Genomic DNA, 528,386 nt, shown 5'->3' with positions numbered 1-528,386 from the left:
TAATGAGACAAAGAGGGAAATCTGATTTCCGACAGAATGGGCATACAGAATATCGGTAAGTTGGAGGTCTCGCCAATTGCAATGTTGACACTACCAAGTATAGAAAAACAGTACATAACAGAATTATAGCCGAATTGGTTAAATATGAAGGCGACCAATTACACCAAGCGCTTCATCAACTTATGCTCAAGATGTGGGACAGCGAATCAATGCCTGACGACTGGCAAAGAGCCATTATCTGTCTCATACACAAAAAGGGAGATATCACGCAGTGCAGCAATTATAGAGGTCTCACGTTGCTGAGTATCATCTGTAAGATATTCTCCGCTATCTTGCTAGATCGGATAGCCCCATATGTCCACAACATCATTGGTTCCTACCAAAGAGACTTCACTCCAGGCAATTTAGCAACAGATCAAATTTTCTCTCTGCGGCAAGCGATGGAAAAACTGTTGGAATATGGACACCAGTTGCACCATCTATTCATCGATTTTAAAGCCGCCTATAATAGCATAGCCAGGGTAAAACTGTACACGGCCATGAGAGAATTCGGTATCCCGACGAAATTGAAAAGACTGGCTCGGACCAATGTGCGTGGCCAGATAAAAGTAAAAGGATCATTCTCAAGACCATTCCACATCAACAACGGTTTTAAGGGGGTCATCTCGTGTGAAGGCCGTTTTTTTGGCTATTTTTAGAACCATAGATTTACTAATATCTTGCGCGTGCATAGTAATTTTTTCAGCCTGCGAGTGATAAAAAATAATTGATAATTTTTTTTTTGTTTAAGAATTGAGGCATCTTGAGTCCACATCCATATGACGGACTGTACCAACTGAAGAAAAGTTTTTTTCCATTTTCCTGGTTAACCAATCAATCAAAGTACGCAGGCACACGCAGAAAGAGACTTTGTCGAGCGGAGAAGCGAGTTTACAGACAGGAAGAGAAAACTTGGGAAACTATCAGGTCTGTGCAAGTTGGAGATCCCGCCAACTAAAGACGACACACAAATGCTGCCACCACCAAGCATGGAAAAACAGTCCATGCAATACATGGCCTCTTTGTTCAACATTTCGATCACCTTTTGACAGAAAAACAAGTTAACAGTGGAGTAGAAATCCAAATTGCCTTCGAAGAAACACACCAGAAAATTGGACTTCTACGAAACTGGGATAAGTGCTCTTGTATCTCGTTGGAAAAGATGTTTCGAATCTACTGCTGCATATTTTGATTAATAAGATTAATTTTCATAACATTCATATTTCATTTGCAACAACCTAATGTTATGAACAAATTGGAATACTGGAAGCTCCACGGTTCGTATAAAGGTTTTGTGTTTACCTTTTGTGAGAAATTTTCTATATAAAATTCTCCATTCGTACATAGTTGAAAATTCCAAAAAAATTCTTTGATATATTCAACTCTACTGTTCATATGGGTTCACTTTATATAACGGTATATACATTTCGACTTGCGATAAATTCATGGGGGGGGGGGGATGTATTTTGAGGCCTGGATTTAGTATAGGTGTACCGTTGTGAATCTCTTTGGATTTTTCGGTTGGATAGGTTCTGAGAAGGAGACCCGCTACAATTTTCGGAACATACATTTTGAGCCCTCACTCCTCTAAGTTCCATCTGAAATTCAAATTCTACTAGTCAAGCCCTTTCATTTGATACCCCACTTGACTACATTCTACGAGAAAAAAATGTGCAACACCCTTTCACATGTATGGGGAGCCCCTCAACACATTTTCTCACCAAATTTCATGACAATAGCCTCAGCCGTTTCCGAATAAATCGGGTGTGACAAACAGACATTGAATCGATTCTAATGTTTTGTTGTGAAAATGTACATGTCCCTTTTTCGAAAAATGGTCTGTTTGGTTTTTTTCGAGAAAAAGGTTCAAAAATTGTCTATAGATTCGTCAAGTTGAAATTTAAGGAAACCCTACCATGTTTACTATTATAACTATTATATTAACATGTTTATTTGTCCGTTTGGTGTGAAAAGATGCGACACCTTGCTGAAGTTCGGAGTCACGGTGGGTACGACTAGAATTATTTTGCGGTGGACAATGAAATTTGTTTTTTTATGACTTATTTATGTTAAATTATGTTGTCATATGTCGAGGCATCCAAAATCGACCCACTCGAAATCCATTCACCTCAGAAAAAAGTTGCTATGCAAAATTATGATTCGCGGAAGAGCACGACCAGAGCGTGAGTGTGGCTGGACCGCCGTATTTTATAGTTCGGCTTATCATAAATTCAGCCTCTTTTCAAACACCAAACGTCATGGTCGGCTAGCTTTTGCAAAACGTAAGGACGTCAAACACCAAGAGCCCGCGGTCAAACATGGAGGTGAATCTATGATGGAGGGTCTTGTTTTTTTGGTCATGCAGTTGGCTCAATGTTTAAGGGCGTGGCTTTAATTGCTGCAGCCAAATACTTTAATTTATTATCGGGATCTATGCTACCTCGTTCTCGTGGCAAATTTGGCGTCGATTTGATTTTGATACAAGACAATAATCCGAAATTTTCAGCTCGAATAGCGAAGAGTTAGTTGGTTTATAATTACGTGGATGCCCTTCAATGGCCTGCACAAACTGCTGACTTGAATCTCACTGAACATCTCTGCAAAATCATTGACAAAAGGATCAAGGACTGTAATTTCACAAAAACAACTGATCTATACACAGTCAATGAGTAAGAGTGTACGAGATTTGCCATGGACCAATTTCACCGCAAAATAATTCTAGCCGTACCAACCGTGACTCCCAACTTCCATGAGTTGTTGTCCTAATTTGAGACATGAGGACACCATGCAACTTTTCAAACAACAAAATAAATCAACAATAGACTAAGAAAATTACTTTGAGGACGTTTTTTCCGCCCTAAAAATCGATAAAAATGGCAATAATAAGAGTGGTTGCTCTATGACATTTTTTTTTCAAAAATGTTAATGACACATCTAATTGTATATAAGATATGTTAATTATATCTAACAAAAACATAAGAATTCAAAATACTTTCTTTTTTTAACGGAAAACATCCTGAAAACTTTCAGCACGTTTTTATTCTGCCACTCTATATTTTTGTAAAAGTACCTTTGCATTTGACACCATTACAAAAAAACTACTGGTCCTATCAACGCTAAATTTTTACCAGCTATTAACTATGATAGTAACTAGTCGCTGAACGATTTTCTAGTATTTAAATTTTTTTTTTATATAAATAAATCAAAACTTTTACATCTGAAAAAAGTAAACATTTTGCTAATATCGCCGTCATTTTTTTAACAGTTCAGTTGACAAATCCTTCGTTCAGCGACTAGATAAACCGATATATTAACGAACATTTTTTAAGATTCTGTTTTGGGCTGAATCATTATTGAATTATTGTATCCACAATATGTATTAATCGGTGCTGCTAACCACTTTTTCACAGACATTTACTAAGCTGTCCAAAAAATGACGTCATGTCGCCTACTGCAACTATATATAAACCCTTAAATAAGTGAATCTTTTATTGGCTTAATATTTTAACCAGAACGTAAGAGTTCTAAGAACCAAGCTGGGCTTCAATCAACCTGAATCCTGAACTCATCGAAAGTTTTCCTGTCTTTGGCTATGACAGAAACCACGCGGCTTGTGGTAACTTTGATCTTCCTATGCTCACATGGCATAACGTTCCCTCGGCTCTAGACCCCTTTCTGATAATAAACACCAGGAATCATTTAAATTATTCTCTTTACATTCTCCAGATAATCCGATCCCATCACCACTCTGCACCTAGCCCTGTGAGTTAGGGGCTTAAGAATAAATTCAAAGTCTTCCTTGTTTTTCGTCAAAGCCGACAAAAAGTGTGGGATAGTAGTCTGCAAAATTTCGAAACCGCTACCGTAAAGCCAGCAACGGGTCAGATAGAGACGCACCTCACGCCGAAAACTTATGGCTATCGAAAACGTACTATGATTGGTTTCAATGTATGCCTGCTCCTCGACAACGGTATTGAGGATTGCTAGACTGGTCGGGTTTTTCAACTTGAGCTAGAATTTCAGCGATATATGTTGGACATTCTAGGCCTAAGCGAAGTAAGTTGGTGGGCTTCTGGAGAGTACTCCTCTCCCTCTTACGGCAATGTGCTTTAGTACTCTAGAAAATCAAGTGATAGCAGAAGCGAATTGTTTCGGATTGTTACTGAGGGCTACGACAAGGCGTGCTCTTTTCACCTAGGAGCCACTTTCTGACAGGATCCTGACTGTAAGATTCCGACACAGATTAACGAGCATCACAATTCTACAGTGCTTCGCCCCAACGGAGATTTCTGATATAGTGGAGAGAGCAATTAAACTCAGTTCATCGCGATCACGATGGCTGATGTGAATGCCAACGTGGGCTCTGCCAATACTTTGCTCGGAAATGTGATGCGGAAGCACGGTCCTGTCGACCGAAACGATAATAGAGGGAGATTTGTGGATTTTTGGAATTTCCAATGCCTCGTCATTGGTGGCACACTGTTCCAGCACAAAACTTGTCATAAGGTCAGTTGGGTTTCAATTGACTGACACGGTACGAGCAACCAGATTGACCACTTTGTAACCAGTGGTAAATTTAGGAGTTATCTTTTGGATGTGCGTAACAAAAGACGCGCTAGCATCGGCCTCGATAGGGATCACCATCTGATGATCATTTACATTCGCTTGCGTGTTGCGCCCGAAGCGTTTCTCGAAGCGATAGTGACATCTGTTTGCTCCCTCACCGTGTCATGGATTTCGGCCAAATGGCTCTGGATTTGAAAAAAAGAGAAGCATATAGAGTCGGACGGAAGGTGAATACCAACAAAACAGCAATGGATAGGTCATACATTTTGTAGAGGCGACAATTCCATTGCCAGCTCAGTCGTGCAGTGTAACCTTCCAAAATGGTTCATGGGTGGGTTGCTCCAGGGGTGCTTAACATAGAAAAGTAAAGGAGTGTGGCCGTCTCGGCAAGTCCTGGAGGGGTTGGAAGGCAGTTCAGCGAATGGTGAACGATGGCGCCTGGGCGTGGTTGACTTGAAACTTGTCACTTCCTTATCCTGTGGAAAGAGGCACCCCTCATTACCCATATACATAAAAGTGGACAAGATACTCTCGCGCAAAGTGACCATCCTATTTCGCACCTCTCCTTTTGTTCCAAAATCCTTGAGAGATATTCCAATAACTGGCTGTGCACTTATTTTGGTCTTTCATATATAGCTAAAGAGCAGCATGACTTTTTTAAATGTTGATGATCATGACCACCGTTTGGAAGACACATGTCCGAAAAATTGGTCGGAAAACCATACCCAACGGCATCCCTTCTGGGAATAACCCGTCTCCATCTGCACATACAGATGCAGGCACGAAGGGTGGTCGGGAGTATCAGTGAGGCGGGGAACTGCCTAAACCGAAGGAAAATTGATATTCTTTCTAGGCGGTATCCAGAATTACTGATACGAAGGGATAACATGATGAGGTTTCACTTTGATAAGTAGTTTGAAAAACGTAGGAGTAACAAGGCAAACAGGGAGAGCGTGGCTGGGACATACGGCTTAAACCAGCAACTGATTACCTGGTACACTGGCATCGCATCGGAGGAAGCGGGTGCCGGTGTACACAATGTAATGTACTTTGAGCCAATGGGTATGTACACTAGCATATTGCAGGCGGATATATACGCCATAGACCGATGTGCCTCCTTTAATCTCCAAAGCTACTATAGGGGGCAAAGCATTGCTATTCTCACCGACAGCCAAGCAGCGATCATGACACTTAGGTCCAACCAGGTAAACTCTAAACTGGAATGGGAGAACACTTAATACTAGATATAAAGTTGAAGAATCTTTAGTACACTTAGGAAGGGAAGTTTTTTAGTCTATTTCTAAAAGTTGATAATATACTATTAGTAAATTTTTTGTGCAGATACCGGAATAGGACATCTCTCGAAGATTAGATTTCACATAAGTGTTTTACACAAAATCTTAAAAAGTGCTGCAGATAAGTAGATTCTTCATAAATGCGACTTTAATATTCCACGCGAATGTCAATTATTCCGGGTAATTATGACGTCAGCATTTGATTTGCATGGCTTTGGAAGCGGTAAATTCGCGCGAAATTGCTAAGTTTTAACTGCTATAACTTTGGCGTTAATTGCCAGATTTCTTGCATGTATATACAAAATATTGTCCTCTATGCTGGTACAAAATTCGGAAGTCTTAGGATGAATTTACGAGTAATGGGGGTTTTTCAGTAAATTTCTAAAAAGTAGTAATATACTATTAGTAAGTTTATTTGAGCAGATATCGGAATGGGACATATTTTGAGGCCTAGATTTCATCTAGGCGCACCACTCCGATTTTTTCCGGATTTTTAGGTTGGGTAGTTTCCGAAAATGAGTCCTGTCTCACTTCAAGTGCGTACATTTTGACTCGTTACTCACGCACTTTGCAATTTATGCCAAAACTAATATCAGTTTCGCAAAGTACAAATCGAGACCTTTCATTTTTGAATCCCCCCTTTACATGTATGGGGAGCCCCCCTTTAAACTCCACCTAAATTTATGCCACTCACTGTATGCGTGGGATTTCATAGTTCCCATCTGTCCACCAAATTTCGTTCGGATCGGTTTAGCCGTTTTGGAGAAAAATGCGTGTGACAGACAGACAGACAGACAGACATTGAATCGATTTTAATAAGGTTTTGTTTTACACAAAACCTTAATGACATCAAAAACTCAAACAAGTCGGGACACCGGACTTCGGGTAAAAGGTTTTGCGTTCATATTATATGGAACTTCCTATGCACGATTTTCTATTCATTTTTTAGTTAAAAATGCAAAATATTCCGTCATTAAACGCTGAACTCCAGATATACATATTTATATATATATCAAATACTTTGCTACGTGCTTTTGTGCACGGAGCATACAAATATGTACTCAAAGTAACTGCTACTGATACTAACTTTTATCCTATTGTACACTAGCCGCAAACTTAATTGTTGGATTTCATTCAAGCTGTTATGCCGTATATTATCCCTTACACCAATGCCAAATCTTGTACTTCTAGGATGAAATTAAGGGGGGTTTTCGGGTAAATTTGTAAAATATAGTAGTACGCTTTTATTAACTTTATTTGAACAAATATCGGAATGGGATGTATTTTGAGGCCTAGATTTCGTATAGATGCACCATTGTGATTTTTTCAGATTTTGCGGATAGATAGGTTCTGAAAAAGATTCATCTTTCACTTTTTAGGGTACACATTCTGAGCCCTAACTCCCCTATGTTTCACCCAAAGAAATGAGATCATTTGCGGAAAGTACTAATCGAGCCCTTTCATTTGATACCCCATATGACCATATTCTATGAAAAAAAATTTGACATCCCCCTTTCACATGTATGGGGAGCCCCCGTTCAAACTCAACACATAATAGCACCACTTGGCATATGTAAAGGGGTTCCCAGATCACATCTTCTCACCAAATTTCGTGACAATTGCTTCAGCCGTTTCCGAGTAAATCGAGTGTGACAGACAGACAGACATTGAATCGATTTTAATAAAGTTTTGTTTCACACAAAACCTTAAAAATGGCTAGTATTATGTACATTAGAACTCGCAGAAATAAGGGAAGCTTGGAAATAAGAGCAAACAATTTATTTACATGTGCCGCTCTGAAATTAGAATAAAAGGTTATAATTTCTGCATTTAGAATTTTCTTTTTTCAAGATTTTTCCCATATTCCCGTTTTCTCTTTTGATAGAATGGATGAAATGATAACGACGAGTCGTCGGACTATCGACTTTTCTTCAGCCTTTGTCCCGTTCACAAGCGGGGTCGGCTCGTCGTGATCGGCTTCGCCATTTGGCTCTATCAATCATCTTCAACGGCGCAATAACCGGCATCCGGTCTAGGACTGCCTTAATAAAGAACAGCAGACATCCCGGTTTTGCGCCAAGGTCCACCAATTCAGACTTTCCGGGCTAGAACATCCTCATCCATACGGATTAAGTGACCCGCCCACCGTAACCTATTGAGCCGGATTTTATCCACAACCGTACGGTCATGTTATCGCTCATGGATTTCGTCGTTATGTAGGGGGCAAAAAATTCTTCGGAGTCAAGAGTTCGCTATTCTTCTTGCTAAAAACCCAAGTCTCCGAGGAATACATGAGAACTGGCAAGATCATTGTCTTGTACAGTAAGAGCTTTGGCCCTATGGTGAGACGTTTCGAGCGGAACATTTTTTGTAAGCTGAAATGCGCTCTGTTGGCTGACAACAACCGTGCGCGGATTTCATCATCGAGCTGTAATCGTTTGCGTTTTTCGACCCTAGATAGGAGAAATTATCAACGGTCTCCAAGTTGTATTCTTCTATCTTTATTCTTCCCGTTTGACCAGTTCGGTTTGATGTTGTTGGTTGGTTGGTTTTCGATGCTGACGTTGCCACCATATATTTTGTATTGTCTTCATTGAATTGCAACCCAAGATTTCGCGCCGCCTGTTCGATCTGGATGAAGGCAGTTTGTACGTTTCGGGTGGTCTTCCCATGATGTCGATATCGTTAGCATAGGCCAGCAGTTGGGTGGACTTAAAGAGGATCGTACCTCTTGCATTTACCTCAGCATCACGGATCACTTTCTCCAGGGCCAAGTTAAAGAGGACGCATGATAAAGCATCCCCTTGTCGTAGACCGTTGTTGGTGTCGAATGGTATTGAGATTGATCCTGCTGCTTTTATCTATCTAGTCAAGCTTGTCAATTTCGTCGGGATACCGAATTCTCTCATGGCCTGGCTGTTTTACCCTGGCTGCTGATCTGCTGCTGATTTGCCTGGAGCGAAGCCTCTTTGGTATGGGCCAATGATCTTCTGGGCGTATGGGGCTATCCGGCCTAACAAGATAGCGGAGAATATCTTATAGATGGTATTCAGCAACGTGATACCTCTATAATTACTACACTGTGTGATATCTCTCTTTTTATCTACGAGACGGTCCCATACCTTGAGCACAAATTGATGAATCACTTGGTGTAACTGGTCGCCTCCATATTTAACCAATTCGGCTGTAATTCCATCGGCTCCTGGCGACTTATGATTTTTTAGCCGATGAATTGCACGGACTGTTTCTCCTAAACTTGGTGGTGACACTATTTGTCCGTCGTCTTCAGTTGGCGTTCAGTAGTTCATCAAAGTACTCAACCCATCGCTCTAATATGCCCATTCTGTCGGAAATCAGATTTCCCTCTTTGTCTCGGCAGGATGAGTATCGAGGTGTATAAGGCTTCATCCTGCTGACTTGTCGGTAAAACTTCCGCGTCTGGTGCGGTTGCTCCCTGTACTTTTCGAGTTCACAGACCTGTTGGTTCTCGCAGGCTTCCTTTTTCCGTCTGTGAAGTCGCTTCTCCGCTCGACGAAGTTGGTGACAAGCCTCTGCGCGTGCCCACGTTCTTTGCGAATGCAACATTACTCGGTATGCGGTATTCTTCCGTTCCGTTGCTAGCTTACATTCATCGTCAAATCAGCCGTTCCGATTCCTTTTGCGCTTGGGGCCAAGTATGTTTGTGGCTGTATCAATAATAACGTTCTTCAGGTGGTTGTGAAGATCATTTGTTGATGCTTCATCTCCAGGTCCTCTGTCGACTGTGGCTATTGCGGCATCCCTTTCCCTCTTATAGGTGTCGCGGAGGGCTGTGTTGTGGATGGCTTCAGTTTTAACTCTCACCTGATTGTCAGAGGAGATTCTGGGTGGTGTTGTTATTCGAGCTCGAGGCACCATACCAACGAGATAGTGACCCGAGTCTATATTGGCCCCCTATATGTTCTGACATTCATCAAGTCTGAGAGGTGGCGGCGTTCAATCAACACGTGGTCAATTTGGTTGAAAGTGGTCCCGTCTGGAGAGGCGCATGTATGTTTGTGGACCGCTTTCCTCGCAAACCAGGTACTTCCAACAACCATTTCGTGTGACACTGCTAATAGGATCATCCGCAGTCCGTTATCATTTGTATTTTGGTGTTAGCTATGGGAGCCAACGTATCGCCTGAATATGGGCTCCTTCCCTACTTGGCTGTTAAAATCCCCAAGTATGATCACTGATCATTACAGCCATGAATCTAAGCTGCAGATTATTCACGCAGCCTACCAGCTCTTGAGTCTTCTCCCTTGCAGTTGTAGAACTTTTTACGTTAATAAAGTAAGCAACGAGAATCACCCCCGCGATCACTATCACAGCCGCCTCCAAATTTCCCAGCCTTTGTATTTGAACAAGGTGCTTACGAGCATCAGGCCAAATATCCGGACCATAACTCCAAAAACGGGCTGTACGGTACGACCCTTAACTTCTACCATCAATCGATTTAAGGCCGAAACTCCAACCACGGCCTTGTCCGCTACTGTTTTGATTTACTCGAAAAAGCTAATTTTCGAGTCGAACGTAAATATAAGGGGCTTACTTAACTGTTGGTTTTGACTGAGTTGGAACCCTCCGACGTGATATTCATATTTCTCCGGCCTTCTACTGCCTCATGGAGCAGGGAGCAATATTAGAGGTAGACCACAAACGGAATGAATTTTCTAATGTACCTAGCATATCTGCTCATATTACGGAATTGAAGGCATTTCTGACATCAAGAGTTACGAAAAGCACTCGACTGTTCGTCTCAGTTTGATGTACAGTATCCAGAACCTCCATAAACATTCACTGTCAATCACCCTGCTGTGAAACCGGACAGTCTTGAGGATAAGTCCTCGGGAGTACGTATCTCTGTGGTGAGTCCTCATGAGCTTTTCGAACATTCTTCAGGTTGCTTCAAGCATAGGTCTGCCAGTTTTGGGTGACCTCTTGGACGTGAAAGCCTCGGCGGTTGTCGTTACCAAGTTCATACATCATAACTGAATTTATGACAATAGCAGCTGTAGCGCCCCCACCTACTTAAATTTGCCAGCATGACTCCGTCTGTTTCAAGTCCTTCGAGGAACTTTTTTAGTTCAGTCATTAAAACTGAAAATCGGGTGTGGCCTCCAAATTCTTTCAGTCAACCCCGATTCACATGAAACTATGGGTGGGAGTAGAGGGGGGCACAAGAAACAAATGTTATATAGCGCCAATGTGCGCAATGTTTAGTGAAAATTTTTCGTACAAGTATTAGTTTTCGAGTTATTCATGTTCAAACATGTCTTTTCTTTCATCCAAAAATGCATTTTTTTAGGCGATTTTTCGGAAATAGCTCGAAGCCATGCATTTCATGTAGAAATGATATTAAGCAGAAAGAAAGCATGTTCAATAGCGAAAAGAATGAATAATTTTATTCTTTGTAGGTGTAACTGAGTTACAGCTCGTCAAACGTAAATTCGTAATGTCTAAAATAATTAATATTTTCAAGGTCAAATAACACAAAACCAGAAACTTTTAGTGGAAATTGATCTGATGATTCTGCTTAATATCATTTCTACAACCCATTCATGGTGTTCGAGTTATTGGCGAAAAACCGCTGAAAAAATGCATTTTTTTTATGAAAAAAAGACATCTTTGAATGTGGATAACTCGGAAACTAATACTTGTACAAAAGGTATTGGCACTGTGTAACTTTTGTTTCTTGTGCCACCTCTCAACCCAGATTTCATGTTAATCGGTGTTAACTGAAAAAATTCGAAGGTTGAAAGCTTTAATGACTGGACTAGATGCTCACTTTCGTGACATTCCAGGTGCAGGGAGAGTGCCAGGTTGGTGCTGGGAGTCTGGATGAAGTGCGACCCTTTCAAGTACTCTAGCATTAAGTCACTATTTGTAAAGTCTGGTTAGAATTCAGTTTCTCAGGATGTAGTGCAATTAAGTTGGCAGAAACTTTGGATCATTGTACCAATAGCAGCAGCAAAGTGAGTTTTAAGATGAAAACAATATTTGACTTGCTATTGCTATTCTAAAGCTTAGACAGGACCTGTTTCAACTTGTGAATCAAGTAAATCATAAGTCTTTTAAGTGGCAGAGTACAAAATGTAAGGATTCCTGATCCTTGTAGGAAGTAACCTATTATTCTCGTGCTACTTCGTAGCTCGGATCGAAAAATTTAATGATATTATTGACCAAAAGTTAAATTCACCAACTAGCTGTGACTCTGAAGACGAGGAATTAAACATACGGACCTGGTATGCAGAGGCAAATGATTTTGCTAATGGGTTAATTGCGTTCAAAATTATTGTCATGCAAAATGTTAGAGACAAAGCAGGAAGCTTGTCTGGAAAAAAAATCACAATCTATGTGATATTCATTATTTTATACATCATAAATAAAATAGATACATGGGAACACTTAATCTTAATTCTTTTGCAATACACATAGTCTCGGACCTTTACCATTGTCATTATCAAAAACCCATGAAAATTAGAAATTATAGGAAATTTTTGTTTCTCATTTTCGGCACTGTACTTCGTATGAAGATTTTTAGCTTAGCCTTCACTGTTCGTGGAATGGATTGTAACAGATGCGCTAATTCCACAGGTTCTCAATAATATTACAATCCGAGCATTCCGGAGAGGTTTCGTCTTTCTTCAGGCAATTGAATAATAATCAAATGCATGTTTTCCAGGCTTTATGTTTCGTGTCATTGTCTGGGTACATCTTTAATGTTTGATGAATACTCAATTTCTTTGCGATGGCATGGAAATTTTAAAATATCGATATATATACAGGGTGCGGCAGCATAACTTCCTTTTTTCAAAACTCAATAAAAACTATTGTATGCTTCGGAAAATATTTATTTATTTTTTATAATGTAGGTACATGTCTAAAGTTTTTATTTACATTGTTTTGAAGATCAAATCTGTTAGGTGACGTCCCCCATTCTCCATACATTGCGTAAACCGATTTCTGGCGTTTGTCATGACTCTTGTTAGCATAGCAAGTGTTATGTTGGCAATTTCTTCTTGGGTGTTGGTCTTCAAATCTTGTAGGGTTCTTGGACGGTTCGCATAAACACGGGATTTCAAAAAACCCTATAGAAAAAAATCACAAGGGGACAGATCGGGAGAACGTGCCGGCCATTCCAAATCGCCTCTAATTGAGATAAGGCGCTCTGGAAAGTGTTCCCTCAAAACAGCCATCGATGCTCTTGAAGTGTGTGCTGTTGCACCGTCTTGTTCGAACCAAGTGTCTCCCAAATCCAAATTTTCTAGCCGTGGGGAAAAAAAATTCTGTAGCATGTTTACATACCGGTCCGAATTCACTGTCACTGTAACCTCATTTTCCTCAAAAAACCAGGGACCAATAATTCCAACTGAGGAAATTGCACACCACACTGTGACTTTGAGTGAATGCAAAGGCTTTTGATGCAATTCTCGAGGGTTGGTGTCAGCCCAGTAGCGCATGTTTTGTTTGTTAACCGACCCACACAAATGAAAATGGGCTTCATCGCTAAAAAAACAATAGCACCCTCGGAAACGATATCAAGAAGAAGCTCACACGCGTTCATCCGAGAATTGAAGTCACGTTCTGAAAGTTCCTGCACTATCGCCATCTTATAGGGATGAAAATAAAGATTATCACGAAGAATTCTTCCTCACAGAACGATCGGATAGTCCAAGGGCAGATGCGTGTTTGCGCGCAGAACGCCGTGGCGATCGCAACATTGACGCTCTCACTGCTTCAGTGTTCTCAGGTGATCTAACGGGCCGAGGGACTCCAGTTCTTCCTTTTGTCGCACTTGCAGTTTGTCTGAATGTAGTGACCCATGTAACAATTGACTTGCGGTCTGGGACGGGATTAAAGCGATTCCGAAATGCACGCTGTGTTGCAATAACCGAACATCCGCTTGAAAAGTAAACCTCAACGGCAAAGGCACGCTCCTCACTATTCCAACGCATGATGGCGACTGAACCGTGTCGGGACAAAACTTTACAGTATCCCCTCTTGAATGAGACCACTAGCGCTCCGCTATGACATCAACTAACTGAGTGGCGCGCATTTTAAAAAAGGAAGTTATGCTGCCGCACCCTGTATATGTTCGTACCCATATTACCCTCCGCAAATACTAAATTGCCCGCTATCCGCTTCATAACATCCCCACGTTTTTACTTTTCCATCGCTGAAAAATGCATTAAATTTAGACGCGCCACCCCAAAACGTGTGATATTCAAAAAGGTAGTTTTACGCAAATTGAAATCGGTTCAATCTTGATTGATTGAGCTAAAAGAGCCGTGTTGTGTGAATACATGCAAAACAGACTAGTTGTACAATGAACCACGCCTAGCGGTATTGGAAACGAAGATGTTACGTTGGACCAGTGACGTAATACGATATGATCACGTCCGAAATCAGGATATCAATGATCAATATGGGGTTATACCGATCGTGGCAAAATTGCGAGAGAGGCGTCTTCGATGGTATGGTTATGTAAAGAAAATTCACTTGCCAAGATTGGTCTGAAAATCGAAGTCGATGGAAAAACACCAAAGAGCTTGATACGCTGGATAGTGATTTGAAAGCCTCGCGGCTGCATTCAGATCAGGCCTTTGATAGAGCAAAATAGCGACCTAGATATTAAAAACTACTTAAAATAAAAGGAGCTGCGACATCGAATCGACAAATTTAGCACACACATCATTGGGGGGTGATTCAACATGATTCCGGCACTTTGATACTATTCCATTCCAAAATTCACATTTTTTTATACTTAGAGAATCGCACAGAGTTTCTCAAAGATTCCTATAAGTGTTCTATAAAATCTGGAAACTGGAGGCCATTCCATTAGTGAGACTTTTATTGACTATAGCCAAGTCTTCTAAAATGTTAGATATTGCCTTCTGTTTGTAGTTAAGTCTAAAATTGATAGACCAGTAGCTTACTCCAAACTACAATTTTATTTTATTATGTATATATATATTTCGGGAGCAATTTACCCCCTTCATCAGTACAAAGCTACTTGATGTAGAGTTGCTCCCGAAATATATATATACATAATAAAATAAAATTGTAGTTTGGAGTAAGCTACTGGTCTATGAATTCAAGTCTTCTACTTTGGACCATTGTCGTCCATGAACTCACACTTTATTGGGATTTCCTCGCCAATATTAGGTATCATTTTCATTCTCAGGCTATGCAGGTAGTCTCCAGCATACGTTGTCTTTTCCACCCAGTAAGTAAAGCAGCACCAGCAGCTGAAAAGCTACCCAAAATCATGATTGATTTGACTTTATGATTTAAGGTCTTGGTGGTGTACCTTCGATAGAACACTTTACCTTCAGAATTCCGAACATAGTGTTTCCCGTCTCATCAAAACAAATTTATATTTATTTCGATGCACCAATGTGTATAATATATAGAGTGTGTTTATGGACGAGTTTCAACCTTTCTTGTACGTTATTTTTGTTCCAAAACGGTACCTTCCTTGCAGCTCTTCCAGGTTGTATTTTCAAAGTAGATGATATCAGATGATGGAAATGGATACATGCCCTAGCAAAAGATCGAACCTTGTAATCGTTTCCCGCTTTCTTTAACATATATTAGCTTAGAAGTGTTATGAAATGCTTGGAAAACCTTGCTTTTGGAGCACTGTATGATATGTACTATCTTCTATGAGTATATTTAAGTGTAGAACTATCCCATTTGTAGGCAGCCCGTTATGTATAGGCATTTAGCATGTCTGACTACCCACTTTAGTGTGGTATTCAGTTGCAGTAAATTTACACGGTAAAGTCAACTTTGAGCTACTGTAACTTTGTTAGTAATAGTACGATTTTGATCAAAATTGGGAATAATATGCTTCATATTATGTTTTATACTACTACCGACTTTTGTAACTCTGGGATGAACTTAAGGGGGGTTCTACTCAATTTCCCCAAAAATATATTATTATAATATACTATTATTAACTTAATTTCAACAGATATCGATAAGGAGAGTATTTTGAGGCCTGGGCACCATATAGAGGCAGCTTCATGAATTTTTTTAGATTTTTCGGGTAGATAGTTTCTGAGAATGGGTCCATTAAAGAAATCATCCACCCGAACCAGCCCCCCCCCCCCTCCCCCCGCTCTCTGCCTTTCTAATAATATTTTGCAAACAAAACCTTAAAAATAACTTACAACACGTCCCTTTAAGAATATTTTACTTCTAGAATAAACAAGTCGGAATACCGGAAGCTGGTATAAAGGTTTTGTGTTTATCTTGTTGTTTTTTTGTTTCTCTGCATGTTTTTTCCTTCGTACAAATCAAAAGTAGTAGTATATGAGGCCTAGATTTCGTGCAGCTGCTCCATCAGGTTTTTCTCAAATTTGTTAGTTGGATAGGTTCTGAGAATGAAACCTGTTACACTTTTCGGGGCACATTTTGAGGGCGCTCTCCATGCATGTAAAAGGAGGGTGCAAATTTTGTTTTCACAGTATGTAGCCATGTTGGGTACAAAATAAAAGGGCTCAATTAGTGCTTTAAAAAACTGGTCTCATATTTGATATCGGAAATATGACCCTCAAAAAGTATAATATAACAGGTCTCGTTCTCAGAACCCATCCAACCAATATCTGAAAAAAATCAGTTCATCTCAATGAAATCTAGACCTCAAAATAGATCCCGTTCCGATATTTGAACAAATAAAGTTAATAATAGTATATTAGCATATTTTAAAAATTTAGCCGGAAAACGCCCTAAGTTCATGCTAAAACTGCAAAATGTGGCACAAGCATAGGGAATAGCATAAGACATAACTTTGGAAGGCAATCCAACTATTATTAGAAGGTGAATTGTGCGAATCTCGTGCATTCTTGAACATGTATGACGTCATCATAACAAATCAATTCGTTAATGCCACAACAAAGTGAGCTCACGCGAATGGAAGGTCGCAGGGAAACATTTCGTTTTAGTTTTTTAATCATTTATCAATTACTCCAGCCAGACATGTATGTATTTGGATGTATATGTAAATGATGTTTCGGGGTTGTGCCTAATTCAGTTAAATGTATTTGTACATTAAACAACCAGTATTCAATAAACGTACTTTAGATGTACATATGTATACTTTTCTGAACGAAGTAAATCGGAAATATGTGTACGATCAGTTCATGTAAATGCATATATATGTATAGTATTCCGTAATAGGCAATGTTTGTTTGTTTAACGTGTGCATTACATCTACGTCTGTAATATGTACGGATATCTTGTAGTTTGAAAAAGTATAAAGGAATATTTTGAGTTTTCAGCCATATACGTTGAACACAAAACCTTTATATCCGAAGCGCCAGCTTCCGGTATTCCGACTTGTTTTTTTTTTTTCGTTAACTTTCGTCCAATTGTGACAATCTGGCTTTACGACACGTTCTTGTAAAAAACAAAATGCATACTGTGCAACTCTTTTTACTCCTTTTTTGCACACCTATGTATGTCTTTCCATAGTGTCCCGATTTAATTTTACTGACTGCAAATATTTCTATGATGAAACACTATCCCCTAGAACTTCCAGAAAAAGTTTGAACTGATTCTATTAACACTTCCGAACAATGAAGTCCTAAGAAAATATTGGATGTAAATTCCAAAATGATAAAGTAAAACTTTTTGCTATACGTATAAAACCCCATAAACCCTTCCAGCTTGTTATTGATATGAAAATGGAATATATTCGAAATCAAATCTAAAACTGTATATCTATTAAATCATTATATGAACTTTCTCGCCGCTCAATACACTCGCATAACTTCAAAGGACATAGTTCCTTATATCCATTTGCATAAGCACAAGATGAAAAGTGCGTAATGCAGCCAATCCGGAAGTGTACCTCATATACGAATAGTGCCTGTGCATACGTGAACGTACTGCAATAATTAATGGCAAGCTTTTCAAACAATTCCAAAGAAAATGAGTCCATATTTTATGACCGACAAACGCACTCATCTCTCTGTTCGCCGGCGAATGCAAACTTAAAAGCCTTACTAGCCAATTACCGTCTAAAAGCAACTGATATCTAATATATCCATCCGTTTTAGTTACCTTCCTCTGTGCCGTGTACAGAGTGAATGGTTTAGTACGAAATCCATATCAGGGAAGTACATAACTCATACAAGGACTTTTGTGCTCGTGTTCTGAGTCTTGCACCCCGCGCGCTTCCCTCTTTACTCTGTAGCGCAACCACTCCCGACCATGCAGAACCCCCTCGCATTCGCAGCATACTCAATAATGTATTTGTACATCAGATATGAACTGGGGCCGATTGCTGCCTGCAAGCCTGCTCCTGCCTTTTAGTCGACAGTGCCTTTGCTTTCGTTTCAGCATCGAATATACTATACGTATCTACATAAATTCCAACTACATCCACTATATAGCATGCAAGCAGCACAGCATAGCATTGATTCGTGTGTTATTGCGATGCTTATACTACGCCATTTTAGTACTTACAACACTCCCCCATTAATGCTTGGTTATAGCGTTATAGTGAACATTCGGGTGGTCTATCTGTGTCGCTGTTTCTCGTTGCGAAGGAATCAAAAATGCTGTGTGAGATGTGGGTCCTGAACCTGCATCTCCCAGAATGAGCTCGTCGATACTCAGATCCATAGATTAAATGTTGATGGAGGACATAGAGAAAAAATATTGAGGAGGTTTTTGTCCTACTCCATAGCGACGACGGTTCTTTTAAAAAGTTTTTGCTGCCAGCGTATCCGTCCTTTCCTTATATTCCCCTTCATCCAGAAATCCACTCTCTATATTTATAACACAAGAAGCACAACATACCCGTATTCCAGCAAAAGCTTCCAAACCAAAGGCACTTAAAAGACATGTTTTGAAATTTTAAAAGTGCTTTTAGCGGTAAATTATGAAAAGTTAAAAACCCACATGAATGTTTTTTTTTCTTTCTGACTGCCATGCATCCATCATTGTATAACGTTTGGGGTTTGTGAGATACGTGCTCGTCCTTTGTGAGAAGATTTTTGGTTCGATTCTGTGGTTGAAATATCAAAGGGTTATTTTCGGATTTGATTAGTAATTACTGGAACAGCTCCAAGGAATTGACGTCAACCGCAGGTGAAACTGCATAATCTAGAGGAAACTGAGTGATGCCGCTAGAGAAAGGAAACCTGTGCCGCAACTAAACTAGTGGTTAGTGATTACCTTAATTGGTTATCATCAAAAGAGTCTAGAATTGGTTCCTTGTTGATAGCTGATAAGCTGTCAATCGCCACAGAAGCGTCTGTTCTACCCCAGAGACTCCGAAGTATTGCGAGTTATTGGGTGAAAACTATTCAAAAATAGATTGCAAAACAGATAGGGAAATTACTCTTTTGAAATTAATTATATAACTACAATCCTGAATGATTTTATGAATTCTTTATGGTGCAATTTGATTGATGAATGGCTTTCACGTTAGTTTCGAAACCCTGAATTTAATAGCCGTTCATTTAATGCTAAATGATATGCTGATATGAATCCTCCAGGGAGGTGTAAGATCAAATGCATTTAGCATCTTTATCGTATGTATTTCAATTTTGTCCAGAACTTCTCGGAAGTCGGCGTTTTTTGACGTTTTTCTGCTCCGTGAAGTTCTATGCTGATCTAATCGTTGATCTTGTTACATTGGGTATCAGAAGTTCCTTACTAGCTTTGTGGTGGATGGTGCTAACTTTTTTTTTGTCCCGTGAGTGCAGTATCGCATGTGTACACATAAACATCCTCTTACCATTGTCAGTATAAATAATGTTCCCCAGAATAGAACACAGTAGAGTGTAGAGCTAACGGGTATCTAGGCAGAACTTTGCTCGTAGAACCATCATGAGCGCTGTACTAGAACCTCGTTCCCAGTGGATAGCTGTCGAAAAAAGTAACATGCTGACCAAAGTGAGAGAGACAAGCGCTTCAAATGAGCGGGCAGTCTAGCGTTTCTTCACTCGGCTTGACCCATTCATCAAAACCCAACTTATTTTCCCCAATGAGGTAGAGGAAATGATACACGTAGTCAGCGAATGAAATAGACTGAAATGAACCAGACACGCAGGTATCCTTGTTAAACTAAAAGTTCATCGAGCGTTCGCCGTAATACGTGACTGTACACCAGTTTCCACAGTAATTAATGTTATCCCTCACTGGGGCAAAATTCCAAACGTCATTAGCATGTGCGACTTGAGGTCATCGCCATAGTTAGCGGCCAAGAGTTGATGAGGGCAGAGGGGGCGGCAATACATAAAATTGAATGCTGATACCGATGATCAACTAAGGAGTCAATTGCGGATAGTTGACAAGAGTAGTGGCCCAGCGATCCGAAAAGGTCATCACGAGTCGCATGCCGGATATAACACTGATGACCCTAAACCTAAGTTGTGACTGAGGCAGGCTTCTACAAGTAGTTGAAATTCTGTAAGAAATCCATGCTCGAGTTGGTGATTTCAAGGATATTCTGTTGTTCGAATTCCTTCGACGACTAAAGCTACTGTTGAAATAGCATATCTCAGGGAAGAACAAAAAGCATACTAAATGTTATCGCTATCACTTCATTGGCATATGCATTCGGAGTATTGCCGTGGACGAAAATGCACAATTCAAATTGTGTCGTGGAGCGGATGACTCTCCCGTAGCATTGGAGGCAGGGACGTGATTGAGGTTGCGAAAAAGCATCACCGCTAAGTCGACTCAGTGCACGCTCTTTTTGGGGCAAGGAGCGGACGAGTCCTTTTCATGCGATCGTTTGTAGGGCTAATTGCGGGTTGACTCTACTTAATTGAAAGGATCGATTTTTCAATCATTTGAGTGGGGTGAAAATGGCAGAAGCGGACCGATGAGTAGAAGTTGGAACACGTCGTAACGATGTATGTAGGATAATTCGTCAAAACCAAAACATGTTCGGCTTACCGATATATATAGTTTTGCTTACCACCACATCCCAGACAGCAACCCCAACGTCCTGTTAGTTGAAAAGACGGGTTACCTCGCATAATAATGTTGATGACCTCTCACAATAGCAGCTTTGGACAGAATTACGTAGAAAAGGAAAATCCCTTACGGCTTCCCTAAATATCCTGACAATCTTGGGAAGTATATCATTCTGTAAAAGCGCTCGATGTGGCAGTAAATGCTCGGCGGGTCCTGCTAATAACCTATAAGCGCTCATTACCAGCAAAGCCCCTCTATTCTATTTAAGTAGGTAGGATATTTCGAGCCTAACTACTTGGCACTTAGCGCTAGCGGTCGCCACTTATGCCTTAATGGAGCATAGCAAGTCAGCCACACCTACACGCCATCGTTTGTATTTCACTAAAATGTGCTTCAGCTTCCTGCTCCATTGTTCTGCGCTATGTGCTTTTGAATCTTCCTTAATCCCGCCTTCCAGTCAACCCGTCCACAGGTAACTATTTACCCCCGGCAAACCCATCGCAGGCAAATGATGACGAAAGCTTGAAGCTTTTTAGTAACACTGGTAGTCACTTTCGATGTGCTACTCCCGCATGGCAACGCAGAAAGAACATAGCACACAGTTCCATGATTATTTGAACTATTCTCATTGCGGCAATAGCACGCAAATACCCTCTAATTGTCACACTGATGAAGGGTCCCTTTTTTCACAACTTTGACGATCACCCCCTTCTTCCAATCTCGCCTAAACACCCTCGAGATCGTCAGCGGCTTTCCTCCGTTTGAGTGCATTAATAGCCGAGATGATCTCTCTTCTATTTGAAGGAGCAATCCGTATCCAAATGTTGCAACAATCTAACGTGGATCACGGTCTTGAGACACACTAGAGCATTTCATTCAAGACCATAGATCAGGACCGGAAAACAATGTGGTCAGCATTGCGCTCGCCAGCTACTATGTAGACTTATACTACCTTTTCCTAATAAGTCCTGCTATTGACCTCTAGCCAATTTTCCTGACTAGTTGACTAGCTCAGAAAGGTTAGATAATTTGTTATTTTGCTAGTCGTTGACTGTTATGCTACAAAAATATTAGCCATGCAAACAGGTTTAGCCAGAATTCCATAGTTTGCCTTTGAAAGTCAAGGCTCGACGTGGGACCTAGGGTCATTAAAGAAAATAAGAAACCGAATACAATTCAGAAGAGGCTTCTTAAAGGTAACATTGTGATCATGATAAGTAGTTTGGTGTCAGAGTGGTAACATTTTGCTTTGGCATGTGATGGGGAAGCACGATCTTGGGAGTCGTAACAATAATAGTAAGAGGTTTGGTGGAACATTGTTTGAGCATAATCTTCCACAAGCTCAGTTGCGTTTTAACTATTCACTCCTTCCATCCACACAGTCTCTTTACTGTTAGTGTCTTTCTCCCCCCATTTTCCAATGAGAATGTGCTCCAGTGTCGTTATCATCATACTTGATGCTGTGCAAGGTCTAAGATTATACCACCAAGAGAAACGCTAAACGATCACAGACATCCATTACGATTCGGATTCGAAACCAGAGCCACAAGATTGATAGGCTGACACTCTACCTCCTCAACCATCACCCCATCAAACTAGCCGGCTGCATACGATTAATTATATCGAGCACCACGCGGTCAGCAGTACAGTAGTTTTTACTCTGGATGCACGCCAGAAAAAAGGCGCTAAAATCGGTTTCGAAGTAGATCATTATTTGATGATCGCTGATCCTCACTTGCATATTGCATCCGAGACAATTGGCAGGAATGGAAACTTTATTCCCCATTATTCAATAAGGACCTATTGTCGTTGGGCTTTGTCATGGTGTAGAATTCACTAACTTAGGATGACCAACGAATGCCTAGCACAAGAAACACGCAGTATAAAGCAATGGAATAATAGTGTAAATTTCTCGAAAAGTCTGGGAGGAACCCGGAGCACATTTTCTGAGCACCACATAGGGGTTTGATCAAGAAATATTATACATCAGAAAACGTATAGAAGAGCCAAAAGCACAAATAAAACTAGAAGAACGAGATTATCTAATTCACTCTCGGCTTGGTCCTGCATATTTTACAGAATACATAAGCGAGAGACAAACAGCTCCCCTGACAACTTTTTTTGGGGAACATGCTAAATTGCTGGCGATTTCGTTTCAGGGTAAAGGCAGCTCTTCAAGTGCTGCATCAACTCTACCCTGTGGAACAGTGGGACCGAAAACGGCTACAGGCGTTATTCGATCTGAATATATTAATTCAAAAACCTGTTCTGCCTCGAAACCGTCAGCGATTTTTGAAAAGGGGCAATACCGCCAATGTTCCTTCAGAGCGCATGGTTGAGTTAATTGATATTTTCCAAGGAAGCATTATCAACACATCTCTCCACCCAATTGTAGAAAGAAAGATTAAGACGGGAAAGACTAGCCTTCGAGTTCCTCGTTTGGTGTTTTGGCGAACATCATCGCATAGAGGTGGAGGTACCATTTATTAGCAGATTTCATCATCATCAACTGCGCAAAAATCGGTATCCGGTCTAGACCTGCCTTTATAAGAAACTTCAGACATTCCGGTTTTGCGCCGAGGTCCACCAATTCGATATCCCTAAAAGCTGTCTGGGGTCCTCCTACGCTATCGTTCCATCTCAGGCAGGGTCTGCCTCGTCTTCTTTTTCTATCATAGATATTGCCCTTATAGGCTTTTCGGGCTGAATCATTCTCATCCATACAGATTAAGTGATCCGCCCACCGTAACCTATTGAGTTGGCTTTTATCCACAATCTGACGGTCATGGTATCCCTCATAGATTTCGTCATTATGTAGGCTACGGAATCGTCCATCCTCATGTAGGTGACCGAAAATTCTTCGGAGGATTCTTCTCTCGAACGCGGCCAAGATTTCGCAATTTTTCTTGCTAAGAACCCAAGTCTCCGAGGAATACATGAGGACTGGCAAGATCATAGTCTTGTACAGTAAGTTTGGTTGTGATTTTCGACCCTAGAGAGAAAAACGAAGACTCCTATTTTCATTTTTCCCGTTTGATCGTTTTTGGTGCTGACGTTGCCACCATATATTTTGTCTTACCTTCATTAATGTGCAGCCCAAGATCTCGCGCCTATCACCGCCTGCTTGATCTGGATGAAGGCAGTTTGTAGGGCCCGGGTCGTTCTTCCCATGATGTCGATATCGTCAGCATAGGCCAGTAGTTGGGTGAACTTAAAGAGGATCATTCCCCTTAGCATCACGGATCACTCTCTCCAGGGCCAGGTTAAAGAGAACCCATGATAGGGCAACCCCTTGTCTTAGACGCACATTGGTAAGGGTCAGCCTAGGCAATCTTATTAATTTCATCGGGATACCGAATTCTCTCATGGCCGTGTACAGTTTTACCCTGGCGGCCTTAAAGTCGATGAAACAGTTTTTCCATCGCTTGCCGCAGAGAGAAAATCTGGAGTGAAGCCTCTTTGGTATGGGCCAATGATGTTCTGAGCGTATGGGGCTATCCGACCTAGCAAGATAGTGGACAATATCTTTATAGATGGTACTCAGCAAGGTGAGACCTGTAAAATTTCTGCACTGCGTGATATCTCTCTTTTTATGAATGGGACATTTGCCAGTCGTCACGCATTGATTCGCTGCCTCACACCTTGAGCAAAAGTTGATCAAATGCTTGGAGTAATTGGTCGGCTCCATATTTAACCAATTCGGCTGTAATTCCTTTGCTCCTGGCAACGTATGATTTTCAAACCGAAGAGTTGCACGGATTGGTTCTTCTATACTTGGTGGTGGCAGTATTTGTCCGTTGTCTTCAGTTGGCGGGACCTCCAACGCGTCGATGTTCTGGTTGTTGAATAGCCCATTAAAGTACTCAACTCCCCTTTTTAACGAATGAATGCGAATGATAATTTTTTTACAAAAAAAACATTGAAACATTTGGATGCCATACATCCCTTAATTCTCGCAATACTGAATCTCTAACGGTGATTCAATCACATTTTCACCTATATAAATATCGCCACTTTCCCTTTGCAATTTCAGACTCGTCCCTTCACAACCCAGCTAATTTTTTCCCACATATCGCTCTATCTGACTTTAAAAATCAACATGCAAGTGCAATGCTGGAAAGTTAGAAATAATGAAGTGTTGAATTGTACCCGGTGCGTAAATATTTTGACCCTAGGCATGTGGTCGCATTGTTTGTTTTCAAGTGTTGTTCCGGCGTCAATAGCGAGCAATTTGTGACACGTGACTTGTATTATCATTGATTTCTTTACAGTGTAATTCGCGTAACCATCTCTTCAAGTGGGAGACTACTAATTTGCTTTATAGTTGCAAGGCAATTGCAAGTAAATTCATAAAAAGAATAATTATATGTGCAGCATTAGGTCACTCCTCATTTTATTTTTTGAAAGAATTTTCGTGAATGCCGGTTTAAGCAGTTCACGCCCTGTACATTTTCGTTTCAGCCGTGAACCGTTCATGTGGGACTTTTTCCATATTTTCGCTTGCTTTTAATCACCTCATAAAAAATTAAATATGATCCGAGTAATGAATGTAACCTCAATTGAGAGTTGAGCATAAACAGATGAATTGCATGAATTCAGATATTAATTCATGGGAACGTTACGAAATAAGTGCTGGAATAACGCAACAAGCAAATGACTTCCGAAACGAACATTTGCGATAATCGAAGTCAATTAATTTTAAAATAAAGGAAATTTCACTTATGAATATTTTGCCTTTTAACTTCAAACTTAAAGATTTGTCGCATAAAGTTTATAAGAATCTAGTAAATTAGCATCGAAATCTTAATTCACAACTAGTGCTTCCAGGCAATATGTCTTCTTGAACTTTGTCCCATTTGGTTCCGGGTCAGATTATCTTATCCTAGTTCGTCACTTGGTTCACGTGGAGTTAAGAAATTTTCAAATGGTGATCTACAGCAGCATTTGAATTGTTTCCTATGGATTTGTTTCACATTGGTGTTCAGACCAATCTCAGCTACATAGTTCTGATCTTAACATCGAAGGTGTTTCTCTCGCAACTTCTCCACAATGGGTCAACCTCGATACAAATCATCTTTATTTGTTATTCAGTGCAGAGCTGACGAAAAGATTGATTTGATTGTTCGCAGCATTCTCCCTTCCCCTTTCCTACGCTGGTGGAAGAAAACACAGACACAACAGGTGAATTTGATAAGAACACAAGTGGGTCCAATTGAATTAGATATTTTTCAATCTGATCAGTGATTACCTTTTGGAAATACTTTGTATGAAGCATTGACAGAATAATGTCACTGTATCTACAAAATATATATCTTTCCGAAATATATGACAAATATTCTCATCTTTCCCCGTTCTAATTCGCTCAGCAAATCGCTGCCGAGTTTGCACAATCAGCAAATCACTGAATTGAATAAAATTAATCTCGAAAATTACTTGAGGTAACATGGAATCAAACTCAACAAAGTTCTAGTGGACTCTGCAGAAACGATGTCTCTCTATTCACACATCATTTTGTCTGTAAGCATTCGGATACTCTTATGCAACAAAGTTAGCAAATTTGAAACTGATACCGCTGCATGATCTACTTGAAACAGATTTGCCTTTATTAAGTACGATCGGATCTCGGTGTGCTCCGCTACGCACGAATACTAACATTGAATTAAATACATTAGGTTTTTGTTAGTTCAATTTAATGCATTAGTATTACGACATTGTTTGTCGAGTGCTTCCACTCTGGAACATGCTACGCCCATGAAAAAAGCACGGTTCCTCCATAATTCACACTACACACTTAAAGCGTTTGTCCTTGAGCTTTATTAACGGTCATAGCGAAGGATAAACGCTTGGGAAATCGAAGACGTTTGAATTGAAATGGCATCACAGTTGGTATTGATGGAATTTACGGTATTAGTACAACTTCTCCTCTTGCTTTGTCGATGAAAACTGTTGCTTCGATCAAATGTGGCATAATTTGATCGGATAATTGACTGCATCTTCTTCATTCGTAGCAGTATTAATGGTACCACCTTTCAACTCTCCGAACAAGTGAAATATCTGGGAGTCACTCTAGATAAAAAGCTTCTTCGGAACAAACATGCAAAGGTAATGCTGAAACGAGCTCTGGGCTGTACATCTTTGCCTCGACATGGGAACTCAGGCTTCATGTGGTATATGTACGTTGCTATCATTAGGCCGATGCTCGCTTATGCAACCGTAGTGTGGTCGATTAACGTGAAACAAAGCGGTTTTCACCGTAAACTAGCCACTTCAAAGAACTGTGTAACTGGGTGCTACCAGTGCCATGAGCAAGACATCTGGCAGGAATGAGATCAGCTCATAGACTAATTCGATTAGATCTATGGAGAAACAACGGACGTGGGGGTTCAAAGCATTGGAAGAGTTACTGGGAGCACTGAATCCGGTTCAGAAATTATCCTAAAACGTAGAGAGAACTGGGAAGTCCCAGGGGAATGCGTGGCGGGATATACTGACGTTTTCTACACCGATGGCTCAAAAACAGAACTTCTCGAATAAAAACGAGAAGTGGGCTTTTCCTTTGGGACAATATGCAACGCGTTTTCAAGCCGAAGTGTATGTAATCCTAAGGGCGGCAAACTGGGTGATAGACGAGCGGTTGAAGGGCAGGCGCATCGTAATCTGCAGTGATAGCCAGACTGCATTGAGGGCGTTGAGTAATTCTTTGATCCCCTCGAAAATCGTTCAGGAATGTCGGAATCGTTTGAATTCTATCTCTAGATTCAATATGGTGGAACAACTCTGTGGGAGGACCCCTAATGCCAGGACCCGAACCAGCAATTGGAGTATCAGTAGCATTGGCTAAGTCTGTTTTCAAAAATTGAGAACAAGCTTCCCAGAATGACAGGTCGCAGAGCCTAAATGTTGCTAGACACACCAACATTTTCCTGTCAGAATTGAACACGCGTAAAGTAAATTGATTCTGTTGAAAAGCAGGAGTATTGTAGGCATTCTGACAGGCCATAATTCATTAGCTCGACTTATATTCAAAATAGGAATCATTCAAAATGATACGTGTCACTTCTGCAATGAGAAAGCGGAATCCACGGAACATTTCTTATGTCAATGCTTATTTACACATCAGATCTTCGGAGCCGATGTTCTCTAGTTGCAACGGATAGCATCCCATCCACTAACGAAAATCCCGCGATATGTTAATGAATCCGGGATATTCCGTTAGATGGGAGTGTCGAGTACAATGGGCCACCACCGGCTGAGTGCTCAGAAACTATAGCTGCTCTCCCACCACTCACACACACGCACGCACGTTATCTTAACCAATTATAATTCTGGTAGTTTTAAAAAATGTTTAGAAAAGCGCGATCAATTAGTTCTTCTTTTGATTGTAAAATTGCGCAAATTTTTTTGGTAATGTGATAAAGCCATTTAAACCGCTTGCAATTTTGCCATCGCCAATCTCGAGTAATTGCTTTGAAAACTCCCGGACTGATGGATCGTTTTGAAGACGCATATTAATGTTAAGGGAGAACTTCCTTATGGCTCCGGATAGCTGAGTGGTGAAGCACAAGGCTTTCGTACGAAAGGTCACGATTCAAATCTCACTGGTTGAAGAGGGATTTGTATCGTGATTTGACGTCGGATACCAGTCGACTCAGCTGTGAATGAGTACCTGAGTCAAATCAGGATAATAGTCTCGGGTGAGGTGCTGACCACATTGCCTACTACAATGTACTGTTATCGTGTGATGTACCGTTACGGTCTTGAATGAAGTGCCCTAACAGACTTCAAAGCCCTGATCCAATATGGGTTGTTGCGCCAGCGATTATTATTATTATAATTTCTGTACATTTCCCCGCAGAAAAGACCTTTTCAAATATGCATTAATCTCATCAACCGGAGTCTGTTTGGTCTGTTTTCTGCATCATACAAATGTCTGTGTCTATCTCACAAATCAGTCAAACAAATTTCTGAGTCGGTATCAGATATTAGACAGATAAATGTTTGCGTCGGACAAATGCCTGTTTCAGCCAAAACCTTTTTCTGGATCAGACAAATGTCGGTGTCACTCTCACACATAAATCAGATAAATCTCTGAGTCGACATCACACATCGGAGAGACAAATGTCTGTTTAATAAAAAAATCTTTTTCTGCATCAGACAAATATACATCCAGCAGACGCTTATAAGCACCTATGTAGTTGTTGTTTCTGCTTCCCATATACATTTTACACGGAGACATTCGATGTTGACATAAACAATCATAACTCACAAACCCGTAGACCAATATCGTGCAAACTTCATGTAAACCATATATTTATCGTCAGGCAGAAGGTTACGTTTTGATTTTGAAGTTTTAGTAAAAACAAAGTTTTATTGAAATCTGTCCCCTGTCTGCAGTTAATAATAGTATTGATGATTTGACGAGGTCCGCTTTATCCTTCATCCACCGTTTAACACAATAAAGCTGTTCAGTAGTTATGATTGAAATGTAATTTGACGTAATACTTTACGTGCATTAAAGTAATACTTGTGACATTGACTAATGAGTAAACTTTCCTTCAACAGGATTCTAGAGTAATTTCCCATCTGTTTAAGGCTAGTAGGATATGTATGCACTTTAATGTGGGATTCTGCAATGAATTGGGGTGGAAATAAATAGTTAAACAAGTCGGAATATCTGAAGGTCGCGCTTCGGATATGAAGGTTTTGTGTTCATCTCATGTAAGACATTTCTACACAGATATACTATTATTGACTTTATTTGTGCAGATATCGGAACCGGATGTATTTTGAGGCCTAGATTTCTTATTGTGATTTTTTCAGACTTTTGGTTAGATAGGTTCTGAGAACGAGACCTGTTATAATTTTTGATGGTCATATTTTGAGCCCTTACTCTCTCTGTTTCACCAGATATCAAATATGGAACCAGTTTCGAAAAGTACTAATTGAGCGCTTTCAATTTGATACCCCACATGGCCACATTTTACGAAAAAAAAATCTATTCACATGTATGGTGAGCCCTCCCTTAAACTTAACACAAAATGGCGCCACTACTGCATGTAAAGGGAACAACAGATCACATGCTCTTACAACGAATCACATGCCCTTCACACAAAACCCTAAAAAGATAATATAGTATCACCCCGATAATTCGTATCATCAAAGGATTTGGTAGGAACTATCCAGATCACCAATTATCAGGTGTACAAAATAATGAAAATTAACTCTGGAGACTAATATTTGACACTAGAAGAATTGACTAAAAAGCAAAAGAAGTGGAATTAGAAATCCTATTTGCCCTCCCATCAAAGTACTAACAACTCGCCTCAACGTGTCTTACCTACCAAGCTAATTTCCAGCACAGAACAATAATTTCTGGTATAGTGTGGTATAGTGTTCTAACATATGTGTATTGAACTGGTAATAAGTGTAATTTTATGCATTTAAAGAGAATGTTAAAGTAAATTTCTAAAATATTGTAATACGCCATTATTATTATTATTTGAGCAAATATCAGAATGAGATGTATTTTGATTAAGCGCATGATTCTGACTTTTTCAGATTTTTTAGTTCGCTAGGCTCTGAGAATGAGATCTATTTCACTTTTTATTACACATTTTTGTCCCCCACTCCACTGTACTCTGCTCAATACCAGAAATAATATTAGTTTCGAAAAGTTCCAATTAAACCCTTTTATTTGATAACTCACAAGACCATATTCTGAAAACAAAATTCAACACTAACGTTTCGAATGCATGGAGAGCACCCCTCAAACTCAACACAAATTGATGCTTTTCATTGCCTGTAAAGTGTTTGACACAACACATATCCTCATCAATATAAATAGAAAATCCAAGACAGTTTCCTGTCGTGTGTGATTTAAATTAAAAATCCAAACCAGTTTCCTTTAACTTTACTATTTTTTTGTTATTAATTTATAAAATTAATAAATTTTCTTTTTTAAATTTATAAAACTAATAAAAACATGTTAGTAAATTTAAGGAAAACTGTTTTGGATTTTTTATTTAAATCACACACGACTTTACTAAAACGCTCTAAACACAAGTTTTGTTAATCTTCATCAATTTTCACGACGATAACTTCAGCCGTTTCCGAGTAAATCTCATGTGATAAACAGGAAGACGAACAAACAACCATTGAATTGGCAAGGCTGGCAAAGCTGCAGCTTGCCATTATATATTTCTGGTTCAAGAGCCATGGGTTCGTTTTGATAAAATCTGTGGTTTTGGATCAGTAAAGGGGACTAGGATCTTCTTCGATGGGAGGTTCTTGAGCATGAGGGCCTGCGTTCTGATGTCAAAATTGTTAGAGGCAACCATGCGGAGACAATTCTGTTCCCAGGACATTGTTGCGGTCAACTTACAATACCAGGTTAATGGTAAGAGAATAAACGTCATAGTTGCTTCTACTTACTTATCCTATGATTCTTTGTGTCCTCCGCCGACGCAAGAACTAGGGAATCAAGTGACCTTGAACTCTTAATAGGTTGTGATGCGAACGATCAGCATATTTGTTGGGGCAGTAGCAAATGCAATCCTAGAGGAGAGAAACGGTTTGATTTTATCACTTCACCTTCCGCGAACGTAGGGTGCGCCCCTAGGTTCGTAGGTCCAAGAAAAAAAGAAGTAATCGACCTAACAATCCGCACTTCAAAGTTGATAGTGTTGATTAGAGACTGGCAAGTGCTAGATGAAATCTCACTCTCCGATCCTCATTACTTAGAATTTAATCTACTATTGCAGGCAAACGGTCTGTAGTACAAAGACCTATCCTAGGAAAACGGATTGGACAAAACTCAATGAACTTCTTGACTACAAATTGGAGTGCCCAAGGTGGCTAAGGACTCCCTTGGCGGTAGAAGATCAATTGGAAACTTGGAAGAGGGTTGTCCTATTTCCCGAGGCCAACGTGGTAAAATAAATTTCATGGTGGTTTTGAACACTTCAAAGCACCTGGCATGGATGGTATCTACTCAGTCATTTTAAAGGAGGGTGTAGAGCACTTAGAGCACCTTTTAAGAAATATTCTTCGAGGAGATCTTGGTCTGGGCTACGTGCCTTAATTTTGGCTGATACCTAACTCTCGGATAGATAATTATTCAAATCCAAAGAACTTCAGGCAAATCAGCTTAACATCATTTTCGCTGAAATGTCTGGAGAGACTGGCTGAGCATGACCTTTGCGAGAAGGCGCTAAGGTCACACCCACTGAATGAACACCGACATGCTTATCAATGTGGAAAGTCCTGTGAGTCTGCACTCTTTGATTTTAAAGATATAGGACACAACTCTCAAAGGCGAGTAAGCGATGAGTAATGTCCGTGGACATTGAAGGGGCGTTTGACTGTGCGCCCTTCCTAGAGCTCTGTGATGCCGTCGTCGGGTTGACGAAACTTCAATTAAATGGCTCTACGCTATGTTAACGCAGAGATTGCTGTGTGCTGAAGTGAGTGTTGATCGCTACCTAACAACAGAAGCGCCCCCAAGTAGGTGTGCTATCGCCATTTCTGGGGAGTATGCTAATCGACTCACTACTATGCGAACTTCAAAATCTTCCAATACACGTTCAAACTTACGCAGATGACGTGGCAGTGCTGGTTGTTAGTAGAAATCTCGGAACAGTGTATAGAAATACACAACGCGCGAGATGAGGGGTGCAACCCTTCAACTCTCCGAAGAAGTGAAATATTTTGGAGTTATTCTAGACAACAAGCTTCTTTGGAACAAACATGTAGAGTTGAAGATGAAACGAGCTTTCACAGCTTATAGGCGGTGTAGGCGGACTTAGGCCTCAGGTAGTAATGTGGATATACGTAGCTATCATTAGGCCGATGTTCACTTATGTACCCGTAGTGTGGCGGGTTAAGGCGAAGCAAAAGAATTTTCGCTGTGACTAGCCACAGTGCACAGTACTGTATGTCTGAGTATCACCGGTACCATGAGCACGACATTAGGCGCAGCTATGAATGCATTATTCAATTTGAAGCCCTTGGATTTGTTTATTCAGAGCACTGCAATGAGAGCAGACTAATTCGCTTATTATGGGGAAACAAGGGCCGTGAGGGACACAGAGGATTGGAAGAACAAGTCGCCAGGAGTCGGTCCCATAAATAAAAAGGGAGATATCACACAGTGCAGCAATTATAGAGGTATCACGTTGCCGAGTACCATATATAAGATATTCTCCGCTATTTTGCCACGTTGGATAGCCCCATACGCCCAGAATATCATTGGCCCATAACAAAGAGGCTTCACTCCAGGCAAATCAGCAACAGATCAGATTTTCTCTCTGTGAGAATTCGATATCTCGACGAAATTGGTAAGACTGACTAGGTTGCCCAATGTGCGAGGCCAGATGAAAGCAGCAGGATCACTTTCGAGCCCATTCGACATCAACAACAGTCTAAGATAAGGGGATATCCTATCATGCCTTCTCTTTAACCAGGCCTGTAGAAAGTGATCCATAATGCTGAGGTAAATAGGTACTCTTTAAGTCCACCCAACTACTGGCCTATGCTGACGATGTCAACATCATGGGAAGAACCACCCGGGCCGTACAAACTGCCTTCATCCAGATCGAGCAGGTGTCGCCAGATCTTGGGTTGTACGTTAATGAAGGCAACACCAATTATAAGATGGCAACATCAGCACCCAAAAACCAATCAACCAACAACATCAAACCACACTGGTGAAACGGGAAGAATAAAGATAGGAGGTTATAGCTTTGAAACCGTTGATAATTTCTCCTATCTAGGGTCGAAAATCACAACCGATAACACTACGACGTTGAAACCCGCGCACGGTTGTTGGCAGTCAAAAGAGTCTATTTCAGGTTACAAAAAACTAACCGCTCAAAGCTCTTACTATACAAGACAATGATTTTACCAGTCCCCATGTATTCCTCAAGATTTTAGTTATTAGCAAGAAAAATTACGAACTTTTAACCGCGTTGGAGAGAAGAATCCTCCGAAGAATTTTTGAGCCTCTACAAGAGGATAGACGATTCCGTAGCTTATATAACAACGAAATCTATGAGCGACACAATGATCGTCTGGTTGTGGATAAAATCCGATTTAATATGTTGCGAAGCACGAGTCATTGAATCTATATGGGTGAGGGCGATCCAGCCCGGAAATGGTAGAAAAAGAAGACGTAGCAGATCCTGTCTCAGATGGAGCGATGACATAGAACAGTACGCCAGTTAGCTTTTAGGGATATGGAATTGGTAGACCTGACCGTGAAACCTGGATGATGTCTGGAGTTTCTTATTAAAGCACAATGATGCGGCGTAGGTGAAGTCTAAAAAGTAGACTAGAAAATGATACCAAAACTTCTACCTATTTTCTCTGCAAGGTAATTCATATAGGAAAATAGAGCAGATATCATCTGCGAAAAATACAAGGTTTGTTCAGGCCCTACATCCCGTCCATTTGTTTCCAATCGATTTGAACCCTATCTCGAATATGCGCTTCGTTTATACTCATTTTTGTATAACATTGAAATTATTATCTGCATACCATCTGAACATCAGCTTCATATTAAAATTTAAATGAATTTTAAACCATGATATCCGATATACGCTCTACATATATATGTATCATACACACGTTTACATGAATCGTAGGTATGAACTCCTGGCATTGTATTTATGTATACGTCTGGAAGTACAACTGAATACATCAAACCAAATTTGAAAAACACTTGTTACAACTCCCTTCGTAACTCGAGAGCAATTACACTAAATAATAGTTTAAGATTCTACAAAGCTTGAAACCTCTCTCCGTTGAGTGCACACTCAAATATCAAAAGGTTGACATATGTGCGCCGGAGGCATTCTCATTAGGGGGGCGTACCACTTGATTCTTATAGCAAATGTCCTTCAAATTGCAACTGAAAAGAATAAGGGGAATCGAAATATTTTGAGTAAGACGCCGGATACTAAAAGTTATTTTAGTTGGCGGGTTATTTTGTTCGACAGACTTCTTAAAACAGGTATTAACAAAAATACTTGGAAAAACGAAGCTTCACAAAATATATAATGTACTTTGTGCAAATTTTGAATGGTAAATGTCAAAAGACACAATTTCAGACTCTACACACAGAGAAGTATTAATCCGACCATATGTGCGGAAAAGATAATTTGACACTATAGTGTGATATTACGATGTCATTTCATGGAAAGGGATTTCCCATTGTATGCATCCATCATCTGTACATCTATTCGTGGTGCATAAAACCGTAAGTACGTATTATGGGTATTAGAAAATGCTCACTTAATTACTATGGTTAACTTAACTTTGATATAAAACTGAAAAAATTGTCTTGTTTATTCCAATGTCCAATGTTGATCAAAGTTATTTATACAAGGATCGCATTTATATATTTACATCAGGACGAGAGGAGAAGAGTGGACTCGATTCAACCTATTTTGTGCAATACAAACCAAGCATTCAATAATATTTAAAATGAAAAACATTCATTTTGAGCAAAAAATTGTATTTTATAGATAATGAAGTGTAGTGTCAGGTGCCAACATATATTTTTTTAAGTATTGCGTATTCCCTCAAGAAAAAGAGTAATCAGTGCACTACAAGGAAAGAGTGAGTTGTTCTTCAAAATTAGAGTTAGCAATCATTTTTAAGGATTTGTGTTATTAAAATCGGTTTACTGTCTGTCTGTCCGTCACACGCATTTTTCTCGGAGACGGTTGCAACGATTGACACCAAATTTGGTGGAAAGCTGGGAACTGTGAACGCTCACGCATACAGTGACTTACATCCTTTAATGATGAATTTAAGGGGGGGTCCCCATACATGCAAAAGGGGGGTGTAAATTTTTTTTTCATCAGTTAGTAGTACTTTTCGAAGACGGTCTTAGTTTTGACATTTGTTGAAAAGGTAGGGAGGGCGGGAGGTTGAAAGTGACCATTCATTTACGGGGGCCATTCTCAGAAACTACCCAACCGAAAAATCTGAAAAAAATCAAGAGGGTGCCACTATATGGTGCCTGGGCTCCGAAATACCTTCCACACTGATATCTGCACAAATAAAGTTAATAATAGTATATTACTGTAATTTTTAGTAATTTGCTGCAAGACCACCCTTAAGTTCATGCTAGGACTACGAAATTTCGCAACAATATAGGATATTACATAGAGCATGATCTTACCAAGTTTGGTGGAAATCGCACTATTACTAACAAAGTTATAATACGTCAAAGTTGTCGCTTCTTTGCAAATTCAAGACTATGAATGTCAATATCATCCGAAAGTGGATATTCTCACATAATATATGCATATATTACGTGCTACGTATTAAGAAATACACAAAACCTTTCGTACCTGAAGCGTCCAGCTTCCGGTTTCCCGACTTGTTTTTTTTGTGAAGGCTAACAAGAAGGCATAAAACAGCACATTTATCATATAAATGGTATTTGTGACACCACATTTTTCCGCATACTTTTTATTCGATTTATTTGGTTGTTGTTGTTTTTTTTTTATTCTCGAGACTTGTCTTTAAAAAATTGCATTGAAACTTAACGGGATTTAACATTCCGAATAGTTGCAAATATCTTCTGAAACTTAACACGCTTATCTCGAAAACCTGTTTTTCAAAGCTTCTTGTTTTTTTAAAGAACTAGATCGATATTTTTTAACGGTCGTCATTATGGCCCGAACTAGGATTTCGAAACATGGTGACATTTTTTCAGGCGAAAGAGGGTGCAAATTTTTTTTCATTGATTGTAGCATGGGGGGTATCGAATGAAAGGGCTCAATTAGTACTTTTTGAAACTGGTCCCATATTTGGCCTTGGGTGAAGCGTAGTGAGAGCTCAAAATATGACCCTCAAAAAGTGTAAAAGGTTTCGTTCTCAGAACCTATCCAACCGAAAAATCGGAAAAACAGTGGTGTTTCCAAACGAAATCTAGGCCTCGTTTCGTTCCGATAACTGCACAAATAAAGTTAGTAATAGTATATTAGCGTAGAAATTTAGCCGGAAACCCTTCTTAATGCTAGAAAAAGGGAAACATTTCGTTTTGCTTTTTTCGTCATTTATATATCAATATCGATTACTCGAGACAGATATATGTATGTGTATTTATATGTATATATTAATGAAGCTTGGGGTTGTGCCTAATTCAGATAGATATATTTGCACATTGGACCAGAGGTATTCAATATACGTACTTTATATGTACATATGTATACTTTTATGCACGAAGTAAATTGGAAATAGATGTATCTTCAATTTATATACATGCATATCTTCTTCTTTTTCTTCAGCCTTTGTCCCGTTCACAAGCGGGGTCGGCTCGTCGTGATCGGCTTCGCCATTTGGCTCTATCGGATGCCTGATCTGGGTGCAATCTCGAGGCTTTCAAATCCCCATCCAGCGTATCAAGCCACCGTTGCTTAGGTTTGCCTTTTGGTCGTTTACCATCGACTTCGATGTTCAGACCAATCTTTGCAAGTGAATTCTCGTTTGCACGAATTGCGTGACCATACCATCGAAGACGCCTCTCTCGCAACTTTTCCACGATCGGCGCAACCCCATAACGATCGCGGATATCCTCATTTCGGATGTGATCTAAACGTGTGACGCCACTAGTCCAACGTAACATCTTCCTCTCCAGTACTGCAAGACGCCGTTCATTGTCTTTTATGGTCGGCCAACACTCAGAACCATAGAGAGCGACTGGACGGACGACATTGCGGTAAATTTTAGATTTGAGACGTTCGTTGATACGTCGATCACAAAGGACACCAGTTGTGGAACGCCACTTCATCCAGGTTGCGTTAATGCGTGAAGCAATTTCATAACGCAGCTCTCCATTGGCTGATAGCGTTGACCCGAGGTATTTAAATTGCTCAGTTCTGGGCAGATCACTGCCGCTGACAGTGATTGTGCCTGTTTCATGAGGATCAGTCGTCAAAAATTCAGTTTTGTTTAAATTCAATCTGAGACCGTGTTGCATGAGGCGATCATTCCATTTTTGAACAAGTTGCTCGAGATCATTTTTGCTATCAGATGCTAGGAAAACATCATCTGCATAAAGCAGTGTGTAGGGCGCTGGACGTTGGATATCCCGTGTGACGGTGTCCATAACAAGGACAATGAGGAGTGGTGAGAGGGCACTTCCTTGATGAACTCCAACAGAGACACGAAGCGGTTTTGATACACCCGCCATACTTCGAACTTTACTTTTCGGATCGTGGTAGAGCAATTGAACCCAGCGCACGAGTTCTTCTGGCACGAAGTGTTGTCGTAAAGCATACCAGATGAGTTCGTGTGGTACACGGTCAAACGCTTTCTCTAGATCCAGAAAGGCAATGTAAAGAGGGCGATGCTTCTCACGGTGTTTCTCCATGAGTAACCGCGCAGCGTGTATTGCGTCAGTAGTTCCGCAGTTCTTGACAAATCCGGCTTGATTCACGGTTATTTCAACGATTTCGCGAATACGGTTGTCAAGAATGCGTTCAAAAATCTTCATGGTATGGGAAAGTAACCGGATCGGACGGTAATTTGAACATTCTGCTGGGCTACCTTTCTTTTTCCATATTGGAACAGTGGTACTTTCTTGCCAGTCAGATGGTGTTTTTCCTTCCTGAATAACCCGGTTAAAGAATTCACTGAGCCACAGTGTTGGGTCCCAGCTCTTCGCTTTCCAGAGCTCAGATGCGATGTCGTCAGGTCCTGTTGCTTTCCCCGATTTCATTTTTTTTATTGCCTCCTCGACTTCAGTTGCGCTGACTGGTGCAACTGCTCCAAATGTCGGCAATGATTGTGGAAGTGCAGGATGAGCAAATTCTTCAGTTGAAATCTGCTCGAAGTATTCTCGCCATCTATCCGTTGCGGCTCGACGGTTGGTAAGCAAAGTACCGTTCTTGTCATTAACAGAAGTGTTCGATATCCTGTGTGCGTTCATCACGGCTTTTAGCAAGTCGATACAGATCTCTCTCGCAATCCCGAGTGTCCAGTTTATCGTAAAGATTTTTGAAATGGTTCGCTCGGGTGACAGCGACCGCTTTCTTTGCTTCCCGGTTGGCATTCTTATAAATTTGCCAATTAGCAGGCGTCTTATCGTCGAGAAATTTGTGGTAGAGGCGTTTCTTTTCACGGACCTTCATTTCAACATCATCATTCCAAAGCCAAGTATCTCGGTTGATGTACCGCTTACCCGGCTTGGTGACCCCGAGGGTTGCAGAGGCCGCTTTGTGGATCGTGTCTTTCATTTGGGTCCATGATTCTTCCACATTCGTAATGGTTGGCAATCGTATGAGTGAGACCGCTTCTTCTTTCTTCTCACCAAATCGCCACCATTTAATGCGCGGCGGGCCAGTGCGTTCCTCACGCCGTTTTATCGGTGGCTTAATTCGCAGGACAGCAATCAACGGCCGATGTTGAGGTGCGATGGTCTCATAGGGAACGACTTTGCAATCAGTGACAGTGGTAAAATGTTGGCGTCTTATGAGAATATAGTCGATTTGCGTTTTATTGTTCCCACTATAAAATGTGGGAAGATGAGACAATCGTTTGATGAACCATGTATTCATAAGTACAAGGTCATGGGTGTCCGCAAAATCGATTATACGCTCGCCACCTTCATTGCGCGCTCCGAACCCCTTTCCCCCATGGCACCTGTTACCGTCTGCCTTTTCACCCACATGACCATTAAGGTCGCCGGCAATGATTATGTAATCGTCAGCAGGCACGTGACAAGTCTTTTCATCGAGAAGTTGCCAGAAGGCATCTTTCTCGGCATCAGGTCGACCTGTCTGTGGTGCATACGCGGTGAAGAAGCGAATAGTGCGATCAGCTGATATAATGGTGAGCTTCATCAGCCGATCATCAAATCGTTCGACTTCTTTAATGGCATCACGGAAACCCTCTGAGATGGCAATGCCAACACCATATTGAGTGTGTGGGTTACCAAAATAGAGAAGTTTGTAGCCATTTTTACCGCGTTCGCGTTCAATGTCGCAGCTTTTGGAACCAGACCATCGGGTTTCTTGCAGAGCGCAGATGTCAATGCACCTTTTCCGAAGGGCTCTTGCGAGTTCCTCGGTCTTTCCAGTTAGGGTACCAACATTTAGCGTGCAGACACGTATTTGTTTTGTTCGTTGTGTGCGGACTAACTTGCTTACGTCCTGACGCCGTCCATGCGTCAAGAGCCCTTGCCCATTTCTCGACAGGACCGGGGCCCGTCCTGCCGCGTCGACTGAGGTGGACGCCCTAGCATTTCTCCGAGGCCTGTGACTTAATCCGATCATCATGTTTGTAACGACATATTTATATACATGCATATATAAGTATAAAATTCGATACTCGGCAATGTTTGTTTGTTTAGGGTGATATGTACGTATATTTTGTAGTTTGAATCTTTTGGATTTTTAGCCATATGTGCGTAGAAAATGTTCACATAAGATGAACACAAAACCTTTATACCTGAAGCTCCAACTTCCGGTATTCCGACTTTTTTATTTTAATTTCATTGTTTATCTTCAAAATAAACCGCAAATATGTTATATCGTTGCAAAGGCATCATAATTTTAAAAATAGTCTAATAATAATTGCACTGTGCCTTTCGGGGCACTTTTCATAGGCAATTAATAGTGTCTTTAAAATTGTGATTTCTCAGAAATGAAATAACATATTGATTTGCGGTTTCATTGATTTTAAAGCGAAAGCTAAATAAAAAAAAAATTGTATCCGATTGTGGTTATACACCGGGTTGTACATATTTGATGCTGAAATTGCCTTTTTTTGAGACTTGATTCAACTTCTCCTGCTTTTTCTAACAAATCAAGCACCCCATGAAGAAATTGTAGTTTTGTTTAGAACATATGTAGTTATGACCCAAACTTAAACTATCAGGATCGGTTGAAAAGTAAAAAAGAGGACATACAGAGGTCACTGAAGTGCAAATTGAACATGTATGCGGACTCCCCCTTTAAACTGGAGATCATTATCCTGATTTGACTCGGGCACTCATTTACAGCTGAGTCGACTGGTACCCGACGTCAAATCACGATACAGATCCCACTGCCACAAGTGATTTAAACCGTAACCTTACATATGACTATCTGGATACTCCGGACGAAAAAGAAAACAATTTAGAATTAAAATATTTTGAGTTGTGATTTTTTAGATTAGGTTATGTACATAAATTTTTAATTTTTATGTATAAATATTAGAATAGTACCATTTTAAGTATTATAAGGGGCCCATGTTGTAAGTACTAGCTTTCCGATCATTTCCCGGTACAAATTATTAATAAAAAAAAGTTAACGTAACGTATGCCTACATACATATGTATGTAAAACATTAAAAATGGTAAAATAGTGTGTATTAACTTTGAGTTTTAAGATAAATTTTTACTTGCTTTGCTTATCTAAGAATCTGTAAGTCTATGCTAGCAGCATCAAAACCCAAACTCGCTAAGACAGAGGCACGAGGCAGCCTCTCATAAGATTGCCGCTGCCGTGCAATCGAAATCGTTAACCGACGTGCAAGACCAGATAAATACGGCATGGTTTCTCTCGACACCTTTCCAAGGATCTAAAAAAAGGGATACTCTATCACGTATTGCTTTTAAACTGATCTTGGAAAAAGTGATCCCTTACGCTGATGTAAATACCACACTATCCTCAATAAGGCCACCAGACTATTGGACTATACTGACGATATTGATATAATGCGGAAAACGACCTCTTAAATCAGAAAATAAAACTTTGGTTGTCAAATCTTGATAACGAAGAAAGCATTGACATTATTAATTTCAATCTCGTAACGAGACCACTGTTTTCCAAGAGATAAAAGAGAACCTATGAACTAGCCTCATCCACCCTTCACAAGTTATTCATCCCTCATAACAAAATTTATTGAAGAATACTATTTTCATGAAGTTTCATAGTTTCTATCAATCATTTTTCAAAAAAACTTTCTTATAAAATGGCGCTTTATAATTGAAGAATGTTCTTTATTTTGTAAAACGCTTTATTGGATATTATTTACAAATCAACAATTTATTATAATACATATATGCATATATGTATATCAAAAATAGCAAACTTTCAAAAAGATAATGAAAAGTGATATTTTATACAGCCCAATTTGAATTCATGGATTTACCTATGAGATTGCCGCCTATACTCTAGGATCAAATGCATTTCGATCACTCCACTATGTAATTGTACTTTCACTATCGCCAGTTTTGGTAACAAAAACGCGAGTATCCATTGTGGAATTTGAATTCACTTTTTATATTCAATGTGCGCTCGTCCAAGTATAATAGCCTGACCATACTGCACTGACCAGATTGAATCTGCACCTATAAGTTTCAAAAGTACACACTACATGTTTTTTTAGATTTTCCGATTAAAAGCTAAGCAGCATTTACAAGTCCTAATTATAGGATTATTCGGGAACCCTATAAAAGATAAGCAGATCAAATGAACCCCATTCCATACAAATTGAGACATGAAAACGACATTTGTTGGTGCACTACCCCGACAATCTGCTCGATTCGCCCTGGGTACTACTTGCCGTAGCCGATCTAAAGTTTCGATGGAAAATCATGAATTTCTTTCAATTCAAATAGCAAGTGCAACAACTGTCACGAATTTTATATCAAAGTGAATCGCCCGTAGTGTGCTACAAATCGAGATGATGACGCGCCATAGGACACAAGCACACAGGCATATGACCATCCGCGACTGGGTGCTCTCTCCTCTCTAACCAAATGAATTGTCCTTGCATGATGGGATCAATGCGAAGGCAACCTCGACAAGAGGACCCTCACTTAAATTCGCATTCATTCCGAATGACTGACAACACCTTGGGGTGCTTACGATAATTTGTAATTTGAGGAGGATTTTTATTATGCCGCAGAATTCGAAATCAATTCACCATGGGGTGATGAGGGAGTGAAGTGTATACGGTACCAGTATCCGGACCTTATTTCATGTCGACACCAACCACTAGGCCTCTACAAAAGAGTTAATGTTGCTCATTGAGTTCGAGCGTTGACAATAGGGTACTTGTCGCTCTTGGATATTTAGTTTTCATTACATTTCAATTACATTTATTTTAGTGATAACGGGCAAATAATTGAATATGGTCAGATCCAATGTTTGGAATGAATATTTGCATGCATGTTGGCACATGAAGTCGTAAACAAGTCGGAAACCGGAAGCTTGGTTCTTCAGGTATGAAAGATTTTGTTGACATTTTGTGCAAACATATTTAGGTGCACGATATGTCTTATTATACATACACTACGTGTATATGCATTTAATATACCCGATATTCGATTCGATGTGGTACTTATATTTCAATTTTTAGAGGTGAGAAATTTGATGCGGGAGACGCAATTTTAACCTATTAGAATTTTTTTAATAACAGGATTTTCACCAAACTTTCCAATGTGATGCTTAAAGGCTATTTTATAAAATATTACGGATCTAGAATGAACTGAATGAGGGTTCACAATAAACATTTAAAATATAGTAATATACTATTATTAAATTTATTTGAGCAGATATCGTAACGGAGAATATTTCGAGGCCTAGATACCAAGCGTATCGACCATCATGGTTTTTTTTCAGATTTTTCGGTTTGGTAGATTCTGAGAATGAGTCTTTCAAGTAATTGACACTTTTCGGGTTCGCACTCCTCGCCTTTGAAGCCAATGGCAAGACTAATATCTAATGCATGCTTTGAAAAATAGTAATCGAGACCATTCGTTTGATACCACACATGGCCATATTCGATAAAAAAAATGCACCTTCTCACCAAATTTCATATCAATTGGTACAGTCGTTTCTGAGAAAAGTGCGTTGGCAGTGAATATATGATATTAATAAGGTTTTATTTTCCAAAGAAGCAGCGTGTACGATGTGTTACGTTTGAAAATAAAGAAAATTGAAATTATTGTCATCATCTGGCCCATCTTCATAAGTTGACTTCTTCTTCTTTCTTCTTCTTCTTCAGCATTTGTCCCGTTCACAAACGGGGTCGGCTCGTCGTGATCGTTTTCGCCATTTGGCTCTATCGAATGCCTGATCTGGGTGCAATCTCAAGGCTTTTAAGTCCCCATCCAGCGTATCAAGCCAGCGTTACTTACCACAACAATGGGCACCTAATTTGAAAGCACATGGGAACTTGAAAAATATTACTATTTACACTAGTCGTTCGAAACAAAATACACATGCGCAATATTTAGACATTCTCTTTAATTTTAAACCTTTTTTCCTGAGTAAAGCAAAACCTTTTTAAAATTGGTTTATTATCTGTCTGCCCCACCGCCATATGCAATTTACTCGGAAACGGTTTTACTTATTGACATTGAATTTGGTAGTACAGGGTGAGGAGTGATGGTTAACATTCTCAGGGAAGACCCCACCGAAAAATCGAAATATATCCAAAATTGTGTATATTATCACTTGCAACTCTACCAAATTTTGTACTTCTAGGATGAACTTTTCCTCAGGTTTTCGGGTAAATTTCTAAAACTTGGTACTATTATTAACTTTATTTGAGCAGATATTGGAATGGAATGTATTTTGAGGCCTAGATTTTGTATAGATACACCATTGTGATTTTTTTCACATGCTCAGGGTGAATAGTTTCTGAGAATCAGACCTTCTACCCTTTGTTTCACCTGGTGTCAAAAATAAGGCGAGTTTCGAAAAGTACTAATCGAGCCAATGCACCAATTATAGAGGAACTACTTTGTTAAATGTCACCTATAAGATATTCTCCACTATATTGTTAGGCCGAATAGTCCTATATGTCCAAAACAAATCAGCAACTGTTCAGATTTTCTCTATGCGGCAGTCGACGAAAAAACTCTTAATATATGGCCACTAGTCGCACCATTTTTTCATCGAGGAATTCACCGAATAGGAACTTTTTTTATTTCCCATATATCGATATTTCGAGAATCAGTTGTCCCCTCCTCAATAAGTTTTAGTCTAAATAGAAAATAAAAAAAATCTTATTCGGCATTTCAGGAAAAACTTAGTTTGGTTTTTTTGGTTGTTTCTTACTAGTAAAAGTGACATGGCTGATCTTCATAAATGTGCGAAGCAAGGAAATAGCAGGATCACTTTCAAGACCTTCTACCATCAATAACGTTCTAAGACAAGTAAATATTTTAGCCTGACCCAAGAAAAAGTGATCCGCGATACTGAGGTGATTGACAAAGGCACTATTCTGTTCAAGTCTATCCAAATGCTGGTCTATGGTAATTATGTTATATCGACATAAGATTACTCCCCGGTTATGGCAAGAACGTTCCAAAATGTATAAATTGTCTTCATCCAGGTGCGTAGTCTTAGACTACACATTAATGAAGACAAGAAAAATTATATGGTGGTAACGTAAGCATCAAAGCAGTACGACCACATATAAAAGTACAAGAACCATAACCGATAACAGTTACAATGACGAAATCCAGATGCGGTTGTTCGCAGAAAATAGAGCCTACTTCAGCTTACAAAAACTGTTTCGCTCCAGATTGCATCGTCCAATGGATAAAAATCGAAAATCAAAATATATTTTCACAATTTTTTTAATAGTGAGTTTTAATAAGGGGATTGTTAAATCCAAATATGGCTTTGTTTACAAGTTTTATCAGTTGCTACTTCCTCTTTTGTGTTAACGGCCCCATCTACGAATATGAAATATACTCGGCAGTAGTAGTATTGTTCGAATAAAATATTTCTGTCACAAAATTGTCCTTCTGGCGTGTAAAGTTAGAATAATTATTAAAGTTGTAACTTTCAAGGAGCTTTTAAAAAAATCCCCACAGATCTTTTTGTACTTCTTAAATATTTTAGCTTAGTTTAGTTTTTAGTTAGCAAAGCCGTATCCGGTCTAGGCCTGCCTTAGTAACGAACTCCAGACATCCTGCTTTTGCGCCGGGGTCCACCAATTCGATATCCCTAAATGCTATCTGACGTCCTCATCTACGCCATCGCTCCATCTGAGCGACCTACAGCGATGCATTTCTACAAGCAAATGTCAATGCAATCGACAGACACTGCAGAGGAAATATTCACCTGTACGATATACTGTCTTATGAAACTTAAATTTACTTTTCAGCAAGTCGCTGAATTCTTTAAAAAACTTATGTATAAGTTTCTAGCTGCCAAGAAACCTAAAGGAAAATGATTAAATAATATTCGTATCTTAGTAAAAATAGGAATCTACACAGGCAACCAACTTACTGACCCCGTGATCTAGACAAAATGTCTGGTCTTGTCAACTTTGGGACCATGAAATATATATACATGTCGATAGTAAATACGTGATACATCAAGATGAATGGAGCGAAACGCAGCATTTAGTTTAAGCAAAAATGTATTAATGGCGATTGAGTTTAATGGAATATAAACCCCACAGTCTAAGTGAAATAACTTGGGCTGCGTAGCTCCCTTCTCTTTGCAGCTAACTCCAAAACTTAGGTTAGCATAGTAAAATATTATTCCAGACATTTCATTTTATACTCGACTGCCATTCTTTTATGAAAAAAGTGTAAACCCCCTTTTTGCTTGCATGGGAACTCCTCAATCCAATGAAATCCGATGACGTTCACTGCATGGAAGTTCATAATTCCAATATCCCCACCACATTTCAAGTCATAAGTACAACTATTTCCCAATAAATTGCGTGTGATGGACAGACAGGCGGGCGGGCAGATAGTAGACCGATTTTAGTAAGGTTTCGTTTTGCACCAGACTTTGAAACACAACAAACCAAACAATAACCCATGAGAAAGAATTTACCGCTCAAAATATTATCAAAAGCGTTGCTCTAGAATGCCGTGTTAAATTCAATATGAACCTAATCCAGTTGTGGAAATCAGCAGGCATTTTAAAGTTCAAATTACTAGAACGCGTCCAGACGCAGCTATTTCGAACAATTACTAATGTTCCACTTGTAAGGATTTAGGAATTCTATTTATTATAATGATATCAATACCCAAACCAGATCATATAAGCGGACACTTGCGATGCCTTAGTATGGCAAAAGACAACGATTAAAAAGACATGACGTGATGAATGAAACGGCTAGAGGTATTACGTTTCCTTTTATTAGATTATTCCAACTAATATTATGCAAGACAGTTAATACACCTTGTAAATGCGAAGGGTGTTCAAGTACATAATATTAAAATTCGATAAATTATTGTCAGTTTCACAAAGAATGGAAGTAAATGAAACCCTTAGAACTTATTCCGTCTCTTCCTTTACAGCACCTATCAAATTTAGTTAAAGTTATTATTTCAATAGATTATTTTTTCTAAATAAAACATCTGAATTCCCCCAAACCCAGAGTTTCCTCAGGGGCTCGAAATAGGAGAAACCACACCGGAATTGTGTAATTTGAGGGGGCATATAATTCTCGCCCTGCACTCGAATTCCCCTTATGACCCTGATCAAAACGCAGACCTTTAATGTGATGTAAATATTAAGGTAGGAGGAAGATCGATCTGTTTCCAAGATATTTCATATTTGAATATAGATGACAGAAGGAACTGCAGAAAGTTGTATTGAACTGTACTCGTCAGTTACCAGAGCAGTCATAGGAAAACAAACGCTTACCAGAAATCTGATAAAATAGAAATTATTTTATTTCTGTTTATATCATCATGACCAAATTTTCAGTGTCTCTACGTCTTTCGCTGGTCCGTTACGTAATTCTTCTTCTTTTTCTTCAGCCTTTGTCCCGTTACCAAACGGAATCGGTTCATCGTGATCGATTTCGGCATTTGGCTGAGAAACTTCTACGCGCATTTTTCCATACGTATATAGCCACAAATCCATCATATTCCTTGATATTTTTCCAAAAAGACATAGATATGGTCCTCACCCTAAACAAAGAAACTGCCTATTATCGAACACTGTACATATAAATATGCACGTATATAAATTGATCGTACGATGGTTTAATGTACAAATATATCTATCTGAATTAGACACTACACAAATGATTAAAAAGCTAAAACGAAATGTTTCATTCATATGAGCTTTCTATGATGTGATATTGACGATTTATGTTATGATGACGTCACAAACGTTTTAGAATGCACGAAATTCATATCAAATATAAAAGTTTCACCATCTATAACTTTGTTAATAATAGTTGGATTGCCTTCAAACTTTCCAAAGTTATGCCTTATGTGATCCCTTACACCAAATGTACTTCTGATTGAATTTAAGGCAGGGTTGCCGGGTAAATTTTAAAAAATATGGAAACATCCTATTATTAACTTTGTTTGTGCAGATATCGGAACCGGGTGTATTTGAGGCCTAGAGATTCATCACTGAGATTTTTTTCAGATTTTTTGTTTGGGTATGTTCTGAGAACGAGATCTGCTTCACTTTTTGGGGCACACATTTTCAGTCCTCACTCCCCTATGTTTCACCCAATATCAAAAACAAGACTATTTTCGAAAAGTATTTTCATTTAAAACCCCACACGACCATATTTGGTGGAAAAAAATCGTACACCCCCATTTCATATGTATGGATACCCCCCTCAAACTCAGCACAAAATGGCGCCACTGGCTATATGTAGACGGATTCACGTATCACACCTTCTTACCAAATTTCATGACAATCGATTTAGCCGATTTTAAGTAAATCGGGTGTAACAGACAGACATTCAATCGATTTTAATGAGGTTTCATGTTTACACAACACTTCAATAAGACCGTATTACTGAATGATGAATTTAGCTTCTCTCGTACTCGCTACCCAACGCAATCTTTTTACTCGTAAGAAAGATGTCGCTATCGTTTTGATAGCTTATAACGTTGAAGGAAGAGAAGTTATCATTAGAGAAAATCACAATGGCAAAAAAAATAAGAGGGCTATTCTAAAATAAGTCGGAATACCGGGAGTTGAACGCTCAGCTATAACTCAGCAGACATGTCCGGTCTGGATTTTACAGCGAACTTACGGGCTCTGATATGCCGTTCCTACCTCGAGTTTTGTTCTCGCCTTTTCTGCTACAGACCTCCAAAAGCAGGAATGCCAATAACATTCAGAGATCTCTGAAATGTGTCAGTGCTGAGTAGCCCCTGGATCATTTTCAACAAGTGACTAGGGTAAGTGATCTGTGGAGATGATCGTCGTCTCATCACAATTCTATAGGCACTTCCTCACGGATTTATATCCGCTTTCGAGTAGAGCTCCTTAAAACAATCCCGTTTGCTCCTCTGGATGGCAAGCTTGAGGCTTTTGCGGGCTTCCTTTTAGGCATGCTCTTTTATCCCTGATCGATCCCCCTACCACCCTCTGAGCTGTTCATCTGGCTTGGTGGCGGGCTGGTCGGAGGCTGGCCAATTCACTATTCCACCAGTAATTGAATCTTCTACTGGGGAATGTGTATTTCCTATGCATGGACGCGCCATGGCCTACTACTGTGGAACATTATGTACAATGATGTACTTAATATTCCGATTCAGGAGGAGGACATGGTTTTGGGTTACACCGATGATATACCATTGCTGTTAAGTCATACGCATGCGAAGTAATCAGTGCTTTTAAGGCCTGGTTAAAGAGTACTGGATTAGCACTTGCCAGGGTGATGAGCCCGGGTTATGCCACCCCTATGCAGGGAAAGGCATTTCACATATCATGCAATGCCCATAAACTGTGCGACCTATAGAAAGACAGCCCTAAGGCCGGGATTGATGGCAACCGACATCTTGGCAGACGAGATGACGAGCATATACAATCTGAAGTCAGTCTTTCCTTTGTCACAGACGGGAAACGCCCAAAGGGACAGATCTGTAAAAGATGGCAGGAGCATTGAGAACACTCGGGAAAGGGCCAGTGGACACCCAGGCTGATCCCTATCATTAAGGACTGGCTGGGGAGATTAATTATAATCTCACCCAGTTTCTCACGGGGTATGGAGAAGAGTGAAGCCTAGAATCTTTTAAAGATTTCCACTTTCTTACACATTGAATCGACTGTAATAAGTTTTCGTTTCTTACAAATTCTTAAAAACAGAGGGTAATCCGGCAAATTAATAGCACAGAAAATAACATGAACATTTCACACTAGAAGACTCATAGAGAATCTCTAATCTAAGACCTTGAAGAGAAGAAATTAAAAACAGGAGAAGAAAAGCAAAGGAAGCAGTCACAATCATGCAAGAAGAAAAAGCATACTGAGAATAAGGCGTGTGTGTGTGTATGGTGGGGGAGAAGCTACAGCTTCTGAGCACTCAGGCCGTGTTGGCCCATTGTACTCGCCTCCCCCGTCTAACGGAATATTCCGGATTCGTTAACGTATCGCAAGATTTCCGTTAGTGGATGTGATGCTATAAGTCGCAATTGGAGAACATCGGCACCAAAGATCTGATGTCCGATTCGTTCATAGGCGGGGCATTCACATAGGAAATGCTCCGCAGATTCCGATTCCTCATTACAGGAGGGACACGTATCATCTTCGGTAATTCCTATTCTGAACATATGCCCAGCTAGTGAATTATGGCCTGTCAGAATGCCCACAATACACCTGCAAGTCCTCCTGCTTTTCGACATTATAAACTTTGCGGTACGTATGTTCGGTTCTGGCAGGAAAAGTTTGGTGTGTCGAGCAGCATTTAGGCTCTGCCACCTGTTGGTTCGCGCCGCGAGAATAAGGCACTATCAAAATAAAAAACAAAGTAGAAAGACCTGAAAAACACCCAAAGAAAAACCTGTATTTTAAGAATATTATATATTATTGAAACTTCTACATATGAATTTAAAAAACGTGTGGTAATAAGATTCGGTTAAACCCGGTAATCTTTCAACAAAAAAGTGTCTACCGAATTCTATTAAGGATCAAGTATTCGCCGAGGCCACATCCAGGGGAATGCAATGAGAAACATCAACATCCCAATAAACTCCGCATAAATTAATAGTTTTTGATCAAATTTTGTGGGCTGGAACTATAATGAAACTAATAAATGAAAGCGACCTCATAAAACGCATCCATCCATCCCCAAATGTTATCTAAGCTGTAAACACTGTAAACTATAAAAAGTAAAAAAGCACTGCGCCAATTGGAAGAAAAAGAAAAAAGAAGTCCATCAATACATGAAACTAGCTTCTGTATATAACTGATATGTGTGCAATGGAAAATCCTCTGTTCCACTACTATAGGCTTATCACTTGCGCGTATGATACTTCAATCGCGAGGCTATTAAATCCACATCCAGCGTATCAAACCACCGCTTCGGCCTTGTGATCGCTTACCATCTACTTCGATGTTCACACCAATCCTGGCAAGTGAATTCTCGTTAGCGCGAATCACGTGGCCATACGCAGTTTTTTCACGATCGATCACGGGTATCCTCATTACGGATGTGATCAAAACGTATGACCAAAAAAGGAATTGATAAATGTGGCAAGTGGCTCACTGTTATTTTTATTTCAAACTAAGAAAGTTGACATCAAAGCTAAATAGGCCAAAGAACATCACAAGAATATAATAAGTACAAGCAACTTGCAGTGAAACTATGAAGTAAATCTAACAGGACAGGCTAAACCGGATGGAAGTATTCCCAAGTAAACTTTGAAAGTATCGGGCGACCTATTGAGAATACTCGTATTCCATATTTCAAGAAGTAGGATAGACGAAATTGTGCAATTTACGGTGTCACTAAAGGGTATGTGTTCGCAATAGAGTAATTGTTATGATTTTGTATTTAGCGTGCAATGCTTACGATAATTAAAAAAAAAATCTATACACTTATAACATACCTTTAAAAGTTGATAAACTCCTACAAAGCCTCTACCAGTACACTGGATATTTGTCGCCAGCTCTAGGTTCGTCACATTCAAATCTGAAAAGAGAATTTGTATAAACGTCTTGATATACAATTATGAAACAAACAGAATGCACCAAAATGAAATAATGATAGGTCAGCTGCCTCAGTAGGAGAGGTCATATGGGAGACTAGGTCGACCTGAAGTTAAACGGTAAGCAAACCCCTAGACAAGGTGTGACTACCGTGCCGAAGGCTGAGCGATAACAAAGATTGAAATAACGGTGAATTTTAAGCGCCTGACGCCCCCCAGCGTCACCGACTTTATATCGGCAGAAGGGCTTTGCCGAAAGCGACTTACTTAGAACTAAGGACATGGCAGGCATACGTAAAAGAACTAAGAAAAAATGAAACAAAATCATGACTTTGATAATCAAAATCTAAGTGTGGAAACAACCCAAGCGTAAATTCGAGTGACGAGCTAAAAGTCTTGTCCACAGACAACCATCAGGCTAAATACTGCTCTTGGGACGGGCGATTACTATTAGCACGCCGATTATAGCTTTTGAGGAAAAATATCCTTACTCCTATTCCTCCTACTTTACTACACCAGTTTTTACAACATATTGTTTAGCAAGGTGTAGTCAATGTATCTATTCTTCCTTTCATTGCTTTAACTACGATTCTATACTATTCTACGTTGATCTTTGTAGGTCACAATAAATTTACTCTGAAGGACGCTAATGAAATCAGAATTTTCTTCGTTCTGCAGATCATGATGAGTGTATACAAACTCGACAAGCATTTTTCATCAATTCAGTTGTTTGAAATTTTGAGAAATCGACAAATTAACGTAACTGGAACAATTCGTGTCGATCAATTCGCCCATTGGCAACCACAACAAAGCATATACATGTAGATGGGACGAACAAATGCATGAATATGTTGAAGTCACTCGTCCCAAAGTAATTCGCAACAAAAGTATGGGGGTGTATTTACTCGATCAAATGGATTGTAAGATCATTCATTTCCTCGGTCTAGCTACCGTTGCCACTTGAATGGAATACAGAAGTGATTGTGTGAAAGTCTTTTTGTCCACTAAGCATATTTTGGATTCGATGGCCTACACCTTGGACGGGGTAGATGACCGATTCCTGGAGGCAATTATACGACGAAACTGCCTTATCAACTATAGATTTGACAACACACCTGTACATGTGCACAGGGAGACACCGAGAAAAAATACTTCGGAGGAGACATTGGGCGGAAAACCTACCGAGAAGGAAGTGAGGCCATACAGGCTGAAAGGGCAGGGCGAACCCCAAAAGTAGACCTGTTGCCCAATGAGGAGAAACTGGACCACTTAGACCTGAGTTTTCTAGAGCTCAAGGCGGACAACGATTTGCAGGAAAATATCATGCCCGAGGAGCATGACACTCCGAAAGTGGCTCCAAAAACTATCAAGAAGCCAAGTTAAACCTCCATAATCCACCAACTGCATCTGCAGTGATTGCAAGGATAAAGCAACATGGGAATAGCGCTGGCTCAAGAACCCTGTACCGGGGGCAGTCTAGTTTTACTACATTTTTTGAAGATCAAAGAAGCGTTCGATAACACATCGGACACATAAATGCAAAATATCCTGATCCGCAAGGGATTGGGAAACATCCTGGCTTTCTGGAAGGGCAAAATGCTAGAGAGTAGGCAAATAGAAGTACCGACGGGTACAAATTCCACTGTCATGAACTTTACTCAAGGTTCTCCACATGGCAGCGCTATCATCGCTTACGTGGAATAGAGCATGGTAGTTAGTGAAATCCTAGGAGAGCTAATAAATACTGGAATAAAGGTCCAGGTTTACGCTGACATTCTGACAATCCCTATATAATAGAATACAAACTGGACTGAAAATTACTAGTACCTGGTACAGGAAGGCGGGGCCGCGTATCAATTCGGCCCAACCCACCATATTACCATTCAATAGGAATCGTAAGCTTGATCACCTGAGAGCGATTAGTTTCAATGGCATGGAGATGAAATGAGAAAAAGATGTCAAATAATTACACTGCACCAAAAGATTACTCTGATGACTTAGTAGGGTCCATACCAGTAATGAGGGCGTGTTCAGCGGCAACCCTGGAGATCTTTCTAAGATTAGCTATCTTTACATACAGATGCAGGCAAGGCGATCTTCAGAATGTCCGAAGTATCAGTTAGGCGGGGAGCTGCTGAAATCGAAAGAAGATTAATATTCTTTCTAGGCGGCACTGATACCAAGCGATAGCATGACAGCAAGGTCTCTTTGCGACAAGAAGTTTGAAACACGTTAGAATAACAGGGAAAACCGAGAGACGGCGGCAGTGACCTACGGCCTAAACCAACAACTGATTACCTGGTACACTGCCCGACTCATGACAACAGAGGGGGCGGGTGTGGGGGTCATTCCTCCCAGGAAAACGTGCTTTGAAGCAATGGGTAAGCACCCTAGTACATTCCAGGCGGAAATATTCGCCGTTGACCCTTCTGTGGAAGCGAAAATTGGTTCATGGCTACGATATTGAAAAATGAAGAGGCTCCGCTGAGCGAACTGTACCGGGAGAACCTACCAGGAATGAAGCAGTCCAGTTTTCTCATGGGGGGATACGAACCCAAGCGCGCAAAGAATTATTTAAATCTCACTAAGCAGAGCCTCTGGATCACAGTGGGAATACTCACTGGTCATTATCGTAGGAAAGCTGTGTGGAAAGTCAAGAAACCTCCATACATGTTCTAAGGAAGTGCCAGGAACTTGTGCAAAGTACGTTGAGGCGCCTAGGAGAATACATACTCGGAAATAGGCAATATACTATTCTTGTCGGTTGTAGGCTTGCTTAACATACTGAGGTTAATAGGTTGACTTTAATCAGGACGCAATGCAACTTCTCTTATCAATATTATTGTTAGTAGCCATTGGATGAGACGATGACCTTATGAAGAAATGTACCCTGATGGAATAAGAACCTACCCAGGCGTTTGCCGTGTCATGTTTTTGCTAGAGGGACGTAAAATAGCTGGCGTATCATTTGGAAACCAGGGGCCACGATACATAAAATGTCCCGCGATACAAGGATTAAATAGTGAAGCTGAAGGGGAAATTATTTAGATATTACACCTAATTGAATATGCAATTTCACAAAGCATAACAAATGTTCAGAAAAGCAGGATCAATCATTTCAAGCGATGCGGATCGCAAAGATGTTCTTTATTGCAAAAGTGTTCCTATTTTGAAGTGTCTAGCACGATTTCCCGATCTCAGTGTCAATGAAAACGCCTGGTTTTTCCAAGAACAGACCTTTTTACATCCACTCACAAATCATGCAAAACATTTTGTGGATTTTGAATTGTATGGAAAGGTACAAATCTCAACTGCAATATATCATTTTAAAAGTAAGTTATTTTTTGCATGGAAGTCTATCTTCCAAGGGATACATCCTCACTAGAAATTAAGTTTCAAATGAATATCAGTAGCAGTTGCTGCGAATTGATTGCCATTTTCAGGGACCTCAGCAAATGTTACGAATCTGCGTTATGCTAAAAATAAACTTTTCTATTTAAGCTCGTTAGAAACAAACATTTCCTCGAAACAGACCGCATATAATCACTACAAAAAATAATCTTAAATAAAAGATAAGAACTGTCCTATTCCGCCAAGGTGGGCAACCCCGACGAAAAATGTCCAGGAATAATGCTAGAATAAACCATTTTAGAAGTCGAGCAAGCTTACCTTGTTAAAACTATCTTGAATCAATATCTGAATACAGTAATACTGAACGCAATAGAGCAAATATATGCCACACGGGAAAGCATTCCTCCACAAAGCAGCATCGTTGTTAACCTTGCAACCGCCAGCAACCATTCACCACACCACATCGCACGAACTCAAGTGCTGGATATCGTCATTAGGAGTGACAACATGCTGATATGCCATCTAGCGGAAAGCAAACCATTGGCAGTTGTCAAAACTGTTTTCGATCGTTGGGTACCGAAATTGTTGTGTCGATTGACATATGTTTTAGCAAGTTTACCGAAATATTCTGGATTTTTTTACTATGTACCATGACAACCGGCGGACAGGACACAATTAGAACAACCTTAAAAAGGCTCATTGAATTTTCTGGGTAAGGAATCCGCATTAACTCAACTGCACCTTAAGGGCGGAAAGCTGACGGGTTTCATGTTGTTTCAATTTCAGTGCGAATTTTACAGCTGATGATGTGATCCGTGAATTCCGCTTACCCAAGGATAAAAATTCCAATCGGAAACTTTTGACAACATTAAAAATTATTACTAAACACCAACCATCGGCACGCAACCATTTAATTGAAGTTAACAAGCTACTGGAGAAGTGAGAACTTCGCAATTTTGTAAAAGCAACAAATTCATTCAAAAATGTTTACAGGAAGGATCCATTCTATTGTCTGGTGCATTTTTTGAACCAATATGCTGAGAACGGAACAACACCGGAAATATCGAAGAAAACATCGCCCGTAGCGTTGCTCAGTTCAACAAAAATTTCGGACCCAGTCACTCGAGACAAAGTTTCAGAGGTAAATATTGCGCTTGTTCGGTTAGTCGATCTGAAAGTCATAAATACTTGCAACGAAATTGAAATGCATCTGAATCTATCCCAAACTGTACTATTTGAGGCTTTACTTTCAAGTAGAAGGAAGAGGGATCTTTTTTCTTCTAAAATTCTGATTTTCACAACGAATTGTGGATTCTGTCAAAACCTCATTCCAATTCTAAAGTTGTTTGTTTTCGGAAATAAGCTTGATACTGCCTCCGAATTGGTCCAAGGGTTGATTATTCATTTGTAGTCCTCCCAATCGTCAACCGAAAATTCTAGTGAGTCCAAATTTTCTTTTTTTTTAAATCCAATCCAAAAATTTTAGCCAAGAACGTCAAAAATGTTACCTGGGACCCTTCAGCCTCTTAGGGAAACTCTTCGGCAGCGTTCCGCTTTTTATCAAATCCCTTAAGTACATGCGAACCCCCTCCCCCCTTGGTGACTTTTGTTTTTTTTTCGGTATTATAACGAAGGTGTACTTCCTTTTATGTAATTTTTAGGCCCTTTATACGCTATGCACTGCTCACTATAGGCTGTCCCCAGCATTCAGTCCGAAATATCTACGACCTTCGATCTTGTTTTTGGGCCCGTCGTTGAGACTTGTAGGAAATTCATGTGCACCAAGTTGTAGCTTTTAAAGCCCGTTGAAAATTCTTTTTAGAAGAATGAATGAATGTGGTTGATTTAAATTTTGATTTTTGACTATGGAGACATTTTCAAAGTAGAGAAGAAAATGGCATGGAATGGTTCATGGAAAGTAGGGGGTAACTGTTTTATCATTCCTTATCTTCTTCATAACGCTTGCCTGTGTCAAGCCTTGACATCGTGAATGCGATGCCTCCATACCTTTCGGTCCAATGACTACGTCTGCTAGTTATACCCAATAATGAAAAGGAGTTAATGATTATTATTTTTCTATTAAGGGGAAATGGCACCGCGTCCTTAAAGAACTATTGTGCCCCTTTTCTGAATATAGTGTACCTATTAACTATAGTATCTCAAGCAAGCCTATAACGGTTTGCATCTGGTATTAAGTGTTCTCCCAGGTGCCTCGACCTACATTGCGCAAATGCGGGACACTGTCCCATAACGGGTATCATCATCATCAACAGCGCAACAACCGGTATCTGGTCTAGATCTGCCTTAATAAGGAACTCCAGACATCCCGGTTTTGCGCCTAGATCCACCAATTTGATATCCGTAAAAGCTGCCTGGCCTACTCCAACGTTCCCTGCTTGAGGGTCTACTTCGTCTTCTTTTCCTACCATAGATATTGCCCTTATAGATTTTTCGGGCTTGATCATCATCACAGATATGGATTAAGTGACCCGCTTATCGTAACTTATTGAGCCGGATTTTGTCTACCACCTGACGGTCATGAGATCGCTCATAGATTTGGTCGTTATATAGGCTACGGAATAACGTGTATTGAGATTTCAACACAGTCCGCACAGAACATGCAGGCCTTTAACGTCCCTAGGTGATAGTTTAGCCGGCAGTGACCAGTGAGATTTCCCACTTTGATTTGAAGGTTCTTCTTGATGAGGTTTAAGCAGTCGTTTGTGCGCTTAAAAAACTCTGCAAAAATTGCGAATACTACAAGGACCCATTTTGCAGGGAGACTGTCAAGGTCCGTGGTTTTACCTCGCTTGAGTGAGTTGTTGGCAAAAATCGTTTAACTTTCGTTTCTAAGAGCAGTTCGAATCCGCATGTACAGTGCTTGTCATATCACCCAAGAAATTTTGAACTTCAACGGTTTTACGTTTCAGAATCGTGGTAAAACGCTCCTTCTATCTCTTCGGTTCACCATTTCAGATGGACAACTTACCGTTAACCTCCCCCACAGGGCCATCGAAAGGTTACGACCACTTGCAATTTCTTTCATAAAGCGGTACACGTTAACGAAATCATTATTATTTGTTCTGTGGCAGTTTCTACTTCCCTCATCAACGCAAGGATGCAGTTTGTCTTATCACAATGTACCTTATGCTGCACTTCTCATATTTTGTTATGGTAATGGACCTCCAACACGTCGCGCTCACCCTCGCTCGCTTTACGCTCTTCGATTTGATTCTACGTTTCCGCACTCAGGTCCTATGACGGAAACTTTTGCTCAACAATGAAGATACTTTTTTAGCGGCTCAGTGAATATTGATTATCTCGACGTGTTGTTCAGACTTTGTGTTTGGCGATCTTGGCGAAATATAAGTGTTTTGTAAGCGAATGTAACGTAAAAACAAGTCGCGAAGCCGGAAGCGGGACGCTTCGGGTATGAAACAGGTAGTGTTGGTATTTCTTTGATATTTTTTAGATTTAACCCATTAAAACCTAACACATAATATATGCATATATTATGTGAGAATATCCATTTTCGCGTGAGGCTGACATTCGAAGTCTTGAACTTGCACAGAAACGACAACTTTGACCTATTATAATTTTGTTAGTAATAGTGCGATTTCCACCTGCACGATTCTAGGATGAACTTAAGGTGGATTTTACGGTCAATTAATAATAATTATAATACTATTATTAAATTTATTTGAACAGATACCGATATGGAGAGTATTTCGGAGCCTAGGTTGGATAGTTTCTGAGAATGGGTTCGTGAAAGAAATGACCATTTTCGACCCTACCCCCCACTCCCCACCTTTCCAACAAATGTCAAAACTAACACCGGCTTTAGAAAGTACTAACCTTTCATTTGATACCCCACATGACTATATTTGGTGAAAAACATTGTACATCCTCCTTTTGCATATATGGGGATGTTAGCGTTCACAGTTCCCAGCTTTCCATCATATTCGGTGTCAACCGCTATAAACGTTTCCGAGAAAAATGCGTATGACGGACAGACAGACAGTGAACCGATTTTAATAAGGTTTTATTTTACACAAAGCCTTTACAAGTCAGAATACCAGAAGCTGGACGCTTTGGATATAAAGCTTTTGTGCTCATCTTGTGTGAGAAATTTCCTTTGCACGTTCTTCCATTCGTACATAGCTAAAAATTCAAAGTATTTCTTGATACATGCAACTCCGTCGTTCATATGAGTTGACCTTATATGATGATGACGTCTTACATATCTTAGATTGCGGTCAATTCACCTGAAATACAAAAACTAGTAATAATAGTTGAATTTTCTTCAAACCTTCCAAAATTGTCTTATTACTTATAATGGTAACAATGATGAATTTAAGGTGGGTTTCCGAATAAATTTTTAAAATATAGCTATACACCATCATTCACTTTATTTGAGCAGCTATCGGAATGGGATTTATTTTGAGGCTTGGACTTCGTATATCGTACTGATGTCGGTCAATTCGATAAGTGAAGTATCTGCCTGGCTTTTTCTACCAAAAATATACGGCCCCTTTGGACTTTCCGGGCTGGATCATCCGCTCATAGGGTTTAGTTCACACGCCCACCGCCCCAATCACTGTGACTGTTGCGCCGTCGCTAAGACTGCATGATGACTGACAAGATCATTATATTATACAATAGTAGATTCTTCCCTACTGTAAAACGGTACGATCATAACCGTTTTTGTAAGCTGAAAAGAAGAAAGCATTTTTAACCATTTCAAAATTATAGTTTCTTATTTTCATTGTTTTCACTTCACCAGTAGTATTGGATGTTGTTGTTGCTTTCGTTTCTGGCGATGACGTTGCCACTACACCCATTTCATTTTGCCTTACTTCATGTCTAAGTTCTCCCGCCAAATTCTCGATTTGAACGAAGGCATTTTGTATATCTCGTGCTCTTTCCACTATGTCGTTCCTCTTGTGGTTACTTCAAAATCAGTGGCTATGAAGTCAACGAAAAATCGCCTTAAATGCCGCAAGGTAAAAGTCTGATATGTTGTTGATTGGTCTGGAATGAATGAATCTTAGATATAGGCTTCTAACAATCCTAACAAAATATGGAGAATATCTTATAGATATATATAGCACACAGGACGCTGCATTGCTATGGGTAACAAGCAACCATTTTTTTCTGTAATGGGAATATTTTCGGCGGTTTTTCCATTGTACCAATTATCTGCCCGCTTTTGAACCTATACTGGGACGATGTAAATTCATTTGTGTTGGATGAAGTATGAACACTATTTCTGAATAATTCGCAAAAGCCGATCGAATTCCAACTTGGTTTTTAATCCAAGACCAATCTTCTACTTTTACTGGAGATTTACTTTATTATCATCCGACGACGCTGATACCAGCAAATATATAATTCTAGTACTTTTTGGTATGGGGTAGATTGTTTTACTGCGTTTTTAAAATCCAAACGATTTTCCAATTAACGTTCAATCACTATTTTACTGGTAAAATAAGCATCAATATACTTTCGAAACATGAACCAGTTATTGGATTTATTCGGAATGTTTTTCCACCCTCTTCAGTTCGTTATTCATTGTGTTGAGCCATTCAACGAAATACTCAACTGCTCGATTCAATATGCACATAAAATTGGAAATTAGATTTGCCTTTTAATTTCGGGTGGATGAGTTTTGCAGTGTTTTCGGCTTCAGCGTATTGACTTTTGGTAAAACCTCCGCCCCTGAGTTCACAGAATTGTTGGCTTTTCTACGTACCTTTCTTCTGTCTGTGTAGTCGGTTTCTTGGGTTTCTTACACTGCCTCGTAGAAGATGCGTTCCGAATCTGCACGAACGTTTATGATGCTGATGTTTCGAAATTTAGTCCTCAGACATAGAGTGCATAACCGGTGATATCAGACTTAATTTTTTAACTAACCTAACCTAAAGTGTACCATTACGATCTTGAATGAAGTGAAGTGCTCTAGCCCGCTTCAAAGCCCAGATCCAATTAAATTGCGGTGCCAACGATGATTATAGGAAACGTACTACAGGCCGTATCATTTGCAGAAAATTATCTGCGCTATTTCGGCTGATGGACTGCTTCTTTTTAATTAAAATGTGATAGAATAGATGCTGTAACTTTATTAAGTAAAAGAACAGATAAATTTGCTTTTTTTCTTTATAGATTAAGGAACGTGTTGTACAAGCTGCAAGCGGAGGTCTAAGCAAGTCTATACAAAGTGGCACGGCGGGGGGCAACAACTCAACTTTACTTTTCCCAGCATTGAACAAAAGCCGTTCAAACTCTTCGTGGGATTTCCAAAAAATTGATCTCGTCCCATTCCAACACTCCAATGTTTCAGCATTACCTATTCCTACTCAAGAAGCTGTTTTACTCCATGACCTCATATACTGCCTGAGTGGAATGCGTGGAAATTATATATATCCCGAAGAAGGCTGTGAATCTGATACAGATGCCATACGCTTTAAAATTTCAGAACAGATTCACAGCTCTCTTCGCGACATGGCCTATGAAATAGTACCTCTTGCCAGACACTACGTTTGTGTACAAAAATTCGTCCAAAGAGCAAGTTTCACTAATTGTGGACAAGTTTTGCAAGCTTTGAGTGCAGCTCTAAGAGCACTTATCCACGATTATTATGTGAGTAAATCGTTTTTTCAAAGCGTTCGAAGTAGTTTTTATAAAACATTCATTGTTTAGTTACTTCTAGCACAATTAGAATCTGAATTGGTGGCTGGATCGTTGACCCTCCACAAAATGTTATTCTACATCCGACCAACTTTGAATACCATGGACGTATTGGCGAGTGCTGTTAACGACATATGTTCTGTAAGTTTACATACATCATTCCCCACTTCAACTGGATAACGTTTACCCCCTTCAGTCTGATTTAAGAGGCGGACAAGCTCTAACTCTACTTTATGATCGTATAAATGCACTGACCGGAGATGAAGAATCTCAGAAATTTCTCATACAACTAACTCAACTGGCGGCTGTGCCGTATATGGAAATATTACAAATGTGGATTCAAAAAGGAGTAATCGATGATCCACAAGAAGAATTTCTTGTAGAAGATAACGAGGTGATTCGACGTGAGGAATTGCCGGAGCATTATTCCGCAGACTACTGGGAAAAGAGGTAAGGATTCTAATAAACTGGCGATAAACAAAAAACAACTTTACACCATTCTATTAACGTGAAGCTACAACAAAAATATAATGTAATGATCAAAATTCCGTGATTTGCAGATACACAATACGTAGAGAGCGCATACCTCGTTTCTTGGAAAAGGTATCCGATATCATTCTGCGTACCGGTAAATATCTGAACGTGATCCGACAATGTGGAAAGAAGGTCAAACCGCCACAGACAATAGTCTTGCACTTCAGTCCGAAAAATCAGAACCACATAGCAGCGATCCAAAGCGCTTATCTGTTTGCTTCAAAAAACCTACTGGAAGTATTACTGAAAGAAAACGATCTAATGGGACATTTGATGTCGGTTAAAAGATATTTGCTCCTATATCAAGGTGATTTCATTACTCAGTTTATGGATGCGTGCGAAGAAGAGTTGGACAAAAACGTAGATCAAGTTCTGCCAGTGAAATTAGAGAATTTACTAGGTTTAACACTACGACTGTCTTCGGCCAAGCATGATCCATACAAAGATGATTTACATTGTGAACTACTAACCTTTGACTTAGCCACGCAAATGTCCAAAATAATAAATAATGAAGAAGGTAATTGATGTTAGAGATGCAACAATATTTTTTCGACAATAACCGGAAAACTAATTCTCAGAATATTGGCAAAATAATGATCGTATCGATCTGTATGGTTTGGAATGCTTTGCATTTCGTTACGAAGTCAAATGGCCTGTTTCATTGGTCCTCAATCACATCGCCATATCAAAGTATCAAATGCTGTTTAGACAGTTGTTCTATTGCAAGCATGTCGACCGTCAACTGTGCAAGTAAGTTCAAGATGTTTGCAAAACAGCTAAGAAAATGAAACTTAAAAAGCAATTACTTCTACTTCATTGTTTACTACACGGTTCTAATGAAATCATAAACAATTTACACTATCAGGATCTGGAAGGAGAACAACGCTGCGAAAAAGTTCACACCCCAAGCAGCTGAGTTATACCGTTCGGCCTTTGCTCTCCGGCAAAGAATGATGAATGCTATACAAAATCTGGAATACTACATGATGATCGAAGTCATTGAACCCAATTGGCACAATTTCATAGAAAACATGAATAAGGTAATTAAATAAGCGCTTACTACATCACATGAAATCTTAATAACAGTGTTGATTCATTTTCTGTCAGGTTGAAAACGTTGACGATGTTCTAGTCGTTCATCAGGATTTCTTGGACTTATGTTTGAAAAATTGCATGATTACCGATCCGACGTTGTTGAGATCGATTGTGAAATTGTGCAATATTTGCTTGAACTTCTGCGAATTCATTCAGGTAACTTGTAGCTAGTAATGCATGACATTCGAAACAAAATATAAATATAACATATTCTAATGCATTTCTGAATCCCATCTTGGAATGCTGCTTTTCCTACCGCCCTGTGTCTTGTTGTCTGAATATGGTGTGGTAAACGTTTCTGTGGCATTTCATTTGAAATTATTTGCTTTAAACAAATAACCATGAACATAGAAAGCTCAGCGTCACTTTTTAGACGCAGAATTATCATCAATGCTATGTGAAAGTGATGGAGACTTTTCTGAGTCAGAATTTGATGTATCGAGTCACAGACAGGTATTGATGATATATTTCTCTTGTTTTCTTTTTCTGATATGATTATGTAGTAGTGGGTTTGGAAAAGTGGCGTGGCGCTATTGGAAAGAACGGAAACATTCCTTCCCTTGCTTAATTACATAAAATATTGTCGTAGAAAAATCACAGAAAAACTACTGTAAAAAATCATAACGCAGCTCAAATAAGATCACAACAACAGCAGAAAATACTTTGCAACACACTATTTTTGGAAGGTATTTTAACATTTGCCTGTATGACGTTCCATTGGAAAATTCATTGCGTTGTCGGCCCGATTCAAACGATGAACGCTTAAGTTTTTCAGTTTGAATTTATGCATGTGGTTTTATCGTGGTAAACTATAATTTTGGAAGATTAGATTACTAGTTGCATGCAGTTGCTGGTTAAAAGTCATTTTGGATAATTTTCGAAAGGGAGGTCGTGTTTCAAAAAACTCAATGCAACATTAAGGTATCCATTTTGGTGTGATTGGTGTTTGCTAATAACAAGGAAATTATTGATTAAAGTCGTCCGGTTCGGCGAATTAAATAATTTCCCTAAAGCAGTTGAGAGACACGTTGAAAAGTATTTCATCACTTGAGGTAATCGGTATTAGCTTTATCTAAATTCAGTAATGATTTAAGAACCTGAAATTTGATTAATGCATATCACAAATTATCAATTAAAAAGCACAATGAGGAGTTGGTCAAAAAATCGAAATTTATTTAAAATTTTAGTGGACTTTGCCTACCATTTAGAGTAGCAAGAGCAAACTTTCCGTGATCATGTAGAAAATGTTGATTCGGGTATGGGGTTGAGCGGGTATAATAAATTTAGAATGTTGTCTTTGTGGACCTCTTAATCCATGATGGAGGTGGTAATGGAGCCACCAGAAGTTGATATGATCATGGCTCTGACCTGGTTAAGCGGAGAAAGCAAGTTTAGGGCGAGCAGCTCGTGAGTTAGCTAGGCTTCCTGTGTAGCGAAAAGCGCTGTAGCACGACTTGATCAGTCTTGTGATTCCAGGAAAAGTTTAGTAGTTATCTTCTAGTTTTAAAAAGCAAATGAAACGCCCTGCAGTTCAGGTGGAATCGCTCGCTTCAATGTGGAATTAGTACGATGCGAGTACTTTGCCCGTCAAATATGGGTAATTCGTAGACACCGTTTGGAGTGTTAATTATCAATACCCAGCTGTCATAGTCGATTGTTGTCTTAAATTTTGTGAAGAAGTCTAGTCATAATATAGCGTTTACTTCGATGGAAAAGTCATTGATAAATATTTGAGAGTTGTGTTCTACTAATATTGCTATATTTTTGGAAGTATATTTCCGGAAGAATTTCTTTTCACTCCTGTAACTTTTTGAATTACGCAAGTGCAGGTTGGATAATCATCAAAAATAGTGTACAAATTCTAAAGTGGTGATTATTTTGTAAAGGACAAATGTAAGCAAGCTCAAATCAAAATTCACACAAAGAAGGAGTTTGCTGACGTCACACTCCCCGTATTCGAGTCGTAAGAGATACCTACGAGCTACGGCCCAGTTGAAGAAAAATGAGCTTCATTACAAACTTCATTCATGATTCTGGATGAAGTCATCAAAATTACTAATCGGAGAGTGAATACCATCGAGCACGTCATGATTCCAGATGTCGACCGTACCTTCCAGTACAGCATATGTGAACTTGACGAATGAGAGCTTGAAGAGTTCTATCGTCTGAAGGAAATCCAACATAAAGCAAAAGAAAAAACGCATTGCCAAAAAAGGCGATGGACGTATTCTTTACTTACTTTTGTTAAGTTGTCACACATTTAGGATTGCTAAATATAAGCAAGATGTTAGAAATTGGTTACTTGAAGATCAGTATTTTCTGGATTATCAAATTTCAAAATAAAAATAATTTCTGTAATTCTAGCAGCTAATTTTGTTAGTTAGTTGCGCCATTTCATATCGATCTAAACTGTTAAATATTTTGAGATACAATTCTTCCTTTGATAAAACCAAGGAAACATTTATAGGCTCCAAAAATATTTCAAAACCTAGAGGAAGTTCATTTACCTAATCATGTAGTTGATGTTGTACGGAATTTCGTACCAAATTGCTTGTTTAAGCTATGATTACGTCGCAGTTATTGCCGGTAAAATATGAGCCTCCAAGTTCCATTTAGGCAAACTTATCTAGTACGCATTGTGTACACTAATTTTGTCGCAATTGTGTGATAAGATCCGCGAATGTTGAATCATATTTCCCGGTTTTAATGAGAGTGTGTTTCAGTTTCATTATCATCACACTTAATGCTGTGAAAGTGATAAGCTTATAGCAGCGCGACATCCCGAATACGAACACAACAAAGGCTGATGCGCAATCATCAAATAAAACGTACCGCTGTTATGCATTCATTTTTAAAACGTAAGTAACCAAAAGTAGGATCGAAATTTTAATGGAAGAATGATTTCATCCATCCACGCCGATGTAGATAGTCTTAAGGTCCGGCTCGAAAACGTAATAATGAGGGTGGCATTTCTGTTCTAGTAAATGACTTCATGATGATGATAATTTTTCCACTCAAAATGTTCTCAAAAGTATCACCAGAAACTAAAATCCTCGAATTTTTTATCTAACGTCATAAGCTTTGTATTGTAATAATCAGAGAATTTAAAAACCAGTTTGAAGCTTTAAGGAAATCTTTTCTAAGACATTTGAAACGAAATTTCTTTTTTAATCTGCAGCCACAGAGGCCACCCACGGCGGGGTGAGGGCGGCTTATGGTTTCAAAAAATAAATAATTTTCAGGCGATTTTTGTAAAAGGTTTTGAACTTTCTTTTAAAAGCACTTCGTATTTTGCAAAAATCCTATATATTTCCCCAGCGATATACGTGTACAATTGAATTTTTTACATCCTAAATTGAAAACGGTAGGTGCAATTGGTTCGGCCGCACGCTGTTTACAAAAGAAAACTTTTTCGAAGAAAAGCTATATAACCGCCATTTTCCTTTGCAACAAAATCAAGACATCTTTAAGGATTTCGATTTACTTCATAGTTCCGCTGAAAAAATAATCCCAACATATGCTTATTTACTAACAGAGCCCAAACCGTTGAACAAATTTCAATTTATACAGCTTTTAATTCTACATAGTTTGAAAAGTACAAGTCAAAAGTTTCCGGTAATTTGCTTTGCACAGTCACAAAATCATATCTCAAAATTGTTGGACACTGTTTTATTAAAAATAGAACTCATTCTGCTTTTTCCGGTGAGGATTTAAAAGGCAACATTTTTCACTTCAATATTTAAAATTATATAGCTGGAAAAAAAATGTCTGATGAGGCGCTATTACCGATCGAAAATCTATGTTTAAAACGTAGTTTTTAAGCGATAATTTTTATAATTAGGTTATCGGCAAGTAGCCAAAATACAAATCGTAATTTTTTTTTAAATAGGTCATTTTTTTTATAAATTTAGTAGTTTTCTAAAATGTGGGTCTTATGTACATATATAAATGAAGATTTTTTTATTTCTTTTAACATTATTTTGTTATGTACATCTTTAGTTGGTTTAATTGTTGTTGTTGTCATTTAAAGAGTTTTAGAAGGAGCAGCTACACTAAAATTATTTTATTTGTTTATTTACGAGACATAGTTTTGGTGTAGCAACAAGAGAAACAATATGCTGCGAAGTCTGTGTGTCTAATTTTTAGTCCTCGCTCGTGATACCTGGGGGTACACGGCAGGCAACGAGAGAGGTTTTGAATAGTTAATATAATTCTAAAAACTTTATAAATTAGAGAAGTGTTGCTTCCCTCCATGTTCAACCCACGCCACGCCACTGATGTGAAATGATTCTGAATTTTTCAAGAGACACTTATAAATAATTGCATTTCAGACCGAATCATCGCTCGCTCCCACAGATACTTTTTCAGAACGCGTGAAACGATTTGATCTAGAATTCACCGGTTTGCTGATAGGTTTCTTGAGGCAAATTAGCGACGTCGCATCCGATAATCCCTCTGACCGATTTATCAACTTGGTTCACAGGTACCTTTTTGCGTCTACGTTTCGTTGTATATATGTATTACGGCAACTTTCTGTTTCAGAATCAATTTCAATTCATTCTATAACGAACAATTGGATAAACTTTGTGCCAAGGACGCAATGGCTCCACATCATTAACACGATAATATAAGAATGTTGATTTAACTTTCTCAAAATTGATTAGCCCGAACAGATTATGTAAATAAAGTGTTTCATAACTGTAATTTATTCTTGTTAATTTAACTGAACAATATCAACATGTATCCTTCGGAACTATACATTTCTCCAATTTATAGGCAATTGTATAAGGTGATGAATTGTGATCCTATAAACGACAATTTAGATGAAAATATACTGAATAAATGGACTCATATACAAATTACCCACATTCATTGCAGATAGTCCGTTTGACATGTTTCCAAGAAATGTAGAAATTGTGAAATCGACAGTAATTACAGCGACTGTCACATACATAGTAAATATTTTTAGCGGAAACGTCGAAAATTAACTCTATGAATGGGGAAGTGTTTGCGCAAAACTGCGTTGCAAGACTAAATCATTTCCGTATTAGAACCGATATGAGAGTAAGCACATCTCTTGATAGATAACTTTTTTTCTTTAACTGATTTTTGATGACAGTTTTCTCACTCCAAATAATTCTTTTTTTACAGGTGCGTCATATCTTATTCTGCTTATCTTGGCCGCATTATCAAGTCAAATGCGAAAGTATAATTGCCTCTGGAATGAAATTTCCTCATAGATCATAACATTTTTTTTTCAATTTTGTGACATTGGTTCATTGGGTCCCCAAATTCTCTTTGAATAGATGAGAAGGAAACGAAAGACTAAGGAACGATGCAATCTCTATATGTATACTCATCATTTCCTATGTTTTACACTAAAAGGTAAGTTGAGATTTACGCTCTGCTTTTTATTTGGTGTAAAGCGAAGTTTCATCAAATCCAGACTGCTGCCTGCCTGCTCCAATTTATTTACATTAATTGGAAAGGGGCGGATATTGCAGCGGTCATTAAAAAAAATAAATAAAAAAAAAGCAAACGATGTCTGATAGCTTATGGCAATACGATTGTGGAACTGTAGATCATATGATTTTCAAACACATCTTTGAGATTATATAAACAGCTATAATCAACGAGAGAAAAGAATGGTCGCCCGGTGAAAGGTCTTTTAAGATTATGGTATCGGTAGAAGGTTGTTTGCGACGAAATTGAGGAGGTCGAATTCAATCTATTTTGACAGAAGCAGCACTGAACGAAATCACCATACAAAGTTAGTGCTGTCAGATGTTGCTTAAACTCGTGCCGGGGCATTTGAAAATCGTTGGTAATTAAGAGATTGCAAGCGTTTATTGAACTATTTCCAGCCAATAAAAATCTTTGAAAAAAAACCTAAAGTGGCTCGGAGAATACCCCCAATGTCTTCGCACAGCAGTTAAATGAAAACCATGACAGGAGGGCCCAGATAAGCTTGGCTACTTGTAGCAAATGTAAGGATGAAAGGAAAGTAGTCTGGCATACAGTGAATTTTTCATTTTTCTTTCAATTAAACGGAGATTGTTAAAATTTGTATTGAATCTTCCACTGCCTAAACACATCGTTAAAACGCCCAATTCAGCTCTTTAGGGTTTATTAATATCGCCCATTTCAATTCCTTAAGCTAAACTGTTTTTATATTAACTGTTGTTTTTTCTACCTCTAATAATTCTGCTCGTAATTGAGAGGTAGTGATGGGGATGATGGACTTTTATTTGGAACACATATAACATTTATATTGTATGAAAGGTCCCGTCCTAGTACTTAGAAAAATATTTACTAGATGCATCTGATCGAACCCATTTTTAAGGTTTGATCTTCCCCAGGTAGTGTAGGTACTGGCCATTCCAATATGATGTGAGAGGACGCGCGGTTCTCTTCATGACAAACTTTCGATATTGGACTTTCATTAAAGGTTTCCATCGTGTATAGTTGTTTTAGCTATCCACTTCATTATTATCTCGTTTTAGGCAACCAGTTTTTTTTTAGATTTCATTTAGACCTCTGTCAGGAAGAATGTGGATTTTATCAAGTTCGTATTTGCTCCTACATACAAGTTTATTGTAGATACACGTCCGCAACGAGACTTCATTTCGATAAGAAGTTTGAAACACGTTGGAGCAACAGGGCAAACAGGAGGAACGTGCCATTGCCATACCGCTCAAAGCAATATTTGATTATTTGACACGAACTGATACAATGACGAATTGCTTACAGTACAGGGCAAGCGCTGCGGTCATGGGTCGAGGAACAACGTACTTTGAACTAACATATTCCAGGCGGAAATATACGCCATTGATAAATGTGCCTCCTTCAACCTCGAAGGAACTATACGGGCCAAACATTGTTATTCTAACCGACAGCCAGTTGTAATTGCCGCGGAAATTGGAAAGAAAATTATTGCATATTCCGTAAGTACATTATCTCAAGAATATGCTCATCAAAGTTCATAATGATCGGACCATCAAGACTGAACTTATAGCAATTTACAACGCGTTATCTCGCTGCTCCAACGTGGTTGTACATAGACTTTTAAACCTTCATTACCGTGTATACTGTTTGTAGTTCCATCCTTAAGAGAAGCTATAATAGCATCCTGTGGAGTCTACCGAGGTAGTATTGTATGACCCAGGAATCAACCACTCGATATAAATAAATTAGTCATTTTTTAAAATGAAAAACGCAAACTTGAGACTTTCGATGTGGTACTAACATTTAATCTCTTAGGCAATAGTGAAAGTAGCAGCTTTAACCTACTATAACTTTTCATTTGATACCCCACATGGCTATATTCGATGAAAAAATGTACAGCCCACATTTTGGTGTATGGGGGCCTCTCTTAAGTTCAACGTGCAGCAATGAAATTCACAAAATGTGTGAGGGTCCGCAGTTCCTACGTTCCTACTAAATTTCGTTTCAGTCGGTATAGTCGTTTCTGGTATGGGAATTCCATTCTGTGAAGTCGAAGATGGGATGGGATAGATTTGTGTTTACTTTGCCGATTTTGATATACGTCTATGCCACAGCTGTCCACATGCCATAAAGTTAAAGCCTGTTGGCTGGAAACCTGGCCTTTCCTTACTATGAAATCAAAAGCTGGCAACTGCAGCAGCGTCTGTAAGGAAAGGGAGGGTGTACTCTTCACGAAAGCTGGTACTGTAATTTTTTTTTTCAGATTTTTCGGTTGGATAGGTTCTGAGAACGAAACTGTTACACTTTTTGGTGGCCATATATCAAATATGGAACCAGTTTCCAAAAGTACTGATCGAGCCATTTCATTTGATACCCCACATGATCACATTTTATGAAAAAAAAATTTGCATCCTTCATTCACATATATGGGAAGCCCCTTTACCAATTTTCGTGACAATCGGTTTAGCCGTTTTCGAATAAAATGGATCTGACAGACAGACAGACACCGACTCGATTCTAATAAGTTTTGTGTTTACATAAAACCTTAAAAACGACCAAAATTGACACCCATATATTAAAACGTGTGGCCAACTCCAAACATTTTTTTCTATCTAAAATGGGATCAGGGCGAGAGATTATAGTATGAACTAATAGATTTTTTAACATTATTCGTACATATAGATAGTATAGATAACAGCTGAAACGCTGCGCTTGGACAGCCGCTATTTTATATTTTTTATATAAAATAGCGTTAACGCCAAAGTATTATAAATTACCAATTCAAATTTCAAATAGAGAGCATTTGCCGGTTTTTGTTTCTGACAGATTAAGAAAAAAAGGCAGGTTACCTGTTTTAACAATGGGACTACCCCCTTAATTTAACAGCATTCCTTCATTTATTCTATTCAAATTCTAAATTTCTGACTGGCTTTAATGAAGTCATTGAACTTTTCTGCACCAATATGAATAACTTTTGTGAGCGCCTGATTACCTTTTATGATAATTCCTCTGTATCTATATTTGATTACCCATTCTTATGCAAACACCCACTTAATATGCGCATTGCGTAACTTCTTTTTGTGACGATGTCAGTTACTTTCTTCCCTTTTACAGCTAGAAAAGTTTGTTGGCTTCTGGATTCGTTTTCGCATATAAAATAGGAAACTACGAAATAAAATTTATAGTGCAATAATGATAAGATAATTCTGTTGATACGTAATTAAGTAAAGTTGTTAGGAAACAGATAGAGATGGAGTAAAGAATAAAAATCAATCCTAGAATTATTCCAGAATGGAATCTGCAGGATTAACTCATAAGCTTGAGCATACAATGTTGTTTATCAAATCGAGCACGTAGACTGGATGATACAGCCGTGCATTATTTACGCATATCCTTCAATAGGGACAGTTGTCTGCGTGGTTACTTTACCATACATATCTGCAACGTCTTGTTGCGGTATAATTTATCTCAATCTAAGAATGTGTAAGAGGAAATTCGACTATATTTCCTTGACACAAATAAACTACATTATATGCTCATAGTCGATTAACATTTTTTTTCATGAAAAGAGGAAGAAAGGAAAAGGAAATTAACGTTGTTTCTCATGGGCTTTTGTTGTATATTGCGGTTTGTGAAAACTTTAAAACAAGAACTCAGTTTGGGTGACAATGGCAATCATACCAATAATAAACTGAGACCCTTTACTCTATTTGGTTTTTGACAAAAGGGTTAACCTTCAGTATATGCGAAAAATTAATGCCTTATTAGTGGAGGAACGATGTTACTGCCTTATTAAAGTTTTGTGTAAAACAAAACCTCATTAAAATCGTTTACTATCTGTCTGGCTATCACATGCACCTTTCTCCAAATTGGCTACACCGATTCAAACGAAATTTTCGTAGATATATGGGAACTGCGTGAAGTTTAAACATACATATATACATATTAAATGAAAGTTCTCAATTAGTACTTTCATAGGCAGAATTTAGTCTCGATGTGAATTGCAAAGTAGGGGAGGAAGAAATGAAAAGGTGCAAACTTAAATTGAGACAAGATTCATTTACCGAACTTATCCATCACAAAAGTTTGAAAAAGGCTCAGTGTAATGTGCATATATATGAAATCTAGGCCTCAAAATAAATACCATTCCGATATCTGCTCAAATGAACTTAATTATAGTATATTACCACCTTTTTGAAATTGGCCGTTCATCCTAGTAGTACCAAGTTATGCAGTAGCGTAGAGGATAGTATCGCGCATAATACTGGAAATTTTCGTTAAAATCCGACTATTAGTTTCAATGTTACAACTGTTCAAACTTATCAATTACTATGTTGCATCTACAGTCATATAAATAAGATGCTAACATCATAATTAAGAAGAAAAATTGTCATACAAGTAAAATACTAAAGTTCCATGCATGAAAAAAAGTTTGGCTGTACGTTTTCGGTGAACTTCTGCACGCTTGCTAAAAATGTTGATCTGCTAATCTGAAACGTATGAAGTTGACTATTATCGATACAATACTTTCCAGTGCAAAGTTTTAGGTAAATGGCTTTTGAAAAAATATATTATATTGAACTTTTAACTATGTACAAGTGAAACTGTCATGCATTCAAGGTTCCTCACATAACGTCACAAAAAACCTTTCATATCTGAAGCGCTCCCGGTCTCCCGGCTTTTTTCCAATTAGCTTAATTGCTAGAAAGGCTAAAATGTATTATCAAGAATATAATCTTTATTAAGAAAACAATTTAAATTGAAAAATTTAAAAAAGACATTAATTCAAGGCCAGTACTGCTTTCACCTGGTGAAATAGCGATTACTAAATACCCTTTTAGATCCAGGTAGGTAAACAAAGTGGCAGCAAGAAATGAGAAAATGTGAATAGTAAATACACTTAGTTCTCTCAGATCTCGCGCTCTAAATTTAGACCTTCAACTTCTTTATATCGTAAAATCTCAAAACAGTTGAGCGATTTCGGTGAATGCATTACGTTGAACATGAAGTGGAACAACTCACTGCGGAAGCTGGCATTTCGAAAAGAACGCGACGTCATTCTCAATTGACAGAAAAGTTCATTCAAAAGCATCAGCGACAAGCACGGGCAGGCAGGTTCACTCGTAGAACATAGGAAGGATATTGTGGACAGCGAAGTTTCATAACCGTCCGGAGAAAAGAAGACCGTCCATCTTCGAAAATGAGCGAGAAGACATCGACCTTTGTGAAAGAGCGTGCAAGAGAATGGTTATTATTTAATGTCTTACGCACCCTTTCACCTCAAAAAAACAAGTTTACCTCTCTGAATTATTTTCGGATTGGATTCTATAAATTGATATAATTCTTTCTGGGTTGCATTAATACTCTTTTGAAATACAATAAAAAAAATATTAATTTTGCCTGATCCAATATGGATTGTTGTGCCAACGATTATTATTATTATTATTAATTTTGCACTGCCAATGTTATAAAAAATGTTTTAAACAAAGGTAGTCCCACTGCATTGTAAAAATCCGCAGTTTGGATGGTGTGAAACCAAAAATTCCAAACAATTAATGATCAGTAGACAAGGCGTCCCTACCTCAATCAATTTTTTTTATTAAAAAAATGAAATAATGGACCGTGGAAGAAAATATCAACGAAACCACTTTAGCTTGATCATGGTTGGCACGATAGCCACATATTTATACAATATGCTGTTAAAATTTCCAGTGAATCTATTAATTAGTTTCGGAAAAATTTGCAACGTACCGTTCAGAAAAGTCATTTTGAGAAAAACGCATTGATTTTTTTTAGTGGATACGACAATGTTTCACCGTAGAGTAGACCTAGATCTAGAAAATTTCACTTGATCCACTTTTATCGTAAAAATCGGTATGCGATCTATGCCTGCCTAAATAAGGAATTCCAGACACCCCGATTTTGCTCCTAGGTCCACCAATTCGATATACCTAAAAGCTCTCTGATGTCCTGGCCTACGCCATTATTCCATCTGAGGCAGGGTCTGCCACGTCTTCTTTTTCTACCATATCTACCCTTATAGACTTTCCGGGCATCCTCTCAGATGCGGATGAAGTGACCCGCCCATCGTAACTTATTGAGCCGGATTTTGTCCACAACCAGATGGCCATGGTATCGTTCAGAGATTTCTTCGAAATTCAATCTGCTACTCCACTTTTATCCTTCTACATTGAGTCGTAGTTCTTTTGAGGAGCCAAAACTAAATAACTCGCTGGGGGGAATGTAGGTGGTCCCGTGGCGACTCACAAAAATCGTTATAATTATAAAAGTACCATTCGGATCTTCAATTTCGAAAAATGCTTAATAAAGAAAAACAATATAAGACGTTTATGACGTCATCAGCAGATAAATTGAACTCTTATGAACGGCGGAGTTGGTGTTTCGAAAAACATATATCAAGGAATATTTAGAATTTTTGGTTTTGTACAAATAGAAATAGGATGAACACAAAACCTTTATACGTGAAAAGTCTAGCTCCCGGTATTCCGACTTGTAAAAAGTGCTGGGGTTGGAAGACTCCTTAAACCTAAGTACCCTCGATACCTATAGGTCACATTTAGAACTTTTTTGTCACATTTTTCGATATCTTAATTTTTTCGCTTCCCACAATACAATACTGTCTGTTATAGTCAAAATGAACTTAAAATTATCAAACAAGGTAAATTTAATGGACAGACAATTCAAGTGTTTCAAGCAAGCAGCATTTCGGAGCGGAATCTAGAAGAGAAAAACGATAAGTATGTATAAAAAGTAGACGACATGCGGTTTCATCCAGGACAAAGGAAACTCATCAAACGTGCCCGAAGTGGTCATAAAATGTTATTTACCCCTTTATATATATTCATAAACATGACGTGAGTATGAATTATAGTCAGAGCAAAAACCGCTTTGTAAATTCAGGCCTAACATTTAAATGTTTAGGAATTGAGGGAGGTAAGTCGTAAATTTTTTTTTTAAATTGAGTGCTAACGCAACGAAATAGGAGAACGTTTAGGATGAAACGACAATAGTAGTAGATATGGAATTGAGTAGCGGTGTTAGTGAAGTCATCGGCTTCAAGAAAATGTTTATGTGTATCGGTATCGCATATTCATGTAGTCTCTTGACATACTGTTGCGAAAATTAGTTTACAGTAATTTAATCATATTGCTCTGGGTAGGTGCATAGATGTGGCCGCTACCAATTAGCGCTGTGGTGCGCCGTTTTGATGCCACAAGCTGTTAAAACTATGAATGCTGTGGAAAGGGAAAGAAGGACACAATCAGACCGTATCCTTTACGAAGGATAACAGCTGCCCTGTTCCGCAACTGGAGACATCTTTGAGGTCTCCAAAGAATTACTTACCTAGTGTCCGCAGCCTGACTTTAGCTCGAGTTGATTTAAAACGATTTTTAAATTGTATCACGCTTAAAAATTTAATTGCTTCTAACATGGACAAATAACAGAATTTTCAGGCAATAATTACCATATACGGTGACATAAATGCTAGGTCCTCTTTACAACAAAATATTAATTTTTAAATTTCTTTTCATTAGTGAAAATTTCGAATTCTAGCTGACCCGCGCGACTTCAGCTTTCCTCTTCTGTATCTCTCCTCTCTCTTGTTTACAAAGGAATTGCGATTAGGAACGCGAAAACTATTTGTTCCGCAGTACAGTTTAATTCAACACTATCTGACCCACTGCTGCAAACTTATCGTGTTTGATATGTTTGGTCCAGAACAGGGATCGGTGAATGTATCTTACAATGATTTCAATCGGCCAGGACCATAACCTTCCTCACTAAACTTCACAGCTACGACATTTAGCTATTGAAAACAACTTTTGATTATTTGTTGAATGTGCATATTCTCTTTGACAACGGTATCGAATCCTCAAAAAATACTTGCTTTCTCCAACTTGAGCGAGAATTTCAGCGATATTGGCTGGTTATTATGGGCCTAAGCGAAATGAGGTGGTGGGATTCTGGTGAATGAAGCAATGTTCTTTTGTACTCTAGAAAATCTATCAGTACTAGACGACTAGGAGAATCTGATATCAGCCGGTTGCTGACGGCTGACGGATTGGGGAGCACGATAATTGTGACTTGCTGTACACCAACGCAAATTTCCAATAAAGGGGAGAATGATGCTTCCTATGAGCAACTACCCGTAGTTCTAGCTCCTTAAAGGTTACACTATGATGGTGACAGGTAATCTGAATGCGAAGACAGGCTCTAATAACACCTTTCTCGATGATGTAATGTAATTGACGATTTCGTGATCAACCATCGATTTAGTTGATTCATTGAAATATTACAACAACTGTAATCAGCGCTGGTGCAGATAAGATACCAACTAGAAAAAAAACACTTTATACTGGCAGCGTTAATTCTTCAGGGTTTCTTTTTGTACACATTGCACAGAACATAAAACTAATTCCAGAATACAAAAAAAATCACATAAAGTCATAATACAAATCTTTTTCTTAACAAAAATTCAAACAAACATCTTAAATTAAATAGACATAACAGATAAAAACCCTATACTAACTTTGTATTTATTGCTATAAAGGAACATCGTAGCTGGATAAGGCAGGATACGAATATGGGTTTCTATTCACTGGCGTTGACTGAGTATTAATAGGGCGACTCAGTTGGTCGGTACCCGCTTGGCTATTTTGGTTTCCTAAATTCATTTATTTAATAATATGAAACCGAAAACATTTTATACTGAAAAATTACCTTGAAAGAAGGGAGTATTCGTAGGCGAGAATCCACTTGGAGGAAACGCGGCACCATGCCCAAAGCTATCACCGGAAAGTGAGCTGCCCACGTTAGGAGCATCAAAAGGAGGAAGTAGCGTAATAGCTGGTCTATTCACGGATGTTGGTGAACCGGAAGAAGGTCTATTCGGGATTACTGGACGCCAAGAGTCTCCAATTGCGGTGGTTGGTGCTGTTGGTGTTGGTGTTAAGGAAGATGGGATGAATGCATTGATTGGTTTTAGAGTACCAGCATCAATTAAAGGTGGTAAAAGCGTGAGTTCGGGTTGCAAGAGCGGAGTTTGAGACTGTATCGATGGAATCTGAGGTTGCACCGAGGGAGGCTGCACTGAAGGACTTTGGGGTTGCAATGATGGCGTTTGGGGACGAGACACAGGAATCTGTGGTTGTAACCCGGGAATCTGAGGTTGTAATCCAGGAATCTGAGACTGTATACCAGGAATCTGAGGTTGTAGCCCAGGAATCTGAGGCTGCACCGACGGCACCTGATGTTGCACCGATGGTGTCTGAGGCCGCGTTGACGACAGTGGAGGCTGAACTGAAGAAGCAGGAGGCTGTGCTGAAGGAACTGAAGGCTGAAGAGATAAAATCGATGGATGCACGAATGGGACCTGTGATTGAACTACCGGAAATTGTGGTTGCAGCAATGGCACCTGAGGTTGTAACAACGGAACTTCAGGCGTTAGCTGTGGAATTTCAGGACTTAGGAGCGGAACGTTGAATCCCGCTGCAGAGAAAATGGGCTTACTAACTAAAGCCGGTACTTTTGGAACGTGGAATGTATTTAAGGTGGAAACAGTGGCAGGAGCTGCTGCAAAAAGTGATAGTGGTTTATAGTGTATCCTGTTTGCTCCATATGAGAACCTCGGATAATTCACATTATATGATACACTTGTTGCACCGCCATAAGTTAATCCATAATGAGTCCGTGGGTATTGTGATATAATACTTTGATGACCACTTAACGGCACGAAAGAATATGGTAGCAAATTGTTGTGGACGGCATAGCGTTTGTTCACGACTTTCTCTATTGCACGTTTACTTTCCGACAAGTTCGCGTTGACGAAAACAAAAAGAATACAAATGAACACTTTAAAATCCATAGTTCCAATTGGTGTGTTAGTAACTATCCATTGTAAATATCAAAACCGGACTGAAGTGTATCGATTACTTCCTATTCTATTTATAAAGGCGACCAGGTTTGCCCCGCTTTGTTTATTAAAATTCTAGCGACGAATTAATGGTAATTTTGAATATTCACTTTCGATTTCTTCACAGACATATGTACAGGTACGTGTACTTACCGATGTCGTGAAGTGTTTCCATACATTTTGTATTTTATGATTGAGCATTTAATTCCAACTGTTGGACACTGCTTCGATGAGGTAGCCGCTGGTTTCAAAAATATATAATGTATTTAAAGATATATGGGGGTGTGGACGTAAGATTTCCTAAGCGTTAATACCGTACTTTGCTTTGAAGTCACGAACTTTAGCTACTTATGCATTTCGTGACATATTCGCAAGCGTAGATATATGTACATTCGGTTTTCCCATCTCCTCCATCAGAACATCTTCTATCTGTTGGAAGAACTACATAAATGAACGTCGCTTTACCCAATTCTAATGATGTATTGTTGAGAGTGGTCGTTACTTATATGTATTTAAATTGTATTCAACTTGGATACAAAGTATTTTCTTATTTCGTCCCAATTGTGAAGATTCGACTCAATTTCAGATCGATTCTTGAATTTCAAGTGCTCACAATTCTTTTGCAATGACGAGAAGTGTGAAAAATTCTTCAATGCCACGCGAACTTTTGTTTCTAGCCCGAACTGCATTAACAGTGAACTGAAATTTATATAGTTTGGATATGCCGAAAGAATTTTCTACAAGAAAAGTTGAACTGGATTGGAATTTCAATGAATATAAATATTTTGGGATTAACACTCAACGAATACACAAACTAGGCGAATAAATAGCCCAAGCAATAGACGAGGCAGTTTATAGATTGAAATAATGTATTCAATGATTCAATTCTAATCCGAGGGAACTAATTTCTGTGGCACACAAAGCTGCCGTCTTAATTTTGCTCCGTTTTATAAACTTCATTATTCATATTTCATCCTGCTACCAGGACAAAATTAGCAAGATCCTCTTATATGAAACAACTAATTTTAGTGTATGTTTTACCATAGAATGAAAGCGTTGCATTGCTGAATTGTTACAAAGTTGCTTATATATTCTAGTGTTGTTTTTAAGGTTTTGTGCCGGTCTTAGTTTTGATATCTGTTGGAAAGGTGAGGAGTGCGGGGGCCGAAAATGATCATTTCTTTCACGGACTCATTCTCAGAAACTACCCAACCGAAAAATCTGACAAAAATCAGGACTGCTACTATCTGGTGCCTAGGCTCCGAAATATCCTTCATGCCGTTAATTGAAGTTAGTTTTTAGTAATTGGCCGCAAAATCCCCCTTTTGCTCATCCTAGAAACACCAAATTGTAGCAATATACCCTATAAGATAGAGCATAATCCTACCAAGTTTGATGGAAATTGCACTATTACTAACAAAGTTATAATAGGTCAAATTTGTCACTTCTGTGCAAATGCAAGACTTTGAATGTCAGTATCACGGGAAAGCGGGTATTCTTATATAATATATGCATATATTACGTGCTAGGCTCTAATCGGACAAATGCCTCCCCAATATTGTTTTATAAGACATAAACAAAACCTTTCATAACTGAAGCGTCGGGCTTCCGGTTTCCCGACTTGTTATTGTTGTAAGAAAGGAACCAAATTGAGTTCTCTTTCTGATATTGGGTCAGGTCAGGCCACTCTGTGGACAGGATTTAAAATAGGACCTTTATAAATACTTTACAATGTATCAGATGGTGTGAATTTTACTCTACAGGGTAGGGTCATCTTTTTGCATCTGTAGTGCTCTTCACAACGATATGCATATTGTGCATGTTTCGAACCTAAAGATTATTCTACTGCCCATAAAATAGAGCACCTGCTGCATTTCCCATCTAAAGTAGATAAATGTTGGAGTAATATCCTCTATACAGACCTGACTGAACCCCTATATTAGAATTTGATAGTTTGTTATCTGATATAGTGTTCAGTATGAAAACATTCATGGGCATATCAACTTTTGCAACACCCAAACCAAGAGGAAATATTTCTTACCTAGCGATTCCAATCACTTGTCTTTTTTCTCAACGCAATACACAATCAGCTGAATTTGGGATTGTAGATCATTTTTAGAGCATACATTGATGCTGGCAAAGATCGTTGACCTCAACCTGTGACTTAAAGAGGGTACAAAAGCAATATGGTTTGGAAAGTATATTTAAAGAAATAACTACTTACCATAAAATGGTATGGCCCTATTTTTTGAGCGCAACTATGATAATCGCCTACGGGTTGGTTCTCTCCGGCATCGTCTGGTTAACATGTGCCGCTTTCACGATCCTTTTCACTTTAAGCAATTAGAAACGTTTCTTATTGCGCGGGTAACGGTTTTATCTCCCTCTATTGACAACCACAAGAGGAGGCAACCACGATGCGCGAGAGCTCTGAACAATGACAAAAGGAATCAATTTCCTTCTATTCCATCACACTGGTCACGAAAGCATAAATGGCTGTAAATGGAAATAAGTTCTACATCGTATATTGTATCAGCGAAGAGCAACTTCAAAAATGGAAGGAAAAGTTTACCACGATTCTCAATCATACATGGTTGCCATTTAGCCCTTGGTGGGGTATAGTGCGTCAACCACACTTACGCGCCATTGCTCGTGATTAGCGAAATACGCTTCAGCTCCCCCCATAACTTCCCGAGATTCCCGTACGCCCCCTTTGCGTTTATGCGTCGAGTGCCCTTGGGTCGACCTACTCGTCTACCATCTTGGGAGAGTGGGTTCCACTGCATGTCGTGGCCAGGAACGCATTTGCCGCCCATCCTTTATGTGTGACCTATCTATCCACTGCCACTTTCGCTTTCCGATCACATCGCGTACGGGTGCCAGGCCTCTGCACCAATCAAGTCCTTCCTCCTACTGTCACACTCACGGGTGCTTCCTTTGAAATTTTAACATTTATCCCTTCTTCCACTCTCTGGGAAAGGAGGATTCCCAGAATTTCTGTATGAGGGACAGTAAGAGATCTGCAATAACAGGTGCGGCAATAAATAACTCTGCGAGAAAATCGTCAAGCCCAGCAACTTTATTCCGTTTGAGTGCATTGATGAGATGATTTCTATTCTGCTTGGAGGAATAGTCCATATCCGCATGTTACGATAACTAGTCATTTCATCCACAAAAGGCGGAACGTCAACGGATTTGATACAATCCATCCATAAGAGGCGGAACTTCAGCGAATATAATACGACTAGAAACCGTGGTGAAGTGTTCTTTCCAACTCTTCAGCTGCTCGTCATTGTGCATGGGGAGCCGATCGTTAACTTCCTTTATAGGACTATTGAAAAATTTGCGACCAATTGCAAATTCTACCGTGATGTGGTATACACTTCTAAAATCATAGCATTCTGCGGTATCTCCCGCTTCCCTAACCAGCGTAATAACAGATTCCCTTTTGTCACGGCGCAGACTACGCTGAACTTCCTGGGATTTCGCACGGTATCAGAGTTCGAGCGGCCCAACAATCATCGATATTCTCAGGCGAGTTACTCAGTGTATCTGCCGGTCGATGTTGAACTTGGGATCCCGCAGCTCTCCAACAATGCTAGTAATGGCGGATATAATACGCAAGCGAAGGTAAGCGATGGTGATCCTTTTCGAGGCCGATGTCAACGCTTGCTGTTGATCGCAATGTGATTAACCACTTGTTAATCTGATTGCTCGTACGGTGTTGGTCAGTTGAAACAAACTCTGTACTACCAATGACGTGGTGGAAACTGCAGATCTCTACAAACTTCTTATATATATCTTTACGGTCGTCGAAACCTTGTTTCCTCAACACATGTCCGAGCAAGATGTTGTCAGAGCCCACCTTGGCATTCAGATCACCCATCACGATCATTATGTTTCCGTTAAACATTTGGCACACAGAACGCGATTTGTTGCACCGATTGACAATGTGGCATTGTCACACAATGACATATCTTGTGAGTGATGCAGTATTATGATTGCTTTCTAACGAGTAACTTTAGTGGCATCAAATATTTCTCACAAATTTTGAGTAAAAATGAATAAATTAAACGAGTTGATAAGATTATTTCTTTTATTGGCTACGAATTTGTTTAAAAAAAATACAGACACACTATTTCGGGGACCAACTGCCGCCTTGTTTACTTTCAGAAAAAAAGAAAATATTGAAGTCCCCGAAATACTTAGCCAATAAAGGAAATATCCTCTCCACCCTTTTAATTTTACTTAAACGTTTGCTAACCAAGCACCTAACTCAAACCAAAAATTAGCAGTTCAGACGATGCATAGTGATTTCAATGCAATAGAAGAAAAAAACAATGTTAGGTGCATGAGATACAGGAAAGAAAAATACCATCGTCTCGGTTATGAACTGCATCACATGAAGATAGGTTTTTCTAGTATTTCCATTTATCTTGAGAAATTTTCAAAAAATTGCATCACCCACGTTGTGTGTGGCATGTTCAATGACAGATCGCTGCGGGCAGAGATCACCGGTCGCCGCGGCAGACCGCAATCTGTGTGGCGAAGACTTTAGGAAACCTTTCCTGAACTGCGTGTAATTCCTCGTAGAAAGCGTTCTTTTCCACTATATCGGAAGTCTCTGTGGGTGCATAGCGCTGTACAATTATGATGCTCGTTATTCTCGACCGGAATCTTGCAGTTTGTTAGAAACCGGTTCCCAGATTAAGAGAGCGCAGCTTGCGGCAGTCGTCAGAAACAACCTGATACCGGATTCACGTAGTAGCACTACTTAGCTTTCCGGAGTACAAAAGCACATTGCCCTAACGGTGGCAAAAGGGAGGGGAGTACTCTCCAGAGTCACAACATCTTACTTCGCTTAGGTCCGGAATATCCAGGTTATATCGTTGAAATTCTCTGAGCATCCTCGAAAACGTTTTCGATTAGCGTATGAGCATTCCAGAAATCAGTCATAATCCGTTTTGAATAGCCATGAGGTCAGTCCCTATCCTATATGTTACTGGCATTTCGGTACCAATAAAGTTTGGAAATTTGCAGGTTTTTAACCCACAATTTTCGATCCCTTTTAGTTGCCTTTCACGACGAGCAGGAAATACTTGGAGTGTATTCTTAAGCCCCAATTCACAGGGTCTACTTATTTATTATTATATTATTAGTAATATACTACAATGGTAATGGATAAAGCAATAAAAAATTAAAATCCCGTATGCGTCTGTTTCTTATTATACTGATAAACCATAGCCACTCAAACACTAACTTAAATAGAAGCCTGACCAGCAGCTACATTTACCGAACAGATAAAGTAGCATCCGTTCGGCATCATACTCGCCTGGGTCACACTGAGCTTAAGATGTGATTTTTAATATTTATGAAAATCTCATTTCGCTATATGATGGTAAATATTTTTTTTTTTTTGTTTTCTGTTCCGCAAGCTTATCTTCATATGTGTACAACCCGACAACTTTAGACAAAATATCGTAACTACAAAACCTTTACAAAATATCGTAACTACAACCAATGCTACGAGTATCTTTGCTTTATCCCCTACCGTGATTTGGTGATGGGATGCCAAGAGAAACTCCTTAAATCCATCCGTTTTTTTAGCTATTTACAGGCAATAAGATTACCGAAGAACCTCCCAAAATGGTTCCAGTTGACCGAAATTGAAATCGGTAACCAATTTTATGATTTCAATCGTAAGATCAGATTCAAATCTCACTGATGGCAGAGGGATTTTTATCGTGATTTGACGACGGAAACCAGTCGACTCAGCTGCGAATGAGTACCTGAGTCAAATCAGGATAATAATCTCTGGCGAGTGCAGTGCTGACGACATTGCCTCCTACAGTGTTCTGTAGCGTACCGCTACGGTCTTGAATGAAGTGCTCTAACACACTTCAAGGTCCTGATTCAGTATAGATTGTTGCGTCAACGATTATTATTAATCGTAAGATCACTTCAGGATATCAACCAGCATCTAGACATCAACTGCTCATAGCAATTCTTACCTTTTTTAGAGCTTTCCCATATTGCTTGAAAATAGCTCGCCTGAGGCCTTGCCGCGAACGAGTTATAAGGTTTTTCTTCTGGACTCGAAACTTTACTCCCCATATCCTACTATAAATTTCCAGTAGCTCTTCTCTGTTTACTATTATCTCCCTTGTTGAGGCATTATCACAACCACCAACAACGTATATTCGCCTCTAAGCAGAGTCTTTCAAGATTTCCCTTGACTAACATGATGTTTCTTTAGATTTTCTTATAGACTTCTTTCTACTGTCCGAATAAAAGTTAGGCAGTCCATAATTCCGGTAAAAGTTTTGTTTTCTGCTTTCTATTTTGTCCAATTTTGTTCGTTAGAAAGCCCTCTCTTATTTAACCACATTTTGTTTGGTGTAAAGCTCTCTCTGATTTAACCACACCTATGAAAATTTTAATGGATTATTGCTTTTGTTGACCAGCTTGGCGGCCTCCTCTTTTTTTCCTTGTAGGTTTCATACCGATTCTTCCTTAGGTAGAACGAAATAATCTTGGAATATTACTTCTTCATTTTCTTCAGCCTTTGTCCCGTGAATATTACTAATGTGCTGAAACATGTTATGCATCAGCGCAGCTCCAAAGAATGTCAGTTCTACAACTGAGCCACATCCTTCTTTTCGGTACTCAATTATATCATTTTCATTTGCGAGTCCAACTGTGCAAAACTTAACAATGATCTGCGATTATTTGAGTTTCTGCTGGCCATCAGCAATACAGGGACTTCGAACAGCAGGCTGCAGAAGCATGTTCCCGGCTGTACACCTATAGCTTAAAATAAAGCCGCCTGTTGCAATCCCATATTGTTTAGCCACCAGACGTTCACTTCAGAAGTGGTCTGGGAATAAAACCCCAAACGGCTTCAAAAAAAACTCAAGGTTGGCTTTTATTCTATCCTTACAATAAGGGGACCGTCTGGTATCTATACATATCTTTTTGACACAAGAAAGTATATATACATATTGAATTATACACAAAAAAAATGTTTTTATGGCGGCGATATGACTACCTCAAAAAATCATTAGTTTGACGCAATATCTCTGCCTTTGAAAGAATACAGGACTCCGAATGCCTAATCCTGCGCTTCCAAGAATCAGATGTCAACCGAAAGTCCATAAGGAAGGGGATGAGATGCGCAAAATCATTGCCGACTCGAACTCACCGACGTACAACATCTCCAAGTGATTGATTAATGAGTCCCAGACCCTTAGGACGACGAATAGTAAGTACTCAGTTGCTAACTCCCATGAATTAATACAGAAGCTGCAAAGCATTGAGAAGATGGGTGATGACGAGGTGATGGTGTCGTTCGATGTAAAGGCATTGTTTCCCAACACGCCAGTGAAACAGTCAATTTTCGAACTCGAGAGATGGCAGTTTGGATCTGGCCCGAAATAGAAAAGAAAAGTTCGTATCTATGCAAACCTTGCCAGGCTCTCTGCATGAACGAAAACTATTTTACATTTCGGAAGAGATTCTACAAAACTACTTCGGGAGTAGCGATGGGGAACCCCCTCTCGCCGTTACTCACTAAAAGGATCATGTCATCAATCGAAGAAGAAATTGAATCGAGGAGAATAATGCCTAAAGTATGGTTTAGGTATGTAGGCGACGTATTTGCGATTGTTAGAAGATTGATCATAAAATCGAGCTTACACTAGAGGTAAAAAAGGATGGAGCTCTACCTTTCCTGGATCTAAATATCGTCAACTCTAGCGGAAAGCTTAAGTTCGAGATATACCGTAAACCTACAGCAACGTAGAGAACGATACCAGCAACTTCACACCACACATTTTTCCAAAAAATGGCTGCTTATAATTACATGATTCACCGACTGATCACATACCCTCTTTCAGAATACGGTTTCAATAAGAAACGACAGTATATCATTGACACCGCTATTAAGAATGGGTATAATCCTCAGACTATTGGAAAATTGATTGGAAGGAAAGTCAAGCAACACAATAGGCAAGCCTATACAACACTAATTTCGCAGCAGAAGGAGGTAACCACCAGACGAATAAGTATCCCGTATTTTTACCTATTTAACAACATCAGGAATTGGGTAAAAAAGTACCAACTCGAAGTCGTAGGTTCGAGTCGATAGTCCACCTTGCGGAATTTACTGGGAAGCATCAAGGATCCTTTGGCAGCGGAGGAAAAAAGCGGGATCTATCGAATAACGTGCAGCGATTGTAATAAAATATACATAGGACAGACTAAACGCCTGATAACGATTAAATTGAATAAACAGATCAAGGAAGCGGTAAGTAGTGTTCGCAAACAAAAGTCGTGCATAAGATCATCAGTGGCAGCGCACATAGTGGAGGAAGCCCACACCATTCAACGCGAAAATCTTGAACTCTTGCGTCATACAAACTGAACGACTGGACTCTTGGGAAAGTCTAAAAATTTTGAGAGAAGACGGCACCTTATTAAACACAGATTCCCGTAATTGCCCCTCAAAATTAATAAGACTCGCCGCGGTAATTAACAGGTAATTAGGTTAATAATTTAATGTTGTTTCTTTTTGTTGTCAAAAAAGTAATGTAGGTAATTAGCGTTTAAGTATAAATAAAACCATATAATCGCAATTATTTTCAGTAGCTTTGAACCGATGAAGGGGGTAAGTTGCTCCCGAAATATATATGTGTATGCATATATATTTCGGGAGCAAAATAAAATAGAATTTTAGTTTGGAGTAAGCTACTGGACTATGAAAGTTGAATCGGAAAACAAGGACTAGAATACTCCAACGCATTTAAACTGAGCAAAGGAACTGCTCATACTCTTTTGAAATACAATAAAAAAAATATTAATTTTGCCGGATAGCTGAGTGGTTAGAGCGCAAGGCTGTCGTACGGAAGGTCGCGGTTCAAATCTCGCTGGTGGCAGAGGGATTTGTATCGTGATTTGACGTCGGATACCAGTCGACTCAGCTGTGAATGAGTACCTGAGTCAAATCAGGGTAATAATCTCGGGCGAGCGCAATGCTGACCACATTGTCTCCTACAGTCTACTGTAGTGTACCGTTACGGTCTTGAATGAAGTGCTCTAACACACTTCAAGGCCCTGATCCAATATGGATTGTTGTGCCAACGATTATTATTATTATTAAAGGAACTGCTTACATCACAAAAGCTTTTTAACGAAGGTTGAATTTGACAATTTTATTTCATGGACAACTGGAGCGGAGTCATATAACCTAGCCGTAAACAATTAGCCGAAAGAGCATAGGTGGGAATATGTCATCAGAAAATCTGAATATACCGTCGAGAAGGGGAGGAATTCCTTCAGGACCGAAATAGAAAATTTTTAACAAAATTGGATCAATTTTAGAGGACCCGCATAATTTTCGCCCCAGACCCAGTCTTTCCTCCCTAAGACGCTGGGGACAACAAACAGCTTCCAATTTTCTTAGAATACGTATTAATTTACATCAATGAATTATTATAATGTTAAAAGGAAGGCCGTAATGGAAAGCCATGTTAGATTGGATAACGTAATTATTGGTTTGTCATATTTGGCGAATTTTTAATTTACATTAGATCCAATGGCCATTAGTTGCCAGCACCAGTACCGATGTGATGAAATTCAATAATTGATTATAAGCATACCACTCTTAAGTGAGTACTACAAATGGTGCTTCTATGTATGCCCCATGCAACGTGAAGTACATTATCATATAGTTTACACCATGGTTCGTATTATTGCTATTGAAAACTGCATTGGCCATCACTTTGCACTTCCTATATAATGCATTATTAAACGTGAGCGAAAGTTGTTTAACTGAAAATCAATATATCCGGTACAATGGAAGATGGAGGTCACGTCGAAGAAATGCAGTTGGTTGGTATATTTTAATGTCAATATTATAAGGGTGCCAAAAAAAACCCTATCTAGGGTGTAGCGCATCATCCGCACTTATGCGCCTTCGGTGTCGGTTGACACCGTCCCCTGACGACTTTCCGTAAACCTTGCACGCTTCTCCCAGAGGTGTCCAACATAATAAAGTAAAATTCTGTCTAAATTTCCACATAAATTAAAAAGGATTCATAAGCCTAAAATGAGTCCTTCATGTGTTATAAATAAAAACAACGACTTTGAATTTCCATGTCCTATTGGTTTTAGTAAAGTTTACTTTTAACTTCATCATTGTATTAAACGCAACGAGCTTGAGGGGCGAAACTACATTAGAAGACTCACCTTCACGTACTTTTTGGGATTTTAAGTGGGAAGAATTAATTGGAAATTTGGACATTATGTTAGTCATATTTCGAACCACTTTTGAGAATAATTTACGCCACAAATAGCAAGGCTACCTGGCATTAGTCCACTGAAGGTCGCAAGTAGAGTTTTCCAACTGCGGGACGTGTTATGACTCCAATTTTTATCTGAAATCAAAAAGGTCTAAATTTTACATTACTAACTCCTTTTCTTAGAATATGAATCTCAGTGCAGGTAAATAAAAAAAATTAATAACTTTGGAAATGTTCAAAAAAACAATATTTCAGTTTTTACAATTTTTTCCTCTTAAAAATCATTATCTCAGGTGTTGATTTATATTCTAGATAATTTTATAAAGAATCATATCTCCAAATTCCGTAATGATCGATTTATTACTTTTTGAGTTAGAATTATCGCAAATTTGTTTGAAAAACCGCCTTTGGGATATCTCACACTTTATTACAAACAAAATACAGTTACTACAAATACAAATGCACTCGTAAAAAGGACTGACATAAATTGAGCCTGAGCCTGAACCCAATAATCGCTCAGTTCTACCCTCATAAAATCCAAAGGAACACGAATTTAACTCTGAAATTTTCGTAGCGTATTCTGATATACCGATGATAACGACCTATGAAATAAAACAAAGTCAGGATGCCGGAAGCTGGACGCTTCGGGCATAAAGGTTTTGTGTTTATCTTGTGTGAGAAATTTCCTATTCACCTCTTCCCATTGGCATGTACCTCCAATTCAAAATATTCCTTGATATACATTTGTATTTCCAAATTCCAACTCCGCCGTTCATATGAGTTCAGTTTATGACGTTTATGACGTCATACACGTCTTAGAGTGCGATAAATTCACGTGAAATGTCTATTTCAACCTGACCTTCTACAACTCTGTTCATAATAGTTGGATTTTTGTCAAACTTTTCAAAATTATGCACTATATTATTACTTACAACCGTACTAAATTTTATACTTCTACGATGAACTAAGGGGGGTTTCTTGTAAAAGGGCTGGGAAGAGGTAACTTCTTCATATAAGGAATATATAATTATAACGTCAACATTTTATTTGCATGGCTTCAGATGCAGCAATTTCGCGAGAAATTGATAAGTCTGAACTGGTATAACTCTGGTACTAATTGCCGGATTTCCATGCATATGAGAGACATAATCCTCTATGCTGGTGAAAAATTTGGTACTCCTAGAATGAAGTTGGTAATATACTATTAGTAAGTTTATTTGAGCTGATATCGGAATGGGGTATATTTAGAAACCTAGATTCCATTTAAGCACACCATCCTGATTTCTTCCGATTTTTGGGATGGGTAGTTTTTGAAAATGGATCCTATCTCACTTAAAGTCCGCCCATTTTGACTCCTTACTTGTGTACTTTACAATTCACGTCAAAACTAATATCAAATTCGTAAAGTACTAATCAGAGACATTTCATTTGATGCTCCATATTATACATCCCTTTGCATGTAAAGAGGAGCCCTTTAAACTCCCCGTAAATTTATGTCACTGACTGTGTGCGTGAGATTTCATAGTTCCCATATGTCCATCAAATTTCGTTCGGTTTAGCCATTTTACACAAAACCTTAAAAATCATTTCAGAAACTCGGAGGGTTTCCCCCTCAAATTATTTTGCGGACATGGCATTGGGCACCGCGATGCAAAATAAAAGGAAAATAGTGAAATATTATTAACGCATACCAAATGTAATACATTGGAGTCAGCAAAAAGCATTATAAATGGAGTTCAATTATAGTAACAGATTGAGCAGTTAGTCACACGCGTTTTTAATATATTTGCATGAGTCAAAATAAGTGAAAGCAAATAGTGACAATGCCCATGAAGATAACTGGCGGAGCCGTGTGACCTATTGGCTGATTCGAACTCTCCTGGTGTACAGTATGGATTCAAAATTGGGAATTTTGGAGCAGCTCGGCATCCAGTCACCACGAATTCTGGTATTATGGTGCCGCCTGCTGTAGCTTCTTCGAAGGAATTTATGGCGACCATTTCATCAGGACTGTATAAGCAGCGGATGAAATGCACAGACAAAATGAACCGCTATAACATCAGCATGTCAATGCAATCCGCTCTAGTCTCTGCTGAAATTCAAAACAAATTTCAAAGATTACCTAGACCAGACATTCCGAAGCTCTATGCGTCTTCAGCAACTTCGGCTGGAAAATCCGCTTTCGTATTATTGATATGGGTAGTCGAGCTTAACCTCCATGATGGCAGCACGGTACTAGGCTAAATCAAATCAGCGTGGAAAATGCAAGCAGACGCTCAATGAGCTAATCGAATGCCGAGTTGGCTCGAGCTGTTGCAAAGAGGAACTCATTATGGACTCGGTATCTGTAGTAGAACAGGGAGCTAGGCCATGCATTTAATAACGTCCTTCATATCTAGCTAATCGATCCGAAACTATTAGTTTCTGGCGACAGTCATGGTTCACTGGTTCTGGAACCGTACTTTTCGCGGAAGAATAAAATAAACGTATTGAATGCGTTGGCTATCCTTTTACTGGCACATGCATTCTATGTTAAAATGCCAAATGTATTACAAAAATCCTGCGGTGGAGTAGAATTATTACCAATTATATGATTGAAACCCATACTAATCTTGCAATGCGCTGATATTTACAATTTACATATTTAGGTCAATAGTTCAACTTCTTCTGTGCATAGTTGTATTAACAAACCGTAACAATTTCCAATTAACATGCAATATCGATTGAGTTATTTCCGTTTGTGTACTGCAAATACCATGATTTTATCGCCGTTGACATAATATAGCTTTTTATTACCAGCACGTTTTACTAATAGCGTATGAGGACTCTTGTGCTGCTTCTTTTACAGTCTTGTTTATAGACTATCTTGTTATGGGCTTACACGCGGAATATTACTTTTACTATTATCTTGTTATAATTTTGTTTTTACAGTAGTTCACTTTCATTCTGGGTATCCTAGGTGAATCTATCGAAACTTGCTTACGTGACTTACTTAACAAAATACCGCAACTGGCGAAAACTCGCAAAGTGGTCGGATGAGACGTTGGCTTTTAGACTAGGGTTTACTTACTGGCAATCAATTATTTCGAATGAGGAGCGTATCGAAATGTTTTTTGTATTCACTTAACGCATATATTAATCGCCCCAATGTCTGATCATTTGTTTATTCCTTTGTGTGAAGCCGAACCCATTTCGAATTATGAAATTCGGAGAAAAATGGGAATTTCCGCCGTGATAATTTTATTTAAAATTTCTTTTAGCGTGGGAGATTCGAAAAATTCGTAATGAATTTTTATTCACATTGACTACAGGTAGCTATCATCAAATATGATTGCAAAATTATGCGCAACTCGTAACGTACATCGTAACAAGTCTGAGATATTATGACCCTACCTGGAAACATATCGCAATACAGAGAGCATTTACACAATGGGCTTCAGAAGACTATGAGTAATTTAAAACAAAATATCAATGTTCTGACTTGGGTCAGGAAGGAAAGACTAAAGGAATTCAGAATTATGTACATTGTGGACAATACATTCAAATCCCTTGCATTTTTAAAGTCTTGCTTAAACGGACCTCCTTAAAGTTTTATTGAAAAGGATGCTGAGAGCTTTCGGTCTCAGAAAATATTTTTTATTAAACCTTAAACTTTTGCGCCGGAAAATCCATTCAGCATGCTTCGGAATTTAACAAAGCATTTGCCAATTTATCTACGGGAACATAACAACTATACTCTTATCAGCCTGTTGATACAGAAAATTAAACATAACGACTTTGTTGTATGTTTCTTAGGGACTAAGTAACGTCGACCTGACGAAACCCAACAAATTTAAGGAGACTGACACCTGCAAAATATGGTAGAAAGAACTTGAAAGAATTCGGGAAGAATTCCTACCCTATCCAACCTGAAAGTAGTAAAAACCTGATGTCATCAAAAGTCTGGAACCTGAAGTAGATCTAACTGAAACATAGACTCTGACGAAAAAGGATGTCATGATAAATTACGACTGTACTGTGTACTGAAGCAGGAAGGTCCGATCCACTGTTTAAGCTGTCAACAATTCGATCAAACTAACTAAACTAATAACGATCCCACAAGTGTAAACGAAATAAGGCGCATTCTTCCGTAAAAAAAGAAGAAGCTGTGTTGATAATCATATAGCAAGTAACAGAGGCTTATCTGTATATTCTGGAATCAAGCAAAACAGATTATGCACAGGGGAGCTCTACGGACTACCAGAACCTTTGGGTCTATATAACAAATAATAATTTGTAGTTGGAATTACATTTAATACTCTAAAAGCTGCAAAAAGTAACGATCCATACTACTTAGGATGCAGTTTATTCAAAAATCAGTTTATAATAAAATATAAAAATATATATGCAGAATATGATGTGAGAAATCTTGCGTAATCAAACGCTCATTCTTGTTTCGAAAAAAAATGATCTCAGGAAATATCTGTCACTAGAATGTAAACCTCATAAGATAAAAACTACCGCACGTAATAATGATCTGGAAGGAAGATGAGGATATGATCGGCGTGCACGGTAATCCCATATAGATAAATAAGCCTTTTGCCTATTTTCTCAAAACTATTCGAAAAGATTCTAATCCCAGCAATACTTGGACACGAGAGAATTTATTCCATCCCCTTCAATTACGATTCAAAGTAAAATACGGAACTCTTCGCCTAATCAAAAAAGAAACAGCCATAGTGGACTTGTGTGCAAAATTAAATACCCCATATTCGTACCTCTAAATGCAAGATCATCATCATCTGAAAAGTTTTGATAAATGAAAATGTATACCCGCGGTGTTTTCAGGGAATAAAACAATAAATAAAATGAAAGATATATTTTTACATTTCGATAGTGTATTTATTAGACTGGCAGATACCGATATTTCGGCAGATACTGTTATTTACCATATGTCTTCAGTACTAGGCGCCTGCTAAGAATACTCTAACTGAATCTAATTACTGTAATGATTCTAAATTCTAATTTGATAGAAACAAGTCGGAAACCGCAAACTCGACGCTTCAGGTATGAAAGGTTTCGTTGATATTTTGTGTAAGAATATTTGGATACACGATGGTTCCATTTATACATAGCTCGTAGTGTTTATACATTGAATGTACCCGATATTCAATTCGATGTTTTACTACCATTTTACCTCTTGAATAGTAGTAATTCGAGGTGAAAGAGAGACTTTGGCCTACTTTACTTTTACTTTATTAATCAAAATAGGATTTCACCAAACTTTCCAGTATGATGCCTCATATTGAAACATACATATATTATTGCAATTTTACGAATTTGGGATGAACTGAAGGGAGTTATTATCGACTTTATTCAAGTAGATATCGCTATGGATAGTATTTTGAGGCCCAGATACCATATACACTGATTGTCATAATTTTTTTTTCAAATTTTCCGGTTGGGTAACTTATTTAATTGACTCCTTTCAGACCACCTCACTCCATCCTTTTGCATCAAATATCAAAACTAATATTTGCTTCGGCAAGTACTAAGACCTTTCATTTGATTATTAGTATGCCTCCCCCTTCTAAATTCAACGTGTAGCAATATAATTCACCACATGGGGACTCCCATTTTGTTTTCAACAAAACCTTAAAAATGGATTTGTAATAAAAATAAGTAATGAAGGTTACCTATATTGAAATTCAGTCTCGTAGGTAATCTCAAAATATTTTCCTCTGAAGGTGAGAAATATTTCTCATTCATAAATAGGTAGGCTAATTTCAAACTGTAGTAACGACTCCTCAAATTTGGTCAATGCTTATCGGTTTCCTGAGAAGTAGTGCTTTGAAATCAAACGAAGCCAAGAGATTAATATCAACCAGTTTTCCCACCTTCCTCAATATATCTATAACTTCCTTAGAGTTATTTATTTAGTTAGATAAGTAGTCATTTGTTGTTATTATACATACATATATATATACTATTATTTTCATTCAATATATAAATTCTGACAGTGAATGGGTTAAAGATATTAATTCGTCAACAAGACCTTGACCGTGGGGACATTTGGTCCTATCGCCAACTTGAAGGTCTCCACTTTCATAGCAGTAGACTACCTCCAGGTCGGATCATAACTTACGCCAGTTCTAGCTCTCTTACAGAATCCGTACGTGCAATTCCCCAGCGGTATCTTAGAAGAGCAAAGTTTAATATACATTTGTAGGTAAACATTAGTTTAGTTTGAAGAAGGCGGTCGCAATTCCATGGTTGAAACTGAAAACCGCCCATTTCAATTTCAAAAAATATCGAAGGGGGTCAATCCTTCTGTAAAAGAGAAAAAAGAGTGAAGTCACTGAAGTTGAGGATAATACTAAAAAAAGCAACTATCGTGGGTGGCCGGATGAATTCTTTTGAAAAAGGTGCATCGAGTGGAAATGGAAAATTCTGAATTTGAAATTAAAAATTCTGGAACTAGTTTGGAAAATTCTGAAACGAAAATTCTGCATTGGATTGAGAAAATTCTAAATTCAACTTATAAAACCCACATAACGCTTATCAAACGAAAATCGGCTCCTATTAATGGGGGGTTACACATCGACAAATAAAATATAATCTATTATTTGGTTAGCAATCCTACTACTCTCTATGGAGGAATGGCAAGAGGATTCAAAACCTGCTCTCCGTAATAATTTCCATGAGAGCTTCGAGCCGAATATTGTCAACGAACAATAACTAAAAACTTGAAGTTTTTGCTACAAATCTCTCCAAAGTCTTAAGACTGAAGAGCTGAAACAAAACTACTAACTTTCCTCAAACCCAAGTATTGGGTTTACACAAATTAGTAAATCAAAATAAAGAAAATAAACACTGGAGAAAAATATTTGGTAGAATGCAAATTCTTTTCTGGAATCTGGAAAGATTACTATTCCTATATCATCATGATATCATCTTTAGTCTCAAATATTTTCGAAATGGTGAAGTACACTACAATCGCAGCCGTCCCAAAGCCATTTAAAGATGCTTCCCAAGAACATTCACATATTTTCCCGTTAAAACATGGAAATAATAATAACGCTTGCTGCTGTTAGAAACATCAGCTTTGCAACTTTTATCAAGCATCAATCTAGCCGCGAAAATTCCTACATTTGGAAAAATTCAATACTTTTCATTTCATTACAATTCAATTCAATATTCAATATTCTGCGTTAGAGATGTCCATTAAAAATATCACGTCAATTTTTTTAGTATTTATCGATGAGGAAGTAATTAATTTTATTGTCCCCTGTGCAAACAAATACGTTGTTCTAGATTGAAAGTCAAATTGTCTATACCGATTACCACCGCGAATTAAATGATGACGGTTATACGAGAAAAGACTAGATTATTTTACTCACGTGATTGCCGAATATAACAACTTAAAAAAACTTGGAACTATGCACACAATTAACAAAAGCAACTTGCACCAATAAACCCCGTAATCGCTTCATCAATCGTGGCATTTGGTTCTGAAACGAAAATATCCGGATTGCGGTCTGAGAAAGATTTATAAAAACGTCAAGCGCGACATTACGAAATTTCGTGAGAATATGTAGTCTGTGAACTCCTTTACATGCACCAAGAGGCATCATTCTAGGTTGGATTTAAGGGGGCTCCCCAAACAATCAAAATGTGTCCATTTTTTTTCACAAAATATGGTCATATGAGGTATCAAATGACAGTTCTGAATTATTACTTTTCGAAAATGAACTTATTTCTGATACTGGGTGAAATGTAGGCGAGTGAGGGCTCAGATTGTGTCCCAAAAAATGTAACAGGTTTCGTTCTCACAACCTATCCAACCGAAAAATCTGAAAAAAATCACAATGGTGCACCTATACGAAAGCTAGGTGTCAAAATACTTTTCATTCCGATATCTGCCCAAATAAAATTAATAATCGTCATCACCATATTTTAGAGATTTACTTGGAAATATAAGACATAATTCTGGATGGTCTGAAGGCAATCAAACTATAATTAAAAATGTTATAGAAGGTTAAATTTTTCAATTCATGTGAATTTATTGCACTCTTAGACGTATAGGTATGACGCCATCATCATATAAAGTGAACTTCTTGGTTGTGACACTACGGACGCAATCCACAGTGTTTCGTTGCTCATGAAGAAACATCAGTTGATCATGCTTACCTTTCCTCGATTTAATACCTATTAGATTTATATGGTATGTGAAAAGCTCATTTTGGTATACATTGTAGCAACTCTGGCGCCCACCAAATATCATAGTACAATTCGAAGTATGACACATCAAATTGCTCGGCTCTCTATCGGTGTTTGTCGAAGACGTGGCCTTACCACATCTCTATACAGATTCTCTTTTCCTGTGCCCCCATAATAAAGATATTTTCTACTAACTAATAAAATTTGCTCTAAACAATTTATTAGTAACTTCATTGAGTTCTAAGACATTGACGAGTATACATGACGCTGCAAACCGCCACAGTGCAACTAGGCCTCGCCCACACACATCAATTTTTTTTATATTCCTGCAACCATTGTTCCAGCTTGTACCAGCAGTCGAAACCCTCACAGACGTAAAACTGCTGCAATTCAATGATTGACATAGTTAGAGACAGCAGCCTGCCAAGAACTAAGCGCTTGAAGTGCATCAATATGGATGGTTTCAGTTGATAATAAATTGCGCCATAAAATCAATTCGTAAATCAGGGCAACCCAGATAAAGCGGTGCTTAGAAACTAGCATCCTTTGCGATCGAGGAACTAAGGAAAACCTTAAATTGAAATTTTACCAAGTAGTTCAAATTATTGTTTTCTATAACTCTACATTTTTGGCAACCCAAAGGCAGAAGGTTGTCACAACAATCAAAAACTTCGCAATAAAAGAGCATGTTATTTCCCAATATCGATTCCAAATCTCTTCTCAGCGCTGCACAAGGCACAGATGCAGGGTCCTATAATGCAATTTGTCCGATGTTCTTCGCCATAGAAATTAAATAAGAGTGAACCAAGCAGGGTTTATCAAGAACTGTGGAACACAGACCCAGTGCAAAGCATTTAACCGTGTGCCACGCAAACTCACCTGGTATCCTCTGCGGTAACACCTAGTGCCAGATGAACTCGTCCGCTGGATTAATTTGCTCTGCCGTGATCCCCGCTTTGTGTCTGTTGGTGTTCATCCCGAAAGCGTTCTCTTACCACTCCTCTTTGTTCTTGTTATGGATACTGTCACAAGCGATATCCAACGTCTTGTGCCCGACCCACTGCTCATTGAAGATATTTTCCTAGCATCTTATAGCAAATCTGATCTGGAGCACCTTGTCAAAAAGTGGGATAATCACCTCATGCATACATAAAACCGAATTTTTGACGACCAACCTCAATGAAATAGGCAGTATCACTGTCAGTGGCAGTGACCTGCCGAGAACTGATTCATCGATATTCATCGATCGTGGAGAAATTGCTAGAGGCGTTTGGACAAATAATTCACGCTGATCAAAACTCACTTGCCAAGATTGGTGTGAACATTAAAGTCGATAGGAAACGAGGCCGGCAGAAACAACGTTAGGTTGGTTGATACACCAGATGGTGACTCTTGACTCCATTCAAATAAGGCAGATGACCATACAAAATGGCGCAACCGATCAAGGCGAGCTGACCCCGCTTCTGAATGGAACAGAACAAAAACTGAAGAAGAGGGAGAGTAGCAAGGGCGCTGAACACATGAAAAGATGCACTTGCGATTGTGCTTAACAAATTAAGAAAATGTAGTAGTGAGAGTATTCAACTGCAATAGCGAAAGTGAACATTTCTCTTAGAACAATATAAAATGGCGATGAATTTACTAATATTATATCGCTTTTTGGGAACTGCTATAACTATATTTATCAGAACCAAAATATAATCTTTCAAAAGAACCTGAACACAATCGGCGGCGAAGTTTGAAAACTCATCGACTTTCTCCCGATAGCCACAGGCAATAAAATTCAGTATTCCTATACAAGTTATTAGAAAAATAGAGATCGCTACTGACTATTGAATGAGTCCCAAAGAATAGGGGTAAAGAGATAGTTAAGAATCTACCCTCGATGTTAATGTTTTAAAGAAATTCCTGTCATAACGATTATGAAGAAACTTCTAACTAACAAAGTAATCTAAGATATTTACTCAGGTGAATAGATAGTGAGTTCCCGGCGGTTTAACTTTAACCGAAGATTATGAATTCCGCCGGGGTTATGAGGACGAAGACTTCCGTAACTTGCCTGGTCAGAAATGAGAATATCCGAAATAGTTTTGCTCCACATCGTCGATAAGGTGTGGTTTTGATGGTACTTTTACGGCATTCACTGTCTAAAATTTGTCTCAATATTCAGTCGATTGGGCAACATTAGAACAAAATGTAAGATGTCTGAATCCCGCATCAAGGATAGTGAGAAAAAAATCGAGCAAGTTCCATGTCTGTTAAAATGCTAAAAACGAGCCCGATTTTAATTTCGTATATTATTGATGTTTGGGCGAATGAATGAAAGGCGAAGTAATGTAAGTTGCTTCTTCAATTAATTTTTTTATCAGACGGAAAAAATCGAAATTCGATTTGTCTAGACAGATTATTAGAGAAATTTGAGGAAGGAACCAGAACTAGAACGCAATTGTGGAACACAAAGTCTTTTGGTTTTGGTATCTTTTGGTATTTTGTTAGTAAAGGGGTGTTCCAATAAGCAGCATACCTTTCTCCTTTTTTAACGTTTTGCAGAGGAATTCCTATTTCAGCGGGAAAGTGGAGCAATTTATGTATATAGGTCGGGCGGAAAAAAGGTAGTTTGCGGCTACTAATATTTCCTTCAACAAAACCGCATCTAAAGCTTATCGAAAATATTTAAATGGAGACATATACCCAGAAAGTAAACAGCATAAAATGTCAACGAGTTCCTGTGCCAATGTATTTTCCAAAGATTGCCAATGTATGGCCAGATCAAACGAGCCACGGGCGAGATCTGGGCCGGACTTTTTAAAGAATGCTATGAAAAACAAAGTAATAGAGTTTGAGATATAGTTTCAAATTTTCTTAAAAAGTACCTCTATAAAATGTACTTTTATGCAATCTATCTAATCTAAGTCGACTGAATCATCATCACAATAAAATAATATTTTTTGGAATAACGTTCTTTAACTTTAAGACTCAATTTTACGATTTTGAGTTCAATAAGTTAAACAATACTAATTTTACGCTATTGATGTGGCCTTTCCAGTAGCGTACTTGTGCCTCTAGGGCTGTTATAACTAAGTCTATTTTGACTGTTTGAAGCCTCACACGGCAGATTTTCCACGACTACATCTAACCCAAGTGTTATGCGACAACGAAATCGTTCATCCTAAATATAAAACAATTAGTCTGCATAAGGCAATTATAAATACATTTCAACTTTATTCATTTCAATATTTCTCATAAAACATTTCAATCTGACATCTCAAAATTATCATCCATACCCTCCACATCCTCCATTTCTTCCACATCATTTAGATGCTCACTTGGGTCCATCATTTCAACGTCTCTACATTTGGCTGCTTGCAATTCACGTCTTATCTCTGGTGTTAATTTCACATGCGACTTTTTCCTGTTTGAAAAAAAATTAGTTTTCGGTAAATATATGAGAGCCAAAAGTTCAAGTAGTTAGAAAATGTCGTCGACATTTTCATGGCTCCCCCCTTGGAAAAAAGAATGCTTCCCGAAGAAATATAGATAATAAATGTTTTACATATGGTATGGAGCAACAGGGAGCAAATGTTGCGTTATTTTCCGTTTCTGTCTATTATTTAGCATAAACATTTTCTCTGTTCTAGCATAACATTTCTTTAAGCCAAACTGCAGGATAAAATCTAAGACAATTTAACTAAGAAAGCAAAAGAAAATGATCATAGCATTTGCATCGAACACATTATTCAATACATAGTTTTATTGTTAGGACACTCAGCAATCAAGGTGAGGGAAAATTGAATTGAGGGAAAATTTTCAAAGCTTGAAGCTTATATATTATTTTTGAAAGCGAACGGCGATGGTGGGGGTTATCGAGGGCTGCAACTATTATATACTTATGGTTCGACGGTGGTATAAGTTATTTTTTATCTTCAGGTTAGTCAGGTCATGAACTGTGAAAAAGTTGCTTGATTATTTCGGAGCTTTTCTTTTCACAAGGAAACCATCGAGAGAGGCCAAGGAAGTCTATATGGATTTTAATATATTATATATTATGACGAGTTGGTAGTTTTGTTGGGACAAACGCAGTTTATTCAAAAAACCATAGTCTTCCATAACTTCGCTAAGAGGAAATGAAAAGGAATGTACGGTTTGAAGAGGTCATTTAGAAGTAAATCGATGGACATCACAAAACCTTCCAATTCTATTATACCCATTTTATTCAATTAGAATTTTACTATAATTCCTCAACATTTACAGAACCTGGCAACTATTCTTGCCAAGATTAATTTATTTAATTTTGCTCCATATCGCCTAATTTTTTTTAAGAATTGTATTCATCGATTTTCGCAAATTAGACCATGAAAATACCTACTATAACTTGACTGGAGGAAAAGTCAACCAAAAATTTTCAATGTGAGAAGGGAGAGGTGATTTAATTAGCAACCGCTTTCTCAATTATAAAATGCAATCATCTACACTTACCTTAGCAAACCAAAAAGTGCTTCCTTTTGTTCTGAAGAGATATCGTTCTTATAACGTTGAACAAATGTGAGTAAGCTTTGATGCCACAAAACTGGCATTTCCCTTTTATCATTTTCAAACCTGGTAATTAAAAGAAAGAATTAATAAAACACGTTGTAAGACAGAATGCACTTCAGGTTACCTCAAAAAATGGAAAACCGCTGCATCAACAACTCGATATGGCAATGCATATCGTTTATCTAAGAATATGCGTATGAAAATAGAATTTGCTCCGGAGTATTCCATTTCACAAATTTTCAATAAACAAGCAGAAGAATGCAAAACGGGTATGGTATTTTTTGCTATGACGCTTCCAAATATTATCGCCTCCCTCAAAGTGCAATCACCAGACTAAAACAATAAGAGAAAATTATAAAAACCGGAAGTTAGTATATCTTAAAATTAAAATATACACACGATATTGAAAAAGTAGTTCAAGCCAAACGGAAGTCAACAAAATCAAAATCCTTAAAATTTGAGAGAGAGGGGCTTTCTAACCCAAAAAATAAATAGCATTTGAAAGCAAACTTCCAAACTCATGTTCACGATCTTTGCAACACATATAAAATATTCAATATTTTTCATTATTTTATTTTTGGTAGATTGGTACAACTTCCATCCATCCAGCCCATCTCATTTTGGATTCTGCGAAAAATGCGGTCGGTCCAGCGTGTTTTCTCTGAATGATTAGTATAGTATCGACCTTCAACGGCGTCTGATAAAGATCATTATATCTGCATCAAATAGCATATCTGCCAACGCTGGGCAATATAACCAAAAAACTCCGAACTGTAAGGCCGGGCGCAAGGTCAGATGCAGCTCGTTGATGTAACTCACTGTGATTTTTTGTGAAAAAAAGGAAATGAATAAAACAGCAAATGTTTGCACACAGGGTGACTTGACACAGCTTGAGAGCGTCCAACTTGTTACGAGGTCACAAAAGGAGCCTCAAACTGGATTGACAACACAACGGCGAACCCGGCAACGAAAACGGAATAACAATTTGCGCATTTTCTCATGGAACATGCGCTCCCCGTACAAATCGAATGCAGTCCAGCCGCTAGCCGATACATTGTCCCAATATAAGGCTGATATAACAGCGTTACAAGAGATGCGCTGGACAAGGACCAATTTCCTGGAGAAGAGTCACTACACCATATATTATAGTGGCCATCAAGTAAACCATGCCCTCGGAGTAGGTTTCTTAATCAGCCAAAAAATGAATGTTATCGGCTTAGAAAATATAAGCGAGCGGCTATACACTCTCCGCTTGCGAGGCAAATTTATAAATATAAGCCTCATTAATGTTCACACCCCTACAAAGAGGACTGCAGGGTCGGAGGATACCTTCTACGAGGCAGCAGAAGGAACCCTCGAAGCCTATCCTAGGTATGTTATCAAAATCATACTTGGAGATTTCAGCAGCCAAGTAGGAATAAAGCCTGTATTCAGGCGATAGGTTGGCTCCCATGGTTTACATAAGGATACCAATGATAAAAGACTGCGGATTATTCAATTAGCAGTGCCACACGAAATGGTTGTAGGAAGTACCTGGTTTGCGCGGAAAGCGGTCCACAAACAAACCTGGGCCTCTCCAGACGGGACTACTTTCAACCAAAGTAACCATGCGTTAATCGAACGTCGCCACCTTTCAGCCTTGATGAATGTCAGAACATATAGGGGCGCCAATATAGACTCGGATCACTATCTCGTTGGCATGGGGCTCTGGGCTCGTATAACAGCACCATCTAACCATCCACAACACAGCAGCCCTCCGTAACACCTATAAGAGGGAAATGAATGCCGCAATAGCCGCAGTCAACAGAGATCCTGGAGATGAAGCATCCACAAGTGGTCTGCACAATCTCCTGAAGAACAACATCATTGATACAGGCGCAAATATACTTGGACCCACTCCCAGTCGGAACTGCTGGCTCGATTATGAATGTAAGTTAGCAACGGAACGGAAGATTGCCGCATACCGAGTAATGTTGCATTCTTACAGAACGTGGGCACGTGCGCAGACTTATCACGAACTTTGTCGAGCGGAGAAGCGACTTCACAGACGGAAAAAGGAAAGGTCTATGGATTCGAAAAGTACAGGGAACAACCGCACCAACCGTGGAAGTTTTACCAACAATTCAGCAGGATGAAGCCTTATACACCTCGATGCCAATCCTGCCGAGACAAAGAAGGAAATCTGATTTCAACAAAACGAGCATATTGGAGCGATGGGTTGAGTATTTTCATGAACTGCTCAACAGGCAGAACATCTGCAAGTGGAACTTCCTGTCACCAGTAGACGACGGACAAATACTGCCACCACCAAATATAGAAAAACAGTGCGTGTAATTCATCGGCTTAAAAATCATAGGCCGCCAGGAGCCAATTGAATTACAACCGATTTGGTTAAATTTGAAGGCAACCAATTACAATCAAGCAGTTCATCGACTTATGCTCAAGGTCCCACACCTTGAGGCAGGCAACGAGGCATTATATGTCCCATTCATAAGAAGGGAGATATCACGCAGTGCAGCAGTTATATAAGTATCACGTTGCTGAGTACCATATACAAGATATTCTCCGCTATCTTACTAGGTCAGATAGCCCCATATGTCCAGAACATCATTGGCCCATATCAAAGAGGCACTCTAGGCAAATAAGCAACAGATCAGATTTTCTCTCTGCGGTAAGCGATGGAAAAACTGTTAGAATATGGACATCAGTTGCAACATCTTTTCATCAACTTTAAGGCCTCCTCTGATAGCTTAGCCATCGTAAAACTGTACACGGCCATGAGAGAACGCGGTATCCCGACAAAATTGATAAGACTGACAGTCACCAATGTGTGAGGACAGATAAAAGCAGTAGGATTACTCTAGAGACCATTCGACATCAACAACGGTCTTAGACAAAGGGATGCTCTATTATGCGTCCTCGTTATATTGGCCCTGGAAAAAATGGTCCGTGATGCTGAGGTAAATGCGAGAAGTACGATTAAGTCCACCCAGCCACAGGCCTATGCTGACGATATCGAAATCATAGGAAGAACGGCCCAAGTACATTAATGAAGGCAAGACGAATTACATGGTGGCAACGTCAGCACCAAAAGCCAACCAACCAACAACATCAAAACGCACTGGTCAAATGTGAAGAATAAAGATATGAGACTATAACTTTGAGACCGTTAAAATTTTTTCCTATCTAGGGTTGAAAATCTCAACCGATAACAGTTATGATGATGAAATCCGCGCCCGGCTGTTAGCAGTCAACAGAGCCTATTTCAGCTTACAAAAACTATTCCGGTCGAAACATCTCACCATAGGATCAACGCTGTTACTGAAAAAGACAATGATGTTGCCAGTCCTCATGTATTAATCGGAGACTTAGCCCCCTACATGAGGATGGAAGATTCCGTAGCCTACATAATGACCAAATCTATGAACGATACAATGACCGTCTGGTTGTGGATCAAATCCGGCTCAATAGGTTGCGGTGGGTCGGTCACTTAATCCGTATGAATGAGGGTGATCTAGCCCGAAAGTCTATAAGGGCAATATCTATGGTGGAAAAAGAAGACGAAGCAGACCATGCCTGAGATGGAGCGATGGCGTAGGCCAGGACAGACAACTTTTAAGGATATTGGATTGGTGGACCTCGGCACAAAACCAGGATGCTTCGAGTTTTTAATGTAGGCCTAGACTGAATACCGATTTTTGGGCCAGTGATGTTGATAATGATTTTAGCCGAGTTTTGCAACAAGCCGAGAATTTGCAATTGAATTTTTCACTTTCCTTTTAGGCTAGAATTCTTGAATGAGGATATTGAGGAGGATATTCTTATTAACTGGATCCCCCTTTGAAGGATCAAAGTTTCAAGTGACAGGTATTCTTCCCTCTCCTTCTTCAGTTGCAACTGGCTGCGACGAATCTTTATTGAGGATACCCAACAGTTAAATATAGGCAAAAAAATTCACGAATCAAACTGAAAGTACTCTCGTTTATGACACGGTTATGTCAGTTTCCACCCGCGACATAAATGCATCATTTTTATGTCCAGTAATTATCTCCCTTCCTTCCCTTTAGTTTTATAACTGTGAATTATCATGTTATTGAACGTGTAAAATTCGAAAAGCTTAGTGCGTTCAATAGAAAGGAATTTGACAAAAAGGAATAAAAGCAATTAGCAAAAAAGCTGCTCGTACATTGTAATGCTACTTACCTCCAACAGTGGTAGAATTATCCCTTTCATGAACGCCGCGGGTTTGAACAAAGCCTTTTTGAGAGCATTGTATAAATGAATATTCAACTTTTTATATTCACTTAAATCATCACGAACTCGTGGCAGTAGAACCAAGTTGTAAAATTTCTGTGCCATACCCTGTGAAAGAACCGACGCAAATATCCTACCCACGATTTCATTAAATCACTGCTTTTGATCATGAAGTGGAATTCACTTTACCTGGTTCCTTGGAACATGGCAGCTGCTGTCCAGTTGAACGGCTCCGTAATATACAGAATGTGCTCCCAATTCTTCAATTTCGGTATGATTTTGAAGGCTTTCGGGACCTTTCCGCTTCTATATCGTTTCATAACGTCTCGGACTCCTTCGTACATCTCCCGGATGCGGGGGTCTAGGTCTTCAATTTTCATTGAGCCGTCATCAGTGAGTTTTGTGTGCAAATCGCTTTGTTTCTCCGCGATTTTCTCCATGATCATATCTGATAGATTCCGAACTTTCTTTCCAGACCTGAAGTAAAAACCAATTTCCAGGATTATAAAAGGCAACGGCTGTCGATTCTGGGAACGTACTTGTTCTGGAAGTTCCGTAAGGCTTTCTCATCTTCTGCATTGATTTGAAGATCATCATGCAGTTCCTGTTCGTTTACGTCTTCATCGTCCTTCCCTTTGTTCTCTATTTGATGTTAAGATCAACATAAAAGACTCCTTTGGACAGTTTTAAAAACTCATAGACAAACCTAATTTCAATGACAAGTGTGGATTCGTGAAATTATCTTTTTCTGCTTCACCCATGTGCATCTGCTGCCGTCGGGCTTCCGATAGGATTTTTCTGCTAGTTTTACTGTCGATCACCTGCAATATGTTAGTTTATATTAATCATTCATTCTCAACCCAGCTGAGAAATGTCCATTTCTCTCACGTCACTATGTTCCGCCCTCAGCCGGATCTTATGTTTATTCTTCGGCTTCGCTACTCTGCTGTCCATGATTTCTTGCTCCAAAGGGTTCCTTGAGCCAGGATTATTTGCGATATTCGACCTTTTCACTTTTCCCATGATTTCTTCTTTTTGTTACTGTAACACTCTTATTTTTAGTTCAACAATTATTCTATGACATCCCTATGCAACTAGGAAATTCGGTAAAACAATTTCGCCTACAAACAACACGTGAATGGACAATCTGACTCCCCAAACGTCAAAACAAACTGAGGTTGAGGTTATATCAGGCATGTCGAGGGTTGTGCTAGAAGTGAAGTTTTTGGCACTTTCCGTGATCACCTAGGTTGTTATCTTAAATTATTTTTGATTCATATCTCTACTTTCTAGAAGTTCAGCTTAGAACCCTTAAAGGTTTAATTATTTGCTAATTGAACCAGCTTTAAACTCCAGGACGAGATGGCATTTAATATATTCGAAAATATTTTGAGTAGCTTTCAAAGTGAGCCCCAGTGCGTCTTTGCTAAAAAAGTTAGAAAGTCTATTTGGAATGATAAAATTAGAATGAATGATTTGGATTCGTCTCTAATGAGCAAATTTCCGTTTATAATACGTTATTAACGAAACATTTTCTGGTTAAAAAAAAAAAACAAAAATAATACATATTGGAGAATTTTACATTTCTCATTGAATTCTACAATTGGTAAACATTTTTAAATGAAGCTCACAAACTATTTTCAACATTATTGAAGATTCTTGGGGAATTAAATTGTTCCTTTGTCCCTGGAAGCTTTTGTGGTGATGTCACCTTTGCTCTCTCCGGGTTTTATATTGAAATGAAATTATAATAAAACTCGAGTCTTTGTCACATGCATTTTTGTTTCTACACTTATCCCCACTCAATTCGAGTATCATCATTATTAACGCGACACCTTGGCTGTCTCTTACAATATATAATGCTCTTATAAACGTTCCGGGATCCGTATTACCGACCTATCCATCGCAGCTTATTGAGCCCCATTTTATCCACAACCAGACGGTCATGGCATCGCTCATAGATTTTGCCGTTATGTCGGCTACGGAATCATCCATTTTCATGTAGGGGACCAAACATTTTTCGGAGGATTCTTCTCTTGAACGCGGCCAAGAGTTCGCGGATTTCATCGTCATAGCTGTTATCGGTTGTGATTTTCGACCCTAGATAAAAGAAATTTTCAACCGTCTCAAAGTTGTAATCTCCTATCTTTATTGTTTTGGTTTGACCAATGTGATTCGATGTTGTTGGTAAATTGTTCTTTGGCGCTGACGTTGCTACCATGTACCTCGCCTTGCCTTCATTAATGTGCAGCCCGAGATCTCGCACCGCTTGCTCGATCTGAATGAAGTTAGACTGTACATCTCGGGTTGTTCTCCCCATAATGTCAATATCGTCAGCATAGGCCAGTAGTTGGGTGGACTTGAAGAGGATGGTGCCTCTTGCATTGATATCTGCATCGTGAATCACTTTCTCCAGGGCCAGGTTAAAGAAGACGCATGATAAGGCATCCCCCCTTCTTAAACTATTGTTGATGTTGAAAGGTCTCGAGAGTGATCCTGCTGTTTTTATCTGGCCTCGCACATTGGTCAAGGTCAGTATAGTCAGTTTTATCCATTCCTTCCGGATACCGAATTCTCTCATGGCCGTGTTCAGTTTTACCCTGGCTATGCTATATAGGCGGCTTTAAAGTCGATGAAAAGAGGGTGCAACTGAGTGGCCATATTGCAACATTTTGATTGCTTGCCGCAGAGAGAAAATCTAATCTGTTGCTGATTTCCCTGGAGTGAAGCCTCTTGGATATGGGTCAATGATGTTCTGGGCGTGTTCTATCCGGCCTAACAAGATAGTGGAGAATATCTTATAGATGGTACTCAGCAATGTGATACCTCTATAATTGCTGTACTGCGTTGTATCCCCCTTTTTATGTATGGGACAGATAATGCCTCATTGCCAGTCGCCAGGCATTAATTCATTGCCCCACACCTTGAGCATAAGTTGATGAATTCTATCGGCTCCTGGCGACTTATCATTTTTTACCCGATCGATTGCACAGACTGTTTCTTCCATGTTTGATGGTGGCAGCATTTCTCCGTCCTTTTCAGTTGGCGGCACATCAAACTCGCCGATATTTTTGTTGTTGAGCAGTTCATCAAAAAACTCACTGGTGGCAGAGGAATTTGTTATCGTGGCTGGATATCAGATACTAGTCGACTCAGCTGTAAATGAGGCATATCAGCGTAATAATCTCAGGTGAGCGCAATGTTGACAACATTGCCTCCTATAGTGCAACATAGTGCTGCAGTGTAGTGTTACGGGCTTGAATGACGTGCTCTAACACACTTCAAGGCCCTGTTCCAATATGGATTGTTGCGCTAACGATTATTATTATTATATATTTACTAAGAGTAATATGAGTGCCCCTATCCCATCGCTCCTGATAGCGTTCTTCATTTATTTTCAGAGCTTTCGATCTTGGTTAAGCTGACCGATCTGCTTATCACTAACAGATCCAAAAATTTCTGGAGACTAACGAAAGTAGTTGTTGAAGGAGTAACATATCATCATTTGCATCCCAGAAACCGGGTTGTCTGTGGAATGTTTGATGATGAACTTCTTGATGGATATTCGACCGCTATGATCGAGAAAAATTAACAGGTAGGGTCAAAGGAGTAAGTGTTTTTATTGTATATTCAGATTCCTGCTACTCGCACTACTTTCCTTACCATTCGTCCTTATGAATAACGCTCCCTTCTTAACAGCATATGTATATTTACTTTCTATTCCAGTTTATCATTATGAAGAGTTTTTTTGTATAGATACTAACTCATCCCGCTAGACGTTGTCCTGCCTCTGTGCAAAAGCCTTGGATTTTCTTCAGGTACTGGAAGAAGTGAACTAATCTGTTGAAATTGTCATATTTCACAATATTCATCGTTCCAAAGGATGCCATTTGAAAGCAGGCATTGTATTTCTGAATATGAATTCATCAGTTAGAAGTAGTTCTAATTTGATTAAACTTGTCAGTGAAGCAATAAATATGTACCAAGCATTTCTTACTGAAATTTCAAAACAGGACAATGTAAGTTCAATATAGCCATCGGATCAATCAAAATCTTTATTATAGTTGAATGCAGCTTTGTATATACTAGCAGCTTCGAGAACTGCAGCAACTCTGAAAGTAGACCCGTTCGAAGATGATTTCGTACACCATGTTGTTTAGATGTTTTGGCAGCTCTCAAAGTGGAAGCTCAAATTCATTGTTTGTCAAATCATGCATCTCACTTTTCTGATGTCTCAGCAGCTCTGATTCATTCTATTTACTGTCGCTGTGGCTGATAGTGGTCGTGTACATATGGTTGATCTTCTTATGTTCGATTGTTTGGGCTAGCATTTTTAATAATTTTCTGAATTTAATGTCTCACCAATAAAGAATCACAACCACAGCCGTTATGTCACGACAACTGGTTGAAAGTTGGGCAAATTGGTTCACTGCAGCGTAATCTGGAGGCAAGTTAGAACAATCTGGACAGCATCAAAATATTTTACATCAAAGAGCACATATATATACCGATTTTCATGGCGATCGGTTAAACGGTTTCGGAGTCTATAAATCTCAAACGTATATACTTATATACCAATATCCATTTTTAAGGTTTTGTGTAAAACAACACCTTATTAAAATCGATTCAATGTCTGTCTGTCACACGCACTTTTCTCCAAAACGGCTAAACCGATCTGAACGAAATTTGGTGGACAGATGGGAGCTATGAAATCTCACGCATACAGCGAGTGGCATAAATTTAGGTGGAGTTTACCGGATATAGTTGTGTATGGCATCAAATGAAAAGTCCCGATTTGTACTTTCCGAAACTGACATCAGTTTTGGCATAAATTGCAAAGTGCGTGAGTAAGGAGTCAAAATGTACGCACTTGAAGTGAGACAGGACTCATTTTCGGAAACTATCCAACCTAAAAATCCGAAAAAAATCAGGGTGGTGCACCTAGATGAAATCTAGGCCTCAAAATATGTCCCATTCCGATATCTGCTCAAATAAACTTACTAATAGTATATTACTACTTTTTAGGAGTTTACTGAAAAACCCCCCTTCAATTCATCCTAGGACTTCCAAGTTTTGTACCAGCATAGGGGACAATATTTCGTATATATGTGCTAAATTTCATATCAGGCAATTAACGCCAAAGTTATAGCAGTTCAAACTTAACAATTTCACGCGAGTTTACTGCTTCCAAAGCCATGCAAATCAGATGCTGACGTTATAATTACCCGCAATAATTGACAGTCGCATGGAATATTAAAGTCGCATTTATGAAGAATCTATTTATCTGCAACCCTTTTTAAGGTTTTGTGTAAAACATTTATGTGAAATCTAATCTTCGAGAGGTGTCCCATTCCAGTATCTGCTCAAATAAATTTACTAATAGTATATTATCAACTTTTGGAAATTGACTAAAAACCTCCCCTTAAGTTCATCCTAGATGTACTAAATTTTGCACCGGCATCGAGGACAGCCTCATGCACATGCCAAGTCTCATGAAAATCCAACTATTAGTGTCAAAGTTATAGCAGTTCAAACTTATCAATTTCGTGCAAATTAACAGCATCCTAAGCCATACAAATAAGATGCTGACGTCATAATTAACGAGAATAATTGAAATTCGAGTGAAATATTAAAATTCCATTCAAGAAGAATCTAATTCCCCCTAGCCCTTTTTTATATTTGATGTTTGTTAAATTGTTGGCATTTGCTAATAATATTAAACTCAGAGTGTGAAGCGTATGAGGTTCACCATTATCAATACAGGGCTTTCCATCAAATGATTTATTTAAATCGCTTTCTAGAAAATAGAGGGCAGTGGAATTTCTAGCTATATTATACGAAGCTGTCGTGCATTCGTCGCTACTCACATCTTTTTCTTTTTCTTCAGCCTTCAGTTCACGAGCGGGGTCGACTCGTCGTGATCGCTTTCGTCATTTTATTTTATCAAATGCCTGATCAGGATGTAATCTCGAGACCTTTAAATCCCCATCCAGCATATCAAGCCACCATTGTTTTGGCCGGCTTTTTGGTTGCTTACCATTGCTCTCGATGTGCTGACCAATACTGGTTGTTGAATTCTCGTTAGTGTGAATTACGTGACCACACCATCGAAAACGTCTCTCTTGCAGTTTTCCCACGATCGGTGCAAACCCATATCGATCGCGGATATTCTCATTTCAGATGTAATCAAAATGTGTCACGCCACGAGTGCAATGCAACATATTCGTCCCCATTATCGCAAGACGCCGTTCATTGTCCTTTATAGTCGGACAAAACTCAGAACTATAGAGAGCGAAAGACGGACGACATTACAGTAAATTTTAGATTTGGGACGTGCGCTGATACGTCGATCACAAAGAACACCAGTTGGGGAATGCTACTTCATCCAGGTTGCATTAATGCGTGAAACAATTTCATTACGTAGTTCTCCATTGGCTGATAGCATTGACTTGAGATTTTTAAATCGCTGAGTTCTGGCAATGGCAGTAACCTGCCCTTCGAGATATTTAAATCGCCCAGTTCTGGCAATGGCAGTAACCTGCCCAGAACTGAGCGATTTTAATATCTCGGGCCATAAGCCAATGGAGAACTACATTATGCTCCTCACATAGGGAAACACAAAACCTTTTATACCTGAAGCGTCCAGCTTCCGGTTTCCCGACTTGTTATATATTAAATTATATCCTAACCTGCTTTTCGGTCTCTTTCATAGTTACAATCTTCCTTCTATCGAATAACTAAGCTTTTCTATTGAATGCCTCCCATTCACTCCTTTTTTAGGTATAGGCCCTCCATAACGTTTTTGTTGTTTCGTATTATTTTTTCTTTTATTTGATTTTTATTGGAACTCTGCTTCAGTGTCATTATAGCTACAGCAATGGAACGGCATAAAGACGAACACCAACTTCCATTATGAACGGGGTTTCGATTCTGGAGCAGTGAGATCGATTGACGCTTAAAAAATTCCACCATCGCATTGTCAACTTTCCTAATCTACAGTTTTCCCCAAACATGTTATACTTTCGTATTTAGCAATTACGATATTCATGAATTTCTGCCCTGGCTCACAATTCAATGTTCAACACATAATATAACCGAGTTGTCGGTTTTTTCCATGCCTAACCTCCAAAGAATAGAAACGCTCCAAGGGAAGTGGGACTGAGGTCCGAATTCGCATTAACAAAAACTAAATTCAATCCCGCCTTAGGACAAAACACCAAAAGTTTTCATCATCAAATTCCGTCGACCACATTACCGTGACCCGGCTTGCAGCGACCGAATTCGCCTCTACTTAGAACGCTGAAGCAGTACAGGTCTGCAGCTCAGCCTTTTGGTCTTATTCAGTGTAATTTATAGAAAGAATATTGACTCTCAATAGGTAATTGTAGATTTTCTCAGTGTTTTTAGTAAACGAATAAATAAATAAATCATTAATAATATTCGGTGAGTTTCCTTGAGCCAAGACGAAAAGCGTCTCATTACACATGTATCGAACACAAATTAATAAAAGGTGAATTTGACGAACAAACAAGCAATATGTTTAAGGACAGATACACTATTCGAACTTTCTAGAAATTCTTTTCTTTTATTTTTTAATCGCCAATACTAGGCATGAGTTTGCAAAAATATATATGTGGCACCCAGGCCGAATGCGTGTTACTCAGTGTATCTGCGTCTGATCAGCAAGATTGCTTTCCCACTATCGAACGACAGCTGGATCATATAAGCGATCGATCCGATGTGGCAGACGCAACTCGCAAGCGAACGTAAGCGACCATCAGATAGTGACCCTTTTCTGCGCCTCTCTTGTAGCGCGCATCAAACAACTCTACTGCTGATCGCGCTCCGTTGGAGTATAGCATTGTATAATTGTGATGCTCCTTAACCTGGACCGGAATCTTGCAGTCAGTAATCGGCTCCCGGGTCAAGCGAGCATTCCGGGGACACATTTTGTTTTTATTCATATTACACTCGAACCCGGTTAATTCAAAATCGAACGGACCAATGGAAAATGAATTATCCGAAATTTCCTTAAGACAAGAAGTATGTATGTACATACGTACGTATTGTATATATTTAAATATGCAGATATTAGATGAGTTTACACCAGCAACATAATTCATAATAGATCATGTAACTAATACTTTATATAATAATAATAATCGTTGGCGCAACAATCCATATTGGATCAGGGCCTTGAAGTGTGTTAGAGCACTTCATTCAAGACCGTAACGGTACACTACAGAACAGTAGGAGGCAATGTGGTCAGCATTGCGCTCGCCCGAGATTATTACCCCGATTTGACTCAGGTACTCATTCACAGCTGAGTCGACTTGTATCCGAAATCCAGTCACGATTACAAATTCCTCTGCCACCAGTGAGATTTGAACTGCGACCTTCCGCTACGACAGCCCAGCGCTCTAACCACTTGAGCCATCCAGATACTTATATACTTTATTATAATTACACTTTTTTTAATTATGAAGATATTTTAGTTTGTTTCTTCGTTATTATCACCCTTTCGTTTACTAAAACTTCAATTTGATTTAAAGCAGAAAACGTTGAATAGTTTACGTTGTCATGAGATTCTATAAGAGGTCTCAATTCTCTTGATTCTGATCGAAGTGGTTTTTTTGGTTATGGCTTCCTCGTCTGAAAATTGATTATCATTAGCGGTCTTCTGTCTTTTCAGATTTCTTAAAATATCCTCATCTGTAAGATCTCCCCAGGCTCTTTTCCCTCGTTCTACCGCGCGCATCGTATATGCATTCTCCTCTAAAGTTAGCGTTCTATAACTTCGCATCATGACAAAGGCACTTGCACACCGAACTGAACATTTCAACAACAGTAAGGGTCCTCTTACTTTTGGTTAGTAGCACGATTTCGTTTATGTCAATCAATCAAAAGGTGTTGTACCCAAAGCAAAGAAAAAAATCGTTCTTACAGAGGCGCCAAGGTTTCAGCTTCCTTTTTAATAATGTTCGTATTCCTATTTCTTTTTAATAACGTTCAGTTATGTCTCCTCCTCGATCTAGTTTAATACTTTTTCATGCATGCATTTTGGAAGTTTGGGGAAAAAATAAACTCCACAGATTGAAGGGGATGTAGACAAATCATTGAAAACGTTCTTTTCTGTTTTTAATTTACTTTATTTCTCAACCCAGCTTAATTTCACTCGCATTAACAAATTTTGTTCCTACTATATTTCCTTCTTCATCAACATCACTAATTGTAACAAGTATATTGTTAGCGACATTATTTTTTGCTAACGATAAGTCTATGCAGTTTTCAACTAAAACTCCTTTGTCTGTAATCTCTTCTCCTTTTTGTTCGTCGTCTGAAAATGGTCTTGAAGCTGTTGGTGATAAGATTTGTTTGGTTACTTCCAAGCTTTCAATCCTCATTGTCTGTAACCTGTACAATCCGTTCTCGTCTATTCGATACCAGAATCGACTGTGACCCGGTGGCAGCTGAAAACCGTGCACCCTAATCAAGTGTTTCGAGAGTGTCTTTCCGGTTTTATACATTTTTTCACAGCAATGACATGCGTAAATTGCCGGACTGTTACCATGAACTTCCGCGTCATGCTTAAAATCCAAATAAAATTAATTTTTGATTACCTCAATAGCTAAAAGCAGACAACATACCCTTTTGAGGAGGAATAGTGCTTTGCATGAAAAATCGCATCCTGCTTCTGCGCATTCATATACTTTTTTCTCATGTATCCGTTCTATGTGTTTACTCAAGTCAGCTTTACAAACGAACCTGCAATCATAATGAAAAAATATAATAAATGTTTATAGAATTCCTTTTTATGTTCCACTCCAACAATATTAACCTTTTAAGTACTGACTTGCCAAGTGCTATAATTTACCATCATGTCGAAAGATGGAAATCGCTTTGACCACTTAACAATTGTCATAATATATGAAACTTTAATAGTAGCTACTCACCCCCGATCACAAAAGGTACATCCGAAAGGTCTTTCGTTCAGATGTCGGTATCTTATATGTTTAGATAAGCTGTACAGATTGTTACACGTCATATTACACATGGTGCATTTCAAACGATTCACATGGACAACGACATGTTGACGAAGTAGTCGCTCCGAAGCAAAATATTTAAAGCATTCTGCGCATTGATATTCCTGTGCTGAAATTTAAAAAAAAATGGTAAATTAATATAAGGGATTTTGACAAGGGTTATCAGTATTGAATCAAATACGTCCTTAAAATGGTTTTTGAAATAAAATCTGGACTCTTGACCCTATTGTTGACTTTTTGTTTTTGTTGAACGTTATTGACCTACATTCCAATAAACTGTTGAGTTCAAAAATATATGTGGGCTTAGAAAAAGTTTGTTTTCACTGATTCTTCGATGATCCGGACCCTCGTATGTAGTCTCAAAACACAAGTTTCAAATATCGGTAAAGTCGTCGGTTTCTTTACGTTTTGGCTCCTGTTTCTAAGTAGGGGAATTGCACAAAGGTGGCAAGAAATATCAAAGTTCAAGTCCATCATGAGCACCTATAAGGGCCTAAGATCTACTTTATATGAGAATCACATCTTGATAAAGGAATTAAAGGTTTTTGACATGTATCCTTTTGAAATATTCATGATATTTTGGAATCCTCTAACAGCGGCAAGTGAGCGAATTAATTCTTGGTGATTTCGCGAGAAAGGAAATGAAATGATCTCTCGCGACTGCCGATTATCACAAATGGAGCCGAGGGCACGATCTACAAAGTGTATGTAACTCTCGGAAGCACCAAACCCAATAAGCACGCTCCGTAACGGTCTCCAAATGAACGTGGTAAAAACGCCTCTATCACAAATTCCTCGTAGATAAAACGTTGAATAATTCACAAATTTATAAAAATGTGAAACATGGAATAAAGAAAGCGATCGATGTGGCGCTATGTGAGAAAATTCGTCAAAAGCCGACATCAGTGAACCTAGTGTAGTAGAAACCAGTTTGTTTGGCGAGACATAACAACCGTTCCAATATCGAATCGACAATTCGGCAGAATATTGAAATTATGGTCCGAATCGGTCATTATACAATATCATGAAGGTTTTGAAGCAATCGCACCACGAACGCACTCACGAATTTGCGATAACACAACAGTGAAACTGGGATGAAGTGGAGTTCCAAAACTGGCGTCATTTTCGATTGATGCATTAACCTAAGGCACATATTTGAAATTCACCCTGGCGCAAGAAGGGTAGATTAGGGTGCTTAGGCGAGACTTGAATTTTTACAGGACAAAATGATAGCGTCCGGTAGGCGGGGCTGTTCACAGACCACAGTTGTGTTTTATGCATCTTCATAGGTGTTGATTTCCATTTGTGTGCACGTGGCTGCATTTGGTATAGAAATTTTCCAAGTAGGTGCCAAAATAAATCGTAGAATGCAATGTCACTATTATTATCATTATGTATCAATTTACTATTGGTTGTTTTTAGCTGATTTCTTAGTTAAATGTATTCGCACACAGAGAAGGGTTATAGAAACACAATATATTAACAGATGCAATGCGATCATGACTTGGCCTCAAACCGGATAATTCGTTTTTCGTCCTGGTGTTTCTTTCTAGTTCCACCTCCTACAGCCTGTCATTTTCTACGGCTCCGAATGCTGAGCATATCACCAAAGATAATGAAACCCACCTCGCGGCTATGGACACGAAAGTGTCAGATCAGTTACATAGCTCGGTATTATTATGGACAAAATGGAAACGAACATTCGTGTTTCACCTATCGTCGAGAAATTACAAGAAAAGGCACAACCAGACCTTTAAAGTATTCTGGTCATGTTACCCACGTTAATGGTAATTCGTTAGCTGTCCAGGAGTGCAAGCCAATGGGAAATGATTCTAAAGCCGGAATTGAGATATTCTGGGACAAGTACCCCGGACCAAGATCACGATCAAGAGAAATGACAAACCCGTTATAAACAAGTCGAACCTGCTACCGGCGATAAGAGAAAAGGTAACAAATATCCGTTTCTTAAAGTGGCATCCCATTTTTAATGCCACTGTCAAAGGTAGAGTTTCACCTGTTAAGCAATTCCATTCAAAATAAATAGAAAATTCTTGTATTACCTTTATTTGTATTGTATTTTTGCTAGAATTTTGATTTCAATGGTTTAGTAATCAAGTTAAATGTTTTTTTTTGTTTTTGAAGAAGGATCTTTTGATATTCTTGGCAGCTTACTACTATATTTGCTAAAAATCTGCGATCTTTTCAGAGCGTGTTAGTCGTTGGTTTCTCAAATATCGACGAGATTTTGTGTAGTGTAGAGTTTGCCGGTATTTCTCGCTGATAATACTTCTGCCTTAAGGCCACTAGTGTTAAGATTTTACACCTCGTTGTAAATGGGACAAAAGACGATTACCTAAAGATTCTCTATTAGACGTATGTCCTGCTAACAAACGAGAAATGACAAAACATCGAATTGTTGAATAGCAAGACAACGACTAGTTTCGCATTCGTGTTCGAGATGTTGCCCGTTAATGCACATGGGAAGAGTGCGATCATCCGTCAAACTTATTAGCTCTATTTTCAGTTCGACCCTCCTCTCCCAAGTGCAGAGCCATTTGGCCAAGGTCTATGACTCTGTGGCGGAGCAAGCAAATGTCATTAGCGTACTCATGGCTTTTGAGGAAAAATGGCATCGTTCATCAAACCCCTCCACGTCTTTCAGCCAGGACTGTTCATCCGGTCCTGCTTATTCAATGTGACCGAAAAACACCCGAATCACTTAAAGTGGCTCTTGCCACGAAAGCTCATCAGAAGTTATCTCACACCATGAGAGCAGGGATAGTTTTTTGAAAGGATATGCTCTTGGAGAAGATGTGTTCTCGGGCCGCCCCTTTGCGTGGGTGGAGGTTCTGCTCAAATCGAGGGTAGAGCTCCTAGTGTCTCCACGGAAAAATTTAATCGTCGTTTCCCAATCACTCTTCGAGACACAGCCAACTTCAAGCTCATCAGTGCATACTTGACCCAGTATCCTCCTTTTACAAAGTAATCTTCAACGCCATTAATAGTGTATTAAAAACAAAGAAAAATTAGGAAACGTAATGCCCTTACAAAACCCTGGTCAGACAGAAATCTACGGGATTTAAGAAACCAAAAACAAAAAATATAAAAAATAAACTCTACAAAAACATGTTTTCAATGAAAAACATGGGTTTCCTCATAATTTTAGGTTTCGATGTACTTTGTGAAATGCTGCAATGTGGCAAAAGTTAATTAGCAACTCAAAGACGAATTTGTCCTAGCCTCTACTTGGATATATTTGTGTAGTCCACAAACAGGCGCACAAGCTACGCTGCGACAGACTCGAGTCTATTCAAATGCAATTTACCCTCTTGGCTTTGCGAGACCTTTATGAGCAGCTAGATTTGCACTTGGCATCTTATAGACACAGGCTGTATCATTAATCTGCGCCTGATATAATATGATATAATGTAATTTCGAATACTTTACCAAAATTTATATTCTATATGTTATATTACGTATGATGCCTTCTTTGTTTTGGCAAATAAATAATATATTCGAGTCAATATATTTAATATGATTTATGTACTTACTGTTATTGGCAAGTTGCCGTTTGCAATGGTTAAACAGAATCGTATTACTGCGAAATATGCCTCCACAATGGTAGCAACCAACTATCTTCTCGTTTGTATGTTTCCGGACATGTTCTGACAAACGATAAACTACATTGAATTTCGATTCGCATCCCTCCCATTTGCACTCGAACATTTGACTCTTCTTTTCACGTTCTAGCGCCTGAAGTTCATATTCAAAAGTACAATGCAATTTGACATGTTGATGAAATGCAAAGATCGATTTAAACGTCCTCGCACAGTTTTCCCACTCACACACAAAATCATTCTTCAATTCAGGAACGTCGTTACGATTTCGGGAGTCGTTTGTACATCGTGGAATGTTTCCTGTTTGGCAGATGCTCTCGCCGAATGTCTTCAGAACAGTGTGATATGCATGGTAGTGTATATGGCGAGTTATTTCTTCATTGCAAGTGGTTTCGAAATAACACAAATCCCATTCGCAGCAGTATTTGTCTGAAAACGTGAAACAAAAATTACAAAGTACTCGGTTTATTAAGCGGTTTACAATATACCTGCGATTGGTTTAAGCTCGACAATATGCTTTACGACATGATCACACAATTTATCCTCTTTTTCGAATTCTTCTGAGCATTGCTTCCACTCACAAGAAAAGTAAACGCTACACTTTGTGTTTGCATTTCGGCTTTTCAAAAATGATAAGGACGTCTTGAATAAAAAATAATAATGAAGGGAATGAAATCTTCCAGGTAGATGTAAAATAATTCGAAAAAACATTGATCCTTAAGTGAACTAGAGCAATTTAAAAAAATAAGTATCATAGTCTGCCGTACAACAGTATGAATCATAAAACTGAACTTTCAACAATAAGGAGCAGTGCGGCTTGATCGATGATATTTATAAACACTTTAATGTAAATGTGCCCGCAAAGGAATAAAATAGGAATCTACAATGATCCTATCTCAAGTTTTATAGTTTACAGAAATCGGTACCACGGAAACTGCAATAATTTACATGTTCCATTAATTGAAGGGAGTCCGTAAAGAGGAGATACTCTGTGAAAATATTGCGGACAGAGGTCTCTGGAGTTTTGAGGGTCTAATTTCTGTGCTTTCAATATTAAAGGATCCGGAAAAAAACTAGGTTGTTTTAGTGGGAGTGGTTACTTCTGGTGTTGCGTGGAGTAAGCAAGTACCAATTCCTGCAAAAGCAATTTACTTTTTCTTAACCCAACCGACCGAATCTCCCTTCACCTATGTCATTTCCCCCAGGCCTTTATTATGAAAAGTGTTATAAAATCGGGTTACAATTGTTATCTAAATGTAGCATAATATGGCAATCACAAATACACATCATCACAGTTGCTTCCCGTAAATGTGCTATAGTTCCCTCCAGAAGTTTCCGACAATCTCACACTCCATCTCTGTTTTTGTACGCTGTGTAACTTTGTAATAACAGGTTTCATGAAAATGTCTCAAGCGAACAAGTAGAAGAAGCAGAGTTTGCAGGCCTACGGACTCCGGGCAACATCGACAGAAAACAAAGCAACAACCGCTGCTCAATAGCACACGCTAGTCGGAGCTCTCCAGCAAGGTGGATGGTAACTCCACTAGTGGCAAACTGTCGTCGCCAGTATAGAGGCCTAGCTGCATATCAAACCAGTTCTCTTTGGATTTTCTCAGTTTATGCGTCGGTTAGATAAGCGATGCCTATGAGTTCGTATATCCCAAGATAATTTCATTTTGGGCTGCAGTAGGTTTGCATTGACAGATTAAGCTCATCAAGACAAAGGAGAAAAAGCCTCGAAAGTCTACTCTTCATAAATCGAGATTGCTTGGAGGCCTGAAAAGAAGATTTATAAACTACGTGTTCACTAACCTGCTGGTTTTCCCTAGGACAACCGACCATCAACTTCGCATTAATACAGCCATGAACTGGTTTGACTATAAAATTATGGACAGGGTGATAATCTGGTAATTGCAAGAGAAAAGCCATAAATCTTTCCCCACGACCGTGCTTCCTCATCCCATCCTGTGGCATTTCCAGAGAACACCCATCATGATCGCTATGTCACTTCTAAAAAGCTCCAGAGCCTCATCCAATTGCTCATAGAAAGACTCATTCTACACAGTTATGGCACTCTCCGTTGGCATGTAACACTGCATTAGTGTGATGTTCCTCATTCTGGACCGGAACCTCGAACTTATTATTTTGTATGACACCGATTTCATGAGGGCGCTCCTTGCGGATGGAGCAACTAATAATCCAACATGAGACTGACACTTACTTCCAGCAATACGGTAATACAATGCGGCAAGAGGAAGAATAGTACTCCTCAGAGTGCTACCATCTTACCTCGTTTAGGCGCCGTGGTTTTATTACGCTTCAGGTTAAATTTGCATAATTCGACAGATGTTTAGTGGATTCATCTAACCGACGGAGATATTTGCCCACTGGTCATGTTATAAGGGCAAGCGGAACTGGCGGAAAACGAATCCAAGCCCGAAAAATCTCTTCCCCGGAAAAAGGTACTAATAGGAGCCTAAGCCAAGATGAAATAGCATACGCCGAACGAGGTGGCACTGTCGCCGAACTGAGCCGAAATGAGCAAAGCTAGAGTCCAAGGACCAATACCAGAAGGTCTTCCATGTTCCGAGCATGATTAATAATAATAATAATAATCGTTGGCACAACAATCCATATTGGATCAGGGCCTTGAAGTATGTTAGAGCACTTCATTCAAGACCGTAACGGTACACTACAGAACAGTAGGAGGCAATGTGGTCAGCATTACGCTCGCCCGAGATTATTACCCTGATTTGACTCAAGTACTCATTCACAGCTGAGTTGACTGGTATCCGACGTCAAATCACGATACAAATCCCACTGCCGCCAGCGAGATTTGAACCGCGACCTCCAGCACGGCGAAAGAGGGTACCACGTCATAGCCTGCGAAGACAATCGCTTAGACGCCTGGGATGGCGTAAACCTCAACATTGTCATATATGACGAAATTCCCAGCAAGCTAACGAAGATCCGCAAAGATAAGGATAAGCGTCCTATCTCTGCGGACAAATGGGTAGTGATCAAAGTGGAGGAATTGCAGGTGAACAGCCGATCTTTTCTACTACATATCAATAGAATGTGCCTGGAAGTATTGGAAAATGCGGATTGCAAAGTGCGGTTCAGAATCAGGAATGCAGAAGTGAAAGTGGCGGACGGCGAACCCCTGTTGGAGGAGATGAAGATCGGTTCGACGGGGATTGACGACCCTACATAAGGACATTATGCTGTGGGTAGCACAGATAAATCTACAGCACTCGAAGTGCGTCTCAGCTAATCTGCTGGTCTCCCGACGTAAGTTAGATTAAATCTAGTGACTCTAGCTACCTTCATGTAGAGGTGATGCGGAAATCTGCTGTCCTGCCCGCCAGATGCCGTTAATGTACTCTAACACCTCCCCCCTGGACTTTCACATTAAATACGCCATACCTGCAGTGCTGACCGACGTTGAGCGGGGAAGCGTTACGGCCAAAGTAACATCCTAGATGAAGTACCTCAAGAACTCTGGTCATTTCCAACGGTGTACGCCACACGCAAGTCGAACTTCAAAGAGAATTTGTTGGGCTTCCAGTCAGAACAGAGTATAAGATTGGCGATCGGTTGCAAGGCCATGGAACAGTATTCTTTACCGATACATTAAAAACGGTCTATATTCGCAAATGCTTACCGCATTACGACGGTCTCCATGGGGCACTGGCCACCACCAGATTTGGCATGCCTACAGAGTTGAGAGGAGGGTGAAACTCCGAGGCACTTCTTCTGCGACTGGTCCGCCTTAGCTAGGGTCAAGTTGCGACACTAAGTGAACAATTCTTTAGTGACCTCAAAGAGATATCTGATTGTAGAATGAGAAGCTGCTATCTTTTGTCAGCACTACGGGCTATTTTTGGAGACCATAGTCAGCTAGATTCTGCTCTCTGGACACTGTGGCATCAAAACGACGGATCACAGCGCTAAGTGGACTCCTTAGAACGGAGATGATCTCCACCTACCTACCATCTTAGGCTCAGATGAGTTTAGAACTCAGAACGAACTTTGTTCACACGCAATATTTACATCACGAAATTGTTCATTCTAAAATTATCAGAGGCAAAAGTGCTAGATGCATGAAATGCAGTGTGGCCTCCGAGAGTGGAAGCGAAGGCAATGTCGTCTATTTCACCTGATTGGGACACCTATGGTTAGCACTTGCAGGTCCTAACATTGGAGAGAACAAAAAGCATTTAACAATTAGGAGAGAAAAGAACATAATTGTACACAACTCCACACGATGATGTCAGGATAAAAGTTCAAATTTTGATCAAATAAAACTATTTTCGATATCTTACCGCACTATCGGCTACAACTTCTTCCGTATTCTCCGTCAAATCCTGATTAACTCCTCGCGGTTGTCGTGGAGCCTTTTGGCTCATAACCCACTGCACGCATCGCAGGGATGCCTCGTACTTTTCACTATTGAATTTCAGGACATCCCTTTTCGACTTTCGCTGAACTCTCTTCGGAGCTTTCCTTTTGGTACGCATATCACTAATACAAATGGGCAAGCTTCACTAATCTAGACCAATAATATCACTTCCGGAAACAATATCTAATGAAATGGGCGCCAAATAATATCAATCCGAGATCTTAGCGAAAGCTGTTAGGGCACTCTTGACGCGCCAAACTTTGTTGACAATCAGACCATCAACTGTCAATGACAGCTGGAGTATTGGAATTGATGCGAAGAATTTTCACTTTGCAGGTTACGAAGGAGAAAATGTTTAGCAACATTCACGCAACATTTTGCGTTCAGCGTATATTCATATAAATTGGTGCTGCACGTTTGCCTTATTCAATTCAAGGATATGATCCCAGCCTCAATTGGAAAAACTTGAATATGCTTTCTTTATAAACAAAATTTATTATATTGAACATTTGTTACAAGAAGAAGTCAAGAAGTCAAGCGAACGTGATTTTAATTCCAGTTAGGAAAACATCTCTCAACCGTTCCATTTGAAATTATATCGTTTGAAATATATAAAACAATGGTGAATAAAAGAAGAACATTTTTAATGATTTTAATCATAAAATGAGCCTGATCGCATTTAATATGTAAAAGGAAAAGAAGGGGTTTACTTGAGTTCATAAATTTAAATTTCCATACAAATTTAAGTGGAATTGCAAACCAATGAAATCATAGTAATTGCCTTAAAATCTTCAAGACTTCACTTACTTCTATTCTGATTTATCAGTCACACATTTTGGGCGAAAAAAATGAAATCAAATTAGCTTTTTTGGAGCTTTGTGTGAAAGAATTAAATTTGTTAGTGTTCAAGGGTGTTTTTAACGGTCTAAATGATATTCAAATTTCTCTGGATTACACTCCCATTCAAAGAACACTCTCACGCTGGTTATAATAGATCTAAATTTAAGAATCTAAGATTTTCATATTCAAAGCAAGTTTCTCGTAAAAGTTATTTGCTTGAATGGTAGATTCACAAACTTTTAACGACGATGTTTTAATTAGGGAACATTTACTGGATGTCAAAAAATATATTGGCTAATAAATAAATGCCCATTCACTTTATATCAGAATTAATTAAATTGATGAAATGAATTCTATAACCGATACAAATAATGCATATGGCAAGACTTGAGTGTACTGCAACGTCAGCGAGTGTTCGTACGAACCATGGTAATATGAGCTGTCAATCAATTAGTGAATCGGTTTTTAATGTCGTTTGTGTGACACATCGGAACCAAAGAAACCCTTGTATGCAAGGAGTGTGAAAATCTCAAAAGACTGCGTTAAATATATGTTGTGCGGCCACAATGAACCGACTAGATGAAAATCCATTTGGCGAACCGATGCTGGACAATCCATTTGCGGTACTTTTTCACGATTACATATGATGTCAGAAGTGAAAACTGGGTGAATTTATTTGTACAGGACCCTGCGGTTCAGCAGGCAGCACGCAGCGCTGCCAATGCCCAGAACACCTTGGAAGACTACAACCCGTTCGAAGGTGGCGATAAGAAACCCCAAACGGAAACATCTGTTAATGTTGGACTTTCCGCGGCGCCTCCGTCTGTTCAAAGCGCCCCAAATAACTTCGAACCCACAATTACGAACTCAGGACACCATATATCGACTGCCGAACTGCAGGTGAGTGAAAAGGGTCGCGACAATGTCGTTGGATGCGAACGAATGCCTGATAAATAAATAAAAAACGATTTCTTGGAGAACAAAGACACATCCGTTATCGGAATCTTGCCTTTTATGCGTATTAGTTTGTGGGGAACGGACATTACATGAGTGAAAATGCTACAGTTGACGAAGCGCATAAGCGATAAAACATGTCGCACACTGCGATCTCGTATTGATTCATCAATTCTCATTGATAAAGGCCAATCAAGGTAGTGATGATAAGCACGAAATAAACATTTGAGAAACGCCGGTATACGTGTCAAAGTGAGACGTTCGAGAGAAATGTTTCGCTGATGGAAATGTATAACGAAATGCATAGAATGCATGTTTTTGGCTTCTTATTGAAACTATTTGTTTTACGTGTGTATTTGCCCTGTGAGTTTATTTGTGGCTTGAGGAAGATATATTTAAATGATTTTAGCAGTGCCAATCACAAAGATTTGGCAAAAACACGAAATTTATACTCAAAACTTGGATTGCTCGATTGATAACCACTGCGGTTTGCAACCGCAAACTTCTCAAGCTGAAATTAACTCGCGACAAAATAAAATACAAACCCTCATCATGTTTCTACATTCAAGCCTGAATGCACCAGTTAATAAATACTGGAGTAAAATAAACTGTATTTTGCAATTATCACTAAGAAGTCAACAAAAACAAGTCGAAAAGGCTTACACACTACACTTTTGAGATTGTAATCTCGATGTAAATACATTGGCGGACAAAGATATGGGAACATTTTTGAAAATACATATATTGGGAACTATGTTTCACCCGAAAACAAGATTGTTAGTAAAAAATCAAAAGAATTGAGTTTTGTTGTGCATTCTTCCCAAACTAACTTCTCGTTTCTAGAGGTTTAGACCGGAGATATTGACGAAACATTCCAATACGCAATGACAATGGTCGTTCTAATAATTCAATAATCGGTTTCCCGACAACGACAAATATTTTGAATTAAATATTAAGCATAGCGTATCAACCACTCTTACGTACAATCACTGTTGGTTCTCCACAATGCGCTTCATCTCAACCCACCATTTTCCGAGTAGCTCGTACTCCTCGACTGTTCTACACTAGATATCTTTAGAACAACCTATAGGATAGTGGCTGCTATGGCAGTGGGTTTTTCGCTCTTTCTCAATATGTGCCCTATGCACAGCCATTTTCGCTTTCTGATCAACACGTGTACGGATATTTGGTGCGTAAGCCGTATATTTCATCACAGAATGTCGAATCTAACTCCTTATGAAGGCTAGAAGATAGAAAATTATAGTATTCCTTTGAAAAGTATAAAAAGTATAAAGTATATACATTTCTGATATTTGGCTGCATATTCACGGCGTGCTACCGATTGAATATTCGACTAGCTTCTGTATTTGTGGATGATGATTTCTCCCTTGAATGATATTTTCCAAGAGCTGTGCTTTGGTTGTGGTTACATGTTTATATCCCTATGCTTCCCTCTTCATTGATTCCGTTCATGTCAAGATTATTACCTGACTAATACAAAAAAGGACGTTTTCTTCCTGCAAATATATATTTACAAATCCATTTAGTATAACAAGAAATGGTTCCTTATACAAGTACCTTTAATCTGCAGCAATAGTCAATTTTATAGGACTTCTTTGTATTGGTCTTTGGTTGGAATAAAAATCTTCTTTCGACGAAGACGCGCAAATTAAGCTAAATCTCAAACGTGCCGAAAATATTTCTTTTTATTAAAATGTTAATGTTCATTGTTTACAATAAATAAAATGAGAAGTCCCCCGTCTTTAGAAGTGCACATCTTTACCAGACCACTGCTCTGCCCCCGTTAACCGCTTTGCTTTATTCGCAGAATGAGCGCTACCGTTTTCCCAATGAGATTTTATTATTTTTTTATAATTGTGAGATCCTTTTTTGCCCTTGTTGTGAAAATTTACTTTATGTAGCATTTTTCCTTCCTTTTTGGCCTTTTCACCTGAGTGAATGTTTTTCTTTCAGCATACACTAGCTTTAAACAGACTCAACCTGCATGATACTTCAAGATTACGGTGCATTTTCGTACTAATAAATGCTTTCATTATATTTTCTTTTGATGTGAAAGACCCGCTTTTCTGCTCATGATGAAAGGGCTCGCCAAACAGAAAGCGGACTGTCCGCGCAAACTGTCTGTGCCGCAGTCCGCCGCGGACAGGTGATATCAAACAGCACGCGGATTAGTTTTATGCAAATAGTGATTGAATGTATACCGCCGCAAATTTTGTTTCCAAGATGATATCAGTTAAAGAAGAACTACTTCTATCTGGTATCCATTTTTCCTGCCAATCGTGAACTCTGTAATTTTTCACAACGTATCCGCAGTCCACCACGGACAAAACTGGTCCGCCGGGGTGAACCGCTTGTTGTTTGACTAGGATGATGCAATATTTCATAATACAGGGTTCGTGACGGACAGTCCAGCCTGTCCGCGCAGACAGCCCGCTTTCTATTTAGCGAGCCCTGAAATATCACAATTTAATAAATCACTAGATAAATAATAAGAAAATGAACAATCTAATACTTTAACATCACCTTATGTTAAAATGAAATAAGTAAGTACAAACAAACACGCCATCGTGCAATACCCGTATACGTGACTGAAGCAAGAATGTGTTTGTTTGGGGCATTGCAGATACTCTGGTGCGTTGGTGCTGACACTAATTATCATCCGGAGTTACTCCCTTAAACTGTCTCTCATATCCTTTTCCTATTCTCTTGGAGAACAACCCCTACAATTTCGGTGACAAGCTCTGATTTAACTCGTACTTCGTCGACATGCTCAATTGTGCCTCACAAATTATCGATATTATCCTACGTTCCTTCTTCGACTTTACCTCAATCCAATCCAACTCAGGAGGAGCAGCAGCCCGTATCCGCATGTTGCGGTGACACACCAGGGATTAAGGCTCGTTTGAAAGGGGTCAGTGCTTATCAATATTCTCGGGCGGTTTGTCTAAAATTTTAGTTATTTTCCAATTTTCCCATTATTGTACAACAGTTTGAGGGATGAGGATTCAGTAGCGACAGACAAATGAAGTTAAGCGACCACCAGATGAAAGTTTCTTTCGAAGCCGATGTGAACACCTCTCAGAAGTTAGCCAGTCCAAAGGTGTGACGCCGATAAAAAGACGGTGAAAATTGCGGATGCCTTGGACATTTGTGACGGTCACTACGACCATGTTTTCTCATGACATGTCCGAGGAAGATATTATTAGAGCCCCCTGTCATTCAGGTCATTCATCACGGTCACAATACACAATAGGAATCCTCCTTTGAACTGCATATTATTGCTGGTAGAAAGCACCCTTTTCCTCTACATTGTAAATCTTCTTCATAAGTTCGTTACAGACACACACACACACAGTGGATCCGCGTCTACTACCGCTGACAGAGGAGTACTATCTAGAGTGCTACAATTTCACTTCGATTAGTTTATACCGCCTAAATCTTCACTCAAATTGAAGAAAGAGTCTATTGTGGAGGTGTTCCATAGCGCTATGGAGGAGTGTATGGAAATTTTCCTCAATCAATCATAAACCGTTTTCAATAGCCAAATTTCGTAGTCGTGAGGTTAAGAGAATTTCGAAATTTGCGGGTTGCTGTAATCGGGGCAATACTTCAATTGTATTCTTTAACCCCAGCTAAAAGGGCATCGAGTCATATTTGAAAAATGATGTGGCATCACATTCATCATTTGGCAACATTGTATTGCCTAAGATGCCTTTGCACACAGATCATATTTTAATTTTTAGGGTTTTGTGAGAGTTCGAAATTGATCATTTCTTTCACGGAAACTACCCAACCCAAAAACCTATATATTACTATAATTTTTAGTAATTGCCTGCAAAACCTCCCTTAAGTTCGTCCGAGAATCACGAAATTTTGTAGAAATATATGCTATAACATAGAGCATGGTCCTAACAAGCCTGGTGGAAATCGCACTAGTACGAACAAAGTGATAGTAAGTCAAAATTGTCGCTTCTGTGCAAATTCAAAACTTTGAACGTCACTATCATGTGAAAGTGGCAATTCATGCATATATTACGTGCTATGGGGGAGGGGGACAAATGGAGCAAATGTCCACTCATATGTTTTTATAAATGAAATACACAAAACCTTTCATATCTGAAAGGTCCAGCTTCGGGTTTCCCGACTTGTCTAATATTAGTTCCGTACCTACATCTCTCTTAATTTTTGCCATTAATCTAATTCTAAATCAAAACTTAAAAAAAAAAATTCAATAAAATTAGAAAGAGAAAGATTTTCCTTTTATATGAAACATACTGTAGTAGTAAGAATTCATTATTATTTTATGAATTTATGGACGGATGCATGAGTCACATGATTTGTTTTCTTGCTCATACGCTATTAGCAGTTGTCCTTTTCTTTAATCTATCTTAGTCTAAATTAATAACTGTCTAGTATAACCTTTAAATACCGTAGCCTTCATTACTTTAAATTTGCTTTTCTTAAGTGCTCGCAGAAGCTGGTCGTTATTACACTTCTGGTTTGTCCGATGTGATGTATGATTTTTAGCAATCCCTACTAATTATATGGCAAATTCCGTTTCATTCGTTGTCATCTTTGGAGTCTTTGACGTTTTGTAATCGCGTCTTCGATCGCTCGTTTCTTAAATAGATTTTTGATTTGATAACTAATTTTGGAGTGGTAGTTTGCGCTTGTGCACAGAGTAGTACCTTCATTTACTGCCATACTTTTCCTCGCCATTACCACGATGATTCGTCGATTTTTATTAGTCTTTTGAATTTAGAGTAGACCTGAAAACAAAAGAATTAGCTGCGACCTCGGTAAAATCACCAGTTGGCTATAAAAAGCAGAAAGTAATAAAGGTTAGGATACTTAAAGGTCAAATTGAACCGCAAATAAATTAGAAATGATTCTCTGAAGAAGAAGTGGTGTTAACTCATCAGTTTATTTCACAATGTAGTCTACGAACGAGTCAAACTATATTGTATTGTATTGTATCTGAAAGATTTTTTGACTTTTTTTAAGGTTTTGTGTGAAACAAAACCTTATTAGAATCGAGACGGTGTCTATCTGTCCGTCTGTCTGTCTGTCTGTTTGGCTGTCTGTCTGTCTATCTGTCACACCCGATTTATTCTGAAACGGCTGGACCGTTTGTCACGAAAATCAGTGAAAGAATGCAATCTGGTGTTCCCTTTACATGCAGTAAGTGGCGCCATCTTGTGTTAAGCTTAAGGTTAAGGTTCAATATTTGATGTTGAGTGAAACATAGGGGAGTGAGGGCTCAAAATATGACCCCCAAAAAGTGTAACAGGTCTCGTTCTCAGAACCTATCCAACCGAAAAATCTGAAAAAAATCATAGTATATAGTATAGTGCATCTCTACGAAATCTAGGCCTCAAAATATATCCGGTTCTGATATCTGCACAAATAAAGTTAATAATAGTATATTTCTACATTTTAGAAATACACCCGGCACCCCCCCTTATATTCATTCCAGAATTACAAAATTTGGCGTGTGTATAAAGAAGAACATAATGCACAAGTTGGTCAAGTTTGAAAAAAATCCAACTATTATTAACAAAGTTATTGGGGGTGAAACTTCACATTTTTTTTTGTGAATTTTGTGCACTCTACAACCTGCATGACGTCATCATCACATATCAATTCGTCAATACCACAATGGAGTCGGAAAGAATTATTTTGTTTTAGTTTTTTAGTCATTTATATGTGAATATCAATTACTCCAACCAGACATGTGTGTATATAGGTATATAGTATATGCGTGCTAATGAACTTTGCGGATAGTGCTTAATTCAGCCAGATATAAGAAGTAAATCGGAAATATGGGTACGATCAATTTATATACGTGCCTATATGTGTACAGTATTCAAAAATAGGCAGTTTGTTTGTTTAGGGTAAGCGTAACATCTACGGCTGTAATATGTACGTATGTCTCGTAGTTTTGTAGCTGTATACGGATAGAAAAATATGAGTTGAAATTTGTTAGATAAGATGAACACAAAACCTTTATACCCGAAGTGCGAGCTTCCGGTATTCCGACTTGTTTACAATTTGAAACGGAGTCTATAACACTATGTATAACCCGTTGCAGTTGTGGCTGCATCTCTCTCCGAATAGATAGAAGTTTACAAGACACCAGGGTTTAAGATGTAAGAAATTATCTAAAATTGAAAGCCACGAAACAGCTGACTTTTTATTGAAGGAAGAAATGTTTAGATTATCAAAAGAATGGTGGAACCCAGGTCTAGAAGTATTTCCAGAGAAGTGAAAGTCTACAAAGAAAATTATAATTTCAACTTTCATATTGTGGAGCATATAGTTAATACCGTCTAATATCTAAATAGAAAATTAAATCTTACATTATTAACTTAGCAGCCCCTTTGACCGTTACTTGTTTTATATTTTCAGCGCAGACAAGAAGAACTTGAAAGGAAAGCTGCAGAACTTGATCGACGAGAACAACAATTACAAGCAAATTCAACACGATTAAATAATTGGCCACCCTTGCCGCAGGCATGCTGTTTTCAACCATGTTTTTATCAAGATATAAATGTCGATATACCTTCAGAGTTTCAACGGATCGTTCGTAACTTGTACTATGTTTGGATGCGTAAGTCGATGTAGTCTTCTATTCTCGTAAACTGAAAAGAATCATTCCCTCAAAAGAAGTCCATAATGAGTTGGCAATGTATCTTATTATGTTGCGAACCATAGATCCGATCTACAACCATTTGTATAGTGAAGAAAATCCTTAAATTTTACTTTTGATCTTGTGTTGTGACATTTGCCGGCTTGTAAAGAAAATTAGAAAGGACTTATTGCGCATAAGGTTCATCGATAACACGAGCTTACGAAGGGTGCAAATCCTTCAAAAAGATCTCGGAGACTGAGTAACTATCATCCGATTTAAACGTGGAAACAGTGAAGGAAATTATTCTTGATGTTCGTCTTTGAATTGGTTTAAGAGGAGTTGTCTCTGACTTCAGCGTATCGCAAACCTTTGTAGAGCAGAACTGCTAAGCAAAATTATCTAGAAACTAATTTCGCAAGGGTCGGAATTGCAGCCATGAAGCTGGATTTTACTGACTTCAACGCCATCTAAATATTTCTTATAATATTCAATTATTGTGTTCTGGCTAATTGTCATAACTGCAATTTTAATTGCGAACGTTCTTATAAATATTCGGATTTGGGGACTGGGCGAGCCTAAATTTTTTTTGTTTCTAAATCAATGCATGCCGCTGATTGGTGACAAGGGGCGTTTTCAATATTTTTCACTATTGATTCAAACTTGAGAATCAAATATTTTTTACCGACATAGCGTCTCGCGATGGTCACATTCGACATTCAAAGTAATTCATTTTCGAATTCTAGTATTATTTTTATAAGAGTGGATAAAATACATATAATATGAAAAAGTTAGCAATAATTATTATAAATAACTCTTTTAGAAGCTGGATTGAAAGTTTGGTTTATCAGACCACACTCCGAGCAAATTTTTGGTTGGCTGTAATAGCCACGCCTTCTTTGTTATTTTGCTATCCTTAACACCTGCTTCAATAAGTCTTCTTTTTGCGATTCGAGCAATTATACGTTGTCCAGCTGTATCCGACAGAGTCATTGAAGATGATGATCTAAGGGTTTTTCCCGTGGCTTTGGGATTTTTTCCTTCTTGGGCAGAGTCAACTCTACAAATACTGCCTCATTTTGCGAAAAAACCGTCAGCTATTTATGTGGAAGGGGGGGGGGGGGTCCCATACATGTCCACGGACCCCTCGTTTAGGACTTAGCACCCAAACTTTACAAAAATGTCAGGCGATGACGGCTTTACGGTTTCTTACCAGGGCAGAGGTAAATCGTCAGACGCTGCCTCACTTCTGCCCTGGGAGCAGCGTGACCGAAGCGGCTCGCAGATGTTGAATACTCGTTTATAAAATTCGCAGAACACGACATGACTACGAATTATACGCAAATCCGCCTTATTGACCAGAGCAGCGTCTGACGATTTGCCTCTGCCCTGGTAAGAAACCGTAAAGCCGTCATCCCTTGACTTTTTTGAAAAGTTTGGGTGCAAGCCCTAAGCGAGGGGTCCGTGGACCGGGAAAGAGGGAGTAAGTTGCTCCCCAGCATTTGGTCCGGTCCAGCATTAAGTTGATGCGGACTTAGGACCCCATCATTCTCAAAACGAATACTACCAGATCCTTTAGTTCTACGAGGGCGCGAAGAACGATAGGGTAAGTAAGCAGAGGCATCTATGACGTAACCTGGTATTGTATTATAAGTTGACGGCAACAAGGTCCTGGGAGCAGAATTGTCTCAGCATGGTTGCCTCAGAACGCAGGCCTTCGGTCTCGAGGATCTTTCATCGAAGAAGATGCTAGTCCCCTTGACTGATCCAATACCACAGATTCTGTTAAAACGAACCCATGGCTCTTGAATTAGAAATATATAAGGACAGTCCTGTAGCTTTGCCAGCCTTGCTGCTAGTAGATAGGAAGAAGCTTTGGCATGCTGTAATAATCTTAGGCGAGCGCCAACGATTATTATTATATTATTATTATTAGTGGAGTAGTAAACTACCACAAACTTCGCCACCACGACAAGGTTTGCTTATTATATTTTTATTATTTTAGCAACATTACCACTGAAGTAGATATCAGTTTTGTTACTTTAATTCTTAACGATTCTGCTATTTGGACTATTTTCTGATATTTTCATATATTTGATTCAATGATGGAATTCAAAATTCAAAAAGACGCCTTGCAATGTCAGATTTTTTCACGTTTATTTCTCGTAAAATTATTTCTTTTTTCTTGGCTATAGCTAAATTCTTGTGCACTTAATTTGCAGTTGTATTCATATAAATTATTAGTAAGAAATATCGTTTACCTAAATGAATCCTTTGGGATTGCTATTTGGCCATTTGCTTTTATTTTAAATCTAAGTGAATAGTTTTTTTTGTTCGACGTGAAACTCACAGTCGTTTTACGTTTTTTCGTTTCCTTTGCTGAAGTTTATCAAATACAATTCTATTTCAAATCAAATTACAAATTTAAATAGGAAAATTTAATTGGATTGTGGCTTTTTACATACAATGTGTTCCTTCTCGCCCGTATAGGGCCACTAAGAAGTCTACACTATAACGGCGACTTCTGCTCAATTTTTGCCATTCACTTTCAACATCGTTTTTTTAAGATTTTGTGTAAAACAAAACCTTATTAAAATCGATTTACTCTCCGTCTGTCCGTCACACGCATTTTTCTCGGAGACTGTTGCAGCGATTGACACAATATTTGGTGGAAAGGTGGGAACTGTGAATGCTCATGCATACAGGGAGTTACATACTTTTACGTCGAATTTAAGGGGAGGTGTAATTTTTTTTTCACCAAATATAGTCATGTGGGGTATCAAATGAAAGTTCTCGGTTAGTACTTTTCGAAGCATATCTTAGTTTCGACATTTGTTGGGAAGGCGGGGAGTTCGGGGGTCGAAATTGATCATATATTTAGCGGGGCCATTCTCAGAGACTGCCCAATTGCAAAATCTGAAAAAATGGCTTGGCTCCGAAATACCTTCCATAACGATATCCCTTCAAATAAAGTTAATAATAGCACATTACTGTAATTTTCAGTAATTGGCTGCAGAACCCCCTTAAGTTCATCCTAGCACCAAATTTTGCAGCAATTTAGGTTATAATATAGAGGTTGACACTACCAAGTTCGGTGTACTATTTCTAATAAAGTCATAATAGGTCAAATTTTTCACTTCTATGGAAATTCAAGATTTTGAATGTCAATATCACCCGGAAGTGGATAATCTCACATAATATATGCTGTCTACCCGAATTTCTCTTTCCCTCTAGTTAATTTGGCTTTCTTAGAATGTGTCCAGTCTAATGAGCTGGAATGTTTTAATTTGAAATGCTATCAGTTTTCCTTTTTTCCCCTAGCTATTCATTTTTTGTTCACCTCGGCCAGAACATACAAATATAAAAAACCATTTTATTTTGCTTAAAATTGTTCTATGTTTCGCTACTATGTAATAGGATTGTCTTAACACAGAGTTAACAATAGCAGTTTTGTCTGAGTGTAAGATCGGGTCAAAAAGGAGCGACCCGATCCCAAGTTAATTTTGTGGAGAATCATTGTTGTCATAAATTGGCAAACATCATATTTTAAATGATCATCATATAATATTTTCTTAAAAAGGATATTTCCAAATTTTAGATTTTTTTTTTTTAAAAGGTACTTCTTTCATCCACAGTAATCTCAGCCTATACTCTATGGTGATATCCGTTTTATCAGTTGTAGTTGTGATATTGCCTAGGTAGTTAAATTCTTATATCTTACGAGTATATTGGCTTTTGGTCTTCCTTGCATTGATTTCAGCCCGGGTTGTTGGTACTTATAACGGGCGAGCTAGCCTAACTGGTTTCATATGTCATAGATATTGAAAAATTCACTCCACGAAATTAAGATTCATTACTTCCTTTTCGACCCGATCTTAAGTTAATTTTGTGGAGAATCAGTGTCATAAATCGACAAATTCATATACTTTCTCATCGATTTCATCATATAATACTTTCTTAAAAACGATATTTTCGAATTTTAGATTTTTTTATTAAAAAATGTACTTCTTTCATCCACAGTATACACACTTACTATGTGCGCTAACGTGATTGGGGGTGTAATTCTGATGATCCACAAATCAGAGTTCGCTGCTTTTGGATTAGCAGTTCTATATGCTTTCCTATTCACCCCTGCTTCGTACTTATGTTGGTAATATTTAACTAAAGTACAACGAGAGAGAAAGACCCTACTAGCATAACTTACTTATTTTTCAGGTTCCGTCCAGCATACAAAGCATTCCGTAGTGATTCAAGCTTTAACTTTATGGTATTTTTCTTTGTTTTCTTCTTTCAAATGTTGTTGACAATTTTTCAAACAATCGGAATCCCAGGATCGGGTTATTGTGGATTCATAACAGCTATAATGCAATTTGATAGCACAGCGAGCGGAATCTTCGTGGGACTATTAATTCTGATAATAGCTCTTAGTTTTGGCGCTTGTGCTGCTGGTGATTTAATGATGTTAACAAAGGTAATCTTTTTGATTTAGGCAAGATTTACAAAGAAATAATTGGAGATAAAATCTTTACAGATACATTCTATATATAGAAGTACTGGAGCGAGCTTTGCCAAGGCTCAAGCAGAATTCACTACTGGGTTTATGCAAAACCGTCATGTCCGAGAAACTGCTGCTTCGGCATTTTCATCAGCAATGAATCCTAGTAATAATAGATATTAAGAATTAGAACGTCAAGCAGTAATTTTATAATTGTTTATGATTATGCTTCAGTGTAATAATTATGTGGAAGAAAGATATCCTCAAATAACTATATTATTGTATTTGAATGTATGTGTAAAATATAACAACTAAAACTGATCAACCTAATACACTTTACTACTTACTCCATTTTCAGAGCGCATTATAAGAAATTGTTGAAAATTGGGAAATGTCTAGGCAAATAAATTAGTGGAATTGCTTGCCATTGACTTTGAAAGGCATTGAAATGTTCATTAGATAGACATAATGATAAAGCCCCGATGTGAATGAGGCACATGGAGTTGTGAAGGTATCTACATATTTTAGAGTATTTCGAGCGTTCATTTTACTGTAATCTACATAGTTGAAATTAGTTTCTTTCTCCTCAACTTTCTTTTCAATTGGTTCTTAGGATCCATAGATGATTTCAAGTCATTAAACAGGTTAATAAATTTGACCACCGTAACAATTAAATTGTAGCAAACTCGCAGATGGCACAGCATTGGAACGAATTCGTTCAGTTGCAATCTTATCTTTAAACACTGGGTGTTGATTGGTTTCTACTTGAAATCATTAAATATGAGGATTGAAATATAAGTGTCCGGATGACTTAGCGATTAGAACGCTTTGCTTGGCTTGTAAGGTCCCAGTTGAAATCTCACAAGCGACAGTGGGATTTGTATCCTGGCTGGATGTCTGATATAGTCGTCTCAACTGTGAATGATTACCTGAGTCAAAGCAGGGTAATAATCACGGTGGAGCGCTGTACTGACCAGATTTTCCCCTACAGGATACTACCGTAGCTCTGTGGCATATGAAGTGCTCTAATACGCTTCAAGGCTCAGGTTGAATTGGATTGTCGCCAAAGATTTTTATAATAAGATACAGGACCAAGTAAACCACAACAATATCGCTATATTTTGGTAACGGCAAATGACTGAAATGCGGGCTTCATCTGCCGTTTTCAGGCTATATACCTTGGTATATCCTCTGATACTAAAGCCGTTGGCACTGCGTCCCAACATATTTGGAGAGTTAGTTTCAGCAATCATTTGAAATCGTAATAAAATGCAATAGTGCAGTCGTCTGTGTGTGGGGACTTCTGAGAAAATTTTCGAACAAGGAAATTACATTATATTCAATTACGATGGCAATCTGATCATTTATTTCGATTATCAACAATTTAATTCCCATGTTTTCCAATAACGAGAAAAGTGCATCACAAAATTGTTGGCTGCGTTTGTTGTTTGCCGACCCGTTTCCAGTAGTTCATGCTTTCTCTCAGTTCGACATCATTTTTCTCGAAGCATACTTACTCGTGTTAAAATCAATGAAATAAATTGATAAAGTGCCTATCCTTGCATGTCAATGCGAAAATTTTGGAAGAACACGAAAAGAGGGTAAGTGTCTCTACATTATCGAAAAAATACGGAATAGCGAAATCTTTAGTTTTTGCAATTGAAAAAAGGAAAGCCTTCAAGGTAATAAGTACTACACTGAACTCCGCTAGGAAGTGCACATTAAAAAAGCAGAATTTCTTGAAATTGAAAGGGCACTATGGAAAGTCGCATACCACACCGCGCTATCAGTGGTGGACAACTTTCATCCCAACCAGATTTTGAAGATCCATTCAAAAGCAAACTAAGAGAAAAAATTACAAAGATTTAATTGAGCAGACAGCAGCTTTACAACGCCGATGAGACCGGCTCACTTTGGCAATTATTGTCCGAAAAAACGTACGTTTCGTTGAACGAAAGGACTGCACCCGAATGGTGAAAATGGTAAAGCAGCGCAAAAGTTTCTTTGAATGTGCAAATACTAAGTTTCGTATAAATTAAAACCTGGGGAATTGGGAAAGCTGAGAATCCTAGATAGCCGCTTTCAGTCACACTGTGCCGCAGAGCCAAAGTGAATCAGTGTCTGAAAAGTTGAATCTGCCCTATATTTAAATTTCAGAAAATGGGTGTTTGACCAAAATGAATGATCCTTACATTAAAATGTGGGAGTCAATTACTAATTAAAATGAGTGCGGTCCACAACCAAGTAAATGGGGACTCCGGACCAACTCACACTTTAAAACAAAATATTTGATTTATTATAGTTGTGATATTTACAATATAATCTTCGAAGAGATATAATAATCCCCTGGAACGCGGTGCACATCTCCGTGCATAGCTATCATAAAACTCTGTGTTGAGTATAACGCGTCAACCACACCTACACGTCATCGCTGTCGGTTCCTGGCAGTATTCTTCAACTACCTCAGTGACTTTCCATTCCCTTTTTTACTGTGTAATCTATCCACAGCCACTTTCGCGTTTTCATCCACACGTTAACAGGTATCTGACCCAAGTTCTTATTTCAGTAACAACAGCAGTCAATTTTCATGTGCTACTCCCATGTAGCAAGTAGCACAGGAAGAACACTGGCGCGAAACAGCCTCAACTTGATATTAATGTTGAGATAATTGCATTTCTAAATTTCCGACTAAACAGCGAAGGCGAGCAATATGTAGCTCGATGCTCCCAACTACAAAAACAACGGTTCCTAGATGTATAAATTGATCAACGCTCGATGTTCTGCCCAAACGAGAAAACTGTGATCCATAGCTTGCTGAGAGGGAAAGCAGACGCCATTATCGTAGTCCAAGTGGTTGAAGAAAGGTAAACTCTTGCGAAGATCATGCTACATGCACTTCCTTTTCACACTGTTAAAGTTTTCTCGGAATCGGTGAAAAGCAAGTGAAGTGGTGACCTAGACTCCGCATAAATACTCTCGGACGGGTTGAATAAAGTATACGTCGTTTGCAAAACAAGAAAGTTTCCTCACATTCTGTAACCGGATCAGGGAGACGGCCCGTGTTAAATTTGGGCGTTGGTTCACCAAGCGTCTCCTAGGTTTTATGTTCCATCGTGTCTACCTATCCACGTTTCGAATTAGCACCTTTGACCGCCACATCGCTTTTAGTTGCCCTAATTTTATTGAATAGGCAATGTATTATGCCATGATAATTCCCAGGTTCCGGTTTTCAATTTAAAAAGTGTTAGTACCGACTCTGAAGGTCTTGCCTTCTGCTATGGAGCATATCAGCTCTATGAATTTGGGCCTCCATCCACGGCGTGATACCTGGGCAATATACGTAAATGTTTGGTGCATCAAGATCAAACATATAGTTGCCGGCAATTTAATCCCTAAAACTCAAATTTATTAAACAGCCATAAAGGAAATTTAACATCAACAAAATCTTCATTTTCTCACAGAAAATGCGCGCCCTTAATAATACTTAAGTTACACAACAGTCAAACTATATGCTACCCGCTACAGGAAATGTGAGTTACATTTTGCAGCACAGTGATTGCAAAATCTATTGCAGTTGCCTTCACAACAAGTTTCCTAATTCAAACTCAACCTGTTGTTATCGGCTATAATGCAAATGTTTATGCACTCAGCACGAATTTCGTATTCTAATAAAAAAGTGTCTCTTTTGAGAAGGTAGAACCAGGTTTCGATGTCTGACGCAGATATGACATCGAAACTATGCTTGTGGAATTTAACAATAAAATACGGAACGAGACCGCATTCAGGTGATACGTTGGTGCTTATAGGATGAATTGGTGGCATTGGACCTTGTAATTGACTGGTCTGAAGAAAATGGTGGCAACCTCTCGGAAATTTGAATTTGCGTCAAAAGGCAGGTTACCTTTCCCTAACGCTCTTTAATGTGAACATTTTCAGTAGCATGAACACCGCTGGATCGATTCTGTTCATGTTAGCACCTGTCTACTGTACTTCAATTATTTAGTTATCAATAGTTAATATATAATTAACTGCCTGTTTATATGATAGGCTATCTTTTAATAAATAAATCTTCGAGTTTATTTGTGTATTTCTAGTACTCTGGCTCTCTGACGAACTTTTCTGATCTTTCACGTTAGATAATTTCTTTTTTGATTGGAATCTCCTCCTCAAACCTTTTGGATGTCCGCTTCATACATACAACATGATCTTGATCGTAGCTTGGATGGTATTGTTATTGTAACCACTTTTGGTGACAGCGTCCATAATTTGCCCCTTCTCTTTGGCGAAATCTCCAGGTGATAAAGGTGTTCCTAATAACCGATAGATCATTCTATTATATCCTGCCATTTTTTTGGCAGTTATGGAATAATAATATAATCGTTGGCACAATAATCCAATTGGATCAGGGCTTGGAAGTATGTTAGAGCACTTCATTCAAGACCGTAACGGTATCCTACAGGATTACAGAACCCTGTAGGAGGCAATGTGGTCAGCATTGCGCTCGCCCGAGATTATTACCCTGATTTGATTCAGGTACTCATTCACAGCTGAGTCAAGTGGTATCTGACGTCAAATCACGATACAAATTCCACTCCCACCAGTGACTCAGCCATCCGGACAAGTTATGGAATGGTATATTAAAAATCGTATGAGATTGCATAATATGTACGTGTGGATTTTTGATAAGTCTCGGAAAAAAGGTGTCTTATGAATAGTTTGTTGACAGTGCTAATTTGCCGCTTCACGCAACCTCCTGATTGAAATGTATTTTGGGCTTTATTATTAATTATAACTCAACGTGCCACTAGGTTTAATTTCCGAACCAACATGTCTCAGCCATTCCTTGGACATGCATGGGGCATCTTCTTTGAGAACATAAATTTTTTTTTACATTCTTGAATCAATCACTTACATATATGTTAGGAAATTAGATTTCGCGATGATTTCATTATCTGCCTTGTGGATTCTTGATTGGCATCGAATCTTAGGTAAGCACGGTCCGACATTTGCAATTGACGTGGGTACCGAAGTAATGAATTTTCATCAGTATATGCTATTTACATTTACTATCAAGTTAAATTTATTGACCTTTAGATAATATCCTGGTTTTTCGATGTTTTTTGTTTGCTATCGTGGGAGTTTTCATTGAAGGTAAAACTAATCTAAGATTTATTAACAGTATAATTTAAGATTTCGCTCAGAGTTGGATTTTGTCATTTTTCTGATACTTACACAGAACGTCTATAAACAGGTCGAATTTCTCTGTTAGTGATATCCGTTTGCGCCAATCACTTCGTTTTATATAACCAATTGCAAGAGATTATATAAAAAATTGCGATTTACATGACCGCTTGTAAGCGAGTCCAAAACGAGGAGCCCTGCGACTCAAAAAAATTAGAGTAAGTTATAGATATAATTAAACATATTGTGGACTTAGGCTCCCTCATATCACAAACAATAACTAGGGAAAGGATATGCTTTCATTATGGTGGATTCCATTTTTTTAAGAAATTAGGGTTCAAAGAAGGACGCAACCTGGGAAACTCCTCTTTGAATTCTGTAATTCCGAAGTGTGACGATTTTGTTTTGCTACAATTCTGCTCCACAAAACAATATTTCAGTATGCTGTAATATAATGTTTCCTTTTTGCGGAAAGTGTCATAATTTTGTAAACCAGACTTAGAAAGAAAATTTGCTTTTTTAATGCATTTTTAAATTGGACGTATATACAATAGACGACAATGTTGAATCTGTGTCGATTATACGATATATGTCGCCTGCATAGTGGATATCGGTCCACTCAGCTGTGAATCAAGTTAGGGTAATAATCCCGGGTAAGTGCAACGCTCGCTATATTGCCTCTTAGCGCAGCGTATGTTTTAGAAATGAAGTGTAAGGTAATTCAAGGCGTAGATACAATTTGGACTGTTGTGCCACCCATTTTTATCATTATTATTCAATAGACAAAATGGACAGTTATTTGGAATTGAAATCATTTCTGCTGGGTTTGATCTGTGATCTAGGGAGTTGAGAGGCAATTCCCCAATTTCCAGAGTCACTCTTGTTGAGTGGAGTTTTGCATTATCACGTTAAAGTAAACTCCTTTTTCTTGTTAACTGAGTCAGATTTTCTTTTATGAAAACATTTTATTAATATGGAAGAAGGAAGAAAAGAAGGCATTGATGCGTGGATCAGGTTGGATATTTATTTGGTACCATCGTCATTTTTGAATATGCCGGGACAATTGTAGAGAATCTATCTACCTTTGCCTGAGGCGAAGCGTCTTCATTTGTTAAGGAGAGAAGTCAGTCCAGAAGATGAACCCGAAAGTGATTAAAAGACGAATTACCTGCTTATAAGAAAAAAACTTGATTTTGAGTTGAGTTTAGAGCCTTATTGATGGAGGTAGTGTTGGATAGGTTTGAGATGATAGTAACGCCAAGGTAGATAACTTAATTCACTGTTGGGATGGGAGACGTATAGGTTGTTTCTGATGTCGGAAACCATTTTCGGAGTTATCTTCATTTTTCCTTTAAAGATGATTGTCTGAGGAGCAGATCTTTTTCAACAATTCGATGTTGGCCTATCATTGCAATTGGAATAAAAAATCCATTTTTCATCCCCAGTTACAATCCCGTTAAGAAATGGATCAATCATGAAGAATATCTGACGTTGATCCTTATTGGTGTTAGACAGGTGGTGTGAAACTCATTTATCATGTTTGGGGATTTTGCCAATTTTATGAAGGTGTTTTGCATTGTCGAGCGCTAATTACTATATTCTTAATTTGGACCAGCCTTGAATATCTGACACAATGTTGACATTTGTTTACTTCTAAAACGTTTTCAAATAATTTCCAGACTGAATTCGATACTTGCACGCCGCCTGTTGAAGGAGTTGAGTGTATTTTTATATCGTTTTTTCCGATGGTTGCGCAGATGTCATCCATATACTTCTTCCATAATCTTAGTATCAGACTTTTATTATTAATGTAGGCAATCAAGAGCGGTCACTTGAACTCTCGACCGAACTAGTCTCAAACTGTTTTTCCATATTCTGAAACTGCCTCACTAGCCTATAGCTATTTGACGCGTTTTAGACATTTTCGCAGGAACGATTTCTCTCACCTCCTTGACTGGTTTAAGAATCTTATGGGCCCCTTTCATTCTAGAAATTCTGGAGCGAAGACTTTCAGTTTGTTGTTTCCTAAAATTGGTTGGTTGGCATTTGTTGATAATTCTGTCTGTTTTACGAGTTGTGGTAGAAGATCGTTCTGTAAAATTCGTTCTCAAGTTTGTCCTTCATCAAGTTTAAGTAGCCCTCTTTGTCTAATATGACTAGTACATTCCGTTTTCCTGCTTTAATCTAATAAATGGACTTCTCTCTAAGCTTCTTGATTATCTCCCTGTCCTGTGGTCTTGCTAATGTTATTTTCTATGACGGCGTCCGTTGTCGTGATGTGTTCTTTTTGTTCTGGAGTCTATGGAGGCTATATCGTGAGCGATGAGATTGATTATTACTCAACCCAGACTCAGTGGTGGGTCTTACCTACACAACATCGGGAGATCATGGTCCACATTTACCACATTTTCTTCTGTAGAAGACAGAGGACATCCTGCATTATACTCAAGACAGTATTAAAACGAAAAAGATAGGGATGTGTGTATTTCTAAACTGATCTCTAAAACGGTTCCAGGTTAATATCACAGAAGCGACAGTGTCAACAGTTCACCCAGTAGTCTGAACAGGAGTTCACTCACCCCACCCAAAAAGAAAATGCCTAACTGATCCCCGTATAAATTGGAAACCAAAAATACAATAGAATTCCAGCAATTCATATGAAGGGACTGACGGTTTGGCACGAGCTATCGAGAATACCAAATAAAAATAAATCACCCTTAAGGATCGCCAGAAGTACGAATCAGTAATAGATTTAGGAGCTCTTTTCTATGCATAACAAGTAGCTGGCATTGGCCTTAAAAGGTATCATTAGTCGACATCGCTTGTCTGTTGTACCCGCATCTATTCACAGAATCAGACAGTTTTGACCACTCAAATTCAACACTGGCCACTTTCATGATCCAACTGTCGTTCGACAATAAAGACGGGGGGAGTTACCGCACTGATTGCACGGAAGATGAATTAAGCAACTCGCCAAAGAATACTGATGCACATTGGACTGCTATCTAAAATGATATTGTCTTTGGCATTAATAAAGTCGTCCACCATGTCCCGAAGAAATGCTAAAGACCTAGGAAACTACGAAAACATCGAAGCGGATCGATGAAGGTAAGGAACCGAAGTCTCGATCAATCGCTGCGAGTAAGGGGTAATAAAAATGAATTTACCTTCGGTCAATGACGCAGAACTTGCTTCAAATAACAATAATTTCATACTGCACCGTATGGCACATCACGAAAAATCTTGCACTTGCAATGGTCAAGAATTTCGAAAGTAAGCTCCACACCCATGTCGATGAACTTATAAGCTACTACTGCTAATTTATGCATATATTATTATTATTTTAGGTGGAGCAAAAAGCTTAAGTATCTGGGATTTACATTTGACCACTGTTTACCTTACAAGCATCATATCACCCAAACCTTAAACAAAATTAATAATTTAACTATTGACTTATTGAATAAATTAACATTCATAATATTGGATAAATTAACGAAAATATTTTAAAACGGATTATCTCTCGTAAACAACCCCTTAATAACGTCTTTGAAATAATCAATTTCCTTTAGGATTAAATTAAATTAATTGGGAGAAAACGTGGTTTTTAAACAAACCAATCAAAACATCTAAATCGATTTGCTTAACATTAATAGCAGGTTTGCTCCGATTTAATGCATAATATTCGTAATTTTCTCATGATTAAGTCCCTCATTTTTACATGTTATTCGAAAACTAATATAATGGGGCAACTTTTGTCAACTTACCGCATCGTTACAATATAATAATAATAATAATCGTTGGCGCAACAATCCTTATTGGATCAGGGCCTTGAAGTGTGTTAGAGCACTCCATTCAAGACCGTTACGGTACACTACAGTACACTGTAGGACGCAATGTGGTCAGCTTTGCGCTCGCGGGAGATTATTACCCTGATTTGACTCAGGTACTCATTCACAGCTGAGTCGACTAGTATCTGACGTCAAATCATGATACAAATCCCACTGCCTCTAGTGAGATTTGAACCGCGACCTTCCGTACGACCGTCTTGTGTTCTAACCACTCAGCTATCCAGACAATTTTGATAAAAAATCAATTTTGAAAATTAATTTGAAATTTGAACAATTATATTCTCCTTCAGTTGCAAAAATATCAAATCTGAAATTAAATGATTAGCGGGTACTACGCTTTTGAAATTTTGATTTTGTTGGGAAAGTCAAGCTTTTCGATACTATTTACGAAAAACACTATAACTCTGTGACGACAAAATATAGATTGTCCATTCCATGGAACGATTTTCCACAAACGAGTGGTGCTATTCACCATTAAAATTTCTACTATCGTAAAAGGGACGCTCTGTATATTATTATTATAAAACAAAAGTTTTTTTTTTTGGAGTAGGGTAGGTGAATGGAGGAGGTTTACGCACAGAGTGTTGGACTCCCGCAACAGCACGCTGGCGGACTACCAACTAAACACCTCCCTGTCATCAGAGAATTAGCCTGGAACCGTTTGACACATTACTTCGGGTTAGCTCTCCCGCTCTCCCGGCTTTGGGCGCCTTCAAGTCAGGGAATTCCTTTCACCAACGGGAGGGGAGGGGAGGAAGGGAGTTGTTGTTAGTTCAGGGAACCCCTTACCGTCCGATCCCTCCGCCGGTCGAGTTCAATCTTCTTCGCAATAAGAAGAGCCCGAACATAATGCGCAATACGATTCCAGCTGCCAGCTCTCTTCAGCATCTCTCTGATAATGTTGTCTGGAGAGAGCTCCCCTGTGTCTGCATAAAGCTGCTGAAAAAAGTCGTCCCACCTCTCGCAAGAGAACAAGGTGTGTTCAGCGTCGTCCGCCACTCCATTGCAGAACACATAACCGGATATCGCGCCTTCCCAATCTTGTGCATGTAAGACTGAAAACCTCCATGCCTACTTAGAAGTTGGGTAAGGAAGTAATCAATCTCACCGTGCGTTCTGTTCAACCATGGGTTTAATTTGTCGATGAGCCGCGCAGTCCACTTGCCCCTTGGCTCATTTTGCCAAGAAAATTGCCACTCGGTAAGGGTGCGTTGACGTTCTTTACGGGCAACCACTTCTCTTAAGTTTTCGCCCTTACGGCGATAGATAGCTTTGCGCTGCTTGGCAAGGAGGGCAGCGGGGATCACTCCCGCGATCACCATCACAGCCGGTTCGGAGACGGTGCGATAAGCAGAAGCCACTCGCAAAGCTCCTCGCCTCTGCACCTGAGCGAGGCGTTTACGATGCACCTCCTTGTCAAGGGCATCAGCCCATACCTCGGCACCATAGAGAAGAACCGACTGCGTTGCTCCCATGAGGAGTTGATATAGGGCCCCCGACATTCGCCATCAGCCGACTCAAGACCGCGACTCCAGCTGCAGCCCTATCCGCTGCTGCTTTGATTTGCTCAAAGAAGCTCAGCTTCGGGTCGAGTAAGGTGTTTAATCGCTGGTTTTGACTCTATAGGCAACTCGCCGATCGATATGGGTCGGAGGGTCGAAATTCTCCTTCTGGTCAGGATGACTACTTCGGTTTTTTTCCAGCACAAGGTTGAAACCGTGAGCAGTCATCCATCCGCTTATCCGTCGCATCAATATGCCAAGTCTGCTATGCGCCTGTTCAACAGTGCGTCCGGCAACAAGTGCCGCAACGTCGTCTGCATAACCGACCAGGCGCGACTCTTCAGGCATATCGAGTCTCAGCAGACTATCGTAGGAAACGTGATTTCCATCCTCCTCTGGCTCTCTAGCATCTTATAGAGCAGGGAGCGGTCTTTCGGATAATCCTCAATATCCACAAGAGATAGCTTGGCAAGTGAAATGAGTTTTCTAGTGTGCTTAGCATATCTGTCCATCTTACAGAATTGAAGGCATTTCTAATATCAAGCGTTATGAGGAGCACTATCCGTCGAGATGGGCGGAAGTGTGCCTCGGCTCGATGAACCGCATCCACGACCTCCACAACAGCATCCACTGTAGATGTTCTGAAGCCGAACTGCCTTGTGGGTAAGTCCCCGGCAGCACGGATCGCTTCAGCGAGTCTACCCCTGATGAGCTTTTCGAGCACTTTTCCGGCCGTGTCAAACATACACAACGGTCGGTATGCAGACAGGAGCTCCGGGTCTCCTTTACCCTTACTGATCAACGCGATTTTGGCCACTTTCCAGCGATAAGGAAAATGCCCTGCTTGAAGCAGGCGTTGAACACTTCAAGCAGCAATTCTGGCCGTTGGCGGAACATCAGTTTGTAAACTTCCGCCGGGATGCCATCAGGGAATGGCGCCTTCCTATTTTTCCTAGTGATAAGCGTTTCTTCGAGCTCTCTCATTGTCAAAAGGGGGCAATCCTCGACGTTTTCCACGCTATTTACATCAACCCGGGTGTCTGGGGAACAATGCCCGCACAATGCGGTCCATCTGGTCGGTGCTCAGTATCCAGGGCTTCCGCAGAGCCCCCGGGGATAGGGGGTCAAGGTAACTGCCATTATTTTAGGTGTGAATTCTACACATTTCTGCAATCTGACGCTGCATCTCTCGAAGATTTTCACCTCCACCTACACAAAGAAAATATGATACGTTAAGAGAATCTTCACACATGATTGCTTCCATCACTAATAACTTCCTTAAATTTTAAATGTTCATGAATTTTGACCTGATTGAATAGTTCCCTTCGAAAATGGTAAATTCAATGCCAACTAATTGCATTCGCTTCGGTAATTCATCAAATTTACATAAACAAATCAATCAACAAATATCGTATTCAGAACATTAATCGAATTCCTGAATCGAACTTATCATCACGCATTATTGGCATCCATTACTATGCTCCCTAATTGATTGCTTAACTAGTCCCATATGAGGTGATTCTCGATTAGCCTTGGCAATAAATTCCACGTGGAGTATCCTTTCGCATTTGAAACTAATATGTTTATATAGGACTAAGTGCATAGAACAATATATATGTATGTACAAATACATGAGTATATGGGTATATCTAGCTATTGCTGCAATATGTTGAATGGGCAAATCTCTATTTCTAATGGAAGGATGGGGCAGTCCATGTGTTGCAAAGACTGCGCTTTTCACTCCAAAGTTACAGCAAAAGTTGTAGTTGGTGGAAAATTAAATAAAGTTCTAATCAATTTGCGATTTATGTTCCGGATGCTATCGATGTAAACTTTCTTGATTAGATGTTCCCGTCGGCGATGTGCTATTATGTCGAGTGCCATCAGATGCAAAGGATACTCATCTTAGAAATTGAAAGCTCCTTGCACGAGTCCTTCAGGATTCTTCGCCGCTGCACTCGCCGTCGTCTCTAGGAGAGAGCTTTACCTCATGAAGGTGTGACCTGCGCACCACCCCGAAATTCAATATCTGCAGCTATACACTTTTTCAAAATCCAGATTTAGGTAGTAACGTAGTGTGGTAATGTGTCCCAATTTTTACTTGAGTTGCAAACTAACTTATTTTTATTGTTGAATAGTGTAATTGTTTGGAGAACACGTGCGGCCCAAGTGTTTGTATATTGAGTTAGATAGAAACCTTGGGGGTGATTAAAACGGATTTGCTTTTCACTCGGGAGTGCAAACGGGAACCGTACTTAACATATCTTATGTTTTTGAATCCGAAGAAAAGTCCGCTAAGTGCAGAAGTGAGCAGTGATCAAATGATATCTACAGTTTTGCAGTTAAGGCAGGTTAAGTCAGCGCAATAAATGCAAGTTCCGTGAAATCATATTAGAAGCAGTTCCCTTTGGAGCAATCATCTTTAACATGGAAGTGCATTTCAAGTCTGTCCTTATCATTTATGCAATGGTACACAATGTTCGGAGTACCACCACGCCTTGTAAGTAGTACATGATGATTTGATTAAGGCTTGATGAGTGCGAAAATAGGATAGTTTTTGTTTGCCAGATTATCTAATTTGTAAACGTATGTTAGAGAAAATTTTCAACTCCATAGTTGGATAGTGTAAATATGAAAGTACATATTTGCGTGAAAACTTGTTCCAAATGTGCTTAAGGAACATACCATATTTCAAATAGGTTTCTAGACAGTTAGGTCCTTTTTTCATCCAAGGTCTTTGTGAATACGAAAAAATCCCTGCCGGTCCTCCCAACTGCGAAGTAGCCGATATCAAGTCTAGTTGGAGGTAAAACCGAACGGAATGAAGGGATTTCACGGTGTTGTTGCAACAAATAACTTGGTAATGAGCTTAAAGTTGGACACCTAAAGCTCCACTTGCTCACTTCGTAGCTTAGCAAAAATAAACTGCCTCGAAAACACCCCTAAATGCGATTTTCGGCTTGACGCCTGGATGCTGTGGGTGTAGGCAACAAGTTCACTGCCATTTTAATGGCATTTAGAGTTTGCTTATGAATTTATAGTAAGCCATTATTTGCGCTGAATATTTTGTCTCTTCCTCTTGACTGTTTGAATGTTATTTTTCAAACCGTTATCTGCTCTTCCAAGGTCCTTATTTAATTGGCAAATAATCTTCTGGACAGCTTGATATTCAATCTGAAGCGGCAAAGTAAATTGGTGTTTAATGACGGTTGAAGTTTGTCCTGATTTATTTACGCCATCGAATAATTATTTAAGATCATGAGATTAGAATTTCAGAAGGCAGCTGTGTCTAGGATGATAGTATCAGTCGACTTTCGCTCGGAATTCGGATGTCTTGCAAACAACAATAGTAATTTCCTTCGTCTATAGGAATACTGAATGAGAATATTAATAAAATGATTTGATTTTATGGTCTACTTTATCACAGCAGGATTTCTAATAACTTTTTAACGATAAACTTTTATAATGCTGGTTATGAGATGCGAAGCTTGCGCCTATTGACGGAGGTTTGGGGCGTCCTTCACATTCCGCCAATAATTTAATAACACAGCAATTTAAAAATTTGTTATTCACTATTACGACTGTATAGGATTGTATTTTTCCTGTTTACACTCTTACACTCTATCGACAAATGAATCGATTGTCTCATTTCTAATGAGGTCTACTGGTGACCTGTATTTCAAGAACCCGAATAAGGTAACCGTGACACTCTGTTCCAACTGAACGGCAGTCAAACCGGTGGCTGGTCATCATCATGGATGAAAAATCTACGGTTAAAATATACATATAATAAATAACAGAGGACCAAATACAAATTCTTATGGATAAAATATATGAACGCAATTTTGTGTGAGCCATATTGCCAAAGATCTAAAAGAGCCAAATTTTACTTAAAAGGAAGCCACATTAGAAGATCTATTTTGATGCCGATTTTGTTAGTTGAAAGATTGATTGAAGTTCAATCTAATTGGAACATAATATTAGTCAGATCTTGTCTATTTTGACTAATTTTGCAAACCAAAAACACCCTTAAATATCACAGACAGTTGGTCCGTATTTGTATTTATTGATAAAATTATTAACCAATAAACGACACCATCTTCCAAATTAATTATTTTCTTAAACTTTGGCCTATTAACCACCTCCAAACCCAAACTAAAATATTATATCGTCCCAAAGATTCATTCATATTCTTCATAATTTTATAAAGAATCATACTTCCAAATTTCATGACGATTGATTCATTACTTTTTGAGTTACAATTCCCGTCAATGTGAAGAAGGTCATTTTTAGAAAAACGATCATTTGAAAAGTCACTTTTTGGATATCAAGACATTTCTTTCAATTATAGCTAAAAAATTGCCCTGGTAGAAAGCTACGTCAAGGCTGACACCAAATATTTATAACCATGCGAGTTAAATGGCGCTACACGATTACAAAAGTACATAAAGCGATTGTCTCCTGTACGCGTGTGAAGGCCGTTTTTTGGCTTTTTTTAGAAATTGTTTGTAAAGAACTGGATAAAGATACAAATATGAATTTTCCATCACAGATTTATTAATATCTTGAGCGTTAATAGTAATTTTTCCACCCCGATGGGGTTACTGGGCATAGTTCTTTATTAAAACACAGAGCAATTTATACACCCATCTCCAAAACAAGTGTTTTTCTGCTGCCACGCTAGAGGGCGCTGCGAACATCTTAAAGAAAAAAGGAAACGGTATTTTAACGTACAGACTTAACTACTGGACACACGGGATGACCCCCTTAAACCTGAACCTGTATCGTCTGTGCGAAAAAAATACGATTTCTTGAAAAAAAAGTGCAATTTGGCACATATTTGAACTTAGGGGTTAGATACCCTTTGGTCATTTAATTGAAAAAAGAATTACAGAATTGCTAAAAATTAATTATTTGTTCTAAATTGTGTACAGTGCAACAGCTAAATACAGTCGAGCCTCTCTAAGTCGAATTATTTTCCAACTCGAACTTTTCTTCAGTCATTCATTGGTGTTTCCGTCAATTTTCTAGATAAAATTCAATTTGTAAGTCGAATTTCTCTAAGTTGAAAAGCCCTCTTACTCGAAGTATTTTTATTAACTTTTGGGGAAATATTTCATGCATTACGTCGAAATCGATCCCGATTCAATGCAAATTTTTCTATATTCACAAACTAACGTGCGACATAGAAAAATTGTTATCAGCACCACAGTGCTTCTACATGATTATCAATCCTGGGTCCGACTTCGATGTATGGTGTGCAAAATTGATGCATAAAGTACCAATTTGGGGTGGTTTTATGCAAAATACCTACATACACGACTTATATTTAATTTTTTCAGCCCTTTTGAGAGGGTACTGAAAAAGTCTATTCAGTTGCAAATTCCCCTTAGAACTTTATCTCCCATTTTGGCAGATAAAGGCAAAAGGTTTGGAATGCTAGTTCTAGGAGAAGTGTTAAAAGAAACAGACCATGCAAATAACAAACAGTTGATAAAGCTGAATGGTTCAGTTTAGTGAGAGGCAGCAATCACCCCACAGGCGAACTAATAGTGAAAGACATGACCTAGAATTCGCAATAACTTGAATTATCCTGCGATTAAAATAGGGGGAGGGATTCCCCATACATACATAAGAGAGGTGTACATTTTTTCATCAAATATAGTCATGTGAGGTATCCAACGAAAGGTCTCGATTAGTACTTTCCGAAGCCGGCCTTTATTATTATTCTGTTAAGGGAAAGTCGCACCGCGTCCTTGAAGAACTATTGTGCCCCTTTTACTGATTATAGTGTACCTGTTGATCATAGTATCTCAAGCAGGCCAGTAACCGTTAGGAACTTTAGTATGTTCCCCACTTCCAGAAGTTTCAGCTTTGCATCTGGTATTAAGTGTTCTCCCAGATGTATCGACCTACTTTGCACAAGTGCTGGACACTGTCCCAGGACGTGCATAGAGGTTTCGTCCTCCTCCTCACAGAACCTGCAGGCAGTGTCCGTAGATATCCCTAGCTTCCCTAGGTGGTAGTTCAGCCGACAATGACCAGTGAGAATTCCTACTATGATTCGGAGGTTCTTTTTGGTGAGGTTTAAGCAATCCTTTGTGCGCATGGGTTCGTATCCCCCAATAAGCACCCTGGACTGCTCCATCCCTGGTAGGCCCGCCCAATATAGTTCCCTCAACCGTTTCTCTTCGTTTCTTAGAAGCCGGCCTTAGTTTTGATATTTGTTTCAAAGGTGGGGAGTGCGAGAGGTTGAAATTGATGATTTTTTTAACGGTCTCATTCTCAGAAACTATCCAACAAAAAAATTTGAAAAAAATCACCAGGCTGCCACTATATGGTGCCTAGATATCTATACCGATATCTGTAAATAAAGTTAATAATAGTATATTCCTATAATTTTTAATAATTGGCTAGAATGAATAAAATTCAATCTTTTTCAACTTTCGAAAAATCAGAAAAATTTCAGTGCGTACTCTTAATGCCGCGCCTATTATAATTACGAAGGTACTGGACACAGTGTCCAAATTGAAGACGATCCCTGATAGCTAATCTTCTTGAATTTGGGGTTCTCAAATTCTGGAACACGTTTACCGAAATGCAAGAAACGAGAGCGACGGTGAGAGTGGCAATGATGATGATAATGATGCTTAAAAAATACCCGATAGGGAAGAAATTAACCAATCTATAACGTACAGGGTGGAGTACAATGTCCTTTACACCGAAAAGAAAATATATTTGACAAAAGGCGGTAAGGCAAAAATAACAGGTTATGTTTTATTTAATTTCGCATCAAAAAAACATATTTGGGAAAAAGGCCTTTACTGCTTGCTGCTTACTACTTATAAAATTATACCGAAAGTAGATATCTACATAATATTTTACACAGTTATTTTAAAATCCATTATCTATCAAAACATGTTAAAAAAAGAAAATTAGAGGAAAGTTTTGGTAACAGTAGAATGTAATTTTCTCTGGAAAACTAAATAAGCATGTATATAAAATTTGAAGCAAGTCAGTCAAATCGTTCTTTTTTTAAATTTTTGCATCACATTAAAGAGTTTTAGCAACTGATTTTTTTGCAAAATTTCAAAAAATTTTTAGCTTACCTTACTCTATATACCTATACTCTAATTTTTTACATTTCCCTTCCGCATACAATTGTTTCATCAGCGCTAGTATCTAATTAGCTACTAGCGGCACGTGGTCTCCGAAACTGTATCCGGAAAGAAAATAGAAAAAAATTTACAGTATAAGGAACAATGCCTAGTTCTTTTCTTAATTTATATATTAACTGTAAAAAAAACATGGATATAAATTTCAACTTACCTTTACTCCTTTTTACCCCCAATTGAATCCTTATTACGCCCTATTAAACCCTGCCTGATGATGTGTGCCTTTTTCTCCCCCTTATGTCTGCGCAGCAACTAATTTGTTTTTTCTGACGGATTGTTTATCTATTTCAATTCGAGAAAAATTGTGTTAAACATCAAACTTAAAGGATTAAAAAATCGAACAAAAAATACTTAATATATTTTGCTGTAGAATTGTATGAGAAATTGCCTCGAAGATTGTTTGGCCGGGAGTTTTAAAAAAAACATGTATACGTATTTTTCGAGCGGCCTACTCCGTTTCTCAGTACATTTGCCACTAACTCTGTAGGCTTACTTTAAGGAAAGCTACTGTTTATTTTTAATAAATCAACTACAGAAATCCAGAGAAAGCGTACAATGAGAAGAGAAGATGAACACATGTTACGCTAACTCAACAATTAATCTGGCCGGCAAAAGTGACAATATTGGGGCCATGGACAAGGGATAAACTATCTAACGAGTAAAAATAAAACTAGGTAGCTTGCTCCTACTACAATATATTTTAATAGTTAGTAAATACGTATTTCGAAAGCTACTTACTCTCTTCCTCAGTACTTAAGGGGTAGCTTAAGTACTGAGGAAGAGAGTAAGTAGCTTTCGAAATACGTATTTACTAACTATTAAAATATATTGTAGTAGGAGCAAGCTACCTAGTTTTATTTTTATTTAGAAGAACTACAAGCATCGGAACGATAACTATTTTATCTAACGAGATTTTTTTCAAGTTACGAAATTATCCCTTACCGGAGTCAATCAAACGAGTTGAGAAAGCCCTGAAAGATCCAGCTTCTGTTTTCCAGAACATAACAAAACTGAGGACAACCGACCAGATGTCAACCCAAGATCAACAACGAGAGTAACGAGATAATCGTCGCTGAGATTCACCAACATACTACTCGTACATTGCAAAATGGTTGGTCAACGAATATCATAAATATGGAAATTCATACAGACAACGCGAAATGAAGAACTCCTCTCAATTTATCGAAAAACTAGCAGAGGCACGACAGATACACGTGAAGTAAAACATATCCCAACTGGAACTATGGTTCAACACATTGGACGATACTCTATAATGTAAAGGGAAAGTGAAAGTTTATACTAAAATAGCCTTAGTTTGTATGAGCGAAAACTTCACGCTTCCTGGCGAATACTACGAAACCGCAAAAGGAATCGTAACGTGTAATTCATTATCAATGGTGGCCCCTTATTGTATAATTTATAGATTGATCAAGTATCGATTGACGAAGATGTAGCGATGGCGTAGGTCAGGACGCCAGACAGCTTTTAGGGATATCGAATTGGTGGACCTCGGTGCAAAGCCGGGATGTCTGGAGTTCCTTATTAAGGCAGCCCTAGACCGGATACCGGTTGTCGCGCCGTTGATGATGATCAATTGACGGCCGAGGATTTTAAAACAAAAAATCATACACAATCGAAACTCCAGTTATAAATGGCTACTTGGCTACCAGAAATGCGCACTCGAAATTGCTGAAAGGAACCACTAACGAAAATGTGGGACGGCCTGCCAATATTTCAGAGCTTTCACACACTAAAATCAAATCAAAAGTGAAACGCTTTAATATTTAGGTAATCGATTTAAGCAAGAAGTTGACACTGAAGGGAAGATTAATGGATAAAATAGACCTACTGAGCAGAGTTGAGTCGAGCAGTGGTTTCAGTGAAATTTGTATGGATTCCAGTCAACTCAGTTATGAATTAGTACCTGAGTGAAATCAGGGTAATAATCTCATTGCCTCCTTATAGGGTACTGTAATCCTGAAGTGTACCCTTACGGTCTTGAATGAAGTGCTCTAACACACTTCAAGGCCCTGATCCAATTGCATTGTTACGCCAACGATTATTAAAGTTCACAGTGATATAGGGTTTAATATGAAGCATTATATTAGTTTGGTGGAAATCCGACTATTATGAACAAAGTTATAGCAGGTTAAAATTGCCTCTTTTGCATCTAAGAGATAAAACGTCAATATCAGCTCGAATTGATTATCGGGTATACCTAAATATTCTTACATAAAAGATCAACGAAACTTTTCACAGCTAAAATGCCGTACTTCCAGTTAACGACTTGCTCAATTATGATTCAATACTTTACAATTTACTTACTAATACCTCAAGCCGTACGAGTTGAAATCGAAATGAAAAACGCAAAAAAAATGCTAACGAAAGTTTACGCTGTGACGGGGGAAATCGCATGAGGATGTTTTCGGTATCGACTTATTTTATTGCATAGATCGTTAACTTAGCTACCCCAGGATACGCTGCAAAAATTTCAGAGCCAAGTTCATGTTCCTTTAGATTTTATGAGGGTAGAACCAAGCGATTATCGAGCACAGGCTCGGGTACGAACCCCCAGGAGATGGAGTGCATTTGTATTTGATGTAACTTTATTTTGTTTGTAATTAAGAGTGATAAATATCTTCATATCCGAAACAGGAAAATGCGATTTGCTCAAAATGACGTTTTTCACATGTGCGGGAATTCCAACTCAAAAAGTAATAAACCAATCATCATGAAATTTGAAGGTATTCTTTATAAAATTACCAAGAATATAAGCCAACATTTAGGACAATATCGTATTTGTAATGGTCCTTTTTTATTGCTTTTTTAAAAATTATTTTTTTTTTCCCCAACTGCTGCTAAATTCTTGATTTTGATTATTTTCACCCGCATTGAGGTTCATGTTTTTAGAAAATAAGTTGATAATGTAAAATGAAAAGCTTTTTGCCTTCGTCCTGAAGTTGGAGGACTAGTAATGATGATGATAAAACAGTATGGCAATAGAAATATCTCGTTTGAAAAATAAATATTCAATTATCTTTTACGGAGGGTTCGGCGAGTAATTGAAACTGCGTTCGGTATTTTATCTGCTCGATGGAAAGTTTTCTGTCGCATTTTTTCGTGAGTGTTGAAAATTCTTGTAAAATTTCAACTTTATGCGAAAAATTGCAGGACTAACATTATTATGATGATAATTGTCCCAGAAAATTTGTATGAAGAACTTGAAACAGGACACAGGAATTTTATAACGAATTAACGATTGCATCAATTTCTCTTCATCTAAATTGGTGCAATCGTTAATTCGTTATAAAATTTCAAAAAATGAAACGAATTCAAAAATACACACAGCCCAAAGTATCGTTTGGTACAACGGCTATTCGAAATGACGAAACATATTTAATTGTTGGGTTTTAAAACCAAAATGGAATTTTTCGTAGAACACCTTTAACAAGTTCTATTAAACTACCTACAATAAACAATTCTTTGCGTACAAACATATACACATTACTGCCTTGTGATTAGCTGTTGAATATACCTAACTAAACGGAAACGTCACTGACGTAAAAGTTGGAACCTTGCAAGGTTCAACGATATGCGACGCGCATCGTAATATGATGTATGTGGCCTTGCCATATGCTTAGCTCTTACAGCTTACAGTAAGTGCAATACGTTAAGTGACATCTCATTATGCACATCGTAAATGCGGCATTATTCGAGACATGATTACGTTTTTATTGATACTATGACTTCGAAGTTCTCAACTATGTTAATATGTTAACACTACTAACTCATCTAACGATTAAGAAACGTCGTCGCACACAATCTCTACTCCAGTGAATTAATTAATGCATTAAAACTAACATACAGGGTCTATTGTCAACTTTCATTTTATATTCCTTTTTTTTTTTTGACATCTATGTGTCTTTACCCATAGCCATTCTGCCTATAGCGACTTCTTCCTTTCTTTTTTTTATTGAAGGAGGCCATATTTAGCCGTTTCAAAAATAAAATCTTGTTCAAATTGATAACTGTCTATCCAAGCCTATATTCTCACAGAATTTGGGGGTAGGGGCGGTAGATTACATGCAGTGAATGGTGGAAATTTGCATTGTGTTTAAAACAGTACTTTCCATTGAGTATCAAATGTGGGGTTTCAGTTCTTTTCGAAACATATTTTACATGCGGTATTGATTCCCATGTTTAGTTTATTGTTCAGGCTTTGCTACAGGAATTTAAGGGAACTATGAAAGAATAGTATAGAGAATGGTAAAGAATAAACGGATTCATGAATCCGAAAATATTTCCTGTCTATGAGAAAAGTTCAAAATAATGGTTGCGGTTCAGAAAATAATTCGTATATGCTTGCCATTTGTAATGTTTGTAAATATGGGGGAATCCCACGGGTATCAAAAGTTTCGTAGGCCGTTATTGTAAACATGGTTGTAGCCACTGAACACATTATTGTGCTGTTTATGTTAGATACTATAAATAGCAGCGCTCTGAGCGAGATAGTGAATGTAACTAGATCAAGTCGTTTTGGGATTCTGTTCTGAAATAATTGTGCTTTATTCTCCTTAAATTCAGCAACATCCAATTTCTTTAAAGCTCTCAGAGTTTGTTGGTCGCTTCACACCACTGATATTGAGGATCCATGGATGTATTTCACAGGATAATCGAATGTAATCGAGATTTTCAAAACTCAGTCGGGTAGTTTCGAAAGGTTTTTCAAGTGTTTCTAACCTTAGGGAATTGATTATATGAAAAAAACTGAACATATTTACCTTACTTTCTTGAAATATGTATTTGTATAATAATTTTGTGTTTCTAGGGCGACCCACTTGTTGCCCACTGTGAGAACACGTGGCGCAGAACAATAGAGGAGTAGTGTAGGCTTCTCGCGAAGACCTGGAAGGAGTCGAAACATATTTAAGGGAACCGAGAGCGATAGCGCGTAGGTGTGATGGAGTACTATGCCGCATGGCAACCAAATATAATAATTTCAGTTTAATTAATTTTCTCTTCAAATACTGTTCACGGTCAAAATTATAGGCGGCTAAACTTCTCTTTTAATTGAATAAGACAATAAGAGAAATTTTCTAGTGACATAAATATGGTGATGTTCGCATTGTGCTAGAAATTGAAAATTACTTAATGGGGCTTCTGATTCATGGTATTGCTGCTCAGGGAGTGGGACACAGCGCATCAATCGAACGGGTGCACTATCGCTGCTTGTTCTTAGCTATATGTTTCAAGGCTCATCATGAAGGATATTCTGCTATTTAAGTTTCCTGCAATTGATATTCTAGGACGTTCGTTGAAATAGTTGGTTTCACGTTACGAGTATAACGTAATTAATAAGAATGAGTTTAATTCACATCGGTTCCACTTTCTCTTGGGTGTATTGGTATTTAGTCATCGCCTAGGTATACATAAACATTTTTCTATTTCTTCAGTTTTCTGCAAATAGAAACAAGTCGGGAAACCGGAAGCTGGACGCTTCAGTTACGAAAGGTTTTGTGCATTTCTTAGTACGTAGCACGTAATATATGCATATACAATATTATGTGAGAATATCCACTTTCGGATGATATTGACATTTATAGCCTTGAATTTGCAAAGAAGCGACAACTTTGACGTATTATAACTTTGTTAGCAATAGTGCGATTTCCACCAAACTTGGTAACGTCATGCTCTATGTTACACCCTATATTGTTTCGTCGTCCTAGCATGAACTTAAGGGGGTTTTGCAGCGAATTACTAAAAATTATGGTAATATACTATTATTAACTTTATTTGTGCAGATATCAGTGTGGAAGGTATTTCGGAGCCCAGACACCATATAGTGGCAGCCTCTTGATTTTTTTCAGATTTTTCGGTTGGGTAGTTTCTAAGAATGGCCCCCGTAAAGGAATGGTCACTTTCAACCCCCCGCACTCCCCTCCTTTCCAACAAATGTCAAAACTAAGACCGTTTTCGAAAAGTACTAACCGATACCTTTAATTGATACCCCACATGACTATATTTGATGAAAAAAAAAATTAGACCCCCCTTTTGCATGTATGGGGACCCTCCCTTAAATTCGACGTAAGAATATGTAACTCACTGTATACGTGAGCGTTCACAGTTCCCACCTTTCTACCAAATTTGGTGTCAATCGCTGTAACCGTTTCCGAGAAAAATGCGTGTGACGGACAGACAGACAGACAGACAGACAGACGGACAGACAGACGGACAGACAGACGGTAAACCGATTTTAATAAGGTTTTGTGTTTACACAAAACCTTAAAAATGAGATAATCGGTCGGACCAAAAATATTGGTGCCGTTGTAAATCCGAGGATGTGTTCAGTAAGGCCATGTGACAATCCGGGTTAGGTAATATCAGTGTTTAATGAAAGCAAAAACCTTCAGTATTTCCAGTGGTGTTAGGGCAGGAATTGTCCTTTCGTCACTCACTAGAATAAATCCTTCATATATCAGTTTTATATTTCGTTCGTTTTTTTTTTATTTGGTGGCTAATAAAGAATATTAATGAGCTTCTCGTGGAAAAATTGACCGGTAGTGAATGAATTGTTGATGAAGTTACGTAAATGCTTGGAAGTGGAGTTATATAGAAAGAATTCTTCTATCAAAGAATGACGATAATTATAAGACTAACCCGATTAAAGGGTTTGTACGAGGACAAAGTCTTGAGCAGTGGAAAGGAAAATTGCGTTGCTGCGAAAATTAATTTTTGTTTGCCTGGAGAACCGTTTCAGTGGCGGATTAAGTTAATGACCCTATCAGAACAGCAAATAACTTTTATTTTTTTTATACTACTGGTGAAACAACTATTTTCTTATTATATTAACTCCTACTATTGGAAGGTGGTAATTGAAAAAATCACGTCACAGTTAACCTTATTAAATCAGTTCACTGTCTATGCATACGCATTTTTCTCCAATACGACCACACCGATTAAAATGAAATTTTCCCGACATATGAGAACTATTAAACCCCACGCTTATAGTGAATGACATAAATTTACATGCAATATATGCAATATATGCAGAGGGGGTATGTAAATTTTTTTTCACATAATGCACCCGTGTGGGATACCAAATGAAAGGTCTCAACTAGGGCTTTCACAAGCAGCACAACAACGTAAATTGCAAAATGTGCGAGTAAGGGGTCAAAATTTGCACGCTTAAAAGGAGACAGACACTCGCCTAGGCCTGAAAATATGTCTTATCTCGATATCTGTTCAAATAAACTTACTAATAATATTTAGTGCGCGCGTCTTCTGCTACATTTGAAGTACTTGATTTGTTTTCTCCAGAGGCAATCTTAAGTGGGAATGCACTTAATGATATGCAATATTCTCTTTTTCTTCCATTTTAACACCCCTCAGCGTTCCCAATATACTCCTCCCAAATTCCTTACATCCAATTTCATTTTCATTTAATAAAGCCCACCTGTTACATTACCCTAAAAATTATAAAACTCATTTTAATAATTTGTCAATTTGTACGTGATGACAATGCTCGAATGTTGCATGACCGGTCGAAAGAGAACTTTGACCTTGTACTTAAAATTGCTCAGGTCACATATTATTGAATGCAGGCCTAACGTTTTGTTTCTGGATGAGGCGACTGAAAATGTATTTAACATGGGGGATTAGTGGAACGGAAACCGGCTGATGGAGAGATGGCAGAACAGCTGGGTTGGGTTGTTCGTTTTCAATCACAGAAGAGGAAGGTTCATTGTTTGGAATTCGATCTTGCTGCAATGCTTTGGTGTTATTCACTAATGGGGCTTTTGTTGAAAAAATGAGCATATCGTAGACCCCCTGCCCCTACAGGATTATCGCAGAGATAATATACTGCTTGAGTTCATCAGTGTCCTACCAGAGCCGTTTTCCCTCCAGGCAGCTGTCGATAAATGATAAAATCCACGGTATTACTTTTGAGTGTCAACTTTCACTGGAGAGACTCTAATTTGGTTCACAACCACCATTTCAAACCAACCTAGCAACCAATAGCGAGATCAGATAATTCGTATAATCCATAAGGAGTAAACGACATCTTTGCACATATTGAGCAATCCCTCGAAATCTACAACGCATCAAGAAATCAAAATTTTGCTACGAGAGCTCGAATATGGCACCCTGAAATCAGCGCACATTGGGATTGCAAAGGCAGACTGTTGATGTCAAAACTTTAATTCTAATGGATAGCCGAATCCGATTGATTCGAATTGAAAGGCTATCATAATGAAGTGGGTATATAAAACGATCCGCGATGACAAAGGTAACGATGACAAGTGGAATTAAAAAACGGGACGATGGAGTGACTAAAGAATGTAGCTGTAAAGCTAGACTGTCACCCAAAAAAGTGGTATAAACTGCAACGAAATATAAGTCCCTTAGTCACCCTGTCATCTATTTTCCAATTGCGTATCGCTTGAACGGACGCTGTCGCTTTAATTCGGAGTGTAAGTGTATGTGAAATGAGGGAGAGATAAACCTGATGCTCGGGGTTTTTGATAGCAGTATTAGCTAATGCTATTGACACTCTGTTGCTGGTTCCAGTCCGTTCATGGCGAAAATTGAACCCTCCGTTGCTAAATCATCCGAAATTTCATTTCCCTCTATACCATAATCACCAGGTATCCAGAGTAGTTCCACCATCTAGAAAAATGGTTCAATCGGTTTCTACATTCCTGGAGGATTTTTGAAGAGATCAAAATTCAGCTTGACTATCGCCACAGATTGCGATGCGCCTGCCCTTTAACCACTTGTCAATCACCTACGTTGCCGGCGTTAATATCGCATACACTTCAGCCAGAAAGACCGTTACATATTGTCTCAAGAGGAAACCCCACTTCTCGTTTTGTTTTTGAACCATCGGTGTAGAAGACGTCGGTATATCCTCACAAGCATTCTTCTCGTTGGTCCCGTATGGGGATTTATGAATCAGAAGGCATTGAAAAAATTGGATTTGTTTCTCCTACTCAGTTTTTCAATGCTCTGTACTCCCAACGTCCATTGTTTCATCATAGATCTCTTTCCATAAGCTGTGAGAGCTCGTTTCATATTTACCTCTAGAATAACTCTCAGATATTCCACTTCGGAGAATTCAAGGATTGTACCCCTCTCATGTAATTCAAGGATTGTACCCTCCCATTCCTGCTTTTTGTAAATAATACATGGGGCACCAACTGTCAATCAAATTCTCGGCGCGTTGTGTATTTCTATACACCGTTCCGAGATCCAACAATTAGCACAGCTACGTTATCCGCATAAGCTTGAGCGTGTGCTGGCAGATTTTGCAGTTCACATAGTCTTAAGCCGATCAACATAAGTAACAAGGAAGCGTTTCGTCGTTTCCGTTCTCAGGCAGCGATCAACGCCTACTTCAGCATACAGCAATCTCTGCGTTAGTATGGCATAGATGCATTTAATTAAAGTTTCATCAGCACCATGTTCTTTGACGGCATCACAGAAAGACGCACAGTCAAACGCCCCTTTAATTTGAGTGAAATTATGCGGTGTTTCCAACGATTAATTATTTGAAATAATAAAAACTTGTTGTTTCTTTTTCGTTGGTGTGAATATTTATTCTTGCAAATTCTGATATTTCGGGAACCACTTGTTCCTTTCATCAGTAATAACAAGTTTCTGTTCTAGTTTCCACTTATGCTAAAAATATCCATGGAGGAAAGGGCGGCCAACCAAGTCTACGATCGAACTGTACGGGCAAACGCAGAATCGCGAAGAGAATAGACCGGATTGTGGTTGGAAAATTGTTGGAGAACGGCAAAGCAACTTTTAAGAAAGTCCGATTCGGATTTGAATTAAAATTAATTTCAAAGTATTTGCTTTTGCAAAGAGAACCTGCGGCTAATTTCAGTTTTTTAACTCCGGTTTAGTAATGGATCCACTTTGAAGGCATTGACAAACTAGTTCGGTTCCCTTTCGATGACGATCAGAAGAAAAATGCCACCCTTCCTGCGTTCAAATAACCATTAAACACCCTCATTCAGTGAAGGTTTGCGGAGTGGTAGTGAACAAAAGTCTTGGACCGTTGCACTTTGTGGGGTCGCAAAAATCAGCAGCAATATGTAAAAGTATTAAACAATGATCTTCTGCCATTTAAACAACGAATGAAAGTAAATGAAGATTCTACAATCTTTATCCAAGGCAATACACCCTACCATGCCGCGGAATCTGTCAAGGGGGTTTTGTCCAATCGAAACTTCGCCGCTCTTCCTTGGCCACCCAAGTCTTCTGAAATCAACCCAATTGAAAATGGTTGGCAAGTTATAAAACGAAACGTTTATGAGAGGCAAAACTCTACGAAAAAAGTTTTAGCACAAAATATTCACGAAATATTCCTGGGCAATAAATGCACTTATCTCGTAATGCTTTGAACCTCGAGTTTAGAGTAATGCTGCGCAGAATTAAAAACATAATTTGAAAGAAAGGTGAATGGGCAAAATATTAATAACTTTTAGAGAAAAATAAGTACATTTTATTTAAAATCCCCAATTTTAATAAATCCATAACCTTTTTATCTTTTTTAAAGCATAATTTATTTTGTTTCACAGTTCAAAAGGCAATATATCAACATTTTCTTAGTGTTCATAATTTATAACTTATATATACAGTTATTATTAGCGACATTCGAATGTCAGGAAAAATAAACGGAGAAGTACAAACCCACTCAAATCCTTATTCTCTTTGCTAGTCAGACAGCATAAAGCAAACCTATCACATTATCTCAAACTAGATCTAAATCAGTATAGGGATGATGGAGTTTGGGAGCTTATATACTCTTTATCAATTACAGCTGTTCTTCATTTATAGGTTTCACTTAGGAAAGAACACACCATCAAAATCTCCCTCTGATAAAACAAGACATGATAAAATCGCGATCGAAATCCTTATAATGTATAATAGTGGTACTTATATCAGATCAGTTAATTTAATTTAATATAATTAGTTTGTTATGGCACTCTGCTCTTCACTCCTGTGGCGGGTTTAAACTGAGTGGAGAGCGCCGGTGACGTCATCTGCCCGCTGGTGTTCGCAACATTCGAAATAAATTTCGAATGCCGCGAATCCTGCCGCGCTACAATAGCAGAATCTTAAAACCCTGGAGGTCGAAAACGGAATAAAGTTGAAGTGAATAGCGAGACACCGATGGAAATGAAAGGGTGGATGAAATTGCAAAAGAGGGATCCCAAACATCGTGTAAAGGATGGAAGCCTGCACTTGGAATTAGCAAATCCATATATGCGAGAACCATACGAGCTTACGCAAGTAGCCCATCGATGAAAGGCAGCGATGGGTTATTGACACAACAAATTAATACTACGGAGAGAGCAGAATAAAACAGCTGCAACCCTAAATTAGGTACACTTTAAATGAGGGGACGGATGGGAGTAATAGAGAGTTACTGTCCCCTGCAGAAAGATTTCCGCACCGTGGGAATCTTACCTAACAATAATGGTTATGTTCCTCATGTTCATCACAATACTAACTTTTGGTTTGTAAATAATATAATGAATATATATGTTATGCTGCAAATGTAGATTAAAAAATCTTCTGACCTTCTAAAATATTAAAGAATAACATTGCCACGCTGAAAGGATCGAAATTATATATTAGAAAATAAGAAGCAAATCCACGTTAGCTCAAATGCAAACGTCCCATACCCGTCGCTTAGGTGTATAGTGTGAATGTCCCTAGAAACGTTTCACAAAGCAGTCAACATTTGAAATGGCTCGAATGTTCTGATAATCTTCCTCAAAGAAAAGTCAATGCTTTCGCTCGACAAAGCGCTAGTACCATTACCATCTAGCTTTTGCCAATGGTTTTCAGGCTTGACTTGGCCACGATTAGCCATGTCATATCCGCCTTCACCCTTACCGATTATAGCTTTGTATTACTGCTTCAATGCAAATGCTCGACATTACATATAATCGCTTGGCACTATAAACCTACACCCCGACGTTGCAGGACACTTTTTGAATAGATAAGCTTTCAGAAATTTACTCAGTCGAGGATACATTTACTGCTGAAAATTCAATCCTACTTTTACGGCTAAATGGGCTGCTTTTAACAACGAGAATCCGGTATTTCTGAAGCAGATGGTGTATAATGATGTCTCCTAAAAGGATTCTCATTTTCTCTATAAGGTTTCGTATTTGAAAAGTATGAGCCGGAGAAGATATTATTACTTTGTATCATGCTCTGCTTATCAAAGAGGTGCGATCCTGATTTAAGGACTGTGTGTCTGTGTGGAAGTAGTTTTGAAGTTCACCCTCATGTTGATTGAAATCGTTCGCATTTCTTTAACGGATTTTCAAATCATTCCTTGCTTTTCGGTTTCGTTTCGAGTCTCACTCATCCCCTCATGGTGGCTCAATTCGATATTATTTTCAAAAGTGAGTGCTGTTGCTTGAATGTCATTGGATCGAATAGATAAATACACCCTGAACATTAATGTGTAACGGTACACAAAACGTCGAGGGGGGAGGTAGTGAGTCCCCCGGGCTCATTGGGGGGTCAGCACGTAGACTTTACCTTAATCAGATTAATCGTGCAGTCGGAGAAGGGCGCATAATTTTGATCCCACTGAACTTCTCCTTATCATGCATTTTTATATAGGAATTCATATTACCTCTAACGGACATGCTTCTTAGAATATGTAGTATACTATTCTTTATTCATTCCACTTGTTTATTAATTGCAAATTATAGCAAATTCCGTAAATCAGTGAAAAATAGAAGTAATTCTATGTGGCTGCATTTCTAAGATCGAAGCATTAAAATCACCTCAATGTTATTATGTGAAGGAGTAAGAGTTGGATCAACTTTACTACTTTTTCCATATTCCTACACAAAGTAGTCGTTGTAGTTCTTTGAAGCTGATCAAAATATTATGCACGCTTCTGATTTCGTTGACTGATTTCATTCATAATTCTTACAGTCGGAACAACCTTTTCAGTTTCTTAAGCTGGAACTGCATAATATGCTTTCAAATGGCATCTATAGAATTTCTTACTAAATTAGCTAAGCATGTTTCAGTAGTTGGCTCCCCTGAAGATCTGGGGTCCTTTTCTCTATTACTAGGATATCTAATAATTTGTGCAAAAAATGCATTAGACAGACCACTGCGATGATATCAGCGAATGCATTGACTTCCCATACCAAAGAGACTTCACTCCAGGCAAATCAGCAACAGATCAGATTTTTTCTCTGCGGCAAGCGATGGAAAAACTGTTGGAATATGGACATCAGCTGCACCATCTTTCCTTCGACTTTAAAGCCGCCTATGACAGCATAGCCAGGGTGAAACTCTACACGGTCTTGGAGAGAATTCGATATCCCAACGAAATTGATAAGACTGACTAGGCTGACCCTGACCAATGTGCGATGCCAGATAAAAGTAGCAGGATCAGGATCCGCGCACGGTTGTTTGCAGCCAACAGAGCCTATTTCAATTTACAAAAACCGTTTCGCTCGAAACGTCTCACCATAGAGTCAAAACTCTTACTGTACAAAACTATGATCTTGCCAGTCCTTACGTATTCCTCGGAGGCTTGGGTTCTTAGTAAAAAAACTGCGAACTTTTGGCCGCGATCGAGAGAAGAATTCTTCGAAGAATTTTTGGCCCACTACATGATGAACCATTCCGTAGCCTACATAACGACGAAATCTATACGTGATACCACGACCGTCTGCTTGTAGATAAAATCCGGCTCAACAGGTTGCGGTGGGCGGGTCATTTAATCCGTGGATGAGGATGATCCAGCCCGGAAAATTGCATTGTCGTCGTAACTAATTTTCTATACTAATACACTTAATATATTGTTTTTTAACTTCCTTTCCTTCTTTAGTCTTTGTCCCGTTCAGCAGCAGGGTCCGCTCGTTTCAATCGCCCATAGTTATTTTGGTTGGTCCTCTGGGGGTCCTCTATTATCGCTAGCGTTAGATACTTTTTTATGCGTCTCTCTCCCGGGTCCGAGGGTAATCAACTTTTTCCTCCCCCTTTCATCAGGCCTGGGAAATCTATGATACTTGCAAGCATACTACACATCGTCTGCGTTCGGTATCATCTTCGCCTCGGCCTTACTGTTGCTGAATGTTTGATTATCCGTATACTGCAAAAGTAAATATAGGGCGCACTAAAAGTAATTATATGATCCCCAATGCTAACAATAATCTATGTTCTTTCAAATCATTTTGAAATGATGAGTATTGTTTATACTTTCTGCCCCGTGGATTTCTATCTTTACCTGAGCGCAACTCGACATCTTTAAGATGTCTTGCCACCGCAATTAATGCTCCACTTGATGAACGTTGAACATGACGTTCCACAATGTTGAAATGCCTGTGAAGGTAACGCTCTTTGAGACCATCATCAGTGTCGCACCAAAGCTACATTTTCTCTGGTTGGCTGTCGAGAAAACCAACGAGAGATGGGAACCATCGTTATGGAACACACAATTTGGTTTCAGTTGACCAAATTTGATGGTTTCAGTGAAGCCGCTGTGTGAGAGTTTCGAAAGTAAGCTCGGAGATTTATGAAGTTTGGGTACCAAGAGAAATTATTACACTTTTACGGCTTTGTCTTTAAAAAAAGTCTTATTAAGTTTCCGGACCCAAAATTTCAGTGCTGCATATCGTACTGCAAATTTCTAGTAGCCCTTTTCTGATTTCTGTGGGTAGTACTCATCTCCCAAGATTCTGATGACAACTGCGATTTCCTTTTTTTATGAAGAAAAAATGTTTAAAAGGTTTTCAGCAGTAGATTAGTCATAAGGATTTTACGAGATCCTATCAAAATTCTTAAGAAATTTATGTTCACCTCTGATCGGAGTCCGTTCAAGCGTGCCCTTTACTTTACTACGCAGTTCATTTGATTTTAGGCGCTCCTTTGTTATGTTTAAACTATCACCTCTGGATCATCATCTGCTCTATGAGTAGTTAGGTTTTTTGGAAGGAAATGTGCTTCTTAGTCTTATCTGTGATCCGCATATTATTAAGAGGCCTTCTATAAAGTTGACTTCGTAAACGGGCTGGGAATGCAAACCCTGGGCGAATAATCAATAATTGAGTTAACTTTATTGACTTCATTTTTTCATTCTAGTTCATTCATGCATGATAAGGACTGTACAGAGAAATTCGGACTTGAAGTGAATACGGACCTCGCTGTATTGTCGAGTAATCATTATCGTTTTGATATAAAGTCTCTTTTCCGGAACTTTGAGAAATTTACACATGCCCGTCATAAGTAAGTAAATCCTTAAACGTGGAAAAATTGCGAGAGAGGCATCTTCGATGATACGGTCACGTAATTCACTTGCCAAGATTGTTCTGAACATTGAACTCGATTGTAAGCAACCAAAAAGTAACAACAACAACAACATACGCTGGATGGCGATTTGAAGCCTCGCGTCTGCATCCAGATCAGACCTTATAGAACAAAATGGCACATCCTATCACGACGAGCCGACCCCGCTTGTGTACGGGACAAAGGCTAAAGGAAAGGGGGAGGGAACGCTAAAAAAAATAAATTTCACTAGAAAGTAGTATTTTGACAAATCAAAGGCTCCAATCCAATTGATATTGATATTGACGATAGGAATGGAGACTCGTCAACTTGGTTAGGATAACTTTCTCTTTCTTAAGAAGTTAGAACTCGGAATAAATATAAACGCTAGTTCAGGATAATAGTAGTTTGAGGAATCTTTGGAGCTAGGGAACATATTTGGATGTTATCAGCAATGGTAAGCATAGGCGGCAGAAGGTGCGAGGAAAGTTTAGTTGAATGAGGAACTAAATATTCTAAAAACTACCTATATCGGGTTTACCCACTGAAAGATGCTAAGCATATCTCTTCACACCTGGTTTTTTTTTTGGGGAAGGAACCAGTGTCATCTTCAAAATTTTCCAATCCTCAAGCTCGCTCATTCTCTGACTCAATCTTCAAGTCTCGGGTCCGGATGGTAACAACTCAATGAAAGTGTTGTTTTGAAATTTTAAATTATGTTGTCATCTTGTATTATTTAATTGTAAAGTTTTAGTATTTAGATTTTTTAAGCAATCAAGCGATTTTATCATTCTTGTTTGTTCTTTCTGCAGTCAATAATTCAATTGAAAAACTGATTAAGCCAGAGTGTGGGCTTTCACCTCTTCACTTTTCAGTTCTTAGCTGCGATTCCGCCAGGTCTTGTTGCTTTCTCCTATTTTATTCGTACGATTGTTTTCTCGACTTCTATACTGCTGATAAATGGAATTGTGGAAGTGGAGGATCTGGAAATTCAGTCAGAGGGAACGACATTCCCTTCAGCGATGGCGAGAAAATTACTTCTAGGAGATGATTGTATGAGATTTCTCGTTGCCCTTAGTAGGTTTGTGTAACCCTATTAAAATCGATTCAATGTCTGTCGGTCACACCCGTTTTACTCGGAAACGGCTGAACCGATTGCTACGAATTTTTGGTGAGAACATGTGCGCCATTTTGTGTTGAGTTTCAAGGGAGCTCCCCATACGTACGAAAGGAGGATGTAATTCTTTTTTTCACAGAGTATGGTCATGTGCGGTATCAAATGAAAGGGCTCGACTAGTACTTTCCGAAACTGGGGCGTAGCAAACGAAGGTTCCGTGGACCAAAGAACGTAGAAATAAGTTGCTTTCCACATTTGGTCGGATCCAACATCATTTGGCAGCACATTTGCCACATATTCCAAATAATAATCTAATTTTTGCGATTATATAAAGGAACGTGTTTTTGTGATTATATAAAGGAATATTTTCCACCTGTTGCCACTTTCGGTCACGCTGGTCCCAGGGCCTCTTCCCAGTCCTCATGTATTCCTCGGAAACTTGGGTTCTTAGCAAGAAAAATTGCGAACTCTTGGCCGCTTTCGAGAGGAGAATCCTCCTCCTCCTCTCTACATGAGGATGGACGATTCCGTAGCCTACACAATGACGAAATCTATGAGCGATACCATGATCGTCCGGTTGTGGATAAAATCCGGCTCAATAGGTTACGGTGGGCGGGTCACTTAATCCGTATGGATGAGGATGATCCCACCCGGAAAGTCTATAAGACCAAATTTATGGTAGAAAAAGAAGACGAGGCAGACCCTGCCTAAGATGGAGCGATGGCGTGGGTCAGGACGCCAGACAGCTTTTAGGGATATCGAATTGGTGGACCTCGGCGCAAAACCGGGATGTCTGGAGTTCCTTATTAAGGCAGGCCTAGACCGGATACTGGTTGCTGCGCCGTTGATGATGATGCTCCCAGGGCAAAGATGAGGCAACGTCTGATGAGTTGTCTCTGCCCTGGACGAAACCGTTAGTCCTTGCTTTTGAATTCTTGGGTTCTATGCCCCAAACGGGGAGAAAGTGGACCAAAAAAACGTGGGAGTAAGTTGGTCCCGTCCAACATAATGTAGATTTAGGTTCCCTCATATCCCAAATAATAACAGGATAAATTTTTTTGCTTGGGATATGAGGGATCCTAAACCCACATCTACTTGATGTCCACAGACTCCTTGTTTTGAGCTAACTAACGGTATCGTTCGGGGCAAAGAAAACTCATCAGACGCTGTCTCACCTCCACTCTGGCAGCAACATGACCGAAAATGGTAAAGGTGGTGATTGTTGGGAGTTTTTCCGAATGAAAAATTGCAGACCGTGAAGGATGAAAGCAAGTCCCCCGTGCTGAAAGGTTCGAGATTTGGTAGGACTGACAACCCAAAACCACATGTTAAGGAGTCTCGGACTGGACGCGATGGCAACGAAAATGAACGATTTGCCATTTTCTCGAGGACCATGCGCTCCTTGTACAGAACAGGAGCTAACCGAAAAAAAGGCTGATGTCATAGCGTTGCAAGAAGTGGGACCAGATTCCTATAGAAGAGCCACTACAAAATATATCATAGTGTCCATTCAGTAAACCATGTGCTCGGATCAGGTTTCCTAGTTACCAAAAAATTTAATCCTGCTGTTATTTATTTATTAACGGCTTACGGTTTCGTACCAGGGCAGAGGCTCTTCAGATGCCTCGCCTCGAGAGTAGCGTGGCCGGAGGTATGATACCATAAACCGTCTTCGCCCCCTTTTTTTTTTGATGTTTGGGTGTTAAGCTCGAAAAGAGGTGTCGGTGGACCAAAAAGAGTTGGAGTAATTTACACTCCGTTTGGTCCGGTCTGACTTCAAGTGGATGTGGCCGAAGGACTCCTCAATCCCTTAAGAAAACTGCTGTTATTTGGTTTCAAAACATAAGCGAACGGCTATGCATTCTGCGTTTGGGAGGCAAATTTCGAAATATAAGCCCCGTTAAACTTTAACCTACAGAGGAGACTGCAGAGTCGGAGAATGATAACTTCTACGAGGCAGTGAAACGAAGCTTGCCCAAGTATGATATCAAAATCGTATTTGGAGATTTTCACAGCCAAGTATAGGAAACATAGGTCTCTCCAGACGGGATAACTTTGAACCAAATTATCCACGTGCTAATCGAACGCCGGCACTTCTCATCCTTGATGAATGTCTGAACATATAGGGGAGCTAATATAGGCTCGGATTACTATCCCATTAGCGAGAAGCTAACAACGAAACGGAAAAATGCCGCATACTGTCTAATGGCAACAATTTCAAAGATCGCGGGCACACGCAAGCACCTATTACGAACTTCATCTAGTGGAGAAGCGCACAGGCAAAAAAAGAAGCCTGGGAGAACGAACAAGTCTGCGAACTCGTGAAGTGTAGGTAACAACCGCACGACATCAACAAGTCAACAGGATAAAGCCTTATACAGTTGATATTCATCCTGCCGACACAAAGAAATCTGATTTCCGACCTTATGGGCATATTGGAGCGTTTGGTTGAGTACTTTGACGAACTGGCCAACAACCAAAGTATTGGCGAATTCAGTTAAAATGCTGCAGCCCGGAAAGCATATAAGGGCAATATCTATAGAAGGAAAAGAAGACATGGCCTACCCTACCTGAGATGAACCGATGGCGTCATCCTGAACCCCAGACAGGGCTAAACGGGATATCGGTTGTTGCGCGGTTGATAAAGACAAATATATATTTATAGGGCAATGTGTATCTTGACTTTCCTTGGATAATGGCTTCTACTGGATTTTATATCTTATAATTGAATTTTCGTCCGTCACTAATGTGATGCTGAAGGAATCATTCAGCATTCTGATAGATACGGGTTTGATTTCATTCATAATTAAGAATAGTCCGATTCACTTATTCTCAATCCAAAAAGTAGAATAGACTTTTCCTTTTTCTCTTCACCTGTGTTCACGAAAATAAATTGAGGAAGACCTCTAAAATAGAAGTTATTGAATAGCTCAGCTGATCAAATGCCTTTTCTCACATACTGAACCCTCGGTATTTTGCGAAAAGTAGTTGAATGTGAGACATATTATTAATTAATTTCTACTCCTTCTTAAGTCCAAACCAGTGTGTTTATTAAATAATAAAAAGTGTACGTCTCGACTTATTATTTCAGTGAAAAGACCCAGACCCGGCGATCCCTTTGATACATATCCCAAAAACTTTTGGCAAGAATTTTCTTCTCCGTTTACTGATAGCCCAAGTGTAGATGAGCAGTCCCACACTGAAACCGGTACGGATGAACAGCTTCCATATTTTGCAGATGAGTATACGACATACAACGTCAGCAGCCAATTATCTGCAAATGTATACTTACACTGTCGTGTGAACGATCTTCAAGGAAAGACTGTGAGTATCTGAAGCACACAATTTATCTAGATATTAATATTTCGCAATTATCTTAAATACAGAGTTTTTATTTGAATTCGAAAGATCAAAAAGAATAACACACATATACAATAACTTACTGTAATTGGAATGATCTTTTTCCAGGTATCATGGATGAGACGAAAAGGAGAAGAACTTACTTTAATCACTTTCGGCAAGCACACCTACAGTAGTGACTCGAGATATTCACTAGAATTTGAGGAGCCGAATGACTGGAGGTTATTTATTCAAAATGTTAAGAAAAAGGACGAGGGTCCATACGAATGCCAAATATCTTCACATCCACCTCTTGTCCTAGTGGTCTATTTAAGTGTAGTAGGTAGGTACATATCTTCAACCGCTATCTTATTTGGAAAATTGTACTATTGGTTGCCTCTTACATATGCATATACTTTTCCACCACCGTTATTGTTTCTACTTCTAAATTCAAGTTAAGAAATTAAATCTATAAATGTAAACTACTTAAATACAAATCAAAATATAATAAACAGTAATAGTAAGATAGTAAACGACGCCAATGTAGGATATGCTGAGTTTGCGCGACACCTAACTGTCCCGAAGGTATTGTCTGCATGGATGCATCTACTGATTGCTTTTAATGTCACTCAAGCTCACCACCAGTATTGGCTTGTAAGGCCTTGATAGGGAATTTTTATCTCAAAGGTGGACCTTTCATCGGTTGATCTGTTGAGTTCGATAAAAATCTTCTGGGTACTCTTTTGAAAGACAATGTGGAGTTCGATGATGATTGCCCAACAACTCGGAACATAGGTTGACAAAAGAGACTAGCTGGTGCTGTTCAGCACCTGGCTCATCAACAAATACCACACGTTCATAAGAACCAATTTTCTTTTCCGAATCATCATAAATAAGAATTAGTGCTTTACGTTAATTTGAGGCAAGGAATGAATAAAGCTAGATTTGCAGCCAAAAAAGTCAATGATTTGCGTTTTCTCAGGCTGCAGACATACTGATTGAAATATGCTTCCGAAAGGCAAAACCATGGAAGAAACCTTTCGGCTCAATTGCAATGACTAAATGAGGCCATGATAGGATTAGGTGAGCGTGCTACACGATGGCAATCAAATGGGAAGTTCTTCAACATCGTACTCTCCACATTTTGCATCACTGCCACTTTGCAATTGGTTTACGTAACAATCGATAACGACGAAAAATCTTAATTGGCGTAGAACTTAATTTGACTGAAATTTGACCGATTTCGTGCGAAATGAGATCAACAATCCGCCGAAAAGGTAGGAGAAAAGAGCGGATAATAACGACATTACTTATGTTACAATAAAATAATTGTTATGTAAAGCGAACCACTCGATTGAATTCTGAAATTTCTTTATTGACGACAAGACATTTTCAATTCTCCGTTCCTACTTAGTTGTTAATTTGAATTTTCCATCGATAAGTGCCCCGTTTGTAGAACTTGGTTCCATAATTAGGAAACTTGAAATTTCGATAAAATATTTAGATAAAATTTTATGTAACATTGTTGAGCAGATTTTTAGTAGGTCCTTATTCAAAAGCAAAATTTATTTAGCTTAAAGACTTGAGTGAAATAACGCGCGCGCGATTACAACACTAGTGTTATTTATTGGCCTTGCAAATAACGATATTTCGGGAACCACTTGTTCCCTTTATCAGTACTAAGAAGTCCAATTTTTTTTTATATAAACAAAATAAGATTTTTTGAAATTCCTTGGATCAGCATCAGGAAGCATAAAAAGTCTTTTCCGTGAACTACATAATTAAGCTTAGCTAGTGAAGTTTTTTTCTTCGCTGAATGGCAAATTTTGCGACGAAAACAATTGCCTTAGATTTTTTATTCAAGAAATCTCCTTATCAATTTTTAAAATGCTTCCATGGTTTTTAACCACGAAAACTAATTTTAAGGACCAAATAAAGGAGCATGTACAATTTTAAATCAATAGCTTTTATGTTTTTTTAAAAAAAACACCTTTTTCACGCGTTTCACACTAAAATAATCCTTTAAGTTAAAACAAGAGGTAGAACCAGCGAATGTACCATATATATAGGGTGAAACTCCCACTTAATCTCTGGAAATATCTGGTTATGATTAGTCTAAAATTGAAGCGATACACTACTGACTACGCATTCTAATCAATTAAATAAATGATGATATCATATTCAACAATTAAGCAATTATATTTTACTGCCTTTCGCCAGAACCACATATCGACATACTAGATGAACGTCTTTCTCCAACGCCAGAAAAGTATTATAAAGCAGGAAGCACAATCGAATTGCAATGCATGATTTCAGATATATCGCAGCCAGCAACGTATGTAATATGGAAGCACGGCCAAAAAGTATTAAACTATGATACAAATCGGGGTGGTATCAGGTGAGAATAAGAGTAATTGTCATCTGACCATAAACAAATACCATTCCATCTTTTAAATTGTTTAGTGTGAAAACGGATTTACTGCCAAAACGTATCGCCAGCAAGCTCTACATTGCGAATTCAAACTATCGTGATTCCGGAAATTATACATGTATACTTAACAACGATACAAAAGCGACTGTGGTTGTGCATGTCCTCAGTAGTATTTATCAATTAAATTTGGTTTATTTTGAACAGATTTAAGAAAATACTTTCCATTCCAGCCGAACAACCCGCAGCCATGCAGCACTCGGGGGTTGCAGATGTGATTTCTTACGTACACACCATTGCAGCTCTCCTGTGTCTCACAATCATCCGGTGACACAACTTTCGATAAATTAATCCATAGATAAGTGAAAACCTGGTCTTCAAATTAATTATATATAAAATGTGGAAATAATAATGCATCGAAACTTCATTACTCTGTAATCTTTCTTGTAATAAAAATTTGGAGTTATTCTGAATTGGTTGCATTTATCGATTGATTTATGGGTTCTATTGAGATATTTAATTGTAATATTTCATAATTCTGTTCGTATCTTGCTCGTATAAATTTGTTATTCGAACCGGTTCGATTTAAAAAAGTAAAGGCAATGAATTCAGCATTGCAAAGAACGGATATTGAGTAGATGGAAGAGGTTGAAATTGTTTCTACTTTCATTTCTGTAGAATGAATAATTCTTATGGTGGACTTTTAAATACACGGTAGAAGTCATACAAACACCTTGACGGATTATTTTATAGCAGTATTGAAATTCTTCTTCAATCACTGCACTCTTTTTACCTGTTCTATTTTTTTCAAAATTAATAAGTTAAGTGCTTCTCCTTAAGGGAGAATAATTGTTAAGTTCCTCCCACTTGTGCAGATAATGCTGTACTAGAAGATCTATTGAGATCATAAGCGAGAGGCTGTTCATAAAAGAGAAAACACAAAACTCTGTTGTTCAATAAACATATTGTACAGCGTTGGCGTAATTCAAAATCATCATACCAAATTTACTTTTGTGAACCATCAGGGCAGGGCTCTTACTCATATGGGGAAGTGGCAAACTTTGTTCGCTTTCACATAAGTACAGCTTTATAGAAATGTCCATCACCAACTATCTGATAATCTTTTAAACCTCAGATGTTGGGGGACGGGGCCGTGTAGCGCCCACATATTTTAAGATTTAGAAGAAGTTTCCTCGGTTCTCAAATTAAAGTAAAAATCTGTATTAATTAGAAAGTTTAATTACATTTTAAGGTTTCGTGTAAAACAAACCCTTATTGAAATCGGTTTACTGTTTGCCTGTCCGTCCGTCTGTCTGCCTCTCACTCTTATCTCAGAAACGGTTACCCTTTTGATACGAAATTCGATAAAAAGGTGGGACCTGTGAATCCCATTGTTGGATGTTACCCATACATGCAAAAGGGGGTTCCTTCCGCTTAATCTGAACTTAGGGATTGTCTAAATCGTACGCGCTATTTCTAAGCGGTTTAGTTTGTTCATCGCGTTTGTTTTTTAAATCGTTGTGTGGATAGTGAAATAGTTTTTAAAATGGAAATGGAAAATATGTAGGTCACTTTTATACAGCTTTCGATTAAATATAAATAAAATAAAATGTACTGGAGATGCGCAAACCAAACATCCGAAAACTCATTTTCCGAGTGTCAAATAACTCCGCCAAACTCCGTCAAAGCTTAATGTTTTTAAATAAACTTATTATCACTTAGTTAAAGAAAAAATCGCCTGCCTACCTGCACCATTTCATTTTTGCGGTTTTTGAACTCAACCTGCTGTGAAATTGGTCACACATGTACAGGGCCTTGCGACGAGCTCACAATATAGGAATAAATCCTGGAAAAATTCGTCATGCCTAACTTTCATGATGGCGTTAAGTTTAAGCCATAGCAAAGCATCGCCGAGTATCATTGATCGTTTCTAAATGTTTTTTTATAATACAATCTTTTCGTCCCTTTTGATTGTAGATATTGCTCACACCCCGAAATTTCAAAAGTTCAAAAAACAAGAATTATACAACCTAAAGGAAAAGAGTTCAACAAAAAGCTTTCTTTGTTGCAGGATAAACTCTAGTACATTACTAGGTGTCCTAATCATAAAAAAAAATTTTGAATAAATCTATGAGATTTTTTAGAATTTAATTTAAGCGAAGATGGGATGCAGGAAATCGAAAAGAACCCTGTTTTTTAGATAGTGACGAAAAATGACTCAGTTTTTTCATTCAATTTGCAAATTTCGTCATGTTCAACAAAAAGTGTTGAAGAACTGTCTGAGTGGAGCAAGCAGCGAAAATCTGTGGGGCTATGAACTGTAACCTACCCAGTTCTTGTTAATCAACGCACTAGTGGGAATAGGGACGCATCAGAGATGGTAAAAGAAAGTATATCATATCCAATGTGAGCCACTAAAATTCTCCAATCGGTTATTTGAAACCGAGAAGCAATTAATATGAGACAACACATCCCAGAAAAAGCACCGTCCATTTTCATGGAAGGGGACCTTTACAAGAAGACAGTATAAAACAATTCAGAATGCTAATAAAGAAATTTACCTTTAATTCAAAATGCAAAGACTTAAAAGCAAAATCAATTCATGTTACTGAAGCATGTATGGAGGTTCAACTGTTCACATTGCTCGACCACACAACATCGTGTTTCTTGATGTACCTGGCTGAATTAATTGACAATCGTTCAAACGAGGAACGTTTGGAATTACGTTTGGAAGAGGTGGAACGGGTTCCAACAACCGCAGTATAAACAAATTTTTTTGACGATTGGTAGCTAATAACACCGAAGAAATTATATGGCAGAATCCAACGCCTTCTTCTGTGAAATCTTGAAAACGAATCCAAAACGATTTATTTCTGGATCAAAAGATATCACTAAGGAAGAAACCTCCTAAATTGAAAGCCAAGTTGACAAATGCACTAATGCATTAATCGTCATATTAGAAGTAATTTCTAGCGGAAATAATATCAACGTCGAAAAAGTTGATGGCTCCGCTTACGAAACAACCAAACAATATGTGGAATTATATGAATGGCTCCCTATATCACTTACGGCTCATAAAGTTTTAATGCATGGATCCCAAGTTACAACTCATACGGTATTACCGATAGAGCAATTACCAGAAGAAGCAGCTAAAGCCCACAATAAGAACTTCAGGCAAAACCGATGGAACTTTTGAAAAAATGCACTAGTACCGAATGCATTTTGGATATTTTTAACAGATTACTGTTGATTTTGGATCCTTATTTAAGCTCCATTAGGCCAAAAGTAAATAAAAAAAAAAACAAAGATCTCCAAGAATCAAAAGAAGCATTAGATTTAATGCTACCGGACGAGGATGTTACCGATCAACACGCCGCTGATAGCGAAGAGAAAATCGACATCGATGATGATCTATATTCATATATAAAATAATGTTGCATGTGCATTGTAATTTTATAACTCAAGAACCGATTGTCATGTCAATTTAAGAGTATATTCCCGTAGGTTAGAGGATTGTTTATGCGAAGTGTGCGCGAAATCGGTCTCCGCGTTCGTGAGGTATGATTTTCTTTGTCAGCATTGGGTTTCTCCATATAAAATGTATATGAGAAGCAAAAACAACAATAAATACGTAGGCGCCTATGAGAGTCTGTTGTATGAATACTGTGTGCTGATGTGATATACACGCATACATATGGACAGGCAACCAATGAGTGTTCATAGTAAAGTTCTTTTTCATAGAACTCGCAATGTGAACGGACGTAATCGATGAGACGCGCATTTGATTTTGTTGTTCTTTATTGGGCAAAAAGACATTTGCGGTGTAAATATATATATTTTTAAAATTTTTAAGTATAGCTTTTTGCCGATTTTTTGTTGAACAGGAATGTACAGCTTTGTTGTTGTCGTTTTTATTTTTTTTGTGCATGCATTGCATAATTGAGGCAAGTGAACATATAACAAATTAGGCACAATGGGCATTAACTGGCAACTGCCCACTTTTCGATTGCTGTTGCCCATCACTCTATGAATTGAGGCAATCTTATTTGTTTAATTGTTTTTCTTAATATATAATAAAATCAAGAAGACAAGGAATGTCACAAGCTAGCTAAGTGGCGCGCGTGAGCCATGTGATTAATCACTGGTGTGTTGATGGTACATAGATGGTTTTCTTGGCTATTATAAAAAAATGGAAGTTTTATATGTATCGGTTTGTGATCGATAGACTCCGAAACCGATCGTTGCTGTAATTCGCTACTAGATGACGCTGCAAAGGATGAATTTGTACATCGACCTGAAAATTGGTATATAAATATGGTCCAATCTAGGTTGCCGTAACTTGCCACAAAAGATACTGCGACATCATGACAAATAATTACTGTTGATTGGTGAGACATTAAATTTTGAAAATTATTGAAAATTCCACTCAAAAAATTGGAAATTGGAAGATCAAGCATTTCACTGCAAGGGCTGGCGAAACATCTCAACAGTATACACACGTCGTGAAGCACAAGATTACGAATCGAACTCAATAAAGCAGTATTCAATTACAATGAGGACTACGAGTACAAAATGCATCGAAATCTCCTCATTCACCTAATGGCTATATTGTGCGCACATCGCCGCTTTAATTTTCAGTAAGAAATGCCTGGTATGTATTATTCCATTGGCAAGGTCAATTTGCCACCACTGACCGACCCGTCTGATTCAGTTCTAACTCATATTGCTGCAGTTGCTCAAGAATCCAATCAATATTTACAGCATATTCGGAAATACAATGCATGCTTCAAATGACATCGTTCAGAGTGACGAAGCTTGCAAAATATGGTAATTCCACACCCACATTCGAGTTGCAAGGGCGTGAGGGGCTACGGGTAAATGGGTGTCGTGTAAGGATAATCGCACGGTCCTCTTCAGACACGAATTGATTTAGAGACTACAATCAGAGTCCCGCCGGGAGCTCATCCACCGGGAATTCCTCTGGAGCATATGCGTCAGACAGCCATCCCGGTTCTTATAGTACCAGATAACCTCCGGTAAGCTTCGCGGCAAGAGTCACTTTAGATTGGCCCCCTTGCAGACTTGGATCTGATAGCTCTCCTCGAGTACGTGAGGACGAAGTACAAGGGCAAGTGTATCATCCGACTTGTTTTCTTCTTCCAGTTCACGAAGAACATCCGCAGTTTTTGCAAATATAATTAGGCAGAATAAGGTCTAATGTAAAATTCATATTTGTACTTTTTTTGCCTAATAAATAATTTAAAATATTATACTGTGTTCCTTATTAAAAATAAACTAAAAAATATTTTTTCCCGATCTACTGATACAAATACTACCGTAAGGTACTGCTGGCGAGAATTGGAAACGAATGAAATCAACAGGACCTGACATCGCCCAAGTCAAGAAAGCGAAGAGCTGGGACCCAGCACTTTTCCCCAGTGGTTGCTTCAATCGCAATATTCGAAAAGGTAAGAACATTTTTCTACAAAGCACGAGCGTTGCAATTTGGAAAAAGAAATGTTGTCCAGCAAAATTTTAAAATTACCGTCTTTTCGGGCTGCTATAACATACTATGATTTTTGAACCCGTCCTTTAAAATTCGAATAACTGCCAATCAGACCGAGTTTGTCAAGAACTGCGAAGCTACTGACTGAATACACACTGCGTGGTCACTTCATGAAGGAGCTTCGCCCTCTACACATTGCATTTGCGGACCTAGAGAAGACAATTGGCCATTTGGCACATGAACTCGTATGCTGGGTTAAATTGCTCCACCGCTATTGAAGGAGTGAAATTCGGAAGGTGGCAAGTAAATCAAAACCACTTGCTGTTTCTGCTGGTGTCATGGAACACGTCCTAAGATTGGTCTGAGCATTGAAGTCGATAGGAAACAACCAAAAGGTAGACCGAAACGATGATGACTTGATACAGTAGATGGTGATTTGAGAGACGCCAGAGTCCACCCGTACAGTCGTAGCAAAATGAAGAGCTGAATCCACTTTTGAGGGGAACAAAGGCTAAAAAGGAGATGGCGAGAAATTCGCCTAGAATCCAACTCAGGACGTGATACACCTATGTAGGAATAAGTTGGGCGTTTTTCCAGCCCACGAAAGACTAAAGAAATTTACCGAATGAGCCTATTCTGATACTGTCAAGGAGGACTCTTCAAACATTGCAACAGGTGAAACAATATTTATGAATGATAATGTACAGTACAGGTTTCTAAATAAAATACACGAAACCTTACGTTACACAAGACGCTAGGGAAATTCGGTCGACTTAGCTTATGCAAACCCCTTCTGTTAACCTGGAGTGACTACTTAATATCACGATATTACAATACACAATAATTTTCGCGAAACTAAATGACCGCGAACTATCTCTTAAATATTACACATTCCCTTTGACCACGGAGTCACTTTTATATCTAAAACAATTCAAGGACAAGCACCCACTTTTGAATGAATAAAAACACGGCATGATACGGTGTTACGCGTTTATTTCTGAAAGTTACTTAGTATGTGCATGAGCTTTACGCATTTGTGTCAGGATGTTGGACAATTCTTCTCGCTTCCTCTTAGCACGGATGTGTGTGCCCAAGCGACGTTTCAAGAACTTAAGTGCACGCTTATCCTTCGACACCTTCAACAATTCCATGCAGCGCCTTTCATATGGAGCATGGCCGACGACCTCACGCACTAAATCCCTCATGAATTTGGTGTGTTTGGTTTGGACCTGGAAACCATGAAGACATCTTTTATTAATTGTACATAAACTCATGATTGGGAGAATTTTGGAAACAATTGGAGTCAGTGCCACTTGTAACCATGGAACACAGCAGGACATCCTCACACGTCGCCTACGTGAAAAAATATCAAGAGACTAGTGCAAGGAGCCTTCATGCGCTTGTCTGTGAATGGTTTAAATTCTCATCATTGTATTTTGAAAACTTTTATGGGAGAAACTGGAATATTCGTGAAACATTTTATTGTAATCCACAAGATTGTGATTTACATTGTGCGCGGTAAACATGGTTATGACAATCGCAGATCCACATAAACATGTTGAAGCTTCACGAAAATCACAATTTCTCCACATTGAGACAATAATAGGACGAATTTCACTTACCCCCTTCATGCGAGAGGCGCGCAGACCCTTGACTTTCTTGTCACCGGTATATTTAACATTCTTTATTTTTGACGTTTTGTGTCCCTTGTTGAGACCGACGCTGAGTTCGTATCGAACTGCCATTTCGCTAAAAGTATAAAAAAGCCACTTGTGAGATAAAGTTTGTGTGTGGAAGGTTCCATTATGGAAGAATATGCTTTAAAGGACAATTGGGAACTCTAGGGAAATCGGATGATGTGATAATTGTAGGAAAATAAAGCACGAATTGAAACTTACGTGCGATAGACTTAAAATGACAACCGGAAAAGAACGTCGTATGTTTGGTTTGCTTGCAACTTGACCAGAAGGTGGCGTTCTGTCAATACAACCTAAAAGTATGTGGATAGGGAAAACAGCTTGGGCGGAAGTATGTTCAAATAGTATTATTACAAAATAAACCTTAAGCAGAGCTGATTTGAAGTTACACATCACCATTGAAATTGATTCATTGTTCTCTATCTGTAGAAAATAATGCATCTTCATTGGTAAACGATTTGCCAAATTCAGATAATTTCGGGTGAGGGTGGGGAGCAAGTTTAGGAGAAACAGTCCGTGCAATTCATCGGCTAAAAAATCATAAGTCGCCAGGAGCCGATGGAATTACAGCCGAATTGGTTAAATATGGAGGCGACCAGTTACACCAAGTGGTTCATCAACTTGTGCTCAAGCTATGGGATAGCGAATCAATGCCTGACGATTGGCAGCGAGGCATAATCTGTCTCATACATAAAAAGGGAGATATCACACAGTGCAGCAATTATAGAGGTATCACGTTGCTGAGTACCATCTATAAGATATTCTCCACTATCTTGCTAGGCCGGATAGCCCCATACGCCCAGAACATCATTGGCCCATACCAAAGAGGCTTCACTCCAGGCAAATCAGCAACAGATCAGATTTTCTCTCTGCGGCAGGCGATGGAAAAACTGTTGGAATATGGACAACAGTTGCACCATCTGTTCATCGACTTTAAAGCCGCCTATGATAGCATAGCCAGGGTAAAACTGTACACGGCCATGAGGGAATTCGGTATCCCGACGAAATTAATAAGACTGACTAGGCTGACCCTGACCAATGTGCGAGGCCAGATAAAAGCAGCAGGATCACTCTCAAGACCATTCGACATCAACAACGGTCTACGACAAGGGGATGCGCTATCATGCGTCCTCTTTAACCTGGCCCTCGAGAAGGTGATCCGGGATGCTGAGGTGAATGCAAGAGGTACGATCCTCTTCAAGTCCACCCAACTACTGGCCTATGCTGACGATATCGACATCATGGGAAGAACCACTCGAGACGTTCAAACTGCCTTCATCCAGATCGAGCAGGCGGCGCGAGATCTTGGGCTGCACATCAATGAAGGCAAGACAAAATACATGGTGGCAACGTCAGCACCGAAGACGAATCAACCAACAACATCAAACCGCACTGGTCAAACACAAACACGAACAAGAATAAGGATAGGGGAATACAACTTTGAGACCGTTGACAATTTCTCCTATCTAGGGTCGAAAATCACAACCGATAACAACTACGATGATGAAATCCGCGCACGGTTGTTGTCAGCCAACAGAGCCTACTTCAGCTTACAAAGACTGTTCCGCTCGAAACGTCTCACCATAGGGTCAAAGCTCTTACTGTACAAGACTATGATCTTGCCAGTCCTCATGTATTCCTCGGAAACTTGGGTTCTTAGCAAGAAAAATTGCGAACTCTTGGCCGCGTTCGAGAGAAGAATCCTCCGAAGAATTTTTGGCCCCCTACATGAGGATGGACGATTCCGTAGCCTACACAATGACGAAATCTATGAGCGATACCATGACCGTCCGGTTGTGGATAAAATCCGGCTCAATAGGTTACGGTGGGCGGGTCACTTAATCCGTATGGATGAAGATGATCCCACCCGGAAAGTCTATAAGGGCAATATCTATGGTAGGAAAAGAAGACGAGGCAGACCCTGCCTAAGATGGAGCGATGGCGTGGGCCAGGACGCCAGACAGCTTTTAGGGATATCGAATTGGTGGACCTCGGCGCAAAACCGGGATGTCTGGAGTTCCTTATTAAGGCAGGCCTAGACCGGATACCGGTTGTTGCGCCGTTGATGATGATGAGGGTGGGTAATTTGATTTCTTTTTTTGCAGTACTATAATGAATATAATTTCCAATAATAATAATAATAATAATAATCTCAACGTTTTGCTAGTTGCTACGCCTGTCGAAGTGTAACCCACTCTCCGCAACAGACCCCTTCCTATTAAGTGATCCATAGATCCTAATGCATACCCCATAACTCTTCTTTGGGGACGGATTCGGACTTAAACACTCAATTGGCAGAACAAGCCGAGAATTATAAATTTTTTGTGGTAATTTTCGTTTTATGCATCGAGCTCTGGACAACATACTATGCGGGAATAACGCCGATTGATAATGAAAATAAGTAATTTGCCACTTTTGGAAAAAAGAACAGCACATAGACTGAACATTTTAGTTTTGATGGAATTCTTCTTCAGGCCAAAATGCATAGCCTCTTTTTCTAGATATTAATCCATTTAGTCAGACTTCATAACTTGTTTTAATATCAAGTAAGGCAACATGAAGAGTTTCCTTATAGCAAAAGGTAATTGCAGGTTCTTTACCTAAGTAATTTTCGGTGGAAAATTCACTAACAGTCCGTTCTAGTTGGTACGTTCACTCGAACTTCTATCACATATTTGTGTAGTCCGCTCTAACATTCGATCTTCATTGAACTACAAAAATAAAAACTGGTTAACATTTCGCTATTGTAATTTTTTTGACTGCGATCATTTAGGTCTGTTTGTTACATCGTAGCTCGATCTACACAATAGCTAGCTGATCTTAATATCTTATCCCCATATGGTGTGTGTGCTACAGGATGTGCGACAAATAGAGATTCGTATTCCAGGGAAGAGCCATATCAATATCTATTATAGTTACCATTCGAAACGATACGATGTTAGGATAAGGGTAGACTGTTGCATCACCTTGGCATCAACACAGTCACCAAGGCTGTCGACCAGCCAAACTCCCCAGGTTTGCCAAACGTGAACACCTACTGCACGAGATAATATTCTGAACCGGACGGCACGTTCTGGAGCTAACCCGAATGCTAGCAGTTCGGTGAAATGAGGGCCGGGGTTCTTGATTCAATCATATTACCTCCTTGTCAGGACACAAAGATTTTTTCATGGGTCTTGACTGAATAGCCAAACAACTAAACCCACCCGAAGTAAGTTACTCTAGTAGAGACGTGAAGTCTCGAGGGTTGATACTACCGAACATTCCTTTCCCAACGGAAACAACCTGCCTTACGACTTAACAAGTAAGGGGAATAAATAAAAAAATACAAGCTGAGGGACTAACGGGAAAGGATTAGCCCTGAGTTGATTCGCTCAACTATGCGACCAGTGGCCCCATCTTCCTTTCTTCATCATCGTGGGCCCGATGACATGGTGGTTCAACGATGGCTCACCCCAGTTTATTGTTCGTCCTATGCCGTTTCAAATGTAGCAAGGGGAACTCTAGATATTCGGGAGGACTTATATTTCCTGGGAGATGGTTAGAGAGTTCAAAACATAATGATTTCCAAATTGTTATTTAAACCGTTTTTTTTTGTTTTTCTCATTATCTCTTGAAACACTCATCATCATTATCATTAACGGTGCAACAAACGGTATCCGGTCTAGGGCTGCCTTAATAAGAAACTCCAGACATCCCGGCTTTCCGCCGAGATCCACCAATTCGATATCCCTAAAAGCTGTCTGGCGTCCTGGCCTACACCATTGCTCAATCTTAGGCAGGGTCTGCCTCGTCTTCTTTTTCTACCATTGATATTGCCCCTATAGACTTTCCGAGTGGGATCATCCTCATCCATACGGATTAAGTGACCCGCCCACCGTAACCTATTCAGCCGGATTTTATCCACAGCCGGACGGTCATGGTATCGCTCATAGATTTCGTCATTGTGTAGGCTACGGAATCGTCCATCCTCATGTAGGGGGCAAAAAATTCTTCGCTCGAACGCGGCCAAGAGTTCGCAATTTTTCTTGCTAAGAATCCAAGTTTCCGAGGAATACATGAGGACTGGCAAGATCATAGTCTTGTACAGTAAGAGCTTTGACCCTATGGTGAGACGTTTCGAGCGGAACAGTTTTTGTAAGCTGAAATCGGCTCTGTTGGCTGACAACAACCGTGCGCGGATTTCATCATCGTAGCTGTTATCAGTTGTGATTTTCGACCCTAGATAGGAGAAATTGTCAACGGTCTCAAAGTTGTATTCTCCTATCCCTATTCTTCTTCGTGTTTGACCAGTGCGGTTTGATGTTATTGGTTGGTTGGTTTTTAATGCTGACGTTGCCACCATATACTTTGTATTGCCTTCAATGATGTGCAGCCCAAGATCTCCCGCTACTTGCTTGATCTGGACGAAGGCAGTTTGTACGTCTCGGGTTGTTCTTACCATGATGTCGATATCGTCAGCGTAGCCCAGTAATTGGGTGGAATTAAAGAGGATCGTACTCCTCGCTTTACCTCAGCATCACGGATCACTTTCTCGAGGACCAGGTTAAAGAGGACGCATGATAGGGCATTTCCTTGTCGTAGAACGTTGTTGATGTCGAATGGTCTTGAGAGTGATTCTGCTGCTTTTATCTGGCCTGGCACATTGGTCAGGGTCAGCCTAGCCAGTCTTTCGTCGGGATACCGAATTCTCTCATGGCCGTGTACATTTTTACCCTGGCTATGCTATCATAAGCGGCTTTAAAGTCGATGAATAGATGGTGCAACTGTTGTTCATATTCCAACAGTTTTTCCATCGCTTGCCACAGAGAAAAAATCTGATCTGTTGCTGATTTGCCTGGATTGAAGCCTCTTTGGTATGGGCCAATGATGTTCTGGGCGTATGGGGCTATCCGGTCTAGCAAGATAACGAAACACTGTGTAAATTTTTTTTTTCACAAAATATAGTCATAGTAATTGGCTGCAAAATCCCCTAAAGTTCATCCTAGTACCACGAAATTACAGCAATATGGGCTATGGTGCAGAGCACGTACGTACTAATGGGATAAATACACACTCAAATGTCTTTATAAAAGAAGTATACAAAACCTTTCATACCTAAAGCGCCCAGCTCCCGGTTTTCCGACTTGTTTGTAATTTTTTTCATTTGCTTTCTGCTTTATTTGCAATTCATTTTAGATTGATGAGGATAACTTAAATACTACACATCCTATTGGAACACCTTTCCTACCACTTATTATTCAGGACGTTAAGAGGTAGAGGGACATGTAGCAGAAAATAAACAGCTGGTGACTCTTGTTTTGCTTGTGAGTTGTTGGGCTGCGTCCTCGTCCAGCTCCTAGCGTCCAACTAGAGAACTTACTTTAGGTATAATTTAAGTTATTTGCTCAACTTACAAGACAACTTTAATCGGCGCCTTTCGCAACCGCTAGGTCTATCTCTTAAATGTTAACTTCACTTAATATAAATTTACATTTATCGTAGATTTGTTTGTATATTCATGCATTTGTAGAAGTCATCATGGTCTATACTTTTATTAGTTTTGTTTAACCTAGTTAAGATTAGTTTTCTCTGCCTGTTACACAAATTATACTAAATTAAATATAGTATTGATTTGATTTCTATTTCGCCTATGCTGCTTTAGAGCTATGTAGGGTGTGTTTACTTTTGGTAAATCAAACTCAACTATATTTTCGCATTTCAATGCGTTTAAACATATGTATTTCGTGAATAAAGCGAAATAGAAGGAAAATAACTGATTTCTGTCCGGTAATTCAATATCTTCACAGTAATGTATCGTCTGCAGATTAATTTAAATGCAGAATTCAGACAATTTATTTATAAAGCACAAAAATAATTCAAAGTATAAGTACACCCTGTGCATAATTACACCCTGTTCACACACTTCATTTTCATTTGAAAGTATAACTAACTACGTTATTGTTATCTACTCATGATCCGTTCATCGAAATTTCGCACCGGGTTACCTCGATGGAGTTGGTTGTGGCTCTCGACAGACACCTTTTGCGGAACCCTTTCACGCCGCGTTCGCGTTCCAGCAAATCCAAATCTTTAACTTTTCTCTCCATTGTCACCGTTCTTATTGCGTTTCAACATCGCAGGTCGTGGGAATAGTCCGGGGAAGACGCTTTTTTATTAAACAACTCATTCGATCTTATGCCCGTTTGCTGCCCTTTTCAAGGGAACTTTTTCAACGAAATGAAACAAATAATAAAAGAAGGTAGCGTGTCTCGAACTAGACGTACATGAACCCCACAACCGGGTGTCACTTGCACTCCTCCCTTTCCTTTAAGAGTATGGAACGGTAAAACGAGATTATGTTGCCGCAAAAATAAAAATTCGTCTCCCGCAGCCCAAGTTCGAAAACCCAAACCCGAAGTGTTAAATTTTTATTTTTAAACTTCGAAAACGGGCCAACGAGTTCAAAAGACTTAATTTTATACTGTGGACTGTGAAAAACTTTAAGCCAATTTTTCTTAGTCTTTTTTTTTAATAAGCGCCTTCATTTTCTCTTTTTTATCCTTTCCGACTAATTACATCACATAGAAACGTTTTCCAAAAATTAAGTAGATATTTTTTACGACAGATTGGTATTTTTTGTGCCCACATCAATGTAAAAATTTGACCAGTTTTTACTATCAAAATTATCTTTCTCTTTAATTTAAAATTACCAATTTGTAATACACATTTGTTATAAATACAATAGGATTCATTTATGAAGTTATCTAAGGGACCGAACGAAATTAAATTATAATCGAACTTCTTATGTCCGGATGTCATGAATAAAAATTATTCTCGATTTTCGGAACAAATTCTTTTATTGTCTTGTAAACAAGACAGAATCGTCCATCCTCATGTAGGGGGCCAAAAATTCTTCGGGGGATTCTTCTCTCGAACGCGGTCAAGGGTTCGCAATTTTTCTTCCTAAGAACCCAAGTCTCCGAGAAATACATGAGGACTGGCAAATTCATTGTCTTGTACAGTAAGAGCTTTGACCCTATGGTGAGACGTTTCGAGCGGAACAGTTTTCGTAAACTAAAATAGGCTCTGTTGGCTGCCAGCAACCGTGCAGCGGATTTCATCATCGTAGTTGTTATCTGTTATGATTTTCGACCCTAGATAGGAGAAATTATCAAAGGTCTCAAAGCTGTAGCCTCCTATCTTTATTTTTCCCGTTTGACCAGTCCGGTTTGATGTTGTTGGTTGGTTGGTTTTTAATGCTGACGTTGCCACCATATACTTGCTTGGTCTGGATGAAGGCAGTTTGTACGTCTCGGGTCATTCTTCCCATGATGTCGATATCGTCAGCGTAGCCCAGTAATTGGGTGGACTTAAAGAGTATCGTACCCTTAGCTTTACCTCAGCATCACAGATCTCTTTCTCTAGAGCCAGGTTAAAGAGGACGCATGATAGGGTGTCCCCTTGTCGTAGAACGTTGTTGTTGTTGAATGGTCTTAAGAGTGATACTGCTGCTTTTATCTGGCCACGCACATTGGTCAGGGTCAGCCTACTCAGTCTTATCAATTTCGTCGGGATACCGAATTCTCTCATGGCCTTAATCCTACGGTCTTCCTAAGACACGGATTGATTTTGTGACCACAATCAGAGCCCCGCTGAGACAAGCAACAACGGTACCAGTCTATACAAGCGCATGGCTTAGCATTCATATTGGTGGATGCCAGATCTACTTAAATCTCTACCGAACTAGTACGGCACCCGTGTTGAAACGCAACACCACGCCGAGGCCCGAAGGTCTCTTCTCGCTTGAGCATAACCAACAACCCCCATGAAGCTCCCACCAGGGGGCTAACCGCAAATAATCGAGCTGTACTCACATACAACGAGAGTTCACCCGAAGTATGAGAGTCCAGGGGCTATCTCGGTTCTCATGGTACCAGTATACCCCTGGTGAGGTTTCGTGACCGATTTGGCACTTCAGATGAGTCCCGGTGCAGACTCGGGTCTGATCGCTCTGATTAGGCCTTTCGAACATTCGCCTACTGGATCACGGCCGACAAACCAAAGTTAGCACAGCGTCACCCGGTACCGTCACTATGGAGGTTCTCCTCGACCATTTGGTGTTGTTTTGGCCGACAGGGTTGCCGCCCCATCTTCCTCACCGCCACCTCTGAGCACCTAATGTATGAGACAGATAATGCCTCTTTGCCAGTCGTCAGGCATTGACTCCCTGTTCCATACCTTGACCACATGTTCAAGAGCCACTTGATGTATTTGGCCGCCTCCATACTTAACCAATTCGGCTGTAATTCCATCGGCGCCTGGTATCTTATGATTTTTAAGCCGATGAATTGCACAGGCTGTTTCTTCTACACTTGGTGGTGGCAGTATTTGTACGTCGTGTTTAGTTGGCGGGACCTCCAACTCGCTGATGTTCTGGTTGTTCAGTAGTTCATCAAAGTACTCAACCCATCGTTCCACTATGCCATTCTGTCGGAAATCAGATTTCCCTTTGTCTCGGCAGGATGAGCATCAAGGTGTAAGGCTTCATCCTGCTGACTTGAATGCTTTTTCCAAAAACCTATAGTTTGATTGTGATAACATATCAAGCTGCTTCCCTCTTTATCGGCTCCCAAGCGCTTTCGACTGAGTTCATGTCAAGAAACTGAAATAAAACTGAGCCCCCGTCTCTATCATCGTTCCTCAGCCTAATTAAAAAGTAAGCATCAATTCAATCAAGAATTATAAATTGCCAGCCCGGTAAGTTAGGTATCCGAACGATCGTCAAATGAAAATAAAGGCTAAGACTTTTTTATTTACGTTGTAACAAAAACAGAGGAAGGTGTTGTGAATTTGCTCCACATTAAGAACACGTTTTCTCCCACTTAATGTCTAATATTCCTAATTTTCCATAATTGAGGCCATCATTCTCACTGCTTGCTGTTGCCGGAATCAGATGTAGACACATTCATCTAATCTACTTAAAGAAAAAACAGGATTGTGGCCACGTAGGGAAATAAACGTATGGAATATAATCAAAAATTAGAACTATTTATATCTACTTTTTTTTTTGACGGGTTCTAAGTCCGTATTAACTTAATCCCTTTTTTTGGGCAACGGACCCCTCGTTTAGGGCTTAGCACCCGGATTTGTGCTCAATATGACTCGTAGTCATGTTATGTTCTGCGAGTTGCTTCGGTCACGCTGCTCTCAGGGCAGAGGTGAGGCAGCGTCTGACGACTTGCCTCTGCCCTGGTAAGAAACCGCAAAGCCGTCATCGCCTAACATTATTTATTCCTAATTTCAGAGTTTTCTTTTTTTCAGCTTTTGTCCCGTTCACAACCGGGACATTCCCCTTAAAATCCAACACAAAATCCCCCAATCATCGTATGTAAAGTGAAGAAGAATTCTGCATATCGGGCAATCAGCAATCCTGAAATTGTGGATAAGAACATGACCACCACGAACTCCATCGAGCAGAGAAGCAATTTCACAGAAACAGTAAGTTTGGGAAAGGGAGCAACTGCATCAGGAGCGCAAATTGTACAAATTAGTAGAATGAAGACATATTCATCTGGCCAACGGAAAGTGTGAAAACTGATTTCTGACCGTATGGGCAGATTTGAGAGATGGGTTGAGTGAGTGAGAGTTGGAGGTCCGCCAACAGATTTCGAGGAACAAATACTGCCACCGCCAAACCACGGAAGGAACAGTCCGTGCAACTCATCGGCTTAAGAATTATAAGCCGCCATGAGCCGGTAGAATTACAGCCGGACTGTTAACAAATGGACGGGATAAACTACACAAACTGTTCAGTTTTTTACAAAATACTTTCCATCATCTTAGGCCGGATATCCTCATATGCTTAAAATATCTTTGGCCCATACCAAATGGGGGGAGCGATAGAAAAAACTGTTGGAATATGGACATCAGTTGCCGAATCTCTTCATCGACATGATAGTGAATATGCTAGCATAGCAGGGTAAAACTATCCATGACCATGAATAAATTCGCTATACCGACAAAATTACCATTGACCAAGCTGATCCTGACCATTGTGCGAGGTCAGATAAAAGCGGAATCGTTCCCTAGTCCTTTCATCTAAGACAGGGGACGCTCCACCAACGGGTGTCCGGATTTCCCTACTAAGGAAGGCATATACTGGACACAGAAAGAAGTCTTGGTAGTGCGCAAACTTGTCTAAAGTTTTCAACATTTTTCCCAAATGAATCCATTTTGTATGAAACTAGGTTGAAGAACGATCCCTAGTAAACAATGAGTCAAAAGTGAAGCAAGCATACGGGGACGTTTGAAATTTTTATGAAAATCACTCACTTCTAAGGATTGATGCTTTTCATTTCTCCTTAAGCATAAACTGCAGGAGTCAAGGATTAGCTTGTCATCCATCCGTCGGAAGTCGGTTAGTTTGTCGGGACTTTAGTGGACACGACCAACTCATTTTTTCTCAAATAAAATTCGGGCCCTCTTTGTAGAATGCTGCAAGGAATACTCCGGTTGGCTATTTCCCTACAGGAGCATCCGAATAAAAACGCGTTCACCTCATTGAATGTTCCTCAACTCGTGTCACAATGACAACCAGAGCACATTTCACTCGACCCGTTTACTTCCGCACAAATAAAACACAAACGTAAACTCCGTGGGTTTATTATTTACTTAAAAACATCTCCTTTACTTCTTCTCACTTGAAACGGAACTCTTCGATTCGCGCAAGGATGTGGATCGCCGTCTCTTGGCTTCCTCGCGGCGGACCTTGGATTCCTTCTTGCGCTGAGCCAACAATTTGGCGTATTCGGTGGCGGCTTCCTTGGAACGGACCTGTCGCTTCTTCCTCAATGCGATACGGCGGCGTTTGCGCTGCAAAACTACGGGTGTGACCAGCCGTTGGATTTTGGGTGCCTTTGAGGTGGCCTTCTTGCCGTTGCGTTCGGGCAAGGGGCGTCTGACTACGAAGCGGCGGACATCGTCTTCCTTGGTCAAATTGTACAATTTGCGGATTTTGCTAGCACGCTTGGGTCCTAGACGTCTTGGAATATTGGTGTCGGTGAGTCCGGGGATCTCACCTTCGCCTTTCTTGACAACGACCAAGGCCAAGACTGACATGTTGGCGTCAACAATGCAGCCGCGGACCGACTTGCGTTTGCGTTCACCGGTGCGCCGGGGACGGTAGCAGGAATGTCCCTTCTTCAACAGCAATCGTACACGGCCTAGAACATAGCAAAAGTTAGTTAATCTTGTTCGTAATTCATACACACCATCCACTCTCACCATTTGTCAAAACTCCTTGCTTCATGGGGAAACCTTGTTTGTCGTTTCCACCAGCAATACGGAGGACGTAGCCTTTCCATTCATCACCGAGTACATCAGCGTCAACTTGTGTTCCCATCCGCTTGTCATAGAAAATGCGGAGTTTGTGTTCATCCACAACTTCGAAGAGTTTTTGACATCCCGTCGCGGGATATGATACGTTTAGCTGAAATCACAACACAAAACAATGAGGTTAGCAAAACTAATCTCGAGTCATCCGCCCCTTAAATCCATTTTTGCGGGTATATAACTTTTCCAAATACAAGCATTTGTGCTTAGCAACAGAAAATTATAGCAATTTCACAGAAATAAGTGGATTTTCATGAATTTACAACACACCTTCATCGCGAACGTCCAAAGTCGGCGGAATTGAAAACTAAAAGGACCGTTGACGTTTCTTGATTTGAAGTGTATGGATCGGTTGAATGACAATGGATCTGTTTGTAGGCCCGTAAAAAATGAAGTAAAGAAAATTGATGTGGATAGTTCGATGAGTGAAGACAAAAACCTCATAATAGTGTCTTACTTAATTGTATATCACTTCCGTAACGGACGGAAACATGATTTTTGCAAATCATTGTTTTAATTGAAGTTTGTAGTTATCGAAAGCAATGATGAAGTTTGGGAGTGAGAGATACTGTATATGTAACAAATCCCCCATATAGCTGAGCCCGAAGAGTTCTTTCTGCTCTTTAGGGTGAAGAACCCGAACACAAATTAGAACTCTCTTATGGGCGTAGTTTAGCCATAGATCATTCAGGACATCCTCGAGTGAGTAGGGCGGAACGCCATGAATTTGCACAAGAGGACACAGTAACTAGGAAAAAGCGATGTTGGTGCTCTGGGCTGCTTGCTTCCTTGATTTCAATCCTAGATGCAACGAGTTTTGTTGATGCAGGTAAGCTAGAAATAATGTTTGTTACAAAATAAATAAAATATGCGTTGGCATTGTTTGGGGAACATATAATTTGATGTAAAATCAAGAATTACTGATTTTTATGGATTTTACGCACTTGAGTGTGGCCCACAGTGATCCAGTGGTGTCATGCTTCTCAAAAAAAGGCCATTACTTTCTGTTTACTTCTAACCGAAATGATATCGAGATCGAGATGATATAATTTTGTCGCTTATAGCTTTTTCTCAACTCATTTCCTAGTTAATAAAATGTACTCAAAAGAAAGAAAAAAAAATGAAAAATACTCCTCGCAGGTAGGTAGGTATAGCTGCTCCGAGGAGTCTATTAGCGCTGTGGCGCGCAATTTTGATCCTACAAACTCCTGTGATCATGATTGCTATGGTAAAAGTAAGCGGGCCAGAGTCCAGCGGGCTGGGGTCTTCAGAGCCAGTTCGTAGTATTTATGAAGGATAGCTGCTCTCCCACCTCACAACTAGAGATCTCCTTGAGTTCCTCAAAGAATGGTATGCAGAGTCTGGCGGCATGGTGCAGACCGTCGTCTGCCACAAAAGTTCTTGCGATCGGGTTTTCCTATAGGCAGCCCAAATCTCCATTGATTTGGCGCAGATAACCTTGCAACACGTCGCCGGTTGGAAAATCCACAGCAAAGTACCTCGTCAAGCTCGCTTTGCGTATGGCGTAGTCCGCTGGGAACACCCAGAGTTTCAGAGGTATGTGCGTATATAATGTGGAGGTCCAGGTGGAGGAGGTGTAGAAGTACATTGAAAGCGTCGCCGGGCAGAACTGCAGAATGCTGGTAGCATCTCCACACGCGGTTTTTTGAATCCTAATAAGCTTCGTTCCATTGTAGTTTTTGCTCAGCGCCTGCCGTCACACAATAGAACTGTAAGTTAGAATGGGACATATCACGGCCACCAAACAATCCTTGACGGAGACCGCATCTCCTTGCAAACATCCTCTTGCAGGCGTAGAAGGCAATACAAACCCAATTCTATGTTACTTTATATTAGAAGAAAGAGCCGATCTTTGTTCATATAGCCGTGGGAGACGGAATTCGTTTGGCTTGGTGGTAAATATCATTAGCTTCATTTTGGTTGGATTCATTCACAGTCTACATTTTGCAGTCCATACCTTTTCCCACGCTGCATCCATGATTTTTCTCATAATCAAACATCTCTGATACCAATATCACGAAATCGTTCGCATACGCCACCATTTTCACCCCGCCTCTGTCCAATATGCGTAGAATTTTGTTTATCAATATCAACCAGAGCACCAGAGAGATGGTGCCATCCTGGGCGAATCTCTACTTTCAGTTCCGGTCAAGTGCTTACTTCCCTGATCAGACTGGATTATCCTAGTGGAACTTCAACACATAAATTCTCCTTTTTTACAAGTAAATTTTTATTTTCGCAGATAAGTGCTTATTTCGAGAGCTACTTACTAATCATCATCATCAACGGCGCAACAATCGATATCCGGTCTAGGCCTGCCTTAATAATGCCACCTCCAGACATCCCGGTTTTGTGCCGAGGTCCACCAATTCGATATCCATAAAAGCTGTCTGGTGTCCTGACCTACGCCATCGCTCCATCTAGGCAGGGACTGCCTCGTCTTCTTTTTCTACCATAGATATTGCCCTTATAGACTTTCCGGGCTCGATCATCCTCATCCATAGAGATTAAGTGACCCGACCACCATAACCTATTAAGCCGGATTTTATCCACAACCTGACGGTCATGCTATCGCTGAGATGGTGTAACTGATGTCCATATTCCAACAGTTTTCCCATCGCTTGCCGCAGAGAGAAAATCTGATCTGTTGCGGATTTCCCTGGAGTGAAGCCTCTTTGGTATGGGCCAATGATGTTCTGGGCATATGGGGCTATCTGGCCGAGCAAGATAGCGGATATCTTATAGATGGTACTCAGCAATGTGATACCCCTATAATTGCTGCACTGTGTGATATCTCCCTTTTTGTGTATGAGACAGATAATGCCTCTTTGCCAGTCGTCAGGCATTGATTCACTGTCCCACACCTTGAGCATAAGTTGATGAACCACTTGGTGTAATTGGTCGCCTCCATATTTAACCAAATCGGCTGTAATTCCATCGGCTCCTGGCGATGGTGGTGGCAGTATTTGTCCGCCGTCTTCATTTGGCGGGACCTCCAACTCGCCGATGTTCTGGTTGCTCAGTAGTTCATCAAAGTACTCAACCCATCGCTCCAATATGCCCATTCTGTCGGAAATCAGATTTCCCTCTTTGTCTCGGCAGGATGAATATCGAGGTGTATAAGGCTTCATTCAGCTGACTTGTTGGTAAAACTTCCGCGCCTGGTGCGGTTGCTCCCTGTACTTTTCGGGTTCACAGACCTGTTGGTTCTCCCAGGTTTCCTTTTTCCTTTCTGTGAATTCGCTTCTCCGCTCGCCGGAGTTCGTGATAAGTCTCTGCGCGTGCCCGCGTTCTTTGAGAATGCAACATTACTCGGTATGCGGCATTCTTCCGTTCCGTTGCTAGCTTACATTCATCGTCAAACCAGCCGTTCCGACTCCTTTTGCGGCTGGGGCCAAATATGTTTGTGGCGGTGTTTATGATAACGTTCTCCAGGTGATTGTAGAGATCATTTGTTGATGCTTTATCTATAGGACTACTGTTGACTGAGGTTATTGCGGCATCCATTTCCCTCTTACAGGTGTCGCAGGGGGCTGTGTTGTGGATGGCTTCAGTGTTAGTTCTCACCTGATTGTCAGAGGGGATTATGGGTGGTATTGTTATTCGAGCTGGAAGCACCATGCCAACGAGATAGTGATCCGAGTCTATTTGGCCCCCCTATATGTTCTGACATTCATTAAGACTGAGAGGTGGCGGCGTTCGATCAACACGTGGTCAATTTGGTTGAAAGTGGTCCCGTCTGGAGAGGCCCACGTATGTTTGTGGACCACTTTCCGCGCAAACCAGGTACTTTCAACAACCATTTCATGTGACACTGCTAATTGAATAATACGCAGTCCGTTATCATTTGAATTTTGACGTAAGCTATTGGAGCCTACGTATCGCCTGAATACGGGCTCCTTTCCTACTTGGCTGTTAAATCCCCAAGTATGATTTTGATATCATATCTGGAGCAGGCTTCGAGGGTTCGTTCTACTGCCTCGTAGAAGGTATCCTTCTCCGGCTCTGCAGTCTCCTCTGTTGGGGGCTGAACGTTAATGAGGCTTATATAGTATTTCTAAATTTGCCGTTCGCTTATTTTTTCAAAGCCAATAACAGCATTTTTATTTCATTTTTTGGTTGGATTCATTTTTTGGTTGACTAAGAAACCTACTCCGAGCACATGGTTTACTGGATGGCCGCTATAGTATATGATGTAGTGACTCTTCTCCAGGAAACCGGTCCCTGTCCAAGGCATCTCCTGTAACGCTGTTACATCAGCCCTATTTTGGAACAAGTTATCGGCTAGCTGCTTGACAGCTTCATTTCTGTACACGGAGCGCACGTTCCATGAGAAAATGCGCAAATCGTTTTTCCTTTGTCGTTGCCGGGTTCATCGTTGTATTATCCGTCCAGTCCGAGGCTCCTGTTGTGGATTCGTAACACGTTGTTTTCTGTGTAGGGTTGTCAGCCCCACCAAACCCCCATCCTGGAGGACCAGTTGGTACAATTTGTTCCGTTTTTAGGCGTGGGAGACTCGCCTTCATTCTTCTCCGTTTGCAGCTTTTCGTTAAGATAGGGTTTGGTAGTAGTAGTTACTAATAGTTCCCGAAGTAAATACTTATCTGCGAAAAGAAAAATTAACTTGTAAAAGGAAGAAGCTATGCGTTTACAAGGGCAGGGCATTCTTTCCACAATGGTACTGAAGTGAATATCCAGGAATTGCTCTAGGGTCCCTCGCGGACTCACGGTCGCCCGCTTTCAGTATGAAAACCACATGCGTGCGTCTCCAAGAGTGTGTACGTATCCCAACGAGATGCAACTTCGATAAATCTCGATAAGCCACAGGAAACCCCTTCCTTGCCGTTTCTGGAGCATGGCTGGCATTATGTCATCTGGGCGATTTATATGCGGAAAAGCTATTTATAGTCCAATCAATTTTTTCATCCTCGGTAATTATCGATTTTATAATCCTACATGACTGGGGCTACATACCCTCCAAGTAAAATTCCATCAAGGAGCCTTCTGACTCCTTAGGAAATTGTGGGCTCCTATGTTCCTTGGCCAGAACCTTACTAAGTCGCACGTATTAGCTGGTGCTTTCAATGTACGCTTCTTGGCAGCTTGACGACTTGTACCTCTTCAAATAGTTCTCGAATGGTTGTCAGTATCAGATGTCAATGTTCCTGAGGTTGGGCAGATCTTCATTCCACTACGGTGGCAATATGTTCTTGCTGTATTTAGCAGGGCGCTGAAAGCCGTTTAGATTTACTTTTCTAGAGTCCAGACCTTTGCCTTTAGTTTGTGTGTCGTGCTAACGTGGATTCGTGCATCCGGGAATTTTTTCTTAATAGCTTAACCAGTCGATCCTTCAGTCGATCCTCTTGCGGTCTCTGAAACAATGGGAGACCTCTCCATCCAGATTTAGAATAAAGAGTGTCCAAGTACTGCCCCGGTTGCAGGGCGATAGGTTTTGTGTTAATAATAAATTCAAAGAGAAATTCACGTTTCGTTGATTTTCGAGCTGCCCCAAAGTGTATGTCTTGAATTGTCGCCGCAGCCTATCAGTAGGTTGGCTTGGTGCGAAGACGGTGGACGTCAAATGTTGCAGTTCTCCTGTGGAGCTGAATGGTCTTGAACCATGCAAGCTGGGGAAATATACGCATTCTCCGTTCCCGCCTGCTCCATAAAAGTCTGGGCATAGAAAACCGTCCGGTTTCGCGGAGTGGAGCAGTTTTGCCTGTGCGTTTCTGACTTCGAACCGCACTTTTCCAAGGCCTCCAGGCAGCCTCCAGTTAAACGGATCAAAAAGGGTTGGATCCTCACTTCGAGTTCTTTCTCCTATATAATCGCCCAGTGGTCCATGGGTATCCTGGGGTTTTGAAGGCGCAGGGATTGGATGAGCTTGTTATCCATGAGGATTTTCGACAATTAGATGTAAGCTACCGGTCTGCTGAGAATCTCGTCAAATAGGATGACGGTATCTGGCTCCTTTGATGGTGGTAGTATTGTCTGGAACATATGGCGTGAATGAAAACTAGTGTTCGTACCAGCATTTATTCGTAGCGGCTAAATGTTGAGCTCCGGTTTGTGTATTCGTTGGTGTTGGTGTGAACATTTCCGAGAATTAGTTGTGCCGCCACATAGCTCCTCCCAGTGCTGCTACCATTCTAGATATTGACTCATCGACCGCTCCTGGTAGTATAGTCTTCTTAGTCTCGATGCTCTGACGGCGGTGATTGTGGTGCTTTGGAGTCTCGTAACAAGTATGCTGCTTTGAGCCTGTTCGTTGACATTGTTGCCTCCCTGTCGGATAGCTGCGTGGTGTGCTTTTCCGAATGTTTCAGAACTGTGAAAGGTCGTTCATAAGGCTGTACAGGAGGAGAGATCTTTGGGCCAGTGGACCCGCCCTGGTTGATGATGATCGATGTCGACCGATGCCATCTTCTTCAGAGTCGTCTTCAGCTTTTCCACTATTGGTTGATCGTCTTTGTTGAACGCTGTTGGGGAAAAGAATTCATTTGGAAGTCGCAAGCCAGTGCTGCAAATCAATTCGGCGGTGCTGTATGTGCAGTATCTTCTCTCGGTGTGGAACGAAGGCCCAATAGAACTGTGGACAAATGTCGAGTCCACTGCGGATCAGCGACACATCCGTCGATCTGCAGATGGTAGGATGTGGTTTAGATACCGTCGATGCCTAGGAACTGAGCGAAACTGTTGAATTAGTTCCACTCGAATTGACGTCCTTGGTCCGTTGTGATGCAGTGAGGTATACAGAGCGTTATAATCCAGTGGTCATAGAATACCCTACTTAGGCGTGTTTTTACTCGGACGTAGGTAAAGTGCCTATGGTGGAATAGCTCCTCTTGGTGTGTAGGGCCGTGGTTTTGAGGTTGTTTCATACAAAATAGAGGTTTCCGTTCCGGGGATGTTCATTCATTGGAGTCGAAGGTTTACATTAGCCTGCAAGTCGCGTAAGGATGAATCGTCTCTCTGTGGGCTGGCTAGCCTAGTTGCATCTCTAGGTAGACTTATTTCTTCCACCACGAAGATGTTATCCGCTGAGCTGTCGGGGGTGAACTGGCTAATGTAGATGAGTTGCTTGGTAGTCCTTGGTTCGGTATTTGCGATTCAATCTGAGACCGTGTTGCATGAGACGATCATTTCATTTTCGGAAAAATTTCCTGAGTTCATTTTTGTTATGAGACGCCAGAAAAACATAAAGCAGCGTATAGGGCGCTGGGCGTTGGATGTCCCATGTGACAGTGGCATAAGAAGAACAAAGAGGAGTGGTCAGAGGGCGCTTCCGACGGAGACATGAAGTGGTTTTGATACACCCGTCACGCTTTGAACTTTACTTTTCGGATCGTGGTAGAGCAATTGAACCCGGTGCATGCATGCATGTATGTTGTTGTATAGCATACAAGATTAGTTCACATGGTCAAACGCTTTCTCCAGATCTAGAAATGCAATATAAAGAGGGTGATGTTATTCACGTTGTTCCTCCGTAATTAACCGCGCAGCATGTATTGTGTCAGTAGTTCTGCTGTTCTTGACGGCGGCCTTTGCAATCGGAAAAATATCAACGAACAGCTTGAAGGTTTCTTTGACGGCGGTTCATTTTGGAATATAGCGCTGAATTTAGATCTTCATTTCACCTGGGTTTCATCGATTTCGAGAAGGTTTCCGACAGAGTAAGCAGGGAGTGCTCTACACAGGAGTGGCATTCTAGAAAAACTATTAGCTGTTATCAGAGCGCAGAATGTCACATATCCAAATCAGGCATTTGGTAGAATCAAATGGCGAAACCGATCACGACGAGCCGACTCCACTGGGCCAAAGGCTGAAGAAAAAGAAGAAAAGAACGCAGAATGTCACGAGGTGAAATCTTGCATCTTGTCGCCGATATTATTTCTTCTCGCTGTCGTTGCCTTGTTCGGATGATGTGGAGGATTTGACATGGTCCATGGACGTGGAAGACTATGACATCTTTCGTCAAACATCTACGTTGATGACATCTGTGTGCCCTCTCATTGGGTCATGAACCTTGGTTCTGGATTTGGAAACAGAGGTAGTAGAGTCGAACTCAAGACACACACCAACGAAACCATTGCATGCATTATTGGGCAGAGCATCGAAGGCGACAATCAATTTGTAGATCAAGGAAGCGTGGTGGAGCCCGACGCATTAACAATACTAGACCCGCTTTCTCTGCCCTGTCTAAAATCTGGAAATGCAGCTATCTCAACACCACGATCAAGCTGAGATTGTTCTGTGCTAGTGTCCTTTCTGTCTCGCTATTTGGGCGTAGTAAATGGAAAGTGAATTCCACGGTTACCCAAAAACTCCAAGCTCTTGTCAATACCTGTCTCGTAGGTGTGGTTGACGCGCTATATCCAACCAAGGGGGGAAATGGCAACCATATGTATATATATATATACTTTATATATATGATTAAATCATTAATGTTGTCAGCATTGAAATGTGAACTAGATGAGATTCGTTACGGTACGACTACTATTTTCGAAAGCCTTTTGAATTTCGTTGGTGCTGAAATAAACTTCGGCCAGCGGGGATGTGTGCATGGCCCAGCAAGCATCTATTACCCTCCCAATCTCACCTTTAGGAAGTTTCTCTTTGAATGCTTAAAGTTGTTCATAGACAACCCTTCCCCTTTGCATTGGATGTCTCCGTTGTTGTTGAATTTTGCAGTCAGTATTGTGTCCGACACCGGATCCGAGTAATGGTAGTGCATCTTGGGGTTACTATTAGTTTTAACACTGGATGTACGCTTTTCCGAATACAACAGCATCTGATCTCATTTAACCCCAGAATGTACGCTTTTCCGAATACAACCGCACATTGCGACAAAAGGAAGCTCCTCAGAGCCTCTCTGATCTCACTTAACCCCAGAATGTCCAGCTTATAATTCTCGCTAAAGTTGGAGAAAGTGAGGCATCCCACAGCAGTAAATTAAAAATTCCATATCTGCAGGGTGCTAGCTCACAGATTTTTGTCTCTTTTACGACAAAATGAATCCCTATCTTAGTAGGGTAAAGGTGAGCTTACAATTTAGTCCATGGGGTGTTAGACGACTCTTTAAACTATAGTGACTCGTGGTTTCATTTTTCTCAAACGGGGGACCAACGCTTTTCAACATTCTCTGGTGAGATGCATAAGATGTTTATTGTCCGGTCAGTAAGACAATTTTCCCATTGCATGCAGCGGGGTTCCGAAATCGTATGTTACCATCAAGTGATGATCTTGCTCGAGGCCGATATCACCGGCTTCCTTGTTACACACATCCAGGGGACATGATCCTGATGACGTTGTGTGTAGTTTTCTCGATCGTTTTCTCTTCGTTCCTTACCGACACGCTCGTGAACACCTTCACGAATCTGAATACTGGTTCTGGCATGGTGCCTTTATAGCGGCAAAGTTCTGTCCCTATCTGGTACTAAGTGTTCTCCCAGATGCCTCGACCTACTTTGCACAAGTGCCGGGCACTGTCCGAGAACGCGTATAGAGGTTTCATCACACTTTAGAACCTTCAGGCAGTGTCCGTAGATATCCCGAGCTTTCCTAGGTGATAGTTTAGCTGACAGTGACCAGTGAAAATTCCCTAAATGACTCGGAGGTTGGTGAGGTTTAAGCAATCCTTTGTGCGCTTGGGTTCGTATCCCCCAATAAGCACCATGGATTGCCCCATTTCTAGTAGTCCCGCCCAGTATAGTTCGCTCAACCCTTCCTCTTCATTTTTTAATGTCATAGCCATGAACCCGTTTCCGATTCCACAGAAGGGTTCTGGACCGTGTAAAAGTATCCCTGCTCCCTTCTTGGCTAGTTCTTCCGCTGACTCATACCTCATGCTTGGCTGTCGGTGAGAATATAAATGTTTTGTCCCCTGTAGTTTCTTCGGAGATTAAAGGAGGCATATCTGTCTATGGCGTATATTTCCTTAGCCATTAGCTCCAAATATATTTTCCTTGGACAAATGACGCCGATGCTATGAGGGATCCGTCAGTGCCACAGCCACGCTCTCCCACTTTGCCTTGTTACTCCAACGTGTTTCAAAATTCTTATCGAAATGAAACCTCGTTGCATGTTATCCTTTGGTAGCAATAATTCGGGATACCATCTAGAAAGAATATCAATCTTCCTTCGATTTAGGCAGCTCCCGGCCTCAGTGATATTCCCACCCATCCTGAATATTGTCCTCCTTGCCTGCATCTGTATGTGCAGATGGAGAGGGGCTAATCCCAGAAAGAGCTCTAAGGATGCCGTTGGGCATGTCCTCATTGCTCCACTGATACACACGCAAGCCTTTGGAGTCTTTAGAGTTTGTGTAACTCCCTGGTTTATGTGTTGAGTTCAGTTCTTTCTGCCCAGATCACCGTCCCATAGGTAATCATTGGCATTACTATTGCAGTGCATATACAAGGTAGTATCTTCCGGCTGCAACCCCATTTTTATCCTGATGTAGACCTACAAGTCATCAGAGCATTCGTAGCTTTCCGGCAAGTGTTTACGACATGCGTCTTTCACGACCTTCAGAAGAGACTCTAAGATGATTTCTTGGCCTCTGGATTAGTGCTGGGAAAATGTCATCTACTCCGAATGATAAAAGTTCCCCTAGTTTCTGAGCATACCTCTTTTGCTAGTTTCCAGTTCTCTTTTCTTCGCCTTTTATTCATTGTTGGGGTGTCAGGCAGAATGTTGTTGCCTGCCATCGTGGGGTAGGACCTCGGGAAATAAGCTCTGAGAAGCAGGTGTTGTCTGTTCTCCTCATTCTCGGTAAATGCCTCATCTTCCTTCTTCAAAAAGACAGAGGATGTTACCCCGTCTTTGGCTACAGCCTTGTAAAGCCTGGTTGTTTCTTTGATTTGTTCGATACCTTCAGAGAGTTCCCTGAAGTTGTTCCGTTTTTCTTCTCTGATCGCGTTGCTATATGCAGTCAGGGCATTTTTGTACCTTTGCCAGTCCCCGGTTTGCTTTGCCCGGTTGAAAAGCTTTCGTACCTATGTTCTTATTCTGGCCAGGTTCCTGTTCCACCATGGTACATCCCTTAGCCGGACAGCTGGCCTCATATGCGTCAATGACGACTGTCTTGAGGTTTTCCACCACTGTTTCTAGTTCCAGTTTGCTCCTGATGTCATTGCCCCTTCAATGCGAGCCATGTTGTTTCTCAGGTGCATTGCATAGGATTCCTAATCCGTTCTCCTGGGATTTCTTAATATTCTGTTTATTTCGGCGTTACCTTCAATGTCGAATTTGATTATTCTGTGATCAGACATAAAGACCTCATCCGGCACCCTCCAATTCCTGATCAGCCCGTTCATTAGAGTATTTTCTACAGTTACGTCTAGTGGTTACGCCCTCTTCTCACAGTACTTCACCAATTTAGTGACTTGTTTCGACGGAACCCGGATGTCGCCTCCTGGGAAGTATCCCTATGTCCTCTCGAGTGCTTCCAGTGAAACTTAGATACCCACAAAGTCCCCGGTCAGGAACTTTGGAAGACATATGTATTTTAAATTACGTTTAAGAATGATGCAAGCTCTTGGTTTTTCACAAGAGGGGTTCCAAATTACCTACATGCTCCCTCCTCGCAGGCGGTGGATCTGCTCGCGGTACACCCAGGGCTCTTGAGCCAGCACTATTCCAATATTCTCCTTGGAACTTGCCCGCAGATGCAGCTTTCGCATGGTGGAGGTTTATCTGGGCTATGTTAGTGCTGTCCATTGACTTCGTTATTATTTGGAGCTCTTCTCCACTTTCGCAGTATCGCCCTCCTCCTCCGATATGGTGCTTTCCTGCGCGTCGCTGTTTGCCCTGAGCCCTAGAAGTCCTAGGTCTAGGTCGTTCAGCTTCTGCTCTTCACTGGGCCACAAGTCTACTTTCCTGACTGATTCGGTCCTCTCTACCTCTATGGCTTTGGAGAGTTTTTTAGGAAGGATAGGGCACGTATTAATGAAGGGGATCAATTGCACCGCTGATTAGGTCATAGACCAGAATCCACTCCCCTGACAATTTGGACGCCTGGGGAGCACAGTTATAAATAGTAGAGGGGGGGGGGGGATTCAAAATTATTGAATTCAGTCAATCTTACTCCGAATTTATCCCAGTCAGCAGTGATATTGTGTAATTTAGGTAAACCTTTCTTCTAACGGTTAGAAGCCCTGGACTATGATCTTATTCCTATTATAGTCTCCTTCAGTACTACTTATTGTTGAAATCTGACCCATAGTTTTTCGGTAGTATCTTGGAGTATTTGTGCTCACAGAGGGAACGATCTAAGAAGACGGTTTATTTGGCAGTAGTGGTCTGCCACCTAGGGTAGTTATAATTAAAGGTAGTTATTATTATTCTGTTAAGGGAAAGTCGCACCGCGTCCTTGAAGAACTATTGTGCCCCTTTTACTGGTTATAGTGTACCTGTTGATCATAGTATCTCAAGCAGGCCTGTAACCGTTAGGAACTTTTGTATGTTCCCCACTTTCAGAAGTTTCAGCTTTGCATCTGGTATTAAGTGTTCTCCCAGATGTATCGACCTACTTTGCACAAGTGCCGGACACTGTCCCAGGACGTGCATAAAGGTTTCGTCCTCCTCCTCACAGAACCCTAGGTGATAGTTCAGCCGACAATGACCAGTGAGAATTCCCACTATATTTCGGAGGTTCTTTTTGGTGAGGGTTAAGCAATCCTTTGTACACATGGGTTCGTATCCCCCAATAAGCACCCTGGACTGCTCCATTCCTGGTAGGCCCGCCCAATATAGTTCCCTCAACCGTTTCTCTTCGTTTCTTAGATTCATAGCCATGAAACCGTTTCCAATTCCACAGAAGGGTTCTGGCCCGTGTAAAGGCATCCCTGCTCCCTTCTTGGTTAGTTCATCCGCTGCCTCATTGCCTTCCAACCTAACATGGCCTGGAACCCAAAGTATCCAGACCTTGTTGGACGAGCCGAGTGTATTCAGTCTCTCAAGGCTTTCCCATACCAAGTTAGAGTTCACCTGGTTGGACCTAAGTGCCTTGATCGCTGCTTGGCTATCGGTGAAAATAGCTATGTTCTGCCCCCTGTAGTTCCTTTGCAGATTAAAGGAGGCACATTTGTATATGGCGTAAATTTCCGCCTGGAATATGCTAGTGGACCTGCCCATTGGCTCAAAGTACATTTTCCTTGGACCAATGACACCGGCACCCGCTCCCTCTGCTGTGAGGGATCCGTCAGTGTACCAAGTAATCAGTTGCTGGTTTAAGCCGTATGTCGCAGCCACGCTCTCCCAGTTTGCCTTGTTACTCCAACGTGTTTCAAACTTCTTATCGAAGTGAAACCTCGTTGTCATGTTGTCCCTCGGTATCAGTAATTCGGGATACCGCCTAGAAAGGATATCAATCTTCCTTCGATTTAGGCAGCTGCCCGCATCACTCATACTACCGGCTATCCTGAATATTGATCTCCTTGCCTGCATCTGTATGTGCAGATGGAGAGGGGTTAGTCCCAGAAGGACCTCCAGGAATGCCGTTTGGCATGTCCTCATTGCCCCACTGATACACATGCAAGCCAGCCTTTGGAGCTTATGTAATTCTCTGGCTTGTGTGCTGAGATGGGTTCTTTCTGCCCAGATTACCGCTCCATAGGTAATCATTGGCCTTACTATTGCAGTATATATCCAAAGTAGTATCTTCGGGCTGCAACCCCACTTTTTCCTGCTATGGATCTGCAAGTCATCAGAGCCCTCGTGGCTTTCCGACATGTGTCTTCCAGAGTAATTTTTGGTCTAGCGTAATTCCCAAATATTTGACCTCTGTTTCTCGTTTCGCCTCCATATCATGTAATATTATGGCTTTAAGGTGATCCAGCTTACGCCTCCTAGTGAATGGTGGTTTTGGTTGGGTTGATCCGCAGTCCCACCTTCCTGCACCAGGCCGTTCTCTTGGGATTCCTTATTATTCTTTTTATTTCGGAGTTACCCTCAATGTCGAATCTGATTATCCTGTGATCAGACATTGAGGGTTCATCCGACACCCTCCAATTTCTGACTATCCCCTTCATTAGGGTATTTCCTAGAGTTATATCTAGTACCTCTTGTCTGGTGCTGGTCACAAATGTTGGAGTGTTCCCTACGTTGTATATTTCTAACTTATTGCTGAGAATAAATTCGAGAAGGTACTCACCTCTACGATTAATGTCGCTGCTTCCCCTTCCGTTGGCATCGCAGCCGAGAAAAAGTGATAACGCCCTTTCCTCGCAATACTCCGTCAGCTTTGCGACTTGTTCCGGTGGAGCCCGGCTCTCGTCTCCTGGGAAGTATCCCGATGCTACAACTGCCTGTCGAGTGCTCCTCCCGGCTTCCAATGAGACTTGGATAGCCACAAGGTCTCCGGTTAAGAACTCTGAAAGACATATGTATTTTAAGTTACGTTTGAGAATTATGCAAGCTCTTGGTTCTTCACAAGAGGAGTCCCAAATTACCTGCATGTCTCCTCCTTGCAGACCGCGAATTTGCTCCCGGTACACCCAGGGCTCCTGAGCCAGCACTATTCCAATGTTCTCCTCGGAATTTGCCCTTGCAATCACTGCAGATGCAGCTCTCGCATGGTGGAGGTTTATCTGGGCTATCTTAGTGCTGGCCATTGGCTCCGTTATTATTTGGAGCTCTTCTCCACTGTCGGAGTGTTACCCTCCTCCTCTGACATGGCGCTTTCCTCCGCGTCGCTGTCCACCCCGAGCCCTAGGAGTCCTAGGTCTAGGTCGTCCAGCTTCTGCTCTTCACTGGGCAGCAGGTCTATTTCCCTGGTTGATCCAGTTCTTTCCGCCTCTATGGCTTCCGCGACTTCTTCAGGGACCTAGGTAAGTTTTTCACCCGATGCCTCCTCCGAGGTCTCTTTCCTTGGCTTTTCCTTGTGCACATGCACGGGTATGTTGCCAAACACCAATTTCAACGTCCAACCCTTGATTATCTGCTTGACGACAAGTTCCTCAATGATTTCCTGTTCCTCCCGAGTGAGTATTTGCTCGGGAAACCTTTTTGGCAGTATGGCCAGTCGAATGCCCTTGAGCGCACTAGCATAGCTAATGCCGGGCTTCCTGGGTCCTGCCTTCACTCCTGCCCTGCCCGGGTTTTCTCCTCCCGTGGTTCAGGTCTGGATTTTTTGGGAGCATTCCCTTCATGCGGACTGATCTCTGCTGCTCCCCGCTTTCTCGGCTCCGGTAAAGATGGCTTAGGTCTGTCCTGAGCCTTCTTAAGGGCCTCTTCTGGTTTCAGGCCTTCCTTCAGATAGCGCAGGTACCATTTAACCCCGGCGCCACTGAGACCTGTCTCCTTCCTGACGTCTGTTATATTTATCTCAGACGTGCTTTTGCTGGTCCCTGCTCTTTGAGCAGTGGTGTTCGTTGGCTGTAGTCCACGCAGTATACCAATGCTCACCTTGGATCCACTGCTTGACGTCCCAACTTCTCCCTTCTTGGGTGTAGTCACCTGGCTCTCAGTAATTCGGAGACGTGCCTCCGTCTGATTAACCAGTTTTGGTGCGGTACGGGGCCCCGCTTTTTTAGTTTTTGTTTTCTTTTCTAGTTTTGTACTCATTTGATGCCCACGAGTATGGGGGTTAAGAGGTCCGCCGTGCCATAGCCCCCCGTAGCACGGTAAGGTCTAACTTACTCACTGAGGCGACCAGGTATCAGTGAGGCTCCGTTCGAATACAGTCAGTTACCCCCGACTGCAAACTATCCAATGGGCACGGTTCACATGACACTCTGGATTGGGGGAGGTGTTTTTCGACTCCCCAGTCTAGATCCGTAGCGTTTTGTTAATAGTAGGGTCACCTCGTACAGGGTGTGGCGCTCACCACTCATTAACGGTCTTGGTAGACGAGAGGCTTGGCCCCTGAAAAGGCACACACCGTCCCAGAGGAGAGACAACTCATCCTTAGAGAGAGATAGGTTGGCCTCAGGGAGCTATGTTGCGCATCAGTCTATCCTGCAGTGCACTGCTTGACCCCTTTTTTTTAAAAAAAGGTAGTTACATCCGCATCATCTGCTCGGTATGAATTAACGAGACTGCGACAACAATGGTTTACAAGATAAGATTAATGATAGCTGGAAGTATTTTGACATTAAGAAACGGAATAGCATTAACTACGTTAATTATAGTCAGACTTGGGACCGGTTTCGGCAGAATTCGATATGACTTGAGTAGTAGGTAATACACTGAGACACTTGCTATCATTTGGACAGGATGTATGGGAGAAGGAGAGTGGCAACGCGGGAGGAGGAAGGATGTACCTAGTAAACCCGATGGGTCATACCATTATGCGCAACCCATGGCGTGCCTGATCGCATGCAGGTTTACATTTGCAGTTCAAGTCGTGAACAGACTGAGGGGCTAGATGTACATAGTAAAGTAATAAAGGCAACTCCACCACGTCAAAATATTGTCATTGAAGGACTTACTCGGCAAAGTCATTGTCCATTTCTAGAGCCAAGTGCACTGGTAGTCCTCGACGCAGATGAACTGCAGGATATTATTTTGGCTAAATTATCGATTATTGGATAGCTGCATCCTTCTGGTTGACAGTAGAGTTTTCATGTAGTGATCCTTCTAGTCGCCGTTCATTACACTGATGAGAGGCGAGTGATGTCCTTTTTGCACGGCAGGACTGCTATGGAATTATTTTCAGCTCGGACACTTTTCGCCTGAAACTCCCCTGCCTGCAGTTTTAGAATCACTGTTCTTCATGCATATGAATTCAAGGATATGCGCAGAATCCGTTTGAAAAGCGTGCACTTTCAGCAGTATTGCCATGTCATGGTAGTGCAGACGTCGACGGTAGTGCGAACTATTTTAACATTCTGACTACGACTATGTGATTTTCGAATGCAGTCTCGAATGTCGTAGTACTACTCCCTTGGAGACCGTGGTAAGCTTTCAGTGCGAAGACCAGGGAGTAGGAATTCCTGGCTGCTTCCGTTGTGGCTATTCGCGAATATCGCTCCGGTAACTACAAATTAACTGAAAGTTGGAAGGCAAGGCAACACTAAGGGTGTTATTTTTTAAGAAAGTAGTTCCTAACTTTGATGAAATCGTTCAGTACGAAATAAAATTTCATGGTTCGTGGGTGAACGTAGGCGATTTCGTGCGCGAGTTAATTTGCAATAACTACTTTGTACAATAGTAATGAATCTCAAGTAAATTAAGAAAATGCGACGGTTAAAAGGATCTGTTTGGTTGACGGTCGCGAGTTGCGGTAGTCCCGCCAGCCGCGCGAAGGTCCTCCGAAAGAAATAGTGTCCATTGTCTCGAGTGACTTGTGATGTGTGCTGCTAGTTACATAATAAGGGTCGAGATAATATTATTGAATTATTGTTCTAGAAAACTTGGGGAATGTGTGTGGCGAAAAGTATGCTTCTATGTGAGACGACATCTTTTCAAATTGTGACTAATACTAACTAAGTGTGAATAACTCAATCTGCATAAAGGCGACCAGGAGCAGCGTCTACAGCCAACCCTCATTGCAGCGTCTTACATCCAATGGACTCTATTTCGCATCTCGCTTTCTTGAAGGTGAATAGCGCATCTTATTATTTCCTCGTTTCTTTCCAGTGCGAACTCCGACTCGTGGATTTAGGGATTTCAAGGGTTTTTCTTATTTGAAAAGCGTTATAAAAAGCTTTGAATGGAAGAGCGTTCGGGGCGAATAATAATTTGAAATTCTTATTCTTAGCATTAAGGCGGCTTAATATCATTTGCTGGGGGATTTGGAAATGTACTATTAAATGGGGACACCCAGAACTTTAACCGATAGAAATCTGGCTATAGTTGTTTGCCGAATCTGCCGAAAAATAATTTTGCCGAAGATCAGTCCCAAGTGTGGAACCCTCGACTAAATATGCAGCCACGAGTGCAACCAAATGCAATTTAGTATGTAAGTTTCCTGCCAAGAAAAGTTCAAAGAGACACTATCCGTGACACCTTAGAATTCGGTATATGTATGGATTTATCGATCGATTTTATTTTTATGAAGAAGAAAAGATACTGTGCACAATGCCACAAGAAACTAGAATGGGGTGTTGTTAGTTTCCACTTACTAATTTCTACGATTTCTGACCCGATTTCGTGTCAGCTATTTGGAGCTACCCCCGGCTATTGAGGATTTTGATTTTTTTCTCTGACCCAGTATTTGTAGGCCGCAGGCAACAGTAGATATAAATGTTTCATCGCTTTATAATGCGAGTATGGTAGATAAGAAAGTGGGTATATGTCTGCACTCGAATAGATCTGTTCACGCCAATAAAAATGATGAGGTGGTATCAAGCTTTCTCTTTATCAGCGTTTTCTTCACGGAGCTTCGTTCGGATGGGGCAGCACCCCTATACGAGTAGAAAGGAGCTAGATCAAATATCCCGTACGGTAGGAAAACATTCACTTCACACATATTTGAACAATATTTGGAGAGTTCCTTTCATTGCGTTTCGGTTGGGTCAAAACAAAAACTCGTGACATTCATGAAATAGAGCTGATTCTCGATAGCCCCAAGTTCGTCATTCTTGTCATATAAATGAACTACATGTACACACACAGGCCTTTGGTTGCTTTGCGGCTGAAGTCGGAACCTTATAAGAGAAAAGCGGGTTCCCCGAAATCGAAATATATTGGCGGACTACACGTCCAGGGGGATGATTTTACCTTTTTCCCGAGGCGAACTAATACGTTCCCTTGTCTACGAGATGATACCCAAGTCCTATCTTTTGGGATTATTATGTGTCACGGGGAATTCCAGGGGCCATGCTAACCAACACTCAAATCGAATATGACATCGAGGCCATGGTGAATAATTACTGAGGGAACTTCTAATTTGTGTGGAGACTGGGAAGAGAGCAATCTTTGCGTAGATTGGAGGCACAATATAAGATTAGCGTGAAACGTTCCGAATGCCTAAGTTCAGAAGTGAGTTGCTGACCTGTTTAGGGAATATACCTTGTTAGGACATCCTTGAAAATGATATCGTTTTATTGTTTGAAATGAATAAATACTGACCATTGCCCTGTACTTCACGCTATGTCTTTTCGAAAAGTTTGGGTTTCGTTTCAATTATTTCACACCACATAGTTTTAGGATCACATCCTGGTATCTTCTGGGGAAGTCGACTCTATTGCATAACATAATTAGAGATGTCGCTCCTTTCCCTGATATATGTCTAATCGACATCCACTTTCACCTTATAATCAATTTGTCTATTCGAGGCAAATCATGACCCTTACACGACTATCTTTATACGAAATTGGGTCAGACAGATTTTTTCGATGACCTTTCTGTGAAGAGTTTGGGCGCAGACCTGGATCGTCTAAGTGATAATGGCGGCCACATGCTATGCGTTTTTCTTATAGAAGAACAAAGAGAGTATATGGAGTGGAAAACTCCGCTTGATGTAAGTGCTGACGACATTTCTCATTAAATTCAAGATATAAAATTCAGCGCTATTGTCAAGAGATAAAAGCTACCTAGTTGGACAATTTACTGTCCAGTAATGCGGCGAGGAGAATGCGTTGACCAGGACAATTGAGTAAATTTATATTAATTTGGTGAAATCTATTTGGGAATCGCGGGATATTGCGGATTAGTTGTCAGAAATAAATAAAATGCAAGCCTTAGTACACGGAGCAACCGTTGTAGGAATTTCCATGAGAGTAAATTTTATAAAGATAGTCACCGTAAGAAAGACAGGTAATTAAGGCAGATCCCAACTTTCCTGTTACAGCTAGACATACCAGAAAGTAATTGGAGCGCCACAGTATAGGGAGGTTGTGATGATTGAACTGCTTTTGTCGTAACTCTAGTTCTGGATTTGTGGTGTTTTTATTGTTGAACGGCTGATAGGTTACGGAAGGATTTAATTCCCGATTACGATTAGGAAATTTGACTCGTCTACCGAATTTCGTTGGGTTTGCCACTGTAGGTGTTACTACGATAGTGTCTTGTTGTTGGTCCGATACCAAGTTCCTTTCAATTTCGTCGAGCATTGCTTATGCAGGTTTATATCGATCGATAGAGATGGAGAAATTTAGCGCCGTTGCTGGATTGTTAGTCGAGGAATCCTTATGGAAGATGTACCGCGGGTCATAAATAATATTTGTAGCGATTACGCCCAAGCCTTCCTTCTAAATTGCGCAGATGTCTAGCCAAACGTGAGGTAATGTTTCTGTTTAGCGACTGTTGCATCTATTCTCGTTTTGAGCTGATGATGAAAATGATCCACCATGCTATTAGCTGCAGGATAATAAGCTGTATTTCCGATACCGGTTGCACCGGTCAGGTTATTATTGAATTCTTGAAATGAACTCGATTCAAATTGTCTTCCCTAAAGTCATATGCTGCATTTGGAGATCGAGGCTCTGGCTCTGGAAGCTCTCTGTTGTCGTGATTAAATGGTAAGTCAGTTGGGTTATGCTGTTAAAAAATGGTTTTCCCTACTGGATGATGCCAGTAGATACATCACATCACGCCTTAAGTCGAAGCATTGCGTCTCGCTGTTGTAACTTTTTTAGCGCTTTGTTAGTGAACTGGAGTGCTGCAAGCATTGGGTAATGAATACTGGATATCGGTAGCAAACTGGCTGATGTAATGTAGCCGCCGAAGCTGATGGGGCGAGCACTGCTTGCAAAGCGAAAGTTGGCGGTATGTGATCCGTGAAAATGGTGAACTCTTTTGTTGTAACCTTATGGAATAGGCAGTAGTTTCGTATTGTTGGTTCTCTATTTGCTTTCCGCCAAAAGAAATCCAATGGCTCCCAGCTATAATCACCCTATTCTTGATACTGTTCCAATCGCAAAGTCAGATGCAAGATGGCCATAAGTAAGACGTTTTGGATGCTCGATAAGCGTAGTACGTTCCAGTGTCTTTTTGTTAGCCTCAAAAGTTGCGGTGGGTCCTCAGGTGTAGTTGATTTGTAAATTTTCTTTGATTTTGTCGCAGAGAATCTCCTTGGGTAGTGTCTGTACTCCTACTACATACTTAAGAGTCCTTGGAAATATTTTATGTTGGTTAACTGCGTGGTGTATATGGGACTTCGGTTGCTAGGGAAGTGTTCCTTCCTTTGAGGCAAGGTATCCTAAGAAATTAACCTTTTACGCTTATCATCCATGTAGGCATAGCAGAAATCATCGCTTCGTCAATAGATCCATGTAGTTGATGCGCTACATTGCGTAGATGATTGCAATAAATGAGAACTCGTATAGGTCGAAGGGTGTTGTAATGGCAGTTTTCGATATATCTTCTAAGCTACCGGGATCTGGTTAAATATCCTCGTCAGGTATATTGTGGAAGGAACAGTTTTACTGTAAAGTGCTTGGGCGAAATCTTAGATGTGTCGAGCTTGGTATTTTTCGACGCAGGTATGGCTGTTCAATGCGCGATAATTTACGCACAGACTTCTTGCGGCTCCGTCGCTGATATGGTTCCTCCGCTATTTTTTTATGACGTACAGTCTGCCACCATTCCTTTGAAGCTAAGCTGTGTTGTTGAATTTCGGAGGTATATGTTTTGATTATGTGGAAGAAGTCCGTAATGAGTTAAAAAAATCTTCTCTGAGTATGTGCCTTGAAACGTCCCTTGAATCTCCAAGACAACTCCCGTCGGACTACAAGATTGACGATTCCGTATGTGGCAAAAGGTAACCCCATTTGCCGACGAATAGTGTCTTTTATATGGTCGTTGGATGATTTTGGAGCGCGGATAATCGCATATATCATCAACTGTGTCTATGCGGAACCGTAGGTTTTTTTAATAAAACATTGACGTGTCCAGATAGCTGAGTGGTTAGAACACAAGGCTGTCATACGGAAGGTCGCAGTTCAAATCTCACTGGTGACAGTGGGATTTGTATCGTGATTTGACGTCGAATACCAGTCGACTCAGCTGTGAATGAGTACCTGAGTCAAATCAGGGTAATAATCTCGGGCGATGGCAATGCTGACCACATTGCCTCTTACAGTGTACTGTAGTGCACCGTTACGGTCTTGAATGAAGTGCTCTAACACACTTCAATGCCCTGATCCAATATGGATTGTTGCGCCAACGATTATTATTATTATTGGCGTGAAGGTCTTGGAACGGGGTCGTTCGCCCGCTGGTATGCTTCAAAGTTCAGTTACGTAGTGTCGCACGTTTGGTTGAATTGAATTTGCAGTATTATCGATATATACACTGGGACGAAGACTGTTGGACTTGGTGTTTGAATGCCAATCATCCATGTACGGGCATCTCGTTGTATATCACACTCCATATCTGGGGCGCTTATTTCTTCCGTAGCAGAGAGTCATTTACCAAGCTCGCTAAGCAGCCAGGATGATTGATGACCTTCATTAATTTAATTCGGCTCCAGTTGATTAATTTAATTCGGCTCTAGATGATCCGAGTATCTTATCCAAAAATGAAATGATCACCTTATGTAACGCGGTCTCAGATTGAATCTCAATAAAACTGAATTTTTGATGATCGATTCCAATGAAACAGGCACAATTACTGTCAGTGGCAGTGACCTGCCCAGAACCGAGTGATTTAAATATCTCGGGTCAATGGTATCAGCCAGTGGACAACTGCGTTATGAAATTGCTTCAGGCATTAATGCAACTTGGATGAAGTGGCGTTCCGCAACTGATCTTCTTTGAAATTGACGTATCAACGACTTCTCAAATCAAAAATTTACCGGAATGTCATTCGCTCTGTCGCCTTCTAAGGTTCTGAGTGTTGGCTGAATAGAAAAGACAATGAACGGTGTCTTGCTCAGGGCTGAGCGATTTAAATATATCGGGTCCATGCTATCAGATAATGAAGAACTGCGTTATGAAATTACTTCACGCAATAATGCAACCTGGATGAAGTGGTGTTCCACAACTGATGTTCTTTGTGATCAACGTATCAACAAACGTCTCAAATCGATAGTTTACCGAAATGTCATCTTCCGTCCTGTCGTCCTGTATGATTCTGAGTATTGGCCGATTATAAAAGACAATGAACGTCGTCTTGCGATAATGGAAACGAAGATGTTGCGTTGAACTAGTGGCGTGACATGTTTTGATTACATCCGAAATGAGGATATCCGCGATCGATATGGGGTTACATCGATCGTGTAAAAACTACGAGAGAGGTGTCTTCGATGGTATGGTCACGTAATTTGCGCTAATGAGAATTCCCTTGCTAAGATTGGTCTGAACATCAAAGTCGATGGTAAACGACCAAAAGGCAGGCCGAAACAATGATGGCTTGATACACTGGATGGGGATTTGAAAGCCTCGTGATTGCATTGGGGTCAGGCTTTTGATAGAACCAAATGGCGAAACCGATCACGGCTAGCTGACTCCGCTTGTGAACAGGATAAAGCTGACGAAATAGAAGATGTTGCGTTGGACTAGTGGCATAACATGCTTTGATCACATCCAAAAAGAAGGTATATACGATCGGTGTGGGGGTTGCAGCGATCGTGGAAAAATTGCGAGAGAGGCGTCTTAGATGAACCACGTAATTCGCGCATCAAAGTCGATGGTAAGCGAACAAAATGCGCAACCGATCACGACGTGCCAACTCCATTTGTGAACGGGACAAAGGCTAAAGAAAAAGAATAGGTAACAGCCCCCTCCTTGTATCCAACAATTAGATCGGGCGATATGTTGCTGTTTCATCTGGTGGTTTATTGAGTTTGTGAAGCTTTGGGCGTACTTAGAAAATGTTGACGAATAGATTGGGTCTAGTCAACAAATATTTCCCATAGTTCTTCCTAGGTAATCGGAAGTATCGCGCTCTCATATCCATAAACGCACACATGCGTCAGTAGCTCTTTACTTCGTTTATTTTCATTGCGTCAAGTAGTATATCCGTCAATTCAAACAAAGCAGTTCAAGTTGATTTTTCTGCCGGTCTACATGTTGACTAGAATGTGGGGAATTCTATTATATTTTAAAGCGTGAGTTCTTACATAGTTTCACGACTTCTTATATTATTTTCAGAACAAAGGATGTGAAGCTAATTGGTCTGAAAGGAATACGGTGAAAAGGATATTTTTCTCACTTTCAGTAGGAAGAAAGCCATCGTCCGCACCCATGTACTTGGTAAAAAATCAAAGCAAACAAATTGCTTGGCACCCTTAAGTGGACGTAAAAAAGTGTTTAGATCTCTTCGAAATAAAGGGGGAGCTCCGGGTGATTTGAAGGTCTACATCTTATTTTAGCCTCAGATCATCTCTCTTCCGCTACTTTCTATTTTTTCTTGTCGCTTTTCTTACCAGATACCGAGCTATTGGACAGTACGATGTTATTTTCCGCTGTAGAATGTAGTACTCTTATGTATTTTGTTCATTCCTTTCTTATTGTTTTTGAACCTAATTTTATTTTCAACGAGGCTGCACTTCAATTTTGTTATCGTTAAACTTAATTCTGTACAGCGAGACAAGCACAAAGATGAATGAATGAATGAATGTAAACATCTATTGCATCTGAGGTTGCAGCTCGAAATCAAGAGTCTGATGCCCCCCTTTCAACTTTCGTGCAGATAGACTAACCTGTTGTCCGCCATCCGAACAGGTACTTCTTTGGAATTTTTGTAGATTTCAAACGTTCATTTGGCTGTCTAAGGTCTTCTGTGTTAATCAAACTTCGTGAGAGTGACTATTAGAAATTATCCCTGTGAACGAGGTTGAAAGGCATACGTCCAGGGTGTTAATGAACCACGGTGCATGGGTGAATGGGGAACGCGGTTGGCTAAGGGGATCCGTTGCAGGCCTTCATTTGGAACCTGATGAGGGATGACCTGTTGTGTGATTCGAGTCCAGTTGTAGACTATACAACGTGGATGATTAACCCATCTTTGTTGAAGAGAGTGGCAACCTGAGCTTGAGCAGAGTACTAAGAATATGTAGATTGTTAGTTCGTGGTCTGACAGAGTCGGCGCTAAGATCTCGGCTGAATAATGGGTCAGATGCTCTTGGAAAGTGCTTTACTGAGTTTACACTTAGTTAAATAATTGATGCTTCAAACACGTGAAAACTTCTCTATTTTGGTAACCCACGCACTCAATATGGTGCTGGCATTGCCATCTCAGAGGGTTTCCGTGATGCTTGCAGAAGTCAAACGATTTGATGATCGGCTGACGAAGCTCATCATTATATCAGCTGATCGCACTATTCACTTCTTCACCGCGTACGCAGCGCAGACAGGCCGACCTGATGCCGTAAAAGATACCTTCTGGTAACTTCTCGATGAAAAGACTTGTCACGTGCCTGCTGACGACTATATTATCATTGCCGGCGACCTTAATGGTCATGTGGGTGAAAAAGCAGACGGTAACAGGTGCCATGGGGGAAAGTAGTTGCGAGCGCGTAATGAGAGTGGCGAGCGTACAATCGATTTTGCGGACACTCATGACCATGTACTTATGAATACATGGTTCATCAAACGATTGCCTCATCTTCCTACATTTTATAGTGGGAAGAGTAAAACGCAAATCGACTATATGGTCACTATGAGACCATCGCACCTTAACATCGGCCGTTGATTGCCGTCCTGCGAATTTAGCGACCGATAAAACAAATAAAACATAAAACAGATAAAAACCGATAAAACACTGGCCCGCGGCGCATTAAATGGTGGCGATTTGGTGAGAAGAAAGAAGAAACGGTCTCACTCATACGATTGCCAACCATTACGAATGTGGAAGAATCATGGAACCAAATGAAAGAGCGGCCTCTGCAACCCTCGGGGTCATCAAGCCGGGTAAGCGGTACATCAACCGAGATGCTTGGCTTTGGAATGATGATGTTGAAATGAAGGTCCGTGAGAAGAAACGCCTCTACCACAAATTTCTCGACGATAAAACGCCTGCTAATTGGCAAATTTATAAGAATGCCAACCGAGAAGCAAAGAAAGCGGTCGCTGTCACCCGAGCGAACTGAAGAATTTGCTCATACTCCACTTACACAATTATTGCCGGCATTTGGACGACATTCCACCTGTCAGCGCAACTGAAATCGAGGAGGCAATAAAACGAATGAAATCGAGGAAAGCTACAGGACCTGACGATATCGCATTTGAGCTCTGTAAAGCGAAGAGCTGGGAACCAACACTACGGCTCAGTGAATTCTTTAATCGGATTATTCAGGAAGGAAGAACACCATCTAACTGGCAAGAAAGTACCAGTGTTCCAATATGGAAAAAAGAAAGGTAATCCAGCAGAATGTTCAAATTACCCTCCGATCCGATTACTTTTCCATACCATGAAGATTTTTGAACGCATTCTTGACAACCCTATTCGCGAAATCGTTGAATAACCGTAAATCAATCCGGATTTGTCAAAAACTGCGGAACTACTGACGCAATACACGCTGCGCGGTTACTCATGGAGAAACACCGTGAGAACCAAAATGATCTCGAGTAACTTGTCCAAAAATGGAATGATCGCCTCATGCAACATGGTCTCAGATTGAATCTAAACAAAACTGTAGTTTTGACGACCGATACCCATGAAATAGGCACAATCACTGTCAGCGGCAGTGATCTGCCCAGAACTGAGCGATTTAAATACCTCGGGACAACGCTATCAGCCAATGGAGAACTGGGTTATGAAATTACTTCACGCATTAACGCAAGCTGGATGAAGTGGCGTTCCACAACTGGTGTTCTTTGTGATCGACGGATCAACGAACGTCTCAAATCTAAAATTTACGGCAATGTTGTCGATCTCTATGTTTCTGAGTGGTGACCAACTATAAAAGATAATGAACGGCGTCTTGCGGTAATGGAGACGAAAATGTTACGTTGGACTAGTGACATGACACGTTTTGATTACATTCGAAATGAGGATATCTGCGATCGTTATGGAGTTGCACCGATCGTGGAAAAGTTGCGAGAGAGGCGTCTTCGATGGTATGGTCACGCAATTCGTGCTAACGAGAATTCACTTGCCAAGATTGGTCTGAACATCGAAGTTGATGATAAAGGACCAAAAGATAGGCCTAAACAACGGTGGCTTGATACGCTGGATGGGGGTTTGAAAGCCTCGAGATTGCACCCAGAAAAGGCATTCGATAGAGCCAAATGGTGAAACCGATCACGACGAACCGATCCCGCTTGTGAACGGGATAAAGGCCGAAGAAAACGAAGCAAGAAGAAGACTATCGGGGTACATGTCCTGTTACTGAAACCTAATTAAGATCGGAACACATTTGACGAAGCTAGTTCATATATGGCTTATTTCCAGCATTCGCTACCTATGGGTTCCCTTAGTTGAAATATGGGAAAAATCTGCTTTACACTTGTTACTTTGTTAACTTTTTAGTATTCTTCATTGTTGTTACTTCCCTTTATATTCAGGTAGATTATAGAATCAAGAGGTGGATGTTACTCCTCTTTATCTAAAGATCAGGAGACGTGTTCCTTTTCTTCTAAGGAGGACTGCTTGGATGAGAGGGTTACATCTAAATGGTACATTAGATGGAACGAAAGTAGTCAAGACCGCGGTACATATGGGTATGCCTTTCTCCACCAGGCGAATTATTTTGGACTGTGAGCTTGAAGTGGTCTTTCTTCTGCCTGGTCATAGCAGCTTGTATGAGTTTCTCTGCCGGCGGAACCTTGTCTTCAAACCGAGTTATGTTTTGTGTTTGGCATACGACAGAGAGAGTTTCTTGCTGCAGTTTCGGCTGTAATATGATGGCGGTCATAGTGTTTGCCAGAGTTTCTTGATGGTGAAGTGTGCTCTTTGCAAATGGGGTCATTAGTTGCAGCAGAGCTGCTAGATGCAGCATCTACTGGTGTGAATGTTCAGCCTACATCCAATATAAACCACTGTGCTTCACATTTCTGATTGTTCCAAAATAGGCAGGTAGTTAGGACCTTCATGCTTTAGTACAGTCTGAATGCTTCTGGGTTTGCTTAATGCTCCCGCGGAACTTTCTTGTTTTGTTTCTTTAATGACGTTGTTGTTGTTTTTATCCTTCTGTGGTATCTCTTTGTGCCAGTGCACTACAATGCTTTTAGTAAATGGTCATCTACCCCGATCGTGAGCGTTAGGATCGAGTATTTGTCCCGGAGCGACTTAGGAAGGGTTATCAGTTTGATACCTGTGGCTACGTTAGGTTGTCATAGGTAATGCCGAGTTCCCTGAATACTAAATCCAGCCTTGCGATACTCTTGGCTTCTTGCCGTTTCATTTTGGGTTGACTTTTCCTTAATACTTTTCCTCTTGTGGGCTAATCTCCAATAGTTCCTTTTTTCAGTTCTATAATCGAACCTCAATCATCTTCCTTTTTCGTCTTTAGATCTTCTTCCAGATAATGCTAGTGTCGTTAGTCTCCTACACCACTGAAACCTAGCTTTTTCTGGCATCTTCTATCTCTACTTCAGACGTGCTCTTGCTGGCTTTTGCTTTCCTTCATAAACAGATATTTCTCAAAATAGTGTATTAGCAATTTCAAATTAAGGAGTGTACATTTTCTCGCATTCATAAAATGGCTAGCTCAATGGATCCCGGATCATACTACGTTATGTAGATGTTTTGAATACTTTTTGAATGCAAAACTTTTCGAATGACTGCGGGGCAAATTGCATTCTATTGATGCTGATAATTGTTTCCGGGAACTCGCGGTGCACTAAGGGTCCTCCACTTTAAGATGGTTGCATCCCTGGAGAAAATTCCTGGGAATTTCAAATAAGCTACGACGACCACGAGGAAATTTATTCCATTACGTGGCCAAGCGATGTGACTACGTTAGCAGGGTCTTGTCGGTATCGGCCACGATTCTAGCATGGTTGTGATTATTTTTTTTTGTTACTGCGGCGTATAATCACCTTTTTCAATGCAATTCACGTCGTTATTATCAAACGCAGATCAAGCCAAGTTGGCAGTGAAGTTGCTGAAGGATGCTTAATTTGGACTTAATATGTGTTGGATGAATATGTTAGAAGCGATGCGTATCAAAAGACTTCGCACATGAGCGAACAATTGTACTGAAATCCATTTTCAATGTGTGCTTGCGGATGACTATGTCATTCTCGGCCAATTGGGTCGTAGTATGCTCTAGTAATGCATCATATCTTCTGGAAGAGATACCATGTTGAACTCATATCCGATTTACGTGGCCACCACCAATGAAGTTGGTGTTAGGTTACGTTGGCGATTGTTGGAATCTTCACCGGATTTGGTTGTGACTCTATACCTATGAGGTATTTTGTAGACTTCATTAGTTGAAATAACGTTCATTTTTGTCGATTTCGTGACTGATAACGGCGGTGCCTAAAAATGTGATTTTAACGACCAGCGCACGAACATTTTATCCGCAATTGATTAGAAACTTCTAGGGGATTATTTGACTGATAGCGGGTATGATAATGACAACCGGCAAACTTGATATTGATGGGTACCGTGGTTTGTTGATGAGGCACATAATTTCTTTGTCTTCTCGAAAATCGTTTTGTTTGCGCAAAAACCTCATTAAAATCGGTTTACTTTCTGTCTGCCAAACGCACTTTATATAGAAATGGCGCTTATTGATTTGAAATTAGGTGCAGACATCAGTTATGCAATAAGTGGCATCCCCTTGTGTTAATTTTAAAGGGAAAGTCGGATGCCGCTCCTTACAGTTTCCGTGACAAGAACGAAGAAGAGGGTACATTATTGATGAATGCTGCTTTGATATACCTACCACACTTCGAATTTTGTTCTTTAAATCGCGGTGGGAAGTTTAGTCTAGCGAATGGGTTTCTCTGACACAGTGCTTACCAGATGGGCTTGGGGAGCATAGGGTCAAATACCTTCTCTAGATTGAAAAATGCAATGTAGAGAGGGCGATGTTTCTCCATGGACAACCATGCAGCGTGTGTTGCGTTAGTAGTCCTAGCAAATGCTTTTGTTAAGGATGTGCGAGGATAATACTCGAAGCCAACGGTAATTGCATCAGACTGTCTTTCTTTCTCCATACTGGAATGATGGTGCTGTTTTTTCAATCACTGACCCAGAATGTTGCAGTCTAGGTTTCCGTTTTTAAACTTCAGCCTCAATATCTCAAAGTCTTGTTAGTTTTCTTATTTCCATTATTCCAAATGTGGACAGCGTTTGCGGAAGTGGCGTTACGTTAGATTAGCGGTGTAACATGCAATATGGAATGAGGATCTCGGGCAATAAATATGGGATTACACCCATCTATGGCATGGTCATGTTCTTTGTGCTGACGAGATCTCACTAGTTAAAATTGGCCTCACATCAAAGTCGATGAGAAACGGTCAAAAGTGTTTTAAAAGCCCCGCGATTCCACATCGACCAAACCTATAACCGATCTAGACGAGTCGACCCTGTTACAGAGCTTAAAGACGAGGAAGATATCTGTTCGAAGTAATCTCTGTATCTATCCTTCGCGGTTCATCCTGATTGCATTGCTATCGGCTTTTGAGAATTCAATGATGATCTTTATCGACTGTCTTGATGCTGTCTCTATGTCAAGGACTCTTGCTAATTGCTCATCAGGAGCATCTCCATTTGCTTCCATTCGCATGTTTAAATGACATGAGACAATCGTTTAAGGCCTTTCAATATTGTTGCTGCTTCTTGCGGATGCAGAACTTTTGTTCTCTACCACTCTCCCACTCATTACTGAAGGAGGGTGGTTTACAGTTACTTGAACGCAGGATGGGTGCCACTTTTCTCCTGATCGTCGTCGAACGGAAACAAACTGGTTTGTCAATGCCTTCAAAGTGGATTCGTCACTGAACAGAAGCTAAAAAACCAAAATTAGCTGCAGCTAGTTTTTGTAATAGCAAATACTTTGAAATTACTTTTCATTCAAGTTTTATCTTTTCCCAGTCAGCTGCAGTGCATATTTTGTACTGCTTTGCGAAATTCAAATGGATCGTTTTCATCGTCTGATGTATTTTGGCTTCTTGTGGGACCATATAATTTAAGATCAGCTTCAGCACATGTACGCTTCAATGTTCGAAAAGACCCCACTAGTCGTAGTCGTCTCAAGCCGGCCTATAATCGTCAGGAATTTTAGTATGTTCCCTACTTCCAGATCTTTCAGCTTTGCATCTGGTATTAAGTGTTCTCTCAGTTGCCTCGACCTACTTTGCACAAGTGCCGGACGCTGTCCCAGGACGTGTATAGAGGTTTCGTCATACTCCTCACAAAACCTGCAAGCAGTGTCCGTAGATATCTCTAGTTTCTCTAGGTGGTAGTTCAGCCGACAATGACCCAAAGTATCATCACCTTGATGGACGAACCTCGTTGTCATGTTATCCCTTGGTATCAGTAATTCGCCACCTCACTCATACTACCGACCATCCTGAATATTGCCCTCCTTGCCTGCATCTGTATGTGCAGATAGAGAGGGGTTAATCCCAGAAGGACCTCCAGAGATGCCGTTGGGCATGTGCTGAATGCCCAGCTGATACACACGCAAGCCAACCTTTGGAACTTAACTTGTGCGCTGAGTTTGGTTCTTTCTGCCCAGATTACCGCTCCAAAGGTAATCATTGACCTTACTATTGCAGTATATATCCAAAGTAGTATCTGCGGGATGCAACCCCATTTTTTCCTGCTATGGATCTACAAGTCATCAGAGCCGTCGCGGCTTTCCATCCCTTGATGACTTAACTGACTTAAGGTGGACAATGTTGCTGCTCAAGTGCGTTACGTAGGATTCCCAATCCGTTATCCTGGGATTGCTTATTATTCTTTCTATTTCGGAGTTACCCTCAATGTCGAATTTGATTATCCTGTGATCAGACATAGAGGGTTCATTCCACACCCTCCAATTCCTGACCATCCCGTTCATTAGAGTATTTCCTAGAGTTATGTCTAGTGCCTCCTGTCTGGTGATGGTCACAAATGTTGGGGTGTTTCTTAAGTTATATATTTCTAACTTTTTGCTAAGAATAAATTTAAGAAGGTGTCGGTGCTTCCCCAGACGTTATGATGGGCATTGGAATCGCAGCCGAGGAGAAGTGGTAACGTCCTCTTCTCACAATAATAATAATAATAATCGTTGGCGCAACAATCCATATTGGATCTAGGCCTTGAAGTGTGTTAGAGCACTTTATTCAAGACCGTAACGGTACACTACAGTACGCTGTAGGAGGCAATGTGGTCAGCATTGAGCTTAACCGAGATTATTACCCTGATTTGACTCAGGTACTCATTCACAGCTGAGTCGCCTGGTATCCGACGTCAAATCACGATACAAATTCCACTGTCACCAGTGACATTTGAACCGTGACATTCCGTACGACAACCTTGTGCTCTAACCACTCAGCTATCCGGAGACTTCTCACAATACTTCGTCAGTTTTGCCACTTGTTCTGGTGGAGCCCGGATTTCGTCTCCTGGGAAGTATCTCGATGCCACAACTGCATCTCGAGTGCTTCTCCCGGCTTTCCATGAGACTTAGATAGCCACAGTGGTCGCCGGTTAAGAACTCTGAAAGACATGTGTATTTTAAATTACGTTTAAGAATTATGCAAGCTCTTGGTTTTTCACAAGAGGAGTCCCAAATTACCTGCATGTTTCCTCCTTACAGACCGCGAATCTGCCCCCGGTACACCCAGAGCTCCTGAGCCAGCTCTATTTCAATGTTCTTCTTGGAACTTGCTCTTGCAATGACTGCATATGCAGCTCTCATGGTGGAGGTTTATCTGGGCTATCTTAGTGCTGGCTCCGTTATTGTTTGGAGCTCTTCTCCACTGTCGGAGTGTCGTTCTCCTCCTCCGACATGGCGCTTTCCTGCGCATCGCTATCCATCCTGACCCCTAGCAGTCCTATGTCTAGGTCGCCCAGCTTCTGCTCTTCACTGGGCAGCAGGTCTACTTGCCTGGTTGATCCAGTCCTTTCCGCCTCTATGGCTTTTGAGACTTCTTCAGTGACCTCGGTATGTTTTTTACCCGGTGTCTCCTCCGAGGTATCTTTCCTCGGCTTTTCCCTGGGGGGTATATCGCCAAATCGGTAGTTGATATGGCAATTCCGACGTTTGATTGCCTCCAGGGATCGGTCATCTGCTCCGATCGTGAGGAGTTCACCCTTGCCCTCTACCTTGCTTCTGAAGACTCTGCCCATACTGTCAACTGCACGATGTTACTACAATTTGAAGAAAGCTCAGGGTAAGCAGCTTACCCTTGAAAGTTTTGAAATCAATTATTTAATATTTGATCTTAATGATGTCAAACGTTTTGACATAATGTCAAACGTTTCCACAATAAAAATCGCCTGTTTTAGCAATGTATGATAATGCTACAAACCACGACGCTATTTATTTTAGTAACGGCAGGGAGTACAGAAATGGACAAATAATAAGAAGCTGATGTGTATTCAAAGTTACATCCTTTTACGTCGAATTTAATGGGGGTTACCATACATGCAAAAGGGGGGTGTACATTTTTTTTCATCGAATATAGTCATGTGGGGTATCAAATTAAAGGTCTCGGTTAGTACTTTTGGAAGTCGGTCTTAGTTTTGACATTCGTTGGAAACGTGGGGAGTGAGGGGTGTTGAAAGTTATCATTTCTTTAACGAACCCATTCATAGTAACTACCCTACCGAAAAATCTGAAAAAAAAATCAGGAGGCTGCCACTATATGGTGCCTAGGTTCCGAAATACCCGCCATACCGATACCTGTTCAAATAAAGTTAATAATAGTAGTAATTTTTAGTGATTGACAGGAAATACCCCCTTAAGTTTACCCCAGAATCACGAAATTGCAGCAATGTAAGCTACAGCATAGTGCATGATCCTGCCAAATTTGGTGAAAATCGTACTATTACTAACAAAGTTATACTAGGTCAAAGCTGTCGCTTCTGTGCAAATTCAAGACTGTGAATGTTAATATCACTTGAAAGTGGATATTTTCACATATATTACGTACTACATGCGCACTCAAATCTCATTATAAAAGAAATACACAAAACTTTTCATGCTAGATTTTTCTGAAGGCTACATTATTAGGGGTTGCTATTTTGATGGAGTTGGTACTATTTTTCTGTAAATATTCTTATTCATCCTTTCAACTCTATTGCCGAGATCTCAAACCGGACTCTTCCTACAGCACTCAATTTTCTTTTAGATGATTCTCTTTGGCCGAGTGTTTTCCCCGCCTTCGTAAAGATCATAGCTATTTTACAATAATAATAGAATGCATTAAGAAGTACCTCGCAAGATTTGTTGACAGAGAGCAGATTGGTTTCCGCTCTTGATCCTCCTGCACATACCACATGAATACTCTGCGGACTTTTTGGGTTGGATGTGGTTTGACGCGCTAATCGCGTCTGGTAGTGCAGTTATTTGAGCGCATATATGAACTTGCGACTGTTCTATGCTAATGTTCTTTCCGTGTTGTTAGATGGGAGTAGCACATTGAAAGGGTCCATCACTGTTAGTCAAAAACTATAAGCCTTCGTGAACACTTGGGTGCAATGTGTCATCGGGATACAATTTCGAAAGAACTTCGTCGGCGTTCAGACTAAATACCGCTGGACATGTTGATTAGAAAGCGGAAGTGGCACTGAATAGATCACACTTTGAGGAAGGGCGACAACTCCATTGCTGGCTACGCCATGCATAGGAACCTATGATCCAAATATGTACGATCCACTAGTGGGGAGCCCCGGAAACACATGTTGCAGAACAATGGAATAGGAGTGTAAGGTTCTCGGGAAGCCCGGGAGGGAGTTGAAGGGCATTTCGGGGAATCGTGAACGATGGCGCGTAGGTATAGTCAGCGCGTTATTTGCGGTGCAACAGCCGTGGGTTAATTTTAACAAAATCCGTGGTATTGTAGCAGTAAAGAGGGGTGTGTCCTCCGCCGAACCAAGAACTAAGGGATCTGGTAGTGTATGCAGCAGTAGCAAATACAATCTTAGAGAAGAGAAACCATCTGATTTTTTCACTTCAGCTGGTCTGATGATGATCACGCACGTAGGGTGCAGCCTTCCCTTTGTTCGTGGGATCAAGAAGAAGTGAACTAATTGTTCGTAACGATTGACACTTCAAAGTTGTTGGGGGTTGATTTCAGACTGGCATGTGCATGCGAATCGACTGCGATACAAAGACGGAATCCTATGAAAACAGATTGGAGAAATTTCATTGAACTTGAACTGGGTAACAAAGTTTATTTGCCTGGGCGACAAGGACTCTTAGCGATTGGTTGGTGGGCTTGTTCTATTTTGCGAGACAAAAGCGGTAAAGCGGTTCCCTGGTTGAACCGAGAACTGGAAAAGGGAGGGTAAGAAATTGATCAAAATCAATAAGAATGAAGGCTAATTAAATTTCTGGAACACACCGTGAATATAAGAGGTTCATACAATGTTTGGAACCAGACTCGTTTAGACTGTGCAGAGTCCTTGAAAGAGATGATTCGATCAAGTTGGATTCTCTTAGAAAACTGGATGGAACTTGTAGCAATGGGAATTGGAACGGTGGTTACCAATGAAAAAGCGAGAGCTGCTATACTTTTCTTTGAATACTACAAAGCTTCTGACATGAATGGCATCTACCCAGGAATGCTACAGGAGGGTAGAGAGCAATTAGATCGACTTCAGGGACGTACCCACCTGCAGAAGGTTAAGGCAATCTTCATACATAAGCCTGGGAAAGATGACTATTTAAACCTAAAGAGCATCAGGCAGATCAGTTTAACAACATTTCTGTTGAAATTTTGTGAGAGATTGGTTCAGTATCACATTCACCGTGTTTTGGCCGCACCCACTAAATGAAAACTAATATGCTTGAAAAGTCTGCTCTGCACATTTTGGTTGCAAAAATAGAGGACGGAAGGCAATGTGGGTGTTCATGGAGATTGTCTACGCGCCTCTCCAAAAACTTTGTGATGCAACCAGAAAGCATGATATCGATGAAACTTTAATTGAGTGGATCTATGCTATGTTGGTGCTGTGTGCTGAAGTGACCATTGACCGCTACCTGACAACAGAATCAGCTGGAGTATTTTACCATGCGAACTGCAAAATGTGCTAGTATACGCCCAAGCGTAGTTCAGATGACGTGGCTATGCTAGTTGTTGGTCGAGATTTCAGAACGGTGTGTAGAAATATACAATTGAGTTGACTTGGTTCCCCAGGTATGGAATTTCAGTAAATCCAAATAAAATCACAATTGTATTATTTACAGAAACGGGGAAACTGAATAATTTTTTGTTTCCAGAGATGAGGGGTGCAACGCTTTAACTCACCGAGAAAGTGATATATCTGAAAGTCATTTCAGATAAGCTTCTTGGGAACAAACATGTAGGGGTAAAGGTGAAACGAGTTCTCACAGGATATGGGCTGTGTAGATGGACCATGGCCTTAGCGTGGGAAGTTAGCCCTCGTGTAGTAATGCGGATATACATATGTTGTTATCATTACACTAATGTTCGCTGATGCATCCGTAGTTTGGTGCGTTCAGGTAAAAAAGGGGGTTTCATTGTAAGCTGGGGTCACTCCAAAGAACTATATTGTCCGTGCAGTGAGCACGAAATCTGGTGCAGCTCTAAATGACTTGCTCAACTTGCAGTCATGGGATTTATTTATTTAAAGCACCGCAATATGAGCAGCTCATATATTAATACATTTCGATTCACGGTGAAATAACGGAGGTGGCGGGCAGAGCGCATTGCAAAAGTTATTGGGAGAACTGGATCCAGTTTTCACAATGCCTATGATGGGATGTATGGTGGAAGATATGAAGTTATCCTGAAACGTAGAGAAAACTGGGGTGAATCCAAAAATGCCTTGCAGGAGGTTTGGAGGAGGAGTCCAGTTCCGTTTCCAATAAAAACGTGAAGTAGGCTTTTGTCTTTGGACAATATGCAACGGACTTTCAGACCGAAGTGTATGCGATCCTAAACACAACCTGGGTGATTGTCGAGCGGTTGAAGGGCGGGCGTAGGTCTATCTGTAGCGATAGTCAAGCGGCATTGAGGGCATTGAGCAGTCCTTTGATCACTTCAAAAATCGTTCAGAAGTGTAGAATCCAATTGAGCTTTTTTATAGATTGAATACGGTGGAACTACTCTGGGTCACTGTGGTGTAGAGGGAAATAAAATCTCGGATGCCTTAGCAAAAGAAGATTCAATTTCCTCAAAGCTGGGACCGGAACCAGCATAATGGCAGATGACAGCCTTAATGCTGCTAGATACATTAAACTTTCCCTGTCGGAAACAAACAAATATACTGCAAAGTTCATTCTGTGCACTGGCCGTATGTTCAGAATAGAGACTCTCCAAGATGATAGGTGTTCATCCTGTAATAAGAAAGCGGAATCCACGGAACATTTTCTATGTGAGTATGGACGCATCAGACATCAAATTTTTGGTGCTGATGTGCATCAGTTGCAATGGGTAGCATCACATCTGCTAGTGGAAATCTTGCGATATATAAACGAATCCGGGATATTCCGTTAGAAGGGAGAATCGAACCCACTGGGCCACTACCGTCTGAGTGCTCAGAGGTTTTGCCTCTCCTCCATCTTGTACAGACAGTTGCATGATGTTAACTGTTGTTTTACAGAATTCTATCATCATACCTCGTTCGAATTTAGAAATTTTGACATTGTGTAAACGAAGATGTTGCTCTGGACAGCATGGTTAAGCATGTGTGCACCTCTGCATCATTTCAATCTGGGTCTTCTAGGCGTTTCACTACACGCTAGGATAGTATGAATATATTTGGTGGCCAATATCCTCTAAGTGAAGTATAGCGCGAGCGCGATGCCTACGCGCCACTGTTCCTGGTTGGGCAAAATATGCTTTAGCTCTGTCTAGTTCTCGTCGGTCACTCTGCGATAGTGAATGCATGGCGTAGCTAACAATGGAGTTGTAACCGTGTTTTAAGGTGTGACCGATCCACTGCAACTTCTAACTAAGAAGAAGAAGAATTTTGGTGTTAGTTCTCTTTGATACGGACAGATCCTTGCATTAAGGGTTGGAAAGATTGCCTTGCAAACTATTCGACATATTAAAATCAAGTTAGCAAAATAAGTTACTACTCTAAATGGAATTCAATTTACCACCAGTAAAGAAACGGCAAACATTCATCATTCAGGCCAATTAAGCGAATGCTCTGGACAAATTCATTTTTATTGTTCTGCCTACGCCAAGAAATGCACAGAGAGTTATGTTTGCGGCATGTTGACTGACAACCAAATTACAGAAATCTTATCATGAACATCGCAGCAAATTCAAGCACAACCTCATTCTTCCAAGTGCCTTTGGGACGGCATTCCTCTTATGTACGATAATTGTTAAATGGTTTCACTACGCTTGTAGACGAACCGTAGACAATCAAGTCGAAACTGCCACAGTATCTACCGGAAGGACAATAATTCCACTGCATTTGCCTGATCGATATTAGGAAGGAGCTGACGAGGAAGGGGTTGCACGGTGTTGGGTAATTTCTCTATTTAATCAGTCGATTCAGGTAACAGTGTGTTTGGCATTTCCTGTTCAAATTACTGCCAATTAAGAGACATCGGATGGGTGTACGTTGGTATTCAAATACTGCTTGGAGTATATTAGGTCCAAGGGGCTTTACTATTTTGTTATCGATACTAACCATGAATGGTTTGAGTTATTGAGTGCTGGAAATATGTTTGCTTTAACATGGTGAATTGTTGTGGATATGAGATATTTTTGGCGAAAACAATCAAATAATGTCCTAAATATATAGGATGGTTGAAAATGAAATTGAAAGGACCCTGGGCTTGTTGGCGATTCATTATGATTTTAAAACCGTAGACATTCTTGATTTGATTGAAATTGTGTCTTGTTTTTCGTGTTTTGTTCCTATTCGTAGTCCTTAGGACTGAGATGTTTTCTACTCTTTCCGCCTTAAAGCACATAAATCTTTGGCCGTCTGTATGACAGACAATCGAAAAAACTTACTGATTCACAAGTATATGGAAGTAAGAGCTTATTCAATAATAGACACGAAGTAATTTGAAAGCCTTCAACGTCTATTATCCCTTGAATGATCATTGCTAGCAAGTGTTAAGGATGAATAGCATATCACCATAAGTAGAGAATGAATTTCACCCCAGGGAAGTGTCAAATCATATTGTAATATTAAAGTAATCATTTTGTAAGACAGGAGAGTAGGTGGAGTTTTGTGATGAATTGCAGAATGAACGTTTGACGTTCATAATACTTTTATAGATTGACTTTGATTTTCTGTTGTACTTAAAGTTGTATACATATTCTTAAAAAGTATGGGAATTGCCGATTTAAACGGTTTGCGTAGTCGTTAAGTTTGGGTGAGGTTTGTCAACCAGTATGTTTACAGCAGCAGGTTGTGCCAGTTGATATCAGGAGGGCGTATCGATTTTTACAAAGAGCTTAAAAATTGAACAAAGGAATTAAAATTTGGTGTACTGATGCATTGAAAATCCTTTAATGTTGGCCGAGAAATTGTTGAAGACTAACCCCGTTTTGAACGTGGAGAAGTTTGACTTAACAATTAGTCCGGCTTCATACGCCAGATGTTTTTCTACTACTGCAAATACTATGTTGTTAGCATAGTCGAAGAGTGTAGCTTGCTGCAGCATTTTCACCGGAAGCACATGATTGTACATTATTTCCCAGGGAAATGGGCTCAGTATCTATTCTCCCATTGCACATAGTTGGAAGCATTCCTCATATTGATAGTAATTATTGCATAGTATTTTTTCGTTCCATCCTGTCATCTTATACCTGTCAAATTGACCACTGCAGCGATAATCTCCAGGAGTATTGCCATATTGTCCGGATGTAGCATGATTAGAAGCTTTTTTCTTCACTGACTTGGAGGAATGCTACCTTCCAAACAGGCATTAAAAGTGAAAATAAATTTTATCCTTTAGAGCCATGCTAGGTAATCCGTAAAGCGTGAGTTCTTTCTGGATCCTAGCTTTCTTCAGGCAGTGAAATTTTCGTCTTATGTCATCGCTATAATACTCCCTGGAAGAAGCTCTCTTACTATCGCAGTAGTAAATTTTTTTTTTTTATGGATGGAGGTGGAAATCTTAGAAAGACGCTGCTGCGCCAGGTTGCAGCAGTGTGTGGGATTCACACCCACTCAAACCACCCCCATTCTTCCGCCCCTCCCCGCGGGACCACCGTGAAGTATTACTTCGCGGGGGAGGCCCTGGTTCGCTATACCAGCTCGTCCATGTCACGTCTCCGTCGCGCCGCCTTCCGAGCTCGATCCAACTCCAGGAGTTTTGTCTGCACCACGGCTACTGCCTCATTTACCGCCATCCAGTTTTCCTCCGACTTCAACATCTCTTCCACCAGGTTGGAGGGCTCGATGTCCGCCCCTAAGATGTTGTTCAACCTCCTTTTCTGCTGCAGAAATCTGGGACAATGGAACATAACCTGCTCCGGGTCCTCGAGTGTAGCATCGCATTCAGGACAGTTGGGAGACTCGTCCAACTCGAAGCGATGCAAGTACTTCCTATAGCCACCGTGCCCCGTAAGGAACTGTGCCAGGTGGTAATTCAATTCTCCGTGCTTTCGGTTGACCCATTTCTCGATGCCCGGGATCAATGTATGGGTCCACCTGCCCTTGTCGGAGTTATCCCATCGTTGTTGCCACTTGCCACACAACTCTCTCTTGATGGCTTTTCGGAAATCCGCATTCAACTCGGCTGGATTTGCCTTCCGTTCTTCGTAGAGCCAGTGTGCCTCGCTTGCTAGAAAATCTATAGGGATCATTCCTGCGATAACACACACTGCCTCCGTCGACGCCGTCCTAAATGCGCTGCACACCCTTAGCGCAATTGGCCGGTATGCCGAACATATCTTCCTCCGGTTGACAGCGTGGTTCAACGCTCCCGCCCAGACAGGGGCCGCGTATAGCAGGATCGACCTCACCACTCCCGCGATGAGTAGTCTGCGACTATACTTCGGCCCTCCCACGTTAGGCATCATCCTTGCAAGGGATGAGCTGGCATTTGCTGCCTTCTCTCGCGCATAATCCAAGTGTCCCTTGAAACTCAGCTTGGCATCGATCATCACCCCCAGGTATTTGACAACCGATTTTGAGACGACCTCACGATTACCAACCCGGATGGTAACCGTGTTGTTCTTCCTACGGTTGGTAATGAGGACCGCCTCCGTCTTTTCGTCCGCCAGGTCCAGCTTGGCCATTCGTAACCATGACTTGATGGTATGAATGGCTTCATTTGCATAAAGCTCCACGTCCTCGGGATGCTTTGCAATTGCAACTACCGCCAAGTCGTCCACAAAACCAATCAGCGTTCGGCACGCGAAGGCCAAGCATTCCGTGGTACATTATGTTCCACAGCAGCGGTCCAATACAGAACCTTGAGGCACACCTGCTGTCACAATGTACTCCTTCGGCCCGTCGTCCGTCTCGTACCAGAGAAGTCTGTCCGAAAAGTAACTCTCGATGAGCCGAGCCAAGTAGCTAGGAACACCCAGTTTGGCCAAAGCGCCCTTAATCCAGCCCCAGTTGGCTGAGTTAAAAGCATTTTTGACGTCCAGCGTCACCAGAGCACAGCATTTGCCCATGGCCATTGCATTTCGAGCCAATTCCACGACCTTTGCTACTGCATCGATCGTAGAACGGGCTCGCCGAAACCCATATTGCCGCTCTGAAAGACCACCCGCAAGCTCGATGAACGGGAGCAGCCTGTTGTATATCACCCTCTCCAACATCTTCCCCATGGTGTCTAAGAGACAAATAGGGCGATATGAAGAGGGCACGCCGGGTGGTTTTCGAGGCTTCGGTAGCAAGACCAGCTTCTGCCTCTTCCACTGGCCGGGAAACACTCTTTCCGCCATGCACGATTCGAATGTGCTTTCGAACCACCTTGGTCTGGCCTTGACCGCCACCTTCAGAGCCCTGTTCGGAATTCCGTCCAATCCCGGAGCCTTGTTGTCCCCAATACGTCTGCAGATTTCCCAAAGTTCCTCTTCGGTAACATCAGGGATCGAGAAGACGTCCTGCTGAGCTGCCAGTTGGGGTTCTCTTTCGTCCTGCTCCTGCTGCGGGAAAAGAGTTGCAATTATTTGCAACAAGAGCCGTGGGCATGTCACCTGAGGTGATTTTCGCCCGCGGATCTTCTTCATTACAACTTGGTAGGCTATACCCCACGGATTCGTATGAGCCTCCATGCAGAGCTTCTGGTAGCATTCCCGCTTGCTTCTCCGAATGGCCTTCTTAAGGTTGCTTCGCATATTCCTGTATTCCTCCTCACGCTCCTGGTGCTCCGGCCTTCCCTTTGTCCTGTGGGAAAGTCTCCTCGCTCGGAGACAAGAGGATCTCAAGGCAGCGATCTCCGTGTTCCACCAGTAGTTTGACCTCTTGCCGTGGTGCAAACGTGCAAACGTGCTCACTCACTTGCCAAGCCATCCCCCTCACCAGTGAAGTGCTAACAAATGTCAGGTCAACGATCGAACCCGACCCTCTTCCTCGAAAGGTGGGCACGCATCCAACGTTGGCCAGCACGATGTCCAGCTCCGCAAATGACTCCAACAGAATTTGACCTCTGGTGTTCGTCGATCGGCTTCCCCACTCCAGGGCCCACGCGTTGAAATCGCCCGCAATGATTTTAGGGCTGCGGTCTCTAGCATCCAATACCAGACTGTCTAACATCTCCTCATATTGTGCTAAGGTTGCACTAGGAGGAGCGTAGCAGCTGTAAATATGGACACCGTTGACCTTCGTCCTTATAAAACCGGCTGCCGGGGGGGGGGGGGGGGCATGACTTCCTGAATGGCCTGTCTTCCGCACGCTCAGATTGCCGCGTTGCCAGACGCATCCACCGCCCAAGTCGCACCGCCGTAGTTTCTGTACGGCTCGCAAATAACCGCGACATCGACATTCGACTCTCGATTGGTTTGCGAGAGCAGGTCCTGAGCTGCCTCACAGTGATTGAGATTGATTTGTATCAATCACATTTGCCTGTGCGGTTCAGCTCCCTCCTATATACCGGACATCTGCTGCTTCCCGCAATATGCCGGCATTCCACGCCCTCTTTCCCACTACATAACATACACCGTGGATCTCCGGTGCAATCCCCATCAATCCCCACACTTCCTGCAACTCCTCGACCTATCATGCTGGCTAGTGCATGCCGCCCCAAATGGCCGAAATCGAGGCATCTGAAGCATCTCTGTAGAGAGATTTGCTCCCTGAGCCTGCACACGACCCAACCTACTCTTACCTTGCCCGCGGTAATTAATTACATAGTACATTTGCCTTGCCGTCTAAACAAAGTAGTTACTGTTTTACGTAACAGAACTAGCTGTCAAATCTGCTCATCCAAGACTCTTTCCAACTTAGCCATTCTTACCATAGATTGATGTTGGCCTCTTCGCAAAGTTGCTCAAACGGATTTTGCTTGTATTCACAGATTGCCTGAACCTGACATTATACCAGGGTTTCCAAAGCCTGTAGTCATAGTCTATGTACGTTGGGATCGAGTTCTAACCATGTTGTTTTGTTCTTAAGCTGTGCCTATTGGCACGGAGCTTTCTGTTACCTCAGTGAATAATTCCACATTAAAGATCTTTGAACTCCACTCCTTTGTTCAACATAAACTTATTCTGATGAACGATTCTCCTGAATAGAACAGCTTCATAGCTACTATGTGTACACTAACTCGCCAGATCATTTCCCTTATTACTGCGTTGCTGAGGCAAGTGATATTGACCACCGAACTTATCCTTACTTTTTGGAAGTATAGGAACTTTCGATATTAGGAAGCGCAGTGTTCAATACTGGAAAGGTCAGGTTCCTTATTATTTGACAACTTGTTTCTCCAGCCGGTAGGCTCATGTTCAGGTGGTAAGTGGTTGAGGTTTATCGGAATAAATCTCATTTGTTTTTTGCTTCCAGATTTCTCTAAGACGCCAGATATTTCCCGGATTCACATCCGAGGAGCTCGCTGGTCATTGTAATAAATTTCGACAAAATCAAGTCTTTGTTTCCCAACAGAACAATACACCAGTTCTGCTGGGAACGTTATAATAGGTCAAAGTTGTCGCTTCTGTGCAAATTGAAGACTTTGAATGTCAATATCACTTGAATGTGGATATTCTCACATAAGATATGCATATATTACATGCTACATACTAATGGGACAAATGCACACTCAAATCTCTTTATAGAAGAAACACACAAAACCTTTCATACCTAAAGCGTCTAGCTTCCGGTTTCGCAATTTGTTAAGGTTTTGTAAGATACAAAAATTTCGATTCAATGTCTGTATGACTGTAGTTTGTGAGTTCCAGCAAATTCTTTTCCTTTTTTCGAAATCGGTAAGTTCTTTACCGCGGGGCATTTTGTCAAATTTCTTTTATTTGAACCAACAACACCTAACCTTGTGTTGGGATTTTAAGTTACAAACTGCAGCACAAATACTAAATAAAATAATAGCGAAAAACTAAGTGACGCTAACTTGATGAAAAATGCACCTCATTTTTAAGGTTTTGTTTATTAAAATCGGTTTACTGTCTGTCTGTCCGTCTGTCTGTCTGTCTGTCTGTCTGTTTGTCTGTCTGTCCGTCACACGCATTTTTCTCGGAGACGGTTGTAGCGATTGGCATCAAATTTGGTAGGAAGGTGGGAACTGTGAACGCTCACGCATATAGTGAGTTACATCATTTTACGTCGAATTTAAGGGGGGGTCCCCATATATGCAAAGGGAGGGTGTAAATTTTTTTTTCATCAAATATAGTCATGTGGGGTATCAAATGAAAGGTCTCGATTAGTACTTTTCGAAGCCAGTCTTAGTTTTGACATTTGTTGAAAAGGTGGGGGGTGCGGGGGGTTGAAAGTGGTAATTTTTTTAACGAACCCATTCTCAGAAACTACCAAACCGAAAAATCTGAAAAAAAACAGGGGGCTGTCACTATATGGTGCCTAGGCTCCGAAATACCCTCCATACCGATACCTGTTCAAATAAAGTTAATAATAGTACATTACTATAATTTTTAGTAATTGACAGGAAACCCCCCTTAAGTTCACCCTAGAATCACAAAACTTGGCAACAATATAGGCTACAGCATAGAACATGATCTTGCCAAATTTGGTGAAAATCGCACTATTACTAACAAAGTAATACTAAGTCAAAGCTGTCGCTTCTCTGTAAATTCGAGACTATGAATGTCAATATCACTTGAAAGTGGCTATTTTCACATAAAATATGCATATTTTACGTGCTACATGCTAATAGGACAAATGCACACCCAAATAAATCTCTTTATAAAAGAAATAAACAAAACCTTTCATACCTGAAGCGTCTAGCTTCCGGTTTCCCGACTTGTTCAAATTTACTGGAAGTTCATTTTAGACGTTTTGCGTCAAGACCTCCAAATTGGATATTTTTAGCAGCCACTTCGTTCCTGTTCCTAACATACTTTTACTAAAAAAATTGTAGTATTTAATGGTTCGATTTTATTTCGAGAAAAAATAGCCGTTTTATTGTTCAAAACTTATCTTTTTAAGGTTTTGTGTAAAACAAAACCTTATTAAAATCGGTTTACTGTCTGTCCGTCACACGCATTTTAAGGTTTTGTGTAAAACTCTACATGCGAAAGGGGATTGTAAATATTTTTTTCACAAAATGTGGTCATATTGGATATCAAATGAAAGGGCTGAAGCTGAAGCTGGTCTTATTTCTGGTATTGAGTGAAACATAAGGGAAATACGGCTCAAAATGTGTGCCTCAGAATGTGAAACAGGTCTCGTTCTCAGAACCTATCCAACCGAAAAATCTGAAATAGTGACAGTGACGCTTCTATAAAAAATCTAGGCCAAAATACATCCCGTTCCGATATTTGCACAAATAAAGTTAAGAGTAGTATCTTACCATGTTACCTGGTGCCTCAGACATGGTCTTTCAGTTAATCCAAAACCACGGTATTATACACAAAAGAGAAAACTGGATGGATTTTGCCTCCCTGAGATGAGGGGTAATCTCCGGAACTTTCTGAAGAAGTGAAATATCTGGGAGTCACTCTAGATAAAAAGCTTATTTGGAACAAACGTGTAAAGATGACGGACCTTTGCCTCCACATGGGCAGGGGGATTCCGGCTTCATGTGGTAATGTGGACATACGTTGCTATCATTAGGCGGATGTTCGCTTATGCATCCGTAGTGTGGTGGGTTAAAGTGAGACAAAAAGGTTTTCACCGTAAACTAGCCGCACTGCAAAGAACTGTGTGTCTGGGTATCACCGGTGCCATGAGAACGACATTCAATGGTTCAAAAACAGAACAGGGTTCTGCAGCCGGAGTCTATCTCTCGAATAAAAACGTGAAGCGGGCTTTTCCTTTGGGACAATATGCAACGGGTTTTCAAGCCGAAGTTTATACGATCCTAAAGGTGGCAAACTGGATGATTGACGAGCGACTGAAGGACAGGCGCATCGCAATCTGCCATGCAAGTCAGGCTGCATTGAAAGCGTTGAGGAGCCCTTTGATCACCTGAAACGCTATCTCTAGATTCAATACAGTGGAACTACTTTGGGTACCTGGTCACTGTGGCGTAGAGAAAAATGAAGTTTCGGATGCTTTAGCGAAAGAGGGTTCAATCTCCCCCATGCCGGGACCGGAACCAGCATTTGGAGCAAGCTGTCCACAATGACAGGTGGCAGAGCCTAAATGCTACTAGACATACCAAACTTTTCCTGCCAGAACCAACCACCAACAAACCTCCTGTCGAAAAGCATGAGGACTTGCAGGAGTATTGTAGCCATTCTGACAGGCCATAATTCACTAGCTGGACATATGTTCAGAATAGGAATTATTCAAGATGATACGTGTCCCTCCTGTAATGAGAAAGCGGAATCCACGGAGCATTTCCTATGTGAATGCCTCGCCTATGGACGCATTAGGCATCAAATCTTTGGTGCCGATGTTCTCCAGTTGTAACGGATAGCATCACTTTCACTAAGGGAAATACTGCGATACGTTAACAAATGCGGGATATTCCGTTAGATGGGGATGGCGAGTATAAGGGGCCACCACGTTCTGAGTGCTCAGAAGCTATAGTTTCTCCCCCACTGCACACACACATGTCAAATATCAAAGTAGGAAAAAATGATACGGAAAAAGAGATTACTTAATACTACGAAAAGAGTGAACAATTACGCTCGATTGAATACTTCTCTGAACAAATAGTCATGTAAATGGATCTTGAAAAATAGTGCATAATTTAATTTTTAGCTACATGCAATCAAAGTTCCTTACACAAGAAAACATGAAACCTTTAGTTAAACCTCGTTCTTCACTGTGATTCTAATACACTACATCAGAATATCCATATTTAAGGGGGGAAATCAAATTGAAAGGCCTTTTTCACGTACTTTTTTGAGAGTTTTTAAGTGAGAACAATTACTTGGAATTTAATCAAATTTGGACAATATATTGGTTATATTCCGAACAACTTTTGAGAATTTTTTTGAAAAGTTTAAGCTTAAAATAAAATAGTTACGCAAATATGCAGCTGTATGATCTTCAGTTTTCCAAGTGCGGGACGTGTGGCAACTCCAATTTTTATCTTAAATCGAAAGCTTTTAATTTTACGTCACTAACTTATTTTCTAAGAATATGAACCTCGTTGCAGGTGAAAATATTAAAAATAAAAAATTCTACTGTAGTGTACCGTTACGGTCTTGAATGAAGTGCTCTAACACACTTCAAGGCCCTGATCCAATATGGATTGTTACGCCAACGATTATTTTATTATTATTTCTGAGTTATCACAATCTCGGCAGATGCCGGATTTTACCTAATACTAGCACTAAGTGCCAAGCATTTAGGCTCGGACGATCCTACCTACTTAAAAACTAAAGGGGCGCTGGTGGTAGTGGCCGGTGGTAGGTCAACGGGAGAATCCGTCGAGAACTCCCCGCAAGATCGAGCATGCATGCAGAATGGTGTACTTCTGCATAGTTTGAACCACACTGTGCGAAAGTCCTAGTACATCAAGGGAAGCTGTGAGGGATTTAGGTACAATATCTGCAGCTGACAATATTATGGGAACTACAACGACCCGCTCGAGACGCCAAATTTCTTTGATTTCCCGAGCTAATGGCTCATACATAGTTCACCTTCTTCTCCACATATTTACGTCCAATGTTGCTATTATGGAGGATAGCAATATCAATAATATACGCGGAGCGACCCATCTTGTCAACTAACAGTACGTCAGGCTTGTTGTGTAGAGTGTGGCGATCAGTCAGAACTTGCCGGTCCCAATACATGCTGTAAGCAGAACTATTTAGTACTGCTTGCGGCTCATATCGGTAAACCGGACATGTTCCCGTGATCAGCCCATGCTTGTATGCAAGGTTTTGATGGATAACCTTAGATACAGCATTATGCCTGGTGATTTATTGCACCGGTGCCCCAACAGTACAGCCAGAAATGAGATGGTCCAACGTCTCTAACGCCGAACCTCACATTCTGCACTGGTCGTTCTCCACCCGTTCTTTCATGATGAGCTTTTTATAATTTCGGGCTCTTGAATGGCACACATGAAACCTTCCGTCTTAGCAAAGAGCTGCCCCGCGCACAGCCATCTGTTTGACAAATGCAAATCGACAAATGGCTGTCAAAGACAATTCACGTGTTTACCGTGCATTGCCTTCGACTTCTATTCATCGATCCGCTCTTGGTCCGACTTCACCCCACACAGAGGATTGAAAGATCGATCCTTCAAGTTAAGTGGAGTCAGTCTACAGTCTGCCTTACAGACAGCCGAATGCAATGGACTCGCCTGCTCTTTGCTGTAAAAATAAGCGCGCAGCGAGTCGACTTGGCGATGATGTTGTGCCGCCACGTCAACTACGCCCCTACCTCCGATGTCACGAGGCAGGTTCATCCGCTCCACGGCAGACTTTGGATGATGCATTTGGAATTTGGGCATAGTTGTCCGTATCCGCCGCTGGACGTTTTCCAGATCGGTCTTGGTCCACGGCAATATTCTGAATGCATAAGCCAGTGAAGGGATAGCGAATATTCAACGCGTTCATTTTATTCTTCCCCGAGAGATGTGATTTCAGCACCAGCAGTCGCAGGAATTCGGATAGCAGAGCATCCTTCAGATCACCAACTCGAGCATGGGTTCCTTGCAGAATTCCTAGGTACTTGTAGAAGTCTGTTTCGGTCATAGCTTCGATGTGGAGGTCACCAATGCTATGTCCGACATGCGGCTCGTGATGACCTTTGCGGATGGCTTGGATTTGACACTTGTCTAATCCAAACTCCATCCGAATATCACGACTGAACACGTCTATTATTCGCAACAGACTTCTAAGATGGTTGTCAGTCCCAGCATACAGTTTGATGTCATCTAAGTACATCAAGTGTGTCAGTTCGCACTTAGCACGTAGGCCATATCTTATTGCAAAATCATGCCCTCTAGAATCATTCAGTAGCCATGAAAGGGGGTTCAGTGCCATACAAAACCAAAGGGGACTCAACGAATCCCCCTGGAAGATGCCCCTCCGTATACAGATGGGCTCTGAGGTATTAGCACCCTAAGATGTACGCACCGATAAGGTGGTATGCCACCCTTCCATGACTGTCGCCAAAAACTTTATTAGTTTCGGATCAATGCGATACAGATGTAGGATATCGATTAGCCAGGTATGCGGAACGCTATCAAAAGCCTTGGCATAATCGATATAGCAACTGAAAAGGTTTCTTTGGCCTCTAGTTGCTTGTCCTACAACTACCGAGTCAATAATGAGTTGCTCTTTGCAACCGCTTGACCCAACTCGGCAGCCCTTCTGCTCCTCGGACAGAATGTTATTGGTCTCGAGGTGCGCATTGATCCTTCCACTAATAATGGACGTGATGAATTTGTAGATGGTTGGTAAGCAAGTGATCGGTCTTGTGTCTGCGGGGTCCGGCATCGTGTCCTTCTTAAGGATAAGGTAGGTAATCCCCGTAGTGAGGAAAGGTGGAAATTCCTCCAGCCGACTCATGACCTCATTTATACTGCGTGCCAACCGACTGTGTATGCAGGTAAATTTCTTATACCAGAAATTCTGCACCCGATCCAGACCTGGGCCTCTCCACTTCTTCGAGCTGTTTATGGCTCGTCGAACTTCCTCTTCGGTAACATCCGCATAATTCATGCCAGGCGTATTAGCATGGCGGCTGCCTTCGGCGATGATCCACTCAGCATGCTGGGCGGGTAGCCCCCAAAGTCCAACCCAATACTCTTTCGCTTCTTTCGTCACCGAGAACTGTATTGTCTGGCCGCTTTGTTGGGATTCGTTGAGAGATCTGAAAAAACTCCGCTGGTTCCTCGCGTATGTTGAATTCTGGACATGTCTGGAATGACTTTCGCCATACCATCGTAGCCGACTGCATATGACAGAAAGTTTCTGTTTTAGTATGTCCAGAATTTCAACTACGGGTGTCTCACTGGGGATGGCATAGTTCCGATAAACTCTTTGCACTTTATTTCTCATCCGTCTGCTGGCATTGCCAGTGCTGATCTGAATCAGTCCAGCAATGTGCTGCCTTAGTGAGTCTCGCCGACGTTCCAGACGAATCTCTTTGGTCACTCAAACCAATAACACGAAAGCGAATCTTCTGACCGTGCAATCTGATAGCCGCGACTGCACCACAATACACAAGTGATTGTAGTTGCAGCAGCGACATATTAGCACACAGTCGAGATGCAATCTCATCATTGCTTTGAGACAGAATTCCCGGAGTTGCTGGAGATGCATAGAGCCTGGGAGAAGCTGGTCTATGCAAAGGATCCATTCCGAGAATTCTATACACGCTCTTTGGAATTCGTCCTGAGCCTCAGCGGAAACCTCAGCTGGATGATGGAGAAGATTGCTTCGGCGAGTACAGAACCTGTTGCCTGCAGTACGGCGTGGTGTTGTTGATGCCGCCGCCTCTGCCCCCATCGACTCTCGGTCACCAATTTCCCCGATGACTTCAAGTCGAACACGCTCCCTGATGGTGGCTGGGAATGTGTCGCTGCAAGTAATAAAGCGGTACTGGTCTGCGACTCGCTGCACAGCCACGTGCGCGAATTGCGGGAAACGCTTGACGAATCTCTGGTGCAATAAGGGGCGGTATGATGTTGTACTAGCCCCCGCCGTTATTTCGTAGTAGGAGCGGATGATGAAGAGGTTCATTTATCCAGTCCATTTAATCCGCTGCCTATACGAACCTGCTGAAGTGGTCGCCACAGATTGTGGAGAAACAGCTGCAGCATGCGGAGTTGTGTTCCTGGTCGTCGTGGCGCCTAGAAGTCAAACCGCCTCACGACTAGCGGTTTCGACGCCGTGCTGTTCATTACGAGAGCCCGACCTAGTCACCAAGTTAGACGACTCCCGCCGGTTATCCGTACCGGAGCTCAAATTTCTTCTTCTTCTCATTTTTGGTGGTGCATTTTATCCCTACCTGCCAGGTGCTGAGATAGCTTCCTTAGTGAGTAATCTGCAAGACTGCAAAGCTCTTGCACTTTCCTCACCTACTCCCGGAGACGCTGCGGTGGCGTACAGCCATTCAGACTGAAGCTATCCATCCCTCCTCCTTTCACAACCGGGCTTGGGACTGGCTTCGGCGGAGTTATTATTATTATTATTCAAAAAATATATTTCGATTTTCATTATTTTTTTTCGTTAAATGTACAAAAGGGGGCACCCTTAAATATATGATTTCATCCTAATTGTTAGTTCATATTTGTGGTAATTTTGTAAGGAATAATACTTCCATATTTCATGAAGATGGATTTATTACCTTTTGAGCTAGAATTCCCGCAAATGTGAAAAACGCCGTTTTGAGAAAAACTGTTTGAAAAGACATTTGTCACTCTTAATTACGAACAAAATGCAGTTAGGGCGAATACAAATTCACTCGTGCAAGGGACTGACGCCAAGTATTAATAAATACACTATTTACATAACGTTACCAGATTTTGTAAGGACATAAAGCTAGTACCTCTTGGACAGCAGACCCTGCCTCTGAACCCGATAATCGGTCGCTTCTACCCCTATAAAATCTAAAAGACCACTAATTTCGCTTGGAAATTTCTGTAGCGTTTTTTGGGATAGTTAGGCTAACGGTGAATACAATAAAAAAAGTCGATTCTGAAAACCTGCTAATGTCGTTTCCCCCCTTAAATGAGATCTAAATTTACAGTTCAATTGAATTTTTCCCAATTGTAAGCTTCACAGTTTACAATACATCCGGCCCCAGTGTTAAGCTGGATTTTAAATTATCACCTCCTTGAAGTGAGCGTGTACCCTAGGTAGAACACCTAGACAGTCTTAAAGGTAATGCAGTATAGCTGCATTGGCTTTAATATTTTAATATTAGCTATACCCACGTAGTTATTCGCTCTGCTTAACCCTATATAATCTTAGATGTTCCTCAGCCCTCCATTCTACGATGAGTTTTTGCTCCTCCTTTTCCAATTTTTCAATGTAGGAAGATAATGGAGTCATCATTTCTCAATAAAATTGATTTTCAAGAAAAATGTTTCGAATAAAACCTTTAGATAGAATTTTCCTTCCTGGGCTGGCCTAATCTTATCGTAAGTCTAGTCACTTCCGAAATATTTGATGAAATTCATCTTTCAGATGTTCAATATACCCCCCTTGAGGCGATTTGAATTAATACTCAGTGGGAGACCCCTGCCTTTTTCCATTTCAAAATCTGTTCATTCAATACGGACACCTGTAGAAATTTCTCTGGCTATGGGGCCATAATCTTTTGCTGAACTTTAAGGCTACTCAAATATCTTTATTTGTTGAATCTCTTGTCTGTCATGAACTGAACTGCTGGTATCAATTCCCTCCGTCAGAATGGATGCTTACGCATTAAGAAGTTGAACTGCCTAAAAGTAAACGGGACCTTTCCCTGAATAATATATTAACTTGTATGGGCATGCTATCTACTGTCCTCTGGGAAAGTATCCTTTAATTCCCTGTCCCGCAACTGTTCCTCTCAATATAGTTTCTAGGCGAAATTGACGGATTGATTTCAATAATCTCAATGACGGGTGATTATAAACCTTAGATCGCCAGTAGGTTCTGTTGGGGTGCAAAAAAGATGGGTTCTCATTTTTGTATCCTCCTTGGATCGTCATTTCACATTCCAACTTTTACAATGTATGCGACATAAAAACTTTTAAAATGTATTGCTTCAAGTTTAACTTTGTGAACAATTCACCGCGTCATTGCATAGTCTTGATACCCTCTTTATTATCTTCATACGGAATACTTAAAATTTAAGCATATATCCAGGTAGGAGCTCACCTTTAGGGCTTTCTAGCACACGAAAGTGTGGGCATATCCTTCTCAGCGCGGTACATATACATATGTAATTATGAAAGGTTTCATGGGAGTTTAAAATGTTTATGGCCTTTAGAATGTTTTGCATTAAATGGAGGTTCTCTGAGGAGCGCGTTATAATGTCTTTATTATCGCTAATAGAATTAAGTGTGTTATTATTAGGTCTACAGGATCTGAATTTTTTCAGCCTCAACGATGAAATCATCTCAAATATTCATAGTCATCTGGTGAATTTTTCCGTTTGTGCTATGTAATGTAAAAATGATTGAATTTTCCCATTCAAGTGCAAATACTTTCTCTTAATGTAACAATGGAAGGCCACAATAATCCGGATCTTTGGCGAATAGCGTTTATGGTTCTGAAGCAACCGGCGTTTAACTGCGAGATATTTTCATTGTGTCTACGTATTTACTTTTCTGGCTTTGATATTCTGCCAAGCTTGAAAGCATCCTAAATCTTATTAGGCATTGGCTTACGATTTCGAACAAAAGTAGTGATAGCATGCCTCTGTGCCCTAATTCCAGCATCGTGGTGTGCTACTAGCTTTTTCCTATGTTTAATAAAGGATATTCTGAGTAAATATTGGCTTTCATATTTGTAGTCTTTCCAACTTTCTATTTGCCCTTTTAGTAACAAAAAACAATTTCTTACTCAAACAAGAAGTTTTACTTATAAAAATGGTCATTACAATTTAAAAGATATTTAACCAAGCTAAAGCCTTAGCTGTTAATATAAACTAAGGAACTTAACCTAATGTTGTTGATTGTAGATAAATAGGCACCTGGAGGAAGTATTACGAAAATCTTTAATCTATGTTGTCAATTTATTGTTGGGTAGAGATGATGATAGGAGTTGGGGATTAGAAAGGGGATAGGAACGTCATGGGCTGTTTTCGTTGGGTGGACGAGTGGAAAAAATTTGTCTTGTTGGACCTAATGCCCAGATATTTAGTAGCTAGGGAAGTAGGGAGTGACTGCCACTTTCTCCATGCAGCCGGCCAAGATACCTGATCTGAGAGCTGAAGTTCCAGAATGATCTTCACTGCAAGATCCCTATTGAAGTTAATACAATCGTGCGCGGAAATTTCCGATATAAAGAAAAAGAATACTTTCATTGAGCAATTACAGTTCGGGAGAGGCTCAATAAAGGGCGATTTTGTCATCGTGACCGATGATCTGAAAGCCAAGGTGGTCTCTGAGAGCACCTTATTTGGAGACCGTAACAACAACGGTGACTTTGCGAAACATAGTTTATGAATGTGTAGTTCTACCTTATTAGGTAAAGCCACACATCACTTTGAGCGTCTTTATTCGGAATACCGGATAGAACTAGATATTGTGCTTCAGTGAGTGGTGATGTTTAAATATCAGAAAATTTCTCGTTTAGTGAAAATTCTTCCTTTTCAGGACATGTTATCCATCCATTCAGACAAGTTATCCACTACATGACACTTTGGAGAGCGTAATTAAATTGCAAATTATTTTAAATCCACTGAAGACAAAAATACACTCATTACATAGAATTTTTTTTATTTTCTGGTCTCTACTCAATACTCATAAATAAGTTTATTAAAAAACAAACAGCTAAAACGACAAACTAACCAATTATATTGGGTTGGGGAAAAAGTAAACATACTTAGAATCATCTGATTTAAGTCAAATATGCGCCGTTTTGTTCGCAAACTTGTTGCCATTTAGAAGGCAACTCCATTATCTCCTTCTTGTAAAACTCCCCCCCCCCCCTCCTTATTTGCAAAAAACTGCAGCCAGTTTTCGCAAGCCTCTTTTGAGGGAAACTTAGTAGCACCAAGAGCGTTTTGCATGGACCGGAAGAGATGGTAATCACTTGGTGCCAGGTTCGGATTATACGGTGGGTGCGATAGGACATCCCATCCGAGCTCCCGTAGCTTCTGGCGGGTCATCAAAGATGTGTGAGGCCGAGCGTTGTCCTGGTGGAACAGAACACCATTCCTATTGACCAATCCTGGCCGCTTCTGATCAATGGCTTGCTTCAAACGGTCGAGTTGCGAGTGGCCATAGTTGAACAGCTCATAGTGGATGATTCCATTCCAATCTCACCAAACACACAGCAAAATTTTCCTGGCCGTCAATCCGGGCTTGGCGATGGTTTGGGCCGGTTCGCCGCGCTTCGACCACGATCTTTTTCACTTGAGATTTTCGTATCTACTTTTCATCACCAGTCATCATCCACTTCAAAAATAGGTCGAATTCGTTCCGTTTCAGCAGTGCATCGCAGGCGTTGATTCGGTCCAAGAGATTATTTTCCGTCAACTCGTGTGGAACCCAAACAGCCAGCTTTTTTGGAATCCAATCTTCTGTAAATGGTTCCAAACGGTTTTATGATCCAGTTACCCAGTTCCTGGCCAATCGAGCGAATGCTCACACGCCGGTCTACTTGGATGATTGACGATTTTTACGACGATTGGCGGTTTCTACGACGATTGGCCTACCAGTACGGGGTGTATATTCGACATCCACTATACCAGAACGAAATCGATCGAGCTAACGCTGTGCTGTGCAAATCGTTGCAGTATCAGACCCATAAACTTCACAATTTTTTTTGTCCGGCTTCGTTGCATTTTTACTTCTCAGGTAGTAAAAATGTAAAATATGACGAATTTCTTCCTTGGTGGACTCCATTTTTGACGCGCTATAACTTGAGACTGAAACGTACGATCAATAAACTGCCAAAGAGACACCTGTAGCCCAAATTGTCGTCTTCAAATCGCCGTATAGTATGACCCGTATGACCCGATGCGATAAGTGCAACACAAGATATGTTTAACTCTCGCCATCTATTGACAAAATACGACATTACTTTTTCCCCCACCTAATATATAGTTCTCCTTCCCACAACCCGAAAGAAATGTAAGACTTTCCCCTTGGGGAGCAAAGGGACAAATTTTCTAAAAAATAGTTAAAAACGATACCCAGATGATAATTGCCAAGTAGTTGGAATTGATCGTTGTCCTTAAAGTGGTGTTTCCGATTTTTTAGTATTTAGTTTTTCATTTGAAGGGCGTCGCTTTCGTATAATTCAATACTCTGATTGTGAAAGGTAGGGAGGAGAGCTGGAGGCTGGTTTCTTTCTACTACGACCTCCCCCCCCCCCCCTCCGCGGGCGGTAAAACCCGGAGACTTGGTTTCTTCTAATGGAAAGAACGCCATCAAATTCAATCATGTGCTCGTGGGCCTGAAGGAACAATTAACGAAGCGCTTGTCGGTAAGTCAGACAGCAAACCCTCAGCTAGTTATTTGGGGGAAATGAAGCAATTTCGTGGAACAAGGTGAGTGTAGAGCGCTTAACGCCTTTGTAGATTCAGCGACTGTGGGATGGTACAAAGGCTATACTAGCGTGTGCCGACGGTGGCTCCCTAGCCGACAAAATCTACACCCGGATGTGCTGAAACCATTTAAAATTTCCGGAATTAGCTACTAAGTGTACTAGCCCATGCATGTTTAGTGCGACACAATAAAAAACTAGATTCTCTAAGGGACGCGCCAGCGTTTACCCGAAGCGCAGCACCAAGTCACAGTTTTCGACCTTCTTAGCAGGCGACATTTTCTAGTGGACATCGGATTTCGGCTCTCCCCGTCACCCTGATCCAACAATTTACTTCCGTAGCACTCAAAATTGGCAGCAGTAAACTCCACGTCTATAAATATTTACGGCTACAGGTAAGTAGGCGTGAGTCTTGGCTGGCATTGGACTTTTTCGTGGCGCTCAATGTTAACGGACATCAGTATTCCCATATTGGGCGCAGATTTTCTGTGTTACTATGGACTGCTGGTGGACATGCAAAATTTCAAACTGCCAGAACAACACGTTTTCATCAATTTTTGAGCACGCTGTTGACTTACGTATTCACGCACTCATCTAAAAATTCCGCAATATTATTACTGAATATTGGATCCCTCAACCAATTAAGCATTATATTCAGCTTTCTAGTTCTCCAAGGTGCCCCTTTACCATCCTAGTAGCTTGCTGTTGCGGTGGAAGATTTCGAACAACTCCTTAAGTCGGGTATATGTAAAATTTCTAACAGCTGTTGGTCATCTCCACTTCATCTGGTCCCAAAGCTTAATGGCGGATGGTGTCCTTGCGGTGACTACAGACGCCTATTTTCATCCAAGATGTTGGGCCTTACCTAGCAAACGGTCGTGCATTCTCGGTTTTGGGTCTTGCTAAGACATTCTGAAGCTTCTGAAGGTATTCTAAAGAAAGTAATTTGAACACCTTTTAGACTCTTCGAGTTCACACGAACGACTTTTGGCCTGTGCAATGCGCGAAAACCTTCCAGAGATTCATCTATTCTGTACTGCGAAACTTGGACTTTTATTTCGTCTACTTAGATGATGATCTGGTCGTTTCCACCATCGGGTCTGAGCGTTTGGCACATCTTGAATGTATTTTTCAACGCTTCCTTGGCCATGGCCTTGTTCTTAATGTTTGTATTTTGCGAATGTATAAAAAACAGCGTTAATATTTGCGAACCGCGTCAATTATGCTGCTCCCAGGGCACAGATGAGGCAGCATCTGATTATAACAAAAAGAAATTATATTGTATATATATAGTGTTTATTTGGTCAATGCAGGACCTGCTCTCAGTCGATTAAGCTTTCGAGATGTTCCCTGATACCTTACAAGATTTGCGACGACAGGAAGCACATAGATACCCCGCCAATTCTTGTACTTAAAACGGGTATCCTTCTTTGGAATCTTAATGATCATCCTATTCTCCCTTTCTCTGGGAACGTCTAGGATTGTCAGGATTTCTGTACGGCTGAAGGTAGCAGATCTTTGATTGCATTGATGGCCAAGATGATTTCTTTCTGTTTGGAGGTGCAGCCCTTATCTGCATATTACAGTGACTAGCCATTTCATTCATACGAGACGGAATTTGGCCGGATATAACACGGCGGTATCAACTTTTGAAATCATTGCGATTTGCGACATTTTCCACTTTTTGACCAGCGCAATAACAAATTGCTATTTGTCACGGTGCACTCTATAATAATATCGGAGTTTAAACGCGTCACGTTCGTCATCGTTCGCAGTGATCAATAGAACCGTCGATCCCTTCCGTTCATTGATCCTCTTCCACGATTCCGCAGTTAGCCAGATCTTGTGACGGTTCTTCGGGCGTGGCGGACGATCTATGTAGCAGCCGAGGAAAGAGTATTTTATTACTCAGTATATTTGCCGTCCGCTGAGCCAGATGAATGGTCGATGTTGCACTTGGGGGGCCGAGAAATGCAGACTCAAAACGCAAGCGTGGTTAAAAGCTTGTCTTCTCCTCACAAGTCTGACAAAGGTATTGTCAGTGCTTACCTTGCAATTCAGATCACCCATCAATGTCAGAATGTTACCTTTAGAAAGCAACTTCTGAACTGCGTGTAATCGCTCATAGAAATCATTCTTCTCCGCGACATCGGAAATCTCCGATGGTACATAACACTGTACAATTGCTTCTTAATTTGGATCAGAATTTTGTAGTTAGAATTTTGCTAGAAACCAGTTTCCGGGTCAAGAGAAGGCGACTTGCGATAGCCGTTAGTAACAATTCGACATTCGATTTGCGTCTGCTAATATTTCGCGTTCCAGAGGACAAAAGCACATTGTCATTAGTGTGGTAAGAGGGAGAGGAGTTTTCTCCAGAGTCCCTTCAGTTTTCTTTTCTTAGGCCCAGAATGTCCAACTTAAATCGGTAGAATTCTAGTTCGAGTTGGGGAATGCGAGCATTCTGGGGAGCCTCGATACTATTGTCGAGGAGCGTGCGTAGTCTTTCTTCGATTGTCATTCCATTTTTTTATTAGACTGAACAACGAAGTCGATAGGAAACGACCAAAAAGCCAACCGAAACTGCGATGAATACGGGATGGTAAATATGACCCAGGCGGGCCGACTCCGCGACTGAGAGGATATGTACTGGTGATCGCTAATGGTAAAACTTTTTAAGACTCGCTATTCTTTGAACAATCTACTACATATATAAGTCTTCAGAAGCTAATTGTTTTCCCAGGGTTGTAGTGCCACCTACGTATGCTACAATTAGTCATAGTCTAACTGTGATATCTAAAATACGCTTTTTCTTGAATTCGTATTTTCCATGTCCCATTCAATTACCTAAGAGCTAAGGTCTCCTGCTACAAGTAAAGTGTTTGAATCGATGGGATTTAGATGGGGTGTGAGTTTTTGAGAGTATGGTCCTTATGTGTTTGGAGTTTGAGTTGGTCCTTATGAGAGGGAGACCTTAAGCAAAGCATTTAGCATTTTTTACCCGGCCAAATTTTAGAATGAGATGGCAGGCATGAATAATAAAATCGTTAATATCGAGGTAGATTCATAACGCCAATAAAAGTTACACTTTGCGGAAATATACTTCATTTCACTTCTCAATTTCGATTACAAGTTTTGTTTGTTTTCAAAAACTTCTTGGTTTACACGGAATTTCAAAGTTTCCTGCCAATATCGTTCAATATCCAATATATTTTCGATCAAATTTCATTATGGTCTTGCTAGAGGATGCCAAAGGCCAATTAGGAACTTAAAATTTCGTGAAGGAAAAGACAAAGAGGGTGAAGAACGCAAAAGGCATCGAGAAAAATCTATAAGGTGAGCAAATTAGGTCATAGTGCGCAGGGGCTGCAATAGGAGTCGTAAATGTGCTGAGTACACTATACGGAAGAACCTTAATAATTTTATTTGCATTAAAATATGAATTGCAAAGAGCTTGCTCAAATGCACTGGAAAGTGATGCAAATTGGAAAGAAGAATTCTCTCTTTCGTAAGCCAACATTACCCTTCCAGGTAGCTTTTAGACGGAGATTCTTTCTCCATTACACGATGATGAAAGCCAGTTGCGATTATATTGACCGTAAAGTAAATACATAAAACATTTCATTCATTTATTCATTGGTTGCTATTTTTTTCTGAAGCTAAATACAATTATTCGAGTCAAGGACATCTTAGATATCAAGATAAAAGTGCAGGTGAAAAGGAGTATCATAATGGCATATATAACTTATATAATAATATATACATACATTAATGTTGATATCGCAATACTAACAACAAAAGTTCAGCGACAATTCACGCTTGAAATGTGTCATTTGCCAAATGTGAGATGAAGTTTTTCTTTAGAAAACGTAACCGTCAGTGAACCCAATACTAGGTTGTTCAATCAGTTTTACGGTTCGATAAGAGAGGGCGCTGCTATTAGCCCAATCTTTTTTGGTTGTGTTGGTACACTCTTCATACGAACGTATGTGAAGTTTCATTTCAATCTGTCAATTCATTCTTTGTTTATAAGCCATATCGACGTGTCACAATTTTTACAATGGAAAAAATCAAGTATCGGGCAGTGATTGAATTTTAATTTTTGGAAGGTTTTAAAGCAAAGGAAGTTTATGAAAGAATGTTCAAAGTGTACAAGGACCCTTTGCCTTCAATTAGTAGAGTATAAAGATGGTTGTTGAATTTAGACGTGGTCGTACAAGCCTTGAAGACGATCCATGTCAAGGACGTCCAAAAACAGCAACAACACCAGAAATCGTAGAAAAAATGCAGGATATCGTATTGGAAAATTGTCGAGTGACTGAAAGAAATTTAGTAAAAACCCTAGACATCTCATTGGGCAGTGTAAACGATCTTTTGAATGAAGTATTGGGTTTCAGAAAGTTCTGTGCACAATGGGTGCCGCATTGGCTCACAATGAAACAAAAACACATTCGAATGCGACTTTCTCAGTAACATTGAGAGTGTTTTCGAAGGGATAAATTGGATTTTGTGTGTCGATTCATCACTATGGATGAGACTTGGGTCTATCACCATGATCACTACAAATCGAAATAAGAGGCAAAGAGTGGAGTGAACCAGGTTCTTCGGCTCCGAAACGAGTTCGTGTGCAGAAATCGGCCAAGAAGGTGTTAGCGTTAGTTTTTTGGAATGCGAAGGGAATTTTATCTCTGGATTACTTACCAACTGGTAAAACAACAAATTCTAAATATTAATGTAATTTTTTAGACTAGCTGAAGGAAAAAATTCGTGAAAAGACAGCTTTGCAGAAGAAACAAATTCTTTTTCATCAGGACAGCCAGGGAATTACATAAGCTCCAAAAGCTGGCTTGCGTATGGGGCAATAAGGACATGTCCAACGGCATCCCTGGAGGTCCTTCTGGGATTAACTCCTCTTCATCTGCATATACAGATGCAGGCAAGGAAGGCAATATTCAGGATGGCCGGTAGTATGAGGGAGGTGGGCAGCTGCCTAAATCGAAGGAAGGTCGATATTCTTTTTAGGCGGTATCCCGAATTGCTGATACCAAGGGATAACATGACAACGAGGTTTCACTTCGATAAGAAGTTTGAAACACGTTGGAGTAACAAGGCAAACTGGGAGAGTTTGGCTGCGACATACGGCTTAAACCAGCAACTGATTACTTGGTATACTGACGGATTCCGCACAGCAGAGGGAGCGGGTGCCGGTGTCATAGGGGGTAGAACATAACTATTCTCACCGATAGCCAAGCAATGATCAAGGCACTTAGGTCCAACCGGGTGAACTCTAAACTGGTATGGGAATGCCTTGAGAAACTGAATACACTCGGCTCGTCAAACGAAGTCTGGATACTTTGGGTTCCAGGCCATGCTTGGTTGGAAGGCAACGAGGCAGCGGACGAACTAGCCAAGAAGGGAGCAGGGACGCCTTTACAGGGGCCACAACCCTTCTGTGGAATCGGAAACGGTTTCATGGCTATGAATCTAAGAAATGAAGAGGAACGGTTGAGGAACTATACTGGGCGGGCCTTCCTGGGATGGAGTAGTCCAGGGTGCTTATTGGGGGATACGAACCCATACGCACAAAGGATTGCTTAAACCTCACCAAAAAGAACCTCCGAATCATAGTGGGAATTCTCACTGGTCATTGTCGGCTGAACTATCACCTAGGGAAGCTAGGGATATCTACGGACACTGCCTGGAGGTTTGGTGAGGAGGAGGACGAAACCCCTATACACGTCCTGGGGCAGTATCCGGCACTTGTGCAAAGTAGGTCGAGGCATCTGGGAGAACACTTGCTACCAGATGCAAGGCTAAAAGATCTGGAAGTAGGGAACATACTAAAGTTCCCTTGACAGAATACTAATAATAATAATCAGGATAATGCACCGTATCACAAGAACATTTTGATAATGAATCCAAGTTCGAATTGTTGGAGCATCCATTGTATTTACCCCTAACGACTTCCATCCGTTTCCAGTCCTAAAAAAATCATGCGTGAAAAGTGTATTTAGATTTAGATTCTCACTTCAGGGATGGAATGCATAAATTGGTATCTGGTTACATCTGTTCCAACGATGTTGCTGATGTTCATGGAGACTACACTGAAGAATAAAGTTTTTTTCAAACCATAAAATGGGGTTTTTCTTATCGAACCGCAAAACCTATTGAACAACCTGATATGTAACTTAAGAAATAGAAATAATAGAAGTGTATTAGCCTATAGAAGATTACGAAGTAAAATTGCCTTTTAACACATGGTTGGGGATATATGCGACTCTGACGCATTACTTAATAATCTTTGGATTATACATAATATGTCCACGACATCCACGTGTCTTTAATCCAACCTCAGGGGACCTGATTGAAAGGCATTGCTGACATCTAACGTTCCCACCTGACACTTACCAACGACAATTGTGTTGTATATCACCCTCTTCTATATATTCCTCAAAGTGTCTAGACAGTTAGGGCGATACGAAGAAGGCACGCCATGTGGTCTTTCGGTTTCTTTAGTAAAATTAATTTCTGTTTTTTCCACTGGACAAAACCATCCACTTGAGAGCCTTATTCGGAATTCCGTTCAATACCAGAGCCTTCTTATCTCCAATATGTTTGTGATCACAGTTTTCCCTCAAAAGCTTCAGGGATCTCCTGATATGAAAAAACGGTTGTAATTATTTTCAACAGTGGCCGATAATTTTTGCTCACGTATCTTGTTCATTATCGTTTTTGTAGGGAGTGCCCCAAGGGCGCATACTGGCATCGGGGCATATCTGCCGGTAGTAATTCCATTTGTTCTTGCATATTCCAACTTTTGATGTTTCGGCGTCCCTTCAGGAAAATCTCCTTGCTGCCGGGCCCGATGATCCTACAATGCAGATATCCTGGTTTACTGAGTAATTCGGATTTCTTTTATATTGTAAACGTTGTCGTATGATATCGTCGCATGCCCCAGTTATACCATAATCTCCTGTAAATGCCGTGAGGAATATTTTCTTCCTCGTTCTGGTAGGTCAGTGAACTATCCGCCTTCTTTACTAACAGAGCACGTTCCTCTATCAACGAGAAAGATGGCCTGATGGATGCTATGGGTGTTGTGGTCGCTATGGGTGTAGTGCTCGTTCACCTGCCAAACTATTCTTTTAACTAGCGAGGTACTCCCTCGGGCTGTCGGGAATGGCTTTCTTTCGCATGCCTACATTGCGGCGTTATTAAAATTATCCCTTGCCCAAATTGCGTTCTTGCGATTTTGGCAAAATACCGCCACGTCTACATTCGGCTCTCGCATTGTGAAAACAGGTCCTGGCATGCCTCGCATTAATTTTGGTCGATTTGTATGTTACTGATGAGGTATCTAACCCTATAAAAGTAGGCGCAAGAGCTGGGTGCTTGGAGTTCCCTGTTAAAATAGACCTAGACCTGACACCGGTTGTTATACCACTGATAATGATATTCTCTTATGATGCCGAAGGTGTATGTTTCTTTCCTGTTTGAGAAGCTACTGTGGGAAGTTGTGGAATTCCTCGCCCTGAGTGGGAAGTCAACTTTTCAACATAGTTTTTAGTATAAGTATCGCCTTTTACTTTAGAGTTTTACATTGCTGCACTTTACCCCTTTTATGAATTTTCAGAGTGGATAATCAGATGCTGTTCAAGAAGACAAGTAACTCGACTTCTGCTGAAGTTCTATTTTTCGACCATATTTAAGAACCAGCTTCCGCTAACTGTAGGTTAAACGACGCAAAAGTTTCACTATTCCTCTTTTATTCGCCTCTAGGCAATCAGTAACTCTTAGATTTAACCAGATGCTTAGTGGGCGTGGTTCAATACTTGGAAGGAGGGACAAGGGTGTAGAATAGTTCGTTGAATGCAGCATTTGAACACGCTGATTCTCAATTTAAACACTACTTAAGTCTGCAGCCCGACCTGGATATCTTAGGCAGTTCTTAACAGTTGGGCTGAAAAGTCCGTAGACTAACATAATTTTTTTTTTTAATAAAATTTGATTTTATTATTTAATATAGTTGCCTCGAAGGTCACACAATTTATCGATACCATTTGTCTTTAATGTGTTTTGATGAAACATCACTTTCATTTTCTTCAAATTATTCCTCAAACGGTCCAATAACGTTATGTAATAGTCGCTGTTGATATTTTTTCCATTCTCAAGATAGTCGATGAATATTATACCATGCGCATCCCAAAATACTGATGCCATAACCTTGCCAGCCGACTTTTGTCTCATGCACAATATGCCCAGCACGTTCCTTTGATATCATTAGAGCCCCAGCATCCAAAGTTTTCGTCGGTAACAGTCTTTTTGGGGCGTCCACTGCGTGCATCGTCCTCAGTGCTCATTTCGCCTCGTTTAAATTTAGTAAACTACTGCTCAACGGTTTTTTCCCCGGTGTAAAGTCCGAATAATATTTATCAAGCTAAGCCTTCAATAGTATTTTTTTTCGGCAAAAAGCAATGCTTTATTAACACCTGAAATTTCTTTTTATTCATTATCTTCAAACTAACGAAAGTTGAAATAATAAAAACTTGTTGTTTCTTTTTCGTTGGTGTGGGTATTTATTCTTGCAAATACCAATATTTCGGGAACCACTTGTTCCCTTCATCAGTGCAAACAAGTTTCACTCTGATTAACGAAAGTTGCTTCACTCAATATGCTTTATCCCACCAATTAATATAATAGTTCGACAGCTGTCAAATTTGTGCACGTGTCTTTTGCAGTTAGGGTTAACTAAGAATCACATAGATTTAATACTAAAAGCGCCATCTGCGTGTTAGCCTACAATTGCTGTCACACTGTTATATGTTCGATATACTTTCCTGGCAGTGCCAAGTAAGTCGCAAAGAAATATAATTCTTCGCCCTCCATTGATTTAGCTGACATATATAAATCGCTGGAACAGAAGTGAAGACAGAGAAAACAAGTCAGAATACCAAAAGCTCGACGCTTCTTATATAAAGGTCTTGTGTTCATCTTATGCGAGAAGCTTTCTGCTCAGGTTTTTTTGTGCATAGCTAGAATTCAAAATAGTTCTTCATAAATGTACATATTAAAACCATAAATATTATGCTGATCCTAAACAAATAAATATTAACCCGTACGCAAACTGAATTGAATACCGCTGGTGCTAAAATAAATATATGCACATACTTATATCTGTTTAAATTGCGCACTACTCGCATCTTTAGTAGCACACACATATGTGGCTGCCTCGAGAAATTGATACTGGTATGCAAACAACTAAAAAAAGCTAAAAGACTAAAAAAGATGTCCAAATGCTTCTTGCCATTCAGATAAGCTCACTTTATTTGATGATGAAGTCATAAACTTCTTAGTTTGCAACTTTAGGCAAATGAGCTCAACATAATTTTCGCTGAAATGTCTGGAGAGACTGGCTGCCCTGAAGGAGTATTGGTCGAGATCTCGGAATGGGAATATACAACGCGCCATTGATTTGATAGACAGTTGGTGCCTCAGGCATGGTCTTTCAGTTAATCCATATATTATTCACAAACTTTGGCTCCCAGAGATAAGGGGTGCAACCCTTCAACTCTCCGAAGCAGCGAAATATCCGTTGGTCATTCTAGATAAAAAGTTTCTTTAGAATAAGCATGTAGAGGTAAAGATGAACACAACACTTATGGGCTGTGCAGACGGACCTTTGCCTCGAAATGGGAACTGAGGCCTCATATGGTAATGTGGATATATGTTGCTATCATTAAACCGATGTTCCCTTATGCATCCCTAGTGTGGTGGGTTAAGATAAGACAAAAAGTTTTTCACCGTAAACTAGCCGCACTCCAAAGAACTGTGTGTCTGGCTATCACCGGCGTCATGAGAAGCACATCCGGCGCAGCTTTGAATGCATTACTCAATTTGCAGCACTTGGATTTGTTTATTCAGAGCACTGCAATGATAGCAACTCAGACTAATTTGATTAGATCTATGGGAAAACTATGGACGTGCGGGGCATAGAGCATTGGAAGAGTCATTGGGAGAACTGAATCTAGGTTTTGCAACGCCTTCCGATTTTCAGATTCCCATACATCTGTTTGGTAAAAGATATGATGTTATCTTGAAACGAAGAGAAAACAGGAACGAACCAGAAGAATGCGTGTTAGGAGATACTGACGTTTTCTACACCGATATCTCAAAAACAAAACATGGTCCTAAAGCATCTCTACCTCTCGAATAATACATAAATTCAATACAAAACGGCACCACTTGCTATATGTAAAGGGATTCGCAGAACACACATTCTCTGCAAATTGCGTGACAATTTGTTCAGTCGTTTTCAAGTAAATCGGGTGTGACAGGCAGACATTAAATCGATTTTAATAAGGTTTTCTTTCACACAAAACCTTAAAAATGTAACCCCCTGACTAGAATACAGGCTATCGGACAATGCTGATCGATGTCCTTTGGTTTGCAGAATAAATCATAGAGTTTATTTTGGAGCTATCTATAGTCATACCTCCAGTACAACCTGGATGTTTTTCTCCCTGAGGTAGATCAGCAGGCCAACTTGCGTATTTGGGGTGTTGTAGGCTAATTAGCAGTACTCTGTCTTCATACAGGGGGTTCTGCCAGCGAAAAAGTCAACGTACATGTCTCCCAACATATCGTTAACGGTGTCGACTGGGTCGAAGTTGCCTTTCTTATATCAAATCGTATTTTATAGTCCGTATTTTTCAGTACCTGGAAGGCCTCTTCATTTATGAGGAGCAGGAGAAGAAAACTATTCGTTCGGGTTTTTTTTCTTAGCCCCATTCAGTTGTCGATGCGGGGTTATGAATACGTTATTAGACAAGCTTGCCATTGCATATGAGTTTTTGGAAGTCACAGGTGGTGGTATCATATGGCTTTAATTAGAGCTTTATATTTTTCTGAGATGAATATCTTAACCATACATTAGCTGAGAAACTCCGGGAAGAATTGGTCCTTATATGCTATCTTCTTCTTTTTCTTCAGCCTTTGTCCCGTTCACAAGCGGGGTCGGCTCGTCGTGATCGGCTTCGCCATTTGGCTCTATCGAATGCCTGATCTGGGTGCAATCTCGAGGCTTTCAAATCCCCATCCAGCGTATCAAGCCACCGTTGCTTAGGTCTGCCTTTTGGTCGTTTACCATCGACTTCGATGTTCAGACCAATCTTTGCAAGTGAATTCTCGATTGCACGAATTGCGTGACCATACCATCGAAGACGCCTCTCTCGCAACTTTTCCACGATCGGTGCAACCCCATAACGATCGCGGATATCCTCATTTCGGATGTGATCTAAACGTGTGACGCCACTAGTCCAACGTAGCATCTTCGTCTCCATTACCGCAAGACGCCGTTCATTGTCTTTTATGGTCGGCCAACACTCAGAACCATAGAGAGCGACTGGACGGACGACATTGCGGTAAATTTTTAGATTTGAGACGTTCGTTGATACGTCGATCAGAAAGGACACCAGTTGTGGAACGCCACTTCATCCAGGTTGCGTTAATGCGTGAAGCAATTTCATAGCGCAGCTCTCCATTGGCTGATAGCGTTGACCTGAGGTATTTAAATCGCTCAGTTCTGGGCAGATCACTGCCGCTGACAGTGATTGTGCCTATTTCATGGGGATCGGTCGCCAAAAATTCAATTTTGTTTAAATTCAATCTGAGACCGTGTTTCATGAGGCGATCATTCCATTTTTGAACAAGTTGCTCGAGATCATTTTTGCTATCAGATGCTAGAAAAACATCATCTGCATAAAGCAGTGTGTAAGGCGCTGGACGTTGGATATCCCGTGTGACGGTGTCCACAACAAGGACAAAGAGGAGTGGTGAGAGGGCGCTTCCTTGATGAACACCAACAGAGACACGAAGCGGTTTTGATACACCCGCCATACTTCGAACTTTACTTTTCGGATCGTGGTAGAGCAATTGAACCCAGTGCACGAGTTCTTCTGGCACGAAGTGTTGTCGTAAAGCAGACCAGATGAGTTTGCGTGGTACACGGTCAAACGCTTTGTCTAGATCCAGAAAGGCAATGTAAAGAGGGCGATGCTTCTCACGGTGTTTCTCCATGAGTAACCGTGCAGCGTGTATTGCGTCAGTAGTTCCGCAGTTCTTGACAAATCCGGCTTGATTCACGGTTATTTCAACGATTTCGCCAATACGGTTGTCAAGAATGCGTTCAAAAATCTTCATGGTATGGGAAAGTAACCGGATCGGACGGTAATTTGAACATTCTGCTGGGCTACCTTTCTTTTTCCATATTGGAACAGTGGTACTTTCTTGCCAGTCAGATGGTGTTCTTCCTTCCTGAATAACCCGGTTAAAGAATTCACTGAGCCACAGTGTTGGGTCCCAGCTCTTCGCTTTCCAGAGCTCAGATGTGATGTCGTCAGGTCCTGTTGCTTTCCCCGATTTCATTCGTTTTATTGCCTCCTCGACTTCAGTTGCGCTGACTGGTGGAACTGCTCCAAATGTCGGCAAAGATTGTGGAAGTGGAGGAGAGCAAATTCTTCAGTTGAAATCTGCTCGAAGTATTCTCGCCATCTATCCGTTGCGGCTCGACGGTTGGTAAGCAAAGTACCGTTCTTGTCATTAACACAACAGAAGTGTTCGATATCCTGTGTGCGTTCATCACGGCTTTTAGCAAGTCGATACAGATCTCTTTCGCCATCCCGAGTGTCCAGTTTATCGTAAAGATTTTTGAAATGGTTCGCTCGGGTGGCGGTTGGCATTCTTATAAATTTGCCAATTAGCAGGCGTTTTATCGTCGAGAAATTTGTGGTAGAGGCGTTTCTTTTCACGGACCTTCATTTCAACATCATCATTCCAAAGCCAAGTATCTCGGTTGATGTACCGCTTACCCGGCTTGGTGACCCCGAGGGTTGCAGAGGCCGCTTTGTGGATCGTGTCTTTCATTTGGTTCCATGATTCTTCCACATTCGTATGAGTGAAACCGTTTCTTCTTTCTTCTCACCAAATCGCCACCATTTAATGCGCGGCGGGCCAGTGCGTTCCTCACGCCGTTTTATCGGTGGCTTAATTCGCAGGACGGCAATCAACGGCCGATGTTGAGGTGCGATGGTCTCATAGGGAACGACTTTGCAATCAGTGACAGTGGTAAAATGTTGGCGTCTTATGAGAATATAGTCGATTTGCGTTTTATTGTTCTCACTATAAAATGTGGGAAGATGAGACAATCGTTTGATGAACCATGTATTCATAAGTACAAGGTCATGGGTGTCCACAAAATCGATTATACGTTCGCCACCTTCATTGCACGCTCCGAACCCCTTTCCCCCATGGCACCTGTTACCGTCTGCCTTTTCACCCACATGACCATTAAGGTCGCCGGCAATGATTATGTAATCGTCAGCAGGCACGTGACAAGTCTTTTCATCGAGAAGTTGCCAGAAGGCATCTTTCGGGGCATCAGGTCGGCCTGTCTGTGGTGCATACGCGGTGAAGAAGTGAATAGTGCGATCAGCTGATATAATGGTGACCTTCATCAGCCGATCATCAAATCGTTCGACTTCTTTAATAGCATCACGGAAACCCTCTGAGATGGCAATGCCAACACCATATTGAGTGTGTGGGTTACCAAAATAGAGAAGTTTGTAGCCATTTTTACCGCGTTCGCGTTCAATGTCGCAGCTTTTGGAACCAGACCATCGAGTTTCTTGCAGAGCGCAGATGTCAATGCACCTTTTCGGAAGGGCTCTTGCGAGTTCCTCCGTCTTTCCAGTTAGGGTACCAACATTTAGCGTGCAGACACGTATTTGTTTTGTTCGTTGTGTGCGAACTAATTTGCTTACGTCCTGACGCCGTCCATGCGTCAAAAACCCTTGCCCATTTCTCGACAGGACCGGGGCCCGTCCTGCCGCGTCGACTGAGGTGGACGCCCTAGCATTTCTCCGAGGCCTGTGACTTAATCCGATCATCATGTGTGTAACGACATTCTATGCATTTCCTTGGTCGACCTGTCGCGGGGCCTGTCACCAAGAGAGATCAGGTAGGATTTAGCATAGTAGAATAACTCCAACTATACTCTATTTATCTCTTTCCCTGATCTCAGCATTTTATTTTTGTTTTACTGAGGATAGTACAGAGTACGTTGCCTCAAACCCTCCTCCTTTACCTGGGCTTGGGACCAGCATACTATGTTAATAGCATGGCGGAGTTCTTATATGCTATGAGATGGTTAAGCAGTACCACCTGAGATGTGTTGTATCGCGGAGGGATTCGATGAATATTTCCGGTAGCTTTACTTTCTCACTGTTTTATACCTTCAGCTTCAGTTTGTTAATAATGGAATTTTCGTCCACTTGCAAATGATTTTTGGTCACCTCACAGAAGAGCTTGGACCTGTGGAAAAGCTTTGCTGTATAAACGACCTCCTCTTGAAATCGATTACGCTTGGCTACCATGGGGTGTGTCTACTGTTGGCTTTCCAGGTGTTTTTATCGCATTTATCAATGATCGCTTGGTACTTAGCCTCGCGGTTTAATCCTGCTCTCCGCAACACACTACAAACTTGTCCAGAACAAGGGTAGTTTCCTGGTATTGATTTCTCGTAAGGAAAAGTTCTGCAATGGCGCTCCCTTAATTTGATCACTAGGGATTATCCGCTATGCAAAGCCTAAACAAGTCGGGAAACTAGAAGCTGGACGCTTCAGGTATGAAAGGTTTGTGTATCTCTTAAAAATATTTTAGTGGATATTTGTTCCATTTGTATAATACCTAGCACGTAATGTATATTATGTCGGAATATTCACTTTAGAGTGATGCTGATGTTTAGAATTTGCACTGAATCGACAACTTTGTCAGTGATAGTGCAACTTCCATGCTCATTATAATCGATGTTACTGCAAAATCTCATGCTTCTAGGATAAACGTAATGTTAATTATTAAAAATTATATTAATATACTATTATTAACTTTATTTGACCATATATCGGTATGGAAGATATCTCCCAGCCCTTCCCCCATCAAATGTCAGAACTGAGGCCACAATTGAAAAATACTAATTGAGAGCTTTTCACTTGTTTCAGTTCCCTATAGAATGATGTAATCCACTGCATGCATGTGCGTTCACAGTTTCGTCTCAATCGTCACAGTCGTTTCGAAGAAAAGTGCTTGTGACAGACAGACTGGCTCTAAAAAAAAGTTTGGACTACTCGGTTTGCAAGATTGAGCAGGTTTGGTTTTTCAATGAGCATTATACTCGTAGCGACCACCAGGCAATTTTTCTCCAGATCGAATATGGGCCATGCGGTGATGTGCGTTTCCGCAGAGCTGGAAATCAGGGCTGATCCGTGGAAAAGTTTGAAGAGGACGCATTCATAGAGAATACTACTGGCATCTTTTGCTCGATATTCTGAAGGCGCTCTCCTCCCCCGGGTTAAGGGAACACAAAAAACTTACATCCAGCATTGGACATCTACACCATATCTGAGGTAACTGATGAGGAACTTGCAGAGATTTGCCGAGAATCGGTGATATCTAAGCTCCCGGCTTAGATGCTGTTCTCAATAGAGCGCTTGAACTCGTTGTTAAGACCAGATCCGATTGGTTCAGCAGTGTATTTGAGGCATACATGGTAGAAGGAGTTTTCCCTACTCGATGGAAGCCCAATAAGCAACCGGGATATCCATCATCATAGCACCCGATTTGCCTCATCGGCACGATAGGAAAGCTGCTCGGAAGGGTTATCTACAATAGGCTTCACTTCAAAACCGCTGCTGTAAATTTATCAATTATACATCATCAAGCGTGATGATAATAGAACTGAAACACAGTCTAGTTCGAAAACAAATAGGAAAAAACTGTATGGAAAAGTGGCTGCACTAATACACTATACTCCACAAAGAAGTGGATAGAATTCCTACACGGAGTTGATTGCGTCTAGTTCCTTTGGCCTTGCTAGCATTCTCCAGTCTTGGTTCTTATCTTGTCTATGGATCTTAGACAGTGGGAAAATACATGCTATAGACCGTTCACAATTTGGGCAATCATGTGAACTTTCGGATTTAAACCTTTAAAGCTACTGGCGATATCCTCCATACCTCGTAATAAACTGGGTGAAATTATAATCTCTCCATGCTGTCTTTGTATCTACTTCTATATACTTACTTACAGGTATACTCACATTCGACATCATCCTTCTCATAGCTGTACTCTTGGATGCTTTTCGCAAGCATACTGAACGTGTTGTTTAAGGCTTACGATTGCCAATCCTTAAGCGAATGTAATTTATCTTACGTTGATTGATAATATGGACAGCTTCTATTTTTTCCCCAAGTGCCCGTCTTGCGTTAAAAAAGCCGTAAACAGCAGCAGTTACCGCTATAACCCCCGTGATCTCCTCCGGAACCGGAAGATTGAGTACATCATTATACTTATAAGGCCCTGTGGTACACGTGCGGAGACAATGTACTCCTTGATGTCATACCAGAACCTGGTTACTGTTAAATGGTTGCTGACAATAGTAATGAGATAACTGAAAGTACAAACTGTCCCCAGAGATTTCGGAATTAGACTTCAACGGCCCGAGTTTGGATTAATTTCTCACGTCTTCTTCACCACGTAACATGCTTATTTTATCCGTCCCCCCACTAAAATACTCTCTAACCCGATATATACTCGAATAAAGTTAATGATAGTGTACTATTATGTGCAAATTCACTATGAAGTTTTCCTCATTAAGTGCATTCAGAAAATCTTCCTTGATATCAAGCACCATACTGGAAAATTTGGTTCAAACCCTGTTATTTTTGACAAAGTTATGAAGGGTCCTCCTCCGTGTGAAAATGCTGTACCCTAAGACATAAAATGTCAGTATCACATTGTTATGCACCCAAATATTTCCCAAATCCACAAAGCCTCGCATACCTGAAGTGCCGGGTTTCCGGTTTGCGTCTTGTTTGAAGCATCATTGAGTTTCCACCGAGAATAGTCACCGGAAAAAGACCGAAAACATTTGGCCCTTGCAAAGTAAAATTAAGATGTGCTTTTCATTGAAAGGCGGATACTTAAGGTCAATCAATGAGGGTAGTCCTTTGTGACGATTGCTCAAGCGGCTCCATTAGAGCGATGGACTGACTAGCCGAATAAATTCCCTTAATTACTCGTCTCAGCACTCGGCATTGATATTAATGCTGCTTTTATCGATTGGAATTTTCCTGGAATTCTGCAGGAATGGACTGAAGAAGGTTTGAATTGATAGTTACGTCGTCCGACTTTATGGTCCTTAAGTTGATTTATTTCGCTTCTTTGTCGACCGCCCGAAAGTTGTTAGTTTGTGTGTCCTTCATTACAGTACCTCCCCGTGCTTAGTAATAGATTGGTTTGATTTTTGTGCTACCATACGATCCTCCAATAAGTTACTATATTGTAATGGAAATGTATTGTTTCTATAAATAAGTTTCAAAGGGCAGAGTCCGTAATCTGCTGGGATGTCGCTGGCAATTAATTACCTATTGAAAATGAACAACTATTTAACCATGGAGAGCCAGTCGTCCTCCTCTTACGAAAACATCTATCAACATTTCCTAGTTGAGCGTGTGCCGTACTAGTGACAGCACTATAATGGGATCCCAGGACCGATGAGGCAAACTACTAATCTGGCATGCTGAGATACGAATTGCTGTGAAGGTACATCTCAGCATCATATTTAATCTCAAGGTTCAGAACAGGAAATACATTTGCCCAATTTCGCAAGAGATGACATTGTGCTTGACGGAAATTGTGCTTCGAGCTTAATACAATGAAATATTTAGTAGGCACATGTCTGGAAAAGTTCGATGGAATCTAATCTAAAAATAAAATTATTTTACGATACACCTGATACATGACAGATAATAACATAGGTTAAGTAAGTGGAGCAAACACGTATGTTTAAGTTAGGGAAAAGTATTTTTGGGCAACATTTTTAGCAACACCAATAACAAATTGCAACTTCATGAAAGCTGAAATTAAGGGGGTGTTTTAGTAGCTTAAAATTAATTGGTATATGTAGTCGTAATCGGTATCTCAAAGTACATTGAACCTTTTTGGGTGATGGAAATCAGCCCTCATGTCTGAACCTTTTTGAATTTTGCTTTACGTTTGACTCATTCAATACTTCGTCCTGGATTTCTATACGTACAGAGATAGCTAGAAGCTAGTTTTCTTCCGACTTAGATGTCTCCCCAACCACATTCTTAGGGTTTTTAATGTCTCATTACCCCTTGCTCTTTCAGCCTTGAATCTGGAGTAATTAAGCAAGACGCGTTCTCGTTTTTTCGAAATACCAATGCATCTAGAGCAATTCTAAGAATCAATCCAAATTTTAACAAATATTGTCAATTACATCTCGGTGTCCTTTGAGGCACTGTACGAAGTGGTAATTTGTTTTCCCATGATTGTGCTTAATTCCTTTTCTAATTCCCACGATTAGCTTGTACCTCTTCCGACACTTCGAGGATTCGTGCCTTATATATGATTAGTGGCTGGAAGACTCTATTCGCTTGGTGCCGATAAGCCTGTCTCATGAAAATCAGTTGATTGGAATTATGCTTACTATAACTTTCCCTGAGGTTGCCATAAAAGTGCTGTTCTGCTTGATTCTTAATGCTTCTCTGCATAACCGTCATTAAAGCGGTGAGCATTCTCTGGGTGCGTTTTGGCCTATTGGTGCTTAGAGCTCCGCATTCTTCCGAGTTTCTGGTGGCAATCACTGCCAATTATGTGTGGATCGGGCACCTTTCTGGAATGGAAGCACGAGAAATCCATTAAACATCACATGCCACAGTAGACTATTCGGTACCATTGCCGTGCGGCGATACACTCTTTGGGTTCTTAGCCAGTCCCGTACAGAGAATGTCTTCCTAGTCTCGTCAACAAACGTCAATATATTTATTGCATGGAAGGCGAATACAACATACATACATATTATCGCGCGGAAAGGCTAGTGCGGCTTTCAATAAAGAGTAGTCACGTGTTACAGAAGACCCTTTCTGCCATTTCTCAATTGTTTCCAGCAGACAGAAAGAATAAATAGTCCATATTTCCGTTAATATTGAGAAGTCTAGGGAAGAATAAGACTGCAAAGACCTAGGAAATAGGCTCCTTATTAGGAGTTCGATATTAACTGACCGACAATGTACGAGTGAAGACTTTATTGATCGCTGTGAGTAGTGCTCAGCCGGACGAGCTCGAGCTCCGATACCGTGCGAAATCCTGGAAACTTCAGCTTAGTGGGCACTGTGAGAAAACGAAGCTTATTATTGTAGTGATCAGGGAGACAGAAGCTGCTGCAGTTAAGAATGATCTCAGGACCGTAGAATATGCATGTGGTCGTAAATATTTCGGCGATCCTGTGGGGGACGTTAAAGCTCGACTCCTCATTCATGGCGATGAAGTGAGTGGTGGAACGAGTGCTTCAATATAGGTCGATGAAGTTGCATCCCCCGTGAATGTAATGGCCAGCCATCGTAACATGAGGATACGGACGACTTAATGGTCTCCCCCAATTCCTTCAGTTTTTACTTCCATCTGAAAATATTTGGAATTCAAGGTCCTTCACAAAAAGTGGAAGAAGGTTATGGTCGTTAGGATTCTGAAAAAGAGTACTCCTGTTGAGAGCGACAATTGTGTTGAATTGATTGACAGAGGCTGTTGTTCGTTCTGATTATTCCGCGCCGACCACATGGACACCATGTGGAACATTTTAGAACGGTGCACGGAGTTAAAATCTTCGCTTCACTTGCTCTTATGATGGCGCAAAATGTCGCGTGCCGCACTGGGGCAAAAAATCTGAGAGGAACTTGAGGTCCAAAGCGGTGTTCGGCCAGGTTGTACTTTGTCATAGATCATATTTCCTCCGTCCTGAGGTTCTTAATGCTGCCTTGTTCAAGAACAAAGTTCTCAATTAATGGGCAGAAGCATTGTTTATGAGGATGTTGTTTCTGTGCTAATGTTCTTTCTGTATGACAGTAACACATGGAAAGTAGCCTTCATTATAATTCAAAAGCTCCACGCTGTCGTCAAAACATGTTTGCGATGTGCCGTCGGGCTTCTCTGGATTAATACAATTTCGAACAAAGAACTTTCTCAGCGCACAGGTCAGCTAGCCGTGGACATGTTGTTCAAAAGAGATAATCGACGAACACATATGGCGCAAAACAATGGAGGAGGGGTGCCAGCTTCTCGGGAAGTTCTTGGGGGAGCTGAATCATATTTTGAGCAAATTGTCAATAATGGTGTGTGGGCGTAGTCGGCATGCTGTGTTCCAGTCGCTGGGCAGCTGAACAGACACGCTGTTGCTTGCTTATCAATTCTTACAATTCTTTAATATATCGTGCACTCGAAAGACTTTCTCTCCCATCGGGAGTTTTCGTTCAGGGAGAAGCGCTCAGATGACTAGGGGAAAAAAAGGACGGAGTGCCTTCGAAAACTAACACTGTAGGAGGCAATGTGGTCAGGATTGCGCTCGCCCGAGATTATTACCATTCATAGCTGGGTCGACTGGTATCCGACGTCAAATCACGATACAAACTCCACTGCTACCAGTGAGATTTGAACCGCGACCTTCCGTACACGACCGCATTGTGCTCTAACCACTTAGCTATCCGGAAAGTTACCCAAGCTGCCCAGAAAACGCAGATAATAAATCTCAAAGATAGAAATGTAGAGAAACCGTGTAAAAGAGGTAGGAACAGAAAGAAGACACCATTGGAATGCAAGCAAATCATCAAGAGACATAAGAGCGTTGCTGCGAATGAGTCAAAGTCAACAAGAAAAAGGAAAGAGAGATAAAGGAGGTTTGTGCAGAAATAATACATGTTTCCAAAAAAGGTGTATTCCTACGTTTATATCATTTGGAAGATGAAGGCGGATTCCAAAACAGAGAACACGAATAAAAATTCAAACTGTACCAGATTCCTGCTGAAATTATAATAATCCCGGTAAAGTAGGAAAGAATTCGGTACAGTGAGCTAAGAGCTTGAAAGCAAGAGATAAGTGTAAAATATGAGGACTGAAATGAGGTCTCTTCACGAGAAGATGTTTTTTCGCATTTGAAGAACAGCTTGATTTTAATAGTACTGAACAAAGCGTCGGGTATGGGTTTTGCTCTGACTTAACTCTGGTTGTAGTTACGAAGCAAATCGAAGACCAAGGAAAACCATTCGAATGGTTGCGAATGATGAAAGTGGACTTGGTGGACGTTTCAAAATCGGCCGTTAAAGCCCGATGATAAGTACCTTTATGTATAATGGCTCTGTCACCATCTATTAACCGCGTATTCCTGAATTCTTTTTTCTTCCTTCCTCTTCCTTTTCTCACCATCATTATTAACGGCGCAGCAACCGGTATCCGGTCTAGACCTGCCTGAATAAGGAATTCCAAACATCCCGGTTTTGCGCCGAGGTCAACCAATTCGATATCCCCAAAAGCTGTCTGGTGTCCTGGCCTACGCCATCGCTCCATCTTAGGCAGGATCTGCCTCGTCTTCTTTTTCTACCATAGATATTACCCTTATAGACTTTCCGGGCTGGATCATTCTTATCCATACGGATTAAGTGACCCGCCCACCGTAACCTATTGAGCCGGATTTTATCCACAACCTGACGGTCATGGTATCGCTCATAGATTTCGTCTTTATCTAGGCTGCGGAATGGTCCATCCTCATGTAAGGGGTCAAAACTTCTTCGGAGGATTCTTCTCCCGAACGCGGCCAAGAGCAATTCTTCTTGCTAAGAACCCAAGTTTCCGAGGAATACATGAGGACTGGCAAGATCATAGTCTTCTTCTTTTTCTTCTGCCTTTGTCCCGTTCACAAGCGGGGTCGGCTCGTCGGGATTTCGTTTTCGGTGCTGAGGTTGCCACCATATATTTTGTTTTGCCTTCATTGAGGTGCAACCCAAGATCTCGCCCCAATGGCCGCCTGCTCGATCTGGATGAAGGCAGTTTGTACGTCTCGGGTCATTCTTCCCATGATGTCGATGTCGTCAGCATAGCCCAGTAGTTGGGTGGACTTGAAGAGGATCGTACCTGTTGCATTTACCTCAGCATCACGGATCACTTTCTCGAGGGCCAGGTTAAAGAGGACGCATGATAGGGCATCCTCTTGTAGACCGTTGTTGATGTCGAATGGTCTTGAGAGTGATTCTGCTGCTTTTATCTGGCCTCGCACATTGGTCAGAGTCAACCTATTCAGTTTTATTAATTTCATCAGGATACCGAATTCTCTCATGGCCGTGTACAGTTTTACCTTGGCTATGCTATCATAGGCGGCTTTAAAGTCGATGAATATATGGTGCTACTGGTGACCATATTCCAACAGTTTTTCCATCGCTTGCCGCAGAGAGAAAATCTGATCTGTTGCTGATTTGCCTGGAGTGAAGCCTTTTTGGTATGGATAATATTCTGGGCGTATGGGGCTATCCGCCCTAGCAAGATAGTAGAGAATATCTTATAAATGGTACTCAGCAACGTGATATCTCTATAATTGCTGCACTGTGTGATATCTCCCTTTTTATGTATGAGACAGATAATGCCTCGTTGCCAATCGTCAGGCATTGATTCGCTGTCCCATACCTTGAGTACAAGTTGATGAACCACTTGGTGTAACTGGTCGCCTCCATATTTAACTAATTCGGCTGTAATTCCATCGGCTCCTGGCGACTTGTGTTTTTAAGCAGATGAATTGCACGGACTGTTTCTCCTATACTTGGTGATGGCAACATTTGTCCGTCGTCTTCAGTTGGCGGGACCTCCAACTCACCGATGTTCCGGTTGTTCAGTAGCTCATCAAAGTACTCAACCCATCGCTCTAATATGCCCATTCTGTTGGAAATCAGATTTCCCTCTTTGTCTCGGCAGGATGAGCATCGAGGTGTATAAGACTTCTTCTTGCTGACTTGTTGGTAAAACTTGCGCGCCTGGTGCGGTTGCTCCCTGTACTTTTCTAGTTCACAGACTTGTTGGTTCTCCCAGGCTTCCTTTTTGCGTCTGTGAAGTCGCTTCTCCGCTCGACGAAGTTCGTGATAAGTCTCTGTTCGTGCCCGCGCTCTTTAAGAATGCAACATTACTCGGTATGCGGCATTCTTCCGTTGTGTTGCTAGCTTACATTCATCGTCAAATCAGCCGTTTCGACTTTTTTTGCGCCTGGGGCCAAGTATGTTTGTGGCCCTGTTTATGATAACGTTCTTCAGGTGATTGCGAAGATCATTTGTTGATGCTTCATCTCCAGGACCTCTGTTGACTGCGGTTATTGCGGCATCCATTTTCTTCTTATAGTTGTTACGGAGGGCTGTGTTGTGGATGGCTTCAGTATTCACTCTCACCTGATTTTCAGGGGGGATTGTAGGTGGTGTCGTAATTCGAGCCAACGAGATAGTGGTCTGAGTCTATATTGGCCTTCCTATGTATGTTCTGACATTCATCAAGGCTGGCCTATACTATACGGCGTTCAATCAGCACGTGATCAATTTTGTTGAAAGTGGTCCCGTTGGTAGAGGCCCACGTATGTTTGCGGACTGCTTTCCGCGCAAACCAGGTACTTCCAACAACCATTTACTGCGATACTGTTAATAGGATAATACGCAGTCCGTTATCATCTGTATTTTGATGTAAGCTATCCTACTTGATTGTTGAAATCTCCAAGGGTGATTTTGATATCATATCTGGGACAGGCTTCGAGGGTCCGCTCATTTATCTCGTAGAAGGCATCGTTCTCCAACTCTGCAGTCTCCTCTGTAGGGGCGTCAATGTTTATGAGGCCTATATTTCTAAACTTGCCTCGCAAACGCAGAGTGCATACCCTTTCGCTTATATTTTCAAAGCCGATACCAGCATGTTTCATTTTTTGGTTGACTACGAAACCTACTCCGAGCACATGGTTTACTGGATGGCCGCTATAATATATGGTGTAGCGGCTCTTCTCCAGGAAACCGGTCACTGTCTATCGCATCTCTTACAACGCTGTTACATAAGCCTTATATTGGGACAGGGTATCGGATAGCTGCTCAGCAGCATTCGGTCTGTACAGGGAGCGCACGTTCCATGAGAAAATGCGCAAATCGTTAATCCGTTGTCGTTGCCGGGTTCGTCGTTGTAAGATCCATCCTGTCCGAGGCTCCTTTCTTGGCTTCGTAACATCGGTTTTCCGTGTAGGGTTGTCAGCCCTGCCCAACCCCCAAGCTGGAGGACCAGTTGATACAATTTGTCCAGTTTTTAGGCGCGGAGGACTCGCCTTCATCCTTCTCCGTCTGCAGCTTTTCGTTACGAAAAAGCTCCCAGCGATCACCTTGTGGAGGTGGAGATAGGGTTTGGTAGTAGAGCTGTTGGTGTTGGTTCAGCAGGCGTTTCCCAAGTTTTTATCCTCCATCGTGGGTACCAATCCACGTTTCGCCCTGGGACCTATACTACTCTTCGACCGCCTCTTGGGACTTCGTTTAGTGTTTAATTTCAGTCTCCCAAGAGAATTCCAGTGTAAGGTAGGTGATCTTTGGGGGGGGGGGGGGGATAGGAAGTTGTTGAGTTGAAACTCGATAGTGCTTCCGTTGTTTCACTTATACTTTCTAAAAAAAATTTGATTTTTAGGTAAGTGCTTAGGTATTTCTAAAGCTTCAGAGCTCTTTGGTTGCCAGTTTGCCACATTAACTGTTAAGCTGAACCTACATATGTATATGATAAGAGTTAAGTGGACTGGAAAATGTATTCATCGGGAAATATTCCATCGATTTGCAGTGTAATTTTAAGAAGGCAAATGAAATCTACCTACTTAGCTTTAATCTTGTTGAATTTGTTCATACTCCAAACTATTTATCATAATCCTAATAACTTGTTGGAAATACAAATCTTGGTTAAAAAAATTGCCGATAACATAAGTGCATTTTTCATATTTCCATCAGCTGCTTTCGTATTTAATGTTCTCTTTATTAATCTCTGAAAATTCAGTTTTCATAAAATTTCAAATAGGTAAGATAAATGCGCATCGTCCGGACCTAGAAAATGATAAAGAAAAAAAGGGAATGGGAAGCTGAGAGACGTGAACATGAAAATGCTCTCCTATCATTCCTGCTTTCCGAAATGGGTGAAAATGCCGTCTAGGCCCATCGTTATGATTTCCAATAATCTTCGGTACCTTATGGTTGCTGGCACATGGTAATTAAAGATACAAATCAGGCATAAATATTAGCAAATGTATATGAAACAAATTAAAGCAAATGAGTTGAATACACATACGTTGAGGTGGGGGAGTTAATTAGGTTCGAATCTAATCAGTGTGTACCATTTCAGATGCTTACATAATTATTGGGACAAATAGTATCCGCATTGACATAGATTTCTGCACAGTATGCAAAATTGAAGTAAAAAAGGTAACATTAAGATCGATTAATATTTCCGTGAACAAAAAGGAAAAGGGTATACACGAGATGATATGAGATTTGATGATATAGTTTGGCAGAATAAGAATTCTAAGCCTTGAGCCTATTGATTAAGGAAATAGCGAAATATGTTTTGTTAATGGCAATTTCAGTAAACTTCAAGAAGATTTTAGATTTGAGTTTTGGGGTAATGTTACAGAGGCCCTAAACTTTTGCGAAATTTACTATCAGTGAAAGATAATGTTGGAATTATGCGGGATTTCTGCCAGGATATTAATAGATTTTCAATTGCACCAGACATTGTACGGATAACAGGCCGGAGTCGTTTGACTTGTTGACCCAGTCGAGCTGGCATAGTGGGCAGCACATCGTTGAAACCGCTGATCGTAGAGTGATTCAGCATCTAGAGACGATAACTAGGAACATGGCTTTGCCTACTACAGCTGTTTTTCTGCAGTCTGAAGCAATCATTTCAGTAGGTTCGCGTGGAAAGGGGATGAAATAGACATTCGCTATCACTATCGAAGGTTCGTTCGGAACGTCGTCGTGACTTAATGAGATAGGGCATTACTAGGCCGATTCAAATTAGTATTGGCAATGCCAGCAGATGAGTGAAAAATAAAGTGCGCAGGGTTTGTCGAAATTATACCATCCCCAGTTAAATGCTCGTATTCTGAACACACTATTTCTTCTTTTTTTAGCTTTTGTCCCGTTCAAAAGCAGGTTCGGTTCGTCGTGATCAGTTTGGCCATTTCGCTCTATCGAATGCTTGGTCTGGGTGCAATCTCGAAGCTTTTCCCCATCCAGGGTATCAAGCTACAGTTTTTTCGGCCGGCCTTTGGTTGTTTACCATCGACTTCGATGTTCAGACCAATCTTGGCAAGTGAATTCTCGTTAGCACGAATTGCGTGACCATACCACCGAAGACGCTTCTCTCCCAATTTTTCCACGATCGGTGCAACCCCATAACGATCGCGGATATCCTCATTTCGGGTATGATCAAAACGTGTCACGCCACTAGTCCAACGCAACATCTTCGTCGCCATTATCGCAAGACGCCGTTCATTGTCTTTTATAATCGGCCAACACTCAAAACCATAGAGGGCGACAGGACGGACGACATTGTGGTAAATTTTAGATTTAAGACGTTCGTTGATACGTCGATCACAAAGAACACAAGTTATGGAACGCCACTATATCCAAGTTGTCAAGTTGTGCAGTTCTCCATTGGCTGATAGCGTTGATTTGAGGTATTTAAATTGCTCAGTTCTGGGCAGATCATTGCCGCTGATAGTCATTGTGCCTGTTTCATGGGGATCGGTCGTCAAAAATTCAGTTTTGTTTAGATTCAATCTGAGACCGTGTTGTATGAGGCGATCATTCCATTTTTGGTTAAGTTGCTCGAGATCATTTTTGCAATCAGATGCTAGGAAAACATCATCTGCATAAAGCAGTGTGTAGGGCGCTGGACGTTGGATATCCCGTGTGACGGTGTCCATAACAAGAACAAAGAGGAATGGTGAGAGGGCGCTTCCTTGATGAACACCAACAGAGACACGAAGCGGTTTTGATACACCCGCCATACTTCGAACTTTACTTTTCGGACCGTGGTAGAGCAATTGAACCCAGTGCACGAGTTCTTCTGGCACTAAGTGTTTTCGTTGAGCATACCAGATGAGTTCGTGTGGCGCACGATCAAACCCTTTCTCTAGATCCAGAAATGCAATGTAAAGAGGGCGATGCTTTCCACGGTGTTTTTCCGTGAGTAACCGCGCATCGTGTATTGCGTCAGCAGTTCCGCAGTTTTTGACAAATCCGTGGTCAGGTTTTGTTGCTTTTCTCGATTTCATTCGTTTTATTGCCTCCTCGACTTGAGTTGTGCTGACAAGTGGAACTGGTCCAAATGTTGGCAATGATTGTGGAAGTGGAGGAAGAGCAAATTCTTCAATCGAAATCTGCTCGAAGTATTCTCGCTATATATCCGTTGCGGCTCGACGGTCGGTAAGCAAAGTACTGTTCTTGTCATTGTACGGCTTTTAGCAAATCGATACAGATCTCTCTCGCCATTCCGAGTGTCCAGTTTATCGTAAACATTTTTGTAATGGTCCGCTCGGGTGACAGCGACAGCTTTCTTTGCTTCCCGGTTGGTATTCTTATAAATTTGCCAATTGGCCTGCGTTTTATCGTCGAGAAATTCGTGGTAGAGGCGTTTCTTTTCACAGACCTTAATTTCAACATCATCATTCCAAAGCCAAGTATCTCGGTTGATGTACCGCTTACCCGGCTTGGTGATCCCGAATTTTGCAGAGGCCGCTTTGTGGATAGTGTCTTTCATTTGTTCCACGATTCTTCCACATTCATAATGGTCGGTAACCGTGTGCATGAGACCGTTTCTTCTTTCTTCTCACCAAATCGTCACAATTTAATGCGCCGCGAGCCAGTGTGTTCCTCACGCCGTTTTATCGGTGGCTTAATTCGCAGGATGGCAATCAATGGCCGATATTGAGGTGCTATGATCTCATAGGGAACGGCTTTGCAATCAGTGTCAATGGTCAATGGTCGGCGTCTTATGAGAATATAGTCGATTTGCCTTTTACTGTTTCCACTATAAAATATAGGAAGATGAGACAATCGTTTAATGAACCATGTATTCATAAGTATCATACAAGGTCATGGGTGTCCGCAAAATCGATTATACGCTTCCCACCCTTATTGCGCGCTCCAAACCCCTTTCTCGCATGGCACCTGCTACCGTCTGGCTTTTCACCCACATGACCATTAAGGTCGCCGGCAATGATAATGTAGTCATCAGCAGGCACATGACAAGTCTTTTCATCGAGAAGTTGCCAGAAGGCATCTTTCGGAGCATCAGGTCGACTTGTCTGTGGTGCGTACGCGGTGAAGAAGTGAATAGTGCGATCACCTGATATAATGGTGAGCTTCATCAGCCGATCATCAAGTCGTTCGATTTCTTTAATGGCATCACGGAATCCCTCCGAGATGGCAATGTCAACATCATATTGAGTGTGTGGGCTACCAACATAGAGAAGTTTATAGCTATTTTCACCGCGTTCGCGTTCAATGTCGCAGCTTTTGGAACCAGACCATCGGGTTTCTTGCAGAGCGCAGATGTCAATGCACCTTCTCCGAAGGGCTCTTGCGAGTTCCTGGGTCTTTCCAGTTAGGGTACCAACATTTAGCGTGCAGACACGTATTTGTTTTGTTCGTTGTGTGCGGACTAACTTGCTTACGTCAATGCGCCTTTTCCGAAAGGCTTTTTCGAGTTCCTCGGTCTTTCCCTTTAAGGTACCAACATTTAGCGTGCAGACACGTATTTGTTTTGTTCGTTTTGTTTGGGTTAACTTGCTTACGTCCTCACGCCCTCTATGCGTCAAAAACCCTTGCCCATTTCTCGACAGGACCGGAGCCCCCCCCCCCTGGTCTGGATTCGGTGCAGAATTTAGTAGGCTGCAGAAGTTTATATATTTACTTACGTTTTCTCTAAAAGGGACAAGGTACAGGACGCGGCAGATACGGGACCTAGCTTTTACAAATAATGTTTGCTGTTAGTGAAAGGATTCGTATAGTGTTAGTGAAAGGATTCGAAGTTGTAGGGCAGATAACTAAAGACGAAAGGAAATTGGTTGGTTGTAATAACGATTATTACGAGAGTTTTGAGAGCACTTTGTATATTTCGCATTTATATACCGCATAGATCCGAAACTAGTAAAGTTTTTCGCAACAGTCAGTGCGCTCATCTGTGTGCAACAGCATCTTGGAGCCTATCCATAACAATCCCTTTGGCCACGTTTGGTTCTGTATACTTAACCTGGTGATTTGAAGCATGCTTTACTGTCCAAATCCCTACTACGTCTGAGGCTGGCCCTGAAATCGCATTTCTTGGGGAAGAATAAAATGGATGTGTTCACTATTTCTTCACTGGCATATATATTTGGAATATTGTTGTGAATTAAGTCCAATTGGGAAGACGTCCACACGCGGATACTTACTACCATGTCTAAATTTCGAATGCTTCACCCAAATTCTGTAGTGAAGCAGCTTGGCAGGAGCCGGGGTGGAGCAAGCGAGTTTCTTGCATGCGGCTATTTATAAGGCAGATTACGGTGTGATTTCACCTAACTTGAAGAATCTATCTTTCAATGGAAGTCGGGCCAAGAGCAGATTGGTGAGTGGACATCGAAGGCAATGAACGATAAACAAATGTATTTTCTCTGGTGGTGTGTCCGGATAGCTGAGTGGTTGAGCGCAAGGCTGTCGTACGGAAGGTCGCGGTTCAAATCTCACTGGTAGCAGTGGAATTTGTATCGTGATTTGACGTTGGATACCAGTCGACTCAGCTATGAATGAATACCTGAGTCAAATCAGGGTAATAATCTCGGGCGAGCGCAATGCTAACCACACTGCCTCCTAGTGCAACGTTACGGTCTTGAATCAAGTGCTCTAACACACTTCAAGGCCCTGATCCAACATGGATTGTTGTGCCAACGATTATTATTATTGTTATTTTCTCTGGCAGCCGTTCATGGATCTTTATTTATTAAACAGATGGCTGTGGGTTTGGGAACTCTCTCTGAGGCAGTGAGATTTATATGCGCCATCTAGGACGACATGGTCATCCCCGCGCTTACAGAAAGCTTATTATGGAAGAGCGGGTGAAAACCAGTACATCACAACCTTTAGAATTAACATCAGAATTTATACCTTTTAATTGTACTAAGGTTATTTTTTGCAAATTCACATATTTCCATGCCTACATGTCCTCTTCCTCAGCGCTAGAATTCGAATGAGGAACATAATGGATGCAAGAGGCTCCGTTCGTAATTAAATTTTCATTAATATATACCTCCCCCTGATTTCTCGTCACGCCGGTGGAATGGATGTTCTAATCGGTGTTCAGTATATGTCTCATGATAAATTTGAACAGTAGAAACATCCGTTGTTTTGTTATGAAAATCGGTTTACTGTATGTCTGTCTGTCTGCCTGTTTTTTTTGCCGATGGAAGGTGGAAAGCTTCAAAAGCTACCGCTGGCTCTTGCCACATCGTTATGTGGGACTCTTACCCACTAAAATCACCTCCTTCTCCTCCCACTCTCCCCGCGGGACTCCCATTTGGTATTACCTCGCGGGACTGGATTAGAATTAATTCTGCGCTCATTTTAATATTCTTGTTTCTCTCGCGTTCATTCTTTCGTATGACTTTTTCCTGCCTAAGCTTCTTTCCGATGGCTGCAATCACTTTTTTGACTTCGGTCCATATTCTCTTTGCTTTCACTATAAGTGTAAAGTGCTCCCCGGTTGTAGCTTCTAATGTAGCCCTTTGGGCTTCGAAACTGTGGCAATGAAAAAATACGCGTTCTGCAATATTTGGGCAATATGGCGGATCATCACGCCCAAATCGATACAGATATGCTCGATAGCCTCCGTTTCCGCTCAAGAATTGAGTTAGGTCGAAATCTACTTCGCCGTGGGGTCGCTCGATCCATTTCCGGATATCCCCTATGATTTTGTGAGTCCGGTGGCCTTTTTCTGACTCGTCCCACTTCTTTTGCCATTCCACGACAGTTTCAATTCGTGCGAACTGTCGCCGACGGGCAGGATATACTCCGGTGAGATACGTTCCATCGTAAAGTCGTTGTATTTCTTTTGCCAGAATCGCAATCGACACCATCCCTGCTATCACGCAAGCTGTTTCATTGGATATTGTTCTGTAAGCGCAACATGTTCGGAATACACTTATGCGATACGCAGCTCCAATATTTCTCTTATTTGCTATATTTTTCAGTGCATCTGCCCATATTGGGGCTGCATACAGTAGCGTCGAACTGACCACCTTCGAAATAAGGAGTCGACGGTTCGGCCTTGGGCCACCTATTTTTGGTAGCATTCTTGCAACCAGCGCTCCGATGTTATATGCCTTGGTTGCTGCACCCTTCACATGCAATCTGAAGTTTAACCTCTGGTCAATCGTTACACCTAAGTACTTTAGTGCAGGCTTGGAATGAATTGTTTGCGTTCCAGCTTTTATCTTCATGGAAGTGCATTTTCTCAGCTTGGTAATAAGTACTACCTCCATCTTATGCTCTGCGAACTGTAAACCAACATTCTCTGTCTGTCTGTCCGTCACACGCATTTTTCCCGGAGACGGTTATAGCGACTGACATCAAATTTGGTAGGCAGGTGGGAACTGTGAATGCTCACGCATACAGTGAGTTACATCCTTTTACGTCGAATATAAGGGGGGGGTCCCCATACATGCAAAAGGAGGGTGTAATTTTCTTTTTCATGAAATATAATCATGTGGGGTATTAAATTAAAGGTCTCGCGCAGTACTTTTCGAAGCCACATTTGACATTTGTTAGAAAAGTTGGGAGTGCGGGGGGTTGAAAGTGATCATTTCTTTAAGGGGGCTATTCTCAGAAACTACCAAACCGAAAAATCTGAAAAAAGTCAGGAGACTGTCACTATTGGGTGCCTGGCGAAGTATACCTTCCATACCGATATCTGCTCAAATAAAGTTAATAATAGTATATTATTATAATTTTTAGTAATTGGCTGCAAAACCCCCCTTAAGTTCATCCTAGCACCACAAAATTTCAGTGATGTAGGCTATAATATAGAGCATGATTCTACCAAGTTTGGTGAAAATCGCACTATTACTAACAAAGTAAGAATACATCAAAGTTGTTGCTTCTTTGCAAATTCAAGACTCTGGATGTCAATATCACCTGAAAGTGGATACTGTCACATAATGTATGCCTATATTACGTGCTACGTACTAACAAATACACAAAACCTTTCGTATCTGAAGCGTCCGGCTTCCGGTTTCCCGACTTGTTTCTGGTTCACTTCGCAAATTGGATTTTTATTTGTTATCTACTGCAGAATGCACCAGTCAACATGATTTGATGATGATGATGCAACTACAATCACTACTCGGCATAACCTACTATATATCATAAAGCTTGGTGGGACATCCGCGGAGGCAAGGTATTACGTGATGTACGCTGTGTCATGGAAGGCTCTCTTTGAGGGTACGCTTACTGCTAACTGGGTGTAGTGTATTATACCGTTCCCTTTTTTGCAGCATTGTAAAGCGGCGACTGTACTTATCAGTCGTCGGATCAATAGCTGCAAGACATTTATATACCTCATACAAGAACCGTGGGTTGTTGGTGGGGTACTCAGGGGCCTAAACTTCCAACATGCTGACCTATTGTATGCCAATGGAAGCGATCGACCTCGCACCTGCATGGTAGCCTCCAAAGACTTCCAGGCTAACCTGGTTAATGACCTATGTGACGGCGACACCACATCGGCTAACCATAAAAAGTCAACAGGGAGATAAAGAGATACTATGGTGCTCTGCATATTTTCGCTACGACGTAGAAGACGTTCCCAGTGGAACATTCATCAATATGCCAAAAATAGAGGGGGGTAATAGCAGGATGTGATGTCAACGCTCACCACATGTGCTGAGGAAGTTCGAACATCAATGCAAAAGGATCGAGACTACTGGAGTATCTAGTAGGAACCGATTTGCAGATCCTAAATGTGGGTAATGAACCCACTTTCTTCAACGTGGTCAGGCGCGAGGTCATCGACATCCTGACATCGCGTCTCTAATCGGAGAGGGGAGAGTATCAAACGATATCACAATTTCGGACCACACACATTGATTTCGTTATGGGCATGGATCCACCTCCACCCACTCCACTTCGGAATCCGAGCAAGACAGATTGGGTGATGTATCAAATAGAATTGAGCGCCCGAGTCATGATCCCTGGGAAACGCATCAAATCCATTGCTGGAATTGAGAAGACAACCCATATGATCGCAACAAGCATGAGACAAGCTTTCGAAGAAAGCTGTCCACACAAGATGCCAAAGAAGGGCAAAACACCATGGTGGAATTCGGATTTGGCAAAACAGAGGAGAACGGAGGAGGGCGAATCAAGCACTAGCTGGAATCGTTATAAAGAAGCACAGAAGGCTCTAAAGAAGTACATAAGATCGGCTAAACGATCATCTTGGAGATGCTTTTGCGAAGAGACTCGCGAGAGAACTCTTTTGAGGCAACCTCAAAACTGAAGCGGATTTTGGTCAAAGAACGTAGTCAAAAACTGGGTTATTTACGTTTACAGAATGGGAAGTACGCAGAAAGCGATGAAGAAACGGCAAACCAATTGCTTGAAGTACACTTCCCAGGCAGCATCCAAAATCTAATCTCGGGGCCAACAGGTGCATACAACCCTCAATCGAGAGACTGGAATCTGGCATGCAAAGTAGTATCACTGGAGCGAGTAAAATGGGCATTTAACTCGTTTCATAGATACGAGTCTGCAGGTCTGGATGGCATCATCCCTGCGCTAGTAATAGAAGGAATGGATGCCCTGGGTCTACACATTCGGAACGATATATGCATGCCTAGCACACGCCTATATTCCAATTAAATGGCGGGATGTGAAAGTGTTGTTCATTCCCAAACCAGGAAAACCCACTTACACAGAAGCAAAAAGCTTTCGACCGATCAGCCTAACGTCCTTTCTGCTAAAAGGACTAGAAAGACTAGTAGATCGGTTCTTAAGGGATACACAAATTCCTAAGTGACCACTTCACCATAGGCAACATGCCCACCAGGAAGGCAAATTCACGGAGACAGCTCTCCATGAACTTACGGCAAAAATTGAAAAGGCGATGTCCGAAAAGAAATACGCCTTAGGCGCATTCATGGACATCGAATGTGCCTTCAATTATGCCTCATTCGCGGCAATTTGTGATGCGGCAAGACAGCATGGAATCGAACCGCTGCTAATCAGTTGGATCCTTCACATGCTAGAGTGGAGAAAAATCCACATATCGGTCGGCCAGAAGTCTATTGAAGCAGGATGTCTCAGGGGCTGCCCACAGGGAGGGGTTCTCTCTTCACTGTTATGGCTCTTGGTAATGGATACCTTGCTGTGGCTCCTGGAGGACAAAAAAGTCTTCGCGCAAGCATTTGCGGATGACCTAGCCGTAATAATTACTGGAAAGTTTGCGGACACAGTATGTGACCGCTTGAATGCAACTCTGCATGTAATCGACAGCTGGTGCCTCCGCAATGGACTCACGGTGAACGCTAGGAAGACTGGACTAGTTAAGTTCACTAGGAACGTCAGGTGGGGCAGCTATACACTACCCACCTTAGCAGGGGCGGAAATCCAGCTGGCATAAACAGTCAAGTACTTAGGAGTACATTTCGACTCCAAGTTAACGGGGAAGCATCATATCCAGGAACAATATCAGAAATCTTGCAGATTGCTCTGGTGCTGTAGGAATGCGACAGGTAAGACCTGGGGACTTTCACCTAAACGGATATACTGGATGTATACATCGATAATAAAACCCATTTTGATGTATGCATGCATCGTCTGGTGGCCAAGAGTGAACTTTGCTAACAGCAGGAAGCTGCTAACGCAGATTCAGAGACTTGGTTGCCTAAGTTTTACTGGAGCAATGAGTACTACGCCGACTGCGGCACTTGAAGCTATCCTAAATTTACCCTCCATTCACTTCGAGGTGAAACAGAAAGCAGCCAACGACGCATATAGGCTGGATACCATTGGGGCGTGGAAAGGTGGCCAATGACACGGTCATGCGTCTATCTGGAAATTCCTTGGAAAACATCTGGTAGCCCTGATGCCGACCGATCATATGGTTTCCAGATTCATCTTTGAAAAGTCATACACTGTCGTAATCACCGAAAGAGAAGAATGGTCGACAAGTCGCCATGAGTCTTTTCAGATTACAGACCTAATAATCTTCACCGACGGGTCCGTCATGGAAGATGGATCGGGCGCAAGGGTGTTCTCGGAAAAACCGATTATAGAACTGGCCTGATCCCTCGGCAAAATGACGACCATATTCCAGGCGGAGATATATACCATTTCATTGGCAGCAGAAGAATGTCTGCGACAAAAATGGAGGGGTCGCACAATTCGAATCTGTTCCGACAGTCGGGCGGCATTATCTGCACTAAATGGAAAAAACATATCAAGCCAGTTGGTGTGGAGTTGTCATCACGTGCTGCTGAAACTTGGCCGACTGACCGAAATATTCCTGATGTGGGTGCCGGGGCACTCTAATATCGCCAGTAATAAGGAGGCTGACAGACTGGCTCGCCGAGGGTCTGGATCCACATTGGTGGGGCCAGAACCAGCTCTTGGAATCCGACCATCTACTGTCAAATCTACTCTGAAGGGTGTAATTGCAAGGATTCACGCAACCGAGTGGAGAAATTTGGATTCTTGCCGGCAAGCGAAAATCCTTGTGAAAGAGCCTAAGGCCACTAGAGCGGCATTTTTGATGTCCTTTAAGAAGTGGGACATGAAAACCCTAGTAGGGCTTTGAACGGGCACTGCCCCTTAAACTACCATATGGAAAAGATTGGGGTAGTGGTTTCGGCTATGTGCAACCAGGAGGAGGAGACGGCCCTGCACTTTTTATGCAGCTGCTCGGCATCCTCAGATCTCAGACGAAGACACCTTGGCAAGGTTCTTCTTCTTCAATGAAGAATCTGCACACTCTCTGCCTCTGGAGAATGTTCTCAGATTCGCTAAAGCCTGCGAACACCGTAGGCGGGAAGCCATTGAATAGGCAACTTACGGGGATAGTACAATGGGCCTAACAATGGCCTGAGTGCTCGGACCTGCGACTCCCTCCAATTAACCAAACTAAACTAAACTAAACTAAACCGTTCCCTTTCCGCTACGTATTAATCTCCTCGTCGTTAGCCAGTATAATGTATAACCACGCAAAGGTCTCCAAAATCGAACGCCTTTTATATTCGTCAGCGAATTTCCCCATTCTGTGAATTAAGCATTAAAGTCACGGCAATGACTTTTGGTCTCCGTCCTTTCGCGTTCGTTCAAACTCTGCCCAAGTAAAACTCGGAGTAGAATAGCAATGTATATGCCGTCTATTTTTGCCTATATCAAACTAGTTACAGGTTGTCTCGTATGGCTTAGCCGTTGAATGCTTAAAGCGCCTCTCACCAGTCAGATTGGCTCTGCATAACTTATTGTCAGGAGGTCACTCATCTAGCTACGGACACCTCTAATTTGTGGGTGTTTCGGGTTAATCTCATTTTTCCACTGTAGGTAACGCCCTTTTGAACTCAGGACACCTATCGCTTTCGGCAGCATTCCTGCTATCCCTGCTCTCTTTCCCATCGCATAGAATGCATTTGTGGTCTGTGGCACATTTCTTGGGAATTTGACCTTTGTCTCCGCACCTTCTTAGGTTGAGTAACAGCGGTTGTACGTGTTCACCGCAGAAATGACCTTATTCGCCCAGTAAGTTTACTTACGATTGATTGCTGTTTTTCATGTAAGCGATCTATTTGTCCCACCATCTGTGCATTGAAAACGATTATCTTTATTGTTACCCAATTCGGTGAGGGTATTACAACTAGGAACCCCCATTATGTAGTGATTGCCAAACTTTTGCATTGCGTTGAGAAGGGTGCCCTCATACATGTAAAAGAAATGAAAAATCTTAATTGGGTTTTTGTGAAATAGGTTTGAATTTATGTTGGTTGCGAATAAGGAGTGTGAAAGGTCGAAAAATGTAGATTGAAAGGCGGGACCCGTTTTCAGGAATTACACAGCCGAAAAATCCATAATTCTCTTTTATAACACCTAGGACTGAAATATTATTTATTATATTTTGGAAATAGTATTTATTATATTTTGTAAATTTGGTGATTTTCCAATCTCTTATTATATTGGAAAATTTGGTGGCATTCGTACTTTTATTAACCTATGTTTGGTCAAAAATGCTTTTTTTTTGTAGGAATTTACTACTCTATTTGAAGGCATACTTTTAAACATTTTGTCATTCACATCACATTCCATGTATAGTCATTAAAATATAATAATAATTATAGCAGAATTCGGAGCTTTGCACGTTTTTTTGTGCCCCAGTGATTCTACCAGTAGACTTTCAACAAATTATTCACTGTGAACCACACGCGCCATTTTGTGTTTGTTCTTTAATGAGATAAACTCCAGCGAGCCGCAGGTATTTCCTTATAACATAATCAGCAAGTAGAACCTTCCCGGAAAATGCTTGACCACGTTCCAACTACGCATCCACTAAAAGGAAGCACGTGTCGTCCAGAACTGTTCGTAGAGAACAGATAGCGAAATCACTCCAATAATTCTTTCAAATGTGGACGTAATTCATAATGTACGCTTGATTTAGTGTTCCTACATTTACAATCCTTCCAACCCCATCACACTTGAAAGAGATGCCATAATGTTGGCGACAAAAACAGGATTTACACTAACATTTTCAGGCTTATTACCCACATTATCCTGAATGCTGCTCAGCAATCTTCCCAGGACAACCGAATACAGAAACCCGGGAATTCAAAATTGCATTGTGGTAAAGTTAAGCATGAGTAACCGCACGATGATCAAAAATGAAAGAACATTTTTCATGGCAAATAAAGAAATATCAAGCGAACCTTCACTTTTATGGAGCAATGAAAGAACCCACTCAACCTCCTTCCTGCCCTATGCATACCGTATTTGCCCATAGAACAAAAAGTGCCTGTTTGTGCTGTTGTGTATTGAATTCAGGGATATTTCGAGTGCAACAACAGCTTCGGCGTTCATGGTGTCGTTCTTTTGTGGCTTTCACCACTCTTCCCATTGAATTTGGATCCACTGAATATTTGAGGCGAAAAAAACCAGCAAATTTACTTCTATGTACATTTCTGTGTGCGCAGACATACCTCCATACATGAATATTTTTTCATTAATTTTCCTTTTCTTTTCTGCTTCAGATTTGGCCCGTAAAAGAGCAATGAAATTAAAATGCACGCAAAATAGGACAAATTCTTCTGTGTCCTTCGCCTCCTGGCGAATTATGTAAAATCAATAGATTGGATTTCACTTCCAGCGAAAGTACACAGCCATTGGTGATTTATTGTCGACTACTTAGTTGGCTACCGAAGTTCGTGGTAACGACATTCCCAGCATTAAACTGAAAATAATGTCTTCATCCTTGAAGAAGCTCCATCCCCACATCCCAATCAGCTCCGTTTATTCTGATTTTGGCGTCTATCAATCGTGCATTGACGCGGATATGTGTGTTCTCCTTGACTCTGGTTGTTTTCACGGCTACGTGCAAATGTATCTGAAAGCTCGGATAATTGTAAAATTCCTTTTTATGTTTTGCTCGCTGAGTTCTGTGTCGTTTCTCCATTCGCTTTTTGCACGCCTACACCGCGGCAAGGTGGCTCGAGCCATGCAAACACCCACGCGTTGTCTTCATTATAAGAGGGAAACACCTTTGGAAAGGTCAAATATGGCAATCTACAACTACAATAAAATATTAATCCTATTTCCATAACGTTTTTATGCTTCGCCGCTATATGGACGTACACGTATAACCGAAATAATTGTATGCACGTGTAAGATGAATTTTCTTTTTCGAAGTAAGAATTCTCTGGATTCAGCCAAGTGTTCTGTGGAGACAGCGTTGAGGAAAGTGCACAACCACTGCGAACGTAAACAATGAATTGAATCCGATACTTGTAGACAACCACCTTCACTTACTGCCTTTGGGTGGGATATAAATCCCTTTTAGTCATCGATTCAGGTGGTATTGATGGAGAGGGTTTCATATTGTTATTCAAGTTCTCCATAAAAGTTCAGGAAAGAAACGATCACGTTCATATATGATATATTTTATCTATAACTGTTTACTTGTTATTTATTATGCTGAAGAGGGTGAGAAACGGAAATAAATTGCATCAAAACTTAATGATTTAGCTTGCACGGAAGAAGAAAAAGTTCGGAGTCATCATTTTGGACTGCACATTCCTTTCCTTAATTGGTGGCTCTCTTTTTAAGGTTTTAAGGTTTAAGGCTGTCTGTCTGTCATACGCATTTTTCTCGGAGAAGGTTGTAGCGTTGGACACCAAATTTGGTGGAAAGGTGGAAACTGTGAACGCTAACGCATACTGTGAGTTACATCATTCTAAGTTAAATTTAAGGGAGGGGGGGGGGGGGTCACCATATATGCAATATACATTTTTTTTCACCAAATATAGTCATGTGGGGTATTAAATGTCTTAGTTCTGACCTTTATTGGAAAGGGAGGAGTGTGGGGTGTTGAAAGTGATCATTTCTTTAACGGGACCATTCTCAGGAACTATTCAACCGAAAAATCTGAAAAAAAAACAAGAGGCTGCCACTATATGGTGTCTAGACTCCGAAATACCCTCCATACCGATATCAACCGATCCTACGTTCCTCCCCCGACTTTACCTCAATCCAGCCCTCCTTAACACTCTTCAATTCCCTTATCAGAAACATCCTTGAATATTGCTATGTAGCCTGGTCCCCCTTCCGCATTCGGGACTGCCGCGCTCTTGAAGCTGTACAACGCAAATTCACCCGGACCCTCTTTTACAAGAAGAACCTTCCACGGATTGATTATCCGTCACGGCTCTGCACCCTCAATTTCCCCTTCCTACAGCAACGCCATATCTTCCTTGATATGTGTACTCTTTTCAAACTCTGCAATTATCTGATGGACTGCTCCGCCAACTCGGATATTGATTTCGGTATCGCCTCGCCTCATAACACACGTAGTGTGGACATTTTTGATGTACCCTTCGCGGAGCTCGAGATTTACTTCCACTTTCCGTTCCCGAGCCTATGCCGGTCCTACAACGCCCTACAGCTTGGGTCCTTCGACTCTATTTCCTTTTTTAGTTTTAAGCGTAAAATAAGTCATTCACTTGCCCCTCTCTCTGAAGACAATATGTAATCAGAAATTTGTTTTCTGTGTATTGTCCTCATTAAATAAATAAATAAATAATCTGTTCAAGTACAGTTAATAGTTGTATATTACTATAATTTTCAGTAATTGTCTGCAGAACCCTTCTTAAGTTCATCCATGCAGCAATGTAGGTCATGATATAGAGTATGATCCTACCAAGTCTGGTGGAAATCGCATTATTACTAACAAAGTTATAAGTCACATTTGTCACTGCTGTGGCGCGGCAGGATCTGCAGCATTCGAAATTTATTTTTAGAACTCTCCACTTACTCATTTTAGAACGCACCAAGGGAGTGGAGAATTAGCGGTGGAAAAATGCCGTTGGTTGGGACAGTAAGGACCGCATGGAAATAAGCCGGTCTCTTCTGGTTTCCAACCGCGGCGGTGAACACATTAATACTGATCTTTGTTCTGAAGTCATAAACAGTGGGATCAAACATTTTTTACCATCCATTTTGCATCGCCCTTCATTATTAAATTAAAATTTAAATATTCAAAATACGTAAAAAAAATAAAATACTTTAAGGAGAAGAAGTGTTAAATATTGATGATAGGAAATTATAAAGATACGAACTCTGACTAAATTGCACTAATCGAAATCTTGAGTTTTTGAGAACATCTTCGGTTCACATCTTTGAATCATTTTGGATCTTAATATTTCGATTTGAAAATATTCAATAAATAGCTTGAAGGAGAAAAATATCGTAAGTTGACAACGTGTTAAACTTCTTTGCAAATTCAAGATTTTGAGTGTCAGTATCATTTGAAAGTGGATTTTCTTACATAATGTATGCACATATTAGTGCTACGTACTAATGGGAGAAATGCACACTCAAATGTCCTTATAAAACAAATACACAAAACCTTTCATATTTGAAGCGTCCAGCTTCCGGTTTCCCGACTTTGGTTTAACGGCGCTTTTTTTTTGCTAATCTAACCCTTGTTTGGCCTATGTTCGCCGTCAGAGCTTTCACTTTAAATTTTTCTCTTCGAGACCCCGCGGGTATGGTGGAGTTGGTCGTCAGGGTGCTTCATCGAGACATCTATGTTTTCTTAATCTTAATATGATATTCCAGTTTTCTTCGGTTTGGGCCATTTCTTCAACAAATCCTACATAGAAGAGTGCACGGTCAAGGACGTATTAATGACTGAAATGCTCGATTAGATTCCTGGATGCAAGTGGCCGAATACTAAGGCAAATTCGAAAAGGAATGCAGCTGCCGGTGCGAGAAAGGTAACTCCAACATTCTGTAGTAAGAGTAGATCGTTGAAACTGGGCAGACGGTTTTGGATATAAACCAAGGGCTTAAGAAGAATGGTTTTTCAGGAAATTCGCGGCAGTTGCGTGCAAGAGTCGGGATTCATGGGCATGTCGATCACGTTTTTCGCGTGAAGTTAAAGCTCAACCTAATGTCGAGTACAGGATCGTTGGGGAGTCTGAGCTCCGCGGGGTTTGTAGCAAATTATTCGCGATTGGCTGTCCGGCGGCCAAGTAAAACGAGTGGCTAGTGCCCAGGAAGGGTGGTCTTGGCCCATTACACTGCTTTCAGCGTCTTGTGTCCGGAAGAATTTGAAGTCGAGGAGTTTCTCTAACTGCGGGGAATGGATGGATTCGACCTGCATATCCTAGTTTTTGATTATAACCACCAGCATATCAAAGCATAAGATTGTGCAGAAATATCTTTCAGAAGTATCAGGCCACCGAGTGAACCTTTCGATGATTGTAAGGGAATAGAGTGAATCTAGTGATGATTGTAATGGAATACCTAAACACGCACGAGTATCGTAAAGGGCCAATTAAATCGAGATAGATTATATGGAAACGCTTGTTGGATCGGCCAATCTTTTTCCTGACATATTGTATTTTATGGCCATGAATGGCCAGAAATATTTTGAGGTAACTAACCGACTCGTTGTTCGGATGCCTGGATGTGCTAGATTGTGAGCGGCGGTTAGTACTTTCTTACGGAAATTGGCCGGAATATATGGGCCTCCGCGATCGGCAAAAATCAACGGTGGTGGACCTCTACAAAACAAGTAATAAAGTGCCAGCAATTACGCTCTCTTTTCCAGACATGTACTGAATGTCAGACGTGAACTGGCTGATAATGTTTTGGTGCCGAAGTTGGCAAGGGGACGCTTTGAGGTTTTTTTTTTAAACAAAGTTCATTAACTTATGGCCCGTGAACGTTGTGAATGGTCTGCTTCAAAAGAATACGGAAAATATTTAATTGCGAGATATGCGGTTAATAACTCACGATCGTAAATGCTGCAGTTCCGTTGAGCGGGGTCAGCTGCTAGGAAAAAAGCTCAACGGTTACCAGATTTGGTTCATCTTTCCGTGAAGGTAGTAACTGCGGCGCTGTTTGAGGCATCGACGAATATGAACGAAGACAAATCCTGTGAGGGAATGCCATTAGCGTAGCTTCCACCAGCTGTTGTTAGATGATCTCAATCAGGCGGGAATCTTTGGCAAGTAAGCGTTAAGGTTCGATTGATGATGGGCGGCCTTGTACGAGAAAAAGCTTAAGGGCAGAATTTAAGCATGCCTAAGAATCTTCTGAAATCCTTAACGGTTTTCGGAAGCGGGATGTTCAAAATCGCTTCCACTTTGACTGGCCCCGGTTAGATACCTTCAGAGGGAATCAAATGGTCGAGTAATCTCATTCGAGTTAAGAAATAAAAATTTTTATTTTTCAACGTTGAGTACTAGATTGGCCTCAGACAAATAGTGAAAAATGCACTTGAATTGCTCTAACTGCTGTATGCCGCTTGTATAGTCCAAAAGTCATCCTAGTGAATTCGAAGACTCCGAACGGTGTGCATATTGTCGTTTTCGGAATGTTTTCGGGATCTACAGGGATTTGTTAATATGCCTGATCTAAGTCCAAGGTCGAGAAAATACCGCAGTTTGTGATAGAGTGCGTAATATCGTGGATGAGTGAAATGGGGTATTGGTTTGGAATTGTCTAGGGATTTAGACATCTATAATCGCCACACGATCTCCATTCGCCATGGGAATTAGGGGAAGTGGCGATGGTCAATAGCTGTTTGACGGGCTGCAGATACCCTGCTTCCCGCGCAACTGCGAACTTCTGCGGTGGCAATGGATGCACTTAAGAAAAGAGAACGCAGCTAGTAGTGTCATGGAGATGCTCAGCATCATGCTGAACGGGCTCAGAGAGCCGACGCTCGGTAGTGATGTTACGGTATTTTTGAAGAAGTGCGCGAATAGTGGATCGGCAACATTTTAAAAAACGATGGAAAGAGTGTTTGGCGTGCAGACTGACATTTTTCCTGATGAACTAAGGGAGGATGTGAGATCAATGAGAAATTTGTTGTGCAGACCAAGTAAAAATTTACAGTGGCACAGGAAATCTGTGTCTAAGATGGGAGTGCTGACATCCCTGATAGTGAAACGCCTAGAAAACACTCGTCGCAGTATGTCCATCGATACGTGCAGATCGACGAGGAATCTGCTATCGCGAGTTTTATCGATTGCAGTGGCAATTTATGATTCCGGAATGCGAGAAGAACCGAGATTTCAGCGCCTATATCGACAAGGTAGTGTCGGTCAAGGGGTCGTAAATTGTTAGGCGACGTGGTGCTATATTTCTCGTAGCCGTCGTCAGAGCTCCCGAAATTGCAGGGGTTGGTACATTTTGTGCCCTTTTCGATGGACTTATGGTGGTACATTTTTTGTTTGTTTTGGGAGTAGGGTAGGTGAATGCGTGTACGCACAGAGTGTTGGACTCCCGCACGCTGGCGGACTACCAACTAAACACTTCCCTGTCATCAGAGAACTAGCCTGGAACCGTATGACACATTACTTCGGGCTAGCCCTCCCGCTCTCCCGGCTTTGGGAGCCTTGAAGTCAGGGAATTCCTTTCACCAACGGGAGGGGAGGGGAGGAAGGGAGTTGTTGTTAGTTCAGGGAACCCCTTACCGTCCGATCCCTCCGCCGGTCGAGTTCAATCTTCTTCGCAATAAGAACAGCCCGAACATAATGCGCAATACGATTCCAGCTACCAGCGCTCTTTAGCATCTCTCGCACAATGTTGTCTAGAGAGAGCTCCCCTGCGTCTGCATAAAGCTGCTGGCGGAGGCCGCCCCACCTCTCGCAAGAGAAAAAGGTGTGTTCAGCGTCGTCCGCCACTCCATTGCAGAACACACAATCAGGAAATCGCGCCTTCCCAATCCTGTGCAGGTAAGACTGGAAACCTCCATGCCTACTTAGAAGTTGGGTAAGGAAGTAATCAATCTCACCGTGCGTTCTGTTCAACCATGGGTCTAATTTGTCGATGAGCCGCGCAGTCCACTTGCCCCTTGGCTCATTTTGCCAAGAAAATTGCCACTCGCTAAGGGTGCGTTGACGTTCTTCACGGGCAACCGCTTCTCTTAAGTTTTCTCCCTTACGGCGATAGATAGCTTTGCGCTCCTTGGCAAGGAGGGCAACGGGGATCACTCCCGCAATCACCATCACAGCCGGTTCGGAGACGGTGCGATAAGCAAACGCCACTCGCAAAGCTCCCCGCCTCTGCACTTGAGCGAGGCGTTTATGATGCACCTCCTTGTCAAGGGCATCAGCCCATAGCTCGGCACCATACAGAAGAACGGACTGCGTAGCTCCCATGAGGAGACGTCTCCTAGTTGATATAGGGCCCCCAACATTCGTCATTAGCCGACTCAAGGCCGCGACTCCAGGTGCAGCCCTGTCCGCTGCTGCTTTGATTTGCTCGAAGAAGCTCATCTTCGAGTCGAGCATTTGGTTTTGACTCTATAGTCAACTCGCCGATCGATATGGGACGGAGGGTCGGGATTCTCCTTCTGGTCAGGATGACTACTTCGATTTTTTCCGGCGCAAGGTTGAAACCGTGAGCAGTCATCCATCCGCTTACCTGTCGCATCAATATGCCAAGTCTCCTTTGCGCCTGTTCAACAGTGTATCCGGCAACAAGTGCCGCAATGTCGTCTGCATAACCGACCAGGCGCGACTCTCTACGGTGGTACTATCATGCCCTGATGTGCCACGAGGCATCTTATCATCCACGGGTGTCGGGTTCACTTCGTGCATTTTTTCGGCTGTGGAGGCCAACGTGTAGACCCCGAAAACGTACATGCCAGGGTACTTGCGTGCTCTCTGCAAATCTCTACAGCCATGACTGTAGCAACTCGGTGCTGACTGTCATCAAACAGCTGCTTCATTTCGCACAGCAATTAGCTTATCACGCGATGACCAATAGTTACTCCTATTGATGCGAAATTTGGTGGAAAGGTGGGAGCTATGAATTCGATTGCATGCAGTGAGTAACATAATTCTACGTTGAGATGTTTTGAAGTTTTGCAGTAATATAGGGTGTATTAAGTCTAGTAGGAATCGCATCATTAGCAAAGTTATAATAGGTCAAAGTTTTGTCCAAATTTACTGCAACCCAGAAGACTGAATATGAATGTCACACTTGACAGTCTAAAGTGAGTAGTCTGACATACCAAATATACATATGTAAATGCATTACGATCTAGGTGCAAATGGAGCAAATGTACACTCAAATACAGAATCTTTCATACCTGAAGCACGAGTTTCTGGTCTTCGACTTGCTTTTTTTTCACTTTTGTTTTTCAGAAAGACAGCGCAACATTTTCGTTATCATCAGACTTAATGTTGTGCAACTGATAAGTTCACAGCTGCAAAGTAGACACAAAGATGAACACAAACATTCAAGATGACTGAGATTCGAACTCAGAGCAGGAGAAGGAAGGTTCTGTTGCAAGTATTATACTTCAGTAGATATGTATTATCTGGCATTTTTATGCGCAGCATCTCCTTGTACGTTATGTCCTAGAAATCGGAACCTAGAATGGATCCCTGCGCTGCACTCAACATTGTTTGTCTCAAACATATGCAAACGATCTTTCCGAGATCTCACGGACTTCGAAAATCTGCTTTAATCTCTCTATGATATCAACCCATCTGATATTACAGATAGCCAGCGTCGCAAGTAGGACTATACGTTTCAAATGTTCCGAGTCGATTTTCCAGGTCTCAATCCGCAGGCGATATTCCCAGAATTGGCAAGCTCGAGATAGCAAACATTTTAGTGATTATCGATACTGTTCTTGAGGGTAAATTCATATTTATGCGACTAGTCAATTGTTGAAAGGGAAGAATAGGCCTCAGAATGAAACGTGGGTTGGTACCCACGATGGAGCATAGAACCTAGGAAACGCCTGTTGAACCAACACCAAAAGCTCTACTACTTTCTTTTTTTCTTAACGAAGGCGTGTACGCAGAAGGATGAGGGCGAGTCTCCCACGCCTAAAAACGGGACAAATTGTGCCAACTGGCTCTCCAGGTTGGAGGTTGGGTACAGCTGACAATCCTACACGGAAAACTGATGTTACGAAGCCACAAAAACAGTCTCGGACTGGATTGACAATACAATGACGAACTCGGCAACGAAAACGGAATAACGATTTGCACATTTTCTCATGGAACTTGCGTGCACTCTCTGTACAGAAATGGAGCTGCCAAGCAGTGCGCCGATGCCCTGTCCCCTATAAGGCTTATGTAACAGTGTTGCAAGAGATGCGTTGGACAGGGACCTGTTTCCCTACACCATATATTTTAGTGGTCATCCAATAGACCATGTATTCGCCAGTTTCCTAACCATCCAAAAAATGAAACCTGTTGTTATCGGCTTTGAAAACATAAGCGAACGGCTATGCACTCTGCGTTTACGCGGCAAATTGAGAAATATAAGCCTCATTGACCTTCAAGCGGCAAGCGATGGAAAACTGTTGGAATATGGATATCAGTTACACCATCTTTTCGTCGACTTCAAGGCCGCCTATGATAGCATAGCCAGGGTAAAACTATTCACGGCCATGAGAGAATTTGTTATCCCCACGAAATTGATAAGACTGGCTAGGCTGACCCTGACCAAAGTGCGACGCCAGATAAAAGCAGCAGGATCACTCTTGAGACCATTGAACATCAACAATGGTTTAAGACAGGGGATTCGTATTATGCGTTCTTTTTAACCTGGCCCTGGAAAAAGTGATGCGTGATGCTGAGGTAAATGCGAGAGACACCATCCTCTTTAAGTCCACCCAACTACTGGCCTATGCTGACGATATCGACATAACGGAAAGAACGACCCGAGACGCAAAAACTACCTTCATCCAGATCAAGCGGGCGGCGAGAGATTTTGGTCTGCACATCAATGAAGGCAAATATATTGTGGCAATGTTAACGTCAAAAACCTAAGAAACAACAACATCGAATCGCACTGGTCAAACGGGAAAAATAAAGAAAGAAAATAGACTACATCTTTGAAACCGTTGAGAATTTCTCCTATCTAGGGTTGAAAAACACAACCGATAACAGCTGCGACGATGGAATCCGCGATTAGTTTTTTGGCAGCCAACAGAGCCTATTTTAGCTTAGAAAAACTGTTCCGCTCGAAACGTCTCACCATAGGGTCAAAGCTCTTACTGTACAGGACAATGATCTTGCCAGTCCTCATGTATTCCTCGGAAACTTGGGTTCTTAGCAAGAAAAATTGCGAACTCTTGGCCGCGTTCGAGAGAAGAATCCTCCGAAGAATTTTTGGCCCCCTACATGAGGATGGACGATTCCGTAGCCTACATAACGATGAAATTTAGGGGTGATACTATGGCCGTCTGGTGGTGGGCGGGTCAATTAATCCGTGTGGGTGAGGATGATCCAACCCGGAAAGTCTATAAGGCAATATCTATGATAGAAAAAGAAGGCGAGGCAGACCCTGCCTAAGATGGAGCGATGGCGTAGGTCAGGACGCCAGACAGCTTTTGTGGATATCAAATCGGTGGACCTCGGCGAAAAACCGGGATGTCTGGAATTCTTTATTAAGGCACGCCTAGACTGGATACCGGTTGTTGCGCCGTTGATAATGATGAAAGGAAATCGTTATTGAAAAGTCTGCTTTTTCCCGCGGCGTGTGCTATCCTAATGAACCCAATCTCAATTGAACCTTCTCTTCTGAAATAATGATAGATCGTTTTACTTTGATTTCATGGCATTCTCTTGCAATCAGGTTTTATGTGAAGTTATTGAAATTATGAATGGAAATTCTTTCTCTGGAGGACAAATTCGAGTGCTTTGTCGGTACCTTGGTGTTTGATCGGTGCTATTCCACCTTTCGAGTGGTAATTTATATTTAAAATATTGAAATTTATGGAATTATATTGTCATTTCATCTTCTTTTGAATCAATGTTTGATGATATATGATATATTATAATATGACAAATTATAGGTTAACAGAAATTCGCTTTCATAATGAATTTTTTGACATCATTCGGGATGAAGGAGCAAAAAGGATTTCCACCCTTTAATTTATTCTCTCATCTGGTTTTCACTTTCGTCTCATTTACATTAAAATTCAGATTGACTTGCTTTTTCTCTTATTAATAATTCAAACTTTTTATAAACCATAACTCAGAACTGCCTTTTTATTTATTTAACATTTTCGCTATACAAAAAAGACATTTATTTTTTTTAAAATTTTGGTACTCTCTGCTCTGCTCTCACTGGAATTTTGAATAGCTTTAATTAGACGTGGCTTGAGAATTTTTTCAAGAAGCTTGACAGATACATGGTAGAATCCCCTAAGCAGAATCAACTTTTGTGTTTTCAGTGAAGACTTGGACAAGTCCTTGCATTGCCACTTTGCCAAGTGTCCTAACATTGATATTTATTTTGGGTGAACTCTGGTTCCATGTGTTTCAGTTTTTTATTTGTAGTTTGCAATGATTTTCTGATGTAAGCCTTCCAGGATTAGCGTAAAATCGGGAATTTTTCCGGGATGGTCTTTTGAAAGTTGTAGTGATACCTATGGTACTTTGTATTGCGTCCTCCTTGATTTTTCCTCATGATTTCCGACAATATACCACGTGACACGTTGTCTGGTTCCCAAAAGTTAAAAAGTTCTGTTTTTTCCAACAATCAGAGAATACCTTTTCAACTACGTATATATGCATTACTTGCTAAGTTTCCCGCTTTAAGGGTCTTATTGGGGATAGTATTTGAATCCGGGATGTCGATATTTTCCATGTTTCACCATTCCACGAGTATGTCATATTCCTCTGACTGGGTGAATATTGCATTCGGAAGTTACGGCTTCCGTGTTTATAGCGATGGAATAGCAATCTCAGCTTTGAATGTGATTAATGGTTGCCATTTGTCAACATATTACCTACCCACTGCTACTTCTAGCGTCTACTACGCTGAAGAGTTGCCTCAGGCTACATACTTCGATAGCGGTGAGAAAAAGCATAAATCGGATGGTAGCTGCTCTCTTTGCCGTGGAGTCACCAAAGGTTTCACAAACAATATAAGTAGCATTCTGACGAACGATCTTCTCGCTGACCTTAAGAAGATCTTTACAACTTATGAAGGACAACAATCTCCATACTTTCAGGCCAGTGCAAAATAACTTGCGATTGAAATACCTTTACCATGGTCTTTCCGATGTTCGATTTGCTCCTTAACAATTTAGAACCGAATTTAATGTCAAGACGTACACTCAACTTCATAATCATCAATTCTTTCTCCTTTAGATAAGATCGCCCTAAATATGTCAAGGGCAAAGTTTTTGGGAAATTTTCCCAAGTATACTTTAATAAAGGTTTTCTATAAGCTTGAATGTTGCAATCGGTGGTAAATTGCCGAGGTGGCCCAATTTTAGTTTCTTTTCAAGGACGATTGGGGATGGCATCAATACAAAGTGTATGGAGCCTTTAAAGCACATAAGGCAATACCTAAAAGAATTCCTGAAATACGCAAACCCTGGAAAATGTCTAGTATCACAACGCTGCTTATGTGGTACCGAGAAGTGCTGCGTCAAAGGAGTTTGTCACAAGGATATGTCACGATATATTTATATATTGCCTCGGTGAAAATAGGAGCTGCTAAAAGCGTAGGGCTTTGCAGATCAAAGTCTATGACTGGATGAAAATTAAGCATCTACCATCAATATAGGGTAGATGTTTGGCGAAAGACAGTATAGTCAGTCCACTTTATCACTCCATGTCATTCGGCCAAGACAGGATCAAACATATTACAGATAACAATACAACATTTGAGCCGCCATATCTCGCTCTGCTGATAGCTATATTATCATTTTTTAAATGCCCTTTTCACTTAAGAGATGCCTCCGCCTCCGCCTTGAGATTATTGACAGCTTCCTTGAAGTTGGTGAAAGACAGGTAAACCGAGAAGGGTTGCGGGGTTCTAAGTCCGCATCCACTTTATGTCGGACCGGACCAACTTATTTCCTCCTTTTTTGGTCCACGGACCCCTCGTTTAAAGCCCAGCGCCCAAACTAATCTAACTTCAGTGGTCTATACAGGCAGACCTACAGACGAAACTAGTGAGCTCTTTTTCCATCAGGGTTCGAGGTATTTTTTGATGTGCTCCAGGATTATTTTAGCTATTATCTTTGCCATTGTAAGGCAAACTAATACTCCCACAGTTACCGAACTTCTTCCGATCTTAACAAACATTCTCTTCCCCCACACTCTAGGCAAGATATCGTATTCCAAAAATAAGTGGAAGTAGGGCCTCCGCGAAAACTACAGCATATTCATGGCAGAGGCAAGTTCGCTTCTATGTTGCCGCTATTGTTATGTTCACTAAAATCATGTCTAGTTATTACTTACAAGGTGCTGTGGGAGTTGACCGTGAGATCAGAACACCTACCATAATCACAATGCTATCTTTAAGAAATCTCTTCTGCACTGTGGTGCTCGTTGAAAGCTGCTGATGATGTTCCTTAATCAGCCTTGAGATTTCGTAGCCAAAGTTCTGTTAGAAACACGCGACTTGCAGTAGCTATTAAAATCAGTTCGAATTATCACTTCAACTACCACTAAGCCTACTAGAATATAAGAACACATTATTACAAGATAGACAAAGGAGTTCTAGTCAGAGTCCCATAAAATCGTTTTATCTAGACCCAGAATGTCCAGTCAGATTTGCGACGATATGCAAGTCTGATCTAAGTTGGAGAAAGCAATAATTTTGGGGACTCTTGATATCCTCGTCAAAGGTAGTGCACACATTCTGAAAATCAGTCCGTGAAATTTGACTCTGTATACCAGAGACGGTAGTCGTAAAGTGCGTGGCTGTTTCCTTTTCCTTTAGCGATATAGTCATTAAGGTTTTTAGCTCGGCTTTGATTGTACTTTGGGCTTAAGGGTCATATGAACTTTGTAAAAGGACCTAGAGTGGAAGTACCAAGGATTTGGTCCACATATCCGAATTAGCTAGCCAAGTAGGTGATCGTTTTATTACTCCTAAATACAGATGTTAAAATTTCATGACGTAGCAGTCTTGTCTAATTTCTTTGACATTTCATAAAACCTCAGTTTAAAAATAAGTGGCTGAGAGGTCGATTTGTGAAAATAGCTGTTCTTCATTCATTTTTGGTCAGAGCTCTCAACAGTAAGTAATCGATAGGCGACAGACTAGCTTTATGAAGCTCATGTTCTTTAGTCGAATGATTTCTTCCACATTGTGCCGTATGCATTATATACGAGACAGTCCGAGCCTTTCGTTTTAGTAGTCTAGGTTGACTACTACATTGGAATGGTATGACTAAGCTAACTTTCATCATCATCATCAACGACCTGCTTTAAAAAAGAATTCTAGACATCCCAGTTTTGCGCCGAGGTCCTCCACTTCGATATCTCTAACAGTTGTCTGAGGTCCTGGTATACGCCATCGTTGCATCTGGGCCAGGGTCTGCCACGCCTTCTTTTTCTGGCATATATATTGTATATATATTATAGACTTTCCGGGCTGGATCGTCCAAATCCATATGGATTAAATGACCCACCCACCGCAATCTATTAAACTGGACTTTTTCCAAATCAGACATGGTCATGGTATCGCTCACAGATTTTGTCATTATATGTTATAGGCTACCGAATCGATCATCCTCTTGTGGATGCCAAAAATTCTTCGGAGGATTCTTCTCTCAAAGGCGGCTAAGATTTCCTAATTTTATTTGCTGGGAAAGTCTTCAAGGAATATATGAAGACTGGAAGTATCACTGGAGGAGGGGAGGGGTGCTAACTTTGGCATTCTTTTGCTCCGTGCATTTTTCTGTGTTTGAAGTAGGGTGGCAACAGTAGTTTCATACAATGACTTCTTTTAACTTTGGCTTGATCTATTAACGTTTTCACTTTAGGCTTCGTAGAACTTTTCTAATTTATATGAACTCTTTGGAATCCTCCTCCGCCACGTGCTTATTTTCTAAAATACTATAATATATACGCGGCGTATCGATCCGTATGTCTCGCCATATTCCTCTAAAAGTCTCATCCGATTGTTTCATAAATGTTTTTTTGTTTGGAATTGAGGGAGCTTTGAATCCGCGATCCATTTCATGGCAGATCAGACCATTTAGAGAGAAACGTTCCTCCACTTTTTTGGTCCATAAGCTCTTTTTTGGGCTAACACTCAAGAATTCAAAATTCGTAAAATTTTGCGGACTACTTCGGTTTCGTTCAGGGCAGAAGCGACTCACCAGACGCTGCTTTGGGTGTTAGCCCAAAAAGAGGAGTCCATGGACCAGAAAAGTGGGAGAAAGTTTGTTTCCAATTGGTCCGGTTCGCCATTTAGCGAATTCAGGACAGGTTCAAGCTAAATTTAGTATTGAAATTATTGAGGCGTAGTCTTCACAGGGGTGTTACGACTTGTTTTAGAGCCCGTAAATTCCCCCACAATATCATGAATAAAGTTTGGTTTGCGCTTCTTGCTGCTTCTCTGGTCTAAGTTTATTGGCTTTATATCCGACCGCTGGGTATTCTTTCTTCTTGATCTTTCCGGAGTTAAATCGCATTGTTTTCTTGAAGGCCGTTCGTTATTTTCAGGAACGACTCGATCTTTTAAGTGTCGGAGGCAGAACGGTTTGTATTGAATAGCGACATGAGAACGATTTCTCACCTTGCATATTTTGTTTTTGAGGAAGGTGCCCTAGCCTCATCCTCGCGGTATCTTGAAGTGGTTCTCAGTTTCCATTTTTTTTATTGGAAACTCAAGGCAAAAATGTCTTCCCTAAATTCCGTTGCTTCGGCCGGCCTTTTCGACGTTTCCCATTAATGTCGATGTTCATACCAATTCTGGCAAGTGAATTATCGTTACCGTGAATAACGTGATCAAACCATTTAATCCGCCTCTCTCGCAATTTTTCCACGATGGGTGCAAATCCATATTGATCGCGGATATCTTCATTTCAGATGTGGTCATGGTGTGTTACGCTACTGACCAATCGTAACATGTTCGTTTCCATTACTGCAAGACGTCGTTCATTGTCTTTTATAATCAACTAACATTCAGAACTATAGAAGGCGACTGGGTTGACGACACTTTCCTAAATTCCTGACTTGAGACTATCGTTGATAGGTCGATCACAAATAAAGCCAGTTATGAAATGCAATTTCATCCACCTTGCGCTAATGCAAGAAGCAATTTCAACCTGAGATATTTAAATCGCTCAGTTCTGGGCATCTCACTGCCACTGACAGTGATAGTGCCTATTTCATTAGGATCGATCGTCACAAATTTTGTTTTACTAAGATTCAATCTGGGACCGTACTGCATGAGGCGATTATACTATTTTTGAACAAGTTGCTCTAATTCAGCTTTGCTATGAGATGCTAGGAAAGCTTCATCTGCATAAAGTAGTGTATAGGGCGCTGGACGTTGGATGATAGTGTACATAACAAGATAGAGAGAGGTGGTGGAAGGGCGCTTCTTTGATGAACACCGAACAGAGACACGATCCCGGTAGAGCAATTTAACCCTACGCACGAATTCTTCTGGTACTAGGTGATGAGTTGGTGTGGCGCACGGTCAAACGCCTTCTCTCGATCCAGAAATGGAAATAGGGCGGTGCTTCTCACGGTGTTTCTACATGAGTAACCACGCAGCGTGTATTGCGTCAGTAATTTCGCAATTTTTGACAAACCCGGCTTGGTTCACTGTTATTTGAAATATGTCGCGAATACGGCTGCCAAGAATGCTTTCAAAAATCTTCATGGGGGAGCAACCGAATCGGACGGTAATTTGTACACTGTTCTTGACTATATTTCTTTATCCATATTGGAACGATTGCGCTTTCTTGCCAGTCAAATGGTGTTCTACTTTCCTCAGTAACCCGATTGGAACTTACTGCGCCACAGTGTTCGGTTCGAGCTCTTCATTTTCCAGAGCTCAGATCCGATGTCATCGGGCCCTGATGCTTCCTCCGATTTCATTCGTTTTATTGCTTCCTCGATTTCAATGGTGCTGACACGTGACCTGTCACCAAGAGAGACCAGGTAGGATTTTGCATAGTGGAGTAACCCAGTTATATTTTATTTATCTCTTTCCCTTATTTCAGTATTTTTTGTTTCACTGAGAATAGTACAAAGTACATTGCCTCAAACCCTCCTCCTTTTTCTGGGCGCGGCTAGAATCCATTGGTTGTTGACATGTCGCTATGTACTAAACCTGAGTCGTTGGGAGAAGATCCCCTGGAAATGAGTGATGCGATCTGTTTTTTTGGGTTCGGAGTTTTGCCTCTCGAGTCTTAAATTCTTTCATACTATAGTTTCCTTTTTCCGTCCATGAGAACTTTGTAGTTCTTGGTTCGTCCTGAAAAAGTCCCTTCCTGCATTCAATAAGTTGAGTAATTGCCTCTGTATTCATGGCAAATTCTCCGCTCCACCCTCAGCATTACTCTGTTGTGAAGTTTCAAAATTAATGATTGGACGTTTATACTACCTACAGCATTTTACAACTGGCTTACATAAAATCCTGAACAGCAGCCTTCTTAACATAGATAAAGGAATTAGCACATTTTGAAGGAAGATTTATTCCATGAAGAAAATTTATGAATCTTTCTGGATGTTTTTGAAAACAGACGAATTTGCTGTAAATGTTTACCGGAATTACAATACGTTTGCAGGAGCTTTCTTTCCGTGTAACCAGTGGGCGTCAGGGCTATCTTATTCCTATTGTTGAGTTTCTTTCCGCCTCGGGACAAACCCGTCGTCTTCTCGAGTGACGATGTCATTGGCATACAATTTTTTTGAACGAGTCTATTGCTGGACTCCAGTCTCATCTGGATCCTTCTTGTATTGAATGCCATAGTAGCTTCCTGAAACAATTGCTTTTTTCACCTTCGCGTGTTCCAAAGGGATTAGGCTCTCCTGTTTCAAATTTTCATAATATTGAATGCCTCCATCTTGGATAACCATTCCCAACCATATAAATATGGCTTAATATTTTGTAATATGTCAACATTTATAAAATATCGCGGCCGATTTTTTTATTAGTCCTTTCGAACGTGTACATACATAAAAGTGAAATTTACTCATCTAAATGTGGTCATAAAGGAACCCTCAATTCCTTCCCTCGAGGCAATCTCGAGACGATTGGGTGTTGGGCTATTACAGGAGACCAAATCCTATTTTTCACTTCAAGGGCAAAGAGCTGCGCCAACAAGCATATTCGATTCCTTCATACACACGCGTTAACAGTCTATATATTGATTCTTTAAATTTTCATTAACCACCGCTAAAAACATCCTAGTCATACCTCCTTCCTGCTCCTAAATAATTGATTTATGTCTCGATATAACTCGGGGTTTCGCTCATCCCAGCCTTGCGTTTGGATACCCTTTTTATTATATGTACGTCTCAAATTACTGATTATTATCGTCCATAAACTCTGGAATAGCATTTTTCATTATAATTCGTTGGCATGAGTATCTTGCCCATGTATTTTATGTTCCTATCACAATTCAATTTCTATCTTAATTTCTAATTTTCAAGAAGAATGCGTTGGGGGACTTACGTGGAACCGGCCTTAAATTTAAAGTATGTTCTCGTTCGTTAAGGGAAATAGCACGTATTCCATGATTATCCATTAAAATTAATTCAGCCGTTATTCCCGGGGCTAGTAACTTGAATACTCAATTTTTTTCCGCTAAATTCTAGCAACACTTGGAAATGACGAAATAAAAAGGACTTGACTAAGAAAAAATTGAAGAGAATTAATTCCGAGGGAATTATTTTCCGGCATATGTTTTGGACGTTTTGAGAAAACACAAAATCTCATTAAAGTAGCTTTATTGTTTCTTGCCAGATGCAATTTACCCAGAAATAGTTAAGTCTAGTATTACGGAACTAGGGGGAAGGGAGGATGACGTTTTGGTACGTACGAAAGGAAAGCGTTAGTTTGTTTTCTCCAAAGTTTGTTTCACTCAAGAAAACCACGCAAGCTTAACCTGTAGTGTAGGTTTTTGAATTATTTTTCTCGCTACTAATCAAACGTATTTTTACCCCGCTTTGGGGTGGGGATTAGGGACTTACCCAGAACATTCCCTGCTTTCGTAAAAGGCAATTAAAACGAATAGAACTTTGTGAGCTAGCAACCTGCAGATTTAGAAAATTTCATGCTGATGCCTCGGCAAGGAGGGACTTATATCAACAATTCCCTGTACTGGGTACCTTATTATTCTTCGGTACAAACAACACAAGTTAATCAGTTTTATTTGCAAAAATGATTCGTTCATAGATTTCCTCCATTTCACTGACGCTGTCAGCTAGGTTTTGCCTTCTCCGTTTTCTAGACTGTACAATTGTTTTCCTCTTGGTCTCACTCTCGGGCCGAATACGACTCTTGTCGCTGTGCTGTTTGCTTTAATTAAGGTTGCTTCGGTGTAGAATGTGGACCAATTCAGAATGTTGATTTACATATATAGTCCACTATTCGCGTGGTCTTTTTTTAGAAAGGGTGTCTCCCAGATCATTTACCATTTTAAGGTTTCGCCCAGTGCGGGGATAAACAACTTACGGGCTAAACTAACTTATAAAATCGATTCATCGTCTTATTAAAATCGGTTTACTGTCTGTCTATCACACACTCTTTTCTCAGCAACGAATGTACCGGTTGACATCCAATTCGGTGAGAAGGTGACTGTTAGCGCCCACGTATGCATTGATTTACATCATTCTACGTGGAACTTAAAGGAAAGGTCCTCATTTATGCAAAAGTGGGGTGTAAAATTTTCTTTCACCAAATATAGTCACGTAGCGTATGAAATGGACAACTCCAGACACGCCGGTTTTGCAGCGAGGTCCACCAATTCGATATCCCTAAAACCTGTCTAGCGTCCTGACCTACGCCGTCGCTCCATCTCAGGTTAGGTTTGCATCGTTTTCTTTTTCTACAATAGATATTGCCCTTATAGACTTTCCAGGCTGAATCATCCTTATCCATACGGATTAAATGAACCGGCCACCGTAACCTGTTGAGCCGAATTTCATCCACAATTCGACAATTGTGATGTCGCTCGCAAAAGTTCAAAATTTCGTTTGTTAAGGATCCAAGCCTCCGAGGAGTACATAAGAAAGATAATAGTCTTGTACAGTAAGAGCTTTGACCCTATGGTGAGACGTTTCGAGTGAATCAGTTTTTGTAAGCAGAAATAGGCTCTGTTGGCTGCCAACAACCATGCGCGGATTTCATCATCGTAGCTATTATTGGTTGTGATTTTCGACCCTAGATAGGAGAAATTATCAACGGTCTCAAAGTTGTAGTCTCCTATCTTTATTCTTCCCGTTTGACCAGTGTGTTTTGATGTTGTTGGTTTCATATAGCGATTGTCGCCTGCTCGATCCGGATGAAGGCAGTTTGTACGTCTCGGGTCGTTCTTCCCATGACGTTGATATCGTCAGCAGAGGCCAGTAGTTGGGTGGACTTGAAGAAGATGGTGCCTCTCACATTCACAGCTGCGTTGCGAAACTCTTTCTCCAGGGCCAGGTTAACGAGGACGCATGATAGGGCATTTCCTTGTCTTAGATCGTTGTTGATGTCGAATGGTCTTGAGAGTGATCCTGCTGCTTTTATCTGGCCTCGCACATTGGTCAGGGTCAGCCTAGTCAGTCTTATCAATTTCGTCGGGATACCGAATTCTTTTATGGCGGCGTATAGTTTTACCCTGGCTATGCTATCATATGCGGCTTTAAAATCGATGAAGAGATGGTGCAACTAATGTCCATATTCCAGCTTTAATTCAGTTGTAATTTCATCGGCTCCTGGCGACTTGTTTTTTTTAAGTCGGTGGATTGCACGTACTATTTCTTATATACTTTTTGGTAGCATTATTTGTCCGTCCTCTTCAGTTGGCGGGACCTGCAATTCGCCAATATTTTGGTTGTTAAGCAGTTCATGACAAAAATCAACCCATTGCTCTCATATGCCCATTCTATCGGAAATCAGATTTCCCTCTTTGTCTCAGCAGGATGAACTTCGAGGTGTATAGGGCTTCATCCTGCTAACTTGTTGGTAAAATTTCCGCGCCTGGTGCGGTCCCTGCACTTTTCGAGTTCACAGATCTGTTGGTTCTCCCAGATTTGCTTTTCCCCTCTATGAAGTCGCTTCTTCGCTCGACGGAGTTCGCGATAAGTCCCCTCGGGTGCCCGCGTCCTTTGAGAATGCAGCATTACTCGGTATGCAGCATCCTTCCGTTCCGTTGCTAGCTTATGTTTATCGTCGAACCAGGCGTTCCGACGTCTCTTGCGGCAGGAGCCAAGTATGCTCACCTGAGTGTAATTATGCGGTGTTTCCAACGATTAATTATCTGAAATAATAAACAAGTCGGAATACCGGAAGCTCGCGCTTCGGGTATAAAGGTTTTGTGTTCATCTTATGTAAGAAACTTCAACGCACATTTTTCTATCCGTGTATAACTACAAATTCAACATAATCTTTCATATTTTTCCAAACTACGAGACATACGTACATGTTACAGCCATAGATATTCCGCTCACCCTAAACAAACAAACTGTCTATTTCCGAATACTGTACACATATATGCACGTATATAAATTGATCGTACCCATATTTCCGATTTACTTCTTATATCTACCTGAATTAGGCACTACCCGCAAAGTTCATTAGCACGCATATACTATATACCTACATACACACATGTCTGGTTGGAGTATTTGATATTCATATACAAATGAATAAAAAACTAAAACAAAATAATTCTTTCCGACCCCATTCATAAGAACTCATTTTGTTGTGGTATTGACGAATTGATATGTGATGATGACGTCATGCAGGTTGTAGAGTGCACAAAATTCGCAAAAAAATGTGAAGTTTCACCCCCTATAACTTTGTTAATAATAGTTGGATTTTTGTCAAACTTAACCAACTTGTGCATTAGGTTCTTCTTTATACGCATGCCGAATTTTGTAATTCTGGGATGAATACAAGGGGGGTGCCGGGTGAATTTCTAAAATGTGGAAATATACTATTATTAACTTTATTTGTGCAGATATCGGAACCGGATATATTTTGAGGCCTAGATTTCGTAGAGATGCACCACTGTGATTTTTTTCAGATTTTTCGGTTGGATAGGTTCTGAGAACGAGACCTGTTACACTTTTTGGGGGTCATATTTTGAGCCCTCACTCCCCTATATTTCACCCAATATCAAATATTGAACCAGTTTCGAAAAGTACTAATTGAGACCTTTCATTTGATATCCCACATGGCTACATTCTGTGAAAAAAAAATTTGCAGCCTCCATTCACATGTATGGGGAGCCACCCCTTAAACTTAACGCAAGATGGCGCCACTTACTGCATGTAAAGGGAACACCAGATTACATACTCTCACCAATTTTCGTGACAAACGGTCCAGCCGTTTCCGAATAAATCGGGTGTGACAGACAGACAGACAGACAGACAGACAGACAGACAGACAGACAGACGGACAGACGGACAAACAGACACCGTCTCGATTCTAATAAGGTTTTGTTTCACACAAAACCTTAAAAAGACTTTTTCGTTGGTGTGGATATTTATTCTTGCAAAGACCGATATTTCGGGAACCGCGTGTTCCCGTCATCAGTGCTAACAAGTATGTTTGTGGCCGCATCAATAATAACGCTCTTCAGGTGGTTGTGAACATCATTTGTTCATACTTTATCTCCAGGACATCTGTGGGTTATAAATTTTCAAAAGACACTGGCCTGGACACGCGAGATTTTGACCCATTAGTTTCAACCCCGATACCCCCACATTGCCTCCTATGGGGTACTCTAATCCTGTAGTGTACTGTTACGGTCTTGAATAAAGTGCTCGAACACACTTCAAGGGCCTGATCCAATAGGATTGTTGCGCCAGCGATTATTATGATGATATGATTTCTAATTTGTTTGAGTTTTAGGGCGTTTGGTGGTAACGACCGCTTCCATTTTTTCTAATGGTACAGATTACTTCGCTTAAGTGGAACTCAGTATCTTCAAGGTGTTTTGCGACCACAACCAGTGCTATGTCGTCGGCGTAACCCACCACCTTGGCCTCCTCCGGAAGGGGAAGATTAAGTTTATCGTTGTTCATGATTTTCCACACCACAGAGCGATCTACCTTTTCGGTGCTCTACCTATTAATGCAAATAGGGAGAGTGTGATGACCCATCAGGCTGAGAACCTTCGTTTTGTTGGTGTTTATCTTCAGTTCAATTCTACTTGCTCCCCAAATCCAGAGCAATTTACCCAAGGTCCATGACCCGGAAAAAGTAGCATGAAGAACGTCGCTGATAATAAGAAGAAATAATATCGGTAACAGAATGCAACCCTGGCGGACTCCACTTTGGACCCTTTTTGGAATCTTAACGATCATCTCCTTTTTTCACTTTATGGGAAATGTCCCTGATTCCCCAAATTTCCGTAAGGAAGGAAGCAGCAGGTCTGCAGTAACTGCGGGTGTAGTAATAAATAATTCTGCGGAGAGAGCGTCAAGCCCAGCGGCTTTCCTTCGTTTGCGTGCATTGATGGTATAAATAATTTCTCTTCTGCTTGGTGAAACAGTCCGTATCCGCATGTTATGGTGACTAGTCATATCAGCCAGAAGAGGAGGAACCTCACCGCAAGGAATACGGTTAAGAGCCATGGTGGAGTGTTCTTTCCACCTCTTCAGTTGCAGCGGTCAGTAGAGGCTTCAACCCCTTCCGTTCCTCGATTCGCTTCCACGATTCCGCAGTTAGCCAGACCTTATGACGACCCTCCGGGACGTGGGCGATGACCTGTGCACCCGAGAAAAGAGCATTTTTGATGGCGGCCCAGTGCGCGTTACTCGGTATATGTGCTGTCGTGCGACAGCTAGGTCCTGCAAACGGTAGATGTGTAATGATAGGAGTGGAAATAGGAGATCAGGTCGATCATCCTGAGTGGCCGATAACGACCTAGAGGGCAGAGCTATCCCAGAAATCTAAACAAATTGGCTAAATTGACCGTGAAGGTCCGCCCACAAAGATTGAAGCTCCATCAAAGTGCTCGGTCGACACGTTCTTGCACGCCTCTGTGCTAGCCAGGCTCGGGAATGTGGGGGGGTCCTTTAAGCGCTTTGATCCCTCACGCTTCATTACTCGAAACAACGTGTCTATCCCGATGCGCACCGGATTCTAAATTCGACATTACTACGGATTTCGCGACGGCCTATCGGAGGACAAACAGAACGCGAACTAAAGTTGGAAATTAAAAGAGGAAAAAAAAACGGCTCGACCGCGCGCGTGGAGCCGTAAGTCTCCGGACCCGAGTGCCGCGATCAAGGAGGGGAAGATCCACGACGGTTCACTCTCTCAATGATCGTCTCTTCCGCCTCAGATCTGGTATGAGGCATGGCCTCTGAGGTTCCCACCCTACCTCGACATCCTCAGGCCAGTTATTACTTTGAGGATGTCCCTTAAAAACAGTTCCGCGGGGGGGGGGGGGGGGGGGGGAAGGAGGATTAGAAAGGGAGGAAGTCCTCAAACCACCATCACTCTATTCACATTTCATTATTCTAAAGCAATTTCATAACAATTATTCATAACAAATAAAAATGAAAATAAAAATAAACAATTGGTAAAATTCAAAGAACAAAAATAAAAAAAAATAAAAGAAAATAAAAACAAGGACTCACCCAGGTCGTTACTCCGAGCTCGGTTGGCGGCTGGTTTACAAAGTTCTAAAACCAAATTGGGTAAAGAAAACGATTATAAACAAAAATTAATTTCAATTAGATTGAAATATTATTATCTGGCGTATTGCTTTATTTCTTACAGAAACGATCAATATATTATGGTAGAATCCGCACGTTTATTAGTTGTTCAAAATTTTTCTTTCTCTATTGACTAAAATTTTTCCGAAATTTCACCACTACGCCCGAAAATCACACGCAATCCCGTCACACAAATTCATCTTAGCAGGTTTCAACCCAAATCCATAAGCAAAATTCTGGACAGACGCAGGCAAAATCGAGAGAAAATTCCTCAAGGAACACTCCCAATACACTTCTAATGACGGCTGACCAAAAGTCATGTGACGATTCCCTATTTTCCTTCCAACTCCTTCGTCTTCCCTTCTTCTCCGCTCCAGCACCTCCTTCCTTCCACCTGTCCACCTACTCCAACGCCAAATCTCCAACCCAAATCCAAAAACTCTTTCTTCTCCTTTTCTTTTGTTTTACTCAGCTCCTCCACTTCAACAGCAAAATCCAACACCTTCAGAAAAGGACCTCTCTACTCTTCCTTTGTTTTACTCCGCTCCTCCACTTCAACCGCAAAATCCAACACCTTCAGAAAAAGACCTCTCTACTCTTCCTTTGTTTTACTCAGCTCCTCCCTTCAAACGCAAAATCCAACACCTTCAGAAAAAGACCTCTTTACTCTTCCTTTGTTTTTCTCAGCTCCTCCACTTCAACCGCAAATTACAACTCCCCCGTTCTTTTTCTCCGCACCGCTTCTATTCCCGCTACATAGCCTTTCTCACTCGCCAGGCAATGTTGCGGCAACATGCGCATGCGCCTGCGGACGCGGCAAATCATTCGCCTCTTGTCAAGATCAATTCGCCCGAATGCATTCAATAATGTGCAATCTGCGGCGAACATTAAGGCAATTGCACACTATTAAATGCATTGTTTCAGCAAATTAATTGAGAAAGAGCCGAATGAGATTCCGCTCCCGTCACGCAGCCGCGGTCACTACAGATGTTGAACTTAAGAGGCCACAACTACCCAACCTGGTGCGAAGTGGCGGACGCAACACGCAGGCGAACGTAAGCGACCATTATTTTCGAGGTTTTTTTTACGCACATCCTGAAGACTTGCCGTGAGGTCAGTCTCTATTTGAGGCGTTGTTGACGTTTCGGTAGCAAGTAGCAAGTTTCAAAATTTGCGGGTTGCTTGTCCGTAAATTCCTATTCCAGTTTTTCCGGTAATTTGTGTTTAAACTTTACTTGACTTATTTTTTACTGGATGCACACTGATAAGAACTTTTCGCACTCATCTAAGAAGCACATTTGGCTATGGGGGAAGCGCATCCACTTCGCTCCCAAGGGGGCTGAAAACCGTATGGGCATATCTATGCTTCCCGAAAAGCACTTTAGGATATAGCAGGAATAGGAATCGCTTTCGAATTTTCTTATTGGGTACTTACTGTTACAAATGTTAATAGAAATATGGGAGCACATTACACTATACTATAACAGAAATAACGATTTTCACCATTTAATTTCTACAAAATTTCTACAACATGAAATTCCGATTTTCACTGATTTTTCAAAATTAATTGTCTGGCTTCGATTGACCAACTATGTTGTTATCACATACCGAAATACGTGCTCTTACAACCACGTGGTGACATTCGTGTCATTACTCATGAAAACCATTATTATTATTCTGTCAAGGAAAGTTGCACCGCGCCCTTAAAAAACTATTGTGCCCCTTTTACTGGTTACAGTGTACCCATTAACTATAGTATAATATATCAAGCAAACCTATAATCGTTAGAAATGTTAATATATTCCTTGCTTCCAAGTATTTCAACTTGGTATTTGGTATTAAGTATTCTCCCAGGTACCCTGAGCACCCTTTGCACAAATGCTGTTCCAGAACGTGTGTTTCGACAGGTCGTTTAGTTTAATTTAGTCGGCAGTGCCCAATGTGTATTCCCACTACAATCCGTATCGTATGCCCCATAAGCATCCTGGAGTGGTCCATTCCTGGTAGGTCCGCCCAGTATAATTCCCGCAACCGTTACTCATTATTTTTTAATGTCATAGCCATGATTCCACAGAAGGGGTCTTGTCCGTGCGTCCATGCTCTCTTCTTGGTCAGTTCGCCCGCTGCCTCCAATCTAACATGGCCGGGAATCCACAGTGCCCAGACCCTATTTGCGAGCCGAGTGTATTCAATCTCTCAAGGCATTCCAATCCCAATTTAAAGTTCATCTAATTGGACCTAAGTCCCTTGATCGCCGTTTGGTGTCAGTCAGAATAGCAATGTTATGCCTCCTGTAGTTCCTTTGGAGGTTAAAGGAAGCACATTTGTCTATGAAAACCATACATAGATGAGAACAACTACGAGGCACGAAAATAAAATTCCGTAAGTGCTTGCACTTTTTGAAAGTGTACATCAAACAAGAACACAACACTTTAAAAGTAACAAGTCGGAAAACCGGAAGCTGGGCGCTACAATTATGAAAGGTTTTGTTTGCTTCTTGTGTGAGTATATTTAAGTGTAGAACTATCCCATTTGTACTTAACCCGTTATGTATATGCATTTAGTATGTTAGATTTAGTGCTTCAGGTTGTAAATTTACACGTTAAAGACACCTTTGAGCTACTGTAACTTTGTTACTAATAGTATGATTTTGATCAAACTTGGAGATAATATGCTTCATATTACATTTTATACTACTACCAACTTTTCTAACTCTGAGATAAACTTAAGGGAGGTTTTACTCAATTTCATCAAAAATACAGTAATATACTATTTTTAACTTAATTTGAACAGATATCGATATGGAGAGTATTTTGAGACCTGGGCACCATATAGAGACAGCTTCATGTTTTTTTTCAGATTTTCGGTTGGGTAGTTTCTGAGAATGGGTTAAAGAAATCATCACTTTCCACCCCTCCCATTTCCCGCCTTTCTCACAATCTCAAAACTAAGACCGGTTTCGAAAAGTACTAATTAAGACCTTTCATTTGATACCCCACATGACTATATTCGGTGAACCCCCCTTTTACATGTATGAGGATCCTCCCTAAATCTCAACGTAGAAGGATATCACTCACTGCATGTCTGGGGGTCCACAGGTCACAGGTTTTGGTCCGGCTGGGCACACAATTTTCATAATCAACTATATTATCGGTACAAAAAAAAATGTTTTTTATTGATTGGTTGGGAAAAAAATTCCCGAAACGGTGTAAGCATTCGAAAAATACCGAAATATGCATGAAACTTGAACTTTGGTGCTCTACAACTCAGACATCTTTTTTTTTAGATCTCAACAAATATTACATGGTTTGAAATGGTTTTAGCTTTCTTTCTAATGCTAATTGTCGAAATTAGACTAGCTGTTCTTCCTAGAGGTCTTTTCAAGTGAAATCGTACTCCGAAAAACATAAATTTATTATTTAAACAAATTGGAATACCGGGAGTTGGACGCTTCGGATATAAAGATTTTCTGTTCATCTTCTGGGAGAAATTTTCCATTCGCGTATACCTCCAATTCAAAATATTCCTTGATATACATACATACAGCGTATTCGATATGTTACTGTATTTGTAAATATCCTTTAAAATATCAATAACTAAATGCAGCATTATGACTTACCTTCCCCTCTAACACTTTTCATAATTACAAAACCAAAATACCAACGCAAAGAAACCGTTATTATTTGCATATGCACAGATTCGACATCGCTAAGTTCGAATTTTGGAAAGCAAAAACACAAAGTACCGTTTGATAGAATTACACATTTTGAAGGCAGGCGGTGTTGAGTTTTTTTAAACGCATTAATCCTAGTTTGGTTTTGATTTTGAGCGAAATGGGTCGCAAAGGACAGCAGTTGTCTGTAGAAGTGAAAGATTTAATTGTCAGTCAATATAAACACTGGCTGCCTGGGATCAAAATATCGGAAATAGCGAATAGACCCAAAACAACTGTGGATTTTATAATAAAAAAGTTTAAAGTAGGAAATTCAGTTTCAGTTCAGTCAACCCAGATCTGGTCGACCAAAAAAATTGACTGAAAATGCAGAGCGTTGGCTGGTAAGGGAAATTAAAAAGGGACCAAAGACGAATGCCGCAAAATTGGCAAAAGCTGCCAAGGAACATTTAGACATACATTCAAGTACCTATGAAGCCAGATCAGCTCGAAAAAGCCATATATAAGGCTTCAATTTGCTCGGGAATACGTAAACAGGCCCGCAGGGTTTTGGTTTGATTTTACTTTTTCAGACGAAAGCAGACGGAGAGCCAAACACTGAGTTGGAAGAATGAAATATGGTCTCCGCTGTGAAGCATGGCGGCGGTGGTTTTTTTGAATATTTCTCTTGACTCACGCGATATTCGCCCAGAAATCGTTGCACCTGCACCAACTAATTCAGAAGTCTCCTTTTTGCTAAGAGGAAACTTTATTTATTTTTATCACTTTGGGTTTCTATCTTGGAATGAAATTGCAAATTAACAATGAGTGTTTTCACTAAGTAGGAATCGGAAAAACTGCACGCCCGTCAACTTGTTGCGTACCAAAGAAAAAGGTGTTCTCGAAAGTCGAGGCAGAAGAAAGCGGTAGATTTTTTTCCGAGACCCGTTTCTACAAACCAACGGAATTTTCACCATTGGTTTTCCCCTCTCGCGGCGAGTTCGAATAAGCCACGGAGAGCGCCGGTGGAGTCATCTATCTGCTCGCATTAACAACATTCGAGATAAATTTCGAATTTTGTAACCCTGCTGCCCTACAGTTTGAGGGTTTAGGGGTATATGGCAGCGTCGGGGGTGGGAAATATAATGCCAGTCAAAGGGACTATGGACGACCCATACTATAATAACATTTTAAAGGAAAATTTGCGTGCCAGGTCCAAGAAACTCGGAATCGAACAAAGCTGTAATTTTTTTCAGGGTAACAACCCAAAGCGCACAATTCACAAAACACAGCTTTGGCTTCTTTACAATTGCCCAAATGTCATTAAAACACTAGCCCAAAGCCTGCATCTTAACCCAATTGATCATGTATGGAGTATTTTGGAGAAAAGGCTAAGAGACCGCTAGTTCATTAATGTTAACCAGGTGGAGATCCTGAAGGAAGAGTGGCTAAAAATCGACGCAGAAACCATACAAAATTTGGTGCAATCCACGCCACGACGATTGCGAGCAGTTAATCGAACGCAAACTTCCAAGCCCCCAGTCGTCATTTGTTGACTTTGTGTTTACTGCAATTAAGCGAAAGGCATTGTCAGTTCAAGAAGGAAATAAGATATTGAAAATTGTTGATGAAAAATCGCAAATAAAAAATCAAACTCAGTTATTTGCTGAGCTTCAGTTACCAGTTTCTTCGTTTCGTACCATTTTAAAGAATAGAGAAGAAATTGAAGAAAAATACAGATTGGGAGGTGTGCAGAAAAAAAAACAAAAAGTAGGAAAATTTGATAAATTAGAAAAAATTTGTTTGGCTTGATCAAGGACGACATTCAAAACTGCCCATAAGTGGCCCCATAATATGTGAGAAAGTGCGTAAAATTGTTGAAAGCTTACACGTCACTGATTTTTAAATCACCGCGACATTGTGAGGGCTCAGAAAAGTTACATTACATGCTAGTGATTGGTAAGGCGAAAAATCCACGTGGTTTCAAAAACATAAGAACCAGCTTGGATGATCGGCATTCGTTTCATCGACTGGTTAAAAACCATAGATGATCACTTCCAGTTTAAATTCATTTATTCATTCGCATAATTCAATTTACCAGTAACTGCCCCGCTTAACCTAAAGCTTGTTTACTTACCTCCAAATGCGACAACTAAATTACATGACACATGAATCAGGACATCATAGAGGTTCTTAAACAAGGTTACAGGATAAGGCTAATACATCGCTATCTTCAAGAAATGGAAGACTCTGATAGCAAACCACCCTTAACTGTGCATGATACGATTTTAAAGATTACAATGGAAGTAATTCAGCAGGTTTCAAAAATAACGGGGCTTAAGTCGTGTTGGAACAAGAAGAAGAACCCGTGATACTCCAGGGTTTTCCTCGATATTCTTCGATTGATGGCAGTGTGGAATCGTACGAAATTAAATCAACTGAAATGAGAACATCACAAAACAAGTCGGGAAACCGGAAGCTAGACGCTTCAGGTGCATTTGTCCCATTAGTATGTATCTGAAAATATCCACTCTCAAGTCATATTGACTGTTTTGAATTTATTCAGAAGCGACAGCTTTGACCTATTATAACTTTGTTAGTAATAGTTCGATTTTCGCCAAATTTGGCAGGATCATGCTCTATGCTGTAGCCTATATTGCTGAGAAGACTGCCTCTTCCACCTCTTCAATCCTCGACGCCTTCCATGCTTTTGTTATAAACTCGAACGAGACGAGCAAGGAATGTTCCTCGTACAATGCGGTCCATCTATTCGATATTACATGAGTAGGGTTTCAACACGGTCTCCAGTTTTCGGGTGACCAGTTTTTAAGCAAATCCACACGGAGCCCCATCCACCTGGTCGACTTGCTCCCACAAGCAGTAAGTTTTCCTTTTATTTACCACGTTGCAGAGTCTCCTTTCAAATGGTTCATATTCTGATTTTGTGATGTATACCCCCATGAATGGTTGAACGATGCGTATTGACAGTAGTTGGGGCGTTAAATAATAACAAAGGTGAGATAGTGGAATTCAGGGTATACTGAAATCAATGTAGCTTTCCATGAACTGTAGTTGATTGTACAGTGAAAGACGTAAACAAGTCGCGAAACCGGAAGCTAGGGGCTTCAGGTATGAAAGGTTTTGTATATTTCTTTTATAAAGTGATTTGAGTGTGCTTTTGTCCCGTTAGTATGTATAATAGCACGTAATATATGCATATATTATGTGAGAATATCCACGTTCAAGCGATATTGGCATTCAATGTCTTGAATTTGCACAGAAGCGGCAGCTTTGACCTATTATAACTTTTTTAGTAATAGTACAATTTTCATCGAATTCGGTAGGATCATGCTCTATGCTGTAGCCTATATTGCTGCATTTCGTGATTCTAGGGTGTCAATTACAAAAAATTATAGTAATGCACTAGTATTAACTTTATTTCAACAGGTATCGGTACGGAGGGTATTTCGAATCTTAGGCACCATATAGTGGCAGCTTCTTTTTAGATTTTTCGGTTGGGTAGTTTCTGAGAATGGGTTCGTTAAAGAAATGATCACCTTTCCAACAAATGTCAAAACTGAGACCGGTTTCGGAAAGTACTAACCGAGACCTGTAATTTAATACCCCATATGACTATATTTCATGAAAAAAAATTGACTTCTTTGAATCAAAGCGAAGACGCATTGCAAAAGTTAAATTATGTTGAAATTTCAAAGTTGGTAATGCCCCTCCCCAAACTCGGCACAAAATGCTATATATAAAGGAATTCAGACACCACACCTTCTCGCCAAATTTCGTGATAATTGGTTTAACCTTTTCCAAGTAAATCGGGTATGATAGACAGTCAGAGGGACAGATCAAATTGATTCTAATAAGGTTTTGTTTTACACAAAACCTTACATTTTTTTGTTTAGATCAGAGCGCCAAAACTCATCGATATAACCATGAAACTTTTGATTGCGAAAAATGAAATTCAAGTTTGTCGACCAGTGCTGCCAATCATTCTATACATACATAGGCGTTCACCCTACGGTTATACAAATTTGGTGACTTGGCTAATTGTCACATTACACATATTTTTCCCAAAGCGATTTTCATCACAGCGTTTATTGCGATTATCTTTATTTTTCTGAAAAATATAGATAATTGCATATTTTCGGTATTTGATTGCATATTTTACTAATATATTCGTATATGTTTCTAAATATTTTTAGTGCATATGATTCACTCCCCTAATCGTGAAGTGATGTAGTAAGATAGACTATGGTATAATGCACGATACTGGTTTGGTCCCATTATTATTGACAAAAATATAGTAGCTCTGTTTCCTCACTGTAAATTTTCTGCAACACAGAATATTAATTTTAAACTAAGGTCAGTAATCTGACTTACATAGTTCTACACACACTCAACAGTTTTTACACAAGGAATACACAAAACCTTTCATATCTGAAGTGCTGAGCTTCCGGTTTTCAACTTGGCATTGACAGTTTGGCCCCATAGTAGGTACTAGTCAGACTACAATAATTTGAGTTCGTCTGATATGCAGCTATGTTAGACCAATAAATAATAATGCCATAAATGTTTTCCAGAGATGTCCACAGGAAGAGGGTTTAACAAATGTGCTGTTTTCATCGACTCTGCTTTGAAAATGTTGCAAAGAAAAGATACAAAACAATTCACCCCGCTTGATGGTAATCGATGTTTAGGAAAGTTGGTTATTCTGCTTGGTAAGACGGGAGCATACAGGGATAGGGCAAATAATCGATATGTCACGAGTGTATTTTATTTTGTGTTTGGATACGGCTGAAAGCAATTGAACGGTATTTGCTGAGTAAATGCTTGCCACTTACCGCATATCTTACATGTAGATGCGACTTCCAGGCAAGAAGAGCAAGTTAACAGATTATTATCAAGGGTTGCGGAGCAGAACGTAAACAATAAGATATTATCAAATTCAAAGTTGGTAAACTGTCTTTACGACTGTGAATAAATACCATAAAAACTTTAAGCGAAAATCTATAGTTGTGTGTAGAATATCTGCGATCGATAATACACATTCAAGGTGATCCAAACTCAGGTGAATTTTTGGCCAGGCAATCTGTATAATGGCTTAGCTCAGATGTAGAGCATGCATTTAGATTCAATAGAAACCAAATTATCAGGCAGCTTTGCCTGCCTTCCGAAGAACTGCTCCTTATTAACATAACTGGTTTTTGTACAAACGAAAGAACGCCCACACAAAATAGGTAAGATGGCTATGTGAAATGCCTACTATTGTTTGATAGAAGCCAACAAAAAGGGCTTAAAGAAGCTATAAGAAAGGCAAATAATAAACAAATTCACGAATGCCTACAAAACTTCGCACCTGCGGAGGTCGCTGAGTACTTGCTTTGAGAGGAAAAAATGTAAATAAGCCACTGCTCATATCCTTCCTTTTAAAATACAGCAAATGGGGCAGGGACGACAAGGAAAATCCTTCACCTTCGCATAGCTCCTTCTCAAGTGGTTACGCCGTGTGAATTTGTAATGCAACAGGGCGAAGAAAATTAAATAGTCCGATTCTTTGGGTTTCTAGGACTTCTCGATAATGACATTCAGGAAAATGAGATTCATAAAGTTTAACCATAATGAAACGTTTGGCTGTGACTTCATTATAGCTTACTTTAAGAAAAATGGTGGCTCTTTGGGCAGTCGAATGCACCATTTTGCTATGAAATGCATTAAAAAATTAGTTTACCTTTACCAGATCAATAAGATAAGCATACAAAGTTTTACGCTTTTACGGTTATATATTTTTTTTCTGGTAAAACATTCGATGAATAGGAAAGATGTCAATTCAAATTTAACTAATTCTGAATTCATTCATTATTTAATCTCTTATGATTCCGCTCTTCACGAAAATCCCCGGGAAATTTGTACCCTCATTACAAAAGCGGAGGAGGTTGTACATATTGATTAGTGCATCAGAAAGTAGGTTACCGTTAAAGCACAACCAAAGGCTCGTATCTTTTGGTTACTAAGCAAAAGCAGGTATTTTATGGGCTCCAGAAAGTAGCTTGTTGTTGCAATGGGTACTCCATATCGATTGTTTCTTCTCACTCGTCGGTCGTCCTGTGATAGTGGGTTTCACCGTCCTTAAAGTAACGATGACATGGCGAAGACAGGTGTTAACGAAGGTTTGGAACATATAATCGCGCAGAGAGAACAACTTGATTTCGGCGTTGAGGTATCTGTATTGACAACGAAACCGTTGCTAATGCACCACGCAACATCGAATTTGGTGCCATCATGCCTGCCATTGGCCAAAGTTCATGACTCGGTGAAAGGGGAAAAAAATGTAATCAGCGTAGTAGGGCCGTTTGAGGAAAGATGACATGGTCCGTTGAATCCTTCACGTCCTCCGGATCCAGGTAGCAGGAAGAGTGTCACCGATAACGGGAAGAAAGATTATCTGTCACATGATGAAATATTGGTGATTTCCTTTATATGTCACTCTGGTAATATCTATCAGTTTCTGCAGAAAACCTTTCCTTCGAAGATGCACTCCCTGTTAACGCTGTTAATAGCCGTCTCGAAATCGATAAAGGGCGGATGAAGCGGATATTTCAACTCCTCGCATTTCCCCAAAATCATCCCAAAGGTGCTATTGTGGTTAGTGCAGGAGAGAGAGCGGAAACCGGCCTGTTTCATGCTGATTAAGCTTTGGAGGTGTTTTTTGATCTGTTCCAGAATAACTTTAATTATTTTCTTTTCTACAGAACTCCTACAGTCCTCCACTTAAAATGGGTGCGCCATTTGGAAATTTGAATGATCATCTCCTTGTCTCAATCCCTGGATTGACTTCACTTTTGTTTCGAGAAGCGATCTGTATCCGCATTTTACGGTGACTAGCCATTTCTTTCATTAGAGAAACTCAGGTGTTATTATAGCCTTTCCTTTTTCTATTCTATTTATCACAAAATCATTTCTGGGGGTGCCCAGTCTGGGGCCGCATATAAATCGCCTATCAGCACTGTCTACATTTGGTAGCATCCTTGTGAACAGTCCAATGATGATATATGTAGGCTTGACAGCAGGTAACGGGATTCACTTCGGTCCCCAGAACAGACATTTTATTGAAAAAAAGAAGGATAATATGGGGCCCGTGTAATTTTCACCTTACGCTCGTATAATTTTCACCTCGGCTAGGTTTTTTCGCCGAATTTTCATCCTGGTCCGCATATTCTTTTTATGGCCCTGGATATATGCCATATGCTTAGCATTTTTCAAGTGCAGTTTGAAGCTTAGCTTGGAGTCGAATTTTACTCCCATATATTTTAATGGTGAATGTGAATAAAAGGGTTGTTCTCGACATGGACTAAAGGCTGTTTTTCTTGTTTTTAAGGTTATGCGGAAAACAAAATCTTATTAAAATCGGTTCATTGGTTATCCGTGTATTTGTCTGTATGACAGTCGGCCTGCCCATCTGAAGCAGTTGTACCTATTGATACGAAATTTGGTAAAAAAGTTGGAAGTAGTAGTAGTAAAGGTTGGAAGTTTGAGGAAGGATCTCTATACAAGTAAAAGGCAGTACAAAATTTCTTTTCACCAAATATAGCCGTTTGGGTTATCAAACAAAAGGTCTCAATTCTTCTTTCTGGTTAGAAAGAGATCACTTGTTTTAAGAGGTCATTCTTAGAGACCACCCCACCCAAGAAATCTGGAAAAAACATTTGGGCCTGTCAAACGAAAGGTCTCGACTAGCACTTTACAAAGCAGATTTTACATAAGTTGCAATGTAGGGGAGCCAGGAGTTAAAAGTACAAATTCGAATTGAGGCGGGACTCATCCTTAGAAGTTAATCAACTCAAAAATCTTGAAAAAACAATGGAAATGCCTCTATATAAAGCCTAGACCTCAAAAAACATCTCGCCCTGATCTCTGTTCTAATAAAGTTAATGATAGTATTAATTTGGGAAGTTTACAAAAAATACTAGTATTATTAACGCTGATATTGGAGGGTGAATTTGTATATTTCGTGTAAATTCACTGTACACTCACACACATAAAATGCCAACATCATCAGTATTTTTGTGGTTATGACTTCTCCAATGATTTGCTTCCCCTAGTAGAGTTTAATGCATTTTTTATGTCGAGGGCCAATACTGGGATCTTTTTCTTAATTATCGGTCAATCTTTGCGCATTTTGCGTTTTACGTAGATATGTATTGATATTGAAGGAGGGAGTAAGTAGTTACCAAAAGGTAACTACTTACTCCCTCCTTCAATATTTTGGGTAATCAAAGTGCTGGTGGTTCCAAGCTCCTTCTGGAGATTGCAGTCAGTTGCCTTGCATTAGTTATGAAATGCCCCTCCTCAAACTACGGCTGCAAAGAGGAAGGTGCAGGTCTTTACTCGCGCGGTCTACATTCCTATGCTAACATAAATATCTTCTTCCTTACCAAATTCATACTTGTGCTGAATGCTTCATTGCAGGCATACTTTAAGTGGACCTTAAAATTGAGTGGGGTTTATCATTTCTTTTAAGTATTTCAAGGCCGCCTTCTCCTCCATGTATAACTAACTGTATAACTAACTGTAACTTAACGTTCATGATATAATATGCAAACACAATCAATGCTATATACCGGATGTAACCCACCAATGACGACTTATTCGTAGTCAGCCGATTAAGTTCATCATTGTATATGATATTCTACAAAAGCGGGCTCAGTACGGAATCCCGACCAACATCTATGGCGGGACACGCCTTGATCACATCATCATCATCATTAACGGCGCAACAACCGGTATCCGGTCTAGGCCTGCCTTAATAAGGAACTCCAGACATCCCGGTTTTGCGTCGAGGTCCACCAATTCGATATCCCTAAAAGTTGTCTGGCGTCCTGGCTTACGCCATCGCTCCATCTTAGGCAGGGTCTGCCTCGTCTTCTTTTTCTACCATAGATATTGCCCTTATAGACATTACGGGTGGGATCATCCTCATTCATACGGATTAATTAACCCGCCCACAGTAACCTGTTGAGCCGGATTTTATCCACAACCGGACGGTCATGGTATCGCTCATAGATTTCGTTGTTATGTAGGCTACGGAATCGTCCATCCTCATGTAGAGGGCGAAAAATTCTTCAGAGGATTCTTTTCTCGAACGCGGCCAACAGTTCGCAATTCTTCTTGCTAAGAACCCACGTCTCCGAGGAATACATGAGGACTGCCAAGATCATAGTCTTTTACATTAAGAGCTTTGACTATGACTGCTATGGTGAGACGTTTCGAGCGGAATAGTTTTTGTAAGCTGAAATAGGCTCTGTAGGCTGACAACAACCGTGCGCGGATTTCATCATCAGCCTTATTCACATCCGAAATGAAATGGGGTTGCACCGATTGTGGAAAAATTGCGAGAGAGGCGTCTTCGACGATATGGGCTCGTAATTTGCGATTCTGACTCTGCAATGATTGAGGTTTATTTAAATGAACTGCATTTATTTATTGTAGTTAACGCCAGCCATATTTTCCAAAAAGGAAAACGAAAATATTTCCATGCCCCGCCGTACACATGAGTTTCTGGAGGGCTTATATACTCTTTAAGTAATCAATTACAACTAGGAGTCGCAGTCGTCGAAAAAGTTTTTTGTAATCATTCTCTTTTTTTAAATATGACATTTTCCGTCCCCTTCATGGCACTCTGCTCTTTGCTCTTGTGGCGAGGTTTAAACTGAGTGGAGAGCGCCGGTGACGTCATCTGTCCGTATGTATTCGCAACATTCGAAATAAATTTCGAATGCCGCGAATCCTGCCGCGCCATAAGTTCATCTTATATGATGCTGACGCCATGCAGGTCTTAAGGAGCGCGCCCACTTGAACGGCACGAAAGTTTTGTTAACGCCCACTTCGAACGACACGACATGACACGACACGACACGAAAGATTTACCAACACCCACTATGGACGACACAATACGGCAGAATATTGCCTAGTGTATTTGCAAGGTAAACATATTGGGTCAGACAGACAAATATCTGCTTCAAACATCTGCTCGTTTTTGCAGCAGACAAATGTCTTTGTCCCATCAGACAGACATTAAATGTCTGTTCCTGTTTCAGACAAATGTTTGAATGTGGCTCAGACATAAGGCAGACATCTGTCTGACACATGCTCAGACATTAGTTTGACTAATGTCTGTGTGATGGCAAACACAGGCATTTGTCTGATGCAGAAAAAGGCTTTTCTCTGAAACAAGCATTTGTCTGACGCAGTGATCAAATATCAAAGTTTGACATTCTATAACGTGGAAAAGTAGCGTATTCATATATGGCACTTTAGTATTTCACTCCTACATATGTCAATTGTTGTTGTTAATTAAGACATGAATATCTTATGGCTTAGGATGCAGTAAATTAGCACGAAATTGATAAGTTTGATAATAATTGATAATAATTGCCGGATTTCTACAAAACTTTCCACTATTATGCACCATGCAAAATTGAAAATATCCTGTTATTAAGTTTATTTGCGCATTTCATATAAACGCAAATTTCTGAATTTTTCGAGATTTTTTAGGTGAATTTTGACCTTTTGCTCGCTCATTTCGCAATTTACGTCGAAACTAAAATCTGCCTATTTAAGTACTAATTGGGTCCCTTCATTTAATACCCAACATGGATACATTGCTGGATGGATACTTTTTTAATTGCTTTAAGAATGCAATACATATACATATGTAGTTTTATTAAGATATTTATTTTTTTGTTTGACATTTACAATAGATTCTTCTAAATCCTACAATTTGAACCGTTTATTATAGGCAGTACAAATTCGTCCTCTAAATGTCCCTTTATCTAGATGCTTGTTGTAAGTATACATATGTAAATCTCACGATTCGTCCGAGAAAAAAGTCGGAGCTGTGGCGTTCTACCCAAAAGAATTTTCCACTTGGTTGTGGAAACCATTGGCTTCGTCCATATGGGATCGAACATATGATTTCCTTTTCGGGCTCTTCCAATCCTGTTTATATATATATAATAGGTCTTTTAGGTCGGGGTCAATATACCCAGGTACCACAAATTATGCTTGCTGGGGATAACGTTAGATTCTGATCTTTCACCTTTTTGTTTGACTCTTTGTTTGTATCCTTGGCCCATCCACACTTGTTTTTTCTTGCGATTGGATCGACCATTTTTCCCTGCACTCTTTTGCCTGCTAAAGGCGGTAGAACCGTCGAAGTAGCATTTTTGAAGGTTTTGTGTAAAACAAAACCTTATTAAAATCGATTCACTGTCTGTCTGTCTGTCTGTCTATCTGTCACACGCACTTTCCTCCAAAACGGTTAAACCGATCCGAACGAAATTTGGTGGACAGATGGAAACTATGAAATCCCACGCATACAGAGGGTGACATAAATTTGGGTGGAGTCTGAATTGCAAAGTGCGTGACTAAGGAGTCAAAATGTACGCACTTAAAGTGGGACAGGACTCATTCCGACACCTGCTCAAATAAACTCACTAATAGTATATTAGTGACTTTTAGAAATCTACTGAAAAACCCCCTTAAATTCACTCTAGGACTACCAAATGGCATACACATGCCAAATTTCATGAAAATCCGACTATTAGTGTCAAAGTTATAGCAGTTCAAAGTTATCAATTTCCTGCGAATTTACTGCATCCTGCAAGCCATACAAATAAGATGCTGACGTCATAATTAACGAGAATAATTGACACTCGAATGAAATATTAAAATTCCATTCATGAAGAATCTACTTCTCCCAGCCCTTCTTTATATCTGTTGTAGGTTAAATTCTTGGCATGTGCTAATAATATTAAACTCAAAGTGTGAAGCGTATGAGGTTGATTATTATCAATACAGGGCTTTCCATCAAACGATTTATTTAAATCACTTTCTAAAAACTAGAGGGAAATGGAATTTTTAACTATGTGACACGGAGCTGTCATGCACTTGTCGCTCCTCACATCTTCTTCTTTTTCTTCAGCCTTTGTCCCATTCACAAGCGGGGTCGGCTCGTGGTGATCGGTTTCGCAATTTTATTTTATCAAACTCCTGATCAGGATGTATGATGCACAATTGCAGGATTAAATCCCCATCCAATGTATCAAGCCACGGTCGTTTCGGTCGGCCTTTTGGTCGCTTACTATAGACTTCGATGTTCAGACCAATATTGGCAAGTAAATTCTCGTTAGCGCAAATTACGTGACCATACCATCGAAAACGCCTCACACGCAGTTTTTCCACGATCGGTGCGACCCCATATCGATCGCGGATATCAATGCTGTCAGCCAATCGAGAACTGCGTTATCCTTCTGACATAGGGAAACACAAAACCTTTTATACCTGAAGCGTCAAGCTTCCGGTTTCCCGACTTTACAAAAACAACATAACATAAACATAAACAAAAACAAAACCGTACGAAGGGTTTGAATTTACAGTTTGTATATTTTCCACTGTACGTGTGGAAACTATAGCAAATCTAGGAAGACTACTAAACTAGAGATGGATAAAAGTATAAACAAATCGGGAAACGGCGGAAACTGGACGCTTCAGGAATGAACGGTTTTGTGTATTACCTTTATAAAGATATTTGAGTGTGAATATTATGTGAGAACATCCACTTTCGGGTGATACTGACATTCAAAACCTTGAATTTCCAAAGAAGTGATCAATTTGACCTATTATAACTTTGTTAATAATAGTGCGATTTTCACCAAACTTGGTAGAATCAAGCTCTATATTATAGCCTACATTGCAAATTTCGTGGTGCTAGGATGAACTTAAGGGGGGCTCTGCAGCCAATTACTCAAAATTATAGTAATATACTATTATATTATTAACTTTCTTTGAAGGGATATCGGTATGGAAGGTATTTCGGAGCCTAGCCACCATATAGTGGCAGCCTCTTGATTTTTTTTCAAATATTCTGGTTGGACAATTTTTGAGAATGGCCCCGTTAAATAAATGATAATTTTCGACCCCCCGAACTCCCCGCCTTTCCAACAAATGTCAAAACTAGTTCACAGTTCCCACCTTTCCACGAAATTTGGTGTTAATCGCTGCTACAGTCTCCGAGAAAAATGCGTGTAACGGACACATAAGCGGACAGACAGACAGTAAACCGATTTTAATAAGGTTTTGTCTTATACAAAACCTTAAAAATAGTCTGTCACAGACTGCAAAGCAATTCGACGGTATGAGACCTGACTCCTACGAATGAATTCAAAATCGCAAGTTGCTCCGATGATAATGAATTAGTAACCGAAAATGATGACGTTACTTTTGGTTTGAAAAGTTTTGTATTTCTTCTACGTAATATGCCCCATTGCAGAAAGTTTTGACTGTGGTCGAGATACGAAACGCCAACGTACATGCATGGTATGTAATATTTCGTGCTATATTCACTTGAAGATATTCCAGATTGGATACTTTATCATCGTAATTTGAAATATTGATTCACTTTAACTTGGAAGCACCCAACATAAAACAGTTGTATTCATACAAATGGGATTTTCTTTGAAAATTGCCGCTTCAATTTGAGAAAATATTGCTATGTATGTAGTTGGCTCGCAGTCTTCGCCTCTCGTCTAGAGCAAATACATGTATTCCTGCTCAAATATAAATCGGAGCAGGAAACCTTAGGAATGCATTTCATATATAATTTTATTTGTGGATCTCACAACTTTACTTGGGAGAACGAATTTAGACTACGTACGTAAACATAAACACTGATTTGCATTTTATTCCAATCTATTTTAATACGAACGTCGTCATATAGTATTTAGAATTACCTTGAAGATTAGACTGCTGGAACGGATGTAAACCGTATTCCTTCTATTTGTGGTATTAAAGTTTGCTGGAATAATTCTATCAGATATCGATTATTAGCTGCTGAGAATGGTGTAATCGATTCTATTCCATGAACTCTTATCTAATGAAATCTTGTCATCGAACTATTATACATATATATGTATATGCATGTACATGTATGGAATTTTAATCACACTATCTTCGAGGACGAGGGCACTTTTGAAAATACAGGGATTTATTGTTGAATGATATATACACGGTTGGTATCATTCTTTAATGTGTTAATGCATGATGAAACATTGTGCACTGGAGAAGTCAAAAAACTGCATGTTGTTTATGGTCAGCCAATCGGGCACATAACACGGTTCATTCATTACAAATGGTGAACCATATAGGACACGACCTCTAAGATTAAAAGCTTGACTAGGTCAGTCGTTATTGCCGGAGGTGTATTGGGGTAGTCAAAAGACGACCAACATTGTTGACTAATGTCAGCCTGCGGATGTTGGATCCCACCAATTGGTGTTTCGCTCTGCTTCTTTTCAAATACGGTTGATTTGCCATAGGTCTCTCTGTTCTGGAAACAGGCATTTTTAAGAGATGGAAATCTTCAAGACGTACAAGTGTACTAAATTGCTGAGTAGATTTCAGGGCAGCCGGCCTACCTCGCCGACCAACGTGACTGGCGCTGTGCTTACTGCCTACCTGTTTTACCAAAGGGGTTCAAGAATCAAGCTGGGGCATTCATTTGTCTTTTTAAAACCTGGCTTGTCGAAAATATGTTAAACTCGTAGCTCTCCGAAGGGTATTTCATTTTCCACCACGCTGCATCACGTAAGTCCACTGGTGGTCCTAATTGTAATACCTTCTAGGCCGAACCCATGTTCTCTTTCTCTGGCTCGCCTTATAATCGTGCTGCCTTACGTGTCTAACCGTCCAATTCCCCTCCGTACATTTTATCTTGTATATACGTCCCAAGTGCTTGCCCCTCTCATCTGTATGAAGAATTGTTTGACAGTTTGTTGGAACACCTTACTATCAGATTCCCTTTCTTCCCTGTCTTCCTCTGCGGAGATTTTAACTACCTCATTCTCAAGCGGCCTAATCATCTTAGCTTCTCAATTCCATCTAACAACCTTTCTCATTCTGCCCTTCTACCCTCTCCTTTTATGAACACTTGTTTTGCCTTATTATTCAACACCATAGAAAACTTCTTGCGCCGAACCATCGACCTCTTCCTTCCCACCATGCCTAAGTGCAACCTATAACTTCCTTACACCTCCTTGTATGTCAAAATTGACGCTCATCAACACCCCATTTATGATAGTTTTGAAGTAAACGTGTGATCAAGCTCTTAGCAATTTTTATAATATCTTTTCCGATCTTCCCTCCTGTTATGTCCCTTCTACTCTTACTTGTTTCCATTTTTACGCAATTTGTTTCACCATTTCCCTCCTTCTGTGAATAATCTTCAAAAAAACCCTCGAAGAATGCTACTTTCCTCATCTTTTGAAAGAAGTCCTTATTATCCCTATCCTCAAAAGCGGAAGCCTTACTTTAGTTGTGAACTAGCGTTTCATATCTCTTCTCCCCTTTTGTTCCAAAATCCTCGAGAGATACGTCAACGATTGGCTGACTATGAACTTAGGTCACCTCATAGTGAATGAGCAGCATGGTTTCGTGAAACATCGATATACTGCTTGAAACCTTTTGGTCCTTACCAACTTCGTTGCAAAATGCCTTACCTCACAACAGGAAGTACACACCATTTGCACCGCTTTCTTCAAAGCCTTTGACACCATTAACACACTATTCTCCTTTCCGAACTTCACTAGCCAACTTCCTTTCCTAAATAATCTCTTCGCTACCCTCTTGTCTATCGCACCGTTCCTGCAGAGTTTCTTTTTATGGTTACTTATGCCGTTCCTTTTCCTTTGCTCTAGTGTTCTCCAAGGCTTTAATCATGCCCTCCTTCAATTATTTGCCTCTTTCATCTCCGCTGAACTGTGCTGTTTTGCAGTTCAACCTAAATACTCTGGTGCGTTGGTCCTCGGTTAACAAGCTGATACTAATTGTCAGCAAATGCTGATGTGCTGTTCACTCAAATTCTCTCCATCAGCATTTTGCTATTCTCTTGGTGCACAACCTATATCACTACTGACCTCGTTTCGACACCTGGGTGTAATCCTCCATGAAAAACCTCATTTCAATTCCCATTTCGTTGACATTATAAATCGAACTTCCAAAATGTCTTATCCTACGTTCCTCCTCTAAATTTACCTCAATCCAGCCCACCTTAAAACTTTCCAACTCGCTTGCTAGAAATATCCTTGAATATTGTTTTGTAGTCTGGCCGCCTTCCGCAATCATGACTGCCGTGCTCTTGAAGCGGCAGAGCCCAAATTCACTCGGACCCTCTTCTTTAGAAAGACCTTCCTCGTATGGACTATCCTTCCCCGGCCTCAATTTCCCTCCTCTGCAACAAGACCGTATCTTGCTTGATATGTGTGCCCTTTTCAAACTCCGTAATTCCTTGATGGACTGGTTCTTGTTCTGATCTGACTAGTTCTACCGTTCTTGACAAATCCAGCTTGATTCGCAGTTATTTCAACGATTTCGATTTTACGGTTACCAAGAATGTGTTCAAAAAATCTTCATGGCATGGGAAAGTAACCGGAGCGGACAGTAATTTTAACATTCTGTTGGACTACCTTCCTTTTTCCATATTGGAATTGTGGTACTTTCTTGTCAGTCAGATGGTGTTCTACCTTCCTGAATAACCCGATTAAAGAATTCACTGAACCACAGTGTTGCGTCCCAGCTCTTCGCTTTCCAAAGCTCAGATGCGATGTCGTCACGTCCTGTGGCTTTCCCCGACTTCATTTGTTTTATTGTCTCCTCGACTTCAGTTTCGCTGACAGGTGGAAGTACTCCAAATGTCGGCAATGATTGCGAAAGTAGAGGATGAGCAAATTCTTCAGCTGGAATCTGCTCGAAATATTCTCTCGATCTACCCGTCGCGGGTCAACGGTAAGCAAATTACCGTTCTTGTCATTAAAGTAACAGAAGAAAATTCCCCATAAATGAAATTAGCAATGGCAGTCTATTAATCCGTGCACGAATCGTTTCGCTCGAAGCCACTTGGCACGGTAAAGGCCGATCTTGTATAAGAATCAATCTAAATACATACAGGCAACTAAGAAACGTGCGCCCGCTTGGCTAATACCACAAAACAAAGAGTGGTTCTTCCTTAAAAGGTTTCGACTCTTGAAGGAGCACACACGATTGCGAAGCATTTTCTACAAGCCCAAGGGCGCATCCTCTTACCTCCCAATTCTGTCCTAACCATCATACCGACAAATCCAGATCATAAAAGTCCCCTGTGAAAACCTACTAATTCCAACAACCAGTCAGAAAACTATTCCGCATGCCACCTTCCTGAGGCACGTCACGGTTGTTACTATAATAGTAATGAGCAAAACCAAAAATTCAACTGGTCTCGCACTGAAATTAAACCTCCATCGCTTCGCTGTTAATCCTTAACTTGTTAGAGGAGCGGAGCCCCATGTCAATCGTATTTTTTCCCCGTCATATGCATGCCTAGTCGACGATCCGTAAACTTCCGTCTTGTTAGCTACCATTTTCCCGCTGTGTATATCAGCTCTGTCGAAACTTTCGAATAACTCCAATTCGATCAAAGCCCTTTTTAAGGTTTTATATAAAACAAGACCTTATTTAAATCGTTTCTTTGTCCGACTGTCTGTCTGTCACACGCATTTTTCTCAGAAACCATTAGTCTAGTGCTCTAGTCTATATCATGATATTCCAATTACGCCACTGACGCGGTTCTAGCTTCACGAGTTTATTTTGGATCGTGGCTGTTGCGGCGTTGATTTTCATCGAATTTACCTCTGAGTTCAGCATTTCATCTACGAGGTTTGATGTCCATGTTCACTCTGACCAGTGGAACACTGTGTCCTCGTGTGTAATGGTGCTTTCGGGGTAGTTGAGAGACTCGTCCGATTCGCGGCAATGCAAATACTTCCTTTAACCACCCTGCCACGCATTGAGCTGTGTCAGATAATTTACTTGATAGCAGACCGCACTCATTTTGTTCATCTTACTGCTCTCTCCTTGTGCATTAGTGTACCCCAAAATTCAAAAATGTTTGCTGATGATTTCGCTGCCGATACTCTTTCATGGCAAGGCGAGACCAAAAGCGGCTACAGGTATTGATGACTCCGAATATATTGATTCAAAAGCCCGATATGGGTATGAATTCTATCGACGCATCGTCAGTTCAGACCTTGATTGGTTTCAATTTAGATAATAACCGCTACACAAAACTATTCAGAGCCAGATCTTCGAAGGTTATTATCGTATCGTCCGTAAAGCTCGCCGAAATCCATCCATAGACCATCTGCCAACTGGATGAACTGGAGTAGCCTGATGCATATCAGGCTCCATAACATTTTTATTTCTATGGTGACGATATGAACAAAGAACGCCAGATACAGCAAATGTAGGGGTTGAAAAGCACAGTTCCACAGAGAGATCGTCGGACACAACGGCGTTGTCCCAATTGATTGCATTAATCGCTCACTTTATTTCACTTTTGTTTGGAGGATGACTCGAGTGGTTAGAGCGCTGGGCTGTCGTAGCGGAAGGCCGGGGTTCAAATCTACCTGGCGGCAGGAGGGTTTGTTATCGTTACTGGATATCAGATACCAGTCAACTTAGCTGTTAATGAGTACCTGAGTCAAATCAAGGTAATAATCCCGGGCGAACTCAAAGCTGCATTTAGTTCCCTACGTGCACCGACCCGCATTTAAGTTTCTACAGTCAAGCAGATCTTCTGACGCCTTCTCCGAACATGATCAATAACTTCAATTATGGTAGAGAAAGGAGCACTTTTATGGTGGGACAGTGCTCATTAATATTGTCCAGTGAATTGCTCAAGATGTTTGCCGTCCAATGAGAAAGAGAGTTTTCCCAATATCGAACAGTCGCCGGATCCCAAAACGGACCGCGTTGAGCGCGGGGTCCATTCGATCTGATTAGATTTAGTTTGGTTTTAATTGATACTGTACTCGAGCAATGTTCCGACAATGACGAGGCGGTGCAATCTGCTGAAAACCATAAGCCACTCACAATTATCTTTACGGTCCCCGCGGCCGTTATTTGCAATCATATGTCCGAGCAAGATGTCATCAAAACCCACTTGGGCGTTCAGATCACATATCACGGCTGTAATATTATCATCACAAAGCCTCTCTTGGACTGCATCCAATTACTCATAGAAAGCCTGGTCCTACTTTGTATGGGAAGTCTTCGTTGGTTCATAACACTGTATTGCACCATTTGAATTTCCTCATTTTGGACCGGAATCTCGGAATCAGTACTCCGTCTCATACCATTAATCCGAAACCGGATTTACACTTACTTCCGGGGGTTTGCGAGAATACAATAGCATAGTACCGCAAGAGGGAGAAGAGTGCTCCCCAGGATCACACCATCTTACCTCGCTTAACACCGGATACCGTATTGTGACGTTAGAGCTTTTTCTCAAGTTAGAGGAATCGAGCATTCTGAAGGCCTCCAATACTTCAAATTGCTTTTTATGGCAAGTGGGGCCTACTTTGAGCGAATTCTAAACCCCACCCCTAAACTTTTACTCAAAAGCAGCGAATATAATCAAAAATCTTGACTGACGGTTTCCCCCAGTCCATTTATATATAATCGCAAACACGACATGAGTGCGAATTATATTGAAGTGAAATCCATCCTGAGAGAGGAAGTAATTTGCTTCCCAAGTGGTCCGCTCCGTCATCAAGTGGATACGGAATCAGGACTCCCAGCATCCTCAACAAAAAAAAATCACTTCGGCCTCGTCTACGCGTGTACAGCTGCTATGCGCCAAGCAATTTCATAATGTCTGAGTTTGGAGACATGTTAGACAACCTCCACGAATCGAGGGGCAAAGGTGGTTGATTTTAATAGGTGGGACCTAGGATAGGGAAGCAGAGAGAACAAGACTAGAGGATAAAGTCTTTTAGAGGCTTTGGCGCAGTTAAATATACTTCTGCCAAAGAAGGTAATGTGCTAAGGACTCCATCGTCAAAGGCCAAGTCATGGACTGGTGCGAAATATGGTCTGGTACGTTCATAAGTACTACACCAAGGGCGATCATCAGGCAATTATTTTCAAACTCTGAAGAGAGCCAGATGGCTGGAAAATAGCATACCTAGAATCGCGAAAGGCATAAGACTGGTCCTCAAAAGGATTGGATGAGCAAACCTTCATGGAAGCGTGGCTAGACCAGTATACTAAAGCTGGTGGCTCTATGAAGGGATCTCCCCATGTGACGTGATGCATCGCCAAAGCATTTAACGCGTTCACATCTAGAAGGTCCACAGTTATCAGTCGAAGACCCCACTATTGAATGAATAGTGAATTTGCCAGTCTTCGATCAGCCTGCCACCGAATCAGGCGAACAGTTTTTAGAGCGGGAGGATTCATCAGTTGCAAAAAGAGCATGGATATAAGGAAGCCTGCAAAATCCTCTAGCTCGGTATCTAGTAGAGCAAGAGGAAATGTTTTAAGGAGCTCTCCTCGGTGGCGTATGTAAACCCATTGGGCGCGCCTATAGAATTGTGATGGGACGATTCAGACACCGATCATCTCTACAAATTGCGCGCCCAAGGCTGTTCTTCTAACAGGAGAGGGGTGCTTATACGTTTCAGAGATATCTGAATGTGGCGGCAATTTCTACAGTAACCACAGATGAACTGTTAGATATCTACCTTAGAGTAGGCAATAATAAACCTTTAGTCCCGGCTCACCTTGAAATCAGAACCGGACATGTTGCGTGCTTTCACTTTCCAGAATTATATTTAGGATGATCTCACCCGGTTTTCAGGTAAATCAATAAAGTAATATGTCATTATCAACTTTATTTGAGCAGATATTTGGCGGCCTGGATTTCATATATTGTGACTTATTTCAAATTTGTTGGAGAGCACTTCCTTCCGATACTCAGGTGAATAATGCGGTGAAGTACATCAGATGTGTGAAATGGTTAGTCACCGTAAGGTGCGAATACGGACTGCTTCTCCAAGTGAAAATGAAGCCATCTTGGCCTTTAAATCACTCTCGTGGAATAAAGGCACCGGGCTTGATGGTCTAACCTGGCAGCTCTTCCTGGCGACTGAGGTACTGCTTCCGCTCATCAGAAAATCATAGGAATCTCAAATCTTTCTCCAAAGGAGAAAGGAAGGGTGGATCGTTAATTCGTCTCTAAAAATGCTTTTCCAAAGCTTTCCATGCAGTATTTTGAAATTATTTCTTCTTCGACAGATTCCATAAATTGGTGAAGACAACTTAAAGGGTACAAAACCTTAAATTCGTCATTTGTCAAGAATTTACTTTATATTCCAAGATAATATTTGGACACAAATCGTGAAACAAAGGCGTATATGATAAGAGTGTGGAAGATAAAAAACATTGCCGGACTCAAAGTGGAAAAAAGCAAGGAAGGAGCGTATCTTTCTCAGCAGTAACAGTCCCGATTCGAACATGACCAAGAATTTAATGCCTACTAAAAATATATAAGCTAAGCAAAGAATTCAGTGAATTTGTTATATTCACTGACTCCTCCGCGAAAAATTACAAAAAAATATCTGTGCAACAACACAAAATATAATTCATTGGAAACCCGAAAAAAGTGAGGAGAAAGAAAGGTTATTAAGCGTAAAAGGATGAAATTAGCGTTGAGGTCAAATTATGAAAACGTTTTGACTATCTACTAATGAAATTTATTTTATGGGGAAAGCATCTAACATCAAGCGCGCCTAAGAACGGGACAAATTTTACCAACTGGCCCTCCAGGTTGGGAGTTGGGTAGGGCTGACAACCTACACGGAAAACCGAAGTTACGAAGCCACAACAGGAGCCTCGGACTGGACGGATAACACAACGACGAACCCGGCAACGACAAAGGAGTAACGATTTGCACCTTTTCTCATGGAACGTGCGTTCCGTGCATGGAGATGAAGCTGCCAAGCAGCTAGCCGATACCCTGTACCAATATAGGACTGATGTAACAGAGTTACAGAAGACGGATAGGGACCGCTTTCTTGGAGAAGAGTCGCTACACCATGTATTATAGCATCCAGTAAACCATGTGCTCGGAGAAGGTTTGTTAGGTAGCCAAAAAATGAAGCCTGTGCTTGCGATGCAAATTTAGAAATATAAGCCTGATTAACGTTCACACCCTTACAGAGGAGACTGCAGGGTCGGAGAAGGATACCTTCTACGATGCAGTACCCTCGAAGCCTGCCACAGACATGATATCAAAATCATACTTGGGGATTTTAACAGCCAAGTAGGGACTGAGCTCGTATTCAGGCGATACGTTGGCTCTCATAGCTTACATCAAAATACCAACGATAACGTACTACGGATTATTCAATTAGCAGTGTCACAAGAAAAGGTTATTTGAAGTACCTAGTTTGCGCGGAAAGCGGTCCACAAATGTACATGGGCCTCCCCAGACGGGTCCACTTTCAGCCAAATTCACTATCTCGTTGGCATGGTGCTTCGAGCTCGAATTACAATAATAATAATAATAATCGTTGGCGCAACAATCCATGTTGGATCAGGGCCTTGAAGTGTGTTAGAGCACTTCATTCAAGACCGTAACGGTACACTAGGAGGCAATGTGGTCAGCATTGCGCTCTCGAATTACAATACCACCCAGAATTCCCTTAGACAATCAGGTGAGAGTTAACACTGAGACCATCCACAACAAAGCCCTTCACAACACCTATAAGAGTGAAATGGATGCCGCAATAACCGCAGTCAACAGAGATCCTGGAGATGAAGCATCAACAAATGATGTTCACAATCACCTGAAGAACGTTATCATAAACAGGGCCACAAACATACTTGGCCCCAGCCGCAAAAAGAGTCGGAACGGCTGGTTTGACGATGAATGTAAGCTAACAACGAAACGGAAGAATGCCGCATACTGAGTAATGTTGCATTCTTAAAGGACGCGGGCACGCGCAGAGACTTATCACGAACCCCGTCGAGCGGAGAAGCGACTTCACGGACGGAAAAAAGGAAGCCTGGGAGATCCAACAGGTCTGTGAATTAGGGATGAAGCCTTACACACCTCGATGTTCATCCAGCCGAGACAAAGAGGGAAATCTGATTTCCGATAGAATGGGCATATTAGAGCAATGGGTTGAGTACTTTGATGAGCTACTGAACAACCAGAACCATGGCGAGTTGGAGGTCCCGCCAACTGAAGACGACGGACAAATACTGCCACCACCAAGTATAGCAGAAACAGTCCGTACAGTTCATCGGCTTAAAAGTCATAAGTCGCCAGAAGCCGATGGAATTGCAGCCGAATTGGTTAAATATGGAGGCGGCCAATTACACCAAGTGGTTCATCAACTGGTGCTCAAGGTATGGGACAGCGAATCAATGCCTGTCGACTGGCAAAGAGACATTATCTGTCTCATACATAAAAAGCGAGATATCACACAGTGCAGCAATTATAGAGGTATCACGTTGCTGAGCACCATCTATAAGATATTCTCCTCTATCTTGCTAGGCCGGATAGCCCCATACGCCCAGAACATCATTGACCCATACCAAAGAGGCTTCACTCCAGGCAAATCAGCAACAGATCAAATTTTCTCTGTGCGGCAAACGATGGAAAAACTGTTGGAATATTCACATCAGTTGCATCATCTTTTCATCGACTTTGAAGCCGCCTCTGATAGCATAGCCAGGGTAAAACTATACACGGCCATGAGAGAATTCGGTATCCCGACGAAATTGATAAGACTGACTAGGCTGACCCTGACCAATGTACGAAACCAGATAAAAGCAGCAGGATCACTCTCAGGAACAAGGGGATGCTTTATCATGCGTCCTCTTTAACTTGGCCTTCGAGAAATTGATCCGTGGTGCTGAGGTAAAAGATCCTCTTTAAGCCCACCCAACTACTCGCCTATGTTGACTATATCGACATCATTTGAAGAACGACCCGAGACCCGACTGCCTTGATCCAGATCGAGCACACGGCCATTGGTGCGAGATCTTGGGCTGCACATCAATGAAGGCAATACAAAGTATATGATGACAACGTCAACACCAAAAACATCAAACCGCACTGGTCAAACGGGAAGAATAAAGATAGGTGACTACAACTTTGAGGCCGTTGATAATTTCTCCTATCTAGGGTCAAAAATCACAACTGATAATAGCCACGATGATGAAATCCGCGCACGGTTGTTGTCAGCCAACAGAGCCTATTTCAGCTTACAAAAACTGTTCCGCTCGAAATGTCTCACCATAGGGTCAAAGCTCCTACTGTACAAGACAATAATCTTGCCAGTCCTCATGGATTCCTCGGAGACTTGGGTTCTTAGCAAACGAACTCCTGAACTTTTGGCCGCGTTCGAGAGAATAATCCTCCGAAGAATTTTTGGCCCCCTACATGAGGATGTACGATTCTGTAGCCTACATCACGACGAAACCTATGAGCGATACCATGATCGTCAGGTTGTGGATAAAATCCGGCTCAAAAGGTTACGGAGGGCGGGTCACTTAATCCGTATGGATGAGGATGATCCAGTCCGGAAAGCCGTAAGAAACTTGGTGCACAAAAGGGTAGTTTATCATTAAGGCATGGAATAATAAACGGCTCGCTTTGAATTTTGCCATTATAAAGAGTAAGAGTTATAGTTTTTTATGTGTACGCAAGACCTAAACACTCCAGAAAAACCACTTCAAGTGACTCCAGCCACTATTTCGTTCACAAAATGTCACTGTTTCATTCTATGCTAGGTACAATGCTTTCCTTTCTACTCACCAAACAACAGGAACTAAACTGCATACTAGACACGACAAAAATTACAGGGTGTGAACCTTCGTGGTCAAATCCATTTTGAGAAGAAAAGGAAAGGGTTTGGAAATAAACCAACTAACCACTCTTTATGAGCAAAACAGGAAATCGGATGACGAACGGAAAGTCGTCATCACCCACCCGACAGCAAGCAATAAGCTAAATAGGAGATTCCGTAACGAAGGAATGGAAGTCCTGTCAAACAGCATCGCACCCTCAAATTATTAAATGATATATTATATGTGGGTGCTTTTTCCGATCCCTTCCGTTACGATGTACGACTGTAGATATTAAAAAACTATCTATCGATTAGAATCTTGCATGACCTGAATCAAAGAAATCAAGATTCAAACCCGGAGATGGGATCAAGAAGCTGTCATTCAACCGGGCCGTAGCTGGGTCAGATAACAAAGGATTATTAGGCGTTTGGAAAATTAAAGGCGGAAGAGTCACATAGAAAATAGTTGCCTGGCGATGATGAAGAATATTGTTATGGTGCATAATAAAAGAGCTAGCGACAGGTATTTGGTATCGACCAAAACTGTAGGGAAGGTCAAAAGGAGGTTCTATTGGCTGGGATGTCAGTGATCGGTAGGGGAGTTTCCGAAAAGGGTATCCCCTTCAAATGAAACAGAAATGAATCAAAAAGAGCCATTATGGGTGGACACTAAGTAATATTTGTATTTCATGAATGACAGAAGATAGCACCTGCCTTGGAAAAAAACCAGGCCCAACTCACAAAATCAGATGGTTAGCAAGATACTTACTCAGTAAGAAGATGGTTCGCGTGATGACTACACATTAAAACTATAAATAGCATCAGCTGCAATTCGAAGTACTGAAGATGAAGAAAGAGGCTGAATATTTATGATATCTAAGCATAGATGGTTCATCACAAAAGAATTGAATCTTACATAGGGAATTAGTATTATAACTGATAATTAATTAAGTTGTTAATAAAAAAGAAAATGCCCATTGGATAACTTCTAATGTTTTTTTTTCTGAGCGGGCAACTCATTTGTGAATCCTGTAAAGTTCTACGGCGACCCACTTGTCGGTCATCCTGGGATTCTGGATTCCATTGCATAGCGTATCCAGCATTAGAATCGATGCCCTTCTTTAATCTGTGACTTATTCATTTTCACTTCCGGAGGGAAGAGGAAAAGGCGAGAGCTGCTATGTCGTCTTTCGGGCAAATGGCATCTATTCAGCGTTGCCAATGGAGGGTATAGAGCACCTAGACCGAATCTTAAGAAATATTTTTCTTTAGACAGATCAGCTTAACTTCAGTCTCGCTGAATTGCCTGAGGCTGGTTGAACGTATATTGCCCGCGGTTTCTCGACATCATACAATATAACAAAAATAATCATAATATTAATCGCACATGATCATTTCTGTTATTTTTGAAATTTTGATCACAAACCTCCTTCACCTTTTAAGCTTCCTAAAACCAAAGCATTTAAATATGTTTAATAATAACAAATAAATTTTCGAATATTTAAAAAATGATCATTAACCTTTTAAGGTTCTGTGTGGAACAAAGCCTTAGAGAAATCCATTCAATATCTGTCTGTCCCTCTGTTACATAAGGTTTACTCCGGAAAGCCTAGAGCTATCATCACGAAAATCCATAGGAGTAAGAATATGTGCTCTGTGAACTGTTACACTTGCAACGACTTCATTCATGTTTAAAGTTTTGTGTGAAACAAAACCTTATGAGAATCGAGACGGTGTCTGTCTGTCCGTCTGTTTGTCTGTCTGTATGTCTGTCTGTCTGTCTGTCTGTCTGTCACACCCGATTTATTCAGAAACGGCTGGTCCGATTGTCACGAAAATTGATGAGAGTATGTAATCTGATGTTCCCTTTACATGCAGTAAGTGGCGCCATCTTGTGTTAAGTTTAAGGGGGGCTTCCCATACATATAAATGGAGGGTGCAAATTTTTTTTTCACAGAATGTAGCCATGTGGGGTATCAAATGAAAGGTCTCAATTCGATTTGATGTTGGGTGAAACATAGGGGAGTGAGGGCTCAAAATATGACCCACAAAAAGTGTAACAGGTCTCGTTCTCAGAACCTATCCAACCAAAAATCTGAAAAGAATCTCTACGAAATCTAGGCCTCAAAATATATCCGGATCCGATATCTGCACAAATAAAGTTGATAATAGTATATTTCCACATTTTAGAAATTTACCCGGCACCCCCCTTATGTTCATCCCAGAAGTACAAAATTTGGCATGCGTGTAATGAAAAACATAATATAATGCACAGTTTGGTCAAGTTTGAAGAAAATCCAACTATTATTAACAAAGTTATAGAGGATGAAACTTCACATTTTTTTTTGTGAATTTCGTGCACTCTACAACCTGCATGTTCTTATGAATTGGGTCGCAGAGAATTATTTTGTTTTAGTTTTTTAGTTATCGGTCAACCAGACATGTGTGTATGTAGGTATATAATATATGCGTGCTAATGAACTTTGCGGGTAGTGCCTAATTCAAATAGATATAAGAAGTAAATCGGAAATATGGGTACGATCCATTTATATACGTGCATACGAGTATATGTGTACAGTATTCGGAAATAGACAGCTTGTTTGTTTAGGGTGAGCGGAATATCTATGGTTGTAATATGTACGTATGTCTCGTAGTTTGGAAAAATATGAAAGATTATGTTGAATTTGTAGTTATACACGGATAGAAAAATGTGCGTTGAAATTTCTTACATAAGATGAACACAAAACCTTTATACTCGAAGCACGAGCTTCCGGTATTCCGACTTGTTTATTGGATTTAAAGGGGGCTCCCATTTCTGATGAAATGCATTGAAGGGAGGACTCTGAATGTGTAGTCCGAAAAGTGAAATAGGCCTCGTTCTCAGAACTTATTCAAATAAATAATCTAAAAAAATCACAGTGATGCATCTGTACAAAATCTGGGCCTCAAAATACATCACATTACGATCTCTGCTCAACTAAAATTAGTTAATTAATAGTTTATTATTTATTTTAGAAATTTACCCGAAAACCTCCCTCAACTTCATTTTAGAAATACACAATTTTTGCATCAGCGATAATCTTAGCCATAATTCTGATAAGTTTGAAGGAGATCCATTATTATTAGTTATAGATGGTCAAAGTTTTGTATTTCATGTGAATTTGTTTCACTCTAAGACGTACATGACGTTACCATCATATAAAGTGAACTCATATGAACGGTGCAGTTGGAGTTTGGAAACATATCAAGGAATGTTTTGAATTTTTTGCTGTGTAGGAGTGGAAAAATGTGCATTAAAAGTGTCTCAAACAAGATGAACACAAAACCTTTATACCCCAAATGTCCAGCTTCCTGCATTCCGTCTTATTTTCTTGTTGTTTTGACCGTAGACTAGAAATGCATTTCTAATGTTTGTTTCAGGCTAAGGCGAAATGTTGTGCATGCAAGTGCTAATGCGAATGTTGGGATATTATCAGGCTTTCCGTTTTTGGGCAAAGGCAGGTCCGATATATTTAGGACGACTCGACCTAAAATTTGAGGAAAAATTCTGCCTGGGCATGGTCGCGAAGCTTTTATTGTTGTCCCAGCTGATGATGAATTCCGGGTTCATTGTATGAACTAAAATTAGCAACAATCAGATGGAAGCAGATGTCGAAAAAGTTTTCTGTTTTGTTTTTTAGATGGAATGCAGTGAATGAAGTTTAGGACTTCGGTTTTGGTGTTGCGAGAGCGGACTAGAATTAGGTTGAGATTGACTGGTACTTTGTTCCGAGGGGTGTGGTTTCTTTTAGTCTGCGCACTTAATTTAGTGGCTTCTATCGGCGATGGAACAGTCAGAAAATGTGTGTGGACTGAGAGCTGTTTATTATCGAATTATACAGTGTTCGTCGGTATTCTAAAACAAAGATATAAACTTACATTCTCGGAACGAGTCGAGGAAGTCCGTAGGATTGATATTGATATTGACATATTGATGAATTGATGCTTCTAGTAAACAAGGGGACTAGGCAAGTTGGACATTCCGCTGCTTGCAGACGTTTCCCCGTCCGTCTCCCACTCGTCTGGCGTTTTAATCGTAAAAAGCGGCTTACCATTCCGTGGCTTGTTCTTAATTGACTCATCATTTGTTTCCCAGTTTCTTATCAACCCATTGAAGTATGCCCTGTGAATTGATGATCGAAAGAGAAAATTTGTTTATTTTATTAATTTGATTTCTTCTTTCTTCACATTTTTAATTATATCAGGCTGAGTATTTCGTCAAGACAAGAACTTGGGACTCAAAGGAATAACCAGAATTCTTTTATGAGATTCTCGCAATCATAAGGATTTTGTTCTTCTTGATGTAATCAACCCTTGGAGTTTTGGTAGGTTAAAAAAACATCTGAGGCAGAAGAAGTATCGGTTTTTTTATTTTCCGCTCATGTGATCTCCTTCGCAAGATTCGTGTGATACTCCCATGTGCGCTTTTTGAGGTTTTGTGTAAATACAAAACCTTATTAAATCGGTTTACTGTCTTCTGTTTGTCTGTCCGTCACACGCATTTTTCTCGGAGACGGCTATAGCGATTGAGACCAAATTTGGTAGAAAGGTGGGAACTGTGAACGCTTACGCATACAGTGAATTATATCCTGTTACGTCGAATTTAAGGGGGGGGGGGTCCCCATACATGCTAAAGGGGGGTGTAAAATTTTTTTTCATCAAATATAGTCATGTGGGGTATCAAATTAAAGTCTCGGTTAGTACTTTTCAAAGCCGGTGTTGGTTTTGACATTTTTTGGAAATGTGGGGAGTGCGAGGGGTTGAAAGTGATCATTTTTTTAAGGGGGCCATTCTCAGAAACTACCCAACCGAAAAATCTGAAAAAATCTGGAGGCCGGCACTATATGGTGCCTGGGCTGCGAAATACCTTCTATACCGATATCTCTTCAAATAAAATTAATAATAGTATATTACTATAATTTTTAGTAATTCGCTGTAAAACCCCCCTGAAGTTCATCCTAGCACCATGAAAATTTGCAGTAATGTAGGCTATGATGTAGAGCATGATCTTACCACTATTACTAACAAAGTTATAATACGTCAAAGTTGTTGTTTCTTTGAAAGTTGAAGACTATGAATGTTAATATCACCCGAAAGTGGATACTCTCACATAATTATATGAATATATTACGTGCTACGTACTAAGAAATACACAAAACCTTTCTTACCTAAAGCGTCCAGCTTCCGGTTTCCCGACTTGTTTTGCTATGTTTCGTTGTAAATGACTCGTGAGGGACTGAAGTGTTCAAAAGTAACCGCTGTGTTTCCGAACCTGTCTAATAAAGAGGCAACCGTGTGTCGACGGGACACTTCAGTGGAGCTTCAGTATTTGCAGGCGGTCCTTTCATTTGTCCAATTTTTTAGGTTTTTGGGGCAGCTCTGCCCTCTAGGATTACTCCGACCACCCACAATGGAGTAACTCTTGAACTTTCCAAAGAAATGAAATATCTAGGAGTCATTCTAGAACTTTATTTAGAACAAATATGTTGACGCAAAGGCAAAACGAGCTCTTACAACTTAAGGGTTATGGAGACGGAATTTTATAAGACACAGGTCTGAGTAGCTATTTGGATGTACGTTACTATTATTATGCTGACGTTTGCCTATGCATCCATAGTGCGATAAGTTAACGTAAGATGAAAGGGATTTCCCTGTAAGCTAGTCGCACTGCAAAGCACTGTATGTCTGGTGCCATGAGCATGACACCCGCCGCAGCTTTAGATGCACTACTAAATTTGTAGCTCTTGGATATATGTATATGCATATATAAAGCACTGCATTAAAAGCAGCTCATAGACAAATTTATCGACCTATGCGAAGACAATAAGGGGAAAGAACATTGAAAGATATACTAGAAGGATTGAATCAAATTTTTCCTGTGTTCGGTAGAAGATATAAAGTTATCCTGAAGTGCTAAGAAAACTGAGACAGACCAGAAAAATACATGGCAAGGTATACTGACGTTTTCTACACCGACGGAGCAAGGTTCTATCTCTCAGATAAAAATGAAAGATGAGTTTTTTCATCCTAAGTCCGATAACCTGGGTGAGTGGCGAATAGGATGATTGGAGAGCAGCAGATCACACCTGAGAGAGCAATAGTTCACTCGTAACGCAAGAAACCAGTCATAGTCCAGTCATTAAAGCTGAAAATCGGCTGCGACCCGCGAATTCTTTTAGTCAAGGCCGATGGAGTGGGGGTAGAGGGTGACTTAAGAATCAATTATGTAGTGCTGACGTGCGCCTCTCCCCGGAGTGTGGCATCAATTCTCCGGAATGTAATTTTTTTTCTAAATAACCACAGAAGTTGAATAAATGGTCAATTTTAAGTAAAACATGTTTAGTGAAAATTTTTCATACAAAGAGTAGTTTCCAAATTATTCAAGTTCAAACATGTCGTTTTTTCATCGAAAAAGATGCATGTTTTTCAATGGTTTTCGCAAATTACTCGAAAATTATGCGTTTCATGTAGAAGCGATATTAAGCAGAAACAAATCATATTAAAAAACAAAACGAAAGAATCGTTAGAGCAAAAGGCTGTCTGTCGCACGGAAGGTCGCGGTTCAAAACTCGCTGGCGGCAGTGGGATTTGTATCGTAATTTGACGTCGGATACTAGTCGACTCAGCTGTAAATGAGTTCAGGGTAATATTCTCCGGCGAGCGCAATGCTGACCGCTTTGCCTCCTGTAGTGTACCGTTACGATCTTGAATGAAATGCTCTAACATCCTTCAAGGCCCTCATCCAATAGTGCTTTTGCGCCAACGATTATTATATATAAATTTAGCGCGGAAGTGTACGTAACTATATTTAACAACACAATTCATAACAAATTACTTAAATGTTACTCTTCAACGAAAGCCTCTACTAATTTTTTGAAGGCGTTATTAGGAGGAGTACAGACAGGTTGAGCCGCAGTTTTAGATATCTGCGCTAAACTTTATTTTTTAGCGCTTGGCCAGTTTTCTTTCTGGAAACGGGTTAGTTGGCGGTTTGACCATAATTGCAACGGTATAGTATTTCTGTTGTGGATCTAGGACATTTCTCATCAGGATGCCTTTCTGTACACTTAACCTTGTCGCCACGTATTCGAGGAGCAAAGAAAATTATCTGGTACCACGGGAACCGGGATGACCTTCTGAGAGTGTATGCTCCAGGAGAATTCCTAGAGGGTGCGCTCGGTTATTTGTGTCGGGCCTCTTTGTGCAAGTTTCTTGGTGGCTGTGGTTGCGCCCATATCGCCGACACAGGTCCTTGTAAGCTTAATGCCTGGGGTTCCGCTTCACAACTCGGCGATCGTATCCCTTAGTTGGGACAGAGATATTAGATAGGCATCACATCCACTGCCATGAATGCTGAACCCGCACTCAGTATCAACCAGTACCGCTGTACAATGCATGACTGGGCTCTGATTGTGGTCTCCAAAATAATTCGTGTCTGAAGAGGACTGTTGAATTATGTCTGCATGTCAGGTATTCACGTTGAACCCCCCGGAACTTCATCCTTAAACAGCCACGAACAACCCGATTGAGGCTTCATTAGGAAAGAATGATTTGCTTCGTGAAGTGTCTTCTTTGTCATAAAATTAGCAACCGAACGTAATTTGTTTGAGGATGCTGCATAATAAAATCCAAGAAGTTATCCTTTAGAGCAGGAATACTACATACAGGACGATCGGCTTTCAGCGCATTGCTTGAATTTGTATGGTGGAATAAAAACAATACACATGTTCAATGTTTTTCAATAATTTGCTCGCGAAAAGTTTTGGGCATCGCTTTGATGGTGTTGGTGTTGTATATTTGATGCATGGGATAGTGAAATATACACGAAAAAACTATGCAGGCGTACCTCATATGTAACTCGCATGTAACCGCCTAGAAACTCGATTTGCTCATCCTAAATGTAGTCTTCTTGCCTTAAAGTCCGTTCCCCTGTGGAGGCTTCTGATAAGCAGGGACTGAGTTCTTTGGGTTGATGGCGGACTTGCTGAGGCCTTCAATCTTTTCGCGCTAATAAGGGAGCATATTTTGTTATGGACCTCAGGGTACTCAGCAACGGCGCTCTGAAACTCTCTTTAGGCTTTTAGAAATAACGACTGATGTGCATTGAACTCGGTGATTGCTGGAATTATGACGTTTTTGATTGGTAGTTGATTAGAATTAGAAGGTGCAGGTTTGCTTCGTGGAGGGTACTTCGAATGTTATCAGTAATCGTTGCCATTTTTCGCTAGGTAATGAAGTTGAAAGTGTTTTCATTAGCACACATACAATCGTTTTGTTCATCGCGTATTTGTTTCGTGAATTTCATTGGGCATTGTTCGATTTGGTGCCTCAGACTTGGACTTAGATTTCTGAGCTGCAGGTAGCTGGTCGCATGTAGAAGGTGCAGCTTAAATTCTAGGATCCCCTTACATCGGGTAATTTGCTGAGTCCGATTTGGGGATTTTTAATCTGACTTTTGATAGTTTCCCTGATATCGGACTTTCCATTTTGCTTTAAATTTGAAATCTTTCGCCAAATCTCCTAAACGTCTACAGAAATGACAACTCCTTTTCTCCGTCGGAGGATTTTGCCTATGGCTAGTTTGAATATTATCATTTTACTTTTCCGCTTGAAGCATTCGTCGTATGAATGCCCCTTTTCGTGGCAAAAGGCACATTTTATATTTTGTAGGGCCCACTTTGACCATGTTTGTCTATTGGATTCTGCATAGTTAGTTAGATAATTAGTGTTTTGCATGTTATTTATACTGTGGAAAGTCGACTGCTGCAGCTTTTCCATGTCCAGATCCCGCCATGCTACACCGAGTGTCCTTTCATCGACAGTGAGTAGATATTGAAAAAGATGTGGGTTGTTCACCCCACTTTTCAATGTACTAATTGCAACGTCTTCTAACTGTGCATGTATGTGGTTAGCCGCTACCCCATACTTTAAGGTAGCTGCTTTTTTACGGATACTAAACTGTTGCCGCAATCTAGACAGAAAAGTTGTGAAATGTTCTAAGGGAGATTTATTACTAGGTCCTGATATGTTGCGCGGTAGATAATCTGTAGTCAGTAACTTCTCAGCCTCTGCAAAGGCCGACGGTTGGCTGCTCACAATTAATTGATAGGTCTCATTCCTAAGTCGAGTGGGTATACCTCATACAAGAATCGTAGGTTGCTCGTGGGGTAGTCAGGGGCCTAAACTTCCAACATGCTGATCTGCTGTATGCCAATGGAAGCGATCGACCCCGCTCCTGCATGGTAGCCCCAAAAGACTTCCAGGCTAATTTGGTTAACGAAATATATGATGGCGACACCACATCGGCTAAGTTACCCATAAAAAGTCAACAGGGAGATAAAGAAATACTATGGTGCTCTGTATATTTTCCTTACGACGCAGAAGACGTTCCCAGTGGAACATTCATCAGAGCTATCCAATATGCCAAAAGTAGAGGCATAGGGGTAATAGCAGGATGTGATGTCAACGCTCACCACATATGCTGGAGAAGTTCGAACATCAATGCAAGAGGATCGAGACTGCTGGAGTATCTAATAGGAACCGATTTGCAGATCCTTAATTTCAACGTGGTCAGACGAGAGATCATCAGCATCACGGTGGCATCTCCTGACATCGCGGCTTTGATCGGAGAGTGAAGATTATCAAACGATATCACACTCTCGGATCACGGACGCATTGATTTCGGAATGGACATGGATCCACCTCCACCCACTCCATTTCGGAATCCGCGGAAGACAGATTGGGTGATGTATTAAATAGAATTGAGCGCCCGAGTCACGATCCCTGGAAAGCGCATCAAATCAATTGCTGGGATTGAGAAGACAATCCAGATGATCACAACTAGCATTAGAGGAGCTGTTCACTCAAGATGCCAACACCATGGGGGAACTCGGATTTGGCAAAACAGAGGAGAACGACAAGGATGCTCCTCAATCGTGCTCTGAAGGATGATTCAGGCGCTAGCTGGAATCGGTATAAAAAGGCACAGAAGGGTCTAAAGAAGAGCATAAGATCAGCTAAACGATCATCATGGAGATGCTTTTGCGAAGAGACTAACTCTATTGAGCCAACCCCAAAGCTGAAGCGGATTCTGGTCAAAGAACGTAGCCAGAAACTGGGTTATTTACCTTTACAGAATGGGAAGTACACAGAGAGCGATGAAGAAACGGCAAACCATTTGCTTGAAGTACACTTCCCAGGCAGCATCCAAAATCTAACCTCGGGGCCAACAGGTGCATAGAGCCTTCAACCGAGAGACGGAAATCTGGCATGCAAAGTAGTATCACTGGAGCGAGTAAAATGGGTATATAACTCGTTCCATAGATACGAGTCTGCAGGTCCGGATTTCATCATTCCTGCGCTAGTAATAGAAGGAATGGATGCCCTGGGTTTACATATTCGGAATATATATCGTGCATGCCTAGCACACGCTTATATTCCAATTAAATGGCATGATGTGAAGGTATTATTCATTCACAAACCAGAAAAACCCACCTACACAGACGCAAAAAACTTTCGACCGATCAGTCTAACGACCTTTCTGCTAAAAGGACTAGAAAGACTAGTAGACCGGTTCATAAGGGATTGGCCACTTCACCATAGCAAATTCACGGAGACAGCACAAAGGCGATATTCGAAAAAGAATATGCCTTAAGCGCATTCATGGACATCGAAGGTGCCTTCATTTATGTCTCATTCGCGGCAATTTGTGATGCGGCAAGATAGCATGGAATCGAACCGCTGCTAATCAGTTGGATTCTTCACATGCTAGAGTGGAGAAAAATCCACATATCGGTCGGCCAGCAGTCTATTGCAGCAGGATGTCTCAGGGGCTGCCCACAGGGAGGAGTTCTCTCTCCACTGTTATGGCTCTTGGTAATGGATACCCTGCTATGGCTCCTCGAGGACAATAAAGTCTTCACGCAAGCATTTGCGGACGACCTAGCCGCTATAATTACAGGCAAGTTTGCGGACATAGTATGTGACCGCTTGAAAACCATAGCTAGTGCCTCCGCAACGGACACACGGTGAAGTCTTCCTAGCGACTAGCTATGTTCACTAGGAGCATAACAGGCAGCTATACGCTACCCAGCTTAGCAGGGGCGGAAATCCAGCTGGCATAAACAGTCAAGTACTTAGGAGTACATTTCGACTCCAAGTTAACGTACATCCAGGGACAATATCAGAAATCCTGCAGATTGCTCTGGTGCTGTAGGAATGCGATAGATGAGACCTGGGGACTTTCACCTAAACGGATATACTGGATGTATACATCCATAATAAAACCCATTTTGATGTATGCATGCATCGTCTGGTGGATAAGACTGAACTTTGCTAACAGCAGAAAGCTGCTAACGCAAATTCAGAGACTTGGTGGCCTAAGTATTACTGAAGCAATGAGTACTACGCCGACTGCGGCACTTGAAGCCATCCTAAATTTACCCCGCATTCACTTGGATGTGAAATGGAAAGCAGTCAACGACGCATATAGGCTGCATACCATTGGTGCGTGGAAAGGCGGTTAATCACATGGTCATGCGTATATCTGGGAATTCCTTGAAAAACATCCAGTAGCCCTGATGCCGACCGATCATATGGTTTCCAGATTCGTCTTTGAAAAGACATACACTGTCGTAATCACCGAAAGAGAAGAATGGTCGACAAATGGCCATGAGGCTTTTCAGATTATAGACCTAATAATCTTCACCGACGGGTCAGTTATGGAGGATGGATCGGGCGCAGGGGTGTTCTCGGAAAATCCGATTATAGAACTGGTCCGGCCTTCGGAAAAATGACGACCATATTCCAGGCGGAGACATATGCCATTTCATTGGCAGCAGAAGAATGTCTGCGACAAAAATGGAGGGGTCGCACAATTCGAATCTGTTCCGACAGTCGGACGGCACTATCAGCACTAAATGGCAACGAGATCTCAAGCCAGTTGGTATGGAGTTGTCATCAGGTGCTGCTGAAACATGGCCGACTGAACGAAACATTCCTGATATGGGTGCCGGGGCACTCTAACATCGCCGGTAATGAGGAGGCTGACAGACTGGCTCGCCGAGGGTCTGGATCCACAATGGTGGGGCCAGAACCAGCTCTTGGAATCCGACCATCTACTGTCAAGTCTACTCTAAAGGGTGAAATTGTAAATTTGGACTCTTGCCGGCAAGCGAAAATCCTTGTGAAAGAGCCTAGAGCCACTAGAGCGGCATTTTTGTTGTCCCTTAAGAAGTGGGACATGAAAACCCTAGTAGCGCTTTCAACGGGACACTGCTCCTTAAACTACCATATAGAAACGATTGGGGTAGTGGTTTCGGCTATGTGCAGCCAATGTGGGAAGGAGGAGGATACAGCCCTACACTTTTTATACAGCTGCTCGGCATCCTCAGATCTCAGACGAAGACACCTTGGCAAGGTTTTCTTCAATGAAGAATCTGCACACTCTCTGCCTCTGGAGAATGTTCTCAGATTCGCTAAAGGCCGCAATAATTGACTGAATATTGTATGTTGGCTCGGTGTTAAATAAGCCCACATTCTTCTGCAGCATTCGTTCTTTGGAAATTTGGGAATTTTGGGAGCCACTTCAACTAGTACTAGTAGCCATGTTTATTACTTGGAAACCTTACATACAGTCACTCACACTAAAACTATTGTCAGCTAAACTTATGTTTTTTTTGTGTGAATATAAATAAATCTGTTCAAAATTTTTTGGTGACGTCCCTAATTTTAGTTACTTTTAACTGTCTATGCGATCGGACTACTTTAGATCATTCAATTCTCTCGCTTTCTCGTAAATCGATTGAAGCTTATTCACCAATGTTCCGCCTATGATGGTACTGCTGCATATTCGTGTCAGTTATACTAATAGTTGTGGTTGACATACGGGTCCGTTTTTGTATTAATATTGGTCTAAGAGTTATGGGTTTACGTCTCTCGAAAGTTTTCATTAATATCTTTTCTGACATTTTCGGTTTTCAAAACAATTTGTTTGGAAAACACCCCTTTTTCTGCACAAAAGAGTTGGAGTTAAACTGACTATGTCAGCAGTCCAACAACCTTGCGAGGAAGGTGGCCATGGTTTGTGTTGAGAATTTTCAAGCTCTTGTGCGTACATTGACTTCCTCTATGTTGCCGGATTGGTAATGCACAAAGCACTTCTGACTGCGCCATAATGGAAAGCCGATATTTCGCGCCAGTTGCGCTAAAAATGTTATGTGTGTTCTGCATCCATACACCTTGAGACCTCTTCCTCAAAGTGCAACACTACGTTTAAGATTTGCTAGCTTCTATAGCTAATATATTTATACCGGTTGCTCCCAGCCTCATCTAGGTTTACTCCGTGCGTTGTGGCTACTCTTAGACCAAATAAAAGAAGAACCTCGGCAAACTGGACTTGCTACGCCTTTCCTAATATAGAGCCTCCGACATGAAGCCAGCAGAACTCTATCCTAAAGAAGGTAAAGATCTTTCATCAAGAGGGATGTGGTGCGACACAGAATAGTGGGGTAACTCCTACTTTACTCTATTTATCTCCCTCTCAGATCTCAGTATTTTATTTTTATTTTACTGAGGATAGTAGTAAATATATTGCCTTAAAACACTCCTTTATTGTCTAGACTTGGGACGAATTTATGGTAATAATATGTACAAATTGGTTAGGATTTAATCAATTCTTCATAATGCAGTCGGCGGAGGAGTATGATCGTTGCACTTGATATCATCTTGAAACAAGGCGAGGGACCGGAAAGTACAAAGGAAAAGCCGAGATCTAAGAAACTGCCTTTTCCTTACAAATGGCCCATTTATTTTGCTACTTGGCTTTTCGAAACAATTAACCCAATATATGGTAGCAATAAGTTAGGGAGTCTCTTAGCATATCCTTATATTTAAGACGTTGGAAAAATGCAAAGATGGAAGCCGAGACAAATGAGCCCAATTAAGCGTTATATGAACCTTGTCCTTTCGCTTTCCGCTCTATTTAACTATAAAACTATACTTTCGCTCATAATTTTCCTTTTCCGGAATGACGCATTCAAGTATGTTCGCTTGGTAAAATATCAGAGTAAATCTGGTGGCTTTTGATAGGGGGACAGGCAACTGGTCACCCTAAAACCTTTATAGCTAGCGCAAACCCACGAGGGTGGCATATACGATATACGAGGACGTCGTTTTGAGAGAGAAATTTGTTGAATTTCGCAGATAATATCCCACATGCCACTGAAATCCTGTCTAGGATTTGTCACTATTGTTGCGAGCCAGTGGCTGTGCAATCAGTTGAGTCTTCCTGCTGAATGGCTCCTGCCTTCCATGCATCCTAGTCATGTCGCACGATGTTTGTACATAGAAAGTTTTCATCATATTCGTTTTCCTTCTCTTTCAGGATCTGCAACGTTGCATCAACAAATAAAAAGTGATGGGACACAAGAGTGACATTGTGTGCATATGGAGGTGCTGAGTAGTTCGGCGTGCCTGTCTAAATGTGATGTTGCGTCCAATTAACAACTACAATGTGAACGAGTGTTTCCTTCGCTATTGATGCTGTTTTTCTGGTGTCGTGTGTTTGTTGAATAACAATGAAATTAAGTGTCAGTGCTTATCGTGCACACTCATCAGCTTACAAAAAAATCCTTACGAATAATTATAAATCTCAGTTAAACTACGGAAGTACAGCTGCCTCCATCTCTGGCGGATCGCATACAGCAGGATTGTTTGATGTAAGTATTAAAATGTTGAATAAGGGAAAAATCAAGGTTGCGAATGCACACCACTTACCCCATTCGCACAGGTATTGTGCGGGTAGTACTAGTCAGATATGAGAGGTATTTCACGTTTTATTCTCCTGGGCTTACGGCCTATTAAATGCGCGCATTTGGCTGAGGATTGTGTAGTCACATGTGTAATACTCATACTAAACAAGCTCGTGCTGGATTTTAATCGTACAATTAAATCTTGAATGAAAAATCAATGCAGCGTTGAAGGCAACGCGAAGTTTGGTCTCAGAAGTTTGTAATCAGATGGGGAGATTCGTCACCCCGTTGAATAAATAAATGAAGGGAAATTTAATCGACATACGCCAATTTTTCCTCTTTTTATAGAGTCATCCTTTGCATAATCTCGACAAACGCATAAGTCCCATTTTTTTGCATCTTTTCACAATTCTTCAGAAGAAGAATTGGGGCATTTTGAAGCATGTTTATGTAGGTACTCAAAAGTTTGGCATCATTTCAACAAGCTTTGCTCAGATATCTTAAACGGCAAAGAGAGGCCTTGGAATAACTAGGATGGGTAAAATCCTAGTTGTCATTCGCTTACAATATGCGCAATTATATAATACATTAAGATGTATTCAGCATTTCTCTTCATAAATTTGATGAGAGGAAGCTAAAAGATTTGAGTAAAACCTATCCATGGTTTCGTTCATCTCTACGAGTGAGTCCTTGAGTTGAGATTATCTTAACTAAACAGGAGGTTTTAAAAATGATAAGTTTCAGTATTGCTACCTATTGGTGGCTGAGATAGAGAGGTACATCCTCCATTGAGACTCTGTCAAAATTTTATAGCCATCGAATAGTTACAATTGTGATTGTGATTGTTATAGTTTTAATATATTTACTATTTTTAATATAAACAAAATTGTTTTATATCCTCCTTGGTAGCTTGTGAAAAGCTCTTCCATATTTAAATATAAGGTTTGGTTAGGTTGAGAGATTAAAGCTGAAATAGAGCAGATGGCCTAATGTCAAACGCTTCCATTGTGGAGCCAGACCCTTTGCAAGCTAGTCTGTTGAATTTGGGTTGGAATTTCCGAAATCCTCCGTGAGTTTGTTGTGGTCTCCAGGAGTGATGGGAAGGTAGGTGATATATGTAATATTACAGCAGGGGTACCACCAAGTGCAATATCACATTACCATCACCGAGCGCAATCTGGACATTATCGCATTACTGAATTGCCTCACATTACCGCATTACCTAACATTAGAGCATTCCCAAATATTAATAATAATCGTTGGCGCAACAGTCCATATTGGATCGGGGCCTTGAAGTGTGTTAGAGCACTTCATTCAAGACCGTAACGGGACACTACAGTATACTGTAGGAGGCAATGTGGTCACCATTGCGCTCGCCCGAGATTATATCCCTGATTTGACTCAGGTACTCATTCACAGCTGAGTCGACTGGTATCGGACGTCAAATCACGATACAAATCCCACTGCCACCAGTGAGATTTGAACCGCGACCTTCCGTACGACAGCCTTGTGCTCTAACCACTCAGCTATCCGGACACTTCCCAAATATTACCGCACCATAAAAGTGATCTTGTAATATATATCACATTTCAAAACATCACCTAACATTACCGCTCTTCGTAATATGTACAAATGGCGGTGGCAGTTTCGATGCCGACGCCGAGTATTGGTTTGGCTTTGGGATTGCTTTAGGCTGGCTTGGGGCTGGATTTGCGCTTCCTATATGCTGGCTTCAGGTTGGCTTTGGAATTGAAAATAATTTTAACTTTAAGTAATTGATTTGTATTGTTAAGGATTAGAATGACTGTCGGCTTCTAGTTGATGTGTGTATGGCGTTGGTCTACGTAATATTTCCTAGTATAAATGGCCGAAGCCACTATTGATACCGACTGGGGTTGTTCTCTCCGCTGGGTTTGATGTGAAAAGATGATTTAAACTTTTTGTGTGACAGATAAGCTTTTTTTTTATGCCAAGCGAAGATCATTCTGTCATTTTTACCACGGTCCTTAACGGTATTACATCCTGTTGTGGATGAAATGGCTAGTCACCATAACATGCGGACACGGACTATTCTTCCAAACACAGACGAATTGTTTCGGCCATTAATGCATTCAAACAGAGTAAAGCCGTTGGGATTGACGGTCTCCCCGCATAATTGTTTATCGCTGCATATCAGTTACTGCAGATCTGCTGCTTTCATTCGTAGGGAAAACTTAAGAGTCCGGAGTGGCAGAAGGGGATGATTGTTAAGATTCCAAAGAAGCACACTCGTTTTGAGTGTGACAACTGTAGGAGTATCTGCTGTTGCAAAGATAAAAGTTATAATAATCCTGGAACGCATCAAAGAACATCTCCATATCTTGATCAACAGAGAATAGGCTGGATCCCCCTGCATTAACCACATCAACATCCTACGGAGGTCACCGCTGCACTTGCTTTTTATCGATTTCGAAAATGCTTTCGATAGCGTGAACAAGTATTGTATCTGGAGTGCTCTACGTAAGAGGGGAGAAACAAATAGGTATTATTTGAGCGACATATGATGGCGCAAAATGTCACTTACTGTACTCATCTAACCCTTCCTATTTGCGTTAGTGGGCAGAGCATCCAAGGCGACGATCAATTTCTATATTTAGGAAAGGTGGTTTCTGCCTGATGCATCAGCAGCGTGGGATCCATTTTCATTGCCCTGTCTAAAATTTTTAAATGCATTTGTCTCAGCACCAGGGTCAAGTTGAAACTGTTCTGTGGTAGTGTTCTTTCTGTGTTACTATATGGAGTAGCACATGGAAAGTGAACTCAAGTGTTGCTCAGAAGCTCTAAGCCTATCTCATGCGAAGAATTTGGTCTGCGCACAAGCCTGGCACTCGTACGCACTGTGATCGGAAGACAGAAGGGGGAATGGGTAGGTTACACATTAAGGGGGGGAGGGGGTGCCAATTGCATTGCTGGCTACGCTATGCAGTGGAATCCACTCTCCCAAGATGGCCTACGAGTGGGCCGCCTCAATGACACTTGGCGCAGAATAGTAGAGAAGGAGTGCAGGCGTCTCAGGCAGGCGTGGTGGGACCTGGAGCGTATTTTAGGTAACCGCGATCGATGGCACGTAAGTATGGACGACGCGCTTTACCCCACAGGGGAGTAAATGGCAACCATACGTGTTATATATGTATGTATATTATCTTATATCCTCATGGGATCTTTTGTTTTTTTTTCTCTTGCGTGAAAAGTGTGGCATTATCGTATACTCTATGTTATGAATGCAATAAACGCAGGGGGATTTATTCTAGTAATAAGTAATATTTGGTTCTATCGGTGTTAATATTTAATGTTGATGATATAACATCATATGTATGGTAATGTTTGCTCAGCGGTTTCAAAACGGACCGATGCCGGCACTATTAGGTAGCCTTCCCATACTTGTCTTGTGAAGTTAGGGATGGCCAAAGTCTTCTATCTTTTCTTTAGCTTTTGTCCATTTAACAAGTAGGGTCGGCTCGTCGTCATCGGTTGCTCCACCTTATTCTATCAAAGGCCTTGGCTGGATATGGTCGCGAGGCCTTCAAATCACCATCTATTGTATCAAGCCACTGTTGTTTCCGCCGGCCTTTCGGCCGCTTACGATTGACTTCGATGTTCAGACCACTTATATTTCGAGAGCCCCGAATGCATAGCCGTTATATTTTCTAAGATGATCATATCAGGTTTCATTTATTGGTTCACTAGGAAGCATATTTCCATCACATGGTTCACTGGATAGCCACTATAATATACGGTGTGGTGGTTTTTCTTAATAGCAGCTGATCTGTACAGGGAGCGCACGTTACACGAGAAAATGCGCAAACTGTTTTTCCTTTTTCATTGCTGGGTCCGTTGTTGTGTTTGTTCATTCTTGGGCTCCTTTTCTGGCTACGTAACGATTGTTTTCCTGGTAAAGTTGTCAGCCCTTTAAGCTGTCCGTTTCAGTTCCAACCAGGGCTAACTGCCTATTTTCGCAGTCTGCTACGGCACTAAGAAAGAACTTGCACCGATCACCACGTGGAAGGGGGGTAGGGTTTGGTAGTAGAACTGTTGGTTCTGGTTCAGCAAGCGACTCCTAGGTTTTATACTCTATAGTGTGTTAAATCTACTTTTACCCCAAGGAAAATTCTACGATTGAGCGTTATTTGCATATTGGATAGCTTTTATCATTGTTCCGTTGGGAGTTCATCTTCGTTATATGAGAAATAAGGGAACACCAAAGATTTTCCTTTGCTTTTTCTAGTTGATTTGATTTTTACAATGCAGCCACCCTGTAGATCGTTTACCATGATGGACTACAGATCTTCGAAACGCATTTCCTAATTTCCCCACCAACAACCCCTGGCTCTTGCGTGAGCTGTAGAAATGTCTTGCGGCAACTGATCTGGCTGATTAATGCAGTAGACGATTTAAAATGCTGGAAATTTATTTGAAAAATATTACATTTTATCCCTGTTTTAGATGTATGTAAATATTCTATGGCGCGCAGCCTTCTTACTGGTCTTAGCATGGGGATCCTAAGCTCATAAAAGGGCCGGTAGCCCATTTCTTAACATTCGGTCGAAGAAAGTCTGTCGGATTTCAGCTGGGTGTGAAACAATACTGGTAGTCATTGCACCCCTCTTTGCGACTCCCATTTCCTCTTGTAAGCCACTCCTAGACCCCGCTGCCTCTAAATTTTTGCTTCTATATGCAAATTTCACTACATTAGCATATAAAGTGAAATTTGTCTAAAGAAGCAAATACTATATATATAGGTCTCAATGACTATTGACTTTAGCTCGAAACTCCTTTTCTGATGCTTCGATTGGCATCATCCTCCGAGAGAAGTTGATCAACACCTCGGGCCAGTACACATTTAGATTTCGTCTTGAGGAGGCTCCCGTACTTAATCAAACTTGTGCAGACCACCTAATATTGAGGACTCCTGCCCCGAACGTGGTGTAACTGATCCCTCTTAGGCTTTGGTGATTTCCACTGTCCGCCTCGTTTAAGCTTCCAGCATCACATAGGTCAGACACTACTTGGTCTGTACACTACTAAGATCTGTCTTCTTTTTAAGCTTTTGTGTCTGTCTGTCTGTCCGTCACACGCATTTTTCTCGGAAACGGTTGTAGCGATTCACACCAAATTTGGTAGAAAGGTGGTAACTGTGAACGCTCATGCATATAGTGAGTTACATCCTTTTACATCGAATTTAAGAGGGGGTCCCCATACAGGCAACTGGGGGGTGTAAACTTTTTTTTTCATCAAATATAGTCATATGGGGCATCAAATGAAAGGTCTCGATTAGTACTTTTTGAAGCCGATCTTAGTTTTGATATTTGGTGGATGGGTGGGGAGTTGAAATCGGGGTTGATCGTTTCTTTAACAGACCCATTCTCAGAAACTACTTAACCGTAAAATCTAAAAAAAAGTCAATAGGCTGCCACTGTATGGTTCCTATACCGATACCTGATCAAATAAAATTAATAGTACATTACTATAATTTATAGTAATTGGCAAGAAAACCCCCTTAAGTTCCTCCTAAAATCAGGAGCATGCAGCAATGTAGGCTACAGCATAGAGCATGATCCTACCAAATTCGATGAAAATCGCACTATTACTAAAAAAGTTATAATAGGTCAAAGCTGTCGCTTCTGTGCACATTCAAGACGATGAATGTCAATATTGAACGTGGATATTCTCACATAATATATGCATATATAAGGCCTACAAATAAGTTCTGTCGGTTTTCACAATAGATGGCGTAGCTTGTTTTTTATTCCATTGATCCACATTTCCAAACATTCATCGGAAAGCTACTGTCAATAGGCACAAACGTCAGTATAAATTATTTAATTGAAGTGTAAACAACAATACTTTTTTCATCAACGAAAATGGCCAATTTTGTACCAAATAATGTGTTTTTGCGGGGAGTTCTACTTCATTATTTCAATATGAAGAAAAAAGCAACCGAAAGTCATCGCATTTTGGTGGAAGTTTTTGGTGACCATGCTCTATCTGAACGAACGTGTTTTTGAAGATGAAGAATTAGAGGCATTGCTCGACCAAGATCCATCGCAAACGGAAGAAGAACTTGGAAAAACACTTGGAGTCACTCAGCAAGCTATTTCCAACCGTTTAAAAGCAACGGAAATGATCCGAAAGGTCGGAAATTGGGTTCCGTATGAACTGAAGTCAAGAGACGTCGAACGCCGTTTTTTCACGTGGGAACATCTGCTCCAACGACAAGAAAGGAAGGGTTTTCTGCATCGAATAGTTACTGGCGATGAAAAGTGGATCCAGTACGATAATTCCAAGCGTCGGGCAACGTGGGGAGGCCGGGGGGCCATGCCTCATCATCGACGGCCAAAGCGAATATTCATGGTGAGAAGATCATGCTGTGTATATGGTGGGACCAGCTGGGTGTGGTATACTATGAGCTGCTAAAACCGAACGAAACGGTCACGGGCAAACTCTACCGACGTCAAATGATGCGTTTGAGCCGCGAACTCAAGAAAAAAACGCCCGCAATACCAGCAAAGGGATGATAAAGTTATTTTGCAACATGACAATGCTCGTCCGCATGTTGCACAGCCCGTTAAAACATATCTAGAAACGTTGAAATGGGAAGTCCTACCCCACCCACTGTACTCTCCAGACATTGCTCCTTCTGGTTACCATTTGTTCCGGTCGATGCAACATGACTTGGCTGACCAGCACTTCTCCAATTACGACGAACTCAACAAATGACTCGATGAGTGGATAGCGGCCAAGCAGGCCAATTTTTGGCGCGATGGTATCTACGAATTGTCTGAAAGATGGAAGAAAGTTGTGGCTAGCGATGGGCAATACTTTGAACAATGAATGTATAACCATTTTTTCACAATAAAGCTTCAAATTTAAAGAAAAAACCGACAGAACTTATTTGTAGGCCTTATATTATGTGCTATTATACATACTAATGGGACAAATGCACACTCAAATCTCTTTATCAAAGAAGTACACAAAACTTTTTATACCTGAAGAGTCTAGCTTCCGGTTTTCCGACTTGGTTCGTAGTTTACTTTCTTTGTACAATCGACTACAGTTCATGGAAAGCTACATTAATTTCAGTATACCCTGAATTCCACTATTTCACCTTTGTTACTATTTAACGGCCCAACTACTATCAATACACATCGTTCCACTATTCATGGGGGTATATACATCGCAAAATCAGAGTATAAACCTTTTGAAAGGAGACTCTGCAACGTGCTAAATAAAAGGAAAACTTACTGTTGACGGGAGCAAGTCTATCAGGTGCATGGGGCTCTGTGTGGAGTTGCTTAAAAACTGGTCACCCGGAAAATGGAGACCGTGTTGAAACCCTACTCATGTAATACCGAATAGATGGACCGCATTGTACGAGGAATATTCCTTGCTCGTTTCGTTCGAGTTTATGACAAAAGCATAGAAGGCGTCGAGGATTGCCCACTTGAGAAAGAGGTAGAAGAGGCAGTCTTCTCTATGAAAAAAAGAAGGCGTCAGGAACTGACGGTGTCGAATGAAGCGCTCTAATAGCTCATCCAATTGGCATCTTGCAAGAAAGATCATTATTATTATTAAAGTAAGTAGTATCATATGCTAAATGCGTATATACTACAAGCTACGTACACATGGAACAATTGTGAACCCGAATACACTTACACAAGAAATACACAAAACCTTTCATACCTGAAGCGTCGACTAAAGGAGATTCTAAGCTGCCATCTATATACTGACCACTCCGTATGCTTAACGCAACCGGGAAAACGCTCGTCAAGCTCTTTAGCAGTAGACTGACTGAAGGGATACGACAATTTGGCTTTAGAGCGTGCGATCCACCGTCGGTGTCGTCATGGAGGTCGTGGCTGTGGTGCATCGCAGCGCTGCTGGAAATAAATTCCACCGACATAACGATGACAAGACATCGCTCCGCGCTCTATGAGATGCTGGAGGACCAGTGAAAAACTTAGATCACGTCTATTCTAGAACTGGAGCTCTGGAATACTTCGCACGTCGCACCTGGTCGGTTATGACGGTGATGTTACGCACTTATTACCAGACGCACTACTGAACAGGTGCAAATCAGCTTTGACATACTGATGTCACGGGTAAGCGAATGAATAATTACTAACAGTTTTAGCCTTGCGCTCGAAGAACCTGAATTTGTAATTCTAACTCATCGATAGGTGAGTTGAGGATAGATAGATGGCGTCCACCCGAAGATGAGCTTCTTCGATTTCGAGATGAAGTCAGCAAGCTAGTTGGTTTTTTGGCTTTAGGTCGGCTAATGCCAACCATGGGGGATCCTACCCCTACCAGGGGACGTTTTCTCATGAGCGCAACGCAGTCTGTTTTGGTTTATGGCACCGTGGTATAGCTTAATGCTCTTAGCATCTGTCATCGTGGGAGCGATCCCTATTGTGTTCCTTGCTAAGGAGCCCAAAACTTTCTACAAACGCAAAGGGTAGGACTCTCTTGGGAACACTAGTCAGGATTCAGATGCACTGCGCGACTCATCGGCAACTTAGGTCCAAGGTTGAGCCGAAAGCAAGCTGAGGTTGAATATTTTCTTATAGAGCTTCTAAGCAGGCAAGGCATTTTGCAGTCTTTTCTGCGGAAGATTGGGAAGGCACGATCCCCTGTCTGTGTGCTTCGCAATGTGGTGGTGAACAACACCGACCGCACGCTTTTACCTTTATTATGAAAAGTGGTATGAGGACAACATTTGCAGAGAGATGCTGACAGATGGAGCAATGTTATGCATAAATTTCGTTTTTTTTCTCGCGGAGAGGGTTGAGTGCTACCAGGGTTCCTCAAACTAATAAATTTAGTCCTTCTTCTCCGCTTCCGTTGATGCAAAAAGTTCCTAGACTTGAAGGGTCCCTAATGTATTACGGTTCAAGGCTAGTTTTTTTGATGACGAGGAGGAAGGGTGTTTAGCTGGTAGTTCCACGGCTTACTTTAGAGGATTCCGAAAACTCAGTACGTAAAAGCATTCACCCACCCTAAAAAATATAGAGTACGATATTGGAAAGTTTTGTGGAAATCCTGATATTATTGAGAAACTTCTAGAAAGTCCAAATTGTATCCTAGCTGGAATATTTAGATCTTTCCTGATACTGTAGCCAATGATTATGCATTGCAAGAAATACACTAGTTTTTGAAAAATAATACTTGCATATCTTCTTGTCAGATAACTTTCTGATCTCTTTTGCAGATGGAAAGCACAAACACTTTTGTACCCATAGAAATGTTAAGTAGTGAAGGCGATGATACAACGGAATCAAAACAAGGAGAAGCTGAAGCCAATGCACCTGATAGCGATCAAAACACCAAGAAAGACGAGCCAGAAGCAAGTAACTTGGAGATTCGAAAGCCCAGTCAAAGGTGAGTGTTGCCAGGCATACAGGATGTCCTTAACAAACATCTTGACCAGATCATCTCATAAATAATATCATAAACCTATTAACCTTATTCGTACCAATGTCTATCTAGAGAGAGAAAGTACGGTAGTGTTAGACAACATAATAAACTTTCAAGACCCGCTCTATTAAGTTCACAGTCAAACGTAGAAACTAGGCCCATACTTAGGCAGCCAGTGACTCGTTACACTTCGGAAGTAAGACTGAATTTAGACGATGGCGAAAGGGAGGCGTTTTGCCAACAACAGCAGCAACAGGACGAGGAGCCAAAACCATCGCATACGAGAACCACGCCTAGTTGGAGGAGAATCCAAGCGGTTATGGCTTACTATTGTTCCCTGAGAAATATTAAGAGGAACGGTGCAATATGAAATATACTCGTATTTACTCGTAATTGTTTAGAGATTGGGTGTGTGTGTATTTGTAGATCCCGCTCGTTTACAATGGTGTCGGCAGGTATTTTCTTTCTAGACTTCTTCTAGACTTTCCATAAACTACACTTTACACGTGATTGGTACATAATTTTGTGGGTCCAGACGACAGTATCTCGCATGCATCTTCCGAAGTTTGCTATACTTTTCTTTAGACTCAATCTGGAATTTCTTCACTGATATGGAATGAATGCGTATTTGGTAAATTGAAATCTATTTCAGTCATTCTAGTTAGAAGTAATGGATCTTGCAAAAGTTAGAAAGTCGTCGCATTTTTGTATAGGAAGAACTGTTCTAGATTTGTATGTATGGGTGTTAAGCAATGGTACGAAGTATAAAGTTGAATTGACTTAGAGTATGATGGAAAATTGAGTATTGCATGGTTAGGACTCGTATGGTTCGGATATCTTGGATTTCAGGTTCTTGAAATTTTCGCGAAGTTCTCCGATATTGGTGAGAAATATAAACTCAGAATTTATTGAAGGAGTGGATATTTAATTGGAAATTTGCGTAGGATTATGTATATATGTATATCCTGAAGCTAAGGATTTGAGATTCATCTGATTGTGATTAATCACAAAATAGTCCGATGGTTATAATCTTTTTGCATACTTTGCTTCTTCTTAACAATTTTTACCTTTAGTTCCTTTTCTGCTAAAATTTGAAAAGTAGTCAGGGACCAAGGACTCCGGTAGATGTAAGCATTGGTTGATGGTAATCGATCTTATAATAAAAAGCGGACACTGTAGGCTACTGCAGCGATGTAGCTGTACTAAAGCAATTATCATACTCTATTAGGTTTCTACCGTGCTTCCAGCTGTAATCCTAGGCCTTTTTGGTTTATTACATGATAAAAATAATCATCTTTGTCATAATTTCATATTTTTTTCAGTCATTTCATGTAGAAAACTGCGATACGATAGGCTAATTCATAAAACACATTCAACATTTCCGACTGCGGGGTATACACGAGACGAAAACTTTCGACACCCTTGTGGAGAAAAATATGTTGAAATACATCAGTATTGTGTAACTATACCCCACTATCACACTTACCAAGGCTAAACTTAGTCAAACCACGTTCAGAAATTTTCTTCACAAGAATCCTTTTTTAGTAGAAATTAGTAGGAGTGCTTTAACAGCTTTAGGGCAGAATGTTGCAATTTTCGTAAGTTCGCTTATTAAATACGCTTAAAAACACTCCACCCTCTTTAGCATGTCTTACACACAAATGAAATTAATTTAATAAGACGAAAATATGTCAGCGCTCTAAGGAGCAGCATATTATTGTCAATTCCCGTCACACAATGCCAGAAATAAACGTAACTTTTCGTACGTATGGACTTTTGTACGAATCTCAACACACTTTGAGCCATGTTCAGCTGAATATTGGTTCCACTTTTCACAATTTATCAGTTTCACCGAAGGGATATGCCCCTTACTTTCGGCAATCTATAGTCACTCCACCAAAACTTGAAACTTTCATTTAATTGAATCATTCTGGTTTATCGTCGTCCTTAATTTTATATTTTAAATTTACGACACGAATTCCTGATGAAAGTGACAATTGTATCGTTGCCACCAGTCCTGAAATCCTTGAAGAATATTGCTACAATGAGTTCCATTGCTTGCAGGAAATCTTTCAGGTTAGGACGTTGCGGAATGAATATTTAGAGGCATTTTGAATGAGTTTTAGATCCAATAAATATGATTTTGGTGGAGTGACTATTCATAACAAATAAAATGTTCTTTTCGTTCAACATTTTTTTTTAATAATCCACAAACACGAAAGATACGTTTCTCGTTCAGCTGAAACGAACGAATTTCGAAATTCGAGCACAATTTAAACTTTTATGAACGTTCCTTAATCTGAACACGCAATACAAGTTTTACAAGATAAATACGAGTTGATAAACGTGACACCCCTTTGAATTTGTCTAGGAAATATAGCCGATCACCAAAAGACCATGGACATGAAGAGTTTGGATTTATTGACTGGTAAGTTTCGTCCTTTTGGTGATGGATACTAAAGAAAGTTAAAGAAAGTTTGTTCGCATCTTAACTGGTCGAATGTTACACGATCGGTCGTTTATATAAGAGAAATGGATTTAGGTTCATAGAAAAACAGTTTAATGGCTTTGTTTACTTCAAGCACTGCTTATAGCTGATGCACGGGACGAATGTTGTTATAAAGCCGAGTTTATTGACACAGGTGCTTCTTGATTGCAAAAGTTTCTATGTTAGTTTTTGTTTCGTTAGGGAATTCAATGAGTAATACAAGTAAATTTTTTATATTTAATAACACCCAAAATTTGTAAATATTTCTCAGTCTTGAACAGATTAATGTCTGAATTTCAGTTATTGATCTTTCGACGCCAGGCGATTGATCCAAACTTTTTCAGTTGTATTGATAAATAAATAATTTTTGAATGCATACTCGGTTTGCTTTGAACCAGCAAAAACTCCCAGTGTGCTACTTGACGACTGTTGCGAAGCGCATTAATCGTGGAATCAGCCAGCACTTCTTACTAGCTCCTTTATATTGTACCATATTTCAACACCAATTTGAATTCGTTTTGAATAGTAATTGACTGACATTTTTAACAACGCACTTTTGTAGCGAAATTTTGTCTAGGAATTTGTAGTTCTCCATCTGGACCAAATGATAAAAGTCATGACGACTCAATGATAACTATCACTGCTCATAATGTGGCCTTCCAGTACTGGCCGTAGCCTGCAGTTGAAACTCATCATTGATTCGGGATTTCTATCTATTTAGTGTAATTAGTTTAGTTTGTCTATTCAGATCTAGATGCAAAGAAATGTAGAGAAACTTTAGGCATGTCTTCTAGTAGAAAAACAACGAAATGTCGACAAAACCTTTCGTTTTAATCTTGTGTTGTTGAAGATTTGTTGGAAGAGTATAACATTTCAAAATTGTAATGCCGGCTCCACACGTTTGGCACTTGCCGCAAACTCCAAGTCTTCACAACCATTCATATCGCAATCCACACATTTGCAAGTGCGTTAGTGTTTTCTGAGTAGGCAAACAAATTTCCTTTAATTTGTGCAAGAAACCGAGCCTCGATTGGATCGGCTTGAAGCGCTTGCAAATGTACAAAAACCAAACTCTATCCACACGCTTGAATTTGCGATAGCTTGTTAAGGTTTAGCCAGCGTGCGGATCCGGCATTAGCATCACATTGGAACAAAATTTTTCAATACATGGTTCCTGAACATATTTTGGGATTGGTTTTCCCAAAGTCCGAACTGAAAAACTCGTTTCTTTAATTGTGTTTTAATTTTATTTTTTAAACGTTCTCCCACGACTGTCCCCACGAGAGTATTCTCTTTTTGTCATTCTGACATCTCTCGCCTCGATCTCCTGTCAGGCCGTCAGCTGTTTCCACGCCCATTCAATGCGGCAGTAGAAGCGAATTCGCGATGGCGCACAGGTTCGCCCCTCCGATGTCCCGTCACATCATTCCGCTCCCAGCTGAAACCACGTGGGTTCAGCGAAGCAAACCGTCCGCGCGATCCCGCCAGTGGGGGGTCACCGGCCGAATCTGACGGTTCGCGGTCGTTTTTCCGAAGCGGCCACCGACACGTTGACAGTTTTCAGCTTCAATAAGGACATCCTCTTGGGCCCGCCCGGAACATCGAGTTTGAACGCGTGCTCGCCTCGTTCCAGAACTCTAAAAGGGCCATTGTGTGGTGGTTGCAGCGACCTTCGACGAGCGTTCACCCGAATGAGGACCTGTGAACCCATCTCGAGGTCCCTTGGGGTGTTGACTTCCGTTGTCGCGTTTCCGCAAGGTGGAGTCGGTCGCAACTTCTGAACCGCCTTTCTGAGTAGACGCAGCATTCCAGAGTCGCCTAACCCTGCTCTGATGTCCAGTATTAATTTCCAACACGTCGCTTGGCTTACACATGTTGCAAAGATCGGCTAACAACACCACATCATGGAATACGTCCCGGTGATGCAATTTTCGAAAAGTACACAACTTTTCAATTAAAGGAAGCTCGGAAATTTGTACGTGAATCTCATTCGTGACGCATTCGTGGGTAGGGAAGATATTTAAAACCATTTTCTTAGCCATTTTATCGAATATCTCGAGCATTTGAAACGGGGCTTCGGGGAGGAAACAAGCAAGGACGTGCTCTTTGTTACACACTGAGTACGACACGACAAAGGACGATTTATTTTGCACGCACATACGGCGAATTCGCTCTCGGCACGTGTAGTGTCTCCTTTCATCGACGAATGTACGCAATAAGCTTTTAAAGCGGTTGGCGATTTCTATCCTTGGACCTAGTATTGAAACCCATTCCTATGTCGAGAACCCTTCGTATTCTCCAAGTACTCTATGGACTCAATTGTCTCCGCATCCTCAACTTCATCAGTGGTAGCTTTCTCGGCCTCTCGCCTCTTTGTGCGTGGTATCTTATCCTCGTCATCGCTGTAGTCAAACCACAGATTGCGAACATCTCTACGGATCTCCATGGCACGATCGCTACGGTGCATTTCAGCTTCCACAGCCGCGCGATCAGCCATCAACAAATCGCTGTATTCTTCCTCACCACCCAAATTCGAATTGTAGTGGTCGAGCTCGGACATCGGCCTATAATTATTCTCCATGTTGTCACCGAAGAGCTCCTCGCCTTCATCTGCTTCGTCATTACTTACAGTGGTCTGGTCTCACCTAGAAGTTCCACCTCATTTTCGAAAGGCTCAGACTCGCCAATTGGGGGGGGGGGGGGGGGGCGGGGGGGTATTTGGGGATCCGCGACGCTCTGCATTGCTTGTGCTTCGAGGCGGCGATGATGTGGGAAAATCCGACATTGTCAGGTTTTAAGAGTTAACAGGACAAATTTATATAAACTAATTTCCAGAACACGGACAAAGCAGCGAACTTGAGGCCAAAATACCGCGACCAGCTAGAACGCATGAAATTATCAATGTTTGGCAGGAACACCCTGATACTCTGAGCGGCGTACTACTATACGTAGAGATTTAATTTCGAGAAAGAGAAAATTCTACTTCGCGCAACAAAGGAGACAGGTTCCATCTTTTTTAGCAACATCGTGCAAAACTATGAAATTCATTTTGGAAGTATGCTAAAAGAAGGTTATTTCAAAGTATGTTTCGTTGCTAGTTACATATTCGGTGCACAGTATATCTGATAGGCAGAACCCACACTAAAATGCCCCGATTTTTGAATGTGTTGCAGAAGCTTATCTGTGCACATCAGAGACGCTAAAAAAGGACAAGGCATAATCTTCGTCAAATCGTAATGGTAAGAGAGAGATCCGGGAGCTTTTGCTATTCTGCTACTACTGCCGTGTTCACACATATAGCAAAAAGTATCTGAGTGTAATTACGCGGTGTTTCCAACGATTAATTATCTGAAATAATAAAAAACTTGTTGTTTCTTTTTCGTTGGTGTGGATATTTATTCTTGCAAATAACGATATTTCGGGAACCACATGTTCCCTTCATCAGTGCTAACAACCGGCTTTGCCTCACATACGGCAAAACCGGAGCATTGTCATGAAGGAAAATAACCTCCTTTGGTATTCTGGTTATATTTCAAGCAACGACTGGTTCTAATCGTTTCCGGATAGCTGAGTGGCTAGAGCACAAGGTTGTCGTACAGAAGGTCTCGGTGCAAATCTCATTGGTGGCAGTGGAATTTGTATCGTGATTTAACGTCGGATACCAGTCGACTCAGCTGTGAATGAGCACCTGAGTGAAATCAGGGTAATAATCCCGGGCGAGCGCAATGCTGACCACATTGCCTCCTACAGTGTACTACTGTAGTGTCTTGAGTGAAGTGCTCTAACACACTTCAAGGCCCTGACCCAATATTGATTGTTGCGCCAACGATTATTATTATCATTGGTTCTAATCATTCAATATCGTCCGTCCTCGTCTTCGATGGTATGGTCATGTAATTGGCACTAACGAGAATTCATTCTCCAATGTTGATCTGAACATTGAAGTCTATGGTAAGCGATCAAAAGGATGTCATGTGGGGTATCGAATGAAACGCCTCAATTAGTATTTTCCGAATTCGATATTAAATTTGGCGTGAATTGCAAAGTGCGCGAGTAAGGAATCAAAATGTACACACTTTAAGTGGGATAGGACTCATTTTCGGAAACCAGTCAATCCAAAAATCCGAAAAAAATCAGGGTGGTGCGCCTAGATGAAATCTAAGCCTCAAAATATGTCCCATTCCGATATCTGCTCAAATAATCTTACTAATAGTATAGTATCAACTTTTAGAACTTTACTGAAAAAACTCTCCTTAAGTTCATCCTAGGAGTACCGGCATAGAGGGTAGTACCGTGCATATGCATGCCAAGTTTCATGACAATCCAACTATTAGTGTCAAAGCAGTTCAAACTTATCAATTTCGTGCGAATTAACAGCATCCTAAACCATACAACTAAGATGCTCACGTCATAATTAGCGAAAATAATTGACATTCCAGCGAAATATTAAAATTCCATTCATGAAGAATTTACTTCTCCCCAGCCCTTTTTAATGTTTATATCTTATGTAGGTTAATTTCTTGGTATTTGCTAATAATATTAAACTCAGAGTGTGAATCGTATGAGGTTGACTATTATCAATACCGGGGTTTCCATCAAATGATTTATTTAAATCGCTTTCTAAAAAATAGTGGGCAATGGAATTTTTAGCTATATTACACGGAGCTGTCATGCATTCGTCCTTCCTCACATTTTCTTCTTTTTCTTTAGCCTTTGTCCCGTTCCCGAGGTCCCGAGGTCGGCTCGTCGTGATCGGTTTCGCCATTTGGCTCTATCAAATACCTGATCTGGATGCAATTGCGTGGCTTTTAAATCCCCATCCAGTGTATCAAGCGAGCCTTTTGGTAGTTCAGACCAATATTGGTGGTGACCATACCACCGAAAATGCCTCACTCCCAGTTTTTCCACGTTTGGTGCAACCCCATATCGATCGCGGATATCCTCATTTCGGACGTGTTCAAAACGTGTCACGCCACCAGTGCAATGCAACATCTTCGTCTCTATTACCGCAAGACGCCGTTCCTTGTCTTTTATAGTCGTGCAACACTCAGAACCATAAAAAGCGACAGGACGGACGACATTGCTGTAAATTTTAGATTTGAGACGTTCGTTGATACGTCGATCACAAAGAACACCAGCTGTGGAATGTCACTTCATCTAGGTTGCGTTAATGCGTGAAGCAATTTCATTACCAGATATTTAAATCGCTCATTTCTGGGCAGGTTACTGTCATTGACAGAACTGAGCGATTTAAATATCTCGAAGTCAATGCCATCAGCCAATGGATAACTGCGTTATGCTTCTCACATAGAGAAAAACAAAACCTTTTATATTTGAAGCGTCAAGCTTCCGGTTTCGCGACTTGTTTCTGGATAGGTGTAATCTGAGCACATTTCAGGTCGAATGGAAATGGGCGTTCAACAAGCGATGGTTGACTTATATTGACTTGAAGGGACTGATGGATACAGAGATTTTTTTAAGGATTACAGAAGGGAATTTACTCTGGCTCTGTTTGATTTCTTTCTTCGGGAAGCAGTTTTGCAGACAATAGGTATTTCTTAATAATCTGTCTTGTAGGATACCATCCGGGTGAAAAATGGAGTTTCAGAAACTAAGGGGGCGTGTTGGCACGAATTCGTCACATCGCTGCTAAAGTATTTCAGTACATTGGCGAACCGCACGGTCATTTGTCTTATTGGAACCTTTCTGGTTTTGTGAGAGTTGAAACTAGGACACTAGTTGGCGATCCTACTGTCCGGACGTTGGCTCCACCGAGGAGTTGGATGTTAAGGAAGAGTATCGTGGTCTACTGATGCCAGGGCGGTTGCCAGGAATAGGACGATGTTTGGATTCAGAATTGCGTTGATGCTGGTAGTTAACAGGAAATTGTCAAGGTAAGAATGGTTCTTCCTTACATTATTGGTAGGAAATGCTAAAATGGGAAATATTACGTCCAGTGAGGTTTGTGGTCTAAGTTGACCCCTAAATCAAGAACCACAATTTACCAGTTGGTCGGGGTTGGTCTGCATAAAGAAATTAATGGTCAATAAGTTGTTCCGACCAAAAACTTGATTGGGACAGTAGAGGGAAACGTCTTATAAGAAGTCAGATGTGGTTTCGACTGAGGCGATGATAATCTCTATGGGTTTAAGGGCATTGGTGGAAAGAAAAAGAACGAATTTCGAGGAATTTGTCTCAGACCAGTATTGCGAGGACTCCGGAAAGGTATGAGGAACTTTGGTTAGGATGGAATCTGTCTGTTCGGAGAAGATTGAAGTTTGGAAAAGTCGGTTTGTGTCGGTAGTGCAACATGGTTTCACACAGGAGCATAGATCATGCCCCGCTTAGGAACAATTCGAGTTTATGCTTACGAACCCGACCAAATATAGGGTTGATATTCAATATTCAATCACTGCAAGATTCATAATTGGATGTCATCCGATTAATCATTGCGTTGAACACCATCACGAACTGCCGCGATTGTTCGATGAAATGACGGGGATCTGGGATGGCTTGGTTAGACGATGCATGTGGATCCGGAAGGTTTGGACTGCCATTGCGTAATATTCCGGCGATTGCCAAGTGAAAGAAGGTGTAAAATCGCCTGAGGTCTAGTGGATGGGAACGGGTTGTTCCAGGATGGACGCGTTGTAACTTCCTTCATGCATCTTACGACGCTCAACTGGCTCGTGTGTGGCACCATATTTGACGCAGCGATATTAGAGGTGCCGCATAACCCACTAGCTGGCAGACTTGGCACTGTTTTTTCATAATGCGTTCGAATCGTACGTGTACGGAGGAGGTTTGAGCCAAACTACAGATGATAAGTGACGTAGTTTTCTCCAAAGGGGGGGTACACGTGAAGAGCTTCCCCTTGTTTTCCACGAGAAGGTTCTTTGTAAGGATATAGTCCTCTTTACATTTAAGAAGTATTTTATGATCGAAATCTGCTAATCCCTTTAGAGAAGTCCTTGATGACGGCATTGGATATATCAGGCTCCGTGGTACTGAAATTTTCCGCGGGTTCGACAAGAACAATGGGAGGAATTTTGGTACTCACCTGTTTCCTCCGATGGTTGTGGTTGTTGATGTTTTATTGGCGTTTGGGTCTGCTGCTTGTTAATAAGTTTGGTTGCGGAGGCGGTACAAAGTTCCCATTTCTGCGGCACTCTTGTCAAACAGTTGCTTTGCTTGGAACTAGGGCCACCATACTTTTAATTGTTGCCTCGAGCCAGGCTCGTCATTAAAACCTCCAGGTACTTCCCATATTTAGAACTTCTTCTAACTTATCCAGTCGCCCCTCGTTCTGCTTCCTGAGGGAAGATATTTCGTTGTCGACGTCCGCTGAATCGCCTTTGACCGTACCATTCGAGTCGTGGCCTGCGTCAAACTTCCCATCCGCGTCCACGACTGAGACTATTGCTGATGCGTCTTTGGAGTATTTCTTAGAATTGGCAATATCGACAACATTTGGAGTGCATAGTCTGCTATAGTAAATTTCCACTCAGCGTTCACTACTTCGAGTTTCGTGAAGAGTGCAGACATCGATATGTCTCTTTTTATGCGGTGAGCTAGAGTATTTAGGTAGGTAGGATAGGGTAAGTTCAACTAAAATAATAATATTAATCATGATAGATCCGAGGATAGCAACAAAGTTCAAAAGACGAGATAAACAATGAGTACATACATATACCTATGTATATCCAAATCTCACTTTATTTTTTACTTGTTCTTTCCTCTTCCGCAAAAGACTAAAGAAAGGTAGGGAAGTGCTTGAGAAGGGTGTTCGCTACAACACAAAAAAAAATTTTTTCATAGCTAAAGCGTTCACCTTCCTTTCTCCATATTGTTCTCTATTCACACCTAGTAACCATGAATAAGATTGAAAATCATAACGATGGTAATGAATGGGGGCGAGGCACCAAAATATGGTCAGATAGTTGCCCGTCAAGATATATATTATAGTATATACTTATATGTATGTCCGCACGCTATTAATTCCCTTATTTATTAGACTGGGTAGAAACTTTATTGAAGGGATATTGATTTTTTTCTGTATTTACCGGATGTGTGTGTACATATGTGCATATACATATGAGCAAGGAAAACTTTCACGAATCATAGAAAAATATAGGAACCTCCGAATTGACTTCGTTTAACTAGGATTTGATGTGGCACGGCAACAACGAGAATGCTTTGGAGCTCTCGTATAATTTGGGAGCCTTCATTTACTTTTTTGTTGAAATCACACTAAACGTGCACGTAAGCCATATCCATCATTTTTCACTTTCTGAACATCTATTTTATTGATTCCGGCATGGTTTTGAAGTTAATGGATCCTTTCAGTTCTAAAAACTAGCTTTTCAGAGAAAATCTATCATTTATACACTAATTATCTCTTATTGTTGCTGAAAATGCTTCTGCTCAATTTTTGCCAGAAACTGGGTCACTAACTTGTGGAAATATTGTAATGGAAAAAATTGCCCAGCAGCAAAAAAAGGGTTTTTTTTCCAAAAGAGCAATTGAAGGCACTATCGTTCGGTAAAAGCAGCACTATATTCCTTAATTTGCCAATAAGTGTACATATCAATCTCAATATATCTTTTTGCAGTACTTACCGTATGGACAGTTTCGAACGAGAAGTCAATCAATCTACTTCTGTCTAGTCAGTCGAAAGTGCCTTGCGGCATTTGCGAGATTCCCTCCATACAGATAAATGACTCGTCTGAAATCTCCGAAACAATTCCAAGTATGGCGTTCGTTGAATATTTCCAGAGGTTTAGCTTCACATCAAACTGACAGTCAATTTTCTATTTGCTTGCATACTCCCCGATTGGTTCTAAATAATGAAAATAAATATTTGAGTGCATCAACTATACTCAAGAGCTATCACTGGCGTTTCTTGAATTTTCACCAGGAACGACAAGTACCAAAGTTTTTACAACTTTTATGCATCAAGTGGATCTATGCCGAACCACTCATCAACTTTGTTGGGAAAGCTAACTCCACTGCTATGCTTTCTTTTGATGTCCGAATTACTGACGATGCATTTTAAATACGATTTGATAGAATGTATTTTGAGAGTTTAGATGGAGCAGCCAATATTATTTTTTAGGTTTAGTGTAAAACAAAACCTAATTAAAATCGATTCAATGCCTGTCTGTCTGTCTGTCACACGCACTTTTCTCCAAAACGGCTAAACCGATCCGAAAGAAATTTGGTGGACAGATGGGAACTATGAAATCCCACGCATACAGCGAAATTTAGGTGGGGTTTAAAGAGGGACTCCCCATACAGGGAAAGGGGGGGATTCAAAAAATTTTTTCACCGGATATAGTCGTGTGAAAGGTTTAGATGTATTTTCCGAGACTGACATTAGTTTTGGCGTGAATTGCAAAGTGCGTGAGTAAGGAGTCAAAATGTACGCACTTAAAGGTAGACAGGACTCATTTTCGGAAACTACCCAACCTAAAAGTCCGAATAAAATCAAGGTGGCGCGCTTAGATAAAATCTAGGCCTCCAAATATGTATCATTCTGATATCTGCTCAAATAAACTAAATAAACTAATAGTATATTACTAACTTTTAGAAATTTACTGAAAAACCCCCCTTAAATTTATCCTAGGACTTCCGAATTTTGTACCAGCATAGGACAATATTTCGTATATATGTGCTAAATTTCGTGGAAATCTAGCTAATAACGCCAAAGTTATAGCAGTTCAAATTTAGCAATTTCGCGCGAATTTACTGCTTCTAAAGCCATGCAAATAAGATGCTGACATCATAATTAACCGGAATAATTGACATTCGCATGAAATATTAAAGTCGCATTGATGACGAATCTACTTATCTGCAGCCGTTTTTAAGGTTTTGTGTAAAACAATTGGATGAAATCTAATCTTCGAAAGATGTCCCATTCCGGTATCTGCTCAAATAAATTTACTATAGTATATTATCAACTATTAGAAATTGACTAAAAAACTCGCCTTAAGTTCATTCTAGGTGTATTAAATTGCCCCTACATAGAGGACAGTCTCGTGCATACACATGCCAAGTTCCATGAAAATCCAACTATTAGTGTCAAAGTTATAGAAGTTCAAAATTACCAATTTCGTGCTAATTAACAGCATCCTAACCCATACAAATAAGATGCTGACGTCATAATTAACGAGAATAATTGAAATTCGTGTGAAATATTAAAATTCCATTCAAGAAAAATCTACTTCTCCCTAGCCCTTTTTTAAAATTTTATTAAAATCGGTTTACTGTCTGTCTGTCTATCTGCCTGTCTGTCTGTCCGTCACACGCATTTTTCTCGGAGACGGTTATAGTGATTGACACCAAATTTGGTAGAAAGGTGGGACCTGTGAACGCTCATGCATATAGGGAGTTACATCCTTTTACGACGAATTTAAGGGGGGGTCCCCATACATTCAAAAGGGGGGGGTGTACATATTTTTCATCAAATATAGTCATGTGGAGTATCAAATCAAAGGTCTCGGTTAGTACTTTTCGAAACCGGTCTTGGTTTTGACTTTTGTTGAAAAGGTGGGGAGTGCGGGGGGTTGAAAGTGGTCATTTTTTTAACGAACCCATTCTCAGGAACTACCAAACCGAAAAATCTGAAAAAAATCAGGGGGCTGCTACTATAGGCTCCGAAATACCCTCCATACCGATACCTGTTCAAATAAAGTTAATAATAGTATATTACTATAATTTTTAGTAATTGACAGGAAAACCCACACCCTGCTAATGGGACAAATGGACATTCAAATCTCTTTATAAAAGAAATACACAAAACCTTTCATACCTGAAGCGTCTAGCTTCCGGTTTCCCGACTTGTTTACATTTGATATTGGTTAAATTCTTGGCATTTGCTAATAATAATAAACTCAGAGTGTGAAGCGTATGAGATTGACTATTATCAATACAGGGCTTTCCATCAAATGATCTATTTAAATCGCTTTCTAGAAAATAGAGGCCAATGGAATTTTTAGCTATGTGACACGGAGCTGTCGTGCACTCGTCGTTCCTCACATCTTTTTCGTTTTCTTCAGCCTTTGTCCCGTTCACAAGCGGGGTCGGCTCGTTGTGATCAGTTTCGTCATTTTATTTTATCAAATATCTGATCAGGATGTAATCGCGAGACCTTTAAATCCCCATCCAGTGGATCAACCCACCATTGTTTTGGCCGGCTTTTGGTTGCTTACAATTGACTTCGATGTTCTGACCAAGACTTGTTAGTGAATTCTCGTTAGCGTCAATTACGTGACCACACCATCGAAAACACCTCTCGCAGTTTTTCCATGTTCGGTGCAAACCCATACCAATCGCGGATATTCTCATTTTAGACGTGATCAAAACGTGTCACGCCACCAGTGCAATCTTCGTCCCCAATACCACAAGACGCCGTTCATTGTCTTTTATAGTCGGCCAACACTCAGAACTATAGAGAGCGGCAGACGGATGACATTGCAGTAAATTTTAGATTTTGGACGTGTGCTGATACGTTGATCATAAAGAACACCAGTTGTGGAATGCCACTTCATCCAGGTTGCGTTAATGCGTGAAATAATTTCATTACGCAGTTCTCCATTGATTGATAGCATTGACTCGAGATATTTAAATCGCTGAGTTCTGGCAATGACAGTAACCTGCCCAGAACTGAGCGATTTAAATATCTCGGGTCAATGCTATAAACCAATGGAGAACTATGTTATGCTCCTCACATAGGCAAACACAAAACCTTTTATACCTGAAGCGTCAAGCTTCCGGTTTCCCGACTCGTTTTAAGATAGTAACGATGACTTATTCCACTGAGGCTATATTTTGGTTATATTCAATATGAGGTATCCATGTATCGATATTGGAGGGAAGAGGTTGATTAGGCAGAATAAAGCACATCTATGATCACAAGAATTAGTATGTCAGGGATGTAACGATTTATGTGAACTGGTCGATGGTCCAAAACCATGCTGAGTGAGCGAAGACAATCAAGAGGGAGTGCTATTCCAAAACCCAAAAAAAAAGTTAGCTTAATTGATCGTGAAGTTCCGCCTGCAAATACTAAAGCTTCATCGACGTGTTAAATCGACAAGTCCTCTCTTTCCTGCTAACTAGGCTCAGGAATGTGGGGGTTCCTTTGAATACTTCAGTTTTGCGAAGGTGTCACGTGTGTCGACACGTGGGTCCGAATCGGAACCTGACATAGGACATCGTCTGAACCTAACAAAAGATCAGCACGCGACCTAAACCTGCGCGAAGATAAACGCTTGTTGTATTTCTTATATAAGCACATTTGAGTGGGAATTCGTCCCATTTTTACCTAGCTCATAATGTTTATGGGTTTAGTTTGTCAGACCATTCACTTTAGTATGATACTGACATTCAAAGTTTCAGAATGCAAGAAATTTGCACAAATGTGGCAATTTTGACCCATTATGATTCTGTTAGTGATAGTGGCATTTGCTCCAAGTACTAGTATCAGTATCATGCCCTATCGTACAGCCTACATTGCTGCAAAGGTTGATGATTCTAGGCCAAACTTAAAGGGGTTTCTCAGTCAATATCTACCAAATATAGTTAGAACAAATATGATAATATACTATTATTAGCTTGGTTTAAACAAGTATCGGTATGAATAGTATTTTGGGGCCTGGATACCATTTGTATGGACCACCATATTTCTTTTCAGATATTTGGGTTGGATAGTTTCTGAGGATGGGTCCTTGAAGTAACTGACCTTTTCAGACCCCCATACTCCTTTGTTTTCCAACCAATCTCATAAATGATGCCGGGGTCGTTAAATATTAATCAAGACCTTCAATTTGATACCCATATGGGGACTACATTCCGTGAAAAAAAAATTCCCCTTTTACATATATTTGGGACCTCCTCCCTTTAAACTCAATGTCGAACTATGTTACTCCCTGCATGCAAGGGGATTCACAGATCACACCTTTCTAGCAAATTTTAGATTTGATAGTTTCTGAGAATAAACCGGTTTTAATAAGGTTTTGTTTTACACCAAACCTTAAAAACTAGTCAGGAAAGCGAAAGCTGGATGGTTCACGTAAGAAAGGTTTTTAACAAAACCTGTATTTGGAGCGTTTTAGTAAACTTCTGTAAGTAAACATAAAACATACAAACCGTTTCGTCAACTAAATATTTTTATTTTTTGCAAATATGCATATTTGAGCTTGGGTTTGTTTGTAAATGAAAAGTTGCCTATTTCCTTATGTAAGGAACCTGGAAGCATCAATAGATAGCAGGCCTCAGATGTTCAATGATTCACGGTTTTTGGGGCCTTCATCCATCCAGCCTTACGTCCTCAGGCCAGGCCAGGCCTCAGGCTTGACGCTTTTAGCGTATGAACTGTCGTTCCGTCCGATACCTAAAAGGGTATTCGAAGGGTGGACAGAAGGATGAAGACGGGTGGGATAACCCGAAAGCGCTGGATAGATTCTGTTGACGAAGGCAGCGCATCGCTGCTGGGATTTCAAAATTAGGGGGCGCGATCGATGGTAATAGATGATTGGACGAAGGACTTCCTGAAAGCCAAGGCTGAAGATCTGAAGATCAGTGGTTGCCAATGGATAATAGGCCGATAATGTTGTGTCGTGAAAACATTCAATGAATTTCTGTGATGTTTCCTGTGTGGAAAGGGCACAAAGTTCGCGGACAGGAATAATGGACGCGTTGAAGACCAGGAAGACAACTTGGACGACAGTTTTGCGAGTACAGAACGCACGGCTGCGATAGGCAAAACGACTTCAAATAACGCAATTTAGAGCTTCCTTTGCAGCTAAAGACTTGTACAGTATTCCTCTTGAAAACAGCAATCCATTTGGTTATGCGTCGTACACGCCAGATTGTCCTTTCGACTCCAAGGAAAAATCTTTATCTCCAATGGCGTGCTATTCCGACAAAAGCTGTTAAAAGATTTCCCCGAGTGTAGCTGATTACCGGTTCACCTTGTTCGGGTGCTCAATGTCTCGCTAATTTCGTTTTGATTGACCAGGATCTTGAATTTGAAATTCAACGTCGACTGGGACAATAGCAAAAACTGCCTCGAATTTTTTCGTAATCTATGTGCCTGGAATTGGTCTCATTACAGCATCATTTGCTCTTGCATTCATTTTGCCCCAGCCAGGAACAAACATTGGGAATGCATAAATGATATGCATCATGAGCAGAGTTGTTGGAAGCAGCAAAAACATAGTAGTAAAAATTAAACAAGGTACTAAATGGTACTTTTATATGGGCGCAGTTAGGTTCAAGTAAAAAGAAAAGATTTTTTTTTGTTGTTGCAGAATTTTGTGTCATGCCCATGTATATCGCGTAATGTGACTGCCGATATTGTTGGTGCAATGCGAAATAAAGAGCACGCATCTAAACACGAATGAGAGGATACAGTGAATAGACTCAAATATTTATTTCCACATAATACAGATAACACAAGGGAAACAAAGAATATAAATAAAATAATCGATCGCAACAAAAGTTTTAGCACAGCAAGGAAAATGAACCGATTCCAATTAAAAAGCAAATTGAACTTCGATTTTAGTGTAAGACAACAATACATCGAATCGGAAGTGTATTAAAGCCCTTAGGGAGAAATTTTGTTCCTAAAGTCCTTCAATGCCTTTCGGAAATCATTTTTTAATTTTCCGTATATGAACCTAGAGTTTAAGCAAATGCTACAAATGATCAACCAGGTTAAGGTTTGCTGATTGGAGAGGCGATGCCAAGAAGAAAGTGTACTAAGGGTTGTTATCCCATCGGAAAACAAAAGGTTGTTCCTTGCCCAGGGTGGAGTTTTGTAACAAATTAAACACAAAACATTCTTCCCTAGTCATTAAATACCAATCTATTCCCTCTCTGGTCCCTTTGAAACCCTAATTAAACTGATTCCCACCACCAAGATTGACATTTGGATGTTTTAAGAAGAACCAAATACCAGATCACAGAAATCGGTATATAAAAAGTCTAAGATTTTTATAGCACGCTTTCTTCTCGGTTATTTTTGGAGATTAACCAACTTAAATATTTCAAGTCAATGTTATCAGCTAATGGAGAATTGCGTTATGAAATTGCGTCACGTATTACCACAACCTGAATGAAGTGACTTTCCACAACCGTGTTCTTTCATTATCATCAACGGCGCAACAACCGGTATCCGGTCTAGGCGTGCCTTAATAAGGAACTCCAGACATCCCGGTTTTGCGCCGAGGTCCACCAATTCGATATCCCCAAAAGCTGTCTGGCGTACTGGCCTACGCCATCGTTCCATCTCAGGCAGGGTCTGCCTCGTCTTCTTTTTCTAACATAGATATTACCCTTATAGACTTTCCGGGCTGGATCATCCTCATCCATACGGATTAAGTGAACCGCCCACCGTAACCTATTGAGCCGGATTTTATCAACAACCGGACAGTCATGGTATCGATTTAGTCGTTATGTAGGCTACGGAATCGTCCATCCTCATGTAGGGGGCTAAAAATTCTTCGGAGGATTCTTCTCTCGAACGCGGCCAAGAGTTCGCAATTTTTCTTGCTAAGAACTCAAGTTTCCGAGGAATACATGAGGACTGCCACGATCATAGTCTTGTACAGTAAGAGCTCTGACCCTATGGTGAGAGGTTTCGAGCGGAACAGTTTTTGTAAGCTGAAATAGGCTCTGTTGGCTGACAACAACCGTGCGCGGATTTCATCATCGTAGCTGTTATCGGTTGTGATTTTCGACCCTAGATAGGAGAAATTGTCAAGGGTCTCAAAGTTGTATTCTCCTATCCTTATTCTTCTTCGTGTTTGACCAGTGCGGTTTGATGTTGTTGGTTGAGTCGTCTTCGGTGCTGACGTTGCCACCATATATTTTGTCTTGCCTTCATTGATGTGCAGCCCAAGATCTCGCGCCAATGGCCGCCTGCTCGATCTGGATGAAGGCAGTTTGTACGTCTAGGTTGGTTTTTCCCATGATATCGATATCGTCAGCATAGGCCAGTAGTTGGATGGACTTAAAGAGGATCGTGCCTCTTGCATTTACCTCAGCATCACGGATCACTTTCTCGAGGGCCAGGTTAAAGAGGACGTATTATAGGGCATCCCTTGCCATAGACCGTTGTTGATCTTTGTGTTCTTTGTTATCGACTGTCAACGAACGTCTCAAATCTAAAATTTAACGCAATGTCACATCCGAAATGTGTATATCCGTGGTCGATATGGGGTCCGATCCGGAAAAATTGCGAGTGATTCGTCTTCGATGATATAATCAATTTACGTAGCGAAAATTCACTTGCCAAGGTTGGTCTGAATATCGAAGTTGATGGTAAACAACCAAAAGGCCGGCCAAAACAACGGTGGCTTAATACGCTGAGTGGGGATTTGAAAGCCTCGCGACTGCAACTAGATCAAGCCTTTGATAGAACAAAATGTCGCAACCGATCACGACAAGCCGATCTCACTTGTGAACCGGACAAAGGATAAAGAAAAAAAGAAATGTGATATTCTATACTGCATTCAAGGAAACCATTACTTTGTTTTTGCAATTTTATAGGAATTTTGACCTATCTCACAAAATGCCTTTCAACAAAACGTGATGTTACCAAATATTAACTTAGTGACGATTTCTGTTGAAAATTGCTAAAAGGTACCTATTTAATTAAAAAAGTACTGAAAAATGACGAACAGTACTGAGATATTATTGAACTTCCAATGGTATTAAATTTAGTACCTTTATTACTAAAAGGTCAACACTGATAATGTACAAATCTATAAAAGCTGTTACAATAAAATTTTGGAATATTTAAATGACAATGGATGGAAGGGGAAATAAAATTGATCATTTGAAAACAAAAAAAAACCAATGCTGCATATTAGTAAATGCATTCTCTCGTCAGTTTATTAGCGGTCAAGGTGAGCGAGATGTTGGGCATGCCGCAAAGCGGCAGCCATTACAAATGTGCTCCAAAGAGAAGAGAAGAGAGAGAAAGCGATATGGGAAGCATATCAATACTGCAAACGCAAGAGAAACAAAACCGTTGTCTCGTCTAAAAGCAAATATGGAATGATTGGTTTTGGCTAGCAGAATTATCGGACGGAAGTAAAAGAAGGGCTAAGCAGAGACAGTAGATACCCAGTTAGGGCGATGTCCACCTACTCAGTCGCTTAACCCTGCCCTCGGAACTTCTTTATATATTATAGGTCAGTGCGTTCAGAAAAACTACTAGAATAATAATCTGTAGAAGGCAGGAAGTCAAGAAAAGAATTTCAATAAATTAGGAATGCCGAGCATTCTGAGGTCCTTCAATGTTGTTATCAAATGGCATGTGCCATTCAGAATATTAATTCGTATCCCTATACAATAACATTTATATCACTTCTGTAGCATGAAATTTTCGAAACTTTAAGGTGTCCGTCCCTAAAGTACATTCCAATTGTCCCTTACGACGAGGAGAATTGAGAGTGTCCTGAACTTGGCATTCATTCGATGCTCTGCCGGACTAAACAATTAACTTGCAATTATGTTCTCTAAGAACGCATGCCTCATTCATGCCAAAGCGACCAAGTAAAGTCCCTGTAATTTCGTTCAGCAACATCAACCCTCAAAGAAAAACGAAGAAAGGAAAAGGAGGGTGGGCACTAAATCCCATATTTTAATGACACAATGAAGACGACCGTGCTTATGGCATATTTCTATAGTATCTACCTGGTGAGTTGTGGACATTTCTGGACTTAATTGCTTCACCTTTTTTTCATTGAGAAGTTTCTAACTCAGCCATTGTAATTAGCTAACAATAATCCGTTTTTCATCCCCTTCTACATGAGATATCTGCATGAACTCCGCTATTTGGACTACATTTCCCCATCTTTCTTTACGTGGAGCTTGGGACAATTTTTAGCCGAGCGTAGTCCACGAATAAGCAACTTACTTCCTTCCCGGGTGGCTGTCAGCGGATTCTTTTATGTTTTTTGTCTTCTTTCTAACAAATGAAGTGAGATATTTTGGGACTAAGATAAATCATCTGTCATTTTTTCGAATCCAAAAATTTATTATATTAAACTCCATCACTCTGGGGAATTGCGTTAGCTGCTCCTATTTATAATACTTCACTTTATTATCAGGACTATGCCTTATTTATTATCCTTTTCTCACAGACTTGGTTCAATTGTAGGGCATCATTCGCAGCTAAAGGAAAACTTATAAAGAAAAACTGGAAATCTTCAGAATTCGAATTCAAATTTCCTCATCTATACTCGTAAATGTATCCATGAATCCAGTGTACATTGACTGTAGGGAACCTATACAAAGAAATACACCCATTCGGTACATATTTACAAAAGAAATCGAAACTTCTAAAATCATATCGTGGCTGTCCAATGGGAGCAGAATCAGGTGCTATATATATGATAGTATGCATATATACTCAACAGGTGGCCGTGCATTCCCTTTTACTACCACTGGAATGAGGGTACGTCGTAAGCCGGATTTCGGCACAGTCGGGGATTCGAACGACAGCTGTTCAGAGACGAATTACCGAATATCGGAAGGAGCATCCATTTCAACACATCTATAGCTTTTCCGTACTTATGCGTTTACCTGCCAAATCCGTACGTAATGAAAAATTCAAATGGGGCCACGCTACCTTTCCATTAGGTTCGCATTGACTGCGCTCCTGTCTGGGGAGCTTTTTTATTGGGAATGAAAACAATTTTAAGTGCAGGTTGTCAAGAGCTCATGCTGTCATTGATAATTTCTCCCAGGACACGCTTGACTCCCGAAAGAGGGTGTTTAGTATGACGAAGTTGATGTATTCGCTGGAAAATGCAAAAACAAAACATAAGGGAGGGGGTGGGGCATTAAGAAGTTCCAGGAGCAAATGGTGTAGCGGATACACGTAACATTGAGTTTAATAAAACGAGGGAGAATGGCTTTAAACTTGATGATACTTTAATGAACATTGTTTGACCGGGAAGGGTGCCTGCCTCAGCAGAAAGTTGTGCTGACGGTTGATCATCGTTAGGATTAATTAGAGGACAGGGTCATTGAAATGAGATGAATTGAGACGTAGCATCCAAAGGCCACTTGTTATGGATTGTAATTCAGCAGTAAAGGACCTGAAGAGAGAATCATTTAATTTATCAATTATCTGCCAGATAAAGTTTAGCAGAGATATTCTTATATTTTAATTATATTCTTTGGATACTTTGGTTGGATAATTTGGTAATTTTTCGTACACTTTCACTAAATATGTACACATGAGGAAAGATATTATTTAGGCTCTCCTTGACATCACCTCAATGTCTTACGTAAAGTAATTACGGGAATTACAGATGGGGATAAGGAGAACCGTATGAAATTCAGAATTGGTTTGAGGGAGAAGTGGAAACACATGCCATAAAATTTCTGAAACAACGTACTCTTCCTTTAGGATAATATTTATAAACATCGTGCCTGAGGCATGTGTACTGTAGGAACGAAAGAGGCCAGGATATTATTTAAATATTCAAATACGGCGAATTGTTTAGGTACCTTCCTCCTGAAGCTGATTTTGTGACTTTTCGCTCTGCTTGTATGCTACTAGATATTCATACGATAATTGGCAACTTTCAAGACGTTAGTCTCTTCGTTTTTATTATACTCTTATATGCGAGTGTATTTAAATGTAATACCCGGGAGGGGTGAGTAATGGAGAAGTTATTGCACGAGATAAACAAAGGTGTCAGTCATGTGATTAAGTATACTTCCTCCTTGTTCCAATTAATAAAAAGTTCTCTTATGCGACGTGGAAGTAGTTTGGCTTATCTTTTCGTCACAGAAGGAACATGAAAATTTTGTTGTCCACCGCCTCCAGTTATTCTTTGGAAGTAAGTCTGCAGGATCTGCGAAAGCTGTATGAAATCGTTCTCGGAAGGAAACGTCAAGGCTGCTTGAATGCGTCTATTTTCAATGATTTTATTTGCAACACGAGGTGTAATCCCATCCATCTGCTGTCTCATTCATGATGGAGGAATTTCAGTGAATCTTATATGATTCATAATCGTTCTGAAGTACTTTTCCTACTACACCAATTGCTCCTTAGTATGGATGTCCACCATCCCCTAATCAGGCCATCGAAAACTTTGGAATCATTTGAAACCGCACAATGATATACTATATTGTGCCAAAATTATTTCCTATCACAGTGAATCGTTCGATGAACACTATAAGAGATCCTCACCCAGAAAGGACAGTACAATAACTCCCATAATGGCAGACACTGGAAATCCGACTAAGGCCAGTCCTTCCGCGACACTTTTGCCTAAATCTCACAGAAAATGGAAAAGAAAGGCGTGGCAGAAAGGAAGCTCAGCCACTAAGGAGAGGGGACTTTAGGTTAAGTCTTGCTGACTACAACTTTCTCCTCCACTTCTACAACGCAACTGGTATGATATTGATTTTTGAAAATAAATCAATGTGGACTGGATATAGTGAACCTGTAAAGGCTCCTAGCCGACGGCAGGGGCGCGGTTTGGCATTGGCTGCGAAGGGAAGGAGTGCGGGGCCGAAAAGTGTCAGTTACTTCAAGGACTCGTTCTCAGAGACTACCAAACCCAAATATCTGAAAAAAATATGCTGGTCCACGTACATGGTATCTAGGTCTCAAAATACTCTCAATATCGACATCTGGTTAAATAAAGTTATAAATATATTTTTTAGAAATTGACTGGGAATCCTCCCTTAGGTTTACTCTAGAATCATCAAGTTTTACAGTAATGAAGGCTATACTATGCTACTACCAAGTTTGGTCGAAATCACACTATTACTAAAACAGTAATAATAGGTGATATTTCACCTTCGAATATGGTAGTATGCTTACGCAATCATCCAAAGTATGTCTTCCTTGGACTTATGACCCCGGCGCCTCCCCCCCATTCTGCTGTGGTTAATCAGTTGCTGGCAGTTTGCCTTGTTACTCCAACGTGCTTCAAACTTCATATCGAAGAAAAACCTCGTTGTCATGTTATCTCTTGGTATCAATAATATCGGGGTACCGCCTAAAAAAATTTTCCTTCCCTGCAGCTTACCTCACTGATATTCCCAGCCTTTTTGTAATCGCCCTCCTTGCCTGTATCTGTATGTACACGTGAAGAGGAGTTAATCCTAGAAGAACCGCCAAGGATGCCGTTGGACATGTCCTCACAAACACGCAAGTCAGTCGTTGGAGTTTGCGTGACTCTGTTGTTCTGAGTTCAGTTCTTTCTGCCTAGATTACCACCGCATAGGTAATCACAGGCCTTACAATTGTAGTGTACATCCAAAGTCCCTTCTTCGGGATGTAACCCCTCCCCCTCTTCCAGAGTAATTTTTGGTCTAGTGTAATTTCCAAATATTTGACCTCTGCTTCTCGTTTCACCTCAATGCCATATAATCTAATGGCTTTTAGGTGATCAAACTACTGCTTTCTAGTGAATCGTACTATGGTTGTTTTGACTGAATTCATACACAGCCCCGCCTTCCTTTACCGGACACTAGTAACTCTTAGTCCAGTTTTGGATTCTATCACATAGAGTATCTCCGAATTTGCCCCTACAAATTGGTACAATTTCGTCAGTGTAACCCTGGACTTATATCCTGGTATTTCTTAACTCTTCTGGGAATTCATCTACTACCATACTTCATATAAGTGGTGATAATACCACACCTTGGGGATAACCTTGAGTAATATTCCTGACAATAGAATTTGTGCCCATTTTGCCCATCCAGAAGGCTTGAGTGTTTCCCACTCCCTTGCGCTTTACGGCATTTTGTACCTCTGTGTGCAATGTGTTATCAATGCTTCTTCGATACCTGGGGGATTACGCATTAGAACGTTAGTTTTAATATAGTTGTCTATAACTTCCACCGTTTTGAGTACGAACGATGTCAGGCAGATTGGTGTGGAAGATTTCTACTCGCTTTCGGAATAAGGACCATACTTCTTCACTTTCATTCCCTTGGTATAATCCCAAGGCTATGCTACCCTTAGAAGAGACTCTAAGATGATTTCTAAGCCTCCCTGGAGTAGTGCCCCCTCCTTTCTTTTCCTTTTGTTCGTTGTTGGGTTTCAAGCAGAATGTTATCGCTTTCCGCCGTGGGTAGGACCCCGGGAGATGAGTTCTGAGGGGCAGATGTTCCCTCTCCTCTTTATTCTCGGTAAATTTCCCATCTTCAGACAGACAGAAGATATTGTCCTGTCTTTGGCTGTAGCTTGGTAGATTCATTGCTTCTGTGGTTTGTTCGATGCCTTCACAAAATTCCCTGAAACTGTTCCGTTTCGCTTCTTTGATCGCGTTGCTATAGGTAGTCAGTGCATTTTTGTACCGCGTCCAGTCTTTTGCTTCTTTAGCTCAGTTAAGGAGTTTTCATACCTTTGCACTCATTCTGGCTAGGTTCCAGTATCACAGTCAGTAGTCTCGCATGCATTACGAGCTAGGTGCAAATGGCGCAAATGTACACTAAAATATTCTTACATAGAAATATACAAAACTTTTCATACCTGAACTATCGAGCATCTGGTTTTCGACTCGTTTGTTGTTTAATTCTGATCAACACTGCAACAATCTACGCCGTAAAACCAGTACAGAGTGAATTGGTCTCTTGGAAATGTAGAGTTGTTAGTTCTGTCTATGAGAGGCTGCTATGGAAGTAGTTAAGTAGTTGGTGAGAACCGTTCACTACCGGAAAAAAGGCATGATAAATTTGAAATTCGTTTTCTTGAAATCCAAAGCTAAGGGTTGGTTTGGACTATTTTATTTTGTGAGGAAATTGCATATCGCTAGTGACCGATTATGGGAGACTAGAGTTGAAAAAGGATATGGGGAAGTACCTTGCAAGTAGGAGTGAGTGAACGTGTTTGCGTTGTGCAGCAATCAAATGATCGATAGAGACAGGGTCGACGACCGTAGCAATGGAAGATTGACATTGAAGATGGTAGACCTTTTGTAAGCTTGGGCCAATGAGTCAAGGTAAAATTAGCCAAGTGTAAGGACACAATGTCAATGTTACCATTAATACAATTACGAATGAATATTCAGAACTGATTTCCCTGCTTTCATTAGCTCCACTTTAAAAAAAATCATATTTATGTTTGCAAAACAAAACCTTATTAAAATCGATTCAATGTCTGTCTGTCTGTCCGTCTGTCAACCTGTCTGTCTGTCTGTCACAAGCACTTTTCTCAGAAACGGCTATACCGATTGACACGAAATTTGATGAGAAGGTGGGAACTGTGGATCCCCAGACATGCAGTGAGTGATATCCTCCTAGGTTGAATTTAGGGGGGAGGTGCCCATACATGTAAAAGGGGAGTGTAGATTTTTTTTTCACCGAATATAAGTCATGTGGGGTATCAAATGAAAGGGCTCAATTAGTGCTATTCGAAGCCCATGTTAGTTTTGAAATTTGTTAGAATGACGGGGAGTGGGAGGGGTGGAAATTGATGATTTCTTTAACGGACCCATTCTCAGAAACTATTCAACCGAAAAATCTGAAAAACATCATGAAGCTGCCACTATATGGTTCTCAGGTCTCAAAATACTCTCCATTTCGATATCTTTTCAAATTAAGTTGATAATAGTATATTACCATATTTTTGGGGAAATTGAGTAAAAACCCCCTTAAATTTATCCCAGAGTTATAAAAGTAGTATAAAACATAATATGAAGCATATTATCCCCAAGTTTGATCAAAATCATACTATTACTAACAAAGTTATACTAGCTCAAAGTTGACTCTCCCCTGTAAATTTACTGCAACTAAATATCAATGTCACATTGAAGTAGGTAGTCAGACATGCTAAATGCAACTACATAACGGGCTAAATATACTCATAGAAGAAACAAACAAAACCTTTCATACCTGAAGTGCCCAGCTTCCGGTTTCCCAGCTTGTTAATGCAAGAATAGAGTACACGATATGCTTTTTATATATAACCTCTAGTGTACATAGGCAACAAATTTTGACCTACTAGAATTTTGTTAATAACAGTAGGATTTGATACTTCACAATAAAACCTAGATTACTGCAAAATTTTGCGGATCTAGAATGAACTTAAGGGGGGTTTGTAGTAAATCTTCAAAATATAATATTATTAACGTTATTTGAGTAGATATCGTAGCGAAGAGTATTTCGGAGCCTGAAGACCATGAGCAAGGACCACCATGTTTTTCAGATTTTTCGGTTGAGTGGTTTCTCAAAATGGGTCCTTGAAATAATTGACCCCTTTCGGAACCCCGCACTATTTCCCTTCACAACCAATGTCAAAACTAATACGTACCTGTGTAAGAATGTATCCTTCGCGACCTTTTATTTGCTACGACGTAATTTTATTCCATGAAATGAACAATTTTACGCCCTCTTTTAGGTGTATGGGGATCCCCTCCCTCTCGTTAAGTTCAACTTGCAACAATGTAATTCACCGTTTGTGTAGGGGTTCACAGTTCCACTTTTTCTACCGAATTTCTTGTCAAAAGATGTAACCGTTTCTGAAAAAAAACGCGTGTGATGAACAGACAGACAGGCGTTATTCGACGGGGGGGGGGGGGGTCCATTGCAGAATGGCAAAAGAAATGGGACGTGGTCGTTGGACATATTCCCGTATTCCGGATATTCAAAGATGGATTGAAAGAAGCGCGGTTGCAGAGGTGGGGTTAATACCCGAAAATATTATGGACCTCGTGCTGGAGTTAGCGGAGGTTGGGAACCAAGTTCTAAAAGAGCTGAAAACTATTCATCAACAGCCTAACCAGAGGAAATAGCCAAAAAAAACAAGAAATGGAGAAAACCATAATTAGCCGAAGTTAAGAACTGATCCAGCCCCACGATGCATGGGGAGAGTGGTAGGAAAAAAAAGGATGGTTTTAGTCAGTAAGAGCCTTAGATAACTGCATGGCAGGAGCAAGCAATGAGTTTTGAACCTTCCTACCTTCTAATGATGCAAAAGGCAGACACACGGTAAACCGAGTTTAATAAGATTTTGTTTTGAACAAAAAGAATCCCTTCATATAATATAGCCGTAGATTACCGCCCTGCCGCACTCATACTGACCTCATTCAAGTTCCGTTTTTTAACACAGGATCAAATTTGGAGAAAATTTCCGATATTGGCTTAAAATGTATATTCAAATACGAGATGCGTTTCGGAAACCAACTTTGTGAAGAACCAAAAAATAGTCATACTTGAAAGACCCAGCTCTGGGCCCCTCATAGTGTTCCGGATGTTGACATCATTGGATACTGCATTTTACTATTAACATGCACCTATATGCAACGCCGGACACCTTACCCGTAACAGTAATTCTACTTAATGAATTCAAGCATTGTTTTCAGACTAGAGTCCTTTTGGTCACTTCTTCATTTCACGGTGAATATTTTATTATTTACGGGACCAGCAACCAATTGCTTGAAGAAAAATGTTGCCTGTAATGCCCATGACTTATGAATCGCAATGATGAGACCGCACACTAAATTTTTATGGCAAGTTGATATGATTCCCAGGATTTTTTGCCATCCGAAGCTTACATATCTATGTATCCCTATGCATGTTTTATGCGGTAGTAATCAGAGATGTATACAGGATACGTGCGGCATCGTCTGTGGTTTTTTCATGAAAATATCGTTTACTGTCCGATGTTATATCATGGACATATACCTATATGAGCATCTATATATGCCTATATATACATATCCGGTTGTATGTAGGAGCAAATTGGGGATTCCAATCCATTTGAGAATTTTTTGCCAGTAGATTATAAACTGTAGGATGCGACGTACACCTGCACTTAGAAATCGGCCTTACGGCCACGTGTGAATCCAATACGTACATAGCTTCATTAATGTATATATTCCTTTCTTTTCTGACCATCTTTTTGAAATGGGGAAAATGTAACAAAAAACCTTTGCCCTGCGGGATTACTGTTAATATTGCTTCTCCGCACCCTTCTTGCTTCGTCCCCAGCTCGTTTTGGATTACTTTAATTTGGAAGGTTCATGCTAACCAGTTTTCGTCTGACTTGAGGATCTCCCTAATTGAGTTCTTCGGACTAACTACCATTCAGTGTGTTGCGCAGAGCCCCCTCTCCCGTTGGGACCTCGGTAACAACACAGTGGGTATTCGAGGAGTACGAGTGTTTTCCTAAACTGGGGCAATCACCTACCTTCTGTTGGTGTTCTGTTTCGCTGCTCCCTCCTGGTGGTTTAGGGGATTGTTTCCATTGGTCTCATGCTAACGGTATGGAATGATTGATTTGGATGATACTTCCAAATTCGCAGCAGGCATGTGTATATCTATAAACAGCCAAAAAGTAATATTTAAAATATTTTCCCAGAAACTTCATTTATAAATATTTCAAAAATACCGTAATCAACATAATTAGGTTGATTTAAATTAAAAATGTCATATTTTCACTTGTTCCAAGAGTGTTATAATCCCGCTGTGCAGCATAGGGTCCTCAATTTTTATCTAACACAATGAAGACTTTTAGATTTTATTATAAACATGGATAGTTAGTAGTTGAAAAGTAATTAAAATTTATTTTCAACATGTTAAACAATTATGTTTTATAAACCAGTTACCCCTTACTTTTTATTGTGGTTTACTCGCAGGGCTAATTCCTCCGCTCAAAACTGGCACTGTATCCAGCGGGAAGGACTTACCTACACCGGCCATGAGCAGCCCTTGTCTACTTCTTTGTCCACCAATGTCAATCATCAACCTTGCTAGCGATGTGTTAACATTTTTTATTTTGTCGTGAGCATGCGATAGGCTCCAGTTTTCGGCAGGTCGCTGCCACTGACAGTGATAGTGTTATTCAGATTCATTCCATTTTCGGACAAGTTGAAGAAGATCAGCTTTGCTGTGAGACGTTAGGAAAACATGTGTGTAGGGCGCTGGAAGTTGAATGTCTCGTGTGACAGTGTCCATCACAAGAAGCAAAGAAAAGTGGAGGGGCGATTTTCATATACCTGTCAACGAACTTTAGTCTTTGGATCACAGTAGAGCAAATTAAGCCAACGCACCAGTTCCCCTGGCACTAGGTGTTCCGCAGGCCATACCAGATTTGTTTGTTTAGCAAAAGGCCAAATGCCTTCTCTAGATTCAGAAATGTGGTGTTTCTCCATGAGTAACTGTGCAGCATGTATTGCGTTATTAGTTCCGCAGTTATTGACAAACCCGGCTTTGTTTTTGGTTTCTAAAATTCTTTCGTTTTCAACAACAATACATCGATTGGAAAAAGGAGCGGAATCCAATCCTATAAACTCTCAAAATAAAAGACTTAAATCTAATGGTTTCTGTGATTTCTCAAAATTGTTTAATAACTTTATTAGTTTTATTAACTTAATGAAACTACAATCGATACACGAAGAAAAAACGTATTAACTAAAAAATCTAATTTTACATGAAGTCGGGAAATGTTGAAAAATACCCGACAAAATTTTCTTCTCGTTAGTGTCAAGGACAAACCCGGCTTAGTTCATTCTTATTCGAACGATATCGCGTATACGGTTATCAAGGATGCGCTTAAAAGTCTTCATGGTATGGGACAACAATCGGGTCAGACGGTAATTTAAACATTCTGCTAGACAGCTTTTTTTTTCTTATTGGAACGGTGGTCTTTTTTGCCAGCCAGACGGTGTTCTACCCTCCCCAATAACCCGATAGGAGAGCTCACTGAGCCACATTATTGAATCCCAACTCTTCGCTTTCCAGAGCTTAGCTACGATGTCATCAGGTCCTGTTGCTTTTCCTGATTTCATTCGTTTGGTTGCTTTCTCGACTTCTGTGCTGACTCGAATGTTGAACTTATTTTTTTCCTTTCCTCTCTCTGGTCCCGTCCTCTCAATCCCTTCTAGCCACAGTTTTGAGTAAGCATAAACTTTAACATCCATGGCGTCCCTAGTAACAACTATCAAGGTCAAACTTTCGACCAAGCCGGATTTCCTTCTTCCTCATTCACTCCTCCCGTCCTTTGCTCGTACCTTTTAAGTACTGTGTCCGGATAGCTGAGTGGTTAGAGCGCAAGGCTGTCGTACGAAAGATCGCGGTTCAAATCTCACTAGTGGCAGTGGAATTTGTATCGTGATTTGACGTCGGATGCCAGTCGACTCAGCTGTGAATGAGTACATGAGTCAAATCAGGGTAATAATCTCGGGCGAACGCAATGCTGACCACATTGCCTCCTACAGTCTACTGTAGTGTACCGTTACAGTCTTGAATGAAGTGCTCTAACACACTTTAAGGCCCTGATCCAACATGGATTGTTGCGCCAACGATTATTATTATTATTTTGAGTACTGCATGTTGAAGTTAACTTTCTTACTCATCGAGGATTTTTCTGCATTTTTCCGCTTTCCAATTGCTTCGGGGCATAACATGTATCGACCGGTTTCCGTGTTTGCATGATTCGCTTGTTTTATATTGATTACTATTCCGGGTAAATGAGTGCTGACTCGCTGGCTTATTCCTACGCTTCCGTTCACGATACGCAACCATCCCTTCTTTCCTTTGACCAATATACATTTGAAGTTGCCGCCTACTTAGACCGATCGACACTTCTGGTTAAACCAATCCTAGGCGGGAAACTTCCCATCCGATTCGAGCTTCTTGGGCCGTTAACAGCTTCCGCACTGAACTGATAGCGCATTCCTCGCCAAGTTCTTTAAAGTATGAATTACTTTTTCAAGGGGCATAAATTACTCCTTTGGATATAACACCATCGAGATCCTTGCATTGAATCATCATCATCAATGGCCCAACAACCGGTCTCCGGTCTCGGCCTGCCTTAATAAGGAACTCCAGACATCCCCGTTTTGTGCCAAGGTCCACCAATTCGATATCCCTAAAAGCTGTGTGCACCAATTCGATATCCCTAAAAGCTGTGTATGGTCCTGACCTACATCATCGTTCCATCTCAGGCAGTGTCTGTCTCGTCTTCTTTTTCTACCATAGACATTGCCCTTATAGACTTTCCGGGCTGGATCATCCTCACCCACACGGATTAAGTGACCCGCCCACCGTAACTTATTGAGTCGGATTTTATTAGCAAGATCATAGTCTTGTATAGTAAGAGCTTTGACCCTATGGTAAGACGTTTCGAACGGAACAGTTTTTGTAAACTGAAATAGGCTCTGCTGTCTGCCAACAACCGTGCGCGGATTTCATCATCGTAGCTGTTATCGGTTGAAATTATCAACGGTCTCAAAGTTGTAGGCCAGTGCAGTTTGATGTTGTTGGTTGTTTCGTTTTTGGTGCTGACGTTGCCACCATATACTTTGTCTTGTCTTCATTGATGTGCAGCCCAAGATCTCGCCCAAATGGCCGCCTGTTCGATCTGGATGAAGACAGTATGGACGTCTCAGGTGGTTCTTCCCATGATGTCGATATCGTCAGCATAGGCCAGTAGTTGGGTAGACTTAAAGAGGATCGTACCTCTTGCATTTACCTCGGCATCACGGATCACTTTCTCGAGGGCCAGGCTAAAGAGGATGCATGATAGGGCATCCCCTTGTCGTAGACGGTTGTTGATGTCGAATGGTCTTGAGAGTGATCCTGCTGCTTTTATCTGGCCTTGCACATTGGTCAGGGTCAGCCTAGCCAGTCTTATTAATTTCGTCGGGATACCGAATTCTTTCATGGCCGTGTAAAGTTTTACCCTGACTATGCTATCATAGGCGGCTTTAAAGTCGATGAACAGATGGTGCATCTGATGTCCATATTCCAACAGTTTTTCCATCGCTTGTTGCAGAGAGAAAATCTGATCTGTTGCTGATTTGCCTGGAGTGAAGCCTCTTTGGTATGGGCCAATGATGTTCTGGGCGTATGGGGCTATCCGGCCTAGCAAGATAGAGAAGAATATCTTATAGATGATACTCAGCAACGTAATACCTCTATAATTGCTGCACTGTGTGATATCTCCCTTTTTATGTATGAGACAAATACTGCCTCTTTGCCAATCGCCAGGCATTGATTCGCTTTCCCCCACCTTGAGCACAAGTTGATGGACCACTTGGTGTAATTGGTCGCCTCCATATTTAACCAATTCGGCTGAAATTCCATCGGCTCCTGGCGACTGATGATTTTTAAGCCGATGAATTGCACAGACTGTTTCTTCCACACTTGGTGGAGGAAGTATTTGTCAGTCCTCTTCATCAAAGTACTCAACCCATCGCTGTCGAAAATCAAATTTCCTTCTTTGTCTCGTCAGGATGTGCATCGAGGTGTGTAAGGCTTCATCCTGCTGACTTGTTGGTAAAACTTGCGCGCTTGGTGCGGTTGCTACCTGTACTTTTCTAGTTCACAGACTTGTTGGTTCTCCCAGGCTTCTTTTTCCGTCTGTGAAGTCGTTTCTCCGCTCGTCGGAGTTTCTGATAAGTCTCTGCGCGTGCCTGCGCGTGAGAATGCAATATTATTCGGTATGCGGCATTTTCCCGTTCCGTTGCTAGCTTACATTCATCTTCAAACCAGCCGTTCCGACTCCTTTTGCGGCTGGGGCCAAGTGCGTTTAAGACCGTATTTATGATAACGTTCTTCAGGTGATTGTAGAGATCATTTGTTGATGCTTCATGTACAGGACTACTGTTGACTGAGGTTATTGCGGCATCCATTTCCCTCTTATAGGTGTTGCGGAGAGCTGTGTTGTGGATGGCTTCAGTGTTAACTCTCACCTGATTGTCAGAGGGAAATTCTGGGGGGTGTTGTTATTCGAGCTCGGAGCACCATGCCAACGAGATAATGATCCGAGTTTATATTGGCCCCCCTTTTATGTTCTGACATTCATCAAGACTGAGAGGTGGCGGCGTTCGGTCAACACGTGGTCAATTAGGTGGTCCCGTCTGGAGAGACCCACGTACGTTTATGGACCGCTTTCTGCGCAAACAAGGTACTTCCAACAATCATTTCGTGTGATACTGCTAATTGAATAATCCGCAGTCCGTTATCATTTGTATTTTGATGCGGGCTATGGGAGCCAACGTATCGCCTGAATGCGGGTTCCGTCCCTACTTGGCTCTTAAAATCCCCAAGTTTGATTTGGATATCATATCTGGGACAGGCTTCGTGGGTTCGTTCTATTGCCTCATAAAAGGTATCCTTCTCCGACTCTGCAGTCTCCTCTGTAGGGGCGTGAACGTTAATGAGGCTTATATTTCTAGTCAAAGGGTAGTATAGGTCCCAGGGCGAAACACGGGTTGGTAACCACGATGGAGCATGAAACCTGGGGAACGCCTGCTGAACCTACACCAACAGCTCTATTACCAAACCCTATCTTCACTTCCATGTGGTGACCGCTGGGAGCTCTTTCTTAACGAAAAGCTGCAGACGGAGAAGGATAAAGGCGAGTCTCCCGCGCCTAAAATCGGGACAAATTGTACTAACTGGTCCTCCAGGTTGGAGGTTGAGTAGGGCTAACAACCCTACATGGAAAACAATTTGTTTCGAAGCTACAACAGGAGCCTCGGACTGGACGGATAATACAACGACGAACCCGGCGACTACAAAGGAATAACGATTTGCGCTCCCTGTACAGAGATGAAGCTGTCAAGCAGCTAGCCGATACCTTGTTCCAATATAGGGCTGATGTAATAGCGTTACAGGAGATGCGTGGGACATAGACCGGATTCCCTGGAGAAGAGTCACTACACCATGTATTATAGCGGCCATCCAGGAAACCATGTGCTCGGAGTGGATTTCTTAGTAAGCCAAAAAATGAAACCTACTGTTATCGGCTTTGAAAACATAAGCGAACGGCTATGCACTCTGCTCTCTGAATGCAGATGTTTAAAGGCATGCACTTGGTTACGAAAGTAATCAGTTATGCCAATATTGAATCTTTTCAAATCGAACATGAGATCCCTTTTGCGTTGGTTGTTCCAATCTTACCGACGTTTCCACCTTGGTCTTTTAAGTCGAAGTCAATATTAAACTTTTGTCTCCGTGTACAACACATTGTATTTGCTCGAGATAACAATAATCTTCTATTCTTCTCCTTCTTCAGCCTTTGTCCCATTGATAATTGGGGTAGGCTCGTCTTGATCGGTTGCATCATTTTGCTCTTTCAAAGACCTGAGGATGCAGCCGCCAGGCTTTCAAATCACCATTCAGCGTATCAAGCCACCGTTAGTTCGGCCGGCCTTAAATCACGATGATGCTCCTATACCAGTTTTGTAACAATGACATTCGCATACTAAGCAAGATAAAACAGATCCTCCCAAAATACATTTCGAAAACCTGGACCAAAAGCAGATTCCTAAGCTGCTCGAATGATCTTATTTTCATCGATGACCCCCTCCAGCCTCCTTCAATATGCGCAACAGGCAATCAGGTCTTCATAAATATTTGCCCAGATTTAATTAATGAATAAATCACTTCTTTTCAAAGATTTAATTTTCATAATAATTTAACAAAAATCCTGTCGGTGAAAATTTGGTAAAAAACAACCAATGATCATATCAGGAAAAACCAAAGAGCGGTCGAGTTTCTACTCCCCCATTTGTTTTTTGCCAGCCGCATTCAGTCCATGTGCTCATAATTTACTCAATCAGTCATTCACATCCTTTCACGCAATCCTGCTTCATGGAATTACTCAAGGGCTTTGTAATCAATTAAACGGGTGCCGTCTGTTCGCTGTGTAGCTTAGTCTATTTTTCTGCGTTAAATTTTATTTCTGCAATTAAATGAGTATTTACATGTAAACGAGATGTTTAATTATGAATTGCCATTATTACTCTGTAATTGTTGAATCTGGAATTCATTATTGGCTCTGAATGTTAACCTAATTGAGGGGGCTCAATAAAAGAGATGGAGGTGATTTTTAATGCCTCCAGAGTTTGAAGGTACTAAACTGAAGCAATAATCAGAGCAGAGTGAGAGGTTTGGCACAAAGTGGGTAAATTTAAGGGTGTGGGAGTTGATTGAAAAGTTTGAGATCTTATGGGATTATTGGGGATGACTTAATAACTATTTTTGTTCGTTTTTGACTATAGTATCTTATAATATAGTGGCAGCAGACAGATTAAATCTTGTTCTAGATACCGAACCACCCCACAAATAAAAGTTTTTGGGACTTTTACACCTAACCTTCATGTACTACGGTACTTCCCTTAGAGAATAATCTATAAGGGTCTCTTTTCTAACATTTGCTGGTTTTACACCATTCAGGATTCACCAAGCTTGAGACTGTATATGGCGGGGTTATTGAGGCGTTTGCTAAGCTTTTTTATGCATCGTATGTTGTATCTTGTTCAAGTTCAAGTTCAATTTAGATCAAAAAATAACTAAAGTGGATATTAATACATAGAGCAGACCTAGGTTGTTTTAACTGCTTTGAAAAAGTTCTTTCATTGCAGGATTGCTTAGCTCAAGCAAGTTATTTGGGAGCTAATTTTTCGTTCATAAATAAGATTGGTCATTATTGGAATATCAAGCTGCTGATGTTAACTACTTACGCCATTACAGCAGTTGGAAGGTAGAAGGATTTATTTATTATAACTCCCAAAGTTTTATTTTGCACGAATTGAAGCTTCTTCTTGAGTGACTGGTCGTCATTTTCAATTTTGTTTCTACAAATTCCTAAGACCACCACTGCTGTGGGATGAGAAAAGAGCGTACAAAGGATAGCAGGTACCACATTGAGGTCCTCGAAAAATTATTTACCTAGTGTCCAGAACCTAGTTTTAGCTAGATCTGCATAGTGCCAAACGAAGTGCCTAAATGTTTCTTTCTGTACTCTGGCTTTTGGCGGCATGGTCCCCTATAGGGCAGTCCGTGCGTCTAACGCAAAAGATGTAGCGATCGGGTTTTGTTACAGGAGGGCCAAATGTTCCTCAGCAGGTGGTGAGAATTCGCCAATCAGCAACTATTAAGTTATATGGTGCTATTCCCTGAATATTCTAGCTAGTTTGCCTACTTCGGCTTTTTCTCAAAAGAGACTCCTGCAATAAACGTAAAATTCGGAGATTGCCAGATTGGTCATCCATGTTAACTGAGGACCTGTGTTAGCTAGGCTGTGGAATATAGGAGACCTCTTTTGGTCATTTCAGTAGTGAACCTTCCTGATGACTCTTACTTTTACAAACTTCTGACAAGGTTTGACGTTATATCGTTGCCCCGCACTACATTGATTGAAAAGCCACTTATACACGATATCATAGGCTTGTTTTCAAGAGAAAAGGCTTTAAGGCCCGCATATAACACCCTACCGCTATATGTTTTACGGAGCGAAGAGTGCATTTAATGAACGACAATTTGATATTTCAATCTCTTTGGTCAGGACCGACATAAACTTGTATAACAACCAACAGTGATAGATTTACTTTCTCCGAAAGCTTTGCATGATTTAAATTTTACCCTAATGTTCAATGTTATTGTCTCCAACACGTTTGCGATGAACTGTTTCGCGAATTAAAAAATTTGAGAAGGAATCGGCAATTGCTATTCTTCTATTATTTTACTGGAGATGAGTGCCTTTCTCATTAGGGGCTACACCGCTTGGCAGTGAGTCATCGACATTTCGCACGTTTCGCAGTTGCGGATATAGTCCAGTAGAACCACAACAGCAATTTTGCCAAATTTTCACCACCTCCCCCTCTCCATGTGTGCTTAAGAGATAATCGTAGGTACTGGAAATCATCTGAACCGTTAGCTCCTCCAAAATCCAAAACTTCTAAACAATTCATCTCCGGCAGTATGATTAGTTTGCTTGTTCACCCATCCAATATACGCCTGGTCAGTCGACCCCGACGATCCTGCTGGTTCATCAGCTATTTGAATGAAGCGTGGTCAGTTATAATTTCAGTATAGGTTCTAAATTTACTGACTATCTTCATTGTTGCTAAACATTCCTGGTCAATAACAGCGTTGTGTGAGTAATATTTTTGATATGTACTTTTTAGGAACATCATTTTCCTCCTCTTCCTTTTGTATATTACCACCACTTTTCTACTAAGTTAAGTTGCATCACAGTGTATAGCAAATGTTTTAGAAAAGTCGTTTTTAAAGCGAACAGTAAAACTGAAACTTCTTTAGCAGAATGTTTATCAGTGAAAAGGTCAACGTCAATTAGGTACGAATCGGGGATACCACCCGCGCGATCCAAGGAACCATTACACCTGTGTGATAAAACAAAAAAAAACGAAGATTGCACATATCTTGCTCGGATCGAAGCAAATCTTCCCATTATCAATCATGTGTTCCGCGTACCGAACCTCTGTGATTATGAACTTGCTCTTTCGAATGTTCAACATCAGTCCAACATGTTTCATACAGAGAGCTACTTCCGATAAGAGCAACCAGTGCTTGTCGAAGGTCATTGTAATGAGCAAGAAATCAACTAAGTATGCAAATACTTGATGCAAATATGCTCCACGATTTCATGTGTATTTCAAAGCCCAAAAGGCATCATTGTGAACTGCTAAAGCGGTCGTCCTTAAACTGAGGAGACGGTCTTATCCCCAAACGCATTATCCAATTGAATTTGCCGCCCACATCCTTCATGTCTAGACTTATAATGAAGTTAGCTTTGAGGAGAAGACTGAAAATCTCCTTGATAAAAAATAAAAATAAATGTCCTCCGCAGTGACATTGTTCACTTTACACGTATAAAGGCAAAGGTACAGCAGGTACAGGTTTTACCGCTAAAGTGATAAACATGAGGAAGGCGGAAATAGACCTTCTGCGATTTGGAATCGGGGGTAGAGAGCAATTTGTAGTGAACCTAAAGGAAATAGGATGATTAAACGATGATGAGTGGCTGAAGACGACCTAGAGGGAAGAGCTATTCCAAGAACCTAAAAAGTTGGCAAAATTGATCGTGAAGGTCCGCCCGTAAATACTGAAGCTCCATTAAAGTGCTTGGTTGATATGTTATTGTACGCCTCTGTGCTAACCAGGTCCGAGAATGTGGGGAGGGGGATCTTTCAAGCGCTTTGATCCCTCATGTGTCATTTGTAAAAAATCAACGTGCCTCTACAGACGCGTGGATCCGCACGGTATCTAAAAATGACACAACGAACAAAGGAATGAGTGCCGCGATCGAGAGGGAAAATCATCGATGAATCACAGCCTCGATACTTGCTTCTTCTTTCTCAGGTGGTTATTGAGGCACGGTTCCTGAGGTTCCCTCCCATCTTTGACATCCTCAGGCCATTATTTGAAGGATATTCCTAATAAGGTTTTGCGGGGTCAAGGGGGAAGAGAAGAGGAGGAAGTCCTCAAATTAAAAAGAAAAGATTCAAGTGGAATTCATATTATCGCTATATATCATCAAAGAAAAATCTGGACAAAAATAAGAATAAGGAAAGAAAAACTAAATTCAAAAACTAATTCAAAAGAAATCATAAAATAGATAATGCTCTAAAATAAATAAAATGTCAACAAATAATGAAATATAAATACAAACAAGTCGGGAAACCGGAAGCTGGACGCTTCAGTTACGAAAGGTTTTGTGTATTTCTTAGTACGTAGCACATAATATATGCATATGTCTACTTTCGGGTGATATTAACATTCATAGTGTTGAATTTTCAAAGAAGCAACAACTTCGACGTATTATAAATTTGTTAATAATAGTGCGATTTCTATCAAACTTGGTGTGATCATGCTCTACATTATAGCCTACATCACTGCAGAATTTCGTGCCGCTAGGATGAACTTAAGGGGGGTTTCCAGCCAACTACAAAAAATTATAGTAATATACTATTATTAACTTTCTTTGAATAGATATCGATATGAAAGGTATTTCGGAGCCAAGGCACCATATAGTGGCAGCCACCTGATTTTTTTCAGATTTTTTGGTTTGGTAGTTTCTGAGAATGGCCCCCTTAAAGAAATGATCACTTTCAACCCCCCGCACTCCCCACGTTTCCAAGAAATGTCAAAACTAAGACCGGTTTCGAAAAGTACTAATCGAGACCTTTAATTTGATACCCCACATGACTATATTTGATGAAAAAAAATTTTACACCCCCCTTTTGCATGTATGGGGACCCCCCCTTAAATTCAACGTAAAAGGATGTAATTCACTGTTTTGTGTTTACACAAAACCTTAAAAATACAAAAAAAGAATAAGAATAATACAAAACCAAGTCGGGAAACCGGAAGCTGGACGCTTCAGGTACGAAAGGTTTTGTGTATTTCTTAGTACGTAGCACTTAATATATCCATATATTATGTGAGATTATCCACTTTCGGGTGATATTGACATTCATAGTCTTCAATTTTCAAAGAAGCAACAAATTTGAGGTATTATAACTTTGTTAGTAATAGTGCGATTTCCACCAAACTTGGTAAGATCATGCTCTATATTACAACCTATATCACTGCAAAATTTCATGGTACTAGCAGGAACATAAGGGGGGTTTCTAACCAATTACAAAAAATTGTAGTAATATACTATTATCAACTTTATTTAAACAGATATCGGCATGGAAGGTATTTCGGAGACCAGGCACCACATAGTGGCAGCTGCTTGATTTTTTTCAGATTTTTTGGTTTGGTAGTTTCTGAGAATGGCCCCCTTAAAGAAGTGATCACTTTCAACCCTCCGCGCTCCCCACCCTTCCAACAAATGACAAAACTAAGATCGGCTTTGAAAAGTACTAATCGAGACCTTTAATTTGATACCCCACATGACTATATTTGATGAAAAAAAATGTTACACCCCTCTTTTGCATGTATGGGGACCCCCCCTTAAATTGGACGTAAAAGGATGTAATTCACTGTATGCGTGAGCGTTCACAGTTCTCACCTTTCTACCAAATTTGGTGTCAATCGCTATAACCGTCCCCAAGAAAAATGCGTGTGACGGACAGACAGACAGACAGACAGTAAACCGATTTTAATAAGGTTTTGTGTTTACACAAAACCTTAAAAAAGGAGAAAATAAAAAAAATAAAAGAGAAAAACACTCCAAGCTCCGCGTGACGTGTATCTGTTGTTGGTTTCCAAAAAGAAAATTATTTGTCTCAAAAAATGCAAAAAAAAAGAAGAAAATATTGCATATAGAAATATAATAAAATAATAAAAACATAATTTTAAAATGCAGAAAATGTCTCGCACACACTCCGATCAGAAATTCTCCGAAGCTACGAATGCGATATTCTTTGTATGCCGCACACTCAATGGGGAAGGTGTTCCCGCAGCCCCACGAAACTACAACTTCACTACAAATCACTACAAGATTTTTCCAGCGAGAAAACGAGGAAATTTACGACATCAGCGGCAACAAAGCAAGCTCCTCTCTGACAAAAGTTTTGTCGTTTGTTAATCACGTCCTTCTTTGAGACTATGTTTTCTTTCGCTTTTTGTCTTGCCGCCCCACGCCCATGTACAAATTTCCACACACACACATTCTTATATATACAATAGAAACGATCGCTCGTTGTCACATTAAAACTATCCACCGATAACACAAAAAACAAATTCCCCGACCACGCCTCCACGACATCCACCGCCTCGCTCGCCAGCCTCATTTCTACTTCTGTGCTTTTTCGCCCTTTATAGCCGGGAACGATTATTCCTTATTCTCGAAGGCGAACCGCAGACCATACCAAAATAACTTTTATAACCTGACGACTCCTTCTCGAACAAAATCGCAAAAAACTTCCACCAAGCAAGCGTATTCCTCTCTTCCTGCTGACCAATCCAAATCCTCCTCTCGAATCAAAACGTTTCCCAACTGTCCACCCACGAACGTGTCCCCATGCCCGCCACGCTCGCCTTGAACTCCGAGAGTTAATGTTGCAACAACATACACTTGCGCCCACGGCTGCGGCAAATCATTCCCCTCTGTCAGGGTCAATTCGAATGCATTCGATAATATGCTATCTGCGGCGAAAGTTAAGGTAATAGCACGATATAGAATACATTATTTGAGCAAATTAATTCAGAAAAAGGCGAATGAGGTTTCGCTCCCGCCCCGCCCACTACAAATTACAGAAAAATCTTCTAAATAGAAACAATCTCAGTAAGACAGAGAACTGTCCAGTTAAAGCAATTAAAAATAAAAAAATCGAAATAAAGGTAAACGAAATGTGCGACAGGAATACATATACCCGAGTGTAAAAAGTACCTAGCTAACCGTCCGTAATAACTATGGTATAAATGAAAACTTCAACTCCCTTCTCATCTAAATTTTCAATCTCTTTCCTCAACGAACCCCGGAAGGCGCCCGGTGGATGCCATTTCCTACGAATGTACCATATAAGTGGCTCAATTGCCGCAATTGCCATCCAGGTTAACTGGTTCTCCCAAAATCTGAATCGCGGCAAAGATTGCCTCCACTGAAGTCTCCTAACGCCCTCTGTGCTATGAAAGGCCCTTTTGAATATTCAGTTATTCACACGTCATGTACAAAAATTACAAATCTGAAGGAACCGGGGAAATGTTGGTTGCGAGCAGTTGATACTACACCCCCTTCGGGTCGTGGCATCCTTTTTGGGCCGCAAGGAACAATTACAAGTGGACCCTTTCCTATTACGTCTTGTGCAAAATTGCCAGCCCTTCCACTCAAACAAGGAATTTCGACTTACTATGTTAGCATGTTATTTGCACCGTCCATTAGCAACCTTAACTGGGCAAGCCGGCAGACAACTCTGCAAACACTTTTCCGGGATCCGGGAGACACTTTCTTTCTGGCCATCCCTAGTTTCATTGTGGGATGGCCATTCGGTACGCGCTTGCATGGATCTTTGTTAGCCGGATTTAAGAATGTGAATTTGTCCAAAATGTACCCTCTGTGATATTCAACGTATCATCATCATCATCATCAATGGCGCAACAACCGGTAGCCGGTCTAGGCCTGCCTTAATAAGGAACTCCAGACATCCCGGTTTTGCGCCGATGTCCACCAATTCGATATCCCTAAAAGCTGGTACCTAATTCAAATTAAGTACTAGCACTGAGGAAGGAGGCACGTGGTCTCCGAAACAATTGTATGCGGGGAAAAAATAAAAATATTTACAGTATAAGGAAAAACACCTAGTTCTTTCTTAACTTATATACCAACTGTAAAAAAAAACATAGACATTAATTTCAACTTTTATCCATAACAGGCGTATGAGCGAACAAAATGGCACAATCAATCAAGAGTCGTGACAAAGGCTAAGGAAAGCACCAACAATATCGTTGCATAAGATGATCTTGTAGAGTTCCTAGCGTCACTATCTAGTGTTATCGATAAATTCTGGGTACATACTCAAACTCAACCGTTTTTCCAAGTTTATTTTTAGTAATAGCATCATCCAACTCCAAATATGAAGGCGACCAGTTACACCACCTTGTGCTCAAGGTATGGGACAGCGAATCAATGCCTGACGATTGGCAACGAGGCATTATCTGTCTCATACATAAAAAGGGAGATATCACACAGTGCAGCAATTATAGAGGTATCACGTTGCTGACTATCATCTATAAGATATTCTCCGCTATCTTGCTAGGCCGGATAGCCCCATACGCCCAGAATATTATTGGCCCATACCAAAAGTGATGGAAAAACTGTTGGAATATGGACAACAGTTGCACCATCTGTTCATCAACTTTAAAGCCGCGTATAATAGCATAGCCAGGGTACTGTACACGGCCATGAAAGAATTCGCTACCCAGACGAAATTAATAAGACTGACTAGGCTGACCCTGACCAATGTACGAGGCCAGATAAAAGTAGCAGGATCACTCTCAAGACCATTCGACATCAACAACGGTCTACGATAAGGGGATGCCCTATCATGCGTCCTCTTTAACCTGGCCCTCGAGAAAGTGATCCGTGATGCTGAGGTAAATGCAAAGGTACGATGCTCTTTAAGTCCACCCAACTACTGGCCTATGCTGGCGATATCAACATAACGGAAAGAACCACCCGAGATGTAAAAACTGCCATCATCCAGATCGAGCAGGCGGCGCGAGATCTTGGGCTGCACATCAATGAAGGCAAGACAAAGTATATGGTGGCAACGTCAGCACAGAAAATCAACCAACCAGCAACATCAAACCGCACTGGTCAAACGGGAAGAATAAAGAGAGGAGAATACAGCTTTGAGACCATTTATAATTTCTCCTATCTAGGGTCGAAAATCACAACCGATAACAGTTACGATGATGAAATCCGCACACGGTTCAGCTTACGAAAACTGTTCCGCTCGAAACGTCTCACCATAGAGTAAAAGCTCTTACTGTACAAGACAATGATCTTGCCAGTCCTCATGTATTCCTCGGAAACTTGAGTTCTTAGCCAGAAGAATTGCGAACTCTTTCACCCGCGTTCGAGAAAAGAATCCTCCAAAGAACATGAGGATGGACGATTCCGTTGCCTACACAATGACGAAATCTATGAGCGATACCATGACCGTCCGGTTGTGGATAAAATCCGGCTCAATAGGTTACGGTGGGCGGGTCACTTAATCCGGAAACGTCTGCGCAACGCATTGTGTTGCTTATGGGCGTTTTGCGCTCCGTTGCGCAATATTTTCCATCTGTCGGCTGAGTTATAATTTTGGTAAAGGTTGAATCTTCAAACCTATCTCCGGAGGGGGTGGAAAGTTTATGGAAGGTGCCTTCTCTTCAAACCCGATCAAAAGTCGTAGAGCTTTTTCTCCTTAAAAATGATCAAGTTTGAATTTTCAAGTGTATCTCGAGACTGAGACAGGATGGGGAGATATGTAGAAGAAGGAGAAAGGCTCTCTTTTTCTTGGATTGCAGCGGTCAATACTCCCGCTTAAATGCCCTGGTTCCCCGAAGTAGCGCTATATTCATGTCAAAAAGTTAGCAGTGGCTGTGGAGAGTATGAAGGGGGGTCCGTCCGTTCCCACTTGTAACTAACGTTTGAAGTAAATTTTACTAAGTGTATGGGAAATGCAATTGCACAACGCAACGTTGCATATCGCGTTGTTGCGCAATGTGTTTGATAGTGTATGGGCCTTAAGTATCAGCGATTCGCTTCGCAATTACTTCAATATGAAACAAGTCGGGAAACCGGAAGCTAGACGTTTCAGTTATGAAAGGTTTTGTGTATTTCTTTTATAAAGAAATTTGAGTGTGCATTTGCCCCGTTAGCATGTAGCACGTAAAATATACATATATTATGTGAAAATATCCACTTTCAAGTGATATTGACATTCATAGTCTTGAATTTGCAGAGAAGCGACAATTTTGACCTAATATAACTTTGTCAGTAATAGTGAGATTTTCACCAAATTTGGCAGGATTGTGCTTTATGCTGTAGCCTACATTGCTGCAAAAGGGGGGTTTTCCTGTCAATTACTAAAAATTATGGTAATGTACTATTATTAACTTTATTTGAACAGGTATCGGTATGGAGGGTATTTCGGAGGCTAGGCACCATATAGTGGCAGCCTCCTGATTTTTTTCAGATTTTTCGGTTGGGTAGTTTCTGGCAATGGGTTTGTTAAAGAAATGATCGCTTTCAACCTCCCGCACTCCCCACCTTTTCAACAAATGTTAAAACTAAGACCGGCTTCGAAAAATTCTAACCGAGGCCTGACTATACTTGATGAAACAAAAGTGTACACCCCCCTTTTGCATGTATGAGGACCCCCCCCCCTTAAATTCAACGTAAAAGGATGCAACTCCCTGTATGCGTGAGCGTTCACAGTTCCCACCTTTCTACCAAATTTGGTGCCAATCGCTGCAACCGTCTCCGAGAAAAATGCGTGTGACGGACAGACAGGCAGACAAACGGTAAACCGATTTTAATAAGGTTTTGTGTTTACACAAAACTTGTTAGTATCAATGGAGCTGACACCGTCCAATCTGCGAAGTAACCTCCGTGCCTTTTCATTAAAGTGGGTGAAGAGAGACAATGTATTCTCTGGGTCCACCTTCAGTGTCGCACTAAAGCCTTCTTCCTACTTTGATAGTCATTGAAAACCCAGCCTGGTAGCTGAGAACACCAATCGTCTATAGAGATCTGTTTATTATACATTGCTAGGACTATTCTTTCCGTATATTGCATCTTGAATTAAGCTACCAGATTTGATGACGTCCATCATTGATCTGGCTGTATTCGAAATACCCTTTCATCAATCGAGAGATTATTCATTGGTTTCGATTTCATGTAGAGGGTACGCCTAAATGCCTAAATATTAGATTGAAATACTTGCTGCAGATTAGAAATGCCAAGTACGACGTGTAATTCCTTCTTTTTAAAATGATTAAAATCGGTTCACTGTCTGTCTGCCTGTCCGTCATATCCCCTTTTCTCAGAAACGACTGTGCCACTACGAACCGCCTTTAAGTTCATTCTAGATTAAACATTTTCCATACATACATACACACTGGAAACTTTGATAGAAATCCTACTTTTAGTAACAAAGTTATTGTGTCAAATTTGCCCCTTTCGCGTCAAGTAACTTCTCATTAAGAAAGAAAAGTCAGTACCTCGTCGAATTGAATATTGGATATATTCAACGTATATTCACTACGAGCTGTACATATATAAGTGGAACCATCATGTTACCAAATATTCTTACCAAACAATCAACAACCCCTTTCATACCTGAATTGTCGAGCTTCCCGTTCCCGACTTATTTTTGGAATTCATTCCATCCTCAAAGCTTCTCCTATTTATTATTATTTTTCTCTGCTTATTTGTTAATGGGGCTACCCTTTAATTTCCTTGAAATACTATTAGGATTTGTAGGTAATAAGCTTCCAGCAGCACAATAAAACCAAAATTTCATTCAACCAACTGGACCATTGCATTATTCCAACCTATTTTGGTTGGTATTACACAGATGAGGACTCATTTGCTTATTCATCCTTCCGTGAAATAATGCAAATGTAGTGCTGGGGGCGTTAACCTGATTACAGAGTGCAACATTGTGATGAAGATTTAATTATATTCATTGCTACCAGTCATCACACGAAATGGAAGAAATTCGCACTCATGTATATTCAACCCTCTGCTCCCATGTATGGCCAACCCTCTCAGGCTTACATGAGAAGACCTTACATAGTATAACTCCCAGCAAACACCGGTTGCTACATGTCATCATTTCGTCTGTGCCCTACAGCCACTGGCGAAGTATCGGAAATAAAATCAATTTATGAAATCGATTTCTCGTTTATGGACTCAAATCTTGAACGCATTTTTCCCTATTCCCCGGGGGAATTAGCAAATAGCGGCCAGGACCACTTTCGTCTTCTTATTTTGATTGTTTAGCAGGCTACCTTATCGCCATCCACCCGACTCATACATATATTGATTAAAGTTGGAAAAAGGGAAGAATACTGAATTGGCACCTTTTTTCAGTTTCTTTTTTCCCTTCTCCGTAGGAACCATTTTTGGGAAATTGGTTGTGACAATAACTGAGGAATTATTATGCCATTTTACTCCAGGTTCGATCCAGGATCACGTTCTTGTTTTTCAATTCTAAATCGGTGTCCAGAAGACGTTTCTTTTCAATCTATTGGCAAATCACATCATTTATTTTTTGCTGCCTCACTGAAAAGGGAAAAGGTGGAAATACAATGTATGACTTGATGATGGGGATAAGGGATACTTTCACGCCAGTTCAATACAATTTTTCGCTTAAATCCGGTAGTGTATGTAATTTGTAACGCAAGTTCCATAAGGAGCGAATTTATATAAATTTTCGGCTTAGAATAGGATGAAGTATGGCGAAGTCAAACCTCATTGGCTTTTTTGCGTACTTGTACAGTGAGGGACGCTAGACCCTTTTCTCATTCATTGACTGGCAATCTCAAAAAGTTTTGAACAGAATTATTAAACAACAAGAAACAAGATACTCTCAAGGACTTTTACTTTAGCGCTTGCCTTCATCTGTATTTATATATTCGTATAGCATTTCGATAGTGACCACATAGGAATGCAATATATTGAACGGTTCCCTTTCCTGATAGTGGCATCTTTTCGTCTACCGGATTTAGTTTTATGAAGCGAAAACATTTCTATTTCCCAAATATCTGTGGAGAGCTAACGTTCAACCAGTCGTCCCCCTGAAGTCAAGATCTTTTTGATTAAATTTTTCTTTCTAAAGGTTATTCTATATTACCAGGACATGACACCTTTCTTGTATTCATATCACCGCTACAGCCTGGGAAATTTTTTCATATTGTTATATAGATGGATGCGCCATTGACCCTACAAGCATACTACTAGTAAAATTAACTAGTACCATACGGGGATGACATTAACATCAAGGCACCCTCAATACCCGATGCTAAAACAACTTTTCTAGATCTGGAGGCAGCAGGTTGGACAGAAAATGACAATGGGGGAATACAATCTCTACAGTGTGGACAATTTCATATATCATGGAGCAAATTGTATGTATTTATACAGGACCCTTATCGTCCTGTTCTTCTGTGGAACTTGGACCGGGATAAAAGCAACGGAAAAGGTTGTTAACATCGTTGAGCCCCGAGTTCTACGACGCATCCCATTTCGGTAACAGGAGGCAGTAGAGCGAAGTACAAAAACTTTGACAATCCAGCTGTATCCATGCCAATCAAACTGCGCGAGCTGTAGTGGGAAAGCCACATGAAACTTATAAACAAGATGCCCAAGCGCACGCTGAGGGAGCGAAGTGAGTGGTACACAACTACAAGGAAAAGCACGAAAAAGAAAGGAGGACACGGCATATGAGTACAGCAGTTCATTGTTAGTATTTGGCTGTTGGATGATGCGGTTAGTGGACCCAGATTTTTGAAGGTAATGTGTTCTGGAGGCCAAGGCTCAATTTGGGCAGTTTTGCCATTCGGGATGACAATGATATGGATGCTAAAACCTCTACACTCGAGGTTAACATTACATAAAGCTCAGGTACATGATTTCATCCAAGTAAATCATTAAACTCGCAAAAGCACTTCAAAACAGTAACAACTTTACTACGTAACGAAAGTTCGTAGAGTAGGTTACGATGAAGTTTGTCCTAGTTGAAATTTGTGCAACAAAAAGGATATGATTTGACTTTCTTTGACAAAACATTATTTTACAAGAATATCTTACACAAATAACCCACAAGATACTTTATGTACTAAAAAAATGTCGGGTGATGACGGCTTTACGGTTTCTTACCAGGACAGAGGCAAATCGTCAGACGCTGCCTCATCTCTGCCTTGGGAACAGCGTGACCGAAGCGACTCGCAAGTATTAAATGCTCTTTTATATAATTCGCTGAACACAACATGACTACGAATTATATTGAGCGCAAATCCGACAATTCTATTGACCAAAGCTTGGCTAGAGCTGAAAATATTATATTTTTTTTTGAGAATTGTGGGGTGCTTAGTCCGCATCAACTTGATGACGGACCGGACCAAATGGGGAGGAACTTACTCCCTCTTTGGTCTGACCATCTATCTTAGTTAACGTCGCAGGGCGGACCTCGGTTTGATCTAGAAATGGGTAAGGATACTTGACGAAAGGATAGCATCAACACGTCACGAAATACGAATTCCTGTCCACACGATAAGATGGGAAAACCTGCAAGAGCCCTTTGGAAGCTATCTCGGCGGGCTTCTGCAATGCCGCTCAAAAATGATAAAGCTTATTATTGTTTCAATTGCGCACAATTAACCTATAATGCGCCTACTGGCGACTGAATCATCCTTGTAGGTGACCTCAGCGGTCATTCAAAGAAAAGCGTGGCCAGTCGACAGCTCTTCTAAAATCCAAACCTTCCAAACTTGTTGTCATTTCCTGAAGGAAAATTGTTCATGCATACTAATGAATCATATACGCCAACATCATCAGCCATACCAAACAGGCTTCACTCCAGGCAAATCAGCAACAGATCAGATTTTCTCTCTGCGGCAAGCGAAGGAAAAATTGTGGGTATATGGATATCAGTTGCCTCATCTTTTCAGCGACCTATGATAGCATAGTCAGGGTAAAACTGTACACGACCATGAGAGAATTCGGTATCCCGAAGAAATTGATAAGACTGACTAGGGTGGCGCTAACCATTGTGCGAGGCCAGATAAAAGCAACAGGATCACTCTCGAGACTATTCGACATCAACAACGGTCTACGACAAAGGGGTGCCCTACCATGCGTCCTCTTTAACCTGACCCCGTAAAAAGTGGTGCGTGATGCTGAAGGGTGTGATCCCTTTTTAAGTCCACCCAAATAATGGTCTATGCTGACGATATCGACATCATGGGAAGAACGACCCGACACGTACAAACTGCCTTCATTCAGAGCGAGCAGGCTGGGCAAGATCTTGGGCTGAACATCAATGAAGGCAAGATAAAATATATGGTGGCAACGACAACTCCAGAAACCAACCAACCAACCAACATCAAATCGCACTGGTCAAACGGGAAGAATAAAGATAGGAGACTACAACTTTGAGACCGTTGATAATTTCTCCTATCTAGGGTCGAAAATCACAACGGATAACAGCTACAACGATGAGTCCTCGGCGCAAAACCTGGATACTTGGAGTCCCTTGTTAAGGCAGGACTAGACCGGATACCGGTTGTTGTGCCATTGGCGATGATGATGAATATATGCAATCACTTTTTCGTTTCCCTCAGATTTGTGGCATTTTTAATGGTTACCGTAAGTTCGTAGGTAGGGCATAGACCATCAACTGTAGTATCCTTGCGTCGTCTGACAGCATCTACCTCAGCTAATGAATACATCCGAGCTAAACAATCCAGCACGAAGCATTGCAAGCTTTCCCCACGTGTTGTACTGAACGAAAATTCCTGAAGTTTCAATACTCATCTGGCCAATTTACGATACAGGTCTGGTTTATTAGCCATCTGAGTGAACCGTGGTCAGTCGGCATTTCGAATGTTGTTTTCTTCAATAAAAGTCAGGAATTGCGCGCTTCATACAAATATGATTACTCAGTCACAGGTAGTTTTACTGTGCCTCTTATTTTCTTGACATATACCCTATGAAAATTTCATCCCCTGATCTGCCCTGCTCCAATGCCATATTGATTAGTTTCAAAACGGATGATAAAAGTTCTTCGATATTTCGTATCTAAATATCCAAGAATATACTATAGACAAAGATTCACAATGGTAAGAGGATTGGTAATTTGGTAATGCCCAAATTGCTGGGATACAAACATGGTACAATAATGGAAGATGTATCACTAAGTTCGTCAAATTGGTCAGAGCAGGGCATTTTTAAGGTTTTGTTTGTAAAACAAAACCTTATTAAAATCGGTTTACTGTCTGTCTGTCTGTCCGCCACACGCATTTTTCTCGGAGACGGTTATAGCGATTGACACCAAATTTAGTAGAAAGGTGGGAACTGTGAACGCTCACGCATATAGTGAATAGTGAGTTACATCCTCTTACGACGAATTTAAGGGGGGGTCCCCATACATGCAAAAAGGGGGTGTACATGGTGGGGTATCAAATTAAAGGTCTCGGTTAGTACTTGTTGAAGCTGGTATTAGTTTTGACTTTTGCTGAAAAGGTGGGGAGTGCGGGGGGTTGAAAGTGGTCATTTTTTAACGAACCCATTCTCTGGAACTACACGACCGAAAAATCTAGAAAAAATCAGGGGGCTGCCACTATATGGTGCCTAGGCTCCGAAATACCCTCCATATCGATACCTGTTCAAATAAAGTTAATAATAGTATATTACTATAATTTTTAGTAATTGACAGGAAAGCCCCCCTTAAGTTGACCCTAGGATCACAGAAATTGCAGCAATGTAGGCAACAGTATAGATCATGAGTCTGCCAAATTTGGTGTAAATCGCACTATTACTAACAAAGTTATACTAGGTCAAATCTGCGCTCCTCTGCAAATTCAAGACTATGAATGTCAATATCACTTGAATAATATATGCATATTTTACGTGCTACATGCTAATGGCACAAATGCACACCCAAATCTCTTTATAAAAGAAATACACAAAACCTTTCATACCTGAAGCGTCTAGCTTTCGGTTTCCCGACTTGTTATGCTTGGAATTACTTATCCGCGTATGCGAATCTTGTCGATATTTCAGAATCGTCTTGCACCACGATGAAAATTAATCAGATATCAAAATGAAGCACTAGTATAAATTTCCCACTGCTTCAAGATGCGACTTTACAGCCAAAGAGGAAGATATCCACTGCCGGAGTTCTTGTTTCTTGTTATTCGCGGATAAGTGCGGTTTTCATCTGATTAGGCTGAAGAGGCAATCTTTTATTTGTTCCTTTCCGTCGATGCCATCGGAGGGAGAAGGTGGGAGAGGATATTTGCGCTATCTCCTCTGATGTTGCCACGGCTCTTGAATCGGATGATAGGTACACATGAATCGGATAAGTAGCTTATTTTTGAGTCTCTGGGTGGCCTTTTTATATCAACACCACTTAGCTTTTATTGATGATATTGATTTTTTGACAGGATTCTTTCTCTTGATTTATTACAAGGTGAAGATATTTTTCTTGCAACTATATCGCGGAAACGTGGGACGTACTTGCATACTATACAGTAATTGTTTGGTTGAGGCAAGCCTCGTTTAAAGGAACACTCACACCTATTTCAAACTTTAACTTCCAGATTCCAAAACCAACCCACAAAGCAGATAAATTCACCACACTAAACGCTTGTATGCTACGAACAGGACCGCCCGAACAGGACGACCGCCCCATAAAAATGAACGATCCAGAGAAGGTTTTGGGCCAGTGAGAATCGCCCGTTACTCTTTTTGGACAGATCTACTTCCAAATAGTTTATTCGATTTTTAGTTCTTTTTTTCGATTGCTTCATTTTTCGTCGGGAACACGACTGAGTGTTGATTTATGTTTTCTAAAATTAACAAGTGTTAGACACTTGCCTCAGCATTGATCACATCTGGATAATCTTGTTTAATCGCTTGCTATATATTTTTTTAGGCCGGATGGCTGAGCGGTTAGAGCACAAAGCTGTCGTACGGAAGGTCGTAGTTCAAATCTTACTGGTGGCATGGTGGTGGGGAATTTGTATCGTGATTTGACGTCGGATTCCAGTCGACTCAGCTGTGAATGAGTACCTGAATCAAATCAGAGTAATAATGTCATGCGCTACCTGTTGACCACATTGCCTTCTATAGCGTGTTGTAATCCTGTAGTGTACCGTTACGGTCTTGAATGAAGTGCTCTAACACACTTCAAGGCCCTGATCCAATTTGATTTTTACGCCAACGATTACTATATATTTTTTACCTCCGGAAGGCAGTTCAGTTCTCATATGTACAGACAACATCCTCGATTCGTTTGTCTACTTCTACAACAAAGCACATGATCGTGTCAAATGTTCAACTTGACCAACTCTATGTGTCAGGGTCATAGAGGAGCCTCCTATCCGTAAAATAGTCCCAGATGATTTGCTGAATATACGTGGGCACATCCAGCTGGTTTGAGGATGCTTCCATTGCACAGAGTTTGAAAGCACTCCTCACACCAGCGGTGATTATAGCGCAGCCACCACCTTGCTATTTTATGCCTGCAATTACCTTCTTTGTTAGATAAACCGTCGCGTTCATGGCATGCACTGTTGATCGTGGATCGTGGATCGTGGCATACCATTGCTTCGATGTTACCCGTGTTTCCTTTAAATTGGGAGTAGTTTGTTACATACAATGCATTCTAGCGGCTTTCCTATACTGTCCATCTATTATCATTCTTTGGTAGCGTCACTTGCATTTCCTATCTCTACTGACTCAGGAAAAAGCTCACTTCCAACCACATATTAAAAGTGGAAATGAATCACTCCCGTCCTGCTTTTATTGCCACCACGTTAGATATTCTGTTCAGCTCAGATTCTTTTTTGGCTCCTGACTTTGCACAGACAATGGAATACCGTCTGGGGGATGTTCTCTTTCGATCGTAATAGTAGATCTTCCTTGCTGTGAAAACAGATTCCCCACTATCTTTTGTAATAAAACTGGGCAGCTTGACCATTACCATTCTATAGACTCCTCCCTATAGGTTGATGTCATATTGGCCACATTGCTGACAATCTGCCCAGACTTTTCTTCTGTTGTATGAATTGGCATGGAGATTTCCTGAAATATGTCAGTGAAAATTTGCATATCAAACATCATGGAACTCCACGTGTGATATGCCCTTATGTGTCGCAGATACAAGATTTTCCCCTTCTCCATTGCAAACAATCCTAATATTGTTAACAAACTTATAGAAGCTCAAAGTTTTCATTACATAGGACATATTTGATGTATATGTTGAGATACATCGGCACCACAATAAAGTGAACAATTTGAGATTAGAGTCCTTATACAAATATATAGGGTCCGATGGGATCAGCTCATTTTTAAGGTTTTGTGTAAACACAAACGTGGGACACGTGATCTGTGGAGATGAACGGCCTCCGAACCGCCCCATCACGATTCCATAGGCACGCCCGACGGGTTTATGTCCGCTTCTGAGCCGAGCTCCTTAAAGCATTCCCTCTTGCTTCGCTGGATGGCGAATTTGAGGTTTTTGCGAAATGCCTTATAGGCGCGCTCTTTTTGCCCCTGATCGACTTTATCTCTGAGCCGCTCTTCTGGCTCGGTGACAGGCTGATCGAATCATCATTCCACCAGTAGTTTGGTCTTTTACTTGGGAATGAACACCTTCCAGGCATGATTTGGCGCCATATGGACGGCTCTTTCCGTAGAGACGCCTGCTTTATCAGGTTAATCTAACCATACCTCTATGAAGGTCTGCTCATCCAAAGATTTTGCAGACCAGCCTGAAATCTTTTTCGGTTTCCGGCATGATAGCTCTTTGCCCTGTAGCTCGACACATGTCTCAAAGAAGATTGCCTGGTGATCGCTGTGGGTGTAGCGTTCACTAACGCACCAGGACATACCTCGCGTCAGCGCGGAGATGACAAAGGTCAGGTCTACAACCGAGAGCCTGACCCTTCTTTCTGAAAGGTGTTTACAGCACCTTCGTTAGCCAAAACTATGTCCATCTGCGCAAAAGCTTCTAATAAACTGCGCCCCCTAGCATTTTATTCAATACTATCCCACTTTAGGGTCCAAGCATTGAAATCACACTTCGTCCCCTCGCGTCGAGAACAAGATCAAGCATTTACTCGAATTCAAACAGTGTCAAACTTGGTGGGGCGTAGCAGCTGTATACATATGCACCACTTATTTTCGCCCACACAAAGCCACTGGCTGCCTGACTTGCAGTACATGGTATGGCCTGTCGACCGCGAGCCCATATCGCCGTTCCAGCAGTTGAATCTGTGACCCATATGCCACCGTGACGGTGTCTATACGATTCGCTTATTATGGCGATTTCCATCTCAGATTCGAACGTGGTCTGCTCAAGTAAATCCTGAGCGACCCTGCAATGATTCAGGTTTATTTGAATAAACCTCATTTTCTCATTGCAGTGAGCGCCTTCCTAAATTCCGGACATTTTCCACTTCCGGCAATATGCCGGTTATCCTGTCCCTGTTTTACTTCGCACAGTAGGCATTTCTCCCCACACCTTCTGCATCGATCAGATCGATCAATGCTGCTGGTGCATACCTTCGCAAAGTGCCCAAACATGAGGCATTTAAAGCACCTCTTTAGTGAAGTCTATTGTCTTAAACGGCAGACAACCCATCCAACCCGAACTTTTCCGGGCGCCAACAACCTCTGCGCTGCCTCCGCTGGTACTCGTATTGTGGCCGTTTGAGTACCGCCATAGGCTTTTCGCGAACAGACTCCTCGGTTCACATTTCCGCTCATATCTTTTAGGTCGGTATCTGCTTTGACCTTTCTGAGTATCTCCGCGTAGGACAGATTGCCCTTACTGGAGATAACAATCGCATCTGGACGGGTTCGCACTTTTGCTTTTCCTTTCGTTTTTTTTCCTGGTAACCTTAGTCCATCCATATGTCTGTCCGTCTGTCTGTCTGGCCGTCACGGAGGCAGTTGTAACGATTGACACCAAATTTGGTAGAAAGGTGGGAACTGTGAATGCTCACACATACAGTGAGTTACATTCTTTTACGTTGAATTTAAAGGGGGTCCCCATACATGCAAAAGGAGGGTGTACATTTTCTTTTCATCAAATATAGTCTCGTTTAGTACTTTTCGAAGCCGACATTTATTTGAAAGGTGGGGAGTGCGGGTAGTTGAAAGTGATCATTTCTTTAAGGGGGCCATTCTCAGAAACTACTTAACCGAAAAATCTGAAAAAAATCAGGAGGCTATATGGTGCCTGGGCTCCGAAGTACCCTACATACCGATATCTGTTCAAATAAAGTTAATAATAGTATATTACTATATTTGGCGACTTATGATTTTTAAGCCGATGATTTGCACGGATGTTTCTTCTACGCTTGATGGTGACATCATTTGTCCGTCGTCTTTAGTAGGCGGGACCTCCAATTCACTCATATTTTTTGGTTATTGAGCAGTTCGTCAAAATACTCAGCGCATCGCTCCAATATTCCCATTCTGTCAGAAATCATATTTCCCTTTTTGTTTCGGCAGGATGAGCATCGATGTGTATATAGCTTCATTCTGCTGACTTGTTGGTAAAACTTCCGCGCCTGGTGGGGTTGCTCCTTGTAGTTTTCGGGTTCACAGATCTATTGGTTTTCCCAGGCTTTCCTTTTCCGTCTGTGAAGTCGCTTCTTCGCTCGACAGAGTTCGTGACGTGCCCACTTTCTTTGAGAGTGCAACATTACTCTTTATGCAACATTTTTCCGTACCGTTGCTAGCTCACATTCATCATCGAATTAGCCGCCCCAACCTTTTTTGCGGCTGGGGCCAATTGTGTATGCCGTATCAATGATAACGCTCTTCAGGTGGTTGCGGAGATCATTTGTTGATGTTTAATCTCCAGGACTTCTGTTAGCAGCGGTCATTCCGGCATCCATTTTCCCCTTATAAGCATTACGGAGGGCTATGTTGTGAATGGCTTCAGTATAACCTCTCACCAGATTGCCAGAGGAGACTATAGGCGGTGCTTTAATTCGAACCCGTAGCACTATACCAACGAGATAGTGATCCGAGTCTATATATATATCTAGTAGTATGATTTTATCATACTTGGGACAGGCTTCGAGGGTCGGCTCAACAGTCTCGTAGAAGGTATCCTTCACCAACTCTGCAATCTCCTCTGTAGACGCGTGAAAGTTAATGAGGTTCAGGAAACCTACTACCTATCTAGCTCTTGGTATTGAGTTGGTTCTGGAGGCGTTTCCCAGGTTTTATGCTCCATCGTGGGTGCCAATCCACGTTTCGCCCTTGGTCCTACCTATATTACACTTTGACCGCCTGTATTACTGATACCTCTTATTTATTCCACTTGGCTATTATCAAGGTACTTTACATGTATAATTGCCGCAGAACCCACGAACGTAACCTCTGCCCGACAAGTTAGTAATTGTCCATAAAGTTAACGTAGTGCAACTGCATCCATTGCAATACCCATATAGACAACGATCTCGTCTTTTATTAGTGTCGCATCAAAACTCCCTTTCGTCCGGATACATAAATATCGAAAAGTATAGTCACATAACTGAAAACACCAGTCGTCGCTGGAGAGTTTTCGTAATAACTAGGACTCAATTGATCCAGTAAAGTGCACTTCTCATATCCACGGAGCCTCTGCCCAGTAATTGCTGAAGCTACCCTTCGCCTTAAGCATAATTAGGCTAATAACCATAATCATCAGACTCATAATCATAATCGTCAGACTAATGACCATTATGTCGATAATTGACTTCCTTTCTTTCGCTCCTTCGGGTGGTATTGCTCCACTCGGAGGTTTTAGAGAGGTATTAACCCTTTCCTCTTGTGGGGAAAATAAATTCTAAATGATCTTCAACAGGAGATTAGTGAATGTTATCCGCGGGAATGTATAGACACGAGCTTTCAACACGAGTGCTCTAGAAACACTTTCCCATGCCCGCCTTGGAATAGATTTACGTGAATCCATCTGATTCATTGAATAGCTTTACTTACGTCTTTCTTGTAAGACTTTAGAGTGCTGAGTGTAGAGTCAGCGTCTCCCCAAATAATTACATACGTTAATACAAAGGCTTATTTTTCATAGAAGATGTATCAACGGTATGTAATATGCCTGCATTGCGAAATTGAACTGAAATATTTGTTTACCATTTTGGCTGTTGTTGATGTTCGACTGTTTATTAAGGGTAATAAACAGAATCAATATACCACAAACATAAATAAGAATTGAGGACACTAAACCTCAGAGGGAGGTGAAAGTAAATACTTACCAATGTTTTAAATTATGAAAAGAGAGTTTCAGGAAGGAAGTTGTAAGGCTTTGTAAGGTAGTCTCAGAATCGGAAAGTGCAAATAGGTTTGGAGTTCTGTGAAATCCGGTGCGAAGAAGTCCACGATTCGTATAGGATTGTAAAATGTATGTGAAACATTCCATCAGGCTATTCTAGAGTTTGAAAAATAAACGGCAAATATCAACGGGTTTTTGCATTATTGTCAGTCAAGGGAACTGAAACTATGTAGAGGATGGAATAGTTAACACAGGGGATCATAGATTCCAAATAAAAGAACAATTTTCAAGCCAAGTTAAAAGGAGTTTCATCATCATCATCAAGGGCGCAACAACCGATATCCGATCTAGGTCTGCCTTAATAAGGAACTCCAGGCATCCAGGATTTGCGCCGAAGGTCCACCAATTCGATATCCCTAAAAGCTGTCTGTCGTTCTGACCTACGCCATCCCTTCATCTCAGGCAGGGACTGCCTCGTCTTCTCTTTCTACCATAGATATTGTCCTTACAGACTTTGCGGGCTGAATCATCCTCATCCATACGGTTGAGCCGGATTTTATCCACAACCTAACGGTCATGATATCGCTCATAGATTTCGTCGTTATGTCAGCTACGGAATCGTCCATCCTCATGTTGGGGGCCAAACATTCTTTGGAGGATGCTTCTGTCCAACGCGGCCAAGAGTTCGCAATTTTTCTCGCTAAGAACCCAAGTTTCCGAGGTATACATGAGGACTGACAAGATGATTGTCTTGTACAGTCAGAGCTTTGACCCTATGGTGAGATGTTTCGAGCGGAACAGTTTTTGTAAGCTGAAATAGACTATGTTGGCTGCCAAGAACCGTGCGCGGATTTCATCATCGTAGCTGTTGTCGGTTGTGTTTTTCAACCCTAAATAGGACAAATTATCAACGGTCTCAAAGTTGCATTCTCCTATCTTTACTCTTCCCGTTTGACCAGTGCGGTTTGATGTTGTTGGTGCTGACGTTGCCACCATATACTTTGTCTTGCCTTCATTGATGTGCAGCCCAAAATCTCGCCCCGCCTGCTCGATCTGCATGAAGACAGTTTGTACGTCTCGGGTCGTTCTTCCCATGATGTCGATATCGTCAGCATAGGCCAGTAGTTTAGAAACGGTGGCTTGATACGCTGGACGGGGATTTGAAAGCCTCGAGATTGCACCCAGATCAGGCATTCGATAGAGCCAAATGGCGAAGCCGATCACGACGAGCCGACCCCGCTTGTGAACGGGACAAAGGCTGAAGAAAAAGAAGAAGAAGGCCAGTAGTTTAGATCGACCTCCAAATGAAATAAAATTTGTCTACAGAGAAGTAAGTGAATAGCGTCGAGGAAGTTTTGAACGAGTACCGCACAGCGTGGTATTTCTTCATTCACATACGGGTATTTCGCCAATCTAGCTTATAGAAATATAATGTGTTTCTTCAGAGGCAGACAACTTTAAATTCAAATAAAATGTTTTCAAAATTCATAGAATTGTCATAATTTGACAGATGGTATCATAATGGCATCAATGTCTGAATATGATTTCAAGGATGTGACCGTCGCGACTGCTCCATACAGGGCGCAATCTTGAGGTTCGATTTTCACTCACTTTTCGCAGCAGAAAAAATAATCTAAACGAATCAGCCAGTTAACAGGTCCATTTTGTAGAAATAATGGTTTGTCAAAGGTTTCATTCATTAAATTAATTCCATTGCTAACTCTGTGGCTTGTGGCGCTCTTCTGCTGAAACCACATGTCACCAATGGCTTCTAATTGGGGTACGAAAAACATAGTAAGCACGTATCTGTAATGCTCACCGTTTTTGAACAAATAAACCGCATCGAATGGTGGCTTTTTCTGGATGGAAGGGTGCATCGACAATGGCTTGTGGATTACCATCGCTTCAGATGCGGCAAAACTATTTATTGGCGTAACTAATACTAAGTGCGCTTCATATTTGAACAAAACTTTCAAATGAAATTGTCAACAATGGCAATGTTTCCTTCGGCTTTTTCACAAAATGTACGGCACGAGGGATGAACGTGACGCTTCAAGTCGTCTATAGGTTGAATGCTGAAAGATCTTTACGCAAAACTTACTATAAAGTGGATGGATACAAGTTTAGGAGAAACAGTCCGTGCAATTCATCGGCTAAAAAATCATAAGTCGCCAGGAGCCGATGGAATTACAGCCGAATTGGTTAAATATGGAGGCGACCAGTTACACCAAGTGGTTCATCAACTTGTGCTCAAGGTATGGGACAGCGAATCAATGCCTGACGATTGGCAGCGAGGCATAATCTGTCTCATACATAAAAAGGGAGATATCACACAGTGCAGCAATTATAGAGGTATCACGTTGCTGAGTACCATCTATAAGATATTCTCCACTATCTTGCTAGGCCGGATAGCCCCATACGCCCAGAACATCATTGGCCCATACCAAAGAGGCTTCACTCCAGGCAAATCAGCAACAGATCAGATTTTCTCTCTGCGGCAGGCGATGGAAAAACTGTTGGAATATGGAAAACAGTTGCACCATCTGTTCATCGACTTTAAAGCCGCCTATGATAGCATAGCCAGGGTAAAACTGTACACGGCCATGAGGGAATTCGGTATCCCGACGAAATTAATAAGACTGACTAGGCTGACCCTGACCAATGTGCGAGGCCAGATAAAAGCAGCAGGATCACTCTCAAGACCATTTGACATCAACAACGGTCTACGACAAGGGGATGCGCTATCATGCGTCCTCTTTAACCTGGCCCTCGAGAAGGTGATCCGTGATGCTGAGGTGAATGCAAGAGGTACGATCCTCTTCAAGTCCACCCAACTACTGGCCTATGCTGACGATATCGACATCATGGGAAGAACCACCCGAGACGTTCAAACTGCCTTCATCCAGATCGAGCAGGCGGCGCGAGATCTTGGGCTGCACATCAATGAAGGCAAGACAAAATACATGGTGGCAACGTCAGCACCGAAGACGAATCAACCAACAACATCAAACCGCACTGGTCAAACACAAGCACGAACAAGAATAAGGATAGGGGAATACAACTTTGAGACCGTTGACAATTTCTCCTATCTAGGGTCGAAAATCACAACCGATAACAACTACGATGATGAAATCCGCGCACGGTTGTTGTCAGCCAACAGAGCCTACTTCAGCTTACAAAGACTGTTCCGCTCGAAACGTCTCACCATAGGGTCAAAGCTCTTACTGTACAAGACTATGATCTTGCCAGTCCTCATGTATTCCTCGGAAACTTGGGTTCTTAGCAAGAAAAATTGCGAACTCTTGGCCGCGTTCGAGAGAAGAATCCTCCGAAGAATTTTTGGCCCCCTACATGAGGATGGACGATTCCGTAGCCTACACAATGACGAAATCTATGAGCGATACCATGACCGTCCGGTTGTGGATAAAATCCGGCTCAATAGGTTACGGTGGGCGGGTCACTTAATCCGTATGGATGAAGATGATCCCACCCGGAAAGTCTATAAGGGCAATATCTATGGTAGGAAAAGAAGACGAGGCAGACCCTGCCTAAGATGGAGCGATGGCGTGGGCCAGGACGCCAGACAGCTTTTAGGGATATCGAATTGGTGGACCTCGGCGCAAAACCGGGATGTCTGGAGTTCCTTATTAAGGCAGGCCTAGACCGAATACCGGTTGTTGCGCCGTTGATGATGATGATGATACAAGTTTAATTATTCGAAAATGGAAAATTGACACAATTGCATCATCAACATTACGTTGAAATCCATTAATTCCTCCAAAAACGAGATTGATTATTTTCTAAGGTTTCATGTAAAAAATAAAAATTACCAAATTCGGTTTACTGGCTATCTTTTGTTTTTTTTTCCGAAGCTACCATTAGCTCCTACCTCACGTTTATTGTATATAATAGGATCGGGCTGACCACCTTAGAATTAAAAATGTAGCAGCTCGACCTTCGATTTCCGGTGTTAAATGCTTTGGATTCTGTATACTCCACATGTGATTTTGAATTTAACTTCTGATCGATCATTATGCCTAAATACTTCCGACGTTCAAAACTGCCAATCCAACGTCATCCGCCAAACAAATGGTCACGCCAGTAGGGAAGACCTGCCAAGGATGGGCCTAGGAAAGGCCTTTGTGGGACGCGCATGTGGTTTGTACGATTTCGGCGCTTTATCTGAATTGCAGAACAGAATCCTATCGATTGAAAGAGCTGCAATGATTGGCACCAGATACATCCGCCCGCCCAATTTGATTAGGAATTGTAGTATTTTGTTTTGTTCCATTTCTTGGATTTCTTCACATCGAGGTTGCTTCTTGCACTATGTATGTAAATGCTCCTTCTTTAAAATGTAGTTAATATTGTGGTAACCATATATGTTCGGCACTATTTTGTCTACTGCGTTTTGTTGCGGATGCTATCCAAAAAAGGTGATTTGTTTTCGCAGCTTCTATGACCTTTGTGTGTCCGGAAGGCTCAATCTCACTGGAGGCAGAGGGATTTGTTATTGTAACTGAATGTCGCATACCAGTCGCCTAAGCTGTGAAAGAGTACCTGAGTCAAATCAGGATAATAATTTTGGGTGGCGCAATGCTGACCGTATTGCCTCCTACGATGTACTGTAGTGTACCGTTACGGTCCTTTTCCCGGGATCGCGGCTTCGTTAGTTTTCCCGGCAGCTTCAGGTGTCCTCCTCACCTTCTCCATTTTTTTGAAAATTGGACCCTTTTTTCTCTTAGGGTTTACTGCCATGTTGATTCATTGAGCTGTTCTCGCAACCTCGTCCCTGGTTTCTCTACTCTCGTGTTTTGAACAGGCATCACTTGTGTCATCTGATTCACTTTTTGGCTCGACACCTTCACTCTTCTTTCATTTAACGTAGGATACCTTTTGCGCTGGCCATTATGTTCTGGTGAATATTCCGAGACTCCTTGATGAATACACAAAGCTATATAAGCTTGATACCCAGTGCAATAAAGGCACATCGCTCGGGTGGTTTGGCGTGAAAGTTTTTGCTTCTTGTATCCTCCCGCTACTCATTAGCCACTGGGGGTACAGCACGGCCGCGGGGGTTGCCGCCCATATAGGCGGGGATTTGCGAAGAAGTGAGCTTCTTTGAATGGGTCCGTCGATGGACCCAGTTCTATTCCCTCCCTGGCGCTTACTATAACATTAGATGTAACAGCAGCCAAAGTTCCCAATGCTTAGGCACTGCGGTCGTTGGATATTGGCGGCCCGGGGCCCACTCCCAAACCCGCTGGTATTGGGTGTCCAGAGTCTGCACCCTAACTTTATTCCTCTTATGCTCAAATTAACCTAATAATAGTATAGTACCATATTCTATAAATTTCCTGTAAAGCCCCCTAAAGTTCATCCTAAATTCATAATATTTTGTGATAGCATAGACCATGATATAGAATATCATACATTTCTCCTGTCTATATATGTGCGTGCCCAATCCTATAACAGTTTTCACATAATGTTACCTTACTTTATTTTAAAATACAAGCGTATTCAGGAGCGTTTTGACACACTTCGCCTTATTGAAATTTGACTGAAAATGTGCGAGCTAACACATTGTTTTCTAGGAAAAAATATATCAGTGGCATCGGAAAAGCCTAACTGGATAATCGCCTTTATCACATAGGTGCAAGCCACGGATGATCATATTTATGGTATAATGTTAAAATCGAATCCATTTGTTTCGCAATTAGTACGCTTGTGGCAGTTCGGTGCCGACTTCGTCCCTACCCAACTGCTTTATTTCACGCAGAAGTTGACTTGGAAGGAAATCCGAGCCCTTATTAAATATTATGCAAAAAAATATTACCTAGGGTAAAAATTATAGTGGCCTAACAGGAAAATTATACTTTTGAAAAAACTCCAGGCCCGGGGGGAATCCCCACTTTTCCGCCCCCTCTCGTCAGGTATACTATCAGTAAGTGATTTATCTTGGCCGCTTCACTTAGACAGGCATCTAATGTGTTGCTCCTTCAGCCGAGTGTAGGAGCGGCACACATTGCGAGAGAGGCGTCTACGATGGTATGGCCACGTAATTCGCGCTAACAAAAATTTACTTGCCAAGATTGGTGTAACCATCGAAGTCGATAGAAAATGGCCAAAATGCCAGCCGAAACAACGCTGGATAGTAATTTGAAAACCGCGCGACTACAGATCAGGCGTTTGACAGAACAAAATGGCGCAATCGATCAAGACGAGTCAGCGAGCTTCCAAACAGAACAGAGGCTAAAGATGAAGAAATGAGCGATGGCTAGTTAACAGCTGACTGTACCACATGCCGATTAGAAATGCGTGAAACATCACCATACTAGGTTATGTGACGTTACACCACTATTTAAGGAAAATGACATTACAAAATAATATTACAAACCTTCACTACCCTAATCGTACCACCATCAACATCACCTATTACCGTCGGCGGATATTACTAAATATTACTTATTAGTATGGTAATATTTGCGCTGTATATATCACATTCGTAGCGTAGAATGTACACCAAAGCTAAGGAAGTAATTAATGAACTTTCCTTTCACTCAAGGAAAGAGGAACAGAGAAATTCCCATATATGTTACGAGGGCAGGGTGAAAAGTTTTCGGCCTGATACGGAAAAAGAAAGTTTTCGGCCTCATCATGGATGTTAACGTTCGTGTTTCTCTCGCTTTTATTCTTCCGGTTGACTTCTTCCCGCCTAAGCTTCTTAGCGATGGCTGCAATCACCTTTTCGACTTCGATCCATATGCCCTTTGTTTTCACCATATGTTTCGAACTGTCGCTAACGGGCAGGAGATTCTCCGGTGAGATACGCTCGATGGTAAAGTGGCAAGGCTAGGGTAGCCGCGAGAATCTCAATCGCGACCATTCCTGCTATCGGGCAAGCTGCTTCATTGGATATTGTTCTGTAAGCGCAGCATGTTCGGGGTACACTTATGCGATACGCAACTCCAATCTTTCTCTTATTTGCTATATTTTTCAGTGCATCTGCCCATACTGAGGCTGCATGCAGTAGGATCGAATTGACTACCTTCGAAATAAGGAGTGGACGACTCGGCCTTGGGCCACCTATATTTGGTAGCATTCTCGCAACCAGCGCTCCGATGTTATATACCTTGGTTGCTGCACCCTTCACATGTAATCTGAAGTTTGTCTGTCTGTCAGTCACCTTTTATCTCAGAAAGAGTTACTCCGTGCATCCCATTACATGCAGAGAGTAACATAGTTACAAGTTGAGTTTAACGGGGGTGGCCATATATCCAAAAGGGGGTTGTTAAATGTTTTTCAACAAGTATAGTCATGAAAGATCTCTCTAAAGGGAAAAGAAAGGGATCAGCTACTTCAACGATCCGTTCTCAGAAACTACCCACCCAAATATCTGAAAATAATTATGATGCTCATGGTACTTAGGCCTCAAAATACTCCTCATACCGATACCTGTTTAAATAACGTTAATAACAATGTATTACCATATTACCATTGGAAATTGACTAGGAACCCCCCTTAAGTTTAGTATCGACAACCTTGACAATGATATAGGCTATTCTATGGACCATAATACTGGCAAGTTTAGTGTTAACAGAGATCAAAGTTGTCACTTCTGTGCAAATTTCTTGCATACTCTATAGACCATGAATGGTTTGACAAAACAAATGCATAAACATTACGAGCTAAGAGCAAATGGGACAAATTCACATTCATATATGCTTATATAAGCAATACACAAAATCTTTCATACCTGAAGTGTTTAGTTTTTTGAGGTTAGGAAACAAATGATGGTCGCTGGTGACTAAATCTTGTAAATATGTGAAATGGGAGGACAATTCGAACTTGGGCTATTTGATTTAAGTTATTACAACGATCGATGGATGGGCGGGTGCGTTGTCATGGAGTAACCAAAGTTCATTTTTCGCCAGATATGGTCGTTTCATGCACTGTTATTTATACTTCATCTTTGCGGAGTATTTACCAGTGAGGGTTTATCTCTTTCTGTTCTGTGTGTAATGATGCCCCCAAGTTTTATCTACAGTTGTAAATCTATGCAAAAATTCGCCGAGATTTCGGTTAGCGATCGAAAGAGATTTCCGGTTCAACTTCTGACCGAGCGTTAATGAACGGACCTACCGGACCTAGCGAAAATGTTCATGGAAAATATTGCGCGCATATTCAATACACTTCAGTTACTACCGATCTGGAGCCCTCTATCACGATTTTATGATTTTTTTAAGGGTTTGTGTGAAACAAAACCTTATTAGAATCGAGTCGAAGTCTGTCTGTCCGTCTGTCTGTCTGTCTTTTTTTTATGGATGGAGGTGGAAATCTTACAAAGACTCTACCGCGCCAGGTTACAACAGCGTGTGGGATTCCCACGCCCACCCCCACTTTCTACGTTTGCCTTCCCCGTGGGACCGCCGCAAAGCATTACTTCGCGAGGTAGACTGCGCTTTAAGCGACCAAGCCTTCCGTTCTTCGCGTCCTCCTTGCGCGCTCCGCTCTTCCAAGTTCCTGCTGTATTCTTTTGATTGCAGAGTTCACCGCACACCAATTTCCCTCCGACTTCAACATTTCCCCGACGATGTTCTGCGGGCTTAGGTTGGTTTTCAGGGAGTCTTCCAGACTCCTCCTTTCTGAGAAAAATCGTGAACAATGGAACATAATATGCTCCGGGTCCTCAGGCCCAGGCCACGCTTTTATGGCACTAATGGTTTCGTCAGCGTACACTTCAACGTCTTCAGGTTGTTTCGCGACGACAGCCACAGCTAGATCATCCGATTATCGTTGCCTCCTTTGGCACGGGAAGGAGAAGGACCCCATTGTACATGACGTTCCACAGGAGAGGACACAACACTGGGCCCTGTGGTGCTCCTGCGGTGACGGTGTACTGCTTGGATCCCTCATCCGTGTCGTATTAAAGTGTCCTCTCCGAAAGGTAACTGTTGAGGAGCTTAGTCAAATAACTAGGGACACCCGTTTTATCCAGTGAGCTTTTTATCCACTCCCAGCTTGTGGAATTGAACGCATTTTTGATGTCCAACGTCACCACGGCACAGCATTTTTCAGACGACATCGCGTCCCGAGCCAGCTTCAAAACAACGTCTACGGCGCCGATCGTTGAGTGGGCTTAACGAAATCCAAATTGTCGCTCCGATAGTCTATCCTTATATTCCATGATAGGGAGCAGTCTGTTGTAGATGACCCTTTCGAGCATCTTTCCTGCCGTGTCGATAAGGCAAATCGGTCGGTATGATGATGGGTGTCCTGGGTGCTTATTCGGCTTCGGGAGCAAAACTAGTTTTTGCCTCTTGATCTGTTGTTCCCTTTACATGCAGCAAGTGGCGCCATTTTGTGTTAAGTTTAAGGGGGACTCCCCATACATGTGAATGGAGAGTGCAACATTTTTTTCATAAAATGTGGCCATGTGGGGTATCAAATTAAAGGGCTCAATTAATTCTTTTCGAAACTGGTTTCATATTTGATATTGGATGAAACATAGGGAAGTGAGGGTTCAAAATATGACCCCCAAAAAGTGTAACAGGTCTCGTTCTCAGAACCTATCCAACTGAAAATCTGAAAAAAATCACAACGGTGCATCTCTACGAAACCTAGCCCTCCAAATACATCCGGTTCCGATATCTTAGTAACGTTAGTGACATTTCAGGACATACGTTTATTGTGTGATAAATTAATTAATTAATATAAGTAAGCGTTTTTCTCACTTAGCGCTGTAAAACAATCATGTATAAATACTATATATATACTACTAATACTATATTTATTTTACATTCGAGCAATGGTTTCGAATATGTTTAGATAATGCATTTCACTATTGCTTCCCACGAATAAAAAGGTGCTCCTCAGATACAAATTTGGATTGCACACTCCAAGATACTAATGTACTATATTCAAATGTATATAATTGCATGCAGTAATTCACTTATTGCGGAACCTCCCCAGGATGGATTTAAGCTACCGTTTTAGGTGTCCAAAATTACTTCTGACAATGGCAAACTCTACTTTAAAGACTACGAAATTGCCAAGGACTAGACAATTGAGTTTATGGGACTCAAGTGTAACTTGTTGCATTCACCAAACAGAACGATAGGACTTGTTAAAAGGGTTCTTCTAGGACATATTATACTCGTAACACACAATATATGCGTATTCCTGCCGGGGATTTCAGGGCGACTGTGAAGTGGTCCTCTCGTTCCAAGCATCACCGGCTTAAATACGAAAATGATCCATTTCTATTGTGACTTGCTCCTGTTCACTAGTTTGCAACTGTTACACTAGAGCATTTTAATTTCGTTCAGTACAATAGAAAGCGTAGAGAGTAGTTGTTGGACTTTGCACTGTAGTAGCGTAGCGTAGATTGGTGTGATATTTGGCAACCGTAGTGGAAAATGTATCTACAAATGGATGTGTACTCGTATACATATTGGTAGTGCGGTAGAGCTGTAACATTATAATCACAATTTCATTTCGTAGTCATCACTTTTATTGATTTCCGTTGAAAAAGTTAAAATTCTTTTGAAAATAAATGAAGCAAGCATGGTTGTTCTTCTGCTGGTTTAAATCAAATTTTAGCGAAAAATAAGATACTTTTCGAAAACATACGAGTACAATCCAAATTTACCGCCACAATCATATTTATCTAAAATATGCTTGCTTCGTTTGAAATATTTCTCATTTTTTAGGGATTCCAGTTTGATTGATGTTTTCTTTTACATAAAAATCTTGTTGGTACAGATATAATACATTTTTTTCAATCTACAGGACGAAATCGAATCAGCGATGGATGAAGCTCCGAACTACCGTGCAGATATCATCGGCTATTCAAAAGAAACCGCCTCTGAAGCGAGAGGATTCGTTTCTGAAGCGGTTCTCTACTCGACAGATACCTGAAACGCAAGTAAGTTCCTTTTCTGGTAGCTCATCTTATCCAATTGGCAATAATCTTCTTGGTCCTGTTAGGAAACAATCGAAGATACGGGAAGTGAGAGTGCTGGCGGAGAACACGACAATAGTGGAAAAAGGCGAAATCGATACCTTCGAAAACGTAGAACTGTTGTTAATCCAGACGAGAATTTTTATTTTTATTGGTTAATGGCGTTAACTATATGTGTTCTGTATAATCTGTGGACTTTGATTGTCCGGCAAAGCTTTCCTGAGTTACGGGTAAGGATTAGAACTGAGTTAGGTTGATTAGCTGTTAACTGTTGATTGTTTTTGTAGGAACTCGTACCAAATCTGTGGTTTTCTTGTGATGGCATTAGTGATATCGTTTTTCTTCTTGACATTGTGATTCAGCTTCGAACCGGCTACTTGGAACAAGGTTTAATGGTAATATACAATAAAAACTATTTAATTACATGGATTATCTTAGTAGCACGTCCACGTGTCACAAATATTTTGTGTGTAACCCACGATAGGGTTCAGTTTCTAGATACCGAAGTACCTAATATAAAAATCACAGAAAAAATCTTAAAGTCGCATTTCAAAGTAAAGTAAGCTTAAAACTTTGATTAATGATCTCCATTAAAATCTTTAAGTATTGATATATCCATCACGATAATTCCAAAAAAATCTCGTCTCGTCTCCTATAGATTCGTTTCGTTAGATTGTCTAATTTAATTAAAGCCGTAACGAATGACTTTTCATAACTTTCATTCATTCCACACGCAAAAGAATTCAATTCAATGCTTGAAGCAGACATAATTTCAATTAATTTACAAGGAGATTCCCAGAAGAGGGTTAGAGGGGGAAATTAAGGACCTTCTGTTTGTCTTTCAAATTTCTCTATCTAAGCCCATTGTCAAAATGAAGCAAATGTTACATTACTTTCTGTTAGAAAAGTAAACAAACATTTTTCTAATTAATGAAATTTTCGATGACTTTGCCTAATATTCCCATGGACTAAACTGAAATATTCATGGTACGGAAAAATAATCCGTAAAAATGTTCTCATCATAAATTTATTAAACAAATAGAATTTAGCAAAATAACAATTGAATAATTACCTAATAATGTATACTTTTTATGAGCGAAGGTGGAAATTTTAAGAAAACATTACTGCGCCAGGTTGCAGCGCGGTATGGGATTCTCAACCACTAAAACCACCCCACCCCACTTCTCTGCCCAAATCCCTGCGAGACCACCATGAAATATTACTTCGCGGGGAAGGGTCTGATCTGCGATGCCTTCCGGGATCGAGCCAGTTTCTCAAGCTTTTCTTGTCTTCTTCTTTTTCTTCAGCCTTTGTCCCGTTCACAAGCGGGGTCGGCTCGTCGTGATCGGTTTCGTCATTTGGCTCTATCGATTGCCTGATCTGGGTGCAACCCCGAGGCTTTTAAATCCCCATTCAGCGTATTAAGCCACCGTTGTTTCAGCCTGCCTTTTGGTCGTTTACTATCGACTTCGATATTCAGACCAATTTTGGCAAGTTAATTCCCGTTAGCACGAATTGCGTGAGCATTCATGCTTGTGGATGCAAGATCTACCTAAATCTCTACCCAACTAAGGAGTACGGCACCCATGTTGAAACGCAACACCACGCCGAGGCCCGAAGGTCTCTTCTCGCTTGAGCATAACCAACAAATCCCACGAAGCTCCCACTAGGGGGCCAACCGCAAATAACCGAGCTGTACTCACATACAATGGGAATTCCCCCGAAGTATGTGAGTCCAGGGGCTATCTCGGTTCCCATGGTACCAGTATACCCTTGGTGAGGTTTCGTGACCAATTTGCCACTTCAGATGAATGCAGACTCGAGTCTGATCGCTCTGATTAGGCCGTTGGAGCACTCGCCGACTGCATCACGGCCGGCAAGCCAAAGTAAGTACCGCGTCTCCCGGTGCCACCACTCTGGAGGTTCTCCTCGGCGACTTAGTTTTGGTTTGGCCGACAGGGTTGCCGCCCGGTCTTCCTCACCGTCACCTCTGAGTACCTCATTTCGGATGTGATCAAAACGTGCCATGCCACTAGTCCAACGAAACATCTTCGTCTCCATTAGTGCAAGACGCCGTTCATTGCCTTTTATAGTCGGCCAACACTCAGAACCGCAGAGAGCGACAGGACGGACGACATTGCGGCAAATTTTAGAATTGAGATGTTCGTTGATCACAAAGACCAATTGTGAAACGCCGCTTCATCCAGGTTCCGTTAATGCGTGAAGCAATTTCATAACGCAGTTCTCCATTGGCTGATAGCGTTGACCCGAGGTATTTAAATCGCTCAGTTCTGGGCAGATCAATGCCGCTGACAGTGATTGTGCCTGTTTCATGGGGATTGGTCGTCAAAAATTCAGTTTTGTTTAGATTCAATCTGAGACCGTGTTGCATGAGGCGATCATTCCATTTTTGGTTAAGTTGCGCGTGATCATTTTTGCTATCAGATGCTAGGAAAACATCATTTGCATAAAGTAGGGCGCTGGACGTTGGATATCCCGTGTGATGAGGTCCATAACAAGAATAAAGGGAGTGGTGAGAGGTCGCTTCCTTGATGAACACCAACAAACACACGAAACGGTTTTGATACACCTACCACACTTCGAACTTTACTTTTCGGATCGTGGTAGAGCAATTGAACCCAGCGCACGAGTTCTTCTGGTACTAAGTGTTGTCGTAAAGCATACCAGATTAGTTCGTGTGGCACACGGTCAAACGCTTTCTCTAGATGCAGAAATACAACATGAAGAGGGCGACGCTTCTCACAGTGTTTCTCTATAAGTGACCGCGCAGCGTGTATTGCGTCAGTAGTTCCGCAGCTTTTGACAAATCCGATTTTATCCACACATCCTAATCTGATTTGGTGAGACCAAATCGTCATCATGTAATGCGCGACGGGCCAGTGCGTTCTTCATGCTGTTTTATCGGTGGCTTAATTCGCAGGACGAAGGAAGATGAGACAATCGTTTGATGACCCTTGTATTCATAAGTACAAGGTCATGGGTGTCCGCAAAATTTATTATACGCTCGCCACCCTCATCGCGCGCTCCGTACCCCTTTCCCCCATGGCATCTGTTACCGTCTGCCTTTTCACCCACATGGCCATTAAGGTCGCCAGCGATGATAATATAGTCGTCAGCAGGCACGTAACAAGTTTGTTAATCAAGAAGTTGCCAGAAGGTATCTTTCTCGGTATCAAGTCAACCTGTTTGTGGTGCCTACGCGGTGAAGAAGTGAATAGTGCGATCAGCTGATATAATGGTGAGCTTTATCAGCCAATTATCGAATCGTTCGATTTCTTTAATGGCATCACGGAAACCCTCGGAGATGGCAATACCAACACCTTATTGAGTGTGTGGGCTACCAAAATAGAGAAGTTTATAATCATTTTTACCGCGTTCGCGTTCAATGTCGCAGTTTTTGGCACCAGACCATCGGGTTTCTTGCAAGGCGCAGATATCAATGTGCCTTTTCCGAAGAGCTTTTGCGAGTTCCCTGATCTCAGCATTTTATTTTTGTTTTACTGCAGATAGTACAGAGTACGTTGCCTCAAACCCTCCTCCTTTACCTTGGCTTGGGTCCAGCATACTATGTTAATAGCATGACGGAGTTTCAAGCTTTTCTTGTATTGAGGCTATTATTGCGTTTGCTGCGCTCCAACTTTCTTCCTACCTCAGCATCTCCTTAACGAGATTATGGGATCCGATAACTACATTGACGATGCCGTTTGGCCTCCCCCTTCATCCATGAATACCGGACAATGCAGAACATATCATGTTCCGAGTCCCCAAGTGCACCGTTGCCGCTGTCTCACAGCTCCTTCCTAGTAGCTTTTCGAAAGTTCACCGTCACCTCGGAAAAAATCGCCCGCCTTCTCTGGTAGGAGAATTGCCTCACCCGATGCTGTCCTTTACGCACTACTTACCCTCAGCATTATAGGCCGGTTAACCGAACTCAATCTCTGGTTTACAGCGGTGCCCGATGTTCTCACCCACATAGCAGCCACAAAGAGTAGGATCAATTTGACCACTCCTGCAATGAAAAGCCGAGGACTATATTTCGGCACTCCGATATTGGGAATCCTCCTAGAGATGAACTAGCCTTTGCTGGCTTCTCTCTTGCGTAGTCAAATACCCTTGATGCTCAGCTTGACATCCATCATTACCCCCACTATCTAGTAACCAATTTGAAAACGAATTCCTGATTTTCTTGCGATCGGTATCTGTCTTTTCATCCACAGGTCCAGTTTGACCATTCATAACCATGATTTGATGACATAAATGGTTTCACTTGCATAAATTGCCATGTCCTTACAACCAAGTCAATCAGCATTGCTTTCTCTAGCATACACACATCAAGCACTCCATCAATTGTGTTCTACAGCAATTGAACCTTCCATCCAAAATCATGACCATATAGCATTTACCCGTACAAATGTTCTCGAGCCAAAGCTGCCACCTACTCCTTTCGACGAACGTAAGCACCCTATTATATTTCACTCTTTCCAGCATAGTCCCATAGTCGCTAAAAGATAGGTAGAACGATGTGAAGAGGATACGCCCATTGGTTTTGGGGCTTCAGTAACAGAATAAACTTTCGCTTCTTTCTTTCAACGGGAAATACTCCTTCTATCAAGCTCAGTCCTGTGAGTGGAGGCTTAAGAGAAGCGTTGATCATCTTTGTATTCGTAAATACGAATACGAATAAAGTCGTGCGCTAATTTTCCATGAATACGAATACGAATGTAATCGTAGAGTTTGTCATAAAACGTAACTAAAAGGGATAGAAATTTGTGGGATAGCGCAACACGCTAACTACAGAAACGGTGGCTTCTGGTTTCTGACGAGATTCTGACTGCAAGATTCCGGCATGAACGAAGTCTTCCGATATATGGAAAAGGATTTTTTATGAGCAATTACACACTGTTCAGGAGAGGCTTCCTAAAAATAGCATTGTGGTCGTAATGGGTGTGTGGTTGCATGAGCCGTAGCCTACACAATGACGAAATCTATGAGCGATACCATGACCGTCCGGTTGTGGATAAAATCCGGCTCAATAGGTTACGGTGGGCGGGTCACTTAATCCGTATGGATGAGGATGATCCCACCCGGAAAGTCTATAAGGGCAATATCTATGGTAGAAAAAGAAGACGAGGCAGACCCTGCCTAAGATGGAGCGATGGCGTGGGTCAGGACGCCAGACAGCTTTTAGGGATATCGAGTTGGTGGACCTCGGCACAAAACCGGGATGTCTGGAGTTCCTTATTAAGGCAGGCCTAGACCGGATACCGGTTGTTGCGCCGTTGATGATGATGATGATGGTTGCATGAGGTGGGGGAGAGCCAAAGCCTCTGAGCACTGAGCCCCTGTTGCTCCATTGTACTCGTGATGGGTGATCTGAATGTCAAGATGACAACTAACTAGAACATATGATGGGGATATATGGTCTTGGTGACCATAAGGATAATGGTGAAAGGATTTATGTAGCTTCCAGTGCCATTGGGGAAACATTGTTCGAGCACACACCTTGCCATAAAATCAGTAGGGTAGATTTAGAAGTTGCCTTAAGAATGTGCGTAACAAAAGAGGCACTAGCATCGTTCTTTTACGTGTTGCGTCCGCCACTTCTCGCAGGGTTGGATAGCTGCAACTTCCAAGTTCAGCATCGACCGCCTGTATGACACAGCTGTCGCTCTACAGTAGGAGAGCTGCCTTGCTAATCGGACGGCAGATTACTCGCTTGAGAATATCAATGTACATTGGGTCGCCATGCAAAATGCTCTTTTCTAAGATGCTCCGCAGCTTGTTGTCCACTTTCCGAAGGGCTGTTACAAGATCTGGCTGACTGCGGAATCGTGGAAGTGGATCGATGAAGAGATGGAATTGAAAAAAAGTTGAAACAGCATTACGAAAAAACTTCATGGGAAGGGCATTAACGGTTGAATCCTCATCCACGATGACGAGCAACTGAAAAGGTGGAAGGAACACTTCACTCTTATGGAGAAGGAAGGAAGAACACAGAAAGTTTGCCCGATAGAGAGCAGGTTGATTGACGTTCAGAATTTAAACCTTCGCTTCATCTGTTTTTCATTGTTATCGATAAAGCTTTCGACGGCGTGAACAGGGAGTGTATCTGGCGTCCTCTATGCAGAAGGGGCATTCCGCAGAAACTAATAGCTATTATTAGAGCAACATATGATAGCGTTACGTGCTACATCGAGATACAATCTCAGAGAGTTGCATCTTGTCCGGAGGACGAGTTCGATAGACTATGATATTGTTTTACTCAAACTCCTCGACTACTCAGATGACATATGTTTATCCTCCCACCTGGTCCTGGACCTTGCCCAAATGACTCTGGATTGGGAAAGTGTAGAGAGGACTGAGGATAAATACCAACAAAACCAATGTTCTCAGTCTGACGGGTCATCACACTCTCCTTATCTGGATCAATGGGCAAAGTATCGAAGTTATCGATTAGTTTACATACCTAGGGAATGCAGCTTCTGCCGACAGCGCTAGATCCGCTTTTAATATCTTACATAAAATCTACGCCATGCAATGGAACCCACTCTTCCGAAATGACCGACGAGTAGGTCGCCCCAAGGGCACTTGGCGTAGAACAGTAGAGGAGTTCGAGCGTCTTGTGTGTGCTGGGGAAAGTTGAAGCGCATTTCAGCCAACCGGGAATGATAGTGTGTAGATGAGGTTGACAAGGGGTCACTAGGAGCCGCATATATACATACATAGTCAAAAACGTCCAAGAAGCCTCTTCCCGCTCAACCGGACCGAGGGGCAACCAACCGAAGGATGGGCTGAAGGCCCCCGTCTCTGCTTGCTATCTTCCTCATATCGTTCGCCAAGGGGACGTTCTAGGTATTTTCTTGGTGTTTTTCAACAGACTACATCGGTTACAAAGCACGCTCGTTCTTGTTTGAAGAACACTGACTAACGCTGTGGTCGGTGGCAATAGTGTGATCCCACAGTAGTTTGACCCGATCATTTTCCAAGATTCTCTGTGGACTTTAGTTTGCCACCAAATTATACTTCAATACAAGGTTTTGATGGATGCTGCTGAACATACTGCACGCAGATGTTATATACTGGATGGTCTTCTCTTCACAGTGGCATAACCTACAACTGGAGTTGATAGTAGAGGAGTCATGTCCTTCATAATTTATAATTTTTTTTGTTGGGATCGAAGCATCCTGAATTGACATTCGATGTCAAATGTCAAATTCTTTATATGATGTCCATGAATGGATTTCGCTTTCCACATGTTGATCTTCTGTTGGATTGCAGTCACATTCGGTCTGAGGTCTCATTCTCTGTTTTTCCAAGTTCAAAGGAGATAATTTATTATCTGCCATGACGGTAGTCTGATATAATTAGCTAGAGGAGTGATTCTCAAAGAAAAAATCACGATCTTGTAAATTAAAAGTGACTAATTTAGGAACAAAAAAACTCAGACCTACAATAGAAAACAACAAGCTTAGTCAAAAGAAGATGGAAAGCAAATGTATACCAGACAACCCTCTATATTGTTTCTGCTATATAGCCCCGTTTAGGTTTTTCAATATATGTATTTTTAACCAAAGAGTTCTATTGGTTAAAAACGCACGTATCTCGAAATTTAATCAATACAAATAATTTTTACCCACAGCCAGAATAACTTGAAAATTGAAGTTTAATAAATTAAATAAATAAATATAATATTATGAAGGAATTCTGAAGTAATTGGAAATGAACCTAAGAAAAAAACTAAAAAAAAATAAATCCAATACAGCTTGTATAGTAGTTTGTCTCCCTCATCCAGTTGCGGTCGAAAAACTTTAATTAAATAGCATCATTCACCGCAGCAATCATCAATTGTCTACTTCCATTACCATCATGGTTGATGCTGCTATCGTCCCTCAGCCGTCTTGTCCTTCGACCTAATTTGACCCTCGCAAGCACAAAGTGAAGGCCACCTAGTCAACCCATCCCGTCTGGTTAGTTCACTGGGATGTCCAGCCTATCTTCCTTCAATGCGGAAGTTCCTCTATCGAAGTCCTCTGGAACACATTTCATAGTTAATCGATGGGAACGCTACTTTGAAAATCACTCAGTTTCCTTTTATTGAAAGTGAAAAAAATTGCAGATAACAGTAAACTTTTTCATGCGCCAGAGATTTGTTACTAAAAAGGATCCTTTCATTGCACGCTTTTACTCACCCGTGATACCGCAAACCACGTAACAAAACAATTAGCGAATTCCCTTTTTCTATATGTCCCAAATCTTTCCCAGTCGGTCTCAACGACACACGGGACATATTGTGGTCAATTGCACAACCTCAATCGCCAATAAAGTCAGCCAGATTCTGCTACTAATTTGGGATACATCAAGAAAATAAAAATTTGGGTTTCGTAGATAGAATTGAGTGCGCTAATGTAAACAAAGTCTTGTGACTAAATGGGAAAAAATGCTAATTTTAGTCTTTGGTGACAATTAGGGAGAGGGGAGGGACAATAACTTCAATTTGAAAAATTAATTTTTACATGGACTGAAACAAAAAGAGAATAATTTCAATTTGAAATTTGCATGCGAATTGGATGGGACAGGAAGTGAAAGTATGAATGTAGCAAAAGGAATGTAGAAAATGTAATGCTGGGAGAGGAAAAGATGCTGATGAGGAATATTAAAGTGAATTAGTGCGGGACAAAGGACTAGGCAATCGTGCGTGCAGGCGCTTTTGCATGACTGAGAGAGAAATGGAAACCACCAAAATGCTTTTGATTTCGTTCCAAACTATCCTGCTCTTTTCTAAAAGCGTAGTACTCTGTGGTTGATGAGATGAGGGGATACTTTCGCATTGTCATTCGCCCCTTGGTGGGGCATACGACGTCATCTACACCTATGCACTTCAACTCCTTCCAGGACTTGGCATGACGCCTGAACTCCTCTTGTACCGCTCTGCGTGCGCTAAGTGCTCTTGGGGCGATCCACTCGCCGGCCATCTTTGGAGAGTGACTCCCTCTACATGGCGTAGCCAGCAATGGAATGATCGCTACTCTTTAGTGTGTAACCTGTTACCACTTCCGCCTTCTGATCAACTCGTCCAATATCAGATCAGTGCACCCCGATGACACTTCGCAGACAAGTGTTGACGGAGGCTTGGAGCTTTTGAATAATAACGGGGGTCATTTTCCATTTGCTACCTCTATATAGCAACACAGAAAGAACACTGGCACAAAATTGTCTAAGATATTGGTGTGGAGATAAGTGCATTTCCAGATAAAGCAGCGAAGCCCGATCTAGCGCTGTTAATGCGGCGAGCGACATTCGGTTCGGTGCCACTATCAACAGAAACGACGTTTTCAAGATATCAACGCTATCAGCGAACAGGCACAATCAATGTCAGTGGATGAACTGAGCGATTTAAATACCTCGGGTCAACGCTATCAGCCAATGGAGAACTGCGTTATGAAATTGTTTCATGCATTAATCATGGATGAAGTGGCATTCCACAACTGGTGTTCTTTGTGATCTGATAGGTCGATCATAAAGAACAGAAGAATGTCTCGAATCTAAAATTTACCTCAATATCATCCGTCCTGTTGCCCTCTATGGTTCTGAGTGTTGGCGACTATAAAAGACAATGAAAGGCGTCTTGCAGTAATGGAGACAAAGATGTTGCGTTGGATTAGTGGCGTAAAACGTTTTGATCACATCCGAAATGAGGATATCCGCGATCGTTATGGGTTTTCAATGATCGTGAATTCACTTGCCAAGATTGGTCTGAACATCGAAGTCGATAGTAAACAACCAAAAGGCTGGCCGAAACAATGGTAGCTTGATACCTTGTATGGGGATTTAAAAGCCTCGAGATTGCATCCAGATCAGGCATTTGATAGAGCCAAATGACGATACCGATCACGACCAGCCGACCCCGTTTGTGAACGGGACAAAGGTTGAAAAAAAAGAAGAGTGACAGCTCAAAATTTTCTCTTTCGTATAAATTTACTGCAGCCAAAAACACTGAATATCAGTATGACATCAAAGTGAATAGTCTGGCATGCTAAATGCATGTATATTACGTGCTGCCTGCAAATGGGACAGTTCTGAACTCAAATATACTTACACAAGAAATACACAAAACCTTTCATCACTGAAGCGTCAGGGTTTATTTGATTCCCACGGGTATAGGTGCCAAGAGATCGAACGTGTCACAATTCCCAATCGCACAGCAGAGCCAAAATTACTCATTGAGATGCCCCGGTGCCAACAGAGGTCCATTCGAATTTTACAACTGACAATTGTCCAAGGTAGATGGTTCGCAAAGAGAGGTTTTTAGGATTGACAGCTTATACCCGGACATTCTGCTAAAATAAGGTCATCTCGTACAGGATTTGACTCATCGCCACGTACTAACGGTCCTAATGAACGCGAGGCTAAGCCGTACACCTTCGTTTCAGTAGACCCTGCACTTATACTGGTTGACCCCTTTTTTTCCTCTTTTGCCTTCCTTAATCTTAGCTATTCTCCACCGACATAAAGTTTGTCACATTTGAACTCTTTATCTTTTATTTCAATTGTCGTATTTACTAAAATCCCTTCATGTCAATAAAAATTCGAAAGCAGGTATCATTTTATAATGGAATTTTTCAATTCATTGCATGTCATTAATAGCTGAATAGTTCCACATAGCCATAAGTGTCAATCTTACCTACCCAGACGCATTTCTTTCCTTTTTCTTATGAATATTTGTATGTGAAGTATAGGAAGTAAGGAAATCGTAGATATTAAAGACAAATCGAAACAATGTTGTAGTTTCCATTGGGGATACGCCTGTCTGTACCATCTTGGTCTTGTTTACTTTGGGGGATCCCTTGACAATACCCTTCTCTAATTTTTTGGATTGAGTTTCATGGCTTTGATCAAGGTACAATCTAGAGAATTGTGCCATCAAAAGAATTCTTTCCTGCTATATTTATCCTCAAATTTGTGATGAAAATTTGGTGCCATTTAACGTACCTTCGTTGCTGTCATTCCATAATTCTTTCAGATACCTTACAATTGATTATTTGACTACATACAATATCTTTTCATAGGTTTATGACGATAAAAAATTGGCGTTCCATTATATTCGTTCAAAATCGTTTCTATTGGATTTGGCATCGTTATTGCCATTGGATCTCTTGCAATTGAAACTCGGACAGCAGCCTTTATTACGATTTCCACGTTTTTTTAAAGTAAGCACTCAAAATATAGAAAATATGATTGGAATTAAAAGATTCTTTCGTACTTTTCAGGTTTATCGGATTATAAAATTTTACTACATCGTTGAGAGTCGAACTGTTTGGCCAAATTTATGGCGCGTTGTTAATTTAATTCATATATTGTTGATTTTAGCTCATTGGTTTGGATGTTTTTATTTTTTATTATCGGAAGTGGAGGGTTTCCAGGTGTTTAGAGTGTCATCTAAAATAATACTTTGCCAATGACAAGATTTCTTTTCTAGGGAGATTGGGTTTATCCATATCGTCCGGGAGATTATGCCACATTAAGTCGGAAATATTTAGGAAGTTTATATTGGTCAACGTTAACACTTACGACAATTGGTGATTTACCGACCCCAGAAACAAATGCAGAGTAAGTACCAAATTCTTATTTTATTTTTATCTATATTAGTCATTGGTTATGCTTTTGTCCTTGAAGTGAGTAAACGTTTAGTTCATATTGATGTTGAAACAGTCTTTTTTATGTGTAACCATTCAATGTTTGTCCAGTTAATTTGGTATGAGCAGCTTCTCCTTCTAATGGAAAATATAAATTGGGATTCAGTATTTCATTATATTGAAAGAAATTATTGTAGGAACAAAAAAAAATAGAGTTATATCAAAGATTGGCCTTAACCCTAGCTCAAATTTGATTTTTGATATATGCTTTTTTCCAGAAACGCATATTAGAGCAATGTGTCACCATTTACCTTATCAGTGAAATCTTTCACTACTACAACAGTAGTTCCTTATTAAAGCAGGCCTAGACCGGATACCGGTTGTTGCGCCGTTGATGATGATGACTAGAACAGTATTATTTTATGAAAACCTCTTTTAAACTGGATTGAATTCCCTATAGAAAACCTCTTTTTTCTTCGCGCAGTAAGCCCTGATGGCTCAATAGTAATAATAATCGTTGGCACAACAATCCATATTGGATCAGGGCCTTGAAGTGTGTTAGAGCACTTCATTCAAGACCGTAACGGTACACTACAGTACACTATAGGAGGCAATGTGGTCAGCATTGTGCTCGCCCGAGATTATTACCCTGATTTGACTCAGGTACTCATTCACAGCTGAGTCGACTGGTATCCGACGTCAAATCAGGATTCAAATCTCACTGTCACCAGCGACCTTCCGCGTCCTTCCGCTCAATACCTTCTTTATTTAAGACACGTTTCTTTAGTAATTTTCTTGTTAAAAAGAAACTATGAAGCAGGAAAATAGTGACTAAAGAACAGAAAGAAGGGAGGCTTTCATCCGCTATGTCACTCAAAATCTAGCATGAGAATAGATGATATATAAACACAAACTCGATAGGAGTGTGAATAATATTTAGGACGAAAACCACCTGACCCAGACCTAAGGGGACGGTACCAAAATTAATTCCATTTTGAAATTGAAGGAATCCTGACTTTGCACCACATTAAGGTAAAGTGATGGCGAACCGAACTAAGTGCACCTTTTTGGTCTACGAACTATTCGTTTTGACCAAATCATTCATTCTATTCTTAATGAGAGGCCTAACCACTGTCACTTACGTCTGTCGCCTTCGATCACCACGTCCACGCGTATCTGCCCCATAAATCAAAGAAGTCATAGTCCATCGTAGCCCTTCACATTCTCTTCTCAAATTACCAAGGAGAACGTCGCCGATAACAATAAGAAATAACATTAATGACAAGATGCAACCCGCGCCGGCTTCGACTTTGTACTTCAAAATTCTCTGAGATTTTACTTTCACGCAGTGCGGGACATTTTGCTTTATCATATGTCCCTCTGATAAAACGGTTAGTTTGCCCGGAATGTCTTCCTGTATAAAGCACTCAAAATAAACTTCCTGCCGAAAGCTTTCTCGAAATCGATGAAGGGCGGGTAAAGCGGAATCCGCACACAAATTTCCAGAATGTTCGAATAAGTGAAAGCAGGAGCACTGAGTAAACTGCAGAGGCTGTGATGAATAGTTCCGGGGAACCGTCGCTTGGGTGCATTGATGGCCGAAATTATTTCATTTCTGACTAACCATTTCATTCATGTAAACGCCCCTGTTGTTCCGCAACATCCAGTAAACAACTCCTAAATCTATTACTCACGAGATATGATTGATAACGTTGCCGATTTTATGAGAGCTCACGATAATGAGCCTGATGACTTTTACCCAACAATGAAATCTATGCGCCTCACATTCTTATCATTATGATCACCATTCCTCATCGCCTGTCCGAACAAGGTAAAGTCAGAATTCATCTTGGTATTCCGATCACTCATCACGATCGCAACGTCATCGTCAGGAAGCCCCTTCTAGCCCGCATTCGGTTGCTTCTCCTCTGTATCAGAATTCTCTGTTGGTGCAAATACGCGATTAAGGCTTACTTCCGTGAGACTTTCCGGAGTATCATACAATAAAGCTGTGCCGCGAGAAGTACTCTTCAGAGTCCCGACTAATTTCATTTAACCCGAGCATGTACAAGTTTATATTACTAGTACTCTTGCTAAAGTTGGAGAAGACCAGTATTCATTCTCGACACAGTAGTCAAGTGGCGTAAGCTCAATCCAAAAACCTTGTACAATAGCTGAAGCCCGTAACGGATAAATTCATCTTTACTCAGGCGCTGATAGCGATTTGATAGCATGTAGCAAAATCGAAATTTGCAAGCCGCGAGCCCAAAAATTTCTTTTCTTTTTAGTTGCCTTTTACGATAGCCGGGAATAATTCTGCCAACCACAGTCTATCTCAATTAGTATGGGGCAAAAAAATAACAGGTATTTCAACTTATAATATGACGAAGGTGACGAACACCTGGACTATCCAGGCATTTCAGTGAATTGTCTTTACACTCTGGAAACTAGTGTTTGAACCGAAATCTCTACAAATCAGCCAATTTCCCATACGAGTGGAAATGTTCCTATATGAGGACTCCGAGGTCCTGGGTGTTCATACATGCACCCTTTTGGGATCAGAAGACTGGCACTTAAGTTACTACTTCTCGTTGTCTAGTGAACCGAACGGCCTTCTTTTGTGAGGCGTCGTTAATTTGAGTCAAACAATAAAAAGTTGTATGATGTACCTTTTATGCCAACTATAAAGACGGTGTATTATTATTCTGTTAAGGGAAAGTCGCACCGCGCCCTTGAAGAATTATTGTGCCCTTTTTGCTGGGAATAGTGTACCTATTGATCATAGTATCTCAAGCAGGCCTATAACCGTCAGGAACTTTAGTATGTTCCCTCCTTCCAGATCTTCCAGCTTTGCATCTGGTATTAAGTGTTCTCCCAGATGCCTCGACCTACTTTGCACAAGTGCCGGACATTGTCCCAGAACGTGTATAGAGGTTTCGTCATACTCCTCACAAAACTTGCAGGCAGTGTCCGTAGATATGCCTAGCTTCCCTAGGTGATAGTTCAGCCGACAATGACCAGTGAGAATTCCCACTATGATTCGGAGGTTCTTTTTGGTGAGATTTAAGCAATCCTTTGTTCGTATGCGTCCGTATCCCCCAATAAGCACCCTGGACTGCTCCATCCCTGGTAGGCCCGCCAATATAGTTCCCTCAACCGTTCCTCTTCGTTTTTTAGAGTCATAGCCATGAAACCGTTTCCGATTCTACAGAAGGGTTCTGGCCCGTGTAAAGACGTCCCTGCTCCCTTCTGGGCTAGTTCGTCCGCTACCTCGTTGCCTTCCAACCCAGCATGGCCTGGAACCTAAAGTATCCAGACTTTGTTGGACGAGCCGAGTGTATACAGTCTCTCAAGGCATTCCCACACCAGTTTAGAGTTCACCTGGTTGGACCCAAGTGCCTTGATCGCTGCTTGGCTATCGGTGAGAATAGCTATGTTCTGCCCCATATAGTTCCTTTGCAGATTAAAGGAGGCACATTTGTCTATGGCGTATATTTCCGCCTGGAATATGCTAGTGTACCTGCCCATTGGCTCAAAGTACCTTTTCTTGGACCAATGACACCGGCACCCGCTCCCTCTGCTATGAGGGATCCGTCAGTGCACCAAGTAATTAGTTGCTGGTTGAAGCCGTATGTCGCAGCCATGCTCTCCCAGTTTGCCTTGTTACTCGAACGTGTTTCAAACTTCTTATCGATGTGAAACCTCATTGTCATGTTATCCCTTGGTATCAGTAATTCAAGATGCCGCCTAGAAAGATTAGCAATTTTCCTTCGATTTAGGTAGCTCCCCGCCTCACTCATACTACCGGCCATCCTGAATATTGCCGTCCTAGCCTGCATCTGTATGTGCAGATGGAGAGGCGTTAATCACAGAAGGACCTCCAGGGATGCCGTTGGGCATATCCTCATTGCCCCACTGATACATATGCAAGCCAGCCTTTGGAGCTTATGTAATTCCCTGGCTTGTGCGCTGAGTTCAGTTCTTTCTGCCCAGTATATATCCAAAGTAGTATCTTCGGGCTGCAACCCCATTTTTTTCCTGCTATGGATCTACAAGTCATCAGAGTCCTCGTGGCTTCCCGACAAGTGTTTCCAACATGTGTCTTCCAGAGTAAGTTTTGGTCTAGCGTAATTCCCAAATATTTGACCTCTGTGTCTCGTTTCACCTCCATATCATGTAATGTTATGGCACTCAGGTGATTAAGCTTACGCCTCCTAGTGAATGGTACTATAGTGGTTTTGGCTCGATTGATCCGTAGTCCCACCTTCCTGTACCAGGCACTAACCCTTAGTCCAGTTTGCATTCTATCACATAGGGTATCTCCATATTTGCCCCTACAGATTAAAACAATGTCGTCCGCGTAACCCTGGACTTGTATTCCAGTATTTTTCCAGGAGTTCATCCACTACCATACTCCACACGGTGTATATGTGTATAACTGCTCCTGCAAATTTTACTTTGATAAAGCTGAAGAGTACGTTTTCCTACTACTAGCCAGCGATAATGATAAGGACTTTTACTAGCGCTGTGCAAGGTCATAATATGTCTTAGCACTTTAATTAGGATTAGAGACCACTAGGCGATTTTATTTTACCTAAGAAGCAAATCTATAACTCCCAAAGTAGGAAGACCTTCAAGTTATCCAACGGGAGCAATGACCAGCAAGCTTTTGCAGAGATGCGGTTAATTCTAGTTAAACAGAGACCCTTCTACAGAATAAAACGTGATTCAATGTTGAGATGATGCATTTTCCCCAGCAGAACATTGACTTTTGATGGAATAGTGACTGATAAGGAAAGAAAGAGCAAATCTGTAAAGAAGTGTATAGTGGTAAAGAAACTTCAAATTAATTTTGTAGCGATGAATTTAAGTTTATAGTTGGTTTCTGGAGGGTTATGAATGAACATCAAAAGTAGCGTTGGTTATACTTACAAAATTGACATGAATGCCACGAGTTCGAATCCTGGTCCATCTTTATACCTTCCCGCTACTGTAGGTTTATCACTTGGACAGGATTGATTGTAATGATAATGAAAGTAAAAACGAAAGTTGGGAAAAATCAATAAGAAGTAAGTCGGAATACCAGAAGCTGGCGCTTCGGGTATACATACATTTTTCCACTTTTATAGGGCTAAAAACCAAAAATATTCCTTCAATCTTTTTTTAAACTACAAGAAATACGTACATATTACGAACGTAGATATTATGTTCACGCTAAACAAGCAAACATTGCCTATTACCGAGTACTGTATTCTATAATTCTATATTCTAATTCTAAATTGATCGGACACTTATTTTCGATTTACTTCGTGCATAAAAGTATACATATGTACATATAAAGTTCGTATATTTTTACCGCTTGTACAATGTACAAATATATCTATCTGAATTAGACACTACCGCAAGGCTTCATTTACATGTAAATACATATATATGCCTGTCTCGAGTAATTGATGTTTATATATAAATGATTAAAAAACTAAAATGAAATGTTTCCCAAAAACCGCCCGTTCATGTGAGCTCACTTTGTTGTGGTATTGACGAATTCATATGTCATGATGACGTCTCACACATTTTAGAATGCACGAAATTCACACAAAATGTGAAAGTTTCAGCTTCTATATCTTTGTTAGTAATAATTGGTTTTCCTTCAAACTTCCCAAAGTGATGTCTTATGTTGTCCTTTATTCGTGTGCTTTGTATTTCTAACATGAACTTAAGGGGAGTTTCCGGATAAATTCCTAAAATATGATAATACACTATTACTAACTCTTTTTGTGCCGATATTGGAACGGGATGTATTTGAGGCCTAGATTTGGTTTAGATACACCACTGATTTTTTTTAGATTTTTCGGTTGGATAGGTTTTGAAAACGAAACCTGTTACACTTTTTGAGGGTTATATCTTGAGCCCTCACTCCCCTACGTTTCACTCGAGATCAAATATGGGACCAGACCAAGTACTAATTGAGCCCTTTCATTTGATACCCCACACAGGCACATTTAGTGAAAAAAAATGTTGCCCCCCCATTCAAATGTATGGGAACCCCCACCCCCCCCCTAAACTTAACACAAAATGGCGCCAATTACTGTATGTAAAATGAACAACAGACCACATACTCCCACCAATTTTCGTGACAATCGGTTCAGTCGTTTCCGAATAAATCGCGTGTGACACACAGACAGACGGGCAGATAGACATCGACTTGATTCTAATGAGGTTTTGTTTCACACAAAACCTTAAAAAGACCTATACTACATAAAGGATACAAAAGAGACAAACACAGTTACAGAATATTTTATGGATGTCGGATTGTGCCCATCTGAAAACAAACTCTAGAACAGAAAACGGAAGCAATACTCATTATCACAAACTGCTGTAAGAAAGAGTATGTTGTTGGGGGATTAGGAAATGCATCGTCCATTGTAATGATTACATTAATCACAACAATCGAACTTGATCTAGGCCATGAAATGTGTTAGAACACTTCATTCAAGCCCACAACGATACACTGTAGAAGACAACGTGGTCAGCATTGCGCTCGCCCTTGGTTTTTACTCGTCCATTTCAAACTAGCCCAAATGTAGGAGTGATAATAAATTCAACGATGTATTTTCACATATTCGGAATTTTCTGGAGACCTGAAATAAAGATACACAATGAAATAGCTAAAGCTAAGGAGATAATAGAGGGGACAGTATAATTTTCATCCATGGTCCAGATTTTCTCCTCACGGGCTTGACCACAGTCATTGCACTCATTCGAAGGCACAATTACTTTGTTCTTGAGCCTTTCGGAGGCTTTTTTGCTCATAATAGTCATTATGCATTTATTTTTCGAATATATTCGTTTTGGCTGTTGTTTTTTTGGTTGATGCTTTATTACCACATCTGCTGCCTTTTTGATTATTTTCGCCACCATTAGCCACTTCGGAAGAGATCTGTGGCATACAAATCCGAAGATTTCTGCGTCAGGTTAGCGTCCCCCGCTATGACGACGGGAACAATTGTTGACAAAGGCTTGGTACTAAGTACTGTCTATCGGACAAACTTTCAGAATTATTTTAGCTATTATCTTATACAGAAATATTTCTCTGATTATATTCATCATTTCTGTGAGAAAACCGTTCGGTTTGTGCGGTTTGATTACCCATTTAATTTGGCTGGATTTTATTTCCGGATACTATATCGCCAAAGTTACAGGTAATCGTACGCCGTTAAAAGATTCAGTTAAAGGCGAAATACTTCACCGTCCTTTTACATATTCAGGTGAAGTATAAAAGAAAACTCCCTAGAGCTCCCTGGATAAGTCCCCTTTCTTTCTTCTTTCTTTCGCTGGTAATTGCACTTTCTCGACCTCCTGTGCTTTTCCCAGTTTACGTAGGATAGATCCGATCATGAAATTGATACCATTTCAATCCATCAATCCTCTTGGCTTGTTAGCATTCTCCGCACCAGATTTCCTAGTATTGGCACCTCACATAAAATGTCCGCTAGGGATTCCTCCTCTGATCCGCGAATTTCGGACGCTGAAAAACTACCTGCTCTCGTAGTTTGGGTAATTGGGTGAGTTGTTCAATTTAAATCTGTAAAGGTGCTGGTGATATCCTCTATGTTCCATGAGGAATAGGAGAGTGAAAAGTTTCCAATTTATACGCATATAAATAACTACGAGCGTATTCGCAGCAAGCCGAGATAGTGCTCCTTTAGCCAAATATGTCGTAACGTGTCGTATCTGTTCCAGTGGGCCCCCTCCTTTAGACAACAGCACTAACGTCTGCAGCTTTCACGATGCGCGAAATACTCAAATTCCACAGTAAGGTAAATGGCTTCATTGAGTGTCCCATCCAGTTCCGAAGTTTTCTTATCCCCTAATCGATAGTAGACTCCAACTAATTCATCTCTGGTGACAGCAAGAACGACGGAACTAGTCAACCCTACCAACCACAATCTCGAAAGTTAGCCAGTTTACTTTCGCCCAAGATCTTTAGCTGGGGAATATGTATCTCCCAAGCACAAACTCGTCGCATTCTTTAGAGATGCATTGCGTTATATGGAAAGCACAGAGGCGTTTGTCTTATAGGGTGCACTATCTATACCCTCAGGACTATTAACCCATCCAATGCCTTTGCAGATCACATACAGTACCGGTATAAAGAACACACTTTTTCTGAATAGGCGGTTTTGGGGCGTTTTCGGTAAGAAAGGTTGTCTAATGGGCGTTTTCTAATTTGTTTTGGTTTTTTTAATTAAAGGGAAAAAGTTGCATCATTCTGATTAGTATTGGCAGATCAATTGATGAAATAAGTCAATTTTTAATGAAAACGATGGCTTTGAGAGAAATGCAGAAAATTGATATTGATACTTATAAAAGAGAATTAGTTGTAAACTTATGCTTACAACAAGTCGGGAAACCGGAAGCTGAACGCTTCAGATATGAGAGGTTTTCTGTTTTACAAAAACATTTGGGTGGGCATTTTTTCCATTAGGACCCAGCACGAAATATATGCATGTGAGAATATCCACTTTCTTGTGATGCTGACATTAAAAGTCTTGAATTTACACAGAAACGGCAACTTTAATCTATTATAACTCTGTTAATAATAGCGCCATTTCCAACAAAACTTGCAAGATCATGCACTATGCCATAGCCTACATTACTGCAAAATCTGGTTCTAAGATAAACTTAAAGGGGGTCTTACATTCAGCTACTAAAAACTATAGTAATATACTACTATTAACTTTACTTGATCCTATCCACCAAATGTCAAAACTAAGGCGGGCTTCGGAAAGTGCTAACCGAGACCTTTCATCTGATACCCCACATGACTATATTTGGTAAAAAAATGTAAAATATACAACCCTCTTTTGCATATATGGGGACCTCCCTTAATTCGATGCTGAATGATGTTACTCACTGTACACGTGAGCGTTTCACCTTTCCACCAAATTTGATGTTAATCGCTATAACCGTTGCCGAGAAAAATGCATGTGACAAACAGACAGACAGAGAGTAAACTGAATTTAACAAGGTTTTGTTTTACACAAAGTCATCAGTAAGAATATTTTGAGCAAATTATTTCAAAACGGATAGTTAGTGCTACAGTCTGACAGTGGATTATCAATGAAGACGAGTGAACGTAAGGATTGCAATTTGTTCCGAATATCTCTGCGCAATCGACTTGATTGTGGCAGAAGTGCATTGTGTCAAGTAAATTTCATGATTCCTCGAATTTTTAAATATTATTGAATTTGTATAATAATAATAAGCGAATGTTGGCACTGTTCTCACCAATTTCGATTAATAGCACCGTGCAGAATCATCCTGAAAGCCCACATTTCATGCATTATTCCCCAGGCATCCTGTACAGGTTGATATCAGTAGGAAAGAGACCCGGAGCTGCCGTCTCGGTACAGTATGTGTGCATGACACTGCCGGGAAAGTGCCGAAAAACTCGCCAAAGCGATCTGCGCTGCGGGGGACTTATCCCCAAGGCAGTTAGGGTTCAAAACAGAGAGATCCGCAGTGGATGCCTTTAATGGAGGTCGAGGATGCGGTTTATCGATCCGAGGCACACAGCCGCCGATCTCGACCGATATTGTTCCTTATAACGCGGGATGTCAGAAATGCCTTCAAATCCATTAGATGGACATATATGATAGGCACATTAGAGAATTCCAGGTACCAAGCTATTTCTTGCAGGTAAGCGGAAGTAGATATCTTGACTAGAATCCCGACTCTGCATCTCATATCGAGTTGACTATAGAGTCAAACCCAGCGGTTAAATACCTTGGTATAATGCTCGACTCGAAGATCAGCTTCTTCGAGCAAATCAAAGTAGCGGCTTACAGTGCTGCAGTTGGAATCTCTTCCTTGAGTCGGCTAATGACGAATGTTGAGGCCCCATATCTACTAGCAGACGTTTTCTTATGGGAGCAAAGTAATCGGTTCTGGTCTAAGGCGCGGAGCTATGGGCAGATGCCCTTGACAAGAAGGTTGATCGTAAGCGTCTTGCTCAAGTACAGAGACGAGGAGCGTTGCGAGTGGAGGCGGTTGGCTGTGAAGAACTAACTAAGACTAACTAACTACTAACCGAACTGACAACTCCCTTCATCCCTTCCCGCCCGAAAGGGATTCCCTGAGGGAGAGCGGGGTGGGCTATCCTGACGTAATGTATCAAACGGTTCTAGGCTAGTTCTCTAATAACAAGGAGGTGTTTAGTTGGTAGTCCGACAGCGTACTGTTGCGGGAGTCCAACACTCTGTGCGTAAATGCATTCACCTTCTCCATCTCAAAAAAAAAATTATACGTTGCACCATAATTCCCAAACCTGAACCAATTAAGGTTATTCTGTTTTCACCAGAGGAAATTACTTCAGCCCCAATTTTTGCTGACCAATTTTTCCTGTTTTGCACCAATTTAGTCGATCGGAAGGCATTTTAGCTGTAAGGAGTGGATTTCCAAGCTCGTCAGACATTAAAATTATTAAAATCACCGTTTTCTATTTGAACTGTTGGGCAATCTTTGCCACCACATCAATTTCAGAAACAGTTTTAAGACGATTGCGCAGAGATATTCGGTACAAAATTACCCTTGCTCTTTTTGCTTGGGAGTTGACTGTCAAACTAGCGCACCAAACTCTCCGTTTTGGAAAAAAAATTGTTCAAAATTTTCTTATTGATGATTCATTACACCTAATTTTGTTAGGTATAGCAGCATTTGTCCTTTTTATAGACATAAGTTTACACCCAATTCTCTTTTATTAGTATCCATACCAATTTTCTGCATTTCTCTCAAAACCGTCATTTTCATTACAAATTGATTTATTTCATCAATTGATCTGTCAATACTTATCAAAATGATGGAACTTTTGCCCTTTAATTCCAATAAACCCAAAACAAATTATAAAACGCCTATTAGATAACGCTCCTTATCAAAAGACACCAAAGACCCAAAACCGCCTATTCTGTAAAAAATGCCCTCGGGTTTTTTTGACCGCTACTGTACATGTAAATAGGAAGTTAAATTTTTTTTTCACTAAGTGGAGGCATCAAATTTAAAGTGTTTATCAGTAGTTGTCAGTTTTGACATTTTTGTTAGAGGGCGGAGTTCAGAAGTTAAAAAGTGTCGAAACCCAGATCCTATTCTCAGAAAGTACCAACAACCAAGTAACAATTGTGAAAATTAATCGAAATGTTCCTATGTGACACCAGAATACCCTCTATATCGATATCTGCTCAAATAAAGCTAATAATAGTAAATGGATTTATTTATATTTTGACGATCGTCTGAAATCTCTTCTTAAGTTCATCCCAAGAGTAAAGAATGTTGCAGCAACATAGGGCGTAATATAAGATAGTGTGAACAGTTCCTCTAAATAAAAGTGAAACCAACTCTGCCATCAATGCATTCAAGCGGAGTAAAGGTACTGGGATTGACGTTCTTCCCGCAGAATTATCCATTGCAGCCCCTACAGCTCCTGCAGAATTGCTGCTTCCGCTTATTCAAAATTTCTGAAAATTTGAAATATTTCCCAGGAAGTGAAAAAATAGTGATAATTAAATTTGCGAAAGAAGGACACCCGTTTTGTAAACTCCGCTTCACAACGTCGGCCAGAGGTATATTTGGAATGCTCTACGCAGAAGGGGTATTCCAAAGAAACTAACAGCTATTATAACGGCTCCAAATATCGAATGTCACGGGCTGTAACGAGGCAAAATTTCAGAACCAAGTTACTCTCTGACTGGTCATGGCACTCTGCTGATGGCTAGTGTTTCAAGGCTTAGATATCAATATGATCTTCCGCTGATTGCACGGTTAGCTGATTTCTGACCTGAACTGTTGCATATTTTGGTAAGGAGTTGACGGTGCGATGGTAGAGGTAGTTCAGGCTCCGGATTTCGCTACCCCGGGGTAGCATTACAATGTAGAGAAATTTACATCATATCTAAATTCTGCTGCCCTCATTTCGGAACAATACTATGAACAAAAATGTAGATAGACATTCGAGCTTCGGCAACAAGGCTTTCAATTTATAAAATTAAAATAATTGATGTTTCTAGGACACTTCAGTGGAATTTATATTAATATCGAATTAAGTAATGACAGTTATTGTTTCCCCTTTAGGGTGTTTGAATGGTGTATGTTCTTCTTTTTGTTTTTTAGTAAAACTATAATATACAATAATATTAACGTAGCGTTTACTATTCCCTCTAGATTTTCAGGCTCGGCGGATGGCCCAAGATCCCTGCCTCGTCGTGGGCTTAACTCACGTTTACTTCGATTTGCGTCTTGTTTCGGGTATGCGCTTGGATTTAGAGAAAAAATCACTTTAGTAAATTTCTTTTCGAAAGAGCAAAAAATGCAGGTCATTGGAGGCTGTCCGCCATGTACTGAATTTAATTTGTTGAAATTTGTTTGTTGAAATATAATGTCTTAGAGATCAGTCCTAATAATCGATTGAATGTAAATCAAGGTTTTCGAATTCGCGACAGCCTTCATTACCGCATTTTTATAAAATTTCGAACGAAACGTGAAATTCGAAAACTTTGATGTAATCTAGTTTTCTTTAGTATGGATTTGTGGTAGCCTGTGACTCAATTCTCTCGAACCCTCTTTGTTTTCCAGGTACATTTTTACGATAGTAAGCTATTTGATCGGTGTTTTTATATTCGCAACTATTGTGGGCCAAGTAGGAAATGTTATAACAAATCGAAATGCAAATCGTCTGGAATTCGAACGCCTTCTGGACGGTGCTAAAACGTATATGAGGCATCATAAGGTAAGTGACCATGTGGTAAGGTCCCGAATAAAAAAACATTGTACCCCCTTCACTAACCATATGCTACTGTATTTGATACTTATGTACCTAAACACCCTTTCAGGTTCCAGGTGATATGAAACGTCGTGTCCTTCGGTGGTACGACTACAGTTGGTCAAGGGGCCGAATACAAGGAGGCGGTGATATTAACACTGCGCTAGGTCTTCTACCGGATAAACTTAAGACCGAACTTGCACTTCACGTTAATTTGAGCGTGTTGAAAAAAGTCACAATATTTCAAGAGTGCCAACCAGAGTTCCTACATGATTTAGTTTTGAAGATGAAAGCTTATATTTTCACTCCTGGTGATTCTATTTGCAGAAGGGGGGAGGTAGCAAGAGAAATGTTCATCATTGCTGACGGTATCCTTGAGGTACTCAGCGAAACGGGGAAAGTATTGACAACAATGAAAGCTGGCGATTTTTTCGGCGAAATTGGTATTTTAAATTTAGATGGTTTGAACAAGTAAGAACATAATTTTTGAAAATTGTTGGCATTAACTGGTTTATTTTGAATTTAGACGAACTGCTGACGTACGCTCCGTTGGATACTCAGAATTATTTTCATTATCCCGGGAAGACGTCCTCACAGCGATGAAGGATTACCCAGAAGCACAAGAGATTCTACAAACTCTCGGTAGAAAACGCCTTATGGAAGTTAGGGGTATAAATAAGAAGCATGCGAAAATTGCAAGTGAACGAGAGGCCCAAGCCGCACGGGCTCAAGGAGACAGTGATAACAGTGCCAAAAATTTCGTAGATAAGTTAAGAAGTGACGTTAAAGGTATCAAATTTGCATTGCGAAAGACAAGGTATATTTTGTAAGCAGTGGCTGAATTTTGGATTATCTAAGGACGATTCTCTTTTTCGCTAGGACCAGTAGACGGAGTGATGAGTCTTTAGAAATGCAACCATTACGAAGCCACCACACCTCAGCTGGATCTAAAATCAAAGGCGTTCTAAGACGGATGCCGCGCGTTAAATCAGGAGATATGCATGGAATATCTGACGATCCATTGCATACAAAAGAAAAAGTGCCAAATTCTATTGGTGGAAGTGAGTTGCCTTTATTGCAACGGTTACGTCATTTTAAGGAAAAGCAAGTGAGTTATTATTAGTATCGTTTTTGTTTATTTAATAGGATGTCAAAGAAATATAATAGTCACAATATCTTTTATTACCTTCTAAATTCCAAAGTATCAAGATTTGTTTTCGCTCTGTTATTCTTCGGGATGTGCGCCACTTTTTGTCTAAAATGCCTGGTCAGTTCAATGACAAATTTTCCCTTCTGTCTTTCGGGAGTATCTTTTACAAAAGCGAAGTTAAGGTTCTTTTTTAGGTTTTGTGTAAACACAAACCCCCCTTAAGTTCACCCTAGAATTACGAAATTTTGCAGCAATATAGGCTACAGCATAGAGCATGATCCTGCCAAATTTGGCTATTACTAACAAAGTTATAATAGGCCAAAGCTGCCGCTTCTATGATGTTTTCACCTAATATATGCATATACTACGTGCTACGTACTAACGGGACAAATGCACACTCAAATCTCTTTATAAAAGAAATACACAAAACTTTTCATACATGAAGCGTCTAGCTTCCGGTTTCCCGACTTGTTTTATTCCAGTTTTACATATGACGAAGAACTTGCGTGGGCATTCTTAAAATATTCGGCCGCACTTTTTGAAAAGTCGTCACAAAAATATGATGCACGCTTAGTTATTATTTAATAATTTAATTAAAGAAAAACAATATTTGAAAGGTCTTTGTTCATGCTTCTTCCTGCAGATAATTTTGAAACGTGGTAGCTTTCGTAGCCGTCCGTTTTCTTCGTGATAGAAACTCATTACTCATGGCATTAATTGCCGATATCTTTTGGTGAAAACCGTGATTCTTTGTAAAAGAGGTGACTCGCTGAATATTCTTCGTCGTCGTCCTCCTATTTTAACGCCTAATCTGTTTACTACTTTTAGAAGCCACTTCGATATTTTATACGCGGAGGAGTTCGAAGTGCAAAAGTGGAAATCAACCTTCGATCAGTCTCAGTAATGTCGGGAATATACATATGTAAATAAGATACTAGAGCGAGATACTAGAATGCTACCTTGTGGAAGAACTGCTTCTATTTTTATATTCTTCGGTTACATAGGAATTGCATGATTACCAGAATTTTCAAGGCTAGACGAAAATTCTGCTAGCTTCAATCACACCTGCCTGCACCATCCTTGCCGCTTCCAGGTAACGTCCTTCAAGTCCCCCCACGAGTTTCTGAAAAGCTTGTATTCCTCCACCATTTTAAGTCACGTAGTTCTTCGGTGACTCATACGGGGTTTTTTTCTGTGGTAGTTTTACATAATAATGTCGCACAACAATCCAATTGAATCAGAGCTTTGAAGTGTGTTAAAGTACTTTATTGAAGACCGTAACAGAACACCACAGTACACTGTAGGAGGCAATGTGGTCAGCATTGCGCTCGCATGAGATTATTACCCTGATTTGATTCAGGTACTCCTTTACAGTTGAGTACTTAATATCCAATAGGAAAATTAAAAGACGTTGCAGATCTAGACGATAAACTATGTACAAATAAACTCGAAAAATATTTCAAAGTCTGAAGTATTGTTTTGTGAAGAGAAACCACTTGAGGGCAAAGACATTTTTTTCTTATACGAATTTTGTGTTAGGTAAACATCGGACAGGCAAATTTCTGTGTGTAAATATCAAAATATTCACTCATTCGAATACGAATATATTCAGACTTGTATTCATAGAAAATCATTATACAAATTTATTCGTATCCGTATTTATGTATACAAATATGTTCAACACTGTTGCCATCCACGGTTTCAAATAATCAGACTAAATACCCAAACTGCTGCATCCTACGGGAATCGATACCATCGCACGTAAAAACATTGGTGCGTGAGTTTGCAAAATTTGACTTTTCAATCCATTACACAATTACTAGCCTTGCCAGAATTGGCAGCACATCCAGAAAGCACACTGTCGGTGAATCAGCTTGCACATAACATTCACCCGTGTAACATGAAATTCTCCCGGTTGTCAGAAGTTATTCCTGTTGAGCAATTCCTGCGAGTGTTCCATTCACTCTGGCGGGGAATTTCGGCATTTTATGCCACCATGCACATGTCATATTTATTCATAAGTTCCACACTAATACGGGAGATACCACCAGTATGTAAGCAATCTTAACTGGGAGAGTCTGAAGGCAACACTGCTGCGATCTTATTCAGCGAAAAAAGCAGCACATTCGGAAAACTTCGAAGAGGTCTACGGATATTTAATGAGAATTCGACCCTTCTCCTTAGTAGTCCAGTTGTTACCGATTGATCACCTCACCACGGTTTTTAACCGTATTACATCCGGTGTGGTTCCTCTTCTTGTACATGAAATGGCTAGTCATCGTAACACGCAGATACGGACTGTTCCTCCAAGCACAAAAGAAATCATTTCGGCCATCAATGCACTTAAGCGGAGTAAAGCTACTAGGCTTGATTGTTCTCCCCGCAGAGTTAATTATGGCTGCACCTGCAGTTACTGCAAATCTGCTGCTTCCACCCGTACGAAAATCTTGAGAATCCGAGACCCTCGTACACCTGCTTTCGCGCTGCTTTAGCGTGAACAGGAAATGTATCTGGAGCTCTCTACTCAAGTGGGACATTCCTGAGAAACTAATAGCTATTAGCAGAGCGATATATGATGACGCAAAATCTCACGTGCTGCTCCAAGGTAACATCTCCGAGTTTTTAAGATCCAAAGCGGAGTCCGCCAGGGTTGCATCCTATCATCAATATTATTTATTCTTGTTATCAGTAACGCTGGACGATGACACCTTTCCTGAAACACCTCGGCTACGCTGATGACATTCTTTTACTCTCTGCACGGGTCATAGACCTTAATAAAATGGCTCTGGATTAGGAAAGAGGAGCAAATTGAGTTTAACTGAAAATAAAAATTTACAAAACCAAGGGTTTCAGTCTATCGGGTCATTGCATTTTCTCTATCTGCATTGATGGACAGTTCACCCAGGGCCGATCAATTCGTATATCTAGAAAGCGTGCATTCTGCTAACGGTGGCACAAAATTGGATGTTGCCCGATGCATTAACAGAGCTAGATCCCCTTTCGCTGCCTTGTCTAAACTCCGGAAGTGCATTTATCTGCACACCAAAATCAAGTTGAGACTGTTCTGTGCTAGTTTTCTTTCTGTGTTGCTAGATGGGAGTAGCACATGGAAAGTGAACTACGCGATTACTTAAAAGATTCAAGCCTTTGTTAATACCTGTCTGCGTAGTAGCACCGGGGTACGCTGACCTAATGCCCTCTCAAATGTCGGCGCACAGGCCTGCCACTCCTGCATATTGTAATCGAAAGACGGAAGTGGCAGTGGAGAGATCACACATTAAGAAGGGGCGACAATTGCATTGCGGGCTACGCCATGCAGTGGAATCCACTTAGCGCAGAACAGTAGTGGAACAGTGCAGGGGTCTTGAGAAGTCGTGGGGTGAGCTGGTGGTTTGAAATGCTATACTCTACCACTGCTCGCCATTACTTAGCAAGATAAAATGGTCGCCTAAGAATCCTGCTAAACGTAAACCTATCTAAGCTACAAACCCTACAGTTTTCTTCTACACTTAATAGTTCTCCTCCCTCGCACCTCATTTGCTTGACGAATTTTTTCTTGTATAAGTTAATTTCGTCCGTATGGACTATCGAGCATCAGAGTACGCTACGCGAAAACAATGAACGCTTTGTTGTTCGGATTCATTGAAGTCGACTAAGAGGGCAGAACTATTCCAAAAACCAAAAAAGTTGACAAAATAACCCGTGAAGATATACTGAAACTGCACTAAATTGTCCCGTCGACACGGGCCTACACGCTTCTGTGCCAACCAAGCTCGGCAATGGGGTCCTTTGGACCCTTCAGTCCTTTACATGTCGCATCGGTTTAAGGACACGTTGATTGGTGTCCTTAAACCGATGCGTGGGATCGCAGCGGAACTGGAAGCTAAAACTAAAAGGATACCTGCTCGACAGGGCGCGTGGACCCGTAAAACTCCGAACCGAAGTGCCCCAACGAGAGGGAAGATCCACTGCGGATTACATCTTCAACTTATGTACGTCCAGCCTCAAATCCTCATGAAAGCTTTGGGGAAACCAACCAGTAGGAGATCGCCAACCCCGGCGGTTTTATTCTATGTGAGCACGTTGATAGCAAAAATAATTTCCTTTTCCACATTTCCACAGTCCGCCACGCCTTGTGTCGCCGTTTTAGAGACTATGTTGTTCGCGCAATAAAGAGTTTTCTCCCTGCTGAAAAACAACCAGATCACAAAGACGGTCCATGTTGAATTTGGGAGGACAACGCTCTTTTCCTCGGCGAACGGAGGCAATAATAACACATAAGCGAAGATAAGTGGCCATCAGATGGTCCCTTTGAGGCCATTTTCAATAACTACTTTGTTATAAACATTGAGAAAATAACTCTAAATCTACTGATAATTCCGATGTGTTCGATCTGATTAAGTGTTCCTTGTCAGCTAGTTGAAAATCAACTGATCTTGTGCAGGCCCGGTATTTGAATAGTGTGCCACCGATAACGGGGCGGTGAAAATTGCAGAAGTTTACAAACTTTTCATTGTTGTTGTTATGGTCTATGTCCATGTCTCCTCATCACATGCCCCAACAAGGTGTGTGTTACCAGTTACAGCCTCTAATGCGCTGCGTGTAATTGTTTATAGAAAACATTCTTCTCCGCTATATCGGAAACCTCCGTAAGCCCATAATTGTAATGCTCCTTAATCTGGGCCGGAATCTTGCAGTCAATATTCCATCGAAAACTTGTTCGCAGAAAGCGCACCTTGCAGCAGCCTCCAACAACAATCTAACGCAAAATACAAAGCCACAAGGAGGAGAGCAGTATGTCCACCTGATATTACCGGAATTATCGTTCAACCTGGAGAAGATGATCATTCTGGGAGCCTCGATATCGTTCTCGAGAAGCCACAGAAACCAATCGTAAACCGTTTTCGACAGTCTTGAGATTAGTCCGTATCGAAGAGGTTGTTGACGTTTTGGGAACAAGGTAATTGGAAATTTCCAGGTTGCTAGCCTTTTCCATACTTTGAGTATATTCTTAATTCGGAGCATTGTAAATGTCCATCTATTCTTTATTGTTTTTGTTTATTACGAGTAATAGCAATTCCTCATCTTCCTCAAATTCATAGTCTATTTTGAGTACTGGTGACATTATGACTGCTACCAAAAAATATTTCCAAAAGGTAGTAATACTCGGTCAAACCAGGGAAGCAGAACTAACTATGAAGTTAGCAGCTCGTTGATTATGGCTGGAAAGAGGACATAAACTTATTACATAGTTGTTTTCCTTTCATTCAATTATCAGTAATGGGTTAGGTTTGAAACTATTCAATCTGGATAGAGCGAAGCAATAAAAGGTTGAGTTGCAAGGTTGGACATAGTAGACGCTATGACTGGCGTTGCTTCATTTCCATCACCGTCTACTTAATTAGGCTGTCATTTCCCTCCTTTTGCCAATTTATTTATATGCTGGACATTCCCAATAGTAAACGGAGCGACCAGTTACAACAGGAAGCACTGCTGCTATTAACAGGGCATTCCCCATTAGGGTGGTTTCCCACGTCTTTAACACCACGGTGCCTCCGAGCAATTTAATGTGCGGGTACTGGGGTCTGGATGGGCCCAAAGTTTCAGCATTTGCAAGACCGCAATTGGTCTAAATTTCTGAACTTATCAAAAATTACTTTCTGAAGAAGAATGTATTTTTTCGCCACGAAATTCACGGCAGTCTTTATGAGAAGATGAGGTTGAAAACCTTCGTCTCCTGTCTCCGCTTGTATCAAGTGGTAATGAGTGTTATTTTCCGAAAAGTTCAGTTGAACTTTTCACATTGATGTGTCATTTGGTTGTAGCTCATTTCTTTATCAAATTTAACACGACTACTATCTCTTGACACACCATATACGGCCTATAATTTAAAGCCATTACCGTTTAGCGATACCCGTACGCTTTCACATCGATCCAAAATATGATGTCAAGTTATTTTCCGATGCGGTTTTAGCCTTAAAATCATTGTTGTTCCGAGATTATTTGTGATATATCTCCTTAATAAAACCTAAATAAATTAAATCTCAAATCAATCACCTAAGTTATCTCATCTATAACTAACAAATCTGTCGTTTTCACTTAACAGAAATTTTTGTAATCGAAATTAGTCATTCAATAAATCTGCCTAATTAACCAATAGGACTAACGGTTATCGTCTACACTGAGTGATTAATATGACTCGATCTTGTTGGTGTCCCCCGAACAGTGGAATACACTCCGAAAATCGCATCAACAAGTAACTACTTCCTGATATAATCACTCTTCGCTACTTGTGTAACAAATTATTGTACCGATTTAAATTACTTCTCATTTTTAATTTTTTTAATTGATTCGCTATTGATCTCAAATTCATCTTAATTATGCGGTGGATGTGATTTTGGCTAACGAAATACTAACTCTAAGTAGAAATCAATAGGATTTAACTGAAAAGGAAATATTTCAACTCCTGGGCTACCTCTTGGTCGCAGAGTTGAGAGGCTCCGAAATACCTCCCATGCCGATATCTGTTTAAATAAAGTTAATAATAGTATATTACTACAATTTTTTGTAATTGGTTAGAAACCCCCCTTAAGTTCATCCTAATACCATGAAATTTTGCAGTGATATAGGCTATGGTATAGAGCATGATCTTACCAAGTTTGGTGGAAATTGCACTATTACTAACAAAGTTATAATACCTCAAATTTGTTGCTTCTTTGAAAATTGAAGACTATGAATTTCAATATCACCCGAAAGTGGATACTCTCACATAATATATGGATATATTACGTGCTACGCACTAAGAAATACACAAAACCTTTCGTACCTGAAGCGTCCAGCTTCCGGTTTCCCGACTTGTTTTACCTGAACGCACCAAACTACGGATGCATCAGCGAACATTAGCGTAATGATAACAACATATGTATATCCGCATTACTACATGAGGACTAACTTCTCACGCTAAGGCCATGGTCCATCTACACAGCTGTGAAAACTCGTATCACCTTTCCCCTACACGTTTGTTCCAAAGAAGTTTATCTGAAATGACTTTCAGATATTTCACTTCCTCGGAGAATTAAAGCGTGGTACCCCTCATCTTTGGAAAAAAAAAATTATTCAGTTTCTCGACTTGTTTTTTTGATTTTATTAATTTTGCATGATCTGAATTTGAAAGTCCTTTTGTCGATAGAAACTATCCTGACACAAAGTGAGCGAGGAACCACTTCACTCCTGGTACTTCCCCCAATCGTCCAGATTTCCGAATGGCTTAGTGGTTAGAGTGCTAGGCCATCACAGCGGAAGGTCTCGTCCAAATCTCACTGGTGGCTGAGATATTTGTATCGTGACTGGATGTCAGGTATCAGCCGACTTGACAATCATGAACGAGCGTAATGATAACCACATTGCCTCCCACAATGTCCCGTGATGTGTCTATGCGCTCTTAAATGAAGTGATCTAACACTTTTCAAGACCTAGATATAATTGGATTGGTGCGACGACGACTATTATACTAACTTTTGCTGTCCGAATCATTCCCCGAAATGGATCTCTCAATTGACCGCCTAGCGCATGTGATCAGAGTTCTTTGAACGTTTTTTTTTGTATGATATGTATAACAAACGCTGGTGAACCAGCTACAGTTCCCGAATTTGGACCGGCCACACTGAAAAAGTGATACCAAACCTCACTAATAGTACAGATTGAATGTCAGATACTAGCCAACTTGGTTCTCAATGAATACCTGAATCAAATCAACGAAATTATCCCGGCAGGCGCAATGCTAACTACATTGCCTCCTAGTGTGTCGCTACGAACGTACTCTAACACGCTTTGAAATCTACATCCAAATTGAATTGGCGAAATTATGCTAATCAAGCTCCTAAAAAGGTGCAAAATTTGATTCAAATGATCGTGTCCTTAAGACGCAGTCGTTATTCCCAGTGTTAGCGTTGGCCATTCCGACTTTCAAGCAAATAAGGCCCTAACATTGGTGGTTTTATTGATTTCTCTAGAACACACTACAATATAGGTGAGATAGATTCGCCATATCCACCGGAAGGACACAATAATTCTTTAGGATCCGGTGGTATTGCCCCACACTTTTCATATGTTATGCTTATGTAGCAACACAGAGAAAATGTTGCTGCCAGGCAGCTTAGAATCAATATTAATGTTACTAAAATTTGAAATTAAAAATTTTGGAAAAAATAGTGCTGTTATTGCATCAAGTGGCATGATCGGATAAAACAACTCTACCTACATAGATACACAAATTGACCAACGCTCTATCTTCTCATCGGTGCGGATTGGAAACTGACAATGTTGATTTTTTTAGTCATACTATTTGCCTGTTTCATGGGGATCGGTCGTCAAAAATTCAGTTTTGTTTAAATTCAATCTGAGACCGTGTTGCATGAGGCGATCATTTCGTTTTTGAACAAGTTGCTCGAGATCATTTTTGCTATCAGATGCTAGGAAAACATCATCTGCATAAAGCAGTGTGTAGGGCGCTGGACGTTGGATATCCCGTGTGACGGTGTCCATAACAAGGACAAAGAGGAGTGGTGAGGGCACTTCCTTGATGAACTCCAACAGAGACATGAAGCGGTTTTTATACACCCGCCATACTTCGAACTTTACTTGTCAGATCTAAAATTCTTTAAGTGACGTTCATGAACGGGTGAGTGGGCAAGCAAATATTATCAGCAACTTAGGAAGAGATATATGGTTACCATAAACCCCTATGTGAGGCATAACGCGTCAGGCAATGTAATTTTCCAAGAAGCATTCACTCCTGCCCCTACTATTCTTCGCCAAGTAGTTCTAGGACGATCCACTTGTCGACGATGATTAATTAGTGGATTCTACCGCATAGCTTAGCCCAGAATTCACCCAAGACGTGGCGCAAACAATAGATGATGAAGCCTTTCAATTTTGGATTCGAAGGGGTTGTCACTTTACATGTACTATTCGTATATAGCAGCACAGATGGACCATTGTCGGGAAACAACCTCAACTTGATGTTAGTGTCAAGGTAGTGGCATTTCTGAATTTTGGATAAAACAACTGGTGCTACCGTCAGCAGAAATAGCGCGAAATAAAGTGTTCAACACCTTCGATACTCTCTCCAACAATACAAACGGGAAAAGTCGGATGGACATTCCTTCTTCAAGTTCGGTCTAAGATTCTATTTCAATGTACCACCTGACATTTTCCGCCATCATATGTCGTCTGACAATAGCTGTTAGCGTCTCGGGCATGCTCCTTCTGCGAAGCGCGTTCCAGACATATTCCAAGTTCACTCGGTTGAAAGCCTTCTCGAATTCGATGAAGAAAAGATGAAGCGGTGATCTAAACTCGAGAGAGAGAGCAACGGTACTTGCTCTGTAGCAGGCAATGTGATCAACATTGCACACGTTCTGATTTGACTCAGGTACTCATTTACTACTGAGTCCACTGTTATCTGACATCCAATCACGATACAAATCCTACTGTTGCCAATGAGATTTGAACCGGGACCTTCTATGCGACAGCCTAGTACTCTAACTACTATGTCATCCGGACATATGGTGACATTATAGTCAATTGAATTTCTTGATATTTTCCAGGCAAGTTAGCATGAAATACGCAGCCAACTTGCTTTGAGAATCTGAATGACACCCACCATTTCACCATAACAGCGTTGATGTCACCACACAACAAGCATTCTAACTTGATACAATTGTTAAGGACGTTACCTCATCCTGTTTGCCAACCAATGTTTCCGTACTAATTCAAATCTTAAGGCACTTTTTGGAAGGTGGCCACCCAGATGGTTCGTAACAATGATGGCCACTTAGCATTAATCAATATTTTGATGGACTAGTCAAGATCCTTTTCGTCTAGGTAAGGACTATCTTCTCATTTCCAACACATAACCAGACCATGAAAGCAGCTCGGTTTGAGTTTGGGGGTCGAAATTTCCAGATTTCGTGGTAGATGCCTAAGGTAAGACTGCGAACATTCGTATGTTTCGCACTTAGTCGTGGGTTAGTTATATCCTACCTGCCCTACAGACTAATTTCGACTCAGACTGAAAACTATTTTCTGAAATAGTTCACAATGAATTTAGGCGAAGCATGTTGACAAAATCACACACCACAGGGAATCGAAATCCTACGAAGTTTTATCGAGAGGGAATCTCCTCTCTGAGAGGTAATTGTCGACCAGACTCGCTGAATATCCAGGAACACCTATGGTCGCCAGCGTCCCTTCAATTAGGTTCCAGTTGACGGAGTTAAATGCATTTCTGATATCCATTGACAACACGAAACAACAGCCGCCAGAATTCAGCGCATCTTTTGCCATCACATTATATCCACCGTAGAATGGAAATCCATACTGGTGCTCCAACAAACCATTCCTGCTTTTGACGATGGATAGCAGCCTGTTTTAGATGACTCTCTTCATCATTTTCCCTATTGTATCCAACAGATAGATCGGGTAACATAAAGCCGGATCTTCAAGTGCCTTATTGGATTTGTATTTTCATCTTTTGGCCACGTCTGGAAGGAGTTAGCGAAAGGGTCCGGCCTAATCTACATTGCTAGCTTCAAAGCTCCCGTAGGGACGCCATTCAAACCTGGGTTTTTGTTGTCGCCGATCCTACCACATATTTACTGGAGATCCCCCTCGGATACTGGAGATATCGCACACTCGTTAAGCTGATCCACCGTTTCTCTTCCGTTGCTTTGCTTTGATGGCGACGAAATAGAGTCCCAGCAATCTTTTTCAAAAGGCGCGTTCGTACTCTTTTCATCATCGTCCTGCAGGCCCCACCGTACAGGTTCATATCGGCATGGTCCCACAACTGTTCGAATCAGTTCTTTTTGCTACTTTGAATGGTCTATTTTAAGTGGCCTTTGTGTCGCCGCCCAATCTGCGCTACCGTGCAAAGTCGCTTTTCCATTGTTCCACCAGTAGTTGGGTTGCCTGCTGTAAAACAGTTGCATTTTGAGCCTAGTAGCAACGAATGCTTTCGCTACCCATTAAGGGATTTGGATGCCTTTTTCTTTGGCCCTACCATGCAAGGATATATCGGCCTTGAGCGCCGCGGAGATCATGTCTGCCTTAAAAACTTGCTCCCGAACAATCCACCCAGCATTCTGCAAGAGATCTTTTTCAACTTCAATCCGCCCTTGATTTCCATACAGATTCCCTGTAGCGATTGCAAGTACTCGTATGTGAGTAGTACTCACTGATTTGTCAAAGTATTATGTCTATGTCGGGTCCATTAACTGTGCTCTAACTACTCAGCTATCCAGACACACTAGGGTTATGGTAGCACTGGATGGCTTAAGTGGTTAGAGCGCGGGGCTATCGTAGCGGAATATCTCACTTGTGACAGAGGGATTTGTTATCGTGAATGTCGACTCAGCTGCGCATGAGTACCTGATTCAATATAGACTGTTGCGGGAGCGTTTATTATTATTATAATTTTCGAATTGTCACAATCTCGGCAGATGCCAGATTTTACCTAATACTAGCGCTAAATGCCAAGCATTTAGGCTCGGACCATCCTACTTACTTAAATTATAAAGGAATGCTAGTGGTGGTGGCCGGTCCCAATACATGGTGTAAGCAGAATTATCGAGTACTGTCTGATGATGTTGTGCCGCTACGCCAATCACGCCCCTGCCTCCGATGTCACGAACCAGGTTCATCTGCTCTGCGACAAAATTTGGACAATGCATTCGGAGTTCGGACATAGTATCATAGTCCGCCGCTGGACGTTTTCAAAATCGGTCTTCGTCCACGGCAATATTCCGAATCCATATGCCAGTGAAGGGATAGCGAATGTGTTCAGCGCGCCTATTTTATTCTTCCCCGAGAGATACGATTTCAGTACCAGCTTTACACGTCGCAGGAAATCAGAGAGCAGAGCATCCTTTAGATCACCAACTCGAGCATGGGTTGCTTGCAGAATTCCTAGGTACTTGTAGAAGTCTGTCTATGTCCGGCATGCGGCTCGTGATGACCTTTGCGGATGGCTTGGATTCGACACTTGTCTAATCCAAATTCCATCCGAATATCACGGCTAAACAAGGGGGTTCAGTGCCATGCAATCCTCCTATAAGATGAGGTATTGGCACCCGCAGATGAACGCACTGATAAGATGGCATGCCACCCTTCCATAACTGCTGCCAACAAGTTTATTAGTTTGGAAATAATGCAAAACAAACGTACGGCATCGATTAGCCAGGTATCCGGTATACTGTCGAAACCCTTGGCATAATCGATATAGCAACCAAAGAGATTTCTTTGGCTTCTAGTTACTTGTCCTACAACTACTGAATCGATAATGAATTGTTCTTTCAACTCCTTGACCCTCGGACAAAATTTTGCTGGTCTCGAGGTGCGCATTGGCCCTTCCACTAATAATGGACGTTAGGAATTTGTAGAGGGTTGGTAAGCAAGTAAATGGTCTTGTATCCGCGGGGTCTTGCACCATGTCTTTTTTGGGACATAGTAGGTAATTCCCCCAGTGAGGAAGGATGGAAATTCCTCCAGCCGACTAATAACGTGATTTATGCTATGTGCCAACCGACTATATATATTGGAAAATTTCTTATATCAGAATTTCTGCACTCGATCCACACTGGGGCCCTCCAGTTCTTCGAGCTGTTTATGGCTCGTCGAACTTCCTCTTCGATAATATCCGCAAAATTCATGCCAGACATATTGGCATGGCGGGTGCCTTCAGCGGTGATCCACTCAGCGCGCTCTGCATGCTGGGCAGGCCACCCCCAAAGCCCACCCCAATATTCTCTCGCTTCCGTTACTGAAAACTGTAATGTCTGTTGGGATTCGTTGGGAGATCTGAAAAAGCTGCACTGGTTCCTCGCATACATTGGATTCTGAGCATGTATGAAATGCCATCGTAACCGACTACATACAACATAAAGTTTCTACTTTAGTGTGTTCAGAATTTCAATTACGGGTGTCTCACTGAAGCTAGCATAGTTCCTATAAACCCTCTGCACTTTATTCTTCACCCGTCTGCTGGCATTGCCAGTGCTGATTTGTATCAGCCTAGCAATGTCCTGTCTTAGTAAGTCCCGCCGACGTCCCAAACGAATTTTCCATGGTTGATCTCTTCGGTCACATAAACCAGTATTCTGACAGACGTAACTGAACCACAATACAAAAGTGATTGTAGTTTCAGCAGCGACATATCAGCACACAGTCGAGATACAATTGCATCATTGATTTGAGATAGAATTCTCGAAGTTGCTGGAGATGAATAGAGCCTGGGAATACCCGGTATATAAAAGGGATCCTTTTCCTAGAATTTTATATACACTCTTTGGAATTCAACCCGCACCTCAGCGGAGACTTTAGCTGGACGGTGAAGAAAAGTGCTTCGGCGAGTACTGAAACTGTTGCCCGCACTGCGGCATGGTGTTGTTGTTGCCACCGCCTTTGCCCCATCGACTCTTGGTCACCAGTTTCAGCGATCACCTCAAGTCAAGTATGCTCTCTGATGATGACCGAGATTGTATCGCCGCATAATCACGTGCGCGAATTGCGGGAAACACTCGACGAATCTCTGGTACAACAAAGGACGGTAAGATATTATACCTGCCCCCACCTTTATTTCATATGTTGATGCTGAAGAGGTTCATTTTTTCGGTCCACTTCATCCCCTGCCTACACGAACCTGTTGGAGTGGTCGCCACAGATTGTGGCGAAACACCATTGTCATCCTGGGCGCTTGAACGTCGAACCGCCCCACGATTAGTCATCAAGTTCAACAACTCCCGCCGGTTATCCATACCGGTCCTTAAATTTCTCCTTCTTCTCATTTTTGGGTTTGCATTTTATACCTAACTGCCAGGTGTAAAGATAGCTTCCTCAGTGAGTAATCTGCAACACTACAGAGTTCCTATACTTTAGTCACCTACCCACTAAGACGTGGCGTACAGCCATTGAGACTGAAGCTATTCATCACTCCTCTTATCACAACCAGGCTTGGGATCGGCTACGGCGGAGTTATTATTCCGAGTTGTCACACTCTCGGCAAATGCCGGATTTTACTTAACACTAGCACTAAGTGTCAAGCATTTAGGCTCAGACAATCGTAACTACCTATAAAAAGATAAAGGGGCGCCGGCGGCGGTAGCCGATGGTAGGTTAGTGGGAGAATCCGTCGAGAACTCCCTGCAACATCGTGTACAGTGTACAGTGTACTTCTGCATGGTTTGAACCAGACTGGGTAAGGATCCCAGGACATCAAGCGGGTCATTTTCTTTCGAGAAACTCAGCAATAATGTCAGCCTGTTGTATCTAACATGCAAGTTTTTGCTTTTTAATTCAAAATTAAGCGTCTTACTATAATGAAAGCATTACAGGAGATGAATGTGATTCCTCACAAATAGCTTTCCGGAATGCAGTTATTATTATTATTATTTTAGATACGAAAGACGTACTTTCACCCCTGAGCTTCATCGCCCTCGTTTCTTGGCTATAGAGTTAATGAGGTAAAGCAGTTATAGAAAATGGTCCGTCGATTGTAAAGCTGCTTTAAACCGGAGTCAAAAAGGTAAAGCTCAACTAATTCCATCGCCTTGTTGTACTTGGTAGACAAGAACTCATCACCAGCAATCCTTCTATCATACTGTGACGTGGAATCCACGAAACGCTTCCTATGTGAACGACTTGCCTATTGTTGCAGGTCGCATCAGATATCAAATTTTTCATGCTGGTATTCTCCAGTTGCGGATGGTAGCACTTCACCATCTAATGGAAATCCTGCGTCATGTACAATGGACGCCTACGACCCGATCTGAACACACAGGATAACATACACACAATCCTCTTATCTCCTCCCCACAAGCGTCTAAATGTTTTTGGACATTCACATTGCATTGCTTCTTCGCGTCTCGCTCTGCAATTGGGCTGGAAATTTTCACCCCCGTGGAGGTTAATATTTGACTTTCCTTCAACATCAGAATATGCCAGCTGATGCCAGGGGTATATACAAAATCTCTTTGTTTCGCTTTGAAGATTATGAACGTTTTGATTAGAACAATATTTCTTAGCTACGTATATATATACAATATATGTATGTAGTTTAGCAATTATGCCTAACTAGCAAGTTTCCATTTTTTCATTGCTTAGGATCGAGAGGAGCGTGGTATAAGGGCTTCGCACACGGTGGTATCTCCTCAAGAATCAATACATGAAGAGCCGGAGCCAGAAAAAATTGGAGCTGGTTTACCATTGTTGCAGCGATTGTTGTTATTGAAAGCAAAAGAGGAGAAGGCAGCCGCAGCAGCGGCCAGTGCGCAACATAAGGTAATTATATAACTTCAAACATGTAAGGAATGAGGAAAGTGACTTGCAATGAATATTTACACGACGAACTCATTTTTTTATAGCAACAACCAGCTCAGCAACACACAAAGGATACACATTCGTCGGTAACCACTACTAAATCAGCCATCAAGGAATCTGCTACGAGTTTAAATCCGTCCACAAACCTATTGAAGGTTTCATTTAATGACAAAACAAAAGATAATGACTCCCAAAAGCAATCTGTAGAAAACGGTAGCAAGGAACAAAGTGATGAACGGATTGGAGGACACAAGATTGCTTCCGCTCTCACCAATATATTGAATAAGCCTCCAAATAACGTCAAGCTGAAAAACCAGCCTGAGCGACAAAGTAGTGAATCGTTGAAGCCGTGGTCCAAGTTGAAATTAGCAACAATAGTATCATCAAATAGCTGTCTTAGTCGGTCAAATTCAGAAATTAGACGTTCAGGCTCACAACAAGTAGACGTTAGTGAAAAACCGACATCATCCCATACTTCCACCGTCACAACCCCCAATGAACCAATAAATTCTAATATGCAGCCAATTTCGAAGTACTACGACTCCATAAATGACTTATCTCCGGAGTATGGTGGATTACCATTTGTGAAAAAGCTGAAAATTCTCAACGAACGACAGAAACTGGCGGCCCTTGAGTCAGTGATACAAACTAGAAGTTTAAGTCTAGACTACGCCAATACTAACAAACTGATGGAGTTTGGTGAACCCCTCTTTCGGTGCCACAGCGACGCATCGGGAATATCTTCAGAGAAAGTGATAGGCAAATTCGAATCAGCCGTCGCGGCAGTACCCAATCTGAAATCCCCAAAATCACCGCTTAGTCCAGAAGCAAACGAAACGGTAGAGCGTAGGCAATTGAAGAGCATCCTGAAAAAGCTGACTAAAGACAAGACTAACGCTGCCGACAATGGGGAAAATCCACAGAAAAATGATGGAATATTGACGGCACCAACGATTGAAGGGTACGTGGCAAGACACAGCAAATTAATGAAGAGCGTAACCTTCAATTCAACTCTTTCCAGTCCGCCGCCAGTAAATAACAACGCACAAGAAAGTAGTGACAATGTCACACATAGTGTATTCACGCCGCTTATTGAAGAGGCAGACGCCTCAAATGACAATGTTTCCTTGCAGTTATATAGCAGTGTACTGCAGGAGCAAACGGAAAGTTGCTCCAAATATGAACCATTTCCCTTTGCAGAGCCGCGACACAAAGGTAAATCTAATTTAGACGATAGGGTGGTAATAGGGCTTTTAGTTTGGTGGAGAACCAATCATATGCTCCATTAGAAAGTAAATATGGAAAGGATATTATATTTACGCACCGGTAAATGGTCCTAACTATTTAGCTTCATAATATTTTGCAGTTGCCGTTATTGAGCTTAATGTTAATTGCTTTAATCAGTTGAAGAGCGTTTCGTTTTGAAGTTGCTTGAGTTTTCATTCACGGGTTCAAATATTTGCTGAATGAGAACCTTTTTAACGTTTAGCTTTATATACAATAATATGATGAGGAAGAATATGTAGGTATGTGGTTTTTCATGATCCCAAACAAATTCCTTAGTTACGTTGACCTTTAGGGTGTTGTGCCTTTGGAAAACTTTACTTCCTAATTATCGGCCACTACTTTGGAGTTCTTTTAAAGGATATAACTTGCTAAAACTGGGTTTGAAGCAAGGTCTTAGGAGTCAGTTCTTTCCAATAAATCTATTATTTGAGTATTTGTCGACACGAGACTGGCAAGTTCTGTGTAGCATTTGCAAACCATATTCAACTAGAGTATTGTAAACGAATACTAAGTAGCACTATATCTTATCACCTATTATTTCTATTTATGGGGTATCTAACAATTCCAAGGACACCAAGTATTTTTTATTTAACTATTAAGTGGAAAACTTTTCGTCTGCGGGTTTTCCATGAAATTTAAAAAAAAAAACGGTTACGCCTTTATGATTTAAAATATATTCCATTACTGGCCACTTCTCTACCATTGCACAACGCATACACACAACATACCTTATACTTGATTTTTTCATAAAACAGAAAGTATTCGTTAACCATTGATCGAAACAAACAATAATCAGAAGGGGCCGGGCACTCCCTATGATTTTCTGATGTTGGGGTTATCGTCAACCTCATTATGATGCAGAATCCCTTCTATGTTATCCTTTCAAGGGAATATTCACAAACGTTTAAGGCCATCATCAAAATTCTTCCACAAATAATGCCCTGATCATATGTGTTGGCGAGCTTACGTGCTTTTTATTTATATACATTTTATTTCGTTCAAATTCGATGTATCAAGGGCATGGAATCGATCGCTTCAATTATTTTTCCACAAGAATTTGATTAAAAAGGCTCAATCAAGCAGTTCCAAAGCGGTTGTTACCAAATACCGAATATTTTTCTCATGTAGCATTTATTACTATTTTCTATTTTCACATGTCAGGGCATCGACTCAAGTATGTTTTTGCGATGTTGCAAATAACCGAAAGATTGTCAATGGGATTTAAGTCAGAGAGTATTTCTGTCCATTCCAGTATCTCCAAGCGATTCAGCACGAACAAATACTTCACTGGTTTTGCTTGATAGAATAAAAAACCTTATTGAGAAATTCCGAAACTACCTGAATACAGCAATACATTTTATTTATCTCGTTCATCGCGATACTTTTAATAAGAAAAACAACACAAATATATATGGAATTTTCACTGCGCTTCCCACAGGGGGGTATCAGTGGCCGCTCCGAGGAACCCAATTATCGCTGTGGTGCGCCACAAAATCCTAAGACCGTTACTGCTGTCATGAGTGCAGAGAGGCAGAGTCTAGTCGGCTCGGATCTTCAGAGCCAGCCCGTAGCATTCACGAAGGAAAGCAGCTCTCCCACCCTGCAGCTAGAAATCGGGCTATGTTATAAGCGGGCCAAATTCTTCTTGACTTGGCACAGCTCGTAAACCTTCGCCATCTTAGACCCGCGGTTACTAGGTAGTGCGTGTAGACTCGGTCCCCGTGAGCCGCCAGCGGAACGCCGATTGTATTCACCGAAGGGCTGCCTGGCTGTGTGTGTGGCCAATCCGTCAACCCGCTCATTCCCCTCTATGTTCCTATGCCCGGGAACCCAGAGGAGGGTGACCATGAGCGTGCCGCCCAGACGGTTCAGCGCGTCTCCGCACTACCCCACCAGCCTGGAAGATATCATCGCTAAGTACAAGGCCTTGATGACCGCTTGGCTGTCGGTCAGAATGGCTGTGTTACGCTCGGGGGTCGAATCACGCTCCAGCCATCGACAGACTACCAATATCGCCGGTACTTCCGCCTGGAATACACTGGCGAAACTTGGGAGACCATACAACTTTGATACACTGTGTGTGTTTGAGAAAACCACCGCGCCGACTCGACAGGCCATCTTTGATCCGTCGGTAAAGAATACTGAGTCATAACCTTGCAACATGCCGCCGGTCTTCCACTTTGCCCTGGTTGAAAAGTCCACAGCAAAGTTTCTTGTGAAGTTCAGCGTGCGTGTGGCATAGTTCATAGGGAATGCCCAGATTTCCCGGGGTACTTCGTCTAAGATGCTGCTGTGGCCATAGGACTTCGTTGCCCAGCATCCGGACTCACGTAGTTTGATGGCACTGTACGCTGCAACGTATTTACTATGGAGGTCTAGGGGGAGGAGATGCAGGAGTACATTGAGACCATCTGGCAGGCAGGGCTGCAGAACCCCCAATAGCACCTGCACACGCGGTTCTTTGAATTCTATTGTATTTTTTTCTCAAAGCCTGCCACCATACAATAGAGCCGTACATTAGGATCGGACGTACTACAGCGGTGTACATCCAGTGAACCATCCTCGGCCGGAGACCCCATTTCTTTGCAAAGGTTCTCTTGCAGGCATAGAAGGCTATACAGGCTTTCTTAACCTTCTGTTCTATGCTCAATCTCCAATTTAGCTTTGGATCCAGGATTACACCCAGATACTTTACATTAGAGGAAAGAACCAATCTTTTTTCATTCAGCCGTGGTAGATGGAATTCAGGTATCCTTGCCTTGTGGTGGTGAATAGCATCAGTTGCGTTTTTGTTGACTTTATGCTGAGTCCCCATCTTGCGGCCCACATTCACACCTTTCGCTCCTTCCATGATGTCGGTCATAATGGACAGAAACATCCCTGATACTTATACCAAGTCGTCAGCATACGCCACCACCTGCACCCCGCTGCTGTCCAATGTACGTCCATTACTATTAACCAGAGCACCGGTGATATGGCGCAACCCCGGGCGTGCCTCTGTCCACAGCTCTGGTCAAGTGATTGCCTCCCAGATCCGACTAGATTATCCTGCTATTTAGCATGAATATAATCCAACAAGTGAGATACCCCTCCAATCCAATACCGGTCAAGGCTTCTTTGATGGTTTTCTCCCCACAGAAACTGCGTATAATCTTAACAGATATGCCTAGTTTCCTCAGCTACTAATTTAGCAGTTCGATTCTTAGTCCTAGCCCGTTTTTCTCTTCTTTGCAACTAATATTAAAACTACATAGGGCCGGCTTTGGAAAGGATCCCTTTTTTATAGGAACTTCTCCCCTTTAAACTTGGCACAAGGCTTCGATTCACAATTCCAACTTTCCCATCAAATTTCGTGTTAATAAGTGTAACCGTTTCTAAGAAAACTGTGTGTGACAGATTGACAGGTAGATAGACGCCAAGTCGATTTGAATATGGTTTTTTTACGAAATCTTAACGCATTAATGTCAAAGAGGGGAAAGGATGGAAGGTTTTAGGTTATTACTCATAATTTGGCAAGGTATAACAAATATGGCCAAAGGAGATGTGCTACCTTGTTGGTAGAGTTGCCGAATTGCTGAAATTGGCAGCATTTTTTAACCTTTCTAATCTTCCAGTTATAAGACAAGCCGTTGCAATGCCTTAGTATTCGGTGTTTAATGTTGCACACTTAGGCATGGCATGGTTGGAGCAGGTGCATCATGTATATAGGTACACCATAACGGATTATGGGTCGTATTGGTGTCCTGTAGAGGATTAGTTTGGTTTTGAGGATAACTATTTTCTTGCAAAATAAATAATGGATCCTATTAACTGCATAGGTGTCCTTCCGATAGCGAGCTCTAGAACTTGAAGAGTTCATGAAACTGAACACCCAAATATTTGATCCTTTGTTAACTGCTCACGGTTGTACTTCCGATTTGTAAGTTTAGCGTTCTTATGGATAGTTCTAGAACCTAAATACCTAGATTGTCTCCTGAAATTACACAATTGCGTTTTCGGCTCATTTATCTTAATACCCCAATAGCGGAAATACTTGCAGAGCAGTGCCAAACATTTAACTATCGCTTAGGCGCCTTGTTGGGGCGAAAAATTGAAGTGAAGGCAAGCGTATCATCGGCAAAATGAATAAACATCTGTGTCAATCCTGCAATGGATCCATCCGGTAGTCCTTATGAGACCGGCCAGAGGTCGAAAAATTCATTTCCAGCTTAACATAGAACAACCTATCTTCGAAGAAGTTGTTGTCGATAAGTTTGTATGTGAGTTCGTTTAGCTATGTGGAGTTAAATACCTCTAGATCTAAGCTACAGAGGTGGTGTTGCTTTATTGTTGATGTTTCTAAACAGAGTCCATGTTTATAACGAAACCCGAACTGATTATTGTGAATGATATTTTTGAGATTACAATACACACAACGATTTATTAAATAGATGGAACGTAGACGTTATTAAATTTGCTAAATAGAATTTAATCGATTTTATGTCTTCTAATTCCAAGGTTAATTCTTTATTGCGGATATTTGCTGCCCTTTGCCAGATAATTATACTCAAGCAATTGTTCTAGGAAAGCAATGCCTTGTATTCTGCATTAACTTTATTTCCATATTTCTAAAAATTCTGTTTGAGGTTCCTGCTGGTGGAGAGTTATATTCAGTATTTCTGCGTGTAACAGCGTTGATGGTATAGATAGCCAAAGTTATGTATAGCTTCATCCATTTCTTTTTTTGTGCGAGCCAAGCATCTGATAGAGGTTAAGACTTGCTTTAAGAACTGAAAGTAATAATGTTTTTTAAGATTTCACTTGAAAACTTTGTTTGGTTTCGTCACACAGCGGGAAGCAATCAAAAATAGACTAACTAGTCGGTGTATCTGGCATAATCATCTTGGTGAGGAAAAAGGGTTGTGAGTGCATCTAAGCATGATTATTGACTTCCTTGTTCTCTCAGGAAGTGTGGCTCGAGTTGAAATTGCCACCGAGGAGGAGGTATTTTGGCTTTAACTGGAGAGTTCCCAAGACTCACTTTTAAAATTACATTTGATATAGACGGAGAATACCAAGATCCGTCTATCATCGGTAGTTTTAATTTTTGCCGCTGCAGCGGATAAAGTTTACGGTTCTCGTTGGCGACCTCTTCAGTCAGTCTTTTCTGACTAGAAGGACAGCGCCAGAATTCTTGTCATTCCGGATAATATTATATGCGGTAAAGTTTACCTATGCCTCCCTTTTCAGTTGATTCTCCGAAATGCAGTAAAGTTGTTAAGTATTGGCACAATACTAACTGTTACTCTTAAATGTGCCTGTGGTGCGGAAATAAATAAATTTCGAATGTCGCGAATACCAGCGGACAGATGACGTCACCGGCGCTCTCCACTCAGTTCAGACCTCGCTACAAGAGTGAAGAACAGAGTAGATGACGAGAAACGTCAGATAAAAAAATAATAATAATAAGAAAAAAGACAGTTCGCAGTCATTGTGAGAAGAACGAGTTTCGTGCAGAAAGAAAACAGTTACAGACGGAAATCAGTATAATTTCTAATATCTCGGAGTTATAATAAGAGTACTTTCTTGAAATTGTGTATTGAACTTTGTAAAATACGAAAAACATGTCAGAAACCTATTTCGAAGAATAGAAGCTCTTAAATTTGTCAAAAGGAAAAGAATACAAGCTCCTAAATGCCAATACTTATCATAAATTAAGGATATGTATAATTGCAGCAATTGTCGCTGCTGGTTACTGGGCGCAAAAGCTAGAGCTTCAACCAATTCTCATATTCTCCCGGTTGAACCGTTGCTTTGGGAAGAGATATCGTAGCGGCTTATGCGTAGGGCACGCCCAGGCTGGTGGAGCTCTGTTACAGCCGAGCTACCATGATTGATGATTCTTCAGTTTCCTTCCGGGTTTTGGTAACTTCCGGTCTGGTTACTATTTCTATATAAGCTGAACGCACACGTTAGCTCGTAAGGTAACCAATTTGGTTGCAGTTTAGTAATGCGAAACTTTTGTCGTGGGTTTTGAGCATTCCCCACATGGATGACTATTTGTGCACACAACGCTTCTGCGCAGTATAGTGCAATTTTGGGCAATACGCCCGAAATTTTGATAGCTGTAACACTGCATTTACTCCAATGGTTTCACCTTCTAGAGAGTAATCTTTTGGTGAAGGATATACTTCACCTTGAAAACATCACTCAGCTTCTAGAATGGCTTAAAGTTGGCTATAAAAAGCCCAAGATTTTCAACCGAGCGAATTTTCTTTCCTAAAAGGAAAGAAAATTAGGAAAATTGATTAAGGCAGAATGCCTAAAAGCTTGTTGACGTGTCGCCATATCCGGCGAGAGTCTGGCAGCAATAAGACCCTCTGCTCCTAAAAGCTGTCGCTTAATAGAGGCGAATAGAACTTCCCCCCTGAGATAAGCGCAAGTGCGGGTTGGTAGCACTAATAAATTAATGAACTTTGCAGGGTTCTAGCTCTGATGCCAAGTGACCTGGCTTCAATAATCAATCCCAATAATATTGCAATATGTATTGTATGTACGCATATATATACTGAAATTAAAAGTACAAAAATGAATATGTTTTCCTGATGATTTGATCCGTTGATTTTAATTGTAATTGTGAATTATAAAAAATATTCTAGCTTATCTTTGCTTACTTACTTATATCAAACTTAACTAACTTCCATGGAATGCTATTACATTTTGTATTTTACTTTAATTTTGCGTATGTTTCATTGTTTTATAATTCGGTCCTAACATCTTTTTAAGCAACTTATCAATTACAAAAACTGCACTGGCAGAAGATTCAAAATTACTTACTTAATTCTAACTTAGTCAAATGCGTAAATATTGTGTTTAATCCTAACATATTCCAGTCTTATCTTAGCCCTTTCGCTAACTTTACCTCGCTTCTATGTTCCCCCATCAGAGAAGGAGTATCGGAAATAGAAAAGACAGAGTATTTCAGGTCAGCATTCACCATTTGACAAGCCCTAAGATTATTTTAGCCTGCTTCGGGGAGGCTTCGTAACATACAAGTATAATTGGCCATATAAGAGATTTCAGAAATCAGTTTGGTTTTTTGGAGCAAGATCTTTTTTTTTTATGAAGAAGGTAGTTTCTTTTGGGGGGAGAAGGGTAGGTGAATGCGTTTACGCATAGAGTGTTGGACTCCCGCAACAGCACGCCACCGGACTACTAACTAAACACCTCCCTGTCATCAGAGAACTAGCCTGGAACCGTTTGACACATTACTTCGGGCTAGCCCTCCCGCTCTCCTGGCTTTGGGCGCCTTCAAGTCGGAACTCCCTGACTTGAAGGGAACGGGAGGGGAGGGGAGGAAGGGAGTTGTTATTAGTTCAGGGAACCCCTTACCGTCCGATCCCTTCGCCGATCGAGTCCAATCTTCTTCGTAATAAGAAGAGCCTGAACATAATGCGCAATACGATTCCAACTGCCAGCGCTCTTCAGCATCTCTCTGACAATGTTGTCTGGAGAGAGCTCCCCTGTGTCTGCATAAAGCTGCTGGCGAAAGCCGTCCCACCCCTCGTAAGAGAAAAAGGTGTGTTCAGCGTCGTCCGCCACTCCATTGCAGAACCAGAACACACAATCAGGAGATCGCGCCTTCCAAATCTTGTGCAGGTAAGACTGAAAAACGTCCATGCCCATTTAGAAGTTGGGTAAGGACGTATTCAATCAATCTCACCGTGCTTTCTGTTCAACCATGGGTCTAATTTGTCTATGAGCCGCGCAGTCCACCTGCCCCTTGGCTCATTTTGCCAAGAAAATTGCCACTCGCTAAGGGTGCGTTGACGTTCTTCACGGGCAACCACCTCTCGTAAGTTTTCGCCCTTACGGCGGTAGATAGCTTTGCGCTGCTTGGCAAATAGGGGAACGGGGATCACTCCCGCGATTACCATCACAGCCGGTTCGGAGACGGTGCGATAAGCAGACGCCACTCACAAAGCTCCCCGCCTTGCACTTGAGCGAGGCATTTACGATGCACCTCCTTTTCAACTGCGTTGCTCCCATGAGGAGGCGTCTCCTATTTGATATAGGGCCCCCGACATTCGCCATTAGTCGACTCAAGGCTGCGACTCCAGCTGCAGTCCTGTCCGCTGATGAAGAAGATAGTAGATGCTACTCAGAGAGCTAAGGGTGAGAATCGGCTTTAAAAGAAATCCATTTATTTAACTCCCTATTAAGTATTTGATCGATTTTTATCTCCACACTTACATCATGTTCTTAAATTTGAAATTCAGTACTAGGCCGAATGTCCAAGATCTCACTAAAAGTGTTTGATAGGAAGTAAATAGGCCTAAAGTTTTCGGTTTCTTGAGAAATAATTTTTTCCTAATGGCAACTATTTTGGCGAGTTTCCAGGTGGAGAAAGAGTAGATATTATTTATGCAGTTATTAAAATTTGCAAGAAGATGTTTAATTGAGAGCTTGGGAGGGTATTGCTATATGGAGCTTGATTTCTAAGGGGTAATCATGGGGCTTAGATCGCAATGTGAACCCTTCTCTCATGCCAATTTCTCTTTCTTGCAATTCTGCTTGTTTTTTGTTTTCTGCCGTTTTGAGCTCAATAGATCCTTTATTTTTTATAGAATTCCTATCAAATTGTGCTATTTTCTATATGCACGAATTTCATCGTCCTTATTTGTCCACCAAACAAAACGAGGACAAAACTTCGTCTCAATAGACTCTTCTTTACTCCTTTAAAAAATCTACGACATCAACAAACAATTTTCTCCTCCCAATACCTTCCTTCCTTACAGTACAGTCATTTACCCTGTTTTACATTACGTAGCGCAGCCGAAAGAACAGATTGGCAATCGATAACCAACAGTCGCCTCTGCCATTTGTACTCGGAAATATTACGTAGTAGAGATCGGTAGCTGGTGCATGTAATATCACAAAAGTGATATCAGTGTAAAGCGTAATATAACATCACCATCTCCGAGCGTGATCCAAACATCACATTACCAACATCACCATTGCGAAAGTAATAGTGATATTACATCTGGGATAAGTAATGTTTTGCAATGTGATATTATATTCCAAACATCACCTAACATAATTGCTCTTCATAGTACAAGGCTTCGCATGTTGATTGATCAATCAACTCGACTACGCTGATTTGAATTACCGAGTCATCTATCTAGGAAGCATTGCTTCCGACGAAGACGACATTAAATTTGATGTTGCTCTTTGCATCAACGGTGCTAAAACCGTCTTCACTGTTTTTTTAAGATGATATATGACAGTAGCACATAGAAAATGACCGCCACTGTTAGTCAAAAGCGCCAAGCCTTCACCAACACTTGTCTGCATCGTGTCACTGGTCTGAGCAAATACCAAATAATGAGCTTCGTTGGTGGTGATACTCATGCACGTTTCTATTAGAAAGTGGTAATGAATAACTGCGTTAATGGAAGTAAGTTCTGCATTGCCACCAAATAGTCGAGAGTGTGTACTAAACCTAAATGATGAGATATTCAAAAATGGACAGTTGTTGACTGTTGTCAATGGCAATAGTCGTGTTATCCAATGATTTGAAACCTCAAACTAGGATTGACTGTTAAGGTGCACTGGCTCTATTCTCGTGATTGACGAAAAATGCTGTTAAATTCAGTACTGATGTCGGTCAAAACATCTTCCTGCACACGCCATTTACTCCCCACCGTTGATATTCCGCCTGCTAGATATGTAAACCTGTTTTTACGATTTTTTTTTATAGAAAGGTGTTTCCTTTTGTTGTTAACAGGCCAAGTAGAAGTTGGCAACCTACGTAAGGTTAAGCTCTGATTTTGAATTCAATTGGTTATATCGGGTAGGCTGAAATGTCATATCCTTTGCCTAGGGCGTCTCTGTACCTCGTCGATATATTTTTCTCAAGTTGTGCTGTTAACTGTGCAGCATTTTGCTTACTGCAAAATATTTCAAATTGAAGCCTTCCTTTTTCTTTTGCTCTTTTTTATGATAAAATTTGCCAAACTCAGGTAATTCTACATTCTGCATGTCATTAAACATTTCCGTTTTTGAGTGAAAGTTGATTATCAAATCAGCAATAGAATAGAAATTTTGTATTGAAAGTTTTGCTGTTCGTTGATGAAAATTTTAAAGTAGTTTGGTTTCAGTTCCAAGTTGGTGAATTGAAAGTATCTAACGCAAAGATTAAGTTTTTGACGTTATTTCGATGTTAGATTTTAGCCATGTATTAACCTGAAACTGTTACATTTCGTTCTACCGTTTCAAACTTTGTACCTTTCACATTACATCTAAATTTAATCCTACGTAGGGAGGCGAAACATCTTTAACGTAATAGTTTCGACTCGTGATTCTTTACTTCTTAGCGTATTTCGTTGATGTTCCTTTCCGCTATCCATTGTGCAAGTTGCAAACATATTCTTAGCATAGCCTAATCGTTCGTTCCAGGATTTAACGAACAGGAGTGTTTCAGAGATATTATGACCGGCGTAAGGAGTGTGATGCAGTCCTACATGGCTGACTTACAAAACAAACTGCAGGATCGCTTTCTGATCTTAGAATCAGAAGTAAAGAGGCGGGGAGAAACCATTGAACAATTACAAAGCGTAATAGATGAGCTCAAGTCTAATTCAAGGAGCAAAAAGCGACTGACTTCAACGAGCAAACGAAGGGATGGTAAATCTGCAGCTACCTCTGAGACTTCCCGGGAATTGTTTTTCATGGTGAGTACAAACTTCCCAAAATTTGAAACTTGTAAAAGTAGAGCTAAGAAATCTGCAATGGAAGTTGGGAAAGATTTGACTTACATGCTTGTGTGTTGGTTATCTTTCTTGCAGCGAGGAGATTCGGGTGATACAGTGTACTCAGCCTCTCCAAAATCCACCGACAAACGCTCAATGAAAATTAGAAGTAGAAAGCGCGTGGCAGAACGTCATGAGTCCTTCAATGACTCCCACGAAGACAGCAGTGATCAAGAAAATGAAAGGAAACCCAATCTTCTTGGTGGCTACCAGAAATTAAATTTCGGCGAGATTTCAGATAGTGTCGTCGTGGACATCGACAATACCCTCAGTTCGAGTACGAGTTCAAGTCGGTCTTGCATTGATGAGGCATCTGAGGAAGACCATGGGGACAATCAACTCCACTGCGACGATTGGGAGATACGGATGCTGGCAGCTGAATTGGATCGCCGGGAGAGCACCAGGGACCCTGCAGGTTGTTTCTCGGATTCAGAAGACCACGACACATTGTTGCGTCGGAGGAGGAAACACAGCGTGCTGGAAAGGCGAGAGACCATTGACGACTTTACAAGCAGACCCAGAGCAGCTAGTCTCGACCAGTTCAATCTCAAGTACAGTAAAAGTGTGTGCAGGACTATGAGTTTCGATAGGGATAGGCTTTGAAACTTAGCACATTTGAAGAACAACTTTGTTATTTTAGTTCTAGAAATTCAGCAATTTGATGAGACTATTTTACTAAATCGTTTGTAGGTACACTCTCATGTGTTTCTTCTCATTGCTGAAGCATTGACAGTCTTATGAAACCAATACCAATAAAAAACATAGGCCAACTTATATATACTTGTCCATTAGGCGAAGCCCCCTTCACCGAACGACCCACTATTGAAAGAGTATTTAAATCATACAATAAGATCTACTGTGATAAAAACTTATGTGCAACTAATGTTAAACGATTCAGTACATAACTAAGTGAAATCCTTTTTAATTACATCGTCAACTTGTTTACTATTTTAAGATTAATGAAATTGGAGAATTATCGACATATCATCATCTGGAAAGAATCCGTCAATTAAGAAAATCACACACGCGATTGAAAACATAGAACCTCACTCATTCGAAATTGACAATAGGAAGTTTTGTGCTAACATAAAACCCACTCGACATCTTAAACGTTTTGATTTAATTGAGAACTTTTGAGTTTGAGTAGGAGTGCCAAAGTATAGAATGTTAACAGTAACAAATTCTTTATTTACCAGTTATGAGAAGATGAAGGAATTGTAACGAAACTGATGCACAATATATTTAAAGAAAAAAAAACATTATTTTACAATTTGCTGGTTTTCTTATTCATGTCTACCCGTCTGTCGGCCAATGTCCGGAAAATAAGTGCCATCAATTAGGGGATGTTACTTTTGTCATTTCCTGGGTAGGAATAGGGTTCTACCGTTTTTTGCGATAACGGGAATATTAATTTCAATAAGTCTCTTCCAAAGTTGAATTATTTAGCATCAATATTTCCTTTTATCTTTTATACTACAGTAGCATATGGGAAATGGCTACCTTTATCACTTGAAAGGTTGTGTGGTCCGTAATTTTATGATATATGTAAATATTTCTAACTGATCGTACGCATCACTTTCCTTTTCCCTGGTACTTTGTATCCATTATCCTATTCCCATTCTTTTGAAATTCCTTCCTGAGTCCACCTGAATGAATATTAATATATTACGGACTCTAAAGGATCATATCACTTTTTCGAAATTTTTAATCGAAAACCATTAATCTTCTAATTGTTCCCAAACCTAAACCCTATTTAATCCACCTGCCATCATTGTCGGTTCACCGCAATATTCTTCAGCTTTCTCCACGACTGTTCGAGGAGCGTGCCACGGGTAACTGACCCATATAATGCCCAACTATGGAGGCACTGCAGTGTGGAGTCGATTAGCGGAGATTCGTTCAAGCTCCATACGAAAGTAGCGCAACTCACCAGGAATCGAAACTCACCCGCCTGAGTGGCTCGTCTACCTGTTGCTAGCAGATTGACAGCCACGAGATCGACGGAGCAACCGGGCAGAAAATAGTTTGCTGTGGGAAGTAAAGAAATAAGAACGGCGAATTTCATCCTTTTCAATTTTAATGTTTTGTGAATTAAGCTAATTAAGAAGTGAAATAAAATACAAAGGAAAAAATGATTTGTAATTCAATATAAACAAAATTTCAACTAAACAACTCTTTCGTCAATTATTATCTTAGGCACGAGACGTTATTCTTTCAGAATAATGATCTGTAAATTTTTGAACACGCTACAAAAGATAAATTTAATGAAGTATGTCTTGTTAGATATGAATCAACATTTGCAGATAGGTCCTCCAACAAAAATATTTCCACACATTTTCCAAACAGCATAATAAATCTATTTCAATTTTTTTCTCTATGGTTCTGAGTGTTGGCCGACCATAAAAGACAATGAACGGCGTCTCGCGGTAATGGAGACGAAGATGCTACGTTGGACTAGTGGCGTCACACGTTTAGATCACATCCGAAATGAGGATATCCGCGATCGTTATGGGGTTGCACCGATCGTGGAAAAGTTGCGAGAGAGGCGTCTTCGATGGTATGGTCACGCAATTCGTGCTAACGAGAATTAACTTGCCAAGATTGGTCTGAACATCAAAGTCGATGGTAAACGACCAAAAGGCAGACCGAAACAACGATGGCCTGATACGCTGGATGGGGATTTGAAAGCCTCCAGATTGCACCCAGATCAGGCATTCGATAGAACCAAATGGCGAAACTGATCACGACGAGCCGACCCCGCTTGTGAACGGGCTGTGTGAAGGCTGAAAAAAAAGAAAAAAATTAAAATGGACCTGTTTGTCGATAGGTTAGAAAGTTTCTTTGAGCAGAATCGTCAGCATATTCATATCTACATATTTTGAATCATATCTAAGAAGAATATTCGGTCAAATTTATCTTTTATAGCGTCTTAAAAAATCTACTGGTTATTCTTCTGAAAGGCTATAACCGTGGCCTTAGGCTGAAATACTACTAAATTGGTCGCTTTGGTCACATCCTACGTACTGCTCATATACAGGGTGTTTCAAAACAACCGGACAAACAATATGATCAATGTAATTCTAAGCCAAAAATATAAAGTATTTTTTTTTCAATTTCTTAACACTAGAAGCCGCAGACATTTTAAGATTTTTTTTTTAAAAAAAATCGTCTTTAAAATACTAAAATCGTAATAACTCAAAAACTAAAGCTGGTGTATCTAAATAAACGCTGGGTCATAGCTAAGACTTCACTCTAAAATATGAATGTCAACTTGTGTAAATAGGGTGACCCGGTTGAGAGTAATCAATTTCCAAACGCAAAAAATAAGTTTTTCTCTCCCGAAATTTTGCTGTTTAACCCAATTTTCCTCGAATTCTAACATACAGAATGTACTCATTTTCATGGAGATGAAGAAATTTGTTCTTAACGGACAAAAAAGAACACAGCCGATATATAGACGGAAATCGTATTCTGAAAGTTTTAATTGGAAAAAATATAACAAATGCTCAAGGTGAGCACCCCACCATCAGTAGAAATTTTAAGACTCTTTTGCGGAAACTACATATGTGTCTGCTATAGCTACTGAGTACTCAGGCCGTGTAGCTCCATTGTACTTGACACCCCAATCTAACGGAATATCCCAGATTGGTTAACATATCGAAGGATTTCCATTAATAGATGTGATACTACCCGTCGCAACCGGAGAACATGGGCACCGAAAATCTAATGCCTGTTGGCGGGGTATTCACGTAGGAAATGCTCCGTGGATTTCGCTTTCTCGTTACAGGAGGGACATGTCTCATCTTGAATAATTCCTATCTTGAAGATATGTCCAGCTAGTGAATTATGGGCTGTCAGATGCCTACAATACTCCTGCAAGTCTTCCTGCTTTTCGACAGGTTATCCTTTGCGGTACGCATGTTCGATCCTGGCAGGGAAAGTTTGGTGTGTCCAGCAGTATTTAGGCTCTGCCATTGTCATTGTGGGAAGCTTGTTCCCAGTTATTGAAGACAGCCTTAGCTAATGCTACTGATAATTCAACTGCTGGTTCCGGTCTTGGCATGCGGGAGATTGAACCCTCTTTCACTAAAGCATCCGAGATTTCATTTCCCATGTTATCAACTGTTATCACGTTGTATATTTCTAGACGCCGTTTCAAGATCCCGATCAACAGCGAGCGCACTCACGTCATCAGCATAATCTTGAGCGTGTATTGGAAAATTTTGCAGTTCGCATAGTAGTCAGTCGATCAGCATACTCCACAGAAGTGGCGACAGTACACCTCCTTGGTGGCAGCCTTTCGTTGCATCTGCTGATAGGTAGTGATCGGCACTCACTTCAGCATACAGCAAGCCCTGCATTAGCATAGAACCGCTTAATTAAAGCATCATCAACACCATACGCCCTGAAGGCAACACAAAGCTTTTCAAAAGGCGCCATCCATGCCAGGCGCTTTGAAAAGTTCAAAGGACAATATGGCAGCTCATATCTTTTCATATGTAACAAAGACATTCGCAGTGTTCCAGTTCCCCTTGTAGCAGTTGCGTGTTGAAGGGGTTGCAAGAACCGTCAACTATCCCCCTACCACTTCTCTCGCCAGTTCTCCCGGATGGTGTACTTCCAGGAGTGCCTGTACTGATTCCAGTCTGGAGCTCGCGAAAGTACCATTGGGTTTCCTAATAGAGTCCAACTTGGCGGGCTCATCTCTTTTAAAGACTCTGCACAGCCTTGAAGCCTCTCTTTTGCCTTCCAGTTCCTCACAGTACGCTCTAAAGCGTTCCAAACACCTAACGAGCCTCTTATATTCACACTGTAATTTCCTTAAGTTTAACCAGTCTTCGTTCTTATTGCTTTTGCAGGTCTGGTTCAGAAGTGATCTAGTTCATTTCCTGAGTTGGTGCAGTTCCCGGTTTCACCAAGCAACCGTTTTATCGATTTAGCCTCGGGGAAATAGGACAAACCTCTTCATAGCGCTCTAACGGTGTGCAATTTAGAGCTTCCAATTCATCTTCCAGTGCCAAAGGAGTCCTTAGTCACCTAGGGAGCTGTGCTTTATTGCCAAGAGGTTCATTGAACTTTGTCCAATCCGCTATCCTAGGATTCCGTCTTTGTATTGTAGACAGTTCGCCTGCAATAATCAGATTGAATTCTAGGTATCGGTGATCTGACAGTGAGACTTTGTCTAGCACCCGTCAGTGTATAATCAACTATAACACTTTTGAAGTACAGATTGTTAGGTCAATTACTTCACTTCTTCTCGTTCTCACGAACGGAGGGGTACACCCTACATTCGCAGTCATGAGACCAGCTGAAGTGATAAAACCAAATAGCTTCTCTCCTCTTGGATTGCATTTGCTACTGCCCCAACAAATATGTTGAGCATTTCCATCGCAACCTATTAAGAGTTCGAGACCAGTTAATTCTGCATTCGCTGTCAGAACCCTTAGTTCTTGCGTCGGTGGATGATACAAAGAAACATAGGGTAAATAAGTGGAGGCAACTATGATGTTTTTCCTGTCACCATTAATCTGATATTGTACGATGACCGTAACTTAGTCCTGGGAACAGAACTGTCTCAGTATGGTTGCATCAAACCGTCTTGACATCAGGACACAAGCTCTCGGTTTTATGGATCTTTCATTGTAGAAGATCCCAGTCCCTTTACTGATCCAATGCCACAGATTCTGTTAAATCGCACCTATGGCTCTTGCACTAGAAAAATGTAGGCGCAGTCCTGCAGCTTTGTCAACCTTGCTGCCAACAGATAGGAGGAGGCTTTGGTATGCTGCAGGTTAATTTGACCAATCTTTATGTTTTTGGAGAGAGAGGGAGAAAGTGATCCCTGATGCTAAGGTAAATGCGAAGGGTACGATTATCTTTAAGTCCGCCTAACTACGGGCCTATGCTGACGATGTCGATATCATGGAAAGAACGACCCGAGACGTACAAACTGCGTTCATTTAGATCGAGCAGGCAGCCATTGGGGCGAGATCTTGGGCTGCACATCAATGAAGGCAAGACAAAATATATGGTGGCAACATCAGCACCAAACAACAACCAAACAACAGCATCAGACCGCACTGGTAAAACGGGAAGAATAAAGATAGGAGAATACAACTTTGAGACCGTTGATAGGAAAAATATCTAGGGTCGAAAATCACAACCGATAACAGCTACGACGATGAAATCCGCGCACGGTTGTTGGTAGCCAACAGAGCCTATTTCAGCTAACAAAAACTGTTCCGCTCGAAAAGTCTTACCATAGGGTCAAAGGTTTTACTGTACAAGACAATGATCTTGCCAGTCCTCGTGTATTCCTCGTTCGAGAGAAGAATCCTCCAAAGAATTTTTAGCCCCTACATGAGGATGGACGATTCCGTAGCCTACATAACGGCGATATTGAGCGATACCATAACCGTCAGGTTGTGGATAAAATTCGGCTCAATAGGTTACTGTAGGCGGATCACTTATTCCGTATGGATGAGGATGATCCAGATCGGAAAGTCTATAAATGCAATATCTATGCTAGAAAAAAAAGACAAGGCAGACCCTGCCTGAGATGGAACGATGGCGTAGGTCAGGACGCCAGACAGCTTTAAAGGATATCGAATTGGAGAACCTCGGCGCAAAATCTTGATTTCTGGACTTCCTTATTAAGGCAGGCCTAGACCAGATACCAGTTGTTGCGCCGTTGTGGATGATGATGATGAATCTTTATGTGTTTCGACATAAACTTAGTCTAATATGTAATGGAAAACTGTTAGAAGCATAAGCCGTGTGACGGGGTTTCCCCAACACCGTACCGCTACAGTCTCGATCTCCTCGTGTTTGATTTCTCTGAGAAAAACCAGACTTGGAGGTACAGCAGTTCCCATATCCTCATACATGAAAGATCTAGTCTCATCTCGCAGAGCATTCGTCTGTTTTTCACTTAGCACCTCGACTGGTTTGCGATTTCCGGATTGCATAGATTCGATCACTCGAACTGGCATCAAGTTAGTCCCGTTCACGTCTCTGGCTTCCCTTTCCGTAAAAGGTGTAGGAAAAGTTACTAGCAAGTAGGATTCACTCCATAGTGCCTTCACTAGTGCGAACTCCCATACGGGGGTTCCGCGTAAACTACGTACTGCTTTTGATAACATGCTGCTTGATATGTTTGCAATAACATTAACAATTTTAGAAGAAACTTTTTCTACCTACCTTTCAGCAGACCAATCTTGGCAAGTGAATTCTCATTAGCGAGAATTACGTGACCATACCATCGAAGACGCCTCTCTCGTAGTTTTTCCACGATCGGTTCATCGCGGATATCCTCATTTCAGATGTGATCAAAACGTGTCACGCTACTAGTCCAACGCAACATCTTCGTCGCCATTACCGCAAGACGCCGTTCATTGTCTTTTATAGTCGGCCAACACTCACAACCATAGAGAACGAGAGCGGATGATATTGCGGTGAATATTAGATTTGACACCTTCGTTGGTAGGTCGATCACAAAGAACACCAGTTGTGGAACGCCACTTCATCCAGGTTGCGTTAATGCGTTGATTGATAGCATTGACCCGACATATTTTTGCTATTAGATGCTAGGAGAGCATCATCTGCATAAAGCAGTGTGTAGAGCGCGGGACGTTGGATATCCCGTGTGACAGTATCCATAACAAGAACAAAGAGGAGTGGTGAGGGGGCGCCTCCTTGATGGACACCAACAGAGACACGAAGCGGTTTTTATACACCCGCCACACTTCGAACTTTACTTTTCGGATCGTGGTAGTGCGATTGAGCCCAGCGCACAAGTTCTTCTGGCACAAAGTGTTGTCGTAGAGCATACCAGATGAGTTCGTGTGGCACACGGTCGAACGCTTTCTCTAGATCCAGAAACGCAATGTAAAGAATGCGACGCTTCTCACGGTGTTTCTCCAGGAGTTACCGCGCAGCGTGTATTGCGTCAGTAGTTCCGTAGTTCTTAATAAATCCGGCTTGGTTCACGGTTATTTCAACGATTTCGCGAATACGGTTTTGAAGAATGCGGTCAAAAATCTTCATGGTATGGGAAAGTAACCGGATCGGACGATAATGTGAACATTCTGCTGAACCACCTGCCTTTTTCCATATTGAAACAGTGGTACTTTCTTGCTAGTCAGATGGTATTCTACCTTCCTGAATAATCCGATTAAAAAATTCACCGAGCCACATTGTTGGGTTCCAGCTCTTCGCCTTTCAGATCTCAAAACGATGTCGTCAGGTCCTGTTGCTTTCCCCGATTTCATTCGTTTTATTACTTCCTCGAGCTCAATTGCACTGACAGTGAGTCCTTGAGGGTTTTTTACGTGAGCACCTGTCTGGAAGACTGAATCCCACGGTCTTCTTAAGACACGGATTGATTTTGTGACCACAATCAGAGCCCCACCGTGACAAGCAACGACGGTACCAGTTTATACCAAGTGCATGGCCTAGCATTCATACTGGTGGATTCAAGACCTACCTAAATCTCTACCGAACTACCCACTAGGGGGCCAACCGCAAACAACCGAGCTGTCCTCACATACAACAGGAGTTCACCCGAAGTATGTGAGTCCAGGGGCTATCTCGGTTCCCATGGTACCAGTATACCCCTGGTAAGGTTTTGTGACCAAATTGCCACTTCAGATGAGTCCCCGTGCAGACTCGGGTCTGATCGCCCTAATTAGGCCTTTGGAGCATTCGCCTACTGCATCACGACCGGCAAGCCAAAGCGATACAGCATCTCCCGGTGCCACCACTATGGAGGTTCTCCTCGGCCACTTGGTTTTGGTTTGGCCGATAGGGTTGCCGCCCCATCTTCCTCGCCGCCACCTCTGAGCACCAGTTGCGCTGACAGTGAAGCCCATAGTGTTTTACGTAGGCACCTGTCGTGAGACTTAATCCTACGGTCCTCTTCAGACACGGATTGATTTTGTGACCACAATCAGAGCCCCGCTGAGACAAGTCACAACGGTACCAGTCTATACCAAGTGCATGGCTTAGCATTCATACTGGTGGATGCAAGAATTACCTAAATCTCTACCGAACTATGGAGTACGGCACCCGTGTTGATACGCAACACCACGTCGAGGCCCGAAGGTCTCTTCTCGCTTGAACACAACCACAACCACCATGAAACTCCCACTAGAGGGGCCAACCGCAAATAACCGAGCTGTCCTCACATACAACAGGAGTTCACCTGAAGTATGTGAGTCCAGGGGCTTTCCCGGTTCCCATGGTACCAGTATACCCCTGGTAAGGTTTCGTAACCAATTTGCCACTTCAGATGAGTCCCCGTGCAGACTCGGGTCTGATCGCCCTAATTAGGTCTTTGGAGCATTCGCCTACTGAATCACGGCCGGCAAACCAAAGTAATTACAGCGTCTCCCGGTGCCACCACTATGGAGGTTCTCCTCGACCACTTGGTTTTGGTTTGGCCGATAGGGTTGCCGCCCCATCTTCCTCACCGCCACCTCTGAGCACCAGTTGCGCTGACAGGTGGAACTGCTCCAAATGTCGGCAAAGATTGTGGAAGTGGAGGATGAGCAAATTCTTCAGCTGAAATCTGCTCGAAATTTTCTCGCCATTTATCCGTCGCGCTATTCAAGCATGATCGCCCATTTCACATAAAGATTTTTCAGGTCTCTGCATCAATCGAGTGTTAATCACCGTTTAAATTAGGGTTTCAAATGACTAGAGAAAAGCCTTCTTTTCGGCCCCTATTTTTCAATATTGTGTCCGGATAGCTGAGTGGTTAGAGCGCAAGGCTATCGTACGGAAGGTCGCTGTTCAAATCTCACTGGTGTCAGTGGAATTTGTATCGTGATTTGACGTCGGATACCAGTCGACTCAGCTGTGAATGAGTACCTGAGTCAAATCAGGGCAATAATCTCGGGCGAGCGCAATGCTGACCACATTGTCTCCTAGTGTACCGTTACGGTCTTGAATGAAGTGCTCTAACACACTTCAAGGCCCTGATCCAACATGGATTGTTGCGCCAACGATTATTATTTCCGAGTTATCACAATCTCGGCAGATGCCGGATTTTACCTAATACTAGCACTAAGTGCCAAGCATTTAGGCTCGGACGATCCTACCTACTTAAAAACTAAAGGGGCACTGGTGGTGGTGGCCGGTGGTAGGTCAGTGGGAGAATCCGTCGAGTACCCCCCGCAACATCGAGCACGTATGCAGAATGGTGTACTTCTGCATGGTTTGAACCAGACTGTGCGAAAGTCCCAGGACATCAAGGGAAGCCGTCAGGGATTTAGGTACAATACCTGTAGCTGACAATATTATGGGAACTACAACCACCCGCTCGAGACGCCAAATTTCTTTGATTTCACGAGCCAATGGCTCATAGTTCACCTTCTTTTCCACGTATTTCCGTTCAATGTTGCTATTATGGGGGATAGCAACATCAATAATATACGCGGAGCGACCCGTCTTGTCAACTAGCAGTACGTCAGGCTTGTTGTGTGCGGTATGGCGATCAGTCAGAACTTGCCGGTCCCAATACATGCTGTAAGCAGAACTATCAAGTACTGCTTGCGGCTCATATCGGTAAACCGGACATGTTCCCGTGATCAGCCCATGCTTATATGCAAGGTTTTGATGGATAACCTTACATACAGCATTATGCCTGGTGATGTATTGCACCGGTGCCATAACAGTACAGCCAGAAATGAGATGGTCCAACGTCTCTAACGCCGAACCACACATTCTGCACTGGTCGTTCTCCACCCGTTCTTTCATGATGAGCTTTTTATAAGCTCGGGTAGCGACCACGCCATCCTGAATGGCACACATGAACCCCTCCGTCTCAGCAAAGAGCTCCCCAGCACACAGCCACCTGTTCGACAGATGCAAATCGACAAATGGCTGCCAAAGACAATTCACGTGTTTACCGTGCATTGCCTTCGACTTCCATTCCTCGATCCGCTCCTGGTCCGACCTCACCCCACTCAGAGGATTGAAAGATCGATCCTTCAAGTTAAGTGGAGTCAGTCCACAGTCTGCCTTACAGACAGCCGCATGCAAGGGACTCGCCTGCTCTTTGCTGTAAAAATAAGCGCGCAGCGAGTCGACTTGGCGATGATGTTGTGCCGCCACGTCAACCACGCCCCTACCTCCGATGTCACGAGGCAGGTTCATCCGCTCCACGGCAGACTTTGGGTGATGCATTCGGAATTTGGACATAGTTGTCCGTATCCGCCGCTGGACGTTTTCCAGGTCGGTCTTCGTCCACGGCAATATTCCGAATGCATAAGCCAGTGAAGGGATAGCGAATACATTCAACGCGCTTATTTTATTCTTCCCCGAGAGATGCGATTTCAGCACCAGCTTTACACGTCGCAGGAATTCGGACAGCAGAGCTTCCTTCAGATCACCAACTCGAGCATGGGTTCCTTGCAGAATTCCTAGGTACTTGTAGAAGTCTGTCTCGGTCATAGCTTCGATGTGGAGGTCACCAATGCTATGTCCGGCATGCGGCTCGTGATGACCTTTGCGGATGGCTTGGATTCGACATTTGTCTAATCCAAACTCCATCCGAATATCACGGCTGAACATGTCTATTATTCTCAACAGACTTCTAAGATGGTTGTCAGTACCAGCATACAGCTTGATGTCATCTAGGTACATCAAGTGTGTCAGTTCGCACTTAGCACGTAGGCCATATTTTATTGCAAAACCATGCCCTCTAGCATCATTCAGTAGCCATGAAAGGGGGTTCAGTGCCATACAAAACCAAAGAGGACTCAATGAATCCCCCTGGAAGATGCCCCTCCGTATACGGATGAGCTCTGAGGTATTAGCACCCTCAGATGTACGGACTGATAAGGTGGTATGCCACCCTTCCATGACTGTCGCCAAAAACTTTATTAGTTTCGGATCAATGCGATACAGATGTAGGATGTCGATTAGCCAGGTATGCGGAACGCTATCAAAAGCCTTGGCATAATCGATATAGCAACTGAAGAGGTTTCTTTGGCCTCTAGTTGCTTGTCCTACAACTACCGAGTCGATAATGAGTTGCTCTTTGCAACCCCTTGACCCAACTCGGCAGCCCTTCTGCTCCTCGGACAGAATGTTGTTGGTCTCGAGGTGCGCATTGATCCTTCCACTAATAATGGACGTGATGAATTTGTAGAGGGTTGGTAAGCAAGTGATCGGTCTTGTGTCTGCGGGGTCCTGCACCGTGTCCTTCTTAGGGATAAGGTAGGTAATCCCCGCAGTGAGGAAAGGTGGAAATTCCTCCGGCCGACTCATGACCTCATTTATACTGCGTGCCAACCGACTGTGTACGCTGGTAAATTTCTTATACCAGAAATTCTGCACCCGATCCAGACCTGGGCCCCTCCAGTTCTTCGAGCTGTTTATGGCTCGTCGAACTTCCTCTTCGGTAACATCCGCGAAATTCATGCCAGGTGTATTGACATGGCGGGTGCCTTCGGCGGTGATCCACTCAGCATGCTCAGCATGCTGGGCAGGTAACCCCCAAAGTCCACCCCAATACTCTTTCGCTTCCGTCACCGAGAACTGTATTGTCTGGGCGCTCTGTTGGGATTCGTTGAGAGATCTGAAAAAGCTCCGCTGGTTCCTCGCGTATGTTGCATTCTGGACACGTCTGGAATAACTTTCGCCATACCGCCGTAACCGACTGCATATGACAGAAAGTTTCTGTTTTAGTGTGTCCAGAATTTCAACAACGGGTGTCTCACAGGGGATGGCATAGTTCCGGTAAACCCTCTGCACTTTGTTTCTCACCCGTCGGCTGGCATTGCCAGTGCTGATCTTAATCAGTCTAGCAATGTCCTGCCTTAGTGAGTCCCGCCGACGCTCCAGACGAATTTTCCATGGTGGATCTCTTTTGTCACTCAAACCAATAACACGAAAGCGAATCTTCTGACCGTGCAATCTGATAGCCGCAACTGCACCACAATACACAAGTGATTGTAGTTGCAGCAGCGACATATCAGCACACAGTCGAGATGCAATCTCATCATTGATTTGAGATAGAATTCCCGGAGTTGCTGGAGATGCATAGAGCCTGGGAATGCCTGGTCTATGCAAAGGATCCATATCCGAGAATTCTATACACGCTCTTTGGAATTCGTCCCGAACCTCAGCGGAAACCTCAGCTGGACGGTGGAGAAGAGTGCTTCGGCGAGTACTGAACCTGTTGCCTGCAGTGCGGCGTGATGTTGTTGATGCCGCCGCCTCTGCCCCCATCGACTCTCGGTCACCAGTTTCCCCGATGACTTCAAGTCGAACACGTTCCCTGATGGTGGCCGGGATTGTGTCGCTGCGAGTAATAAAGCGGTACTGGTCTGCGACTCGCTGCACAGTCACGTGCGCGAATTGCGGGAAACGCTCGACGAATCTCTGGTGCAACAAGGGGCGGTAAGATGTTGTACCCGCCCCCGCCGTTATTTCGTAGTAGGAGCGGATGATGAAGAGGTTCATTTCTTCAGTCCATTTCATCCGCTTCCTACGCGAACCCGCTGAAGTGGTCGCCACAGGTTGTGGCGAAACAGCTGCAGCAGGCGGAGCTGTGCTCCTGGTCGTCGTGGCGCCTAGACGTCGAACCGCCCCACGACTAGCGGTTTCGACGCCGTGCTGTCCATTACGAGAGCCCGACCCAGTCACCAAGTCAGACGACTCCCGCCGGTTATCCGTACCGGACCTTAAATTTCTCCTTCTTCTCATTTTTGGTGGTGCATTTTATCCCTAGCTGCCAGGTGTGTAGATAGCTTCCTTAGCGAGTAATCTGCAAGACTGCAAAGTTCCTGCACTTTCCTCACCTACCCCCTGAGACGCTGCGGTGGCGTACAGCCATTCAGACTGAAGCTATCCATCCCTCCTCCTTTCACAACCGGGCTTGGGACCGGCTTCGGCGATTATTATTATTATTATTATTATTTTTCAATATTTGTTGTCAATATAATGAATTTTCAGCTTATTGAAGTTTTTTGAATTTAGTTGGCGAGACTAAAGCGTTCCTTCCATACCGCACTCCATCAACTTTCACCAATTCGTCACATGCAAGTTGGTACTGAAACGCCCACCAATGTTCATTAAAAACATTTGCTTAGTTGATTATATTTTTGGTACTGTATATAATTTACAAAATTGAACATTTTACAAAAATTTTAGATTCCTTTATTACACATCGTTTAGTAATGCTTCTCCCTAAAGAACATTCGTTTAATTTCAATTAGGCTCCTACTTATTACGACTTAGTACCATTTTTGGTTATTATTATTAATAATTTAGACTAGTTTTCTCTTTCAATTAACTACGCATTTAATCGGTAATTTTAAAACACTCCTAGTAGTTTTTGGTTATTTGGAAATAGAGATCCACATTTTCATTTTATCACGGATAAGGTATAAAGCTGGAGTCATTGCAGATAACTATCCCGAACTCCCGTCTGTCGAAATACATATTAGTGCCTTTCGTTATTGTTCTGTGTTCGCTTTAAGTACGTTCGTATGCATTGTGAGAGAATATATACATACATGCAAGGAAGACCTCAAACAAGACATAGACACAGCGAAGATTGATGAAACTTTGTAAACATCCACTTAGTCTGGAGATCGTGGCTAATGATTGCCTTATCAAAGGTTAACAAAAAAGTATGTTTACGATAGCACTCATTGGCGTTCTCGTTTCTAGCTATGAAAGGTATAGGAGGAACCCTATCTGCTTACTCCTGCTCAGTTGCAATCGTGTTGGCCGGCAGCCATGATCATCTTTATAGTCTTACGAAACGAGGTCCACATGCTCTTCATAAAAAGGCTCTTCCTACGAATGACCTATGACTACTTTTCTACGCAAACTTCCAGGAAAGCGAACTTTTCATGGAATTGCATAACTTTTTCCGCTAAAGTATCTGGCAGATATTGTACTATACATGACGACCGAGCGCTGAATAGACCTTTTGCTTCTTTTGCTCGATATATTTGTGCATAATTGGACTATAGGGGTCAAACGATAAAATTCGTTTTTTTCTTCTATAGATTCCTTCCTTGTGTAGAAGTGCGCACGACAAGAGTTCCTAAAAGCATATACAATATTAGAAAGGACACTTCCACCACTAATGCAAATAATGATAATATTACCTCGTCTATAGGAAAATTGAGAAAGCTTAGAATTTCCCTAAGAGCAGATTCCACATCTGCTACCAGATCGTCATAGTAGATTATTTTCAAGCGACCGGTGAAATTCCTTGCCCAAGACAAATTCATATTTTCCCACCCCGTGAGTTTGTTGGCGACAAATTGCTGCCAGTCTGAAATTCAATAAAAATTACTTAGAAATGGTGAATAGTCAGCAACATCGTGAACACTCACATCGTCCTTTTGTGCGCTTGTAACGATCTGGAGATGCAAATCCAACGTGACCGCCGCTTTGTCTATTGAACTCTGCTAAAATAGCTTTATCTGGATCACGAACAAGCAGAATTGCTTTCTCGAACTGCATCCAGGTTTTGGGCCCCCATTCATGTGTTTTGACCACTAGAACCTAAAAGGAAAATTACTAATATAGGAACTATTGCCCAATTGGAATAAAAATACTTTACCGATCTATTACAAATATTCTCTGCGGGAAATCCACTCTTCAAAAGTCCATAATCCTTATAGATGCTGCCAGTCAATATACCTACGATTGTAGTGGAAAGAATTGAATTAATTGTTGGACGAGATCAGAACGCGCGATTCAGCATTACCTGTAGACTGTTGTAAGAGATACCTTAACCAGGTATTTCCACTCCCAGGGAAGGAAGCTAACGCTGTCAGTCCATACGTCCTGGTCTTACCACGATCTTCGAGTTCATAAGAAGTGTTACTAGAGTCGGTGCCGTTAATTTTCGATGTAACCTTCACGCCCTTCGAATGATTATCGTTAGATCGTCCTTCACTTAAATTCAGAAAATGCAATGGAGTACACCATTGAATCGGCTGTCGTTTGTTCAAACCATTCAAGTCTCGCCGTCGCAGCCGGTTTATCTTCGATAATAGGAAACAATCGAACATTGAGGTAGTGACTCACGGAATCTTTGTGGACATTTACCTCTTCAAATCGGACGCCGCTTCTAGGGAAGGTAACCTGCGGTCCTTGCATATTTATCACCGACAGAACCAAAATTCCAACTATGTAAGCAAATATTATCAACACGACTCCATAAAGGCGCCAACCATGCAGTGCCATCCCGCATTATATAGAATATTACATAAACTTTTGTACTCGATAGGAGCTGTGAATAGAAATAAAAATGCATATCAATTCTTGGATATTAGAAACATTACTGTAAGGATAGTTTTCCCCTTGTTAAATTCAAAGCTTAATTGTTAAAAGGGTTCGAAGCAAGCACCTCTGTCAAGCCTAATGGCGAACCACTCTACCAGCGTGTTCATCATCAGCAATGCACTCAACACATCAGGAAAATTTTCTTCAATTGGCTGAATTTAAGCACCTACTGGTTCAATATGGTCTTGTCGTTTAGTCCTGATGACGTCAAAAATATGGTCATCATTTTTCCGAGATATTGGGCCAGTGCATAGGTAAGTGTCCAAATAACTGAGCGGTTAGAGCAGAAAGCTGTCACACGGAAGGTCGCGGTTCAAATCTCACTGGTGGCAGTGGGATTTGTATCTTGTTTTGACGTCGGATACCAGTCGACCCAGCTGTGAATAAGTACCTGAGCCAAATCAGGATAATAATCTCAGGCGAGCGCAATGCTGACCACATTGCCTCCTATAGGGTACTATAATCCTGTAGTGTACCGTTACGGTTTTGAATGAAGTGCTCTAACACACTTCAAGGCCCTGATCCAATAATTAAATTGTTGCACGAACGATTATTATTATTATTGGGCCACGTTTTCCGAAGACACCGCTGAACCTCCTCTCCCTTGTATGCCTATACCTCTTTTCAACTATTCTGCGCCATGTGATTCTAGGGCGACCCACTTGTCGACCACTCTGGGAAAGTAGATTCGTCGGCCTTTCTTAAAATGCGACCTATCTACTGCTACGACCGCCCACTAATCATCAAATTTACTGGTAACTAGCATGGACGCACACGTAGCTCATCGTTCAAGATTTTCTCAGGCCAGAGTACCCCAATGATACCGCGAAGACAAATATTAATGAAGGCATGGGGGTTTTAAATACTAGCGGTAGTCTTTTCCATATACTACACCCTGTATCTGTATCCTGTATTCTGTTATATAACAGAATAAAGAAATCATGGTGAAGAACAACCTCAACCTAATGTTGGTCTTGAAGTATTTACATTCCCAAATTTTAGACAAAATAGCGCAGGCGGGTCTAGTGTTCTTAATGCGTCGGATAACATTAAGCTCGGTGCAACGGTCGGCAGAAACAATGCTACCAAGGTAGGCAAATTGAAAGACGCCCTCGATGTTCTCCCCGTTAATGCAGATAGGAAGAGTGCAATGTGGTTTTGTTAATGTTTATTTTCAATCTGACTCAGCTTCTTTTCAAATCATTCGGAAAAGTCAGCATCAAGAGCGTCAATGATAGCAATAAGGAAAGGTATCGCCTGCTGAATGCTTACGCTGATTAGATGTACGTTGCCAGTCACTTGAAGCCCAATTGACCTTATGACAATGGTTGTGGTTCAACAGTGTGCCACCGATGGCTAGACGGTGGAAGTTTGACGTTACGGTTCTCAAGATTATGTTTCCATCAGATGTTCGAGCAAGGTGTTGTTAGAGTCTATCTGGACATTCATATGCCACGATTGCAATGTCCCCTCTAAGCCTCCCCTGGACTGTATTGCATTAAATTACTCATAGGAAGCCTCCTTCTCCTCATTGTCGGAGGTCCCCGTTGGTACGTAATACTCCATTATTTAGATGTTCGCCATTGTGGGCCGGGATATCGCCCTTAGTATTCTCTCTGATACTATGATATTTCCAAGGACCCGAGGCCGTGCTGGGCAACGCAGTTAGCCTTTACCCGACCCCAAATTCACGCTTTCCTCCGAAAGACTTGCCTGAATGCGACAGCATAGTGCCCCAAGCGCTAGAAGAATACCCCTGGGAGTCCCACCATCCCACTTCGTTCAACTTCAGAATATGCAGCTTTTAACGCTGATACTCTCGCTAAAGTTGAAGACAACTTGCATTCTGGGCAATCCAATCATACACCGTTGATGGAAGTATAATAGTAGATCGTTTCATTTTCAGAAGCAGAATTAATTCCGAAAGCTGCGGATCGTAGCCCGCAAATCTTTGTCCCTTTTAGTCGTCTTTTTTTTAATGAATTCGACAACCCCCAACTCACTACCTCAGTAAGCCACGGCCTTGTCCTCTTAATAGAAAATACTATTAGTCTGCGTGGGACTCCCTCAGACACCAAGCGGTTACACGACCTTTCAGATTGTTGTGACTCTTCCCCGTCGTCTCTTAAGCGGGCTTGAAACCGTCTGTGGCGGAAAAATAATCCGAATGATTTCTAGTCGTCTCTTTTTAAGGTTTTGTGTGAAACAAAACCTTATTAGAATCGAGACGGTGTCTGTCTGTCCGTCTGTCCGTCTGTCCGTCTGTCCGTCTTTCTGTCTGTCTGCCAGTCTGTCACACTCGATTTATTCGGAAACGGCTAGACGGATTGTCACGAAAATTGGTGACAGTATGTAATCTGGTGTTCCCTTTATACGCAGTAAGTGGCGCCATCTTGTGTTAACTTTAAGGAGGGGCTCCCCATACATGTGAATGGAGACTCCAAATTTTTTTTTCACAGAATGTAGCGATGTGGGGTATCAAATGAAAGGTCTCAATTAGTACTTTTCGAAACTGGTTCAGTATTTGATATTGGGTGAAAGAGAGGGGAGTGAGGGCTCAAAATATGACCCCCAAAAAGTGTAACAGGTCTCGTTATCAGAACTTATCCAACCGAAAAATCTGAAAAAAATCACAGTGGTGCATCTCTACGAAATCTAGGCCTCAAAATATATCCGGTTCCGATATCTGCTCAAATAAAGTTAATAATGTTAATAATAGTGTATTTCCACAGAGGTATTCAGTAAATATGTATCAGCATGCCTATCAACCAAGGAGACTATATACAAGAGGAACAACTCCAGCGGCAAAGGGTCACGGAATCCCATTGTGCATCTTTCGGATAGGGATGAGGTAGGTAAGTGGCCCGAGACCCATGTGGTTAATGTATTGGTGTGTCGGTGTGTCGATGTCGCCTAGATGGTTTTCTTGTGTGTGTTTCCCCATGTTATACCACCAAGAAAAGAATGCATCCGAAAGATTGATCTTGGATGCATTTACTTGTTTCTTCCTCACTTCCTAGGATCTATTGCCGGGAATGTTGAGCGTGTTTGTTTCCATCAAGTTTCCCATAGACAAATTTTGAAGATCCATTACCATCGATCCAAAATGAATCTTTAAGGAAGCTCTGCCTTTGGTTACCGCTGGAATGTGGGAAATCGGCTGTGCAATGTCTACCGTTATGACGGATGCTGCCACGTGCTCACAGTCATGTCCTTGCAACCGCAGTATATCTAATAGGTAGTACCCACACTAAATGATGACAACATAGTAGGGATAAGCTTCCCCAACAAGTCCGATCGATCGAGTGTGGGTACTACTTATTAGATCTACTGTGCTTGCATTCACGTGGGCGCATACCAATGCACCGCATCACATACACGATACTAACACCAACTCTTATGCGCGGAATTTTGCTCCCAACGGGGTCGAAGATGTGCAAGGATTTTGCGTCTCCATAAAATTTCAAAGTATGCGCTGGTAGTTGAATTTTCTGTATTTAGTCTTCTTGATATGGCCAGTTCCTGTGATTATGGAAAGGATGCTCAGCAAATCATGAAAGATAGAAAGGGAGATATTTTACCCGGGGGTGCGTAACTTTAAAGATTAGACAGCGACGGGTGATACCCAACGTCTAATATTATATGAGTCGAGGAGAGAGTGAGAGTGCACTCAGCGGTGGGCCCATTCAGAAGCAGCTTAAAATTATGGAAATCTTCACTTTTACAGGCAACAGCTCGCGTTATTCAAGATATGTCTCATGGTGCCAAAAGATCGTGTCACGAACATCACTTCAACGTCGATTATCAGGACGACATAAGGTGAAATGACCATATCGGAGAATGCGACAATAAATTGGAAAGGACGTCGTGGGACATCATTCCGAAGCTTAGTTATTGCAGGACAAAGTAATAGAATAATGAAGCTGGATCAATTCATAACGGAGAGGAAACATCAAAATCTGTGGGCGCTGATGAAAGATGACTGACGTATGGGAGAACAAAATTGAAAGTAAGATGAAAACGTTGAGTATGAAGATGAGCCAATCATCGCAGTTGACAGGGGACGGTTAAACAAATCAATCGGACAACAAATTCCCAAAGAGCAAAATTGCCGCACTTTCAAAAAAACAGTAGTAGTTCGTGAAGAGCAAATAGCTCCGCGTTTGTGAATGGAATAAGACTTCAAATATAAAGGGAGGGCAATTTTCTAGAAAAGGAAAGACGGGAGGAGGATACAACATAAAGAGGTAAAGGGATGTATGCTGACACATTTAAGGCAGAGGAGAATGATGCAGTCCACCGACATGTTGGGGCAATAGCAAAAGTTCGGGGTATAAACGGATATTCTAAACCAAATAGAAAATGAGATTGCTATATTTTAATCGATGTGAAATGCGTCAGGACACGTAAATATTAATGCAGCCATCATCTACGAACCATAATGCACAAATGGCCCGGAATAAGAGGTTGAATAGGTCGCATGGAGTTACGCGCGAGCAAAGATGACCTCTTTGTGGTATTCGTAAGAATCATCATCATCATCATCAACGGCGCAACAACCGGTATCCGGTCTAGGCCTGCCTTAATAAGGAACTCCAGACATCCCGGTTTTGCGTCGGGGTCCACCAATTCGATATCCCTAAAAGCTGTCTGGCGTCCTGACCTACGCCATCGCTCCATCTTAGGCAGGGTCTGCCTCGTCTTCATTTTCTACCATAGATATATATATTCGTAAGAATACGCAGAATAAATGTGTATCTTCGTGTGTTACTCTTTTCCTAACAAAGTTTGCTGAATATGATGGAATGCTGAGTGGTGATTGTGAGCGAATGCAAGCCAGAAACCATATCCGGCGATTTTAATACGCAACGTAACGACAAATAGTGTGGAAAACTTACAGGCACTCCAGAAAGCAAATCGCGGCGCAATTCAACGAATGATAATTACTTGTAGTCACATCGGCGTGGACAAGACTTCAGTTTACAGGTTTAATGCTAGCCATAAGGAACCTATTCCCGGGAACCGGGACTGAAAGCAAGTTTTGGCAAGCACTGTGTCACCACTGAAAATGAGCAATACATCCAATTTCAAAAATTGGCAAAGAATCAAGAGCGTAGCTGAAATAGTTATTTCCAGGTATTTGCTGGCAGAAAATTAGCTCCGTGGTTTGTAATGAACAATGGGCCTGATCGGAGTGGTACCACAATGTTCAACAATAAATCCTCTTATATAGAGTGTGATATATTATGGAATTCCTGTACTTCCCATCTCAGAAGAGACGACGATTCTTGGCTTAACCATAGTTAATAATACACGTCAAGGTCTACGCCGCACTCACAATCAGAACAATCAAGGCTTGACAGGATTAGTTTGACCCTAGGAAAAAAATGTCAATAGGTGTAGATAGGGTCAGCTCAAAGCAGACAACCAGAAGTCGGTTAGAAAGTAAACCCAGGGAGGTGTTGAAGCGGCCAAATTGTGTCCCATGTTGGATGTTGCAACAACGTCAATTGATGAAACGGTGAAATATCGTTTTTAGTGCAGTTCACCGTTAAAACAAATACCACCGAAGAAAATTAGCGAGGTCGTGTCAGTAGTGTCCTGAATCGATCTTGTTAGTAACTTCCCTGGAATAAAAATTTCGACAAAATTGGATACGTATTTTGGTAATGTAGAAGGTCCTCGAGCGAAGGTTTCTCTCTACAGTCCTGCTATTGAATCTACACATTGCGAAAACTTGCAAAAGGGTATTAATTGGTCCATTCAATCCAATGGGTATGAAATGGACTGTGATAAGTAGGGCAATACGGCATCACCCCATGATGGGTTTACATAATAATAGACACATTGTTGAATGACCAGCAAAAAACCGAGAAAGCGTAGTTTATTGTTTGTCTTTGCTCAGTTAGACATTGTGCTGAAAACACAAATGTTGTAGACACGCACCGAAAAGAAAGATCTGGTTCAGTTGTGGGACTGACAATCGTTGGCCTTGCGCTGGTTCGTAACATGAATTAGCCTGTAGAAGACCTGAACGGCCAAAATTGGGAAGTTAAGGGAGCGAGCGAAACCGATGGCCCAATAAACTATCAAAAGGTCAGCTAAACGGGAGGTGATTTTAGTTGGTAAACTTCCGAATTCTCAGGGCGTATGAATCCAGAAAATTTCCACCTCTTAAAAAGACGATAATTATAAGGTCCCAAGAGGTTCAAAATAAATTACCCCGAAGATATACTAGAAGGCAGCACCATTGGACCTATCATGGTCGCCTGGCAACCTGACGCCTTAAGAGAAACATCAAGAAATTCAGAACTTATCGCTAGAAGTGTTACAAAAGATAATGGAAAGCGCCATAAAACGAGCCCAAAAGGTAAATAATAACGACGGCTGCCACTTATTTGATATCATCTTCAAAACGCAATAAAATATAAAGATCCAAATAAACAACAAGAGGTGACCAAAAGGACTTATGGTTTCGTATCAAAGTAAAGACAACTCATTAGACGATGCCTAACTTGTGCCCTGGGGGCAGCGTGACCAAAGCCGTTCGCTGGTGTTAAATGCTCCTTCATATAATCCGCGAAATATGATGCGAACCGCTTCGAGTTGCCTCTGGCCTGGTACGAAAGCGTCTTACCTGCACAAGATTGGAAAGTCGCGATTTCCGGATTGTGTGTTTTGCAATGGAGTTGTGGACGACGCCCATCACACTTTTTTTTCTTGTGGAAGGTGGGATGGGGTTCGTCAGCAATTCTATTCAAACACAGGGGATGTCTCTCCAGACAACATTGTACAACGAAGTAATGTGACAAACGATTCCAGGCTAGCTCTCTGAACCGGGAGTCCAACACTGTGTGCGTAAATGCATTCACTTACTCTACCCCAAAAAAACATGCCTATATTCGTTGAAAAAAAACATTACACCCCGCTTTTACATCTATAAGAACACCTCCCCATTAAACTCAACGTAGAAAGATATGGCTTACCCCACGTGTGGGCGTTTACACTTCTCAACAAATTTCCAGTCGATCGGTACAGCCGTTTCTGAGAAAAGTACATGTAACAGACAGCAAAAAAGCAATTGGATGAATGATCTGTTGGATATAAGAAAGTAGCCAACATAGCAAAAGCCCCCGCCAATGCGGATAATAAGACCATTCCGCAAATGCGTGTTCTGCATAGAAACGAAAAATAGCGACAGCGCCCACATTGCAGGAGGCAATACATGCCCAGTATTCACTGAGGCGTTCAAAAAAAGGTGAAATGAAGTTTATGTAACTAAATCTGAATCACTCAATCAGAGCATGTTCGAAAGCAATGTCTTCATAGTGGAGTATGAATAGCAGACAAAAACAGCAAGGCTGCGAAATGGAATTGCGGAAGGCGAGCTATAGAAGATGCAAAAAAACATCCAGAGGACAAATTTACACATGCCAAGGTGGGAGGTATATATATTTATAGCTGTTACGCAGCGCCGAGCCTTACATTAAAGGATTTCACTTCATTGCTAGAAAAGCTATCTTTGATGCAAGCCCCTACAACCGCAAAGTAATTGCCGGCGACTTCAACGCATGAGTCAAAGAAGGGGGAAGCAGAGAAACAAATGTAAGTGGACAAATACTGCTGGAGACATTCTCGCGCTTGAATGTGGTACTTGCCAACTCTGGAGGAGTCAACACATATCAAAGGGGAGAATTACAATCGGTTGTGGACCTCACCTTCGTAAGAGACACCCTTAGCGAGGAGTACATACACAGCGATCATCAGAGTATCATCTGCCATCAAACAGAACAATGACGAGCTAGTACCCAACAAATTCGACGCCGAAATGTCCAAGGAGGTACTTCTGGAAGACACATTACCATCGCCGTACTGCCTTCCGAACGCAATCCCAATTTTGGGTGAAATTCCGAAATTGAAAGATGTCGGAGAAGCTGCATCAAAGTTAGAAGGCGCTTCCAGCGCAGAAAGAAAACGACCTGAATTTGTGGAGCTACACTTCCAATACAAAAACGCGAGGAAAAATTGCAAGTAGCTAATACAAAAAGCAAATTCGAACATTTCAAGCAGATGTGTACTGAAGCTGACTGGGTTAGTGCATACAGATCGGTAATGTCATCATTGAAAGGCAAACGCTCCGCTCCGACTAATTATTCTAACTTGCTGCAGAATATAGTGAACACTCTCTTCTCAGAGGATGCGAACTATACGAGTCTTCCTGCAGTACATGCAAACTGCAACGAAATATCTTTAATTCTGGATGAAAACGTTCAAGATACCGGATGGAAATTCACTGAAGACTTCAGGGCCGAATAGAATCCCGAATAGGACAGCACCAGGTATGCTTGCACAAGTTTTTACGGCATGCCTGAGATAAAGAGAACTCTCCGAGCAATGGAAGCTACAAAAACTCATACTTATACCCCTCCTCATATACAACGATACGTCTGTTCAGTAGCATTGGCAAACTATTTGAACGAGCAATACACAATAGGCTCTCGCTGTTGCGGAAAAGAAAGAAGGCCTTTATGACAAGCAATTCGGATTTCGTAAGGCGAAATCAACCGTCGACGTAATCAAGTTGGGGACTGGCGTGGCTCAAGCTGTAATCTTGTATTACAGCAAATGCTGCGCAGTGGTGACTCTCGATGTAAAAAATGCGTTCAACACTACAAAATGGACGAAAATCGGAAAGGCTCTAGCCAAATTAGAGGCCCCGAAATACACTGTACGTAGTGTTGATTTTTTTCTTGGGAGAAGACTGTTCTAAGACTCGAACGATGAACTGAAATTATTCCTGGCAACCTGCGGTATGCCACAGGGATCGAGATCTACACGAATGAAGTGATATAGGAGATCACTTCCTATCTGAAAAACTACGGCCTCTCAGATGCTGAACAGAACTACTTCAATCAAAAGAACAAAGGACACAACCGTTCACATTAAAGTTGGCGAACAAATAATTTACTCCCAACCAAAGCTTAAATGCTTGGGACTAATGATTGATAAAAGGCTAAACTTCGAAAAACACACTAAGTGCGCAGCAACTAAACCGTCTTCCATCACGATCTCGAAAACATCACCGAACATTGGTGGGCCAAGACAAAGACGACGTCTTCTTATTTCAAGGGTAGTTAGTTCCGTGCTATTCTACACAGCTCCAGTTTGGGCAACTGCTTTGGAAAACCAATTAAACTGCTGGACCTAGGACTAGCGTATTGACTAAGTGCTCCGAGTACGCAGTGCTTATGGAATAACATCAGGAGAAGCGGCATATGTTCTAGCAGGGATGCTCCCCATAAACATCTTGGTGAATGAAGGTTGGCGTCACCACCACGAAAGCTATCCAATCGGGGAGTCTATCGTATTTCGACGTAGCTAGCAAGGTGGGGACCTATTGCAGAATGGTAAAAGGGTTAGGATGAGTCACAAACTAGACATACCGCATACTTCCTAACATTCGAAGATGAATTGAAGGAAACCATGGGAATTAAACCACGAGCTAAAGCAGTTCTTAAGTGGACATGGAGGTTATCGTGCTTATGTGCATCGATTTGGTCACGTGGAGTCATCATGCTGCCCAAGATGTGGTAACGTGGTCGAGAATGCGGGGCATATTTTATTTTATTGCCTCAGGTTTACCGTACACCAAACTAGATTGAAAGCGGCCGCAGACAGACGCTTAACACCCGAAAACATTGTGGAATTCATTCCAGGAGCATCGGAGACTTGGAGTAAAGTTGTAAAGGAACTGAAAACTACTCTTCAACAGCTTGAACAGGGAGAACAGCAAAGAAAACAAAAAAGGGAAAGAATGATAATAACTCACAGTTAAGAACTAATCCCACCTCGTGACGCAATGCTTTATAGCGGTCCCGTGGGGAGAGTGGAAGGAGGTAGTTTTAATGAGAAAGAGTCTCGCATAACTGCATTTCAGGTGCCAGTAGTAGGTTTCTCTCCCTCGGACACCACCTTGTCGTGGTGGGGGAGCTTGTGGTAGTTTACTACTACACTAGGAGTGTCCAAAAAACACATGAAGATGGAAACAAAGTATTGTAACTTTCCAAGTGGTAAGAAGTCACAGACTTCGAATCCACCCGCGATTCTGAGAAATCAGGTCGTGGCCGAGGCACAAATTTTGAAGGCCTCACCTACTTCATGTTCCCCCACGGTGGAATCTGTGCAAGACAGGCTCTCCACTTCAGTGGAAAATCTACACGCGGTGTGTACGACAAAAAGGATAGTACAGCAACTCTCTTAATGAGATCAACTGAAAATCTGACTACGGCCGGTCGGTCGGTGACACTGTTACCTAACTCTTCCAAAATACGGGGGAGGAAGGCTAGGCAGAAGGAAACTTCAGCCGCAAAGGAGAAGGGACTACAGGCTTGCTTGTCAGAACCTTCTCCTTCGCCTATACCCGGAAAGAACGGAAGAAATGGAAGCTGGTAGGATGGACGCAACTGGTCTAACGCCGGTATGTGGAACGGAAGGTACTGCGAAAGAAGGCGAAGTTTCTTGCAAATGAAGATATGGGCGTTGCAAGAAAGCGGAACTTTCGGTGGAAGATGAGGACAAGCTGGTAACCCCGGTGAGATCCACACTGAATGCAGTAGACTTTCGGCGGTTTTCATATTAGACTGCACTTATGGCTAGAAACATAAGAGTTAGTCAAATCAACCTGCAGCATGCCAAAGCTTCTTGCTATCTACTGGCGGCAAAGTTGCAGGACTGTCCTTATATATTTCTGATTTAAGAGCCTTGGGTTCGTTTTAACAGCATCTGTGGGTCAGTCAACGGGACCAGGATCTCCTTCGATGAAAGATCCTCGAGACCGAGGGCCTACATTCTGATGTCAAAATTTTTAGAGGCAATCGTGTTGAGACAATTCTGTTCACAGGACTTTGTTGAGGTCAATTTACAACACCAGGTTAATGGTAAGAGGAGAAACGTTATAGTTGCCTCTGCCTACTTACCTTATGATCCTTTGTGTCCTCCGCCGACGCAAGAACTAAGGGATCTGGTGGAACAGAGAACTGCAGATCCTCAGGAAATCAACCAGACGACTTCTAAATTGTGCAAAAGCAATAAAGATGAAGACTGGCTAAACTTCCGGAACTCACAGCGTGAATATAAGAGGCTCGTAAAACGTTCGAAACGAGACTCTTTTAGAGCATACTGTGAGGAACTGGAAGGTGAAAGGGAGACTTCCAGGTTGTGCAGAGTCCTTAATAAGGATGAGTCGGCCAAGTTGGACTCTCTTAGAAAACCGGATGGTAATTTCACGAACTCCAGAGTTGAGTCTATACAGACTCTCTTAGAAGTACACCACCCGGGAGAACAGGTCTCAGAAGTGGGAAGAAGAGAATTGGCGGTTTCTGCAAACCTTCCAACACGAGCGAGAACTGCTATACTATCATTTGAACACTTCAAAACAGCTGGTATGGATGGCACCTACCCAGCGATGCTAAAGGAGGATATAGAGCACTTAGAGAAACTTCTAAGAAATATTTTTCGAGGATGTCTTCCTCTGGGCTACGTGCCTTCCTCTTGGCAGAAAGTGAAGGTAGTCTTCATACCAAAGCCTGGGACTATTCTAATCTAAAGAACTTCAGACAAATCAGCCTAACATCATTTTCGCTGAAATGTCTGGAGAGACTGGTCAAGCGTCACATTCGCGAGAAGGCGCTAAAGTCGCACCCCAATGCTTACCAACGTGGAAAGTCCTGTGAGTCTGCTCTTCATTCTTTGGTTTCAAAGATAGGGGATGGAACTCTGAAGGGTGAGTACGCGATTGGGTTGTTCGTGGACATTGAAGAGGCTTTTGACTGTGCGCCCTTCCAAAAGCTCTGTGATGCCGAAATAAAGTGGATCTACGCTATGCTAACGCAGAATCTGCCAATACACGTTCAAGCTTATGCGGATGACGTGGCTGGACAGGCTGTTGGTAGAGATCTCGGAATGGTGTGTAGAAATGATTTGATTGATAGTTGGTGTGTCAGGCATGGACTTTCAGTAAATCCAAATAAAACCACAATGGTATTATTTACAAAAAGGAGGAAACGGAATGGGTTTTGCCTTCCAGAGATAAAGGGTACAACCCTTCAACTCTCCGAAGGAGTTATTCTAGACAAGTAGCTTCTTTGAACAAACATGTAGAGGTAAAGATGAAACCAGCTCTCACAGCTTATGGGCTGTGTAGGCGGACCTTTGCCTTAGGTCTCAGGTAGTAATGTGGATATACGTTGCTATCATTAGGCCGATGTTTGCTTATGCATCCGTTGTGTGGTGGGTTAAGGTGAAACGGAAGATTTTTCGCTGTAAACTAGCCACACTGCAAAGAACTGTGTGTCTGGGTATCACCGATGCCATGGGCACCACATCCGGCGCAACTCTGAATGCATTACTTAATTTGCAGTCCTTGGATTTGTTTATTCAGAGCACTGCAATGAGAGCGGCTCATAGAGTAATGTGATTAGATCTATGGGAAAACAATGAACGTGGGGGGCATAAAGCATTTGAAGAGTCATTGGGAGAACGAATCTAATTTTCACGATGCCTTCCGATTCTCAGATCCCCATAGATCCGTTTGGTAGCAGATACGATGTTATCTTGAAACGGAGAGAAAACTGGGACGAACCAGAAAAATGCATGTCAGGGAAATGAAATCTCGGATACCTTAGCAAAAGAGGCTTCAACTTTCCCCATGCCCGCACCGGAACCAGCAATTGGGGTGTCGGTAGCATTGGCTGACGCTGCTATCAAAAACTAGGAACAAGCTTCCCATAATGACAGGTGGCGAAGCCTTAATGCTGCTAAAAAGACCAAACTCTTCCTGTCAGAACCAAACAAACATACTGCAAAGTTTATCCTGTCGAAAAGCAGGAGGACTTGCAGAAGTATTGTGGGCATTCTGACTGGCCATAATTCACTAGTTGAGCATATGTTCAGAATAGAAATTATCCAAGATGATACGTGGCCATCCTGTAATAAGGAAGCGGAATCCACGGAACATTTTCTATGTGAGTGCCTCGCTTACGGTCGCATCGAACATCAGATTTTTAGTGCTGATGAGCTCCAATTGCAGCGGATAGCATCACATCCACTAACGAAAATCCTGCGATTCAGAAACGAATCCGGGATATTCCGTTAGACGGGGGAATCGAGTACAATGGACCACTAAGGTCTGAGTGCTCAGAGGCTTTGCCTCTCTCCCAAAACAAACACACACACAGTAGGTTTTGTACCTTTCCATCTTCCATCGATGAAAAGAAGATAAACAAACATTAAACCGGCTTTGTTTGAGAAACACAGTGGAAAATTATGAACACACGCCTCTTGCTACACGACAAAAGTCATGTTGCATGTACCCAAAAAATCTATTCCTCAGGAATGGGACCAATCGTGTGTACTGGATTACTCTACCACATACTCAAGGACACATCGATCTAAAAAGTAGCTTAGAGCCTAAAAAACCAACATTAATTTTTCCCAGAATCATCTGTGTACTTCACCCTTGCTTCCCCAAAATTAGATATTTTCTTTCAAACTTTGATATCCCAATCAAAATACATGTCTACAGACTCCAGCTGTTTTGGAGCAAATCGGCGACGTCAGACAAGCATCCAACGATTAAGATATACTCGTGGGGGATGTTTCTCACAATTTAGGAAAGTGTAGAGTATCTCTCTAGATAGATCGCATCTTTTGGATATTAAGGACAACAAACAATTTCATTTGGCTTAACTCAGCACAATTTCAAGTCACTTGATCCGTTCTCAGTGCTTCGCACGACATCGTTACACTTGGAGCAACCGCCTCCACAGTATCCCTCCCCTCTTTGCAGTGAAATGAAGTCACACTTCCCTTAATTCAAAAATCTCCTTTGAACTCAATTCAGGGCAAGTCGCAGAACACAAAGCTCGTTCTGAAAAGTGATGATTTCAGCACCATCCGACAGGAAGTGGAATTATGTCATGAATCTCAAATTTCAGTTTGCCTGCATACCAGCAAGGGCGCTCCCAAGAACTCACCCCCCAGCAATCAATAACCACAACTGATTTTCACGCTTTACGTCCCCATTGGCACTCAATAGCGAAGCGCTTTGGCCCAGATACTCACGGCAAGGCATTGGAGGCCAAGGCGCGCCATTCATTCCACTACGTGCGGATTGCGTTCTTGAGAAATTGGAATTACGTAAAAGTTCCACGCGACTTCTGGCACGGTGAGATTGAGGAAAACCAGAACAACCGCGCTTCGGGCCAGTGCCAGACTGGCTGAATCGCCCGGAACCGGGCCAGAAGCGTGGCCGGAGATCTTCCATGTATTCTGATGTCTTTATCGGAAAATACTATTTTTAACTATTTACGAGCCTGGCGGCGGCAGAAGAGCAGCTTTTATCACTCCGGTCGTTGGGCAGTGAAGACTATTCCCGCTGCACAATCAGAGCCATGAGTGGAGTAATCCGCGGTAAGACGGATGCCTCCATGGCTGTTGCAGCGTTTCGGTTGATGTGAGTCTGGCTGCTTCCGAGGCGGGGGATGCAAGCAAGAGTACTCGAGATTCACCTGTAGTCAGACGTGGTAGGAAACCGGAAGACACATTTCACTTGCACACTGGAGCCACCGAATTCACATTTCCGTCGCTGGATGGCGTCGAACGAGTCGCAGGCGAGTCTACTCAGCGCGGATGCAAGAATTACGTAAGAAACGCGAGCCCGAGCACCAAGTCGTCATAACCGGATGAGGCATCTTGACTGAACGCTCGCTCGCTGCTGCCAAGCTCTCGTCGCGGCGAAAGCTAATTTCCGCGGCGGCGTAGTGCGAGTCCTCGACTATTTCTGGCGGCCGACTTCCGCTCGCCGCGGCGCTCCGGCCGGAGGGCGCTCGGACTGCGAGTCGCACTTGGGGAGCCCTGCCAGCGCACTCGGACGCCACCGCGGCCGCAAAGTAAATAGAACCCCAACAGGTGGTCAGAGCGTCTTGGAGCCGTGACTTGCGTGCTGGAATCCGTGTCGGCAGCTGGGGCGTAGCGGTCGCTCCGACTTTATCGATTTTACGTGGGCCCCCAAAACTTGGGCACGATTTGCTAATCAGGTAATGCACGGCCAGCCCCATTTGCACTAATTTGGGTGGACACGGGCCAAATTGGAAGTCGATGAGTAGCTTCTCGAGGAAAGCATAGAAGAGTCACGCGTTCACGCCAGTCAATATATGGAAATGCTACGCAAGCCGAGGCTTCCCATTTGCGAAGAAAATCTAATTTGAATAGTTTTATGCGATTAGTACAGTGCGAAGCGAAAGTATTAGATTGGAGAGAAAAACCTCAATGGAACTGAAAAAAAGTGCATGGGAAAATGGGAAATTGGTAGACTGGAAGCAGGACCTTCTTCGCCCTTCAAACTATCTCAATCTAAGTCAAATCGATGTTTACTGAGTAGAATTGAGGATGTAACATGCACCCACTAGGCGATGTCTGTGATTAGGGAAGGAAGCATCACCTTTAATAACGACTTCCTTCCATTCATTGTTATCCATAGATTGAATTATCGTTTTAAGCTAGTTTATGTAGGTATGTTTGGAGCTAATGTAAATATTTAAAAAGAATTATAAATTCTTGTTCTCTACACTTTAATGGATATTCCATTTTCATTACATTTTTAGATAGAAAACAAGTTTCCAAAGATGCTATTAATGATCCCATCGACACTCATACTAGAGCTTTTATAAAACATATTCCATGATACAATGGATTTGCACTTTCGCAGCGATAATGTATGTAGGCTGCAGGGTCTGGTCATTTAAAATTTATTATACGCCCCCCAAAAATCGCATTTTACCGTTGGGAAAGCCATTTTCTAGTGACTTTAGGCATTTAGAAATTTTCGTAATTATTTTAGAATAACGCCCCCTAATTTTGATGATTGAGCGTCTATTGTTAAGACCATGGCCCTTTTTATATATAATTGTTTTTGGGTGCCTTGAGGCAACTACAAACCCGTGAAGTACCCTCGACACTGTTATATGAACACAATGCGTGGACAGATCATATCAAGTATGATATTTGCAACCTTCCTTAAATGTAATAAGAAATCTTAATCCACAAGAACAAGCGGCTTCATGCAGATTTTATGCAATTTATGTGTGAGTAGTGCTACTAAATATCGTAAGGGGGAGATCCCTGTAATCGGCTCAGAAATCTTCGATTTTTTCCATTTAAATATGTTAATAATCTTCCATGTAATAAACCCTGAAAAGTTCAAATAGAAATTCGAAATAATTTTATCTCACCGTATCTCTACTGGGGAGAGAATGCCGACCTTCTCATCTTTCACATTCTGATTCGTTTTGGACGATTAACTGTTATATACCATCATCAACGGAGCAACAACCGGTATCCGGTCTAGACCTGCCTTAATAAGGAACTCCAGACATCCCAGTTTTGCGCTGAGGTCCACAAATTCGATATCCCTAAAAGCTGTCTGGCGTCCTGACCTACGCCATCGTTCCATCTCAGACAGGGTCTAGCTCGTCTTCTTTTTCTACCATAGATATTGCCCTTAAAGACTTTCCGGGGGGGATCATCCTCATCCATTCGGATTAACTGACCCATTGAGCCGGATTTTATCCACAACCGGACAGTCATAGTATCGCTCGTAGATTTCGTCATTATGTAGACTACAGAATCGTCCATCCGCATGTAGGGGGCCCAAAATTCTTCGGAGGATCCTTCTCTCGAACGCGGCCAAGAGTTCGCAATTTTTTTTGCTAAGAACCCAAGTCTCCGAGGAATACATGAGGACTGACAAAATCATTGTCTTGTACAGTAAGAGCTTTGACCCTATGGTGAGACATTTCGAGTGGAACAGTTTTTGTAAGCTGAAATAGGTTCTGTTGGCTGACAACAACCGTGTGCGGATTTCATCATCGAAGCTGTTATCGGTTGTGATTTTCGACAACGTTGCTACTATATATTTGTCTTGCCGTCATTGATGTGCAGCCCAAGATCTCGCGCCAATGACCGCCTGCTCGATCTGGATGAAGGCAGTTTGTACGTCTCGGGTTTTTCTTCCGATGATGTCAATATCGTCAGCATAGGTCAGTAGTTGGGTGAACTTAAAGAGGATCGTACTTCTCGCATTTACCTCAGCATCATGGATCACTTTCTCGAGGGCCAGGTTAAAGAGGACACCATGATAGGGCATCCCCTTGTCGTAGACCGTTGTTGATGTCGAATGGTCTTGAGAGTGATCCTGCTGCTTTTATCTGGCCTAGCACATTAGTCAGGGTCAGCCTGGTCAGTCTTATTAATTTCGTTGGGATACCGAATTCTCTCATGGCCAGTTTTACCCTGGCTATGCTATCATAGGTGGCTTTAAAGTCGACGAATGGATGGATGGCAACTGTTGTCCATATTCCAACAACTTTTCCATCGCTTGCCGCAGAGAGAAGATCTGATCTGTTGCTGATTTGCCTAGAGTGAAGCCTCTTTGGTATGGGCCAATGATGTTCGGGGCGTATGGGGCTATCCGGCCTATCAAGATAGCGGAGAATATCTTATAGATGGTACTCAGCAACGTGATACCTCTATAATTTCTGCACTGTGTGATATCTCCCTTTATATGTATGAGACAGATAATGCCTCTTTGCCAGCACAAGTTGATGAACCACTTGGTGTAACTGGTCGCCTCCATATTTCACCAATTCAGCTGTAATTCCATCGGCTCCTGGCGACTTTTGATTTTTTAACCGATGAATTGTACAAACTTGGTGGTGGCAGTATTTGTCCGTCGTCTTCAGTTGGTGGGACCTTCAACTCGCCGCTGTTCTGGTTGTTCAGTAGCTCATCAAAGTACTCAACCCATCGCTCCAATATGCCCATTCTGTCGGAAATCAGATTTCCCTCTTTGTCTCGGCAGGATGAACATCGAGGTGTATAAGGCTTCATCCTGCTGACTTGTTGGTAAAACTTGCGCACCTGGTGCGGTTGCTCCCTGTACTTTTCTAGTTCACAGACATGTTGGTTCTCCCAGGCTTCCTGTGTCTGTGAAGTCACTTCACGAATTTTTCACCAAAGAGATAATTCGCCTCACCTCCAAGAAACAGGGTGCCTCTTGCCCTTCAAAATGTCGAGACTGTACGCTTATAATCGATACGGTAGCTGTAAAGCAGGCTGCCCACCAAAAACAAAATATCTCGACAGCCTACATCGATTATAAATCAGCCTTTAACTCCATATCACATTCGTGGTTACCACAAATGTTACGTTTGTACAAGATCATGATGAAAAAAAATTACACCCCCCTGTTTTGCATGTATGGAGACCCCCCCCCCTTAAATTCGACGTAATTCGAAAATTCGTGTGACAGACAGACAGAAAACTGATTTTAATGAAGTTTTATTTTAGAAAAAACTTTAAAAAATTACTTACAAATCATTTTACTGCATTACTTTCAAGCAACTCACAAACATTCGACGGGAAGTAAAGTCGTCCTGCACGAACCTCTGTTACTCGTTCCAATATGTTGACTATGGTGACGAACAATTATGATAGCCGAAGCGTAGATCAAGATATAAACCTCTGCCGCAGTAAGCTCGCCAGCCAAACAATCAGCCAAAATTCTGTCAACGGCGTTGATGACGTTATTAGTGGCCCAAATAAACTTTACTTTTAAGATCTTTGGTCCAGCATTTGAGGGAATCCCACTGTATTCAGTGAATGTGACATGGAATGCGGTCATGGCCTCATTATCAATTGGGTCGACATCACCAGTTTCTAAGCTTCTCCTGACTACTGGGTTGCTCCTTTGGTTAGATTTTTCATTTCACCAAACTGTACGACGCTTAGGTCTTAGGTCCTGATGGCTGGCGGCATAACCGCCAAAACCTCCAAGGGAGAAGGACCCTCTGATGTTGTTGAGAGACTCTCAACATTTCGCTCCCACAAATAGTGAGAAAGCAGTCAGTATTGCAACAGAGTCCCAATGTTATAATGCGTTCTTCCAACGATAGGGAAGATATTTTAAGTGAACTGCTAAAATGCAGTGTAACGTTACTGCAATTCAACCGGATTACGGGTTTTTCTTTCAAAGGTTAGGAGTTGTTCATCACTTAGTACGCATAAGGCCGCTGAAACAGATACAAACAAGGTGAAAAACCGGAAGTTGGATGCGTCGAACATGCGCTTATAATACCTCAAACTAATTAGTTTATTGTGTTATTGAAATGTATACATTAGGCAGTTTTAGAATTAGTTAGTTAGTTAGTTTAGAATTCTATTTAATGCTATTATTTCCAATTATTTTTCTTATAGTTACAAAATTCAGTTCCATTGGTTGCAAAGCTGAAAGATCTGGAAGTAGGGAATATACTAAAGTTCTTAACGGTTATAGGCCGGCTTGAGATACTATGATCAATAAGTACACTATAACCAGCAAAAGGGGCACGATAGTTCTTCAAGCACGCGGTGCGACTTTCCCCTTAACAGAATAATAATAAACTTGATTAACCTAATACTTTTTTAGAAATACCTTCCATTGCCGACGTAATAGAAGAACTAATCGATTTGAAGAAACAAATTAATTGAATTAATATATACTATTATTTAATAACAATTTAATAACGCAAAACTTTGCTTTATTCAAGGAAATACTTATCAAAAACACTATGGCAGATACAACGATTCCCAGATGTTTGTTTTTGTTTAAAAAACAATTGCTGTAAGAAAAGTGTCTTTCGGTGGTGGCAAGACAGTACTCCAGATTTGAAGCATTTGCAAGAGAATATATATAAGCATTGTTTAGAACAGAAGTTTATTGAATGGTTTTATGTTATAAAAAATACAAAGCTTCCATATCAGTCCCAATTTCCACTGTCTGGTGTAACGCCACGACTACTTACTGAGGAATGCTGACTGCACGTGGTGCTGTAACTTGATCCAGTAGAATCGACTCGTCTTCGTTTGGCAGGTTGTACAATTACCGAGCGATATTTTCGACGGGGCGATTCAGACCTGTCCCGGCTGGTGAAGCGTCCATACTTGTTTACGTTCCGGTCCTTAGCATCATCCAACTGATTCCTTGATCTCCAATTGTCATGGTACCTACTTGTCTTAGAACGATCACGTCGCATTAAACCTCTTCGGTGAAAGTCTTCATCCCTCTTTGTGGGATATCTGCTTCGGTAAGAGGTACGCTGGTCAACTGCAGGATCCCTCGATTTAGACCGATCCCGTTTCATGGCCATCTGTTTTTTACTTGCATCCACCCTTTTGTAATTCAGAGATCTCCCTTCATTGTCAAATTCTAGTCTTGGGCTTCCTGATCGGTCACTGCACCCATTCGAATCAAACACGCTTCTGGATGACTTCCGGCGTCCGTAATCTTCAGTTCTCGATTCCGACGCATCCCGCCTCGTCGAGTACGCTTCGCTATTTCTATATTTTCGTGATCTGAACGAATCGCCTTCGTTATTGTTATTTACGTACAATTCAATTTTAATGGCACGCATGTCTTGCCCGTTCAGTTCTCTTACTATGTTAGCTGCCGAAATTGGGTCCTTGAATTCGACGAACGGCACCATACGGACGACACATATTTTCAAGATCCTTGCTTTCAAATTCGTTAACTAGACCGGTTATATGCACTACGCTCGTCATTTTGCTTTCAGATTTCTCAGTTTTCTCAAAGTACAAACGATCACCTGATAGGGTTGAATTCACAAATTCAATTGAAGTTCCATTAACCATTGCAGGTATTTATACTTAGGGATCAATTAATCTAATTGCCAATTTATCCTTCTTTTATCCATAACGTAATTAACACATCCGTATTCCATAATTGCCTAATATTCTTTTTCCGCCGGAGCCGAAGAAGACTCCCTACCTACATTAAAGAGGAAATAATGATCTCATCTTCTTTGTAACCTTTTTTTTTTATGGATGGAGGTGGAAATCTTAGAAAGACGCTGCTGCGCCAGGTTGCAGCAGTGTGTGGGATTCACACCCACTAAAACCACCCCCACTCTTCCGCCCCTCCCCGCGAAACCACCGTGAAGTATTACTTCGCGGGAGAGGCTCTGGTTCGCTATACCAGCTCGTCTTCCTACGGTTGGTAATGAGGACCGCCTCCGTCTTTTCGTCCGCCAGGTCCAGCTTGGCCATTCGTAACCATGACTTGATGGTATAAATGGCTTCATTTGCATAAAGCTCCACGTACTCGGGATGCTTTGCAATTGCAACTACCGCCAAGTCGTCCGCAAAACCAATCAGCGTTGTCTCCTCCGGCACGCGAAGGCCAAGCACTCCGTCGTACATTATGTTCCACAGCAGCGGTCCCAATACAGAACCTTGAGGCACACCTGCTGTCACAATGTACTCCTTCGGCCCGTCGTCCGTCTCGTACCAGAGAAGTCTGTCCGAAAGGTAACTCTCGATGAGCCGAGCCAAGTAGCTAGGAACACCCAGTTTGGCCAAAGCGCCCTTAATCCAGCCCCAGTTGGCTGAGTTAAAAGCATTTTTGACGTCCAGCGTCACCAGAGCACAGCATTTGCCCATGGCCATTGCATTTCGAGCCAATTCCACGACCTTTGCTACTGCATCGACCTATCATGCTGGCTAGTGCATGCCGCCGCAAAATGGCCGAAATCGAGGCATCTGAAGCATCTCTTTAGAGAGATTTACTCCCTGAGCCTGCACATGACCCAACCTACTCTTACCTTGCCCGCGGTAATTAACTTAATAGCTGATTCCGCCGGCAAACTAATAATAGCGGTTTGTGTGCCACCATATGCCTTCTTCATCCTTTTTATGGCACTCTGATCTATATCGTCAAGGTTGAACTGCTGCTTTAGCGCTGCACAGATGTCCTCCCGTGAAGTGGCTTCATCTAGGTCCTTGCATTCAACCACTATCTCCTGTTTCCGAGCTCTTACCTCAGCTTCCTCTCCAAGTACACTTTCCACCTTTCCGCGGAAGTTATCGGCCGACTTGTCGGCGGATTTACATAACTCCAGCATCAGATCCCCTCTCTGTGTTCGCCTGATACGACTCACACTATCCCCCAAATCCTTCAATTCCGGGTCTGACTTCACCTTTCGGAGGATGTCGGCATAGGACATATTTCCCTTCTTGGAAATAATTATTATTTCCGGGCGGAGCTTCTTTTTGTCCTTTTTCCTCTTGTTGCTCACCTTAGTCCATTGTTCGGGCCTCCGGGCGTTGGTTTTTTCCACTTTTGTAGGTGTTGTGGCTGCAATCGTGAGATTACCGACTTTCGCGGGTACTCTCGCCGGCTCCGCCTTCTTTGGTGAAGAGGCTTTTTTCTTCTTCGGGACTTGCTGTGGTCCAAGAGGCTCGCTGGTACCGTCTCTAGCCCGTTTTCCTGTCTCCCCTTCTTTGTAACCTAAGGATAATATAATTAACCCATCCATATTCCATGATTGCCTAATCTTCTTCTTGCTTAATGCTAACAGATCCTAGCATCCTATTTTTCAGCTGATGCTATTCATCGGACCCAGTTAAACTGAGTACTTTGATTTTGTGTATGCTTATTTTCAATCTGACTCCTCTTACCACCCTAATGAAAGAGCCATTTGAACAAGTTTTACGGCTTGATGAAAAGCAAGCAGACAACAACAATTACGGAAAGAAAAAGTAAGAGATGGAACATATCCATCGCCCACATTGGGCGCTATTTGACATTTTTGTTAAAACTGCGAGTGATCAGATCTTTAAAGATAAATTATGGCTCTGTCCTCTTGGTTCACAGTAGTCAACTCCTAATGGTCAGATGAACACCCGATAGCATTCATCGTATGGCCCATTTTAGAGTTATATGGCACAGAATTTCTTGGCTCTCCCGTCTAACAAAGTATTTCAGATACGTTTATGTATCGCAGGACTTCCGTTAGTGGATGCGATGCTACTCGTTGCAACTGAAGCACCAAAGATCTGCTGTCTGATGCGCCCGTAGGCGAGGTATTCCCATAGAAAATGCTCTGGGTATTTATTACATGAGGACATGTATCATTTTTACAATTCCTGTTCTGAACGAACAAATATCCAGCTAGTAACTTATGGCCAGAAAGAATGCACATAATACCGCTGCAAGTCTTCCTGCTTTTCAACAGGATAAACTTTTGTATGTTTGTTAGGTTCTGACAGGAAAAGTTTAGTGTGTCTAGCAGCACTTAAGCTCTGCAACCTGTCATGGTGGAAAGCTTATTCCCGGACAGCAGTATGGG

General features: G+C 41.0%; 10 protein-coding genes and 3 long non-coding RNA genes across 26 annotated transcripts; 5 read left to right on the top strand and 8 right to left on the bottom strand.

Annotated features, from left to right (window-relative positions):
* The first annotated feature begins 55,654 nt into the window (after window positions 1–55,654).
* LOC119655555 (gamma-tubulin complex component 2 homolog) lies at window positions 55,655–68,161 on the top strand. Of its 2 annotated transcripts, XM_038061478.1 has the most exons (13): window positions 55,655–55,810; window positions 55,885–56,037; window positions 56,092–56,239; window positions 61,261–61,737; window positions 61,798–61,926; window positions 61,982–62,235; window positions 62,346–62,836; window positions 62,898–63,069; window positions 63,185–63,359; window positions 63,427–63,570; window positions 63,766–63,867; window positions 67,746–67,897; window positions 67,957–68,161. In XM_038061478.1, the coding sequence occupies exons 1-13, from the start codon at window positions 55,749–55,751 to the stop codon at window positions 68,030–68,032; spliced, it is 2,535 nt and encodes an 844-aa protein (XP_037917406.1). In that variant the 5' UTR covers window positions 55,655–55,748; the 3' UTR covers window positions 68,033–68,161. The 2 variants fall into 2 exon arrangements, with proteins under 2 accessions (XP_037917406.1, XP_037917407.1); XM_038061479.1 differs by lacking the exon at window positions 63,766–63,867.
* A 9,159-nt stretch (window positions 68,162–77,320) lies between these two features.
* On the bottom strand, window positions 77,321–78,814 carry LOC119656115 (DNA-directed RNA polymerase II subunit RPB1-like). Its single transcript, XM_038062437.1, has 2 exons — window positions 77,602–78,814; window positions 77,321–77,545 (listed from the first exon to the last, which is right to left on the bottom strand). The coding sequence occupies exons 1-2, from the start codon at window positions 78,743–78,745 to the stop codon at window positions 77,424–77,426; spliced, it is 1,266 nt and encodes a 421-aa protein (XP_037918365.1). The 5' UTR covers window positions 78,746–78,814; the 3' UTR covers window positions 77,321–77,423.
* Window positions 78,815–100,482: 21,668 nt separating this feature from the next.
* LOC119656005 (bystin) lies at window positions 100,483–107,233 on the bottom strand. Its single transcript, XM_038062247.1, has 8 exons — window positions 106,966–107,233; window positions 106,784–106,898; window positions 106,617–106,719; window positions 106,267–106,554; window positions 106,027–106,210; window positions 101,948–102,156; window positions 101,767–101,886; window positions 100,483–100,702 (listed from the first exon to the last, which is right to left on the bottom strand). The coding sequence occupies exons 1-8, from the start codon at window positions 107,098–107,100 to the stop codon at window positions 100,543–100,545; spliced, it is 1,314 nt and encodes a 437-aa protein (XP_037918175.1). The 5' UTR covers window positions 107,101–107,233; the 3' UTR covers window positions 100,483–100,542.
* A 7,972-nt stretch (window positions 107,234–115,205) lies between these two features.
* On the bottom strand, window positions 115,206–125,477 carry LOC119653666 (histone H4 transcription factor). Its single transcript, XM_038058498.1, has 6 exons — window positions 124,063–125,477; window positions 120,226–120,379; window positions 119,672–120,166; window positions 116,031–116,229; window positions 115,725–115,842; window positions 115,206–115,664 (listed from the first exon to the last, which is right to left on the bottom strand). The coding sequence occupies exons 1-6, from the start codon at window positions 124,255–124,257 to the stop codon at window positions 115,233–115,235; spliced, it is 1,593 nt and encodes a 530-aa protein (XP_037914426.1). The 5' UTR covers window positions 124,258–125,477; the 3' UTR covers window positions 115,206–115,232.
* On the top strand, window positions 125,413–137,407 carry LOC119653667 (secretory carrier-associated membrane protein 3). Its single transcript, XM_038058499.1, has 6 exons — window positions 125,413–125,602; window positions 125,664–125,879; window positions 132,363–132,564; window positions 136,603–136,732; window positions 136,798–137,053; window positions 137,114–137,407. Exons 1-6 carry the CDS (start codon window positions 125,546–125,548, stop codon window positions 137,258–137,260), a joined length of 1,008 nt encoding a protein of 335 aa, XP_037914427.1. The 5' UTR covers window positions 125,413–125,545; the 3' UTR covers window positions 137,261–137,407.
* LOC119653670 lies at window positions 130,232–155,257 on the bottom strand. Of its 2 annotated transcripts, XR_005249733.1 has the most exons (5): window positions 155,135–155,257; window positions 154,938–155,065; window positions 154,718–154,824; window positions 130,643–130,723; window positions 130,232–130,574 (listed from the first exon to the last, which is right to left on the bottom strand). It is a non-coding gene; the product is annotated as an uncharacterized LOC119653670 (long non-coding RNA). The 2 variants fall into 2 exon arrangements; XR_005249732.1 differs by having other exon boundaries at window positions 154,938–155,193.
* On the top strand, window positions 149,669–177,452 carry LOC119653668 (Down syndrome cell adhesion molecule). The gene is made up of 6 exons (XM_038058502.1): window positions 149,669–150,108; window positions 174,310–174,542; window positions 174,687–174,900; window positions 176,778–176,955; window positions 177,021–177,157; window positions 177,219–177,452. The coding sequence occupies exons 1-6, from the start codon at window positions 150,036–150,038 to the stop codon at window positions 177,314–177,316; spliced, it is 933 nt and encodes a 310-aa protein (XP_037914430.1). The 5' UTR covers window positions 149,669–150,035; the 3' UTR covers window positions 177,317–177,452.
* Window positions 177,453–181,225: 3,773 nt separating this feature from the next.
* On the top strand, window positions 181,226–182,255 carry LOC119653671. The gene is made up of 2 exons (XR_005249734.1): window positions 181,226–181,636; window positions 181,747–182,255. It is a non-coding gene; the product is annotated as an uncharacterized LOC119653671 (long non-coding RNA).
* A 1,212-nt stretch (window positions 182,256–183,467) lies between these two features.
* Window positions 183,468–184,510, bottom strand: LOC119653669 (60S ribosomal protein L36). The gene is made up of 3 exons (XM_038058503.1): window positions 184,390–184,510; window positions 184,114–184,240; window positions 183,468–183,720 (listed from the first exon to the last, which is right to left on the bottom strand). Exons 2-3 carry the CDS (start codon window positions 184,234–184,236, stop codon window positions 183,496–183,498), a joined length of 348 nt encoding a protein of 115 aa, XP_037914431.1. The 5' UTR covers window positions 184,237–184,240; window positions 184,390–184,510; the 3' UTR covers window positions 183,468–183,495.
* A 10,306-nt stretch (window positions 184,511–194,816) lies between these two features.
* On the bottom strand, window positions 194,817–195,938 carry LOC119655329 (40S ribosomal protein S6). Its single transcript, XM_038061170.1, has 3 exons — window positions 195,832–195,938; window positions 195,454–195,658; window positions 194,817–195,392 (listed from the first exon to the last, which is right to left on the bottom strand). The coding sequence occupies exons 1-3, from the start codon at window positions 195,835–195,837 to the stop codon at window positions 194,857–194,859; spliced, it is 747 nt and encodes a 248-aa protein (XP_037917098.1). The 5' UTR covers window positions 195,838–195,938; the 3' UTR covers window positions 194,817–194,856.
* A 16,480-nt stretch (window positions 195,939–212,418) lies between these two features.
* LOC119654235 lies at window positions 212,419–490,099 on the top strand. 8 transcript variants are annotated; one of them, XM_038059466.1, is made up of 20 exons: window positions 212,420–213,126; window positions 357,290–357,623; window positions 366,904–367,073; window positions 369,481–369,537; window positions 435,588–435,723; window positions 435,786–435,989; window positions 436,047–436,154; window positions 446,847–446,987; window positions 447,048–447,200; window positions 447,257–447,387; window positions 459,630–459,713; window positions 460,041–460,194; window positions 460,298–460,698; window positions 460,754–461,044; window positions 461,107–461,335; window positions 476,537–476,713; window positions 476,797–477,713; window positions 477,774–477,967; window positions 488,477–488,751; window positions 488,866–490,099. In XM_038059466.1, the coding sequence occupies exons 2-20, from the start codon at window positions 357,483–357,485 to the stop codon at window positions 489,430–489,432; spliced, it is 4,530 nt and encodes a 1,509-aa protein (XP_037915394.1). In that variant the 5' UTR covers window positions 212,420–213,126; window positions 357,290–357,482; the 3' UTR covers window positions 489,433–490,099. The 8 variants fall into 8 exon arrangements, with proteins under 8 accessions (XP_037915392.1, XP_037915391.1, XP_037915394.1 ...); XM_038059464.1 differs by having other exon boundaries at window positions 212,419–213,126; window positions 461,116–461,335; window positions 476,797–477,967; XM_038059463.1 differs by having other exon boundaries at window positions 212,419–213,126; window positions 461,113–461,335; window positions 476,797–477,967.
* LOC119654236 lies at window positions 307,596–308,469 on the bottom strand. 2 transcript variants are annotated; one of them, XR_005249800.1, is made up of 3 exons: window positions 308,276–308,469; window positions 308,018–308,212; window positions 307,596–307,960 (listed from the first exon to the last, which is right to left on the bottom strand). It is a non-coding gene; the product is annotated as an uncharacterized LOC119654236 (long non-coding RNA). The 2 variants fall into 2 exon arrangements; XR_005249799.1 differs by having other exon boundaries at window positions 308,018–308,149.
* Window positions 490,100–502,906: 12,807 nt separating the features above from the next.
* On the bottom strand, window positions 502,907–520,137 carry LOC119655684 (WSCD family member AAEL009094). 4 transcript variants are annotated; one of them, XM_038061685.1, is made up of 7 exons: window positions 519,714–520,137; window positions 504,910–505,093; window positions 504,566–504,845; window positions 504,419–504,498; window positions 504,189–504,360; window positions 503,958–504,127; window positions 502,907–503,893 (listed from the first exon to the last, which is right to left on the bottom strand). In XM_038061685.1, exons 2-7 carry the CDS (start codon window positions 505,045–505,047, stop codon window positions 503,744–503,746), a joined length of 990 nt encoding a protein of 329 aa, XP_037917613.1. In that variant the 5' UTR covers window positions 505,048–505,093; window positions 519,714–520,137; the 3' UTR covers window positions 502,907–503,743. The 4 variants fall into 4 exon arrangements, with proteins under 4 accessions (XP_037917613.1, XP_037917614.1, XP_037917615.1 ...); XM_038061686.1 differs by lacking the exon at window positions 519,714–520,137 and adding an exon at window positions 519,515–519,707; XM_038061687.1 differs by lacking the exon at window positions 519,714–520,137 and adding an exon at window positions 519,268–519,423.
* Window positions 520,138–528,386: the final 8,249 nt, after the last annotated feature.

Source organism: Hermetia illucens, chromosome 4 (assembly GCF_905115235.1).
Source record: "Hermetia illucens chromosome 4, iHerIll2.2.curated.20191125, whole genome shotgun sequence".
Classification (NCBI taxonomy): domain Eukaryota; kingdom Metazoa; phylum Arthropoda; class Insecta; order Diptera; family Stratiomyidae; genus Hermetia; species Hermetia illucens.
Note: the sequence above shows the minus strand (reverse complement) of the source record. Positions and strands in the feature narration are given on the sequence as shown.

Excerpts from the sequence above, each read along its gene's own strand:
- LOC119654235 (XM_038059462.1), top strand. The coding sequence starts at position 357,483 with ATGAAATTAAGTGTCAGTGCTTATCGTGCACACTCATCAGCTTACAAA. Across the intron at positions 461,045-461,106 it reads TTTGCATTGCGAAAGACAAG|GACCAGTAGACGGAGTGATG; the intron begins GTATATTTTGTA and ends CTTTTTCGCTAG. Across the intron at positions 488,752-488,865 it reads CCCGGGAATTGTTTTTCATG|CGAGGAGATTCGGGTGATAC; the intron begins GTGAGTACAAAC and ends TCTTTCTTGCAG.
- LOC119653669 (XM_038058503.1), bottom strand. The coding sequence starts at position 184,236 with ATGGCAGTTCGATACGAACTCAGCGTCGGTCTCAACAAGGGACACAAA. Across the intron at positions 183,721-184,113 it reads GCGCCTCTCGCATGAAGGGG|GTCCAAACCAAACACACCAA; the intron begins GTAAGTGAAATT and ends CATGGTTTCCAG.
- LOC119653667 (XM_038058499.1), top strand. The coding sequence starts at position 125,546 with ATGAACCGACTAGATGAAAATCCATTTGGCGAACCGATGCTGGACAAT. Across the intron at positions 125,880-132,362 it reads TATCGACTGCCGAACTGCAG|CGCAGACAAGAAGAACTTGA; the intron begins GTGAGTGAAAAG and ends TTATATTTTCAG. Across the intron at positions 136,733-136,797 it reads CCTGCTTCGTACTTATGTTG|GTTCCGTCCAGCATACAAAG; the intron begins GTAATATTTAAC and ends CTTATTTTTCAG.
- LOC119655555 (XM_038061478.1), top strand. The coding sequence starts at position 55,749 with ATGACAACCGGCGGACAGGACACAATTAGAACAACCTTAAAAAGGCTC. Across the intron at positions 63,571-63,765 it reads ACTTCTGCGAATTCATTCAG|AAAGCTCAGCGTCACTTTTT; the intron begins GTAACTTGTAGC and ends CCATGAACATAG. Across the intron at positions 63,868-67,745 it reads ATGTATCGAGTCACAGACAG|ACCGAATCATCGCTCGCTCC; the intron begins GTATTGATGATA and ends ATTGCATTTCAG.
- LOC119656005 (XM_038062247.1), bottom strand. The coding sequence starts at position 107,100 with ATGGGAAAAGTGAAAAGGTCGAATATCGCAAATAATCCTGGCTCAAGG. Across the intron at positions 106,720-106,783 it reads ACACTTGTCATTGAAATTAG|AGAACAAAGGGAAGGACGAT; the intron begins GTTTGTCTATGA and ends AACATCAAATAG. Across the intron at positions 106,555-106,616 it reads TTACGGAACTTCCAGAACAA|GTCTGGAAAGAAAGTTCGGA; the intron begins GTACGTTCCCAG and ends TTTTTACTTCAG.
- LOC119653666 (XM_038058498.1), bottom strand. The coding sequence starts at position 124,257 with ATGCGTACCAAAAGGAAAGCTCCGAAGAGAGTTCAGCGAAAGTCGAAA. Across the intron at positions 116,230-119,671 it reads ACGGCAACTTGCCAATAACA|CACAGGAATATCAATGCGCA; the intron begins GTAAGTACATAA and ends TTTAAATTTCAG. Across the intron at positions 115,665-115,724 it reads CACTATTCCTCCTCAAAAGG|CATGACGCGGAAGTTCATGG; the intron begins GTATGTTGTCTG and ends TTGGATTTTAAG.
- LOC119655684 (XM_038061685.1), bottom strand. The coding sequence starts at position 505,047 with ATGGCACTGCATGGTTGGCGCCTTTATGGAGTCGTGTTGATAATATTT. Across the intron at positions 504,846-504,909 it reads GCGGCGTCCGATTTGAAGAG|ATAAACCGGCTGCGACGGCG; the intron begins GTAAATGTCCAC and ends CTATTATCGAAG. Across the intron at positions 504,499-504,565 it reads TCTCTTACAACAGTCTACAG|GTATATTGACTGGCAGCATC; the intron begins GTAATGCTGAAT and ends CTACAATCGTAG.
- LOC119653668 (XM_038058502.1), top strand. The coding sequence starts at position 150,036 with ATGGAAGTGCATTTCAAGTCTGTCCTTATCATTTATGCAATGGTACAC. Across the intron at positions 174,543-174,686 it reads ACGATCTTCAAGGAAAGACT|GTATCATGGATGAGACGAAA; the intron begins GTGAGTATCTGA and ends ATCTTTTTCCAG. Across the intron at positions 177,158-177,218 it reads GGTTGTGCATGTCCTCAGTA|CCGAACAACCCGCAGCCATG; the intron begins GTATTTATCAAT and ends TTTCCATTCCAG.
- LOC119655329 (XM_038061170.1), bottom strand. Across the intron at positions 195,393-195,453 it reads GCAAGGAGTTTTGACAAATG|GCCGTGTACGATTGCTGTTG; the intron begins GTGAGAGTGGAT and ends GCTATGTTCTAG.
- LOC119656115 (XM_038062437.1), bottom strand. The coding sequence starts at position 78,745 with ATGGATTTTAAAGTGTTCATTTGTATTCTTTTTGTTTTCGTCAACGCG. Across the intron at positions 77,546-77,601 it reads GAATACTCCCTTCTTTCAAG|GAAACCAAAATAGCCAAGCG; the intron begins GTAATTTTTCAG and ends AAATGAATTTAG.